Genomic DNA, 576,716 nt, shown 5'->3' on the forward strand with positions numbered 1-576,716 from the left:
CCACATGCAAAACTCGCCACACGTGCAAAACTCGCCACACGCAAAACTTGCACACGCAGAAAAATTGCCACACGCAGAAAAATTGCCACATGCACAAAAGTTGCAACACATGCAAAAGTTGCCTCACACAAAACTTGCACATACTCAAAAGGCACCACACATAAAACTCGCCACGCGCAAAACTCGCCATGCGCAAAACTTGCTGCACACAACTTGCTACACTAACCTGTCACATGCAACTCGACACACAAAAAGTTGCTACACGCATGTCGCCACACAAAACTCATCTCACAAAAGTCCCTACATGCATGTCGCCACACGCAACTCAACACACACAACTTGACACACGAAACTCGCCCTAAAACACACACAAGTCTGGTATCCTTCAAAAATAAAAATCTGATTAATAAGCAGACAAACTACAAGAGCAACAAATGTACCATATAGGAATCCGGCAGCTGTCAGTCACATGACCAGTCTATTATGTGTATGTGTGAGCTAATATATACTGCCAGGGGGTGGGCTTACTGTTGGCTGGGGATTTATCAGGCTGCCATTTTAGCTTACAAATACTGAGGTAAAAATACTGACCAAATAACGTGTGAACGAGGGCTAATACAGGAGGAGATGGCATACAGCTATATACTATATACAGGAGATGACACACAGGTATATACTATTTACAGGGGAGATGACACACAGGTATATACTATATACAGGAGGAGATGACACACAGATATATACTATATACAGGAGAGATGACACACAGGTATATACTATATAGAGGAGGAGATGACATACAGGTACATACTACATACAGGAGGAGATGACATACAGGTATATACTATATACAGGAGGAGATGACACACAGGTATATACTATATACAGGAGCAGATTACCTACAGGTATATAGTATATACAGGAGGAGATGACACAGGTATATGCTATGTATAGGAGGAGATGACATACAGGTATATACTATATACAGGAGATGACACACAGATATATACTATATATAGGTGAGATGACACACAGGTATATACTATATACAGGAGATTACATACAGGTATATCTAATATATAAAGCTGAATGTGTGTATGTATGTATGTGTGTATGTCCGGGATTGGCATCTGTACCGTCGCAGCTACAGCCACAAAATTTTGCACAGTCACACGTCTGGACCCCGAGAGCGTCATAGGCTATGTTGTGAGGTGAAATTTTAACCCCGCGCGTTCCAATTCACCAAACAATTTTGCTCCTATCTACATAATGGGGAAAAAGTGAAGGGAAAAGTGTTGGAGGAAAATTGACAGCTGCCAGATGTGAACAATGAGGACTTAAAGAATGAGAGCGATGGCGACAAAGAGTATATACCGTACAGTTGCTAAGGTGGGGCCCCGACATGGGATACTCACCACACACGGGGATATGAACACAAACACAAAATGCGCCACACACTACCACGTGCTTGAACACATATACCACCCTCAGCACACATTTCACCACACACACACACCAACCTCGCCACATAAAAGTCGAAACACAAAAGTCACCACTCAAAACTCGCTACATGCAAAACTCGCCATATGCAAAACTAGGCTCACGCAAAACTCGCCACACGTGCAAAACTCACCTCATGGAAAACTCACCTCATGCAAAACTTGCACACACAGAAAAATTGCCACATGTACAAAAGTTGCACCACATGCAAAAGTTGCCTCACACAAAACTTGCACATACTCAAAATGCACCACACATAAAACTCGCCACGCGCAAAACTCGCCATGCACAAATCTTGCTGCACACAACTTGCTACACTAACCTGTCACATGCAACTCAACACACAAAATGTTGCTACACGCATGTCGCCACACAAAACTCATCTCACAAAAGTCGCTACATGCATGTCGCCACACGCAACTCAACACACACAACTTGACACATAAAACTCGCCCTAAAACACACACAAGTCTGGTATTGTCCTTCAAAAATAAAAATCTGATTAATAAGCAAACTACAAGAGCAACAAATGTACCATATAGGAAATACGGCAGCTGTCAGTCACATGACCTGTCTATTATGTGTATGTGTGAGCTAATATATACTGCCAGGGGGGAGGGCTTCCTGTTGGCTGGGGATTTATCAGGCTGCCAATAGCAACCAATCACAGCTCAGCTTCTATTTTGCTACAGTTAATTAACCTGAGCTCTGATTGGTTAATATAGGCAACAAAGACATTCTCAGTATAACAAAGCTAATATATGTTGTGAAATGCTTCTATTTGCTTAGTTTTTGCCTTTTAATAATTACATTTCTATCTATTTGTTTTGTGGTTTTTGTGTGCAGAATAAATTTTTGTTAACACATTCTATTTTGCTAACAGCAGTCATTAACCCGGGCGAAGCCGGGTAGTACAGCTAGTTGATAAAAATAAACTTGGAATAGTTCTATTTGTTTAACGCATTCTTACCTGGCAACAATTTTACAATATCTAGATATAAATACCACTGATGCATATCAAACTAAACCCTAGAACAGGGTTATGCCCTAAAAATGGACATATGTAACAGGGAAAACTCCACTAATCAATATTTCCTACAGCTGAATGGAGTATAAACAACCCAAAACCAATTTGTAAAAAAGTAGTAGCAAATTTTATTATACATATAACAACACAAATAGAAATACTCTATAAGGACAAGGTACACGTAGAGCACATATACTTGGGACAAAGAACACTGGAAATAACACCATGGGGGGATACATCAGACATGGGCATATCAGACATGGGCATATCCCCTCTGACTATAAATCAGGTAAGACTAATCTGTCATATGAAAGTGCATAATGCCTAGTGCAAAAAAGTGTTTATCTCTTCAGAATAGCCCACCTGGGTTCAAAAGTGACCAGTCTGCCATGTATATCTTACCCATAAGTCGGTGCCAGTGTGTGTCCAGCTAGCCCCATATGTCTGATATGCCCATGTCTGATGTATCCCCCCATGGTGTTATTTCCAGTGTTCTTTGTCCCAAGTATATGTGCTCTACGTGTACCTTGTCCTTATAGAGTATTTCTATTTGTGTTGTTATATGTATAATAAAATTTGCTACTACTTTTTTACAAATTGGTTTTGGGTTGTTTATACTCCGTTCAGCTGTAGGAAATAATTTTACAATATCTGCCTACATCTTTTGTACAATGCTGCATATGAATGACAGAAAAGATATTATGCTTATTTAAAAGACCACTCTCAGCATTTTTTTTATTTCAGCGCTGAAGTGGTACCCCTAATGTAAGGTCTCTAATGCTATTATTATACTCACTAACCACTGATTTCATCTGTTCCCAGCTCCGCTCTGTTCCTGCGCCACCATCTTGTGACCTCTTGGAAAAAACAAAAGCTTGATTTATATCTCTAACCTGAATTTCCAAGTAAGATATGTTTAGTTTGGAGCCAGAGGTGTAACTATAATAGGTGTAGAAATTGCAGTCATACCTGAACCCCTTGAGCCTAGCCTGACCCAAAACAACCTTTTGGACCATATGAGAATACCAATACTTTTAAAGAACAGTGATAGTGGGGTCCGTGTTGGAAATTTTGAAAATGGAGACAATAAGCTTTTAGTTACGTCACTGCTTGGAGCAGTCTGTTTCTTGCTGTGCTGCCCCAGTATTTGTTCACATAAAAAGCAAGGAAACTGCCTAGAGGTAAATCTGATATAAATTAACTTCTAAAGACAACTGGAAAACTACACCTTACCCTCCGTGTAACAATCATTTCTTTGTCTGAAATAATATTCTCTCTCTGCTTGAATCCAAAGCTGTGTGAATTTTTCTATATTTGGGCACTCTACACATTTACTACATGAAAAACAGACCCAATTTGATCTCCAGTTGCTAAAAATTGTTATCCTTTCAGAACCTTTGTAAAGTCTGTGTACAAAATGTATCAACTACATTTTCAATTTCCAGAATGCAGTTGAAGATTGTAGAGTGAGCGAATGCCCTCAAATCTCATCAAAGATAAGCAGTAGCCAAAAATTTGGAATGGCGGAAAATATGTAATTGTTCCTAGCATGATTCTCACAAGGATGTTGTGACAGATAGGGGCCTGAAAACTGCGGGGTCTGGTTTCTCTCACTCCTGCACTGGTTAGAAGTACTTCACCATCATAATAAATAGTGCAGTTTTTTTCCTTGCTAGCAGTGCAAGTGTTAATCTGATCAGTTGAAGCTCCTGCAGCTTTCCTACTTGGATTGTCTAAGATGTTCAGTGTTGGCCATTCCCCTCTGCTATATATGCGTGCCTCTTGAACTTAGGAATTGCCAACGTTAGTTTTTACTGCCTGATTCTGGAGTGGGAGGTGTAGTTTGTGGTTGTAGTTGGTGTTTGGAGATTGTTCAGGAGATTGTTGACTGGAGATTTGTCTGTGTGCACATCTTTATCCTATCCTATTTGGTTTCTGCTTCATTCAACTTCCCTGTGTCATACTCTGTTGTTTGGTGTGAGTATTTTGCATTGTATTTTCATTTATCCCTGTCCGTCTTTCCTTTTTTGTCTGGTTAGTGTGTTCTTATAAACTTCAGCTTCCCACTACCCTGGGTGAGGGAGGTGATAGAGGGATAGGGGATATAGGAGCTTAGCAAGGCATGAGGCCCTGGCATCTCCACCTTTAGGAGTAATCCGGGGGACAGAGATAGACCAGGGTTCCCTTATCTCTAGGGACCTGGTAAGCGCCTAACGTCCCAACACCTTCATAGCTCACAATGAGACTTACCTAATCATTTCTCTTTTTCATGTCTCGTTAGTGTCATTAGGGCTGAATGGACCCCTTGAAGTTCAAGTTCATCGGGTTTGTTTAGCTGTAGTCCAAAGTTTGGTTCAGTACCAGAACTTGACGTGAACTTGTCTCCGAACCCAAACCTCATAGAAGTCAATGAAGACCCAAACTATAGTGCTGTATAATGGTTGTAAATTGGTAGTAGTAAGGGCTAGGAGGATGACCAGGGAAGCAAAAAGGAAGTAAGAGCAAGACAATTGCCCTGCAAACAAATGTGGATTGAAAAATTGCTAAGTAAATGGAAGCGGTGGAGGAGGACATAGCTAACACTGATTTTGTGTTTTCTTTTGGGAAATGACTTAAATAACTTAGAATAGAAAAAATAAAAATAATAATCTTTAACCAGGAAGCAGAGGTCCAAGTGGAGGAGGAGGTGGACACGGTGGTGTAGATAGAAGAGGCGGAGGAGGAGATAGCCAACACTTTTTTTTTAGAGAAATGCCTTAAAATAACATAGAATAAAAAAATAACAATCTTGAACCAGGAGGTAGAGATCCAAGTGGAGGAAGAGGTGGAGGTGGAGGTGGCAATGTAGGTGGAAGAGGTGAAGGAGGGGGTAGCCAACGCTGTTTTTGTTGTTTATTTTTTTTGTGTTTTTGTTTTGTTTTCTTTTTTGTTCTTTTTTTTTTTTTTTAAATCTAGGGAGGCCCCAAAACATTGGGAATGGCAAATAGAATGAACAAACTGTGGTGGAGTACAATACTGGCTGGGTGCTGCTGGTATACTTCTCTAGTCAGCCAAAAGTACAGACAAGTACTTTGGGTTCTAAGCCTAGTTAGTTTTAGTGAATTTTAGCTCTGGAAAGAAGTATGTGCCTGCCTGTGATTACACTCCCTGCTGTGCTAAATACACATTCAGACAGTATACTTGCTGCAGAGCAGGCCAACACCTCCAAGGCATAAAAGACAAGCTCAGGCCATGTGTCGAATTTGTAGATCCAGAACTTAAATGGGGAAGACCATCACTCAGTACGTGGAGACATGTAGACAAGTACACTTCCACCATGTTATTGGAATGCTGTTTCCTGCTAATACAGACCACATCAGATGTAGTGTCGGATAGGGTTGAGCGACTTTTATTTTTATAGGATCAGGTCGGGTTTCACAGGATCAGGTCGGGTTTCACGAAACCCGACTTTCTCAAAAGTCGGGTCGAGTGAAATCGGCCGATCCTATAAAAAAGTCGGGGTCGGGGTCGGCCAAAACGCGAAACCCAATGCAGTGCAGTGGGATACTATGGTTCCCAGGGTCTGAAGGAGAGAAAACTCTCCTTCAGGCCCTGGGATCCATATTTAAGTGTAAAATAAAGAATTAAAATAAAAAATATTGATATACTCACCCTCTGACGCGCCCTGGTACTAACCGGCATCTTCCGTTCCTAAGAATGGCGCTTGAAAGACCTTTCGAATGCTTCACGGCTTGTGATTGGTCGCGGCGGCCCACGTGACCGCTCAGCGACCAATCACAACAAGCTGTGACGTAATTCTCAGGTCCTAAATTCCTCATTCTAGGAATTTAGGCCATGAGAATTACATCACGGCTTGTGATTGGTCGCTGAGCGGTCACGTGGGCCGCCGCGACCAATCACAAAGCCGTGACATCATCTAAGGCCCTTAACGCGCTAATTCTTAAGAAGGAAGGCTGCCGGAAAGAAGCCGAGGGTGAGTATATTCCTATTAGGTATATACTCACCCTCGGACGCACCCTGCTTCTTTCCGGCAGCCTTCCTTCTTAAGAATTAGCGCGTGAAGGGCCTTAGATGACGTCATGGCTTTGTGATTGGTTGCGGCGGTCCACGTGACCGCTCAGCGACCAATCACAAGCCGTGACGTAATTCTCATGGCCTAAATTCCTAGAATGAGGAATTTAGGACCTGAGAATTACGTCACGGCTTGTTGTGATTGGTCGCTCAGCGGTCACGTGGGCCGCCACGACCAATCACAAGCTGTGAAGCATTCGAAAGGTCTTTCAAGCGCCATTCTTAGGAACGGAAGATGCCGGTTACCAGCGGTGATGTCCAGGCTGCGTCGGAGAGGTGAGTATATCAATATTTTTTATTTTAATTCTTTATTTTACACTTAAATGTGGATTCCGATACCGAGTTCCGATATCGCAAACATATCGGAACTCGGTATCGGAATTCCGACACCAGATTCAGAAGATCGCCGACCTCATGGCCGACCCCACACAGGGGTCGGGTTTCATGAAACCCGACTTTGCCAAAAGTCGGCGACTTCTGAAAATGGCCGACCCGTTTCGCTCAAGCCTAGTGTCGGATGTTGTGGCGAGCTGAAGAAACTTTACCACATTTTGGCAATGCTAATCCTCACTTCTGAGGTGGAGCCGGTGCCCCAGCTGCGTTGACGTCTTCCTCCGGCTCCTCGACCTTGTTCTTCCACTGAGCCTGCTGTAATGTGAGAATGTCAGTAGTGCATCTATCAGCTTGCACTTTATTTCCTGCATTTTTCAATCCTGCTCCAGTAATGGAAGTAAGGATCGTACATTGTCCTTGTAGCAAAGATCCAGCAGGGTGGCCACCCAGTTATCAGCAGTGGTAACAATCTGGGTAAGTTGGTGGTTGTTTTGCAGGCACCACAGCATGTATTGGCTCATGTGTGCCAGGTTGCCCAGAGGCAAGGACAAGCTGTCCTAGGTGGGAGGTGCATCGTCTGAGTCCCCTGCATCCCCACAGCCATGCTCTTGTGATGCATGTGAGATGCTTTTGAGTTTTACCCTGTTGTGAAAACTGTTCCTTCTCATCCTCCTCCTCCAAATCTGTACACCAGATGGAGAGTCACGTACCTAGCTCCTGTTGTACAGAAACCCACCATCCAAGCCATGTGTGGATGACTGGCCTGATAATAGTGTGAATGGAACCTTTTTTTCCTATGCCACCACCTCATCCATCATTGTCTGAAGCTTTTTTTCAAGTAGCATAGAAGTGGGATAGTAACGTTGATGACGGCGTAATCAGTGCTGGCCATGTTGGTGGAGTACTTGAAGCAGCACAACACGGCACACACGTCCTGGCCCACTCATTGGTCATGAAGTGCTGTTGTTCCACAGAGCAACTCTGTCAATGAAGACCCAAATTATAGTGCTGTATAATGGTTGTAAATTGGTAGCAGTAAGGGCTAGGAGGATGACCAGGGAAGCAAAAAGGGAGTAAGAGCAGGACAATTGCCCTGCAAACAAATGTGGATCGAAAAATTGCTAAGTAAATGGAAGTGGTGGAGGAGGACCTAGCCAACACTGATTTTGTGTTTTCTTTTGGGAAATGACTTAAATAACTTAGAATAGGAAAAATAAAAATAATAATCTTTAACCAGGAGGCGGAGGTCCAAGTGGAGGAGGAGGTGGACACGGTGGTGTAGATAGAAGAGGCGGAGGAGGAGATAGCCAACACTTTTTTATAGAGAAATGCCTTAAAATAACATAGAATAAAAAAATAACAATCTTGAACCAGGAGGTGGAGATCCAAGTGGAGGAGGAGGTGGAGGTGTCAGTGTAGATGGAAGAGGTGAAGGAGGGGGTAGCCAACGCTGTTTTTGTTGTTTTTTTTTTTTGTGTCTTTGTTTTTTTTTCTTTTTTGTTCTTTTGATCTTTTTTTTTTTTTTTAATCTAGGGAGGCCCCAAAACATTGGGAATGGCAAATAGAATGAACAAACTGTGGTGGAGTACAATACTTGCTGGGTGCTGCTGGTATACTCCTCTAGTTAGCCAAAAGTACAGACAAGTACTTTGGGTTCTAAGCCTAGTTAGTTTTAGTGAATTTGAGCTTGTTCATGTTAGCTCTGGAAAGAACTATGTGCCTGCCTGTGATTACACTCCCTGCTGTGCTAAATACACATTCAGACAGTATACTTGCTGTAGAGCAAGCCAACACCTCCAAGGCATAAAAGACAAGCTCAGGCCATGTGTCTAATTTGTAGATCCAGAACTTAAATGGGGCAGACCATCACTCAGTACGTGGAGACATGTAGACAAGTACACTTCCACCATGTTATTGGAACGCTGTTTCCTGCTAATACAGACCATATCAGATGTAGTGTCGGATGTTGTGGCGAGCTGAAGAAACTTTACCACATTTTGGCAATGCTAATCCTCACTTCTGAGGTGGAGCCGGTGCCCCAGCTGCGTTGACGTCTTCCTCCTGCTCCTCGACCTTGTTCTTCCACTGAACCTGCTGTAAGGTGAGAACCGTCAGTAGTGCATCTATCAGCTTGCACTTTATTTCCTGCATTTTTCAATCCTGCTCCAGTGATGGAAGTAAGGATCGTACATTGTCCTTGTAGCAGAGATCCAGCAGGGTGGCCACCCAGTTATCAGCAGTGGTAACAATCTGGGTAACTTGGCGGTTGTTTTGCAGGCACAGCAGCATGTATTGGCTCATGTGTGCCAGGCTGCCCAGAGGCAAGGACAAGCTGTCCTAGGTGGGAGGTGTATCGTCTGAGTCCCCTGCATCCCCACAGCCATGCTCTTGTGATGCTTGTGAGCTGCTTTGAGTTTTACCCTGTTGTGAAAACTGTTCCTTCTCATCCTCCTCCTCCAAATCTGTACACCAGATGGAGAGTTGTGTACCTAGCTCCTGTTGTACAGAAACCCACCATCCGAGCCATGTGTGGATGACTGGCCTGATAATAGTGTGAATGGAACCTTTTGTTCGTATGCCACCACCTCATCCATCATCGCCTGAAGCTTTTTTTCAAGTAGCATAGAAGTGGGATAGTTACGTTGATGACGGCGTAATCAGTGCTGGCCATGTTGGTGGAGTACTTGAAGCAGCACAACACGGCACACACATCCTGGCCTACTCATTGGTCATGAAGTGCTGTTGTTCCACAGAGCAACTCACCTGTTCCTTGCTCCAACTTAATTCCTTCATGACCCAGGGTATTTTCGATTTTTCATTTTTCACTCCCCTCCTTCCCAGAGCCATAACTTTTTTATTTTTCCATCAATATGCCCATGTGAGGGCTTATTTTTTGCAGGACGAGCTTTACTTTTGTACGAAATCATTGGTTTTAGCATGTCATGTACTAGAAAACGGGAAAAAAATTCCAAGTGCGGTGAAATTGCAAAAAAAGTGCAATTCCACATTTGTTTTTTGTTTGGCTTTTTACTAGGTTCACTGTATGCTAAAACTGACCTATCATTTTGATTCATTACGAGTTCATAGACACCAAACATGTCTAGGTTCTTTTTTATCTAAGTGGTGAAAAAAAATTCCAAAGTTTGATTAAAAAAATAATGCGCCATTTTCCAATACCTGTAGTGTCTCCATTTTTCTTGATCTGGGGTCGGGTGAAGGTTATTTTTTGCACTCTGAGCTAACATTTTTAATTATACCATTTTGTTGCAGAAACATTCTTTTGATCGCCCGTTATTGCATTTTAATGCATTGTTGCGGCGACCAAAAAATGTAATTCTGTCGTTTTGAATTTTTTGTCGCTACGCCGTATAATGATCAGGTTAATCCTTTTTTTATTGATAGATTGGGCTATTCTGAATGCGGCAATACCAAATATGTGTATGTTTGATTTTTTGTTTTATTTTGAATGGGGCAAAAGGGGGGTGATTTAAACTTTTATATTTTTTTTATTTTTTTTCATATTTTTAAAACAAATTTTTTCTTACTTTTGCCATGCTTCAATAGCCTCCATGGGAGGCTAGAAGCTGGCACAACTCGATCGGCTTAGCTAGGAGATCGCTCCTATGTAGCTGAATTCTTGCATTGCTATGAGCACCGACCACAGGGTGGTGCTCATAGCAATCTGGCATCAACAACCATAGAGGTCTCAAGCAGACCTCTGGTTGTTATGCCGATGCACCGCTGACCCCCGATCATGTGATGGGGTTAGCGATGTGCTCATTTCCGACCTGATGGCCGGAAGCGGTAATTAAATGCCGCTGTCAGCGTTTGACAGAGGCATTTAACTAGTTATTAGCGGCAGGTGAATCGCGATTACACCCGCCGCTATTGTTTTGTACAGCTGACATGTCCTGGCTTTGATGTGGGTTCACCACCAGAGCGCGCATCAAAGTAGGGGATCTGACCTCGGATGTATTATCTGGTCCGAGGTCATAAAAGGGTCTTTGCTGGGCATGCATGCCAAAATATGTGCTTTGTATCTCCATGTTTTCTTATTATCTAGAGCAGAAATGCTATTCATATTTCATGTTTTTCATATTTACATGCTTTAGCACTACGGAGAGCAACTTTATTTGTTTGGTAGTTTTGATACTATTCAATCCTCCAAAGAACCCACAGATATATGAACAGCCACACGGATTATAATGAGTACTTGTTCCTCTCACAAAACATGTATGTGACTCATAGACGTCTGATTGAGTCCTTGGTCAATAAACTATCCGTGATTTCTTATAGGTACTGTAGTTAACATATACATGTTGTGGTTTTTTTCTACAATTCATGAAGCAAATTATCCAATTTTTCAGTGAAAACTTTTATGTATATATACACTCACTGGCCACTTTATTAGGTACACCTGTCCAACTTCTTGTTAACACTTAATTTCTAATCAGCCAATCACATGGCGGCAACTCAGTGCATTTAGGCATGTAGACATGGTCAAGACAATCTCCTGCAGTTCAAACCGAGCATCAGTATGGGGAAGAAAGGTGATTTGAGTGCCTTTGAACGTGGCATGGTTGTTGGTGCCAGAAGGGCTGGTCTGAGTATTTCAGAAACTGCTGATCTACTGGGATTTTCACGCACAACCATCTCTAGGGTTTACAGAGAATGGTCCGAAAAAGAAAAAAAATCCAGTGAGCGGCAGTTCTGTGGGCGGAAATGCCTTGTTGATGCCAGAGGTCAGAGGAGAATGGGCAGACTGGTTCGAGCTGATAGAAAGGCAACAGTGACTCAAATCGCCACCCGTTACAACCAAGGTAGGCCTAAGAGCATCTCTGAACGCACAGTGCGTCGAACTTTGAGGCAGATGGGCTACAGCAGCAGAAGACCACACCGGGTACCACTCCTTTCAGCTAAGAACAGGAAACTGAGGCTACAATTTGCACAAGCTCATCGAAATTGGACAGTAGAAGATTGGAAAAACGTTGCTCGGTCTGATGAGTCTCGATTTCTGCTGCGACATTCGGATGGTAGGGTCAGAATTTGGCGTAAACAACATGAAATCTTTGTGATGTGGTGGAACGGGAGATTCGCATCAGGGATGTGCAGCCGACAAATCTGCGGCAACTGTGTGATGCCACCATGTCAATATGGACCAAAATCTCTGAGGAATGCTTCCAGCACCTTGTTGAATCTATGCCACGAAGAATTGAGGCAGTTCTGAAGGCAAAAGGGGTCCAACCCGTTACTAGCATGGTGTACCTAATAAAGTGGCCAGTGAGTGTATATATATTTATATATACTGTGTATATACACTCACTGGCCACTTTATTAGGTACACCTGTCCAACTTCTTGTTAACACTTAATTTCTAATCAGCCAATCACATGGCGGCAACTCAGTGCATTTAGGCATGTAGACATGGTCAAGACAATCTCCTGCAGTTCAAACCGAGCATCAGTATGGGGAAGAAAGGTGATTTGAGTGCCTTTGAACGTGGCATGGTTGTTGGTGCCAGAAGGGCTGGTCTGAGTATTTCAGAAACTGCTGATCTACTGGGATTTTCACGCACAACCATATCTAGGGTTTACAGAGAATGGTCCGAAAAAGAAAAAAAATCCAGTGAGCGGCAGTTCTGTGGGCGGAAATGCCTTGTTGATGCCAGAGGTCAGAGGAGAATGGGCAGACTGGTTCGAGCTGATAGAAAGGCAACAGTGACTCAAATCGCCACCCGTTACAACCAAGGTAGGCCTAAGAGCATCTCTGAATGCACAGTGCGTCGAACTTTGAGGCAGATGGGCTACAGCAGCAGAAGACCACACCGGGTACCACTCCTTTCAGCTAAGAACAGGAAACTGAGGCTACAATTTGTACAAGCTCATCGAAATTGGACAGTAGAAGATTGGAAAAACGTTGCTTGGTCTGATGAGTCTCGATTTCTGCTGCGACATTCGGATGGTAGGGTCAGAATTTGGTGTAAACAACATGAAAGCATGGATCCATCCTGCCTTGTATGGAGCATCTTTGGGATGTGCAGCCGACAAATCTGCGGCAACTGTGTGATGCCACCATGTCAATATGGACCAAAATCTCTGAGGAATGCTTCCAGCACCTTGTTGAATCTATGCCACGAAGAATTGAGGCAGTTCTGAAGGCAAAAGGGGTCCAACCCGTTACTAGCATGGTGTACCTAATAAAGTGGCCGGTGAGTGTATATATATATATATATATATATATATATATATATATATATATATATATATATATATATATATACAGCTCTGGCAAAAATTAAGAGGCCACCACATCAAAACCCTGTCAACTATCCGTGATTTCTTATAGGTACTGTAGTTAACATATACATGTTGTGGTTTTTTTCTACAATTCATGATGCAAATTATCCAATTTTTCAGTGAAAACTTTTATGTATATATATATATTTATATATACTGTGTATATATATATATATATATATATATATATATATATATATATATACAGCTCTGGCAAAAATTAAGAGGCCACCACATCAAAACCCTGTCATGGGCAGCCCAATCTCCAGACCTGAATCCCATTGAAAACCTCTGGAATGTAATCAAGAGGATGATGGATAGTCACAAGCCATCAAACAAAGAAGAACTGCTTACATTTGTGTGCCAGAAGCAGTGTGAAAGACTGGTGGAAAGCATGCCAAGATGCATGAAAGCTGTGATTAAAAATCATCGTTATTCAACAAAATATTGATTTCTGAACGCTTCCCGAGTTAAAACATTACTATTGTTGTTTCTAAATGATTATGAACTTGTTTTCTTTGCATTATTTGAGGTCTGAAAGCACTGGGTTTTTTTTAATTTTGACCATTTTTCTTTGTCAGAAAAAAAATACAAAATTTACTGCTTGGAAATTCGGAGACATAATGTTAGGTGTCGAGTTCCCACCGCTGCACAAGGGAATCTCAAACCATGTCCACTACGGTCTCCCATTCTTCTCCAGCTGCAGTGGAGCCTGCTCAGCAGAGACATCGGTCCCAGCGTCTGGCTCAGGCAGATACTGTGCACTTGGTTACTGCTGCCCTTCCAGGTCCAGCCATTGTAACCAGCACTGATCAGCGGTGAGCAGATGCTCCTGGAACTAAGTCCTGCTTTTTCTCTACTGAGCATGCCCAAGGGACGACCTCTCATGGGAGGTCGGGGGTCACATGCTCCCATTGGATCACTAGGAAGGTCCCGGAGAGCTTCCGCTATTGCGCTAGTATAAACTTGATAACGTGTGTGTAGATGAATGACTGTCGATGGATGAAAACTCGTTAATCATTCCCATTCCTTGTATTGTTGACTGCTTGCGAATGGTGGAAGCTATCTAGCACCTGACAGTGCTACCTGCACATGTAGCACACGTTACAGTGCCTCAAAAGCCACTGAGGGTCAGAGCGAGTCCAATCACCAGTTTAGTGGGGGTGATTCATAGGGATCCCACCAGTGTCTTGCAGCTGCACCCTGTGACTGCTAACAGCGTATTTTGGCGACTCTGTGAAGCAACAGAGTTTGCTTCCATTCACACTGGGTGAAGTCTAACTCATGTGTGAGCAAGTGTCCATCCGCCATTACTCAGCAGCAGGTACCATCTCTGCACGGTGGACCCCGGGCTGCGAACGCACCTCATATCTACCTCTTCATTATTTGGTGCGTTCCGCTAGCCCTAACACATGTTGTCAGTAGTTTATAGAATAAAAGAACAATTTACATTTTACTCAAAACTATACCTATAAAGAGAAAAATCAGACAAACTGAACATTTAGCAGTGGTCTAGTAATATTTGCCCGAGCTGCATATATAGTTTTAATATTTTTTTAAGTTACTTTCACTAAAAATTATGTGACTTAAACTTTCATAACAATCAAGAATGACTTGCGTTGAACAAAAGTAACTATGACTCCTATGTGTACATTTTATATGGTGGTACGAGTACATTTCCCGTGGAATTCCTTTTTATCGTAAACATGTTGCTTCACGAAGCAGCTGTATTTGGTTGACACCTTACATACCTAATGCTGATACTGAATGCATACCGTTACTATATGACATACACAGTTTGGGATGAATTCCTTCATAAAGAAACATTGTTGTTTTAATACCATCTGTGACATACCAGCATTTAGTAGTAAAATTAAGCACTGATTGACCTTGACTGCAGGTTTCATGGAAAGTTGCATTCTTTCTTTAAGGTGTTTTTGATTGAAATGAAGTATGTCTACTGTTCATCCTTCTCACACCTGGCTTCAGCAATTTTCAATGAAGATCTGTTATGGCTCACAAATCTGCAAGTAGCATAAACCATCACACGTGTATGTTTAATCTCTTTAATTCTCTTTTTATGCCCAATGTTTGTTCTGAGAATTGGGGATCCAGGAGCAGTGATGTGCACAGTAAAGATGCTTCTGACCTTGCACGGTAAGTTCAGTGCGGCAGGCGAGTTTGCAGATAACGTGGAAGGAGATTTTTTAATATTCTTTTTCATAGAATTATGGGATTTTGTAATTGTGCTTGCAAATTACGATAAACTTAAAAATGAATTATATAAAGCTCCTCAAAAATTAACTGAAGAAATCGTCACTGTTCATAGATTGCCAAAACAGTTCAAATCTGTGGTAGCACATATAGCTAAAGCAGGGGTGCACAACTCCAGTACTAAAGAGACACTAACAGATCATGTTTTCAGGGTTTCCTCAGGTCATGGAATCACCTGTGCAATATTATTGAAATCCTGAAAACATGATCTGTTAGTGGTCCTTGAGCTAAAGGCTCCCTGCTCTATCATTCCGTGTCTTGGAGGTGGAATGCCATTTTAAGACTGCAGCTCGCTGGACACAGGGGCTACTCCTTGGACATCAGTGACCTTGGTAACTGCAGAAGAGGACTTGTTTGATGTTCTTGTCAGAAAATTCAGGTATAATTTTTATTTTTTAATGGACTACAAAGATGGCATTTTTAACTTGTGTTAGGCACCCTAATATTTAAGGGGACATTATTACTATATTGTTTACTACAAAATAACAACTCTATTACTTTTTGGGGTGCATTCACTTTTTAAGTGGTAACTCAAGGCATTATTACTTTTTAATGGGACAATTGGTAGGAATAATACATAGATTTGCATTATAACCTCAACTAGGTACACAGGAATGCTATTACTTTTGAATAATTGATTTGAATAAGGGCAGAAAATAAATGTACAGACAAGGCTACATGTTAACCCTAGTCTTGTCCTACAAATTCCTGCATAGTTGCAAAGGTTCCACCCTGTTAAAATCTGTGCAATGGCTCCCATAGTCAACAAAGACTGCCCCTACAGTCCCCCTAAATATCCTTACTATCCCTAATATCATCAGCCCCAGGAAAGTTACCAAGTTTATATAATGCTGTGTACTAGAGATCAAAGTCCAGGGAGGTTTTCTCAAATAGTAGAAGCTCAGTAATCCCTGGTAGGTAAATGTTAGAAAGGGAACACTGTCTTGGGGTTGTATTCCCCAGTGGAAGAATCTTTGATATCAAGGATCTTGCAGAGTAAAAGGGGTGGCGTGGTAATACATTTCCTTTCCTACATTTATCTGCGTGAGGGTCTACCAATGGAGAATATCACCTTATATTTATTTTTGACTAGAGTTTGAAACCCAAATTATTTTCTAAGAATATAACTGTACTGAGACCTATATGATCAACAAAACCGCTATCCACTACCGTATACCATATGGTCACTATATTGTTGGTCTACTGTAATATTGGTAATATTGGTCTTGGCATTTGTATATTAAATTTGATATAGTACTTGGATTGACATCTGTTGAGGTGCCCACTGTAACCACCACTACTACTAGGATACGGCTCTGCATTTGTAAATATGCATTATACGCATTGTCTGGATTAAGGTCAAGGCAAATATGAATCCCCCTCACTTTTTGAACACCTAGCTACATCTCTGTGAATGTGTAAATGTATGCTGCTGGCTATAGAAATATACACCAATCCATAGTCTTCTGTAATATCGATGTCGATGTTCCTCATTTGAAAAACCCTCCTGTGATCCAGTAAGCCAGAAGAGAAAGCCTATCTTTTACAGTTTCTACTGCACAGTCAGACCCTGTCTCATATGGGTGCTGTTGGCGAAATGCATATCTAGAAGTCTTTTTTCCATTCACATGGGATTTGCTATGGCCAAAGACCTTAAATATTGTGACAAAGTCTTATTTACTGATATTCCAATGTATATAACTGATATTCTAATGTGTATATCAGCTAACAACCTAAGGTCTACAGAAGACTATGGATTGATGTGTATATATATATATATATATATATATATATATATATATATATATATATATATATATCACCAGATGCTTTGGTCTTGTATTTCCTCTTACTGGAATGCTTAAGAGTTTATTTTAACACCGTCATTTCCCTTTATGTAAAAATGTGTTAAAACAATAAATAGAGGAATTGTTGATAATAGTAATTTCATTCATAGAGGTGACTTATGAACTTCATGCTTGAATTTGTTCCTGTTAGCACTATGTTAAGCAAAGTTTATTTATGTATAGTATAAGTAAGATAAAACGATATTGAAAAAGCAGAAAATGTACTATACTGTATATTCACAGTTCTCAGACATACATTTATATTATTTTCCTTTCTGAGATAATGCAACAAAAATGTTTGGGGTATGTTTTTGTCAGTTTTGGGAAGATCTCTGGCAGAAAGTATTACTATTATGGAAAATTATTTTTTACAATTTTGGAGTCTAAAGTTGGTAATTAGCATCATTAGTATGAGGCCATGGCAAATAAAATATTTTCTTTAATTCCAGTAGCTTATATAGCATCATGATATTTTGTTGCATGCTTTACAGAGATTCTACTCACATCAGTTCATGCCCCAAAATTGGTCGGTGAATCTTTCCTTCTTCGATAATGTTTTAGCATTCTGGAAAATGTATTTACAACTTGCATTTGGATAGATAAAAAACGGTATATAGTCTCATTCTTATGTATCCTGAGCATTCACTAGAATGAGTCAAAAGGATAATTCTTTTGTTTCTGTTTGATCTCTTTTCACAATAGCATGACAGACTTAACTATGTTTGGCACAAAACAATGCCGCAAAACAGGGTCCAACATTTCATCTTATACCTTTTTGGCTATTAAAAAGGTAGCTCCTTATGAAATGCGCAAAAGAAGACAGTTACGTGATGTGAACTACTCCAATATAAAGAGGTGGTTCAAAACTAAAATATATTTTAATTCTAAATGCCTATCTATTTATTGTCATCATAATCTATTCTCTTTTCTAATATACCTTAATTAAAAAGTCCCTACCTTTCCCTCACTCTAAAGGTACCTTCACACTAAGCGACGCTGCTGCGATACAGACAACGATGCCGATCGCTGCAGCGTTGCTGTTTAGTCGTTGTGTGGTTGCTGGAGAGCTGTCACACAGACGGCTCTCCAGCGACCAACGATGCCGAAGTCCCCTGGTAACCAGGGTAAACATCGGGTTACTAAGCGCAGGGCCGCGCTTAGTAACCCGATGTTTACCCTGGTTACCATTGTAAAAGTAAAAAAAAAAAAAAACATACTCACATTCCGGTGCCCGGCGTCCGCTTCCCTGCACTCCTCCTGCATCCTGTGTCAGCGCCGAACATCTCCGGCATCTCCCACAGAGCAGAGCGGTGACGGCACCGCTCTGCTTTACGGCCGGCACTGACACAGGATGTAGGAGGAGTGCAGGGAAGCGGACGCCGGGCACCGGAATGTGAGTATGTGTTCTTTTCTTTTACTTTTACAATGGTAACCAGGGTAAACATCGGGTTACTAAGCGCGGCCCTGCGCTTAGTAACCCAATGTTTACCCTGATTACCAGTGAAGACATCGCTGGATCGGTGTCACACACACCGATCCAGCGATGTCAGCGGGAGATCCAGCGACAAAATAAAGTTCTGGACTTTCAGCAACGACCAGCGATCTCACAGCGGGATCCAGATCGCTGCTGCATGTCAAACACAACGATATCGCTATCCATGACACTGCAACGTCACGTTGCAGGGTTATCTGTTATGGTTCTCAATGGCAAGAGAACATAGCCCAGCAAACATAAGTACTAGCTCTTGGAAGGATGGAAACTAAACTGACCATGAACTAAACCTGCCGCACAACTAACAGTAGCCGGGTAGCGTTGCCTACGTTTTTTATCCCTAGACGCCCAGCGCCGGCCGGAGGACTAACTAATCCTGGCAGAGGAAAATATAGTCCTGGCTCACCTCTAGAGAAATTTCCCCGATAGGCAGACAGAGGCCCCCACATATATTGGCGGTGATTTTAGATGAAATGACAAACGTAGTATGAAAATAGGTTTAGCAAAATTGAGGTCCGCTTACTAGATAGCAGGAAGACAGAAAGGGCACTTTCATGGTCAGCTGAAAACCCTATCAAAATACCATCCTGAAATTACTTTAAGACTCTAGTATTAACTCATAACATCAGAGTGGCAATTTCAGATCACAAGAGCTTTCCAGACACAGAAACAAAACTACAGCTGTGAACTGGAACAAAATGCAAAAACAAACGAGGACTAAAGTCCAACTTAGCTGGGAGTTGTCTAGCAGCAGGAACATGCACAGAAAGGCTTCTGATTACAATGTTGACCGGCATGGAAGTGACAGAGGAGCAAGGTTAAATAGCGACTCCCACATCCTGATGGAAACAGGTGAACAGAGGGGATGATGCACACCAGTTCAATTCCACCAGTGGCCACCGGGGGAGCCCAAAATCCAATTTCACAACAGTACCCCCCCCTCAAGGAGGGGGCACCGAACCCTCACCAGAACCACCAGGGCGATCAGGATGAGCCCTATGAAAGGCACGGACCAGATCGGAGGCATGAACATCAGAGGCAGTCACCCAAGAATTATCCTCCTGACCGTATCCCTTCCATTTGACCAGATACTGGAGTTTCCGTCTGGAAACACGGGAGTCCAAGATTTTTTCCACAACGTACTCCAACTCGCCCTCAACCAACACCGGAGCAGGAGGCTCAACGGAAGGCACAACCGGTACCTCATACCTGCGCAACAATGACCGATGAAAAACATTATGAATAGAAAAAGATGCAGGGAGGTCCAAACGGAAGGACACAGGGTTAAGAATCTCCAATATCTTGTACGGGCCGATGAACCGAGGCTTAAACTTAGGAGAAGAAACCCTCATAGGGACAAAACGAGAAGACAACCACACCAAGTCCCCAACACAAAGCCGAGGACCAACCCGACGCCGGCGGTTGGCAAAAAGCTGAGTCTTCTCCTGGGACAACTTCAAATTGTCCACTACCTGCCCCCAAATCTGATGCAACCTCTCCACCACAGCATCCACTCCAGGACAATCCGAAGATTCCACCTGACCAGAAGAAAATCGAGGATGAAACCCCGAATTACAGAAAAAAGGAGACACCAAGGTGGCAGAGCTGGCCCGATTATTGAGGGCAAACTCCGCTAAAGGCAAAAAAGCAACCCAATCATCCTGATCTGCAGACACAAAACACCTCAAATATGTCTCCAAGGTCTGATTCATCCGCTCGGTCTGGCCATTAGTCTGAGGATGGAAAGCAGATGAGAAAGACAAATCTATGCCCATCCTAGCACAGAATGCTCGCCAAAATCTAGACACGAATTGGGTTCCTCTGTCAGAAACGATATTCTCCGGAATACCATGCAAACGGACCACATTTTGAAAAAACAGAGGAACCAACTCGGAAGAAGAAGGCAACTTAGGCAGGGGAACCAAATGGACCATCTTAGAGAAACGGTCACACACCACCCAGATGACAGACATCTTCTGAGAAACAGGAAGATCCGAAATAAAATCCATCGAGATGTGCGTCCAGGGCCTCTTCGGGATAGGCAAGGGCAACAACAATCCACTAGCCCGAGAACAACAAGGCTTGGCCCGAGCACAAACGTCACAAGACTGCACAAAGCCTCGCACATCTCGAGACAGGGAAGGCCACCAGAAGGACCTTGCCACCAAATCCCTGGTACCAAAGATTCCAGGATGACCTGTCAACGCAGAAGAATGAACCTCAGAAATGACTTTACTGGTCCAATCATCAGGAACAAACAGTCTACCAGGTGGGCAACGATCAGGTCTATCCGCCTGAAACTCCTGCAAGGCCCGCCGCAGGTCTGGAGAAACGGCAGACAATATCACTCCATCCTTAAGGATACCTGTAGGTTCAGAGTTACCAGGGGAGTCAGGCTCAAAACTCCTAGAAAGGGCATCCGCCTTAACATTCTTAGAACCCGGCAGGTAGGACACCACAAAATTAAACCGAGAGAAAAACAACGACCAGCGCGCCTGTCTAGGATTCAGGCGTCTGGCGGACTCAAGATAAATTAGATTTTTGTGGTCAGTCAATACCACCACCTGATGTCTAGCCCCCTCAAGCCAATGACGCCACTCCTCAAAAGCCCACTTCATGGCCAAAAGCTCCCGATTCCCAACATCATAATTCCGCTCGGCGGGCAAAAATTTACGCGAGAAAAAGGCACAAGGTCTCATCACGGAACAATCGGAACTTCTCTGCGACAAAACTGCCCCAGCTCCGATTTCAGAAGCGTCGACCTCAACCTGAAAAGGAAGAGCAACATCAGGCTGACGCAACACAGGGGCGGAAGAAAAGCGGCGCTTAAGCTCCCGAAAGGCCTCCACAGCAGCAGGGGACCAATCAGCAACATCAGCACTAGTGTTGAGCATTCCGATACCGCAAGTATCGGGTATCGGCCGATACTTGCGGTATCGGAATTCCGATACCGGGATTCCGATACTTGCCGCGTATCGGATACCGGAATCGGAAGTTCTAAGATTCAAAAAGCAGAAATTCAGCCAATGAGATTGATTCCAAGTGTGGGCACATCCTGTTTAGCATGGAGGGCATGAAACTACTGGCAAGGCTGTGATTGGCTGGTGTAATGATGTCATGATGCAGTTTAAAAGTCGCTGGCGCCATTTTGCGATCACTCTGCTGTGAATTCAGTTAGTGACAGGACGCTGTTTGCTGACTGAGGGACAGTTTAGAGATAGCGATTTGCTTCTTTGTGCTTTCCAAAGGCTAATTTAGCAACCGCTGTGTTCACCTACTATTCACCTTGCTTTTGCCTTGTAGCGCTGTTTTCACAGCGATCTGCAGGGTCTGTGTGTGTGTGTGTGTGAGTGCAGCCCAGTCTCCAGTCTGAGTGCAGCCACATAGGCCATCCATAGCTGGTTGTATTCAGTTCAGGGAGGGTGGTTCATTGCCTCATACTGTTCCTTTTTTTTTTTTTTTTTCCCAAGTAGTGTAGTCTGCTGCTAATTTATTCAAAAAAATCCTATTAGTGTCTTTCCACCCGTCTCCAGCTAATTTGTGGAAAAACACTACATAGGATAAAGTAGAGGAGGGTTTTTGGGCCTTGCAGCGCCGTTTACGGCTGTCTGCACGGTCTCCGTGTGACTGCAGCTCGCCCTGTAATCTGTGAGCAGCTATAGCCTGGTTGTCTCCAGCTCAGGGTTTTTCACTGCGTCATACCGCCAAATCAATTTTCTTTTTTTTCAAAGTAGTGTAGTCTGCTGCTAATTTATTTAAAAAAATCCTATTAGTGTCTTTCCACCCGTCTCCAGCTAATTTGTGGAAAAACACTACATAGGATAAAGTAGAGGAGGGTTTTTGGGCCTTGCAGCGCCGTTTACGGCTGTCTGCACGGTCTCCGTGTGACTGCAGCTCGCCCTGTAATCTGTGAGCAGCTGTAGCCTGGTTGTCTCCAGCTCAGGGTTTTTCACTGCGTCATACCGCCAAATCAATTTTCTTTTTTTTCAAAGTAGTGTAGTCTGCTGCTAATTTATTTTAAAAAATCCTATTAGTGTCTTTCCACCCGTCTCCAGCTAATTTGTGGAAAAACACTACATAGGATAAAGTAGAGGAGGGTTTTTGGGCCTTGCAGCGCCGTTTACGGCTGTCTGCACGGTCTCCGTGTGACTGCAGCTCGCCCTGTAATCTGTGAGCAGCTGTAGCCTGGTTGTCTCCAGCTCAGGGTTTTTCACTGCGTCATACCGCCAAATCAATTTTCTTTTTTTTCAAAGTAGTGTAGTCTGCTGCTAATTTATTTTAAAAAATCCTATTAGTGTCTTTCCACCCGTCTCCAGCTAATTTGTGGAAAAACACTACATAGGATAAAGTAGAGGAGGGTTTTTGGGCCTTGCAGCGCCGTTTACGGCTGTCTGCACGGTCTCCGTGTGACTGCAGCTCGCCCTGTAATCTGTGAGCAGCTGTAGCCTGGTTGTCTCCAGCTCAGGGTTTTTCACTGCGTCATACCGCCAAATCAATTTTCTTTTTTTTCAAAGTAGTGTAGTCTGCTGCTAATTAATTTAAAAAAATCCTATTAGTGTCTTTCCACCCGTCTCCAGCTAATTTGTGGAAAAACACTACATAGGATAAAGTAGAGGAGGGTTTTTGGGCCTTGCAGCGCCGTTTACGTCTGTCTGCACGGTCTCCGTGTGACTGCAGCTCTATCTGTTGTCAGTTCAGCCCCCAAAAAATAAATAAATAATACAGTTCACCAAACACACCAGTTACACCACTTTACATTTCTGTAGGCCACATTAGCTCATATTAAAGTCTAGTCCACACTTTAGATAATTAGTGCTTCTTATACCTGTTAGGAGGAGTTGCTCAGGAATAAGCACACAAATCCGTTAGTACTTTTCTGCTTATCTTTATCAGTCAACCAAGATGAAGAAGGCAGTGAGTAAGGCACGTGGGCGTGGGCGCGGAGCAGGGAGGGGACGTGGGGATTCTGTGCCTGCTGCGGGCACCGGTGACTCATCAGCACCCACATTCACCAGGCAACAGTCGTTCATGCGAAGCTTTGTGTCAGAGCGCCGTACACCGCTGCTGCGTGAAGAACAAATTGAAGCTGTTGTCGGATGGATGGCAGCTAATGCATCAACTTCCATTAGTGCCACATCCTCTCAGACACAGAGCACTGGAGAGCAGCCATCTGTCTCTTCACCACCTGCCAAATTGCCCAGGCAGACAGAGAGCCCAGGACAGGAGCCGTCTCTACTTCTGTTCTCTGAATCTCTTGGCTTGGAAACAGGGGGCCAGCCAAGCAGCATTGGAGAAATGGAAGAAGAGGCAGGGTGCAGTGATGCCCAACAGCTTTTTCTGTCTTCCTCTGAAGAGGCGGGTGGGCCAGTGGCTCCGGTCACCACATCGCAGGCCGCATCAGCTGATGATGACACTCAGGTGCCACTTACTGGTGCGTGCTCTGCTGCTGAGACTACCCAGGAGGAGCAGTTGGGGGCAGAGGGTAGTGTAGATGATGAGGTCCTCGACCCATCTTGGCGTGAGGGACAGGAAGGTGGTGGGAGCAGCTCTGAGGAAGAGATTCCCCGTACGGCCCAAAGAGGGAGAGGGAGGGGGAAGACTGCGGATCCTGCAGCCTCCGCTTTGGCACCCGTTAGGAGCATGTCTCTTCCAAAAGCCAAAAAGGGCGCTCCCAAGACTTGCAGTGCCTGGTCCTTTTTTGACACAGTTGCAGATGACATTTGCTATGTCAGATGCAACGTGTGTCATCAAAAAGTCAAAAGAGGGAAAAATGTCAGCAACCTCAATACCTCCAACATGTGGAAACATGTGCGCAACAGGCACCCGGCGGAGTTAGAAAAACACACTGAAGAGGTAGGCCAACCAACAGCGGCAGCTACCACCTCTTCAGCTCGTGTTGCCTCTTCCTCTACCTCACACGCAGCTGGTTCGGCGTCCTCCCAGGATCGCCGTGGAAGAACCTCTGCCCCTGTTGTCCAGAGACCCGCTGTAATTCCACCCGCAGCGCCACTTTCCCAGTCATCCACACACTCCCAGCCCAGTCTACAGCCATCGGTAGTACAGGCATGGGAGAAAAGGCGGCCTTTCTCGTCAAACCACCCACGAGCACAGGCTCTGACTGCAGGCATTGCCAAACTTCTGTCACTGGAAATGCTGTCATTCAGGCTGGTGGAGACTGACAGCTTCCGTGACTTCATGTCATTGGCAGTCCCACAGTACAATGTGCCCAGCCGCTTTTACTTCAGCAGGCAAGCCGTCCCTGCCCTGCAGAAGCATGTGGAGGGACACATAAAACACGCGCTACTGAACGCCGTCAGTAGCAAGGTCCACCTCACCACCGATGCGTGGACCAGTCAACATGGACAGGGGCGATACCTTTCCCTCACTGCCCATTGGGTTAATGTCGTTGAGCCGGGTACAGACCGTGCGAGTGGCGCAGGACGTGTCCTGCCCACTCCAAGGATTGCAGGAATCCATTCTGTACGCATTGACTCCTCCTCCTACACCAGTTCCTCAGAATCATCGCTGCAGGAGCCGTCACAGTCCACCTCCACATGGACCCGTGATGAACGTGTACCTGTTACGACCGACATGAGCACAGCCGTGGCCAAACGTCAACAGGCCGTCTTGAAATTAATTTTCTTGGGGAATCGTAGCCACACAGCGCAGGAGCTCTGGAATGCCATCAAGCAGGAGAGCGATGTGTGGTTTGTGCCAGCGAATCTCCAGCCAGGCATGGTAGTGTGTGATAATGGCCGAAATCTGGTGGCAGCTCTGGGCCTCGGCAACCTCACTCACATCCCATGTCTGGCACATGTGCTCAATTTGGTCGTGCAGAGCTTTTTGAGGGACTATCCGGATCTTGATGCACTGCTGCACAAGGTCCGCCTAGAGTGTGCTCACTTGCGGCGTTCCAGCACGGCAAAAGCGCGCATTGCGGCTCTGCAGCGCCGACACCGCCTGCCGGAACATCGCATCATATGTGACCTACCTACCAGGTGGAATTCCACGTTACATATGTTGGAGCGGTTGTGTGAGCAGCAGCAAGCTGTAATGGAGTACCAGCTGCTTCAGGCGCAAAAAAGTCGCAGTCAGCGCCGTACAGACTTCACAACCACAGAGTGGGCCACTATGAATGACGTCTGCCAGGTTTTGCGTCCCTTTGATTATTCCACGCGGATGGCGAGTGCAGATGATGCACTAGTCAGCATGACTGTCCCCCTTATCTGCCTGCTTGAAAAATCACTGCAAGCGCTAAGGGATGATGTTGTGGAAGAGGTGGAGGATGAGGATTCACCATTTCCATCATCTTCTGGACAGTCAGCGCCACGTGGTTCCTCACAAACGCGTAGGCAGGGGACCGTTTGTGAGGAGGATGAGGAGGAGTCAATGGAGGAGGAAGACATCCGTCCAGAGGAGGGAGTTACACAATTGTCCAGTAGTCAGTGTGTACAGCGAGGGTGGGGTGATGACGAGCGGGCAGAGATCACGCCTCCAGCAGGGGACAGCGTTTCTTGGGCAGTTGGCAGTCTGCAGCACATGGTGGATTACATGCTGCAGTGCCTGAGAAACGACCGCCGCATCGCCCACATTCTCAACATGTCTGATTATTGGGTGTTCACCCTCCTCGATCCTCGCTACCGGGACAACGTAGAAAGCCTCATCACACCGTTGAACCGGGAGCGAAAAATGCGGGAGTACCAAGACACACTGGTCAATTCCATCATCTTCTCCATTCCAACTGAGAGAAGTGCTGCTAGTGCATTCCAAAGCAGCTCAGTGCGTCCAGGCCGTGGTGGAGGCTCTGCACAAAGAGGGAGCAGAAGCAGTGCCTCTGCCCAAGGCAAGACCAGTATGGCCGAACTGTGGCACAGTTTTCTGTGCCCGCCACAAAAGTCTACACCATCACAGACGGCTCCAGTCAGCAGGAGGCAACGGTTCCGTCAGATGGTGACAGACTACATGTCTTGCCCTCTTGCTGTACTCCCAGACGGCTCTTCCCCTTTCAAGTTTTGGGTCTCAAAGCTGGATACATGGCCAGAGCTAAGCCAGTATGCATTGGAGGTGCTGTCTTGCCCTGCGGCCAGTGTATTATCGGAACGTGTCTTTAGTGCTGCAGGTGGTGTACTAACTGACCGTCGCATGCGACTATCCTCCGATAACGTTGACCGGCTTACTTTCCTGAAAATGAACAAGGCCTGGATCTCGCCGGAATTTGCCACTCCTCCTCCTGATTGAATAATTAGGTCACTGTATACGTTATCCAGGTCTCCTGTTGTGTTCATCTTTCTACCACCTGAACTTAAATTCCTGGGCTCCAACACCGCCAGTTGAGGCTCAGACGTGCCGTCTGCACAGTCAAAACATACGACCCAGTGTTATTGGGTTTCAGTAACGTCAGCTGATCCCCAGCTGTGTAGCCGGCAATGTGTCATGCGACCGCCACGCTGACACAACAACTGAAATGTAAGGGAATCTGTCCCCCCCCCCCCAAGGCGTTTGTTACTGAAAGAGCCACCTTGTGCAGCAGTAATGCTGCCCAAGGAAAAGGTAGCTATTTTTGTTTAGCTCCTTGCACACGCAGAACTTAACACTTATAAAATGTGTCCACTGATACCGTAAAACCGTCCCGGAGGTGGGACTTTCCTTCGTAATGTGACGCAGCCCAGCCGTCATTCCTACCCCCCCGGCGCCGCGCACCGGCTCCTCAGCGTTGTTTTATTCCGTCCTGGAGCCTGCGCTGTTATGTTATCCCGTGGCCAGGCACACTTAGCGCTGCCCGTCTTCTGGCATCATTTGGTGTCTGGATGGCTGCGCCTGTGCGGCCGCGCTGGCATAGAGCCCGCCTCGCAGTGTCTTCTGATTTAATCCCACTGGGGGCCTGGGATCCATGGACATGCGCAGTGCATATCTGAACCTCCACCTCTCACTCATTTCCCTATGGCTTCTTCAGACTGTTCGGTGTCAGCTGGTCCCTAACAGCATGCCACGGCCGTGACACCGCACAGTCTGAAGAAGCCATAGGGAGATGAGTGAGAGGTGGAGGTTCAGATATGCACTGCGCATGTCCATGGATCCCAGGCCCCCAGTGGGATTAAATCAGAAGACACTGTGAGGCGGGCTCTCTGCCAGCGCGGCCGCACAGGCGCAGCCATCCAGACACCAAATGATGCCAGAAGACGGGCAGCGCTAAGTGTGCCTGGCCACGGGATAACATAACAGCGCAGGCTCCTTGACGGAATAAAACAACGCTGAGGAGCCGGTGCGCGGCGCCGGGGGGGTAGGAATGACGGGTGGGCTGTGTCACATTACGAAGGAAAGTCCCACCTCTGGGACGGTTTTACGGTATCAGTGGACACATTTTATAAGTGTTTAGTTCTGTGTTTGCAAGGAGCATGATGAAAAGAGCCACCTTTTCCTTTTGCATCTTTTGTGCTGCACAAGCTGGCTCTTTCAGCTACAAACGCCTTGGGGGGGGGGTTAAAGGTTCCCTTTCGACTTTCTCAGGCTTCGGCCTACATTGTGTTCCTCTGCTTTTCCACCTGTCCCTGGGCTCCAACACCGCCAGTTGCCGTCCAGAAGTGCTGTACGCACAGTCAACAGTCCCTCCTCTGTTATTGGGGTTCAGTAACGTCAGCTGTTCCCCTGCTGTGTGTGTGGCAATCCCTCCTACCTCCTCCAACCTCCTCCTCCTCCACCCGTCCCTGGGCTCCAACACCGCCAGTTGCCGTCCAGAAGTGCTGTACGCACAGTCAACAGTCCCTCCTCTGTTATTGGGGTTCAGTAACGTCAGCTGTTCCCCTGCTGTGTGTGTGGCAATCCCTCCTACCTCCTCCAACCTCCTCCTCCTCCACCTCCTCCACCTGTCCCTGGGCTCCAACACCGCCAGTTGCCGTCCAGAAGTGCTGTACGCACAGTCAACAGTCCCTCCTCTGTTATTGGGGTTCAGTAACGTCAGCTGTTCCCCTGCTGTGTGTGTGGCAATCCCTCCTACCTCCTCCTACCTCCTCCAACCTCCTCCTCCTCCACCTGCCCCTGGGCTCCAACACCGCCAGTTGCCGTCCAGAAGTGCTGTACGCACAGTCAACAGTCCCTCCTCTGTTATTGGGGTTCAGTAACGTCAGCTGTTCCCCTGCTGTGTGTGTGGCAATCCCTCCTACCTCCTCCAACCTCCTCCTCCTCCACCCGTCCCTGGGCTCCAACACCGCCAGTTGCCGTCCAGAAGTGCTGTACGCACAGTCAACAGTCCCTCCTCTGTTATTGGGGTTCAGTAACGTCAGCTGTTCCCCTGCTGTGTGTGTGGCAATCCCTCCTACCTCCTCCAACCTCCTCCTCCTCCACCTCCTCCACCTGTCCCTGGGCTCCAACACCGCCAGTTGCCGTCCAGAAGTGCTGTACGCACAGTCAACAGTCCCTCCTCTGTTATTGGGGTTCAGTAACGTCAGCTGTTCCCCTGCTGTGTGTGTGGCAATCCCTCCTACCTCCTCCAACCTCCTCCTCCTCCACCCGTCCCTGGGCTCCAACACCGCCAGTTGCCGTCCAGAAGTGCTGTACGCACAGTCAACAGTCCCTCCTCTGTTATTGGGGTTCAGTAACGTCAGCTGTTCCCCTGCTGTGTGTGTGGCAATCCCTCCTACCTCCTCCTACCTCCTCCAACCTCCTCCTCCTCCACCTGCCCCTGGGCTCCAACACCGCCAGTTGCCGTCCAGAAGTGCTGTAGGCACAGTCAACAGTCCCTCCTCTGTTATTGGGGTTCAGTAACGTCAGCTGTTCCCCTGCTGTGTGTGTGGCAATCCCTCCTACCTCCTCCAACCTCCTCCTCCTCCACCCGTCCCTGGGCTCCAACACCGCCAGTTGCCGTCCAGAAGTGCTGTACGCACAGTCAACAGTCCCTCCTCTGTTATTGGGGTTCAGTAACGTCAGCTGTTCCCCTGCTGTGTGTGTGGCAATCCCTCCTACCTCCTCCAACCTCCTCCTCCTCCACCTCCTCCACCTGTCCCTGGGCTCCAACACCGCCAGTTGCCGTCCAGAAGTGCTGTACGCACAGTCAACAGTCCCTCCTCTGTTATTGGGGTTCAGTAACGTCAGCTGTTCCCCTGCTGTGTGTGTGGCAATCCCTCCTACCTCCTCCAACCTCCTCCTCCTCCACCCGTCCCTGGGCTCCAACACCGCCAGTTGCCGTCCAGAAGTGCTGTACGCACAGTCAACAGTCCCTCCTCTGTTATTGGGGTTCAGTAACGTCAGCTGTTCCCCTGCTGTGTGTGTGGCAATCCCTCCTACCTCCTCCAACCTCCTCCTCCTCCACCTCCTCCACCTGTCCCTGGGCTCCAACACCGCCAGTTGCCGTCCAGAAGTGCTGTAGGCACAGTCAACAGTCCCTCCTCTGTTATTGGGGTTCAGTAACGTCAGCTGTTCCCCTGCTGTGTGTGTGGCAATCCCTCCTACCTCCTCCAACCTCCTCCTCCTCCACCCGTCCCTGGGCTCCAACACCGCCAGTTGCCGTCCAGAAGTGCTGTACGCACAGTCAACAGTCCCTCCTCTGTTATTGGGGTTCAGTAACGTCAGCTGTTCCCCTGCTGTGTGTGTGGCAATCCCTCCTACCTCCTCCAACCTCCTCCTCCTCCACCCGTCCCTGGGCTCCAACACCGCCAGTTGCCGTCCAGAAGTGCTGTACGCACAGTCAACAGTCCCTCCTCTGTTATTGGGGTTCAGTAACGTCAGCTGTTCCCCTGCTGTGTGTGTGGCAATCCCTCCTACCTCCTCCAACCTCCTCCTCCACCCGTCCCTGGGCTCCAACACCGCCAGTTGCCGTCCAGAAGTGCTGTACGCACAGTCAACAGTCCCTCCTCTGTTATTGGGGTTCAGTAACGTCAGCTGTTCCCCTGCTGTGTGTGTGGCAATCCCTCCTACCTCCTCCAACCTCCTCCTCCTCCACCCGTCCCTGGGCTCCAACACCGCCAGTTGCCGTCCAGAAGTGCTGTACGCACAGTCAACAGTCCCTCCTCTGTTATTGGGGTTCAGTAACGTCAGCTGTTCCCCTGCTGTGTGTGTGGCAATCCCTCCTACCTCCTCCAACCTCCTCCTCCTCCACCCGTCCCTGGGCTCCAACACCGCCAGTTGCCGTCCAGAAGTGCTGTACGCACAGTCAACAGTCCCTCCTCTGTTATTGGGGTTCAGTAACGTCAGCTGTTCCCCTGCTGTGTGTGTGGCAATCCCTCCTACCTCCTCCAACCTCCTCCTCCTCCACCTCCTCCACCTGTCCCTGGGCTCCAACACCGCCAGTTGCCGTCCAGAAGTGCTGTACGCACAGTCAACAGTCCCTCCTCTGTTATTGGGGTTCAGTAACGTCAGCTGTTCCCCTGCTGTGTGTGTGGCAATCCCTCCTACCTCCTCCTACCTCCTCCAACCTCCTCCTCCTCCACCTGCCCCTGGGCTCCAACACCGCCAGTTGCCGTCCAGAAGTGCTGTACGCACAGTCAACAGTCCCTCCTCTGTTATTGGGGTTCAGTAACGTCAGCTGTTCCCCTGCTGTGTGTGTGGCAATCCCTCCTATCTCCTCCACCTCCTCCTCCTCCTCCTGTCCCTGGGCTCCAACACCGCTAGTTGCTGTCCAGAAGTGCTGTACGCACAGAGCCAAACACCTCGCCAATGTGTTAGTGGGGTTCAGCACCGCCAGCTGTTCCCCTGCTGTGTATACGGCAACGTGTACTGCGACCGCCACGCAGGCACAACAAGTTAAATGTAAGGGAACCTGACCCCCCCCCCCCCCCAGGCGTTTGTTACTGAAGGAGCCACCTTGTGCAGCAGTAATGATGCAAAGGGAAAAAGTGCCTCTTTTCGTGATGCTCCTTGCACATGCTGAACCAAACACTTATGAAATGTGTCCCCACACAGCGTTAAACCGTCCGGTAGGTGGAACTTTCCTTTGTCGTGTGACGCAGCACAGCCATCATTTTTACCCCCTTGTCGCCGTTTGCCCCCTCCTCAGCGTTGTTTGAATCTGTCCCGGAGCCTGCGCTGTTAGGTTAGCCCATGGCCATGCACACATGTTGCGCTGCCCGTCTTCTGACCTCATTTGGTGTCAGGCTGGCTGCGCCTGTGCGGGTGCGCTGGCCGAGATCCCGCCTCGCAGTGTCGTCTAATGTAATCCCACCGCGGGCCTGTGATCCGTGCCCGTGCGCAGTGCATATCCTCTCCTCTCACTCCCCTCCCTACGGCTTCTTCAGACTGTGCGATGTCAGCTGGTCCCTAATAGCATGCCACGGCCGTGACACCGCACAGTCTGAAGAAGCCGTAGGGAGGGGAGTGAGAGGAGAGGATATGCACTGCGCACGGGCACGGATCACAGGCCCGCGGTGGGATTACATTAGACGACACTGCGAGGCGTGATCTCGGCCAGCGCACCCGCACAGGCGCAGCCAGCCTGACACCAAATGAGGTCAGAAGACGGGCAGCGCAACATGTGTGCATGGCCATGGGCTAACCTAACAGCGCAGGCTCCGGGACAGATTCAAACAACGCTGAGGAGGGGGCGAACGGCGACAAGGGGGTAAAAATGATGGCTGTGCTGCGTCACACGACAAAGGAAAGTTCCACCTACCGGACGGTTTAACGCTGTGTGGGGACACATTTCATAAATGTTAGGTTCCGCATGTACAAGGACCATAATTAAAAGAGCTAAGTTTACCTTTTCCAGCATTAGTGCTGTACACAATGGCTCTTTCAGCTACAAACGCCTGGGGGGGGGGGGGGTTAAAGGTTTCCTTTCAACTTGCTCGAGTGCAGGCTTCGGCCTACACTCCGCTCCCCCTGCTCCTCCTGCTGACCCTGGGCTCTAACACCGCCAGTTTTTGCCCAGATGTGCTAGCTGCACAGAGAAAAACACCAGCCAATGTGTCAGTGGGGTCCAGCACCGCCAGCTGTTCCCCTGCTGTGCAGCCGGCAACGTGTCCTGCAAAAGCCACGCAGACACAAGAACTGAAATTGAAGGGAACCTGTCCCCCCTCCCCCAGGCGTTTTTACGTTATCCAGCCACCTTGTACAGCGGTAATGCTGCATGTGTGCAAGGTGGCTCAGAAACGTATTCTCCTCGCACATGTGGAACTGAAAACACGTCTGCAATGTGTCCTCTGTGTGACCATTTAACCGTCCCGGTGGTGTGACTTTCCTTTGTAATGACACGCTGCAACCCCCTTGGTAGCGCTGCCCGTCTTCTGGCATCATTGTTTGGCTGCCTGCGCCTCTGCGGCCGCCCTGACCCACACAACGCCCCTCGGTGTCTTATTTATTGGGACTGCGAGGGTGTGATTGATGGGCAGGATCAGTGCATCAGTTCGCCTGTCCCTCCTCTCCTTCCGCCTTCTTCGGACTGTGCGGCTTCATGGCCGTGGCATGCGATAAGGGATCAGATGACGCCGCACAGTCTGAAGCGGGTGTAAGGACCCGAGTGTGAGAGGCGAACATATGTGCTGCGCCAGGCCCTGAATCCCAGCCCCGCAGTGTTTTAACAATGTTAAGACACTGCGGGGCTGGGATTCATGGGCATCGCGAACCGCACCGGCCGACATTACATGATGCCAGAAGATGGGCAGCGCTAACGGCGCTAGGCCAGGGGATAACACGACAGCGCAGACTCCTGTACAGCAAATAACAACGCTCGGGAGGCTGCACCCAGCACCAAGGTGGGATTCTTGACACCTGTGCTGCGTCTCATTACAAAGGGAACTCTCGCCTCCATTACACAGTTTGACTGTCTAAAGGGCTAAATGTTATACGTGTTCCATTCAGCGTGTGCAAGGAGAAAAATTACAAGAGCAACCTTTGACTTGCGCAGCACTGCTGCTGCATAAGCTGTGGCTCTTCTACTTTGTAACCCCTGAGGGGGGGTTAAAGGTGACTTTTGAAATCGGTTCAATTAGGCTTCGGCCTACACTCTGCTCCACCTGCAGAGCCCGGGCTCCAACAACGCTAGTTGCTGTCCGGAAGTGCTGGCTGCACAGAGCCAAACACCTCGCCAATGTGTCAGTGGGGTCCAGCACCGCCAGCTGTTCCCCTGCTGTGTAGCCGGCAACGTGTCCTGCAAAAGCCACGCAGACACAACACACCCAAAGCTGCCGCCTGTGCAGGCTTCGGCCTACACTCCCCTCCCCCTGCTCCTCCTCCTCCTGCTCCTCCTCCTGCTGTCCCTGGGCTCTAACACACCGCCAGTTTTTGCCCAGATGTGCTAGCTGCACAGAGAAAAACACCAGCCAATGTGTCAGTGGGGTCCAGCACCGCCAGCTGTTCCCCTGCTGTGCAGCCGGCAACGTGTCCTGCAAAAGCCACGCAGACACAAGAACTGAAATTGAAGGGAACCTGTCCCCCCTCCCCCAGGCGTTTTTACGTTATCCAGCCACCTTGTACAGCGGTAATGCTGCATGTGTGCAAGGTGGCTCAGAAACGTATTCTCCTCGCACATGTGGAACTGAAAACACGTCTGCAATGTGTCCTCTGTGTGACCATTTAACCGTCCCGGTGGTGTGACTTTCCTTTGTAATGACACGCTGCAACCCCCTTGGTAGCGCTGCCCGTCTTCTGGCATCATTGTTTGGCTGCCTGCGCCTCTGCGGCCGCCCTGACCCACACAACGCCCCTCGGTGTCTTATTTATTGGGACTGCGAGGGTGTGATTGATGGGCAGGATCAGTGCATCAGTTCGCCTGTCCCTCCTCTCCTTCCGCCTTCTTCGGACTGTGCGGCTTCATGGCCGTGGCATGCGATAAGGGATCAGATGACGCCGCACAGTCTGAAGCGGGTGTAAGGACCCGAGTGTGAGAGGCGAACATATGTGCTGCGCCAGGCCCTGAATCCCAGCCCCGCAGTGTTTTAACAATGTTAAGACACTGCGGGGCTGGGATTCATGGGCATCGCGAACCGCACCGGCCGACATTACATGATGCCAGAAGATGGGCAGCGCTAACGGCGCTAGGCCAGGGGATAACACGACAGCGCAGACTCCTGTACAGCAAATAACAACGCTCGGGAGGCTGCACCCAGCACCAAGGTGGGATTCTTGACACCTGTGCTGCGTCTCATTACAAAGGGAACTCGCGCCTCCAACACAGTTTGACTGTATAAAGGGCTAAATGTTATACGTGTTTCATTCAGCGTGTGCAAGGAGCGAAATTAAAAGAGCAACCTTTGACTTGTGCAGCACTACTGCTGCATAAGCTGTGGCTCTTCTACTTTCTAACCCCTGAGGGGGGGTTAAAGGTTACCTTTGAAATTGGTTCAAGTAGGCTTCGGCCTACACTCTGCTCCCCCTGCAGAGCCCGGGCTACAACACCGCTCGTTGCTGTCCGGAAGTGCTGGCTGCACAGAGCCAAACACCTCGCCAATGTGTCAGTGGGGTCCAGCACCGCCAGCTGTTCCCCTGCTGTGCAGCCGGCAACGTGTCCTGCAAAAGCCACGCAGACACTTGCTCTTGTACCTTCTGCTCCACATCCTGGTTCCAGTACCGTCAGCTGGTTCCGGGCAGAGCCTTTGGCTTAGGTGCCTCCCTCTGGGTATCCGAGTTCCACCAACGTCAGGTGGTCCTTGGTAGTGCTTTCAGGCACGGGTACCTCCTGCTTAGTAACCGGGTTCCAGTAACGTCAGCTGGTCCTCGGTAGTTCCATTGGCTCTTGGACCTTCGGCTACCCATCCGGGTTCCAGCACCGTCAGCTGGTTCTCGGCAGTGTCTTTTGCTCTTGTACCTTCTGCTCCCCATCCTGGTTCCAGTACCGTCAGCTGGTTCCGGGCAGAGCCTTTGGCTTAGGTGCCTCCCTCTGGGTATCCGAGTTCCACCAACGTCAGGTGGTCCTTGGTAGTGCTTTCAGGCACGGGTACCTCCTGCTTAGTAACCGGGTTCCAGTAACGTCAGCTGGTCCTCGGTAGTTCCATTGGCTCTTGGACCTTCGGGTAGCCATCCGAGTTCCAGTTCCATCAGCTGGTTCTCGGCATTTTCTCAGCCTTCTTGTACCTTCTGCTACATTTCCAAGTTCAAGAGACTAAACACGATGACCCGGAAGAACACCCCTAAGATGACGACGACACCAGAGACGACAACCACCGTGATGACGACGACCCTGGAGACGATGACCCTGAAGACCACCCCGATGACGACGACCCCGGAGACCACCCCGATGACGACGACCCCGGAGACGACGACCCTGGAGACGACGACGACCTGGAAGACCGAGAAGCAGAAGAACAAGAGGCTGCAGAACAAAGAGCAGAAGGACATTAAGCATAACACAAAATATCAGAGCAAAAAAATATTATGTAAATTATAAGCAGAAGAAGACTAAGCAGTGTATGGGGGTGAGTCCGTTCCTCCTCGTGGTGCCCCTGGATAAAGCCTGATGCTGCAGGCCAAACTGAACGCGGACAAATGTAACTGGTTTGTGACAGGCAGAACGGAAGGTGTAATCTTCAAACTTTTATAGATAACAACTACGGGAATGCCTGTCACAAATAAGAATATGATGAAGAAGTTGAATATGATGAAGATAATAGTAAAATAAAAAGAATATGAACAATGTAACCCAAAAAATAATAGGTAGAAGATGAAGAAGAAGATGAATAAGGTGAAGAAGTTGATGTCAAAGAAGCTGATGATGAGGATAATTAAGAAGAAAGCGTGGGAGAAGTAAAAAAGAAGGTGAAGGGCGTGGAAGTAGTGAAACATCAATATCTGACATAAAAAAAAAAAAAATAACATAGTCAAATTCTTTCTAACGCCGAACTTCATAAAAAAAAATTAAAAATCCTGCTATTCTATTACATTGGGCTAAACCTCTGTCCCTTTAATATCTCCGCCACGTCCCCCAATACATCCTACATTATTCTTAGTTGTTTTCCTTCATGTAGAATGAACCTACAAGTTTATAAAGGGTTTATTTTAATTCCGATATTTTCGTCCCATTGACTTGCATTGGGATCGGGTATCGGTATCGGATTGGATCCGATATTTTGACGGTATCGGCCGATACTTTCCGATACCGATACTTTCCGATATCGGAAAGTATCGCTCAACACTAATCAGCACCCTTCTTAGTCAGATCAGTCAATGGTTTAACAACATCAGAAAAACCAGCAATAAATCGACGATAAAAGTTAGCAAAGCCCAAAAATTTCTGAAGACTCTTAAGAGAAGAGGGTTGCGTCCAATCACAAATAGCCTGAACCTTGACAGGATCCATCTCGATGGAAGAGGGGGAAAAAATATATCCCAAAAAGGAAATCTTTTGAACCCCAAAAACGCACTTAGAACCCTTCACACACAAGGAATTAGACCGCAAAACCTGAAAAACCCTCCTGACCTGCTGGACATGAGAGTCCCAGTCATCCGAAAAAATCAAAATATCATCCAGATACACAATCAAAAATTTATCCAAATAATCACAGAAAATGTCATGCATAAAGGACTGAAAGACTGAAGGGGCATTTGAAAGACCAAAAGGCATCACCAAATACTCAAAGTGGCCCTCGGGCGTATTAAATGCGGTCTTCCACTCATCCCCCTGCTTAATTCGCACCAAATTATACGCCCCACGGAGATCTATCTTAGAGAACCACTTGGCCCCCTCTATGCGAGCAATCAAATCAGTCAGCAGTGGCAACGGATATTGATATTTAACCGTGATTTTATTCAAAAGCCGATAATCAATACACGGTCTCAAAGAGCCATCTTTCTTAGCCACAAAGAAAAAACCGGCTCCTAAGGGAGATGACGAAGGACGAATATGTCCCTTTTCCAAGGACTCCTTTATATATTCTCGCATAGCAGCATGTTCAGGCACAGACAGATTAAATAAACGACCCTTAGGGTATTTACTACCCGGAATCAAATCTATGGCACAATCGCACTCCCGGTGCGGAGGTAATGAACCAAGCTTAGGTTCTTCAAAAACGTCACGAAATTCAGTCAAGAATTCAGGAATCTCAGAGGGAATAGATGATGAAATGGAAACCACAGGTACGTCCCCATGCGTCCCCTTACAACCCCAGCTTAACACAGACATAGCTTTCCAGTCAAGGACTGGGTTATGAGATTGCAGCCATGGCAATCCAAGCACCAACACATCATGTAGGTTATACAGCACAAGAAAGCGAATAATCTCCTGATGATCCGGATTTATCCGCATAGTTACTTGTGTCCAGTATTGTGGTTTATTACTAGCCAATGGGGTGGAGTCAATCCCCTTCAGGGGTATAGGAGTTTCAAGAGGCTCCAAATCATACCCACAGCGTTTGGCAAAGGACCAATCCATAAGACTCAAAGCGGCGCCAGAGTCGACATAGGCATCCGCGGTAATAGATGATAAAGAACAAATCAGGGTTACAGATAGAATAAACTTAGACTGTAAAGTTCCAATTGAAACAGACCTATCAAGCTTCTTAGTACACTTAGAGCATGCTGATATAACATGAGTTGAATCACCGCAATAGAAGCACAACCCATTTTTTCATCTTAAATTCTGCCGTTCACTTCTGGACAGAATTCTATCACATTGCATATTCTCTGGCGTCTTCTCAGTAGACAGCGCCAAATGGTGCACAGGTTTGCGCTCCCGCAGACGCCTATCGATCTGGATAGCCATTGTCATGGACTCATTCAGACCCGCAGGCACAGGGAACCCCACCATAACATCCTTAATGGCATCAGAGAGACCCTCTCTGAAATTCGCCGCCAGGGCGCACTCATTCCACTGAGTAAGCACAGCCCATTTACGGAATTTCTGGCAGTATATTTCAGCTTCGTCTTGCCCCTGAGATAGGGACATCAAGGCCTTTTCCGCCTGAAGCTCTAACTGAGGTTCCTCATAAAGCAACCCCAAGGCCAGAAAAAACGCATCCACATTGAGCAGCGCAGGATCCCCTGGAGCCAATGCAAAAGCCCAATCCTGAGGGTCGCCCCGGAGCAAGGAAATCACAATCCTGACCTGCTGAGCAGGATCTCCAGCAGAGCGAGATTTCAGGGACAAAAACAACTTGCAATTATTTTTGAAATTTTGAAAGCAAGATCTATTCCCCGAGAAAAATTCAGGCAAAGGAATTCTAGGTTCAGATATAGGAACATGAACAACAAAATCTTGTAAATTTTGAACTTTCGTGGTGAGATTATTCAAACCTGCAGCTAACCTCTGAATATCCATTTTAAACAGGTGAACACAGAGCCATTCCAGGATTAGAAGGAGAGAGAGAGAGAGAAAGGCTGCAATATAGGCAGACTTGCAAGAGATTCAATTACAAGCACACTCAGAACTGAAGGGAAGGGAAAAAAAAAAAAAATCTTCAGCAGACTTCTCTTTTCTCTCCTTTCTCTGTCAATTAATTTAACCCTTTTTATGGCCGGTCAAACTGTTATGGTTCTCAATGGCAAGAGAACATAGCCCAGCAAACATAAGTACTAGCTCTTGGAAGGATGGAAACTAAACTGACCATGAACTAAACCTGCCGCACAACTAACAGTAGCCGGGTAGCGTTGCCTAGGTTTTTTATCCCTAGACGCCCAGCGCCGGCCGGAGGACTAACTAATCCTGGCAGAGGAAAATATAGTCCTGGCTCACCTCTAGAGAAATTTCCCCGATAGGCAGACAGAGGCCCCCACATATATTGGCGGTGATTTTAGATGAAATGACAAACGTAGTATGAAAATAGGTTTAGCAAAATTGAGGTCCGCTTACTAGATAGCAGGAAGACAGAAAGGGCACTTTCATGGTCAGCTGAAAACCCTATCAAAATACCATCCTGAAATTACTTTAAGACTCTAGTATTAACTCATAACATCAGAGTGGCAATTTCAGATCACAAGAGCTTTCCAGACACAGAAACGAAACTACAGCTGTGAACTGGAACAAAATGCAAAAACAAACGAGGACTAAAGTCCAACTTAGCTGGGAGTTGTCTAGCAGCAGGAACATGCACAGAAAGGCTTCTGATTACAATGTTGACCGGCATGGAAGTGACAGAGGAGCAAGGTTAAATAGCGACTCCCACATCCTGATGGAAACAGGTGAACAGAGGGGATGATGCACACCAGTTCAATTCCACCAGTGGCCACCGGGGGAGCCCAAAATCCAATTTCACAACAGTTATCGTTGTAAAGTCGCTTAGTGTGAAGGTACCTTTACTCTATCTAAAGGCTTTATTTATTTTTTTACTACTTCCTCATTGATGGCACTTCTTTTGAGAATCCCAGTGCATGCTGGGATAGTCAAACGAATTGTCTTTAGGGGGCAGTGAACTCATTCGCTACCGCAGCCTCATCCCTCTCCCTGAAATGAAACATCATCAGTGACATCCATTTTAATGGGCTAAGCTAGTTCCTGCTCTACTCAGCATGCATCAGTTGTCAATTCTGACATCTATTCAATAGATTTTTGTCATTGTACAATATTCACAGTGACAGTGCTCTCCTCGTTAGCTCTGATCAGAAGTAACGAGTTGGCAAGAGAGTGCACTGTTAGTGTGCATTGGAAGAAAAATACCTGACATGCAGGAAAAGCGGAGACCAGCACCACCCCGCAAGTGACATAATTTAGAAGGGATGGTCTATACTTGCTCCTTCTCTCCTTACAATGTGCACTGACAGTGTGCTTTATATCGGACTCATTATTTCTCATCAGAGCCATTGAGCAAAGTGTACTGTCACTGTGCATAGTGTACAGTGACACAAAATCTACTGAGAATACGTTGGATTTGACAGCTGATGCATTTTTAGTAGTGCAGGGACTAGCCCAGCCTCTGACTGATCACTGATGATGCTTCATATCAGGGAGGGGGCAGAAGCTACTGCAGTGATTCCTGATAACGACTCGTTTGAGCATGACCTGGGATTCTCCACTATAGTGTCAATAAAGAAGAAGTACTAAAAAATTAATAATGAAGCAGTTAGATAGAGTACTGAGGAACCAGTAGTTAATTTTTAATTAAAGTAAAATATCAAATTTTGACATAAAATCAATAGGCATTTAGGATTAAAATAATAATAATAATTTTAATTTTGAACCAGTTTTAAACTCTTTTCTTTGATCATATGATGTGGTACTGTGTGTTGTCCATGTAAAGTAGTTATGTTGCTATTGTCTACCTAGCAGTTAATAATTTCCATTCTTGGTGGCCACACTTAAATTATATATAACAGACATAAAGGATTTATGTTTAATATAGTTTAAATATGTAACATGTAACAAAGAAACCATGAAGATCCACCAAGTATGATTAAATATTGACCCAAACCTTGGTTTTTGCCTCACAACAACTTCAGCTTTTTTTGATGTACATTACCCGCCTCTACAAACTGAAAATATGGCTGCCTATTTTTTTTATGTTCTTTTAATGTGAGCTATAGCAATCATCAGAGAAGGGTACTCCTAGCTAACTAGTTCTCCTGTAACTCAGTGAATGACTAACCATGTAATGCATGTGATGCTGCTTTCTAATATCGGATCTCCATTCTAGATCATAGAGTTGGAACTCCCTCTGTGGCATCAATTTGCCTTAAAAAGGAATATAGACAGTGATTGTTACTGTTGCCTGAAAGTACAAATCAAAAAGTAGAGAAATGTAGCGTCAGAAAAATTTCAGCAATTAGCATCTTTGTTAAAGGGTTAGTTGCAACCTGTTTCTTAAAAAGTGACAGCTCGGTCCAGCAGCTTTGCTGCACTGCTGGCATGAATGTGTGCTGAATAGAACTGCTCTGGCTGAGCAGCTAATGGGAAGGATGTTAGCATATATTCAAGAACTGCTCCTGGGTTACTACCTAAGACCTGTGTAGTCTCGAAAGCTTGCAATTTGTTACCATCTTTTCAGTTAGCCATTAAAAGGTATCAACCACTGAGGACTCTCAATTCTAAACATTTTTCTATCTACTGGCTAACATGGTACCAAGATATATATCTTTCCTGTACCTAAGCCCAGAAATTTAGGTATCAATGCATATGTCCTAGAATGCACCTTTCTAAGACACCGATCAACTTTAGCAGAAACAAACTGGTTGCAACTACAGAAGTTCAGCCACATGACAAGACTACAGGGATGACCAGTGCCTTTGCCAACAAAGCTGTAAAACAGAAAAGAACAAATCTAAAGAAAGAGGGGCCGCGCGTGGAAATATGAAAATGACAATGTGCATTGTAAAGTAGCTTATTTGTACAAAGACTACCTAACTATACCTATTCAAGCTGATTGCATCCAGCTGGATAAAACACCTAAGGTGGGCAGGAGTAAATCAATTCTTCAACAACAAAGATGATAAAAGGCTTTATACACATAATGCATTTAAACGCCATACTGGCATCTTTATCAAGTGAAAAACATTTGGCTTTTTCACTTGATAAAGATGCCGGTAGCTCGTTGTAGAGTACAGTGAATAAAAAAAGTTTATCCAACTAGATACAATATTTCATGGAGGATTTATTGACTAGTTGCAGGGCAGCAGCTGCTGTTCTTCATGCCTATATAGCAGTTCTGGCACTTACCCACTCTCCCTCCATAGGGTATCTCCTTATTATGCGTTCTGTTCCCCACATCTAGATTTATTCAAGCAGATTGGGAGATCCCTTTAGTTTATTTTGGGAGAATACCTACCAAACTCCAGACAAAAGTTGTCTGAAATTAAGTAAAGTTGAGAGCTTAGACATAAATAAATATTTATTGACTATTAATAGTCATTCCTTGTTCACACTGTGTTTATGCAATGTAGCTAGGGGTTCCTTATTTCCACAAAAAAAAGGGATGCAGGTGGAACCCCCAATAGGGAAACAATAATTTGTATCAACGCAGAGCTCAATTGGACCTCATTTCTGCTTTATTTCCAGAGGTGTTTGACTTTTCAGATGGACACAAAAACATAGTAGACTACATCCATAGGGAAAAAAGCACAAACCAAATTTGTTTGAACTTTGTGTCATTGCACTTTATGGCTCTGTCGGTGGCTCCATCTGACTCCGATTTGTTCTCGGATTTTTCCACTTTCTATAGATACTGAAAGGCATTTTTATTATTATTTTCATCATTCAACAATGTTCCATTTTTTATATAATTTCTCCTTCATCCTCCCCTCGGTATATCTCTTTGAGGAAAGAATACTTCTAAGTCTAAATGAGTTCAATAATAATGCAATTTTGTTTATCAAATCATTGCTCAGTTACTATAAAGAAATAATCTTTTTTATGTTGTACTTGAGTTCTCCACACACTAATGAAGAAAGAAAATGTCCGCGGTAATTTAATTCCCGCTCACTGCAGAACAATTGAGAACCTTGATGCTCTTCTGAACACTTTCCAAGTATTTTAAGAGACATGCTTAGTCTTTTACAGTTAATGTTCTGATTTGTTGCATTTCAGTTTTGAGCCAGGAAGAAGTAATTTCCAGTAGCATAGCCTATCATTTCAGGGTAGAAGATGTTGGCAATTTACTGTAACTGTCAGCTACGATCCCTTTTCAAAAATCAGCTGATTGACTATTAAGGTCATCATACAAAAGCCACCCGCATCAAGCAATAAACATTCTAATGTGGAGCCTTAGCTGAAACGGAGAGTTGGTCAGCTGTCCAGAGTCACAGCAGGGATATCCAGTGATCTGTCAAGCTGTGATTGATTCGTGTAGACATGCTCCAATCTTATTCTGATTAGTTTGAGCATCTTGCCTGGTGGCCATTTGCAGTGTTGACAGAGTTTAATCCTTGAAGACTCAATGCAGATTTAACACTTTCCTTTGATTCTAAATGTCACTGTGGTTACAAAGGAATTCTGTACCTTGGGTCCTGTAAAATGTGGTGCAGCAAAATTAATTGATTATAAATCTTAACATTGAAAATTTGTTATAACTGTCTTACTCGATGTGCTTGTAGAAATGGTCAGTGTGTACAATATCTGTAGTATGAGACAGACTTTCACTAAATATAGCATTAAATGGAATGGAATAGCATGAAGTTTACAAATAGATAAACTTTTTATATGGTTTAGAATCATTAAGTAAAATATTACACTGTAAAGGTACCTTCACACTAAGCGACGCTGCAGCGATACAGACAACAATGCCGATCGCTGCAGTTGTTTGGTCGCTGGAGAGCTGTCACACAGACAGCTCTCCAGCGACCAACGATGCCGAAGTCCCCGGGTAACCAGGGTAAACATCGGGTTGCTAAGCGCAGGGCCGCGCTTATTAACCCGATGTTTACCCTGGTTACCAGTGTAAAATGTAAAAAAACAAACACTACATACTTACATTCGCATCCCCCAGCGTCCACTTCCTGCACTGACTGAGTGCCGGCCCTAACAGCAGAGCGGTGACGTCACCGCTGTGCTGTGCTTTCACTTTACGGCTGGCACTCAGTAAGTGCAGGAAGCGGACGCCGGGGGAAGCGAAGGTGAGTATGTACTGTTTGTTTTTTTACATTTTACACTGGTAACCAGGGTAAACATTGGGTTACTAAGCGCGGCCCAGCGCTTAGTAACCCGATATTTACCCTGGTTACCATTGTAAAACATCGCTGGTATCGTTGCTTTTGCTGTCAAACACAACGATACACGGCGATCTGACGACCAAATAAAGTTCTGAACTTTAACCAACGACCAGCAATATCACAGCAGGATCCTGATTGCTGCTGCCTGTCAAACTCAACGATATCGCTAGCCAGGACGCTGCAACGTCACGGATCACTAGCGATATCGTTTAGTGTGAAGGTACCTTAACACGAGCACTTTTACATATTGAAGAAACTGATATTTAAAATGTTTCAAATGCATTAAGGCTGAGTCACACATAACGATATCGTTAACGATATCGTTGCAACGTCACGCTTTTGGTGACGTAAGCAACGATCCCGCTAACGATCTCGTTATGTGTGACAGCAACCAACGATCAGGCCCCTGCTGGGAGATCGTTGGTCGATGGGAATGATCAGTACCTTTTTTTGGTCGCTGATCACCCGCTGTCATCGCTGGATCGGCGTGTGTGACGCCGATCCAGCGATGTGTTCACTTGTAACCAGGGTAAATATCGGGTTACTAAGTGCGCTTAGTAACCCGATATTTACCCTGGTTACCATTGTAAAAGTTAAAAAAAAAACCAACAGTACATACTCAGATTCTGATGTCTGTCACGTCCCCCGCCGTCCACAGGGTTGACTGTGTCAGCGCCTGCCGTAAAGCAGAGCACAGCGGTGACGTCACCGCTGTGCTCTGCTTTACGGCTGGCGCTGACACATTCAGTGCAGGGAAGCTCTCGGCAGCAGCGCGTGCATTACCAGCGCTCCTGCCGAAAGCAGTTTTAACCCTGTGGACGCCGGGGGACGTGACAGACATCAGAATGTGAGTATGTACTGTTTTTTTTTTTAACTTTTACAATGGTAACCAGGGTAAATATCGGGTTACTAAGCGTGGCCCTGCACTTAGTAACCCAATGTTTACCCTGGTTACCTGGGTGCTGCAGGGGGACTTCGGCATCGTTGAAGACAGTTTCAACGATGCCGAAGTCGTTCCCCTGATCGTTGGTCGCTGGAGAGAGCTGTCTGTGTGACAGCTCCCCAGCGACCACACAACGACTTACCAACGATCACGTCCAGGTCGTATCGCTGGTCATGATCATTGGTAAGTCGTTTAGTGTAACGGTACCTTTTGACGTAGACTGTAATTGTACCTTAAAATAATGTATACCATACTAATACATGTAAAGGCCAAGGCCAGTGCACATTAGAGGAAAATTGGCTGAATATGATGTTTTGACAGAATGACTATCTAATGCTTGTGCATGGGTTCCTCTCAACTCAACCCAAAGAAGGATAGAGCATGTTGGATTTCAGTACCTACGCCATTATTCTAGAGGGAAAAAATCTGCTGCAAGTGATGTGTGGCTGCACAGTCTCCCTTCTACTCATTCAGTACACAGGCAGACTCAGAAAAGTAATAGTGGTAAAGTTACAAATCTTAAGAAAATCACCCTCATTCCCCGTAAACAACAAACTTGATCCAGGTCAACATATATTTATTTATTTTACTCACTTATATAATGCCATCTTTTTTGGCAGCGCTTTACAGATATCATCCCTCTTCCTTTTGGGGCTCACAATCTAAATTCCCTATCAGTATGTCTTTGGAGCATGGGAGGAATCTGGAGGACACAGAGGAATCCCATGCAAACAAGGGGAGAACATACAAACTCCTTGCAGATATTGTACTTGATGGGATTTGAACCCTGAACCCCAGCACTACCAGCAGCTAGCTGCTGAGCCACCGTGCTGTCTACAGTTTGTCATCAGACACAAATTAATTAGGATACAATAGCATAAAGTTTACAATTATAGAAACATTTTTTAGAAAGTTCATAAATTGAAAGAAAGCCATGGCAATAACAAATATATTAAAATTTATTTTTATTCCATCATTTTAAAACAAAGTAGTGGATACAAAGCTAACCATTACAAACAACTGCCATTTTGCATCATTTTTTTTTGTCCCAGCAATGTATGCCCTACTTTGCTTGTTTAAAAGTGATGGAATAAAAGACAGTTGATAAATTATTGATAGACGAGTGCTTCTTTCTTTCAATGTTTATGAACATGACAAAGTTACACTGCTACAGCTGTAGTCAGATTATCAAATTTGCTCAAAAAGTAAAGCTGATTGGCGCATCAGAAAATAGATAAAATCTTCAAACGTTATTCAAACAATTAAAATACACATGCTGGTGGTAGGAAAAACACATTTCTAGCACTGTGTGCGCCCTTAGTCATAGTGAATGCCAAATTTGCTGTAGCATGACTTTTGGTGCCATGTTTGGTGCATGTGTTATTGGTGTTTTTTTCCAAGGCTGAGCATTCTCTAGTGACATTTATTGCCATCACGCATATCCCGTTTGACTTTTCTATAAGACAAAAAACAAACAAATAAATATATGCACAAGTGAATAAAAAAAATGTGTTTCCTCCCTCTATTAACCTTCCCAAACCCAATATTGCCATTTCTGTGGTTTTACCATTAGTCTCCTGCAGCGTACCCCTCGCTGTCTTGAGGTTATATTTGAATCAGATCTTTCCTTCACTCCCTACATCCGATCACTCGTGCATGTCACCTACAACTCAAAAACATCACTTACAATTGGACTTTTTCTTACGTTTGACTTTGCAAAAACTGTTAGCGTTGCTCTTACTCATTTTTGTCTGGACTACCGCAGCGCTGTACTAATCACTCTCCCTCTTACTAAATTATCCCCTCTCCAATCCATCCTGAATGCAGCAGCCAGTATCATATTCTTTTCCAACCACTACACCAATGCCTCTAAGTTTATTTGGAATATTACTTAAGATAATAAACTTTTATCAATCTATTTTTCATTTAAACACCTATTGTTTTACTCTCATGGTATCACTAAATTCTGTTTTTCCCTTCTCTCACTCTGCTCAAAATTAATAAAGATGTACTCAACACACACATATTTTTGTTTTATTTCAATTTATTTTAAAATTCATTAAAATAATAAATGAGGTTTTATTTTATTCATTTTTTTTATCACAAGGGCCACACCATGTGAATTATTAATTAATAGAAGGTTCCTTCAGATGAGATAGCTTAATGGTTAATTACACGTTTTTAGTCCTCCAGTTTTCCTCAGGGTTCGTCACACATGGGCTCCCTTGGAGTCCTCCTTTTGATAAATCCGCCACAACATTTCTTTCTTCAGGGTTCCAATTGTGATTCTTATTGTTAAAATAATTTTTTGAATTTTTATTTTTTTGCAGTTTTAAATGACATGATTGTATTATTCTGAATGTTAGGGCTGGCAGAGCACACCAAATAATAAAAGAGTAGTAATAAGGTGCATTCGCAGCCCCTGGTCCACCGTGCAGAAGTTACCTGCTGCCCGGTAATGGCGGACACTATGTGGCGGTATAAAATGAACACACATGGGTTAAAGTCACCCGGTATGTATAGAGACCAGCCTTGTTGCATCACAGAGCCGCAATACCACAAAATGTACACCAGTGTTTGGTCACAGAACTCTATCCCAAGGACAGGGGGTTAGAGTCCCTCTAGACCCACTGGCGCATGCGGCTGCACCTGTGGTGCCAGGAAAAAACTGAATAATAAATTTAGCGCACTGAGTGTGGAATGCCCACCAGGGCCGTGGGGTACTCGGTACTGGGTCCGGTACTTAAAGGGATATGTCACAGTGGCAGCAACCCTGTCCTTGGCCCTGGACATCCATGCTAAATGGCCGGTCTTTAAAGGGGTTAGATGAATAAAAGCTTGTGATGCTACCTGTGGTACTCGGTCAGGGGTGACCGATGCTGCTTAAAGGGGTCCACTGGGGTGATGTTATGGCAGCAGGGATGGTATGGCTTCCCATAGGTGACGCTGGGTCCCCAGGGCTCTCGGTGTAATAGATGAAAATGATGATAGGTGGTGTAGTAACAAACAGAGGACACAGGGTTGCAGTCTCTTTACCTCTTTACTTGGTTCAAAGCAGCCACAGTCCAGGGTACCGGATCACTGATGCTGGTATGGTCCGGCCGGATTGGAAGCGAATTGGGAATTCCTCTAACCAGGTGGGATTGGAAGCCTTCCTTATAATATTAGCTAGACTCTATATTACTTACAAAGGGACCAAAAAATTATTGTATCAATCAGCAGGTTCCCAAATATTATTAAAACGTAACCTTTATTAGTTTTAAAACCTAAAAAAGTGCAAACATATAGTGCTAACAAAGTGCTCGGTGCAGACATACACACAAAAGACTCATTTAAAATGTCACCGCCAAAGAATTTCTGTCCAATAACCTTTTAGTGTCCGGTGTAACACAAATGACACTCTTGGATGAATAATTAAGTCAAACAGAGAACCAGTCTCAATGTCTCATGCGCATATGTAGTTACTAAGCCTCATGTGTCTTCTATCGACGAAGGTATTGGCTCTTAAGTATTTGCGCCATTGCAACTAGGGTGAAAAGCAAAAAAATGACCTCTTTTTTATATATACTTGATTATGGTCATATTCACTTTCTTATTTGAAAAAACTGACCGTCACATCCATACATAGACTAAGTGTGAACAGGTGCTGAACCTCCATGTGAATGGGTACCTGTGAAAACCTCTTCCTAGACTCATATTCTCTCTCTCTGTGGAGGGGTACTGGACCTGCTGCGATTAAAACACCTGGGCTAGGAGGCGGAGTGCTCAGTCAGAAGGCTAAATAATATATTTGAAAAAACTGACCGTCACATCCATACATAGACTAAGTGTGAACAGGTGCTGAACCTAGAGTAACAAACTCATATATAGTCAAGTAAAAAAGGCAGCACACTGCAGCGCTAAGACATGCAAACATGAAACATGAAAACTGAACTGCAATACTGCACTAGAAATATGAAAAATGAGAGCGTTTAGCGCATAAAAATGGCCAATTTTATGTGTACCTGATAGCCCCTTTACGGCATCTCTATCGTATATCAGGTCCTACGCTTGCCTACCTCGCTGAGAATAAACGTCTCCATGTGAATGGGTACCTGTGAAAACCTCTTCCTAGACTCATATTCTCTCTCTCTGTGGAGGGGTACTGGACCTGCTGCGATTAAAACACCTTGGCCATTTTTATGCTCGCCACTGACTAATGCTGGTTATAATAGCTGGACCTAAGGTGGCAGCAGTAACCAGATACACAGCATCAGCTTGAGCAAGATGCTGGACCGACGCCTCTGCTGAGCAGGCTCCTCTGAGGAAGAAGGGGAGACCGCAAAGGACATGGTTCGAGATTCCCCCTGTGCAGTTGCGGGAACTTGACACCTAACATGGAATTTCCCTAATGTCTTTATATGTCATGTGTCATATCATGTTGGACACAACTTAACTATGTCACGTGTTTCATTATTTTGGCGCTCACATTCCAAATTTTAACCTATATAAGTTATACCTTTGCTGTCTTGTTATACATATGGTTTTTACTGAAGAAGAAGTAGCTGTGTACATTGAAACCCATCAAAATTATTATTATTATTATTATTATTATTATTTATTTATATAGCACCATTAATTCCATGGTGCTATACATGAGAAGGGGTTACATACAAAGTTCTAGATATCGTTTACAGTAAACATACTTACCATGACAGACTGGTACAGAGGGGAGAGGACCCTGAAAAAAAACATCATTTTACTTTATTATACTGTCTTTATTATATATGTCTTAATCCTGTCGGCAGCGCTGAGATCATCCACTAACACATTATCGATTACATTACCTTTTTTCGGTTTTCCTTGATTACCTTTTGTGGTAGGGCATTCCACAGTCTGACTGCTCTAATTGAAAAGAACCCTTTCCTATTTAGCTGTTGGAATCACCTTTGTGGCACCCGTAATGGTTCTAAGTATGGTCCTTGGAAGGAATAAGTCATGTGCCAGTCCTTCGTGCTGACCACACATGTATTTATACATGTTGCTGCTAGTTACTGACCTTGAACTGTTTGACCTTACAATTCTGAACCTAACTCTATCCTCCTGGATTTTGCCTTTTCTTTTTCCTGACCTAGTCCTTGTAGTCTGATATGTTCTGTTTTTGCTCTCTGTGGTAATGCCCGGATTGATGACCCTTCTCTCTGCCAACTCACTCCAGCGGTCAGCAGATATTCCGTGGACATAATCCAGATCCCAGTAGAAAGTTTAAAGAGTGAATGCTGGCGTTCTTAAGGGATCTGGTAAGCTTGGTGGCTTGTGCAAAGCCAATCAGAAACCCATGTAGGAGGAGCTAGGTTATTATGTACAGCTAACCTTACAGTATATAAAATGATAGGTTACTAAGCACCTTGTTTGGATGCTGCTGGGATTTCTGCGTAAGGGCCCCTTCACACTGTGCAATCAAAGTCTGAACGAGCGTTCGATTTGTGACGTTTATCCGTCCTCGTTCCGAGGTTGCAAAGTGTGACATGGCGTTACGATTTGCGACGCAGCCCAGCATCATACGATGTGAAAGAAAGAGCAGAACTTTCTTTCGTCGTAAATGTCTCGCTGTGGCGGTCGAAATCGTAGTATGTGACGGCGGTCATACGAGCTCGTAATGCGACTACGTGGGTTGGGCTTCCGCATACCTGTCTCCTGATTGGGCGTGACGTTTTAGCACGCCCATGCTGGTAATACGTCACGCTTGGAGTCGTAGGACTATGGCGGTGTGAAGGGTAGCGTACGATTGCGACGCGTGACGTTCACATCGCAACTACGTCAGAAAAAGCGTTAACATCGTAGAGTGTGACCGCTGGCTACGAGCTCGTACTGCGATGTCGAATATGACGCAAATGCGTCGTAATCGTAGCAGAATCGACCAGTGTGAAGGGGCCCTTAGGGCAGAGACGTGTGAGAATCACATCATAAACCTCGCACTGGCTGTCCGCTCTCCTGACCTGAGCTTGACAGCTGCATAGTAATCCATCACGCTGTCTTGCTCAGGTCAGGAGAGGTGCCAGGCCAGTCCATGCAGTGTGATGCGATTCTCGCACGAGAAATACGGCAGCCTGTCTCTATCCTAACAGAAATAGTATACTGAGAAGATTCAGCTATATACAAGTGCTATTTTTTCAGATACTCGATACTGACAGGAAACTGCTATTGAATTGTAAAAGCTTATATATCTCTGACATTTTCAGTAATTGTTTTTGTTAGAAATTTTGCAATAAGGTATATTACATGACATAGACAGATTATAATTATATAATTAACAGATAATGATCAACGTAAGCTGCACTGTCATTCACAACAAATTACAATGTTTTTTATTTTTCCCTTGAATCACATAGTGATAAAAGTGAGTCTTTCAGAGAGGCTACTTGGTACAGGGTCCTCTGAATATCTTGTAGATTGTGAGCCTTCACGGGCAGGGTCCACTCTCCTCCTATACCAGTTATGACTTGTATTGTTTAAGATTATTGTACTTGTTTTTATTATGTATACCCTTCCTTACATGTAAAGCGCCATGGAATAAATGGCGCTATAACAATAAATAATAATAATAATATCTGCAGGAAGTGCAGCTTTTTGTCCATGAAGTAATGTCTGGTTCTTGTGTCCACAGAGCTTCATCTCAACAATACCTGCTATTGAGCAGTGAGGCCTCATTCGGATGTCAGTGATTTTTCTCATACTGAAAAATCTGAACAATAAACATTAATGTTTTGGAACAGTTTATCAGTGTTCGGTCCCTTTTTTTTAGATTTTACCATTAGGCTAAGTTCACATTGCGTTAAAGCAGCCGGTTCAACACACGCGTTAAACGGGCTGCGTTAACGCAAGTGCCAAAATGTGATTGCGCTAGTGCAGATAGAGCTAGCAGATGCTTCATCTGCACTAGCGGTGACGGACCCGGAAACGAATTTCACCAGCTTTTCTTGTTTGGAAAAAAAATAAGATGGAGGTTTCTCAAGCTTCTACTATCAGTCAGTGAAAAACAGATGTCACAAGGAAGGCATTTGAATGCTGTTCGAATTTTTTTCATGGATCCTTCTCTTTGTATTGGTAAGTCTGAACCGGATCAAAATCAGACATGTCTATGAGTTTTGGTGTGGTCTGCAAAAATAGGATCATGGGAGATGTTGTTTTAGCGTCCTGTTGTGACTACAGACCAGAAATAAAGGTAGTTGTAGCTGTTACTATTGGCACACAGAAAGTGCAATTAAAGTTTTAAAAAAATATTTCAAGTATTTCAATAGCTTGAAAAACAGGATGGGAACTTTTGTATTAATAAGGTGGAAAAAAGAAAATCCCTTTAATGGCAGCATATTTTTTATATTCTCAACAAAGCTCCATTTCATACTTTTGAAAAATTCAATCTGTGCCAATTTGATTGTCTTTCAGTTGTCACTTTCTTGAATTGAATGGAAAGAAGTTTTTGCAACCCAGGTCTTCATTTGAAAACCAGGATAAAAGGAATATGTTGGTTTTTCTCTAATGAATAGTTTAATATTTATGTCTTATGAACACAGTGTTTTCTTTTTTGACAAACTGCAGAAAAGTCTTCCTGATAATTGCTTCAGATGTAGCAGAACTGAATTTGTCCAGTGAGATGGCTTATACACACAAAAACATATTAACAAGTATGAAAGTGATCAAACAATAAGTTTCTAATAAGTCTATAAAGGCTTCTCCCACTTTAATTTAGTTTGAAAGAATTGAGAGTAACAATCTAAGAAAGTTTCACTGGCATTTTATAGTGGATTAAATCTCAGGTGGAGGTTAATAATCCTTGAAAAAGAGTTAACCCCCAGGCTAGAAACTATACTTAAATATCCAGGGCTTATTCTTCGTCATTGCCAGAATTGACTTGATTTCTAACTTTCTGATTGGCAATATCTCTTGAGACGAGATCAAAAATATAATTCTCTCTGTTCATAACCCCATTTGACCAACCCTAAATTTAAATCCTTCTGATGTCAACAGAGATTTGCGAAGTTTTACAGACGCGATGCTCAGAACTGTCAGTCTAGAAGTTTGATAACAATTCTTCTCTTGTGTAGACTTTTGAGAAAGCTGCAATAATGTAGAATTATTCAAATCACTAATTAAAAACCTCAATTAAGGAAGAGATAAATATTAATGTTTCATCATTTGACAAGTATTAAAAAAGACAAAAAATCTAATGGAGAAAAACTATATTCCGAACTGTCACTGTATTGTATTTCATTTCTTTACACAAGCTAATAAGTGTTATCATGGTAACATGTGACTGACGTGTTGGATTTTACTTGGTAACATTCTGTAAACCATGATATTTCTGTCAAATTCTACATAGTTCAATTTATATATAAACATATTTGCCAAGATGACATAAAGTTACATAATACTTGTAGATAAAATACTCCACAGAGGAAAATAAAGATCTTAAAAGCATTCCATAACTGCTCATTTCTGGTATAACATAGCATTAAAAAGGTGCACACCTTCAGTTGTAAATTAATAGGATTTTACAAGAGCACACACCTGCATAGTTTTATAGTGGTCAAGGAAATAATTTTTTTCAAACCGGTGGAGGACTTTATAAAATACAACATACAGAAAAATTCATTAAATTGGACATTCAATAAGTACTGACTGTTAGGACCAAAAAAATTCTATTTTGTGGCAAAGATATTTCTATCTGCAGTCACTCTTTGTGACTGCAGACTTGTGAATTCTCATATAGGATGCACTGCATGCTGTGAGGAAGCTTTGGCATTAGTGCCAGGAGTGGCGGTCACGTGACTGCGAGTATGCGATATGCATACTCCTGGCTAGAATTTGACTAGACCATTTCTGGCCTCGTGCAATACACTTGCATTAAGAGCGCCGTAAACAGTCTAGTCATATTCTGTCCAGGGATGTGTGTGATCGCATTTTTGAGGATTTTTTCTATAAAGTTCTCTATCTTTATATTTGACTTTAAAAATAGTTTTTTACCAATTAACTATCCAGATAATCTGATGTTATGTCACCGAATTGACGATGTGTTAAGCCGATTCCATATGTCTGACAGTCCGCGGTTCGATTAGGCACATATAAGGCTACTTAAGTTCAGGTCAGGATTAGATACTGTCGTCCATATTCCAAAGTGTGAACCAGCATTCTTTGGTCACGAAATCAAAGCTTAACAAACCTCTTCCTATGTGTGGGCATTCCCTTTGCCTATTCTGATTAGTGGGCCTAGTGCGATGTCAAGATTGGGCCATGACACATACCATGCCTTTTAATCAAAAGAAATGCCAAAGATTCAGGCAGCCATGGACTACTGACATGGTTCTGGAATTTTTTTTCCTCTGCTTTACTCATTACTTAGACACAATATTTTTTTCTGCAGAAAATGCAGGCTAAATATTCCATGGAGATAGATAACATAACTTCTAGTCTGCAGCAGAAGATTACACACCTTGACCTCTTGGCGTACAGATTGCCTATACGAATGAAATATGGATTACCAATAAAATATGGGTTTTTTCCTGGATTTTTCTTTAATGAAAAAAATTGCATTCAACAAGTGTGCAGAAGTTAATCTACTCAACATTGCTCATGTAACATAAATGTAAAGAGAACGTGGCACCTTCAGGCGTTTCTTTACTCTTATTGAAGTACTTACAAGGGCCAATTAAAAACGTTTTCATTTTTTTTGCCTTGAGTGGAAGGTAACAGCAGTATTTATGCTTCAAACCACTGCCAAGCTGCTATCCAAGATAGTGACAGGCTCATCTTCTATCCATGGACAAAGCCCACATGGTGCAGTATACATATCTATGTTGCTAGCATCCCTTTTACAAGTCTTATCAATGTGCATTTATTATACTAAGCAACCACCCCCGTGGATGGTAGGTGAGTGAGTGGTTGTTCATTATTTTTTGCACTTGTCCTTCCTCCGCCTTTTATCACCGGTTTCTGCTGCATCTTTTACTCTTTCCGGTCCTATCCCAATAACACTTCTTGTTTTACCAAACATTTTGTAAAAAAAAAATATACTTAACTTTTGTCAATCTTTTCAACCTCAATAATGAGCACTAGTCAAAAAGATGTAGAAAGAAATGCTAGTTTAGTGTGTGCATGTACAGAAAGCAAAATGTGACAGTAGATTGCAGCAGATGTGTGTCATATACAGTTGTCAAATTGCACTAGTAAATGGGTATGCAAAAACATACAGTTTCACATTTGCATTTTATTATTTTTTCTATTCTTTTAACAAAATTCAATCCCTTTCTAAAAATGATGTAAAAGCAAATGCTAGGCGGGTACATATCCAAAGAGACAGCAACAGGGTGCTGTTTTGGTGTGGCATGCACTTATGTAAAATTTGTCTAGTAAAACAGATGTGCAAAGAAATTGTTTGTTACACATATGTTGTTGTGAGGTATACAGAAACACTTAAATGTATGCTTTTTAAAAAAAAAATTCTGTATTTTCAAAAACAATGATTTCCCTTCACAAAACCAATTGCTCTAGAAATGAAAAATTCAGTACAGTTGCTTGTGATAAGCAGCCACACCATACTACACAGATTTAAAAAAAAATTATGTAAAAACTTATGCCGTCTTGGCTTTTTAGTTCATTAAGAATGAAAAAAAATGTGTAATTGAAGTTCAAATACAGCTTATCAGATACCAGCGACTCCATATCACTGATCAATTACACTGAGTATAGCACTGCTGCCACCTCTCCAATATCTCTATCTCTTATCGATTGGATCTCTGCATTATTTACAAACTACTATTCTTATCTTGTTTGCTGCTATAGTTATTCAACATATTATAACTCTCTGGAGTATTTGACCTACATTTTAGTGCTTTCTCTAATAAACTTCACATCCTAAAATCACCTTAAAATAGCTTCTGAATTCCCTGCTTAAGTTTTTATACAGGTTGTGAGATTGCCTCCTCATTGGCTGTGTTATAACATGAGCTGTGATAGCTACATGTCAATTTGGGGATGTCAATTATAGTGGCTTTTATTGTATCCTCATACAGCCGTAATGGCCCCATTTGTGGCACCACACATACAGTAAGTATTATCCTCCTTTTTCACCCTATACAGTAGTATCATCCATGACTGTGCCCCCATACAGCAGGAATGACAGTCTATGTGGCATCATACAGTAGAAATGCATCCTTTTTGCACTCTATATAGTGGTAATTATAGAATTAGGAATTTAGGACCTGAGAATGACGTCACGGCTTGTGATTGGTCGCGTGACGGTCACATGAGCGGCACGCGACCAATCAGAAGCCGTGACGTCATGGAAGGTGCTGAACGCGCTCATTTTAAGCAAAGCAGGCTGCCGGTTACTACCAGGGCGCGTCAGAGGGTGAGTATATCCCTAATTTTTATTTTAATTCTTTATTTTTTACATGGATATGGATCCCAGGGCCTGAAGGAGAGTTTCCTCTCCTTCAGACCCTGGGAACCATACACTGGGAACTTCCGATTCCGATTCCCGATACCACAAAAGTATCGGATCTCGGTATTGGAATTCCGATACCGCAAGTATCGGCCGATACCCGATACTTGCGGTATCGGAATGCTCAACATTATTCTTCATACAATGGTAATACCCCTCATTTTGCCACCATCAGGGCCGGTTTTAGAGAAAGTGGGGCCCTGGGCAAAAGTTTAAAGTGGGGCCCCAAATGCTCACATACAGTGGGGAAAAAAGTATTTAGTCAGCCACCAATTGTGCAAGTTCTCCCACTTAAAAATATGAGAGAGGCCTGTAATTGATATCATAGGTAGACCACAACTATGAGAGTCAAAATGAGAAAGCAAATCTCATAGTTGTGGTCTACCTATGATGTCAATTACAGGTCTCTCTCATCTTTTTAAGTGGGAGAACTTGCACAATTGGTAGCTGACTAAATACTTTTTTCCCTACTGTATATCCTGTATGTGGAGGAAGACAGCTGTTTGGGCACACGGCAGGTCTCCGAAGGGAAGGAGCATAATTTGACTTTTTGAATGCAAAATTGGTTGGAACCGAGAATGGACTCCATGTTGCATTTGAAGAGCCCTGATGTGCCTAAACAGTGAAAACCCCACAAGTGATGCCATTTTAGAAACTAGACCCACTTAAGGAATGTATCTAGATATGTGAGGAGCACCTTGAACTCTCAGGTGCTTAACAGAAGTTTATAATGTTGAGCTGTGAAAATAAGAAATCAAATTTTTCCCACAATGTTATTTTAGCCCTGCCCTAATTTCTCTATTTCCAAAAGAGTAACAGGAGAAATTGCACCATATGATTTGTTGTGCAATTTATCCTGAGTATGCCGATACCCCATATGTGGTGGAAAACTATTGTTTTGGGGCTTGGCAGGGCTTGAATACTTACTCTCCGCTGGTGAAAAGAAAGCAGGTATTTTTTCGACCTTGAGCGTCCTTTTGATATAGGATGGCTCCAGCACCAACAGAAGAGGCATCCACCTCCAGGATGAAGGGCTTATCCACATCAGGTTGATGCAGCACAGGCACTGGAGACCTCCTGAGACCACTGGTTAGGGTTAGCTCCCTTCTTGGTGAGTGTTACCAAAGGGGCCGCCAAAGTGGAGAAGTGAGGTATGAACTGGAGGTAGTAGTTAATAAACCCCATAAAGCACTGCACTGCTTTAAGAGATATATATAATCCAAAAAAAGGAGTCACAAAACTGTCATTAAAGGTATATAAAATTGTAACATTTATTTAATTACCAAAAAACAATTCTGATTAAACGTACAAATTTTCCCAATCATAAATGGTAGCTATGTGAATGGACATAGGTAACATGCACCATATAACACACCTAAAGTCAACGATTTGAGGTCACAAGTTCATTAAGAGGTAGTCTATCATAAATCCTTGCAAATATAAAGTCCCACTCAGGATATTAAAGATAGCTGTAATTATATAGTATATAAGACTGGACCTCACCCATGATAGTCGCGGTGTGTATATGTGGTGGCAGCAGCCCCTACGCGCGTTTCGCGTAGGCTTCTTCGGGGGGCTTTAAGAGAGTGAGGCTCTTGCCAGTTCAAAACCGACTCCATCTAGGCAGGGTCCATAGCAAGACCCTTGGCAGAAATGATATACCCCAAGAATGGTAGGGACTCTTGCTCAAAAACACATTTCTCTAGTTTTGCATAAAGAGAGTTTGCATGTAAGAGCTCAAAAACCCTACATACATCTTTTCAGTGGGAGTCGATATCTGGAGAAAAGATTAGAATGTCATCCAGATATACCACCACCAACTTGGATAACATCTCCAAAAAATGTAATTCACGAAAAACTGGAAGAATGCGGGGGCAATACAGAGACCCCAGACAAAAAATGGATAGTGAAGTTAAATCTAGAGAAGAATAAGGACCACCTGGCCTGGTGAGATTTCAGCTTTTGAGCTGTCTGCAAATAGAGCAGATTCTTGTGATCAGTGAAGACCTTGAAGGGGTGCCAAGCCCCCCCAAGAAGATGTCTCCACTCTGAGAAGGCCAATTTCATGGCCAATAACTCCCTGTCCCCAATAGAATAATTCCTCTCTGCTGGTGAGAAGGTCTTACAGAAAAAGTAACAGGGATGTTTCCGACCTTGAGCATCATTCTGGTACAGGACTGCTCCTGCACAGACAGACAAGGAGTCAACTTCCATGATAAAGGGCTTATCCACATCGGGCCAATGTAGCACTGGCGCACTAGCGAGGTGGAACTTTAGGGAAGTAAAAGCCTTAGAAATCTCCTCGGACCACTGCTTAGGGTTAACTCCCCTCTTGTTGAGGGCTACCAATGGAGCTGCTAGGGTAGAAAAGTGGGGAATGAACTTGCGGTAATAGCTGACAAATCTCATTAAGCGCTGAACTGCTTTAAGGGAATGTGGTTCCTGCCAGTTCATCACCAATACTAGCTGGGCAGAATCCATTGCTAAGCCCTGGGCAGAAATAATATACCCTAGAAATGGTGGGGACTCCTGCTCAAACGTGCACTTCTCCAATTTGGCGTAAAGGGAATTGGCGCGTAAGAGCTCGAAGACCCTACAGACATTTTTTTGGTGAGTGTCAACGTCAGGGGAGTGGATAAGGATGTCATCCAGATACACCACTACAAAAGTGGATAACAGCTCCTGAAAGATGTCATTAACAACATCCTGGAAGACTGCAGGAACATTACAGAGACCAAAAGGCATCACTAAGTACTCATAATAACCGTCCCGAATATTAAATGAAGTCTTCCATTTGTCCCCTTATCATATGTGAATTAAATTATAGGCCCCACACAGATCTAATTTAGTGAAAATCCTAGCACCTCGCAGCCTATCGAAGAACTTGGAGATGGGTGGCAAAGGGTATTTATTTTTTATGGTAATTCATCATATTTTTAATGGCATTCCATCCCCTATAGTCTACGCAATGATGATGCTCTTTTTCTGGACAAAGAAGAACCCTGCCCCCGCAGGAGACACTGACTTCCTAGTAAACCCCCTCCCTAGGTTCTCCCTGACATATTCCAACATAGTCTCAGGCACTGGGAGAGACAACGGGTAAACACCCCCCCGAGGATGCTCTGCCCCTGGAATGAGGTCAATAGGGCAATCTTAGGGACGGTGGAAGAGTATCTGCAGCATTTTTTGAGAACACATCTGCATATTGCCACGAGTGCTTAAGAAGAGCAGATAGGTCTGAAGGTATCTCAGACAACCCAACCTCAACGTGGAGCCTAAGACACTGTCCTCGCATGACTTACTCCATCCCAATATGCTCCCACTTGTCCAATCTATATGACGTGAATGGCGGCGCAACCAGGGTATGCCCAACAGTACCTCATCTATGCCATCAGAGAGCACCATAAACAAGATCTTCTCCTGATGCTCGGGGCAAATTAAGGGTAAGGGGTATCGTCTGATGTGTAATTTGATTGGGGAGTGTGGACCCATTTACTATGCGAATGGGGAGAGGGTTATAGAGTCTGACCAAAGGAATGGCATGCCGCTAAACAAAGGCAGAAGACACAAAATTGCCCTCAGCTTCAGAATCCACACAAGCCACTGCAGAGAGGGTTGTCAGACTATAGGATAAGGATACCTTAAAGGTAATCTTGGAGGACATATCTGCTGTGTCTAAAGAACCTCTCCCAACAACCACCAGATGCGGATGTCTATCAGAAAGTCTGGGACACTTATTGATGTAGTGTCTAGCCTGCTTGCAAATATAACGGTCATAGTTACATAGTTACATAGTTATTAAGGTTGAAGGAAGACTGTAAGTCCATCTAGTTCAACCCATAGCCTAACCTAACATGCCCTAACATGTTGATCCAGGGGAAGGCAAAAAAATCCCATGTGGCAAAGAGTAACTCCACCATGGGGAAAAAAATTCCTTCCCGACTCCACATACGGCAATCAGACTAGTTCCCTGGATCAACGCCTTATCAAGGAATCTAGTGTATATACCCTGTAGGATGCGCACTGGATGGGATCTAGATTTCAGCCGAGATACCCCCATGGACCCAACAGGCTTGCTAGTCTGAGCCGGAGATTCCAAAGGATTGGAAAAATTAGGAGCTAACCGAACCCTTTGCCTGCACTGAGCTCGTACCAACCTTTGTTCAGCATGCCGAAGATCGATGCAAGTGGACACCGATATTAAGTCTTCCAGTGTGGTAGGTATCTTCCTAGTGGCCATTGCATCTTTTACATGATCAGCTAGGTTCCACCAAAATATGGGGATAAGGACCTTATCCAACCACTCTAGCTTGGTTGCTAGGGTCCAAAACTGGATGGTGAACTGGCTTACCATGGAAAAGCCCTAAGTCAACCCCAGGAGTTGGAGCGTGGCATCATGAGTCACTTGGGGACCCAAAAAGACCTGTCTCAGAGCATCCAGAAAATGAGAAACACCCCAAATCAGCTGGTCATTGTGCTCCCACAGTGGCACAGCCCACTCCAATGCCTTGCCCATCAATGGAGATATTAGAAATCCCACTTTGGCCCATTCAGACAGGAAACATGAGGCCAGAAGCTCCAACTGAAATGCTCACTGGTTTAACAATCCCTTGCAAGCCTGACTTTCACAAGAGAACTTATTGGGGAGCGTGACACGTGGGAAAGATGGGACAGGTGCTGTAGCAGCAACCCTGGCAGCGGCCTCACTGGCAGCTCATGCTGCAACTGCGGAAGTTGTCTGCTCAAGAGCGGACAACATGCCCTCCAGCTGATGGATGTACCGCTGTAGTCGCTGCTCATCCACCATTGCTAGCTAGACCCTGGCACTAGTATACTGTTAGGGTTGGCGGATTGCACTTAATAGATTTAATGGGGAAGTGCAATCACATCTCAGGGTCCACCATGCAGAGATGTAAAACTGCAGCTAATGTGAACAATGGTGTAGAATGCAGTGAGCGATTGCTAGCTCACATTGAGATTCAGTTGACTCAGTGACCAGCACAAAGGTAGTATCACTCGCACACAGAAACGAAGCACATGCTCAGCAATAGAGCTGTTTCACTAGCACAGAGCAATGAAAGATATGATGCTAGACACGATCCCTGTTAACTTCACAGAGAACAAAGCCCACTAATGGAACAGGTAGTAACAGTGGTCAGACAGTCAGCAACTGCACTCAAACAACTCTTCTCCGGAGGTGCCAGAATTCTAATGGCATTATGCCAGCCCTGAATCCACACAAAAAACTCCTCTCCGGAGGTGCCGGAATTCTAACTGCTAACAGCTGAACCTGAGTACATGCTGACACAGACCACACCATTGCAAAGTACATTTACACATGAAATTAGATTGATACTAGTGCAGAGGTGTGCGCCTTTAAGAACCTTTTACTGTATGTGTACAGCTCAAGTCCAGTCGGACAGGACTTTGCCCGTGGACCAATTCGGAGCTGCCACATCACCAGAGCAGCTGATGACTGACCACCAACAAGATGTCGCCACATCATGAGCAAGCTCAGCAGGGCGATTTCTGAACTTAGTCTCCAGAGTGTTCACTCGTCGCTGACTTCTGCTGGTTACCATAGGCTTGGCTGCAGAGCCAGAATAGCATGAGCCTGAGCAAGACACTGGGACCGACGATGTCTATGCTCAGCAGCACCTGCAGCTGTCAAAGCAGAATTGGAGACTGCAGATCTTGAGATCTACCCCATGCAGCGGGAGAATCCCAGCACATAACAGTAAGCAGCATTCTGAATATTGCAGTAATTTCAAATATCAGTATTTATTAATTTGTCACATTACGAATTTATTTTTTTAATTTTTTTTGTTTCATGATTTAATAGCCTGCATTTAGATGGAAAATTATATTTTGACCTATATTTTTAAAAAGTGGTACATAGGCATAATGAGTTCCTTAATTGAATATTTACCTAATTTTTAATTTACCCTATTCTTGATAAGTTGCTGGAAGTCCATAAATTCAGGGAAACAGGTGTTAAGAATAAACCATAACACCAAAGATGAAATGTAAAAAAAGGTCATATATTCACTTAAACTCAGTATGGAACATTAAGAAAAGAGATACAGACTCAGAATTTTTGACAGATAATTTGTGAACCGGATGTCTGTGGAAGCAGATAATTTCAACATTCTGCATGTAGAAATTCTCCAAAAATCTGTATAAGTAAGCACTGGCATATTTCCATGTTTCTTTTAAAGCATGAAAAATAGAAGCAATGTTTCAAAAGCTTAGAGAAGAAGAAAACTCCCAAATGCAGCAGTTGAATGTGATAAGGTCATCGTTTCCTTATTTCAATGCCTAAGCAAACAGATGTGTTCAATGGAAAAAACTAAAGGAAATTCTAAAATCGAAAATTTAGCACCCAGGTTAATTTAATCCATTTAAAGAGAAATTGCATCCAACAATACTGCTGCCATGCTTTTGTCCTTTCTTATCCCTTGCTATTGAGTTCAGCCATATGCCTTGCTAGCAGCAATATGCTATAATGTATGGCTCTGTAGTGTTGCAGAGCTGAGCTACCTCAAGGTTTTAGTTATCTTACACTTTGATTTAAAACATTTTTTTTAATTTTTTTTTAAATACAGTGCAACATAGAAACAACATCAGATAACCAGCTTCAGGCCTTTCAAATAAGAATAGTAATATTAAAATATGTATTTACCAACATTTTTCTGAATTTATTTTATGCTTTCAGAGTATTAAAAATATTTAATTGTCCTGAATAAGTCTATATATACATACAAATATATATATGTGTATTTTATACTGATAACAAGTTCAAACAGGTGCCATTACTACAGGTAATGAGTGGAGGACAGAAAAGCTTCATAAAGAAGAGATTATAGGTCTGTGAGAGCCAGAAATCTTGCATGTTTTAGGTGACCAAATACTTATTTTCCACCATAATTTGCCAAACAAATCTTGCCAAATCAGACAAGGCGATTTTCTGAATCTGTTTTCTCAATTTTGACTCTCATAGTTATGGTCTACCTATGATGTCAATTACAGGCCTCTCTCATCTTTTTAAGTGGGATAACTTGCACAATTGGTGGCTGACTAAATACTTTTTTTTCTTCACTGTATATATATATATATATATATATATATATATATATATATACACATACAGTATATAAATATATATAATAGGAACACTAAAATCCCACATCCTAGATATCACTGAATAAAATATTCCAGTTGTAAATCTTTATTCATTACATAGTGGAATGTGTTGAGAACAATAAAACATAAAAATAATCAACGTAAATCACAACTAATATCCCACGGAGATCTGGAGTTGGAAAGATGCTTAAAATCAAAGTAAAAAATGAAGGTACAGGCTGATTCAACTTCAGTGGAAATGCTTCAAGACAAGGAAATGATGCTTCGTAGTGTGTGTGGCCTCCATGTGGCTGTATGACCTCCCTACAGTGCCTGGGCATGCTCCTGATGAGGCGGCGGGTGGATTCCTGAGGGATCTCCTCCCAGACCTCGACTAAAGCATCCGCCAACTCCTGGACAGTCTGTGGTGCAACGTGACATTGGTGGATGGTGCAAGACATGATGTCCCAGATGTGTTCAATAGGATTCAGGTCTGGGAAATGGGCGGGCCAGTCCATAGCTTCAATGCCTTCATCTTGCAGGAACTGCTGACATACTCCAGCCACATGAGGTGTGGCATTGTCCTGCATTAGGAGGAACCCAATGCCAACTGCACCAGCATATGCTCTCACAAGGGGTCTGAGGATCTCTTCTCGGTACCAAATGGCAGTCAGGCTACCTCTGGAGAGCACATGGAAGGCTGTGCGGCCCTCCAAAGAAATTCCACCCCACACCATTACTGACTCACTGCCAAACTGGTCATGCTAAAGGATGTTGCAGGCAGCAGATCGCTCTTCACGACATCTCCAGACTCTTTCACGTCTGTCACATGTGCTCAGTGTGAAGCTGCTTTCATCTGTGAAGAGCACAGGGCGCCAGTGGCAAATTTGCCAGTCACGGTGTTCTGTGGCATATGCCAAGCATCCTGCACGGTGTTGGGCTGTGAGCACAACCCCAATCTTTGGATGTCGGGCACTCAGACCATCCTCATGGAGTCGGTTTCTAACCGTTTGTGCAGACACATGCACATTTGTGGCCTGCTGGAGGTCATTTTGCAGGGCTCTGGCAGTGCTCCTTCTGTTCCTCCTAGCACAAAGGCTGAGGTAGTGGTCATGCTGCTGGGTTGTTGCCCTCATAGGCCCCCTCCACATCTCCTGATGTACTGGCCTGTGTCCTGTGAGCACCTTCAGACTCTGGACACTACGCTGACATACACAGCAAACCATCCTGCCACAGCTCGCATTGATGTGCCTTCTTGGATGAGCTGCACTACTTGAGCCACTTGTGTGGGTTGTAGAGTCCGTCTCATGCTACCACGAGTGTGAAAGCACAACCAACATTCAAAAGTGACCAAAACATCAGCCAGAAAACATTGGTACTGAGATGTTGTCTGTGGTCTCCACCTGCAGAACCACTCCTTTATTGTGTGTGTCTTGATAATTGCCAAAATTTCCATCTGTTATCTATTCCATTTTCACAACAGCATGTGAAATTGATTGTCAGTGTTGCTTCCTAAGTGGACAGTTTGATTTCACAGAAGTTTGATTTACTTGGAGTTATATTCTGTTGTTTAAGTGTTCCCTTTATTGGTTGGCAACCTTGAAATTGTTCCAGAAAATGAAGTTTTTCTTCCACATGAATATTTAATTTGTGTGTATTTGAACAACGCAAAAAAACAGAAAAAGATGCAAATTAGACATCATTTCACACAAAACCTCAAAAATGGACCAGACAAGATTGTTGCCACCTTTCCAAAACTGTGGATAAACAACTTAGTTTCATACATGTGATGCTTGTTCAAACTCACATGTGGTGAGTAACAGGTGTCGGCAATATGAAAATCACATCTGAAACCAGATAAAAGGGTGAGAAGTTGACTCATTCTTTTGATTGTGTGTCTGTGTGTGCCATACTAAGCATTTCAAACAGAAAAAGAAGAGAACTGTCTGAGGACTTGAGAACAAGAATTGCTGAAAAATATCAACAACCTCAGAGTAATAAGTCCATCTCCAGAGATTTTGATGGTCATTTTCCATGGCGTGCAACATAATTAAGAAGTTTACAACCCATGTCATAGCTAATCTCCCTGGATGTGGAAAGTAGATAAAAATTGATGAAAGATTGCAATGCAGAATAGTCCGGAATGTGGATAGGCAGCCTCAATCAAGTTCCAAAGAAATTTAAGCTGTCCTGCATCATTGTCTATGCAAACTATCCATTGACATTTGAATTAAATTAAACACTAAGGGAGGTCCCCACTGCTGACACAGAGAAATAATATTCCAGTGAAGTGTAAGAAGCTTGTTTGTGGTTATAGGAAGCATTTGATTGCAGTTATTTATTCCAAAGGGTGTGCCACCAAATATTACATTGAGGGTGCAAAACTTTGTGCAGCCCATTTTGGGGGATTTGTGTGAAATTATGTCCAATTTGCCTTCTTTTTTTATGCTTTTTTGCGTTGTTATAATATACACAAAGGAAATAAACATGTGTATAACAAAACATGTCTAGGGGAAATACTTCATCTTCTTGTACAATTTCAAGAGTACCAACACTTTTGGTCATGACTCTCTGCCACAACATAGCTGTTGAGTGGCCTGGGACCTGGGGCTCTTTTCCTGGCCCAAACACTAGGGGGTGCCCTAGTTCACCCTGTTCCCCGGGATACTTCAGGTGGCAAAGACTCCGGGGCCTCCACCCTTGCCCTATCTCCTTAGTTAGCCCTTCATCTGTCCCCTTCCCTCACTCAGGGAAGAGGGGGCGCTACTGTGCACCGCAGCACACCCACCCAACAAACAGGGCGACAAAAACATGGGGAAACTGAAAACAGTTAGAATCTGTTTAGTTTGTGACTATCCAACATTTTCTTGTGGAGTTCTGGCTGCCGGTCTTTTTCCTCTGGTGCTGGGTTTGTCTTGGGTCAGGTGTTTGTATCACTCTTTATTAACCAGCACCTGCCTACCAGTCCTTGCTGGACAACAGTGTTAATCTGCTTGAGCTCTATTTTGGTGCTTTGCTTTGTGTTCTGTGTGTGTTATTTGTGTAGTGCTGGTACCTCTGGTTCTGCTAGCCTTAGTTTCTGTTTTCAGTTGGTTTCTGCAGCCTTCTCTGTGTTTTCTATTAGGAGGTGACCCGTTTTTGTACCCATTCCTTAGTTCTTTTAGGGAACCCCTTTCCCTTATCTATAGGTCTTCGCTTGAGATTAACCTAGGATCGTCGGTGGGTCTATTTGCAAGGAATGGGTCGACCACTCCATCGTAGGGTTTCAGCCTAGTCATAGTGCAGGGTCAGTTTTCCCCCTTCTACCTTAGTCCTGTGTTGCAGATCCGTAACAGTTTGTCCAGCCAGAAAGAAGTATAAAAAAAACCTCCCAAATTTCTGCAACATGAACAGCGTTCAAGATCTTGCTCAGCATCTGCAAGGGTTAAAGTTGGAAGTTGCCAGCTTACAACAGCACAAGAGTATTTGCCCTGGAATCCACTCTGAAGAACCTAAGGTGGGTTTGCCTGAATGTTTTTCTGGTAAATGGCAGGATTTTTTTTCGTTTAAAAATGCATGTTTACTTTATTTTCAGCTTAGACCCAGGTCTTCAGGGGCTGAATCAGAGCGTGTGGGGATTATTATGTCGTTATTGCGAGGTGAGCCCCAAGTTTGGGCATTTTCATTGCGTCCGGATGACCCTTGTTTGATGTCAGTTGAAACATTTTTTGCTATGAGGGTATTATATGATGATCCTAATAGGGTCAGTACAGCCAAGGCAGGACTCAGGCGGCTGAAACAGGGTTCTGGCGATGCTGATAGATATTGTAGTTCAGATGATGGTCTGCAGAGGTCAGCTGGAATGATCCAGCACTCAAGAGTCAGATTTTAGCAGGTATGAATAACAGGGTTAAAGATTTGCTCATTGCATATTCTGCACCTGCTACGCTTGAGGCTGCTATGCAATTAGCTATCCAGGTGGATAGAAGATTGAGAGGTAGACAAAATGAGGAGGTTTCAATTTTGCTGGAGAGCCCCATTGACTGTGGGGAGCCGATGCAACTTGGGGCGATGTCCTCTTGTTCCCAGGGAAGGCAGAGAAGATTCTCTGAGGTGCTATGCCTTTATTGTGGTAAGGCTGACCATTTTATTAAGCAATGTGAAGGACGCATAAACAAGGAAAAGAGAAATAAAAGGTCAATCAGAATAACCCTCCCTTTCGCATTGCATTTTTACGGTCGGCAGGAGTTTCTTTTTCTGGTAGTTCTACCTGTCGTGGTCATTTGATTGATTTTCAAGTGATGGTGGACTGTGGTTCTGCACTTAATTTGATTGATCAACAATTTCTAGACAAATATAAGATTGATTCTGTACCTTTATCATCACCTTTTCCTGTAGTGGCGATTGATAACACTCCTCTAGAGCATGGGTGCGTTTCTTGAAAGGTCACCGGGTTTCCACTCACTGTGAATATGGAACACCAGGATTCTTTAGATCTGTTTGTACTTGATAAATTGCCTTTTCCAGTTGTCCTGGTGCTACCCTGGTTAAAAATGCACAATCCTGTACTGGACTGGTCGTCAAGTACAATAAGATCCTGGGGTCAGGAGTGTTATGGGAAATGTTGCGATGTTCACATTGCTGCTGTTGTGAAAAATGAGCTACCTGAAGCCATTCATGAATTCTGGAAAGTATTTTCAGAAGTGGAGTCACAAGCTCTTCCACCTCAGAGATTACGCTATTGAGTTTGTCCCCGGTGCTACTCTCCCTAAGAGTCATTTATTTAATCTGATGATTCCCGAGAGGGAGACCTTAAAGGAATACCTACAGACTAGTCTTTCTGCAAAACATATAGGACCCTCTAAATCCACTGTGGCTGTGGAGTTATTTTTTGTAAAAAAAAAAAGATGGGGGTCTTAGGCCATGTCTGGATTTCAGAGAGATTAATAAGATCACTGTGCGCAATCCTTACCCCTCGCCGCTAATTCCGGACTTGTTTAACCAATTAGTTGGAGCCAAGTGGTTCTCTAAGATCGATCTCTGTGGGGCATATAATTTGCTGCGGGTTAAAGAAGGCGATGAATGGAAGACAGCCTTTAATACCCCGGAAGGTCATTTTGAGTGGCTAGTTATGCCTTTCGGCCTTACAAATGCTCTGGCGTCCTTTCAAAATTTCAATAACGACATCCTGAGGCCGTTGATCAGTTGGAGTGTGATTCTTTATTTGGATCATATTTTGATCTATTCGCCTGATCTGGAGTCGCATTGGCAGAGAGTCCATGAGGTTCTGCAGATTCTGAGAGAAAACATATTCTTTGCTAAACTGGAGAAATGCGAGTTTGCAGTACAGAAAAATTAGGTTTTTGGGGTACTTTGTTTCCAGTGATGGTTTTCAGATGGACCAGATGAAGGTTCCAATACTGTCCAACGGTCCCCTGAGGCTGTTAAGGCTTTTGAGTATCTCAAGGAGAGGTTTAGCTCTGCTCCTGTTTTGACCCAGACAGATGAGACTAAGCCCTTTCTGGTAGAGGTGGACGCCTCATCAGTAGGAGTGGGGGCTGTTCTGTCCCAGGAGGGAGAGGATAGGGTGCATCCCTGTGCTTTCTTTTCCAATAAATTTTCAGAGGCGGAGCTCAACTACAATGTTGGGAACTGAGAATTGCTGGCTATTAAGCTTGCGTTTGAGCAGTGGCGACATTTTTTGGAGGGCGCTAGACATCCTATACAAGTCTTTACTGATCATAAGAACCTGATCTATCTGGATGCTGCTAAACGTTTGAATGCCCGTCAAGCTAGGTGGGCACTGTTTTTTGCCCGGTTCCATTTCTCTGTGACATATATTCCTGGGATAAAAAAATGTTAAAGCTGATGCTTTGTCTCGAAGTTTCTCCCCAGCGGTTAATACTGAAAAGGAAGAATCTATTCTGCAGAGAGGGGTGGTCGTGGCAGCATTAGGTTCTGAGTTGGAAAATAGCATTCTTAAAGTCCAGGATGCGGCACCAACTAACACTCCGTATGGGAAATTATTTGTGCCTAAAGCCCTGAGGAGAGCTTTGCTTACGGAATATCATGAGTCTTGTATGGCGGGTCATCCATGGATTGCCGAAACAAAAATGTCGATCCGTCGGAGTTTCAGGTGGCTGGGGTGGCTAAGAGAAATTGTCAAGTGGATGCGTCAGTGTACCATGTGCGCTAGGTCTAAGGCTTCTCATACTTCGGCGGCAGGGTTGCTCTGCCCGTTATTGTTCCTAGTTCTCTATGGAACCATCTTGCAATGGATTTTATCACCAACCTGCCAGTCTCTGAGGGTTTTTCTGTTATCTGGGTTGCAGTGGACCAGTTTTGTAAGATGTGTCATCTGGTCCCGTTCAATAAATTACCCTGCGCTAAGACACTTGCCAGGGCATTTGTTAAAGAGATTGTCAGACTCTATGGTGTTCCCAAGGACATTGTCTCCGATAGGGGACCACAGTTTGTGGCTCACTTTTGGCATGAATTTTGTGACAGACTTAAGGTTCATTTGTCATTTTCGTCGGGCTATCATCCGCAGTCCAATGGACAGACCGAAAGTAAGAAACAGGACGTTGAGCAGTTTTTGAGATGTTTTGTAGCGGACAATCAAGAGATGTGGTCGGAATATCTACCATTAGCTGAGTTTGCTTTCAATAATCATACGTCTTCTTCGGCTGGGTGTTCTCCTTTCTTTCGTTGTACTGGGAGGAATCCATCTTTTGGTCCTTTTTCTAGCATTGGGGCGGCGGTGCCTGAGGAGGAGAGTTTTTCTGGAAATTTGGAAAGGGTTTGGACCAGTGTGCATCATAATCTTAAACAGGCTAATAGGAGGTCTAATAAATATTTTGACAAAAGAAGAAGGGAGGCGAGGTTTGTTGTTGGGGACATGATTTGGTTGTCCTCTAGGAATCTGCGTTTGAAGATCCCTTCTAAAAAGTTGGGGCCGAAGTTTGTAGGACCTTTCAAAGTGGTTCACATTGTCAACTCGGCAGCCGTAAGATTAGACATTCCTTCATCCTGGAAAATTAATTCAGTTTTTCATGTATCTTTGCTGAAGAAAGTTGACAAACTAGATAAGGTGGCTATGCCATCTGCTCCTCCAATTGATGAGGACTGCGAGTTTGAGATTTCACGCATTCTTGGTTCCAGGTGGCATAGAGGAGGGTTACAGTATCTTGTGTCCTGGATGGGTTTCGGTCCCGAGGACAACTCCTGGGTGAAAGCTGTGGACGTCTCTGGCTCAAGGTTAATTAAGGCTTTTCACAGGAGATTTCCAAATTAGGCCTGGCCTAGAGGATCCAGGGGATCCTTGTTAAAGGGGAGGTACTGTTAAAATCTGTTTAGTTTGTGACTATCCGCAATATTCTTGTGGAGTTCTAGCTGCCGGTCTTTTTCTTCTGGTGCTGAGTTTGTCTTGGGTCAGGTGTTTGTATCATTCTTTATTAGCCAGCACCTGCCTTCCAGTCCTTGCTGGACAACAGTGTTAATCTGCTTGAGCTCTAGCTTGGTGCTTTGTTTTGTGTTCTGTGTGTGTTATTTGTGCAGTACCTCTGGTTCTGCTAGCCTTAGTTTCTCTTTTCTATTGGTATCTGCAGCCTTCTCTGTGTTATCTATTAGGAGGTGACCCGTTTTTGTACCCATTCCTTAGTTCCTTTAGGGAACCCCTTCCCCTTATCTATAGGTCTTTGCTTGAGATTAACCTAGGATCATTGGTGGGTCTATTCGCAAGGAATGGGTCGCCCACTCCATTGTAGGGTTTCAGCCTAGTCATAGTGCAGGGTCAGTTTTCCCCCTTCTACCTTAGTCCTGTGTTGCAGATCCGTAACAAAAACTACACATGCACAAAATATTCCATTTAACAGAGGAATCCACCAGAGTGGAGGATGGAGGGCACCAACCACTATAAGATGGAATAAGAAGGGATCTCCCAAAACATATGCGAAAACTGGATTAGACTAAAGGAGAAAGAGACATGCCAAAAACTGGGGAACACCCTAAATATATAATGTATCATTTAATATTTTATATATATTATTTATTAGCGTCCAAAACACACAACAATAGATAAAAACATTTAAAAACAATAAACAAACAACCCCATTATGAGGTAGACCCTCCCAAGAACCAAAGCCAAGGATGGAATATCAATAAGGGGAAGGGGAAGAAAGCAATACAGGGAAGGATGAGGGATTTTCAAGTGTACAAACCAAACAACAGTTGGTTATAACTCCTCCAGCCCTTCTTCTCATACCAACTTATCTCCCTCCTTTTGTCATGCAGCGAGAGCTAACTCTGACAAGGACTTGCTAATACAACCAAGATTTTATAGGAAAAAAAGTGGCTAACTGAGCACAACTGAACACAGGGATTTCAAACAAGGACGATTAACCACTGTTCTGCTGAAAGAAATGAACATGTTTAATACTCCGGAGAAGTGCTTCTTCTCAGCGGTGGAATATGAGCAACCAGATGCTACGGTCTTCTGGTTGCAGTCCTCTGCGGTAACCCCATAACAGTACCCCCTCTTCTACGATGGACCTCCGGAACCTCAGAGTCAGGTTTATCAGGTTGTGCCACATGAAAGGCCTGAACCACTCTGGCTGCATGAACGTCAGAAGTGGTACCCACATCCTCTCCTCAGGACCGTAACCCTTCCGATGTACCATATACTGAAGCAACTGATGAACCAGATGAGAGTCTAAGACCTTTGCTATATGGAACTCCAGATTACCATCAATAATGACAGGAGAAGGAGGAAGAGGCGAAGGTACAGGAGATGCCACGTGCTTCTTAAGAAGCAAATGATGAAAAACGTTATGGACCCTAAAAGTAAATGGTAAAGCAAGGCAGAGAGCTACCGTATTGACGATGGCTATGATCTCACAAGGATCAATAAACCTGGGACCCAGTTTCCAAGATGGAGCCTTGAACTTAATGTTCCTCGAGGACAGCCACACAAAGTCACCAACACACAGGTCTGGACCCACCAAACGTTTCAGATCAGCCACACACTTATATTTATTTGGAACCCATTTTTCACAAATTACTAGTTACCCCCTGCCATATGGTAGAAATAGAAGACGAAATCCATTCTTCCTCCAGTAATTCAGTAGGGAGATAACCTTTGAAAGAACTAAATTGAGGATGGAACCCATATGCCCGAAAAAACGGTGACTTACCGTTTGATTCTGGCATTTGGCAAATACTAATATTTATGGTAATCCTAATTGACCTAAAGCGGGAAAGGTTTATTCTGATTTCATGTCAGATATTGAAAAAAACATGCATATGTGTCTTTTTATATAGTGTATGTAAACTTCTGGTTTCAACTGTATACAGTATATACAGTGGGTACGTAAAATATTCAGATCCCTTTAAATTTTTTACTTTAGTTTCATTGCAGCCATTTGTTAAATTCAAAAATGTTCATTTTTTTCTCGTTAATGTACACTCTGTACCCCATCTTAACTGAAAAAAAAACAGAAATCTAGCAATTTTTGCTAATTTATTAAAAAAGAAAAGACAGTTTTATCACATGGTCATAAGTATTCAGACCCTTTGCTCAGTATTGAGTAGAAGCAACCTTTTGAGCTAGTACAGCCATTAGTCTTCTTGGGAATGAGGCAACAAGTTTTTCACACCTGCATTAGGGGATCTTCTGCCATTCTTCCTTGCAGATCCTCCCCAGTTCCGTCAGGTTGGATGGTGAATGTTGGAGAACAGCCATTTTCAGGTCTCTCCAGAGATGCCTTTTTGGGTTTAGGTCAGGACTCTCGCTGGGCCAGTCAAGAATGGTCAGAAGGTGAACCTTTGGCCAAGTCTGAGGTCCAGAGCACTCTGGAAGAGGTTTTCATCCAGGATACCTCTGTACTTGGCCACATTCATGTTTCCTTCAATGATAACCAGTCATCCTGTCCTTGCAGCTGACAAACACCTCCATAGCATGATGCTGCAACCACCATGTTGATGAGTAGTGCCTGGTTTTCTCTACAGATACCACTTGGAATTATCACCAAAAAGGTTTATTTTCATCTCAGAAGACCAGAGAATCTTATTTCTCATAGTATAGTCTGGGAGTGCTTCATGTGTTTTTTTAGCAAACTCTATGCGGGCTTTCATATGTCTTGCACTGAGGAAAAGCTTCTGTCAAACCACTCTGCCATAAAGTCCCAACTGGTGGAGGGCTGCATTGATAGTTGACTTTGTGGAACTTTCTCCCATCTCCCTACTTCATCTCTGGAGCTCAGCCACAGTGATCTTGGGGTTCTTTGCCTCTCTCAGCAAGGCTCCTCTCCCACTATTGCTCAGTTTTGCTGGACGGCCAGGTGTAGGAAGAATTCAGGTGGTTCCAAACTTCCTCCATTAAAGGATTATGGAGGCCACTGTGCTCTTAGGAACCTTGAATGCTGCAGAAATTCTTTTGTAACCTTGACCAGATCTGTGCCTTGCCACAATTTTGTCACTGATCTCCTCGGCCAGGTCGGAATACTTATGACCTTGTGATATTTCCGATTTTTCTTTTTTATTAAAATTTCAAAATTTTTACATTTCTGCTTTTTTTCAGTCAAGATGGGGTGCAGAGTGTACATTAATGTGAAAAAATGAACTTTTTGGAATCTACCAAATGGCTGCAATGAAACAAAGAGTGAAAAATTTAAAGGGTTCTGAATACTTTCCATACCCACTGTATGTAGACATAGATGGAATTAAAACATAGCATTTTTTTTGACAAATATTAGCAGCACTGAAATGCACAATGAATAAGTATATTAGCAAGATTACTACAGTGGATACTGGCCCTTAGATCAGGTACATAATTCAACAGAGTCCAAACTGAAATACCTTGTAGCAGACAAAAAGGGATTTCCTTAGAAAGTAAATGTTCTGGTACTCGGTACTCAACTTTAATTAACTTGGGTAATTACTTTATTTTTTATCTATGTGTTGCACTTCATCTTTTCTTCATTGTGTGTAATTTGTCTGTTACTAGTTAGTTTGGAGATGGTACTAGTATTTTGCTTGTTTGACCCCTTATCTTTCCCCATACCAAGAAGGAAATGGATACCCTATTTTCTGTCTGGCTGTGATCCAACAAAACATAGGATCACACTTGACACAATGTTATTCTATGGGGCCATACACATGTCTGACTTTTCTCCTTAGACTGAGCAGGTACGAGGAAAAATCACAGCATGCCCGATTTGGATCCAATTCATGATTATCGCATCATACTGGTCCATGCCAGTCAATGAGCGTGGAAAACATTGGTCTGCACTTTACAATCTTATCTATTTTTTTTATGGAATTCTATGCAATGTCTCAACAAAACAGAGGAATAGGCAAATTAATCTGTTCACTCTGGAGCCAGGCTAGATCATTTACCTTTCAGATGATGTATAAAACCAGTTGGTACATCCCAGAGGAGAGGATCTTCACTTTTTCACTAGCATCACTATCTTCACTTTGGTTTGGTGAAAGTGCTATAAAGGGAGGGTTCACACAACAGTATAAAAAATTGTTCAGCATTTCATCCAAAAAAGGGGGACAATTTTTTTTCTCATTTGTCATGTGTAGTGATGGGCGAACCGGTGGATCCTGCTTGTTTGGACGAACATAAAAAAAAAGTGTGGTTCGGGTTCTTGAACAGTATCCAAACCAAAGCCCAAGCCCTGATCCAATTCAGATGAATGGGGGGCATCCGCTGTTTGCCACTCTGTCTTCTGCTTGACAGCAGGACAAACGTCGGATAATGATATTACTGCTGGTCAGAGAGCTGCGGTTTCCATGCTGTCAGATGACAGTGTGAGCCAGCACCTGTGATCGGTGGTAAAAACGTTACTGCTGGTCACAGGCTTCTCTGATGAGAGAGTACTTTAATCAGTGTATGCCTACTGTCACTGATAATAGCAATAACAAGCACCTCTAATTGGAGTATTCATCTAACGGCACCTGTGCTATAGATAAATACATATTTTTTAAAATGACATGGGGTCTCTTCTATGTTTGATAACCAGTGAAGGCAAAGCAGACAGCTGCGGGTGCAACCCTCAGCTGTCAGCTTTATCTTGGATGGTTATCAAGAATAGAGGGGTTCCACACCTTTTTTATTATTTTAATAAATAATAAAAAAATTGGTGTGGGGTCCCCCCCATGTTTGATAAGCAACCCAGCCCTTCCCACTTACCCTGGTGCAGTGTCAAGTAAGGTAATAGTTGTGGGACTGATCTCAGCTGTTTTATGGCCATTGACATCAAGCCCAGAGGTTAGTAATGGAGAGTAGTGTTGAGCGATACCGTCCGATACTTGAAAGTATCGGTATCGGAAAGTATCGGCCGATACCGGCAAAGTATCGGATCCAATCCGATACCGATACCCGATACCAATACAAGTCAATGGGACTCAGGTATCGGACGGTATTCCTGATGGTTCCCAGGGTCTGAAGGAGAGGAAACTCTCCTTCAGGCCCTGGGAACCATATTAATGTGTAAAAGAAAGAATTAAAATAAAAAATATCGCTATACTCACCTGTCCGACGCAGCCTGCACCTTACCGAGGGAACCGGCAGCGTTGTTTGTTTAAAATTCGCGCTTTTACTTGGTTACGTGAGGTCCCGGCTTGTGATTGGTCAGGGCGGCCATGTTGCCGGGACGCGGACCAATCACAGCAAGCCGTGACGAAATTACGTCACGGCTTGCTGTGATTGGTCCGCGTCCCGGCAACATGGCCGCCATTAACCAATCACAAGCCGTGACGTCACGGGAGGCTGGACATGCGCGTATTTTGAAAAGCGCGCGTGTCCAGCCTCCAGTGACGTCCCGGCTTATGATTGGTCACGGCGCCATGTTGCCGGGACGCGGACCAATCACAGCAAGCCGTGACAAAATTACGTCACGGCTTGCTGTGATTGGTCCGCGTCCCGGCAACATGGCCGCCTTTAACCAATCACAAGCCGTGACGTCACGGGAGGCTGGACACGCACGCTTTTCAAAATACGCGCGTGTCCAGCCTCCCGTGACGTCACGGCTTGTGATTGGTTAATGGCGGCCATGTTGCCGGGACGTCACTGGAGGCTGGACACGCGCGCTTTTCAAAATACGCGCATGTCCAGCCTCCCGTGACGTCACGGCTTGTGATTGGTTAATGGCGGCCATGTTGCCGGGACGTCACTGGAGGCTGGACACGCGCGCTTTTCAAAATACGCGCATGTCCAGCCTCCCGTGACGTCACGGCTTGTGATTGGTTAATGGCGGCCATGTTGCCGGGACGTCACTGGAGGCTGGACACGCGCGCTTTTCAAAATACGCGCATGTCCAGCCTCCCGTGACGTCACGGCTTGTGATTGGTTAATGGCGGCCATGTTGCCGGGACGCGGACCAATCACAGCAAGCCGTGACGTAATTTCCTCAGTCTCTTCACACCGGATATATCCACCATCTCCTGCATCACTTTCCCAAATCTGCCAATGAGCTTCGCTACCAGAGCTCTGGGCACTTGGACTGTGTCCTCTACCAAGCCCAGATGACTTTGAGCTTTCCTGGCTTTCTCCAAACATCGAGTGGCTTCACTATTCCTCAACAGGATCATCTGTTTCGTGCGGAGGCACTGTAGGTGCATGTCCCTCAGGACAGCCACCCTCTTCACTGTGACTTCCTTAGTAGACAGTATCACCAACTGTCTCGTCTCCAGTGCCCAGTGCACACTACACGCTTCTACTGCCTTTTTAAAGGCCTCATGCACACCCTCACGGGTACATGCATCTTGCGCCTCTTCGGGTACATCTATCACGCACTTGAAGAGCGGAGTCTCACTTTCTTCAGGAACGGATGGCTCCTGCTTTGCCATGGACCTTTCCATCAAGACACCTGTCACAACCGGGTGACTATCTTGTTCTACTTTTAGCGCCAACTCCTCTTCAGCTTTACTCTCTTCCAGACCCCGGGTCAAAATGGGCATTAGCAGCTTCACCTCATTACCACTCTGGTACTGGCACGAGAAGTCTGCGACCACCACCTCTTTTTCTTGTAGAGGGCCTTTTAGTGCTTCTCTAAGCACTACAATGTCTTCCTTTAGGGTCTGATACACACTTTGCCATCTGAACAGGTGACCTCTGAGCTCAGAGACTTCCTTCTCCAGCTCATCCACTCTGCGCTCAGCCGCTTGTCTCAGGACCCTTTCTCGTTCAAGATGGTCTTTCACCGTCTCTATAACCAACTCTATTTCGCTTCTCCCATCCTCTGGATTGGTGGGACATCCATTACTTGAGGAGGTATTTACTTCAGGCACCACCTCCTTGGTGGCCTCCTCCACTTCTGCACCCTCAGACTCTGCACTGTCAGGGTCGGCCCTCTCTTGGGTCTCAGCGGTGACAACATTAGGTTCGTCCCTTTTTCCTGGGACTTCAGAGTACTTCATACACCCCAGGTCCTCAGCATCTTCCGTCAATTCCTCACACGGACCAACCGGTTCAGCCCCTTTGGCTTTTTTACGTCTCCGGCGACGGGAGGAAGAATTGCCTGAATCAACCTTACTGCACTCTTTCCCACTGGCATCACCGTCTGAATTGGAGTCACCACCAACCGTCACCACAGGTCCTGGACCCCGTCCTCCACCCGTCACCACAGGTCCTGGACCCCGTCCTCCACCCGTTACCACAGGTCCTGGACCCCGTCCTCCACCCGTCACCACAGGTCCTGGACCCCGTCCTCCACCCGTCACCACAGGTCCTGGACCCCGTCCTCCACCTGTCACCATGGCACATGCGCTTGTTACTGACCATGACTTGTCACAGTCACCCCCAGAGTCTGTGTCGCTCTCTGTCTGGGTGTCAACTCCACTTGTTTTATCCACCAGACCACTACCAGCCATATTGTGACACACTTCAGGTGACGTCAGGTTAGTTAGTTGGGCAGTCGCACCTTTTCCCTTGGTCAGGCCTACCTTAGGACTGTCAACTCTAGGGGGTGCCTTCTCAATATTACTAACTGACATCCACATTATATCCACAAACACTTCAGCCTTTTCCCACAGTGCTACCAAATCTTGTCCTATTACCATAGGATATGGCAAGATCGGGTCTACAGCCACCCCATGGTATGTGGAAACCTCCGCTGCGACAACGTAGATAGTGGCTACCTGGAGATATTCAGTGTCCCCAGGTGACACAGAATCTCCTGGACGGGTTCTCAGCACAGACGCTTCTCTCCCCGGGTTTATCAATCCCCGCACACACTTTCCATCCAGCCAAAAAGGACACAGTCGTGACACCTCACTGATTGCCGCCCCTTTTTGGCTCTGCCCCCTTTTTGGGCAAGTGCTCCGCTTTTTGATACCACCCCTGTTCGGGATTCAGCCCCCCTTCGGGATCCCACCCCTTTTTGGGCCACTACCCCTATTCGGGTTACCGCCCCTTTTTGGGACTCCGCCCCCTTTTGGGCAACCATCTCCATTTGGGTCAGCGCTCACTATTAGGGATACTCCCCTCCCTGGGATACACCCCGTGAACTTCCCCATGGCACTCAGGCCCCAGTTCGCACAGTACACCCCTTTGTCTCTGGGCTTGTACTGGCCCTTTAAGAGTCAGCACAACTTGGAGGAAAAGGGAGAGAAAAAAAAATTAAATGTTTTTTTTTTTTTTTCTTTTATATGTCACTTCACCAGCTCCTGCTGGTACTGCCACAGCTCCCGCTGCAGTCACATACAACCGGCACCTCCGGCTGCCAACCACAAGCCACTGCAGCTCTGCCTGCTGTGGAACCTCTTGCTGCCACTGCAGCTACGCTCCACAAGGCTCTACCGCCGACTTTGTGGACCCGCCGATCCACAGGACGCCGCTTGTCCCCTTCGTAACCCCGCCGAGTTACAGCCAGACGCTTGTCAGCTTCGTAACCCCGCCGAGTTACAGCAATCAACTCCACGTGTGCGTGCTGGATCGTTGCCCGCATTCGAGCACCAAATGTAAGAAATGTAAGACTATTCTTACTGAGTGTGTTGGGAGACACTCGCTTTGCCGCGACATTCAGCACACGGGCACGGGTTTTTAAAACAAAACAGTCTATCTGGTTTATTAGGGTATCATAAACCACATCGTGAACAGTCCATTTACACACTGTACCAGGACATCACATCACGTTTCATATCCTCAGTCTGTAGCAACTAAACATGCTGGTCCTCTCCTGACCAGTTGCAGTGGGTTACCACACAGTTCATGGAACATAACAAGCACCATCAGACAATGATACCTTATGGGAGCTCATGCTCCATCTGCTGACTCCTTGTTAGTCCGCTCTCCTGGGGATACTGCCTAACGGGGTTCACCAACTTGCCTGGCCGGCACACAACAGTCAGTCCAGAGCCACCGAAGGCCGGTAGCTTCCCCAACGCCGATCATCCGGGTCCACAGTCTCTCAGGTGCTCCAAGAAGACTCCACTCGCAGGAGCTTCTAACACAGACTGTGCCGGACCATGATCACACTGTGTTCTTCAGAACGTCCATCCCACCTGGGACCGTTCAACACCGAGGCCGTGGCCTGTCTGGCTGCTATTCAGGACTCAGTCCAACACCACAGGCCACCAGGTCCAAGCCATGTGCTTTCCAGGAAGCCTCCTCCCAGGTCTTCATACACGGGGCACACAGCCCATGCACAGGCTTCCAGGACCTTGCACTTGGACCATTCAGATCCAACACTGGAACCACACAGAAGACCACGTGACCCACACCCTGGTCAGGTTATGTACCTGTAACCACACCCACAGTAATGGATCACCTGGGCTGGTCACGTGATCCTGATATCACTGCAGGTCGATTCTCACGGCCTCAATACGACTCCGTGCACATACCGGGGAGACCACGCAGCGCCCCCTACCTGTTACAGGGGTCACTATATCACTATATATATATATATATATATATATATATATATATATATATATTGATATCACAGGCACTGGCTGATGAATGTTCCCATAAGTGGTACCTGCTCTCACTGTTATAGGTGAAAGCAGAAGTACGCTGATGAGAGTAGTACTCTCTCATCAGCAGATGACTATGACCAACGGTAACCTTTTTACCACCGGTCACAGCTGCTGGCTCATGCTGTCATCTGACAGAGTGGTAACCACAGCTCTCTGACCAGTGATAACTAACTTACAACCAATCAGAGCAGCTGGTGTTTCTCGCGCTGTCACACAGTTGAGAGCATGAGAATGAGCCAAATTCAGGGTGCTGAACCTGATAATTAACATGGACTTCCTGGAGATGTAAGTGTTCGGGATCAGTGCACGGACACCATGTGTTCAGTATGGACCCCTAATTTTACTGTTTGGGTTCACCCATCTCTAGTCATCCATATGCAATTAGGTTTTTTTTTTACAGCAGTGGCTTTAATCATTTACAAGACCAATTACAGATTCCTATGTTACAGAATTGCAATGTATCTGTAAACATTACTTGCTATACTGTGGACTCCTTTTCCTTTTTGCGCACCTATAGACTTGAATAGGTGAGTCTCATTTGATTTACGGAGTGAAATAATTCAAGTTTTGATTATTTCATACACATACTCGATCACTGAAAAACTTGCTCCGCTGCACTGACCCATTGAATTACTTTGGTCTGAGCGCAATCTGTTCTTGTAACGCATAGCTTTTAGGTAAAAAATACAAAAGTGTACATGAGCCCTAATATTAAGAGAAATAATCTGATTTGGTAATTGATAATAATATGTACTTGGGAAAAGTCTTATCATTCCATATTTTGTCACTTTTTGTGTTTTTCTCAGAACTGATGCCTTAAAATATGGCATGTGTTTTAGGGTTGCACTAAATTCCAAGGCATGATTATCTGCAGCTCTAACTAAGATGGGCGCTGGGAATATCTGACACCAGATCCAATGAATGGTCAGCTCTAATGTGAGAACACATAATGTAAGTGTCTTTGTGCTGCATTTCTTACTTGGACCACTGTATTTCCCTGCCAAAAAGTAGGGATTGTGCATGGTGTTTTTTTATTTGAGAGCATTAAAGGGAACCTGTCACCCCCAAAATCGAAGATGAGCTAAGCCCACCAGCATCAGGGGTTTATCTACAGCATTCTGTAATGCTGTAGATAAGCCCCTGATGTAACTTGAAAGATGAGAAAAAGAGGTTAGATTATACTCACCTGGGGGGCTGTCCGATCCGATGGGTGTCACGGTCCGGTCCGGTTCTTGTCTTCACGCTGTGGCTCCGGCACAGGCGTACTTTGTCTGTCCTGTTGAGGGTAGAGCAAAGTACTGCAGTGCGCAGGCGCCGGGCCTCTCTGACGTTTCCCGGCGCCTGTGCACTGCAGTACTTTGCTCTGCCCTCAACAGGAAAGACAAAGTACACCTGCATCGGAGCCGCAGCGTGAATACAAGAAGAGGACGTCATCATAAGAAGATGGGAGGTGCTGGACCGGACCGTGACGCCCATCGGACCAGACCACAGCAGGACCGCCCCTGGGTGAGTATAATCTACCCCCTTTTTCTCATCTTTCAGGACACATCGGGGGCTTATCTACAGCATTACAGAATGCTGTAGATAAGCCCCTTATGCTGGTGGGCTTAGCTCATCTTCGATTTTGGGGGTGACAGGTTCCCTTTAAAAAGCCGGGTCAGTGTTAAGGGCATTAAGCTCACAAAGTCTTTTGCAAAAGAATAAATAGGCTCCAAGGTACACCCCAGCATCATTGTGTCCCGAATAGTGCTTTTCCACTATTTGCATAATTATTTGCTTGACATCATTTATTCTGCTTAATGCAATTTCTTGTATAGAGACAATGCTATGATTAAGAACAACATGGTTCAACACAGGTACGAATGTCTAGTAGAATTATTGCCTTGTATCATGATTTTAATAGTGTGAAATGAAATGATTTTTTATGTTTTTAGCATTCTTTTACTTGCTTATGAATACAATTTTTTTCCACTGACGATTTCCCTGCTTTTCAGACACTGTGCTGCTTCACCTTCTACAATGTATAGTTGTAATGACACTGCCTGTTGTAATAGAATGACAGCCCAGGGGGCGCTAGCGGGAATGCAGGGAGAGGGAGGAATGAGCCACACAGTGCACACAGGACCTGAACTAGGCTGGTCACGTGATCACTGCAGGGATGATGGGGGTGGAGCTACCGCACGAGAACGGGGGTCTGCAAGAAACGCAGGATACAGAGTACAAAGACAGAGACATGGTCAAAGGACAAGCTGAGGGTCGGGCGCAAGACAGGAGCGAGGTACCACGGGGCAAAACAGCAGATTAGTCAGAGACAAGCCAAGGGGTCAGCCTGAACAGACAGAGAAGTACCAGGCAGAAAACAGGGGCAGTAGTTAGGGGACAAACCGGGTCATACTCAGCAAGGTACACACGCACAGAGGCACAATGATTACAAATGAATAACCTGGGTCAGCTACCTCAAACCAAGTACATGGAACCCAGGAACCACCAGCATTAAGTACCAGCTTCACAACCAAAGAGAGGTGGACTAATTTAACCCAGACCTGACCAGGATGGAGCCAGAACCAACCCATCCAGAGTAATGACAATAGTATTCTGGTGCATGAGCTGAGTTACAGTAATCTCTTTTCCTACTCAGCACCATTGTGCTTATACTATGGTGGTGCAGCTCGACCCCTGGCTACCAATATCTTTGTTTCTGGGAAATAACATATACATATATATAAATATATACTGTATAGATAGATAGATAGATAGATAGATAGATAGATAGATAGATAGATAGATAGATAGATAGATAGATAGATAGATAGTGGCTGCTGGTTGGCAAATTTTTCCTGGGGGGCAAGCACACCATAAGCTGCAATGCATCTTTACTGTGTTTGCAATATGAAATTCACCATTGAGGTAGGCTCAATATATCACCAACAAATAAAGTAGCACATCTAAACATAAAAATGGTGTGAACAGGTCCTTATTAAAAGTAGCCATCTCCATATACTGTATAACCAACAAATAAAGTAGCACTCTATAGCGCTACAGCATGCAAACATGAACTATATGAAATTTGAATTGTATTACTGCTCTAAAAAAATAAGAAAATTTGAAAATGCTTAGCACATACATTGGCCAAATCATGTGTACTCCGCAGCCACAATAAGGTGATTCTCGTTGCTGGGAACTTCCCTGTGTGAATCCTTTCTTGGGCTTACAGGACAGTGATATTATTAGATACAGGGCTCAGGACAGGGACTTTATTGCATACAGAGGCCAGTATGGGGGACATTATTACATTGCTGCTATGGACTGGCCTGACCGTTCCCCAGACCTGAATCCGATCCAGCACATCTGGGAAATTATGTCTCATCCATCCACCAGTGCCGTGTAGCACCACAGACTGTCCAGGAGTTGACTCAGGAGAACATCTGCCACCTCACCAGAAGCATGCCCAGGCATTCTAGGGAGGTCATACAGGCACGTGAAGGCTACACACACTACTGGGTATCATTTCCTCGTCTTGAGGCGTTTCAACTGAAGTTGGATCAGCCTGTAATTTGATTTTCTACTTTGATTTTGAGTATCAGTCCAAATCCAGACTTCTATGGGATATTAGCTTTATTTACACTGATCATTTTCAAGATTTGTTGTTCTCAACTCATTTCACTATGTAATGAATAAAGATTTGCATTCATTGTTATCTGGGATGTGGTATTTTAGTGTTAATTTTTTTTTTGGAGCAGTGTATATGCTATATGCCAAATGATGTCCTTTATGCTCAGGCACAATCAATGAAGGATGATGTATATTGGTTTCTTTAGTGGCTCTATCTGACCCTCACTGTGAGTTATTGCTGCAGACTGAACTTATATACAGTTCTAATAATGCTGAATCTGATGATTCCCATTGAAAGTGCCACCTGATCTGTTGCAAGGAATCATACAGAACAACTGCAGATAGTGCCATGAAAATACGAAGAGGTGAGCACCGTCTTGTCACCTCCTCACTGTGGAAACATCAAAGATGTCCTGCCTTGCCTTGGAGCCTCACCAGCCTGCTCCTCCCTATGAGCCAGAGGTACTCTGGGTGATGTGTGTTAAGCAGACACGTCCACACAGTGTGCAGTGCAGTGTGGGTGTGTCTGCAATATAGTGATGTGGTTGATGGACCTTGAACGAGTTTAAATGTACAATGCTGTCACCCGGCTTGTAAAGCAGCTGATGGCCGGGAGGCCCAAAACAGCTGCTGAGAGCCCGGCCCGGGGGGAATTTGCCCCTCTGCACCCCAGGCCTACTCGCTCCTATATCTATAGATAGATAGATAGATAGATAGATAGATAGATAGATAGATAGATAGATAGATACAGTATAAATATAAATGCTGCACCAAGAAGGAGACATCACTACCATCAACATGATTGAACAACCCATGTTGTGCACCTTATCGTTTTCAAAGCAACATTTTGAAAGCTTGCTTCTCTCTTCTATGAGACATATCATACCCATGTTATCCTGTAGGCATTTCTGTGATATGTCTGCATTAATTAAAGACTTAAATTGACTGAACCTGCAAAAATGATTACCAACTAGTGTTGAGCATTCCGATACCGCAAGTATCGGGTATCGGCCGATACTTGCGGTATCGGAATTCCGATACCGGGATTCCGATACTTGCCGCGTATCGGATACCGGAATCGGAAGTTCTAAGATTCAAAAAGCAGAAATTCAGCCAATGAGATTGATTCCAAGTGTGGGCACATCCTGTTTAGCATGGAGGGCATGAAACTACTGGCAAGGCTGTGATTGGCTGGTGTAATGATGTCATGATGCAGTTTAAAAGTCGCTGGCGCCATTTTGCGATCACTCTGCTGTGAATTCAGTTAGTGACAGGACGCTGTTTGCTGACTGAGGGACAGTTTAGAGATAGCGATTTGCTTCTTTGTGCTTTCCAAAGGCTAATTTAGCAACCGCTGTGTTCACCTACTATTCACCTTGCTTTTGCCTTGTAGCGCTGTTTTCACAGCGATCTGCAGGGTCTGTGTGTGTGTGTGTGTGAGTGCAGCCCAGTCTCCAGTCTGAGTGCAGCCACATAGGCCATCCATAGTTGGTTGTATTCAGTTCAGGGAGGGTGGTTCATTGCCTCATACTGTTCCTTTTTTTTTTTTTTCCCAAGTAGTGTAGTCTGCTGCTAATTTATTCAAAAAAATCCTATTAGTGTCTTTCCACCCGTCTCCAGCTAATTTGTGGAAAAACACTACATAGGATAAAGTAGAGGAGGGTTTTTGGGCCTTGCAGCGCCGTTTACGGCTGTCTGCACGGTCTCCGTGTGACTGCAGCTCGCCCTGTAATCTGTGAGCAGCTATAGCCTGGTTGTCTCCAGCTCAGGGTTTTTCACTGCGTCATACCGCCAAATCAATTTTCTTTTTTTTCAAAGTAGTGTAGTCTGCTGCTAATTTATTTTAAAAAATCCTATTAGTGTCTTTCCACCCGTCTCCAGCTAATTTGTGGAAAAACACTACATAGGATAAAGTAGAGGAGGGTTTTTGGGCCTTGCAGCGCCGTTTACGGCTGTCTGCACGGTCTCCGTGTGACTGCAGCTCGCCCTGTAATCTGTGAGCAGCTGTAGCCTGGTTGTCTCCAGCTCAGGGTTTTTCACTGCGTCATACCGCCAAATCAATTTTCTTTTTTTTCAAAGTAGTGTAGTCTGCTGCTAATTAATTTAAAAAAATCCTATTAGTGTCTTTCCACCCGTCTCCAGCTAATTTGTGGAAAAACACTACATAGGATAAAGTAGAGGAGGGTTTTTGGGCCTTGCAGCGCCGTTTACGGCTGTCTGCACGGTCTCCGTGTGACTGCAGCTCGCCCTGTAATCTGTGAGCAGCTGTAGCCTGGTTGTCTCCAGCTCAGGGTTTTTCACTGCGTCATACCGCCAAATCAATTTTCTTTTTTTTCAAAGTAGTGTAGTCTGCTGCTAATTAATTTAAAAAAATCCTATTAGTGTCTTTCCACCCGTCTCCAGCTAATTTGTGGAAAAACACTACATAGGATAAAGTAGAGGAGGGTTTTTGGGCCTTGCAGCGCCGTTTACGGCTGTCTGCACGGTCTCCGTGTGACTGCAGCTCGCCCTGTAATCTGTGAGCAGCTATAGCCTGGTTGTCTCCAGCTCAGGGTTTTTCACTGCGTCATACTGCCAAATCAATTTTCTTTTTTTTCAAAGTAGTGTAGTCTGCTGCTAATTAATTTAAAAACATCCTATTAGTGTCTTTCCACCCGTCTCCAGCTAATTTGTGGAAAAACACTACATAGGATAAAGTAGAGGAGGGTTTTTGGGCCTTGCAGCGCCGTTTACGGCTGTCTGCACGGTCTCCGTGTGACTGCAGCTCGCCCTGTAATCTGTGAGCAGCTATAGCCTGGTTGTCTCCAGCTCAGGGTTTTTCACTGCGTCATACCGCCAAATCAATTTTCTTTTTTTTCCAAATAGTGTAGTCTGCTGCTAATTTATTCAAAAAAATCCTATTAGTGTCTTTCCACCCGTCTCCAGCTAATTTGTGGAAAAACACTACATAGGATAAAGTAGAGGAGGGTTTTTGGGCCTTGTAGCGCCGTTTACGTCTGTCTGCACGGTCTCCGTGTGACTGCAGCTCTATCTGTTGTCAGTTCAGCCCCCAAAAAATAAATAAATAATAAAGTTCACCAAACACACCAGTTACACCACTTTACATTTCTGTAGGCCACATTAGCTCATATTAAAGTCTAGTCCACACTTTAGATAATTAGTGCTTCTTATACCTGTTAGGAGGAGTTGCTCAGGAATAAGCACACAAATCCGTTAGTACTTTTCTGCTTATCTTTATCAGTCAACCAAGATGAAGAAGGCAGTGAGTAAGGCACGGGGGCGTGGGAGCCGTTGCGGAGCAGGGAGGGGACGTGGGGATTCTGTGCCTGCTGCGGGCACCGGTGACTCATCAGCACCCACTTTCACCAGGCAACAGTCGTTCATGCGAAGCTTTGTGTCCGAGCGCCGTACACCGCTGCTGCGTGAAGAACAAATTGAAGCTGTTGTCGGATGGATGGCAGCTAATGCATCAACTTCCATTAGTGCCACATCCTCTCAGACACAGAGCACTGGAGAGCAGCCATCTGTCTCTTCACCACCTGCCAAATTGCCCAGGCAGACAGAGAGCCCAGGACAGGAGCCGTCTCTACTTCTGTTCTCTGAATCTCTTGGCTTGGAAACAGGGGGCCAGCCAAGCAGCATTGGAGAAATGGAAGAAGAGGCAGGGTGCAGTGATGCCCAACAGCTTTTTCTGTCTTCCTCTGAAGAGGCGGGTGGGCCAGTGGCTCCGGTCACCACATCGCAGGCCGCATCAGCTGATGATGACACTCAGGTGCCACTTACTGGTGCGTGCTCTGCTGCTGAGACTACCCAGGAGGAGCAGTTGGGGGCAGAGGGTAGTGTAGATGATGAGGTCCTCGACCCAACTTGGCGTGAGGGACAGGAAGGTGGTGGGAGCAGCTCTGAGGAAGAGATTCCCCGTACGGCCCAAAGAGGGAGAGGGAGGGGGAAGACTGCGGATCCTGCAGCCTCCGCTTTGGCACCCGTTAGGAGCATGTCTCTTCCAAAAGCCAAAAAGGGCGCTCCCAAGACTTGCAGTGCCTGGTCCTTTTTTGACACAGTTGCAGATGACATTTGCTATGTCAGATGCAACGTGTGTCATCAAAAAGTCAAAAGAGGGAAAAATGTCAGCAACCTCAATACCTCCAACATGTGGAAACATGTGCGCAACAGGCACCCGGCGGAGTTAGAAAAACACACTGAAGAGGTAGGCCAACCAACAGCGGCAGCTACCACCTCTTCAGCTCGTGTTGCCTCTTCCTCTACCTCACACGCAGCTGGTTCGGCGTCCTCCCAGGATCGCCGTGGAAGAACCTCTGCCCCTGTTGTCCAGAGACCCGCTGTAATTCCACCCGCAGCGCCACTTTCCCAGTCATCCACACACTCCCAGCCCAGTCTACAGCCATCGGTAGTACAGGCATGGGAGAAAAGGCGGCCTTTCTCGTCAAACCACCCACGAGCACAGGCTCTGACTGCAGGCATTGCCAAACTTCTGTCACTGGAAATGCTGTCATTCAGGCTGGTGGAGACTGACAGCTTCCGTGACTTGATGTCATTGGCAGTCCCACAGTACAATGTGCCCAGCCGCTTTTACTTCAGCAGGCAAGCCGTCCCTGCCCTGCAGAAGCATGTGGAGGGACACATAAAACACGCGCTACTGAACGCCGTCAGTAGCAAGGTCCACCTCACCACCGATGCGTGGACCAGTCAACATGGACAGGGGCGATACCTTTCCCTCACTGCCCATTGGGTTAATGTCGTTGAGCCGGGTACAGACCGTGCGAGTGGCGCAGGACGTGTCCTGCCCACTCCAAGGATTGCAGGAATCCATTCTGTACGCATTGACTCCTCCTCTTACACCAGTTCCTCAGAATCATCGCTGCAGGAGCCGTCACAGTCCACCTCCACATGGACCCGTGATGAACGTGTACCTGTTACGACCGACATGAGCACAGCCGTGGCCAAACGTCAACAGGCCGTCTTGAAATTAATTTTCTTGGGGAATCGTAGCCACACAGCGCAGGAGCTCTGGAATGCCATCAAGCAGGAGAGCGATGTGTGGTTTGTGCCAGCGAATCTCCAGCCAGGCATGGTAGTGTGTGATAATGGCCGAAATCTGGTGGCAGCTCTGGGCCTCGGCAACCTCACTCACATCCCATGTCTGGCACATGTGCTCAATTTGGTCGTGCAGAGCTTTTTGAGGGACTATCCGGATCTTGATGCACTGCTGCACAAGGTCCGCCTAGAGTGTGCTCACTTGCGGCGTTCCAGCACGGCAAAAGCGCGCATTGCGGCTCTGCAGCGCCGACACCGCCTGCCGGAACATCGCATCATATGTGACCTACCTACCAGGTGGAATTCCACGTTACATATGTTGGAGCGGTTGTGTGAGCAGCAGCAAGCTGTAATGGAGTACCAGCTGCTTCAGGCGCAAAAAAGTCGCAGTCAGCGCCGTACAGACTTCACAACCACAGAGTGGGCCACTATGAATGACGTCTGCCAGGTTTTGCGTCCCTTTGATTATTCCACGCGGATGGCGAGTGCAGATGATGCACTAGTCAGCATGACTGTCCCCCTTATCTGCCTGCTTGAAAAATCACTGCAAGCGCTAAGGGATGATGTTGTGGAAGAGGTGGAGGATGAGGATTCACCATTTCCATCATCTTCTGGACAGTCAGCGCCACGTGGTTCCTCACAAACGCGTAGGCAGGGGACCGTTTGTGAGGAGGATGAGGAGGAGTCAATGGAGGAGGAAGACATCCGTCCAGAGGAGGGAGTTACACAATTGTCCAGTACTCAGTGTGTACAGCGAGGGTGGGGTGATGACGAGCGGGCAGAGATCACGCCTCCAGCAGGGGACAGCGTTTCTTGGGCAGTTGGCAGTCTGCAGCACATGGTGGATTACATGCTGCAGTGCCTGAGAAACGACCGCCGCATCGCCCACATTCTCAACATGTCTGATTATTGGGTGTTCACCCTCCTCGATCCTCGCTACCGGGACAACGTAGAAAGCCTCATCACACCGTTGAACCGGGAGCGAAAAATGCGGGAGTACCAAGACACACTGGTCAATTCCATCATCTTCTCCATTCCAACTGAGAGAAGTGCTGCTAGTGCATTCCAAAGCAGCTCAGTGCGTCCAGGCCGTGGTGGAGGCTCTGCACAAAGAGGGAGCAGAAGCAGTGCCTCTGCCCAAGGCAAGACCAGTATGGCCGAACTGTGGCACAGTTTTCTGTGCCCGCCACAAAAGTCTACACCATCACAGACGGCTCCAGTCAGCAGGAGGCAACGGTTCCGTCAGATGGTGACAGACTACATGTCTTGCCCTCTTGCTGTACTCCCAGACGGCTCTTCCCCTTTCAAGTTTTGGGTCTCAAAGCTGGATACATGGCCAGAGCTAAGCCAGTATGCATTGGAGGTGCTGTCTTGCCCTGCGGCCAGTGTATTATCGGAACGTGTCTTTAGTGCTGCAGGTGGTGTACTAACTGACCGTCGCATGCGACTATCCTCCGATAACGTTGACCGGCTTACTTTCCTGAAAATGAACAAGGCCTGGATCTCGCCGGAATTTGCCACTCCTCCTCCTGATTGAATAATTAGGTCACTGTATACGTTATCCAGGTCTCCTGTTGTGTTCATCTTTCTACCACCTGAACTTAAATTCCTGGGCTCCAACACCGCCAGTTGAGGCTCAGACGTGCCGTCTGCACAGTCAAAACATACGACCCAGTGTTATTGGGTTTCAGTAACGTCAGCTGATCCCCAGCTGTGTAGCCGGCAATGTGTCATGCGACCGCCACGCTGACACAACAACTGAAATGTAAGGGAATCTGTCCCCCCCCCCCCAAGGCGTTTGTTACTGAAAGAGCCACCTTGTGCAGCAGTAATGCTGCCCAAGGAAAAGGTAGCTATTTTTGTTTAGCTCCTTGCACACGCAGAACTTAACACTTATAAAATGTGTCCACTGATACCGTAAAACCGTCCCGGAGGTGGGACTTTCCTTCGTAATGTGACGCAGCCCAGCCGTCATTCCTACACCCCCGGCGCCGCGCACCGGCTCCTCAGCATTGTTTTATTCCGTCCAGGAGCCTGCGCTGTTATGTTATCCCGTGGCCAGGCACACTTAGCGCTGCCCGTCTTCTGGCATCATTTGGTGTCTGGATGGCTGCGCCTGTGCGGCCGCGCTGGCAGAGAGCCCGCCTCGCAGTGTCTTCTGATTTAATCCCACTGGGGGCCTGGGATCCATGGACATGCGCAGTGCATATCTGAACCTCCACCTCTCACTCATTTCCCTATGGCTTCTTCAGACTGTTCGGTGTCAGCTGGTCCCTAACAGCATGCCACGGCCGTGACACCGCACAGTCTGAAGAAGCCATAGGGAGATGAGTGAGAGGTGGAGGTTCAGATATGCACTGCGCATGTCCATGGATCCCAGGCCCCCAGTGGGATTAAATCAGAAGACACTGCGAGGCGGGCTCTCTGCCAGCGCGGCCGCACAGGCGCAGCCATCCAGACACCAAATGATGCCAGAAGACGGGCAGCGCTAAGTGTGCCTGGCCACGGGATAACATAACAGCGCAGGCTCCTTGACGGAATAAAACAACGCTGAGGAGCCGGTGCGCGGCGCCGGGGGGGGTAGGAATGACGGCTGGGCTGCGTCACATTACGAAGGAAAGTCCCACCTCCGGGACGGTTTTACGGTTGCAGGGGACACATTTTATAAGTGTTTAGTTCTGTGTTTGCAAGGAGCATGATGAAAAGAGCCACCTTTTCCTTTTGCATCTTTTGTGCTGCACAAGCTGGCTCTTTCAGCTACAAACGCCTTGGGGGGGGGGTTAAAGGTTCCCTTTCGACTTTCTCAGGCTTCGGCCTACATTGTGTTCCTCTGCTTTTCCACCTGTCCCTGGGCTCCAACACCGCCAGTTGCCGTCCAGAAGTGCTGTACGCACAGTCAACAGTCCCTCCTCTGTTATTGGGGTTCAGTAACGTCAGCTGTTCCCCAGCTGTGTGTGTGGCAATCCCTCCTACCTCCTCCTACCTCCTCCAACCTCCTCCTCCTCCACCTGTCCCTGGGCTCCAACACCGCCAGTTGCCGTCCAGAAGTGCTGTACGCACAGTCAACAGTCCCTCCTCTGTTATTGGGGTTCAGTAACGTCAGCTGTTCCCCTGCTGTGTGTGTGGCAATCCCTCCTACCTCCTCCAACCTCCTCCTCCTCCACCTGTCCCTGGGCTCCAACACCGCCAGTTGCCGTCCAGAAGTGCTGTACGCACAGTCAACAGTCGCTCCTCTGTTATTGGGGTTCAGTAACATCAGCTGTTCCCCTGCTGTGTGTGTGGCAATCCCTCCTACCTCCTCCAACCTCCTCCTCCTCCACCCGTCCCTGGGCTCCAACACCGCCAGTTGCCGTCCAGAAGTGCTGTACGCACAGTCAACAGTCCCTCCTCTGTTATTGGGGTTCAGTAACGTCAGCTGTTCCCCTGCTGTGTGTGTGGCAATCCCTCCTACCTCCTCCAACCTCCTCCAACCTCCTCCTCCTCCACCCGTCCCTGGGCTCCAACACCGCCAGTTGCCGTCCAGAAGTGCTGTACGCACAGTCAACAGTCCCTCCTCTGTTATTGGGGTTCAGTAACGTCAGCTGTTCCCCTGCTGTGTGTGTGGCAATCCCTCCTACCTCCTCCTACCTCCTCCAACCTCCTCCTCCTCCACCTGTCCCTGGGCTCCAACACCGCCAGTTGCCGTCCAGAAGTGCTGTACGCACAGTCAACAGTCCCTCCTCTGTTATTGGGGTTCAGTAACGTCAGCTGTTCCCCTGCTGTGTGTGTGGCAATCCCTCCTACCTCCTCCAACCTCCTCCAACCTCCTCCTCCTCCACCCGTCCCTGGGCTCCAACACCGCCAGTTGCCGTCCAGAAGTGCTGTACGCACAGTCAACAGTCCCTCCTCTGTTATTGGGGTTCAGTAACGTCAGCTGTTCCCCTGCTGTGTGTGTGGCAATCCCTCCTACCTCCTCCTACCTCCTCCAACCTCCTCCTCCTCCACCTGTCCCTGGGCTCCAACACCGCCAGTTGCCGTCCAGAAGTGCTGTACGCACAGTCAACAGTCCCTCCTCTGTTATTGGGGTTCAGTAACGTCAGCTGTTCCCCTGCTGTGTGTGTGGCAATCCCTCCTACCTCCTCCTACCTCCTCCAACCTCCTCCTCCTCCACCTGTCCCTGGGCTCCAACACCGCCAGTTGCCGTCCAGAAGTGCTGTACGCACAGTCAACAGTCCCTCCTCTGTTATTGGGGTTCAGTAACGTCAGCTGTTCCCCTGCTGTGTGTGTGGCAATCCCTCCTACCTCCTCCAACCTCCTCCAACCTCCTCCTCCTCCACCCGTCCCTGGGCTCCAACACCGCCAGTTGCCGTCCAGAAGTGCTGTACGCACAGTCAACAGTCCCTCCTCTGTTATTGGGGTTCAGTAACGTCAGCTGTTCCCCTGCTGTGTGTGTGGTAATCCCTCCTACCTCCTCCTACCTCCTCCAACCTCCTCCTCCTCCACCCGTCCCTGGGCTCCAACACCGCCAGTTGCCGTCCAGAAGTGCTGTACGCACAGTCAACAGTCCCTCCTCTGTTATTGGGGTTCAGTAACGTCAGCTGTTCCCCTGCTGTGTGTGTGGCAATCCCTCCTACCTCCTCCAACCTCCTCCTCCTCCACCTGTCCCTGGGCTCCAACACCGCCAGTTGCCGTCCAGAAGTGCTGTACGCACAGTCAACAGTCCCTCCTCTGTTATTGGGGTTCAGTAACGTCAGCTGTTCCCCTGCTGTGTGTGTGGCAATCCCTCCTACCTCCTCCTACCTCCTCCAACCTCCTCCTCCTCCACCTGTCCCTGGGCTCCAACACCGCCAGTTGCCGTCCAGAAGTGCTGTACGCACAGTCAACAGTCCCTCCTCTGTTATTGGGGTTCAGTAACGTCAGCTGTTCCCCTGCTGTGTGTGTGGCAATCCCTCCTACCTCCTCCAACCTCCTCCAACCTCCTCCTCCTCCACCCGTCCCTGGGCTCCAACACCGCCAGTTGCCGTCCAGAAGTGCTGTACGCACAGTCAACAGTCCCTCCTCTGTTATTGGGGTTCAGTAACGTCAGCTGTTCCCCTGCTGTGTGTGTGGCAATCTCTCCTACCTCCTCCAACCTCCTCCAACCTCCTCCTCCTCCACCCGTCCCTGGGCTCCAACACCGCCAGTTGCCGTCCAGAAGTGCTGTACGCACAGTCAACAGTCCCTCCTCTGTTATTGGGGTTCAGTAACGTCAGCTGTTCCCCTGCTGTGTGTGTGGCAATCCCTCCTACCTCCTCCAACCTCCTCCTCCTCCACCTGTCCCTGGGCTCCAACACCGCCAGTTGCCGTCCAGAAGTGCTGTACGCACAGTCAACAGTCCCTCCTCTGTTATTGGGGTTCAGTAACGTCAGCTGTTCCCCTGCTGTGTGTGTGGCAATCCCTCCTACCTCCTCCAACCTCCTCCTCCTCCACCTGTCCCTGGGCTCCAACACCGCCAGTTGCCGTCCAGAAGTGCTGTACGCACAGTCAACAGTCCCTCCTCTGTTATTGGGGTTCAGTAACGTCAGCTGTTCCCCTGCTGTGTGTGTGGCAATCCCTCCTACCTCCTCCTACCTCCTCCAACCTCCTCCTCCTCCACCCGTCCCTGGGCTCCAACACCGCCAGTTGCCGTCCAGAAGTGCTGTACGCACAGTCAACAGTCCCTCCTCTGTTATTGGGGTTCAGTAACGTCAGCTGTTCCCCTGCTGTGTGTGTGGCAATCCCTCCTACCTCCTCCTACCTCCTCCAACCTCCTCCTCCTCCACCCGTCCCTGGGCTCCAACACCGCCAGTTGCCGTCCAGAAGTGCTGTACGCACAGTCAACAGTCCCTCCTCTGTTATTGGGGTTCAGTAACGTCAGCTGTTCCCCTGCTGTGTGTGTGGCAATCCCTCCTACCTCCTCCAACCTCCTCCTCCTCCACCTGTCCCTGGGCTCCAACACCGCCAGTTGCCGTCCAGAAGTGCTGTACGCACAGTCAACAGTCCCTCCTCTGTTATTGGGGTTCAGTAACGTCAGCTGTTCCCCTGCTGTGTATACGGCAACGTGTACTGCGACCGCCACGCAGGCACAACAAGTTAAATGTAAGGGAACCTGACCCCCCCCCCCCCAGGCGTTTGTTACTGAAGGAGCCACCTTGTGCAGCAGTAATGATGCAAAGGGAAAAAGTGCCTCTTTTCGTGATGCTCCTTGCACATGCTGAACCAAACACTTATGAAATGTGTCCCCACACAGCGTTAAACCGTCCGGTAGGTGGAACTTTCCTTTGTCGTGTGACGCAGCACAGCCATCATTTTTACCCCCTTGGCGCCGTGCGCCCCCTCCTCAGCGTTGTTTGAATCTGTCCCGGTGCCTGCGCTGTTAGGTTAGCCCTTGGCCATGCACACATGTTGCGCTGCCCGTCTTCTGACCTCATTTGGTGTCAGGCTGGCTGCGCCTGTGCGGGTGCGCTGGCCGAGATCCCGCCTCGCAGTGTCGTCTAATGTAATCCCACCGCGGGCCTGTGATCCGTGCCCGTGCGCAGTGCATATCCTCTCCTCTCACTCCCCTCCCTACGGCTTCTTCAGACTGTGCGATGTCAGCTGGTCCCTAATAGCATGCCACGGCCGTGACACCGCACAGTCTGAGAAAGCCGTAGGGAGGGGAGTGAGAGGAGAGGATATGCACTGCGCACGGGCACGGATCACAGGCCCGCGGTGGGATTACATTAGACGACACTGCGAGGCGGGATCTCGGCCAGCGCACCCGCACAGGCGCAGCCAGCCTGACACCAAATGAGGTCAGAAGACGGGCAGCGCAACATGTGTGCATGGCCATGGGCTAACCTAACAGCGCAGGCTCCGGGACAGATTCAAACAACGCTGAGGAGGGGGCGAACGGCGACAAGGGGGTAAAAATGATGGCTGTGCTGCGTCACACGACAAAGGAAAGTTCCACCTACCGGACGGTTTAACGCTGTGTGGGGACACATTTCATAAATGTTAGGTTCCGCATGTACAAGGACCATAATTAAAAGAGCTAAGTTTACCTTTTCCAGCATTAGTGCTGTACACAATGGCTCTTTCAGCTACAAACGCCTGGGGGGGGGGGGTTAAAGGTTTCCTTTCAACTTGCTCGAGTGCAGGCTTCGGCCTACACTCCGCTCCCCCTGCTCCTCCTGCTGACCCTGGGCTCTAACACCGCCAGTTTTTGCCCAGATGTGCTAGCTGCACAGAGAAAAACACCAGCCAATGTGTCAGTGGGGTCCAGCACCGCCAGCTGTTCCCCTGCTGTGTAGCCGGCAACGTGTCCTGCGACCGCCACGCAGACACAAGAACTGAAATTGAAGGGAACCTGTCCCCCCTCCCCCAGGTGTTTCTATGTTTTACAGCTACCTTGAACAGCAGTAATGCTGCATGTGTTCAAGGTGGCTCAGAAACTTATTCTCCTTGCCCATGTTGAAGTGAACACGTCTAAAATGTGTCCTCTGTGACCATTAAAACGTCCCTCAGGTGTGATTTGACTTTGTATTGACACACGCAACAAGCTCCTTGGTAACGCTGCCCGTCTTCTGGCATCATTGTTTGGCTGGCTGCGCTTCTGCGGCCGCCCTGACCCACACAACAGCCCTCGTTGTCTTATTTAATGGGACTGCGAGGGTGTGATTGATGGGCAGGATCAGTGCATCAGTTCGCCTGTCCCTCCTCTCCTTCCGCCTTCTTCGGACTGTGCGGCTTCATGGCCGTGGCATGCGATAAGGGATCAGATGACGCCGCACAGTCTGAAGCGGGTGTAAGGACCCGAGTGTGAGAGGCGAACATATGTGCTGCGCCAGGCCCTGAATCCCAGCCCCGCAGTGTTTTAACAATGTTAAGACACTGCGGGGCTGGGATTCATGGGCATCGCGAACCGCACCGGCCGACATTACATGATGCCAGAAGATGGGCAGCGCTAACGGCGCTAGGCCAGGGGATAACACGACAGCGCAGACTCCTGTACAGCAAATAACAACGCTCGGGAGGCTGCACCCAGCACCAAGGTGGGATTCTTGACACCTGTGCTGCGTCTCATTACAAAGGGAACTCTCGCCTCCATTACACAGTTTGACTGTATAAAGGGCTAAATGTTATACGTGTTCCATTCAGCGTGTGCAAGGAGAAAAATTACAAGAGCAACCTTTGACTTGCGCAGCACTGCTGCTGCATAAGCTGTGGCTCTTCTACTTTGTAACCCCTGAGGGGGGGTTAAAGGTGACTTTTGAAATCGGTTCAATTAGGCTTCGGCCTACACTCTGCTCCACCTGCAGAGCCCGGGCTCCAACAACGCTAGTTGCTGTCCGGAAGTGCTGGCTGCACAGAGCCAAACACCTCGCCAATGTGTCAGTGGGGTCCAGCACCGCCAGCTGTTCCCCTGCTGTGTAGCCGGCAACGTGTCCTGCAAAAGCCACGCAGACACAACACACCCAAAGCTGCCGCCTGTGCAGGCTTCGGCCTACACTCCCCTCCCCCTGCTCCTCCTCCTCCTGCTCCTCCTCCTGCTGTCCCTGGGCTCTAACACACCGCCAGTTTTTGCCCAGATGTGCTAGCTGCACAGAGAAAAACACCAGCCAATGTGTCAGTGGGGTCCAGCACCGCCAGCTGTTCCCCTGCTGTGCAGCCGGCAACGTGTCCTGCAAAAGCCACGCAGACACAAGAACTGAAATTGAAGGGAACCTGTCCCCCCTCCCCCAGGCGTTTTTACGTTATCCAGCCACCTTGTACAGCGGTAATGCTGCATGTGTGCAAGGTGGCTCAGAAACGTATTCTCCTCGCACATGTGGAACTGAAAACACGTCTGCAATGTGTCCTCTGTGTGACCATTTAACCGTCCCGGTGGTGTGACTTTCCTTTGTAATGACACGCTGCAACCCCCTTGGTAGCGCTGCCCGTCTTCTGGCATCATTGTTTGGCTGGCTGCGCCTCTGCGGCCGCCCTGACCCACACAACGCCCCTCGGTGTCTTATTTATTGGGACTGCGAGGGTGTGATTGATGGGCAGGATCAGTGCATCAGTTCGCCTGTCCCTCCTCTCCTTCCGCCTTCTTCGGACTGTGCGGCTTCATGGCCGTGGCATGCGATAAGGGATCAGATGACGCCGCACAGTCTGAAGCGGGTGTAAGGACCCGAGTGTGAGAGGCGAACATATGTGCTGCGCCAGGCCCTGAATCCCAGCCCCGCAGTGTTTTAACAATGTTAAGACACTGCGGGGCTGGGATTCATGGGCATCGCGAACCGCACCGGCCGACATTACATGATGCCAGAAGATGGGCAGCGCTAACGGCGCTAGGCCAGGGGATAACACGACAGCGCAGACTCCTGTACAGCAAATAACAACGCTCGGGAGGCTGCACCCAGCACCAAGGTGGGATTCTTGACACCTGTGCTGCGTCTCATTACAAAGGGAACTCTCGCCTCCATTACACAGTTTGACTGTATAAAGGGCTAAATGTTATACGTGTTCCATTCAGCGTGTGCAAGGAGAAAAATTACAAGAGCAACCTTTGACTTGCGCAGCACTGCTGCTGCATAAGCTGTGGCTCTTCTACTTTGTAACCCCTGAGGGGGGGTTAAAGGTGACTTTTGAAATCGGTTCAATTAGGCTTCGGCCTACACTCTGCTCCACCTGCAGAGCCCGGGCTCCAACAACGCTAGTTGCTGTCCGGAAGTGCTGGCTGCACAGAGCCAAACACCTCGCCAATGTGTCAGTGGGGTCCAGCACCGCCAGCTGTTCCCCTGCTGTGTAGCCGGCAACGTGTCCTGCAAAAGCCACGCAGACACAACACACCCAAAGCTGCCGCCTGTGCAGGCTTCGGCCTACACTCCCCTCCCCCTGCTCCTCCTCCTCCTGCTCCTCCTCCTGCTGTCCCTGGGCTCTAACACACCGCCAGTTTTTGCCCAGATGTGCTAGCTGCACAGAGAAAAACACCAGCCAATGTGTCAGTGGGGTCCAGCACCGCCAGCTGTTCCCCTGCTGTGCAGCCGGCAACGTGTCCTGCAAAAGCCACGCAGACACAAGAACTGAAATTGAAGGGAACCTGTCCCCCCTCCCCCAGGCGTTTTTACGTTATCCAGCCACCTTGTACAGCGGTAATGCTGCATGTGTGCAAGGTGGCTCAGAAACGTATTCTCCTCGCACATGTGGAACTGAAAACACGTCTGCAATGTGTCCTCTGTGTGACCATTTAACCGTCCCGGTGGTGTGACTTTCCTTTGTAATGACACGCTGCAACCCCCTTGGTAGCGCTGCCCGTCTTCTGGCATCATTGTTTGGCTGCCTGCGCCTCTGCGGCCGCCCTGACCCACACAACGCCCCTCGGTGTCTTATTTATTGGGACTGCGAGGGTGTGATTGATGGGCAGGATCAGTGCATCAGTTCGCCTGTCCCTCCTCTCCTTCCGCCTTCTTCGGACTGTGCGGCTTCATGGCCGTGGCATGCGATAAGGGATCAGATGACGCCGCACAGTCTGAAGCGGGTGTAAGGACCCGAGTGTGAGAGGCGAACATATGTGCTGCGCCAGGCCCTGAATCCCAGCCCCGCAGTGTTTTAACAATGTTAAGACACTGCGGGGCTGGGATTCATGGGCATCGCGAACCGCACCGGCCGACATTACATGATGCCAGAAGATGGGCAGCGCTAACGGCGCTAGGCCAGGGGATAACACGACAGCGCAGACTCCTGTACAGCAAATAACAACGCTCGGGAGGCTGCACCCAGCACCAAGGTGGGATTCTTGACACCTGTGCTGCGTCTCATTACAAAGGGAACTCTCGCCTCCATTACACAGTTTGACTGTATAAAGGGCTAAATGTTATACGTGTTCCATTCAGCGTGTGCAAGGAGAAAAATTACAAGAGCAACCTTTGACTTGCGCAGCACTGCTGCTGCATAAGCTGTGGCTCTTCTACTTTGTAACCCCTGAGGGGGGGTTAAAGGTGACTTTTGAAATCGGTTCAATTAGGCTTCGGCCTACACTCTGCTCCACCTGCAGAGCCCGGGCTCCAACAACGCTAGTTGCTGTCCGGAAGTGCTGGCTGCACAGAGCCAAACACCTCGCCAATGTGTCAGTGGGGTCCAGCACCGCCAGCTGTTCCCCTGCTGTGTAGCCGGCAACGTGTCCTGCAAAAGCCACGCAGACACAACACACCCAAAGCTGCCGCCTGTGCAGGCTTCGGCCTACACTCCCCTCCCCCTGCTCCTCCTCCTCCTGCTCCTCCTCCTGCTGTCCCTGGGCTCTAACACACCGCCAGTTTTTGCCCAGATGTGCTAGCTGCACAGAGAAAAACACCAGCCAATGTGTCAGTGGGGTCCAGCACCGCCAGCTGTTCCCCTGCTGTGCAGCCGGCAACGTGTCCTGCAAAAGCCACGCAGACACAAGAACTGAAATTGAAGGGAACCTGTCCCCCCTCCCCCAGGCGTTTTTACGTTATCCAGCCACCTTGTACAGCGGTAATGCTGCATGTGTGCAAGGTGGCTCAGAAACGTATTCTCCTCGCACATGTGGAACTGAAAACACGTCTGCAATGTGTCCTCTGTGTGACCATTTAACCGTCCCGGTGGTGTGACTTTCCTTTGTAATGACACGCTGCAACCCCCTTGGTAGCGCTGCCCGTCTTCTGGCATCATTGTTTGGCTGCCTGCGCCTCTGCGGCCGCCCTGACCCACACAACGCCCCTCGGTGTCTTATTTATTGGGACTGCGAGGGTGTGATTGATGGGCAGGATCAGTGCATCACTTCGCCTGTCCCTCCTCTCCTTCCGCCTTCTTCGGACTGTGCGGCTTCATGGCCGTGGCATGCGATAAGGGATCAGATGACGCCGCACAGTCTGAAGCGGGTGTAAGGACCCGAGTGTGAGAGGCGAACATATGTGCTGCGCCAGGCCCTGAATCCCAGCCCCGCAGTGTTTTAACAATGTTAAGACACTGCGGGGCTGGGATTCATGGGCATCGCGAACCGCACCGGCCGACATTACATGATGCCAGAAGATGGGCAGCGCTAACGGCGCTAGGCCAGGGGATAACACGACAGCGCAGACTCCTGTACAGCAAATAACAACGCTCGGGAGGCTGCACCCAGCACCAAGGTGGGATTCTTGACACCTGTGCTGCGTCTCATTACAAAGGGAACTCTCGCCTCCATTACACAGTTTGACTGTATAAAGGGCTAAATGTTATACGTGTTCCATTCAGCGTGTGCAAGGAGAAAAATTACAAGAGCAACCTTTGACTTGCGCAGCACTGCTGCTGCATAAGCTGTGGCTCTTCTACTTTGTAACCCCTGAGGGGGGGTTAAAGGTGACTTTTGAAATCGGTTCAATTAGGCTTCGGCCTACACTCTGCTCCACCTGCAGAGCCCGGGCTCCAACAACGCTAGTTGCTGTCCGGAAGTGCTGGCTGCACAGAGCCAAACACCTCGCCAATGTGTCAGTGGGGTCCAGCACCGCCAGCTGTTCCCCTGCTGTGTAGCCGGCAACGTGTCCTGCAAAAGCCACGCAGACACAACACACCCAAAGCTGCCGCCTGTGCAGGCTTCGGCCTACACTCCCCTCCCCCTGCTCCTCCTCCTCCTGCTCCTCCTCCTGCTGTCCCTGGGCTCTAACACACCGCCAGTTTTTGCCCAGATGTGCTAGCTGCACAGAGAAAAACACCAGCCAATGTGTCAGTGGGGTCCAGCACCGCCAGCTGTTCCCCTGCTGTGCAGCCGGCAACGTGTCCTGCAAAAGCCACGCAGACACAAGAACTGAAATTGAAGGGAACCTGTCCCCCCTCCCCCAGGCGTTTTTACGTTATCCAGCCACCTTGTACAGCGGTAATGCTGCATGTGTGCAAGGTGGCTCAGAAACGTATTCTCCTCGCACATGTGGAACTGAAAACACGTCTGCAATGTGTCCTCTGTGTGACCATTTAACCGTCCCGGTGGTGTGACTTTCCTTTGTAATGACACGCTGCAACCCCCTTGGTAGCGCTGCCCGTCTTCTGGCATCATTGTTTGGCTGCCTGCGCCTCTGCGGCCGCCCTGACCCACACAACGCCCCTCGGTGTCTTATTTATTGGGACTGCGAGGGTGTGTTTGATGGGCAGGAGCAGTGCATCACTTCGCCTGTCCCTCCTCTCCTTCCGCCTTCTTCGGACTGTGCGGCTTCATGGCCGTGGCATGCGATAAGGGATCAGCTGACGCCACATAGTCTGAAGCAGGTGTAAGAACCCAAGCGAGAGGCGAACATATGTACTGCGCCAGGCCATGAATCCCAGCCCCGCAGTGTTTAAACTATGTCAATACACTGCGGGGCTGGGATTCATGGGCATCGCGAACCGCACCGGCCAACATTAAATGAGGTCAGAAGATGGGCAGCGCTAACAGCGCTAGGCCAGGGGATAACACGACAGCGCAGACTCCTGTACAGCAAATAACAACGCTCAGGAGGCTGCACCCAGCACCAAGGTGGGATTCTTGACATCTGTGCTGCGTCTCATTACAAAGGGAACTCGCGCCTCCAACACAGTTTGACTGTATAAAGGGCTAAATGTTATACGTGTTTCATTCAGCGTGTGCAAGGAGCGAAATTAAAAGAGCAACCTTTGACTTGTGCAGCACTACTGCTGCATAAGCTGTGGCTCTTCTACTTTCTAACCCCTGAGGGGGGGTTAAAGGTTACCTTTGAAATTGGTTCAAGTAGGCTTCGGCCTACACTCTGCTCCCCCTGCAGAGCCCGGGCTACAACACCGCTCGTTGCTGTCCGGAAGTGCTGGCTGCACAGAGCCAAACACCTCGCCAATGTGTCAGTGGGGTCCAGCACCGCCAGCTGTTCCCCTGCTGTGCAGCCGGCAACGTGTCCTGCAAAAGCCACGCAGACACTTGCTCTTGTACCTTCTGCTCCACATCCTGGTTCCAGTACCGTCAGCTGGTTCCGGGCCGAGCCTTTGGCTTAGGTGCCTCCCTCTGGGTATCCGAGTTCCACCAACGTCAGGTGGTCCTTGGTAGTGCTTTCAGGCACGGGTACCTCCTGCTTAGTAACCGGGTTCCAGTAACGTCAGCTGGTCCTCGGTAGTTCCATTGGCTCTTGGACCTTCGGCTACCCATCCGGGTTCCAGCACCGTCAGCTGGTTCTCGGCAGTGTCTTTTGCTCTTGTACCTTCTGCTCCCCATCCTGGTTCCAGTACCGTCAGCTGGTTCCGGGCAGAGCCTTTGGCTTAGGTGCCTCCCTCTGGGTATCCGAGTTCCACCAACGTCAGGTGGTCCTTGGTAGTGCTTTCAGGCACGGGTACCTCCTGCTTAGTAACCGGGTTCCAGTAACGTCAGCTGGTCCTCGGTAGTTCCATTGGCTCTTGGACCTTCGGGTAGCCATCCGAGTTCCAGTTCCATCAGCTGGTTCTCGGCATTTTCTCAGCCTTCTTGTACCTTCTGCTACATTTCCAAGTTCAAGAGACTAAACACGATGACCCGGAAGAACACCCCTAAGATGACGACGACACCAGAGACGACAACCACCGTGATGACGACGACCCTGGAGACGATGACCCTGAAGACCACCCCGATGACGACGACCCCGGAGACCACCCCGATGACGACGACCCCGGAGACGACGACCCTGGAGACGACGACGACCTGGAAGACCGAGAAGCAGAAGAACAAGAGGCTGCAGAACAAAGAGCAGAAGGACATTAAGCATAACACAAAATATCAGAGCAAAAAAATATTATGTAAATTATAAGCAGAAGAAGACTAAGCAGTGTATGGGGGTGAGTCCGTTCCTCCTCGTGGTGCCCCTGGATAAAGCCTGATGCTGCAGGCCAAACTGAACGCGGACAAATGTAACTGGTTTGTGACAGGCAGAACGGAAGGTGTAATCTTCAAACTTTTATAGATAACAACTACGGGAATGCCTGTCACAAATAAGAATATGATGAAGAAGTTGAATATGATGAAGATAATAGTAAAATAAAAAGAATATGAACAATGTAACCCAAAAAATAATAGGTAGAAGATGAAGAAGAAGATGAATAAGGTGAAGAAGTTGATGTCAAAGAAGCTGATGATGACGATAATTAAGAAGAAAGCGTGGGAGAAGTAAAAAAGAAGGTGAAGGGCGTGGAAGTAGTGAAACATCAATATCTGACATAAAAAAAAAAAAAATAACATAGTCAAATTCTTTCTAACGCCGAACTTCATAAAAAAAAATTAAAAATCCTGCTATTCTATTACATTGGGCTAAACCTCTGTCCCTTTAATATCTCCGCCACGTCCCCCAATACATCCTACATTATTCTTAGTTGTTTTCCTTCATGTAGAATGAACCTACAAGTTTATAAAGGGTTTATTTTAATTCCGATATTTTCGTCCCATTGACTTGCATTGGGATCGGGTATCGGTATCGGATTGGATCCGATATTTTGACGGTATCGGCCGATACTTTCCGATACCGATACTTTCCGATATCGGAAAGTATCGCTCAACACTATTACCAACCCACACCTGACACCTCAGACTACTAGGAAGATGCAGAGAACATTTCCTGATCCTCCATTCTTCAAGTGCGGTCAGTCTCTACTGCTTGTAGTAAGAGCGGATGGCAATATACGAGGACTGCAAATATTCTCTAGTATATGAGCTTGTTTAACTTTACAAACCGGAGGTGCACATTAAAATAAAACATTTATTGTTTCTTTGATGAAGGCATAAAAAGGATTTACGGCATCATAAAACACAACTTATAATTCTCTTGCTAGTAAGTCTTTATGCATAGTTTAATAGGGCAACCAGGTGCTCAGCTCATGAGATTCACCATGCTCACAAATGACTGATAATGTTTGAATACATTATCAAACTTATACAAAATGTTTAAAACATAGATGTAGAAGGAATAAAAAACAAAAGCAACAAAACTCACCTATTCTTTTTCCCAATGATTTAACAGTAACCCTCTATTGGCTTTCTCTGTCTTTGTTTACATATAGCCGACAAATGATTGCTGCAGTCAATTAGTAGCAGCAATGCTCATTGATTGGCAATGGGAGCCATAGTGCAAGTGTTAGGATCAGATCATACTGGGAACGAATTGGCTAGTAATGTCACTTTATTTGTTTTTCAACATCTGCATCTGTTTGAAATTGTAAAAATTGAATAGGTTGCATAACCTCGCTTAATCCTATAATTGTCACAAATAAGCTAAGTTTATACTTGAAATAGCATTGGCTTTGAAAATCTGCATGTAGTTAAGTAAGTACAGTTGAAATCAGATATGGATTTCCAACACTGGGTCCTGCATGCTAAGGCTTTAAAATGTGCAGTATGTCTTAAAATCACTCTGATTTTTACCACAGCTTTTGAATAAGACTTTGAAAATCCCATTCACTTGCACATTGGTAACTAATATGTAATGTCTGCAGCACTTTAACTCCTTGAACTCCAAACCTGATTTCACCTTCCTGAGCAGGTAAAATTTTTCAATTTTGACTGGTGTCATTTTATGATGTAATAACTCTCGAATGCGTCAACATATCCCAGTGATTCTGAGGCTGTTTTTTCGTGACATATTGTACTTCTTGTTATTCGTAAATTTGGTCAATACAATTTGAGTTTATTTATGAAAATATTTAAAAAAAATTTTTTTCTTAAATTTAGCAATTTTCAAACTTTTAATTTTATGCCCTTAACCCCTTCACCCTGAAGCCTGTTTTCACCTAAGTGACAGGGCCAATTTTTAGAATTCTGACCACTGTCACTTTATGAGGTCATAACTCTAAAACGCTTCAACGGATCCTGGCGATTCTGACAATGTTTTCTCATGACATATTGTACTTCATGATAGTGGTAAAACTTCTTCGATATGACTTTCATTTATTTGTGAAAAAAACAAACATTTGTCGAAAATTATGAAAATTTAGCAATTTTCAAACTTTTAGTTTTTATGCCCTTAAATTAGAGAGTTATATCTCATAATATAGTTAATAAACAACATTTCCCACATGCCTGCTTTACAGCACAATTTTGGAAACATAATTTTTTTTTGTTAGGGAGTTATAAGGGTTAAAAGTTGACTAGCGATTTCTCATTTTTGCAACAAAATTTGCAAAACCATTTTTTTTACGGACCACCTCACACTTGAAGTGACTTTGAGGGGTCTATATGACAGAAAATGCCCAAAAGTGACACCATTCTAAAAACTGCACCCCTCAAGGTACTCAAAACCACATTCAAAAAGTTTATTAACCCTTCAGGTGCTTCACAGGAATTTTTGGAATGTTTAAAAAAAATTGAACATTTAACTTTTTTTTCACAAAATTTTTACTTCAGATACAATTTGTTTTATTTTACCAAGTGTAACAGGAGAAATTGGACCAAAAAAGTCGTTGTACAATTTGTCCTGAGTACGCCGATACCCCACATGTTGGGGTAAACCATTGATTGGGCACATGGCAGAGCTCGGAAGGGAAGGAGCGCCATTTGACTTTTCAATGCAAGATTTGCTGGAATTGAGATCGGAACCCATGTCGCGATTGGAGAGCCCCTGACGTGCCTAAACAGTGGAAACCCCCACAAGTGACACCATTTTGGAAAGTAGACCCTCTAAGGAACTAATCTAGATGTGTGGTGAGCACTTTGAACCTCCAAGTGCTTCACAGAAGTTTATAATGTAGAGCCGTAAAAAAAAATTCATATTAATTTTCACAAAGAATGATCTTTTTGCCCCAAATTTTTTATTTTCCCAAGGGTAACAGGATAAATTGGACCACAAAAGTTGTTGTGCAATTTGTCCTGAGTACGCTGATACTTCATATATGGGGATAAACCACTGTTTGGGCGCATGGCAGAGCTCGGAAGGGAAGGAGCGCCATTTGACTTTTCAATGCAAAATTGGCTGGAATTGAGATCGGAATCCATGTCGTGTTTGGAGAGCCCCTGACGTGCCTAAACAGTGGAAACCCCCACAAGTGACACCATTTTGGAAAGTAGACCCTCTAAGGAACTAATCTAGATGTGTGGTGAGCACTTTGAACCTCCAAGTGCTTCACAGAAGTTTATAATGTAGAGCCGTAAAAAAACATTCATATTAATTTTCACAAAGAATGATCTTTTTGCCCCAAATTTTTTATTTTCCCAAGGGTAACAGGATAAATTGGACCACAAAAGTTGTTGTGAAATTTGTCCTGAGTATGCTGATACTTCATATATGGGGATAAACCACTGTTTGAGCGCATGACAGAGCGCGGAAGGGAAGGAGCGCCATTTGACTTTTCAATGCAAAATTGGCTGGAATTGAGATCGGAACCCATGTCGTGTTTGGAGAGCCCCTGACGTGCCTAAACAGTGGAAACCCCCACACTTGACACCATTTTGGAAAGAAGAACCCCTAAGGAACTTATCTAGATGTGTGGTGAGCACTTTTAACCCCCAATTGTTTCACTAAAGTTTAGAATGTAGCGCTGTGAAAATTAAAAAATCATTTTTTCTTTCCACAAAATGATGTTTTTTTTTCCCAAGGGTAACAGGAGAAATTGGACCACAAACGTTATTGTCCAATTTGTCCTGAGTACGCTGATACCCCACACATTGGGAAGAACCACTGTTTGGGCGCACGGCAGAGCTCGGAAGGGAAGGAGCGCCGTTTGAAATGCAGACTTAGATGGATTGGTCTGCAGGTGTCATGTTGCATTTGCAGAGCCCCTGATGTACCTAAACAGTAGAAACCTACCACAAGTGACCCCATATTGGAAACTAGAACCCCCACGGAACTTATCTAGATGTGTTGTGAGAACTTTGAACCAACAAGTGTTTCACTACAGTTTATAACGCAGAGCCGCGAAAATAAAAAATATATTTTTTTCCACGAAAATGATATTTTAGCCCCCACGTTTTTATTTTCCCAAGGGTAACAGGAGAAATTGGACCACAAAAGTTATTGTCCAATTTGTCCTGAGTACGCTGATACCCGATATATGGGGGGAACCACTGTTTGGGCGCACGGCAGAGCTCGGAAGGGAAGGAGCGCCGTTTGAATTGCAGACTTAGATGGATTGGTCTGCAGGTGTCATGTTGCATTTGCAGAGCCCCTGATGTACCTAAACAGTAGAAACCCCCCACAAGTGACCCCATATTGGAACTAGACCCCCCACGGAACTTATCTAGATGTGTTGTGAGAACTTTGAACCAACAAGTGTTTCACTACAGTTTATAACGCAGAGCCGCGAAAATAAAAAATATATTTTTTTCCACGAAAATGATATTTTAGCCCCCACGTTTTTATTTTCTCAAGGGTAACAGGATAAATTGGACCACAAAAGTTGTTGTGCAATTTGTCCTGAGTACGCTGATACTTCATATATGGGGATAAACCACTGTTTGGGCGCATGGCAGAGCTCGGAAGGGAAGGAGCGCCATTTGACTTTTCAATGCAAAATTGGCTGGAATTGAGATCGGAATCCATGTCGTGTTTGGAGAGCCCCTGACGTGCCTAAACAGTGGAAACCCCCACAAGTGACACCATTTTGGAAAGTAGACCCTCTAAGGAACTAATCTAGATGTGTGGTGAGCACTTTGAACCTCCAAGTGCTTCACAGAAGTTTATAATGTAGAGCCGTAAAAAAACATTCATATTAATTTTCACAAAGAATGATCTTTTTGCCCCAAATTTTTTATTTTCCCAAGGGTAACAGGATAAATTGGACCACAAAAGTTGTTGTGAAATTTGTCCTGAGTATGCTGATACTTCATATATGGGGATAAACCACTGTTTGAGCGCATGACAGAGCGCGGAAGGGAAGGAGCGCCATTTGACTTTTCAATGCAAAATTGGCTGGAATTGAGATCGGAACCCATGTCGTGTTTGGAGAGCCCCTGACGTGCCTAAACAGTGGAAACCCCCACACTTGACACCATTTTGGAAAGAAGAACCCCTAAGGAACTTATCTAGATGTGTGGTGAGCACTTTTAACCCCCAATTGTTTCACTAAAGTTTAGAATGTAGCGCTGTGAAAATTAAAAAAATCATTTTTTCTTTCCACAAAATGATGTTTTTTTTTCCCAAGGGTAACAGGAGAAATTGGACCACAAACGTTATTGTCCAATTTGTCCTGAGTACGCTGATACCCCACACATTGGGAAGAACCACTGTTTGGGCGCACGGCAGAGCTCGGAAGGGAAGGAGCGCCGTTTGAAATGCAGACTTAGATGGATTGGTCTGCAGGTGTCATGTTGCATTTGCAGAGCCCCTGATGTACCTAAACAGTAGAAACCTACCACAAGTGACCCCATATTGGAAACTAGAACCCCCACGGAACTTATCTAGATGTGTTGTGAGAACTTTGAACCAACAAGTGTTTCACTACAGTTTATAACGCAGAGCCGCGAAAATAAAAAATATATTTTTTTCCACGAAAATGATATTTTAGCCCCCACGTTTTTATTTTCCCAAGGGTAACAGGAGAAATTGGACCACAAAAGTTATTGTCCAATTTGTCCTGAGTACGCTGATACCCGATATATGGGGGGAACCACTGTTTGGGCGCACGGCAGAGCTCGGAAGGGAAGGAGCGCCGTTTGAATTGCAGACTTAGATGGATTGGTCTGCAGGTGTCATGTTGCATTTGCAGAGCCCCTGATGTACCTAAACAGTAGAAACCCCCCACAAGTGACCCCATATTGGAACTAGACCCCCCACGGAACTTATCTAGATGTGTTGTGAGAACTTTGAACCAACAAGTGTTTCACTACAGTTTATAACGCAGAGCCGCGAAAATAAAAAATATATTTTTTTCCACGAAAATGATATTTTAGCCCCCACGTTTTTATTTTCTCAAGGGTAACAGGAGAAATTGGACCACAAAAGTTATTGTCCAATTTGTCCTGAGTACGCTGATACCCCATATGTTGGGGGGAACCACTGTTTGGGCGCACGGCAGAGCTCGGAAGAGAAGGAGCGCCGTTTGAATTGCAGACTTAGTTGGATTGGTCTGCAGGTGTTATGTTGCATTTGCAGAGCCCCTGATGTACCTAAACAGTAGAAACCCCCCACAAGTGACCCCATATTGGAAACTAGACCCCCCAGGGAACTTATCTAGATGTGTTGTGAGAACTTTGAACCAACAAGTGTTTCACTACAGTTTATCACGCAGAGCCGTGAAAATAAAAAATATTTTTTTTTCCACGAAACTGATATTTTAGCCCCCACATTTTTATTTTCCCAAGGGTAACAGGACAAATTGGACCCCAAAAGTTGTTGTCCAACTTGTCCTGAGAACGCTGATACCCCATATGTTGGGGGGAACCACTGTTTGGGCGCACAGGAGAACTCGGAAGGGAAGGAGCACTGTTTTAGTTTTTCAAAGCAGAATTGGCTGGAATTGAGATCGGATGCCATGTCGCGTTTGGAGAGCCCCTGATGTGCCTAAACAGTGAAAACTCCCCAATTCTAACTGAAACCTTAACCCCAACCCTAACCCCAGCCCTAACCCTAGCCCTAACCCCAACCCTAACCCTAGCCCTAACCCTAGTCCTAACCCTAGCGCTACTTTCACACTAGCGTTTTTTTGCATACGTCGCAATGCGTCATTTTGGCAAAAAAACGCATCCTGCAAAGTCATCTGCAGGATACGTTTTTTCCCCATAGACTAACATTAGCGACGCATTGCGACGTATTGACACACGTTGCAACCGTCGTGCGACGGTTGCGTCGTGTTTTGGCGGACCGCTGGCAGCAAAAAACTTTACATGTAACTTTTTTTGTGCCGACGGTCCACCATTTCCGACCGCGCATGCGCGGCTGGAACTCCGCCCCCACCTCCCCGCACCTCACAATGGGGCAGCGGATGCGTGGAAAAACAGCATCTGCTGCCCCCGTTGTGCGGCGCTTGCACAGTATGCGTCGGTATGTCGGGCCGACGCTAGTGTGAAAGTAGCCTAACGGGAAAATGGAAATAAATATATTTTTTAAAATTGTATTATTTTTCCCTAACTAAGGGGGTGATGAAGGGGGATTTGATTTACTTTTATAGCGTTTTTTGGGCGGATTTTTATGGTTGGCAGCCATCACACACTAAAAGACGCTTTTTATTGCAAAAAATAGTTTTTGCATCACCACATGTTGAGAGCTATAATTTATCCATATTTTGGCCCACAGAGTCATGTGAGATCTTGTTTTTTGCGGGACAAGTTGACATTTTTATTGGTACCATTTTCGGGCACATGACATTTTTTGATCGCTTTTTATTCCGATTTTTGGGAGGCGGAATGAACAAAAACCAGCAATTCCTGAAATTCTTTTAGGGGGGGCGTTTATACCATTCCACGTGTGGCAAAATTGATAAAGCAGTTTTATTCTTCAGGTCAGTACGATTACAGCGATACCTCATTTATGTAATTTTTTTATGTTTTGGCGCTGTTACACAATAAAAACTATTTTATATAAAAAAATAATTGTTTTTGCATCGCTTTATTCTGAGAGCTATAACTTTTTTATTTTTCTGCTGATGATGCTGTATGGCAGCTTTTTTTTTGCGGGACAAGATAACAATTTCAGCGGTACCATGGTTATTTATATCCGTCTTTTTGATTGCGTGTTATTCCACTTTTTGTTTGGCGGTATGAGAATAAAGCGTTGTTTTTTGCCTCGTTTTTTTTTTTTTTTTTTTACGGTGTTCACTGAAGGGGTTAACTAGTGATATAGTTTTATAGGTGGGGTCGTTACGGACGCGGTGATACTAAATATGTGTACTTTTATTGTGTGATTTTTTTAAATTTAGATAAAGAAATATATTTATGGGAATATATATTTTTTTTTTTTTAGGAATTTTCTTTTTCTTTTTTTTTACACATGTGGACATTTGGCATTTTTTACACATGTGGGCACTCTGTCAGATCACCGATCTCACACACAAGAGCAGAGGCTTGCCGGCGCCTGCTCTCAGCTGCTCTTGCAGGCGCCGGCAAGCCAGGTCAGTAAATGACCCGGAAGGAGTCCCGCGGCCATCTTGGATCCGGGGACTCCTTCCAGGTCACCGGAGCAGTGCGATCTCATCGCGTTGCTCCGGTGGGAGAGTGCAGGGAGCCCCCGTCCCTGCGCGATCCCCCTCTATGCCGCTGTCACTATTGACAGCGGCATCAGAGGGGTTAAATGCCCGCGATCGGCGATAGCGCCGATCGTGGGCATTGCTGCGGGGTGTCAGCTGTCATATACAGCTGACACCCGCACCCGATCACCGCGGCGCTCAGCGCGAGACCACGGTGATCGATGCTCCATACTAGTACTGCGGCTGGCACTAATGCAGTGCCGGCAGCGCCGTACTAGTATGGCGCATGGCACGAAGGGGTTAAACAAGATTGTTATACTACATAAAATAGTTCATAAAATAAATAACATTTACCACATGTCTAATTTACATCAGCATCATCTTTGAGGCATAATTTTTTGTTAGGAATTTAGAAAGGTTAAAAGTTTATAAGCATTTTCTCATTTCTTGTCACGAGTGGGTCATGTCCTCCTGAGAGATCTGGGGTTAGAAAATCATTCAGTATTGTGAATCGCAGATCTTCCATTTTGCCTGGGTGTTTGTGTTTCATATTAAATTAATTTTGTTTCCTTTGGTGCTGAAGAGGTTAACAACCCTTTTTATGTGGGCTAGAAACTTGCAGCTCAATCTCACTTCTGTTCTTGACCTGGTCATTTCTTCTCCATATAAAATCTGTCCAGACCTTCTCTTCTTCGCTAATTGAAAGTTTTACTTCCCAGCTCCTTGGAGTCACTGTGCTGAGTTGGAGATTGTTGTTGCTGCTGGAGATTATTGCATGATGTTTTTGAGTGTATGATTTTCTCATTGTCCATTTCCCATTTGTTTGTACATTCCTACCCTTGCTTATATACCTATCTACCTTTGTTGAGTGTTTTGTGTATTAGTTGCTTTTGTTTTGTTATCCTTTATGTCTTGCGTGTTTATACACTAGCATTTCTGACTCAGGTCTTCTGGAGAGGGGACAGCTTAGGGTATAACAGGGGAAGATTAAAGCTGGTGGTCCAAGCCTCCTTGCCTTTAAGATACCTTTGGGAGTAGGGATTGTTAGGGTCCCAGTCCTAGGGACAGTATAGGGCCTCTTTCCCTTTTTATGTTCATTAACAGAGTGACATTTCTCCAACAAAATTTCAAAACCAATTTTTTAGGGACCACGTCTCATTTTAATGTACTTTGAGGGGTCCTATGCAACAGAAAATACAGAAAAGTGATACCATTTTAAAATTTTGCATCATTCAAAGTGCACAAAATCACATTTAATAAGTTTATTTACAGTTTAGGTGCTTCAAACAAATCAATTTTGGAACAAATGAACAAAGACGTGACACTCAAAGCAAGGATCACCAAAGCTACGACATGCCTACTTTGGACACATCATATGAAAAGAGCAATCACTGGAGGACATCATAGTCAGAAGAATAGAAAAGAGCAAGGCAAGGAACAAGGCCAGCAACTCAATGGCCTGGTGCAATCAAGATAAAGGTGATAAAGACCCTGGTAGACCTATCTAGGCATGCACAAAATCGATCACCCTACAGTGCATACTTCAATGAAGTCACAAAGGCTCAAGATTGATCTGAAGGCCTCTAAATAACAATAAATAATAATTAGGTGCTTTACAGGAATTAAGACGATGTGGAAAGAAAAAATGAATATATTAATTTTTTCCACAATAAAGTTATCAAGTGGCAAATTATTTATTTTCAAAATGGTAACAGGAGAAAATGGAATTTATAATTTATTGTGCAATTTCTCCAGCAAACAGTGATGCCCATATGTGGGGGAAAACTGCCTCATTATAAGAAATCTTTTGTTGGGGATTTTGTCTGAATGGCATATTTAAGAGGCTTACACAGAGCTGGTAGATTGGAATTACTAAGTTTGCTAACACCAATCTTTTTTTGTAATAAATCTATTGATTATGGTGCTTTTGAGGTACAAGTAGTTTCATCATATAATTGATGATGAGCGAATGCATTCAGTATATTTGAGTGGCCTGCCCAGCATTTTTGGCGCTGTATTTGCAGCCAATGAATATTCTGGGCTTGCTTTCCAATCACAGTAATGCTAGCGCTATCTTTGGTGTGGCATTACTGTGAATGGCTGGCCTTACAGCATCATAGGAGATATTTAATCCCTGCAGGCGCCATTTTGCCCACATTGCAGCCAGAAACAGCGGCGTAGGGAGAGCATTGTGTGAGCATAGGCAGAGTGAAGGAGTGTGTAGGGAGAGTTTGTGATTCCAACAAGCTCTTTTAAGATCTCTGCTAGTTTGCATTGTGTTGTATAGTTAGTTTAGGATTAGGAACAGACTGTGGGATTAGGTAGAGATAGGCAGGGTTTCATTCACTACCATAATATACAAAGCAGCTGTTTTTAGAGCCAAATAATATTAGTTAGTACCAATATATTACTAAACAATTTTTTGGGGGAGAAACATAATTTTCCTGCGTACCAGCATATAAAAAGACTTTTCTTTTTACAGATAAATAATATTCTTCAGTGCCAGCATATAGTAACATATTTTTTAAAAGCTAATTGCTAAATATTATTCCTCACTTATTGCTTAAATAGCTAATATTTATCTAGCAGTTGTGCAACTGGTGCAAAACCTGCAGTGCTACGGATACATCACTATTTACTAGTAATTTCCCTGAGTCTGCTGTTGGCATGTCACATCAAGGCAATATAAAAAATAAAAAAATTATATTTGTTAACTAAATTGCATAATTTTATCTAGCAATTGTGAGACTGGCATAAACTGTGCAGAGATATACAAACATCACAATTTACCAGTGGCAATATTTTTCCTTACTCTACTGATGCCGTGTGTCAGCAAGGCGATATAAAAAAGTGCTAATTTTCTATTTGTTAAATAAGTAACGTATCTTTATCTAGCAGTTGTACGACTGGTGCAATCTGTGCAGAGATAAGCAAGCATCACAATTTACCAGTGGCAATAATTTTGCTAAGGCTACTCTTGCCATGTGTCAGCAAGGCGATATTAAAAAATGCTAATTTTCTATTGGCTGAATAAGTATCATCTGTTTATCTAGCCTTTGTGCAACTGGAGCAATCCGTGCAAAGATAAGCAAATGTCACAATTTGAGTGGCAATAATTTTCCTTAGTCTGCTGTTGCCAAGTATCAGCAAGGTGATATAAAAAAATACTAATTTTCTATTGGCTAAATAAATTGCATATCTTTATCTAGCAGTTGTAAGACTGGTGCAAAGTGAGCTGAGATACGCAAGCATAACTATTTACCTGTAATTGTCATGAGTCTGCTATTTCCGTGCAAAATTTAGCTGATATCTGAAAAACAAATATCCACACATTGCTAGATATAAAGAATTTGTGCGTAATGCCTCTGTGAGGGTACTTAGGGGAAAAAAATTTCCTGGCTTTATTTTTTACTTAACACATTCAATTTGAGAAAGGGTGATGTTAAGGGACATGAATGTGTTGGTGCCCACCAAGGCCGTGTAACAGATCAGAAGGTCACTGTATCTCGTTCTAGCTTCCTGTCAAAATTTGGTCAGCACACTACACCACTGTCAAACCCAGACAAGAAACATCACGAAGTCTTCCACATGGTCTATAGGAAATCGCGGTCTGGTGAGGAGCGCTGAGTTGAAAATGGTGGAAGCAAATTTTTTTTTTTCATTTTTTTAAAAAGTGCAGACCTTTAATGAAAGATAATCCACAACGGGTTTCAACGGTGTTGTGCCTTCTTCATCAGGTGCCAATTTTTTTTTTCATTTGCCTCCACCATTTTCAACTCAGCGCTTCTCACCAGACCACAATTTTGTTTCCTATGACTGCTATTCTCCCTCCTGAGGGTGCACGGCAGGAGCTACTCTCACAGGCATCTCACAGGCCGTTCAGGACCTTCCATCACGTGACCGCAAGGACCTATGGTGATGTGACTCCCAGCGTGCACCACGGTCCTTCCAGGCATTGCACAGAGAATCTCCCTTTAGCAGAGAATACTGAAGTCCTGCCTGGCTACCACAGCAGATCACCTTGCCATCAGTCGTAGCTGTCAGCCATCTAGCCCCTGGACGCACCATCATCCTTCATGTGCACACCGAGGTTATGCAGGGGTGCATAGTGGTTACACAGCTTCACCCAAAGTCTATTACTCCACTGGTCCTGCTCATGCGCCTCCCTATCCTCTTTTCTTTTCCACACAGTCCAGTCTCAGTAGCCAAGAGGTTGGAAATCTGAATCCTCAACCTGGTCCTCCTTCCTCCCAGCATCAAGAGTCCTAGGAGACATATGACCCCAACTCTGGCCACTCCGAGGAACTGTGTACGCTTCCTTGTAATTACTCAGGCCTCTCAATGTGCACCATTAAAGAGGGCCATGAGGGGGTGGAGTGCAGTGATGCCAAAACATTTGAGCACCCATTTCCAGGAGAAAGCCACGCTGGAGAAGGTCAATTCAAGTCTGAAGAGGTGGAGGATGATCATGATGCACAGTTGCCATCAGGACAGCCAAAAATAGCAACTCAGAAGTAGGATTAGATAGATGAAATGGAAGACGACGTGGTCGATGATGATGCCACTGATCTAACCTGGCACTGTGGCATGTCTAGCGAGCACAGCATTGCAGAGAGGGATGGATCCGTAGCACAAAAACTGGCAAGAAGAGGTAGTGGTTTGACCAGAGGGAGAACTAAGTCAACTGTTCCACAGAGCCCCCCCCCCCACTCGGCTAGATAACAGGCCAAGTTGTTCCCCTCTATGGCAGTTTTTTTAATGAAAGTCCTTCAGACAAAAGGTACCAAGCTAAGAAAAGGCAAGAACACTGCCAACCTGAGCACCACCAACATGCAAAAGCACATGGCAGCCAAGCACCCCAGTAAGTGGGCGGAACACCTGGGTACAAAATCTGTGTCTGAGGGTAAAACCACTACCCCTTCCCTTGTGTTACGGCCTTCCCAATCTGTGGTCTAGGAAGCAGGCGCTGATGCATATTGCCCACAACCTGCCAGCAACCACGTCAAGATCGTTCAAATGTCCCTGCCCCAGCTTTTTCACAGGAAGCAGAAATAGTAGCAACCCAACCCCAGGCCCAAATGCTAAACACCCACATTTCCTGATTGCTAGGCATGGAAATGTTGTTTTTTCGGCTTGTGGGAACAGAGTCTTTACATGACTTCTTGGTGGTGGCAGCTACATGGTACTTGATTCCCAGCCGCCACTATTTTTCCCTGTGTGCCATCCCTGCGGTACATAAGCATGTGTTACACAATATCAGTGGTGCTTTTGCCAATGCAGTCATAGGGAAGGTCCACCTAACCACAGACATGTTGATAAGTTCTTGTGAACAGGGACCCTATCTTTCTGTGACGGCACAGTGGGTGAACCTGGTGTAGTCTTGGACAGATTCAGAGGGAGGGACATCACACATCTTACCCACACCAAGAATAGTGGGTCCAACTTCCATCAGTGTTTCAGTCTCCTTGTATTCCAGTTTTCCAGTTCATGTCTCTCCTCCTCCTCCTCCTCATTCTCAGCGGAACTAGCCTCCCAATCACTCCCCAGCTGGGAGGTCTGCAGCACTGCTTTGGCGAGGCAGCAGCATGCTCTTCTGTAGCACATCTGTTTAAGCTGTTTAAAGCTCACAATGCAGCAGAGCTGTTGAAAGGGATAAAAGACCAGACAGATCAGTGGCTCTTCCCACTGAACCTCCAACCAGGTCTGGTTGTGTGCGATAATGGATGTAACATGGTGGCGGTTTTAAAGCTCGGCAAGCTGGTACATGTTCCATGCATGGCCCTGGTATTGAACTTGGTAGTACAATGGTTTTTAAAAACATACCCTGACTTGCTAGACCTACTTGCTAAGGTGCACCATGTCAGCGCACATTTCTGAACATCATCTCAGGCTTTTGCCGGTCTAACTTCACTGCAGCAGTGCTTTAACCCCTTTCTGACATATGACGTAATAACCCGTCGAGGTGGTATGGGCCCGTATGACCACCGATGGGATAGTACATCATTACCGATCAGCCGCTCTCACGGGGGGAGCACGGCCAATCGGGGCCGGGTGTCAGCTGACTATCGCAGCTGACATCCGGCACTATGTGCCAGGAGTGGTCACGGACCATTCCTGGCACATTATCCCCCGGCACACTGCGATCAACAATGATCACAGCGTTCCGGCGGCACAGGGAAGCATCGCGCAGGGAGGGGTCTCCCTGCGTGCTTCCCTGAGACCCTCGGAGCAACGCGATGTGATTGTTTTGCTCCGAGGATCTCCTACCTCCTCCTCCCTGCAGGCCTGGATCCAAAATGGCCACGGGGGGCCTTCTGGGTCCTGCAGGGAGGTGGCTTCGAAGACCTTGAAAACCTCTCTCCGGTGGGAGTCAATATCTGGAGAGTAAATGAGAATATCATCCAGATAAACTACGACCGAGGTGGAAAGCATATCCCGGAAGATGTTGTTTACAAAGTCTTGGAAAATGGCTGGGGCATTACAGAGTCCAAAGCGCATCACAAGAGATTCATAGTGTCCATCCATGGTGTTAAAAGCCGTCTTCCATTCGTCCCCCTCACGGATGCGAATCAGGTTGCTAGCAGATCTAATTTAGTAAATACCCTTGCTCCCCGTAGCCCATCAAAAAGCTCAGATATCAGGAGCAGAGGATATTTATTCTTAACGGTGATGGTGTTAAGACCCCTGTAGTCTATGCATGGACGCAGTTCTCCACTCTTCTTCTGTACGAAGAAGAACCCAGCCCCTGCAGGTGACACTGACTTCCTAATGAATCCTCTTGCCAGATTCTCTCAGATATACTGTGATATTGCCTCCATCTCTGGGAGAGACAACGGATAGACTCAACCCTGGGGAGGCTCAGCACCAGGCAAGAGGTCAATAGGACAGTCATAGGGGCGGTGAGGCGGAAGGGTCTCTGCAGCCCTTTTGGAGAGCACGTCTGCATAGGACCAATATTGCTTGGGGAGAGAGGGTAGATCTGCGGGTACTTCAGTTGCAGCAACCTGAATGCTTTCCCTCTGACATCTACCCCCACAAGATTCACCCCATCCTAAAATTCTGCCTGTGGACCACTCGATATGAGGAGAGGGATACCGTAGCCAAAGCATCCCTAACAGGACCTCATCAATTCTCTCAGGAATGATGAGCAGAGATATAATCTCCTGATGAGATGGCAACAAGGACAGAGTGAAAGGGATGGTCTGGTGTGTTATCTGAGAGGGCACTGTCGACCCATTCACCACTCGTACAGTTACTGGTTGAGCTAGCATTACCAGGGGTATTGGGTGATGTTGGGCGAAGGCAGAAGACATAAAAATGCCCTCCACCCCAGAATCCATGCAGAGCTCTACCGAGTGAGTGAATGAGCCTTTTGTAATTGTCCCCTTAAAGGACAATTTGGAGGCAAACGTCGCTGTGTCTAGTGTACCTCCACCTACTACCACTAAACGCTGACGTTTCCTCGACCGCTGTGAACATCTGGTGGCAAGATGTCCTGACTGCTGGTAAACATGGCAGACCTTGAGTGCACAAGCGGTACGGGACTTAGATCCCGCTCGTGACACTTCCATGGCCTCATGTGACTCAGGGACCAGGACCGGAGATTCCAAAGGTTTGGCGAAGGTGGGAGCCAGCCAAAACCTCTGCCTACACTGGGCCCGCTCTAACCTCCGCTCGCGAAAACGGAGGTCAATACTGGTAGACACAGCTATTAACTCCTCCAGTGTGGCGGGAATCTCCCTTGAGGCTAGAGCGTCCTTCACGTGGTGAGCCAGCCCCCTCCAAAATATAAGGATAAGGGCTTTATCCGACCACTCCAGCTCAGATGCTAGGGTGCACAAGTGGACGTAAAAATGGCTGACCAAGGACGAGCCCTGAGTCAATGCCAACAGTTGGAGCGCTGTATCATGGGTGACTCGAGGCCCTAAAAAGACCTGTTTCAGAGTGCTCAGGAACAGCGGAGCACTCTGCACCACATGATCGCCACGCTCCCACAGCGGCGTAGCCCACTCCAACGCCCTGTCCAACAGGAGAGACACAATAAATCCCACTTTTGCCCGCTCTGTGGGGAAATGTGCAGCCAAAAGCTCGAGGTGTATAGAGCACTGGCTCACAAAACTCCTACAAGATTTACTATCACCAGAAAATTTCTCTGGCAGCGGGAGGCGAGATAGAGTCGTAACAGGGGTGGCCATGGACAAGGCTGCTGCAGCCACGCTAGCAGCCTGAACAGCAACTGCGGCAACATCCACAGGTGAGGTTGTGCGCTCGAGAGCCGCCAACCTACCCTACAGCTGCTCGACATACCACAAGGATTGCTGTTTGTCCACCATTTACAAGCCAGACCTTGGTGCTAGTATTATGTTAGGGTTGGCGGAACGCACCGAGTATATATATATGTATTAATAGGTGCGTTCGCAACCCGGGGTCCACCGTGCAGGAGAGGAACCTGCTGCTGGCAAATGGCAGCACTATGCGGCGGTATAAGTGACCTCTGTTAACTCCACAGATGCTGTGCCCTGTTAACCTCACAGAAATACACAGCTACCAAACAGAGCAAAACTGTGGTCATGCAGTCAGAGAAACAGGCAAACAACTCCTCACCGGAGGTGCCGGTATTCTAGCTGCTTATTTCAGCCAAGGCCCTGAATACAAACATACAAACTCCTCACCGGAGGTGCCGGTATTCTAGGGGCTTATTTCAGCCAAACCATAACCACATCCAGACATGATCACACTGGTGCTGAACTCATAGACTTTGGTTTGATACTAACGTATGGCCGTTCGGCCATGCAAAACTTTTATAGATGTAGCAGAGAAGGACCTTCCAAGTGGTCCAATAGGAGTGGTCCAATAGGGCCTGAGCATGTCACCCCTGACCTCCAATGAAAGGTCCTCCCGTGGGCATGCTCAGTGTGTGCAAAGCAGGACTTAGTCCCAGAAAAGCCTGCACCCCGCTGACCAGTGCTGGCTACAAAAGCAGAACCTGGAAAGGCAGCAGTAACCCTGTGCACAGTATCAGGCTGAGAGAGACGCCGGGACCGACGTCTCCGCTGAGCAAGCTCCACTGCAGCTGAAGTAGAATGGGAGACCACAGCAGACATGGCTCAAGAATCCCCCTGTGCAGCGGCGGGAACTCGATTCCTAACACACATCTAGATAAGTGGGATGAGGGATGGACCTTCCAAATGATAGAGGGCCCTCTCCAAGATAGGAGTGAGAGCTCTCCCAAATTTATGATACAGGGCCATCTGAAGGCCCTTCCGAAACTCAGGTTTCACGGCACCTGCTGGAACTCTGAAAATGTCAAGCGAGTGCCGCATAATGACATGGTGGTGGATGTTGTGGGGGTGGTGGGCGAAGCTCAAAATTCAAATGGTCATGTTTTAGCTGGCATTGTAAATTGGCGGGTAATATGTATTCCTCTATGTAGCTATCAATTTGGAATGACTGAAGAACCTCCCAAATCTAGGAATGAGAGACCTCACAAATGTTAAAGGAAAAATGAAAGCCAAAACTCTCAGCATGAACATATGCTAAAGGGGAGGTATATTTTTTTATTTATTTTATTTTTATTTTGCATTTTATACATGTAATTATGAAGGAAAAATGTTTCTTAGCATTTTTCCCTTTTAATAAAAATTTAGGCTTGGTTTGGTAAGTCTTCTTATAAACCCGTAAAACTGGCGCAATAGTCTGACAACATTATTCCCAGATACCATATGTAAGTCAGAAAGGCATGCAGGCATCTTCTCCATGCTGTTCCCATTTAGTTTTAGCTCTTTCCTATCCATTTCAGCTTTTTTCTCATGCCCCCAGACCTGTTAGTTTTGTCCAGCAGAAAAATATTCGGCTTTCCCATTGATTTGTACTGGATTCATTGTTTGGTACGAATACACGAATATTAGAAATTATCCGTGCCTTTTTTCCCGAATCCGAATATTTCACTATTCGCTCATCTCTACATATAATGTTTCATAGCATTTTATACAAATTCATTGTCCTAGATTCATGCATGTCCTAGATAAATACCCTTTATTTGCCTACTTTTACAAATATTTCTTAAAGGGGGCTTTAGGATGACATTTTTTCTATATTATATATATAATTATGCCATAGACAAAAAGGTCATTTCCCTACAATGACAGCATAAAGGGAATTCCTATCTCATCCATTTGTGGTTAAGACAGTAACAGTCTCAATAGGTCGATAACAAGTGTGTATATGTAAGCCTGCTCGACAATTGTATTTACTTCAATGGAGTCTACAGAAAACACATTATTCAGTTCTAGAAGATTGTCCCTCATAAGTGACCCTATTATCAGTGTCACAATAATACCTCCTATAAGCAATAATGGCAGCAATGTGCTTAGCACATACTGTTTTAATGAATACAAACTTATCCAAACTTGAATTTAATGTAATAGCAAACTTTTTATGGCTTTGATGTACAGTAAATATTAACCAGTTCATATTCATGAAGCACAGAATAATGTTGTATTGAGCAATAATATGGGCTTAAAATATCTTTGCCCTAACATTACATATGTATTTTAATATCTAAATAAAATATGCTATTTTACTAAATCTATTTTTCAAAGAATCTGTTCTATCTTCTTCTAAGTTAATCATGCATTCTATGTCATTTGTAAGCAAGAGAAAGTGCTATGAAATAAAATCTTCTGATTTATTGGATATTCTTGATGTTCAAAAGATATGAAAATTACATACTTGCTTCCAAAGTAAAATTAATTTTTGAAAATTCAGAACGTGTGTCTAGTGCAATCTTACTTTTATTTCTAATCAAAGGTCTTGAACAACCTTGTTAATGGCTATTTTAAGCATGTGTGGGTTGTGTTAATCAGCTTTAGTAATAATTTCCATGGCTCATGATTACTGGTGGATTTCACACAGACTAGCGCACAATTCATTCAGACTTGTGCTTTTACACAATATTCTTAATAAAGGTACAGCTAAAGTAAGATGTGCCTAATTCATAAAGAGGTGGATGCTGAATGCCTCCACAAGAAATGTTAGTCCATTCAGGAACTAAAGTGTTGTAAATTTTGATGAATTTTCTGAGCAGGCAGCAAGTTTCACTTTGGCAGAGTTGGCCACAAATTGCTAAAAGATAGTTGTTTTATGATGGAAAACTGGTGACAACACCTTGTTGAATCGGGTCTAAATTTTTCCTACACCAATTAACTACTACTCAAAATGAGTTTAGAACTTTTCTTATTATTCCTGTGGTACATGTAAATAGGGTTTCTTCATATGGCACTACAAAGCTATTTTCCATTTAATTTGAATACATACAGCTAGGTCTAGAAATATTTGGACAGTGACTGAATCTTTGTGATTTCGGCTTTGCATGCCACTATTTTTTATTTAAAATTAAACAACTGAGATGCAAATGAAGTGCAGACTTTCAGGTTTTATTAACCCCTTTACCCCCAAGTTTGGTTTGCATGTTAATGACCTGGCCAATTTTTACAATTCTGACCACTGTCCTTTTATGAGGTTATAACTCTGGAACACTTCCACGGATCCCGGTGATTCTGACACTGTTTTCTTGTGACATATTTTACTTTATGATAGTGGTAAACTTTCCTTGACATTACTTGAGTTTATTTGTGAAAAAATGGAAATTTGGCGAAAATATTGAAAATTTCGCAATTTTTCAACTTTGAATTTTCATGCCCTTAAATCACAGAGATATGTCACACAAAATACTTAATAAGTAACATTTCCCACATGTCCACTTTACATCAGCACAATTTTGGAGCAAACATATTTTTTTGTTAGGGAGTTATAAGGGTTAAATTTGACCAGCAATTTCTCATTTTTAAAACACCATTTTGTTTCAGGGACCACATCACATTTGAAGTCACTTTGAGGGGTCTATATGATAGAAAATACCCAATTGTGACACCATTCCAAAAACTGCACCCATCAAGGTGCTCAAAATCACATTCATGAAGTTTATTAATTCTTCAGGTGTTTCACAGGAATTTTTGGAATGTTTAAAAAAAAATGAACATTTAACTTTTTTTCACAAAAAATTTAATTCTGGCCCAATTTGTTTTATTTTACCTAGGGTAACAGAAGAAATTGGACCACAAAAGTTGTTGAACAATTTGTCCTGAGTACGCCGATACATCATATGTGGGGATAAACCACTGTTTGGGTACATGGCAGAGCTCGGAAGCGAAGGAGCGCCATTTGCTTTTCAATGCAAAATTAGCTAGAATTGAGATAGGACGCCATGTCACGTTTGGAGAGCCCCTGATGTGCCTAAACAGTGGAAACCCCCAAAAGTGACCCCATTTTGGAAAGCAGACACCCTAAGGAACTTATCTAGATGTGTGGTGAGCACTTTGAACCCCAACTGCTTCACAGAAGTTTATAATGTAGAGCTGTAAAATTAAAAAAATCTTATTTTTTTCATAAAAGTGATTTTACGCCCCCAATTTTTTATTTTCCCAAGGGTAGACGAAGAAATTGGACCCCAAACGTGGTTGTACAATTTGTCCTGACTGCGCTGATACCTCATATGTGGGGGTAAACCACTGTTTGGGAGCATGGCAGAGCTCAGAGGGGAAGAAGTGGCGTTTTGGAATGCAGACATTGATGGAATGGTCTGCGGATGTCATGCTGCATTTGCAGAGCCCCTGATGTATCTAAACAGTAGAAACCTCCCACAAGTGACCCCATTTTGGAAACTAGACTGCCCAAGGGACTTATCTAGATCTGTGGTGAGCACTTTGAACCCCCAAGTGTTTGACTAAAGTTTATAACGCGCAGCTGTAAAAATAAAAAATCTTTTTTTTTCTACAAAAATGATATTTTAGCCCCCAGTTTTGTATTTTCCCATGGGTAACAGGAGAAATTGGGCCCCAAAAGTTATTGTCCAATTTGTCCCGAGTACACTGATACACCATATATGGGTGTAAACCACTGTTTGGGCGCATGGCAGAGCATGGAAGGGAGGGAGCACCGTTTTACTTTTTCAACGCAGAATTGCATGGATTGAGATCGAACGTCATGTTGCGTTTGCAGAGCCCCTGGTGTGTCTAAACAGTGGAAACCTCCCAATTCTAACTTCAACCGCAACACACCCCTAAGCCTAACCACACCCCTAACCACACCCCTAACCCCAACACACCCCCAACACCAACACACCCCTAACATTAATCCCAACCCTAACTACACCCCTAACTCGAACACACCCCTAACCCTAATCCAAATCCCAACACACCCCTAACCCCAACACACCCCTAGCACTAATCCCAACCCTAACCACACACCTAACACTGACACACCCCTTACCCAAACGTAAATGTAATACAACCCCCAACCCTAACTTTAGCCCCAACCCTAACCCTAATGGGAAAATGGAAATAAATACATTTTTTATTTTATTATTTTTCCCTAACTAAGGTGGTGATTAGCGTTGAGCGAAACGGATCGGTCATTTTCATAAATCGCCAACTTTTAGGCAAAGTCGGGTTTCATGAAACCCGAACCGATCCTAGTGTGGGATCGGCCACGCGGTCGGCGATCAGAGCACCAAAGTCGCGTTTCGTATGACGCTGTTACCGCCGTTTTTCATCCAATGAAGGAGGACGCAGAGTGTGGGCAGCGTGATGACATAGGTCTCGGTCCCCAAGATCTTAGAGAAGGGCATGACAGTGATTGGCTTGCTTTCTGCGGCGTCACAGGGGCTATAAAGGGGCATGCACGCTGACCGCCATCTTACTTCTGCCGATCTTAGCATAGGGAGAGGTTGCTGCAGCTTCATCAGAAGAAGGGATATAGTTAGGGAGGGAAGATTAACCCCAAAACCGCTTGTGCTGTAGCGATTTCCACTGTCCAACACCACCTTTTTGTCCAGGGACAGTGGAGGTCGTATTTTAGTGCATCAGCTGCATAGCTGTGTGCATGGTGCTGTGCAAACCAACTGCTTTTTTGAAAGCAAAAATCCTGTTGCTCCTTTCTGCACAGTGACCTGTCTTGTTTATTTGTCCACACTTTTTTGGTCTGAAGTCCTTTTTATTGCTGCCATACTTGTCCTGAGATCATTGTAGGGACTAGGGAGCGTGTTATTGCAGTACCTTTTTTTTTATCTTTATAATAATTACAGCTACTTTCTGCCACGTTCATAGTGTTGTGTTATACCACAGGGCCAGAGTTAGGGTTCAGTGTCTCCCCCCAAAAAATGGAGATTCAAATTCTCACACAGTGTATATTCAGCTGCACTGCTAGTGCGTCGTATATCAGGCAGCCATTTTCTGCCACGTTCAGAGTGTTGTGTTATACCACAGGGCCAGAGTTAGGGTTCAGTGTGTCCCCCCAAAAAATGGAGATTCAAATTCTCACACAGTGTATATTCAGCTGTACTGCTAGTGCGTCGTATATCAGGCAGCCACTTTCTGCCATGTTCATAGTGTTGTGTTATACCACAGGGCCAGAGTTAGGGTTCAGTGTCTCCCCCCAAAAAATGGAGATTCAAATTCTCACACAGTGTATATTCAGCTGTACTGCTAGTGCGTCGTATATCAGGCAGCCACTTTCTGCCATGTTCATAGTGTTGTGTTATACCACAGGGCCAGAGTTAGGGTTCAGTGTCTCCCCCCAAAAAATGGAGATTCAAATTCTCACACAGTGTATATTCAGCTGTACTGCTAGTGCGTCGTATATCAGGCAGCCACTTTCTGCCACGTTCATAGTGTTGTGTTATACCACAGGGCCAGAGTTAGGGTTCAGTGTGTCCCCCCAAAAAATGGAGATTCAAATTCTCACACAGTGTATATTCAGCTGTACTGCTAGTGCGTCGTATATCAGGCAGCCACTTTCTGCCATGTTCATAGTGTTGTGTTATACCACAGGGCCAGAGTTAGGGTTCAGTGTCTCCCCCCAAAAAATGGAGATTCAAATTCTCACACAGTGTATATTCAGCTGTACTGCTAGTGCGTCGTATATCAGGCAGCCACTTTCTGCCACGTTCATAGTGTTGTGTTATACCACAGGGCCAGAGTTAGGGTTTAGTGTCTCCCCCCAAAAAATGGAGATTCAAATTCTCACAGAGTGTATATTCAGCTGCACTGCTAGTGCGTCGTATATCAGGCAGCCACTTTCTGCCACGTTCATAGTGTTGTGTTATACCACAGGGCCAGAGTTAGGGTTCAGTGTCTCCCCCCAAAAATGGAGATTCAAATTCTCACACAGTGTATATTCAGCTGTACTGCTAGTGCGTCGTATATCAGGCAGCCACTTTCTGCCACGTTCATAGTGTTGTTATACCACAGGGCCAGAGTTGGGGTTCTGTGTCTCCCCCCAAAAAATGGAGATTCAAATTCTCACAGAGTGTATATTCAGCTGCACTGCTAGTGCGTCGTATATCAGGCAGCCACTTTCTACCACGTTCATAGTGTTTTGTTATACCACAGGGCCAGAGTTGGGGTTCTGTGTCTCCCCCCAAAAGCAAGTCATCTTTCAGGCAAGCTACGTGTCAGCAGGGGAAGGTGGGGCAAAAGAATGTGAAATCCATGATTGGTTAATTTAAATGAAGGTTAGCTAATCAACATTTTTGGTAGCCAGACGTGTCCTTTTTTCGGTCAGTATTGAACCAGCAGCACTGAACACTCTTTCTGAAAGCACACTGACAGCAGGGCAATCGAGGTCCTGTAATCCATATTCTGGCAATTCAGGCCAGGTGTCTAGTTTAGATGCCCAGTAATCAAAGGGGAATGACCTGTGAGGGAGAACATCGATAAGGGCGGAAAAGTAGTTTGTAACCATACTGGACAAATGCTGTCTCCTGTCACTTTGAATCAATGCAGCTGTCCCTGTCGTGTCAGCGGTCATTGTGAAATCATTCCACAACCTTGTCATAAAACCCCTCTGTCCAACACCACTTCGGATTTCTGCACCTCTAGCACCTCTGCCATGTTGCCCCCTGCAGCTCGTGTGAGAACCATCACCGCCGCTGTGTGCTGGGAATGCCTGAACCAAACGGTCTACAAGAGATGCTTGTTTGGTAGCCAAAATTTGACCTAGGTTCTCATGTGGCATGATATTTTGCAGTTTTCCTTTATATCTTGTATCCAGGAGGCAGGCCAACCATTTGTCGTCATCGGGCATCATTTTAACAATGCGGGGGTCCCTTTTTAGGATACGCAAGGCATACTCAGCCATGTGGGCCAATGTTCCAGGTGTCAATTAACTGTTTCTGCTGGGTTGAGGACCACTTTCTTGCAAATCAACATCACAAGTGTCCCGCAATAAACCTGTACCAGACCTTGCAATGCCACCAGTTTCTATTGTCACCTGAGAATCATCCTCCTCCCATACATATTCATCCCCATCATCCTCCTCCTCATCCTCTTCGTCCGCCAATTCGTCCTGGACAGTTCCCTCAGCAGACAATGGCTGACTGTCATCAAGGCTTCCCTCCTCCTCGGCTGCAGACGCCTGCTCCTTAATGTTCGTCAAGCTTTGCATCAGCAGACGCATAAGTGGGATGTTAATGCTTATGATGGCGTCGACCACTGCACACCAGACAACTCCATGTCTCCCATCCAAGTGCCTGCCCGTGTATCCTCCCACAAATTAATTACAGCACGCCTCTGTTCGCAAAGCCTCTGAATCATGTGCAGTGTGGAGTTCCACCTTGTTGCAACATCAATTATTAGGCGGTGCTGGGGAAGATTCAGCGACCGCTGATGGTTCAGCATACGGCTGGAGTGTATGGGCATCCGGCATATGTACGAGCAAAGTCTTCGCACCTTCAGGAGCAGGGCTGGTAATTTGGATAATTTTTGAGGAAGCCCTGCACCACCAGGTTAAAGGTGTGAGCGAGGCAAGGTATGTGTTTCAGTTCTGAAAGGGCTATGGCAGCCATAAAATTCCTTCCGTTATCACTGAATACCTTGCCTGCCTCAAGATGTACACTGCCCAGCCATGACTGACTTTGTTGCTGCAAGTACTCCACCAGTACTTCTGCGGTGTGTCTGTTGTCACCCAAACACTTCATTTGAAACACAGCCTGCTGACGCTTACCACTAGCTGTTCAATAATGGGACACCCCGGGTGCAACACTGGCAGCTGCGGATGGAGTGGTAGGGCGACTGCGCTCTGTGCACGAGCTTTCGCTTCTGGAGGAGGAGTGGCGAACGCCTTATGCCAACTGTTTCCTTAGACTGTGGGATAGGCTGAACTGTCCCACTATGGCTGTCCCCTGTGGACCCTGCATCCTACACATTAACCAAGTGCGCCGTGATGGACACGTAATGTCCCTGGCCATGCCTACTGGTCCATGCATCTGTTGTGAGGTGCACCTTTCCACTGACTGATTGCCTCAAGGCATGGACAATGCGGTCTTTGACATGCTGGTGGAGGGCTGGGATGGCTTTTCTCGCAAAGAAGTGGCGACTGGGTAGGTCATAGCGTGGTACTGCGTGGGCCATCAGGTCTTTGAAAGCTTCGCTTTCAACCAAACGGTAGGGCATCATCTGTAATGAGATTAGTATAGCAATGTGGGCATTCAAATCCTGTGTATGCGGATGAGAGGTTGAGTACTTTCTTTTCCTAACGAGAGTCTCTTGTAGGGTGAGCTGGACTGGAGAGCTGCATATGGTGGAACTAGCGGTGGTGGTGGTGGATATGGCAGATTGAGAGAGAGTTTGTTATGGTATTCTTGTTGTTGGCCTACTGTTGTGAATTTGCTTTTTGCTCCCTCTAGTGGTTACTAGTTTTTTGACTCTGGTTTTTCTGTCATTCCTTTTATCCGCACCTGGGTCGTTAGTTAGGGGTGTTGCTATATAAGCTCCCTGGACCTTCAGTTCAATGCCTGGCAACGTAGTTATCAGAGCTAGTCTGCTGTGCTCTTGTCTACTGATCCTGGTTCCAGTTATATCAGCTAAGTCTGCCTTTTGCTTTTTGCTATTTGTTTTGGTTTTGTATTTTTGTCCAGCTTGTTCCAAATCTATTTCCTGACCTTTTCTGGAAGCTCTAGGGGGCTGGTGTTCTCCCCCCGGACCGTTAGACGGTTCGGGGGTTCTTGAATTTCCAGTGTGGATTTTGATAGGGTTTTTGTTGACCATATAAGTTACCTTTCTTTATTCTGCTATCAGTAAGCGGGCCTCTCTGTGCTAAACCTGGTTCATTTCTGTGTTTGTCATTTCCTCTTACCTCACCGTCATTATTTGTGGGGGGCTTCTATCCAGCTTTGGGGTCCCCTTCTCTGGAGGCAAGAAAGGTCTTTGTTTTCCTCTACTAGGGGTAGCTAGATTCTCCGGCTGGCGCGTGTCATCTAGAATCAACGTAGGAATGATCCCCGGCTACTTCTAGTGTTGGCGTTAGGAGTAGATATATGGTCAACCCAGTTACCACTGCCCTATGAGCTGGATTTTGTATTCTGCAGACTTCCACGTTCCTCTGAGACCCTCGCCATTGGGGTCATAACAGTAGAAATCCTAGGTCAGAACCTAAAATACCGATTCCTGAACTGTTTTCCGGAGACAGGTTTAAGTTTAGGAATTTCGTGAATAATTGTAAATTGTTTTTGTCCCTGAGACCCTGTTCATCTGGAGATTCTGCTCAGCAAGTAAAAATTGTTATTTCGTTCTTACGGGGCGACCCTCAGGATTGGGCTTTTTCGCTGGCGCCAGGAGATCCGGCATTGGCTGGTCTTGATGCGTTTTTTCTGGCGCTCGGTTTACTTTATGAGGAACCCAATCTTGAGATTCAGGCAGAAAAGGCCTTGCTGGCTATGTCTCAGGGGCAGGACGAGGCTGAAGTGTATTGCCAAAAATTTCGGAAATGGTCCGTGCTGACACATTGGAACGAGTGTGCACTGGCCGCTAATTTTAGAAATGGCCTTTCTGAAGCCATTAAGAATGTTATGGTGGGTTTTCCCATTCCCACAGGTCTGAATGATACTATGGCACTGGCTATTCAAATTGACCGGCGGTTGCGGGAGCGCAAAACCGCAAATTCCCTCATGGTGTTGTCTGAACAGACACCTGATTTAATGCAATGTGATAGAATCCTGACTAGAAATGAGCGGAAAATTCATAGACGCCGGAATGGCTTGTGCTACTACTGTGGTGATTCTACACATGTTATCTCAGCATGCTCTAAACGTATAGCTAAGGTTGTTAGTCCTGTCACCATTGGTAATTTGCAACCTAAATTTATTCTGTCTGTAACTTTGATTTGCTCACTGTCATCTTATCCTGTCATGGCGTTTGTAGATTCAGGTGCTGCCCTGAGTCTCATGGATCTCTCATTTGCTAAGCGCTGTGGTTTTACTCTTGAACCATTAGAAAATCCTATTCCTCTTAGGGGTATTGATGCTACACCATTGGCAGCTAATAAACCGCAGTATTGGACTCAGGTTACCATGTGCATGACTCCTGAACACCGCGAGGTGATACGTTTCCTGGTTTTACATAAAATGCATGATTTGGTTGTTTTAGGGCTGCCATGGTTACAGACCCATAATCCAGTCCTGGACTGGAAGGCTATGTCAGTCTCAAGTTGGGGCTGTCGTGGTATTCATGGGGATTCCCTGCCTGTGTCTATTGCTTCTTCTACGCCTTCGGAAGTTCCAGAGTATTTGTCTGATTATCAGGATGTCTTCAGTGAGTCTGAGTCCAGTGCACTGCCTCCTCATAGGGACTGTGACTGTGCTATTGATTTGATCCCAGGCAGTAAATTTCCTAAGGGAAGACTGTTTAATCTGTCGGTACCTGAACATACCGCTATGCGTTCATATATCAAGGAGTCTCTGGAGAAAGGACATATTCGTCCGTCTTCTTCCCCTCTTGGTGCGGGATTCTTTTTTGTGGCAAAAAAGGACGGATCTTTGAGACCTTGTATTGATTATCGACTTTTAAATAAGATCACTGTCAAATTTCAGTATCCTTTACCGCTGTTGTCTGACTTGTTTGCCCGGATTAAGGGTGCCAAGTGGTTCACCAAGATAGACCTTCGTGGTGCGTACAACCTTGTGCGCATTAAGCAAGGTGATGAATGGAAAACCGCATTCAATACGCCCGAAGGTCATTTTGAGTACTTGGTGATGCCTTTTGGGCTCTCCAATGCGCCTTCAGTTTTTCAGTCCTTTATGCATGACATTTTCCGGAAGTATCTGGATAAATTTTTGATTGTTTATCTGGATGATATTTTGGTTTTTTCTGATAATTGGGATTCGCATGTGGAGCAGGTCAGGTTGGTCTTTAAAATTTTGCGTGAAAATTCTTTGTTTGTCAAGGGCTCAAAGTGTCTCTTTGGTGTACAGAAGGTTCCCTTTTTGGGGTTCATTTTTTCCCCTTCTGCTGTGGAGATGGACCCAGTCAAGGTTCGAGCTATTCTTGATTGGACTCAGCCCTCGTCAGTTAAGAGTCTTCAGAAGTTCTTGGGCTTCGCTAACTTCTACCGTCGTTTTATCGCTAATTTTTCTAGCATTGTGAAACCTTTGACGGATATGACCAAGAAGGGCTCCGATGTAGCTAACTGGGCTCCTGCTGCCGTGGAGGCTTTCCAGGAGTTGAAACGCCGGTTTACTTCGGCGCCTGTTTTGTGCCAGCCTGACGTCTCACTTCCCTTTCAGGTTGAGGTGGATGCTTCGGAGATTGGGGCAGGGGCCGTTTTGTCGCAGAGAGGCCCTGGTTGCTCTGTTATGAAACCTTGTGCCTTTTTCTCTAGGAAGTTTTCGCCTGCCGAGCGAAATTATGATGTGGGCAATCGGGAGTTGTTGGCCATGAAATGGGCATTTGAGGAGTGGCGTCATTGGCTCGAGGGTGCTAAGCATCGTGTGGTGGTCTTGACTGATCACAAAAATCTGATGTATCTCGAGTCTGCTAAACGCCTTAATCCGAGACAGGCCCGCTGGTCATTGTTTTTCTCCCGCTTTGATTTTGTTGTCTCGTATTTACCAGGTTCAAAGAATGTGAAGGCCGATGCTCTTTCTAGGAGCTTTGTGCCTGATGCTCCTGGAGTCGCTGATCCTGTTGGTATTCTTAAAGATGGAGTTATCTTGTCAGCTATTTCTCCGGATCTGCGACGTGTGTTGCAGAGATTTCAGGCTGATAGGCCTGAGTCTTGTCCACCTGACAAACTGTTTGTCCTGGATAAGTGGACCAGCAGAGTCATTTCCGAGGTTCATTCCTCGGTGTTGGCAGGTCACCCGGGAATTTTTGGCACCAGAGATCTGGTGGCCAGGTCCTTTTGGTGGCCTTCATTGTCAAGGGATGTGCGGTCATTTGTGCAGTCCTGTGGGACTTGTGCTCGAGCTAAGCCTTGCTGTTCTCGTGCCAGCGGTTTGCTCTTGCCCTTGCCTGTCCCGAAGAGACCTTGGACACATATCTCCATGGATTTCATTTCTGATCTTCCGCTATCTCAGGGCATGTCCGTTATCTGGGTGATATGTGATCGCTTCTCCAAGATGGTCCATTTGGTTCCTTTGCCTAAGCTGCCTTCCTCTTCCGATCTGGTTCCTGTGTTTTTCCAGAACGTGGTTCGTTTGCACGGCATCCCTGAGAATATTGTGTCAGACAGAGGATCCCAGTTCGTTTCTAGGTTCTGGCGATCCTTTTGTAGTAGGATGGGCATTGATTTGTCGTTTTCGTCTGCTTTCCATCCTCAGACTAATGGACAGACGGAGCGAACCAATCAGACTTTGGAGGCTTATTTGAGGTGTTTTGTCTCTGCTGATCAGGACGATTGGGTGACATTCTTGCCGTTGGCTGAGTTTGCCCTTAATAATCGGGCTAGTTCCGCCACCTTGGTTTCGCCTTTTTTCTGCAACTCTGGTTTCCATCCTCGCTTTTCTTCGGGTCATGTGGAGCCTTCTGACTGTCCTGGGGTGGATTCTGTGGTGGATAGGTTGCAGCAGATCTGGAATCATGTGGTGGACAACTTGAAGTTGTCACAGGAGAAGGCTCAGCGCTTTGCCAACCGCCGCCGCGGTGTGGGTCCCCGACTACGCGTTGGGGATTTGGTATGGCTTTCTTCCCGCTTTGTTCCTATGAAGGTCTCCTCTCCCAAATTTAAACCTCGTTTTATTGGGCCTTACAAGATATTGGAAATCCTTAATCCTGTATCTTTTCGTCTGGATCTTCCTGTGTCGTTTGCTATTCACAATGTATTTCATAGGTACTTGTTGCGGCGGTACATTGTGCCTGTAGTTCCTTCTGCTGAGCCTCCTGCTCCGGTGTTGGTTGAGGGCGAGTTGGAGTACGTGGTGGAGAAGATCTTGGATTCTCGCCTCTCCAGGCGGAGGCTTCAGTACCTGGTCAAGTGGAAGGGCTATGGTCAGGAGGATAATTCCTGGGTGGTCGCCTCTGATGTTCATGCGGCCGATTTAGTTCGTGCCTTTCATGCCGCTCATCCTGATCGCCCTGGTGGTCGTGGTGAGGGTTCGGTGACCGCTCACTAAGGGGGGGGTACTGTTGTGAATTTGCTTTTTGCTCCCTCTAGTGGTTACTAGTTTTTTGACTCTGGTTTTTCTGTCATTCCTTTTATCCGCACCTGGGTCGTTAGTTAGGGGTGTTGCTATATAAGCTCCCTGGACCTTCAGTTCAATGCCTGGCAACGTAGTTATCAGAGCTAGTCTGCTGTGCTCTTGTCTACTGATCCTGGTTCCAGTTATATCAGCTAAGTCTGCCTTTTGCTTTTTGCTATTTGTTTTGGTTTTGTATTTTTGTCCAGCTTGTTCCAAATCTATTTCCTGACCTTTTCTGGAAGCTCTAGGGGGCTGGTGTTCTCCCCCCGGACCGTTAGACGGTTCGGGGGTTCTTGAATTTCCAGTGTGGATTTTGATAGGGTTTTTGTTGACCATATAAGTTACCTTTCTTTATTCTGCTATCAGTAAGCGGGCCTCTCTGTGCTAAACCTGGTTCATTTCTGTGTTTGTCATTTCCTCTTACCTCACCGTCATTATTTGTGGGGGGCTTCTATCCAGCTTTGGGGTCCCCTTCTCTGGAGGCAAGAAAGGTCTTTGTTTTCCTCTACTAGGGGTAGCTAGATTCTCCGGCTGGCGCGTGTCATCTAGAATCAACGTAGGAATGATCCCCGGCTACTTCTAGTGTTGGCGTTAGGAGTAGATATATGGTCAACCCAGTTACCACTGCCCTATGAGCTGGATTTTGTATTCTGCAGACTTCCACGTTCCTCTGAGACCCTCGCCATTGGGGTCATAACAGCCTACATACAGTCTTTCCTACCAATAACCTTGTGATTCCCTGACTGCATTGGCCTTACGACGATACCTCCACATTTGCTGCTGGTGGTATCCTAACCGGTGGGCTTACAGTGAGGGAAGCAATGTAGCATTGCTGACTACCTTCATTCCGAGCAGGTGCACCAACGGTACGGGACGTTTGGTAGTTAGTCCAGGCTTGCAAGTGCATGCTGGTTAAATGTCTAAGCATGCACGTTGTATTTAAATTTTGAAGATTCTTCTCTCTGCTAAAGGTCTTTGAGCATTTCTTACAGATAACTTTTGACTGATCATTCTGATCTTGGTTAAAAAATTGCTACACTACACTCTTCCTACTATCGAAAACCTTTTCAGGCATTGTGCGCTGTGCTACTTTCACCGAATGGCCACGCTCTCCTAAAACTGTTTTTGTTTTTCGCAAACATTTTTGGCCTGATACTTGCCTGCCAGATGACAGCTGTTGCAATGTAGATGGCTGCTGCGGATCATCCTCCTCTGCTTCTGAGCTAGTGGCAGTGGCACCCTCTTCCCCAATGGCTGCCAATCTGGGTCAACAACTGGGTCATCTATCACCTCCTCCTCAATGTCATGTGCACCTTCCTCAGTGTCACCGTGTAAGGTGCTATAGCGTTCGGGACGGGGCACCATAGTTTCATCAGGGTCAGATTCTGGCTCAGTACACTGCGAGGGCAATGTAGTGATCTGTGTCAATGGAACAGAATAATAATCTAGCTGTGGCTGTGCATCAGTGCACTCCATGTCCGATTCTTCTTGTAATTGGCAGTGTACAATTTCCCTTTCTAACCCAGGCACGGTATGTGTAAAGAGCTCCATGGAGTAACCTGTAGTGTCGCCTGATGCATCCTTCACTTTTGGTTTGGGAGAAGGACACAAGGAAACGTCTTTTTCCTGACCGGGAGCATCCACTGACGACTGGCTGCTCTTACATTTAGAACTTTGTGAAGAGGAGGCGAAAGAGCTAGAGGGTGAGTCAGCAAGGAAAGAAAACACTTTTTCCTGCTTCTCCGGCTTTAAAAGAGTTTTCCTACTCCCAGGTAAGGGAGCCTTCGAGGCCTTGTGTAGCCAGACGATGACGCAGGCTGAACACTTCCAGCCTTAGGTGCTACTGTGCTTTTGCCACTACCACGAGATGCAGCACCACCAGCACCATCAGTACCAGCTGGCAACCCCCGCCCACGGCCTCTTCCACCAGACGTCCTAATTTTTTGGGGGGGAGACACTGAACCACAACTCATATTACACCGTCGTAATATGAGGGGCCCTGTGCCAGTACCGCCGCCCACGAGAGAGTGTTCCCCTCCAGCTTGAACAGTGCTCTACCACTTGCAATACTACCTCTCCCAGCTATACCACTGTGTAGTCTGTGCGGTTAAAACCTTAAATGGCACTGCCAATACGAATTATTTGAAATGATAGATGATAGTTAAAATATACAGGGGCCCTGGCCTCCATTTAATACTTTGCGCCTACTACCACTGTCTTTATTATTTGGGCGTAATAACTTCAACTGTTGTCCAGTTTCAAATATTAAACTGCATTTGGCCTACTTGTTGGGTTGGGGCCTACTAACGGTGTCTGCCGCTCCTTGGTGTTCTCCTGGTTTATTTTTCTTGCGCTTCAATCTTCAGGCTTTCGTTTAAATATTTTTTATATTAAACTGCATTTGGCCTACTTGTTGGGTTGGGCCTAGTAACATTGTCTGCTGCCGCCTCTTGTTTTCCTCTACTAAACAAAGCTGAGCTTGAAGCTTCAGGCTTTCGGCCTGTAACAACAATGTGAAACTACATTTGGCCTAGTTCTTGGTTTGGGCCTAGTAACGTTGTCTGCTGCTGCCTCTTGTTTTCCCCTACTACACAAAGCTGAGCTTCAATCTTCAGGCTTTCGGCCTATATTTAGAATATGAAACTGCATTTGGCCTACTTGTTTGGTTGGGCCTACTAACGGTGTCTGCCGCTGATTGTTGTTCTCCTCCACTGAACAAACCAATGCCGCCTGTTTACTCCTGTTACCAATTTTTAACAGCTTTTAGCCTACTTTTTTTTATTTTGGGCCTATATCTGTGTTTCCTCCTCATTCCTGCCCATTGCCCAGCCACTGCTAGATGAGTCTGCTGGTACATTGACACAGACCACTACATTCCCCTTGCACTCTACACAGCCTGAATCTGACCCTGCTGAAACTCAGGTTTCCCTTCCCGCATACTATACCACCTTACATGGGGACAAAGAGGAAGGTGCAGATGAAAGTGCAGGTTCCTTCAACAGGTGCGGGGGCATACTCATTGGCGACATCACTGGCACAGGGCCCCTCATAGTACACAAAAGTGTCTCTGCTGGTGGGAGGCGCCCCCGCCGTCAATCACAATGCCGTACTTTGAGGGGCCCTGTGCCAGTGGCAATGCGAATGAGTGTGCCCCCCCTGCTTGCTCAGGATCACAGCACTTGCAAAGTTGAAATACTTACCTCTCCCTGCTCCACCGCCGTGACGTAGTCCGCGTTTCCTGGGCCCACAAAAAACTTGAGCCAGCCCTACTCCCCCCACAACTGTTGCCAAATGACCCCCAAATTTTCAATGGCTAACTATTATTATAAGGTAAATTAAGATTGACAAGCTTAAGTAACAAGAATTGATGTTTTTGGCATTAAAATGGGCTCTGTTGGTGTTTTCCTGTCCTCCACTCACTGCCGACTTTGATACTCCATTGACTTGCATTGGGTTTCGTGTTTCGGTCGGATCCCCGACTTTTCGAAATAATCGGCCGATTTCACCTGACCTGACTTTTGACAATGTCGGGTTTCGCGAAACCCCACTCGATCCTGAAAAAGTAAAAGTCACTCAACCCTAGTGGTGATAATGGGGGGCTTGATTTACTATTTATAGCAGGTTTTTATAGCGCGTTTTTATGTTTGGCAGCTGTCACACACTAAAAGACGCTTCATATTGCAAAAAATATTTTTTGCGCTACCACATTCTGAGAAAGGCTTGAGAAAGGCTTATCCAGAGCCGAAAAGTTGCCTGCCATGTGGGTCTGAATTAAAACACAGATTTTCACTTGAAGAAAAGGAGTGCTGCCTTATTTTTTCTTTTTTTTGGATTTATGCATAGTGGATGGATTGCAATTAAGGCCTGTGCACCCGAAAGGCATTTATAGTGTGCTGTTTCACTTTTTTTTAAATATATACCACATTCTGAGAGCTATAATTTTTCCATATTTTGGTCCACAGAGTTTGGTCATGTGATGTCTTGTTTTTTGTTGGACGAGTTGACGTTTTTATTGGTGTCATTTTCGGGCACATGACATTTTTTGATCGCTTTTTATTCCGATTTTTGTTAGGCAGAATGAACAAAAACCAGCAATTCGTGAATTTCTTTTGGAGGGGGCGTTTATACCATTCCGTGTTTGGTAAAATTGATAAAGCAGTTTTATTCCTCGGGTCAGTACGATTACAGCGATACCTCATTTATATCATTTTTTAATGTTTTGCGCTTTTATATAATAAAAACTATTTTATAGAAAAAATAATTATATTTGCATCGCTTTTTTCTGAGGGCTATAACTTTTTTATTTTTTCGCTGATGATGCTGTATGCTCGTTTTTTGCGGTACGTTTTCGGCGGTAAAGACAGATCGTGCAGAATCATGGGGCAGAATGGATACGATGGAGACCGATGGGGCAGGATGGGGAGATCATATGGGGCAGGATGCAAGAACATATGGCTGGCATCGATATATCGATGACATATTCTTTATATGGCTGGATAATAGGGAGGGTTGTATAGAATTTATTAACGATCTCAATTCTAACTCCCATAACATCTTCCTCACCCATTCTGTCTCCAACAGTTCTATTAACTTTTTGGATCTGAGGATCTTTGAGAGGGGAAACCGATTGGCCAAGGATCTATTCCGGAAGCCTACAGCGACTAATGCTCTTTTGGCATACTAAGGTGGGCGTCCCTACGGGACAGTTTCTACGCATCAGACACAACTGCACCCTGGACCGGGACTTCCTTACACAGGCTCGTGAATTGACAGACCGTTTTCAACAGAGGAGTTATCCGAGACGGGTGGACTCCACAGCCTTTCAGCGGGCCAGACAACATGACCAAGCCTCACTTTTGACCCCTGTCAGACGCTCACAAGAACCACAAACACGATTCATCACAGAATATAATGACAACTGGGGACAGGTAAGAGCCATTCTTACTAGGCACTGGCCGGTGTTACAAACGGATACTCAAACAACAGACATTATCAGTAGCAGGCCACTGTTGGTATCCAAGAGGGCGCCTAATTTGAGACAGTTGTTGACCAGGAGTCACTTTTCCAGGCCCACTGTCAAAATGAATAGGGGTATTGTTCTTAAGGGGTCGTTCCCCTGCGGGGAATGTAATGTCTGCGCCTTTATGGTACCCACTCGAGACGTGTTTGTACATCCCAGTAATTCTAGCAAACACAACCTAAAAGCCTATATAAATTGCAGGACCCGGAACGTGATCTATGCTCTCATCTGCCCTTGCGATAGGATTTATGTGGGGCAAACGTCCCAGGAACTGCGCAAAAGGTCACAAAAACACATATCCACCATACGTCTGGCGGCCACGGAGCAACAAAAAGGTAATGTTCTCACCCCTGTGGCGGCACATTTTCTAACAATGCACAGGGGCTCCCCCACCAATCTTAAAATAGTGGGGTTACAAAGAGTCTTCTGTGGCGAAAGGGGCGGGGATATACGCAATTTTCTCCTGCGTGCTGAGTCCAGATGGATTTTTGACCTCCAGGCGGTGACACCAAGCGGACTCAATGAGGAGTTACTCTTCACGGGGTTCCTAGGATAGATGGGGGGCTATGTTTTGGGGAGAATTGTACTGGACGGACAACAGCCTACTTCAAATACTGATTTTCTCTCTTTTCTTCAGAGAAGCTGAAAGTACATGGAATGGGGTGATGTTGATCCCTAATGGACGCCTATATAATCTGGGGATTGCGGGTTCAGTCTTGATATGAGTACTGGTCTATACAACCCTGGAACACTGGATGAAGGAGGAATCAATGGAAAGTGGACGTAGCAAGCTACTGAAGAGGACAATCTGGATGAAACCATCTCAAACAACTCAAATAATTATAATGCGGTTGCCATAGAAACACCCATCCTCATTGAAGAAATGGACTGATGGCACCTTTCGGATCCATGAATACGGAGGTTATGTTGAACGGTCTGATAAGCTGGTAGCTCTCCGAATTAGGGGCTTCCAACAACTGGGGCCTGGGTTCTCTGGCCTTATGAACTTTTTTGGACTGTGATGTCGGGTATAAAACATGTTTGTTTACTGACATATATATATATATATACTTAAATGGGTTAACGTACACATTTTTAGTATTTTTGTATTTTCTGTCCATCTTTAAGTATAGAAAGCAGCTAAGGCTTATAGTAAAACTCGCCGTGTCTAAACCCTCAGAATGAATATGGAAATAGCTATGGAGGATGTTCACTAAATTAAAACATAACTTTTAATAAATATATAAAATACTCGGGTCCTAACAAAAAACAGTAAACTGTAAATTGCGGACACAGCCACTGTTTTTGCTGGTTTCTGGCGGGACTCCCAGCCACTGCGGGACCCGGACGGCATAGATATATACGGACCAGTATGGACTTTATTGGACTGTCTTTTTTGGACCATTAAGGAGACCCATTGGTATTTTCTATACAAAACTCCCCTGATGATTCTCCTCTATTGGAGCTGAAACGCGTAGGGAGATAAGAGACAATTAGGGTATATTGTGGTTGGTGGGTGGCCATAGCAGGGCTCACTTGGGGCCTGTCCTTGTGAGGACAGGAGCTCTTCAAGGGTTTACAGGGAAGACAGTGGTAATATTACATTCCCTACCCTTGGCCCGGTTTTCTTTTTGCATTATATTTATCTTGGAACCACCTACCCCACAGAATCTATGAAACTTCCTCCATTTGTCCGTCTAAATTGGTAAGACCGTTCCAATTTTTTTATATATTGAGCACTGGTTCACTTTAGCACTGTGTTTCACTATCTATGTATGTTTTTTGTTAGGACCCGAGTATTTTATATATTTATTAAAAGTTATGTTTTAATTTAGTGAACATCCTCCATAGCTATTTCCATCTTTAAGTATACTAACCATGTTGCTACACTGTTATATCACTAACAGTGTAACATTAAGCACGCAGTCTTTATGTGATATTATTATTGTTATGATCATTTTTGTATATATGCCCATGTTTATTAACCCTGTTGCCTCCCCTTTCAGTATCCATAGGGTCATGTGGTTTCTTCCATTAGATTCTATTTGTCCATCTGTGCGCTACGTTGTGCCCACTGAAATTGCCACTCTCGTTCGTGCACATTTTGCACAATCTCCGGGTCATGTGTACTCTTTTCACTCCCTTATGCTTGTATGCCTCCCCTACTTCCTTCTCTGTTCGCTGGTACCAGTCCTTACGCTACTCATCCTTTACTTCTGGGGCAGTGCATTGCTTTCCATCTCACTCCTTCTGCCGTCCGGCACTGCGCATGCGCAACACGATCCTATCAGGAATCGTGGTGTGCGCACGCGCATTACGTTCTAGGACTGTGCGCTTATTTCCGGTATTTGCCGGCTATCTTGGCATGGTGTGAGTGGCCCTTCCTGTACGCTCCTTGCCGTCTTCTCCGCCCCCGCTCTGGCATAGCGCTCTACACACAGCGGTAGGTAATGATCTTTATTATGGATACTATTTAAATCCGTTACTGGCACTTGTAGCTACTTCCCCTGACGAAGCTGCTGCGGCAGCAATACGCGTGGGGTCTTTCCTCACCATACCTCTTTCATCCCTTGGGACCATTGCTCCTCCTTTGCTTCATGGGGTTTTTTCCCCGTTTGGAAGCCCTCTAACATTTAATCTTGCTGCATTTTGCTGCCCTGACCTGACCGACTGACAGACAGGTTGTATCCACTATGATTACATGTATTTTGGGACAATAGACCTGGTGTTTGCATGTATGTACACATATGTACGCAGTGTAGATACTTACCTTTGGGGTCTGAGTCAGGTCAATAGGGCCACACAGGGGTTATGCTGTTCAGCCTTATTAGGCACCCCATGAAGGAGGATTCATTTATAATATATAGGGCCACATGTATTGCATTTATTTGATATTGTTGGCATTATGATAATAATTTGGTTTGCCCTAGGGTATGGTGTATGGATTGATTTGTTTCTCATGTTTTAAATGTTTTTAATGTGTGTTTTCAAGGTGCCAATAAAGTTGTTTTTGATACATTTACATTTTGTGTGGTAGTGCATACCATATGGGTCTATCTTTTTTCTTCTTCCATTTGACAGAACATATGGCTGGAGCCAGGAATGAGATACACGGGGCCAGGATGGGGGATATTATTATTACTATAGGGGCTAATTAAGGGATATTTTTACTGCAGTGATGTATTTATTTTATTTTTTGAGTATACTGTTTTAAATGGGGGGGGCGGTCCTGTTACTGTGCAGAGTGACACTATGTCGCCTTTTTTTCTTCTTGTGGTGTAATGTAGAAGTTAGGAAAAATTAAGTAATGTGTTCTGCAAGCGGAGCTCGAGATAACTGTGTTATTTCCTGCAGAGACGTGTCCTGGCTGGATGATGTGATGGCGGTATGCGCTGGATGAAAGATGAAGGACTTCACCTAGAGACATCACTGGTGAGTCAGTGTGTTACCTATACACTGACACTATACACTGTATACTATATACAGAGCTCTTGTGTATAATGTCACCAGTGATCACTGTATAACGTCTACACAGACACTGCATACTAAGTACAGATCTCCTGTGTATAATGGCACTTATGGTGATAGTATTGTGTTTTTTTTTTATACTGTCAGTATTGCAGTGTTCAGTCACTATGTGGTGGTAATATGTGGTCTGGTCATGGTGTTGCGGTATTTGTCCCTTGCATGTGCTATTTGGTCACTTTGTGGTGGTAATATGTGGTCTGGTCATGGTGCTGTGGTATTTGTTTTTTGTATGTGATATTATTCAGTAACTGGTAGTGTTGAGCGATACCTTCTGATATCGGAAAGTATCGGTATCGGATTGGATTGGCCGAAATTCAAAAAACATCAGATATCGCCGATACCGATACCTGATACCAATGCAAGTCAATGGGACCAAAATATCGGAATTTAAAATAAACCCTTTCTTTCCTTGTAGGTTCACTCTACATGAAGGAAAACAACTAAGAATAATGTAGGATGTATTCGGGGAGGTGGCGGAGACATTAAAGGCATATAGGTTTAGCCCAATTAAATAGAATAGCAGGAATTGTATTTTTTTAAGACGTTCAGAGTTACAAAGATATTGACTATTTAAGATTTTTTTTATTTTCTCAGATATTGATGTTTCACTACTTCCATGCCCTTCACCTTCTTTTTTACTTCTCCCACACTTTCTTCTTCATCATCCTCAGCAGCAGCATCTTTGAAATCAACTTCTTCTTCACCTTATTCATCTTCTTCTTCATCTTCTACCTATTATTTTTTTTGGTTACATTCTTCATATTCTTTTTATTAAACTATTATTCTTCTTCATATTCTTATTTGTGACAGGCATTCCTGTAGTTGTTATCTATAAAAGTTTGAAGATTACACCTTCCGTTCTGCCTGTCACAAAAGAGTTACAACAGGATTTGTCCGCGTTCAGTTAGGACTGCAGCAGCAGGCTTTTTCCAGGGGCACCACGAGGAGGAACGGACTCACCCCCATACACTGCTTAGTCTTCTTCTGCTTATAATTTAGATATCTTTTGCTCTGATGTTTAGTCTTATGCTTAATGTTCTTCTGCTCTTTGTTCTGCAGCCTCTTGTTCTTCTGCTTCTCGGTCTTCCGGGTCGACGTCTTTAGGGTCTTGAACTTGGAAATGTAGCAGAAGGTACAAGAAGGCTGAGAAAATACCGAGAACCAGCTGATGGAACTGGAACTCGGATGGCTACCCGAAGGTCCAAGAGCCAATGGAACTACCGAGGACCAGCTGACATTACTGGAACCCGGTTACTAAGCAGGAGGTACCCATGCCAGAAAGCACTACCAAGGAACACCTGACTTTGGTGGAACTCGGATACCCAGAAGGAGGCACCTCAGCCAAAGGCTCTGCCCGGAACCAGCTGACGGTACTGGAACCAGGATGGTGAGCAGAAGGTACAAGAGCAAAAGACACTGCCGAGAACCAGCTGATGGTACTGGAACCCGGATGGGTAGCCGAAGGTCCAAGAGCCAATGGAACTACCGAGGACCAGCTGACTAGCGTTGAGCGAAACGGATTGGTCATTTTCACAAATCGCCGACTTTTAGGCAAAGTCGGGTTTCATGAAACCCGAACCGATCCTAGTGTGGGATCGGCTATGCGGTCGGCGATCAGAGCGCCAAAGTCGCGTTTCGTATGACGCTGTTACCGCCGTTTTTCATCCAATGAAGGAGGACGCAGAGTGTGGGCAGCGTGATGACATAGGTCTCTGTCCCCACCATCTTAGACAAGGGCATGGCAGTGATTGGCTTGCTGTCTGCGGCGTCACAGGGGCTATAAAGGGGCGTGCACGCCGACCGCCATCTTACTTCTGCCGATCTGAGCTTAGGGAGAGGTTGCTGCAGTTAGTCAGAAGCAGGGACAGAGTTAGGGAGGAAATATAAACCCCCAAACCGCTTGTGCTGGAGCGATTTTCACTGTCCCACACCACCTTTTTGTGCAGGGACAGTGGAGGTCGTATTTTAGTGCAGCAGCTGCATAGCTGTGTGCTCGGTGCTGTGCAAACCAACTGCTTTTTTCAAAGCAAAAATCCTGTTGCTCCTTTCTGCACAGTTACCTGTCTTGTTTATTTGTCTACCAATTTTTATGTTCAGCAGTCCTTTTTATTGCTGCCATACTTGTCCTGAGATCATTGTAGGAAGCTTGTTATTGCAGTAATTTTTTTTATTTTTATAATAATTACAGCCACTTTCTGCCACGTTCATAGTGTTGTGTTATACCACTGGGCCAGGGTTGTGGTTCAGTGTCTCCCCCCAAAAGTGAGATAGTAATTCTCACACAGTTTATATTCTGCAGTACTGCTAGTGTGACATATATCAGGCAGCCACTTTCTGCCATGTTCACAGTGTTGTGTTATACCACTGGGCCAGAGTTGTGGTTCAGTGTCTCCCCCCAAAAGTGAGATAGTAATTCTCACACAGTTTATATTCTGCTGTACTGCTAGTGTGTCGTATATCAGGCAGCCACTTTCTGCCACGTTCATAGTGTTGTGTTATACCACTGGGACAGAGTTGTGGTTCAATGTCTCCCCCCAAAAGTGAGATAGTAATTCTCACACAGTTTATATTCTGCTGTACTGCTAGTGTGACGTATATCAGGCAGCCACTTTCTGCCACTTTCATAGTGTTGTGTTATACCACTGGGCCAGAGTTGTGGTTCAGTGTCTGCCCCCAAAAGTGAGATAGTAATTCTCACACAGTTTATATTCTGCAGTACTGCTAGTGTGTCATATATCAGGCAGCCACTTTCTGCCATGTTCATAGTGTTGTGCTATACCACTGGGACAGAGTTGTGGTTCAGTGTCTCCCCCCAAAAGTGAGATAGTATTTCTCACACAGTTTATATTCTGCTGTACTGCTAGTGTGTCATATATCAGGCAGCCACTTTCTGCCACGTTCATAGTGTTGTGTTATAACACTGGGACAGAGTTGTGGTTCAGTGTCTCCCCCCAAAAAATGAGGAAGTCTGGTGGAAGAGGCCGTGGGTGGGGGTTGCCAGCTAGTACTGATAGTGGTGGTGGTGCTGCATCTGGTGGTAGTGGCAAAAGCACAATAGCACCTAAGGCTGGAGGTGTTGAGCCTGCATCATCATCTGGCTACAAAATGCCTCGAAGGCTCCCTTACCTGGGAGTAGGAAAACAGCTTTTAAAGCCGGAGCAGGAGGAAAAAGTTTTGTCTTTCCTTGCTGACTCAGCCTCTAGCTCTTTTGCCTCCTCTTCCCAAAGTTCAAAATCTAAGAGCAGCCAGTCGTTAGTGGATGCTTCCGGTCAGGAAAAAGTAATTTCCTTGTGTCCTTCTCCCAAACCAAAAGTGAAGGATGCGTCAGGCGACACTACAGGTTACTCCATGGAGCTCTTTACCCATACCATGCCAGGGTTAGAAAGGGAAATTGTACACTGTTATGACCCCAATGGCGAGGGTCTCAGAGGAACGTGGAAGTCTGCAGAATACAAAAATCCAGCTCATAGGGCAGTGGTAACTGGGTTGACCATATATCTACTCCTAACGCCAACACTAGAAGTAGCCGGGGATCATTCCTACGTTGATTCTAGATGACACGCGCCAGCCGGAGAATCTAGCTACCCCTAGTAGAGGAAAACAAAGACCTTTCTTGCCTCCAGAGAAGGGGACCCCAAAGCTGGATAGAAGCCCCCCACAAATAATGACGGTGAGGTAAGAGGAAATGACAAACACAGAAATGAACCAGGTTTAGCACAGAGAGGCCCGCTTACTGATAGCAGAATAAAGAAAGGTAACTTATATGGTCAACAAAAACCCTATCAAAATCCACACTGGAAATTCAAGAACCCCCGAACCGTCTAACGGTCCGGGGGGAGAACACCAGCCCCCCTAGAGCTTCCAGCAAAGGTCAGGATATAGATTTGGAACAAGCTGGACAAAAATACAAAACCAAAACAAATAGCAAAAAGCAAAAGGCAGACTTAGCTGATATAACTGGAACCAGGATCAGTAGACAAGAGCACAGCAGACTAGCTCTGATAACTACGTTGCCAGGCATTGAACTGAAGGTCCAGGGAGCTTATATAGCAACACCCCTAACTAACGACCCAGGTGCGGATAAAAGGAATGACAGAAAAACCAGAGTCAAAAAACTAGTAACCACTAGAGGGAGCAAAAAGCAAATTCACAACAGTACCCCCCCCTTAGTGAGGGGTCACCGAACCCTCACCACGACCACCAGGGCGATCAGGATGAGCGGCATGAAAGGCACGAACTAAATCGGCCGCATGAACATCAGAGGCGACCACCCAGGAATTATCCTCCTGACCATAGCCCTTCCACTTGACCAGGTACTGAAGCCTCCGCCTGGAGAGGCGAGAATCCAAGATCTTCTCCACCACGTACTCCAACTCGCCCTCAACCAACACCGGAGCAGGAGGCTCAGCAGAAGGAACTACAGGCACAATGTACCGCCGCAACAAGGACCTATGAAATACATTGTGAATAGCAAACGACACAGGAAGATCCAGACGAAAAGATACAGGATTAAGGATTTCCAATATCTTGTAAGGCCCAATAAAACGAGGTTTAAATTTGGGAGAGGAGACCTTCATAGGAACAAAGCGGGAAGAAAGCCATACCAAATCCCCAACGCGTAGTCGGGGACCCACACCGCGGCGGCGGTTGGCAAAGCACTGAGCCTTCTCCTGTGACAACTTCAAGTTGTCCACCACATGATTCCAGATCTGCTGCAACCTATCCACCACAGAATCCACCCCAGGACAGTCAGAAGGCTCCACATGACCCGAAGAAAAGCGAGGATGGAAACCAGAGTTGCAGAAAAAAGGCGAAACCAAGGTGGCGGAACTAGCCCGATTATTAAGGGCAAACTCAGCCAACGGCAAGAATGTAACCCAATCGTCCTGATCAGCAGAGACAAAACACCTCAAATAAGCCTCCAAAGTCTGATTGGTTCGCTCCGTCTGTCCATTAGTCTGAGGATGGAAAGCAGACGAAAACGACAAATCAATGCCCATCCTACTACAAAAGGATCGCCAGAACCTGGAAACGAACTGGGATCCTCTGCCTGACACAATATTCTCAGGGATGCCGTGCAAACGAACCACGTTCTGGAAAAACACAGGAACCAGATCGGAAGAGGAAGGCAGCTTAGGCAAAGGAACCAAATGGACCATCTTGGAGAAGCGATCACATATCACCCAGATAACGGACATGCCCTGAGATAGCGGAAGATCAGAAATGAAATCCATGGAGATATGTGTCCAAGGTCTCTTCGGGACAGGCAAGGGCAAGAGCAAACCGCTGGCATGAGAACAGCAAGGCTTAGCTCGAGCACAAGTCCCACAGGACTGCACAAATGACCGCACATCCCTTGACAAGGAAGGCCACCAAAAGGACCTGGCCACCAGATCTCTGGTGCCAAAAATTCCCGGGTGACCTGCCAACACCGAGGAATGAACCTCGGAAATGACTCTGCTGGTCCACTTATCCGGGACAAACAGTCTGTCAGGTGGACAAGACTCAGGCCTATCAGCCTGAAATCTCTGCAACACACGTCGCAGATCCGGAGAAATAGCTGACAAGATAACTCCATCTTTAAGAATACCAACAGGATCAGCGACTCCAGGAGCATCAGGCACAAAGCTCCTAGAAAGAGCATCGGCCTTCACATTCTTTGAACCTGGTAAATACGAGACAACAAAATCAAAGCGGGAGAAAAACAATGACCAGCGGGCCTGTCTAGGATTAAGGCGTTTAGCAGACTCAAGATACATCAGATTTTTGTGATCAGTCAAGACCACCACACGATGCTTAGCACCCTCGAGCCAATGACGCCACTCCTCAAATGCCCATTTCATGGCCAACAACTCCCGATTGCCCACATCATAATTTCGCTCGGCAGGCGAAAACTTCCTAGAGAAAAAGGCACAAGGTTTCATAACAGAGCAACCAGGGCCTCTCTGCGACAAAACGGCCCCGGCCCCAATCTCCGAAGCATCCACCTCAACCTGAAAGGGAAGTGAGACGTCAGGCTGGCACAAAACAGGCGCCGAAGTAAACCGGCGTTTCAACTCCTGGAAAGCCTCCACGGCAGCAGGAGCCCAGTTAGCTACATCGGAGCCCTTCTTGGTCATATCCGTCAAAGGTTTCACAATGCTAGAAAAATTAGCGATAAAACGACGGTAGAAGTTAGCGAAGCCCAAGAACTTCTGAAGACTCTTAACTGACGAGGGCTGAGTCCAATCAAGAATAGCTCGGACCTTGACTGGGTCCATCTCCACAGCAGAAGGGGAAAAAATGAACCCCAAAAAGGGAACCTTCTGTACACCAAAGAGACACTTTGAGCCCTTGACAAACAAAGAATTTTCACGCAAAATTTTAAATACCAACCTGACCTGCTCCACATGCAAATCCCAATTATCAGAAAAAACCAAAATATCATCCAGATAAACAATCAAAAATTTATCCAGATACTTCCGGAAAATGTCATGCATAAAGGACTGAAAAACTGAAGGCGCATTGGAGAGCCCAAAAGGCATCACCAAGTACTCAAAATGACCTTCGGGCGTATTGAATGCGGTTTTCCATTCATCACCTTGCTTAATGCGCACAAGGTTGTACGCACCACGAAGGTCTATCTTGGTGAACCACTTGGCACCCTTAATCCGGGCAAACAAGTCAGACAACAGCGGTAAAGGATACTGAAATTTGACAGTGATCTTATTTAAAAGCCGATAATCAATACAAGGTCTCAAAGATCCGTCCTTTTTTGCCACAAAAAAGAATCCCGCACCAAGAGGGGAAGAAGACGGACGAATATGTCCTTTCTCCAAAGACTCCTTGATATATGAACGCATAGCGGTATGTTCAGGTACCGACAGATTAAACAGTCTTCCCTTAGGAAATTTACTGCCTGGGATCAAATCTATAGCACAGTCACAGTCCCTATGAGGAGGCAGTGCACTGGACTCAGACTCACTGAAGACATCCTGATAATCAGACAAATACTCCGGAACTTCCGAAGGCGTAGAAGAAGCAATAGACACAGGCAGGGAATCCCCATGAATACCACGACAGCCCCAACTTGAGACTGACATAGCCTTCCAGTCCAGGACTGGATTATGGGTCTGTAACCATGGCAGCCCTAAAACAACCAAATCATGCATTTTATGTAAAACCAGGAAACGTATCACCTCGTGGTGTTCAGGAGTCATGCACATGGTAACCTGTGTCCAATACTGCGGTTTATTTGCTGCCAATGGTGTAGCATCAATACCCCTAAGAGGAATAGGATTTTCTAATGGTTCAAGAGTAAAACCACAGCTCTTAGCAAATGAGAGATCCATGAGACTCAGGGCAGCACCTGAATCTACAAACGCCATGACAGGATAAGATGACAGTGAGCAAATCAAAGTTACAGACAGAATAAACTTAGGTTGCAAATTACCAACGGTGACAGGACTAACAACCTTAGCTATACGTTTAGAGCATGCTGAGATAACATGTGTAGAATCACCACAGTAGTAGCACAAGCCATTCCGGCGTCTATGAATTTTCCGCTCATTTCTAGTCAGGATTCTATCACATTGCATTAAATCAGGTGTCTGTTCAGACAACACCATGAGGGAATTTGCGGTTTTTCTATCACATTGCACCGAATTAGGTGTCTGTTCAGACAACACCATGAGGGAATTTGCGGTTTTGCGCTCCCGCAACCGCCGGTCAATTTGAATAGCCAGTGCCATAGTATCATTCAGACCTGTGGGAATGGGAAAACCCACCATAACATTCTTAATGGCTTCAGAAAGGCCATTTCTAAAATTAGCGGCCAGTGCACACTCGTTCCAATGTGTCAGCACGGACCATTTCCGAAATTTTTGGCAATACACTTCAGCCTCGTCCTGCCCCTGAGACATAGCCAGCAAGGCCTTTTCTGCCTGAATCTCAAGATTGGGTTCCTCATAAAGTAAACCGAGCGCCAGAAAAAACGCATCAAGATCAGCTAATGCCGGATCTCCTGGCGCCAGCGAAAAAGCCCAATCCTGAGGGTCGCCCCGTAAGAACGAAATAACAATTTTTACTTGCTGAGCAGAATCTCCAGATGAACAGGGTCTCAGGGACAAAAACAATTTACAATTATTCACGAAATTCCTAAACTTAAACCTGTCTCCGGAAAACAGTTCAGGAATCGGTATTTTAGGTTCTGACCTAGGATTTCTGATAACATAGTCTTGTATGCCCTGCACACGAGTAGCCAGCTGGTCCACACTTGTAATCAAGGTCTGGACATTCATGTCTGCAGCAAGCATAGCCACTCTGAGGTAAAGGGGAAGAAGAAAAAAAAACCTCAGAATCTTCTTTCTTATAATCCCTCTTCTGCAATGCATTAAACATTTAATACTGGCCTGGCAAACTGTTATGACCCCAATGGCGAGGGTCTCAGAGGAACGTGGAAGTCTGCAGAATACAAAAATCCAGCTCATAGGGCAGTGGTAACTGGGTTGACCATATATCTACTCCTAACGCCAACACTAGAAGTAGCCGGGGATCATTCCTACGTTGATTCTAGATGACACGCGCCAGCCGGAGAATCTAGCTACCCCTAGTAGAGGAAAACAAAGACCTTTCTTGCCTCCAGAGAAGGGGACCCCAAAGCTGGATAGAAGCCCCCCACAAATAATGACGGTGAGGTAAGAGGAAATGACAAACACAGAAATGAACCAGGTTTAGCACAGAGAGGCCCGCTTACTGATAGCAGAATAAAGAAAGGTAACTTATATGGTCAACAAAAACCCTATCAAAATCCACACTGGAAATTCAAGAACCCCCGAACCGTCTAACGGTCCGGGGGGAGAACACCAGCCCCCCTAGAGCTTCCAGCAAAGGTCAGGATATAGATTTGGAACAAGCTGGACAAAAATACAAAACCAAAACAAATAGCAAAAAGCAAAAGGCAGACTTAGCTGATATAACTGGAACCAGGATCAGTAGACAAGAGCACAGCAGACTAGCTCTGATAACTACGTTGCCAGGCATTGAACTGAAGGTCCAGGGAGCTTATATAGCAACACCCCTAACTAACGACCCAGGTGCGGATAAAGGAATGACAGAAAAACCAGAGTCAAAAAACTAGTAACCACTAGAGGGAGCAAAAAGCAAATTCACAACAGTACACTGCCCATTACAAGAAGAATCGGACATGGAGTGCACTGATGCACAGCCACAGCTAGATTATGATGCTGTTCCATTGACTCAGATCACTACATTGACCTTGCAGTTTCCTGAGCCAGAATCTGACCCTGATGAGACTATGGTGCCCTGTCCCGAACGCGATAGCACCGGCTTATACGGTGACACTGAGGAAGGTGCACATGACATTGTGGAGGAGGAGGTGATAGATGACCCAGTTCTTGACCCAGATTGGCAGACATTGGGGGAAGAGGGTGCCGCTGGCACTAGCTCACAAGCGGAGGAGGGTTATCCGCAACAACACCAATCTACATCTCAACAGCTGTCATCAGCCAGGCCCGTATCAGGCCCAAAACGTGTGACAAAAACAGTTTTAGGACAGCATGGCCAACCCCTGAAAGTTGCACAGCGTGCAATGCCTGAAAAGGAATTCCATAGTAGGAAGAGGGCAGTGTGGCATTTTTTTGACCAAGATCCCAATGATCAGTCTAAAGTGATCTGTAAGAAATGCTCAAAGACCTGTAGCAGAGGGAAGAATCTTCTAAATTTAAATACAACGTGCATGCGTAGACATTTAACCAGCATGCACTTGCAAGCCTGGACTAATTACCAAACGTCCTGTACCGTTGGTGCACCTGGTCAGAATGAAGGTAGTCAGCAACGCTACATTGCTTCCCTCACTGTAAGCCCACCGGTTCGGACACCACCAGCAGCAAATGTGGAGGGATCGTCGCAAGGCCAAAGCAGGCAGGGAATCAGAAGGTTATTGGTAGGAAGCACTGTATGTAGGCCAACATCACCAACTGTCTCTCAATCCGCCATGTCCACCACCACCACCACCGCTAGTTCCACCATCTGCAGGTCTCCTGTCCAGCTCACCCTAGAAGAGACTCTCGTGAGGAAAAGAAAGTACTCATCTTCTCATCCGCATACACAGTGTTTGAATGCCCACATTGCCAGATTAATCTCGTTAGAGATGATGCCCTACCGGTTGGCCGAAAGCAAAGCTTTCAAAGACCTGATGGCCTATGCAGTAACACACTATGACCTACCCAGTCGCCACTTCTTTGCGAGAAAAGCCATCCCAGCCCTCCACCAGCATGTCAAAGACCGCATTGTCCATGCACTGAGGCAGTCTGTCAGTGGAAAGGTGCACCTCACCACAGATGCATGGACCAGTAGGCATGGCCAGGGACGTTACGTGTCCATCACGGCGCACTGGGTTAATGTGGTGGATGCAGGGTCCACAGGGGACAGCCATAGTGGGACAGCTCTGCCTAGCCCACGGTCTAGGAAACAGTTGTCAGTAGGCGTTCAACACCCCTCCTCCTCCTCCAGAAGCGACAGCTCGTGTACAGACCTCAGTCACCTGGCAACTCCATCCGCAGCTGCCAGTGTTGCACACGAGGTGTCTCATTATGGAACAGCTAGTGGTAAGCGTCAGCAGGCTGTGTTGGAAATGAAGTATTTGGGTGACAACAGACACACCGAGGAAGTACTGGCCGAATTCTTGCAGCAAGAAAGTGAGTCATGGCTGGGCAGTGTACATCTTGAGGCAGGCAAGGTAGTCAGTGATAACGGAAGGAATTTTATGGCTGCCATAGCCCTTTCACAACTTAAACACATACCTTGCTTGGCTCACACTTTGAACCTGGTGGTGCAGTGCTTCCTGAAAAATTATCCGGAGTTACCAGCCCTGCTCCTGAAGGTGCGAAAACTTTGTTCGCACATCCGCCGGTCGCTCGTACACTCCAGCCGTATGCTGAACCATCAGTGATTGCTAAATCTTCCACAGCACTGCCTAATTATAGATGTTGCAACAAGGTGGAACTCCACACTGCACATGGTTCAGAGGCTGTGTGAACAGAGGCGTGCTGTCATTTATTTGTGGGAGGATACGCATACATGTGCAGGCAGTTGGATGGCAGACATGGAGTTGTCTGGTGTGCAGTGGTCGAAGCTACAAGACCTCTGTCAAGTCCTTCAGTGTTTTGAGGAATGTACATGGCTGGTAAGTGCAGACAACGCCATCATAAGCATGAGCATCCCACTTATGCGTCTGCTGATGCAAAGTTTGACACACATTAAGGAGCAGGCGTCTGCAGCCGGGAAGGAGGGAAGCCTTGATGACAGTCAGCCATTGTCTGGTCAGGGAACTGTCCAGTTTGAGGTGGCGGATGAAGAGGATGAGGAGGAGGATGATGGGGATGAATATGTATGGGAGGAGGGAGCTTCTCAGGGGCAATAGAAACTGGTGCCGTTGCAAGGTCTGGTACAGGTTTCTTGCGGGACACTTGTGATGTTGATTTGCAAGAAAGTGGTCCTCAACCCAGCAGAAGCAGTGAATTGACACCTGGAACATTGGCCCACATGGCTGAGTATGCCTTGCGTATCCTAAAAAGGGACCCCCGCATTGTCAAAATGATGACCAATGACGATTACTGGTTGGCCTGCCTACTGGATCCACGCTACAAAGGGAAATTGCAAAATATCATGCCATATGAGAACCTAGAGCAAATATTGGCTACCAAACAAGCAACTCTTGTAGACCGTTTGGTTCTGGCATTCCCATGACACAGGTGATGGTTCTCACACGAGCCGTAGGGGGCAACATGCAGAGGTGCTAGCGGTGCAGAAATCCGAATTGGCATTGGACAGAGGGGTTTTATGACAAGGTTGTGGAGTGATTTTTCCATGACCGCTGACACGATAGGGACAGCTGCATTGATTCAAAGTGACAGGAGACAGCATTTGTCCAGTATGGTTACAAACTACTTTTCCTCCATTATCGATGTTCTCCCTCACAGGTCATTCCCTTTGATTACTGGGCATCTAAACTAGACACCTGGCCTGAATTGGCAGAATATGCATTACAGGAGCTCGCTTGCCCTGCTGCCAGTGTGCTATCAGAAAGAGTCTTCAGTGCTGCTGGTTCAATACTGACCGAAAAAAGGACACGTCTGGCTACCCAAAATGTTGATGATCTAACCTTCATTAAAATGAACCAATCATGGATTTCAAATTCTTTTGCCCCACCTTCCCCTGCTGACACGTAGCTTTCCTTTAAAAAGGTCTTGCTTTTGGACTCCTCTTACTGACTGCTCCAATTCCTCCATTTGCTGCTGCTGAATGTCCACCATAGGCCATTTTTAACACCTCCCTAAATGGGCTGCCTCCCCCCACGGGCCCGTGGTCACCACTTGGCGCAAGCACCCGTGCAAGTGCCGTTTGCCTGGACAGGTGGGTGTGCCCACTTTTGGCCGACAGCACTGGCACAGGGTCCCTCATAGTACAATTAAGTGTCTCTGGCAGTGGGGGTGCACACCCAACGTCAGACACACCGTCGTAATATGAGGGGCCCTGGGCCAGTACCGCCGCCCACGAGAGAGTGTCCCCCCCCAGCTCAAACAGTGCTCCACCGCTGTTTAGTCGGTGCTGTTAAATCCTTCAATGGCACTGCCAATACAAATTGAGAGATGATAGTAAATATATACAGGAAACATGCCCTCCATTTTGACCTGTGAATACTGTGCGCGAACTACCACTATCTGGTACTCAGCAGAGGAACCCACCCCTGTACGTTGCTTTGCCACCTGTTTATTTACGAACATTTTTTTTGCAGACATTTAGCCCGCTTTACTATTTAGGCCAATGTACTGTGTCAGCCACTTATTCCAGTTGTCCTCCACCGAACAAAGCAGTGCCACCAGTTTACTCCTGTTACCAGTTTAGAACTGCATTGAGCCAACTTTTTTATTTTAGGCCTAGTAAGTCTGTCTGCGCCACTCCTAGCAATCGTCCACCGCTGACCAAACCAGTGCTGCCTGTGTACCCCTGTTACCCATTTTAAACTGTATTGAGCCAACTTTTTTATTTTAGGCCTAGTAGGTCGGTCTGCGCCACTCCTACTAATCGTCCTCTGCTGACCAAAACAATGCTGCCTGTGTACCCATTACCATTTTGAACTGCATTGAGCCTACTTTTTTATTTTAGGCCTAGTAAGTCTGTCTGCGCCACTCCTAGCAATCGTCCTCCGCTGAACAAACCAGTGCTGCCTGTGTACCCCTGTTACCCATTTTAAACTGCATTGAGCCAACTTTTTTATTTTAGGCCTAGTAAGTCTGTCTGCGCCAGTCTTACTAATCATCCTCCGCTGACCAAAACAATGCTGCCTGTGTACCCGTTACCCATTTTGAACTGCATTGAGCCTACTTTTTTATTTTAGGCCTAGTAAGTCTGTCTATGCCACTCCTAGCAATCGTCCTCCGCTGAACAAACCATTGCTGCCTGTGTACCCCTGTTACCCATTTTAAACTGCATTGAGCCAACTTTTTTATTTTAGGCCTAGTAAGTCTGTCTGTGCCACTCCTACTAATCGTCCTCCGCCTAACAAAACAATGCTGCCTGTGTACCCCTGTTACCCATTTTTAACTGCATTGCGCCTACTTTTTTATTTTAGGCCTGCTAAGTCTGTCTGGGCCACTCCAGTCCTGACAATCGTCCTCTGCTTAACAACGCTCTGCCGCCTGTGTACCCCTGTAACCAATTTTAAACTGCATTGAGCCAACTTTTTTAATTTAGGCCTACTACCTGTGTCTGTCTGCGCCACTCAATACAGCTGTCCTTCACTGCACAAAGCAGAGCCTCAATTTGCAGCCAATATCACATATTAAAGTGCATTTGGCCTACTAGATTGGTTGGGCCTACTAACGGTGTCTGCCGCTCCTTGCTGTTCTCCTCCACTGAACAAAGCAGTGCTGCCTGTTTACTCCTGTTACCAATTTTGAACTGCATTTAGCCTACTTTATTCTTTGGGCCTATATCTGTGTTTCCTCCTCATCCTGCCCATTGCCCAGCCACTGCTAGATGAGTCTGCCGGTACATTGACCCAGACCACTACATTCCCCTTGCACTCTACATAGCCAGTATCTGACCCTGCAGAAAGTCTGGTTCCCCTTCCCGCATACTATACCACCTTACACGGGGACAAAGAGGAAGGTGCAGATGAAAGTGCAGGTTCGTTCAACAGGCGGGGGGGCATACTCGTTGGCGACGTCACTGGCACAGGGCCCCTCATAGTACACAAAAGTGTCTATGCCGGTGGGAGGCGCCCCCGCCGTCAATCACAATGCCGTACTTTGAGGGGCCCTGTGCCAGTGGCAATGCGAATGAGTGTGCCCACCTTCTTGCTCAGGATCACAGCACTTCCAAAGTTGAAATACTTACCTCTCCCTGCTCCACCGCCGTGACGTAGTCTGCGTTTCCTGGGCCCACGAAAAACTTGAGCCAGCCCTACTCCCCCCACAACTGTTGCCAAATGACCCCCAAATTTTCAATGGCTAACTATTATTATAAGGTAAATTCAGATTGACAAGCTTAAGTAACAAGAATTGATGTTTTTGGCATTAAAATGGCATCTGTTGGTGTTTTCCTGTCCTCCACTCACTGCCGACTTTGATTCTCCATTGACTTGCATTGGGTTTCGTGTTTCGGTCGGATCCCCGACTTTTCGAAATAATCGGCCGATTTCACCCTACCCGACTTTTGACAAAGTCGGGTTTCGCGAAACCCGACTCGATCCTGAAAAAGTAAAAGTCGCTCAACCCTACAGCTGACGTTACTGGAACCCAGTTACTAAGCAGGAGGTACCCATGCCAGAAAGCACTACCAAGGACCACCTGACATTGGTGGAACTCGGATACCCAGAAGGAGGCACCTAAGCCAAAGGCTCTGCCCAGAACCAGTTGACAGTACTGGAACCAGGATGGTGAGCAGAAGGTACAAGAGCAAAAGAAACTGCCGAGAACCAGCTGACGGTACTGGAACCTGGATGGGTAGCCAAAGGTCCAACAGCCAATGGAACTACCGAGGACCAGCTGACGTTACTGGAACCCAGTTACTAAGCAGTAGGTACCTGTGCCAGAAAGCACTACCAAGGACCACCTGACGTTGGTGGACCTCGGATACCCAGAAGGAGGCACCTAAGCCAAAGGCTCTGCCTGGAACCAGCTGACGGTACTGGACCCAGGATGGTGAGCAGAAGGTACAAGAGAAAAAGACACTGCCGAGAACCAGCTGATGGTACTGGAACCCGGATGGGTAGCCAAAGGTCCAAGAGCCAATGGAACTACCGAGGACCAGCTGACATCACTGGAACCCAGTTACTAAGCAGGAGGTACCCGTGCCAGAAAGCACTACCAAGGACCACCTGACGTTGGTGGAACTCGGATACCCAGAAGGAGGCACCTAAGCCAAAGGCTCTGCCCGGAACCAGCTGATGGTACTGGAACCAGGATGGGGTGCAGAGGGTACAAGAGCAAAAGACACTGCCGAGAACCAGCTGACGGTACTGGAACCAGGATGGGTAGCCGAAGGTCCAAGAGCCAATGGAACTACCGAGGACCAGCTGACGTTACTGGAACCCGGTTACTAAGCAGGAGGTATCCGTGCCAGAAAGCACTACCAAGGACCACCTGACGTTGGTGGAACTCGGATACCCAGAAGGAGGCACCTAAGCCAAAGGCTCTGCCCGGAACCAGCTGACGGTACTGGAACCAGGGGGACCTATTCAAGATTGTTTTCCTAGAGCCCCAACTAGCAGTGTTGGAGCCAAGGGTCAGCAGGGGGAGCAGAGTGTAGGCCGAAGCCTGCACTGGAGGCAGCTTAGTGTCTGTTGTGTCTGCATGGCGTTTGCAGGACACGTTGTCGGCTACTCAGCAGGGGAACAGCTGGCGTTACTGAACCCCACTGACACAGTGGCGAGTGTTTTTCTCTGTGCATTCAGTACTTCTGAGCACCAACTGGCGGTGTTAGAGCCCAGGGAATCAAGGAGGAGCAGAGTGTAGGCCGAAGCCTGCACTGGAGGCAGCTTAGTGTCTGTTGTGTCTGCGTGGCGTTTGCAGGACACGTTGCCGGCTACACAGCAGGGGAACAGCTGGCGTTACTGAACCCCACTGACACAGTGGCAAGTGTTTTTCTCTGTGCAGCCAGCACTTCCGGGCACCAACTGGTGGTGTTAGAGCCCAGGGTCCGCAGGAGGAGCAGAGTGTAGGCCGAAGCCTGCACTGGAGGCACTTTAATATCTGTTGTGTCTGCATGGCATTTGCAGGACACATTGCCGGCTACACAGCAGGGGAACAGCTGGCATTACTGAACCCCACTGACACAGTGGCGAATGTTTTTCTCTGTGCAGCCAGCACTTCCGAGCACCAACTGGCGGTGTTAGAGCCCAGGTTCAGCAGGAGGAGCAGAATGTAGGCCGAAGCCTGCACTGGAGGCACTGTAATATCTGTTGTGTCTGCGTGGCATTTGCAGGACACATTGCCGGCTACACAGCAGGGATACAGCTGGCATTACTGAACCCCACTGACACTGTGGCGAGTGTTTTTCTAAGTGCGCATGGCCAAGGGATAACATAACAGCGCAGGCTACGGGACAGATTCAAACAACCCTGAGGAGGCGGCGCACGGCACCAAGGGGGTAGGAATGACGGCTGTGCTGCGTCCCATTACAAAGGAATGTCCCACCTCCAGGACGGTCTCACGGTATCAGGGGACACATTTTATAATTGTTAAGTTCTGCGTGTGCAAGGAGCTAAACTAAAAGAGCTACGTTTTCCTTGTGCAGCATTACTGCTGCACAAGGTGGCTCTTTCAGTAACAAACGCCTGGGGGGACAGATTCCCTTAAATTTCAGTAGTTGTGTCTGCATGGCGGTCGCAGGACACATTGCCAGCTACACAGCAGGGGAACATTAAACAATGTGTCCCCTCACACCGTGAAACCGACACAGCACAGCCGTCATTCCTACCCCCTTGGCGCCGTACGCCACCTCCTCAGCGTTGTTTGATTCTGTCCCCTAGTCTGCGCTGTTATGTTCAGCCTTGGCCATGCGCAGTTAGCGCAGCCCGTCTTCTGACATCATTTGTTGTCAGGCTGCTGCGCCTGTGCAGACGCACTGCCCTAGATCCCACCTCGCAGTGTCATCTAATGTAATCAGACTGCGGGCCTGGGATCCATGATCATGTGCAGTGCATATCTTTGCCTCTCACTCCACTCCTTCCAGCTTCTTCAGACTGTGCGGCGTCATGGCCGTGGCATGCTATTAGGGATCAGCTGACGGCGCACAGTCTGAAGAAGGCGGAGGGAGATGAGTAAGAGGTGGAGGTTCAGATATGCACTGCGCATGCCCATTGATCCCAGGCCCGCAGTGTGATTAAATCAGAAGAGACTGCGAGGCGGGATCTCGGACAGCGCGGCAGCACAGGCGTAGGCAGCCTGACAACAAATGATATCAGAAGATGGGCAGCGCTAAGTGTGAATGGCCAAGGGATAACATAACAGCGCAGGCTATGGGACAGATTCAAACAACGCTGAGGAGGCGGCGCACGGCACCAATTGGGTAGGAATGATGGCTGTGCTGCGTCCCATTACGAAGGAAAGTCCCACCTCTGGGACGGTCTCACGGTATCAGGGGACACATTTTATAAGTGTTAAGTTCTGCGTGTGCAAGGAGCTAAACTAAAAGAGCTACGTTTTCCTTGTGCAGCATTACTGCTGCACAAGGTGGCTCTTTCAGTAACAAACGCCTGGGGGGGGACAGGTTCCCTTAAATTTCAGTAGTTGTGTCTGCATGGCGTTTGCAGGACACATTGCCGGCTATACAGCTGGGGATCAGCTGACGTTACTGAAACCCAATAACACTGGGTCATGTGTTTTGACTGTGAAGACGGCACTTCTGAGCATCAGCTGGCGGTGTTGGAGCCCAGGGATTACAGTTCAGGTGGTAGAAACATGAACACAACAGGAGACCTGGATATTGTAGCCAACCAATTATTTAATCTGGAAGAGGAGTGGCAAATTCCTGCGAGATCCAGGCCTTGTTCATTTTCAGAAAAGTAAGCCGGTCAACGTTATCGGAGGATAGTCACATGCGACAGTCTGTTAGTACAACACCTGCGGCACTAAAGACGCGTTCCGATAATACACAAGCAGCAGGGCAAGCCAGCACCTCCAATGCATACTGGCTTAGCTCTGGCCATGTATCCAGCTTAGAGACCCAAAATTTGAAGGGGGAAGAGCTGTCTGGGAGTACAGTGAGAGAGCATGACATGTAGACTGTCACCATCTGACGGAAACGTTGCCTCCTGCTGACTGGAGCCGTCTGTGATGGTGTAGACATGTGTGCCAGGCACACAAAACTGTGCCACAGTTGGGCCATACTGGTCTTGCCTTGTGCTGAGGCACTGCTTCTGCTACCTCTTTGTGCAGAGCTTCCTCCACTGCCTCAACGCACTGAGCTGCTTTGTAAAGCACTAGCAGCACTGCTCTCATTTGGACTGGAGAAGATGATGGAATTCACCAGTGTGTCTTGGTACTCCCGCATTGTACGCTCCCGGTTCAACAGTGTTATGAGGCTTTGTAAGTTGTCCCGGTAGCGAGGATCTAGGAGGGTGTACACCCAATAATCAGCCATGTTGAGAATGTGGGCGATGCGGCGATCGTTTCTCAGGCACTGCAGCATGTAATCAGCCACGTTCTGCAGACTGCCATCTGGCCAAGAAACGCTGTCCCCTGCTTGAGGCGTGATCTCTGCCTGCTCTGCATCACCCCACCCTCGCTCTACACACTGACTACTGGAGAATTGTGTAACTCCCTCCTCTGGAACGATGTCTTCCTCCTCCATTGACTCCTCCTCATCCTCCTCACAAAGTGTCCCCTGCCGAGGCCTTTGTGAGGAACCACGTAGCACTGACTGTCCAGAAGCTGATGGAATTGGTGACTCCTCATCCTCCACCTCTTCCACAACATCATCCCTTAGCGCTTGCAGTGTTTGTTGAAGCAGGCAGATAAGGGGGACAGTCATGCTGACTAGTGCAACATCTGCACTCACCATCCGCGTGGAATCATCGAAGGAACGCAAAACTTGGCAGACGTCCTTCATAGTGGCCCACTCAGTGGTTGTGAAGTCTGAACGGCGCGGAGTGTGATTTCTTTGTGCCTGATGCAGCTGGTACTCTATTACTGCTGGCTGCTGCTCACACACCCGCTCCAACATATGTAACGTGGAATTCCACCTGGTAGGTAGGTCACATATGATGCGATGTTCCGGAATGTGGAATTGGTGCTGCAGAGCTGCAATGCGCGATCTTGCCATGCTGGAACGCCGCAAGTGAGCACACTCTAGGCGGACCTTGTGCAGCAGTGCATCAAGATCCGGATAGTCCCTCAAAAAACTCTGCACGACCAAGTTGAGCACATGTGCCAGACATGGGATGAGAGTGAGGTTGCCTAGGGCAAGAGCTGCCACCAGATTTCGGCCATTATCACACACTACCATGCCAGGCTGGAGATTTGCTGGCACAAACAACATATCGCTCTCCTGCTTCATGGCATTCCAGAGCTCCTGCGCTGTGTGGCTTTGATTCCCCAAAGAAATTAATTTCAAGACGGCCTGTTGACGTTGGGCCACAGCTGTGCTCATGTCAGTCATAGCAGGTAAACGTTCATGGGTCCATGTGGAGGTGGACTGTGACGGCTCCTGCAGCGATGATTCTGAGGAACTTGTGTATGAGGAGGAGTCAATGCGTACAGACTGGATTCCTGCAATCCTTGGAGTTGGCAGAACACGTCCTGCGCCACTTGCACGATCTGTACCCGGCTCAACAATATTAACCCAATGGGCAGTGAGGGAAAGGTATCGCCCCTGTCCATGGTGACTGGTCCACACATCGGTGGTGAGGTGGACCTTGCTACTGACAGCGTTCAGTAGCGCATGTTTTATGTGTCCCTCCACATGCTTGTGCAGGGCAGGGACGGCTTGCCTGCTGAAATAAAAGTGGCTGGGCACATTGTATTGTGGGACTGCCAATGCCATCAAGTTACGGAAGCTGTCCGTCTCCACCAGCCTGAATGACAGCATTTCAAGGGACAGTAGTTTTGCAATGCCAGCATTCAGAGCCTGTGCTCGCAGGTGGTTTGCCGAGAATGGCCGCCTTTTCTCCCATGCCTGTGCTACCGATGGCTGTAGACTGGGCTGGGAGTGTGAGGATGACTGGGAACGTGGTGCTGTGGGTGAAATTACACTGGGTCTCTGGACAACAGTGCCAGAGGTTCTTCCATGGCGATCCTGTGAGGAAGCCGAACCAGCTGTGTGTGAGCTGGAGGAAGAGGCAACAACACGAGCTGAAGAGATGGTAGGTGCCGCTGTTGGTTGGCCTAGGTCTTCAGTGTGTTTTTGTAACTCCACCGCGTGCTTGGTCCGCACATGTTTCCACATATTTGTGGTATTGAGGTTGCTGACATTTTTCCCTCTTTTGACTTTCTGATGACACACCTTGCATTTGACTGTGTCAAAAAAGGACCAGGCACTGCAAGTCTTGGGAGCGCCCATTTTGGCTTTTGTAAAAGGCATGCTCCTAACGGGTGCTGAAGTGGAGGCTACAGGAACCGCAGTCTTCCCCCTCCCTCTCCCTCTTTGGCCCTTTCGGGGAATCTCTTCCTGAGAGCTGCTCCCACCACCTTCCTGTACCTCACGTCACAATGGGTCAAGGACCTCATCATCTACACTACCCTCTGCCATTAACTGCTTCTCCTGGGTAGTCTCGGCAGCACAGTACGCACCAGTAAGTGGCACCTGAGTCTCGTCATCAGATGCATACTGCGGTGTGGTGACCGGAGGCACTGGCCCACCCGTCTCTTCAGAGTCAGAGAGACAAAGCTGTTGGGCATCACTGCATACTGCCTCTTCTTCCATTTCTCCAATGCTGCTTGGCTGGCCCCCTGTTTCCAAGCCAAGAGATTCAGAGAACAGAAGTAGAGATGGCTCCTGTCCTGGGCTCTCTGACTGCCTGGGCAATTTGCCAGGTGGTGAAGAGACAGATGGGTGCTCTCCAGTGCTCTGTGCCTGTGAGGATGTGGCACTAATTGAAGTTGATGCGTTAGCTGCCATCCATCCGACAACGGCTTCAATTTGTTCTTCACGCAGCAGCGGTGTGCGGCGATCTCCTACAAAGCTGCGCATGAAGGAATGTTCCCTGCTGAAACTGGGTGATGATGAGTCACCGGTGCCCGCAGCAGGCACAGAATCCCCACGTCCTCTCCCTGCTTCGCACCCACGCCCACCTGCCTTACTCCCTGCCTTCTTCATCTTGGTTGACTGATAAAGATAAGCTGAAAAGTACTAAGGGCTTAGTGTGCTTATTCCTGAACAGCTCCTAACAGGTATAAGAAACACTAATTTTCTAAAGTGTGGACTAGATTTTAATATTAGCTAATGTGGCCTACACAACTGTAAAGTGGTGTGTTTGGTGAACTTTAGTAATTTTTTTTTTTTTGCAGAACTGACTACAGAGCAATGTGCACTCACACAGAGACCATGCAGGCAGCTGTAAACGGTGCTGCAATGCCAAAAAAAGCTGCTCTATGTAATCCTATGTAGTGTTTTTTCACAATTTAGCTGGATACGGATGGAAAGCCACTAATAGGAAATATTTGAAAAAATTTGCAGCAGGCTGCACTAATTGCAAAAAAGGACAATGGATAGAAAGGTATGAGGCAGTGACGCACTCTGAGCTGACTACAACCGGCTGTGGCTGCAGACAGACTACAGAGCGATGTGCACTCACACACACAGAGACCTTGCAGACAGCTGTGAAACAGCGCTGCAAGGCAAAAGCAAGGATCTCACACAGCGGTTGCTAAATTAGCCTTGGTAAAGCACAATGAAGCAAATCACTACCTCTAAACTGGCCCTCAGTCAGAACACAGCATCCTGTCCCTAACTGAATTCACAGCAGAGTGAGCCCTAAATGGCGGCATCGACTTTTATAGTGCATCATGACATCATTTCAGCAGCCAATTACAGCCATGCCAGTACTTACATGCCCACCATGCAGAACAGGATGTGCCCACACTTCTAATCATTCCTCATTGGCTGAATTTGGGCACTTTGAAATGTGGGAACTTCCGATTCCGGTATCCGATATACTGAAAATATCAGAACTCGGTATCGGAATTCCGATACCGCAAATATCGGCCGATACCCGATACTTGCGGTATCGGAATGCTCAACACTAGTCATTGGTGGTAATATGTGGTCTGGTCATGGTGTTGTATTTGTTCCTTGTATGTGATATAATTGGCCATTTTAAAAATTGAAAAATAAATAAAAATATACCTAAATTGTATTGCATATTTTAACAAATATTTAATAGGTTACAATAGAGTAGGGCCCCGCCAAATGTGTCTACCGTGTTGTGGTGGCGGCTTGAAAAATCTTTTGGCCAAAGGAAAAGCTGTCGGTTATATGTGTGATCTGGTGATGGGAACTGTTAATGTGTGATAGGTGAGAAGTGGAGTTTCACTCAGCAACTATTTATCTGGAATAATCTGGTTCAGGTATATGATGACCGACCCATCACATGACCGGGGGGCCCACAGAGTCTGAACAGCCCGGGGCCCTGGCTACCCTTAATCCACCCCTGTCTGTGATAGTCAGCTAACACCCGGCGGCAATTGGCCGCGCACCCCCCGTGAGCTCGGCTGATCGCGTTAGACATACTATCCCGTCGGTGGTCATACGGGCCCATACCACCTTGACGGGATGCTATGTCTAATGTCAGAAAAGGATTAAAGAGGTTGAACACAAATATCCTGTGAAACTTTTAGAAATTAAAACCATTTTTCTCAAAAGTGATTGGACATATTAACCTTAAATAAAATGTTCATTGTTGTTACTTTGTATGGAATCCTTTGCAGACAATGACTGCTGTGAAGTCTGGAAGCCATGGGAGTCTCCAAATCATGGGTTTCATCCCTTGTGATGCTTTGCCAGGCCTTTACAACAGCTGACTTCAGTTGTTGCTTGTGCATGTGAAATACATGCTAGGTATGGTTGAGATCTGGTGATATTTCAGAATTTTCCACTTCTTTGTCTTAAAAGTATCCTAGGTTGCTTTTATAATATGTTTTGGGTCATTGTCCATTGGTACTGTGAAGTATCATCAAATCAACCTTGCCGCATTTGGCTTAATTTAAGCAGATTGTATAACCCTCTACACTTCAAATTGTATATGGCTGCTTATGTCTTCAGTCACATTATCAATAATACTAGTGACCTAGTTCCATTGGAAACCATGCATTCCCATGCCATCAGACTGCCTCCATCATGTTTCACAGAGAATGTGGTGTGCTTTGGATCATGGGCTGTTTCAAGCCTTCTCCATATTTTTCCCATCATTCTGGTACAGGTTGATCTCAGTTTCATCTGCCTAGAGAATGCTTTTCCAGAACTGGGCTGACTTATTTAATTAAGTTTTTTGTTTATTTTTTTTTTCAAAATCTAATATAGTGTTTCTTTTATAAAAAAAACTGATTAATGGATGCATCTTGTGGTGAACTCTCTGTATTTCCTCTCATAAGCTCTTCTCTTTTTGGAAGACTTCCTGGAGAGTGTTCTTCACTTGAGAGGATGTTGTGAAGGGGTTTTTCTTCACCATGGAAAGGATTCTGCGATCATCCACAACTGTTGTCTTCTGTGGACATCCAGGTTATTTTGAGTTCTCAAAATCAGAAGTGCTCTACATTTTATGCAGAATCAACCAAACTGTAGATTTGGATGCTCCCATCATTTCTACTATCTCTCTGATGGATTTCTTCTTTATAAGCCTACTGATGGTCTGCTTCACTTCTTTTGAGAGTTCCTTTGACCGCATGTTGTGGGTTTACAGCAACAGATTTCAAATGTTAATGGCACACCTGAAATCAGCTCCAGATCATCTATCTGCTTAATAGATGATGAATTAACAAGGGGATTGTCTATGCAGCACAAGAGCTTTTGAGATAAATGTCTAATTACCTTTGGTCCCATTAAAAAGAGAAAACTACGTATAAAAGACCCTTTCTCCAATTAATAGGTAAATACCCTTAAACTAAGGCCGAGATCACACTACCGTAGAATAGGGACTATGTGAGAAAACATCGCATAGCACTCGGACCAATGTTAATCTATGAGGCAGCACACATCACCATATTTTTTCTCGGGCACATTCTACGTGAGTATAAAATCACAGCATGATGTGATTTCACGCGTATATCGTCCAGGACTCGCCAATGCAAGCCTATAGGTGCGATAAAAACTCATACATCACATGGACCACCCATGTGACTTGCAAGAAATATGCACACATTTTCCTCATTTCAGCCCATTGAGCCATTAAATTCAATGGGGAAAATCATTGAGAAATGTAAAGCCATACGCATGTCATACAGATGTCATACAGATATATAGGTGCAAGAAAATAGCATCATCGCATGGCAAACGCATTACACACAGATGACTATACGGAGAACACTTGTGCAACTCTTGGCAGAGAGACTAGGACCGATTTTCCATACATTTAGTGTGGCGCCTGCCTAAAGGTGAGTGTCTGCACTTTAATCTCTTTTCCACCTAGCCTGTTTTTACCTTCATGACCAGGCCAAATTTTACAATTATTATTAGTGTCACTTTATGTGGTGATAACTCTGGAACGCTTTAATAGATCCCACTTTAATTGCAAAAGAAAATCAGAAATTTGGCAAAATTTTTTAAACCTCCCATAAGTGACCACATTTAACAAACTACCCCACTCAATTAATTTATCTAGGGGTGCAGTGATCATACTGACACCATATGTGTCACAGAATGTCATACCATTGGGCAGTGAAAAAAAGATTACATTTTTACCACCAAAATTTAGTTTTCGCTCCAGATTTTACATTTTCATAAGGGGAAATGGGTAAAAATGGCACCAAAATGTGTCCCACAATTACTGCTGAATGTAGAATACCCCATGGATGATGCTGAGTAAAATTTGCAAACTGCCATTGTAGTGCCCAATACATTGTAGTTCCCAGTGCATTCTTCTGGAGACATGCACCCATAACTTAGCTGGGCTCTCATCACTACAGAAATGCCAAACATGTGGGTGCTATATGTGGTTTAGGCACACTGAGGCTCAGAAGGGAGGGGGGCATTTGGATTTGGGAATGCAGAGCTTGCTGAATTTCTTTTGGGGCTTTTCCAGAGCCTTTTTGCTTCCAGTATCGTGGAAGCCCCATATATTTCCGAAAACAGATGACAGACCTGATTGGTGACTTGCTTTTATTGGGGATTGATTTGAAGCTTTTTTGGGAACATTTTTTGCATTTTGGGATCACATCTATCCTGTGCTCTATGATGAGCACTTACTTTTGGGTTTCCATCAAAATCTCAAAGTGCCATGATTCAGATGAAACCCCCACGTGATCAATTCACTATAATGTGGCAGCAGAGTTATTCTGGACTCTGTGTGGTCCATGTTCAGTGGTGTCCTTCTTTTCAGAAATGTACAAAACTATGGCAGACGGCACTTTTATGTGCACCTAAAAAGACAGACACCGATATATCACAGGCCAGACATCATCAGTAGTGACTCCATTTGCCTCATTACAGGGAATTTTCCTTTGAGGGTTCCGTATTTCAGATATTTACCCTGAAAACCTGGTGTAAACTCTCAGCGTAGAGCGCAGGATAAATGTGAACCAAGCCTTACTGCAATCTTTGGGAGGCAGAATAAAAAAATCAATAGCAGATCAAGACATGGTTTTATTTACTATTTACACCATTCCTGATGCGATATAAGTGATTAGACGACTTATCCTACGGGTCAGTGCGATTACAGCGATTTATATAGTTTTTTATGTTTAGATGCTGCCAAATACTAAGGCCTCCTTCACATGTCCTTGTGATACCTGTACAGGAAAAAACAGTACTGGTAAGATCCGTGGTCCGTGTCCATGTGCCATCTGCATGTACAGTACGTATTTGACATCCATGTGTCCGTTTGCTATCTGTGTGGCATCCATATGCAGTCCGTGTGTCTGTGTGACACGTGCCTGGGAAAAGCAGTACAGTTCACACTGTTACCAGGTACCATCTGATGAAGCCAGCTCTCTTCATTGTTGCTTGGTCTCCCTGAGATCAGCACAACCAAAGTCGTATTCAGCAGCAGCTGTGTCCCTCCTGTGTAAAATAAGAATTAAATAAAACAATGGAGTGGGTTCCCTTGCAAATTTCATAACCAGCAAAGTGAAAGCTGAGGGCTGATGTTAATAATCTGGGAAAGGGGACAATCTCCCAAAATGTCCCCAGGCTATTACTAACAGCTGTTTGCTTAGCCCTTCCTGGTATATTTATGGGGGACCCTAGAAAAAAAACAGCAAAGGATAAACAGACAGCTATGGGTTGATATTCATTGCCTGGGAAGAGGCCAGAGATATTGCCACTCCCCCTCATCCTATCAATATCATCCCTCAGCCACTCCAGAAATGGTGCATCCATAAGTATGTATTTTCAGGTGACATCAAGGACAGGGGTTAGTAATGGAGAGGCGTCCATGAGACACCCCCATTGCTAACCTCATACTAGGTATTGAATTAAACACACAGCAAGAACAAAATTCATTATTTGAAATAAAACTCCACACCCTGTTTTACACATTTATTTTAAAATAAATAACACAATTATACTAACCTTGGCAAAAAACCATTGAAGCCTATGTCCCTTTTAAAAAAGCAAAAATAATTAACAACCATATCCCTCACCTGTCAGACTTGAAGATACAGGTTACCAGAGTTTAGAGCCATTGGGTCGCTCGGCAGCTGCGAGGCCCATAAACTTCATATGAAACTTTGAAGGACATTTTAAGGTTACTGAAGTTTCCAGTTGCTGAAACACCTGAAGGCTGTAAACTAAGGTTATCTTGCCTGTGTATTTATTGTTCTAGTAAATAAATAAAAAAAATTAAAAACAGAGTGGGGTTGTCCCGTAATTTTCATTAACTGCTCAGGGAAAACCAATGGCTGGGGTCTGATATTAATATTCTGGGAAAGAGACAATATTCATAAGGGTCCCAGGCTATTAATATCAGCTCACAGCTGAATACTTAGCCTTTCCTGGTTATTAAATGGGGGACCCCTCAAAAAAATGATGTGGGGATTCCCTCTATTTTTGAAAACCAGCCAAGCAAAACTGACAGCTGCAAGCTGCAACCCTCAGCTGTAAGCTTCAGCAAAGTTGGTTATCAGGAATAAAGGGGTCCCCATGTCATATTTTTAAATATTTAAATAAATAATTAAAAAATGTCAAGGAGTCTCCCCATTTTGTCAACCAGCCAAGCTAAACCAGACAGCTGGGGGCTGTTATTCTTAGACTGGTAAGGGGCCATAGACATTGGCCCCCCCATCCTAAAAATAGCAGCCCGCAGCCACCACACTTGTCCTGGTGCGGTGGCAAGTTAGGTGATAGTTGGGGGAGCTTAAAGCTGCTGTTCTGTTAGAGTCCATATGACCTGAAATGAAATTTGAGACCCTGCAGATTATTTATTATGCAGATCTGAAACTTGTGATTAATTGACTTTTGAGGAGTTCTTTCTGTGAGTGTTTTCTTTTTTTTTGTTTACTTTTTGCTACACTCTAATTGTTACACTTGTACTGTTCGGGTCAATATGACCCGATAACATTTTATACTATTCAACAGGTCACTAAATATTTCTGCCTGCAAAATTTATTTGTTTTCCTGTGTATGTTGTAAATGCTCAAGTGTATACAGGAAGAAACCCTGGAGAAAGAGCTGAAAAAAATCAGGGTATGCAAGTTGTTCTCGATTTGGCTCATGGACTAAAAGGACAAAATATCACGTGACAACTTTTTCACATCCTACCAACTGGGCCGGATGTTGCAAAAAAAGACAACTTACCATGGTGGGTACTATCAGGAAAAACAAGCCAGAACTGCCGCAATTTATCCTTAGTAAAATAAATGTGTATAGTTCTACTTTTTACTTTACTGGAGATACAACAGTTGTGTCTTATGTTCCTTTGTAACCTTTTTCTGAAAAAAATATAAAAAAATTAAGTTTTGATTTCATTTTTTATTTGTTTATGATCAACCATGTTCACATACAGTTTAATAATGAAATAGATATTCAAATAAAACATTTACAGTAGCTAAAATCAACATTATAATAGGTCGAGTCATATTAACTCAAAACAGTACAAGTGTATAGTAAATGCGATCAAAACAGCAGGGTTAATGTCACCTTTGCATTGTCAGGTAACATCAAGCCCAGAGGTTAGTAATGGAGAGGCATCTGTAAGATGCCCCCATTACTAACCCAATTGTCATATTGTATAAATAAAACACACACCCAGAATAAAGTCTTTCATTGAAAGAATGACAGACTTTTTTAATGCATCTAAATTAACTCATATTCAATTCATCACCCAGTCCACAGAAGCCATGATCTCCTGTAACAGAATTAAAATAATAAACCACAATATTCCTTTCCTGTCTGCCGAGAAAATAATAATCCATTTGTCCTGTGATGGAGCTAGCTCTGCTACATCTAGATGGAAGGCTACATTGTTGCATGATGTGACTATACTATAGCTGCCATCCAGCAGAGACACTGAGCAGCATGTGCTACCAGTGATTTTGAAGAATAAATTGTAAAGCAGATACAACAGATAATCAACAGACTTTCCACAAACCAACAACAAGTCATTATACAACAAGAGTCAACGTGCAGGCTCATAGGAACAATGGCTTATGTCTCTTGACCTGCTGAATAATATGTCTGGCATAATTAAGAATAAAGGCTGTGTCATCACGGCACTATAACCATGTTACTTTAAAGCTTAAGTAGTGATTATCAGTGGTGACAACAGCATAAGTGCCACCCATAGTAAAGCCCTCAATATACAGTAACACGAGATTGAAACATTGCAAAGGAAATGAACTATCAAAGCCATAGTGTATGAGCCAACCCCATATCTTATTCAATTATACATTCATTAATATTATTAACGGTCAGAAATGTCGACCCAGAGAATCATGTGTCTCTATACACTCAGGACCGCCATTATGAGGGGGACAAACTGGGAAATTTCCCAGAGTCTCCTTCCCCAAGTGGGTTCCTGCAAGTAGTAAAGCAGTGGGCAGAAATAAAGTGACCGATAGAACACTGGGAGCATGCATAGGACATCAGTGTCACAGCGCAGATGGCATGGCAACTTCACTGCACCTCTCGGCCTGTGCTTGGACACTGACTGTGCAGGTGGACACAGGTTTAGCTGAGTATATAGTGTTTATGTTTTTTATTGTAAGTCTACATGTAGGCGAATGTTGGGCATTATACACTGTACTTTATATAAATGGCGAAGGGAGCCAATGTACTGTATATAAGGAGCTGTGGGAATCATTATATTGTGTATAGTGGTCTAAGATGGACCTATACTGTATATGAAGAGCTGTGGGGATATTACACTGTATATATGGAGCTGTGGGCCATCATACTGTATATATAAAGATGTGGTGGCCCTCATACTGTATATAGGGAGCTGTGTGAGCCATTATACTGTGTTTAGAGGGCTGCAGTGGCTGTAATACTACATATAGGGACCTGTGTTGGATAACATACTGAATTTAGGGAGCTGGCTGTGGGAACTATCACACTGTGTATAAGGAGCAGTGGGGGCCCAACATTGTGTATAGGTGACTATGGGAAAGATCATGCTATATATAGAGGGTTGTGGGTGTCCCAAACTGTGTATAGGGAGCTGTGGTGGACTAATATTTTATACAGGAAGCTTTGGGATCCCAGTGATAAATACAGGGAACTGTGTGGGCAACTATGCTGTGTATAGGAGGCTGTGGGGCCTCTATTCTGTATATAGGTGGCTGTGGAAGACATCATACTACATATAGCGGGCGTTTGGGCACTATACTGTGTACATGGAACTATCAGGACATTATAGTGTGCATAGAGAGCTGTGAGGCCATTATACTGAATGTAGGGTCTGTTTGAACTTCATACTGTGGGGGCGTCATATTGTATATATGTCCTTTCTATGGCACATACAGATTTTACCATCTAGATTACAAAAAGGGGGTATTTTACTATTTAAGGGGCAAAGTGCTGGGTATTAATATGTGGAACAGTAAGGGGTGCTATATTACAGTAATGGGGAGCATTTGATATTCAACAGAAAGGCTTGGTTAGCACTACCTTCTGAGGGTGTTAGCAGGAGTATGGTCAATCCCAGCAGCAGGCTATACACAGTATAGGAGACTTAATAGCTGTCTACAAATATCTGAAGGGCTGACACAGTGTTAGAGATCATCCTTATTCTCATTTGCACATGGAAACACAAGCAGCAATGGAATGAAACTGAAAGGGAGAAGACACAGATTAGATATTAGAAAATACTTTTTGACAGTGAGGGTGATCAATGAGTGGAACAGGCTGCCACTAGAGGTGGTGAGTTCTCCTTCAATGGAAGTCTTTATACAGAGGCTGGACAGACATCTGTCTGAGATGGTTCAGTGAATCCTGCATTGAGTAGGGGGTTTGAGTAGGGGGTTTGGACACGATGACCCTGGAGGTCCCTTCCAACTCTACCATTCTATTATTCTATGCGTATGTACAGCTGTTTGTGCTCAGTATTAAAGCATAGTAGATGAGCAGAATCTTCCACATAGAGAATAAAGAAGTATTAAACTCAACAACTGAATCTAAAACAGTACAAGACACTTTATTCCTTGTACGTGCAAAAACAGGTGGAAGGAAATACAGAGCAGATAGCTTACGGCTATTTCACACAATCAGTGCTTTCTCAATATATTTCCTTAATGCATTTACACATGCAGACATTGCTGAAGCATTCAACCACCTCACACTTAAGTGCTCTTTACACATGATTGTTACTATGAATGATCCTTAAAGGTAGTTGGTCCATTGTTCTAAACAGGTTCTTCTTCCTTTTGTACCACAACCCACGTTTTTTTCTTATCACATTACTCTGTAAGTGAAGAGTGACTACTCTTCTTATCTGATTATTGGCAGAAGCATTTGGCATAAATTGTCTTTAGTGACAGATATTTGTATACACTTATTTCCAGATTCGTCAAACAGCTTTCACCAGAACTCTGGCAGAAAACTATTCGACATCGTCCAAACCATTTGCACAACTCATAGTTATATGAACTTTTTGCAACTTTGTCTTCCTTATTCCATTATTATCCAGTTCAGCCAACAGTGGGCAGAGCCCAGAGAAGAGGGGTAGTGGCCAAGCAAGGCTGACAAACTCATCATATTTTATACCACAAAGTACATTGACTTTTCTTATGATCATTCATGTTTGCTGAAAGTGCACCATATTCATTAAGAGGTACTCAACACATCTGGTACATCATAGTCCAGGAAATGCTGCATCAAAACTGGTATACAAAATGCCAGTTTTGATGAATTTAAACCTTAGTATTTATTGTTCTCTGAGATATATTGCCACAATATAAACAAATAAGTAATTAGAATAATACTTTAGGAGTACCACTGTGTATTTAATTGCTTCTGCCCTGGCATTTAGTTGTAGAAGAGGAATAATGACTGTTGGAGAAGCAGATGACATACAGGATATTTTATCTCTCATCAGGGATAGAGATTGCAGATCCTATACATGTGAGAAATATTGTTTTATGTAGTTCACTCAAGTATTCAGTGCCTTGCGAAAGTATTCGACTCCCTCGAACTTTTCAACTTTTTCCCACATATCATGCTTCAAACATAAAGATACCAAATGTACATTTTTGGTGAAGAATCAACAACAAGTGGAACAAAATTGTGAAGTTGAACAAAATTTATTGGTTATTTTAAATTTTTGTGGAAATGGGGTGTGCAATATTATTCGGCCCCTATAACTTAATACTTTGTTGCGCCACCATTTGCTGCGATTACAGCTACAAGTCGCTTTGGGGTATATCTCTATCAGTTTTGTACATCAACTGAAATTCTTGCCCATTCTTCCTTGGCAAACAGCTCGAGCTCAGTGAGGTTTCGTGGAGATCGTTTGTAAACAGCAGTTTTCAGGTCTTTCCACAGATTCTCGATTGGATTGAGGTCTGGACTTTGACTTGGCCATTCTAACACCTTGATAATTTTATTTGTGAACCATTCCATTGTAGATTTTGCTTTATGTTTGGGATCATTGTCTTGTTGGAAGACAAATCTCCGTCTCAGTCTCAGGTCTTTTGCAGACTCCAACAGGATTTCTTCAAGAATGGTCCTGTATTTGGCTCCATCCATCTTCCCATCAATTTTAACCATCTTCCCTGTACATGCTGAAGAAAAGCAGGCCCAAACCATGATGCTGCCACCACCATGTTTGACAGTGGGTATGGTGTGTTCAGGGTGATGAGCTGTGTTGCCTTTACGCCAAACATATCGTTTGGCATTGTTACCAAAAAGTTTGATTTTGGTTTCATCTGACCAGATCACCTTCTTCCATATGTTTGGTGTGCCTCCCAGGTGACTTGTTGCAAACATTAAACAACACTTTTTATGGATATCTTTGAGAAATAGCTTTCTTCTTGCAACACTTCCATATAGGCCCGGTTTGTGCAGTGTACGACTGATTGTTGTCCTATGGACAGACTGTCCCACCTCAGCTGTAGATCTCTGCAGTTCATCCAGAGTGATCATGGGCCTCTTGGCTGCATCTCTGATCAGTCTTCTCCTTGTTTGAGATTTGAGAAAGTTAAGAGGGACAGCTGGGTCTTGGTAGATTTGCAGTGGTATGATACTCCTTCCATTTCAATATGATCGCTTGCACAGTGCTCCTTGGGATGTTTAAAGTTTTGGAAATCATTTTGTATCCAAATCTGGCTTTAAACTTCTCCACAACAGTATCACGGACCTGCCTGTTGTGTTCCTTGGTTTTCATGATGCTCTCTGTGTATCAAACAGAACCCTGAGACTATCACAGAGCAGGTGCATTTTTAAGGAGACTTGATTACACACAGGTGGATTATATTTATCATCAGGCATTTAGGACAACATTGGATCATTCAGAGATCCACAATGAACTTCTGGAGTGAGTTTGCTACACTGAAAGTAAAGGGGCCAAATAACATTGCACGCCCCACTGTTCAGTTTTTGAATTTCCCCAAAAAATTAAAATAACCAATACATTTTGATCAACTTCACAATTGTGTGCCACTTGTTGTTGATTCTTCACCAAAAATTTACATTTGGTATCTTTATGTTTGAAGCATAATATGTCGAAAAAGGTTGAAAAGTTCCAGGGAGCCAAATACTTTCGCAAGGCACTGTATATATTAGGCTAGGGTGTACGATACCGCGTTTCTAATATTAACACTGCACAAAGTGACTTTCCTTTTCTATAATGCATGTTTGTAAAGCTGGCAAACAACCAACTTTCCTAAGTAGCTTAAAATACTCGTGCAAATCCTTCTCATAAAAATACTTTTTATATTTTTTAAATATTTCACATATCTATACAGGGATATTAATATAAAAAGATCAGAGCAGCATTTTATTTCAGGCATTGCTATAATTAGCTTTTAGAAAATTCACTTCTTACAGGCAATAAATTCAATTCATTGAAAGAGTTACTTATAGCAAGTTATAGCACTCTTGCTAGGAAAATGTAAGAAGTATTAAAATTTACTGTAATCCCTTTAACTGTAACACCCTAGTGACCACCGATTTCGCATTCATATTGTACCAATGCAACTATAGCCACAGTAGGGCAAATACTAACGATACATACACGCACCTGTGCTTGACGTGTGTGCTCGTTTTTTTCACCGACTGAACATGGACACATTAATTTACACACACACAGAAAGAAAGAACAAAAAATGAGATGTGTCCTATTTTCATCTTATTTTAAGTTCAAAGCCACCAATTCAAATAAATTGGTCTGTGAAGAAAAATTATAGCATTCTGAACGCTTTTGCTTATAATAGCCAATATTGGAATTACGACTTTTTAGTTATTCTTCAATATTAAAAGTTTTTTTATGAATATTTGGATGCTGGAACTATTGCTGCCCCTACTCGCCTGCGGCATTGCTATATGGGTAAGCTGACTTTCTCTTTTTCTTTTTTCGTTTTTTTTTTTCGAACCACAAAAATTGATTGAAGATACTCATGCCTAAAATGGATTCAAGTTATCATATAATGAAAAACTGGCCTATATACATGACACTTCCAGCAAGACAGAAAAATCCAAAAAACAGAACGGAAGCCAAAGTCATGAGTACAAATTTACAAATAACTTTATTAAATAATTTTTTAAAAACAAACACCTCTCTTTCTTATATTCACAATGGAGACAACACATGCAAATTAACTGCCAAGTACAGGCCAGGTATCACAAACCATTTGTATATTCACAATTTCTAAAGTGCATAGGGGTAAAAAACCTTTCATAGGAACAATGGTATATTTGCTTATAAATGCCACTACTGTTTAGGGTTAAAAAATCCCAGATTCAAAAATATATATATAAGGCTAATCCTGCGGTGGACGCAATAAAGTGCCGTGTGCTATGTATTTGCAAAGTGCATAGTACTCTACATCCACCACTAGAAAAGTCCTAAGGTAAGTGGGAAGTCACATAACCAAATCCTATTACTGGCCATTAAAGCAACAGTGTGCACTCTCCTCCGTGTGCATGTACCGCCCCAGGAGAAAAAGTGCTACAGTAAGCGCTGTCCCCCCTGCATGTGGTGCTGAAGCCGGCATTCATTCCTTCTCCCCAGTAGCGTTCGCTGGAGAGAAGGAATGAAAAATCATGTTTTTTTAAATTTTTTTGTGTTTGAAATAAAGTTCCTGGTCACCTCCCGCCTCCCACCCCCTGTGCGCCCACCCACTTGCATTAAAATACTCACCCAGCTCCCGCGATGCTTCCTCTCAGTGCCAGCAGCCTGTCCTGTGTGAGCGGTCACGTGGTACCGCTCATTACAGTGATGAATATGTGGCTCCACCTCCCATAGGGGGTGGGAGTTCCTGGTCACCTCCCGCGCACAGGGGGTGGGAGGCGGGTAGTGACCAGTAACTTTATTTTAAGCACAAAAAAAATAAAAAAACCTTGATTTTTCATTCCTTCTCTCCAGCAAATGCTGCTGGGGAGAAGGAATGAATGCCGGCTTCAGCACCACATGCAGGGGGGACAGCGGTTAACTCTAGCGCTGTCTCCTGCACTGTTATGTACAGCTGACATGTGCACGCAATAACGGCAGGTGGAATCGTGATCCACCTGCTGCTATTAACCTGTTAAATGCCACTGTCAAAATCTGACAGCGGCATTTAACTACCGCTTCCGGCCATGTGGCCAGAAGTGAGCGCATCGCCGACCCCCGTCAGATGATCTCTGCTATGTAGCTGAGCCGATCGAGTTGTGCCAGCTTCTAGCCTCCCATGGAGGCTATTGAAGCATGGCAAAAGTTAAAAAAAATGTTTTTAAAAATATGAAAAAAAAAAAAAATATAGAAGTTTAAATCACCCCCCTTTCGCCCCATCCAAAATAAAACAATAAAAAAAATCAAACCTACACAAAAAGCATCAACCTGATCGCTAAACAGTGTAGCGAGAAAAAAATTTGAACCGCCGAATTACTTTTTTTGGTCGCCGCGACATTGTATTAAAATGCCATAAAGGGCGATCAAAAGAACGTATCGGCACAAAAGTGGTATCATTTAAAACGTCAGCTCGGCATGAAAAAAATAAGCCCTCACCCGACCCCAGATCATGAAAAATGGAGACGCTATGGGTATCGGAAAATGCAAAGTTTTGAATTTTTTTTTCACCACTTAAAATAACATAAAAAATAACCTAGACATGTTAGGTGTCTATGAACTCGTAATGACCTGGAGAATCATAATGGCAGGTCAGTTTTAGCATTTAGTGAACCTAGCAAAAAAGCCAAACAAAAAACCAGTGTGAGATTGCACTTTTTTTGCAATTTCACCACACTTGGAATTTTTTTCCTGTTTTCTAGTACAAGACATGGTAAAACCAATGATGTCATTCAAAAGTACAACTCGTCCCAACAAATAAGCTCTCACATGAACATATTGAAGGAAAAATAAAAAAGTTATGGCTCTGGGAAGGAGGGGAGCAAAAAACGAAAACGCAAAAATGAAAAGGGCCGTGGCGTGAAGGGGTTAATGACTGCCTTCTGGACATCTGTCAAGTCAGCAGTCTTCCCCATGATTTTGGAGCCTACTGAAACAGACTAAGGGACCTTTTTAAACACTTAGTAAGCCTTTGTACGTGTTTTTGTTAATTATTCTAATTTAATGAGATAATGACTTTTGGGTTTTCATTGGCTGTAAGCCATAATCATCAACATTAACAGAAATAAACACTAGAAATAAATCACTCTTTTGTAATGACTCTATATAATATGAGTTTCACCTTTTGTATTGAAGAAGTGAAAATAATTAACTTTTTGATAATATTCTAATTTTGTGAGAAGCACCTGTAGATGGAAAGCCCCACTAAGAGCTGCTGTGTTCACTGATTGGCTGCCGCACTGTCGTTGTGACATCAGAGCAGCAAACATTGCATCGGGCCAGCAGCGGAGAATTGACGATAGAATCAGGAACGGTGAATACAGTGTTTGTTTATTTTTTAAATCACAAACTTCTCAGTGACAGTTTTTAACTGAAATTGGACAACCACATTAAAACATTTAATAAATGTGGCGCATGATATTTCCACCATAATTCTGGTGAATTATAAATAGAAAATCCTCCCCATAATATGGTATTTATAGAACACAACAATAGTATTGTATTTCACGTTTTCCCAAGTTATTTGTACTTGCTCCTCCTACATAACTATTATTCAATATCATGAAAAATCATAAGTGACATCCCTTTTAATACAAATATCCCAATAAAGTCTCTACTATTCCACAAATGCAGCAGCAAGATGTTTGTTGGAGCCAATACTATACATTTTAGGTCAGTTTTGACCCACATGATGTATTTTCAAAATGCAGCATTCTATAGTTGTGCATGTTTTCCATCATTATTGTTATTATTATTATTATTATATTTTCTCCAGAACTACAGTCACAATTACAGAAGTCCTTTTAAAGTGTTTTTTAAATTTTTTTAAATTTATTCTCAGTAGGCTGAGGATGGTGTTATCAGAAAAAAAAAATCTAAAATTAGTTTTGACATCGCCGAGGCTTTGCCGCACTCGTTAATTTGTCCTCTGCTGGGACATATGGAGGGAGCATCAAAGTGACTGCTGCAGGAAAACAGTGGCCACTGATCGGTTGTGGTTTCTACATTAAAGGGAGAGGATGAGCACAGAATGACAGTTCAAAGCAAAAAACAGGCGCGTAGTACATCTTGGCGGGACAAATCATTTAAGTATATGTTCCCATCTACTTGTTTTCCATCTATCTCTTAACCCATTTCTGGCTGTCAATCAAATTAGAGGTAGTGGTGGAGATAGAGGAAAAACAAATAGGTGGGAAGGTGCACGCAAATGTTTAGCCCTGCCAGTGGTGCACCAATTGCCTGTACTTCATTTGAACAGTCATTCTATGCTGGCCTGCAGACTCCACTTAAGCTTGAGGAAAAAGGGCCGTCTTGTCCAAAAAGTGATCAGTGCAGAGGAATATATTCATTTCTTGTTAAAAATGAAATCTATGATAATAAAGCATTTCAAATATATTGTCCAGCTGCTTGATGTCTTTATTAAAGCTTAGATTGCTATAAAATAACACACTCAAAGGTATTCTGTAGCTCTTGGGCCATTGCTTCCCGAGTTCTACTTGGTGCGCTCAGTTTTTGATAGCAGAGGATACCATTGAGGTAACTAATTTGAAATTAAGCAAGACTGAAAGGGTGAACAACCTTAAAAATATACTTGTGCTTGTTTGTTTTTTCCTCCATTTAGCACAGTAGATTCTCCCTATTATGTGAAAAAAAGCGATGCCAGAATCAGCATTTATAAATTATTTTATGAAAACAAGTCCCATTCATTAGCATAACAAAATTGGAGTATTGTGGCTCCTCAGACTACACACATAACATTATTAAAAAAAAAAAGCCTCTAATGATGGGGAAAATTACACAGGGACCATGAGCCAGGGCTAACCAGGGGCTTCACTTGCAACAATTATAATGATTTCACTTTAATCACTTTATCAGATTTTGCCACTATTAGAACAAGGAAAAATGCAGGCAGAATGGAGGCGCTTAGAGGCCTGTTACTTGAGAGAACAAGGCTGCTATTTATAATCCTTATTGTGCTGACTGCTGATGAACTGTCTGCATTAAAGGGAAATCTGCCGTACTCGAACATACCTTATTTCTAAATAGTGATTATGTGAGTTATATTTTTCTCCAACATCCATTCCTCCATTCATTTCTCTATGCCTGGAGGACTCGGCCATTTTTTCTCAACATATATATTTTGCAAGTAGTAAATGATCACTGTAGGTTTTACTACAAATCTTTAGCTTATTATATATTTGACCCTATTGCATTCTCTGCTAGCAGTGTGGTAGATTTATGCAGCAGGAAATGATACCGGTTTTAATTATGTGTTTGGATGTATTTAAAATAATTGCAATGAGCCTTGTCTCTGAATTATAGGATTGTTTTATAACTAGATATCACAAATCAATGTAGAAAAAATAGTCACACGCAAACATATATCTATTTATATAATTGCCTTGTAATGTTTTAATTTCCTGTTCTGTCCAGATGTCACCGGATCCCAGAATTCCAAGCGGAGGAAGTTCACCGACCGCCACATTGGAACATCTAAGTGACTGGTGTCTCAATATGGAACTGCTGCTGATAGCAACCTATTGCGTGGTACCATCAGCGGAACACCGTCGCACCACACACACACTCTATACACCGTATAATCCACACAACCCACTCACTCACACACTCACACTGACACACACTCACACATTCACACTCATTCACACTCACACACACACACACACACTCATGCAGCCTCTTGCGTGGTACCACCAGCGGAACACCATCACGAACACGCCGCCACTGGGATTAGCCAAATGATTCAATGACTGCTGCCATCTTTGTACAGTAGGAGCGCATGCACAGTTTTAATGTGACCGCCACTATCTGTCTGCACAAAGATAGCGCTGGTCTGATTTACTGCACCTGTGAAAATTCCACACAGGCGCAGTGAATCATTCGGCTGATCCCGGCTGCAGATGCGCGACGAGTCTACAGGCAGAGGAAGCCGGTCACACTAAAGGGGTTTTCCCACGAACGAAAGTTCATTTTAAAAATTGACTGTGTCTGACCGTGTACGGAGCATACCACATTTCCTGGGCAGGGGAGGAAACAAATGATAATACTGACATTACAGGAGGGGATCACAGTGAATTCATTTTGTGAGATAAAATATTTCACTGTCTGTTTTTAAAAAATATTAAAGCCTCACAAAATATATCCTCTGCAATTTCCTGCTGTAATGTCAGTATTGTCTTTTGCTTCCTCCCTTGCCCAGGAGCTGTGGTATGTTCAGCATTTTTAAAATGAACTTTTGTTCGTGGTAAAACCCCTTTAAAAAGCAAATATCAGCGCCAACGCAGCTCCTCCTAAAAAGTACGCCAATGACAATGAAAGGAAAGCAGCAAAGGCACAATGTCAAAGACAACAAAGGGCAAATTAGACTCTTGAAGAGCAACAGCATCGCTGGGACAAAAACAATGCATATAGGTGTCAAGCACTTGAGTCCCCTGTTGCAAAAGTCATTAGATTATCACAGGATGCCATTAGGCAACAGCAGCGCCGCATGTCTGTCGTCCCCATCATGACATTACCGCCCTCCGGATGCGATAGCATCGGGCCTCCATCTAGTGTATATATACAGTACACTTATAAACATACCGTATATACTTGAGTATAAGACAACCTGAGTATAAGCTGAGGCACCTAATTTTGCCACGGAAAACTGGGTAGCCCTATTAACTCGAGTATAAGCTGGGTATGCATTGTCCCCTCATCCCTGTCCAGCTCTGTGTGGCTCCCCCCATCCTGTCCTGCTCTGTGTGGCTCCTCCAGACCCCTCATTGTATGCGTGGCTCTCCCTTCCTCCCCATCATATGCATGGCTCCCCCTTCCTCCCCCATCATATGCCTGGCTCCCACTTCCTCCCCCGTCATATGTGTGGTTCCCCTGTCCTTCCCCATCATATGCGTGGCTTCCCCTTCCTCCCCATCATATGCGTGGCTCCCCCATCCTCCCCCATAATATGCGTGGCTCCCCCATCATATGCGTGGCTCTCCCAGTCCCCTCATTGTGTGCGTGGCTCCCCTGTCGTATGCGTGACTACCTTGTCCTCCCCCATTGTACTCACCCTCCTCGGTCCGTTGCTGAACATCCCTGCATCTCCGTTGTCCTGGCACGGCACTGGCAGCTCTCCTGTGCTGAGCGTTCATGTGGTATCACTCATTAAGGTAATGAATATGCACTCCACGCCTATGTAAGTGGAGACGCGTACTTATTCATTACCTTAATGAGTGGTACCACGTAACCGCTCAACAGAGGAAGAGCTGCTGCACTAGGACAACGGAGATGCAGGGAGGTCCAGCGATGACTTTCTGGGACAATTACTCGTGTATAAGGCTACTTTCACACTAGCGTTAACTGCATTCCGTCACAATGCGTCGTTTTGCCGAAAAAACACATCCTGCAAAAGTGTTTGCAGGATGCGTTTTTTCACCATTGATTAACATTAAGCGACACATTGTGACGGATTGCCACACGTCGCACCCGTCGTGCGACGGATGCGTCGTGCAGTGGCGGACCGTCGGGAGCAAAAAACGTTGCTTGCAACGTTTTTTGCTCCGTCGTAAACGTATTTTCCGACCGCGCATGCGCGGCCAGAACTCCGCCCCCACCTCCCTGCACCTCACAATGGGGCAGCGGATGCGCTGGAAAAATGCATCCGCTGCCCCCGTTGTGCGGCGGAGACAATGCTAGCGTCGGGAATGTCGGCCCGACGCACAGCGACGGGCCGAGCCCGACGCTAGTGTGAAAGTAGCCTAAGCTGAGAGGGGCATTTTCAGCACAAAAAATGTGCTGAAAATCTTGGCTTATACACGAGAATATATGGTATATATGCATAGAAATATGTATATAATATAGTATATACAGTAAATAATATACAAGTTTTAATAGCTTGTTTTATTCAATTAAGAAATTCCAGCTGAATGAACAAAATAAAAATCTAAATCAAATCAATATTTAGTGTGACCTCCCTTTGCCATCAAAGCATCACCAAACCATTAATTTTTCTTCGCACACTCGCACACAGCTCGTGAAGGAACTCAGCAGGAAAGTTGTCCTAAACAGCGCGCATATAAATAATCATCCACAGGACACTTTAGGGATCAGACATATTTAACAAAGTAACCACACAATTATAATTACTGAAATTACTCGATTTTTCCTCTATTTTTTTTATTCCATATACAATCTTCACAGAACTGTGGTATCGCTGATTTGCTGCTGAGCCATACACTGAGACCCTCTGTCATGTGACGTTTCAGGGAAACACACATCATTCCTCACAGTTACGTAGTTTCATAGTACTGTTGAAAAAAGACACATGTCCAGCAAGTTCAACTGAGGGTTGAGTAATCATAAAGGGGATGGGGTATACGATCAATCATAATTCATGATCTAGCCTGTGCTAAAAGAGTTAATCTTCCCCTCCTGATCCCAATTGTCGAAACTAGACATGTGGTGTAATCAGAGTTTGATTTGCCATGGTGTAAAATTTGGCCCCCCCTTGCATGTTGGGCAGATGTATGGACCCTTGTAGCATTCTAGAGTCTATAAAAACATATAAATATATCAAGACATGTATGTTCTCCCCATGTAATAATGTCACCCATCCTGTAAAAACGATCCATTCTGTAGTAATGACCCCATCCTGGCCTCTTCCTGTAATAATGTCTTAGGCCACTTCTTAGTATAATGTCCTCCATCCAGATTGCCTTCCTGGTATAATATCCCCTATCCTGGACCCCCTCTTGGTATAATGTCCCCCATCATTGGCCCTTTCTTGATACTTTTACTGATATAATGTTCCCCATCCTGTGCCTCTTTCAGTAATAATGTCCCCCATTTTCAGTCACTTCTTAATATAATGTCCCTATCCTGTGCCTCTTTTTGGTGTAATGTCCCCTGTGCTGAGGCCTTTCCTGGTTTTTTTTCTAATATAATGTCTCCATCCTGCGACCTTTCAGTAATAATGTCCCACACCCTGAGCCACGTCTTAGTATAATGTCCGCCATCATTAGCCTATTCCTGGTATAATGTTCCAATCCAGGTATCATTCCAGTAATAATGTTTTCCATCCTGTGCCCCTTTCAGTAATAATGCTCCCTATCCTTGGCCTCTTCCAGTAATAATTTCTCACATCTTGGGCCTCTTCCTGGGATAATGTTGCTATTATTATTATTTTATATTTTAATGCATCATTGATTCCATGATGGTGTGCATGAGAAGGGGTAACATGCTGGATAAAAATATAAAACACGGTTAAAAAACTAACCACAGACTGGTACAGAAATGAGAGGACATTGCTCTTGTGGGCTTACAGTCTACGATGTCTAGAATCTATAATGTCCCCCATCCTGGTATAATATTCTGTGTCCAGGGCTCCTTCCAGCAATAATGTCCCCCATCCCCATCCTGTGCCACTTCCAGGTATAATGTTTCCCATACTGGGCACCTTCCTGGTTTAATATCCCCATCTTATCTCCTTTTTGTAATAGTGTTTTCCTTCCTGGGCCCATTACAGCAATTAACAGCTTTCTCTATATGCACATGGAGCGCCTCCAAGGGCCGTGGGGTACTAGGGTGAGGTCGGACAGTTCTTAAAAGGTAAGTGGTCAAAGCAGCGGTGACCCGGTCCGCGGCCCTGAGGGTCCAAATAAAGATGCAATAAAGTTTATGGGAAAGGGAATTTTTTTGTAACGCCACCTGTAGTACTCAGCAATGAAGGTGTTAGCCGACGCTGCTTCAGAGTCCGCTGGGGCTGATGACGATGCAGCAGAGTTGGTACAGCTCTCCACAGGTAGGGCTAGACCCCAGGGCAGCTGTATGAATAAACAATGAGATGATGTTGGTAGTGGTAGACCAGGCAGGTGTTGTAGAAGTAATGCAAAGACGCAGTAAGGTGCAGTTTCCACTTTTACGCACAGTTCTCCAGTCCACAAACGCTAGCCAGATACTGTGTTCTCCAGGTCAGTTGTCCAGCAAACTCCCAGGTTGATTGGGATACACCTTTCCAGGACTCCTTTCATATGCCTTTGTCTGGCTGTCTCACTACACTAGCTTTCCACTTCTCCTGCCCAGCACCTTACCCACAGTGTCCCAAGCCAGCAGCCATGAACCTTGTCGGGCGATGTTCTCTGAGTCCCCTGGATTCTATACTGCAACCTTTTTGGTGAAGTATGGGTGGAGGTGGCTGTGCTTCTTGCAAACGCCACAGCGTCTGGTTTCTTAGCTGAACTTGAAGTATTCCACTAAGTTTGGGCCGGTCCCCTGTCTGTGATATGGTCCCTCCACGTCTGGATATGGGCCCAATGGGAGGCTTCTGAACTACCAGTGCCCCTAGGACCCTTTCGGTCCTTCTGGGAGCTTCCTTCAATCTTTCTCTCACACTTCTCTGTTCTCACAATCTCTCACTACCTTTCCCTCCTAAATAGCTCCTCCCCTACTCTACCTACCCCACCCACTCCCCAACACCCTTTCCTGTCCAGTCAGGGATGAGGCCTGTGAGTGTTAGAGTCCTGGGTAGTGTTCCCTCCTTACCTGAGTTTGGAACCACACCTCTGGGTGAGGTGCAGTACCTCTGTGGTGACTGGACCCCTGGGGTGCCACAGACACTCATCCAAAGAAATGTGTAAGTCCCTAAAGGAGCCCTCAATGACTGAAAAATCAGAGATAGAGCTAAGGTTTAAGTGTTTAAAACACAAATTATAATGAATATTTTCTCCTAAAAGAATATTAATATACTCAGTTCTCCCTGCTCTATAAAATGATGTTTGCAGAATGAGCAGAATTTTATTAATGACAAGTTCCCTTTAAGAGCTATTATGTAAGCACAAGAAAACATTAAAGAATATGTTTCATTTAACCCTTTCAGCTGTGCCATATCTAATTTTGCCACCAAGAACAACAATAAAACCTGCCTTCTGTTATAGATAAATTTCAAATTTGGATTCATCAGTCCAGAGCAAGTGCTTCCATTTTCTGCACCCCAGTTCCTGTGTTGTTTTGTATTGTTGATTCACTTTGCTCAGTTTCCACTCAGTTTCCACATTTAAGTCGGTATGGCTTTTTTGTCATAATTCCTCCATGAAGAACATTTTTGTCTAGACTTCTCACAACAGTAGACTAGTGTAGCAGGGTCACTATGGTCGCTGCTGGTTCTGAGCCACAACACTGCTAAGCATGTTCCAATTTCCAAGGATAGAAAGCATGATGTGTATTTAATCTGCTGCACTAGGTTTCCTTGGCCGATCACTGCATGTATGGTCCTCAACATTGCGATTTCTTGGTGCTGTCAATGCTCAATATAAATGAAAAATAGATAATTATGAAGTAGATGATTAATTACACAGGGGAACAATTTGAAAAAAAATTTCTGTTGAGTTAGGTTTTTGAGCTGATTTATACTAAAATTGGCATGCTGATTCCAAAAATGTAGTCAGTTTTTTTCTAGCACGTCAAGTTTTTCCTACACAACTTACCTGCCAGAGAAGCACAATTGCACTGATATCTGTAATAAGACTTGTTATCTGATTACAATTCGACTCATATAGAGCTACGTGGCAACTTGTAAGAGTAGTCACAACTTTGTCATGCCTAATTCTTATATATTTCATTTTTTGTTCATATTTGTACTATTTAAAAAAAACAAAACACTTTTTAGGTACAGTAGTTTACATAGTTTTGAGAAGACAAAAATCCTATAGTTCAAAAACTTGATGTGATAGAGAAAAACTGAGATCATTTCTGAATTCAGCATCCAAAAATTAATTAAGAACAGTTGTCTGACCTAACTCTTAAAAAATTGTGTTCCCCAGTGTTATCCATCATGCAATACCATCAAGGCATCAACTGATTGTATTCTGCAACAACCCCAAACATACAGCCAATGACTTAAAATTTTCTTCACAGTAGAAAGAACACGGAGTCCTAGAATGATATGGCCACCACAGAGCCCTGATCTTGATAACAATCAAAGCAACTCTTTTCATGCAGAAATGGGTGCAAAGCCCCAAAGGTTATCATCAAAGCCTCTTGGCATCTACTGCAAATCCAAATTATGGATATGTATTGCAGTTCTAGGTCACACCAGAGACATTTGCATAAGCCTTTATTCAAAGCAAACCAAATCTGACCATCTTTTGACCAATGTCTTGATTTTATGTGTCTTGTTTATTTTGCCCATTATATGAGAAACAGAACATACATTTACAATTCTTTGGATTTATTTAGGGGATTTCTTGCTTGTTTGGTCACTACATAGATTTGTCAGTTACACCAAACTTTTGATTTTACATATTTTTGAAGCAGTGGTAATTGGAGTCATTTTTTTCAATGATATACTCATACGTTTGAGCAGCAAAAAACTGTTATGATTTAGGTAGTCTCCTAAATTGTGGTGGAATTATCTAAACATCCTGAAGGTGAGCTTAGTTACTGTTGATATCTTAGGGGCTTATTATGTCTGCTCCAAAACTTCCAATGTGGTGGCTTCAGGGGAAACATTTTCAGTGACAGCGATGTGGATCATTGCCAGAAACTGGAAATCTTGTGGCTATGAAACACATGAAATATTCTCTGTAGAGACTAATTCAGATACTTGGGGAATTAAAGGCAGAAATATTGTAGCTAAGAGGAATGTTATGCACCTTTTTTGCTCAGGCATTTTTCTCTACATGTTATAAAGGAAATAATGTGTTTCCATATTTTGTCACCTTCAGTGTTTAGTGACAGTTTACATAGAATATTAGGTAAAGGTTAGACATATTTAAGATATATGTTATGTTTTAGTTTATAGAAAAGGGAGAAATACGTATAATTTTATAAAATGAAATATTAACTGAATTATTTCCAGGTGTTAATGTCACGTCCAATATACACACATAGCCATTTTTAATAAAGTATATATGCTGCCCTAAAATTCCAACAAGTCTCCAATGAATAGCTAAGCAAACAGCAAAGGCTAGAAGTCTTACTGGAGAAGTTGATGGAGCGCAGACCGCTTGACGACTGAGATGTAAACTAACACACAATAAATAAAAAAAATAAGGCAAATAAATACAAAGGGTAAACATAATAAATATGGCTCTAATTAATAAGCTATTGCATCACTTTACACTCTATTACTATATGGAGTTACAATTTGGTTCACAAGAATTTATTTTGACGATCATAGCTGCAGGAGGAAAAGGCACTGTATAGTAACTAACAGGTTACTGTATGGATAAAATATGTACAAATGGAGATCTGAAGTTACTAAGTGGAGGACTAAGGATCATTATAACATAAAGAGTAACCATCATTTTAGTTTTCATTTAAAAACAGCAGTTGAATTTATGTTACCTAGTTCATAAAACACTTGAGGAAAGGCACACAAGAAGGACGGTATAGAATATGCCATAGGGTCAATCATCACAATGGTGCAGCCCACGTCAAGGCTTCTCCAGACAACAAAGAAAAAACATGCCACTTTGGACCGGTCAGAAAAAAACATTGGTGAGGAAACAATTCAAAGTGTATAGTACGTTTATTTCACCCAGGCAATCTTTAGGATCACCATTAAAACATGCAGGATTGGCCAATTGTGGAGAGACATTTCATAAGCTGAGTGTTGCAAGTGAGTATTAGGCTGTGACAAGTGTTAAGGAGCTACGGGTGAAAATGCAGGAGTCTGAGTCAGTGTGTTCACATGAGCTGAGAGGTTTTGCAGAGCCTCAACAAGTTCAAGTTGGCTGACAGCAAGTTGCACCACCAGTCGAGGCAAAACATCCATATTCCATGGCAAAAATGTTGTAGATGCTGTACCTTTGGAATCCATTGTTTTAGGATTTTGTAAGGCACACATGGTGATGTGGATCCACAAAGCCTCAGGTCCAGGTGGGCACAGAGACCACAGGCATTGGTACAACAGGCAGAAAAGGCACGTGAGAAGCGAGGACTTGGCACACTGGAGAACAAAGGAGGACAGCTATAGCACAGCTGAGTGAATGGTATGAACAAAATTTAATATAGTATGTGAGGTCTAGCAGCTGGAGGATTATTCAGGAGATGGCATTTTCCTGCTAGCTGGCAAGGCCAAAGGTATGCAGCAGCACAGAGCTCTTGCAGGATGAGAGCACCAAAAACACAAATTATGAAGCAATCCAAACATTGGACTAGAAGTTTTAATCCTAAAACACTGATGTCTCTGTGGATCTTATTAATCTGATGTGGAGTGCAATGGAGGGCAGTAAACCCAGTGGAAGGAAGCAGAATCAGGAAATCTCGAAACAGATGTATAAAAATTCTACTGCAAGTTCTCCTAAAATGACAGTTACAGTTTTTCAGAGAACTTCATTACCACCTATAACAATAATGGTAAAATCTGTAGTCAGTGATTAATAGTCACTGACTTCAGATTTTGAGAATGATAAGATATAATTACAATGTTTCTTGCATGTCTTCAATTGATTTATTGATTTATGAAAAAAAAATTAAAACAAATGCAACTTTTTTGTTCATTTTTGTATGAGGAAAGCAGTAAAGGATATGGAATATGCAGAGTCCCTATACTACATATTAGCATATTAGTCTAGACATCAAATATCACTGCCAGCAAAATGACATTGCCACCAGAGTGATGGCTAATAAAGTCCAATATATGGAATCTCAGCTCATAGTTGAGCCTTCATAAGCATATGTGATTTGCCACTTTACCCCTAAAATACTTAAATTGATGTAGTTTTGTCTTATCGTTCATTATTGAATAGCATGCACAGAGATTATGCTACTCACTGTACAGTGACAGTGTTATATTAAAAGAACCTTCATATTTTTCATTCATGGGGTCATTTATAATTTCAGGACTAATGAATTCTAAATTAACAGAATATATGTGCTTGTTTGGTAACTGTATGCTATGTGCCTTTGCAGAGTTGGTGGGCTCATAACAATAGCATTGATAGCCCAATGGTATTTTGATATGTTCCATTAATGACTGGCATATAAAGATGAAGGAACTAGTTGGCTTATATTTTGTATAATGCAGCTATGTAAACCCCCGAGATTATGCTCATTTGCATTTAGATTATGGCTCATATTTAAATATTCACTAAAGAGCAACTGTAACATGATATCCGAGCTAAACAATGTGGTAACTTCATCTAATGTGCTGTGCTTTAGCTGCATTCTTTAAGGTTAATGAAACATGAATCACATGGAGGTCACATCAGGATTCTCCCTCGTAAGGCTGCATTCACACTCATGTTCAATAGATCCGTCTCTTTGCTCTCACTCTTTTTCTACTGATACTTCATTGTACAGAACTAGAAAACACGCAGGTCTCACTAGGATCTCAGACTGTGATGTCTGGGCCTCATCATCTTTAGGTGAGGTTCATGCCAAAGCTGATAATATCTCTCAATGCTTCTTTTTTTGTTTCCTCACAACCAAATGATTTGCCAAGCTAATTATGATCGCAGCTATGGAAATGATGTTGCAGTATATGATCACTTCTATAAAAACTTTGTCCTTGGCTGTGCCTCCGGGGTGCTTTACTGGCGATGTTAAGAGGAAAAACGGAAAAGGAACCGGCACCAAATAATGTTTAATGTAATTAAATTGAAAAATGTATTTACCAGTAAGTCACAGGTTACCTATGACTATGGACATGCCTGTCCTCCCTTTCCCCATTTTCTTTTTGAATTGTGTGATTGTCAGTATGATTTTTTAATGACAAATAAATGTTGTAATTTTACTACATTTAATATTTTTCGCTTTTCCTCTTTTTTCTTACGGGGTTGCTGGCCTTGAGTTTTTTTAGTGCATTATTTCCTGGATTCCATATTTCCGCCATCTACAATAGTGAGCTGATACTTTTTTTTCCCCTTTTTGTTACTGGTGAGGTCAGTCTCATATATTGAAAAGAACTGTGTTAGATCATCTATAATTTTTCAGTCTGATTTCTACAAAATCTATCACATAAACCACAATGGTACCATATAGAGTTATCTAGTATATGGTGCGTATGATCCTTATTTAACCAAAATCATTAATGACCTTCTCACCGCCAAAGCTACTGGACAATACTCTGTACTCCTCCTTCTAGACCTGTCCTCTGCTTTCGACACAGTTGACCACTGCCTCCTACTACAGATCCTCTCCTCCTTTGGCATCAAAGACCTCGCCCTATCCTGGATCGCCTCATACCTTTCCAACCGCACATTCAGCATCTCCCACTCCCACACTACCTCCTCATCCCACCCTCTCTCTGTTGGAGTCCCCCAAGGCTCTGTTCTAGGACCCCTACTCTTCTCAATCTATACACTTGGCTTGGGACAACTCATAAAGTCCCATGGATTCCAGTACCACCTCTATGCTGATGACACTCAGATCTACCTCTCTGGCCCAGATGTCACCGCTTTGCTGTCCAGAATCCCAGAGTGCCTATCAGCCGTATCCGCCTTCTCCTCCTCTCGCTTCCTCAAACTCAATGTGGACAAATCTGAACTCATCATCTTTCCTACATTCCACAGATCTTCCTTACCTGACCTATCTGTCGCAATCAATGACATAATGCTTTCCCCCATACCAGAAGTCCGCTGCCTCGGAGTAACCTTCGACTCTGCCCTGTCCTTCAAACCGCACATCCAAGCTCTTTCCACCTCCTGTCGCCTCCAGCTCAAAAATATCTCCAGAATCCATCCTTTCCTCAACCTTCAATCTACTAAAATGCTTGTGCATGCCCTCATCATCTCCCGTCTTGACTACTGCAACATCCTTTTCTGCGGCCTCCCTGCTAACACCCTTGCACCTCTCCAGTCCATCCTTAACTCTGCTGCCCGACTAATCCATCTCTGTCCTCGCTACTCCTCCGCTTCCCCCCTCTGCAAATCTCTTCACTGGCTCCCATTCCCTCAGTGTATCCAGTTCAAATTACTAATACTGACCTACAAAGCCATCCATAACCTGTCTCCTACATATATCTCTGAACTAATCTCCCAATATCTTCCCTCACGTAATCTCCGGTCCTCCCAAGACCTCCTTCTCTCCTCCACACTTATTCGCTCCTGATCCAATCGCCTCCAAGACTTCTCCCGAATATCCCCCATCCTCTGGAACTCTCTGCCCCAACACGTCCGACTATCAACCACATTCGGATACTTCAGACGGAACCTGAAAACTCATCTCTTCAGGAAAGCCTACAGCCTGCACTGAGCCCGCTGCCTCCTCATCACTACTGAAGCTACCGCCTCACCAACACTGGAGCTCCTGCAACCCCCAACCTACTGTCTCCTTCCCCATAATCCTGCAGAATGTAAGCCCCCAAGGGAAGGGTCCTCGCCCCTCTGTATCAGTCTGTCATTGTTAGTTTGTTTACTGTAAGTGATATCTGTAACTTGTATGTAACCACTTCTCATGTACATATAATGTAAATAATAATAATAATAACATAATTTAAAAATGTCAATACCAATATAATAAGGAGTTTTCATTTTTATTTCCCTGCATCGATGCATTTTGTTATACACATGGACAAATAAATGGTTAGATAGATAGGGCCTAGTTATCTATTTATTAGAAGTATACCCTCTGTATGAGTACATCTAAGCTTTATTCCACAGAACATTGCTATCATTAAGTGATTTCTCAGTCTCTGGCTCAGAGCAGGTGTGCAAGGCCAGGCATGAGACTGCTTGCACGGCTCTTATTTTTAACACCCTGCTCTCAGGCAGTGACAAGCCATCGCTAAGTGAGGTAATAGCCAATTGATTTTGTTCCGTTTTTTGCAGTAGGCAGTAATAAATCATGCTGCTTGTCAGAGGGGTGTTTTCATGTTTGCTGTAAGAGTGTGCCAACAATTATTCGACAGAAAGCTCTTGTGACCCCCCTCTTGAGAGCAGGGCTGCTGCCGGAATTAGGATCTCCTTGACCAAAATGAAGCAGCTGTGGCACATGCTCTAACTTGATTCTTTTTGTGTGGGTGGGAGGACTCTGAATTGGAAAGACATGCGATTGATGGATTCACACACACTAGGCCTCACAGTTTAACAAAGCAGCACAGACTAAAAGGAATGTCAAGAGAATAACATGTAGAACAAAGACGAGCCCAGGATGATATATACATTCCATCTAGCCATGTTCTACTTTGAAATTGGGGTTAAATGTGTGCTCTATGAAATGTATGCCTGTGTAACATCTTAGCTTTCAAGTGCTAAATGTCTCAAGCCTTCAGATTGATGTACGCTCCTCTCCGAAATTTAGTGCACCCTTTGCATGTAATTTATAATTTAGCATCACTTATTGGCACTTTGAATTGGATGATTTACATGTTATTGCAGACTGTATGAAGGAGTATTATATTGTGCTTTGTTATGGATGTTCATTGGCCAAAAAAATCATAAAATGACATTGTATGAATAGTAGGTAATCGTAGCATGTATCTACAAATCTACTTAAGGAAGTACTTAGGTTAATATTTATTAAATGTGTGTGTATGGGCACGTAATGTAGCGAGAGTGTATTAATATACTCACCTATGGCCATTCTCTCTGCGTTGTCCAGCGCCGTTCTGCTCTGCTCCTCAGTGACGCCAACACTCTGCAGACTGTCCAGGTTATGCTCTGAAGTGGCTTTTACAGTGTTAGTCTATGGAGCATCAGAATGAAGATTGTGAGGCAGTAACCGGGGTCATATGTGAGGGTCGCAATGTGTCCCCCAGGATGCGCACAAAAGTGTGTTGACTTGCAGTCACAAGCATAGCTGTGATTGCAATGCAGAGTAAAAGTGAGTGCTGGTATTGGACAAGCTATTTATCCAAGGCAGATTTAGGAAAACCTGCCATGGGCTTTTCTTTTTGAAATGGACTACTGGAAGGTAGTGGGGCAATCCGTTTCCTTCCTGGCCGGGTTTTCTATGTGGCCTATGGCCACAGGTTCCTTGTAAAAACCTCTGCAGCAGAGGTATGGGTGTGTCAGTGTGGAGTTTGTTAGCAAATTATTATGTAATTGTGGAGCTCAGCGTTGCCAACTTAACTTTTTATTTTTTCTGGACAGTTTATAAAAATTCACAGACAGACAATATTTTTTACGGACATATTGGAAAACCGTAATAAATCTTTATGATTATAAGATATACATTTCTACAGCCCATAATTCTGATACAAAGACATCAGCTGCATTCTCTGTGACCAGTAAGATGAAGATAATTTCAGCCAAAATAGTCTGTATAAGTTTCTTCAGCTTCAAGAAAAAATCACAGACACCTTAATTTTTTTTTGACGGATAGAGCAAAAAAGTTGTCTATTTTTACTGACTGTCCTGGAATTTCTGGCAACCCTGGTGGCGTTCTGTTGCATATTTTGCTTTTGGGCTCAGTAGCTTTATAATCCATTTAGATATGGCAATTGACAATTAACAAGTCTATTGGGAACATAACAATCACTAGTATGATCCTTCTGTCCTCAAACAGTATTAGTACCCCATATTTCCACACAGCGTTGTGCTGTCAATAACAATGATTTTTTTGTCAGCAACAATGATCCCATCACTGCTTTAGGTTTAATAGTGTCCCTTTATAGTAACCTCTGAAAGGAAATATTGTGTAATCATTACAGTTCAATTCCATTTAATATAAGTCAAATTTACACAAAAAAAGGCTTCCATTGTCAATCTTTCTCTTTACACCTTTCTGTGGAGATTATGATGATTTTGCACTTGTTTGCCTAAAGCAAACTGGCAAATACTCAAATAATCATATTTACTTGCAAATCTTTCAAGCAATCATAATGTGGATTATGGAACAGGATGTTAAGCTGCTCATGATTCATTTCACTTTATAGTCTTCAGTTCTCACAGTACCAAACCATCTATTATCACAAAGCATACGACCTACTCTACAGGAGGATTGAGGACATGAAGTTCTTTAATACATTTCACCTTTTATATATGTAAATTCAGATTAACACATTTCTGCTTATCTTTGATTTTATTACATTTCAGAACCCTAAACTACATGCTCAGTCTATCTCAAGGAGCATTTGTAATACAAAAAATAAAAAAACGTTATCTATTATCATCACATTAGGGTCACAGGCTAAGGTTTTAAAGGTTTTTTTTCTCAACAAGTTCTGTAGGAGAGCACATTTCCCCTGTCTTCCAGATTCCTGCTTGTGGGGGGCAATGCGTCCCTGCTTGTTTTACAGTTTGGACCAGTGGCAATGTGTCACCACTGGCCTGAACTGTTCACTCTCCAAAGCTGCAAAGTAAAGGTAGCTTTGTTACTGAAACATCAGAGGACAGCAGAGGCATTGAAGCTGGACCGATGGATCCAGCCAGCTTCAGAGCAGATGTCATCAGCTTTATTGGAAAGATCTTGTACGCACTACGCTCCTTGCCTAGGAGACTGGCCACTGCTAATAGACTACAGCAGTGCCTGGTAACCTAAACATTGAGCAGTAAATGGTAAGATTGAAAATTCCTCCATTCTTAAGATCAGAGGCAATTTTAAACAACAAGTGAATTGCAATGTTGCTTGTTTTTATAAGCATTATGCAATTTTAACCATTTATGGTGATGGGAATAACCCTTCAAGGAATAGCTACATGAGTTGGAGAGATGTTGTGGCTATTGGTAATGTTTTATAAAGAACTGTCAAAGCTTTTCATCCAAGTCATGCAGTTTTAGATTCATTATTGATATAGAGAGAAGTGGTAGATATTAATAATAGGATGAAAGCAAAGGCCTTCCATTACAAAATCATGCAGCCCAGTGCTCAGCACAGTTGCCACGCAAGCAGTGAAGTCTCTGAGTAGGAATCTGACCAAGGGCGACATCTTCATGGATCGCAGTACCTGGCCGCGGTACTCCAGTACCACACTCCAAACTGTGCTCCATTACCATGGCGTGCAGCATGATGTGTAGTACCTTGCCATGGCCGCTATTTAGTTGTGCTGTGCAGCTCCACTACCAAGCAGATCTGGCACTGGGAACAGCTGAACAGCGGGTATCACACTGCCACCGATCTGATATTGGTAACCTATCGTAAGGGTGGGCAATCAATGTTAAAGTCTTAGACAATGCCTTTAATTTTGGAAAAAAAGATTGAATAATTTGCCTTGAAATATAACATATAATGTATCACTGCTAATATCTGTGTTTTTTGGCTACTCTTTTATTTTATGACCTTGTTGTCCTAGTGCCTAAAGGCTTGCACTCAGATTTGAATTTGGATTAGTGTTAGATTAATGCTGCTTTTTTTTTTTTTTCTCTCTCTCTCTCTGTATATATATAAGTATATATACAGTGGGGGAAATAAGTATTTGATCCCTTGCTGATTTTGTAAGTTTGCCCACAAAGTCATGAACAGTCTATAATTTTAAGGGTAGGTTAATTTTAACGTTGAGACACAGAATATCAAAAATAAAATCCAGAAAATCACATTGTATAAATTATATAAATGTATTAGCATTTTGCAGTGAGAAATAAGTATTTGATCCCATACCAACCATTAAGAGTTCTGGCTCCTAAAACCAGTTAGACGCTCCTAATCAACTCATTACTTAGATTAACCCCTTAAGCCCCAAGGGTGATTTGCACTTTAATGACCGGGCCAATTTTTACAATTCTGACCACTGTCCCTTTATGAGGTTATAACTCTGGAACGCTTCTGGAACGGATTTCAGTGATACTGACATTGTTTTCTTGTGACATATTGTACTTCATGATAGTGGTAACATTTCTTCGATATAACTTGCATTTATTTGTGAAAAAAACGGAAATTTGGCGAAAACTTTGAAAATGTAGCAAATTTCCAGCTTTGAATTTTTATGCCCTTAAATCACAGAGATATGTCACACAAAATAATTAATAAGTAACATTTACCACATGTCTACTTTACATCAGCACAATTTTGGAACCAAAATTTTTTTTTGTTAGGGAGTTATAAGGGTTAAAAGTTGACCAGCAATTTCTCATTTTTACAACACCAATATTTTTTAGGGACCACATCACATTTGAAGTCATTTTGAGGGGTCTATATGATAGAAAATAACCAAGTGTGACACCATTCTAAAAACTGCACCCCTCAAGGTGCTCAAAACCACATTCAAGAAGTTTATTAACCCTTCAGGTGTTTTACAGGAATTTTTGGAATGTTTAAAAAAAAAATAAATGTTTAACTTTTTTTCACAAAAAATGTATTTCAGCTCCAATTTGTTTTATTTTACCAAGGGTAACAGGAAAAAAGGAACCCAAAAGTTGTTGTACAATTTGTTCTGAGTACACTGATACCCCATATGTGGGGATAAACCACTGTTTGGGTGCATGGCAGAGCTCGGAAGGGAAGGAGCGCCGTTTGACTTTTCAATGCAAAATCGGCTGGAATTGAGATGGAACGCCATGTTGCGTTGGGGAGCCCCTGATGTGCCTAAACATTCAAACCCCCCACAAGTGACAATATTTTGGAAAGTAGACCCCCTAAGGAACTTATCTAGATGTGTGGTGAGCACTTTAACCCACCAAGTGCTTCACAGAAGTTTATAATGCAGAGCTGTAAAAATAAAAAATCATATTTTTTCACAAATATGATCTTTTCGCCCCCAATTTTTTATTTTCCCAAGGGTAAGAGAAGAAATTGGACCCCAAAATTTGTTGTGCCATTTGTTCTGAGTATGCCGATACCCCATATGTGGGGGTAAACCACTGTTTGGGCGCATGGAAGAGCTCGGAAGGGAAGGAGCACCGTTTGACTTTTCAATGCAAAATTGACTGGAATTGAGATGGGACACCATGTCACGTTTGGAGAGCCCCTGATGTGCCTAAACATTCAAACCCCCCACAAGTGACAATATTTTGGAAAGTAAACCCCCTAAGGAACTTATCTAGATGTGTTTTGACAGCTTTGAACCCCCAAGTGTTTTGCTACAGTTTATAACTCAGAGCCCTGAAAATAAAAATTCTTTTTTTTTTCACAAAAAATATTTTTTAGCCCCCAGTTTTGTATTTCCCCAAGGGTAAAAGGGGAAGTTCGACCCAAAAAGTTGTTACTCAATTTGTGGTGAGTATGCTGATACCCCATATGTGGGGGGCAACCACTGTTGTGAATTTGGATTCTGGGCTCCCCCGGTGGCTACTGGTGGAATTGAACTGGTGTCTTCATCTTCTCTGTTCACCTGTTCCCATCAAGATGTGGGAGTCGCTATATAACCTTGCTGCTCTGTTAGTTGCTTGCCGGTCAACAATGTTATCAGAAGCCTCTCTGTGCTTGTTCCTGCTCCTAGACAACTACTAGATAAGTTGGACTCTTGTCCATGTTTGTTTTTGCATTTTTGTTCCAGTTCACAGCTGTAGTTTCGTTACTGTGTCTGGAAAGCTCTTGTGAACAGGAATTGCCACTCTGGTGTTATGAGTTAATGCCAGAGTTTTAAAGTAATTTCTGGATGGTGTTTTGATAGAGTTTTTTAGCTGACCATGAAAGTGTCCTTTCTGTCTTCTGCTATGTAGTAAGTGGACCTCAAATTTGCTAAACCTATTTTCATACTACGTTTGTTATTTCATCTTGATTCACCGCCAATACATGTGGGGGGCCTCTGTCTCCTTTCGGGGTATTTCTCTAGAGGTGAGCTAGGACTAATATTTTCCTCTGCTAGCTTTATTTAGTCCTCCGGCTGGTGCTGGGCATCTAGAATCAACGTAGGCATGCTACCCGGCCACTGCTAGTTGCGCGTTAGGTTTAGTTCATGGTCAGCTCAGTTTCCATCTTCCAAGAGCTAGTTCCTATATATGCTGATGCTATGATCTCTTGCCATTGAGATCATGACAAACCACCGTTTGAGCGCATGGCAGAGCTCGGAAGGGAAGGAGTGCCATTTGTAATGCAAACATAGATGGATTGGTCTGCAGGCGTCACGTTGCATTTACAGAGCCCCTGATGCAGCTAAACACTAGAAACCCCTCACAAGTGACACCATTTTGGAAACTAGACCCCCCAAGGAACTTATCTAGATGTGTTGTGAGAACTTTGAACCCCCAAGTGTTTCACTACAGTTTATAATGCAGAGCCGTGAAAATAAAAAATCATTTTTTTCCACAAAAATTATTTTTTAGCCCCCTGTTTTGTATTTTTCCAAGGGTAACAGGAGAAAATGGACCCCAAAAGTAGTTGACCAATTTGTCCTAAGTACGCTAATACCCCATATGTGGGGGGAACCACCGTTTGGGCGCATGGCAGAGCTCGGAAGGAAAAGAGCGCCATTTGGAATGCAGACTTAGATGGATTGGTCTGCAGGCGTCACGTTGAATTTGCAGAGCCCCTGATGCACCTAAACAGTAGAAACCCCCCACAAGTGACACCATTTTGGAAACTAGACCCCCCAAGGAACTTATCTAGATGTGTTGTGAGAACTTTGAACCCCCAAGTGTTTCACTACAGTTTATAACGCAGAGTCGTGAAAATAAAAATTAATTTTTTTCCCACTAAAATGTTTTTTTAGCCCCCCAAATTTTTATTTTCCCAAAGGTAACAAGAGAAATTGGACCCCAATTATTGTTGTCTAATTTGTCCTGAGTATGCTCATACCACATATGTTGGGGTAAACCCCTGTTTTGGCGCACAGGAGAGCTCGGAAGGGAAGGAGCACTGTTTTACTTTTTCAACGCAGAATTGGCTGGAATTGAGATCGGACACCATGTCGCGTTTCGAGAGCCCTGATGTGCCTAAACAGTGGAAACCCCCAATTCTAACTGAAACCCTATCCCAAACACACCCCTAACCCTAATCCCAACCATAACCCTAACTACGGCCCTAACCCTGACACACCCCTAACCCTAATCCCAACCGTAAATGTAATCCAAACCCTAACCCTAACTTTAGCCCCAACCATAACTTTAGCCCCAATCCTAACCCTAACTTTAGCCCCAACCCTAACTCTAACTTTAGCCCCAACCCTAACCCTAACTTTAGCCCCAACCCTAACCCTAGCCCTAACCCTAGCCCTAACCCTAACCCCAACCCTAGCCCTAACCCTAGCCCTAACCCTAGCCCTAACCCTAGCCCTAGCCCTAACCCTAACCCTAATGGTAAAATGGAAATAAATACATTTTTTAAATTTTTTTATGTTTCCCTAACTAAGGGGGTGATGAAGTGGGTTTAGAGTTACTTTTATAGCGGGTTTTTTTGCGGATTTTTATGATTGCCAGCTGTCACACACTAAAAGACACTTTTTATTGCAAAAAATATTTTTTGCGTTGCCACATTTTGAGAGCTATAATTTTTCCATATTTTGGTCCACAGAGTCATGTGAGGTCTTGTTTTTTTGTGGGACAAGTTGATGTTTTCATTGGTACCATTTTTGGGCATGTGACATTTTTTGATCGCTTTTTATTCAGATTTTTGTGAGGCAGAATGACCAAAAACCAGCTATTCATGAATTTCTTCTTGGGGGGGGGGCGTTTATACCGTTCCTCGTTTGGTAAAATGGATAAAGCAGTTTTATTCTTCGGGTCAGTACGATTACAGCGATACCTCATTTACATAATTTTTTTATGTTTTGGCGCTTTTATACGATAAAAACTATTTTATAGAAAAAAATAATTATTTTTGCATCGCTTTATTCTGAGGACCATAACTTTTTTATTTTTTGCTGATGATGCTTTATGGAGGCTTGTTTTTGCGGGACAAGATGCCGTTTTCAGCGGTACTATGGATATTTACATCGGTCTTTCTGATCGCGTGTTATTCCACTTTTTGTTCGGCGGTTTGATAATAAAGCGTTGCTTTTTGCCTCTTTTTTTTTTTTTAACGGTGTTCACTGAAGGGGTTAACTAGTGGGACAGTTTTATAGGTTGAGTCGCTACGGACGCGGAGATACTAAATATGTGTACTTTTATTGTTTTTTTTATTTAGATAAAGAAATGTATTTATGGGAACAATATATATTTTTTCTTTATTTAGGAATTTTTTTTTTTTTTTATACATTTAAAAAAATTTTTTTTTACTTTTTTACTTTGTCCCAGGGGGGACATCACTGTATAGTGACAGATCGCTGATCTGACACTTTGCAGAGCACTGTGTCAGATCAGCGATCTGACGTGCCCTGCTCCTGGCTTACCAGCGCCTGCTCTGAGCAGGCACTTGGTAAGCCACCTCTCTGCAGGACCCGGAAGTAGCTCTGAGGCCATTTTGGATCCGGGGCCTGCAGGGAGGAGATGCTCGATAAAAGGTGAGCACATCGCCTTGTACCGATCGTCTCAGGGAAGCACACAGGGAGGACCCTCCCTGCGCGATGCTTCCCTGTACCGCCGGAATGCTGCGATCATGTTTGATCGCAGTGTGCCGGGGGTTAATGTGCCGGGGGCGGTCCGTGACCACTCCTGGCACATAGTGCCGGATGTCAGCTGCGATAGTCAGCTGACACCCAGCCGCGATCGGCCCCGCTCCCCCCGTGAGCGTGGCCGATCGCATATGACATACTATACCGTCACTGGGAATTAAGTCCCAGGTCACCTTGATGGGATAGTACATCATATGGGATTAAGGGGTTAAAGACAGCTATCTTACATAGTCACCTTTATAAAAGCCTCCTGTTCACAGACTCAACTAATTAGTCAGACTATAACCTCCTAAAACATGGGCAAGACCAAGGAGCTTTATAAGGATGTCAGGGACAAGATCATAGACCTGTACAAAGTCATTAAAAGTTAATTTATTTCAGTTCTTCAACAGAAAAAGAGAAACTTATATATTACGTAGAGTCTTTACAAACGGAGAGATCTGTTTCAAGTGTTTATTTCTGTTAATGTTGATGATTATGATTTATAGCTAAAGAAAACCCAAAAGTCATTATCTCAGTAAAAAAAAATACTTTTTAACAACATGTTGACCTACTGAAATGTATGTTCAGTAAATGCACGCAATACTTGGTCAGGGCTCCTTTTGCATAATTACTGCACCAATGCAGCGTGGCATGGAGGTGATCAGTCTGTAGCACTGCTGAGATGATATGGAGCCCAGGTTGCTTTGAAAGCAGCCTTCAGCTCGTCTGCATTGTTAAGTCTGGTGTCTTTCATCTTCCTTTTGACAATACCCCATAGATTCTCTATGGGGTTAAGGTCAGGTGAGTTTGCTGGCCAATCAAGCACAATGATATTGTTGTTTTTAAACTAGACAGTATATTTGGCAGTGTGGACAGGTGCCAAGTACTGCTGGAGAATTACATTTCCATCTCCAAAAAGCTTGTCGGCAAAGTGAACCATGAAGTGCTCTAAAATTTCCTGGAAGATGGCTGCGCTGACTTTGGTCTTAATAAAACACAGCGGACCTACACCAACAGATGACATGGCTCCCCACACATCACTGATTGTGGAAATTTCACACTAGACCTCAAGCAGCTTTGATTGTGTGCCTCTCCACTCTTTCTCCAGACTCCAGGACCTTGATTTCCAAATGAAATGCAAAATTTACTTTCTTCTGAAAACAGCACCTTGGACCACTGAGCAACTGTCCAGTCCTTTTTCTCCTTGGCCCAAGTAAGACTTTTCTGGCATTGTCTATTGGTCATGAGTAGCTTGACACAAGGAATGCGACACTTGTAGCCCATGTCCTGGATACGTCTGTGTATGGTGGCTCTTGAAGCAATGACTCCAGCAGCAGTCCACTCCTTGTGAATCTACTACAAATTATGAATAGCCTTTTCTTAACAATCTTTTCAAGGCTGCAGATATCTTGGTGGCTTGTGCACCTGTTTGTACAACACTTTTTCCTTCCACTCAACTTTCCATTAATATGCTTGGATACAGCACTCTGATAACAGCCAGTTTCTTTAGCAATGACATTTTGTGACTTACCCTCCCTGTGGAGTGTGTCAATGACTGTCTTCTGGATATCTGTCAAGTCAGCAGTCTTCCCCATGAAACAGACTAAGGAACCTTTTTGAATGCTTAGTAAGCCTTTACAGATGTTTTTGTTAATTATTCTAATTTAATGATTCTAATTTACTGAGATAATGACTTTTGGGTTTTCAGTGACTGTAAGCCATAATCATCAACATTAACAGAAATAAAACACCTGAAATAGATGACTGTTTGTAATGACGCTATATAATATATGAGTTTCACTTCATATATATATATATATATATATATATATATATATATATATATATGTATGTCAGAATTTTAATATAGATATGCAATTATTTAGAGAGCTGTACATGAAGTGCTAGCTGTCACAAAGATAAGTATCATCACAAATGAACAGTTAATGCATACTATAAGCACCTCCTGTAATAAGTCATGGCGGATTTTTCTCACTTTGTCATCTCAGCTGCATTTTAATTAGGGCAGATATGTTTTATAGATTCAATTCACAGCCTATGTAATCTTCCATTTCTGTCTGGTGTACATTTGATTTCTTTTATCCCCAAGCTCTTCGTGCAATAGACAAAGAGTGGGATAATTCACAGCTCATTTCATTTGAATATTCTGTTTAAAAGCCTGGAAAATGGCTGCCCATCATTTTCGAGTTGCTAAATACAGAGATGATTTTTTTTTGTTTTAAATGATCACTCCAAATGAAAACTCTTCTGTTTTGCGATACATCTTGTTGAAATTAAGCTTAGCCTCTAGTGATCTTAAAAACGACCATCAAGGATTTGTTTTCCACTACATCTTGCAATGTCTTATCAGAGCAAGCACAACTTATTACCCACTTTCAATATGTACGATGGAGTAAAATAAACAAATATCTCAAGCAGATTGCAGTGATGGCAATTACTTGTGATGTTACAAAACAAAGTAAAAGCTTTACCTGTGGAAATCTTTATTTAGATTCTCTTAAAGTGGATATTCTATGGCCAATTTGTTAAAAGGGACCATATTTTAGCATTTTTCTGCCAAAGTTTTGAATACTGTTTCATTCTGTGATCTGTCGCTCATTACAGCTGGTTCAGTGTGGAATTTTACTGTATATTCTCAGGCTTTAAAATGTCCTGATTGCAATCTTTTTAGATTTTTTACAGTGTGCTATGTGTGTTGCTCTCCTCTAATTTTAATCGACATCTATAGTAGAAGTCTCCATGTTGAATGCCAGTGTTGACACATAGTGGATGAGTTTTGGAGGAGTTGCGCACACTAAATTAAAGCCTTTATATCATAGTGGTGCAGGCAGGTTCAGACTGGCCCATAGGACAACAGGGGAATCCTCCGGAGGGCTCTGTGCAAGAGTAGACCACCACCCTCTTATATGAGCAGTACTTGGCACAATATACATGAATAACTATGTACAGACACAGGCAGCATCTTATTCATTTAACAATCTACCCAGATCATTGCTATATAAATTTGTGATTGAGGATAATGTCATATTTGCATGTAGTTGAAAAGTGGTGCCCTGGAGTTGGTTACTGGTGGGCTCTTGGCATCCCAGTCCGACACTGGATGCAGGTGATAGCACCATACAGAAAAGTATGGTCAAGCAGCCTGTCACGTCTCTAACCTATTGCTATCAGACATTTTACTTGTTTAAAACTTCTGAAAGTCTCCTTTTAAATAAGAACTGTGGTTTCTATCATCTTCTGCTTAAATCAGTAGTAAATGTGATAACAAACATTTTAACATAACTTGTTAAGGAAAAATACCTCTTTCTCCACTTATGAGCCACTTATCCGTCTGCTCCCTTACACCAGCTCCTTCCTCGACCCCCTACCAGATCATTTACTCTAAAAAACTGCTGTAATATTCAAAGCTACCATCAGTAAATTCTGTACCCCATAATTTCAGATTTTTCTTGTATCAAACATCAGTTAGCAAGCTATATAAGTCACTCTATTGCAAATATTTAGAAAAATTGTCTGTATAGAGTAAATGCACACTTTGGCTGTTAGCTGTGGGTTTACATTGAGGATTTTGCAGTGTAATACAGAAAAAGCTAATTTTTTGTCAAATTCTGAAACAAAATTTGCAGCAAAACCTGTATTTTCCAGCTGAATCTACACAAAATTTGCCGCAATCAAATCCACCATGGCTATGTAGCCATATAATCTGCTCAAAGGAACTTTAATTACAGAAAAATTACATATATACAGTACATACTGTAGGGATTCTACTCACTCAGGTGCGATGGCTGACACTCAGGAGGCACGTTCCTTTAAAGTTCACAGGGTTTATTACGTCATAAACCACATGGAAAAATAACAGCAAACAAAATAGCCTTAAGTTCAGGAAAAGCAAAAACAAAGTGTCCAGTCCACCAGGCTCAGTCCTGTAGCGTTAACACACTCAGGAGGGTTTCACCTCCACACATGTCCCCTGTTGTGAGCTCTATTTCTGGGCTCCCTCTTGTGGTCACAAGTGGTCACAAGAGGGAGTGATTTTGTCTGCCATTTCCCCAGATTTGCGACGAGTGCTGCAGAAATTTCAGGCTGATAGACCTGACCGTTGCCCACCAGAGAGACTGTTTGTCCCAGATAGATGGACCAGCAGAGTTATTTCCGAGGTTCATTCTTCGGTGTTGGCAGGTCATCCTGGGATATTTGGTACCAGAGATTTGGTGGCTAGGTCCTTCTGGTGGCCTTCCTTGTCGCGGGATGTGCGTTCCTTTGTGCAGTCCTGTGGGATTTGTGCTCGGGCTAAGCCTTGCTGTTCTCATGCCAGCGGTTTGCTTTTGCCTTTGCCTGTCCCGAAGAGGCCTTGGACGCACATTTCCATGGATTTTATTTCAGATCTTCCAGTATCTCAGAGAATGTCTGTCATCTGGGTGGTGTGTGATCGTTTTTCCAAAATGGTCCATTTGGTGCCCTTGCCTAAGTTGCCTTCCTCCTCCGATTTGGTTCCTTTATTTTTTCAGAATGTGGTTCGCTTGCACGGCATCCCTGAAAATATTGTGTCTGACAGAGGATCCCAGTTTGTGTCCAGATTTTGGCGGATTTTTTGTGCTAAGATGGGCATTGATTTGTCTTTTTCGTCGGCCTTCCATCCTCAGACGAATGGCCAAACCGAGCGAACTAATCAGACGTTGGAAACTTATTTAAGATGTTTTGTTTCTGCTGATCAGGATGATTGGATGACTTTTTTGCCATTGACCGAGTTTGCCCTTAGTAATCGGGCTAGTTCTGCTACTTTGGTTTCGCCTTTTTTCTGCAATTCTGGTTTTCATCCTCGTTTTTCCTCGGGTCAGGTTGAGCCTTCTGACTGTCCTGGGGTGGATTCTGTGGTGGATAGGTTGCAGCAGATTTGGAACCATGTGGTGGACAATTTGAAGTTGTCACAGGAGAAGGCTCAGCGCTTTGCCAACCGCCGTCGCGGTGTTGGTCCCCGACTTCGTGTTGGGGATTTGGTATGGCTGTCTTCTCGGTATGTTCCTATGAAGGTTTCCTCTCCTAAATTCAAGCCTCGCTTCATCGGTCCTTATAAGATTTTGGAAATCCTTAACCCGGTGTCTTTTCGTTTGGACCTCCCAGCATCGTTTGCCATTCATAATGTGTTCCATAGGTCTTTGTTGCGGAGGTATGTGGTGCCTGTGGTTCCTTCTGTTGAGCCTCCTGCTCCGGTGCTGGTTGAGGGCGAATTGGAGTACGTGGTGGAGAAGATCTTGGATTCTCGTATTTCCAGACGGAGGCTTCAGTATTTGGTTAAGTGGAAGGGCTATGGTCAGGAGGATAATTCCTGGGTTGTCGCCTCTGATGTTCATGCGGCCGATTTGGTTCGTGCCTTCCATGCGGCTCATCCTGATCGCCCTGGGGGTCTTGATGAGGGTTCGGTGACCCCTCCTCAAGGGGGGGTACTGTTGTGAACTCTATTTCTGGGCTCCCTCTTGTGGTCACAAGTGGTACTGTGTGAGTGCTGTCTTTCTGCAGGTTGTGACTGGCATCAGCTGTCTCGTTATCTGTGGGCTGGTTTTCTATTTAAGCTCACTTGGACTCTCAGTCCATGCCTGCTGTCAATGTATTCAGTGCTATTCTGATTCCTTCTGACTACCTTGCTACCAGTCTCTTCAAGAGAAGCTAAGTTTCCGTTTTGTTCATTTTTTGATCATCTGTGTTCAATATGTTTCTTGTCCAGCTTGCTAATATGTGATTTCCCAGCTTGCTGGTGGCTCTAGGGGGCTGAGATTCTCCCTCCCACACCGTTAGTTGGTGTGGGGGTCTTGAATTCTCAGCGTGGATATTTTGGTAGGGTTTTTTGCTGACCGCACAGTTATCTGTTTTCTGCTATCTAGTATTAGCGGGCCTCATTTGCTGAATCTGTTTTCATTCCTACGTGTGTCTTTTCTCCTTACCTCACCGTTATTATTTGTTGGGGGCTTCCTATATCTTTGGGGTTATTTCTCTTGAGGCAAGTGAGGTCTTGCTTTCTCTTTAGGGGTAGTCAGTTTCTCAGGCTGCGTCGAGACGTCCAGGATTTTAGGCACGTTCACCGGCTACCTTTAGTGTGTTTGGATAGGATCAGATTTGCGGTCAGTCCTGTTACCACCTCCCTAGAGCTTGTTCTTTGCCTATTAACTTAGCTGGTATTTCCTGTGATCCCCAGCCACTGGGATCATAACAGTCCCCTGTGTTAAGCATTTGCCTGTCTTATATAGAGCTAACCACACCCAGCAACCCATCACATGATTAGCCATGTGGTCTGACATCACCACAGGTCCTGGAACACACATATATACATGGTTATATACAACAAAGAAATACTCCGGGCTACATTACAGCAACAAGGCACTTATGTGGCACATACCTCCCGTCGACTACACACCCTTTAGCCACGCTACATACCTCCCCCCTCTGCCTAAAGCCGTGGGGCTTGGCACTTTTCCCCACTAAACAAGGGATTCTTGATAGGGCATCCGCATTACCGTGCAGCTTTCTGGCCCTATGTTCCACATGGAAACTGAAGTCCTGCAGGGCTAAGAACCAACGGGTGACCCTAGCATTTCTACCCTTTGTTTCCCTCACCCATCTTAGTGGGGCATGGTCAGATATCAATCTGAATTTACAATCCAGCAGATAGTACCGTAACGTGTCCACCGCCCACTTTATGGCCAAACACTCTTTTTCCACGACTGAGTAGTTCTTCTCAGATGAGGACAGCTTTCTACTTAGATAGAGGACAGGATGCTCCTCCCCATGTAGCTCTTGGGAAAGGACTGCTCCTACCCCAACATCTGAGGCATCTGTCTGAAGAATAAATTCTTTATTAAAGTCTGGGGCCATCAGAACGGGCTGCTTACATAGAGCCCCTTTCAACTCTTGGAAGGCTGACTCTGTCTCTTCGGACCATTTAACCATCACTGATTTTGTCCCCTTTAGCAGATCCGTCAGAGGCGCAGCCACTGTGGCGAAGTTCGGGATGAACCTCCTGTAATATCCCACGATTCCCAGAAAGGCTTTAACTTGCTTTTTGGAGAGTGGTTTCGGCCATGTTTGGATTGCCTCCACTTTCCTGATTTGGGGCTTTATTTCTCCATGACCCACTATATAGCCTAGGTATTTAGCTTCTTCCTTACCCAAGGCACACTTCTTCGGGTTTATTGTAAACCCCGCCTCTCTTAGAGCATCAAACACCGCTTGGACTTTCTCCAGATGACTCTCCCAGTCCAGGCTAAAGATGACGATATCATCTAGGTACGCAGCAGCGTAGGCCTTATGGGGTGCAAGGACTCTATCCATAGCCCTCTGGAAGGTCGCCGAAGCTCCCTGTAGGCCAAACGGCATCCGGACATACTGGAAGCATCCATCAGGTGTCGAAAAGGCCGTCTTCTCCTTGGCTTCCTGTGCCATGGGGATCTGCCAATACCCCTTTGTCAAATCCAAGGTGGATATATATCTGGCGTGCCCAAGCCTTTCGATGAGCTCATCAACGCGGGGCATGGGATAAGCGTCAAACTTGGAGACCTCATTCAACTTTCGATAGTCGTTGCAAAACCTCCATTCTCCATCAGGTTTTGGGACCAGGACAATTGGGCTCGACCAACCGCTCTTGGATTCCTCGATGACTCCAAGCTTCAACATACGCTCCACTTCCTTGGAGATAACTTCTCGACGAGCCTCAGGAATACGATAGGGCTTCACGTTCACCTGCACATGTGGCTCTGTTAGGACCTCGTGCTCTATGACCTTCGTGTGTCCTGGCAACTCTGAAAACAGGTCCCTGTTTTTCTGGAGTAACTCCCGGCACTGCTGTTTCTGGGACTTTGATAGCGTCTCCGCTATAGTAACCGCTCCAACCTCACCTTCTGGGTTGCTTAACAATGATGGAGATACTGTCGGCTCTCTATCTTGCCACGGCTTGATAAGGTTGACATGGTATACTTGGAATGGTTTCCGTCTTCCTGGTTGGTGAATTTTATAATTTACTTCACCAAGTTTCTCGACAACCTCATATGGCCCTTGCCATTTGGCCAAGAACTTGCTCTCCACTGTCGGAACTAACACAAGAACTCGGTCTCCCGGATTGAACTGCCTCACTCTTGCAGACCGGTTGTAGACTCTGTCCTGAGCTTCTTGTGCCTGGAGTAGGTGTTCTTTCACAATAGGCATCACCTTTGCAATCCTCTGCTGCATCAGGGCCACATGCTCAATGACGCTTCTGTGGGGCGTGACTTCGGCTTCCCAGGTTTCCTTGGCTATATCCAGGAGTCCTCGCGGATGTTGGCCATATAGAAGCTCAAACGGTGAGAATCCTGTGGAGGCCTGTGGAACTTCACGAATGGAAAACATCAGGTAGGGTAAAAGACAATCCCAGTCTCTACCATCTTTCTCTATAGCTTTTCTCAGCATGCTCTTCAGTGTCTTGTTAAATCTCTCAACAAGGCCATCTGACTGGGGATGGTACACCGAGGTCCTCAACTGGGATATTTTCAGGGCTTTGCACAACTCCCTCATCACTTTGCTCATGAAAGGTGTCCCCTGGTCAGTCAGGATCTCCTTCGGCAGACCTGTCCGGGGAAAAGACATGGACCAACTCGCGGGCTATACTCTTCGAGGAAGAATTTCTCAGAGGAATTGCCTCAGGATAGCGTGTGGCATAGTCCAGGATGAATAATATATACTGATGGCCCCAGGCTGATTTAACTAAGGGACCGACCAAGTCCATGGCAATTCTCTCGAACGGGACCTCAATAATGGGCAGGGGCACAAGGGGGTTCCGGAAATGAGGAGTGGGAGCAGTTAGCTGACATGTAGGGCAGGACCTGCAGTAGTTCACTATTTCCCGGTGACACCCAGGCCAACAGAACCTCTGCACAACCCGTTCCTGCGTTTTTTCCACCCCTAGGTGTCCACCCAAGATATGTGAATGGGCCATGTCCAACACCTTCCGTCTATATGGACCCGGCACTAGCAACTGCTCTACCAACTCCTCCCTTATTTTCGTGACCCGGTACAACAACTCCCCACTCATCAGAAAATGGGGAAATCTTGTGTCTGCCCCCGGCTCCTGTACCACCCCGTCAATAACTGTGACATTATTAAAGGCTTCCCTCAGAATGGGGTCCCTATGTTGGGCAGTCCCAAAATTTTCACCGGTTACCTCTAACTCCATAGTGTCAGATGCAGGGGATACTTCCTCCTCATCCCCAACCAGCACACAAAAAGGAAACCTGTCTGTCTCTGGGTGTGGTGACACCCTTCCAGGGTTCACTGGTTCCCTACTCTTGCTAGGGAGCTCAGAACCTTTTCCCCACAAATCCCAAAACAGACAGAAATCCCGGCCAATAATTATAGGGTGCAACAAGTCCTGCACGACGCTGACTATGTGGGACTCAGTGCCACATGCCGTTTCAATGTCCACCCTGGCCAAAGGGTAGTCCTTGGCATCACCATGTATGCACCGCACGCCGACCTTCTTTCCCGGGAGCAGGTGGAGAGGGAAAGTGGCCCTCACCAGGGTCACTAAGCTCCCTGAGTCTAACAGCGCCATTGCTGCTCGACCGTTCACCCTTACGGGACACGCTTGAGGTCCCTCGTTGGGTGGAGAGTTCACACTGCAGGCTGGATACGCATAGTATGAACAACGGCGTCCCATGCTGCAGTCCATCTGCTCAGTGGTCTGGGAACAACGGGCAGCTATATGTCCTGGCCCGTGGCACCTCCAGCAAATAATATCACCCGTAGGGACCTTGGGCACCACCTCCCCCGCCCTTTGTGACCTTGGACGCGCCAACCCCTGTTTGGGACTCAGCAGCTTTCTGGGACCCCCAGTACGGCACGGGCTGCCTCCCAAAGGAGCCTTCCATCCCTTGATATCTCTCGACCAGTCCGATCAGTTCGTCGGCATTCTGGGAATCACCCTGGGCAACCCAAGTCTGTATAGACCTCGGGAGGGAATGCACAAACCGATCCATCATCACTCGTTCCACCATCTGTGCAGGTGTACATGACTCTGGCTGCAGCCATTTCTGGACCAGGTGCAACAGATCAAACATTTGAGAGTGAGGCGGTTTGTCCCGGTGATAGGCCCAGCTGTGAACTCGCTGTGCGCTGACAGTCAGTGTCACCCCCAAACGTGCAAGAATCTCGACTTTCAATTTGTGATACTCTTTGGCATCCTGCAAGGTCAAATCATAGTACGCCTTCTGGGGTTCTCCCGTCAGGTATGGCGCCAGTACCTCTGCATACTGCTCTGGAGGGAGTTTTTCCCTCTCAGCGACCCTCTCAAACACCGTCAGGAAGGCCTCAACATCATCCCCGGGGGTCATTTTCTGCAATGTGCGTCTTACCGTCTTCCGGACGTGGGTGTCATCAGCCAGACCAGGGGTTGGGGCACTCGTCTTGCCCTGGATGGCGGTTGCCAGAAGCTGCATCTGCTCCCGTTGCTCCTGCTGGTTCTGCTGCATCTGCTGCCGTTGCTCCTGCTGGTTCTGTTGCATCTGCTGCCGTTGCTCCTGCTGGCTCTGCCGTTGCTCCTGCTGGCTCTGTTGTATCTGCTGCATCAACAGCCTGTTGGTCTCTTGCTGTACCTGCTGCCGTTGCTCCTGCTGTGATTGCAACTGGACCAAGTGTTTCAGCAGTTCCTCCATTTTCCCCGGCTGGCTTACAACAGACTTGACCCAGGACATTCAATAACAGACTTTCGTCTCCGCTGGGAATGCTGCCCGCACGTCTACCACCAATTGTAGGCATTCTACTCACTCAGGTGCGACGGCTGACACTCAGGAGGCACGTTCCTTTAAAGTTCACAGGGTTTATTACGTCATAAACCACATGGAAAAATAACAGCAAACAAAATAGCCTTAAGTTCAGGAAAAGCAAAAACAAAGTGTCCAGTCCACCAGGCTCAGTCCTGTAACGTTAACACACTCAGGAGGGTTTCACCTCCACACATGTCCCCTGTGTTAAACATTTGCCTGTCTTATATAGAGCTAACCACACCCAGCAACCCATCACATGATTAGCCATGTGGTCTGACATCACCACAGGTCCTGGAACACACATATATACATGGTTATATACAACAAAGAAATACTCCGGGCTACATTACAGCAACAAGGCACTTATGTGGCACATACCTCCCGTCAACTACACACCCTTTAGCCACGCTACAATACATACATAGAGTGAATACAAACAGAGTGATCTATTTCAAGTGTTTTATTTCTGTTATTGTTGATGATTATGGCTTGCAGCTAATGAAAAGTCATTATCTCAGTAAATTAGAATAATTAACAAAAAAAACACCTGTAAAGGCTTCCTAAAAATTTTAAAAGGTCTCTTAGTCTGTTTCAGCAGGCTCCACAATCATGGGGAAGACTGCTGACTTAACAGATGTCCAGAAAGCAGCCACTGACACACTCCACAAAGCGGGTAAGCCACAAAAGGTCATTGCTAAAGAAGCTGGCTGTTGACAGAGTGCTGTATCCAAGCATATTAATGGAAAGTGGAGTGGAAGCAGAGGCGTAGCTAGGGTTTTGGTTCAGGGGGGGCAAAACTTCTGAGTGGGCCCCTAACCAGGTAACCTTAATTACAACTCGGTGGTGCACCCTAATACTGGAGGAGAACCTCAGCAGGTGATTGCGCTGTTACTGAAAATAATTTCTATATAAAAGACCGATATGGATATTACCGCCATATGGTCAGTGGTAGATACCAGCCCTACAGAACATATAAGAGATATCACAGTACAGTTATAGATGGTGACTTACCACTGATGTTCTCTGATGAAATCATTCACTTTTCCCGTCTTTTCCATCTCGCCCAGACCGACATGACAACTTCTTCCAGCCAGGACTCATCTGCAGAGAATACAACAAAAACACGTTTCACTTCTCACATTCCAGCCTCATCACCATCTATTCCCATCCTGCACAAACTGCTCATCCTGCTGATACCCCAATACTGAGCCGCTGCTGCAGAATGTGACCCTATTGCTCCATCTGACACGCCAATATTGAGCTGCTGCTGCCGTATGTGTCCCTATTACTGGACCTGATACCCCAATACTGAGCCGCTGCTACCATATGTGTCCCTATTACTCCATTTAACACCCCAATACTGAGCCGCTGCTGCCGTATGTGGCCCTATTACTGCACCTGATACCCCACTACTGAGCCACTGCTGCCGTATGTGACCCTATTACTCCACCTGATACCCCAATACTGAGCCACTGCTGCCGTATGTGTCCCTATTGCTGCCCCTGATACCCCAATACCCAATACTGAGCCACTGCTGCCATATGTGTCCCTATTACTGCACCTGATACCCCAATACTTTGCCGCTGCTGCTGTATGTGTCCCTATTACTGCACCTGATACCCCAATACTGAGCTGCTGCTGCCGTATGTGTCCCTATTACTGCACCTGAAAGCCCGATACTGAGCCGCTGCTGCCGTATGTGTCCCTATTACTGCACCTGATACCCCAATACTGAGCCTCTGCCATATGTGTCCCTATTACTGCACCTGATACCACAATACTGAGTCGCTGCTGCCATATATGTCCCTATTACTGCACCTGATACCCCAATACTGAGCCGCTGCTGCCGTATGTGTCCCTATTACTGCACCTGATACCCCAATACTGAGCTGCTGCTGCCGTATGTGACCCTATTACTGCACCTGCTGTGTGGTTCTCTGTGCCCTCTAAATTCTAAAGCACCCTTCTATAATATAGTAATGCCGGGTGCAAGTGACCTAGAAAACAGTGCCCACATTTTGCCCCCTAGAAAGCAATATCGCCCTGTGTGCCCCTTTGAAAGCCACAGTAACCTGAGTTCACCTATAACAATAAGTGCCCACTTTACATTCGATAATGTCCAGAGTCTCCCCCCTGTACAGCTCCACTATACACAGCATGATGCTCTCTTATACACAGTATACTGACCCCTCACTGTATAATACCACCCACACAGTATACTGACTCCTTAGTAGCCCCCAAACTGTTTGATGGCTCCAACAATGTATAATAACCCCCACACTGTAATCTCCATACTGTATGATGGCCCCTAGATAGCCTCATATACAGTAGCATAATGCACCAAATAGTCCACAATATTGTATAATGCACTCCCCATAGGCAAACTCTAAAGCATAAGGCAGCACCCATAGGCAGACACTGTAATAAGGCAGCACCCCCATGTAAGCAGACGCTGTAATAAGGCAGTATCCCCATTGGCAGACTCTGTAGCATAAGGCAGCACCCCCATAGGCAGTCCCTGTAATAAGGCAGCACCCCCATAGTCAGATCCTGTAATAAGGCAGCCCCCATAGTCAGACCCTATACTAAGGCAGCACCCCTATAGGCAGACCCTGTAATAAAGCAGCACCCCTATAGGCAGACCCTGTAATAAGGCAGCCCCCCATAGTCAGACCCTGTAATAAGGCAGCCCCCATAGTCAGAACCTGTAATAGGGCAACACCCCCATAGTCAGACCCTGTAATAAGGCAGCACCCCTATAGGCAGTCCCTGTAATAAGGCAGTCCCCCCATAGGCAGGTCCCTGTAATAAGGCAGCACACCCATAGTCAGACCCTGCAATAAGGCAGCCCCCATAGTCAGACCCTGTAATAAGGCAGCACCCCATAGTCCGACCCTGTAATAAGGCAGCACCCCTATAGGCAGACCCTGTAATAAGGCAGCCCCCATAGTCAGACCCTGTAATAAGGCAGCACCCCCATAGTCCGACCCTGTAATAAGGCAGCCCCCCATAGGCAGACCCTGTAATAAGGCAGCAGATCCCTTTAGGCAGACCCTGTAATAAGGCAGCAACACCCATAAATAAATAAATACTCACCTCTCTTCTTCCTGGTTCCTGTGCTGCTCCCGCTGATCTCCTGACAGCGGGCGCCGGGCAGTGACGTCATCACACCCACTGTCAGTGTCGGCAACGTCAGACGCTGACACTGACAGGGGGATGATGGGAGAAGGAAAGCAGTGCTCCCTCTCCCATCAATGCGATCAGCTGTATCGGCTAAATGCCGGTACAGCTGATCTTCTGATGATGGCGGGGGGCCCACTGCTGGCACCGGGCCCCCCGCCTGCTCAGGGGCCCCATAGCAGATCGATTCTCCCTGCTCTGCCGCAGAATGTAACTGTATCGGTGCGCTGCGAGCGCCGATACAGTTGCAGTAGCGTAGCTCCAGGTGGGCCCCCTCTGAGCACTGGGCCCGGGGAGCCCACACCTCTGCCCCCCCAGTAGCTACGCTACTGAGGGGAAGGACAAAGTGTAGTTGAAACAGGTGCACAAGCAACCAGGAAATCTGCAGCCTTGAAAGGATTGTTAAGAAAAGGCTATTAAAAAATTTGGGGGTGATTCACAAGGAGTGAACTGCTGCTGGAGTCATTGCTAGTGTTGAGCGATACCTTCCGATATTTGACAGTATCGGTATCGGATTGTATCGGCCGATATCCGAAAAATATCGGATATCGCCGATACCAATACCCGATACCAATACAAGTCAATGGGACACAAATATCGGAAGTGATCCTGGATGGTTCCCAGGGTCTGAAGGACAGGAAACTCTCCTTCAGGCCCTGGGATCCATATTTATGTGTAAAATAAAGAATAAAAATAAAAAATAGGGATATACTCACCCTCTGACGCACCCTGGTGGTAACCGCTGCAACCGGCAGCCTCCGTTCCTAAGAATGAGCGAATGAAGAACCTTCAATGACGTGGCGGCTTGTGATTGGTCACGTGACCGCTCATGTGACCGCTCACGTGACCAATCACAAGACCGCGACGTCATCGCAGGTCCTTCACTCGCTCATTCTTAGGAACGGAGGCTGCCGGTTGCAGCGGTTACCACCAGGGAGCATCAGAGGGTGAGTATATCCCTATTTTTTATTTTTATTCTTTATTTTACACATGAATATGCATTCCGATCCCAAGTCCCGATATCGCAAAAATATCGGAACTCGGTTTCGGAATTCCGATACCGCAAATATCGGCCGATACCCGATACTTGCGGTATCGGAATGCTCAACACTAGTCATTGCTACAAAAGCCACCACACACAGACGTATCCAGGACATGGGCTACAAGTGTCGCATTTCTTGTATCAAACTACTCATGACCAATAGACAATGCCAGAAGCGTCTTACTTTGGCCAAGGAGAAAAAGAATTGGACTGTTGCTCACTGGTCCAAGGCGTTGTTTTTCAGATGAAAGAAAATTTGGGATTTAATTTGGAAATCAAGGTACCAGAGTCTGGAGGAAGAATGGAGAGGCACACAATCCAAGCTGCTTGAGGTCTAGTGAGAAGATGTCATCTGCTGGTGTAGGTCCACTGTGTTTTATCATGACCAATGTCAGCGCAGCTGTCTACCAGGAAATTTTAGAGCACTTCATGCTTCCCTTTGCCGACAAGCTTTTTGGAGATGGAAATTTCATTCTCCAGCAGGACTTGGCACCTGCCCATACTGCCAAAAGTACCAATACCTGGTTTAAAAACAACAGTATCACTGTGCTTGATTGGCCAGCAAACTCACCTGACCTTAACCACATAGAGAATCTATGGGGTATTGTCAAGAGGAAGATGAGAGACACCAGATCCAACAATGCAGATTAGCTGAAGGCTGCTATCAAAGCAACCTGGGCTTCCATAACACCTCAACAGTGCCACAGTCTGATCGCCTCCATGCCACACCACATTGATCCAGTAATTGATGCAAAATGAACCCCGACCAAGTACTGAATTCATTTACTGAACATACATTTCAGTAGACCAACAATTGGGATTTTTAAATCATTTTTCAAGCTGGTGTTATAAAGTATTTGAATATACTGAGATTATGACTTTTGGGTTTTCATTGACTGTAAGCCATAATCATTAACATTAACATAAATAAACACTTGGAATAGATCACTTTGTTTGTAATGACTGTTTATAATATATGAGTTTCATTTTTTGAATTGAAGAACTGAGATAAATCAACTTTTTAATTATATACTAATTTAGTGAGAAGCACCTGTGTGTCTTGAATTTGCACTAAATCAGTATGTCAAGAGCAAAGCACCCTTACATCCTACTACCTCCTACCCCATACTTCACTATGGACACCATACATGTAGAAACCAAAGATTTTGTAGCTGGCGCCAAAAATATAAAATATTGACTCATCAGAGCACAGTACAGATGTCCACTTATCTAATGTCCAGTCTTTGTGTTCCTTGACCCAAACAAGTTTCTTCTTACTTATGGTCCTCAGTAGTGACTTCTTTGCAGCTGTTTTGGCCATAAAGGTTTGCTTCTTGCAGTCTCCTCTGTACTGTTGATGTTGAAATATGTCTGCTACATGATGTCTGTGCATCATATTTAAAGTCTGTTACCTGATGTGTTGCCAATTTGCATTTTCTGAGGATAGGGAGCCCACACACAGTATAAGTCCACCACAGTGCCTATCACACACACTAACAGTACCAACAGTACATCCCCTCCACAAACAGTGTGATGCCCCCACATTACACCACACATAAATTATAGTGTTGAGCGATACCTTCCGATATTCAAAAGTATCGGTATCGGATTGGATCGGACGATATCCAAAAAATATCGGATATCGCCGATACCGATACCCGATACCAATGCAAGTCAATGGGACAGAAATATCGGAGCATAAATAAGCCCTTTCTGTCCTTCTATATTCTGTTCCGGAGGGGGGAAGAGTGTGGCCGGCGTGTGGGCGGACACTGTGAGTGTCTGTGTGTGTGGGTGGGGTCTGTGCGGGCCTGCCAGGGATCTAATTGTATGCGGGTCTGTATGCGGGCTGCCCAGGCTCTGTGCGGCATGCCGGGGCTGTATTTGGGCCGCCCGGGCTCTATGCGGTGTGGGGGTTCTCTGTGCGGTGTGGGGGGTCTCTGTGCGGCGTGGGGAGGTCTCTGTGCGGTGTGGGGGGGTCTCTGTGCGGGTGGAGGGGTCTCTGTGCGGCGGGTCGGGGCTCTGTGCAGAGTGCTGGGGCTCTGTGCGTGTGTGCAGGCATCGTCCGATCAGACTACAAGTCCCATCGGACGATGCCTGCTACAATGACAGCAATTGACACATTAGCCAATGATGGGACAGTAGTAGTCCCATCATCCGGCTAATGTGTTGAATGTAAAAAAATAAAATAAAATACTACATGCATACATACATGCTACATACATGCTACATACATACTACATACATGCTATGTACATGCTACATACATGCTACATACATGCTACATACATGCTACATGCTACATGCTACATACATGCTACATACATGCTACATGCTACATACATGCTACATGCATGCTACATACACACTACATGCATGCTACATGCTACATACATGCTGCATACATGCAACATACATACTACATAAACGCTACATACATGCTACATACATACTACATACATACTACATGCTACATTTTACATGCTACATACATGCTACATACATGCTACATACATGCTACATGCTACATACATGTTACATACTACATACATACATACTGCATACATACATACATACATACATACATGACATACATATAGACATACAGTATATTAAACAGATTACAGACTCACCATTACTTGTCATTTTGATCCCCGAAGCTAGTGTCAACCTGTAAAAAATATGAAAAAAACAAACAACCAATATACTCCATGTCCGCAGAAATCCACGAGTGTCCCACGACGATCTCCCGTGGAGAACGGCAAAAACAGCTGTTGCAACCGCTCTCCAGGGGCTCCAGGAACACAATGACAGGAGGAAGGTATCCTTCCGCATTGTATTCCTCCGCCGCTGTAAAAAAAGTCCCAAGTCTCACTTTATGGCATTGCTGGTTGAGAAATTTTCCCAGGTAGCAATTGCCATAAAGTGAGACTTTGTCATAAGGTAACCTCTCAGTGAGCCATTGTCTCCTGTCAGTGTGTCACTGAGGGTCACCCGATGTCACTGTTCTATAGGGGAGATCGGCAGACAGGTAGCCGGGTTAATAACGGAGAGGCGTCAATAAGACACCTATCCATTATTAATCCAATAGTAAGAAAGGGTTAATAAAACACGCACACATTAGGAAAAAGTATTTTAATATTCTTCATTTCACCATACTTACCATAATTCAGCGCCTGCAAAAAACATAAAATAATAAACCACATACTACCTGTCCGCCGTAGTCCAATTAATAACGTGTCCCATGACGATCTCCCCTATAGAACAGTGACATCGGGTGATTTCACTGCTCTATAGGACCCTCAGTGACCCACTGACAGGATACAATGGCTCCTGCAGTGCATCACTGAGGGGTTACCTTAGGACAAAGTCTCACTTTATGGCAATTGCTGCCTGGGAAAATTTCTCACCCAGCAATGCCATAAAGTGAGACTAGGGACTTTTTTTTACAGCGGCGGAGGAATACAATGCGGAAGGATTCCTTCCTCCCGTCATTGTGTTCCTGGAGCCCCTGGAGAGCTGTTGCTGCTAGGGTTGAGCGACTTTTATTTTTATAGGATCGGGTCGGGTTTCACGAAACCCGACTTTCTCAAAAGTCGGGTCGAGTGAAATCGGCCGATCCTATAAAAAAGTCGGGATCGGGGTCGGCCGAAACACGAAACCCAATGCAGTGCAATGGGATACTATGGTTCCCAGGGTCTGAAGGAGAGGAAACTCTCCTTCAGGCCCTGGGATCCATATTTAAGTGTAAAATAAAGAATTAAAATAAAAAATATTGATATACTCACCTCTCCGACGCAGCCTGGACATCACCGCTGGTAACCGGCATCTTCCGTTCCTAAGAATGGCGCTTGAAAGACCTTTCGATGACGTCCCGGCTTGTGATTGGTCGCGGCGGCCCACGTGACCGCTCAGCGACCAATCACAAGCCGTGACGTAATTTTCAGGTCCTAAATTCCTCATTCTAGGAATTTAGGACATGAGAATTACGTCACGGCTTGTGATTGGTCGCTGAGCGGTCACGTGGGCCGCCGCGACCAATCACAAGCCGTGACGTCATCGAAAGGTCCTTCACGCGCTCATTCTTAAGAAGGAAGGCTGCCGGAAAGAAGCCGAGGTTGAGTATATTTCTATTAGGTATATACTCACCCTCGGACGCGCCCTGCTTCTTTCCGGCAGCCTTCTTTATTTTACACTTAAATGTGGATTCCGATACCGATTTCTGATATCGCAAACATATCGGAACTTGGTATCGGAATTCCGATACCAGATTCAGAAGATCGCCGACCTCATGGCCGACCCCACACAGGGGTCGGGTCGGGTTTCATGAAACCTGACTTTGCCAAAAGTCGGCGACTTCTGAAAATGGCCGACCCATTTCGCTCAACCCTAGTTGCTGCCGTTCTCCACGGGAGATCGTCGTGGGACACTTGTGGATTTCTGCGGAGAGGGAGTATATTGGTTGTTTGTTGTTTTCATATTTTTTACAGATGACACTGGCTTCGGGGATCAAAATGACAAGTAATGGTGAGTATGTAATCTATGTTTAATGTACTGTATGTCTGTATGTTTGTATTGTATGTAGTATGTATGTATGTAGTGTGTATGTAGTATGTATGTATGTATGCAGTATGCATGTATGGAGTATGTATGTATGTATGTAGTATGCATGGATGTATGTATTGTTTTGTTACTGGGAATAGCACTTAGCACTTTTTAGATGAAGGGTAGACCTTGTAAGCGTTGATGTATTTTCCTATATTTATCAAGTAGTGACATATATTATATTTACTGTTTATTGAGATAAATATGAATTGAAATTGCAGCTACAGGTGTTTGTAGTGTTTGCTTAATAAAGAATAATTTTTAATATAGCACAGTATACTGGTTGTTCTTTGGAGTGGTTGGTATGGATGTATGTATGTAGTATGTATGCAGTATGTATGTTGTATGTATGTAGCATGTATGTAACATGTAGCATGTATGTAGCATGTATGTATGTATGTAGTATGTATGCAGTATGTATGTAGTATGTATGTAGCATGTATGTGGCATGTATGCAGCATGTATGTAGCATGTATGTATGTAGTATGTAGCATGTATGTAGCATGTATGTATGTAGCATGTATGTATGTAGCATGTATGTAGCATGTATGTAGCATGTATGTAGCATGTAGCATGTATGTAGCATGTATGTATGTAGTATGTATGTATGTAGCATGTATGTAGCATGCATGCAGCATGTATGTAGCATGTATGTAGCATGTATGTAGTATGTATGTATGTAGTATGTAGCATGTATATAGCATGTATGTATGTAGCATGTACGTAACATTTATGTAGCATGTATGTAGCATGTAGCATGTATGTAGCATATATGTAGTATGTATGTAGCATGTATGTAGCATGTATGTATGTAGTATGTAGCATGTATGTAGCATGTAGGTTTGTAGTATGTAGCATGTATGTAGCATGTATGTATGTTGTATGCTGTCCCATCATTGGCTAATGTGTCAATCACTGTCATTGTAGCAGGCATAGCCCGATGGGACTTGTAGTCCCATCGGTCGATGCCTGCACAGACACAAAGACCCCCAGCAGTCCGCACAGACCCCGGAGAGGCCATACAGTCCCCCCGGCAGGCTGGACAGACCCCCCGGCAAGCCGCACAGACCCCGGAGAGGCCGTACAGACCCCCCAACAGGCCGTACAGACGCCGGAGAGGCCGCACAGACCCCCCCGGCAAGCCGCACAGACCCCAGAGAGGCCGTACAGACCCCGGAGAGGCCGTACAGACCCCGGAGAGGCCATACAGACCCCCCGGCAGGCCATACAGACCCCCGGCAGGCACGCACAGACCACCCATGGTCCCGCACAGACCCTGCCCACACAGAGACACGTAGTCTCCGCCCACGCACCGCCCACACTCAATTATACTGCATTTTTGCACTGTGGGAACGTCCGATTCCGATTTCCGATATCGCAGAAATATCGGAACTCGGTATTGGAATTCCGATACAGCGAATATCGGCCGATACCCGATATTTGCAGTATCGGAATGCTCAACACTACACATAATATGATGCCCTCACAGGACATTTCCCCCCACACAGTATGATGCCCCGAGAGTACATTCCCTCACACATAGCATGATACCTCCGCAGTACATTTTCCCACACATAGTATAAGGCCCTTACAATGTCCATCACATACAGTATAATGTCCCTACAGTACATTCCACCCATACAAGTTGATGCCCTTATTAAAAGCCCCATTCCTGCTTTCTGCCCTATTCTGAAATGGATTCTAAATCAAGATATGTCCAGATTTAAAATGAAAGACTTATTTAATATAAAAGTAAATACAGGTTAATAAAATAATAGAGAAAGAATAAATAGTAATTATTTCAATGTCCTATACTTAGAAAGAGTACATCAGTAACAAATATAAACTATTTTAATGTTAAAAAATACCACTCAATGTATGTCAGGGGTGGGGAACCTTTTTCTGGCCGGGGGCCATTTGGAAATTTTACCATCATCCGGGGGCCACATAAAAATGATCACCTTGAAAATTACCCCAATATATTTAGTCAAACAATTAATTATGGTAGCCTACCCATAATGTGACCGCTGGAGCTGCTTTCTTTGGTGCAGCTGTAATGTTAGGTGATACTGATCACTTTGCTTCTCACAGCTGCTTCTCCAGGGGTGGCACGAAGATCACAGGGGGGTCACAAATATCAAAGGAGGGCACATAGCTTGGGGACACAGATCATGGAGGGGCATATAGCTGGGGGGCACAAAGCTGGAGTGGACAGATCACAGGGGGCACAGATCACACGGGAGCACAAATATCACAGGGGGTACATAGCTGGAGGGCACAGAAATCACAGGGGGCATATAGCTGTGGGAGGCAGAGAGATCACAGGAGGAACAGATCACTGGGAGCACAGAAATCACAGGGGGCATATAGCTGAAGAGCACAGAAATCACAGGGGTACATAGCTGGAGGGCACAGAGATCACAGGGGGTACATAGCTGGGGGGCGCAGAGATCACAGGGGAGCATATAGCTGGAGGGCACAGAAATCACAGGGGTGCATAGATGGGGCACAAAGCTCACAGGGGACATATAGCTGGGGCACAGAGATCACAGGGGGGCATATAGCTGGAGGGCACAGAAATCACAGGTAGCATAAAGCTGCGGGGGGCAGAGAGATCACAGGGGGAACAGTGATCACTGAGTGGCACATAAATCACAGGGGGCACATAGCTGGGAGGCACAGAAATCACAGGGGGGCTATAGTTGGGGGAGCAAAAGATCATATTGGGGCACATAGCGGGGGCACAGGGATCACAGGAGGGGCACAGAGTTGACATGGGAGCACATAGCTGGGAGGCACAGAGATCACAGAGGGCTTATAGTTGGGGGAGTAAAGAGATCATATTGGGGTACATAGCTGAGGGGCACAGGGATCTCAGGAGGGGCACAGAGATGACATGGGGCTTAAAGTTGGGGAAGTAAAGAAATCATATTGTGGCACATAGCGGGGGGGCACAGAGATCACACTGGGCACATAGATTTGCTGAGGGACACAGATCACCTGCAGAGCTGCCAGCAAGGAGATGCTCTGGACTCTCTGGCTGCAGCAGCTCCTCTTCCGGGACAGGAGGACTGGAGAGCATTTGGCGTTGGCACTGCCCACCCTGACGCTAGCACTGCCCATCCCGGAGCTAACCCCGCCCACTCATCACTAACCCTACTCACCCCGATGACATCATTCATGTGCAGGGCAGGCAGCATTCTGGTATGAACGCTGCGTGCTGTGCACTTGGAGTTAAAGGGCCAGCAGCTGGCAGGATGCGGCTTCCGCCCGGACATTGCGGGCTCCTGGGAACTTCCCGCAGGCTGAATGAAAAGCCACCGGAGATTCCCCACCCCTGCTGTATGTAGATCAAATGACATCATATCTATGCCCACATAGCACCCATATTTCCTCCTCTTGGTCCAGTATTCTTATAATAGTCCATACTAGGGTTGAGCGAAACGGGTCGACCATTTTCAGAAGTCGCCGACTTTTGGCAAAGTCGGGTTTCATGAAACCCGACCCGACCCCTGTGTGGGGTCGGCCATGAGGTCAGCGATCTTCTGAATCTGGTATCGGGATTCCGATACCGAGTTCCGATATGTGTGCGATATCGGAAATCGGTATCAGAATCCACATTTAAGTGTAAAATAAAGAATTAAAATAAAAAATATTGATATGCTCACCTCTCCGACGCAGCCTGGACATCGCCGCTGGTAACCGGCATCTTCCGTTCCTAAAAATGGCGCTTGAAAGACCTTTCGAATGCTTCACGGCTTGTGATTGGTCGCAGCGGCCCACGTGACCGCTGAGCGACCAATCACAAGCCGGTGACGTTATTCTCAGGTCCTGTTCTGGTTCTCAGGTACATGAGAATTACGTCACGGCTTGTGATTGGTCGCTGAGCGGTCACGTGGGCCGCCGCGACCAATCACAAAGCCGTGACGTCATCGGAAGGTCCTTCACGTGTTCATTCTTAAGAAGGAAGGCTGCCGGAAAGAAGCCGAGGGTGAGTATATTCCTATTAGGTATATACTCACCCTCGTACGTGCCCTGCTTCTTTCCGGCAGCCTTCCTTCTTAAGAATGAACGCGTGAAGGACCTTCCGATGATGTCACGGCTTTGTGATTGGTCGCGGCGGCCCACGTGACCGCTCAGCGACTAATCACAAGCCGTGACGTAATTCTCATGTACCTGAGAACCAGAACAGGACCTGAGAATAACGTCACCGGCTTGTGATTGGTCGCTCAGCGGTCACGTGGGCCGCCGCGACCAATCACAAGCCGTGAAGCATTCGAAAGGTCTTTCAAGCGCCATTTTTAGGAACGGAAGATGCCGGTTACTACCAGGGCACGTCAGAGTGTGAGTATATCAATTTTTTTTATTTTAATTCTTTATTTTACACATAAATATGGATCCCAGGGCCTGAAGGAGAGTTTCCTCTCCTTCAGACCCTGGGAACCATAGTATCCCATTGCACTGCATTGGGTTTCGCGTTTCGGCCGACCCCGACCCCGACTTTTTTATAGGATCGGCCGATTTCACTCGACCCGACTTTTGAGAAAGTCGGGTTTCGTGAAACCCGACCCGATCCTATAAAAATAAAAGTCGCTCAACCCTAGTCCATACCATTAGCTTCTGGTAATATGATACAGGCCATTTGCACATGTGGTTATAGTGATTGTCTGACTCCCGTGGATGGCACCCTTGCACTTTGGAAAAGTTTTTACTTTTACTTTACTTTGAATGTCTGAACCTAGATGACCTCTGTGAGGCATTAAAGACACAGGATTGAGGTCAGATATCCATTTTAAATAAAGGTGTGCCCTTTGAGAACAATAGCAATGTAACATAGTCAGCACCAGTCATGTGTGTGAACACCTACATCCACTGTGCAGGAGACAAACCTGCTGATAGCAAATGGTGGCACAATATGGCGGTATAAGCAAACTCTGTTACTTCACAGAGTCGCACAGAAGGGAAAACGCTGTGCCCTGTTAGCGTCACAGGTGAACACAGCTGCCTAACAGAGCAAAAGCAATCAGTGGTCAGGGAGTAGCAAGCACACAAACACCTCCTCTCCGGTGGAGCCGGAATTCTAATGGCTTTACGCCAGCCCTGAATTCACCATACAAAACTCCTCACCGGAGGTGCCAGCATTATAGTGGCTTATTTCAGCCGGACCCTGACCACAATCAGACAAGAGCACTAAATAGCAAAAGCTCATGACATAAGCTGATCCTAGCGCAAGGCCGTGCGGCCATGCAAACCTTTTATAGCTGCAGCAACTTCAGGACCTTCCTAGAGGACCAATGGGAGCTGCTGCAGTACCTGACCATGTGACCCCTGACCTCCAATGAGAGGTCTTACCTTGGGCATGCTCAGAAGGGGAAAAGCAGGACTTAGTCCCAGAGACGTCTGCTCACCGCTGACCAGTACTGGCTACAATGGCTGAGCCTGGAAAGGCAGCAGTAGCCATCCACACAGTATCAGGCTGAGCCAGACGTTGAGACCGATGTCTCCACTGAGCAGGCTCTACTGCGGCTGGAGAAGAATGGGAGACTGCAGCAGAGATGGTTCGAGACTCCCCCTGTGCAGAGGTGGGAACTCGACCCCTAACAAATGGTTTCTTCATAGTTCAGTGAAGTAAAAAAAAATGCCAAGAAAAAAACAATTACAAAACTATAGAAAAACAGGAAAAATAATTTAGATGGGCAAAAATGTCAAAGCAGCTATCAGAAAATGTGAAAATGTCGCTTCAGGAGAAAAACTCCAGCAATTCCCGAATCATCTTCCTCTGGAAAAAATCATTAGGTTCACCTACCTCAGAAAAAAGCTTAAGGTACGTGCATGCAAAAAAGTGTAATATTCAAGGTGAACCAAAGGACATTAAAACATTTAGAAGGCAAAAAAAAAACGGTGGTGGAGAGGGGAGGACTTTTTTTTGCACATAAATCCCCATACAAAATATGCATGGAGATTAAAACATTCCATATGATCCAAGAATAACACTAAACAGATATAAATAGGAGGCTTACAAAATCAAAAGCCAAACATGACATGTATAAACACAAGAGCATAGCAAATGGCAATATGTAATGGCTATGGTAAACCAACAGGTCATATGCATATAATAAATAGAAGGTGGAATTAAGTATACTGTAATTATAAATGTAAATACCAGATAAGGAAGCCTGATAGAAAAATAGGTGTGTAACCTATAAGGAGTAACTGTATAAGGTATAAGGGGAACAGAGAAAATCCCACACATTATGCCATCATGTGGCTTCTTCAGGGGATAGTAACAATACAATAAGAGTAACTACTGTATATAAACAGAACACTTGATTATTTCATACGCAAATCAACAAAGATGGTTTTCATCTCCATACAAATCTTTTATGGGGAAATATGTGCATTTAAAGTCTCAACACCCCACCTTTATTGCCTTTAAATGTTTTTAATGTCCTTTGGTTCACCTTAGATATTTAATAAATATTTAACATTTTTACAGACTGCCTTGTATCGTCCTTTATTTGGTGTTATTTGGTGATATCTATTTATACCTTTTCTGGATCTGGATAAGATGGCTGAAAGGGCAAACACTTGGCAAATGAGATATAATACAGATAAATGTAGAGTAATGCACCTAGGATGGAGTAATCCTATTGCTGCATGTACATTAAATGGGAGGATACTCGGGACTACAGAACAAGAGAAGGACTAGGGTTTAGCTTAGTCTAAAGAATGACATAAGCCGGCACAGTGGCTCAGTGGTTAGCATTGCAGCCTTGCAGTGCTGGTGTCCCGGGTATAAATCGCACCAAGGACAACATCTGCAAAGAGTTTGTATGTTCTTCCCGTGTTTGCGTGGGTTTCCTCCGGATTCTCCATTTTCCTCCCACAATTTAAAGACATACTGATAGGGAATTTAGATTGGTGACAGTGATGATTATGTATGTAAAGCATTGCGGAATAAGGTAGCGCTATATAAGCAAAGCATAATAAATGAATAATAAATACCAAAAAGAGACAAAAAACAGCATCAAAAACACAATAAAACACAATTTCCAAAGATGCCCTAATTTATCTAATAAATGCAGAAAATCTGCAACATAAAAAATGCACCAAATAATACAAAATTGTGGAAACAGAGCTATGCTCCTCATTTATACGAATATGACAGCTTATTCAGAAAAGTCATCTAAAACAATAATGCTTTAACAGCTTCTAATAAAATAAAACTTTTTTGAATCTTAAATCTGTCAATCTAGAAAATATCCTTCTTTGTAAATTGGATCTGTGTGTATTTTTGGTGAGATTTATGACACTGTTTGTGATAGCCTTAGGCAATGTAAAAGTTAGACTGTAGCCTGTTGTTATCAAGTTCCGCAACATTTGCCTTGACTGTGGATATACATATTATTTTCTGAGTTTAACCAGGGTGTAGTGGTGTTATGATCACAGCTACAATACATTGTGGTTTTGCTACTTTGAGAAATAATATAGGCAGGATGTAGTGTTAAGTTCAGAACAATAATTGTGGAGAAATAGTTATTAGTTAGCTGAGTTAGCTGAGATGTAGAAAAGAGGGAAGTCAAGCTTATACCAAAGCAACAACCATAAATCCTGGCTGATGCTTTTTCTTTTAGATACAGTATATTATTCACTCATAATTCTTACTTATTTGTTATATATCTTAGTTAATTATCATAAAGCCCCTTCTCCTCTCAATCTATACCTTTGGCCTACGACAAGTCAAAGTCCTATGGCTTCAAGTACTATCTATATGCTGATGACACTCAGATCTACCTGTCTGGCCCAGATGTCACCTCTGCTGTGCAGAATCCTAAAGTGTCTATCAGCCGTATCCTCCTTCTTCTCCTCTCGCTTCCTCAAGCTCAATGTGGACAAATATGAACTAATTATCTTTCCTCCATCTCACATATCTTCCCTACCTGATCTATCTATCAAAATAAATGAAATCACACTTTCCCCTGTCCCAGAAACCCGCTGCCTAGGAGTAAACCTTTACTCTGCCCTGTACTTCAAACCGCACATCCAAGCTCTTGCCACCTCCTGTCGCCTCCAGCTCAAAAATATTTCCAGGATCTGTCTTTTCCAGGATCTGTCCACTCTCGTACTCCTCCAATCCATCCTTAACCCCTTACCGACCTCTGTCGTACTAGTACTGCAGAGGTCGCATCTCTTTCTTTGATACGGGCTCCGGCGGTGAGCCCGCATCAAAGCCGGTACATGTCAGCTGTTTTGAACAGCTGACATATGCCCTCAATAGCGGCAGGTGGAATCGCGATCCACCCGCCTCTATCAACTAGTTAAATGCCGCTGTCAAACGCTGACAGCGGCATTTAACTAGCTCTTCCAGCCATCGGGCCAGAAATGAGCGCATCGCTGACCCTGTCACGAGATTGGGGGTAAGCGATGCGTCGGCATAACAGCCAGAGGTCGGCGCTCACAACAATGCAGTAAATCTACCACATAGGAGCAATCTCAGCTTCGTTCTTATTTATCAGAGCCGATCGAGTTGTGCCAGCTTCTAGCCTCCCATGGAGGCTATAGAAGCATGGCAAAAGTAAAAAAAAAATGTTTTAAAAAATATGAAAAAAATAAAAAAATATAAAAGTTTAAATCACCCCCCTTTCGCCCCATTCAAAATAAAACAATAAAACAAAAATCAAACATACACATATTTGGTATCGCTGCGTTCAGAATCGCCCGATCTATCAATAAAGAAAGGATTAACCTGATCGCTAAATGGCGTAGCGCTTAAAAAATTTGAAACTCCAGAATTACGTTTTTTTTTAAATGCAATAACAGGCGATCAAAAAAAGTATCTGCACCAAAATGGTATCATTAGCCCCTTCACCCCCGGAGCTTTTTCCGTTTTTCCGTTTTCGTTTTTCGCTCCCCTCCTTCCCAGAGCCATAACTTTTTTATTTTTCTGTCAATTTGGCCATGTGAGGGCTTATTTTTTGCGGGACGAGTTGTACTTTTGAACGACATCATTGGTTTTACCATGTCGTGTACTAGAAAACGGGAAAAAAATTCCAAGTGCAGTGAAATTGCAAAAAAAGTGCAATCCCACACTTGTTTTTTGCTTGCCTATTTTGCTAGGTTCACTAAATGCTAAAACTGACCTGCCATTATGATTCTCCAGGTCAGTACGAGTTCATAGACACCTAACATGACTAGGTTATTTTTCACCTAAGTGGTGAAAAAAAATTCCAAACTTTGCAAAAAACAAAACAAAACAAAATTGCGCCATTTTCCGATAGTCGTAGCGTCTCCATTTTTCGTGATCTGGGGTCAGGTGAGGGCTTATTTTTTGCGTGCCGAGCTGGCATTTTTAATGATAGCATTTTGGTGCAGATACGTTCTTTTGATCGCCCGTTATTGCATTTTAATGCAATGTCGTGGCGACCAAAAAAACGTAAATCTGGCGTTTCGATTTTTTTTCTCATTACGCCGTTTAGCGATCAGGTTAATGCTTGTTTTTTATTGCTAGATCGGGCGATTCTGAACGCGGCGATGCCAAATATGTGTAGGTTGGGGGTTTTTTTTATTGATTTATTTTGATTGGGGCGAAAGGGGGGTGATTTAAACTTTTATATTTTTTTTATTTTTTTTCACATTTTTTTTTACTTTTTTTTTTACTTTTGCCATGCTTCTATAGCCTCCATGGGAGGCTAGAAGCAGGCACAACGCGATCGGCTCTGCTATGCAGCAGCGATCATAAGATCGCTGCTACACAGCAGAAATGCCGGTGTGCTGTGAGCGCCGACCACAGGGTGGCGCTCACAGCCACCGGCGATCAGTAACCATAGAGGTCTCCAGGACCTCTATGGTTACAATGTACAAGCATCGCCGACCCCCGATCATGTGACGGGGGTCGGCGATGCGCTCATATCCGGCCGCACGGCCGGATGCGGTAGTTAAATGCCGCTGTCTGCGTTTGACAGCGGCATTTAACTAGTTAATAGCGGCGGGTGATCGCGATTTCACCCGCCGCTATTGCGCGCACATGTCAGCTGTAAAAAACAGCTGACATGTCGCGACTTTGATGTGCGCTCACCGCCGGAGCGCACATCAAAGCAGGGGACCCGACATCTGACGTACTATAACGTCAGATGTCGGGAAGGGGTTAAAAATATCAGCTCAGCACACAAAAATTGAGCCCTCACCCGACACCAGAAAATGGAGACGCTACGGGTATCAGAATATTGCACAATTTTTGTTGTTGCTAGCAAAGTTTAAATTTTTTTTACCACTTAGATAAAACATAACCTATACATGTTTGGTGTCTATGAACTTGTAATGACCTGGAGAATCAAAATGGCAGGTTAGTTTTAGCATTTAGTGAACCTAGCAAAAAAGCCAAACAAAAAGCCAGTGTTTCCAATTTCACCGCACTTGGAATTTTTTCCTGTTTTCTAGTAAACGACATGTTAAAACCAATGATATCATTCAAATTACAACTTGTCCAGCAAAAAACAAGCCCTAACATGGCCATATTGACAGAAAAATAAAAATGTTATGGTTCTGGGAAGAAAGGGAGTGAAAAACAGAAATGCAAAAATGAAAAAGGGCAAGGTCTTGAAGGGGTTAACTCTGCTGCCCGACTAATCTTTCTCCTCACTACACTCCTGCTTCTTCTCTTGGCAAATCCCTTCCCTGGCTCCCAATTTCCCAGTGTAACCAGTTTAAACTACTAACACTGACCTACAAAACCATCCATAACTTTTCTCCTCCGGATATTTCCGAACTAATCTCCCTATATCTTCTATCACGTAATCTTCGGTCGTGCCAAGACCTCCTTCTCTCCTCCTTATTCGCTCCTCACCCAATCTCCTCCAAGATTTCTTCCGAATATCCCCCATCTTCTCTAATTATGTGTCCTAACATGTCCAGTTATCCACCACATTTGGATCCTTCAGACAGAACCTGAAAACCCATCTCTTAAAAAAAGCTTACAACCTGCAATGTCCATGCAACCAACTCAACACCATCGGAGGTACTACAACCCCCAACCTACTGTCTCCTTCCCCATAATCCTGTAGAATGTAAGCCCACAAGGGCAGGGTCCTCTTCCCTCTGTGCCAGTCTGTAATTGTTAGTTTGTTTACTGTAAGTGATATTTGTATTTTGACGTAACCCCTCCTCATGTACAGCACCATGGAATAAATGGTGATATAAATAAATAATAATAATAAAGCTGATCTGAAGGATCTATTGTCTAAGGATCCATTTACATGGACCGACTGGCGGCACTAAAGGACCGTCGATTGGTAAACTTCTACTGATTGGCAGCTGTTTAATAGCCTCCATGGACAGGCAGACCACAGTAAATGATCCACACTGAGCAATGTGTAATAGATCGTTCTGTTCCCATTGGCTACCACTGCTTTCAGCAGTGCAAGTCCTGGATTTACAAGACGATGCATTCCTATGACAAATGATCAATTGCTCTCAAAAGGTACTTTCACCTGATCTATGAGCGCTTTGCTCATCAGTAAGTGATCGGCAGCCAGTTATCACTGAAAGGCAAGCATTCACAATTTTCTTTCAATGTAAACGCAGCTTAACTTTCATGGCAACTAATCATACATATTTGCATCATACACACAAGCTAATTATTATTTAATGCTCTTCACAACAGTGACTTACCTGTGACTTGTCTGTGATTAGACCTTTGCTACAGCAAAATCACAGCTCTAAAATAGTTACGCAACCAATAGCATGTCGCAGACAATTTGTACAGATGTTTTTATTTTTGAGATTTCTCTCAGAAATACTGTCGGATGACACAAGTCACCATGTAGCCCTAGCCTTATTCAATACAATAAACACAGCTCATAAGAGCCAAACATAATACTTGCACAAAGGGTCTGCAGCAAGCCTACTCCAGCCACTTTTGGGTGTCTTGCTAATTTTTGAATATTCTTGTGTACCTTAGGGATAAAATACCAGTAATGGCACTGAGAAATTTGAGGAAATAATTTTATGCTAACATGCCATATTTTACATACTTACGAAATGTTTGAAGTTGGTTCTGATAAAGTAGGATCAGTTGGTAAATGCTTATATGTAGATATATCACTTAATTGACTCATATCCTCCTGCAGATATTAAAGGGGTTGTCCGGTCAAAACCAATGAGTCTGCAGTCATTCTGTGTGACTGCAGACTTATGAATCCCCCTAGCACACGCACTGTGTACTGCGGGGATTTGCCAGTTTCAGACCCTGAAACAGAAGGTATGTATAAGATAGAAATACCCCCAGCCAGTGGGTACGGCCTTGCTCTTGTATGGAGTGAGGCCACGCCCTCTAGTCAGACATGTCTACTGGCTATCCGAGTCACTGGTTGGAGTGCTGCCTAGGCTCAATGCAAGTGTATGTATAACTCATACATACGCTCTGTTCCCCAGTATGAAACCAGCAAATCCCCGCAGCACACACTGGGGGGGGGGGGTTCATAAGTCTGCTGTCACACAGAGTTAATGCAAACTTATTGGTTTTGATTGGACAATCACATTTAAGTCTTGGTCATTACAACAATATTTCCCATCTTGTCAATCTGTTTGCTTATGACTGAGTTTATCCACTGTTCTTTTATGTAGAGTTCATTGTTATTTATTGTGCATAGTCCAGCATTTGCATATACAGTATTTGTTTTTACCATGTTTGTATGGTAACCCCAACTTGCTGATGTTGAGATGTCATTCAGTCCAGACAAGGTGCACACCAGTACGAAACAGTCATCCCCTGTTGTTTACCAGCTATGTGGAGTAAAGCATTTGTAAATAGAAACCTTCAGTGCCATCTTTCTTTTATTCAATTTTGAAGTGTACAGAGAAGGAAATAATTATTTGATCCCTTGATGATTTTGTAAGTTTGCACACTGACAACGACATGAACAGTCTAGAATTTTAATGGTAGGTTTATTTTAGCATTGAGAGATAGAATATCAAAAATAAAATCCAGAAAATCACATTGTATAAATTATATAAATTTATATTAAATTATAAACCATACATAAGAAACTGGGTGAGGAGGAGTCAACTGTTGGTGCAATAGTAAGAAAATGTAAGAAATGCAAAATGACTGTCATGTACATATACATCATGCCTTACTGTTGGCTGGACACCATCGCAAAGTCAAAATACACGAATATATATATATATATATATATATATATATATATATATATATATATATATACGCACTGTCATTGTGAAAGAGGTTTGCATGTCTTGATGCTGGCCCATATGTCCTTTCATTGGTTTATATTTTGACTTATTTGTAACAGGTCACTAAAATAAATTATGTAACCAGATTCATCAAATACAGTGGTTGGCGAAATTATTCACCCCCTTGGCTTTTTACTCTTTTACAAAATTAGCGTATTTTACCTAGGCTCCCTTTGAGTTTGCTAAAAGACATATGGGTGACTCCCCAAATGAATGGAGGAAGGTGCTGTGGTTAGATAAGACCAAAATTGAATTTCTTGGCAACTAAGATAAACACGTTGCTTGGTGCCAAACCAACACAGCTCATCACCTCAAGAACACCATCTCCAAAGTGAAACATGGTGGTGGCTGCATCATACTGTAAGGATGTTTTTCTGCAGCAGGAACAGGCAAAATGGTCAGAGTCGAGGGGGAGATGCATGATGCAAAATACAGGGACAATCTTGAGCAAAACCTGTTTTAGTTTGTCAGTGATTTAAGACTGAGATGGAGGTTCACCTTCCAACAATACAGTGACCCAAAGCATACTGCTAAATGGGTTAAATGTGAAAATGTTTTGGTGTGGCTTAGTCAAAGGCCAGGCCTTAATCCAATTGAGATTCTGTGGTCAGACTTGAAGATTACTGTTCACAAGATGAAACAATCTAACTCGAAGGATCTGGAGCAGTTTTGCCTTGAGGAATGGGCAAAAATCCCAGTGGCAAAATGTGGAAAGCTCATAGATAATTATCCAAAGCTACTTTCAGCTGTAATTGTGGCAAACGGAGGCTCCAGAAAGAACTTACTTTAGGGGAGTGAGTAGTTATGCAGTTATAGTAGTTATGTTTAGTTGAAGTCTTCAGTCATTTTGGGCTAATTGTTGTTTACTTCACAATATGCCAAACATGTGAGTGTATCTATATATATAATAATTTCATTTTTTCCTGTTCAAAAATAATAAAAAATGAAATAAATTAGCGTATTTTTCAAATTATAAGATGCACCAGTTTATAAGATACACACCAAATATGGGGAGGAAAAAAAGAAAAAAATGGTTTTGTAATAAAATGGTGTCTGTTACAATTTATTTTTGCGATAGCTTACCTGGGTGGCAGCGGTGGTGGAGCAGGGTCTCTGGTGGTGGACGCAGGAGATGCTGCGGGGTCCAGGCTGGTACAACACCTCGTTCAGTGGTGCGTGGGTTCTGTCGACATTTTGTGAAAACCTGGAACCCCGCCCCTTCCATACTTTCTAATGTGGTGGACTGCGAAAAATGGCCACCGAAGGTGGTGCATGTGCAATTGAGATCTCGGGAGCAGAGATCTCAGGAGAAGAGATCTTGGTGCCACTGCCAATTTGCACATGCACCACTTCTGGTGTCCATTTTCCGAGAGGCCACCACATAGAAGAGTATCGAAAGTGTGAGGCTCTGTGCCATCCTGGGGCCCACAGCCATCGCCTGACTACTACCTCTGCTGCCGCCAGAATCTTCTGGCAGCAGCAACCCTGGGACCTCACTGTACCACAGCTGGTAAGCTCCGCCACAGCTATAATTTAAATTATAAGACGCACCCCCATTTCCCCCACAAATTTTTGGGAAAAAAGTGCATCTTATAACCTGAAAAATACGGTGTATATATACAGCTCTGGCAAAAATTAAGAGACCACCACATCAAAACCCTGACATGGGCAGCCCAATCTCCAGACCTGAACCCCAGGTATTGGATTGGATCGGCCGATATCCAAAAAATATCGGATATCGCTGATACCGATACCCGATACCAATGCAAGTCAATGGGACACAAATATCGGAATGTAAATAAACCCTTTCTGTCCTTCTACATCCTGTTCCGGAGGGGGGAAGAGTGTGGGCGGTGCGTGGGCGTGTCTGTGTGTGCGGGTGGGGTCTGTGCAGGCCTGCCAGGGATCTGTACGGGCTGTCGGGGGTCTGTGCGGGCTGCAGGGGGTCTGTGCGGGCTGCAGGGGGTCTGTGTGTGCCTGCCGGGGGTCTGTGAGTGCCTGCCGGGGGTCTATGTGGCTTGCCTGGGCTCTGTGTGGGCTGCCGGGGGTCTATGTGGGCTGCCAGTGCTCTTTGCAGGCTGCCAGGGCTCTGGGCGGGCCTGCTGGGGCTCTGTGCGGGCTGCCGGGGGTCTGTGCGGGCTGCCGGGGCAGTATGCGGGCCTGCCAGGGCTCTGTGCAGGCTGCCGGAGGTCTGTGTGTGTGTGTGCAGGCATCGTCCGATGGGACTACAAGTCCCATTGGACGATGCCTGGTTCAGTGACAGTGATTGACAGTAGTAGTCCCTTCATCCGGCTAATATGTTGAATGTAAAAAAAACAAAACATACATACTACATACATACAACATACATAGCACATTCATACTACATACATACTACATACATACCACATACAATACATGCATACATTACATACAATACATACATACAGACATACAGTACATTAAACATAGATTACATACTCACCATCACTTGTCATTTTGATCCCCGAAGTGTGTTATCTGTAAAAAAGATTAAAATAACAAACAACCAATATACTCCCTGTCCACAGAAATCCACGAGTGTCTCACGACGACCTCCCATGGAGAGCGACAGCATCAGCTGATGTGACTGCTCTCCAGGGGCTCCAGGAACACAATGATGGGAGGAAGGTATCCTTCCGCACTGTATTCCTCCACCGCTGTAAAAAAATAGTCCCTAGTCTCACTTTTGGCATTGCTGTGTGAGAAATTTTCCCACGCAGCAATTGCCATAAAGTGAGACTTTGAACTATAGTAACCTCAGTGATGCACTGTAGGAGCCATTGTCTCCTGTCAGTGTGTCACTGAGGGTCCTATAGAGCAGTGATATCACTCTATGTCACTGTTCTATGGGGGAGATCGTCATGGGACACTCGTTATTAATTGGACTACGGCAGACAGGTAGAATACGGTTTATTATTTTACGTTTTTTGCAGGCGCTGAAGTATGGTAAGTATGGTTGAATGAAGAATATTAAAATACTTGTTTCCTAACGTGTGTGTTTTATTAACCCTTTATTACTATTGGATTAATAACGGATAGCCGTCTTATTGACGCCTCTCCGTTATTAACCCGGCTTGATGTCACCTTACAATAGCAAGGTGACATTAACCCCTTATTACCCCATATCCCACCACTACTCGGGAGTGGGAAAAGAGGGGCTAAGTGCCGGAATTGGCACATCTTACAGATGCGCCATTTCTGGGGTGGCTGCAGACTGGTATTTGTAGCCGGTGGGGCCAATATCCATGGCCCCTCTCCAGGCTATGAATATCAGCCTGCAGCTGTCTGCGTAGCCTTTCTGGCTATAAAATATAGGGAGACTTCACGTCATTTTTTTGGGGGGTCCCCTTATTTTAATAGACAGTAAAGGCTACGCAGACAGCTGCGGGCTGATATTCATAGCCGGCTACAAATATTGGCCCCTGGCTGTCGGCTTTCCCCCTCTAGCGCTGTTTTTTTCCGTTTAAAAAAAAAAAAATGTAACGCTCATTAAGGCCTCTTTCACACTTGTGTCGGTACGGGTCCGTCGCTATGCATCGGGCCGACGTACCGACGCACGTTGTGAAACTTTTGCACGATGTGGGCAGCGGATGCAGTTTTTCAACGCATCCGCTGCCCATTCTGAAGTCCGGGGAGGATGGGGGGAGTTTTGGCCGCGCATGCGCGGTAGAAAATGGCGGACGCGATGGACAAAAAAAGTTCACTTGAACGTTTTTTCGTGCCGACGGTCCACCAAAACATGACGGATCAGTTGCACGACGGACGCAACATGTGGCCATCCATCCTGATCCGTCGCTAATACAAGTCTATGGGTAAAAAACGCATCCTGCGAGCACATTTGCCGGATCAGTTTTTTCCCAAAACGACAGATTGCAACGGATTGCTAAAAACGCAAGTGTGAAAGTAGCCTTAGAAACATCGGCCTTTCTATTATATATCTATGGATATATCTATCTATAGATATATCTATAGATACATAGATGTATCTATCCATATATCTGGCTGCTTTTACATATCGGGTTTTTGCCGTCAGGCACAATCCGGTAAGTTTTGAAAAAAACAGATCCGGCGGAAAAAAATGGATCTGGTGGAAAAAATGGATCTTGCGGAAAAAAAACGGATCGGGTGGAAAAAACGAATCCGGTGGAAAAAACGGATCAGTTGTTTTCAAAACTCGCCAGATTGTGCCTGACGGCAAAAACCTGATGTGTGAAAGCAGCCAGATATATGGATAGATGCATCTATGTATATATCTATCTATAAATATATCTGTAGATAGATATATCCATAGATATATAATAGAAAGGCCAATGTTTCTTTTTAACAATCCGTCGCAATTCGTCGTTTTGGGAACAAACGGATCCTGCAAATGTGCTCGCAGGATGCGTTTTTACCCATAGACTTGTATTAGCGACGGATAGCGACGGATGGCCACACGTCGCGTCCATCGTGCAACGATCCGTCATGTTTTGGTGGACCATCGGCATGAAAAAACATTCAAGTGAACGTTTTTTTGACCGTCGCGTCTGCCATTTTCTACCGCGCATGCACGGCCGAAACTCCGCCCCCTCCTCCCCGGACTTCAGAATGGGCAGTGGATGTGTTGAAAAACTGCATCCATTGCCCACGTCGTGCACAAATTTCACAACGTGCGTCGGTACGTCGGACCGATGCATATCGACGGACCCGTACCGACGCAAGTGTGAAAGAGGCCTTAATGAGCGTTGAATTTAATAAAAAAAAAAAAAAAATGGCGTGGGCTCCCGCACAATTTCCTGTGCCAGAAGGGGAAAGCCGGGGGGTAATATTTGTAGCCTGCTATGAATATCAGCCTGCAGCAGTCTGCGTAGCCTTTATTGGCTGTTAAAATAGGGGGATCCCCCCAAAAAAATGATGTTGGGTCCCCCTATATTTTATAGCCAGAAAGGCTATGCAGACAGCTGCGGGCTTATATTCATAGCCTAGAGAGGGGCCATGGATATTGGCCCCCCCGGCTACAAATACCAGTCCGCAGCCACCCCAGAAATGGCGCATCTGTAAGATGCGCCAATTCCAGCACTTAGCCCCTCTCTTCCTACTCCTGTGTAGCGGTGGGATTTGGGGTAATAAGGGGTTAATGTCACCTTGCTATTGTAAGGTGACATTAAGCCGGGTTAATAACAGAGAGGCGTCAATAAGACGCCTATCCGTTATTAATCCAATAGTAATAAAGGGTTAATAAAACACACACACGTTAGGAAAAAAGTATTTTAATATTCTTCATTTAACATTTAACTATACTTACCATACTTCAGCGCCTGCAAAAAACGTAAAATAATAAACCGCATGCTACCTGTCCACCGTAGTCCAATTAATAACGAGTGTCCCACGATGATCTCCCCTATAGAACAGTGGCATCGGGTGATGTCACTACTCTATAGGACCATCAGTGTCACACTGACAGGAGACAATGGCTCCTGGAGTGCATCACAGAGTTTACTATACACTGTGTTCCTAAATTATTATGCAAATTGGATTTAAGTGTGATAAAGATTTAATTGTTTTGTTTTTCAAATAAACTCGTGGATGGTATTGTGTCTCAGGGCTCAATGGATCACTGAAATCAATCTTAAACACATGGGATAATTAGTTTTCCAGGTGATTCTAATTAAAGGAAAACTACTTAAAAATGATGTTCCACATTATTAAGCAGGTCACAGTTTTCAAGTAACATAGGAAAGAAAAACGATCTCTCTGCTGCTGAAAAGCATCAAATAGTGCAATGCCTTGGTGAAGGGATGAAAACATTAGAAATTTCCCAAAAACTTAAGCGTGATCATCGTACTGTTAAGAGACTTGTGGCTGTATCTGAGCACAAATGTGTTTGTGCTGATAAAGGCATAATGAGGAAGATTTCTGCCAGGCAAGTTCATCGGATTAAGAGAGCAGCTGCTAAAAAGCCATTACAAACCAGCAAACAGTTATTTGAAGCTGCTGGTGCCTCTGGAGTCCCTCAAACCTCAAGGTGTAGGATCCTTCAAAGGCTTGGTGTGATGCATAAACCTACTATTCGGCCACCCTTAAACAGTGTTCCCAAGCAGAAATGGTTGCATTGGGCCCACACATACATGAAGACTAATTTCAAAACATTCTTGTTTACTGATGAGTGTCGAGCAACCCTGGATGGTCCAGATGGATGGAGTAGTGGATGATTGGTGGATGGCCACCATGCCCCAACAAGGCTGCAATGTCAGCAAGGAGGTGGAGGAGTCATGTTTTGGGCCAGAATCATAGAGAAACAGCTGGTATGGCCCTTTAAGGTTCCTGAAGGTGTGAAAATGACCTCTGCAAAGTATATAGAGTTTCTGACTGACAACTTTCCTCCATGGTATAAAAAGCAGAAATGTGCCTTCAGGAGCAAAATCATCTTCATGCTGACAATGCACCATCTCATGCTGCAAAGAATACCTCTGAGTCATTGGCTGCTATGGGCATAAAAGGAGATAAACTCATGGTGCGGCCACCATCTTCCCCTGACCTCAACCCTATAGAGAACCTTTGGAGAATCATCAAGCAAAAGATCTCTGAGGGTGGGAGGCAGTTCACATCCAAACAGCAGCTCTGGGAGGCTATTGTGACTTCATGCAAAGAAATACAAGCAGAAACTCAATGGATGCAGGAATTGTGAAGGTGATATCAAGGAAGGTTCCTATGGTAACATGTCACTTGGCCTGTTAGGAGGTTTTTGAGTTATATAGCTTTTTTGTTCAGTGAATGTGACTTCCTAATGCTGCAAATTCCAAAAATGAGCATTTTCAGTCTTAATTTTTGCCAGAGCTGTACATATATATATTTATTATTATAATTTTTAATTGAAAAAATGGAAATGATTTAAACATTTTACTTTGAATTTTTGAAGTGTAATTAAGTTTTTCTTTTATAAATGTTTACTTGATTTGTTAATTCACCTATTCTTCCATGAGACTTGAATCTGTAATCATTTGATCAATTATGCTATACTATAGTATACAGCAAAAATTAGTTTAATTGGATCACTATCTCTTGAGTGACAGGGACCTTTTGGAGATTCCTGGCTTCCGTGGCAGCCCATTGGCTCCTTGCAATCATGTTATAGATGTGAGAAACGGGGAATGACTGAATTATGTAATTTTGCCACTTAAGTTCCTCTGTCAGAAACTGATAATAGCATTAAAATAGTTAAAATGCAGCAAAAATAACTAGTGGCAGCAGAAGGTTACTTGTACTGCATCTCCGGAGCTCAGTATACACACCTTCACCCGCCTGACGTCTGAAGAACAGAAGAACATGTACGTTATGTTGGCAAGGGTAAAAATTAAAAGAGGTAATAAAAATTGCATCAATAACTACATGAGTGAATTCAACCTCAAAGAAATTGTACATATTGAAGTGTTTAGTGTTGCCATTAGTTTACCATTTAGCAAAAATATTAAAATAAATATATAGAAATTAGTGATAATGATGATAACTAAAATAAGCCACATGTCAGCGTACACATACATTACCATTTTGTACTGGAGTATGCTTGCTACATTAGAAATATTTTGCTGGTTTAGAGTCCATATGAAATATGTGCTTAGCTAATTTTAATATGATTGCTTTTTAACCCCTTCCTGACATCCGACGTACTATCCCGTCGAGGTGGGGTGGGCCCCCATGACCGCCGACGGGATAGTACGTCATAGCCGATCGGCCGCGCTCACGGGGGGAGCGCGGCCGATCGCGGCCGGGTGTCGGCTGCATATCGCAGCTGACATCCGGCACTATGTGCCAGGAGCGGTCACGGACCGCTCCCGGCACATTAACCCCCGGCACACCGCGATCAAACATGATCGCGATGTGCCGGCGGTGCAGGGAAGCATCGTGCAGGGAGGGGGCTCCCTGCGGGCTTCCCTGAGCCCCCCGCAGCAACGCGATGTGATCGCGTTGCTGCGAGGGTCTTACCTCCCTCCCTGCCTGCTCCAGACCCGGATCCAAGATGGCCGCGGATCCGGGTCCTGCAGGGAGGGAGGTGGCTTCACAGACGCCTGCTCAGAGCAGGCACTGTGAAGCAGCCTGCACCTCTCGCAGATCGGTGATCTGTCAGAGTGCTATGCAAACTGACAGATCACCGATCTGTATTGTCCCCCCCTGGGGCAAAGTAAAAAAGTTAAAAAAAAAATTTCCAAATGTGTAAAAAAAAATAAAAAAAAATATTCCAAAATAATGAAAAAAAAAAAAAATATATTATTCCCATAAATACATTTCTTTATCTAAATAAATAAAAAAAACAATAAAAGTACACATGTTTAGTATCGCCGCGTCCGTAACGACCCCACCTATAAAACTGCCCCACTAGTTAACCCCTTCAGTAAACACCGTAAGAAAAAAAAAAAAAAAACGAGGCAAAAAACAACGCTTTATTACCATACCGCCCAACAAAAAGTGGAATAACACGCGATCAAAAAGACATATATAAATAACCATGGTACCACTGAAAACGTCATCTTGTCCTGCAAAAAACAAGCCGCCACACAGCATCATCAGCAAAAAAATAAAAAAGTTATAGTCCTGAGAATAAAGCGATACCAAAATAATTATTTTTTCTATAAAATAGTTTTTATCGTATAAAAGCGCCAAAACATAAAAAAATGATATAAATGAGATATCGCTGTAATCGTACTGACCCGAAGAATAAAACTGCTTTATCAATTTTACCAAACGCGGAACGGTATAAACGCCTCTCCCAAAAGAAATTCAGGAATTGCTGGTTTTTGGTCATTCTGCCTCACAAAAATCGGAATAAAAAGCGATCAAAAATGGTCACGTGTCCGAAAATGTTACCAATAAAAACGTCAACTCGTCCCGCAAAAAACAAGACCTCACATGACTCTGTGGAGCAAAATGTGGAAAAATTATAGCTCTCAAAATGTGGAGACGCAAAAACTTTTTTGCTATAAAAAGCGTCGCTGGTTTCACACTTGCGTTTTTGTCTGCAGCGTTTTTTGCACAAAAAAACGCATGCGTTTTTTCCCTATATTTAACATTGAAAACGCATGCGTTTTTTTTGTACACGTTTGGTCGCGTTTTCAAACGCATGCGGTTTTTTTCTGCATGCGTTAATTTTCAGAAATACAACCTGCAGTATTTTCTTGCGTTTTTAAGCACATGCGTTTGTTTGCGTTAAAAACGCATGCATTTTTATCGAAAAAAAAACAGAAAACACACTGAAAAGCCACCCACCACCATCATTGTGATAAAGGGATCCAAACCCTAACCCTAACTCTACCCCTAACCTCACCCCTAACCGTTTAATGAACATTTTCTGACAGTCATAGTGCCACGTATTTCAGTGCCACGTATTTCAGTGCCACGTATTTCAGTGCCACGTATTTCAGTGCCACGTATTTCAGTGCCATGTATTTCAGTGCCATGTATTTCAGGGCAACGTATCACATATTTCAGTGCCACGTGTTTCAGTGCCACGTATTTCAGTGCCACGTATCACGTATTTCAGTGCCACATATTTTAGTACCACGTATTTCAGTTGCACGTGTTTCAGTGCCACGTATTTCAGTGCCACGTATTTCAGTGCCACGTATTTCAGTGCCACGTATTTCAGTGCCATGTATCACGTATTTCAGTGCCACGTGTTTCAGTGCCACGTATTTAAGTGCCACGTATCACATATTTCAGTGCCACGTATTTCAGTGCCACGTATTTCAGTCACGTTTAGGGTTAGGGGTAGGGGTAGGGTTAGGGCTAGGGTTGGAGGTAAAGTTAGGGTTGGGGCTAAAGTTAGGGTTGGGGCTAAAGTTAAGGTTGGGGCTAAAGTTAGGGTTAGGGTTTGGATTACATTTACGTTTGGATTAGGGTTGGGATTAGAATTATGGGTGTGTCAGGGCTAGGGGTGTGGTTAGGGTTACCGTTGGGATTAGGGTTAGGGGTGTGTTTGGGTTAGGGTTTCAGGTAGAATTGGGGAGTTTCCACTGTCCAGGCACATCAGGGGCTCTCCAAGCGCGACATGGCGTCCAATCTCAATTCCAGCCAATTCTGCGTTGAAAAAGTAAAACAGTGCTCCTTCCCTTCCGAGCTCTTCCGTGCGCCCAAAAAGGGGTTTACCCCAACATATGTGTTATCAGCGTACTCGGGACAAATTGAACAACAACTTCTGGGGTCCAAGCTCTCTTGTTATCCTTAGGAAAATAAAAATTTGGGGGGCTAAAAATCATTTTTGTGGGAAAAAAAAGATGTTTTATTTTCACGGCTCTGCGTTATAAACTGTAGTGAAACACTTGGGGGTTCAAAGTTCTCACAACACATCTAGATAAGTTCCTTGGGAGGTCTAGTTTCCAATATGGGGTCACTTGTGGGGGGTTTGTACTGTTTGGGTACATCAGGGGCTCTGCAAATGCAACGTGACGCCTGCAGACCAATCCATTTAAGGCTGCATTCCAAATGGTGCTCCTTCCCTTCCGAGCTCTGTCATGCACCCAAACAGTGGTTCCCCCCCACATATGGGGTATCAGCGTACTCAGGACAAATTGGACAACAACTTTTGGGGTCCAATTTATCCTGTTACCCTTGTGAAAATACAAAACTGGGGGCTAAAAAATCATTTTTGTGAAAAAAAAAAAGAATTTTTATTTTCACGGATTTGCGCTATAAACTTTAGTGAAACACTTGGGGGTTCAAAGTTCTCAAAACACATCTAGATAAGTTCCTTGGGAGGTCTAGTTTCCAATATGGGGTCACTTGTGGGGGGTTTGTACTGTTTGGGTACATCAGGGGCTCTGCAAATGCAACGTGACGGCTGCTGACCAATCCATTTAAGTCTGCATTCCAAATGGCGCTCCTTCCCTTCCGAGCTCTGTCATGCGCCCAAACAGTGGTTCCCCCCCACATATGGGGTATCAGCGTACTCAGGACAAATTGGAAAACAAATTTTGGGGTCCAATTTATTCTGTTACCCTTGTAAAAATACAAAGCTGGGGGCTAAAAAATCATTTTTGAGAAAAAAAAAAAAAATTATTTTCACGGCTCTGCGTTATAATCTGTAGTGAAACACTTGGGGGTTCAAAGCTCTCAAAACACATCTAGATAAGTTCCTTAGGGGGTCTACTTTCCAAAATGGTGTCACTTGTAGGGAGTTTCAATGTTTAGGCACATCAGGGGCTCTCCAAACGCAACATGGCGTCCCATCTCAATTCCAGTCAATTTTGCATTGAAAAGTCAAATGGCGCTCCTTCCCTTCCAAGCTCTGCCATGCGCCAAAACAATGGTTTACACCCACATATGGGGTATCAGCGTACTCAGGACAAATTGCACAACATTTTTTGGGGTCCAATTTCTTCTCTTAACCTTGGGAAAATAAAAAATTGGGGGCGAAAAGATCATTTGTGTGAAAAAATATGATTTTTTATTTTTACGGCTCTGCATTATAAACTTCTGTGAAGCACTTGGTGGGTCAAAGTGCTCACCACACATCTAGATAAGTTCCTTAGGGGGTCTACTTTCCAAAATGGTGTCACTTGTAGGGAGTTTCAATGTTTAGGCACATCAGGGGCTCTCCAAACGCAACATGGCGTCCCATCTCAATTCCAGTCAATTTTGCATTGAAAAGTCAAATGGCGCTCCTTCCCTTCCAAGCTCTGCCATGCGCCCAAACAATGGTTTACACCCACATATGGGGTATCAGCGTACTCAGGACAAATTGCACAACTTTTGTTGCGGTCCAATTTCTTCTCTTACCCTTGGGAAAATAAAAAATTGGGGGCGAAAAGATCATTTTTGTGAAAAAATATGATTTTTTATTTTTACGGCTCTGCATTATAAACTTCTGTGAAGCACTTGGTGGGTCAAAGTGCTCACCACACATCTAGATAAGTTCCTTAGGGGGTCTACTTTCCAAAATGGTGTCACTTGTAGGGAGTTTCAATGTTTAGGCACATCAGGGGCTCTCCAAACACAACATGGCGTCCCATCTCAATTCCAGTCAATTTTGCATTGAAAAGTCAAATGGCGCTCCTTCCCTTCCAAGCTCTGCCATGCGCCCAAACAATGGTTTACACCCACATATGGGGTATCAGCGTACTCAGGACAAATTGCACAACATTTTTTGGGGTCCAATTTCTTCTCTTACCCTTGGGAAAATAAAAAATTGGGGGCGAAAAGATCATTTTTGTGAAAAAATATGATTTTTTATTTTTACGGCTCTGCATTATAAACTTCTGTGAAGCACTTGGTGGGTCAAAGTGCTCACCACACATCTAGATAAGTTCCTTAGGGGGTCTACTTTCCAAAATGGTGTCACTTGTAGGGAGTTTCAATGTTTAGGCACATCAGGGGCTCTCCAAACGCAACATGGCGTCCCATCTCAATTCCAGTCAATTTTGCATTGAAAAGTCAAATGGCGCTCCTTCCCTTCCAAGCTCTGCCATGCGCCCAAACAATGGTTTACCCCCACATATGGGGTATCAGCGTACTCAGGACAAATTATACAACAACTTTGGGGGTCCAATTTCTCCTGTTACCCTTGGTAAAATAAAACAAATTGGAGCTGAAATAAATTTTGTGTGAAAAAAAGTTAAATGTTCATTTTTATTTAAACATTCCAAAAATTCCTGTGAAACACCTGAAGGGTTAATAAACTTCTTGAATGTGGTTTTGAGCACCTTGAGGGGTGCAGTTTTTAGAATGGTGTCACACTTGAGTATTTTCTATCATATAGACCCCTCAAAATGACTTCAAATGAGATGTGGTCCCTAAAAAAAAATGGTGTTGTAAAAATGAGAAATTGCTGGTCAACTTTTAACCCTTATAACTCCGTCACAAAAAAAAATTTTGGTTCCAAAATTGTACTGATGTAAAGTAGACATGTGGGAAATGTTACTTATTAAGTATTTTGCGTGACATATGTCTGTGATTTAAGGGCATAAAAATTCAAAGTTGGAAAATTGCAAAATTTTCATAATTTTCGCCAAATTTCCATTTTTTTCACAAATAAACGCAAGTTATATCGAATAAATTTTACCACTAACATGAAGTACAATATGTCACGAGAAAACAATGTCAGAATCGCCAAGATCCGTCAAAGCGTTCCAGAGTTATAGCCTCATAAAGGGACAGTGGTCAGAATTGTAAAAATTGGCCCGGTCATTAACGTGCAAACCACCCTTGGGGGTGAAGGGGTTAAAGTTTTTATTTTATCAACTGCTCAAAAGTAACAGATGCCTGAGGCTAATTTAAATATTAATGCTAATCATTTTGCAGACCATTTCACATACCCTGGTTATTGAATTTTAACTACCTAGCTCTGCTTTAGTGAGAAAAGTTTGGTTTATTATATTATATAAAAAAGTGTCAATAAAGAAATGCAGTAAAAACAGTTGCACAATCGGTATTGTATCAAAAAAAGTCTTGCTGATCAGACCAGCAAATCAAAGTCGAGCATCCATTTCCGACAACCCTCTTATAAAAAGAAACATAGGCTTTAATTTGTTGCTATGTGAAAAGTGCTAGCTTTTTCTTTGAGACACCATATATTGTGAGTTAAAAAAACTTGAAACGTGGACGAGTGACGGCCACAGGATGAGGGATACAGCAACAATCAGCAGACACATACAAAGATTAGGTAATATAATACGAATATTTACTAACTAGTTTATAAAACAAAGGAAAGGATGGTAGGTAAACAGTACATAAGTATCAAATATAATGACAGGGGTTACTCTCAATAACACCAACTAAGAGTATACGCAGCTGCACTTAAACAGAATTAACAGCTATATGCAAGAAAAATTCATTTCAATTAACCCTTTCTATGTATTAATCAATAAAACGATACTATTATGCCAGTACTTTAGTAATTGCCTACTCTGAGCAGTTTTCGAAGTGTCTCTTACAGAAAAGGCCTTTTCTCCTAACTAACTGGCCTTCTAATAAGGATATTTAAATATGCGCATATATTCAGATGTAAGACGGTACCGGTACATCATGAAACTGAAATAGAAGGGTCCTTGCTGGGCTGAGTTGCAAAAGTTTAGTAACATCATCCTGAAGCTTTTAGAGAATGTCTATCTTTCCAGCGCAAGGCTTCCCTAAGTCCAAAGAGATAGAAACCCCATATTAAAGCTCTTAGGGAATGCCAATCTCTCCATTGCAGGGCTACACTAAGGCCTCAAGTGACCTAGCCCAAGATGCTGTGTACTTGGATGTTCTCAATGAGTCAACTCATGTCAAGCTGAACAAAGTGTTCTAGAGTCATTAACAACAGATTTAAAGCTGCAATGCCCTATCAAAACTTTCTATAAGGATCCGCAGCTTCACTTCTACCTGGACTCTCCTTTGGCACCTCCCAAACGCTTACCAACTACCAAAAATCCCTGTGCTGCAACTCCAGCCTCTATTGGCCAGATCCTATATTACATCACAAATTTCCAACACTACAGTAAACTGTGATTAACCCTTACAAAATATTCTTAGTAGAGCTGCAATGCCAATGAATGACTAATGCATGACTAATGCATTTATTTGTTCAGTTTAAATGAGCAACACATGCTTGAACCAAAGTTATTTGCCCACAATTTTGGAAATTATGTTCAATTTGCCTTTTAATCAGTTTTTTTTGTTGTTCCAATACATACAAATACGAAGCTCAGGCAAAACGCTCGTCAATTGTGCTCCTGTAGTTGGGTATGTTCTATATTTGAAATATGGCTTTATGCCCTTAGTTGCTAACTTTGGATGCTGGGATGTTCATAATCTACATAGACTTACCTGGCTTACTTAGCAAGTTTGTCTCCATGTGAACACAGTTTCTATTTTCATTAATGAGTATTGTATTTGCACCCATATTGTCAGTATTAATTCAGCTAGCTGAAATCTTGTAGTTTTTGTATTAATTCATACACCGGCAATTTTACCCCTATTCATTGATATACTATTCCACTTTAATATATCTACTTATACATATATATATACACTAGCTATTGAACCCGTTCTACGCCCGGGTGGCGAGCATTTATATTGGTATATGGTCACCATCCTGTCATGTGCTGCTCCATCCTGCGTCCCCATCCTGTCATGTGCTGCTCCATCCTGCGTCCCCATCCTGTCATGTGCTCCTCCATCCTGCGGCCCCATCCTGTCATGTGCTGCTCCATCCTGCGCCCCCATCCTGTCATGTGCTCCTCCATCCTGCGCCCCCATCCTGTCATGTGCTGCTCAATCCTTCGTCCCCATCCTGTCATGTGCTCCCATCCTGCGCCCCCATCCTGTCATATGCTGCTCCATCCTACACCCCCATCCTGTCATGTGTGTGCCCCCATTCTGTCATGTGCTGCTCCCATCCTGTCATGTGCTGCTCCCATCCTGCGCCCCATCCTGTCATGTGCTCCCATCCTGCACCCCCATCCTGTCATGTGCTGCTCCCATCGTGCGCAATCATTCTGTCATGTGCTGCTCCCATCCCGCGCCCCCATTCTGCCTGTTCCTGTTTCCATTCTGCCATATGTTGCTCCCATCTTTCTCTCTCCGGCTCTACTGCCCGAGTGCGGCTGTGCTGAGTGCGGGCGGCTGTGCTGAGTGCGGGCGGCTGTGCTGAGTGCGGGCGGCTGTGCTGAGTGCGGGCGGCTGTGCTGAGTGCGGGCGGCTGTGCTGACTGCGGGCGGCTGTGCTGACTGCGGGCGGCTGTGCTGACTGCGGGCGGCTGTGCTGACTGCGGGCGGCTGTGCTGACTGCGGGCGGCTGTGCTGACTGCGGGCGGCTGTGCGTGGCTCTGCTGACTGCAAGCGGCTGTGCGTGGCTCTGCTGACTGCGGGCGGCTGTGCGTGGCTCTGCTGACTGCGGGCGGCTGTGCGTGGCTCTGCTGACTGCGGGCGGCTGTGCGTGGCTCTGCTGACTGCGGGCGGCTGTGCGTGGCTCTGCTGACTGCGGGCGGCTGTGCGTGGCTCTGCTGACTGCGGGCGGCTGTGCGTGGCTCTGCTGACTGCGGGCGGCTGTGCGTGGCTCTGCTGACTGCGGGCGGCTGTGCGTGGCTCTGCTGACTGCGGGCGGCTGTGCGTGGCTCTGCTGACTGCGGGCGGCTGTGCGTGGCTCTGCTGACTGCGGGCGGCTGTGCGTGGCTCTGCTGACTGCGGGCGGCTGTGCGTGGCTCTGCTGACTGCGGGCGGCTGTGCGTGGCTCTGCTGAGTGCGGGCGGCTGTGCGTGGCTCTGCTGAGTGCGGGCGGCTGTGCGTGGCTCTGCTGAGTGCGGGCGGCTGTGCGTGGCTCTGCTGAGTGCGGGCGGCTGTGCGTGGCTCTGCTGAGTGCGGGCGGCTGTGCGTGGCTCTGCTGAGTGCGGGCGGCTGTGCGTGGCTCTGCTGAGTGCGGGCGGCTGTGCGTGGCTCTGCTGAGTGCGGGCGGCTGTGCGTGGCTCTGCTGAGTGCGGGCGGCTGTGCGTGGCTCTGCTGAGTGCGGGCGGCTGTGCGTGGCTCTGCTGAGTGCGGGCGGCTGTGCGTGGCTCTGCTGAGTGCGGGCGGCTGTGCGTGGCTCTGCTGAGTGCGGGCGGCTGTGCGTGGCTCTGCTGAGTGCGGGCGGCTGTGCGTGGCTCTGCTGAGTGCGGGCGGCTGTGCGTGGCTCTGCTGAGTGCGGGCGGCTGTGCGTGGCTCTGCTGAGTGCGGGCGGCTGTGCGTGGCTCTGCTGAGTGCGGGCGGCTGTGCGTGGCTCTGCTGAGTGCGGGCGGCTGTGCGTGGCTCTGCTGAGTGCGGGCGGCTGTGCGTGGCTCTGCTGAGTGCGGGCGGCTGTGCGTGGCTCTGCTGAGTGCGGGCGGCTGTGCGTGGCTCTGCTGAGTGCGGGCGGCTGTGCGTGGCTCTGCTGAGTGCGGGCGGCTGTGCGTGGCTCTGCTGAGTGCGGGCGGCTGTGCGTGGCTCTGCTGAGTGCGGGCGGCTGTGCGTGGCTCTGCTGAGTGCGGGCGGCTGTGCGTGGCTCTGCTGAGTGCGGGCGGCTGTGCGTGGCTCTGCTGAGTGCGGGCGGCTGTGCGTGGCTCTGCTGACTGCGGGCGGCTGTGCGTGGCTCTGCTGACTGCGGGCGGCTGTGCGTGGCTCTGCTGACTGCGGGCGGCTGTGCGTGGCTCTGCTGACTGCGGGCGGCTGTGCGTGGCTCTGCTGACTGCGGGCGGCTGTGCGTGGCTCTGCTGACTGCGGGCGGCTGTGCGTGGCTCTGCTGACTGCGGGCGGCTGTGCGTGGCTCTGCTGACTGCGGGCGGCTGTGCGTGGCTCTGCTGACTGCGGGGGGCTGTGCGTGGCTCTGCTGACTGCGGGCGGCTGTGCGTGGCTCTGCTGACTGCGGGGGGCTGTGCGTGGCTCTGCTGACTGCGGGGGGCTGTGCGTGGCTCTGCTGACTGCGGGCGGCTGTGCGTGGCTCTGCTGACTGCGGGGGGCTGTGCGTGGCTCTGCTGACTGCGGGGGGCTGTGCGTGGCTCTGCTGACTGCGGGGGGCTGTGCGTGGCTCTGCTGACTGCGGGGGGCTGTGCGTGGCTCTGCTGACTGCGGGGGGCTGTGCGTGGCTCTGCTGACTGCGGGCGGCTGTGCGTGGCTCTGCTGACTGCGGGCGGCTGTGCGTGGCTCTGCTGACTGCGGGCGGCTGTGCGTGGCTCTGCTGACTGCGGGCGGCTGTGCGTGGCTCTGCTGACTGCGGGCGGCTGTGCGTGGCTCTGCTGACTGCGGGCGGCTGTGCGTGGCTCTGCTGACTGCGGGCGGCTGTGCGTGGCTCTGCTGACTGCGGGCGGCTGTGCGTGGCTCTGCTGACTGCGGGCGGCTGTGCGTGGCTCTGCTGACTGCGGGGGGCTGTGCGTGGCTCTGCTGACTGCGGGCGGCTGTGCGTGGCTCTGCTGACTGCGGGGGGCTGTGCGTGGCTCTGCTGTCTTCGGGGGGCTGTGCGTGGCTCTGCTGACTGCGGGGGGCTGTGCGTGGCTCTGCTGACTGCGGGGGGCTGTGCGTGGCTCTGCTGACTGCGGGGGGCTGTGCGTGGCTCTGCTGACTGCGGGCGGCTGTGCGTGGCTCTGCTGAGTGCGGGCGGCTGTGCGTGGCTCTGCTGAGTGCGGGCGGCTGTGCGTGGCTCTGCTGAGTGCGGGCGGCTGTGCGTGGCTCTGCTGAGTGCGGGCGGCTGTGCGTGGCTCTGCTGAGTGCGGGCGGCTGTGCGTGGCTCTGCTGAGTGCGGGCGGCTGTGCGTGGCTCTGCTGAGTGCGGGCGGCTGTGCGTGGCTCTGCTGAGTGCGGGCGGCTGTGCGTGGCTCTGCTGAGTGCGGGCGGCTGTGCGTGGCTCTGCTGAGTGCGGGCGGCTGTGCGTGGCTCTGCTGAGTGCGGGCGGCTGTGCGTGGCTCTGCTGAGTGCGGGCGGCTGTGCGTGGCTCTGCTGAGTGCGGGCGGCTGTGCGTGGCTCTGCTGAGTGCGGGCGGCTGTGCGTGGCTCTGCTGAGTGCGGGCGGCTGTGCGTGGCTCTGCTGAGTGCGGGCGGCTGTGCGTGGCTCTGCTGAGTGCGGGCGGCTGTGCGTGGCTCTGCTGAGTGCGGGCGGCTGTGCGTGGCTCTGCTGAGTGCGGGCGGCTGTGCGTGGCTCTGCTGAGTGCGGGCGGCTGTGCGTGGCTCTGCTGACTGCGGGCGGCTGTGCGTGGCTCTGCTGACTGCGGGCGGCTGTGCGTGGCTCTGCTGACTGCGGGCGGCTGTGCGTGGCTCTGCTGACTGCGGGCGGCTGTGCGTGGCTCTGCTGACTGCGGGCGGCTGTGCGTGGCTCTGCTGACTGCGGGCGGCTGTGCGTGGCTCTGCTGACTGCGGGGGGCTGTGCGTGGCTCTGCTGACTGCGGGCGGCTGTGCGTGGCTCTGCTGACTGCGGGGGGCTGTGCGTGGCTCTGCTGACTGCGGGGGGCTGTGCGTGGCTCTGCTGACTGCGGGGGGCTGTGCGTGGCTCTGCTGACTGTGGGGGGCTGTGCGTGGCTCTGCTGACTGCGGGGGGCTGTGCGTGGCTCTGCTGACTGCGGGGGGCTGTGCGTGGCTCTGCTGACTGCGGGGGGCTGTGCGTGGCTCTGCTGACTGCGGGGGGCTGTGCGTGGCTCTGCTGACTGCGGGGGGCTGTGCGTGGCTCTGCTGACTGCGGGGGGCTGTGCGTGGCTCTGCTGACTGCGGGGGGCTGTGCGTGGCTCTGCTGACTGCGGGGGGCTGTGCGTGGCTCTGCTGACTGCGGGCGGCTGTGCGTGGCTCTGCTGACTGCGGGCGGCTGTGCGTGGCTCTGCTGACTGCGGGGGGCTGTGCGTGGCTCTGTTGACTGCGGGCGGCTGTGCGTGGCTCTGCTGGGGGCCTGAGCAGGCGGGGACACCGGCGCGCTGTGGGGGTCAGGTGCCGGGGTCGCCGCTAGCTCAGGCCCCCGGCACTTGCTATATTTACCTGTCCTCCCGTTCCACTGCTGCGCGCCGGTCTGTCTTCCGGGTCCTGTCCTCTGGCTGTGACTGTTCAGTCAGAGGGCGGCGCGCATTAAGCGCGTCATCGTGCCCTCTGAACTGAACGTCTCAGGCAGAGGATGTGGAGGACGGAGGCTCGCGCGCAGCGGTGGAACGGAGGACAGGTAAATATACTCACCCTCCTGGCTCCGTGGCTCGTCCCCGCTTCTCCGTTGGAGATCGCGGTGTGCGTTCAGTGCTTACGCATACCGCGATCTCCTGGGAGCGTCACTCTGTGGGGTCCAGACTGCGCCGGCGCTTGCGCTTGCGCAGTCTATAAAGGCTTCGGACAGAGTGACGCTCCCAGCGTTATATTATAGATACTTTTATATTTTTCAGTTAACTGATGGTTACTATATATATATTTTTAAAAATTATTTGTCCCAGGTTGCTAGGCTGTATATCCATTGGGCTGTAATTCATGTTGCACTTGCCCTTTGTTTAAAATCAACTTGATTAATCCCCCTTATCTGCTACCATGTTCATTCTTTCATATACCTTCATTCTTGCACCAACCTATTGTACTTCATACACACCCACCCACTTTTTTGTTTTCCTATTTTGGGTCTCTTTTTTAAGTCTTTTAATGGTTTTCCAATTAAGATTTATCATATTTTATTTATTCTCTGTCTCGCATATTTTCTTTCCTCACATGTACTCTATGTCAATGCCAATGCCTTAGGGCAGTATGCTTTTCTGATCGTTTGCTTTATTGTTTTTTTTTACACACAAAGGAAAAAGACGTGTTGTGTACCAAGACATGTATAATTGCTATCATTTCTAGGAGAAATACTTCATTTTCTGGCACAGTTTCAAGGGTGCCAACACTTTTGATCATGACTGTATGTCACTCCTTTACCTGGTGTAAGTGTTGCAGTTCTGCTGAATGTGTCTTTGTTTTTTGCTCCTGTGACTCTCTGCTCCTGCGCAATGGTCCTTTTTTCTGCATTTATATTCAGTCTTTTTTAGCTAAGTGGGCATGGTCCTCAGGAAGACTGGCATAGACAGGAGACGAGAGCCAAACCCATTAGGCTAAAATGACTAGATTTACAGATAATGAAGAACGGGACATCTCCAGAATAAAGCAATGCCGGTACCAAAAAAAAAAACGCCAAATTTAAATGCCAGATTTAGGAGCATAAAAGCCTCTACACCAAGTTAAAAGGAAAAAAAAAAGATATTTATGACAAGTGACAAGTCCTCTTTAAATTTTGGCACTTATTAAATGTTGTTTTGAACTAAGAGAATGCCTGCTCACTGCTTTGGAATAAGTATTCATTTTCTCAGGAAAGTCACTTTTAAACATGCTATACAGTATTTAGGACTTTTAATGATACTGTGATGAAAATGTATAGTAGTAGCAATATAGTAATAAACAAAAGTCATTCTCTGCATCAAGTGTCAGCTGGTTGAGGAACAGCAGTCTGATCTTTTTATATAACCCTGACAAAATATGTGAGAATCAGTGTAGTAAATCCATTTATAGCACAGTAAAGCATGTTTGTGCAAGACAAGAAATATGATGAAACAATAATGTTTTGTGGACTCTTAGTGGTCAGTTTGTATTAACCACAAATGGACAAGGTTAATTCACAAGTGTGAAGAGTGGTGAACTTCACCACAGCATCCAGTACAGTAAGGAATATAAATTTTACCAAAGGAAAAGTTAAATTACTTTCTCCACTGCTGTAAGTAAATAATACCTATAACTTATACAATCATGGCCTCAGCTACTAATGATGTGTTTGAGGAACAGTAACTATACAGTGGATATTAGAAGTCTACACTCCTCTGTTAAAATGCCAGATTTTTGTCAAGTATAAAAATCATAACAGGAAGAATCAATTGTGAACTTTTTCCACCTTTGGCGCTTGCTCACACTGTCGAGTAACCAGCGTATAACTCGGACAAGTGCTACCTGACGTTTCATCGTATAGCACTTGTTTAAATCTCACACTATGGAACAGTGCCAACTAGCGTTTTCTTTCTCATCCTAAGTCGACATGAGAAAAAAATTGCTGTGATTTGCAGTGTACATCGAAAGGCAAGCACCCATATAAGTCAATGGTTGCATGTAAAACATCGGACTGCACTCGGATGTCAGATGCGCCAATTCTGGAGCTTTGCCCAGTTCTTCCCACTTGCCCTGTAGCGGTGGCAAGTGGGGTAATGAGGGGTTAATGTCACCTTTCTATTGTAAGTGACATTAATCCCGGCTTAATAATGGAGAGGTGTCAATAAGATACCTCTCCATTACTAATCCTATAGTTGGTAAAGGATTAATTAAACACACCACACAGTAAGAATAATTTATTTTAATAAAATCATACACCAACACAGTTTTTCCATCTTTATTATACTGGTAATCCAAGCGATGTCCTCGATCTCCTGTAAAAAAAAATAAAAAAAATAAACCAACAATAAACCCATACCTGTCCGGCGTTCAGTCAGTCCCACATTGTAATCCATATCTAGGGGATAGACAGTTTACAACAGGAAGTGGCGCTAATGTGACCAGCCCAGCTGTAAACCACTGGTGAATGAATGATATGCAGTGGGCACAGGCTCAGTAACTAATGGTGACGTCACTGAGTCTGTGCTCGCTGCCAGCATGAACTCCTGTGACCTCAGGACCGTGGGAAAATGCAAGTGATGAGGTCACTGTGACAGAGCTTGAACTGTCATGACCTCATCACTTGCATTCTCCCATGGTCCTGAGGTCACAAGAGTTCATGCCAGCAGCGGGCACAGACTCAGTGACATCAGCGGGCTGCTGTTTTTAGGCTGGGGGAGGCAATATTCATGGCCCCTTACCAGCCTGAGAATAGCAGCCCGCACCTGTGAGTTTTGCCAGGTGCCACATTGTACTTCGAGTAATTTGAGCAATGGCATGTGTGCGGAAAGCAGAACTAAAGCACTTCCACATTTACACATTTTTGATTTGCAAACATTTTTTCAAGAAGTAGCATTTTATGAATGTGTCCAAATCATTACCTTGCAGTTACCATCGTCAACTTTTCACTCCACTTTCACAAATTAACTTGTATGATGTAAATTACAGATCTCTATATTTTGGACTCAAATATAGGTAGTTAGTAAATATGTTGACAGTATTTTGGAGCAAAGAGATCCCAAAACAAGTGTAAATACATTGATAATTGTGATTTGTTGTGTTTCTCTAAGTGTTTGTAATTTTCCAAAGTTTCAGAGCATTTTAGGCGTTATAATTTGATTCTATACACACAGTTTGGTAGATGCAGAATATCAAAAAATGTAACAGCAGTGCGTTATTCATTTTACGTTTACTTTTTTAAGCATTGTTGTACACTTTTTTCTGACCACTTGCTTTTTACTAACCTGCAGACAGCAGAAGAGGAGTAGGTAGGAGAGAACACATGGTGACATAGTTTGGCTACACACATAGATTTGCATAGGAGCTTTAGGCACAAAATTATATTTTTTGGTCTTTCAAGGTTTGGATTAGATTGGCGAAAATCGCAATGTTTGCCGAACGGTTCGATAAACATATCCAAACCCCATTGACTTCAATGGGAGGCAAAGCCAAACGCATAAACACTTTCAGGGGGGCCAAAAAGCTGCCAAAACATTTAAAATTAGGCAGACACCAGGAAAATTGCCATCAATTGACACAACAATTGTGCTATAAATAAATAATTTAAAAAAAATTGACTTGGGATCCCATTTATTTTTGATAACCAGCCAGGCAAAACTCACAGCTGGGGGCTGCAACCCACAGCTGTCAGCGTTAGCAAGGCTGGTTATTAAGAATAAAGGGGTCCCATGCTGTTTTTTTTAAGTTTTGAACGGTTGCTATCTCTTATTCTGATTCATTTACTGGTCCTTCTTTACCCCTTCTCGCTCATCCTTTACTGAAATCTGTAATTTCTCAATGAAAAAACTATTTAAAATGACACTTCATAATCTCTCTCCTTTCCCACTGGAGAATATTCCACTCACCATTTTTAAATCAATATTTCCAAAATTTCCATTTGAAAAATGGATTAATCTAGGTATTAACCCCTTCATGACCACAGCTTTTTTCGGTTTTGTGTTTTCGTTTTTCACTCCCCTCCTTCCCAGAGCCATAACTTTTTAATTTTTTCGTCAATATGGCCATGTGAGGGCTTATTTTTTGCAGGAAAAATTGTACTTTTGAAAGACTCCACTGGTTTTACCATGTCGTGTACTAGAAAATGGGAAAAAAATTCCAAGTGCGGTGAAATTGCAAAAAAAGTGCAATCCCACACTTGTTTTTTGCTTGGCTTTTTTGCTAGGTTCACGAAATGCTAAAACTGACCTGCCATTTTGATTCTCCAGGTCATTACAAGTTCATAGACACCAAACATGCCTAGGCTGCTTTTCATCTAGGTTGTAAAAAATACTTCCATAATTTGCTAAAAAAAATGGTGCAATTTTCCGAGTTCCGTAGAGTCTCCATTTTTCGGGATTTGTGGTTGGGTGAGGGCTTATTTTTTGCGTGCCAAGCTCACGTTTTTAATGATACCATTTTGGTGAAGATATGTTCTTTTGATCGCCCGTTATTGCATTTTAATGCAATGTCGTAGCGACCAAAAAAACGTAATTCTGGAGTGCACATTTTTTTCTCGCTACGCCATTTAGCAATCAGGTTAATCCTTTTTTTTTGCTGATTGGGACGATTTTGAATGTGGTGATACCAAATATGTGTAAATTTAATTTTTTATTGTTTTATTTTGAATGGGGTGAAAGGGGGTGATTTAAACTTATATTTTTTTTATTTTTTTTTCATATTTTTGAAAACATTTCTTTTTACTTTTGCCATGCTTCAATAGCCTCCATGGGAGGCTAGAAGTTGGCATAGCCTGATAGGCTCTGCTACATAGAAGCGATGCTCAGATCGCTCCAATGTAGTAGCATTGCTGCATTGTTAGGAGCGCCGACCACAGGGTGATGCTCACAGCAATCCGGCATCAACAACCATAGAGGTCATCAATAGACCTCTGCTTGTCATGCTGATGCATTGTTGACCCCCGATCATGTGATGGGAGTCAGCGATGTGGGCATTTCCGGCCCGATGGCCGGAAGCGCTAGTTAAATGCAGCTGTCTGCGTTTGACAGCAGCATTTAACTAGTTAATAGCGGTGGGTGGATCACGATTCCACCCGCCGCTATTGTGGACACATGTCAGCTGTAAAAAACAGCTGACATGTCCTGGCTTTGATGCGGGCTCATCAAAGGGCATCAAAATTAACGATCAAGCGTAAAATCTTCCTATGGCCTTCCAGAAGAAGAACTCCTTAATTTAAAAGGAACCTCTCTGACCTTTCCCTGCACCTTCACACTGCAGTACTTTACTCTGCCCTCAACAGGGCAGACAAAGCACGCCTGCACTGGAGTGCATTATCAGGGAGCGATGAAGAAGCAGGAGGGCGGCATTGGAAGAAGATGGGAGGCGCCGGACCCTGACCTGCAACACCCTTCGGACCGGACTGCCCCCTGGGTGAGTATAATATAACTTTTTTTCTTCTCTTGCAGGTTGGACCGGGGGCTTATCTACAGCATTATAGAATGCTATAGATAAGCCCTGAAAGGCAGTGGCCGCATCTTGTAGTGGCAAAATCTGCTGACAGGTTTCCTTTAATAGCTCTTAGAAAATTCATCAGAAATAAAACTACTACACCTTGGGTCCTCCCAAAAGATTTTTCCATTTTGTTAAACAACTTCCAATCAGATCCTATCTGGACTACGAAAAACCTATACACCCTAGTTAATTCCGGCACAGATTTTGTCAAATCTAAAATCCTTATAAAATGGGAACAGGACTTAAATAAAACATTTTCTCCAACAAATTGGCAAATTGCTCTCAAACTGATGCATAAAATCAGCATGAATGCTAACATTCATGAAAAATTCCACAAAATAATTTCCCGTTGGCACCTGACCCCCGTAAGAATCAAGCTAGTATTCCCTTCATGTTCAGATGCATGTTGGGGAGACTGTGTTGGGCTTGTTAACATTTTATATATTTTTTGGTCCTGTCCAAAACTAAAATCCTTCTGGGTAGACATTCATGACATATTATTTAATCTAGGGAAAGAAAGAGTATCCTTATCTCCACAACTTTCTCTCCTTTCCCTAGATATTGATCTCCTTCTTAGTAAAATCAAATTAATCTCTTTGCATATATAGTGCCTTGTGAAAGTATTTGGCCCCCAGGAACTTTTCAACCTTTTCCCACATATCATGCTTCAAAAATAAAGATACCAAATGTACATTTTTTGGTGAAGAATCAACAACAAGTGGAACACAATTGTGAAGTTGAATGAAATTTATTGATTATTTAAAATTTTTGTGGAAATTCAAAAACTGAAAACTGATAAGTTCATAATCATTTAGAAACAACAATACTAATGTTTTCACTCAGGAAGAGATCAGAAATCAATATTTTGTGGAATAACCATGATTTTTAATACCAGCTTTCATGCGTCTTGACATGCTTTCCACCAGTCTTTCACACTGCTTTTGGCGCAAAAATGTAAGCAGTTCTTCTTTGTTTGATGGCTTCTGACTATCCGTCATCCTCTTGATTACATTACAGAGGTTTTGAATGGGGTTCAGGTCTGGAGATTGGGCTGCTCATGACAGGGTTTTGATGTGGTGGTCTCTTAATTTTTGCCAGAGCTGTAAATAATATTCATTATGTAAACTAGGGGGAAGGTCACTGAGGGATCAATGACCTGTCAGAAGCTATACACATGAATATATAATCAGAGCACCACATGAAGACCCCACCACAGACCCACCCCAAAGCACAAGTGTATTATTAACTCAAAACTGTAAATAAAGATTAAAATACCACAAGATAGATTTCATAGACCAAGGTATAATTTTAATAAGTATTACGGCACCGACCTGACAGTGTCTGTAGGTTACTGTGCACAATCCTGCTAACAGGTTCCCTTTAAGATAGCCTTTAATATTGTTAATGTAATGGAGAACATAAATTAAAGAAAAAATTAAAAATGACACCATAATTTACAGCAGGGGTGGGGAATCTTTTGTCTACCAAGGGCCATCTGGATATTTATACCTTCCTTTGGGGGCCGTACAAACTCCGCCCACAAAGTCCATCCTGACTCTGGAACTGGTGTCAAGACATAATCTTTCATTGCATGCCCTTCAGTGTTCAGTAGTGAATAGAGTTGAGCGACTTTCATTTTTTTAAGATCGAGTCGGGTTTTGTGAAACCCGATTTTGTCCAGAGTCGAGTCGAGTGCAGTCGGCCGATTATCGCTAAAAGTCGGGGATCGACCGAAACACGAAACCCAATGCAAGTCAATGGGGAAGCATAGTCGGCAGTGAGTGGAGGCCAGGAAAACACCTACAGTGCCCATTTTAATGCCAAAAACATCCATTCTTGTTTCTGAAGCTTGTCAATCTTAATTAACTTTATAATAATAGTTGGGCATAGGGAATTGGGGGTCATTTGGCAAAAGTTGTGGGGGGAGTAGGGCCGGCTCAAGTTTTTCGTGGGCCCAGGAAATGCGGACTACGTCACGGCGGTGTTGCAGGGAAAGGTAAGTATTTCAACGTTGCAAGTGCTGTGATCCTGAGCAAGCAGGGGGGGCCCACTCGTTCGCATTGGCACTGGCACAGGGCCCCTCAAAGTACAGCGATGTGTGTTTGCATGGCGGGGGCGCCTCCCACCAGCAGCGACACTTTTGCGTACTCTGAGGGGCCCTGTGCCAGTGACGTCGCCAACGAGTATGCCCCCCCACCTGATGAAGGAACCTGCACTTTCATCTGCACCTTCCTCTCTGTCCCTGTGTAAGGTGGTATAACATGCGGGAAGGGGAACCTTACTTTCAGCAGGGTCAGATTCTGGCTGTGTAGAGTATAAGGGGAATGTAGTGGTCTAGGTCAATGTACCAGCAGACTCATCTAGCAGTGGCTGGGCAATGGGCAGGATGAGGAGGAAACAGATATAGGGCCAAAGAATAAAGTAGGCTAAATGCAGTTCAAAATTGGTAACAGGACTAAACAGGCGGCATTGCTTTGTTCAGTGGAGTAGCAAACCCAAGAGCAGCAGACACTGTTTCAAGGGCCTAACCACACTAGTAGGCCAAATGCAGTTTAATATCTGATAGTATAGGGCGAAAGCCAGAATGTGGAAGCTCAGCTTTGTTCAGTTGAGGACAACACCAGGCAGGGGCAGACAGACACCTTTAGTAGGCCGGAACAGCCAATTTTTAAAAAAAACAGCAGTTAGTAAGAGGCAGAAGGTAGAAGCTCAGCTTTATTCAGTTGAGGACAACACCAGGCAGGGGCAGACAGACACCTTTAGTAGGCCGGAACAGCCAATGGCATTTTTAAAAATGGTAATTTGGAACAGAAGGTAGAAGCTCAGCTTTATTCAGTTGAGGACAACACCAGGCAGGGGCAGACAGACACCTTTAGTAGGCCGGAACAGCCAATTTAAAAAAAAAACAGCAGTTAGTAAGAGGCAGAAGGTAGAAGCTCAGCTTTATTCAGTTGAGGACAACACCAGGCAGGGGCAGACAGACACCTTTAGTAGGCCGGAACAGCCAATTTTTTAAAAAAACAGCAGTTAGTAAGAGGCAGAAGGTAGAAGCTCAGCTTTATTCAGTTGAGGACAACACCAGGCAGGGGCAGACAGACACCTTTAGTAGGCCGGAACAGCCAATTGCATTTTTAAAAATGGTAATTTGGAACAGAAGGTTGAAGCTCAGCTTTATTCAGTTGAGGACAACACCAGGCAGGGGCAGACAGACACCTTTAGTAGGCCGGAACAGCCAATTTTTAAAAAAAACAGCAGTTAGTAAGAGGCAGAAGGTAGAAGCTCAGCTTTATTCAGTTGAGGACAACACCAGGCAGGGGCAGACAGACACCTTTAGTAGGCCGGAACAGCCAATTGCATTTTTAAAAATGGTAATTTGGAACAGAAGGTAGAAGCTCAGCTTTATTCAGTTGAGGACAACACCAGGCAGGGGCAGACAGACACCTTTAGTAGGCCGGAACAGCCAATTTTTTAAAAAAACAGCAGTTAGTAAGAGGCAGAAGGTAGAAGCTCAGCTTTATTCAGTTGAGGACAACACCAGGCAGGGGCAGACAGACACCTTTAGTAGGCCAGAACAGCCAATTGCATTTTTAAAAATGGTAATTTGGAACAGAAGGTTGAAGCTCAGCTTTATTCAGTTGAGGACAACACCAGGCAGGGGCAGACAGACACCTTTAGTAGGCCGGAACAGCCAATTTTATAAAAAAAAAGCAGTTAATAAGAGGCAGAAGGTAGAAGCTCAGCTTTATTCAGTTGCAGCTTCTTGGCAATAATATAAAGAAGACGCGACAGGACAACACTCGGTGGATGCCATATCTGTGTTTTCAATGGAAAAAAACCTTTCAGTTAACTACTTGCAGGAGCAAGTTTTTGTAGCTGGTGGACAATTTTTTTTAAAAAAAGCAGTTAATAAGAGGCAGAAGGTAGAAGCTCAGCTTTATTCAGTTGCAGCTTCTTGGCAATAATATAAAGAAGACGCGACAGGACAACACTCGGTGGATGCCATATCTGTGTTTTCAATGGAAAAAAACCTTTCAGTTAACTACTTGCAGGAGAAAGTTTTTGTAGCTGGTGGCCAATTTTTGTACTGTACCAGTTTTTTGTTGTATGTGTTTTTGTTTTTAATGTTAAAATGTCTGCATTTGATATCTCTCCAGTATTTTCTTTTTTATAAGCAAAATACTGCAGTTTTACATCGGTTACATGGATACACAGGCAGCTTGGTGGTGAGTGGAGGAGTATTTAAAGTAGGGACCGCAGACAGGCTATCAAAGGCCTAAAATAACAAACAATAGGCTCATGGCAGCTTTACAGCGGTTACATGGATACACAGGCAGCTTGGTGGTGAGTGGAGGAGTATTTAAAGTAGGGACCGCAGACAGGCTATCAAAGGCCTAAAATAACAAACAATAGGCTCATGGCAGTTTTACAGCGGTTACATGGATACACGGGCAGGCAGCTTGGTGGTCAGTGGAGGAGTATTTAAAGTAGGGACCGCAGACAGGCTATCAAAGGCCTAAAATAACAAACAATAGGCTCATGGCAGTTTTACAGCGGTTACTTGGATACACGGGCAGGCAGCTTGGTGGTCAGTGGAGGAGTATTTAAAGTAGGGACCGCAGACAGGCTATCAAAGGCCTAAAATAACAAACAATAGGCTCATGGCAGTTTTACAGCGGTTACATGGATACACGGGCAGGCAGCTTGGTGGTCAGTGGAGGAGTATTTAAAGTAGGGACCGCAGACAGGCTATCAAAGGCCTAAAATAACAAACAATAGGCTCATGGCAGTTTTACAGCGGTTACATGGATACACGGGCAGGCAGCTTGGTGGTCAGTGGAGGAGTATTTAAAGTAGGGACCGCAGACAGGCTATCAAAGGCCTAAAATAACAAACAATAGGCTCATGGCAGTTTTACAGCGGTTACATGGATACACGGGCAGGCAGCTTGGTGGTCAGTGGAGGAGTATTTAAAGTAGGGACCGCAGACAGGCTATCAAAGGCCTAAAATAACAAACAATAGGCTCATGGCAGTTTTACAGCGGTTACATGGATACACGGGCAGGCAGCTTGGTGGTCAGTGGAGGAGTATTTAAAGTAGGGACCGCAGACAGGCTATCAAAGGCCTAAAATAACAAACAATAGGCTCATGGCAGCTTTACAGCGGTTACATGGATACACAGGCAGCTTGGTGGTCAGTGGAGGAGTATTTAAAGTAGGGACCGCAGTCAGGCTATCAAAGGCCTAAAATAACAAACAATAGGCTCATGGCAGTTTTACAGCGGTTACATGGATACACGGGCAGGCAGCTTGGTGGTCAGTGGAGGAGTATTTAAAGTAGGGACCGCAGACAGGCTATCAAAGGCCTAAAATAACAAACAATAGGCTCATGGCAGTTTTACAGCGGTTACATGGATACACGGGCAGGCAGCTTGGTGGTCAGTGGAGGAGTATTTAAAGTAGGGACCGCAGACAGGCTATCAAAGGCCTAAAATAACAAACAATAGGCTCATGGCAGCTTTACAGCGGTTACATGGATACACAGGCAGCTTGGTGGTCAGTGGAGGAGTATTTAAAGTAGGGACCGCAGACAGGCTATCAAAGGCCTAAAATAACAAACAATAGGCTCATGGCAGTTTTACAGCGGTTACATGGATACACGGGCAGGCAGCTTGGTGGTCAGTGGAGGAGTATTTAAAGTAGGGACCGCAGACAGGCTATCAAAGGCCTAAAATAACAAACAATAGGCTCATGGCAGTTTTACAGCGGTTACATGGATACACGGGCAGGCAGCTTGGTGGTCAGTGGAGGAGTATTTAAAGTAGGGACCGCAGACAGGCTATCAAAGGCCTAAAATAACAAACAATAGGCTCATGGCAGCTTTACAGCGGTTACATGGATACACAGGCAGCTTGGTGGTGAGTGGAGGAGTATTTAAAGTAGGGACCGCAGACAGGCTATCAAAGGCCTAAAATAACAAACAATAGGCTCATGGCAGCTTTACAGCGGTTACATGGATACACGGGCAGGCAGCTGGTGATGAGTGGAGGAGTATTTAAAGTAGGGACCGCAGACAGGCTATCAAAGGCCTAAAATAACAAACAATAGGCTCATGGCAGCTTTACAGCGGTTACATGGATACACGGGCAGCTTGGTGGTGAGTGGAGGAGTAGTGCAAGGAGTGTCTGTCCCAGTACTCCCAAAATATAAATAGATGTTAATGTCTCGCAAAACAACCAAAACAAAAAAAAAGGTGGCATACTTAGGTACAGGGGTGGGCTCATCTACTGAGTTTCTGACATAGTAATTTGGCAGTAACTATTTAATGGTGCCAATATAGGACACAGACACAGACTACTTTAAGTTGCATCATAGATGTCTACAAATTTGTATTGTCAGTGCCAGACATTGAATGATGTCAGCGAATAGACTAAAGATTGGTGGAGCTGTGCGACATAATTTTGCACGTGGTAGAGCACATTTTGAGCTGGGGTAGGGGGGAACTCTCTTGAGGCCGGCGGGACCGCCCCAGGGCCCCTCATGTTACAACGGTGTGTCTGACGTTGGGTGCGCACCACCACCGCCAGAGACACTACATTGTACTATGAGGGACCCAGTAGCAATGCCGTCAACCAAAAGCGAGCACACCCACCTCTTCAGACAAACAGCAGTCTCACGGGTGCTTGCGCCAAGTCGCGATACCACGGCCCCGTGTGGGGAGTTTTGCCATTTAGGGAGGTGTAAACATGTCGTATGCTGTACAATCAGCTGCAGCAAATTAGACATTAGAAAAGTAATTCACAGGCAAGAGCTTTTCATAGGAAAGCTAGGTGTCGGCCGGGCAAGGTGGGGCAAAAGATTTCGAAATCCAGTTGTGGTTCATTTTAATGAATGTTAGATCGTCAACATTTTGGGTAGCCAGACGAGTCCTTTTTTCGGTTAATATTGAACCTGCAGCACTGAATACTCTTTCTGATAGGACACTTGCTGCCGGGCAAGCAAGCTCCTGCAATGCATATTCTGCCAATTCTGGCCAGGTGTCTAATTTGGAGGCCCAGTAATCAAATGGGAATGACGGTTGAGGGAGAACATCGATAAGGGATGAAAAATAGTTAGTAACCATACTGGACAAATGTTGTCTCCTGTCACTTTCAATTGATGCAGCAGTACCTGTCCTGTCTGCGGTCATAGCAAAATCACTCCACAACCTGGTCAGAAAACCCCTCTGTCCAACGCCACTTCTGATGTGTGCACCCCTAACACTCCTAGTCTGCTGCCCCCTGGAGCTCGTGTGAGAACGATCACGTGTGCTGTGTGCTGGGAATGCCTGAAGCAAACGGTCAACAAGAGTTGATTGTTTGGTTGCTAATATTAGTTGCAAGTTCTCATGTGGCATAATATTTTGCAATTTGCCTTTATAGCGTGGATCAAGGAGGCAGGCCAACCAGTAATCGTCATCGTTCATCATTTTCGTAATGCGTGTGTCCCTTTTTAGGATACGTAAGGCATAATCCGCCATGTGGGCCAAAGTTCCAGTTGTCAAATCTCCGGTTGTGATTGGTTGAGGGGCAGTTGCAGGCAAATCTACGTCACTTGTGTCCCTCAAAAAACCAGAACCCGGCCGTGACACGCAACCAATTTCCTGTGCCCCCGGGAAAGGTTCGGCATTAAAAATATACTCATCCCCATCATCCTCCTCGTCCTCCACCTCCTCTTCGCCCGATACCTCGTCCTGTACACTGCCCTGACCAGACAATGGCTGACTGTCATCAAGGCTTTCCTCTTCCTCTGGTGCAGACGCCTGCTCCTTTATGTGCGTCAAACTTTGCATCAGCAGACGCATTAGGGGGATGCTCATGCTTATTACGGCGTTGTCTGCACTAACCAGCCGTGTGCATTCCTCAAAACACTGAAGGACTTGACACATGTCTTGTATCTTAGACCACTGCACACCTGACAACTCCATGTCTGCCATCCTACTGCCTGCCCGTGTATCCTCCCACAAATAAATAACAGCACGCCTCTGTTCGCACAGTCTCTGAAGCATGTGCAGTGTTGAGTTCCACCTTGTTGCAACGTCTATGATTAGGCGATGCTGGGGAAGGTTCAAAGACCGCTGATAGGTCTGCATACGGCTGGCGTGTACAGGCGAACGTCGGATATGTGAGCAAAGTGCACGCACTTTGAGGAGCAGGTCGGAGAACCCAGGATAAGTTTTCAATAAGCACTGCACCACCAGGTTTAAGGTGTGAGCCAGGCAAGGAATGTGTTTCAGTTGGGAAAGGGAGATGGCAGCCATGAAATTCCTTCCGTTATCACTCACTACCTTGCCTGCCTCAAGATCTACTGTGCCCAGCCACGACTGCGTTTCTTGTTGCAAGAACTCGGATAGAACTTCCGCGGTGTGTCTGTTGTCGCCCAAACACTTCATAGCCAATACAGCCTGCTGACGCTTGGCAGTAGCTGGCCCATAATGGGACAACTGGTGTGCAACAGTGTCATCTGCCGATGGAGTGGTTGGCAGACTGCGTTCTGTGGAAGAGCTGTAGCTTCTGCAGGAGGACGAGGAGGAGGAGGAGGAGGGGGTGCGAACGCCTACAGCCAACTGTTTCCTAGACCGTGGGCTAGGCACAACTGTCCCTAAATTGATGTCGCCTGTGGACCCTGCATCCACCACATTCACCCAGTGTGCCGTGATGGACACATAACGTCCCTGGCCATGCCTACTGGTCCATGCATCTGTAGTCAGGTGCACCTTTGTACTCACAGATTGCCTGAGTGCATGGACGATGCGCTGTTTAACATGCTGGTGCAGGGCTGGGATGGCTTTTCTGGAAAAAAAGTGTCGACTGGGTAGCTCGTATCGTGGTTCAGCGTACTCCATCAGGGCTTTGAAAGCTTCGCTTTCAACTAACCGGTAGGGCATCATCTCTAACGAGATTAGTCTAGCTATGTGGGCGTTAAAACCCTGTGTACGCGGATGCGAGGATAAGTACTTCCTTTTTCTAACCAGAGTCTCATGTAGGGTGAGCTGGACTGGAGAGCTGGAGATCGTGGAACTTTCGGGTGTGCCGGTGTACATGGCAGACTGAGAGACGGTTGGAGACGGTATTGTTTCCGCCAGTGCCCTAGATGCAATATTTCCTCCTACAAAACTGGTGGTTCCCTGACCCTGACTGCTTTTGGCTGGCAAAGAAACCTGCACAGATACTGCCGGTGGTGCGGAAAATGGTGGCCTTACAGTGACGGAAGGGATGTTGCGTTGCTGACTAGCTTCATTGGCCGAGGGTGCTACAACCTTAAGGGACGTTTGGTAGTTAGTCCAGGCTTGCAAATGCATGGTGGTTAAGTGTCTATGCATGCAACTAGTATTTAGACTTTTCAGATTCTGACCTCTGCTTAAGCTAGTTGAACATTTTTGACAGATGACTTTGCGCTGATCAGTTGGATGTTGTTTAAAAAAATGCCAGACTGCACTCTTCCTAGACTCGGATCCCTTTTCAGGGATTGCAGACTGAGCTTTAACCGGATGGCCACGCTGTCCTCCAACAGGTTTTGGCTTTGACACGCGTTTTGGGCCAGATACGGGCCCGGCAGATGGAACCTGTTGCGATGTTGATGCCTGCTGCGGCCCCTCCTCCACCTCCGCTTCTGAACTACTGCCACCTGCACCCTGTTCCCCCAATGGCTGCCAATCGGGGTCAATAACTGGGTCATCTATTACCTCCTCTTCGAGCTCGTGTGCAACTTCGTCTGTGTCACTGTGTCGGTCGGTGGTATAGCGTTCGTGGCGGGGCAACATAGTCTCATCAGGGTCTGATTGTGGATCTGTACCCTGAGAGGGCAATGTGGTGGTCTGAGTCAAAGGAGCAGCATAGTACTCTGGCTGTGGCTGTGCATCAGTGCACTCCATGTCAGAATATACTTGTAATGGGCATGGCCTGTTAAATTTTTCACTTTCTAAGCCAGGGACGGTATGTGTAAAGAGCTCCATGGAGTGACCCGTTGTGTCGCCTGCTGCATCCTTCTCTCTTGTTGTAGTTTTTGCTGAGGAGGACAAGGAAGCGACTTGTCCCTGACCGTGAACATCCACAAGCGACGCGCTGCTTTTACATTTACCAGTTTCGGAAGAGGAGGCAAAAGAGCTAGAGGCTGAGTCTGCAATGTAAGCCAAAACTTGCTGTTGCTGCTCCGCCTTTAAAAGCGGTTTTCCTACTCCCAGAAAAGAGAGCGTTCGAGGCCTTGTGTAGCCTGACGACGAAACTGGCTCCACAGCTCCAGACTTAGGTGGAATATTTTTATCCCCACGACCACCTGATGCTCCACTACCACTACCATCATTACCAGCTGACAATGAACGCCCACGACGACCTCTTGCACCAGACTTCCTCATTGTTTTAAAATCTTAACCAAAGTAACTTTATTTGTTGCTGTCAAACAACTTACACGGTGAGCTATAACTTCAGTATGATTTCAATATCCCTTAACAGGTTGGTGAGACCACAAGGAAAATCAGGCACAATGTTACACACTCTGTTTTCTGTGGCACAAAATCACAGAGATGACACACACGCAGGACTGTCACTCAAGCACTAATGTCAATATTAATCTCCCACCTAATTTATTTTTTTTTTTTTTTCAGGGAGACTTTAGAAACCAAATAATATTAAAAAAACCAAAAAAATAAATAGCCTTTCTATGGCCCACTGAATGAGAGAGAGAGGTGGCACACCCAGGAGTCAAGACTGGCACACAAGCTGAAAGGGCAATATTACTCTCCCACTGTTTTTTTCAGTTTTTTTTTTTTTATTTTCAGGGAGACTTTAGAAACCAAATAATATTAAAAAAACAAAAAAAAATAAATAGCCTTTCTATGGCCCACTGAATGAGAGAGAGAGGTGGCACACCCAGGAGTCAAGACTGGCACACAAGCTGAAAGGGCAATATTACTCTCCCACTGTTTTTTTATGTATTTTTTGTTTTTTAAGGGAGACTTTAGAAACCCAATAATATTTAAAAAAAAAAATAAATAGGCTTTCTATGGCCCACTGAATGAGAGAGGTGGCACACCCAGGAGTCAAGACTGGCACACAAGCTGAAAGGGCAATATTACTCTCCCACTGTTTTTTTATGTTTTTTTTTTTTTCAGGGAGACTTTAGAAACCAAATAACATTAAAAAAACCAAAAAAATAAATAGGCTTTCTATGGCCCACTGAATGAGAGAGAGGTGGCACACCCAGGAGTCAAGACTGGCACACAAGCTGAAAGGGCAATATTACTCTCCCACTGTTTTTTTTTTTTTTTTTTTTTCAGGGAGACTTTAGAAACCAAATAATAAGAAAAAAAATAAATAAATAAATAGGCTTTCTATAGCCCACTGAATGAGAGATAGCACACACAGCAGTGGCACACAAGCCCTGACTGAGGCCAATATTTTTCTACCACTGATTGATGTAGTGTTTTTGTGTTGAGGTAGATTTTAGAACACAAATCAAGGAAAAAAAAAAAAATGCTTTCTATGGCCCACTGAATGAGAGAGGTGGCACACCCAGGAGTCAAGACTGGCACACAAGCTGAAAGGGCAATATTACTCTCCCACTGTTTTTTTATGTATTTTTTGTTTTTTAAGGGAGACTTAAGAAACCCAATAATATTTAAAAAAATAAATAAATAGGCTTTCTATGGCCCACTGAATGAGAGAGGTGGCACACCCAGGAGTCAAGACTGGCACACAAGCTGAAAGGGCAATATTACTCTCCCACTGTTTTTTTATGTTTTTTTTTTTTCAGGGAGACTTTAGAAACCAAATAATATTAAAAAAACCAAAAAAATAAATAGGCTTTCTATGGCCCACTGAATGAGAGAGAGGTGGCACACCCAGGAGTCAAGACTGGCACACAAGCTGAAAGGGCAATATTACTCTCCCACTGTTTTTTTTTTTTTTTTTCAGGGAGACTTTAGAAACCAAATAATAAGAAAAAAAAAAATAAATAAATAGGCTTTCTATAGCCCACTGAATGAGAGATAGCACACACAGCAGTGGCACACAAGCCCTGACTGAGGCCAATATTTTTCTACCACTGATTGATGTAGTGTTTTTGTGTTGAGGTAGATTTTAGAACACAAATCAAGGAAAAAAAAAAAATGCTTTCTATGGCCCACTGAATGAGAGAGGTGGCACACCCAGGAGTCAAGACTGGCACACAAGCTGAAAGGGCAATATTACTCTCCCACTGTTTTTTTATGTATTTTTTGTTTTTTAAGGGAGACTTTAGAAACCCAATAATATTTAAAAAAATAAATAAATAGGCTTTCTATGGCCCACTGAATGAGAGAGGTGGCACACCCAGGAGTCAAGACTGGCACACAAGCTGAAAGGGCAATATTACTCTCCCACTGTTTTTTTATGTTTTTCTTTTTTTCAGGGAGACTTTAGAAACCAAATAATATTAAAAAAACCAAAAAAATAAATAGGCTTTCTATGGCCCACTGAATGAGAGAGAGGTGGCACACCCAGGAGTCAAGACTGGCACACAAGCTGAAAGGGCAATATTACTCTCCCACTGTTTTTTTATGTATTTTTTGTTTTTTAAGGGAGACTTTAGAAACCCAATAATATTTCAAAAAAAAAATAAATAGGCTTTCTATGGCCCACTGAATGAGAGAGGTGGCACACCCAGGAGTCAAGACTGGCACACAAGCTGAAAGGGCAATATTACTCTCCCACTGTTTTTTTATGTTTTTTTTTTTTTCAGGGAGACTTTAGAAACCAAATAATATTAAAAAAAACAAAAAAATAAATAGGCTTTCTATGGCCCACTGAATGAGAGAGAGGTGGCACACCCAGGAGTCAAGACTGGCACACAAGCTGAAAGGGCAATATTACTCTCCCACTGTTTTTTTTTTTTTTTTTTTTTTTTCAGGGAGACTTTAGAAACCAAATAATAAGAAAAAAAATAAATAAATAAATAGGCTTTCTATAGCCCACTGAATGAGAGATAGCACACACAGCAGTGGCACACAAGCCCTGACTGAGGCCAATATTTTTCTACCACTGATTGATGTAGTGTTTTTGTGTTGAGGTAGATTTTAGAACACAAATCAAGGAAAAAAAAAATGCTTTCTATGGCCCACTGAATGAGAGAGGTGGCACACCCAGGAGTCAAGACTGGCACACAAGCTGAAAGGGCAATATTACTCTCCCACTGTTTTTTTATGTATTTTTTGTTTTTTAAGGGAGACTTTAGAAACCCAATAATATTTAAAAAAATAAATAAATAGGCTTTCTATGGCCCACTGAATGAGAGAGGTGGCACACCCAGGAGTCAAGACTGGCACACAAGCTGAAAGGGCAATATTACTCTCCCACTGTTTTTTTCAGTTTTTTTTTTTTTATTTTCAGGGAGACTTTAGAAACCAAATAATATTAAAAAAACAAAAAAAAATAAATAGCCTTTCTATGGCCCACTGAATGAGAGAGAGAGGTGGCACACCCAGGAGTCAAGACTGGCACACAAGCTGAAAGGGCAATATTACTCTCCCACTGTTTTTTTATGTATTTTTTGTTTTTTAAGGGAGACTTTAGAAACCCAATAATATTTAAAAAAAAAAATAAATAGGCTTTCTATGGCCCACTGAATGAGAGAGGTGGCACACCCAGGAGTCAAGACTGGCACACAAGCTGAAAGGGCAATATTACTCTCCCACTGTTTTTTTATGTTTTTTTTTTTTTCAGGGAGACTTTAGAAACCAAATAACATTAAAAAAACCAAAAAAATAAATAGGCTTTCTATGGCCCACTGAATGAGAGAGAGGTGGCACACCCAGGAGTCAAGACTGGCACACAAGCTGAAAGGGCAATATTACTCTCCCACTGTTTTTTTTTTTTTTTTTTTTTCAGGGAGACTTTAGAAACCAAATAATAAGAAAAAAAATAAATAAATAAATAGGCTTTCTATAGCCCACTGAATGAGAGATAGCACACACAGCAGTGGCACACAAGCCCTGACTGAGGCCAATATTTTTCTACCACTGATTGATGTAGTGTTTTTGTGTTGAGGTAGATTTTAGAACACAAATCAAGGAAAAAAAAAAAAATGCTTTCTATGGCCCACTGAATGAGAGAGGTGGCACACCCAGGAGTCAAGACTGGCACACAAGCTGAAAGGGCAATATTACTCTCCCACTGTTTTTTTATGTATTTTTTGTTTTTTAAGGGAGACTTAAGAAACCCAATAATATTTAAAAAAATAAATAAATAGGCTTTCTATGGCCCACTGAATGAGAGAGGTGGCACACCCAGGAGTCAAGACTGGCACACAAGCTGAAAGGGCAATATTACTCTCCCACTGTTTTTTTATGTTTTTTTTTTTTCAGGGAGACTTTAGAAACCAAATAATATTAAAAAAACCAAAAAAATAAATAGGCTTTCTATGGCCCACTGAATGAGAGAGAGGTGGCACACCCAGGAGTCAAGACTGGCACACAAGCTGAAAGGGCAATATTACTCTCCCACTGTTTTTTTTTTTTTTTTTCAGGGAGACTTTAGAAACCAAATAATAATAAGAAAAAAAAAAAAATAAATAAATAGGCTTTCTATAGCCCACTGAATGAGAGATAGCACACACAGCAGTGGCACACAAGCCCTGACTGAGGCCAATATTTTTCTACCACTGATTGATGTAGTGTTTTTGTGTTGAGGTAGATTTTAGAACACAAATCAAGGAAAAAAAAAAAATGCTTTCTATGGCCCACTGAATGAGAGAGGTGGCACACCCAGGAGTCAAGACTGGCACACAAGCTGAAAGGGCAATATTACTCTCCCACTGTTTTTTTATGTATTTTTTGTTTTTTAAGGGAGACTTTAGAAACCCAATAATATTTAAAAAAAAAAATAAATAGGCTTTCTATGGCCCACTGAATGAGAGAGGTGGCACACCCAGGAGTCAAGACTGGCACACAAGCTGAAAGGGCAATATTACTCTCCCACTGTTTTTTTATGTTTTTCTTTTTTTCAGGGAGACTTTAGAAACCAAATAATATTAAAAAAACCAAAAAAATAAATAGGCTTTCTATGGCCCACTGAATGAGAGAGAGGTGGCACACCCAGGAGTCAAGACTGGCACACAAGCTGAAAGGGCAATATTACTCTCCCACTGTTTTTTTTTTTTTTTTTTTTTTTTCAGGGAGACTTTAGAAACCAAATAATAAGAAAAAAAATAAATAAATAAATAGGCTTTCTATAGCCCACTGAATGAGAGATAGCACACACAGCAGTGGCACACAAGCCCTGACTGAGGCCAATATTTTTCTACCACTGATTGATGTAGTGTTTTTGTGTTGAGGTAGATTTTAGAACACAAATCAAGGAAAAAAAAAAATGCTTTCTATGGCCCACTGAATGAGAGAGGTGGCACACCCAGGAGTCAAGACTGGCACACAAGCTGAAAGGGCAATATTACTCTCCCACTGTTTTTTTATGTATTTTTTGTTTTTTAAGGGAGACTTTAGAAACCCAATAATATTTCAAAAAAAAAATAAATAGGCTTTCTATGGCCCACTGAATGAGAGAGGTGGCACACCCAGGAGTCAAGACTGGCACACAAGCTGAAAGGGCAATATTACTCTCCCACTGTTTTTTTATGTTTTTTTTTTTTTCAGGGAGACTTTAGAAACCAAATAATATTAAAAAAAACAAAAAAATAAATAGGCTTTCTATGGCCCACTGAATGAGAGAGAGGTGGCACACCCAGGAGTCAAGACTGGCACACAAGCTGAAAGGGCAATATTACTCTCCCACTGTTTTTTTTTTTTTTTTTTTTTTTTCAGGGAGACTTTAGAAACCAAATAATAAGAAAAAAAATAAATAAATAAATAGGCTTTCTATAGCCCACTGAATGAGAGATAGCACACACAGCAGTGGCACACAAGCCCTGACTGAGGCCAATATTTTTCTACCACTGATTGATGTAGTGTTTTTGTGTTGAGGTAGATTTTAGAACACAAATCAAGGAAAAAAAAAATGCTTTCTATGGCCCACTGAATGAGAGAGGTGGCACACCCAGGAGTCAAGACTGGCACACAAGCTGAAAGGGCAATATTACTCTCCCACTGTTTTTTTATGTATTTTTTGTTTTTTAAGGGAGACTTTAGAAACCCAATAATATTTAAAAAAATAAATAAATAGGCTTTCTATGGCCCACTGAATGAGAGAGGTGGCACACCCAGGAGTCAAGACTGGCACACAAGCTGAAAGGGCAATATTACTCTCCCACTGTTTTTTTATGTTTTTTTTTTTTTCAGGGAGACTTTAGAAACCAAATAATATTAAAAAAACCAAAAAAATAAATAGGCTTTCTATGGCCCACTGAATGAGAGAGAGGTGGCACACCCAGGAGTCAAGACTGGCACACAAGCTGAAAGGGCAATATTACTCTCCCACTGTTTTTTTATTTATTTATTTTTTTCAGGGAGACTTTAGAAACCAAATAATAAGAAAAAAAATAAATAAATAAATAGGCTTTCTATAGCCCACTGAATGAGAGATAGCACACACAGCAGTGGCACACAAGCCCTGACTGAGGCCAATATTTTTCTACCACTGATTGATGTAGTGTTTTTGTGTTGAGGTAGATTTTAGAACACAAATCAAGGAAAAAAAAAAAATGCTTTCTATGGCCCACTGAATGAGAGAGGTGGCACACCCAGGAGTCAAGACTGGCACACAAGCTGAAAGGGCAATATTACTCTCCCACTGTTTTTTTATGTATTTTTTGTTTTTTAAGGGAGACTTTAGAAACCCAATAATATTTAAAAAAAAAAATAAATAGGCTTTCTATGGCCCACTGAATGAGAGAGGTGGCACACCCAGGAGTCAAGACTGGCACACAAGCTGAAAGGGCAATATTACTCTCCCACTGTTTTTTTATGTTTTTCTTTTTTTCAGGGAGACTTTAGAAACCAAATAATATTAAAAAAACCAAAAAAATAAATAGGCTTTCTATGGCCCACTGAATGAGAGAGAGGTGGCACACCCAGGAGTCAAGACTGGCACACAAGCTGAAAGGGCAATATTACTCTCCCACTGTTTTTTTTTTTTTTTTTTTTTTTCAGGGAGACTTTAGAAACCAAATAATAAGAAAAAAAATAAATAAATAAATAGGCTTTCTATAGCCCACTGAATGAGAGATAGCACACACAGCAGTGGCACACAAGCCCTGACTGAGGCCAATATTTTTCTACCACTGATTGATGTAGTGTTTTTGTGTTGAGGTAGATTTTAGAACACAAATCAAGGAAAAAAAAAAATGCTTTCTATGGCCCACTGAATGAGAGAGGTGGCACACCCAGGAGTCAAGACTGGCACACAAGCTGAAAGGGCAATATTACTCTCCCACTGTTTTTTTATGTATTTTTTGTTTTTTAAGGGAGACTTTAGAAACCCAATAATATTTCAAAAAATAAATAAATAGGCTTTCTATGGCCCACTGAATGAGAGAGGTGGCACACCCAGGAGTCAAGACTGGCACACAAGCTGAAAGGGCAATATTACTCTCCCACTGTTTTTTTATGTTTTTTTTTTTTTCAGGGAGACTTTAGAAACCAAATAATATTAAAAAAAACAAAAAAATAAATAGGCTTTCTATGGCCCACTGAATGAGAGAGAGGTGGCACACCCAGGAGTCAAGACTGGCACACAAGCTGAAAGGGCAATATTACTCTCCCACTGTTTTTTTTTTTTTTTTTTTTTTTTCAGGGAGACTTTAGAAACCAAATAATAAGAAAAAAAAATAAATAAATAAATAGGCTTTCTATAGCCCACTGAATGAGAGATAGCACACACAGCAGTGGCACACAAGCCCTGACTGAGGCCAATATTTTTCTACCACTGATTGATGTAGTGTTTTTGTGTTGAGGTAGATTTTAGAACACAAATCAAGGAAAAAAAAAATGCTTTCTATGGCCCACTGAATGAGAGAGGTGGCACACCCAGGAGTCAAGACTGGCACACAAGCTGAAAGGGCAATATTACTCTCCCACTGTTTTTTTATGTATTTTTTGTTTTTTAAGGGAGACTTTAGAAACCCAATAATATTTAAAAAAATAAATAAATAGGCTTTCTATGGCCCACTGAATGAGAGAGGTGGCACACCCAGGAGTCAAGACTGGCACACAAGCTGAAAGGGCAATATTACTCTCCCACTGTTTTTTTATGTTTTTTTTTTTTTCAGGGAGACTTTAGAAACCAAATAATATTAAAAAAACCAAAAAAATAAATAGGCTTTCTATGGCCCACTGAATGAGAGAGAGGTGGCACACCCAGGAGTCAAGACTGGCACACAAGCTGAAAGGGCAATATTACTCTCCCACTGTTTTTTTATTTATTTATTTTTTTCAGGGAGACTTTAGAAACCAAATAATAAGAAAAAAAATAAATAAATAAATAGGCTTTCTATAGCCCACTGAATGAGAGATAGCACACACAGCAGTGGCACACAAGCCCTGACTGAGGCCAATATTTTTCTACCACTGATTGATGTAGTGTTTTTGTGTTGAGGTAGAATTTAGAACACAAATCACGGAAAAAATAAATAGGCTTTCTTTTTTCTTCACATGTCCTCTTAACTTGCTGGCTATTAATATCAACAAAACAATCTCAAATCATGGTGGTTTATCACTTTTTTTAGTCCCCAAATGTTAAATCATTTTTCAATTTGCATGATATGCAAGAGATGTCTCATCTACTCAGAAAGATACATCACTTTTCTTATATACCAATAACTGTTTTAATCTTAAAGATGTCCATTTAAAAGATTGCTATCCCACAAGGAAAGTGAAGTATAAAATAACAAAATTAGTTTTTACTCACCCTGCATCAGGCAAGTTATGCCTCATGCCACATTTTCAAACTTTGCACATTTACTGCAGAGGAGATGCCATACTGAGAGCACTGCATCCAAAAACTGGGTTTAGTGGCTACTGCCATTTACATTGGTAGGTTTATGAACCCGCACCTCACCACCCTGCCTGATGTTTTTATTACATCTGAGGGATCACATGGTACATTCTCCTCATTTGCACCTGTTACAGAACTGCAACACAGAACCAGGATAGAAGGGGAAAACTGACCCTACACTGAGACTAGGCTGATACCCTACGATAGAGTGGGCAACCCATTCCTTGCGAATAGGCCCACTGACGATCCTAGGTTAATCTCAGCGAAGACCTATAGATAGTGGGAAGGAGGTCCCTGAAAGATCTAAGGACTGAGTATAAAAACAGGTCACCTTCTAATAGAAAAACACAGAGATGGCTGCAGAAACCAACTGAAAACTGAAAGTAAAGATAGCAGAACCAGAGGTCCCAGAACTGAACAATATCAAACACAGAAAGCTATCAAAGCACCTAGCCAGAACTCTAGCGGATTAACACTGTTGTCCAGCAAGGAATGGGAGGCAGGTGCTGGGTAATAAAGGGTGATACAATCACCTGACCTATGGCAACCCAGCACCAGGGGAAAAAGACCAGCTGCAAAAAAAAACACAACAAGATGGCGGATGGTCAAAAACAAAGCAGATTCTAACAGCACCAACGTGATGTTCCAGACCCCATGGGGACATGTAAGGTCTATTCGGCACAGTTTTCCTCAGACACCCTCTGTCTATATTGGCCCAGGAAGGCACTAGGAGTGAGAGAATGTGGCCCACACTGTTACTGACATGGCATCATACTCGCTCACATCCCTGACAGGCCCCTTTCACTAGAACCAGTGAAACAGCACCTGGTCAGCCTGGTAGTACTGCCACCAGTAACTTTTTAGATATAAGCCCTGTCCCTTAATGGGATAGTATAGGACCGTATAGTATAGGATAGTACAGAAACCAGCCCCAGTAGCATAGAAAGTTAAGTTGAGATAAAGGACATGTGGATTCACGGATAGAGATATAAGAGCAGCCCAAGGTTAAGTTATATATTTAACCCCTTCGCGACATGCACCATACTAGTACTGCTCTGCTGGAGGTGCGTTTGAGCCAAGAGCAGTTCTAATATGGTGCCGCGATCATGCTACCCCACGCTGAGTGCCACGGCAATCACATGCGGGTGTCATCTGTATAGTATATGACAGCTGACACCCCATAGCAATGCCCACGATCAGTGCTAGCACCGATTGTGGACATTTAAATCCTCTGATGCCACTGTCAGTAGTGACTGCATATAGAGAAGCATTGCGCAGAGAGGGGGCTCCCTGCTCGCTTCCATCACAACAATGCGATGCGATCGCATTGTCCTGATGGTCTCTATGGAGACCCCCAGCACCAAGATGGCTGTGGGGTCCTTCCGGGTCCTGCAGCAAAGGTAGCTTCTGAGCACCTGCTGAGAGCAGGTGCCGGCATGCCTCCTTCCCTGCCTATCAGATCCTGTTCTGATATTCTTCTCTGCAGAGTGTCAGATCAGAAATCTGCTGTAAAATAGTAATGTCCCATACTGGGACAATGTAATAGAGTAAAAAAATATATTATAATGTATAAAAATATATTTTTTTCAAATCCCCAAATAAAAAAAAATAAAAAAAATATTTTTCCAATTTTGCACTATTTCTACATCTTTTAGCATCATAAAACACAGCTCAATATATTTTGCCATGTTTTTAATGCATCTTGATGTATTTTGTTTCATGCATTTTTCTTGCAGATTTTTCTCCCCTCATTCTGGCTTTAGTTACAGGGGTACGGGCACGGGTTAAGTCACCATTCTGTGCAAAGAGAGTGGCAGCTCTAGACATCTGAACCCAAACCAGCATCACCCATATGACTGAAACTGGAATGCTACTGGGAGGAATAAAGTTAATTTCCTCGCTTCAGCGAGGGTCTGAGTGCCGGTGACACCCAGATTCAGAATGCTATTAACCTGCAGATTAACCCTAGATTTGCAGATTTAGGCTATGTACACGCGCTGCGGACTGGTGTTCTGATTTTTCCGCACTGATTTTGATAAATCCGCAGGGCAAAAACACTGCATTTTTCCTGCGGATTTATCACGGATTTACTGCAGATTTTCCGCGGTTTTTGTGCAGATTCTACTGCGGTTTTACACCTGTGGTTTTTTAATATGGAGCAGGTGCAAAATCGCTGCGGATTCCGCACAAAGAATTGACATGCTGCGGAAAATAAACCGCTGCGTTTCCGCGTGGTTTTTTCCGCAGCATGTGCACAGCTGTTTTTATTTTCCATAGGTTAACATGGTACTGTACACCGCATGGAAAACTGCTGCGGATCCGCAGCATCAAAAACGCTGCGGATCCGCAGTAAAAACCGCAACGTGTGCACATGGCCTAATAGCATTTGTTTTACTACATGACAGGTTCCCTTTAAGTGCACATTAGAGCTAATATCAACTATAAAATTATTACAAAAGTACATACTATGATATTAGTTAGATCTGCTATTAGCGATTAAAAAAAGGTATATAATGATCTTTTCTTATGTATTTTATATTTATGAATAGTATCTAAAGATCTACAAATATATACTGATGTGTTGATATTTACATGAATATTTCATGTTTGTATTTTAACTTGATGACAAATGGAATTCATTTTGTAAGTCAAGTTTGGATGTAAGTTTTAGTGCTGGAATAGCTTTGGAAATCTGTTTGATTGTCGTAGGTAACAACACTAGATTACCCCAGTGACCCCATCGTTGTTTATTGAAGATTTCTTCAGGTATTGCTTTGTTTAGAAAGACTGATGCATCAGGCTCCTTACTCTTAGAGTAGAACTGATGATTCCCAGATGGCAAAGCAGAAGCATTATATTTTTCAGATATCTGTCTGGACAACAAAAGCAAAAGAAAATGTGGTGAATCATGTAAGAGAGGTGTCATTTGGGGTGAAGACCTCTGGGAATGCCAAATATTTCAAAGAAAGACTTAAAAAGTTGAGTAAAAATTGAACACTATAGGCTGAGAGTTGAAAATGAGAGTTAACATTAAGTCAGATTATTGTTCATGAATAATTAAATGTTAATTCATTTTGTGAGTGAATTATTGTTACATAGTAAATAGAGAGTAGTTGAATTACTTATTTAAATGTACTTATAGAGAATCTGTAACCAGTCAGACCCCCTTAAAAATGAATAACCTATATTAGTACCATTAATATTTCAACAAATGCCAAGGAAGATTGTTCCATATCATTTTATTATGTACCCTCATACAAGCATACTATGGGTGATGATCATCAGTGGTTCTGATTTGCACGTATTTTAGTTTAAGTATGCTGGCATGGACAATAGTGATAGTACCCGTTTAGATTTGTGCGTTTGGTTTCTCTGCTGAGCCTTCGGCTTATTAGTTGAATAGTTGTTTTGGAAGTATAAGAAACCAATCTGTCCTAAACACTATTGTTTGATCTCTTAATTGATAATCAACCCATTGTCTGATTAACGATTAGTTAATGCACATGTTTGGTTTTTATGTGTTGTGTCTTGTCATTTTAATGGATGTAATAAATGTTATGTTTTAGGTTCCCTTTTGCTAATTACTTAAATACTTTGTGGGTAACCCCCTTTTTTTCTAAAGTTTGGTTGGCTTTCAACCCTTTGCTATTTTTATCATAATAATAAGTGCACAAATTATGACAGAAATGTATTTCAGTCTATGAGTGGAGCCTATTTTTTTTATCATGATGCACAATAGCTGAAAGACATCCCATGTTCTGTTTCTTGATGAATTTGGAGTTTCTTTCTCCAGTGAGCTTCACATCAAAACTGGAATGTATGAATGTTTTTCACTTTTTAGAGCATTCCTTATTTCAGTAATGTAAATTTGCTCTTCTTCAAAAAATTTTTTGAACTTCTCTTTCCTTATGTTCTATGTGCTATTTTTTTTTTTAAATTATTACACGGCTATTTTTGGAGACCAAATTCTGTAGGTTTATGAACTACAGATAATAAGAAAAGCTAAAAGAAGTATACTGTTGCCAGACATGTCTAGTGAGAAAAAGTACACGGCATGTTTAAATACAAATTCAACAGCATGATCCTTCACTTTCCCAAAATCTACTATTGGTTTGAGTCAGGAGGGAACAAAACACATCTGATGGTCAGACGGTGGGCTCAGCAAACATTGGTCTTATCGGTAAGCCAGAAAAAAGTTGATGGAAATTGACATTTTTAACCAAAGTAATCATTCATTGGGTAAAATCTAACAACAAACAGTTATTTTACCAATGACAGACCATTAACAAGTCAGCCATGGCTAAAACATCAGTTGCCTTTCAACTGGTGTCTTTTTTGTCAGTTTGATTGACTTTAATGGCCAGTTTTAAAGTGAAAATGTATAACTGTGTCAGCATCAAGGACTGGCTGGAACATTTTAGCTTGGGGGCAATCACACAAATTATGGTAGCCCATCTTTAGTCTGCTTCATATGTAACATGGCATTAAACTTAATGGTAGCTGCTGTTTCCATATTGGGATTGAAAACACATGTGGAATCCTATATATACCAAATTTTAAAGCTCTTAGTAACATCATTATCACATAGGAAGACCAAAAATGAGGATTGTTACTTTTTATGCTTTAGTTGTAGGTAGTGCAGCATATTTCAGTGACATAAGACCATAAGAAATATATTACTCATAGTCCGTCTCAGTTATGGAACATCAGTATCCTAAATTAAATTCTAGTAGTCCAGTATAACAAATTCAATATATCAGACATTACATAGAAACATATCTATGAGAGCTGTTACTTACTACATAGATACGGGAGCACAACCAAGTTTACTACATGTATATGGGAACAGAATCAAGGTTAGTACATAAATAAAAGACACACTACATACAACAAAACAAGCTTACTACACATGCTGTATATGGAAATAGAATAAAGAACAATATAGAAATATAGAAACAAAACCAAGCTTTCTACAAACACTACTTATGATTAAAATTGAAATATCAGTAAGGGAAAATACGTGCAGCTATGAAAATAAGAGAAATGCTAAACGATATACAAATTAATAAAAAAATGGAAATAATAAATAATTTTCAAAATATCTTGATTTAGTCATTAGTGAGTACTGAACATGTCATGCTTGAAAAAGACCTAAGGTTGGTCAAAACGTTCAACTTTATGGCAGAATAAAGAAGTTTTGATTTTTCTTCACCCATGATTGTACACTATCTAGTTTTAGGGCATGTCCTAGCACTTGCCATGTTTAAAATCCTGGCAGAGCGCAGTAGATAAAGTATACCTTGCTGCTAGTTAAAGGTATTTAGTAAAATGTTTAATATGTAAATGTGTATTATTTATTTTATTACATTTCTTGTAGAACCCTTTAATATGTAAAATGGATCTGCTAAATAAAGATGCAAATGGAAGCAGAGGGATTCCAGTACGGTAATTATTATGTGTCCATCTGGGTTCTGTTAGTTGTTCGATTTATAAAGCAGAATAAAAAAGTCCTGCACACAAAACTTTTTCTCCATGCTAAAAACCGACACAACAGATTCCGGCAGACCTGATAATAATTTGTAGGATCTCTCTGTTTCCTTTGCTTCATTATGCAGAAGATCCATTTTGCACATGAATTCCGCTTCTCTGTTCCTAGAACAGAAAAGGTAAATGGAATTTGTTAATATAATTGGAATAGAGCCCTTACAGATTTAGCAAATATGCCCTAAACATCTGAATGTGTCATCATTACACACATTTATACCTACTTTCATACACCACAACACAATATTACATACATACACAGAAGCACATCTTGCAAACACATATGCTAACAATGACATGTACGTACAGTATATTGTACGTACACATGGAGAATGGAGCAGCTAGCCACAGAGCACTTATATATTCCCATGGCTCCTCTTTGGCCCATACACTTGAAGATCTCTTCCAACCAATACAGGTAGACTACCTGAGGTAGTGCCAGTGCCCGATGTGGTGCCACTTCAGTGAACACAGCAGTGCACATTGTGCTGTGCTTTCTTGATTGCTATACTGTGTTGCAACCGGCCAGCACAGACACATATTTAACCCCTTCACCCCCAAGGGTGGTTTGCACGTTATGGACCGGGCCAATTTTTACAATTCTGACCACTGTCCCTTTATGAGGTTATAACTCTGGAACGCTTCAACGGATCCTGGTGATTCTGACATTATTTTCTCGTGACATATTGTGCTTCATGATAGTGGTAAAATTTCTTTGATATTACCTGCGTTTATTTGTGAAAAAAATGGAAATTTGGCGAAAATTTTGAAAATTTCGCAATTTTCCAAATTTGAATTTTTATGCAATTAAATCACAGTGATATGTCACACAAAATACTTAATAAGTAACATTTCCCACATGTCTACTTTACATCAGCACCATTTTGGAACCAAAATTTTTTTTTGTTAGGGAGTTATAAGGGTTAAAAGTTGACCAGCAATTTCTCATTTTTACAACACCATTTTTTTTTAGGGACCACATCTCATTTGAAGTCATTTTGAGGGGTCTATATGATAGAAAATACCCAAGTGTGACACCATTCTAAAAACTGCACCCCTCAAGGTGCTCAAAACCACATTCAAAAAGTTTATTAACCCTTCAGGTGTTTCACAGGAATTTTTGGAATGTTTAAATAAAAATGAACATTTAACTTTTTTTCACACAAAATTTACTTCAGCTCCAATTTGTTTTATTTTACCAAGGGTAACAGGAAAGAATGGACCCCAAAAGATGTTATACAATTTGTCCTGAGTACGCCGATACTCCATATATAGGGGTAAACCACTGTTTGGGCGCATGACAGAGCTCGGAAGCGAAGGAGCGCCATTTGACTTTTCAATGCAAAATTGACTGGAATTGAGATGGGACGCCATGTTGCGTTTGGAGAGCCACTGATGTGCCTAAACATTGAAACCCCCCACAAGTGACACCATTTTGGAAAGTAGACCCCCTAAGGAACTTATCTAGATGTGTGGTGAGCACTTTGACCCACCAAGTGCTTCACAGAAGTTTATAATGCAGAACCGTAAAAATAAAAAATCATATTTTTTCACAAAAATGATCTTTTCGCCCCCAATTTTTTATTTTCCCAAGGGTAAGAGAAGAAATTGGACCCCAAAAGTTGTTGTACAATTTGTCCTGAGTACGCTGATACCCCATATGTGGGGGTAAACCACTGTTTGGGCGCATGGGAGAGCTCGGAAGGGAAGAAGCGCCGTTTGACTTTTCACTGCAAAATTGACAGGAATTGAGATGGGACGCCATGTTGCGTTTGGAGAGCCACTGATGTGCCTAAACATTGAAGCCCCCCCACAAGTGACACCATTTTGGAAAGTAGACCCCCTAAGGAACTTATCTAGAGCTGTGGTGAGCACTTTGACCCACCAAGTGCTTCACAGAAGTTTATAATGCAGAGCCGTAAAAATAAAACAAAATTTTTTTCCCACAAAAATTATTTTTTAGCCCCCAGTTTTGTATTTTCCCAAGGGTAACAGGAGAAATTGGACCCCAATAGTTGTTGTCCAATTTGTCCTGAGTACGCTGATACCCCATATGTGGGGGGGAACCACCGTTTGGGCGCATGGGAGGGCTCGGAAGGGATGGAGCGCCATTTGGAATGCAGACTTAGATGGAATGGTCTGCAGGCATCACATTGCGTTTGCAGAGCCCCTAATGTACCTAAACAGTAAAACCCCCCCACAAGTGACACCATTTTGGAAAGTAGACCCCCTAAGGAACTCATCTAGATGTGTTGTGAGAGCTTTGAACCCCCAAGTGTTTCACTACAGTTTATAACGCAGAGCCGTGCAAATAAAAAATATTTTTTTTCCACAAAAATTATTTTTTAGCCCCCAGTTTTGTATTTTTCCAAGGGTAACAGGAGAAATTTGACCCTATATATTGTTGTCCAATTTGTCCTGAGTACGCTGTTACCTGATATCTGGGGGTGAACCACCGTTTGAGTGCATGGCAGAGCTCGGAAGGGAAGGATCATCATTTGCAATGCAGACTTAGATGGATTGGTCTACAGGCGTCACATTGCGTTTGCAGAGCCCCTAATGTACCTAAACAGTATAAACCCCCCACAAGTGACCCAATATTGGAAACTAGACCCCCCAAGGAACTTATCTAGTTGTGTTGTGAGAACTTTGAACCCCCAAGCGTTTCACTACAGTTTAGAACGCAGAGCCGTGAAGATAAAAAAAATAAAAAATTTCCCCAAAAAATTATTTTTTAGCCCCCAGTTTTGTATTTTACCAATGGTAACAGGAGAAATTGGACCCCAAAAGTTGTTGTGCAATTTGTCTTGAGTACGCTGATACCCCATATGTGGGGGGGAACCACCGTTTGGGCGCATGGGAGGGCTCGGAAAGGAAGGAGCGCCATTTGGAATGCAGACTTAGATGGAATGGTCTGCAGGCGTCACATTGCGTTTGCAGAGCCCCTAATGTACCTAAACAGTAAAACCCCCCCACAAGTGACACCATTTTGGAAAGTAGAACCCCTAAGGAACTCATCTAGATGTGTTGTGAGAGCTTTGAACACCCAAGTGTTTCACTACAGTTTATAACGCAGATCCATGCAAATAAATTTTTTTTTTTTCCACAAAAATTATTTTTTAGCCCCTAGTTTTGTATTTTCCCAAGGGTAACAGGAGAAATTGGACCCCAAAAGTTGTTCTCCAATGTGTTCCGAGTACGCTGATACCCCATATGTTGGGGTAAACCCCTGTTTGGGTGCACGGGAGAGCTTGGAAGGGAAGAAGCACTGTTTTACTTTTTCAACGCAGAATTGGCTGGAATTGAAATCGGACGCCATGTCACGTTTGGAGAGCCCCTGATGTGCCTAAACAGTGGAAACCCCCCAATTATAACTGAAACCCTAATCCAAACACACCCCTAACCCTAATCCCAACGGTAACCCTAACCACACCCCTAACCCTGACACACCCCTAACCCTAATCCCAACCCTAATCCCAACCGTAAATGTAATCCAAACCCTAACCCTAACTTTAGCCCCAACTCTAGTCCTAACTCTAGCCCTAACCCTAGCCCTAGCCCTAACCCTAATGGGAAAATGGAAATAAATACATTTTTTACATTTTTTTAATTTTTCCCTAACTAAGCGGGTGATGAAGGGGGGTTTGATTTACTTTTATAGCGGGTTATTTAGCGGATTTTTATGATTGGCAGCCATCACACATGAAAGACGCTTTTTATTGCAAAAAATATTTTTTGCGTTACCACATTTTGAGAGCTATAATTTTTCCATATTTGAGACCACAGAGTCATGTGAGGTCTTGTTTTTTGTGGGACGAGTTGACGTTTTTATTGGTAACATGTTCGGGCACGGGATATTTTTTTGATCGCTTTTTATTCCGATTTTTGTGAGGCAGAATGACCAAAAACCAGCTATTCATGAATTTCTTTTGTGGGAGGCGTTTATACCGTTCCGCGTTTGGTAAAATTGATAAAGTAGTTTTATTCTTCGGGTCAGTACGATTACAGCGATATCTCATTTATATAATTTTTTTTTGTTTTGGCGCTTTTATACAATAAAAGCTATTTTATAGAAAAAATAATTATTTTGGCATCGCTTTATTCTGAGGACTATAACTTTTTTATTTTTTTGCTGATGATGCTGTATGGCAGCTCGTTTTTTGCGGGACAAGATGACGTTTTCAGCGGTACCATGGTTATTTATATCCGTCTTTTTGATCGCGTGTTATTCCACTTTTTGTTTGGCGGTATGAGAATAAAGCGTTGTTTTTTGCCTCGTTTTTTTTTTTTTTTTTTACGGTGTTCACTGAAGGGGTTAACTAGTGATATAGTTTTATAGGTGGGGTCGTTACGGACGTGGCGATACTAAATATGTGTACTTTTATTGTTTGATTTTTTTTTATTTAGATAAAGAAATGTATTTATGGGAATAATATTTTTTTTTAATTTATTTAGGAATTTTTTTTTTACACATGTGGACATTTTTTTTTTACTTTTTTACTTTGTCCCAGGGGGGGACATCACAGATCATTGATCTGGCAGTGTGCACAGCACTCTGTCAGATCGACGATCTGCTGTGCAGGGCTGCAGGCTTACCAAGTGTCTGCTCTGAGCAGACACTCGGTAAGCCACCTCCCTCCCTGCAGGACCCGGATGCCGCGGCCATCTTGGATCCGGGACCTGCGGCGAGGAGGGAGGTAGAAGACCCTCGGAGCAACGCGATCACATCGCGTTGCTCCGGGGGTCTCAAGGAAGCCCGCAGGGAGCCCCCTCCCTGCGCGATGCTTCCCTATACCGCCGGCACACCGCGATCATGTTTGATCGCGGTGTGCCGGGGGTTAATGTGCCGGGGGCGGTCCGTGACCGCTCCTGGCACATAGTGCCGGATGTCAGCTGCGATAGTCAGCTGACACCCGGCCGCGATCGGCCGCGCTCCCCCCGTGAGCGCGGCCGATCGCGTATGACGTACTATTCCGTCCTTGGGAAGTAGGGCCCACCCCACATGGACGGAATAGTACGTCTAATGACAGAAAGGGGTTAAAGACACAGTGCAGCATGTGGCTACCAAGGATGCAGGCGGCCTGGTAGATTTAAACAGCTGCTGTGGAAAATTAGCCCTCAGACCAGTCCACTCTTTTGCAGAATAGCCATCATTTAATCATTTGTTCGAGCTGATATATATGGTCCCCTTAACCACACTATTATTATAAGCAAAAGATATCAAATGTCGGGATTTATTAATTATCTTTAATGTTCTTGCTATGTAATTGGTGTTAGGGAATCTTTCCTAAGTCTTAAGAACCACTACAGCCTGCGTAGCAGAAGAAAAGAGTTCTTCATGGTGCTGCTGTGTCTGTTTTCTGTAAAAAAAAAATGTATAACATCTGCTGTGGTCATTTTCCACATGCATACCTGGACTCCATGGAAGACAGAATGGTACGATTGTACATACATCTTCATGGTAAAATTTATGACATTTCATGGATGTGTCATGGTCTTAAATTCCAAATTAGACGATGGATATGGTTATTTGACTTAAAAGGGAAACCAGTGAGTTCTTTTTGTACAAATTTCCTTTACTGACCACTTTCATACTAATCACAGATTTCGTTACAGTTATTTTCTCTGCAGTAAGAATGATGTATATTCATCAAGGCTGCACAATCAGTGTACACAAGTTCATCGCGTTATACAGCTGTGTTTCAATTGATAAACTTCAGAAATCCTGGAACAAAATGTATTAAACTGTAGAATTGGCAAATAACATGAAGATGATATATTGTCTCATACGTGTGTCACAATTAATCCAGTATTAGAGATGAGCGAATCTGATAAAATTTGAGTTCACCCATTTGCTTGGAATTTGCAAGGAAATTAAATTCAATAACTTCTCTGCATATATAATATCCATTGTTATACACTGTATCAAAGAGAAAATTTGTAAAATCCATAAAGACATATTACTCTCACATTGAACATATGGGATTAATTATAACTGGTGAAGTGAAAAAAAGCTGATACTTCAATTTCCTTTTAAGCAAGGCCTATTGCTGTGAGCAGGAGATTTGATGAGAACAAGCCTAGGATCCACATACTCAGAGGTGGAGAAGTACAGGGGCATCATCTGTTTAAAGAAATCAGCTTTCTCTGTTCAAAGGAATGTCCCAGATGCTCTGGAGCCAGTGGTCAGTGATGAATATTGGGGTTTGCATCAATCCAAAATCTATGGGAGATATAAGTCCAGATTTCCATTAAGAAATCATTAGGCCTACTATAGTGGTGCAGCCATGAGACCCAATTAGCTACTCTAAATCATTTCAATAGTAAATCAGAAGGCCAGATTTCCACTTAAAATCATTAGACCTAATATAGTAGAGCAGCCACTAGGCGCAATTAGCTACTCCAATTCCTTTGTGCTAAAATTGTGTTTCAGTTACAAATCAGAAGGCTATATTTCCACTGAAAAATCATTCGGCATAAGGGTATGTTTCCACATGCCGAATTACATCAGGATTTGCTGCGGAATGGACGTTGCGCACAGCTGCAGTATCCAATCTGCAGCGTCCAGATGTTACAGAATAGTGGAGGGGATTTTATGAAATCCCGTCTCCACTATGTGCGCACGGCCACATCCGGCGGCCCTGCGAATCGTCTTTATAGACCGCAGCATGTCTATTTATCCTGCAGACATGCTCTATCTCTGCAAGATAAAAACACAGTCAATGAATACGATGTGGTGATTCCGCATGTGCTCAATGAACACATCCGGAATCACCGCGCTTGCAACAGGGGGCGGAGCTTTGGGCTTCTTACTCTTCTGTTACCATTCAAAGTGTTCACACACAGGCCGCAGAAACTACAATTATTTACCCACCACAGTTGGGATGAGTGAGAACCGGTCAGCTGTTAAGGAAGTAGACAAGACTGCTGCTTTTGTGTTACCTAGCACTACCCATCTTTCTCAGTTCACCATAACATCTCCAACTGCACCTCATTCACATTCCAGCAGTGTGTCCGGTTCACCAAACTCCAATCTGTTGGCCACAGAAATTGTTATGACCCCAATGGCAGAGGGTCTCAAAAGTAAATACCAAGTCTGCAAACACAAAAAACCAGCTCATAGGTCAGTGGTAACTGGGCTTACCGTATATCTAATCCTAGCACCACAAATAGCAGCAGCCGGGGAACGTGCCTACGTTGGTTCTAGACGTCTCGCGCCAGCCGGAGAACTAACTAACCCTAGAAGGGAAAAGATAGACCTTTCTTGCCTCCAGAGAAAAGACCCCAAAAGTTGGATACAAGCCCCCAACAAATAATAACGGTGAGGTAAGAAGAAAAGACAAACGTAAGAATGAACTAGATATTTAGCAAAGAGAGGCCCACTGACTAATAGCAGAATATAGTAAGATGACTTATACGGTCAGCAAAAACCCTATCAAAATTTCCACGCTGGATATTCAAGAACCCCCGAACCGTCTAACGGCCCGGGGGGAGAATACCAGCCCCCTAGAGCTTCCAGCAAAATCAGGAATCACATTTAGTACAAGCTGGACAAAAAATCAGAGCAATGCAAATAACCAAAAAACAAAGAAGCAGGACTTAGCTTAATTTTGCAAGATCCAGGACCAGCAGACAGGAGCAAACAGAAAGGAACTGATTACAACGATGCCAGGCACCAGACTGAGAATTCAGGAAGTTTATATAGCAACACCCCTGGACTAACGACCCAGGTGGGTGCCAAACTGAGGAAAGACAATCCCAGAGTCATATCACTAGTGACCACAAGAGGGAGCCAAAAAAGTCTAATTCACAACAGTACCCCCCCTTTAAGGAGGAGTCACCGAACCCTCACCAAGACCACCAGGGCGATCAGGATGAGCAGCGTGAAAGGCACGAACTAAATCGGCCGCATGCACATCAGAGGCAACCACCCAGGAATTATCCTCCTGACCATAGCCCTTCCACTTAACCAGATACTGAAGCCTCCGCCTGGAGAGGCGAGAATCCAAGATCTTCTCCACCACATACTCCAACTCGCCCTCAACCAACACCGGAGCAGGAGGCTCAACAGAAGGAACCACAGGTACAACGTACCGCCGCAACAAAGACCTATGGAACACGTTGTGAATGGCAAACGACACCGGAAGATCCAAGCGAAAGGACACAGGATTAAGGATTTCCAATATCTTGTAAGGACCGATGAAGCGAGGCTTAAATTTAGGAGAGGAGACCTTCATAGGAACAAATCGAGAAGACAGCCACACCAAATCCCCAACACGAAGTCAGGGACCCACACCGCGGCGGCGGTTGGCAAAACGCTGAGCCTTCTCCTGTGACAACTTTAAGTTGTCCACCACATGATTCCAAATCTGCTGCAACCTATCCACCACGGAATCTACCCCAGGACAGTCAGAAGGCTCCACATGTCCCGAGGAAAAACGAGGATGGAAACCAGAGTTGCAGAAAAATGGCGAAACCAAAGTAGCGGAACTAGCCCAATTATTAAGGGCAAACTCAGCCAACGGCAAGAAGGTCACCCAATCATCCTGATCAGCAGAAACAAAACACCTCAAATAAGCCTCCAGAGTCTGATTAGTTCGCTCCGTTTGTCCATTAGTCTGAGGATGAAAGGCAGACGAAAACGACAAATCAATGCCCATCTTAGCACAAAAGGATCGCCAGAACCTGGAAACAAACTGGGATCCTCTGTCAGACACAATATACTCAGGAATGCCGTGCAAACGAACCACATTCTGAAAGAACAAAGGAACCAGATCGGAAGAGGAAGGCAGCTTAGGTAAAGATACCAAATGGACCATCTTGGAAAAGCGATCACATACCACCCAGATGACAGACATGCCCTGAGACACCGGAAGATCTGAAATGAAATCAATGGAAATGTGTGTCCAAGGCCTCTTTGGGACAGGCAAGGGCAAGAGCAACCCGCTGGCACGAGAACAGCAAGGCTTAGCTCGAGCACAAGTCCCACAGGACTGCACAAAAGACCGCACATCCCGTGACAAGGAAGGCCACCAAAAGGACCTAGCCACCAAATCTCTGGTGCCAAAAATTCCCGGATGCCCTGCCAACACCGAGGAATGAACCTCGGAAATGACTCTGCTGGTCCACTTATCAGGAACAAACAGTCTGTCAGGTGGACAAGAGTCAGGTCTACCAGCCTGAAATCTCTGCAACACACGTCGCAAATCCGGAGAAATGGCTGACAAAATAACTCCCTCTTTAAGAATACCAACTGGTTCTGCGACTCCAGGAGAGTCAGGCACAAAGCTCCTTGAAAGAGCATCAGCCTTCACATTCTTTGAACCTGGTAAATACGAGACCACAAAGTCAAAATGGGAGAAAAACAATGACCAACGGGCCTGTCTAGGATTCAGGCGTTTAGCAGACTCGAGATACATCAGATTTTTGTGATCAGTCAAGACCACCACACGATGCTTAGCACCCTCGAGCCAATGACGCCACTCCTCAAATGCCCACTTCATGGCCAACAACTCCCGATTGCCAACATCATAATTCCGCTCAGCAGGCGAAAACTTCCTAGAGAAAAAAGCACATGGTCTCATTACAGAGCAACCAGGGCCTCTCTGCGACAAAACGGCCCCTGCCCCAATCTCAGAAGCATCCACTTCAACCTGAAAGGGAAGTGAGACATCAGGCTGGCACAAAACAGGCGCCGAAGTAAACCGGCGCTTCAACTCTTGGAAAGCTTCCACGGCTGCAGGAGCCCAGTTAGAAACATCTGAACCTTTCTTGGTCATATCTGTCAAAGGTTTAACAATGCTAGAAAAGTTAGCGATAAAACGACGGTAGAAGTTAGCAAAACCCAAGAACTTCTGAAGACTCTTAACTGACGTGGGTTGAGTCCAATCATGAATAGCTCGGACCTTGACTGGGTCCATCTCCACCGCAGAAGGGGAAAAAATAAAACCCAAAAAGGGAACCTTCTGTACTCCAAAGAGACACTTTGAGCCCTTAACAAACAAAGCATTCTCACGCAAAACCTGAAACACCATCCTGACCTGCTCTACATGCGAGTCCCAATCATCAGAAAAAAACAGAATATCATCCAGATAAACAATCATAAATTTATCCAGAAACTTCCGGAAAATGTCATGCATAAAGGACTGAAACACTGAAGGAGCATTAGAGAGCCCAAAAGGCATCACCAAGTACTCAAAATGACCTTCGGGCGTATTAAATGCAGTTTTCCATTCATCTCCTTGCTTAATGCGCACCAGGTTGTACGCACCACGAAGATCTATCTTGGTGAACCACTTGGCACCTTTAATCCGGGCAAACAAGTCCAACAACAGAGGCAAAGGATACTGAAATTTAACAGTGATTTTATTCAGAAGCCGATAGTCAATACAAGGTCTCAAAGATCCGTCCTTCTTGGCCACAAAAAAGAATCCCGCACCAAGAGGGGAAGTGGATGGACGGATATGCCCCTTCTCCAGAGATTCCTTGATATACGAACGCATTGCAGTGTGCTCAGGTACAGACAGATTAAATAATCTTCCCTTAGGAAATTTACTACCTGGAATCAAATCTATAGCGCAGTCACAATCCCTATGAGGAGGCAGAGCACTGGACCTGGACTCGCTGAATACATCCTGATTAGGGTTGAGCGACTTTCATTTTTTTAAGATCGAGTAGGGTTTTGGGAAACCCGATTTTGTCCAGAGTCGAGTCGATTGCAGTCGGCCGATTATCGCTAAAAGTCGGGGATCGACCGAAACACGAAACCCAATGCAAGTCAATGGGGAAGCATAGTCGGCAGTGAGTGGAGGCCAGGAAAACACCTACAGTGCCCATTTTAATGCCAAAAACATCCATTCTTGTTTCTGAAGCTTGCCAATCTTAATTAACTGTATAATAATAGTTGGGCATAGGGAATTGGGGGAAAGTTGTGGGGGGAGTAGGGCTGGCTCAAGTTTTTCGTGGGCCCAGGAAATGCGGACTACGTCACGGCGGTGTTGCAGGGAAAGGTAAGTATTTAAACGTTGCAAGTGCTGTGATCCTGAGCAAGCAGGGGGGGGCCCACTCGTTCGCATTGGCACTGGCACAGGGCCCCTCAAAGTACGGCGGTGTGTTTGCATGGCGGGGGCGCCTCCCACCAGCAGCGACACTTTTGCGTACTCTGAGGGGCCCTGTGCCAGTGACGTCGCCAACGAGTATGCCCCCCCACCTGATGAAGGAACCTGCACTTTCATCTGCACCTTCCTCTTTGTCCCTGTGTAAGGTGGTATAACATGCGGGAAGGGGAACCTTACTTTCAGCAGGGTCAGATTCTGGCTGTGTAGAGTACAAGGGGAATGTAGTGGTCTAGGTCAATGTACCAGCAGACTCATTTAGCAGTGGCTGGGCAATGGGCAGGATGAGGAGGAAACAGATATAGGGCCAAAGAATAAAGTAGGCTAAATGCAGTTCAAAATTGGTAACAGGACTAAACAGGCGGCATTGCTTTGTTCAGTGGAGTAGCAAACCCAAGAGCAGCAGACACTGTTTCAAGGGCCTAACCACACTAGTAGGCCAAATGCAGTTTAATATCTGATAGTATAGGGCGAAAGCCAGAATGTGGAAGCTCAGCTTTGTTCAGTTGAGGACAACACCAGGGAGGGGCAGACACCTTTAGTAGGCCGGAAAAGCCTATTGCATTTTTTAAAATGGTAATTTGGAGCAGAAGGTTGAAGCTCAGCTTTATTTAGTTGAGGACAACACCAGGCAGGGGCACACAGACAGACACCTTTAGTAGGCCGGAAAAGCCTATTGCATTTTTTAAAATGGTAATTTGGAGCAGAAGGTTGAAGCTCAGCTTTATTTAGTTGAGGACAACACCAAGCAGGGGCACACAGACAGACACCTTTAGTAGGCCGGAAAAGCCTATTGCATTTTTTAAAATGGTAATTTGGAGCAGAAGGTTGAAGCTCAGCTTTATTTAGTTGAGGGCAACACCAGGGAGGGGCAGAAGCCGTTAGTAGGCCCTAACCACCATTTTTTTTTTTAAAAACCACTTAATGAGAGCCGGAAGGTTGAAGCTCAGCTTTATTTAGTTGAGGACAACACCAGGCAGGGGCACACAGACAGACACCTTTAGTAGGCCGGAAAAGCCTATTGCATTTTTTAAAATGGTAATTTGGAGCAGAAGGTTGAAGCTCAGCTTTATTTAGTTGAGGGCAACACCAGGCAGGGGCACACAGACAGACACCTTTAGTAGGCCGGAAAAGCCTATTGCATTTTTTAAAATGGTAATTTGGAGCAGAAGGTTGAAGCTCAGCTTTATTTAGTAGAGGACAACACCAGGCAGGGGCACACAGACAGACACCTTTAGTAGGCCGGAAAAGCCTATTGCATTTTTTAAAATGGTAATTTGGAGCAGAAGGTTGAAGCTCAGCTTTATTTAGTTGAGGACAACACCAGGCAGGGGAACACAGACAGACACCTTTAGTAGGCCGGAAAAGCCTATTGCATTTTTTAAAATGGTAATTTGGAGCAGAAGGTTGAAGCTCAGCTTTATTTAGTTGAGGACAACACCAGGCAGGGGCACACAGACAGACACCTTTAGTAGGCCGGAAAAGCCTATTGCATTTTTTAAAATGGTAATTTGGAGCAGAAGGTTGAAGCTCAGCTTTATTTAGTTGAGGGCAACACCAGGGAGGGGCAGAAGCCGTTAATAGGCCCTAACCACCATTTTTTTTTTTAAAAACCACTTAATGAGAGCCGGAAGGTTGAAGCTCAGCTTTATTTAGTTGAGGACAACACCAGGCAGGGGCACACAGACAGACACCTTTAGTAGGCCGGAAAAGCCTATTGCATTTTTTAAAATGGTAATTTGGAGCAGAAGGTTGAAGCTCAGCTTTATTTAGTTGAGGGCAACACCAGGGAGGGGCAGAAGCCGTTAGTAGGCCCTAACCACCATTTTTTTTTTTAAAAACCACTTAATGAGAGCCGGAAGGTTGAAGCTCAGCTTTATTTAGTTGAGGACAACACCAGGCAGGGGCACACAGACAGACACCTTTAGTAGGCCGGAAAAGCCTATTGCATTTTTTAAAATGGTAATTTGGAGCAGAAGGTTGAAGCTCAGCTTTATTTAGTTGAGGACAACACCAGGCAGGGGCACACAGACAGACACCTTTAGTAGGCCGGAAAAGCCTATTGCATTTTTTAAAATGGTAATTTGGAGCAGAAGGTTGAAGCTCAGCTTTATTTAGTTGAGGGCAACACCAGGCAGGGGCACACAGACAGACACCTTTAGTAGGCCGGAAAAGCCTATTGCATTTTTTAAAATGGTAATTTGGAGCAGAAGGTTGAAGCTCAGCTTTATTTAGTTGAGGACAACACCAGGCAGGGGAACACAGACAGACACCTTTAGTAGGCCGGAAAAGCCTATTGCATTTTTTAAAATGGTAGTTTGGAGCAGAAGGTTGAAGCTCAGCTTTATTTAGTTGAGGACAACACCAGGCAGGGGAACACAGACAAACACCTTTAGTAGGCCGGAAAAGCCTATTGCATTTTTTAAAATGGTAATTTGGAGCAGAAGGTTGAAGCTCAGCTTTATTTAGTTGAGGACAACACCAGGCAGGGGCACACAGACAGACACCTTTAGTAGGCCGGAAAAGCCTATTGCATTTTTTAAAATGGTAATTTGGAGCAGAAGGTTGAAGCTCAGCTTTATTTAGTTGAGGGCAACACCAGGGAGGGGCAGAAGCCGTTAGTAGGCCCTAACCACCATTTTTTTTTTTTAAAACCACTTAATGAGAGCCGGAAGGTTGAAGCTCAGCTTTATTTAGTTGAGGACAACACCAGGCAGGGGCACACAGACAGACACCTTTAGTAGGCCGGAAAAGCCTATTGCATTTTTTAAAATGGTAATTTGGAGCAGAAGGTTGAAGCTCAGCTTTATTTAGTTGAGGACAACACCAGGCAGGGGCACACAGACAGACACCTTTAGTAGGCCGGAAAAGCCTATTGCATTTTTTAAAATGGTAATTTGGAGCAGAAGGTTGAAGCTCAGCTTTATTTAGTTGAGGGCAACACCAGGGAGGGGCAGAAGCCGTTAGTAGGCCCTAACCACCATTTTTTTTTTTAAAAACCACTTAATGAGAGCCGGAAGGTTGAAGCTCAGCTTTATTTAGTTGAGGACAACACCAGGCAGGGGCACACAGACAGACACCTTTAGTAGGCCGGAAAAGCCTATTGCATTTTTTAAAATGGTAATTTGGAGCAGAAGGTTGAAGCTCAGCTTTATTTAGTTGAGGACAACACCAGGCAGGGGAACACAGACAGACACCTTTAGTAGGCCGGAAAAGCCTATTGCATTTTTTAAAATGGTAATTTGGAGCAGAAGGTTGAAGCTCAGCTTTATTTAGTTGAGGACAACACCAGGCAGGGGCACACAGACAGACACCTTTAGTAGGCCGGAAAAGCCTATTGCATTTTTTAAAATGGTAATTTGGAGCAGAAGGTTGAAGCTCAGCTTTATTTAGTTGAGGGCAACACCAGGGAGGGGCAGAAGCCGTTAGTAGGCCCTAACCACCATTTTTTTTTTAAAAAACCACTTAATGAGAGCCGGAAGGTTGAAGCTCAGCTTTATTTAGTTGAGGGCAACACCAGGGAGGGGCAGAAGCCGTTAGTAGGCCCTAACCAAAGTTGAAGGCCAAATGCAGTTTAATTTCTGATACTATAGGCCGAAAGCCAGAAGGTGGAAGCTCCAATTTAGACAGTGGAGGACAATTTGAATTAGGGACTGCAGACAGACTTAGTAGGCTGTCCCCTGTGGACCATGCATCCACCACATTAACCCATTGCGCCGTAATGGACACGTAATCTTCCGTGGCCATGCCTACAGGTCCATGCGTCTGTTGTCAGGTGCACCTTTGTACTCACAGATTGCCAGAGTGCATGGACAATGCGGTCTTCTACATGCTGGTGGAGGGTTGGGATGGCTTTTCTCGCAAAAGAAGTGTCGACTGGTTAGCTTGTAGCGTGGTACAGCGTAGTCCATCATGGCCTTATTAATAGTAAATAAAATATATAACTAGGCTCTATGAACTTTTAAATAGGTTCCAGGGGTACACGGGCAGCATTGGTGTGGTCAGTGGAGGAGTATTGCAAGTAGGGGCTGCAGACAGGCTATCAAAGGCCTAAAATACCAAACAGTAGGCACTCATGGCAGTTTTACATCGGTTACATGGATACACAGGCAGGCACTCCAGGCAGCATTGTGGTCAGTGGAGGAGTATTGCAAGTAGGGGCCGCAGACAGGCTATCAAAGGCCTAAAATAACAAACAGTAGGCAGTCATGGCAGTTTTACATCGGTTACATGGATACACAGGCAGGCACTCCAGGCAGCATTGTGGTCAGTGGAGGAGTATTGCAAGTAGGGGCCGCAGACAGGCTATCAAAGGCCTAAAATAACAAACAGTAGGCAGTCATGGCAGTTTTACAGCGGTTACATGGATACACAGGCAGCTAGGTGGTGAGTGGAGGAGTAATTAAAGTAAGGACCGCAGACAGGCTATCAAAGGCCTAACATAACAAACAATAGGCTCATGGCAGTTTTACAGCGGTTACATGGATAGACGGGCAGGCAGCTTGGTGGTGAGTGGAGGAGTATTTAAAGTAGGGACCGCAGACAGGCTATCAAAGGCCTAACATAACAAACAATAGGCTCATGGCAGTTTTACAGCGGTTACATGGATACACGGGCAGGCAGCTTGGTGGTGAGTGGAGGAGTATTTAAAGTAGGGACCGCAGACAGGCTTCAAAGGCCTAACATAAGAAAATGGGCTGGCTGTAGGCACTTTATAATTGGTTCCAGGGGTACACGGGCAGCAGTGGTCTGGCCAGTGGAGGACTAGTGGAAGGAGGGACCGCAGACAGGCTTCAAAGGCCTAAAATAAAAAAATGGGCTGGCTGTAGGCACTTTATAATTGGTTCCAGGGGTACACGGGCAGCAGTGGTCTGGCCAGTGGAGGACTAGTGGAAGGAGGGACCGCAGACAGGCTTCAAAGGCCTAACATAAAAAAAATGGGCTGGCTGTAGGCACTTTATAATTGGTTCCAGGGGTACACGGGCAGCAGTGGTCTGGTCAGTGGAGGACTAGTGGAAGGAGGGACCGCAGACAGGCTTCAAAGGCCTAACATAAAAAAATGGGCTGGCTGTAGGCACTTTATAATTGGTTCCAGGGGTACACGGGCAGCAGTGGTCTGGCCAGTGGAGGACTAGTGGAAGGAGGGACCGCAGACAGGCTTCAAAGGCCTAACATAAAAAAATGGGCTGGCTGTAGGCACTTTATAATTGGTTCCAGGGGTACACGGGCAGCAGTGGTCTGGTCAGTGGAGGACTAGTGGAAGGAGGGACCGCAGACAGGCTTCAAAGGCCTAACATAAAAAAATGGGCTGGCTGTAGGCACTTTATAATTGGTTCCAGGGGTACACGGGCAGCAGTGGTCTGGCCAGTGGAGGACTAGTGGAAGGAGGGACCGCAGACAGGCTTCAAAGGCCTAACATAAAAAAATGGGCTGGCTGTAGGCACTTTATAATTGGTTCCAGGGGTACACGGGCAGCAGTGGTCTGGTCAGTGGAGGACTAGTGGAAGGAGGGACCGCAGACAGGCTTCAAAGGCCTAACAAAAAAAAATGGGCTGGCTGTAGGCACTTTATAATTGGTTCCAGGGGTACACGGGCAGCAGTGGTCTGGTCAGTGGAGGACTAGTGGAAGGAGGGACCGCAGACAGGCTTCAAAGGCCTAACATAAAAAAATGGGCTGGCTGTAGGCACTTTATAATTGGTTCCAGGGGTACATGGGCAGCAGTGGTCTGGTCAGTGGAGGACTAGTGGAAGGAGGGACCGCAGACAGGCTTCAAAGGCCTAACATAAAAAAATGGGCTGGCTGTAGGCACTTTATAATTGGTTCCAGGGGTACACGGGCAGCAGTGGTCTGGCCAGTGGAGGACTAGTGGAAGGAGGGACCGCAGACAGGCTTCAAAGGCCTAACATAAAAAAATGGGCTGGCTGTAGGCACTTTATAATTGGTTCCAGGGGTACACGGGCAGCAGTGGTCTGGTCAGTGGAGGACTAGTGGAAGGAGGGACCGCAGACAGGCTTCAAAGGCCTAACATAAAAAAATGGGCTGGCTGTAGGCACTTTATAATTGGTTCCAGGGGTACACGGGCAGCAGTGGTCTGGTCATTGGAGGACTAGTGGAAGGAGGGACCGCAGACAGGCTTCAAAGGCCTAACATAAGAAAATGGGCTGGCTGTAGGCACTTTATAATTGGTTCCAGGGGTACACGGGCAGCAGTGGTCTGGCCAGTGGAGGACTAGTGGAAGGAGGGACCGCAGACAGGCTTCAAAGGCCTAAAATAAAAAAATGGGCTGGCTGTAGGCACTTTATAATTGGTTCCAGGGGTACACGGGCAGCAGTGGTCTGGCCAGTGGAGGACTAGTGGAAGGAGGGACCGCAGACAGGCTTCAAAGGCCTAACATAAAAAAATGGGCTGGCTGTAGGCACTTTATAATTGGTTCCAGGGGTACACGGGCAGCAGTGGTCTGGTCAGTGGAGGACTAGTGGAAGGAGGGACCGCAGACAGGCTTCAAAGGCCTAACATAAAAAAATGGGCTGGCTGTAGGCACTTTATAATTGGTTCCAGGGGTACACGGGCAGCAGTGGTCTGGCCAGTGGAGGACTAGTGGAAGGAGGGACCGCAGACAGGCTTCAAAGGCCTAACATAAAAAAATGGGCTGGCTGTAGGCACTTTATAATTGGTTCCAGGGGTACACGGGCAGCAGTGGTCTGGTCAGTGGAGGACTAGTGGAAGGAGGGACCGCAGACAGGCTTCAAAGGCCTAACATAAAAAAATGGGCTGGCTGTAGGCACTTTATAATTGGTTCCAGGGGTACACGGGCAGCAGTGGTCTGGCCAGTGGAGGACTAGTGGAAGGAGGGACCGCAGACAGGCTTCAAAGGCCTAACATAAAAAAATGGGCTGGCTGTAGGCACTTTATAATTGGTTCCAGGGGTACACGGGCAGCAGTGGTCTGGCCAGTGGAGGACTAGTGGAAGGAGGGACCGCAGACAGGCTTCAAAGGCCTAACATAAAAAAATGGGCTGGCTGTAGGCACTTTATAATTGGTTCCAGGGGTACACGGGCAGCAGTGGTCTGGCCAGTGGAGGACTAGTGGAAGGAGTGACCGCAGACAGGCTTCAAAGGCCTAACATAAAAAAATGGGCTGGCTGTAGGCACTTTATAATTGGTTCCAGGGGTACACGGGCAGCAGTGGTCTGGTCAGTGGAGGACTAGTGGAAGGAGGGACCGCAGACAGGCTTCAAAGGCCTAACATAAAAAAATGGGCTGGCTGTAGGCACTTTATAATTGGTTCCAGGGGTACACGGGCAGCAGTGGTCTGGCCAGTGGAGGACTAGTGGAAGGAGGGACCGCAGACAGGCTTCAAAGGCCTAACATAAAAAAATGGGCTGGCTGTAGGCACTTTATAATTGGTTCCAGGGGTACATGGGCAGCAGTGGTCTGGTCAGTGGAGGACTAGTGGAAGGAGGGACCGCAGACAGACTTCAAAGGCCTAACATAAAAAAATGGGCTGGCTGTAGGCACTTTATAATTGGTTCCAGGGGTACACGGGCAGCAGTGGTCTGGCCAGTGGAGGACTAGTGGAAGGAGGGACCGCAGACAGGCTTCAAAGGCCTAACATAAAAAAATGGGCTGGCTGTAGGCACTTTATAATTGGTTCCAGGGGTACACGGGCAGCAGTGGTCTGGTCAGTGGAGGACTAGTGGAAGGAGGGACCGCAGACAGGCTTCAAAGGCCTAACATAAAAAAATGGGCTGGCTGTAGGCACTTTATAATTGGTTCCAGGGGTACACGGGCAGCAGTGGTCTGGTCAGTGGAGGACTAGTGGAAGGAGGGACCGCAGACAGGCTTCAAAGGCCTAAAATAACAAACAATAGGCTCATGGCAGTTTTACAGCGGTTACATGGATACACGGGCAGCTTGGTGGTGAGTGGAGGAGTAGTGCAAGGAGTGTCTGTCCCAGTACTCCCAAAATATAAATAGATGTTAATGTCTCGCAAAACAACCAAAACAAAAAAAAAGGTGGCATACTTAGGTACAGGGGTGGGCTCATCTGCTGAGTTTCTGACATAGTAATTTGGCAGTAACTATTTAATGGTGCCAATATAGGACACAGACACAGACTACTTTAAGTTGCATCATAGATGTCTACAAATTTGTATTGTCAGTGCCAGACATTGAATGATGTCAGCGAATAGACTAAAGATTGGTGGAGCTGTGCGACATAATTTTGCACGTGGTAGAGCACATTTTGAGCTGGGGTAGGGGGGAACTCTCTTGAGGCCGGCGGGACCGCCCCAGGGCCCCTCATGTTACAACGGTGTGTCTGACGTTGGGTGCGCACCACCACCGCCAGAGACACTACATTGTACTATGAGGGACCCAGTAGCAATGCCGTCAACCAAAAGCGAGCACACCCACCTCTTCAGACAAACAGCAGTCTCACGGGTGCTTGCGCCAAGTCGCGATACCACGGCCCCGTGTGGGGAGTTTTGCCATTTAGGGAGGTGTAAACATGTCGTATGCTGTACAATCAGCTGCAGCAAATTAGACATTAGAAAAGTAATTCACAGGCAAGAGCTTTTCATAGGAAAGCTAGGTGTCGGCCGGGCAAGGTGGGGCAAAAGATTTCGAAATCCAGTTGTGGTTCATTTTAATGAATGTTAGATCGTCAACATTTTGGGTAGCCAGACGAGTCCTTTTTTCGGTTAATATTGAACCTGCAGCACTGAATACTCTTTCTGATAGGACACTTGCTGCCGGGCAAGCAAGCTCCTGCAATGCATATTCTGCCAATTCTGGCCAGGTGTCTAATTTGGAGGCCCAGTAATCAAATGGGAATGACGGTTGAGGGAGAACATCGATAAGGGATGAAAAATAGTTAGTAACCATACTGGACAAATGTTGTCTCCTGTCACTTTCAATTGATGCAGCAGTACCTGTCCTGTCTGCGGTCATAGCAAAATCACTCCACAACCTGGTCAGAAAACCCCTCTGTCCAACGCCACTTCTGATGTGTGCACCCCTAACACTCCTAGTCTGCTGCCCCCTGGAGCTCGTGTGAGAACGATCACGTGCGCTGTGTGCTGGGAATGCCTGAAGCAAACGGTCAACAAGAGTTGATTGTTTGGTTGCTAATATTAGTTCCAAGTTCTCATGTGGCATAATATTTTGCAATTTGCCTTTATAGCGTGGATCAAGGAGGCAGGCCAACCAGTAATCGTCATCGTTCATCATTTTCGTAATGCGTGTGTCCCTTTTTAGGATACGTAAGGCATAATCCGCCATGTGGGCCAAAGTTCCAGTTGTCAAATCTCCGGTTGTGATTGGTTGAGGGGCAGTTGCAGGCAAATCTACGTCACTTGTGTCCCTCAAAAAACCAGAACCCGGCCGTGACACGCAACCAATTTCCTGTGCCCCCGGGAAAGGTTCGGCATTAAAAATATACTCATCCCCATCATCCTCCTCGTCCTCCACCTCCTCTTCGCCCGCTACCTCGTCCTGTACACTGCCCTGACCAGACAATGGCTGACTGTCATCAAGGCTTTCCTCTTCCTCTGGTGCAGACGCCTGCTCCTTTATGTGCGTCAAACTTTGCATCAGCAGACGCATTAGGGGGATGCTCATGCTTATTACGGCGTTGTCTGCACTAACCAGCCGTGTGCATTCCTCAAAACACTGAAGGACTTGACACATGTCTTGTATCTTAGACCACTGCACACCTGACAACTCCATGTCTGCCATCCTACTGCCTGCCCGTGTATCCTCCCACAAATAAATAACAGCACGCCTCTGTTCGCACAGTCTCTGAAGCATGTGCAGTGTTGAGTTCCACCTTGTTGCAACGTCTATGATTAGGCGATGCTGGGGAAGGTTCAAAGACCGCTGATAGGTCTGCATACGGCTGGCGTGTACAGGCGAACGTCGGATATGTGAGCAAAGTGCACGCACTTTGAGGAGCAGGTCGGAGAACCCAGGATAAGTTTTCAATAAGCACTGCACCACCAGGTTTAAGGTGTGAGCCAGGCAAGGAATGTGTTTCAGTTGGGAAAGGGAGATGGCAGCCATGAAATTCCTTCCGTTATCACTCACTACCTTGCCTGCCTCAAGATCTACTGTGCCCAGCCACGACTGCGTTTCTTGTTGCAAGAACTCGGACAGAACTTCCGCGGTGTGTCTGTTGTCGCCCAAGCACTTCATAGCCAATACAGCCTGCTGACGCTTGGCAGTAGCTGGCCCATAATGGGACAACTGGTGTGCAACAGTGTCATCTGCCGATGGAGTGGTTGGCAGACTGCGTTCTGTGGAAGAGCTGTAGCTTCTGCAGGAGGAGGAGGAGGAGGAGGGGGTGCGAACGCCTACAGCCAACTGTTTCCTAGACCGTGGGCTAGGCACAACTGTCCCTAAATTGATGTCGCCTGTGGACCCTGCATCCACCACATTCACCCAGTGTGCCGTGATGGACACATAACGTCCCTGGCCATGCCTACTGGTCCATGCATCTGTAGTCAGGTGCACCTTTGTACTCACAGATTGCCTGAGTGCATGGACGATGCGCTGTTTAACATGCTGGTGCAGGGCTGGGATGGCTTTTCTGGAAAAAAAGTGTCGACTGGGTAGCTCGTATCGTGGTTCAGCGTACTCCATCAGGGCTTTGAAAGCTTCGCTTTCAACTAACCGGTAGGGCATCATCTCTAACGAGATTAGTCTAGCTATGTGGGCGTTAAAACACTGTGTACGCGGATGCGAGGATAAGTACTTCCTTTTTCTAACCAGAGTCTCATGTAGGGTGAGCTGGACTGGAGAGCTGGAGATCGTGGAACTTTCGGGTGTGCCGGTGTACATGGCAGACTGAGAGACGGTTGGAGACGGTATTGTTTCCGCCGGTGCCCTAGATGCAATATTTCCTCCTACAAAACTGGTGATTCCCTGACCCTGACTGCTTTTGGCTGGCAAAGAAACCTGCACAGATACTGCCGGTGGTGCGGAAAATGGTGGCCTTACAGTGACGGAAGGGATGTTGCGTTGCTGACTAGCTTCATTGGCCGAGGGTGCTACAACCTTGAGGGACGTTTGGTAGTTAGTCCAGGCTTGAAAATGCATGGTGGTTAAGTGTCTATGCATGCAACTAGTATTTAGACTTTTCAGATTCTGACCTCTGCTTAAGCTAGTTGAACATTTTTGACAGATGACTTTGCGCTGATCAGTTGGATGTTGTTTAAAAAAATGCCAGACTGCACTCTTCCTAGACTCGGATCCCTTTTCAGGGATTGCAGACTGAGCTTTAACCGGATGGCAACGCTGTGCTCCAACAGGTTTTGGCTTTGACACGCGTTTTGGGCCAGATACGGGCCCGGCAGATGGAACCTGTTGCGATGTTGATGCCTGCTGCGGCCCCTCCTCCACCTCCGCTTCTGAACTACTGCCGCCTGCACCCTGTTCCCCCAATGGCTGCCAATCGGGGTCAATAACTGGGTCATCTATTACCTCCTCTTCGAGCTCGTGTGCAACTTCGTCTGTGTCACTGTGTCGGTCGGTGGTATAGCGTTCGTGGCGGGGCAACATAGTCTCATCAGGGTCTGATTGTGGATCTGTACCCTGAGAGGGCAATGTGGTGGTCTGAGTCAAAGGAGCAGCATAGTACTCTGGCTGTGGCTGTGCATCAGTGCACTCCATGTCAGAATATACTTGTAATGGGCATGGCCTGTTAAGTGTTTCACTTTGTAAGCCAGGGACGGTATGTGTAAAGAGCTCCATGGAGTAACCCGTTGTGTCGCCTGCTGCATCCTTCTCTCTTGTTGTAGTTTTTGCTGAGGAGGACAAGGAAGCGACTTGTCCCTGACCGTGAACATCCACAAGCGACGCGCTGCTTTTACATTTACCAGTTTCGGAAGAGGAGGCAAAAGAGCTAGAGGCTGAGTCTGCAATGTAAGCCAAAACTTGCTGTTGCTGCTCCGCCTTTAAAAGCGGTTTTCCTACTCCCAGAAAAGAGAGCGTTCGAGGCCTTGTGTAGCCTGACGACGAAACTGGCTCCACAGCTCCAGACTTAGGTGGAATATTTTTATCCCCACGACCACCTGATGCTCCACTACCACTACCATCATTACCAGCTGACAATGAACGCCCACGACGACCTCTTGCACCAGACTTCCTCATTGTTTTAAAATCTTAACCAAAGTAACTTTATTTGTTGCTGTCAAACAACTTACACGGTGAGCTATAACTTCAGTATGATTTCAATATCCCTTAACAGGTTGGTGAGACCACAAGGAAAATCAGGCACAATGGTACACACTCTGTTTTCTGTGGCACAAAATCACAGAGATGACACACACGCAGGACTGTCACTCAAGCACTAATGTCAATATTAATCTCCCACCTAATTTATTTTTTTTTTTTCTCAGGGAGACTTTAGAAACCAAATAATATTAAAAAAAAAAAAAAAAAAAAAAAAGGCTTTCTATGGCCCACAATTAGAGAGAGAGAGGTGGCACACCCAGGAGTCAAGACTGGCGCACAAGCTGAAAGGGCAATATTACTCTCCCACTGTTTTTTTAAGTTTTTTTTTTATTTCAGGGAGACTTTAGAAACCAAATAATATTAAAAAAACCAAAAAAAAAAATAGCCTTTCTATGGCCCACTGAATGAGAGAGAGAGGTGGCACACCCAGGAGTCAAGACTGGCACACAAGCTGAAAGGGCAATATTACTCTCCCACTGTTTTTTTATGTATTTTTTGTTTTTTAAGGGAGACTTTAGAAACCCAATAATATTTTAAAAAAATAAATAAATAGGCTTTCTATGGCCCACTGAATGAGAGGGAGAGAGGTGGCACACCCAGGAGTCAAGACTGGCACACAAGCTGAAAGGGCAATATTACTCTCCCACTGTTTTTTTATGTTTTTTTTTTTTTTCAGGGAGACTTTAGAAACCAAATAATAAGAAAATAAATAAATAAATAAATAGTCTTTCTATAGCCCACTGAATGAGAGATAGCACACACAGCAGTGGCACACAAGCCCTGACTGAGGCCAATATTTTTCTCCCACTGATTGATGTAGTGTTTTTGTGTTGAGGTAGATTTTAGAACACAAATCAAGGAAAAAAAAAAAAATGCTTTTTTATGGCCCACTGAATGAGAGAGAGGTGGCACACCCAGGAGTCAAGACTGGCACACAAGCTGAAAGGGCAATATTACTCTCCCACTGTTTTTTTATGTTTTTTTTTTTTTTAAGGGAGACTTTAGAAACCCAATAATATTTAAAAAAAAAAATAAATAGGCTTTCTATGGCCCACTGAATGAGAGGGAGAGAGGTGGCACACCCAGGAGTCAAGACTGGCACACAAGCTGAAAGGGCAATATTACTCTCCCACTGTTTTTTTATGTTTTTTTTTTTTTTAAGGGAGACTTTAGAAACCCAATAATATTTAAAAAAATAAATAAATAGGCTTTCTATGGCCCACTGAATGAGAGGGAGAGAGGTGGCACACCCAGGAGTCAAGACTGGCACACAAGCTGAAAGGGCAATATTACTCTCCCACTGTTTTTTTATGTTTTTTTTTTTTTTTTCAGGGAGACTTTAGAAACCAAATAATATTAAAAAAACCAAAAAAAAAAAATAGCCTTTCTATGGCCCACTGAATGAGAGAGAGAGGTGGCACACCCAGGAGTCAAGACTGGCACACAAGCTGAAAGGGCAATATTACTCTCCCACTGTTTTTTTATGTATTTTTTGTTTTTTAAGGGAGACTTTAGAAACCCAATAATATTTAAAAAAAAAAAATAAATAGGCTTTCTATGGCCCACTGAATGAGAGGGAGAGAGGTGGCACACCCAGGAGTCAAGACTGGCACACAAGCTGAAAGGGCAATATTACTCTCCCACTGTTTTTTTATGTTTTTGTTTTTTTTTCAGGGAGACTTTAGAAACCAAATAATATTAAAAAAAACAAAAAAAAAAATAGCCTTTCTATGGCCCACTGAATGAGAGAGAGAGGTGGCACACCCAGGAGTCAAGACTGGCACACAAGCTGAAAGGGCAATATTACTCTCCCACTGTTTTTTTTATGTTTTTTTTTTTTTTTCAGGGAGACTTTAGAAACCAAATAATATTAAAAAAACCAAAAAAAAAAATAGCCTTTCTATGGCCCACTGAATGAGAGAGAGAGGTGGCACACCCAGGAGTCAAGACTGGCACACAAGCTGAAAGGGCAATATTACTCTCCCACTGTTTTTTTAGGTATTTTTTTTTTTTTCAGGGAGACTTTAGAAACCAAATAATATTAAAAAAAAAATAAAAATAAATAGGCTTTCTATAGCCCACTGAATGAGAGATAGCACACACAGCAGTGGCACACAAGCCCTGACTGAGGCCAATATTTTTCTCCCACTGATTGATGTAGTGTTTTTGTGTTGAGGTAGAATTTAGAACACAAATCACGGAAAAAATAAATAGGCTTTCTATGGCCCACAATTAGAGAGAGGTGGCACACCCAGGAGTCAAGACTGGCACACAAGCTGAAAGGGCAATATTACTCTCCCACTGTTTTTTTAGGTATTTTTTTTTTTTTCAGGGAGACTTTAGAAACCAAATAATATTAAAAAAAATAAATAAATAAATAGGCTTTCTATAGCCCACTGAATGAGAGATAGCACACACAGCAGTGGCACACAAGCCCTGACTGAGGCCAATATTTTTCTCCCACTGATTGATGTAGTGTTTTTGTGTTGAGGTAGAATTTAGAACACAAATCACGGAAAAAATAAATAGGCTTTCTATGGCCCACTCAGTGAGAGATGGCACACACAGGGATGGCACTGTAGCAGAAATGCCAATCTTAATCTCCCACAAAAAAAACAAAAAAAAAACAGGGACTGTCCTACAATTACTATCTCCCTGCAGTAATCTAAGCCAGGTATGGCAGGCAGCAATAGGAGTGGACTGATGCACAAATTAAATAAAAAGTGTGGACAAACAAAAAAGATAGCTGTGCAGAAAGGAAGGAACAAGAGGATATGTGCTTTGAAAAAAGCAGTTGGTTTCCACAGTGGCGTACACACAGCAATACAGCTATCACGGAGCCTTCTAGGGCAGCCCAATGAGCTACAGCGCTGAGGGAAAAAAAAAAAAAAAATAGCTTCCACAGTCCCTGCACACCGAAGGTGGTGTTGGACAGTGGAAATCGCTGCAGCACAAGCGGTTTGGTGGTTAGTGGACCCTGCCTAACGCTCTCCCTGCTTCTGACGAAGCGGCAGCAACCTCTCCCTAAGCTCAGATCAGCAGCAGTAAGATGGCGGTCGGCGGGAACGCCCCTTTATAGCCCCTGTGACGCCGCAGACAGCAAGCCAATCACTGCAATGCCCTTCTCTAAGATGGTGGGGACCAGGATCTATGTCATCACGCTGCCCACACTCTGCGTTCACCTTCATTGGCTGAGAAATGGCGCTTTTCGCGTCATTGAAACGCGACTTTGGCGCGAAAGTCGCGTACCGCATGGCCGACAAGCACAGGGGTCGGATCGGGTTTCATGAGACGCCGACTTAGCCAAAAGTCGGCGACTTTTGAAAATGATCGACCCGTTTCGCTCAACCCTAATCCTGATAATCAGACAAATACTCAGGAACTTCCGAAGGAGTAGAGGAAGCAATAGACACCGGCGGGGAATCACCATGAATTCCCTGACAGCCCCAACTTGACACAGACATTGCCTTCCAATCCAAGACTGGATTATGGGTCTGTAACCATGGCAGACCCAAAACGACCAAATCATGCATTTTATGCAGAACAAGAAAACGAATCACCTCCCGATGTTCAGGAGTCATGCACATGGTTACCTGTGTCCAAAACTGCGGTTTATTTTCCGCCAATGGCGTAGCATCAATACCTCTAAGAGGGATAGGATTTACCAACGGCTCAAGAACAAAACCACAGCGCTTGGCAAATGACAGATCCATAAGACTCAGGGCAGCACCTGAATCCACAAATGCCATAACAGGGTAGGAGGACAATGAGCAAATTAAAGTCACAGACAAAATAAATTTAGGTTGCAAATTACCAATGGCGACAGGACTAACAACCCTTGTTAGGCGTTTAGAGCATGCTGATATAACATGTGTAGAATCACCACAGTAAAAACACAACCCATTCTGACGTCTATGATTTTTCCGTTCATTTCTAGTCTGAATTCTACCACATTGCATTAAATCAGGTGTTTGTTCAGACAACACCACCAGAGGATTAGCGGCTTTGCGCTCCCGCAAACGCCGGTCAATTTGAATAGCCAGCGCCATGGAATCATTCAAACTTGTAGGAATGGAGAAACCCACCATCACATTCTTAATGGCTTCAGAAAGGCCATTTCTGAAATTTGCGGCCAGAGCACACTCATTCCACTGAGTAAGCACGGACCATTTCCGAAATTTTTGGCAATACACTTCAGCTTCATCCTGGCCCTGAGAAATAGCCAGCAAGGCTTTTTCTGCCTGAATTTCAAGATTGGGTTCCTCGTAAAGCAATCCGAGCGCCAGAAAAAACGCATCAATATTTGCCAATGCCGGATCTCCTGGCGCTAGCGAGAAAGCCCAATCCTGAGGGTCGCCCCGTAAGAAAGAGATAACAATTTTAACTTGCTGAGCTGAGTCTCCAGATGAACGGGGTCTCAGAGATAGAAACAATTTACAATTATTCCTGAAATTCCTAAACTTAAATCGGTCTCCAGAGAACAGTTCAGGAATAGGTATTTTAGGTTCAGACATTGGACTACTGGTAACAAAATCTTGTATGCCCTGCACACGAGCAGCAAGCTGATCTACACTTGTAATCAAGGTCTGGACATTCATGTCTGCAGCAAGCTCAAGCCACTCAGAGGTAAAGGGGAGGAAGAAAGAGAGGAAAAAAAAAAAAAACTCAGAATTTCCTTTCTTATAATCCCACTTCTGCAATGCATTAAACATTCAACTTGGGCCTGGCATACTGTTATGACCCCAATGGCAGAGGGTCTCAAAAGTAAATACCAAGTCTGCAAACACAAAAAACCAGCTCATAGGTCAGTGGTAACTGGGCTGACCGTATATCTAATCCTAGCACCACAAATAGCAGCAGCCGGGGAACGTGCCTACGTTGGTTCTAGACGTCTCGCGCCAGCCAGAGAACTAACTAACCCTAGAAGGGAAAAGATAGACCTTTCTTGCCTCCAGAGAAAAGACCCCAAAAGTAGGATACAAGCCCCTAACAAATAATAACGGTGAGGTAAGAAGAAAAGACAAACGTAAGAATGAACTAGATATTTAGCAAAGAGAGGCCCACTGACTAATAGCAGAATATAGTAAGATGACTTATACGGTCAGCAAAAACCCTATCAAAATTTCCACGCTGGATATTCAAGAACCCCCGAACCGTCTAATGGCCCGGGGGGAGAATACCAGCCCCCTAGAGCTTCCAGCAAAATCAGGAATCACATTTAGTACAAGCTGGACAAAAAATCAGAGCAATGCAAATAACCAAAAAACAAAGAAGCAGGACTTAGCTTAATTTTGCAAGATCCAGGACCAACAGACAGGAGCAAACAGAAAGGAACTGATTACAACGATGCCAGGCACCAGACTGAGAATTCAGGAAGTTTATATCGCAACACCCCTGGACTAACGACCCAGGTGGGTGCCAAACTGAGGAAAGACAATCCCAGAGTCATATCACTAGTGACCACAAGAGGGAGCCAAAAAAGTCTAATTCACAACAAGAAATGTTGCCTTTCTGATTGGTAGATACAGATGGTTTCTGAAAGTTGATGGCCAATGCAGTCCCCCAGTACCAGTTGCCCAGTTGCCATTACTTCTCAAAGATAGCTGTGCCTGCACTACATCACCATGTCACCGACAATAGCACACATTCCCTTAAAAAATCTATGTCTGCCAGGGTGCATTTCACCAATGACACTTGGATGAGCAAACATGGGCCGAGGTGTTACATCACGCTCTTTGGACACCGGGTGATTCTGGTGTCTGTGGTGGCAGTCAGTCAAGGTGCTGCTCCACAAGTCTTTGAATCCCCAAGGTTTTCAGGACAAACCTCTGTATCTAACAGTTCCTTCACTGCTTCTATCTCCTCCACCTCCTCTTGGACCTCCACCTGTGCCCTCAACCTTTCCCTTAATGAGACATGCATTCCAACAGTGCAGATAGAATCTCCCCCACTTCCATAATGAACAGCCATGGCTCACAGCAATCAGGCAGTGTTCAAATTACTATGCCTTGGAGATCACAGTCACACAGCTCAAGAGTTGTGGACGACAGGAAGTCAGTCTAAGCCCACCAGCATCAGGGGCTTATCTACAGCATTCTGTAATGCTGTAGATAAGCCCCCGATTATCCTGAAAGATGAGAAAAAGAGGTTAGATTATACTCACCCACGGGCGGTCCTGGTCCGGTTCTGTTCCGATGGGCGTCGCAGTCTGGTCCGGGGCCTCCCATCTTCTTACTATGACGTCCTCTTCTTGTATTCACGCTGCAGCCCTGGCGCAGGCGTACTTTGTCTGCCCTGTTGAGGGCAGAGCAAAGTACTGCAGTGCGCAGATGACGGGCCTCTCTGACCTTTCCTGGTGCCTGCGCTCTGCAGTTCTTTGCTCTGACCTCAACAAAGCAAACAAAGTACGCCTGCGCTGGAGCCGCAGCATGAATACAAGAAGAGGACGTCATCGTAAGAAGATGAGAGGCCCGAACCGGACCGCGACGCCCATCGGACCGGAACCGGACCGGACTGCCCCTGGGTGAGTATAATCTAACCTCTTTTTCTCATCTTTCAGGATACTTTGGGGGCTTATCTACAGCATTCCAGAATACTGTACATAATACCCTGATGCTGGTGGGCTTAGCTCATCTTTGATTTTGGAGGTGACAGGTTCCCTTTAACTGTTTGATTAGCGATATTTTTACACGGTGGAATTCCACTCTGTACATGTTGCAGTTGCAGTGGCTGTGGCAGCAGCGATGAGCCTTGGTTCAGTATGTATTTTTGCCTGGGCAAATGCAGTCCAGACATAGTGCAAATCATGCTTCACACAGGTGAAGAACCTCTTCACTCATCTGCACAGTTTTGAAATGGCTACTAAGATGGTTTCCGGTGACTATGCGGTCATCAGCATCACTATTCCTGTCATCTACATGCTGGAGCACACTTTTAATTGTCTACATGAGGAGGTGATGTCCCAGAGGAAGAGTTGAAAGCAGAGAAGGATGCGGAAGAGAAAATATCTCAAATTTTCAGACTGTCGTCGCACAGGTTGACGACATATGAGGGTGGCTTGAAATGATCAATGGGGGTCATAGTATCAGACAAACTGTGAAAATGCAGGAGCCAAGGAACAAATTGAGGCGGATGAGGTGATGGACACATAACAGTCAAGAGATGAAGAGGATAATGATACCGTGGTTGGCGGGAGGGGACGGAGGAAGCAACCTTCAGTGTTACCCCACCACCAACACAGCATTGACTTTGACCTCATGGAAGCACCTGACACATGAGAGACATCTTGCTGCACTATCTTCAACACAATGCCCATATTCTTAGGGTTAGAAATAGTGCTGACCACTGGGTTGCCACTCTGTTAGATCCATGTTATAAGAGTAAATTTAGTCAGATGCTTCACCCCCTGGAAAGCGATGCAAGCATGCTGAAGTATTGAAGTATACTTGTAGACAATCTTAAGAGTGGTTTTCCCCAAGACAGCAGTGAGGCAAACAGTGTGCATCCTAGTTGTAGGTGTCCAACCCAGGAACATCAAGGCATCATCGCCAATAGCAGCAGCAGTGTAAGTGGCATATGCAATTTCTCTGAATGGTTTAACACATTTTTTAGTCACGTTGTGAACGACTGGAGAGGATAGTGCAGTAGTATGTGGAGCTCAATATCAATGCCATCAGGGGGTTTGGACCCTTTTACATTTTGGTCTTCAAAAATTGAAGAGTAGCCTGAGCTCGCCTGTCAAGCCTTGCAGGTTTTATTATGTCCAGTAGACAGCGTTCTCTCAGAATGTGTCTTTATCGCTGCTGGTGGTGTCCTGATGGATAAGCGCATTCAGCTGTCCCCTCAAAGTGTAGACTGACAATCTTTCATTTAAATGAGCAAGTTACAGTTCTCCGATGACTTTTGCACCCCAGTCGCAGATTCGGCAGACCAGGTGATGGTGTCGTTTTTAGAGTCATGTATTGATCTCGCGCTACTGCAGTCTGTGCCATCTTTGTGGTGTCTTCTGTGCTTGCTGTTGCTACTGCTGCTGATGTTACAATCATTTTTTTGAAATGTGGAGACTCCAAGTTGGGTCTCCATCTGGTGGGTTGCATGTAGTATGTGTGTCAGAGGCCTATTCTACTGTTTCTACTCTGTGGAAACTGATGCCACTTTTGTGCTGTGTGACAATTATTTTTTTTTAAATGAGGAGACTCCAAGTTTGGGTCTCCATCGGGTGGGTTGCTTGTGGTGGAAGGATTTTCAGAGGCCTATTATAATATTTCTATCTATAGTAGTCTATAAAACTGATGTTTGTGCCATCTGAGTGTGTCTGGAATAAGAAGAAAAAAGTAAGGTGTTGCATGTGGTGTGAGGCTTCCCAACTAAATGCTGGACCAGAGCCTGATACCTCATGCGTGGCCCATGGCTGACTGCTGCTGTGCCTGTCATGATTCCCCAATGGCATGGGAACATAAAAAACACAAAAATAACAGACTAGCTCTCGGGTGATGGAAACTCAAGCTGACCGTGACCTAAATCTACCACACAACTAACAGTAGCCAGGAAGCATTCCTACGGCTGCCTAGATGCCATGCGCCAGCCGGAGAACTAACTACGCCTGGAAGAGGAAGGAACAGACCTGGCTTACCTCTAGAGAAATTCCCCAAAGATGATAGTAGCCCCCACGTATATTAACGGTGAGTTCAGAGGAAAAGACATACACAGTATGAAGGTAGATTTAGCAAAGCGAGGTCCACTTACTAGATAGAGGAAGGATACAAAAGAGGACTTCACGGTCAGCTGAAAAACCCTTTAAAAAAACCCATCCTGAAATTACTTTAAGACTCCTGTGTCAACTCATGACACAGGAGTGGCAATTTCAGTCCACAAGAGCTTCCAGTAACAGGAAATGACAAAACTGTAAACTGGACAAGAAAAACAAAACAATAAGGACAAGAGTCCACTTAGCTGATCAGCAGACTAGTAGCAGGAACATGCAACTGAATGACTCAGGTTACAATGATGACCGGCAAGGAAGTGACTGGAGAGCAAGGCTAAATAGGGAACTCCCAAAACTGATGGAAGCAGGTGAGCTGAGGCAGAAAAGCACACACAAGTCTCCAGTACCACCAGCCACCACCATGGGAGCCAAAAAGCGGATCACAACAGTACCCCCCCCTTAAGGAGGGGGCACCGAACCCTCACAAGAACCGCCAGGGCGACCTGGATGAGCCCTATGAAAGGCACGAACCAAATCCGAGGCATGAACATCAGAGGCAGTTACCCAAGAATTATCTTCCTGACCATAGCCCTTCCATTTAACCAGGTACTGGAGTCTCCGCCTGGAAATACGGGAGTCCAAGATTTTCTCTGTAACGTACTCCAATTCACCCTCAACCAGCACAGGAGCAGGAGGCCCAGCAGAAGGAACCACCGGCACCTCGTATCTCCGCAACAACGACCGATGGAACACATTATGGATAGCGAAAGATGCCGGAAGGTCCAAACGAAAGGAAACAGGGTTAATAATCTCCAAAATCCTATAGGGACCGATGAACCGAGGCTTAAATTTAGGAGAAGAAACCCTCATTGGGACAAAACGGGAAGACAACCACACCAAGTCCCCAACACGAAGGCGAGGACCAACCCGACGCTGGCGGTTAGCAAACCGCTGAGTCCTCTCCTGGGACAAATTCAAATTGTCCACCACTTGTTCCCAAATCCGATACAACCGATCCACCACAGCATCTACTCCAGGACAATCCGAAGACTCCACCTGACCAGAAGAAAAACGGGGATTAAACCCCGAATTGCAAAAGAAAGGGGAAACCAAAGTGGCAGAACTGGCCCAATTATTAAGAGCAAACTCCGCCAACGGCAAAAAGGCAACCCAATCATCCTGATCCGCAGACACAAAACACCTCAAATACGTCTCCAAAGTTTGATTAGTTCGCTCCGTCTGGCCATTAGTCTGAGGATGGAAGGCAGACGAAAAAGACAAATCAATGCCCAACCTGGCACAGAATGCCCGCCAAAATCTAGAAACGAACTGGGTACCCCTATCAGAAACGATATTTTCAGGAACACCATGCAAGCGAACCACATTTTGAAAAAACAAAGGAACCAACTCAGACGAGGAAGGCAACTTCGGCAATGGCACCAAATGAACCATCTTAGAAAAACGGTCACACACCACACAGATAACAGACATCCTCTGAGAGACAGGAAGATCAGAAATAAAGTCCATCGAGATGTGCGTCCAAGGCCTCTTCGGAATAGGCAAGGGCAACAACAACCCGCTAGCCCTAGAACAACAAGGCTTGGCCCGAGCACACACATCACAAGACTGCACAAAAACACGCACATCACGAGACAGAGATGGCCACCAGAAGGATCTAGCCACCAAATCCCTGGTACCAAAAATTCCAGGATGACCCGCCAGCGTAGAAGAATGAACCTCCGAGATGACTCTACTGGTCCAATCATCAGGAACAAACAGTCTACCAGGTGGACAGCGATCAGGTCTATCCGCCTGAAACTCTTGCAAAGCACGTTGCAGATCTGGGGAAATAGCGGATAATATCACCCCATCCTTAAGGATACCTGTAGGTTCCGAATCACCAGGGGAATCAGGCTCAAAACTCCTAGAAAGGGCATCCGCCTTCACATTCTTAGAACCTGGTAGATATGAGACCACAAAATTAAACCGAGAGAAAAACAACGACCAGCGCGCCTGTCTAGGATTCAGGCGCCTGGCAGACTCAAGATAAATCAGATTCTTGTGATCAGTCAAAACCACCACCTGATGTCTAGCACCCTCAAGCCAATGACGCCACTCCTCAAATGCCCACTTCATGGCCAAAAGCTCCCGATTACCGACATCATAATTTCTTTCGGCGGCAGAAAATTTTCGAGAAAAGAACGCACAAGGTCTCATCACTGAGCAATCGGAACTTTTCTGAGACAAAACCGCCCCCGCTCCGATCTCGGAAGCATCGACCTCAACGTGAAAGGGGAGAGAGACATCGGGCTGGCGCAACACAGGGGCAGACGAAAAGCGGCGCTTAAGTTCCCGAAAGGCCTCCACAGCGGCAGAGGACCAATTGGCAACATCAGCACCCTTCTTAGTCAAATCCGTAAGAGGCTTAGCAACACCAGAAAAACCAGTTATAAATCGACGATAAAAATTAGCAAAGCCCAAGAACTTCTGAAGACCCTTTAGAGAAGTAGGCTGCGTCCAGTCACAAATAGCCCGAACCTTGACAGGGTCCATCTCAACAGAAGAAGGGGAAAAAATGTACCCCAAAAAGGAAATCTTTTGAACCCCAAAAACACACTTAGAACCCTTTACACACAGAGAATTCTCCCGCAAGACCTGAAAAACCCTCCTGACCTGCTGAACATGAGACTCCCAGTCCTCAGAAAAAATCAAAATATCGTCCAAATACACAATCATAAATTTATCCAGATATTCACGGAAAATATCATGCATAAAGGACTGAAAAACTGAAGGCGAATTAGAAAGGCCGAAAGGCATTACTAAATACTCAAAGTGGCCTTCAGGCGTATTAAATGCGGTCTTCCACTCATCCCCTTGCTTAATTCGCACCAAATTATACGCCCCACGGAGATCAATCTTGGAGAACCACTTAGCCCCCCTTATGCGAGCAAACAAATCAGTAAGCAGCGGCAACGGATACTGATATTTGACAGTAATTTTATTCAGGAGTCGATAATCAATACAAGGCCTCAGCGAGCCATCCTTTTTAGAGACAAAGAAAAACCCAGCTCCTAAAGGTGATGAAGAAGGACGAATATGTCCCTTTTCCAGGGACTCCTTAACATATTCTCGCATGGCAGCATGCTCAGGTACAGATAGGTTAAACAAACGACCCTTTGGAAATTTACTGCCTGGAATCAGATCTATGGCGCAATCACACTCCCTGTGGGGAGGGAGAGAACCAATTTTAGGCTCTTCAAAAATATCCCCAAAATCCGACAAAAATGCAAGAATCTCAGAGGGAATAGATGACGAGATAGGAACCAAAGGTATGTCCCCATGAGCCCCCCGACATCCCCAGCTTAACACAGACATAGTTTTCCAGTCCAGTACTGGGTTATGAGATTGTAACCATGGTAATCCAAGCACTAAAACATCATGTAAATTATACAACACGAGGAAGCGAATCATCTCCTGATGGTCTGGAGTCATACGCATAGTCACTTGCGTCCAGAACTGTGGTCTATTACAAGCCAGAGGTGTAGAATCAATACCCTTCAGAGGTATAGGAACTTCCAGAGGCTCCAAATCAAACCCACAGCGCCTGGCGAAGGACCAATCCATGAGACTCAGAGCGGCGCCAGAGTCCACATAGGCATCCACGGTAATAACTGATAATGAACAAATCAGAGTTACAGACAGAAGAAATTTAGACTGTAAAGTGCCAATAGAAACAGACTTGTCAACCTTCCTAGTACGTTTAGAGCATGCTGATATAACATGCGCGGAATCACCACAGTAGAAGCACAAGCCATTTTTGCGCCTATAATTCTGCCGCTCGCTTCTTGACAGAATTCTGTCACATTGCATTTTCTCTGGCGTCCCTTCAGAAGATACCGCCAAATGGTGCACGGGTTTGCGCTCCCGCAAACGCCGATCAATCTGAATCGCCATTGTCATGGACTCATTCAGACCTGTGGGCGTAGGAAACCCCACCATGACATCCTTAACGGCATCAGAAAGGCACTCTCTGAAATTTGCCGCTAGGGCACACTCATTCCACTGAGTAAGCACAGACCATTTACGAAATTTTTGGCAGTATATCTCAGCTTCATCTTGCCCTTGAGACAGGGCTATTACAGCTTTTTCAGCTTGAATCTCCAAATTAGGTTCCTCATATAGCAACCCTAAAGCCAGAAAAAACGCATCCACATTGAGCAACGCAGGATCCCCTGGTGTCAATGAAAATGCCCAATTTTGAGGGTCACCTCGCAGCAAAGAAATCACAATCTTAACCTGTTGAACAGGATCTCCAGAGGAGTGAGGTCTGAGAGAAAGGAATAATTTACAATTACATTTGAAATTCAGAAACCGAGATCTATCTCCGGAAAATACCTCTGGTGTAGGAATCTTAGGTTCAGAAATAGGAGTACGTATAACATAATCTTGTAAATTCTGAACCTTCGTAGCAAGATTATTTAAACCTGCAGCCAAACCCTGAGGGTCCATCCTTAAACCGGAGAGATCAGAGCCATTCAAGGATTAGAAGGAGAGAAAGGCAAGGCTGTAAATAGAGCAGAAATACAACTGAGCCAACTAAGTAGCAAACATGAGAGGGAAAAAAAAAAGAAAAAAAAATCTACAGACTTCTTTTACTCTCCTTTCTTCTGCCAATTACTTTAACAGCGGCCGGTCATACTGTCATGATTCCCCAATGGCATGGGAACATAAGAAACACAAAAATAACAGACTAGCTCTCAGGTGATGGAAACTCAAGCTGACCGTGACCTAAATCTACCACACAACTAACAGTAGCCAGGAAGCATTCCTACGGCTGCCTAGATGCCATGCGCCAGCCGGAGAACTAACTACGCCTGGAAGAGGAAGGAACAGACCTGGCTTACCTCTAGAGAAATTCCCCAAAGATGATAGTAGCCCCCACGTATATTAACGGTGAGTTCAGAGGAAAAGACATACACAGTATGAAGGTAGATTTAGCAAAGCGAGGTCCACTTACTAGATAGAGGAAGGATACAAAAGAGGACTTCACGGTCAGCTGAAAAACCCTTTCAAAAAACCCATCCTGAAATTACTTTAAGACTCCTGTGTCAACTCATGACACAGGAGTGGCAATTTCAGTCCACAAGAGCTTCCAGTAACAGGAAATGACAAAACTGTAAACTGGACAAGAAAAACAAAACAATAAGGACAAGAGTCCACTTAGCTGATCAGCAGACTAGTAGCAGGAACATGCAACTGAATGACTCAGGTTACAATGATGACCGGCAAGGAAGTGACTGGAGAGCAAGGCTAAATAGGGAACTCCCAAAACTGATGGAAGCAGGTGAGCTGAGGCAGAAAAGCACACACAAGTCTCCAGTACCACCAGCCACCACCAGGGGAGCCAAAAAGCGGATCACAACAGTACCCCCCCCCTTAAGGAGGGGGCACCGAACCCTCACAAGAACCGCCAGGGCGACCTGGATGAGCCCTATGAAAGGCACGAACCAAATCCGAGGCATGAACATCAGAGGCAGTTACCCAAGAATTATCTTCCTGACCATAGCCCTTCCATTTAACCAGGTACTGGAGTCTCCGCCTGGAAATACGGGAGTCCAAGATCTTCTCTATAACGTACTCCAATTCACCCTCAACCAGCACAGGAGCAGGAGGCCCAGCAGAAGGAACCACCGGCACCTCGTATCTCCGCAACAACGACCGATGGAACACATTATGGATAGCGAAAGATGCCGGAAGGTCCAAACGAAAGGAAACAGGGTTAATAATCTCCAAAATCCTATAGGGACCGATGAACCGAGGCTTAAATTTAGGAGAAGAAACCCTCATTGGGACAAAACGGGAAGACAACCACACCAAGTCCCCAACACGAAGGCGAGGACCAACCCGACGCTGGCGTTATAACGTGTTTTTTTTTACATAGAACTCTATGTTTGACTCATGTACAGTATATTTGTAGAGATGAGGAGATGTTTTGAAATTCAAAGTCGTAATAAGTAAATTATTGTTCTTACAGTATGTCATCATCTTTGCATTTTGGTGAGTGTCTTGTTCAGAATAAATATGAGGGGCACAACATTTTTTATTTCACAATTACCCTTATTGACAAATTATTGTTGCCTCTTTGAATAGCTTCAGAATCTTCTGGCGGCAACATGAAGAAAAAAACCCTCACGCACAAGCTGTCCAAATGTACTATACATAGGGTTGCCAAATTTACTTTTTATTTTTTCATTACAGCTTATGAAAAAATCAATGACAGACAATATTTTTATGGACACATTGGAAAACCATAATAAATCATTATGAGTGATGCATGTGTACGGTCCATAATTCTGATATCAAGACGTCAGCTGCATGAATTGCCTGATGCAGCTATGCAGCTACTGATTTTGTCTACCAGGATCACTATTATCATCATCATCATGATCATCATGCCTGATTTAGCTGAGAGTTGCCTCTGTTTGTAAAATAGCCTGAGGTCCTTCCTTATCGTCCCTCCCCCCGTGATTATGACCTCAAAGATTTGCCCTGTTCTGAGTGGTATAATCACTGCCAGAGCCCCGACCACTATGGCCTACAAGCTAGCTTCACAGTTTGACATTATAATCATGTCCTCCATTTCATCCAGCCTCATTTCTATTGAATAAAAATTCTGACTGCTCATCTCTTCTACTAAATAAATTGCAAAAAGTTGTTCTGGTGTAGAAACTTTCTGTAAAATCACAGAAGGCTGTGATTGTATGCGTATATCGGCCGAGATTTGCCAATGCAAGCCTATGGGTGCAAGAAAAACTCGGACACCATATGGACCATTCGTCTAGTTGTGACAAGTACGGACACATTTTCCTCATATTAGCCCATTGAGCTATTAAATTCAATGGTGAAAAGCAGTGAGAAATGTAAAGCCATATGCATGTCATACGGATGTCATACAAATACATAGGTGCGAGAAAATCGCATCATCGCATTGCAAACGCATTACACAGGGAGAACAATTGTTCGACTCTCAGCAGGGAGACTCAGACTAATTTTTCATATGTTACATGTGACCCCAGCCTACGGGAAAGAGCGGAAAAAGATGTCATTGGCAAATTTAAAATTGTAAGACAAAGTGTCGTGACGACAGAGTAGGTGAACTGAGCAGATCACTTACTACGGCCAGGGTCACACTTGCATGCAGCCGCACTCTCTCTGGTCCCGAGTACCGGCGGCAGTGCTGGGTATTGATGCAAGAGACTCTTGCGAGTTTCTGTCAATGCACACGCAAGTGTGACCCTGGCCTACAGGTGATAGTGTTGCCATTAGAGGCTTCATCATCTTGCTGTGAGTGAGACCAATGATATGACATAGATTCTCTGCCTCTCCACTTCCTCTCCACTGATATGCATGCAGAGGCAAAGGAGGCCAAGTGTGACCTGCATTTGATACTACTGCTTTTAGGATGGTTGCTGCTGGCAGTGCTGCTGCAAGCAGCTCCCACATTTTTAGCTGCAGTATGTTTTTTTCCCCCATGCTACTGTATCTGTTGCAAGTTTCAGCTCTTTATTACCATTAATAAGCCCACTGTGAAACTGGAATAATAAAATAGTTGTAAAACCTTAGCCATTTTTTTGCATTATATTTATTTATACATTTTCTAAATAATCTCTTTTTTCACTGAAAATGAAATGTAACTCTAAAATGCTAAAATTTCTAAGTAACTACATGTAGGTTTATGAGCGAAAACAAACGTGCAACAACAGCATGTACCATGGTCGTTGGATGTATGGTGACTACATTGGACAATTAGAACAGGTGTTCATAAATTGAAATGTGTCCATAAATAAAAGCTCTTGAGGTTCATGTCTCAAAGATAAGCACCTGGAACAGACTTCTGTATTTGGATGCCATGTACGGGTGTAATATTGGACTGTTATAACAAGAAAGTATACAAAATGTAATTCTTTTTAGAACACGCACACTTACACTTTGTGAGATAGGCAGTTGTGCTTATATTTCTGGAATGTAGATATGCTTATTTTGACTTTGAAGGAAAAACAATGGCTTGTCCATCTCACAAGGTGGATATTAAACTGATGTCCTTTTTTGCATGTATGTAGAATACAAAAAGTGCAGTAATGAAGTATATCACAGATCAATTAATTCACAGTCACACTGCCTCTCCAGGTCCAGCACCTCCCTATCCCTATGGAATGTTTGTATAAATATCCACAGACTTACACTCTTACTCCCATTTTCAATGTGCTTCATTCCTTAGGCATTATTGTATTCCAATGTTGAAATGAGCTGAACGCTCTGACTTTTTATCTTCAGGCTATAAAATCCTAAGACCTCTTTCACACTTCCGTCGGCAGTGTCCAGTCCTAATGCATTGGGCTAGATGTACCGATGGATGATCAGAAAATAGTGTTAAAACGTAGGCAACACATCCAGAGTTATGACGGATGCGCTGCCGAGAGAGAGATATTTTTCCCCCCTGACTACAAAATCCTTCTGGACATGCTCAGAATGAAGAAAATGGGATCCGTCGCTGGATTCCTGCGTGTGATGGTCACCGACGGATCCTGCGTCCATAGGCTTCCATTGTAGCCGACGACGGCCAGCGCAGGACCTGTTTTCCGACATGCAGAAAAAATGTTCCTCTGAACATTTTCTCTGCATGACGGACCACTATTTTCCGACGGATCCAGTGTACAATGGATGAAACGGATGGCCATCCGTCACAATCCATCGCTAATACAAGTCTATGGGAAAAAACAGAATCCTCCAAATTTTTTTGCAGGATCCTGTTTTCTCAAAAATGACGTATCTCGATGGGAGCACAAAGACGGAAGTGTGAAAGAGGCCTAAGGCTACTTTCACATTTCCGTCGGTACGGGGGCCGTTGCAAACCGTCGGCGCGACGTACCGATGGACGTTGTGCTAAATTTAGCACAACGTGGGCAGCGGCTGCAGTTTTACAATGCATCTGGAGCGGCCCCCAGACGCAGGACGGCGGGGTACTCAGTACCGGGTCTATCGGTTCTGAGGATGTCACGGTGGCCTGACCCGGTCCGTGGTCCTGCTAAGGTGCGGCCAAGAAAAGGTGTAGGTGGTGGTGCAGGTTGCAGTAAATAATGAGGACACAGGGTTGCAGTCTCTTTACCTCTTTACTGAAGGCTTCGGCATCCGCAATCCAGAGCACTGTTAACTGGGCTGGCTGAGACCGGCCGGTCCGAAGGCACATCCAGAATTTCCTTTGCAGGTGGAAATCAGTGCCTACCTACTAGCGCCTGGGTGTTGTAGTACTTCACTGCTGAGCACCACGGGATAGTCCTCACTGTCGTGTATGTTTCTGTTCTTTCTCTCCGTCCCCCAGATGATATGGATAGGACGCACCCGTATGACAGGGTAGGCCTGGAGTTATTTTATAGGGACCCTAGAGACACCCCTCTCCCACAATTGCCTCTGTTGTCTTCATTAGGTGATTTAGGTGAGGCAGCCAACCTATAATTAACTGCCCTGCCGTTGGTTTGAAGTAATGCGTGGAGCCCAATACTTCCTCGGCGTTCTGGCCACCGGCTACGTGCCTCAGTAGGATGTTGCCGATCTCGGGGCATGACTCCTACTGGACTCCTACTGGTTCTTTCACCTTTGTGCTGTGATCTCGTTTCTCACTTCTCCACAATAAACCTCGCTTCTTATCCTTTCTTAAGATACCGCTGCAATGAAGTGCAGGCGCGGTTCCGTAATGATCTGTCCTTTTTGCTAGGCCTCTGTCAGGATCCCACCCCTGACAGGGACCCCCCTGAATCTTCCCAAGCAACCTCTTCTCTCACAAGGTGTTACCTGGGCAAAACCCAGTCAGCTTCTCCCTAACTTCCTATCCAGTCCCCAGTTTTACCAGAGTGTGAGGAGTGGCCTAATACATAGAACCCATTGCTCCCCCTGGTGGCCGGAGTGTGAAGTGTAATGTGTGACTGTGATACCTGGTCAGGTGAACTCCTTTAGTGCCATCAGACGTACCATCACTCCCCTTAGTGGCGAAGCGTCAGTACTGCAATGACCAGGACTCTGGGGTGCAGCACATCCGCTGCCCAATGTGATGAGCGGGGAGGAGGGGGCAGAGTTTCGGCCGCGTATGCGGGTTCGGAAATGGTGGACCCATCACACAAAAAAAGTTACATTGTACGTTTTTTTGTGATGATGGACCGCAAAAACACGACGGATGCGACGTGTGTCCATCCATCGCAATCCGTCGTTAGTTAAAGTCATTGGCAAAAAAGGATCCTGGGGGCACATTTGCAGGATCCGTTTTTTTGCCATAGCGACGGATTGCGACAGAGGGAAGAAGACGGAAGTGTGAAAGTAGCCTAAAATGTCCACTGCTTGCCCAGTTCTCATCTTCCATAGTTGCTTATCTTTTTATATTAGTTGATTTATCAGTTGATTTTTGTGGCTTTTTTTGCTTTTTTCTAACGTCAAGACCTTTTTGAGTCCTAAAGTAGCAGAATTCAGTGGACATTAGCGATAACATATGTCCGTCTTCCCTTATTATGTTGTAGCATGTAAATGCATGTATATAATACAATTTCTCTATGAAAGTGCAGCTTAGAATTTATCTTCAGGAGACATGACCTGCTTTGGAAGGAATACATTCAAAACAAATTGAATTCAACTCAAATTTCCTGAAACATGCAGATCCCTGTAAATTTTAACAATGAGTGATTTCATTCTGTAAAAAAAACCTCACCATTTTTATAACCTGAGGAATATTGCATGAGTCACAGACTGCAATAGTAGTCTTGCAGTTATCACATCACGTGGTATAGTACCACAAACAGGAGAGTCTATCATACATGATAATCTCGCAATTCGCATTGCTTGAGTTTGTGCAATTTTAAGGCAGGCACTCTTTCTCACTGTTCTCTCTCTCCTTTCCATTAAATACATTAAAAACACTTGCATACACTCCCAAGAGACCTCAGAGTGTTGGACAAATGTTTTAAGGAGAATTGAAGTACCTGAAATTGAATTTTGGGGAAAAAATTGATGTAACTGGTGAATTCAAATTTCAAATGGTTTGTTCATCTCTACTACAGTGTAAATAATACTTAATGAGGAGAAAGGAGATCTTGTATAACTCATTTCTGGTGCCCTCTGCTTCATGACATCATGAATAATGGTGTAGAGGGCACTAGAAAAGTGTTGATGTTTTGATATTCTATTTTTCAGACTACGGATGATTGAGAAAATGTTTTAACAATGTGCTAATAAAATTGAAGAATTGTCTTCTCAGTTGATCTGGATCCACTTTCTACTCCTTTGGATTGCTATCATTTGCTTTGTGCTCTGATTTTTTGCTACCTCTTTTTGTAAATAATACCTGTTTTGTTCATAGCTTGTTCTAAACTGATCAGAAATTGGTAACATTGGAGTCACATAAGTTTGCATCAGACCTGCATATGCAAAACAGTAAAACAAATTTGATCATTGGTATTCAAAAAGTTGCTTTACCTTTTTTAATATATTGTAAGAAAGAAAAATAGTTGTAAAGGTATATGTACCTTAAAATGCATACTGCTTGTCTCAGCTGGAAAATAAGCGATACTCTCATCACATCAAAACCCAAACCAACAGACACCTTCGCATGTCATATTTTCCCTTGAACTTTTAACAAATTCATTCTTGTAGTAAATTAGCATCTCATCTAGTCTGCCTTGATTAATAATTTAATTCTGACATTAATCATCATTACTTGCAACTGCAGATGGTAAAAATAGTCGCTTGTGGCTCTGTCATGTGACTGTATCCAAAGTGTGCATAATTGTTTAAAAAGGTAAAAAGACTATTATTGTTAAGCAGTGAGTAAAATTAAACTACTAATTTCTTAGAACGTGTTTAATGTGCCAGTTAAGTAGTGGTAATTACCAGCAGCTGTGCATTGAAAGCAATGGTTATATACTTAACTAGACCGTAATGTGTTTAATGGTGCGGTGGCAGGTTGAATGGTGTGCATTTATAAAGTGTGAGCAAGCAAATGGGCAAATGATATGCGGCAGATGAAAGGCCTATGTCAGCAACAGGTTTAAACCATGTTGTAAACTTTTATAGATACCTAAGAAAATTAATAAAAATATCAAATATACAAGAAAGTCTTATAGTGGATACCAAGTTACGATGAGGTCATCCACATTAGAGCGTTAAATCAAAGCTCTTTTACTGAGTCTCACTTTATTTTCACTATAGGGTTTAAACTTAATAAAACAATGTCTGTTCATAAATTTCATCCATAAAATCTATTGTAGATATTATATGAAGTTCTTGGATTTGCCAGGTTAGAAATAAGAGTTTATTTCACATAGAAGGCAATAATTTTAATGGCTTGATGTGAATGGGTCACACGTTTTCTCTGGCACATGGTTTGGTTAGAGATGAATGATGGCTACTTAGTAATGCTAATATACATTGGCATGTGAATGTATTCAAACTCCTTGGCATTTTCCTTGTTTTGCTACCTCACAGCCTGGAATTTCACATTTTTTTGAGGGTTTGCACCAGTTTATGTAAAGAACATGCCTACAACTATGAACATTTAGTTTTATTTTCTTGTGTGAAGCAAACGACAAATAGGATACAATCACTGAAAAATTCAGTGTGCATAAGTATTCACCCCCTAAAGTCAGTACTTTGTACATCCTCCTTTTGCAGCAATTGCAACTGTAAGTCGCTTTGGATAAGTCTCTATGAGCCTTCCACATCTTGCCACTGTGATTTTTGTCCATTCCTCAAGGCAAAACTGTTTTAGCTTCTTCAAGTTAGATGGTTTCCTTTGGTGAGCAGCAATCTCAAGTCTGACTACAGATTCTCAACTGGATTTAGGTCTGGAATTTGACTAGACAACTCCAAAACATTTACACGTTTTCCCTTAAATTACTCAAGTGTTTCTTTATCAGTATGCTTTGGGTCATTGTCTAGTTGGAAGGTGAACCTCTGTCCCAGTCTAAAATTAATGACAGACTGAAGCAGGTTTTGCTCTAGAATATCCATGCATTTCACACCATTCATCTTCCCCTCGACTGGAACCATTTTTCTTGACCCTATCCCCACAGTATGATGCTGCCACAGCCATGTTTCACAGAGGGGATGGTGCTCTTGGGGCTATGAGCTGTGTTGGTTTGGTGCCAGACTTATGAAACGTGGACAAGAGATGGCCACAGGATGAGGGGTACAGCAACAATTAGTAAGTGTCTCTTACAGAAGAGGCCTATTTTTCCTAACTAATGGGACCTCTATAAGACTATTTATATAAGCGCATATGTATCCAGATGTAAGATGGTGTCGGTACATCCTGAAACTGAAGTAGAAGGGTCCTTGCTGGGCTGAATTCTGAATAATCAGAAACGTCATCTTGATGCTCTTACGGAATGCCAATCCCTCCAACAAAGGGCTTCCCTAAGTCCTTAGAGATTGAAACGTCATCTAAAAGCTCTTAGGGAATGCCAATCTCTCCAATGCAGGGCTTCTCTAAGTCATTAGAAATAAAGCCTCAGATGGCCTAGCCGAAGATGCTGTGTACTTGGTTTTCCTCAACAAGTTGACCCATGACAAGCCAAACTATGTTTTCTCAGAGTCACCAACAGATCCACGGTTGCACAGCCCTATCCAGATTATATATTACATCACATCCCACTAAGGACAACATCTGCAAGGAGTTTGTATGTTTTCCCCATGTTTGCGTGGGTTTCATTCGGGTACTCCAATTTCCTCCCACATTCCAAAGACATACTGATAGGGAATTTAGATTGTGAGCCCCATCGGGGACAGTGATGACAATGTGTGCAAAACTGTAAAGCGCTGCAGAATATGTTAGCGCTATATAAAAATAAAGATTATTATCAGTTATTATTATCACAAATCTCCAACAATACAGTAAACTGTGATTAACCCTTACACATAGCATTTACTTTGGTGACCAAAAAGTTCAGTTTTGGTCTCATCTAACCACAGTACCTTCATTGATACATTTGAGGAGTCTCCCACATTTTTCTGTTGCAAACTTAAAATGAGCATTACTTTTTTATGTGTAAGTAAAGGGTTTTTTCCCACTCTTCCATAAAGGCCATCTCTATGGAGTGTACTGTTTATTGTGGTCGTATGGACAGATACTGCTTGGGAACTCTGCAGCTCCTTCAGTGTTACCTTTGGTTGCTATGCTGACACTTTTCAACAACTTTGTTCTTGACTTGTTTAGAGATCTTGTTCTTTATGGTACAGTTTGGTTATTTTGACTTGCTTATTGGTGCTGCAGCCTCTGTGGCATTTTTAGAAAAGGTGTGTATACAACGACAAACTATGTGAAACTAAGATTGCACACAGGTGGTTTCCCTTTCACTAAACATGTGACTCAAAAGGTAATTGATGGAGTCAAAAAAATTATAGGGGCTTCATCACAAAAAGTGGGGAATACATATGCACATGCCAATTTTTAGTTATTTGATCCCATAAATTTAATGTATGCTTATATTTTTCTCACTTCACTTCACCAACTTAAACTATTTAGTGCTGATGCATCACATACAAATCAGATTGCAAAAAAAATTAAGCACAGGTTGTAATATAATAAAATAGGTAAAAAGCCAATGGGGTGAATACTTTCACAAGGCACTGTGGTTTTGGAGATCGTAGAAAATCTATCAATAAGTTTGTGGCTACATCTCAAAATTTAGCATTTTACAATTGATATCATCAGTTATAGACTTTCAAGTCCATAATTTTCCTATCATGATATAGATGCTGGTTTAGTGAAATTGCACATAATCATGATTGTGCAAAAGAATACAATATTTGTGGCCATACAGTGACATTATAAGAAATAAGATATTATTCAATTTAGTAAAAAACCAGCATGGTAATTTCAATATAGATGTTGAAAAAATGAATTATTTAAATCAATATGATCAGAAAAGAAACTTCTTATAGATGTTTGATTTTCACTTCAGCTATCTATAGCATATTTAGTTTCTAAGAGGAGCATTGCATGGCTGTGTAGTCTCCTTACACTGTCATGTGAGCCATGTTACAAAGAGAGACGTTACACCTTAGATCCCAGTCAGGGGACTCTTATATAGCCAAATCAGATCTCTTGCTTTGCACTGAGGAGGGGCAACTCCCCAAACATGTGTCTGCAAATAGAGATTGTGGTTGGGCTTCTATCCCATGTCATGTGGAAAGACTCATTAGAGGGTCAATATTGACTTTTACAATTTCTACTTTCAATAACTGACACTAGAGTTAAAATACTCTTCATCCCTGAAGAGGCAATTTGTACAGTTCAGCTATTTCATTTGTTTTTGGGAAGATTTTTTCAACCAATAGTGCATCCATTATAATTTCTTTAGCTTCATTTTTTACTGCAGATTTTAAAAAATGTGAGCAAAATATATAATATAACTTCGAATAAAAACACTTTTACATGTTTTTGATAAAAAATATTTTTTTACTTATTAACATATGCTTTTTACATGTGTTACTATTTATTTACTGCAATGTGACAAGGCATAATAGTTTCATTTTAGATTATATTTGTTAATTAAAGGCCACAGTGTCCATAAGCACCTGCATATTATACTTTAATTGGTGTGCTGGACCTTGGTTTTGGTATTGCTTTAGTTTCTAGTACTCAGCACATTTGGGGGCACAGCCTCTCTCAGAGCTGTGCATCTTATCTACTCAGCTTTCCACAGGAAAGCATTAAACACTGCCAGTGTCTAATCTTGCTCTGCCCATCTATTTAGGCCTGTTTGGCAGATGCAAGGTGAGAATCGAGTTCAGGACCAACTTGACTGGGTACACCTTGTTGTGGTGAAATGGCTATTAAGGGTTTTTTATAATGTTAAGTAGGTTCCCCATGTTCTTTACATGTGTCAGTATTAGAGACAAGGGGATCCATCCACATAGGATCTAGTCTGTGTTGAATTTCCTAAAATTTGTAGTTTCACATAAAGTCACACAAATTCTAACATTTTAAGATTATGTCTATGGTTCACGAAAACAAAATCTTGCCTTGCACCATTTTCAACACTGCTGGAGCATCAGAAAGGAGGCTAACATCATTTTGAATTGCCATGTGGGCATTCCCATATTGCCCTGTAGCTATGAAATCTTACAAATTATCATATCTAGTTTAAAGAATCCCAGGCCATCTGGGATCACAGTTAAGCACAATTTGTATGGCAGAGTCATTTTCCATCTCCACAGTTACTGGCTAAGATTTTTCTCCCCTGTAGAGTGTAAGCTCGTATGGTTAACAGGGTCTTCTTTTTTTTCTCATATAGATAGTAAGCGCCTATGGTCAGCAGGGTTCTCTCTCTCTTTCTCTCTTCGGTAGAGTTTAAGTGCTTATGGTCACAAAGGTCCTCTCTCTCTCCAGTAGAGTGTAAGCTCTTATGGTCAGAAAGGTCCTCTCTCTATGCAGTAGAGTGTAAGCACTTATGATCAGAAAGGTCCCCTCTCTATCCAGTAGAGTGTAAGCACTTATGGTCAGAAAGGTCCTCTCTCTATCCATTTGAGTGTAAGCGCTTATGGTCACAAAGGTCCTCTCTCTATCCAGTAGAGTGTAAGCGGTTATGGTCAGAAAGGTCCTCTCTCTATCCAGTAGAGTGTAAGCTCTTATGGTCAGAAAGGTCCTCTCTCTATCCATTAGAGTGTAAGCGCTTATGATCAGAAAGGTCCTCTCTCTATCCAGTAGAGTGTAAGCGCTTATGGTCAGAAAGGTCCTCTCTCTATCCAGTAGAGTGGAAGCGCTTATGATCAGAAAGGTCCTCTCTCTATCCAGTAGAGTGTAAGCGCTTATGATCAGAAAGGTCCTCTCTCTATCCAGTAGAGTGTAAGTGCTTATTGTCAGAAAGGTCCTCACTTTCTCTCTGCAAGCTCTTATTGTCAAAGGAATTCTCTCTCTATTTCTCCTCTCCCATTATTTTCCAAATAATGACAAGATTTCCAGTATTAAGAAATGCATTTATTTATTTCTAACTCAAATTTTGAGGGAAAATTTGGTGAGATCAGCAAATTTGAATTTCAAAAGATCCAATGATCTCTAGTATTACAATTTACATACTTATTGTAGTGTATCCATGCATTTTTATTCTAGGCTAAATTTGTTTGCTAATGACCACAGTAAACTTGCATCTGCTTATTACACTTTTACTTACAGATGTGCTGCCCTTTTTTTTTCTTTTGTTAAATAATAATATTAATGATAATGATTCATGTCTTTTAGGTAGTGTTGAGCATTCCGATACCGCAAGTATCGGGTATCGGCCGATATTTGCTGTATCGGAATTCCGATACCGAGATCCGATACTTTTGTGGTATCGGGAATCGGAATCGGAAGTTCCCAGTGTATGGTTCCCTGGGTCTGAAGGAGAGGAAACTCTCCTTCAGGCCCTGGAATCCATAACCATGTAAAAAATAAAGAATTAAAATAAAAAATAGGGATATACTCACCCTCTGACGTGCCCTGGTAGTAACCGGCAGCCTTCTTTGCTTAAAATGCGCGCGTTTACTGCCTTCCGTGACGTCACGGCTTCTGATTGGTCGCGTGCCGCCCATGTGACCGCGACGCGACCAATCACAACAAGCCGTGACGTAATTTTCAGGTCCTGAATGCCGAATTCTAGGCATTCAGGACCTGAAAATTACGTCACGGCTTCTGATTGGTCGCATGCCGCCCATGTGACCGCGACGCGACCAATCACAACAAGCCGTGACGTAATTTTCAGGTCCTGAATGACGAATTCTAGGCATTCAGGACCTGAAAATTACGTCACGGCTTCTGATTGGTCGCGTGCCGCCCATGTGACCGCGACGCGACCAATCACAACAAGCCGTGACGTAATTTTCAGGTCCTGAATGCCTAATTAGGCATTCAGGACCTGAAAATTACGTCACGGCTTGTTGTGATTGGTCACATCGCGGTCACATGGGCTGCACGGGACCAATCAGAAGCCGTGACGTCACGGAAGGCAGTAAACGCGCGCACTTTAAGCAAAGAAGGCTGCCGGTTCCCTCGATAAGGTGCAGGCTGCGTCGGAGAGGTGAGTATATCAATATTTTTTATTTTAATTCTTTATTTTACACATTAATATGGATCCCAGGGCCTGAAGGAGAGTTTCCTCTCCTTCAGACCCTGGGAACCATCAGGGATACCGTCCGATACTTGAGTCCCATTGACTTGTATTGGTATCGGGTATCGGTATTGGATTAGATCCGATACTTTGCCGGTGTCGGCCGATACTTTCCGATACCGATACTTTCAAGTATCGGACGGTATTGCTCAACACTACTTTTAGGTGATTTTTTTTATCTGGAAAATATTGTACTCTAGAAATGCCAGTGGAATGCCTTCTCCACCTTTGAAGTCCTTGCAAAGAATATATTAAGGAGCTGAATGATTGTCAATTCCCTGAATAATGTCACAAATGAATTTTATAAGTTCATGCACTTGCTTGGCAGACCTATAAGTAGTATGTAAGCTGGCATTTAGTGTATCATAGCTGAAAACTGTCATATCCTCATTTCCTAACTACTCACTTAGAGTACCTGGATGTCTTTGGTTGAGCCAAAAAACTATTGCACTATGTGGCTACTATCTTGTGAATTCTAAGAGGGGGATGGTGTAAAGAAAGGTTGCAGTCGACAATGTTTCATGTCAATGATATTGAAAAATTACCATTTTTGCAAGAGTACAAGAGTACATTTTGTACATTTATATGATTTGCTTCAGGTAAAATCAATCTAACTGTGTATGTTCCTATTTATCCTAGACTCTTAGTATTTTGTTTATTACATGTAAATTCCAATTAACATAGAATTTTCTATTTTCTGGGGGGTGGTGGGGTGGGAGGAAAGTGTGTTAGAGACATATTACGCTTTTTTGGAGAATGTATACATTTACATGCTTTTTTCAGTTGTGGGAAATCTGATAAGGAAACAGTATCACAAATATACTGGTCCATATCAACACCAAAATAAGAAAAAAAGTTAGTCTACTGCACTGTTTTCCATTATGAAAAAAGTAAAAGTTAATTAAAAGAAAAACTATATTCATAGGGAGGCAGTTTTACAAGTTATTACTAGTGTTGAGCATTCCGATACCGCAAGTATCGGGTATCGGCCGATACTTGCGGGTATCGGAATTCCGATACTGAGATCCGATACTTTTGTGGTATCGGGTATCGGTATCGAAACAACATTAATGTGTAAAATAAAGAATTAAAATAAAAAATAATGCTATACTCACCTCTCCGACGCAGCCTGGACCTCACCGAGGGAACCGGCAGCGTTCTTTGCTTAAAATGCGCGCGTTTACTTCCTTCCGTGACGTCACGGCTTGTGATTGATCGCGTGCCGCCCATGTGGCCGCGACGCGACCAATCACAGCAAGCCGTGACGTAATTTTCAGGTCCTCAATGCCTAATTCTAGGCATTCAGGATTTTAAAATTACGTTCCGGCTTGTGATTGGTGGCGTCGCGGTCACATGGGCGACGCGACCAATCACAAGCCGTGACGTCACGGGAGGCGTGATGTAATTTCAGGTCCTGAATGCAGAATTAGGCATACAGGACCTGAAATTACATCACGGCTTGCTGTGATTGGTCGCGTCGCGGTCACATGGGCGGCACGCAACCAATCACAAGCCGTGACGTAATTTTAAAATGCGCGCGTTTCCTGCCTCCCGTGACGTCACGGCTTGTGATTGGTCGCGTCGCCCATGTGACCGCGACGCCACCAATCACAAGGTAACAGCGGCGGCTTATCTACAGCATTACAGAATGCTGTAGATAAGCCCCTGATGCCGGTGAGCTTACCTCACCAGCGATTTTGGGGGTGACAGGTTCCCTTTAACTGTTTAGCTACATAATTAATTAATTGTCTATTTTAATGTTTTGCTTTGTTCAAAAAGTATTTTTTTTAAGTTTAGTATTAGCATTGAATACTAGTAAGACCTAGATGTCAGTTTTGTCTGTTTTTGCCTCAGTACACATACACTCACCGGCCACTTTATTAGGTACACCATGCTAGTAACGGGTTGGACCCCCTTTTGCCTTCAGAACTGCCTCAATTCTTCGTGGCATAGATTCAACAAGGTGCTGGAAGCATTCCTCAGAGATTTTGGTCCATATTGACATGATGGCATCACACAGTTGCCGCAGATTTGTCGGCTGCACATCCCAAAGATGCTCCATACAAGGCAGGATGGATCCATGCTTTCATGTTGTTTACGCCAAATTCTGACCCTACCATCCGAATGTCGCAGCAGAAATCGAGACTCATCAGACCAAGCAACGTTTTTCCAATCTTCTACTGTCCAATTTCGATGAGCTTGTACAAATTGTAGCCTCAGTTTCCTGTTCTTAGCTGAAAGGAGTGGTACCCGGTGTGGTCTTCTGCTGCTGTAGCCCATCTGCCTCAAAGTTCGACGCACTGTGCGTTCAGAGATGCTCTTAGGCCTACCTTGGTTGTAACGGGTGGCGATTTGAGTCACTGTTGCCTTTCTATCAGCTCGAACCAGTCTGCCCATTCTCCTTTGACCTCTGGCATCAACAAGGCATTTCCGCCCACAGAACTGCCGCTCACTGGATTTTTTTTCTTTTTCGGACCATTCTCTGTAAACCCTAGAGATGGTTGTGCGTGAAAATCCCAGTAGATCAGCAGTTTCTGAAATACTCAGACCAGCCCTTCTGGCACCAACAACCATGCCACGTTCAAAGGCACTCAAATCACCTTTCTTCCCCATACTGATGCTCGGTTTGAACTGCAGGAGATTGTCTTGACCATGTCTACATGCCTAAATGCACTGAGTTGCCGCCATGTGATTGGCTGATTAGAAATTAAGTGTTAACAAGAAGTTGGACAGGTGTACCTAATAAAGTGGCCGGTGAGTGTAGTTAGAAATGCTTTGTTTTAGTCAACACTTGGGGGAGATGCGAGTACTTTTCTGTTTCCTTTGCTTTTGCAAATTATGCTTGAAGAAGGTCACAGCAGGAAAAGAGTGCCAGTCCTTGCCAGGGCTTAGCCATCTGCAAGATAAGGTGCCCTATTTGTCATTAGATTTGCTGTGGATTTTGCTGCAGATTCGCAGCGGATTTAACGCTGCGGATCTGCAGTAGTTTTCCATGAGTTTACAGTACCATGTAAACCTATGAAAAACAAAATCCACAGTGCACATGCTGCGGAAAAAAACACGAGGAAATGTAGCGTTGTTTATTCCACAGCATTTCAATTCTTTGTGCGGATTTTGCAGCAGTTTACACCTGTTCCTGTATAGGAATCCGCAGGTGTAAAACCGCAGGTGGAATCCGCAGAAAAACCGTGGTAAATCGGCATGCCATTCCGCAGCGTGTGCACATACCCTTACTCGTTTAAGCATAATTTTCATGTGCAATATTTTTAATGTCTAATTTACCACTGCTTCAGACAATATACCACCATATTAAAGCCTTAATGCATACCTACACATTCTTAAGAAAATGATAATAGTGCAGGACTCCTTTTTCTAAAACAGTATTTTGCTCATAACGGGCAGGATGGACTTCCCGAAGTCTGTGCTACGAAGTCTGTGTCAAGAGAAGGATGCTGCTCAGTTTAGTGAAACCTGCAACAGAGATTTCGGGCAGTTCATACTGCGAGTTAAGAGCAAAAATCACTAATTGACTAATTTATAAAAATTATTATTCTGCACAGTCCTGCACTATAATAATTTTGTTATGAAATTGTAAGTAATGTGTAAAATGTTTGTATAAGAGAAGTGGCGCCAAGTATCACAAGAAAGTATCCTGCAGCGAAACCAACAATTCCCCACAAAATTGAATTGTAAAATAAGATTGCAATTAATATATACACGTGCAAAGCGTGTATAGGTTCGTGCTGGAAAGGTAAAAGTGAAAAAGGTGTGGGGACTAATAATTGGTTCAGATATAGGAGAAAGTGTTCAATTATACCAGACACAGAGCTGTTACCAGCATATAGTAAAATACTAAAAGCTCACCTGCCTTATGTAGATAGCATAGAGCGCCTGGTAGTCCTGGCAGGTGATAGTAGATGTCCGTCCAGAAGATCTTTTCGTGGAGGTTAATCCGGTGAGAAGAAGTCCGTTAATGCAGAGAAAGTAGTGGCTACCCCGGCCGGTAGCAGCCACTGTTCACCTAATGGCAGGAGGAGGCGGGGTCCAGCTATGCCGGCGCCGCGTGTGATCCGAGCGGTGCGTATGGCTAGACTGCAGGACCTGCGTGACGTAACTCTCACGTGACCGCCGCTACTGCCCGGTGATGTGTATACGGAGTGCGGTAAGGACCACTTTCCTACGCGTTTCTGAGACGCCCAATAATGGAACCGATTAGGGGAGGTGATATAAATAGATCTTTAGTGGGGTAAGGACCACCCCTGAAGAAGGAGACAGGCGTCTCCGAAATGCGTAGGAAAGTGCGAACGCTTTGCACGTGTATATATTAATTGCAATGTGTAAAATGCAAACATGGGTCTATGACTGACTCAGTCCAATTCTGTAGGAATTTTATAGATTTGGAAACATTCTTGCATTCAGTTTCCTTTCTTTTCAATAACTCTTGTCTATGACAGCATTTAATTGTCATTATGATGTTTCTTTTTTCAAACAAACCTATAGGACTTTACAGATTCAGTATCTATTCTATGATCACATGAAACACTTTGACTACTCTGTTCTGACTTTTGCTTGTCCAGGCCAATTATGTGATTTCTAAAACCATCTGCATGTTTCATTCAAGTACTTTTGGATTTTTTCCAAATCGTTTGTACAATCATTCTCATGAAAATAAAGATTTATTGTGCTTCATGAAACAAATCTCTAAAGAGGGATGCAAATACTTTTTAACTGTATGTGTTAGAGCTCATGCACACCATTGTATTTTCAATCCGAGTGCTATTCTGTTAGAAAAATGGGACAGTGGAGATGAATATTTTTTTTCACTGACTGAATCTGCATGTGAAAAATTCGCAGAATGTAGATTTTCCTCTTAAAATCGGAGGAAACTCACCCATTCAAGTATATAGGTGTGAAAATATAATCAGATGCCATACAGAGCCACAGTGTAGCATTCGATTTTTACTGACACATTGCAATTCTGTAATACAGGAAACTGTAAATGGTCTTTATAAATGATTAAAGAAGCAATCTCAACATTTATATTCTCTTAATATATTGCAGCCATCATATTATATTGCACCAGGTACTCACAATTGCTCATTTCTCCTTTCTATCCAATTAATTCTTCTGTTTTCCATTAGTTCTATGACATCATGTGATTAAGATCTGACTAGCTAAAACCTTCTAAGCTCTATGTAGAAACAGGAAGTCTCTTTTCCCTGCATGAGTCATCACTGCAAAAGTCCCTGGTAGTGGGTAGCTGCTTGGTCAGAAGTTGAAGAGATGGATGCCTCATGCAGGGAAAAGAGACTTCCTGTTTCTACATAGAGCAGAACTAACAGAGTAGAAAGGCAAAAAGAGCAATTGTAAGTACACAGTGCTACATAATATGATGACTGCAATATAATAAGAGCATAAAACGTTGACGGTCATGCTTCTTTAATGGCTGTTGAGTAAAACAACGGATTGTATACGGATGACAAGTGAGAAAAAAATCGTCCCAGTTTTCTAGATGCAGCTATGAACAATTTTTTATACATTCCCGTGAATCTTCCCTTAGATGAGCTCACAACCAAATGAAAAGTTATATATACAATGCATGATAGATGTTTTTGTAATCTTTCGCAATATTAAATTTGCATTTTCCTTAGTTGAGCATTGGTCAATACATAAAAAACTGATTGTGCATACATTTAAAGTATTCTGATGCACTGAGCAATGTGTTCTAGGGATAATTAATAGCCGCCACACATTTTTGGAAGTTTCTTGGCTATGAGCAGTAGCAAGGCATTTTCTTTTTTTATAGTTTCTATCCACTCATATCAATATTCCTGTGCTGTCAGTGCTTTTAATCTGCACGCCCCGGTTAATGGTTTTGTTTTCCAGGTACTTATGCACATTTTTTTTATGTTTATGGTTATGAAGGGAAGTATATTATGTATCCTGCATTTATTGATTATTTATGTAAGCTTATTTCCAATTATTATCTTAACAGAGTGTACAAGGATTTTATTAGTGTTTAAAATTAATTTGATTTACAACAATAATATGTACAAAATTTGCCATGCTGAAAGGTAATCAAACATAGAAATAGATTTTGGTAGAAGAATATAGTAAGTGCATTGTTTTTTGCATGTGCAAACGCTTAAAAAAACTCCAAACCACAGACCAAAGGAAAGATATTAGAAGGGGCTGCTACATTGTGAAAAAAGAACTCAGTAACTGGGGTTTCTACAACTGCTTCAGAAATTATTTAAATACATTTATCGGATCCAAGCTAGCACACAGTTATTGTAAGCATTTGCATATTTTATTGGGTGCTTTATAAAGACAATAAGTTCACGATCTTGGCTGCAGCCTAGTGAATGCTGGACACAGACAACACTTTCCGATGTGATCAATACTTTTGAATGTGCAGCCACCATGCCATATTCAATAGCGCTTGGCTGGTACTCTACGCTAATCCTCTGATGGTAATTTGTGCTCCTGGTCATGTTTCTTTGCCCTGGAAAATTATCTTTTATGTGTAAGTGCCACATGAAGCAAACATTCACGTAATATACCTAAAAATTACTGTGCTCTCCCTTTCATGTCCACTGTTATTTTACACTTTTGCGCTGACTTGATAGAAATATTTTTGATATCTTAGAAAATAATGTGCATACATATAGATAAGAGACTTTCTCATGATTTTTCTAAATAGTCATTCCTGTCATTTTTGCAACATGTGTTCACATGAGTCAATAACTGGGCATCAGTGCAAATATGAAAATATCACTATGCATTGGATAACCCTTGTAATCCTTTCAATGCCATTGCAACTCTCATAATTTTGACAAACCCAAATGCAATCTAAATAATAAAGTGAAAAACGTCATATTATACCTCACGGTCATATATTTTATGAAAGTGCACATTTGACACAACACCACCCAGCACTTTACACTCATTGGTGCCTTCAGGAAATTTTGTATCAAAGTGTATGTTGTTTTTTTTTTTAAATGCCTAAAAAGTCGAGATGATTTAATTTTTATAAATTTAAACGTGGTAGTTTTGCTGACTGTTTCAAAACATTAATCAAAGAAGTTTAATGAACACTTGGTAGACAGAGTGGGGCGGGCCACTCATTTCATTATCCTCTTGTGATGGTAGATTAGTAGATATCTTTCATGTTTGTGCAAATAATATTCATAATTTTACCACTCACCTTTGAAGCATAGGAGACAAAATTGTAACACAATTCAATAGAGAAGTAGTTAAATAGTTTAAAAATAAAATGTTTAAATATTAATAAAAGCATTTATATTCACAACAGCCTTCTTATTCCATTTATTAAATTAAAACATCTAAATATATATATATATATATATATATATATATATATATATATATATATATATATATATATATACACTGCTCAAAAAAATAAAGGGAACACTAAAATCCCACATCCTAGATATCACTGAATTAAATATTCCAGTTGTAAGTCTTTATTCATTACATAGTGGAATGTGTTGAGAACAATAAAGCCTAAAAATGATCAATGGAAATCACAACTAATATCCCACAGAGGTTTGGAGTTGGAATGATGCTCAAAATCAAAGTGGAAAATGAAGTTACAGGCTGATCCAACTTCAGTGGAAATGCCTCAAGACAAGGAAATGATGCTCAGTATTGTGTGTGTGGCCTTCACGTCCCTGTATGACCTTGCTACAATGCCTGGGAATGCTCCTGATGAGGCGGTGGATGGTCTCCTGAGGGATCTCTTCTGAGACCTTGACTAAAGCATCCGCCAACTCCTGGACAGTCTGTAGTGCAACGTGCTGTTGGTGGATGGTGCGAGACATGATGTCCCAGATGTGTTCAATTGGATTCAGGTCTGAGGAATGGGTGGGCCAGACCATAGCTTCAATGCTTTAATCATGCAAGAACTGCTGACACACTCCAGCCACATGAGGTCTGACATTGTCCTGCATTAGGGGAACCCAGGGCCAACCGCACCAGCATATGGCCTCACAAGGGGTCTGAGGATCTCATCTCAGTAACTAATGGCAGTCAGGCTACCTCTGGCAAGCACATGGAGGGCTGTGTGGCGCTCCAAAGAAATGCCACCCCACACCATTACTGACCCACTGCCAAACCGGTCATGCTGAAGGATGTTGAAGGCAGCAGATCTGTCATGATCTCCATGGCAAGAGAACTAGCATAAGCCTCTATAGGAACAAGCTCTTGGAAGATGTAACTATACTGACCATGAACTAAACCTACCGCATCATCTAGAAGTAGCCAGGTAGCATGTCCTACTTTTTATCCCTATATGCCCAGCGCCGGCCGGAGAACTAAATAATGCTAGCAGAGGGAAATATAAGACCTGACTCACCTCTAGAGAAATGCCCAAAAAAAAGGAGACAGAAGCCCCCCACATATATTGGCGGTGATATGAGATGAAACAACAAACGCAGCAGGAAAATAGTTTTAGCAAATTTGAGGTCCGCTTTCTAGATAGCAGAAGACAGAAAGCATACTTTCATGGTCAGTAGAAAACCCTAACAAAACACATCCAGAAATTACTTTAGGACTCTGGCATTAACTCATAATACCAGAGTGGCAATTCCTGATCAACAAGAGCTTTCCAGACACAGTAACGAAACTGCAGCTGTGAACTGGAACCAAAATACAAAAACAAAACATGGACGAATGTCCAACTTATCTAGTAGATGTCTGGGAGCAGGAACAAGCACAGAGAGGCTTCTGATAACATTGATGACCGGCAAGCATCTAACAGAGAAGCCAGGTTATATAGCGACACCCAGATCTAATCAGAACAGGTGAACAGGGAAGATGATGTCACAAGTTCAATTCCACCAGTAGCCACCGGGGGAGCCCAGAATCCAAATTCACAACAGTACCCCCCCCTCAAGGAGGGGGCACCGAACCCTCACCAGAACCACCAGGGCGATCAGGATGGGCCCTATGAAAGGCACGAACCAGATCAGAGGCATGAACATCAGATGCAGTGACCCAAGAATTATCCTCCTGGCCATATCCCTTCCACTTGACCAGATACTGGAGTCTCCGTCTGGAAACACGGGAGTCTAGGATTTTTTCCACAACGTACTCCAACTCACCCTCAACCAACACCGGAGCAGGAGGCTCAACGGAAGGCACAACCGGTGCCTCATACCTGCGCAATAACGACCGATGAAAAACGTTATGAATAGAAAAGGATGCAGGGAGGTCCAAACGGAAGGAAACAGGGTTAAGAATCTCCAATATTTTATACGGACCGATGAACCGAGGCTTAAACTTAGGAGATGAGACCCTCATAGGGACAAAACGAGAAGACAACCACACCAAATCTCCAACACAAAGCCGAGGACCAACACGACGGTGACGGTTGGCAAAAAGCTGAGTCTTCTCCTGGGACAACTTTAAATTGTCCATCACCTGCCCCCAGATATGATGCAATCTCTCCACCACCGCATCCACTCCAGGACAATCCGAGGATTCCATCTGACCGGAGGAAAATCGAGGATGGAACCCCGAATTACAGAAAAACGGGGAAACCAAGGTGGCAGAGCTGGCCCGATTATTGAGGGCGAACTCCGCCAATGGCAAAAAAGCAACCCAATCATCCTGGTCAGCAGACACAAAACACCTCAGATATGTCTCCAGGGTCTGATTAGTCCGCTCGGTCTGGCCATTAGTCTGAGGGTGAAAAGCAGACGAAAAAGACAAATCTATGCCCATCCTAGCACAAAATGCCCGCCAAAATCTAGACACAAATTGGGTTCCTCTGTCAGAAACGATATTCTCAGGAATACCATGCAAACGAACAACATTTTGAAAAAACAGGGGCACCAACTCGGAAGAAGAAGGCAATTTGGGCAGGGGAACCAATTAGCAACATCAGCACCCTGTCTAGTCAAATCGGTCAATGGCTTAACGACATCCGAAAAACCAGAAATAAATCGACGATAAAAGTTGGCAAAGCCCAAAAATTTCTGAAGACTTTTAAGAGAAGAGGGCTGCGTCCAATCACAAATAGCTTGAACCTTGACAGGATCCATCTCAATGGAAGAGGGAGAAAAAATATATCCCAAAAAGGAAATTCTCTGAACCCCAAAAACGCACTTAGAACCCTTGACACACAGAGAATTAGACCGCAAAACCTGAAAAACCCTCTTAACTTGCCGGACATGAGAGTCCCAGTCATCCGAAAAAATCAGAATATCATCCAGATACACTATCATAAATTTATCCAAAAAATCGCGGAAAATATCATGCATAAAGGACTGGAAGACTGAAGGGGCATTAGAAAGACCAAAAGGCATCACCAAATACTCAAAGTGGCCCTCGGGCGTATTAAATGCGGTTTTCCACTCATCCCCCTGCCTGATCCGCACCAAATTATACGCCCCACGGAGATCAATCTTAGAGAACCACTTGGCCCCCTTTATGCGAGCAAACAAATCAGTCAGCAACGGCAATGGGTATTGATATTTAACCGTGATTTTATTCAAAAGCCGATAATCAATACATGGTCTCAAAGAGCCGTCTTTTTTTGACACAAAGAAAAAACCGGCTCCTAAGGGAGATGACGATGGACGAATATGTCCCTTTTCCAAGGACTCCTTTATATATTCTCGCATAGCAGTATGTTCAGGCACAGACAGATTAAATAAACGACCCTTTGGGTATTTACTACCCGGAATTAAATCTATAGCACAATCGCACTCACGGTGCGGAGGTAGTGAACCAAGCTTGGGTTCTTCAAAGACGTCACGATAGTCAGACAGGAACTCAGGGATTTCAGAGGGGATAGATGATGAAATGGACACCAAAGGTACGTCCCCATGAGTCCCCTTACATCCCCAGCTCAACACAGACATAGCTCTCCAGTCAAGGACTGGGTTGTGAGACTGCAGCCATGGCAATCCCAGCACCAAATCCTCATGTAGATTATACAGCACTAGAAAACGAATAGTCTCCTGGTGATCCGGATTAATACACATAGTCACTTGTGTCCAGTATTGTGGTTTATTATTAGCCAATGGGGTGGAGTCAATCCCCTTCAGAGGAATAAGAGTTTCCAAAGGCTCTAAATCATACCCACAACGATTGGCAAAGGACCAATCCATAAGACTCAAAGCGGCGCCAGAGTCGACATAGGCGTCAGTAGTAATAGATGACAAAGAGCAAATCAGGGTCACAGACAAAACAAATCCAGACTGTAAAGTGCCAATGGAAACAGATTTATCAAGCTTTTTAGTACGTTTAGAGCATGCTGATATAACATGAGTAGAATCCCCACAATAGAAACACAACCCATTTTTCCGTCTAAAATTCTGCCGCTCGCTTCTGGACAGAATTCTATCACACTGCATGCTTTCTGGCGTCTTCTCAGTGGACACCGCCAGATGGTGCACTGGTTTGCGCTCCCGCAGACGCCTATCGATCTGAATGGCCATTGTCATGGACTCATTCAGACCCGCAGGCACAGGGAACCCCACCATAACATCCTTAATGGCATCAGAGAGACCCTCTCTGAAAGTAGCCGCCAAGGCACACTCATTCCACTGAGTAAGCACAGACCATTTACGGAATCTTTGGCAGTAAATTTCAGCTTCATCTTGCCCCTGCGATAGGGACATCAAAGTTTTTTCTGCCTGAAGTTCCAAATGAGGTTCCTCATACAGCAAGCCCAAGGCCAAAAAAAACGCATCCACATTGCGCAACGCAGGATCCCCTGGTGCCAATGCAAAAGCCCAGTCTTGAGGGTCGCCGCGGAGCAAGGAAATCACAATCCCAACCTGCTGTGCAGGGTCTCCAGCAGAACGAGATTTCAGGGACAAAAATAGCTTACAATTATTTCTAAAATTCTGAAAGCTAGATCTATTCCCTGAGAAGAATTCCGGCAAAGGAATTCTCGGCTCAGATACCGGAGCATGAATAATAAAATCTTGCAAATTTTGTACTTTCGTGGTGAGATTATTCAAACCTGCAGTTACACTCTGAAGATCCATTATTAACAGGTGAACACAAAGCCATTCAAAGATTATAAGGAGAGAGAAAAAAAAGAAAGACTGCAGCATAGACAGACTGGCAAGTGATCCAATTAAGAGCACAGAAAAAAAAAAAAAAAAAACTCTCAGCAGACTTCTTATTTCTCTCCTTTCTCAGCCAAGGATTTTAACCCTTTAGTGGGCCGGTCAAACTGTCATGATCTCCATGGCAAGAGAACTAGCATAAGCCTCTATAGGAACAAGCTCTTGGAAGATGTAACTATACTGACCATGAACTAAACCTACCGCATCATCTAGAAGTAGCCAGGTAGCATGTCCTACTTTTTATCCCTATATGCCCAGCGCCGGCCGGAGAACTAAATAATGCTAGCAGAGGGAAATATAAGACCTGACTCACCTCTAGAGAAATGCCCAAAAAAAAGGAGACAGAAGCCCCCCACATATATTGGCGGTGATATGAGATGAAACAACAAACGCAGCAGGAAAATAGTTTTGAGGTCCGCTTTCTAGATAGCAGAAGACAGAAAGCATACTTTCATGGTCAGTAGAAAACCCTAACAAAACACATCCAGAAATTACTTTAGGACTCTGGCATTAACTCATAATACCAGAGTGGCAATTCCTGATCAACAAGAGCTTTCCAGACACAGTAACGAAACTGCAGCTGTGAACTGGAACCAAAATACAAAAACAAAACATGGACGAATGTCCAACTTATCTAGTAGATGTCTGGGAGCAGGAACAAGCACAGAGAGGCTTCTGATAACATTGATGACCGGCAAGCATCTAACAGAGAAGCCAGGTTATATAGCGACACCCAGATCTAATCAGAACAGGTGAACAGGGAAGATGATGTCACAAGTTCAATTCCACCAGTAGCCACCGGGGGAGCCCAGAATCCAAATTCACAACACAGATCGCTCTCAGTGGTGTCTCCACACTCTGTCCTGCCTGTCACATGTGCTCAGTGTGAACCTGTTTTCATCTGTGAAGCGCATAGGGCGCCAGTGGTGAATTTGCCAATCCTGATGTTCTGTGGCAAATGCTAAGAGTCCTTCACAGTGTTGGGCTGTGTGCACAACCCCCTATCGGTGGATGTCGGACACTCAGATCATCCTCATGGAGTCAGTTTCTAACCATTTGTGCAGACACATGCACATTTGTGGCCTGCTGTAGGTCATTTTGCAGGGCTCTGGCAGTGCTTCTCCTGTTCCTCCTTGCACAAAGGCTTATACAGTGGTCCTGCTGCTGGGTTGTTGCCCTCCTACGGCCCCCTCCACATCTCCTGGTGTACTGGCCTATTTCCTGGTAGTGCTTCCAGCCTTTGGACACTATGCTGACAGAGACAGCAAACCTTCTTGCCACAGCTCGCATTGATGTGCCATCCTGGAAGAGCTGTACTATCTAAGCCACTTTTATGGGTTGTAGAGTCCATCTCATGCTACCACGAGTGTGAAATCACAGCCAACTTTCAATAGTGACCAAAACATCAGCCAGAAAGCATTGGTACTGAGATGTGGTCTGTGGTCCCCACCTGCAGAACCACTCCTTTATTCAGTGTGTCTTGATAATTACCAATAATTTCCATCTGTTGGCTATTCCATTTGCACAACAGCATGTGAAATTGATTGTCAAATGGTGTTGCTTCCTAAGTGGAAAGCTCGATTTCACAGAGTTATATTCTGTTGTTTAAGTGTTCCCTTTATTTTTTTGAGCAGTGTATATATATATACAGTATATATATATATATATATATATACATATATATATATATATATATATATATATATATATATATATATATAGCTCTGGCAAATATTAAGAGACCACTGCAAATGTTCAATTTGTCTGATTTTTCTCTTCATAGGTATATTTTTGAGTAAAATGTAAATTGCTCTTTTATTGTATAAACTTCTGACAACATGTCTCCGAATTTCCAAGCAATAATTTTGTATTTTGTTTCTGACAAAGAAAAATGGTCAAAATAAAAAAAAGAAACAGTGCTTTCAGACCTCAAATAATGCAAAGAAAACAAGTTCATAATCATTTAGAAACAACAATACTAATGTTTTAACTCAGGAAGAGTTCAGAAATCAATATTTTGTGGAATAACCATGAATTTTAGTCACAGCTTTCATGCGTCTTGGCATGCTTTCCACCAGTCTTTCACACTGCTTCTGGCACAAAAATGTAAGCAGTTCTTCTTTGTTTGATGGCTTCTGACTATCCACTAGCCTCTTGATTATATTCCAGATTTTTTAAATGGGGTTCAGGTTTGGAGATTGGGCTGACCATGACAGGGTATGATATGATATGATATGGTGGTCTCTTAATTTTTGCCAGAGCTGTATATATGTGCTGTATCTGTAAAAAAAAAAAGTACATATCATATCATAAATTAAAAAAATAAAAAATAAAAATCTTTCAAAACATATTGGAAGAAATTCCTCTGTTGGAAGTATGATTTACAGAATTAATATTAGAGACGAGCAAATAAATTCATGTGGAATTGAATTGTTCTCAAATTTTACAAAAATATGCATTTGCCAAAAGTAAAGATTTTTTTGTAATTTGCCTTTGCGTGGATTCAGCAAAGATGCAGCCACAAGCTGCAATTTTTCTGACCTATATTAGGAAATCAAAACTTAAAAAAAATCTTTATAAACATGTCACCTCTCCAGTCACTCCGCTACTTACTGCCGCCAGTCCTGTCCTTGCTGCATCTTCTGATCACCCCCACCACTCGCAGAGGAATCCTTGGGCCCCTCACATTTTGCCTGAGACTTCCAGCTGTCATGGTGCTTGGGAGGAATCTATGCAAGCACTTGGGAGGTCATCAGCACCATTTTGACATCATGATGCAGTTGAACTCTGGAGCACTTGCACAGCCCAGAACCATCCTGGGCACTTTGGCAGCTGGAAGTCCGGAACTTTATGAGACTCCCAAGGATTCCTTCGCCAGTGGCAGAAATGAGAAGATGCAACTAGGATCGGATGGGTGATGGTGAATAGAATAGAAATAAGAAAATTTGCTTGGAAAATGTTCACCAATCTCAAATTCAGCACGAATGTATCTCATTCAGATTTGTGATTGGACACCTGAGCCTTTTCTCTCAAAGTTGGTGAAACTCGGGCACAGTTAGCATAAATGATCACATTTCTACTCATGCTTTTGCTAGTACTTTAGCCAGGAGAGTGGTGCTGTTTGATGAGCTAGGGGACGTGTTTTATGAGGGGAGAAGGTGTGTATAGGTTAGAAAAGCGGCGGAGAGTATTTTTTCTTTTATTATTTTAGTGTGTTTACATTTCATCAGCCAATAAGGGCACAGAAACCATCTACAGCATCCAGACATAAGGGCTTCAGTGCTGAAGTCACATGTCCCTCTCCATATAAAAAATGGACATGTTGTCTTGCTGGTGCCATTTTCTCAGTGTAACAGCACAAAGAGGCTGCTCCTGCTGCAAGTTGTTAAATAGATGCTGGATGGTTAACTTCACACAGGAGAGGATCCTTTCTAACTAGTTTGTGCTAATAGTGTTGTGAAGGCAGGGGTCCAGGCACCATGCTCCATTTCCTAATCCAAATAGTTTGGGCTAGTTCTCTGGTGCAGGCACCAGACCTCATTTAATAATCCAAATCAATTGGAATAATAATCTGGTGCACACACAAGGCCTCATTTCATAATCAAAATCTTTTGTGCTAATTCTGTGGTTCCAGCAGTCCACATTTCAGCATCTAAATCATTTGTGCTATTTCTGTGGTCTAGCCTCACTGCATTAGACAATAAGGGTCTGGGCCTAGGGTTGGGAAACAGCTGGTTAAAATAAGGGAAGAATACGTCCAACGTGAGTGGGAAAAATCAAGATTGTAGTGAAGGGGGAATAGGTTTGGTGTTTGAAATGTACATAGGGTAGGTGGTAATGTTACTGTAAGCTCTACTGAACAGACACTGGCTCGTCCTATCCAACGTCAACTGACAATTTGTGTTACTGGATGGGTGTTGCATCAAGTGGCCTCTCCTCCTCTTCCTCCACCTTAACATCACACAGAGTACAGTCCTCAGAGGTGGCACCACAATTACTTTTGTTTCTACCTGCATCACAACTCTCTAACCACCCAAACGATCCTGAGTACAAATCGTATAATTGGACCTGGGGCAGGGCCTGGAACAGGGCTTATACTAGCATTTCTACCTTAAGCATTAATTAGTAAAAGTTGGATGAGTGACAGGTGTAGGCCTGGTGCTCTGAAAGCCCTGCCATATTCAGGAAACAAACATGAAGGAGACCCAACTTGAAGTTCCAACTTTTCCAAAAATTAGGGGCAGACACCACTATAATATCCTCAATTTCCCCAGAGTAGAAATAGTATAATGGGGCTCTGAGACCCCTCCACTACAGGAATGCCACCACATGGAAACACAATTTTAAATATCCACGTTTCAAAAAAATTGTAACAAAAAAAGTAACATCAGCAACAGTAGCCACAGCAGGCACAGAAGACACAACACAGCTGTCGCAGACTACAATACTGTGAGATCAATGCAGCACACTAAAAATTACACCATAGCCTATTCTGCCCAGTTTGTGACTGGGGTGCCAAAGTCATTGTAGATCCATGACTTATTCATCTTTATGAAAGTTAGGCGCTCTACACTTTCAAGAGACAGACGGATGCATTCTTCAGTCAGGACACCACCAGCAGCGCTGAAGTTATGTTCTTAGAGAACACTGGCTGACAGGCATGACAAAACCTCCAAGATGAGCTCAGCCCATTCTTCCATTTTTGAAGACCAAAATGCTAAAGGGTCCAAATTTCTCCTGATGGAATTGACATTGAGATCGAGATACTCCTGCACCATCCTCTCCAGTCGTTCACAACGTGTCAGACTTGTACTCAGTTCTGCTGGTGTACATGCTGGTCTAAAAAATGTGTGAAAGGATTTCCAGAAATAGCTTATGCCACTTACATTGCTGTTGCTAATGTTTATTTGTTGATGACTTGACATTTCCAGGGTTGGAAGACTATAAATGCAATGTACGCTGTTTTCCTGACTGCTGTCTTGGAGAAAACCTCTCTTAAGATAGTCTACAAGTGTGTTTACTTCAGAATGCATGCGTCCTTTCCAGGGGTGGCAGTATCTGGCAAAACTTACCCTTGAATCAATATGGACATCGTGTTGCAGATAGTGCAGCAGGAAGGTGCTCATGTTTGGGGCGCTTCCATGAGGTCCAAGTTCATGGTGTCTTGGTGTCAGGGTAACACTGAATCTTGCTTCCTACATGCTCTTCCACCAACCACGGACCATAGAGAGGTGATCATTATCCTTTTCATCTCCTGACTGCTATGTGCCCATCAGCTCTTCATCCTCATCCTCCTCCATTGGTTCCTCAGTTCTTGCACCTTCACTAACAGTTTGGTGCCATGACTCCCGTTTATCACTGTAATCCACCCTCCCATGGCACCTGCTTGTGTGAAGACAGTCCAGAACGTTGAGATATTGTTATCCCTTCCACATTCTCCCCTGCTTCCTCCTCTTCCACTGGGACCAGCACCTCCTCCTGTAGACTCCTCTAAGTGTGCTCCAGCATGTAGATAACTGGAAAAGTGATGCTGATGACATCAGCACTAATCATTTTAGCACCCATTTTGAAACTGTGCAAAAAAATGCAGAGGCCCTTCATCTGTGCCCGCTCCGCAAGCGTGATTTTCACCATGTCCATACTGCACAAGGGATTGTCCCTGCTGCCAGAGTACCTGCAACATGTGCAGAGTGCATTTCCAACATGTTGGTACAAAGCATATCAAACAGCTAACCAGTAGCTCCAAATAACTCTGTAGCGATGCAAGTCAATGACTCGCGTGGTGTGAACAGTGGAAGTGAGCACACAGTGACCGTGATTTCTGCAGCAGCACATCAAGGCCAGGATAGTTGCGGACAAATTGCTGTACCACCAGGTTGAGGATATGAGCCATGCAAAGCATGTGAGTGAGGGTTCCCCAACATAGGACCACCAACAGGTTTCACCGTTATCGCCATGCCCTTTCCTGCATCCAGGGTCTGTGGAGACATCCATTGCTGAAACTCAGCCTGTATAGCTGTTCACAACTCTTGAGCTGTGTGACTGCGATCTTTAAGGCACATTAATGTAAGCAATGCCTGATTGCAGTAATCCTTGGCTAGGCAGTACGGAGGTGGCTGGATTTTCTCTGCACTGTTGGAACTCATGTCTCATTAAGGGAGAGGTTGAGGGCAAAGATGATGGCCATAGAGGAGATAAAGGAGGCAGAAGCAGTGGAGAAAGTGTTAGATACATAGGTTTGTCCCGCAATTCTTTGGGATTCCTGTACTTGGTGAATATTAACACCTTGGTATCTAGTGGTTTACTTCACCCTCCCTTGTTGTGTAGTGATTTAGTTCTCCATCCGCTTGTGTGTACTGGTTTACTAGATGTTTAGTTGTTCACTTCTCCCATGCTTGTTGTCTAGCAGTTTAGTTCTCCATCTTGTGGTGTTTAGTACTTTAGTTATCCAACCCTAGGAGTTTTTGTTGTTTAATTCACCAACCCCTGTTGTCCAGTACTTTAGTTCTCCATCTTCTGGTGCGTAGTGGTTTAGTTATCCAACCCTAGGTGTATAGTAGCTTATTTCTCCAAACCCTGTTGTCTAGTAGTTTAGTTCTCTATGTTCTTCTGTCTAGTTATTTAGCTCTCCAACCCCAAGGGCCATGCAAGCCTTGTGGATTCTAAGACTTGTGGAGCAGACCCTTCCACGCCTGCCCCCACAGCCACCAGAGAGTCACCCAGTGCCCAGGCAGCGAAATGTAACGTTCCTGGCCATGCTTGCTGGTCCAGGCGTCAGTGGTGAAATGCGCCCTGGCAGACATAGATTTTTTCAAGGAACAAGTGATGTTGTCGGTGACAGCTTTCTTAGATAAGTCATGGCGACTGGGCAACTGGTAGTGGGGGACTGCAATAGGTATCAGCTTTCGGAAAGCGCCTGCATACACTAGGTGGAAAACAGCATTTCCGTGGCCAACAGATTGGCAATGGTGAAGTTCAAGCTGTTAGCTTTGGCATGTGTAGGAGGAGGAAGAAGCAGTAGATGTGGTTGATGGGGCAGCCAATGGTTGGTGAGGCTCACTTGGCCACATTATAGCACAGTGAGATTACCAGACTAACACATGTTGATCACACATGTGGCGATTTATGCATGTATTAATTAAATTATTGCACTTTTTGCCTCTTCTGACTGTTTTTTTGCAAAGTTAGCAATTAACGTGAGTTGGGTCATCCTTTTTTTTATCTCAAAAAAGTCACAGGCTAAGCAACCCTTGTCACTCATGCGAACTGCAGACCCGCAATCGCTGTTAGGCACAGCCAGAGTTATGGCTGAGGATGTGGGGGCTTTTCGTAGTTGCATCACTCTGCATCTGTGAGGCAAGCCGAAATGTAACTTCCTTGTCGTCTTCCTCCTTCCTCCTTCTACCCCACTGCTGACCTACTCAACTGCATGCCACTGGGTTCACAACAAGTGGGTCTGCAACTTCATTGTCATCCGATCTGTTCAGCCACTCATTGCCCTGAAAGTCACCCTCCTCCTCTTCCTGCCCTGACAGCACAGTACAGTCCACATGTGCCTCAGGTATCTCACTCTCATTAGGGTCACCTCCACTGCCGTGAGTTAACGTCTAGTGGCAAGGGTCTGGCTTCTCCTCTGACTATACATCACCCAGCCCTGGATACAGCTGAAAAATTTTGGGCATCGGTGCAGATGCTTTCCTCCTCTTGAGCCTGTGAATCTTTGGAGCAGACTTCTCATGGCCATGGAATAGAATGTGTGTACAGCTCTGCAGACTTGCATATCTGTGGTTCCCCACAGTCAGTTGGGTGTTTGGAGAGTTCTGATGTGGGGGGAAACAAGGGTAATTGGGGTGCCACCTCTAAGGACTGTACTGTGTGTGATGTTAAGGTAGAGGATGAGGAGGAGAGGCCGCTTGATGCAGTGCCTGTCATCCACTGGAACATATGTTCTTTCTGGCCCTCGCCTACAAGGCATAGATCAAGGCGTCCCACAAGTTCTTTCCCTTCGGGTAACCCTGGACTGTGATCTCTTCTTCAAAAGTCATATCCATGTCATTGACATTTCCTGCCCACTTCAACTGTAAAATGTTTCCTGGATCCATGCATTCTTTAATCAAGAATCTGAAAAAAGCCTAGTCCATGCACTGATTATTAGAGATGTGCAAACCCGAACAGTAAAGTTAGTCGTCTGTACCGAAAACCTACTGATTGTGCATGGACACTGAACATGGGCGTCATCAGGAAGTCCGTGTTACTGTTCAGGATTGTCTTCCTGAACACTGAGTGTTTCTTGCATAATAGTGCGGCAAACACTACTTCTGATCGGAGATAAAATCATTACCATCGGTCAGACAAATGTGGTTCAAATGCTGTCATATGACAGTGTGAGCCCACAGCTGTGATCGGAGGTAAAAAAGTTTTCCTCTGGTCACTGGTGTTGGCTGATGGGACAACTGCTCCCATCAGCCTTCGCCTGCTATTGCTAATAACAGAGAGAGCAGGAGGCAGCTGATGGGAGTACTCATCAGCCGGCGCCTGCTCTTTAAATAAATGATAAATAATAAAGAAAAACAGAGTGGTTTCCCCTGTATTTTTGATAACCAGCCAGGCAAAACTCGCATCAATGCGGTGTGGCCTGAAGGAGATCAGCCTGTGGCACTGCTGAGGTGTTATGAAGGCCCAGGTTGCTTTGATAGCATCCTTCAGCTTGTCTGCCTTGTTGGGTCTGGTGTCTCTCATCTTCCTCTTGACAATACCCCATATTCTCTCTGTGGAGCTAAGGTTAGGTGCGTTTGCTGCCCATTCAAGCACAGTGATACTTTTGTTTTTAACCCCTTCACCCCCGGAGCTTTTTCCGTTTTTCCGTTTTCGTTTTTCGCTCCCCTCCTTCCCAGAGCCATAACTTTTTTATTTTTCCGTCAATTTGGCCATGTGAGGGCTTATTTTTTGCGGGACGAGTTGTACTTTTGAACGACATCATTGGTTTTAGCATGTTGTGTACTAGAAAATGGGAAAAAAATTCCAAGTGCAGTGAAATTGCAAAAAAAAGTGCAATCCCACACTTGTTTTTTGCTTGCCTATTTTGCTAGGTTCACTAAATGCTAAAACTAACCATTATGATTCTCCAGGTCACTACGAGTTCATAGACACCTAACATGACTAGGTTATTTTTTACCTAAGTGGTGAAAAAAAATTCCAAACTTTGCAAAAAACAAAACAAAACAAAATTGCGCCATTTTCCGATACTCGTAGCGTCTCCATTTTTCATGATCTGGGGTCAGGTGAGGGCTTATTTTTTGCGTGCCGAGCTGGCGTTTTTAATGATAGCATTTTGGTGTAGATACGTTCTTTTGATCGCCCGTTATTGCATTTTAATGCAATGTCGTGGCGACCAAAAAAACGTAAATCTGGCGTTTCGAATTTTTTTCTCATTACGCCATTTAGCGATCAGGTTAATGCTTTTTTTTATTGATAGATCGGGCGATTCTGAACGCGGCGATACCAAATATGTGTAGGTTGGTTTTTTTTTTTATTGATTTATTTTGATTGGGGCGAAAGGGGGGTGATTTAAACTTTTATATTTTTTTTATTTTTTTCACATTTTTAAAAACTTTTTTTTTTTTACTTTTGCCATGCTTCTATAGCCTCCATGGGAGGCTAGAAGCAGGCACAGCCCGATCGGCTCTGCTACATAACAGCGATCATCAGATCGCTGTTATGTAGCTGAAATGCCGGTGTGCTGTGAGCGCCGACCACAGGGGGGCGCTCACAGCCACCGGCAATCAGTAACCATAGAGGTCTCAAGGACCTCTATGGTTACAATGGAGGAGCATCGCCGACCCCCGATCATGTGATGGGGGTCGGCGATGCGCTCATATCCGGCCGCACGGCCGGATGCGGTAGTTAAATGCCGCTGTCTGCGTTTGACAGCGGCATTTAACTAGTTAATAGCGGCGGGTGATCGCGATTTCACCCGCCGCTATTGCGCGCACATGTCAGCTGTAAAAAACAGCTGACATGTCGCGACTTTGATGTGCGCTCACCGCCGGAGCGCACATCAAAGCGGGGGTCCCGACATGTGACGTACTATTCCGTCACATGTCGGGAAGGGGTTAAACCAGGTGTTGGTACTTTTGGCAGTGTGGACAGGTGCCAGGTCCTGCTGGAGAATTAAATTTCCATCTACAAAATGTTTGTTGGCAGAGGGAAGCATGAGGTGCTCTAAAATTTCCTGGTAGACAGCTGTGCTGACTTTTGTCTTGAAAAAACACAGTGAGTGGACCTACACCAGCAGATGACATGACTCCCCAAACCATTACTGATTGTGGAAACTTCACACTAGACCTCAAGCAGCTTGGATTGTGTGCCTCTCCACTCTTCCTCCAGACTCTGGGACATTGATTGCCAAATAAAATGCAAAATTTAATTTAATTAAAAACAACACCTTGGACCAGTGAGCAACTGTCCAGTTATTTTCCTTCTTGGCCCAGGTAAAATGCTTCTGGCGTTGTCTGTTGGTCATGAGTGGCTTGACACAAGGTATATATAAAACAAGAGGGGATTATAGGGAGAGAAATGGGAAGCGCAGACTTCTGAGTGTAGTAGTTAGTTTCCAAAGGTGTGTACTCAGTGTGAATCCACTCACCTTTTTGGTGTCTTGATATACTGTGTATAGATCCAATCCATGGATCAATCCATTCCTCTTTCCACTCAGTTTGCTGCAAAGATCTGGGAACTGATGAGCGCACTGAACAGTGCTTTCATAGGCTATAACACTTTGTGAATGTTTTTCCCAGCAATATGCGCTCCTGAAGGATGATGATGGAACTCTATATTCTGATTCAAGGATGATTTTTATTTCAAACTAAAATACAACCGGTTTTAACTTCTTGGAGTCTTCCTCAGGTATAATGTCATGCATGACATTATACCTGAGGAATAGTGTTGAGCGATACCGTCCGATACTTGAAAGTATCGGTATCGGAAAGTATCGGCCGATACCGGCAAAGTATCGGATCTAATCCGATACCGATACCCGATACCAATACAAGTCAATGGGACTCAAGTATCGGACGGTATTCCTGATGGTTCCCAGGGTCTGAAGGAGAGGAAACTCTCCTTCAGGCTCTGGGATCCATATTAATGTGTAAAATAAAGAATTAAAATAAAAAATATTGCTATACTCACCTCTGCGACGCAGCCTGGACCTCACCGAGGGAACCGGCAGCGTTGTTTGCTTAAAATGCGCGCTTTTACTTCCTTCCGTGACGTCACGGCTTGTGATTGGTCGTGTGCCGCCCATGTGGCCGCGACGCGACCAATCACAGCAAGCCGTGACGTAATTTTCAGGTCCTCAATGCCTAATTCTAGGCATTCATGATTTTAAAATTACGTTCCGGCTTGTGATTGGTCGCGTCGCGGTCACATGGGCGACGCGACCAATCACAAGCCGTGACGTCACGGGAGGCAGGAGACGCGCGCATTTTTAAAATTACGTCATGGCTTGTGATTGGTTGCGTGCCGCCCATGTGACCGCGACGCGACCAATCACAGCAAGCCGTGACGTAATTTCAGGTCCTGATGCCTATTTCTGCATTCAGGACCTGAAATTACGTCACGGCTTGCTGTGATTGGTCGCATCGCGTTCACATGGGCGGCACGCAACCAATCACAAGCCGTGACGTAATTTTAAAAATGCGCGCGTCTCCTGCCTCCCGTGACGTCACGGCTTGTGATTGGTCGCGTCGCCCATGTGACCGCGACGCGACCAATCACAAGCCGGAACGTAATTTTAAAATCATGAATGCCTAGAATTAGGCATTGAGGACCTGAAAATTCCGTCACGGTTTGCTGTAATTGGTCGCGTCGCGGCCACATGGGCGGCACACGACCAATCACAAGTCGTGACGTCACGGAAGGAAGTAAAAGTGCGCATTTTAAGCACAGAACGCTGCCGGCTCCCTCGGTGAAGTCCAGGCTGCGTCGGAGAGGTGAGTATAGCAATATTTTTTATTTTAATTCTTTATTTTACACATTAATGTTGTTTCGATACCGATACCCGATACTACAAAAGTATCGGATCTCGGTATCGGAATTACGATACCCGCAAGTATCGGCCGATACCCGATATTTGCGGTATCGGAATGCTCAACACTACTGAGGAAGTCTCCAAGAAGTCGAAACCGGTTGTATTTTAGTTTGAAATAAAAATCATCCTTGAATCAGAATTGACACATCCTTGAAAAACATTGACACAAGGTATGTGACTGTAACATCCCTGCCAGCATCACTGCATGGCTTCCCATCTCCCTCTTACTCACCACTCTGGGCCACGGTGTGAGTTCTGTCCGATGCCGGCTCATGCTCTGGGCCTCATGTCCTTGCTTGCTGCATTCTTCCTGGCTGTATGCTTAGGGAGGCGGCTCTGGCACTTCCTGTTTCTTATACAGACTGTGTGCACCTTCCTAAGGTGTCCCCTGACAATTGTCAAGAGGCATCAGGTACTTACAGACTTCCCACCCCTAGGGGAAGGCCTGAGCAACGTACTTCCTCAGTTAGTGTATTGCTGCTGAGGTGCCAGGTCCTGTCTTGCTTTATCTCTAATTTCAGCCAGCAAGGGGGGCTTTGTATCCTGGCCTGTACCTGTGTTTTGTGTCCCTTGTTTCAGCCACTCAGAGAGGCTTTATACCCTGGCTTGTACCTGTGTCCTGTGTCTCTCCTTTCTCTTACCCAGGGGGGCTTCGAACCCTGGCCTGAATGCTTGTTTCTGTGCGTTTTCCCATTCCTGACCCTGTCTGAACTTAGCCCTATACCTGTGACCGCTTGTATACCTGTCTGTAGCCTCTCCTATTCTGCTGTGTGTTTCCTTGTGTCCACTCCTTATGCTCTTTGCTCCACCTCCTGTGGATCAGCTCTTTGCTCCACCTCCTGCAGCTCTGCTCTTTGCTCGACCTCCTGTGGCTCTGCTCTTTGCTCCACCTCTTGTGGCTCTGCTCCTTGCTCCGCCTCCTGCGGTTCTACTCTTTGCTCTGCCTCTGGCGGTTCTGCTCTGCTCCTGTCTCGCCTACTGCGGCTCTGTCCTGCTCTCCGCATCATGCGGCTTTGCTCTGCTCCTGCTCTCCACATCATGTGGCTTTGCTCTGCTCCCGCTCTGTGCCCTGTGTGTCCTTGGCCCTCCTGTCTCTACTGGTTCCTACCTGCTCCCTTATCCTACTCATTCCAGCCTGTGTTCCTATGTCTCCTGAAACAGTTCCTGTCCCTCCAGTCTGAACTGATTCCTATCTGTTCCCTACTCGTACCTACCTATGTTCCTGTCCTATGCGAACCAGTTCCAGTCCCACTAGGTTTGCCCAACCTGCCTGCCTAGAGTGCCAGCTGTGCCCGCCTGCTTGCCTAGAGTGCCCACCTGCCTGCCTCAGTGCCAACTGTGCCTGCCTGCCTGATTGCAAGCCGTTCCCATCTGTCTGAGTGCCAGCCATGCTCGCCTGCCTGCCTAGAGTGCCCGCCTGCCTGCCAGAGTGCCAGCCATGCCCACCTGCCTGCCAGAGTGCCAGCCATGCCCGCCTTCCTGCCTGAGTGCCAGCTGTGACCGCCAGAGTACCAGTCATGCCTATCCGTACTTGCTCGCTCCTGCACTTGTGTTTTGTCCCTCAGTGGGATCAGCTCCCACAGCTAGAAACCGCTCTGGAGTTGTACCTGGTAGCTACCTGCCACACAAGCCTGACCTCACCATCAGAGGCTCCAGTGAACACCAAGGTAGCTGTTTAGTCATGCCCCTTCAGGGTAGTCTAGTTTGTGGCACAGTGGGGCCACAATCCTCTTGCACACGCCACCCAGTCAGGGTGAGAGTGTAGAAGTGTGCTCAGGCCCATGGTCCCCGCTGAGTCCCATGATTCTTCGCTCTCTGAGCAAGATAAACTCTTTTCCTGCCAGCATGAGCAAGGGATAAAATTCTTTACCCGATCAGAAGTTCAGACTTTCGTTGCACCACCCACAATCATAGTCCCTGCAAATAGGGTGGAGCGACTTTCACTTTTTTAGGATCGAATCGGGTTTCGCGGTATCCGACTTTGTCAAAAGTCGAGTCGAGTGAAATCGTCCGATTATCGCCAAAAGTTGGGGATCGACCGAAACACGAAGCCCAATGCAAGTCAATGGGGAAGCATAGTCGGCAGTGAGTGGAGGCCAGGAAAACACCTACAGTGCCCATTTTAATGGCAAAAACATCCATTCTTGTTACTGAAGCTTGTCAATCTTAATTTACTTTATAATAATAGTTAGGCATTGGAAATTGGGGGTCATTTGGCTAAAGTTGTGGAGGGTAGGGCTGGTTCAAGTTTTTTGTGGGCCCAGGAAACGCGGACTACGTCACGGCGGTGGAGCAGTGAGAGGTAAGTATTTCAACTTTGCAAGTGCTGTGATCCTGAGCAAGCGGGGGGGCACACTCGTTCGCATTGGCACTGGCACAGGGCCCCTCAAAGTACGGCGGTGTGTTTGCACGGCAGGGGCGCCTTCCAACGGCAGCGACACTTTTGCGTACTATGAGGGGCCCTGTGCCAGTGACGGCGCCAACGAGTATGCCCCCCACCTGATGAAGGAACCTGCACTTTCATCTGCACCTTCCTCTTTGTCCTTGTGTAAGGTGGTATAGTATGCAGGAAGGGGAACCTGACTTTCAGCAGGGTCGGATTGTGGCTGTGTAGTGTGCAAGGGGAATGTAGTGGTCTGGGTCAATGTACCACAAGAATCATCTAGCACTGGCTGGGCAATGGGCAGGATGAGGAGGAAACACAGATATAGGCCCAAATAATAAACTGGGCTAAATGCAGTTCAAAATTGGTAACAGGACTAACCAGGCGGCATTGCTTAGTTCAGTGGAGGACAACTGTAATGAGAGGCAGACACAGTTAGTAGGCCCAAATAATAAAGTGGGCAAAATAACGTTCAAAATTGGTAACAGGAGTAAACAGGCGGCACTGCTTTGTTCAGTGGAGGAGAACACCTTTGAGCGGCAGACACCGTTAGTAGGCCCCAACCAAACTAGTAGGCCAACTGCAGTGTTAGATTAACAACTACTTAATGAGAGCCTGAAGACTGAAGCTCAGCTTTGTTCAGTGGAGGACAACACCAGGGAGTGGCAGACACCGTTAGTAGGCCCAACCCAACTAGTATCCCAAAGACAGTTTCATATTTCAAATATAGGCCGAAAGCCTGAAGATTGAAGCTCAGGAAAAAAAACCAGGAGAACACCAAGGAGCGGCAGACACCGTTAGTAGGCCCCAACCAAGCTAGTAGGCCTAAAGACGTTTTATAATAACAACAACTTAATGAGAGCCTGAAGATTGAAGCTCAGGCAAGTAAACCTGGAGAACATCTTGGAGCGGCAGACAAGGTTAGTAGGCCCCAACCAAACTAGTAGGCCTAATGCCGTGTTATATTTACAACAACTTAATGAGAGCCTGAAGATTGAAGCTCAGGCAAGTAAACCTGGAGAACACCTTGGAGCGGCAGACACCGTTAGTAGGCCCCAACCAAACTAGTAGGCCTAATGCCGTGTTGCATTTACAACAACTTAATGAGAGCTGTCATGGTTCTCAATGGCAAGAGAACATAGTAAAGCATACAAAAAGGACTAGCTCTTGGAAGATGGGAACTCGAGCTGACTGTGAGCTAAACCTACCGCACAACTAACAGTGGCCGGGTAGCGTGCCTACGTTTTATCCCTAGACGCCCAGCGCCAGCCGGAGAACTGACTGACCCTAGCAGAGGAAAATACAGACCTGGCTTACCTCTAGAGAAATTTTCCCCAAAAGGCAGACAGTAGCCCCCACATATATTGTCGGTGATTTCAGAGGAAATTGACATACGAAGTATGAAGATAGGTTTAGCAAATTGAGGTCCGCTTACTAGATAGTAGGAAGACAGAAAAGGGAACTTCACAGTCAGCTGAAAACCCTTTCAAAACACCATCCTGAAATTACTTTAAGACTCTAATATCAACTCATGACACCAGAGTGGCAATTTCAGCTCACAAGAGCTTCCAGCCTCAGAAATAATCAATCACAGAGAACTGGAACAAAAATGCAAAACAAACTTAGGACTACAAGTCCAACTTAGCTGATAGTAGTCTAGGAGCAGGAACATGCAACAGAAAGGCTTCTGGTAACATTGTTGGCCGGCATAGAAATGACTGAGGAGCAAGGTTAAATAGAAAACTCCCACATCCTGATGGAAACAGGTGAACAGAGGAGATGAAGCACACAAGTGCAGTACCACCAGAAACCACCGGGGGAGCCCAGAAACCAAATTCACAACAGTACCCCCCCTCAAGGAGGGGGCACCGAACCCTCACCAGAACCACCAGGGCGATCAGGATGAGCCCTATGAAAGGCACGGACCAAATCGGAGGCATGAACATCAGAGGCTGTCACCCAAGAGTTATCCTCCTGACCGTAGCCCTTCCACTTGACCAGATACTGAAGTCTCCGTCTGGAAACACGGGAGTCCAAGATCTTCTCGACAACGTACTCCAACTCACCCTCAACCAACACCGGAGCAGGAGGCTCAACGGAAGGCACAACCGGTACCTCATACCTGCGCAACAATGACCGATGGAAGACATTATGAATAGAAAAAGATGCAGGGAGGTCCAAACGAAAGGACACAGGGTTAAGAATCTCCAATATCTTGTACGGGCCGATGAACCGAGGCTTAAACTTAGGAGAAGAAACCTTCATAGGGACAAAACGAGAAGATAACCACACCAAGTCCCCAACACAAAGACGAGGACCAACACGACGACGGCGGTTGGCAAAATGCTGAGTCTTCTCCTGGGACAACTTCAAATTGTCCACCACATGCCCCCAAATCCGATGCAACCTCTCCACCACAGCATCCACTCCAGGACAATCCGAAGACTCCACCTGACCGGAAGAGAAACGAGGATGAAACCCCGAATTACAGAAGAAAGGAGAAATCAAGGTGGCAGAACTAGCCCGATTATTGAGGGCAAACTCCACCAAGGGCAAAAAGGCAACCCAATCATCCTGATCCGCAGACACAAAACACCTCAAATAAGTCTCCAAGGTCTGATTAGTTCGCTCGGTCTGGCCATTAGTCTGAGGGTGGAAAGCAGACGAAAAAGACAAATCAATGCCCATCCTAGCACAGAACGCTCGCCAAAATCTAGACACAAATTGGGTTCCCCTGTCAGAAACGATATTCTCCGGAATACCATGCAAGCGCACCACATTTTGAAAAAACAGAGGAACCAGCTCGGATGAAGAAGGCAATTTAGGCAAGGGAACCAAATGGACCATCTTAGAGAAACGGTCACACACCACCCAGATGACAGACATCTTCTGAGAAACAGGGAGATCAGAAATAAAATCCATGGAGATGTGAGTCCAAGGCATCTTCGGAATAGGCAAGGATAACAACAATCCACTAGCCCGAGAACAACAAGGCTTGGCCCGAGCACAAACATCACAAGACTGCACAAAACCTCGCACATCTCGTGACAGGGAAGGCCACCAGAAGGACCTAGCCACCAAATCCCTGGTACCAAAGATTCCAGGATGACCTGCTAACGCAGAAGAATGGACCTCCGAGATGACTCTACTGGTCCAATCATCAGGAACAAACAATCTACCAGGCGGGCAACGATCAGGTCTATCCGCCTGAAACTCCTGCAAGACCCGTCGCAAATCTGGGGAAACAGCAGATAATATCACTCCATCCTTAAGGATACCTGTAGGTTCAGAATTACCAGGGGAATCAGGCTCAAAACTCCTAGAAAGGGCATCCGCCTTCACATTTTTAGAACCCGGTAGGTAAGAAACCACAAAATTAAACCGAGAGAAAAATAACGACCAGCGCGCCTGTCTAGGATTCAGGCGCCTGGCGGACTCAAGATAAATCAAATTCTTGTGGTCGGTCAATACCACCACCTGATGTCTAGCCCCCTCAAGCCAATGACGCCACTCCTCAAAAGCCCACTTCATAGCCAAGAGCTCCCGATTACCAATATCATAATTTCGCTCAGCGGGCGAAAACTTACGAGAAAAGAACGCACAAGGTCTCATCACGGAGCAGTCGGAACTTTTCTGCGACAAAACCGCCCCAGCTCCGATTTCTGAAGCGTCGACCTCAACCTGAAAAGGAAGAGTAACATCAGGCTGACGCAATACAGGGGCGGAAGAAAAGCTGCGCTTAAGCTCCCGAAAGGCCTCCACAGCAGCAGGGGACCACTCAGCAACATCAGCACCCTTCTTAGTCAAATCAGTCAACGGTTTAGCGACATCAGAAAAACCAGTTATAAATCGACGATAAAAATTAGCAAAGCCCAAAAACTTCTGAAGGCTCTTAAGAGAAGAGGGTTGCGTCCAATCACAAATAGCCTGAACCTTGACAGGGTCCATCTCAATGGAAGAGGGGGAAAAAATGTACCCCAAAAACGAAATCTTTTGAACCCCAAAAACGCACTTAGAACCCTTTACACACAAGGAATTAGAGCGCAAAACCTGAAAAACCCTCCTGACCTGTTGGACATGAGAGTCCCAGTCATCCGAAAAAATCAAAATATCATCCAGATACACAATCAAAAATTTATCCAAATATTCACGGAAAATGTCATGCATAAAGGACTGAAAGACTGAAGGGGCATTTGAAAGACCAAAAGGCATTACCAAATACTCAAAATGGCCCTCAGGCGTATTAAATGCGGTTTTCCACTCATCCCCCTGCTTAATTCGCACTAAATTATACGCCCCACGAAGATCAATCTTAGAGAACCACTTGGCCCCCTTTATTCGAGCAAACAAATCAGTAAGCAGTGGCAAAGGATACTGATATTTAACCGTGATTTTATTCAAAAGCCGATAATCAATACACGGCCTCAAAGAGCCATCTTTTTTAGATACAAAGAAAAAACCGGCTCCTAAGGGAGATGACGAAGGACGAATATGTCCCTTTTCCAAGGACTCCTTAATATATTCCCGCATAGCAGCATGTTCAGGCACAGATAGATTAAATAAACGACCCTTTGGAAACTTACTGCCCGGAATCAGATCTATAGTACAATCGCACTCTCTGTGCGGAGGTAGTGAACCAATTTTAGGCTCCTCAAAAACGTCACGATAATCAGATAAAAATTCCGGAATCTCAGAGGGAATAGATGACGAAATGGAAACCAAAGGTACGTCCCCATGAGTCCCCTGACATCCCCAGCGTAACACAGACATTGCTTTCCAGTCGAGGACTGGGTTATGAAATTGCAGCCATGGCAATCCAAGCACCAACACATCATGTAGATTATACAACACAAGGAAGCGAATAATCTCCTGGTGATCCAGATTAATACGCATATTTACTTGTGTCCAGTATTGTGGTTTATTACTAGCCAATGGCGTGGAGTCAATACCCTTCAGAGGTATAGGAACTTCCAGAGGCTCTAAATCAAACCCACAGCGTTTGGCAAAGGACCAATCCATAAGACTCAAAGCGGCGCCAGAGTCGACATAGGCGTCCGCGGTAATAGACGATAAAGAGCAAATCAGGGTCACAGATAGAATAAACTTAGACTGTAAAGTGCCAATTGAAACAGACTTTTCAACCTTCTTAGTACGTTTAGAGCATGCTGATATAACATGAGTTGAATCACCACAATAGAAGCATAACCCATTTTTTCGCCTAAAATTCAGTCGTTCGCTTCTGGACAGAATTCAATCACATTGCATAATCTCTGGCGCCTTCTCAGTAGACACTGCCAAATGGTGCACAGGTTTGCGCTCCCGCAAACGCCGATCAATCTGAATAGCCATTGTCATGGACTCATTCAGACCTGTAGGCACAGGGAACCCCACCATAACATCCTTAATGGCATCAGAGAGACCCTCTCTGAAATTCGCCGCCAGGGCGCACTCATTCCACTGAGTAAGCACAGACCACTTACAAAATTTTTGGCAGTATATTTCAGCCTCATCCTGCCCTTGAGACAGGGCCATTAAGGCTTTTTCAGCCTGAATCTCCAAATGAGGTTCCTCATAAAGCAACCCCAAAGCCAGGAAAAACGCATCCACATTGAGCAACGCAGGATCCCCTGGTGCCAAAGCAAATGCCCAGTCCTGAGGGTCGCCCCGGAGCAAGGAAATTACAATCCTGACCTGCTGTGCAGGATCTCCAGCGGAGCGAGATCTCAGAGACAAAAATAATTTACAATTATGTTTGAAATTCTGGAAGCGAGATCTATCCCCGGAGAAAAATTCAGGTAAAGGAATTCTAGGTTCAGATATAGGAGCATGAATAACAAAATCCTGTAAACTTTGAACCTTCACAGCGAGATTATCCAAACCTGTAGCTAAACTCTGAGGATCCATATTAATCAGGTGAAATCAGAACCATTCAAGGATTAGAAGGAGAGAGAGACGAAAGCTGCAGTAAGCAGAGATGCAAGTGAATCAACTAATGAGCAAACTCAGGAAAAAAAAAAAAATTCTCTGCAGGGTTCTTTTCTCTCCTTTCTTCTGCCAATTATTTTAACCCTTGGCCGGCCAAACTGTCCTGGTTCTCAATGGCAAGAGAACATAGTAAAGCATACAAAAAGGACTAGCTCTTGGAAGATGGGAACTCGAGCTGACTGTGAGCTAAACCTACCGCACAACTAACAATGGCCGGGTAGCGTGCCTACGTTTTATCCCTAGACGCCCAGCACCAGCCGGAGAACTGACTGACCTGTCATGATCTCAATGGCAAGAGATCATAGCATAAGCATATATAGGAACTAGCTCTTGGAAGATGGGAACTGAGCTGACCATGAACTAAACCTAACACACAACTAGCAGTGGCCGGGTAGCATGCCTACGTTGATTCTAGATGCCCAGCACCAGCCGGAGGACTAAATAATGCTAGCAGAGGAAAATATTAGTCCTAGCTCACCTCTAGAGAAATACCCCAAAAGGAGACAGAGGCCCCCCACATGTATTGGCGGTGAATTAAGATGAAATAACAAACGTAGGATGAAAATAGGTTTAGCAAATTTGAGGTCCACTTACTACATAGCAGAAGACAGAAAGGACACTTTCATGGTCAGCTGAAAACCCTAATCAAAAACACCATCCAGAAATTACTTTAAAACTCTGTCATTAACTCATAACACCAGAGTGGCAATTCCTGTTCACAAGAGCTTTCCAGACACAGTAACGAAACTACAGCTGTGAACTGGAACCAAAATGCAAAAACAAACATGGACAAAAGTCCAACTTATCTAGTAGTTGTCTAGGAGCAGGAACAAGCACAGAGAGGCTTCTGATAACATTGTTGACCGGCAAGCAACTAACAGAGCAGCAAGGTTATATAGCGACTCCCACATCTTGATGGGAACAGGTGAACAGAGAAGATGAAGACACCAGTTCAATTCCACCAGTAGCCACCGGGGGAGCCCAGAATCCAAATTCACAACAGTACCCCCCCCTCAAGGAGGGGGCACCGAACCCTCACCAGAACCACCAGGGCGATCAGGATGGGCCCTATGAAAGGCACGAACCAGATCAGAGGCATGAACATCAGATGCATTCACCCAAGAATTATCCTCCTGGCCGTATCCCTTCCACTTGACCAGATACTGGAGTCTCCGTCTGGAAACACGAGAGTCTAAGATTTTCTCCACAACGTACTCCAACTCCCCCTCAACCAACACCGGAGCAGGAGGCTCAACGGAAGGCACAACCGGTACCTCATACCTGCGCAACAATGACCGATGAAAAACGTTATGAATAGAAAAGGATGCAGGGAGGTCCAAACGGAAGGAAACAGGGTTAAGAATCTCCAATATCTTATACGGGCCAATGAACCGAGGCTTAAACTTAGGAGAAGAGACCCTCATAGGGACAAAACGAGAAGACAACCACACCAAATCCCCAACACAAAGCCGAGGACCAACACGACGGTGGCGGTTGGCAAAAAGCTGAGTCTTCTCCTGGGACAACCTCAAATTGTCCACCACCTGCCCCCAGATCTGATGCAATCTCTCCACCACAGCATCCACTCCAGGACAATCCGAAGATTCCACCTGACCAGAGGAAAATCGAGGATGAAACCCCGAATTACAGAAAAACGGGGACACCAAAGTGGCAGAGCTGGCCCGATTATTGAGAGCGAACTCCGCCAATGGCAAAAAAGCAACCCAATCATCCTGGTCAGCAGACACAAAACACCTCAGATATGTCTCCAGGGTCTGATTAATCCGCTCGGTCTGGCCATTCGTCTGAGGATGGAAAGCGGACGAAAAAGATAAATCTATGCCCATCCTAGCACAGAATGCCCGCCAAAATCTAGACACGAATTGGGTCCCTCTGTCAGAAACGATATTCTCAGGAATACCATGCAAACGAACAACATTTTGAAAAAACAGAGGAACCAACTCGGAAGAAGAAGGCAACTTGGGCAGAGGAACCAAATGGACCATCTTAGAGAAACGGTCACACACCACCCAGATGACAGACATCTTCTGAGAAACAGGCAGATCTGAAATAAAATCCATCGAGATGTGCGTCCAAGGCCTCTTAGGAATAGGCAAGGGCAACAACAATCCACTAGCCCGAGAACAACAAGGCTTGGCCCGAGCACAAACGTCACAAGACTGCACAAAGCCTCGCACATCTCGTGACAGGGAAGGCCACCAGAAGGACCTTGCCACCAAATCCCTGGTACCAAAAATGCCAGGATGACCTGCCAACGCAGAAGAATGAACCTCAGAGATGACTCTACTGGTCCAATCATCAGGAACAAACAGTTTATCAGGTGGGCAACGATCAGGTCTATCCGCCTGAAACTCCTGCAAGGCCCGCCGCAGGTCTGGAGAAACGGCTGACAATACCACTCCATCCTTAAGGATACCTGTGGGCTCAGAGTTACCAGGTGAGTCAGGCTCAAAACTCCTAGAAAGGGCATCCGCCTTAACATTCTTAGAACCCGGTAGGTATGACACCACAAAATTAAACCGAGAGAAAAATAATGACCAGCGCGCCTGTCTAGGATTCAGGCGCCTGGCGGTCTCAAGATAAATCAAATTTTTGTGGTCAGTCAATACCACCACCTGATGTCTGGCCCCCTCAAGCCAATGGCGCCACTCCTCAAAAGCCCACTTCATGGCCAAAAGCTCCCGATTCCCAACATCATAATTCCGCTCAGCGGGCGAAAATTTACGGGAAAAGAAGGCACAAGGCCTCATCACGGAGCAGTCAGAACTTTTCTGCGACAACACTGCCCCAGCTCCGATCTCAGAAGCGTCGACCTCAACCTGAAAAGGTAGAGCAACATCAGGCTGACGCAACACAGGGGCAGAGGAAAAACGGCGCTTAAGCTCCCGAAAGGCCTCCACAGCATCAGGGGACCAATCAGCAACATCAGCACCCTTCTTAGTCAAATCGGTCAATGGTTTAGCAATATCCGAAAAACCAGCAATAAATCGACGATAAAAGTTAGCAAAGCCCAAAAATTTCTGAAGACTCTTAAGAGAAGAGGGCTGCGTCCAATCACAAATAGCTTGAACCTTGACAGGATCCATTTCAATGGAAGAGGGGGAAAAAATATATCCCAAAAAGGAAATCCTCTGTACCCCAAAAACACACTTAGAACCCTTCACACACAAAGAATTAGACCGCAAAACCTGAAAAACCCTCCTGACTTGCTGGACATGAGAGTCCCAGTCATCCGAAAAAATCAGAATATCATCCAGATACACAATCATAAATTTATCCAAATAATTGCGAAAAATATCATGCATAAAGGACTGGAAAACTGACGGAGCATTAGAAAGACCAAAAGGCATCACTAAATACTCAAAGTGGCCCTCGGGCGTATTAAATGCGGTTTTCCACTCATCCCCCTGCCTGATTCGCACCAAATTATACGCCCCACGAAGGTCAATCTTAGAGAACCACTTGGCCCCCTTTATGCGAGCAAACAAATCAGTCAGCAACGGCAATGGGTATTGATATTTAACAGTGATTTTATTCAAAAGCCGATAATCAATACATGGTCTCAAAGAGCCGTCTTTTTTTGACACAAAGAAAAAACCGGCTCCTAAGGGAGATGACGATGGACGAATATGTCCCTTTTCCAAGGACTCCTTTATATATTCTCGCATAGCAGCATGTTCAGGCACAGACAGATTAAATAAACGACCCTTTGGGTATTTACTACCCGGGATTAAATCTATGGCACAATCGCACTCACGGTGCGGAGGTAACGAACCAAGCTTGGATTCTTCAAAGACGTCACGATAGTCAGACAGGAACTCAGGAATTTCAGAGGGAATAGATGATGAAATGGAAACCACAGGTACATCCCCATGAGCCCCCTTACATCCCCAGCTCAACACAGACATAGCTCTCCAGTCGAGGACTGGGTTGTGAGATTGCAGCCAAGGCAATCCTAGCACCAAATCATCATGTAGATTATACAGCACCAGAAAGCGAATAATCTCCTGGTGACCCGGATTAATACGCATAGTTACTTGTGTCCAGTATTGTGGTTTATTATTAGCCAATGGGGTGGAGTCAATCCCCTTCAGAGGAATAGGAGTCTCCAAAGGCTCTAAATCATACCCACAGCGATTGGCAAAGGACCAATCCATAAGACTCAAAGCGGCGCCAGAGTCGACATAGGCGTCCGTGGTAATAGATGACAAAGAGCAAATCAGGGTCACAGATAGAATAAACTTAGACGGTAAGGTGCAAATGGAAACAGATTTACCAAGTTTTTTAGTGCGCTTAGAGCATGCTGATATAACATGAGTAGAATCACCACAATAGAAACACAACCCATTTTTCCGTCTAAAATTCTGCCGCTCGCTTCGGGACAGAATTCTATCACACTGCATACTCTCTGGCGATTTCTCAGTGGACACCGCCAGATGGTGCACTGGTTTGCGCTCCCGCAAACGCCTATCGATCTGAATAGCCATTGTCATGGACTCATTCAGACCCGCAGGCACAGGGAACCCCACCATAACATCCTTAATGGCATCAGAGAGACCCTCTCTGAAAGTCGCCGCCAGGGCGCACTCATTCCACTGAGTAAGCACAGACCATTTACGGAATCTTTGGCAGTAAATTTCCGCTTCATCTTGCCCCTGAGATAGGGACATCAAAGTTTTTTCTGCCTGAAGCTCCAAATGAGGTTCGTCATAAAGCAACCCCAAGGCCAGAAAAAACGCATCCACATTGAGCAACGCAGGATCCCCTGGTGTCAATGAAAAAGCCCAGTCTTGAGGGTCGCCCCGGAGCAAGGAAATCACAATCCTGACCTGCTGTGCAGGGTCTCCGGCAGAGCGAGATTTCAGGGACAAAAACAATTTGCAATTATTTCGAAAATTCTGAAACCCAGATCTATTCCCCGAGAAAAATTCCGGCAAAGGAATTCTCGGCTCAGATACAGGTGCATGACAAACAAAATCTTGCAAATTTTGTACCTTCGTGGCGAGATTATTCAAACCTGCAGTTACACTCTGAAGATCCATTACAAACAGGTGGACACAGAGCCATTCAAAGGAGAGAAAAAAAAAAAAAAAAAAAATATCAGCAGACTACTTATTTCTCTCCTTTCTCAGCCAATGATTTTAACCCTTTAGTGGGCCGGTCAAACTGTCATGATCTCAATGGCAAGAGATCATAGCATAAGCATATATAGGAACTAGCTCTTGGAAGATGGGAACTGAGCTGACCATGAACTAAACCTAACACACAACTAGCAGTGGCCGGGTAGCATGCCTACGTTGATTCTAGATGCCCAGCACCAGCCGGAGGACTAAATAATGCTAGCAGAGGAAAATATTAGTCCTAGCTCACCTCTAGAGAAATACCCCAAAAGGAGACAGAGGCCCCCCACATGTATTGGCGGTGAATTAAGATGAAATAACAAACGTAGGATGAAAATAGGTTTAGCAAATTTGAGGTCCACTTACTACATAGCAGAAGACAGAAAGGACACTTTCATGGTCAGCTGAAAACCCTAATCAAAAACACCATCCAGAAATTACTTTAAAACTCTGTCATTAACTCATAACACCAGAGTGGCAATTCCTGTTCACAAGAGCTTTCCAGACACAGTAACGAAACTACAGCTGTGAACTGGAACCAAAATGCAAAAACAAACATGGACAAAAGTCCAACTTATCTAGTAGTTGTCTAGGAGCAGGAACAAGCACAGAGAGGCTTCTGATAACATTGTTGACCGGCAAGCAACTAACAGAGCAGCAAGGTTATATAGCGACTCCCACATCTTGATGGGAACAGGTGAACAGAGAAGATGAAGACACCAGTTCAATTCCACCAGTAGCCACCGGGGGAGCCCAGAATCCAAATTCACAACACTGACCCTAGCAGAGGAAAATACAGACCTGGCTTACCTCTAGAGAAATTTTCCCCAAAAGGCAGACAGTAGCCCCCACATATATTGTCGGTGATTTCAGAGGAAATTGACATACGAAGTATGAAGATAGGTTTAGCAAATTGAGGTCCGCTTACTAGATAGTAGGAAGACAGAAAAGGGAACTTCACAGTCAGCTGAAAACCCTTTCAAAACACCATCCTGAAATTACTTTAAGACTCTAATATCAACTCATGACACCAGAGTGGCAATTTCAGCTCACAAGAGCTTCCAGCCTCAGAAATAATCAATCACAGAGAACTGGAACAAAAATGCAAAACAAACTTAGGACTACAAGTCCAACTTAGCTGATAGTAGTCTAGGAGCAGGAACATGCAACAGAAAGGCTTCTGGTAACATTGTTGGCCGGCATAGAAATGACTGAGGAGCAAGGTTAAATAGAAAACTCCCACATCCTGATGGAAACAGGTGAACAGAGGAGATGAAGCACACAAGTGCAGTACCACCAGAAACCACCGGGGGAGCCCAGAAACCAAATTCACAACAGAGAGCCTTAAGATTGAAGCTCAGGCAAGTAAACCTGGAGAACACCTTGGAGCAGCAGACATCGTTAGTAGGCCCCAACCAAACTAGTAGGCCAACTGCAGTGTTAGATTAACAACTACTTAATGAGAGCCTGAAGAATGAAGCTCAGCTATGTTCAGTGGAGGACAACACCAGGGAGCGGCAGACACCATTAGTAGGCCCAACCCAACTAGTATCCCAAATGCAGTTTCATATTTCAAATATAGGCCAAAAGCCTGAAGATTGAAGCTCAGGAAAAAAAACAGGAGAACACCAGGAGCGGCAGACACCGTTAGTAGGCCCCCACCAAATTAGTAGGCCTAATGCCGTGTTATATTTACAACTTAATGAGAGCCTGAAGATTGAAGCTCAGGCAAGTAAACCTGGAGAACACCTTGGAGCGGCAGACACCGTTAGTAAGCCCCAACCAAACTAGTAGGCCTAATGCCGTGTTATATTTACAACTTAATGAGAGCCTGAAGATTGAAGCTCAGGCAAGTAAACCTGGAGAACACCTTGGAGCGGCAGACACCGTTAGTAAGCCCCAACCAAACTAGTAGGCCTAATGCCGTGTTATATTTACAACAACTTAATGAGAGCCTGAAGATTGAAGCTCAGGCAAGTAAACCTGGAGAACACCTTGGAGCGGCAGACACCGTTAGTAGGCCCCAACCAAACTAGTAGGCCTAATGCCATGTTATATTTACAACAACTTAATGAGAGCCTGAAGATTGAAGCTCAGGCAAGTAAACCTGGAGAACACCTTGGAGCACCGTTAGTAGGCCCAACCCAACTAGTATCCCAAATGCAGTTTCATATTTCAAATATAGGCCGAAATTCTGAAGAATAGATTGAAGCTCAGGAAAAAAAAACAGAAGAACACCAAGGAGCGGCAGACACCGTTAGTAGGCCCCAACCAAACTAGTAGGCCCAATGCAGTTTTCAAATTCCTATAGGCTGAAAACCTGACAATTGAAGCTTAGCTTTTTTCAGAGGAGGACAGCTGTATTGAGTGGCGCAGACAGACACAGGTAGTAGGCCTTAAACAAAAAAGTTGGCTCAATGCAGTTTAAAAAAGGTTACAGGCGTACACAGTCAGCATTGTTGTTGTCAGCGGAGGACAATTGGAAGGAGTGGTGCAGACTTACTAGGCCTAAAATAAAAAAGTAGGCTCTATGCAGGTTTAAATAGGTTACAGGGTTACACAGGCAGCATTGGTGTGGTCAGCGGAGGACGATTGCAAGGAGGGACCGCAGACAGACTTACTAGGCCTAAAATAAAAATGTAGGCTCTATGCAGGTTTAAATAGGTTACAGGGTTACACAGGCAGCATTGGTGTAGTCAGCGGAGGACGATTGCAAGGAGGGACCGCAGACAGACTTACTAGGCCTAAAATAAAAATGTTGGCTCTATGCAGGTTTAAATAGGTTACAGGGTTACACAGGCAGCATTGGTGTGGTCAGTGGAGGACGATTGCAAGGAGGGGCCGCAGACAGACTTACTAGGCCTAAAATAAACAAGTAGGCTCTATGCAGGTTTAAATAGGTTACAGGGTTACACAGGCAGCCTTGGTGTGGTCTGTGGAGGACGATTGCAAGGAAGGACCGCAGACAGACTTACTAGGCCTAAAATAAAAAAGTAGGCTCTATGCAGGTTTAAATAGGTTACAGGGTTACACAGGCAGCATTGGTGTGGTCAGCGGAGGACGATTGCAAGGAGGGACCGCAGACAGACTTACTAGGCCTAAAATAAAAATGTAGGCTCTATGCAGGTTTAAATAGGTTACAGGGTTACACAGGCAGCATTGGTGTGGTCAGCGGAAGACGATTGCAAGGAGGGACCGAAGACAGACTTACTAGGCCTAAAATAAAAATGTAGGCTCTATGCAGGTTTAAATTGGTTACAGGGTTACACAGGCAGCATTGGTGTGGTCAGCGGAGGACGATTGCAAGGAGGGACCGCAGACAGACTTACTAGGCCTAAAATAAAAATGTAGGCTCTATGCAGGTTTAAATAGGTTACAGGGTTACACAGGCAGCATTGGTGTGGTCATCGGAGGACGATTGCAAGGAGGGACCGCAGACAGACTTACTAGGCCTAAAATAAAAAAGTAGGCTCTATGCAGGTTTAAATAGGCTACAGGGTTACACAGGCAGCATTGGTGTGGTCAGCGGAGGACGATTGCAAGGAGGGACCGCAGACAGACTTACTAGGCCTAAAATAAAAATGTTGGCTCTATGCAGGTTTAAATAGGTTACAGGGTTACACAGGCAGCATTGGTGTGGTCAGCGGAGGACGATTGCAAGGAGGGACCGCAGACAGACTTACTAGGCCTAAAATAAAAATGTTGGCTCTATGCAGGTTTAAATAGGTTACAGGGTTACACAGGCAGCCTTGGTGTGGTCAGCGGAGGACGATTGCAAGGAGGGACCGCAGACAGACTTACTAGGCCTAAAATAAAAAAGTAGGCTCTATGCAGGTTTAAATAGGTTACAGGGTTGCACAGGCAGCATTGGTGTGGTCAGCGGAGGACGATTGCAAGGAGGGACCGCAGACAGACTTACTAGGCCTAAAATAAAAATGTAAATATAGAAAAACTGACTGAACAGCCATCTAGTCTGAACTGGTGCATAACCAAAAAGTCTTACATAGCAAATAGATAATGGCTGCACTCAAGTTTATTGTGCTAAAGCAAGGAAATGTGCAATACATGAAATGTGAACAGCATAATGGCTTGTGAAATTTATGAAAAAACACATGAGATTTTGAGCACAAGATTTGGCCAAAAGTTGTGATCCCATTTACCAAACGTCAAGGTAATCTCAGATCAAATGGGTAACTAACCTGTCTGCCTAGTGTGAACACTTACCTATGGCTAATAACATGGTAAAGCCTGCATTTATAGAGGAGGTTAGAACCAACTGTGTTTGGATGTAATTAAAATCACAGTATGGTGAAGGGCGGGGCGTTCAAGTCAGAAAAAGCAATACATAGTAAATATAGAAAAACTGACTGAACAGCCATCTAGTCTGAACTGGTGCATAACCAAAAAGTCTTACATAGCAAATAGATAATGGCTGCACTCAAGTTTATTGTGCTAAAGCAAGGAAATGTGCAATACATGAAATGTGAACAGCATAATGGCTTGTGAAATTTATGAAAAAACACATGAGATTTTTAGCACAAGATTTGGCCAAAAGTTGTGAGCCCATTCACCAAACGTCAAGGTAATCTCAGATCGAATGGGTAACTAACCTGTCTGCCTAGTGTGAACACTTACCTATGGCTAATAACATGGTAAAGCCTGCATTTATAGAGGAGGTTAGAACCAACTGTGTTTGGATGTAATTAAAATCACAGCATGGTGAAGGGCGGGGCGTTCAAGTCAGAAAAAGCAATACATAGTAAATATAGAAAAACTGACTGAACAGCCATCTAGTCTGAACTGGTGCATAACCAAAAAGTCTTACATAGCAAATAGATAATGGCTGCACTCAAGTTTATTGTGCTAAAGCAAGGAAATGTGCAATACATGAAATGTGAACAGCATCATGGCTTGTGAAATTTATGAAAAAACACATGAGATTTTTAGCACAAGATTTGGCCAAAAGTTGTGAGCCCATTCACCAAACGTCAAGGTAATCTCAGATCGAATGGGTAACTAACCTGTCTGCCTAGTGTGAACACTTACCTATGGCTACAGGGTTACACAGGCAGCATTGGTCTGGTCAGCGGAGGACGATTGCAAGGAGGGACCGCAGACAGACTTACTAGGCCTAAAATAAAAATGTAGGCTCTATGCAAGTTTAAATAGGTTACAGGGTTACACAGGCAGCATTAGTGTGGTCAGCGGAGGACGATTGCAAGGAGGGACCACAGACAGTCTTACTAGGCCTAAATTAAAATGTAGGCTCTATTCAGATTTAAATGGGTTACAGGGTTACACAGGCAGGATGGGTGTGGTCAGCGGAGGACGATTGCAAGGAGGGACCGCAGACAGACTTACTAGGCCTAAAATAAAAATGTAGGCTCTATGCAGGTTTAAATAGGTTACAGGGTTACACAGGCAGCATTGGTGTGGTCAGCGGAGGACAACTGCAAGGAGGGACCGCAGACAGACTTACTAGGCCTAAAATAAAAAAGTAGGCTCTATGCAGGTTTAAATGGGTTACAGGGTTACACAGGCAGGATGGGTGTGGTCAGCGGAGGACGATTGCAAGGAGGGACCGCAGACAGACTTACTAGGCCTAAAATAAAAATGTAGGCTCTATGCAGGTTTAAATAGGTTACAGGGTTACACAGGCAGCATTGGTGTGGTCAGCGGAGGACAATTGCAAGGAGGGACCGCAGACAGACTTACTAGGCCTAAAATAAAAATGTAGGCTCTATGCAGGTTTAAATAGGTTACAGGGTTACACAGGCAGCATTGGTGTGGTCAGCGGAGGACGATTGCAAGGAGGGACCGCAGACAGACTTACTAGGCCTAAAATAAAAATGTTGGCTCTACGCAGTTTTAAATTGGTTACAGGGTTACACAGGCAGCATTGGTGTGGTCAGCGGAGGACGATTGCAAGGAGGGACCGCAGAGAGACTTACTAGGCCTAAAATAAAAAAGTAGGCTCTATGCAGGTTTAAATAGGTTACAGAGTTACACAGGCAGCATTGGTGTGGTCAGCGGAGGACGATTGCAAGGAGGGACCACAGACAGACTTACTAGGCCTAAAATAAAAATGTTGGCTCTATGAAGGTTTAAATAGGTTACAGGGTTACACAGGCAGCATTGGTGTGGTCATCGGAGGACGATTGCAAGGAGGGACCGCAGACAGACTTACTAGGCCTAAAATAAAAAAGTTGGCTCTATGCAGGTTTAAATAGGCTACAGGGTTACACAGGCAGCATTGGTGTGGTCAGCGGAGGACGATTGCAAGGAGGGACCGCAGACAGACTTACTAGGCCTAAAATAAACAAGTAGGCTCTATGCAGGATTAAATAGGTTACAGGGTTACACAGGCAGCATTGGTGTGGTCAGCGGAGGATGATTGCAAGGAGGGACCGCAGACAGACTTACTAGGCCTAAAATAAAAATGTTGGCTCTATGCAGGTTTAAATAGGTTACAGGGTTACACAGGCAGCATTGGTGTGGTCATCGGAGGATGATTGCAAGGAGGGACCGCAGACAGACTTACTAGGCCTAAAATAAAAAAGTAGGCTCTATGCAGGTTTAAATAGGCTACAGGGTTACACAGGCAGCATTGGCGTGGTCAGCGGAGGACGATTGCAAGGAGGGACCGCAGACAGACTTACTAGGCCTAAAATAAAAATGTTGGCTCTATGCAGGTTTAAATAGGTTACAGGGTTACACAGGCAGCATTGGTGTGGTCAGCGGAGGACGATTGCAAGGAGGGACCGCAGACAGACTTACTAGGCCTAAAATAAACAAGTAGGCTCTATGCAGGTTTAAATAGGTTACAGGGTTACACAGGCAGCATTGGTGTGGTCAGCGGAGGACGATTGCAAGGAGGGACCGCAGACAGACTTACTAGGCCTAAAATAAAAAGTAGGCTCTATGCAGGTTTAAATAGGTTAGAGGTTTACACAGGCAGCATTGGTGTGGTCAGCGGAGGACGATTGCAAGGAGGGACCGCAGACAGACTTACTAGGCCTAAAATAAAAATGTAGGCTCTATGCAGGTTTAAATAGGTTACAGGGTTACACAGGCAGCATTGGTGTGGTCAGCGGAGGACGATTGCAAGGAGGGACCGCAGACAGACTTACTAGGCCTAAAATAAAAATGTAAATATAGAAAAACTGACTGAACAGCCATCTAGTCTGAACTGGTGCATAACCAAAAAGTCTTACATAGCAAATAGATAATGGCTGCACTCAAGTTTATTGTGCTAAAGCAAGGAAATGTGCAATACATGAAATGTGAACAGCATAATGGCTTGTGAAATTTATGAAAAAACACATGAGATTTTTAGCACAAGATTTGGCCAAAAGTTGTGAGCCCATTCACCAAACGTCAAAGTAATCTCAGATCGAATGGGTAACTAACCTGTCTGCCTAGTGTGAACACTTACCTATGGCTAATAACATGGTAAAGCCTGCATTTATAGAGGAGGTTAGAACCAACTGTGTTTGGATGTAATTAAAATCACAGCATGGTGAAGGGCGGGGCGTTCAAGTCAGAAAAAGCAATACATAGTAATTATAGAAAAACTGACTGAACAGCCATCTTGTCTGAACTGGTGCATAACCAAAAAGTCTTACATAACAAATAGATAATGGCTGCACTCAAGTTTATTGTGCTAAAGCAAGGAAATGTGCAATACATGAAATGTGAACAGCATAATGGCTTGTGAAATTTATGAAAAAATACATGAGATTTTTAGCACAAGATTTGGCCAAAAGTTGTGAGCCCATTCACCAAACGTCAAGGTAATCTCAGATCGAATGGGTAACTAACCTGCCTGCCTAGTGTGAACACTTACCTATGGCTACAGGGTTACACAGGCAGCATTGGTCTGGTCAGCGGAGGACGATTGCAAGGAGGGACAGCAGACAGACTTATTAGGCCTAAAATAAAAATGTAGACTCTATGCAAGTTTAAATAGGTTACAGGGTTACACAGGCAGCATTAGTGTGGTCAGCGGAGGACGATTGCAAGGAGGGACCGCAGACAGACTTACTAGGCCTAAATTAAAATGTAGGCTCTATGCAGGTTTAAATAGGTTACAGGGTTACACAGGCAGCATTGGTGTGGTCAGCGGAGGACGATTGCAAGGAGGGACCGCAGACAGACTTACTAGGCCTAAAATAAAAATGTTGGCTCTATGCAGGTTTAAATAGGTTACAGGGTTACACAGGCAGTATTGGTGTGGTCAGCGGAGGACGGTTGCAAGCAGGGACCGCAGACAGACTTACTAGGCCTAAAATAAAAAGGTAGGCTCTATGCAGGTTTAAATAGGTTACAGGGTTACACAGGCAGCATTGGTGTGGTCAGTGGAGGACGATTGCAAGGAGGGACCGCAGACAGACTTACTAGGCCTAAAATAAAAATGTTGGCTCTATGCAGGTTTAAATAGGTTACAGGGTTACACAGGCAGTATTGGTGTGGTCAGCGGAGGACGATTGCAAGGAGGGACCGCAGACAGACTTACTAGGCCTAAAATAAAAAAGTAGGCTCTATGCAGGTTTAAATAGGTTACAGGGTTACACAGGCAGCATTGGTGTGGTCAGCTGAGGACGATTGGAAGGAAGGGCAGACACAGTTAGTAGGGCCAAAAAAGTAATAGGCAAAATGCAGTTAAAAATAGGTTACAGGAGTACGCAGGCGGCCTAGCTTTGTTCAGTGGAGGACAACTGTAAGGAGTGTCTGACACAGTTAGTAGGCCAAAAAAATAAAGTGAGGTTAATGTCTGGCCCCCCAAAAAAATCACAAATAAACAGGTGGCATACCTAGGTACAGGGGTGGGCTCCTCTGCTGACTTGCAGACAGTGGTAGTTGGCGCAAAGTATTAACTGGTGTAAATGTAGGGCAGGGCCCCTGAATATTTTTACTATCAACAATCATGTCAACAAATTGGTATTGGCAGTGCCATTGAAGGATTTAACAGCACAGACTAAACAGTGGTGGAGCAGTGAGAGGTAATTTTGCAAGTGGTAGAGCACTGTTTTGAGCTGGGGGGAACACTCTCTCGTGGGCGGCGGTACTGGCCCAGGGCCCCTCATGTTACGACGGTGTGTCTGACGTTGGGTGTGCACCACCACCGCCAGAGACACTTCATTGTACTATGAGGGACCCTGTGCCAGTGCCGTCGCCCAAAAGTGGGCACACCCACCTGTTTAGCCAAACGGCACTCGCACGGGTGCTTTCGCCAAGTGGTGACCATGGCCCCATGGGGGGAGTCAGCCCATTTACGGAGGAGTAAAAAAGGCCTATGGTGGACATACAGCAGCTGCAAATGGAGAAATTAGAGCAGTCAGTAAGACGAGTCCCAAAGCAAGACCTTTTTTACAGGAAAGCTAGGTGTCATCAGGGAAAGGTGGGGCAAAATAATTAGAAATCCATGATTGGTTCATTTTAATGAAGGTTAGATCATCAACATTTTGGGTAGCCAGACGAGTCCTTTTTTCGGTCAGTATTGAACCAGCAGCACTGAATACTCTTTCTGATAGCACACTAGCAGCTGGGCAAGCGAGCTCCTGCAATGCATATTCTGCCAATTCAGGCCAGGTGTCTATTTTAAATGCCCAGTAATCAAAGGGGAATGACATGTGAGGGAGAACATCGATAAGGGAGGAAAAATAGTTAGTAACCATACTGGACAAATGTTGTCTCCTGTCACTTTGAATTGATGCTGCAGTACCTGTCGTGTCAGTGGTCATTGCGAAATCACTCCACAACCTGGTCATAAAACCCCTCTGTCCAACGCCACTACTGATTTGTGCCCCTCTAACACCTCTTGCATGTTGCCCCCTGCAGCTCGTGTGAGAACCATCACCGCTGCTGTGTGCTGGGAATGCCTGAACCAAACGGACTACAAGAGTTGCTTGTTTGGTAGCCAATATTTGCTCAAGGTTCTCATGTGGCATGATATTTTGCAATATCTCTTTATAGCATGGATCCAGGAGGCAGGCCAACCAGTAATCGTCATCGGTCATCATTTTGATAATGCGGGGGTCCCTTTTTAGGATACGCAAGGCATAATCAGCCATGTGGGCCAATGTTCCAGGTGTCAAATCAATGCTTGTGCTGGGTTGAGGAGCACTTTCTGGCAAATCAACATCACTTGTCTCCCGCAAAAATCCTGTACCTGACCTTGCACCACCAACACTTTCTATTCCCCCCTGAGATGCCTCCTCCTCCCATAAATAATCATCCCCATCTTCCTCCTTCTCCTCTTCGTCCGCAACCTCATCCCCGAGACGTCCCTGAGCGCACAATGGCTGACTTTCATCAAGGCTTCCTTCCTCCTCGGCTGCAGATGCCTGCTCCTTAATGTGCGTCAAACTTTGCATCAGCAGACGCATTAGTGGAATGCTCATGCTTATGATGGCGTCGTCCACACTGACCAGCCGTGTGCATTCCTCAAAACACTGAAGGACTTGACAGAGGTCTTGGAGCTTCGACCACTGCACAGCAGACAACTCCATGTCTGCCATCCAACTGCCTGCCCATGTATGTGTATCCTCCCACAAATACATGACAGCACGCCTCTGTTCGCACAGCCTCTGAAGCATGTGCAGTGTAGAGTTCCACCTTGTTGCAACGTCGATTATTAGGCAGTGCTGGGGAAGCTTCAACGATCGCTGATGGTTCTGCATACGGCTGGAGTGTACGGGCGAACAGCGGATGTGAGAGCAAAGACATCACACCTTGAGGAGCAGGCTGGTAACTCCGGATAACTTTTCAGGAAGCATTGCACCACCAGGTTCAAGGTGTGAGCCAGGCAAGGTATGTGTTTCAGTTCTGAAAGGGCAATGGCAGCCATAAAATTCCTTCCGTTATCACTGACTACCTTGCCTGCCTCAAGATGTACACTGCCCAGCCATGACTGAGTTTCTTGCTGCAAGAACTCGGCCAGAACTTCTGCGGTGTGTCTTTTGTTGCCCAAGCACTTCATTTCCAACACAGCCTGCTGACGCTTACCACTTGCTGTTCCATAATGGGACACCTCGTGTGCAACACTGGCAGCTGCGGATGGAGTGGTCGTGTGACTGTGCTCTGTGGATGAGCTTTTGCTTCGGCTGGAAGAGGAGGAGGAGGAGGAGGGGTGGCAAATGCCTACATCCAACTGTTTCCTAGACCGTGGGCTAGGCAGAACTGTCCCACTGTGGCTGTCCCCTGTGGACCCTGCATCCACCACATTAACCCAGTGTGCCATGATGGACACGTAACATCCCTGACCATGCCTACTGGTCCATGCATCAGTTGTGAGGTGCACCTTTCTACTGACTGATTGCCTCAGTGCATGGAGAATGCAGTCTTTGACATGCTGGTGGAGGGCTGGGATGGCTTTTCTCGAAAAGAAGTGTCAACTGGGTAGCTCATAGCGTGGTACTGCGTAGGCCATCAAGGCTTTGAAAGCTTTGCTTTCAACCAAGCGGTAGGGCATCATCTCTAACGATATAAGTCTAGCAATGTGGGCGTTCAAACCCTGTGTACGCGGATGAGAGGGTGAGTACTTTCTTTTCCTAATGAGAGTCTCTTGGAGGGTGAGCTGGACTGGAGAGGTGCATATGGTGGGACTTGCGGTGGTGGTGGTGGTGGACATGGTGGATTGAGAGAGGGTTGGTGATGGTATTCTCCATGTAGGCCTACATGCTGTGTTTCCTACCAATAAACTTGGGATTCCCTGACTGCTTTGCCCTAGCGGCGACACCTCCACATTTGCTGCTGTTGTTGTTCTAACCGGTGGGCTTACAGTGAGGGAAGGAATGTAGCATTGCTGACTAGCTTCATTGTGAGTGGGTGCAACAACGTTACGGGACGTTTGGTAGCTAGTCCAGGCTTGCAAGTGCATGGTGGTTAAATGTCGAAACATGCAAGTTGTATTTAAACTTTGGACATTCTGACCTCTGCTAAATGTCCTTGAGCATTTCTTACAGATCACTTTGCACTGATCATTCGGATCTTGGTTAAAAAATTGCCAGACTGCACTCTTCCTACTATTGCATACCTTTTCAGGCATTGCACACTGTGCTACTTTAACCGGATGGCCACGCTGTCCGAAAAATGGTTTTGGTTTTGCCAAACTTTTTTGGCCAGAGACGGGCCTGCCAGATGAATGCAAATGTGATGTAGATGGCTGCTGCTTATCCTCCTCCTCTGCTTCTGAGCTACTGCCAGCAGCACCCTCTTCCCCCACTGGCTGCCAATCTGGGTCAACAACTGGGTCATCTATCACCTCCTCTTCAATCTCATGTTCTGCTATCTCTTTGTCACCGTGTAAGGTGCTATAATGTTCGGAAATGGGCACCATCGTCTCATCAGGGTCAGTTTCTGGCTCAGTACACTGAGAGGGCAATGTAGATATGTGAGTCGATGGAACAGCATGACAATCTAGCTGTGGCTGTGCATCAGTGCACTCCATGTCTGAATCATCTTCCAGCGGGCTGTTAACTATTTCCCTTTCTAACCCAGGCACCGTATGTGTAAATAGCTCCATGGAGAAAACTGTTGTGTCGCCTGACGCATCCTTCACTGTTGTTTTAGAGGAAGGACACAAGGAATCAACTTGTTCCTGACCGGGAGCATCCACCAACGACTGGCTACTTTTCAATTTTAAACTATCCGAAGAGGAGGTGAAAGAGCTAGAGGCAGAGTCAGCAAGGAAAGCCACAACTTTTTCCTGCTGCTCCGGCTTTAACAGCGGTTTTCCTACTCCCAGAAAAGGTAGCGTTCGAGGCCTTGTGTAGCCGGATGATGACGCTGGCTCAACAACTCGAGACTTAGGTGCTATTTTGATTTTCCCTCTCCCACCCGATGCTCCACCCGCACCACCACCACCACCATCAGCATTACCAGATGGCAATGACCGCCCACGGCCACGACCTCTTCCACCAGCCTTCCTCATTCTTGGGAAAATGTTACCAAACTAACAACCGTTATATGTATGGTACTGAAAAACAAGGTAGAAGGTGTATGTTAACTTGTTGTGAATATAAATCTCCCTTTTTATGTGTGGGTGAGTGCTGAATAAATCAGGCCCACTCTATTACAGTATAGTTTCTGTGGCACAAAATGACTGACAGAGATACCACAGACACGACTGGCACAGATGCACAGATTTGGCAATATTATTCTCCCTTTATTTTTATTTTTTAAATGGGAGACTAGTGAATAAATCAGGCCCAATGTATGACAGTATAGTTTCTGTGGCACAAAATGACTGACAGAGATACCACAGACACGACTGGCACAGATGCACAGATTTGGCAATATTATTCTCCCTTTATTTTTTTTTTAAATATGAGACTAGTGAATAAATCAGGCCCACTATATTACAGTATAGTTTCTGTGGCACAAAATGACTGACAGAGATACCACAGACACGACTGGGACAGATGCACAGATTTGGCAATATTATTCTCCCTTTATTTTTATTTTTTTTGGGGAGACTAATGAATAAATCAGGCCCACTATATTACAGTATAGTTTCTGTGGCATAAAATGACTGACAGAGATACCACAGACAAGACTGGCACAGATGCACAGATTTGGCAATATTATTCTCCCTTTATTTTTATTTTTTGGGGGGAGACTAGTGAATAAATCAGGCCCAATGTATGACAGTATAGTTTCTGTGGCACAAAATGACTGACAGAGATACCACAGACAAGGCTGGCACAGATGCACAGATTTGGCAATATTATTCTCCCTTATTTATTTTTTTTAAATGGGAGACTAGTGAATAAATCAGGCCCAATGTATGACAGCATAGTTTCTGTGGCACAAAATGACTGACAGAGATACCACAGACAAGACTGGCACAGATGCACAGATTTGGCAATATTATTCTCCCTTTATTTTTTTTTTTAAATGGGAGACTAGTGAATAAATCAGGCCCAATGTATGACAGTATAGTTTCTGTGGCACAAAATGACTGACAGAGATACCACAGACACGACTGGCACAGATGCACAGATTTGGCAATATTATTCTCCCTTTATTTATTTTTTTTATATGGGAGACTAGTGAATAAATCAGGCGCACTATATTACAGTATAGTTTCTGAGGCACAAAATGACTGACAGAGATACCACAGACACGACTGGCACAGATGCACTGATTGGCAATATTAATCTCCCTTTTCAGGTGTGGGACAGTGCAGAAAAATACAGGCCCACTGTTTTACACTACACAGTTTCAGGGGCATATAGTGGCTGGAAGATATATAAAAAAAAATAAAAGGGACTGTACTACAATTACTATCTCCCTACAATAATCTCTGAAAAGTATGGCAGGCAGCAATAAAAAGGACTGCTGCACACAAAAAGTGTGGACAAACAAACAAGATAGCTGTGCAGAAAGGAAGGAGCAACAGGATTTGTGCTTTTAAAAAAGCAGCTGGTTTGCACAGCGGCGTACAAACAGCAATGCAGCTATCAGGGAGCCTTCTAGGGCAGCCCAATAAGCTACAGAGCTGATGAAGAGAAATCTAGCCTCCACTGTCCCTGCAAAGAAAAGGTGGTGTTGGACAGTGGAAATCACTACAGCACAAGCGGTTTGGGGGTTAATGTACGCTGCCTAACGCTATCCCTGCTTCTTACGAAGTGGCAGCAACCTCTCCCTATGCTCAGCTCGGCAGCAGTAAGATGGCGGTCAGCGTGCACGCCCTTTTATAGCCCCTGTGATGCCGCAGAGAGCAAGCCAATCACTGCCATGCCCTTCTCTAAGATGGTGGGGACCGAGAGCTATGTCATCATGCTGCCCACACTCTGCTTCCACCTTCATTGACTGAGAAAAGGCGCTGAAAGCGTCATATGAAACGCGACTTTGGCACGAAGATCGCTGACCACGTGGCCAATCCCACGCTGGGATCGGGTCGGTTTTCACGAAACCTGACTTTGCCAAAAGTCGGCGACTTTTGAAAATGTTCGATCCGTTTCACTCAACCCTACCTGCAAATGTAATTTTCACTCCATGAGTTGAGTCCATCACAGTGGATCCTCTTAGGTACGATGGGGATCTAAAGTAGTGCCGTATGTTCTTGGAGCAGTACTTATGATACTTCAAATGGCATGCTCCCTATTTTTTCTTAATGTCCTACCTAACAAGAGAAGCTTAGAGTGGCTCATCCCCCTCTGTGAAGCAGGGGATCCCATCACCTCGAACCTTCCAGGCCTTCCTGGTAACCTTCTGTAAGGTCTTCGATGAGCCTAGTTCAGCGTCTTCTGTAAAGTCTTTCCCTGAAGCTTCGAGAGATGGACCAGACACAAAAAAACCTGTGAGGAAACCGTCAAGTCCCTCCACGACAGTCCAAAACACACATGGCAAAAGCAGCTACCCAAGTAAAACCCAAGAAGACTGTTAAAAAAGTGGGTTGGCAGAGCAGCAGCCTGAAACCAGTCTCGAGAAGGGAATGCGGTATCGCTTCAGGTGTGTAGAACATCCTGATGGTCTCTATCCTGGGAAGCTTATACTCCAGAACCTTGGGCCAGTAGGAGAGGCTGCCCTAGGTGAGAGTACTTCCTCTCCACTAAAATCTCTTTGCCTTCTGGGAGCTTTGGTGTGTTAAAGCCGCCAGCCATACGAAGTTGGTGTGTGTTTTCTGTTCTACAGCTCCAGAATCCAGTGAGGGTGTTGTCTAGTAATGACCGAGCCTTACTTAAGAGCAGTCTAGTCCTGCAAGGACAACTACAGCTCTAAAGGCCCCGTCTCACATAGCGAGATCGCTAGCGAGATCGCTGCTGAGTCACAAGTTTTGTGACGCAACAGCGACCTCCATAGCGATCTCGCTATGTGTGACACGTACCAGCGATCAGGCCCCTGCTGCGAGATCGCTGGTCGTGTCGGAATGGCCTGGACCTTTTTTTGGTCGTTGAGGCCCCGCTGACATTGCTGAATCAGTGTGTGTGACACCGATCCAGCGATGTCTTCACTGGTAACCAGGGTAAACATCGGGTTACTAAGCGCAGGGCCGCGCTTAGTAACCCGATGTTTACCCTGGTTACCAAAAAAAACAAACACTACATACTCGCCTTTCGGTGTCCAGGTCCCTTGCCGTCTGCTTCCTGCTCTCACTGACTGCCGGCCGTACAGTGAGAAGTGAGAGCACAGCAGTGACGTCACCGCTGCGCTCTGCTCTCAGTGTACGGCCGGATCTCAGTCAGAGCAGGAAGCAGACGGCGAGGGACCTGGACACCGAAAGGCGAGTATGTAGTGTTTGTTTTTTTTGGTAACCAGGGTAAACATCGGGTTACTAAGCGCGGCCCTGCGCTTAGTAACCCGATGTTTACCCTGGTTACCCGGGTGCTGCAGGGGGACTTCGGCATCGTTGAAGACAGTTTCAGCGATGCCGAAGTCGTTCCCCTGATCGTTGGTCGCTGGAGAGAGCTGTCTGTGTAACAGCTCCCCAGCGACCACACAGCGACTTACCAACGATCACGGCCAGGTCGTATCGCTGGTCGTGATCGTTGGTAAATCGCTTAGTGAGACGGGGCCTTTAGTTGGAGCATTATACTCAAAGAAGTTTGTCTTCCATATGCTGTCTGGTATGCCCATGGGTCATTCTGAGCCAGAAACTCTACCACCCTTTCTAGTCTGGAGACCCAGCAAGGTGCTTCATTTAAAACAACCAAGTTGTAAGAGGTGTCTGGTTCCCATGCATCAAAAACAGTCAACAGTGTTCTTCTTCAGCTGGTCTGCTAGTCGTCGAGTCAAGGTGTGCTGACGTCTCCAAAGATGGGGAAGGGGTGACGTTCTCTCCACACATCTCCAACGACTATACCAGTGATCTGTTCCCAGGAACATCCCTGCCTCTAGAACTTTTTTCTTTGGACAAGAGGCAAAAAACAGATTCTGTGAAGGTACCTCCTATTTCTACGTGGCCGTCTGTTAAAGTTGACAAAACGCAGGCTTTCGTGTCCCTGCTTTCCCCCCAACAGGAGGAGGTGGCATTCTCTCCACTCATCCGCAATTACTTTACCTGTAACCGGTACCCAGGATAACGGGCAGAATATGGATCCTGTGAGGTTGATGAAGATACCAACTGTAAAGTGCTGCAGAATATGTTGTTCCAGTCCTGCTAGCTGTGCCTGCCTGCCTGCCTAGAGTGCCAGCCGTGCCTGCCTGCCTGCCTGAGTGCCAGCTGTGCGTGCCTGCCTGATTGCAAGCCATGCCCGCCTGCCTGAGTGACAGCTGTGCCCGCCTGCCAAGAGTGCCCGCCTACCTGCCAGAATGCCAGCCATGCCCACCTGCCAGAGAGCAAACCGTGCCAACCAGTCTGCCAGAGTGCCAGCCGTGCCTGCCAGAGTACCAGTCGTGCCTATCTGTACTTGCTCGCACCTGTCACTTGTGTTTTGTCCCTCAGTGGGATTGGCTGCCACAGCCAGACACCGCCCTGGAGTGGTACCTGGCAGCTACCTGTCACACAAGCCCGACCTCACCATTAGAGGCTCAAGTGAACATCAAGGTAGCTGCTAAGTCATGCCCCTTTCAGGGTAGTCTGGTTTCTGGCACAGTGGGGCCACAATCCCCTCACGTTCACCACCCAGTCAGGGCGTGAACGTAACACTGACACTCGTAGCCCATGTCCTGGATACATCTGTGTGTAGTGGCTCTCGAAACAATGACTCTAGCAGCAGTCCATTCCTTGTGAATATCCCCAAAATTTTTGAATTACTTTTTTCTATTCATTGACTGTAAGCCATAATCATCAACATCAACAGAAATAAACACTTGAAATAGATCACTCTGTTTGTAATGACTCTATATAATACAGTATATGAGTTTCACTTTTTTGTATTGAAGAACTTAATAAATTAACTTTTTGATGATATTCTAATTTTGTGAGAAGCACCTATACAATCTGCATTTATAGACTACGGAGGGAGAGATAGTCTCAGGAGTATTGAGAGTGAGAAAATCCAGTCGAGAGAAAAGTATTGGTGCTATCCAGTCCTTTGGCAAATACATGGCTGCAGCTATTTTTGTGGGGGATGAAAAAAATGGATATATTTTATTCATCAAGTATTACTTGCTTTAAGGTTCTTTTGTGTTATATAACACACCCAAAAATCATTGCAATATTTTCCTGGGCTATATTTCTCATCCATACACTATTCCGTAGCGTGGAGTACATTTCTGTGATCTCTTAAACTGAGAAAAAGTTTTTAAAAATTTAGTAAGCTTCCATTTGTCAACCATACCATGTTACGTGGTATGTGAACATTACTGTGAGCTTTAAAACTTGTAGACTTCCATTTCTCAGCCATACAGTGTTACGTGGTCTGGGAACATTTTTGTGATCTCTAAAAGTGAAAAAAAGTTTTTAAAATTTTTATAGGCTTCCATTTTTCAGCTATACTGTATTATGTGGTCTGGGTACATTTCTGTGATCTATAAAACTGAAAAAAAGCATTGAAACATTTTTCTGGATTGATATACACTTCTGCATTCTTTCTGTTACGTTACAGTGGAGTAAACCCTCAAAAACCGCTTTGATTGCTGCAGGTGACCAATTTTTTCCTTTATAAAAAATAGTCTTGGGTTCAAGAAACTAAGCAATTTCAAAATGAGTAAGGTGTGCGTGCAGATGCTGAGGATGTGGGGCAGGTGCAACTGCGCCTGTTGCTGAAGCATAAGAAACATGCCCATCCATGACACATAGGTCAGTTTTCAACTTTGCAGGGTGGCAAGGGAAAAAACACTCCTGAAGCCAAAGCAATATGAACAGGTGGTCGGTTGGATAGCAGAAAATGCTTCCAGCAGGCTTGGCTACACAACACAATCTTCCACATGGTCCAGTCTCACCAGCTTAAAGTCTGTATCACTTAATCCTCACCCTTATCCTTCTTCCTCCCACCATGTTGAGCAGGGCCGGCTCCAGGTTTTTGAGGGCCCCGGGCAAAAGAGTCTCAGTGGGCCCCCCTTTAAAACAAACCACGATTCATGATGCATGTAGCATATAACAGCTCATGTCGTACATAACACAGGCACCCCACGTAGTATATAGCACAGCCACGTAGTATATAACACAGCCACGTAGTATATAACGCAGCCACGTAGTATATAACACAGGTACCCCACGTACTATATAACACAGCCACGTAGTATATAAAACAGCCACGTAGTATATATCACAGGCACCCCACGTAGTATATATCACAGGCACCCCACGTAGTATATATCACAGGCACCCCATGTAGTATATAACACAGCCCACAAAGTACATAACACAGGCAGCCCACGTAGTATATAGCACAGCCACATAGTATTTAACACAGCCACGTTGTATATAAAACAGCCACGTAGTATATAACACAGCCACGTGATGTAGTATTTCACAGCCCACGTAGTATATAACACAGGCACCCCACGTAGTATACAGCACACAGCCACGTAGTATATAACACATCCCTGTGACGTAGTATAACACAGCCCACATAGTATATAACACAGACCCATGATGTAGTATATAACACACCCCACGTAGTATATATCACAGGCACCCCACGTAGTATATATCACAGGCACCCCACATAGTATATAACACAGCCCACAAAGTACATAACACAGGCAGCCCACGTAGTATATAGCACAGCCACATAGTATTTAACACAGCCACGTAGTATATAAAACAGCCACATAGTATATAACACAGCCACGTGACGTAGTATAACACAGCCCACGTAGTATATAACACAGGCACCCCACGTAGTATATAGCACACAGCCACGTAGTATATAACACATCCCTGTGACGTAGTATAACACAGCCCACATAGTATATAACACAGACCCATGATGTAGTATATAACACACCCCACGTAGTATATAGCACAGGCAGCCCACGTAATTTATAGCACAGCCAGCTATGTAGTATATAGTCTACAAGTCCCAGCATCACTCAGATGCCATACTGTAGGTCTGTGTAGTGTAGGACTACAAGTCCCAGGCAGGCTGCATCCCCCAGCAATGCTTTGCGACCAGGAAGGAAGACTCACTGCTTCACTTTCACAGTCACTCACGATTAACGCCATCGCCGTTGCCCCCGACCGTTGTGGACACAGGGTGCACTGACTGCTGCTCGTCTTTCGGCTGCTTGGCGCTGCCACGCTGGACCTGGACGGTGGACCATGTCACGATGATCTGTGAGCCCTTCACTCTTCACTCTCACCTGGAAGTGGAAGCGCCAACGGCCCGGAAGTGACTCCCCATGGTGAGTATTCCTGCAGCTGCGCAGCGTGTCCCCAGAGAGCTCTGTGTGCCACCTCCTGCTGCCTGGGATGTCAACTCCAGCTCCGCCTCCGAGTCCTGGCTGGGAGTTGACTGTGTAGTGTCACACAGCACACTAGCACAGGAATGTAGTCCGGCTTCGGGCCCCCCCCAGGACCGCATGATGTGCATCAGTGACAATCAGTGTTGTACTGTTATGGGCCCCCCTGTCTCGCCAGGGCCCCGGCACTTGCCCGGGTGCTGACGCCGGCCCTGATGTTGAGTCCCAAAGACTAGTAATACAACACTAGGATACTCTGAGGAGCTTTTTACAGCATCATTTTTTGTTTTTGGCCTCTAAACCTGCATGCTCCAAGAGGGACAGGAGGACATGCTGCTTAGAGATGCACAAACAATAGAGCAGCTTCGGCCACAAGGACTTGACAGTGGGCAAATTTGTGATCAGGAGGAAGATAATGATGAGACACAGCTGTTGCTAAGTCTTGTTATTGTTAAGTCACAATGACAGGAGGACTAAGGTGTGGTGGTGGAAGTTGAGTGGAAGCAGCAGAGAGATCCTTTTTATTTACCATAATGCTTGAAACCTGTGGCCTGCTTAATAATGTGGAACATCATTTTTAAGTAGTTTTCCTTTAATCACCTGGAAAACTAATTATCACATGTGTTTAAGATTGATTTCAGTGAACCATTGAGCCCTGAGACACAATACCATCCATGAGTTTATTTGAAAAACAAAACAATTAAACCTTTATGACACTTAAATCCAATTTGCATAATAATTTGGAACATGGTGTATTCATCTGGTTGAAATATTGAAACTGAACATTACCCATTATAGTTTATTTATATTAGTTTCCGTGACTGTCCTTTTGTTTGACATTATAATATAGAATGTCAGAGATTAATATTTGTCCCTTGTATTGTGTAAATGGTCCACAAACCAAAAATGTATTTGTTTTATTTTTGCTGGTATTTTTTGGGAAAAAAGTAACAATTCTAGTGAAAGTGGTCAACAGATCTTGTTACCTGACACTTTCCTTTTCTTGGGGCCTGAGATTATGTGTGTAGGGAGGGGGTGCCATTGGCTTCATCTATCCAGGACACCAAAATTCCTTGTCCCGCTCATTTCTCTACTGTATTACCTCACTGGTCTAAGATATCTCAGTTCACAATCTTGTTCATTTCCAGAGTTTTACCCTCCCTGCATAGATTCCATTGCATGCTCTATTGCACTCTGTCCATATGTATGGAGGTATTGTCCCCTAGAAGCATTGATTCTGGGGTGCATATTTCCATATACAATTTGTCTAATGTAGCTTGAATAGTGCACCGAGGGTATATATCATCATATTGAATATTTACTTTATACATATTTTCTTGATTGTACTTCTACTACCCTCAGCAATTATTCTGATGTGATAAATGATGAGGCATTGTCTTTCTACTTTAAAGCACCTGCCTTATCACTGTTCTTAATGCATATAACCTTACATGTCCATTTTATGCACTATTGTGCCTTACAATGGTTATATTGATCTACAATAACTAGTTTCTTATGAGCTGGAAAGGTGCTTTGGCTTTGGAGAATAGTTTACATAATATATCTTTAAAGAAAGGTTATCCATGACATTTTGGCTGATTACTTCTATTACCTTATTTCACTAGTAGAACAATGCTTACGATGTATGTTTGCAGTTAATTAGTGAGTGCAGCAAAGTTCATCAATAATAGATCTTGTGGCGGCTTCTGATTGCTTGCTCACAGCGGGTGGGAAAGGGCTTGTAAATCAGTCTGATTGATTGCAGGCCACTCTACTTTTTTCCAGCAGTAATTTAAAGCAATTAAAACGCCTCCCTCAGAAATTAACAAGGTAAATAATGCACTAGTATAGAAACATACAGCATAAAGTTTCTGTTGGCAAACAGAGGCAGCCATGGGTGAGCAGACAGTAGACAATGATTTCCAAACCACTGATTTTTCCACTAATTGTTGATGAGTGAAAGCAAATAGACTGTTCTGTTCTGTTTAGTACCCATGCGGTGCTATTCAATATGTTTTTCACACTTCTTACCACGCAAAAAAAAAAAATTGTATCCAAACTTTGTGTGCTTTTACAATGTTTGCACACTACAATTCTATTCTTAACATTCAATGTTTTGTATATGCATTGATTTTATCAATTTAGAGCAGTTCTATCTTGAGTCCTCAGGATGGAGCATTTTTTTTAGCTTTCAACCCACTTTCAAGTGGAAGTTGTATTTATTTTTGTGAGATGAGGCTTATTAATAATAATAATAATAATAATAATAATAATAATAATAATAGTATTGTTATTTCTGTAGGAAATGAGGGCCCTGCTTGCAAGCTAACAATTTATGAGGAAATAGGAGAGACACGAAAGGTGGATGGTAGCAATAACTTTCATTGTTCTGATCAGCCATAATATAAGAAATCGGGTGTTCATGTAATGTCTCATGAACCGCCTCATGAACCGGTTATCAGCCAGACTATATAAAAGTACAGACATAAAGGGCTATTAAAAACATAAAGCATGTGAGATCATGATACGTGGAACCTGGATATGGTGAAAATTTTGAATTGGCAACACAAATACAGTTAAATAAATGTGATGACGCGTAAGGCTAGTCTGAAGAAATGCAGTTTTTGGGCATGCTTAAAACTGTGGGTATTGGGGATTAATCAAATTTTCTTGGGTAGTGCATTCCAAAGAATTGGCGCAGCACGTGAGATGTCTTGGACACGGAAGTGGGAAGTTCTGATTATTGGGGATATTAACCTCAGGTCATTCGCAGTATGAAAGGCACAGGTAGGGTGGTAGACTTAGACGAGGGAGGAGTTGTAGGGTGGTGCTGATCCATGGAGTGCTTTGTGGGTGAGAGCGTTAAGTTTATATTGAATTCTGGAGTGGATGGGTAACCAGTCCAATGACTGGTACAAGGTAATCGGTGTAACGGTTGGTGATGAGTATTATCCTGTCTGCAGCATTCAAGACAGATTGGGGGGGGGAAGAGTTTGGTAAGAGGGAGACAAATTAGTAGAGAGTTACATTAGTCCAGATGAAAATGAATAAGAGCAACAGTAAGAGTTTTTGCAGAGTCGAAAGTAATAAGAGGCCGAATTCTAGAAATGTTTTTGAGGTGCAGATGACAGGAGCGAGCCAGTGATTGGATGTGGGGGGAGGGTAAGTGAAAGCTCTGAATTAATTATGACCCCAAGACAGTGGGCATGTTGCTGGGGAGTAATGGTAGAACCACACATGGAAATGGCAGTGTCAGGCATAGGCAGGTTAGTAGAGGGAGTAAACACAAGTAGTTTGGTTTTTGACAGGTTCAGTCTCAGATAGAAGGAGGGCAAGATATTGGAGACAGCGGTAACACAATCACTGGAATGGCATAAAAAATAAATAAAACCAATTCTTCACCTGCTGTTGTGTTTTTCATTCTGCCTCCCAAAGATCGCAATAAGGCTCGGTGCACATTTATCCTGTCTGATTCAGACAGAACCATCGGCGGAAAATTCCCTATAGGCAGATGGAAGCACTGTGAACGCCATAGGACCTGTGATCTGGCAGTGTCTGTCTTTTTAGGATTGCTTAACAGTGCCGTCGGCCACAGCTTTGTGCACTTCTGAAAAAGACACTGCTGTGTTGTGAATTCCGTTCTTGGGCTCCATCCTGTGGTTGCGAATGGTATTTTTGGGAGTTCTGCTCTTGGGCTCCCTCTGGTGGTTTCAAGTGGAACTTAGCAGCTGCGTTCACTAATCGGTTCCCTGGCCTTTGTTATTTAACTGGGCTTTTGGCTGTAGTGGATGCCAGCTGTCAATGTATTTCCTGTGGATTCAGTTCTTTCCTGGAAGTTCTCTGTTGGCCAGTCCATTTTCAGCTTAAGATAAGTCTGCTAGTTTTTGGGTGTTTCCCTGCTTATGACCTTCTGTTCAGTTTAATTTTGTCTCTTTTGTCCAGCTTGTCATTATGAAATATTCCGGCTAGTTGGAAGCTCTGGGGTCGCAGATTTGCCCCTCCACACCATGAGTCAGTGTGGTGGTTATTTTTTGTAAACTCTGCGTGGACTTTTTAGTTTTTATACTGACCGCACAGTAGCCTTTCCTATCTCTGTCTATTTAAATAGTATTGGCCTCCTTTGCTAAAAAATCTAGTTTCATTTCTGAGTTTGTCATTTCCCTCTCCACTCACCGTCAATATTTGTGGGGGGCTGTCTTCCTTTGGGGGTTTCTCTGAGGCGAGATAGTTTTCCGTTTCCATCTTCAGGGGTAGCTAGTTCTTAGGCTGTGCAGAGGCGTCTAGGCAGAGTTAGGTACGCTCCACGGCTATTTCTAGTGTTGGTGTTAGGAGTAGGGATTGCGGTCAGTAGAGTTACCACCTCCTCAGAGCTAGTACATTATTTGTTTTACCCACCAGGTCATTTCAGTGCTGCTCCGTATTCACTAGGTCATATCAGTGATTACTGTCTGTGGAGCTCCTACCTCCTCTAAGTTTGTCCATGATTGGTTTTACCCACCAGGTCATCTCAGTACCGCTCCGTAACCACCAGGTCATAACACTGCTGTAACTCTGGTGCCTCATTATAGTGAATGGATCCCTTGGGAGTTGCATCTTAATCACATCACTAAGAGATTTAGATGGAAACCCCAAAGTAAGTGGTCAGCGTAGAGCGCCAGATAAATGTGATACAACTTTATGAAAAATGTTCCCAATAAAATCTTCAACTCAGTCCTTTGGAACCGGACCTCCATGTGCAGCGCCGAGGAGATCCGGACGTCAGAGGGTGAGTATAACCATTTTCTTATTATTTTTAACATTACTATTGATGCTGCATATGCAGCATCAATAGTAAAACAAGTGCAGGAGTAAACCCGCATTGGAAACAGCAAGACAAACTGCGATAAATCTCCAGGGATAACCGCAGCGGTTTTGCCCTGCAGATTTATCAAATTAGCTACGGGAGAACCCGCAGAGGACCGTTCCTATGTGTGCACATAGCCTTACTGGAAGCACAAAAGCTCTGGAAAAGCTAAATGGCGCCTTGCTCCCCAAAAGAAATTCAGCAAATTCTGTGCTCCCAAATCCAAATGTCCTTCCCCCCTTTTGAGCCCAGTATGCCCAAACAACATTTAGCGCCCACATGTTTGGCATTTCAGTAGTGATGAGAACCCACCTAACTTATGGTTGCATGCCTCCATCCAGAAGCACGGGCTGGGCAGTATGTACTGTTGAAATGAACCCTTAAAAAATTCCATCAGACCAGATTATATTAAATAAAATATATTTTTTTATTAAAAATAAATTGCAATCACAAAAAACATCACCAAAACGTATGGAAATTTTTATTATTACTAAAATTGTATAATCTACAACAGATATTTATTTATTAAGAATATAAAACATACAACTATAGATAATATGTATCTCCTCCAATCGAGGTTTACTTAGGGATAGATAAAAAAATATATATATAAAAATCCCGTATGTGCAAGACAGGGCAAGTCCAAACTGATCAGTATAATAAACATAAAAATATATATAATGCAGCAAATAATAATTTAATAATATAATATGTGATAAAAATCAGTCAAATAAATTTGTGAATAATATGTGTGTATATCCATATATACACACACACACCTATTGTGTGCAGCAAAATAAATCAATTCATAATAAAGTGCAATAGTGCAATAAAAAATAAATTGCATACAAAACAACCAGTGTGTCCACAAAAGTTGTGAGCCAAAAACAAAAAACAAATAATTATATATTACCCAGTAAAAGCGCTGCCATATGTGCCAAAATATATTATGAATACTGACCAGTTAGGAGTACCACTGCCCTGCACACACCACTCCAACGCCGTTTCGCTCACTGCTTCATCAGGGAGTCACTGGCAGCGCTTTTACTGGGTAATATATAATTATTTGTTTTTTGTTTTTGGCTCACAACTTTTGTGGACACACTGGTTGTTTTGTATGCAATTTATTTTTTATTGCACTATTGCACTTTATTATGAATTGATTTATTTTGCTGCACACAATAGGTGTGTGTGTGTATATATGGATATACACATATATTATTCACAAATTTATTTGACTGATTTTTATCACATATTATATTATTAAAATATTATTTGCTGCATTATATATATTTTTATGTTTATTATACTGATCAGTTTGGACTTGCCCTGTCTTGCACATACGGGATTTTTATATATATATTTTTTTATCTATCCCTAAGTAAACCTCGATTGGAGGAGATACATATTATCTATAGTTGTATGTTTTATATTCTTAATAAATAAATATCTGTTGTAGATTATACAATTTTAGTAATAATAAAAATTTCCATACGTTTTGGTGATGGTTTTTGTGATTGCAATTTATTTTTAATAAAAAAATATATTTTATTTAATATAATCTGGTCTGATGGAATTTTTTAAGGGTTCATTTCTATAGTGTTTTTCCTCAGTTTATAAAAATTATTATCTCTGGTGTTTCTTTCTATATAGGTTGTAGTATGTACTGTTGACTGCAACGTACTGGTCACTATAGCGTACTGGTCACTACAACCGCAGTTTGCAATTTTCACTCAGCAGCATCCACTGCTGCCTTTTCCTGGAAAACACCCATGGAATCAAAATCGTAACTACATCTGTAGATAAATTCCCAAAGGGGTATAATTTCCAAAATGTGGTCACTTAAGGGAGATTCTGCTTTTCTAGCACTTAGGGGCTCTTTGTACGGAATCCGCAAATTAGTCAAGGAAAATCTGCGCTCCAGGAGGCAAATAGCACTGGGTCCCTCCCGAGTCACTCTGTATGGCAAAGTAGTACTGTACAGCCATATATGGGGTATTTTTGCATTCAGCAGAAATTGTTTGGGCAAATTTTGGTGCCATTTTTACCCACTTCCCAGTGTCAAAATGTAAAACTTGGGGCTAACACACAATCTTGGTGGTAAAAATGTAAATTATTTTTTCTTCACTGCCCAATGGTATAAAAGTCTGTGACACAGCTGTGGTGTCAATATAATCACTGCACCCCTAGATGAATTCATTGAGAGGTTTAATTGGTAAAATGGGGTCACTTATGGGGGTTCTGCTGTTCTGACATCTCATGGGCTCTGGCAATGTAACATGGCACCTTCAAACAAGTACAGCAAAATCTGCACTGTAATATGGCGCTACTTCCCTTCTCAGCTTTGCACTGTGCCTCCAAAGTAGTTTTTGACCACACATGGAGTATCGGTGAACTCAGGAGAAATTGCACAACAAACTTTTGCCCTTCCGAAAATACAAAATTTGTATAAAAAAATGTTTTTGTAGGAAAATGTGATTTTTTTTATTTTCACGGCTTAACGTTATAAACTTCTGTGAAACACTTGGGAGTATCAGCATAGTCAGGAGAAAGTGCACAAGAAAATGTATGGTCCATTTTCTCCTGTTACCCTTGTGAAAGTTAAAAAAAAATTACATCTGAAGGGTTGCAGTTTTTGAAAGGTGATATTTTTTGGTATTTTCTGCTTTATAGGCCCCTCAAAGTCACTTCAAATGTGAGGTGGTCTCTAAAAAAATAATTTTGCAGATTTTGTTTTAAAAATGAAAAATTGTTGGTCAACTTTTGGGTTTTTTGGATCAAAAATATCCTAATACATCCTTTACAAAGTGACAATGTAGCGTATCCTAACAAATTGCTTTCAAGTTCCTGCTTTCCTTTAAATTCATCAATGCAAAATAGGCTATAAACTGTGTTTTTATTTTTATAAAATACAGAAATTCTGAGCTACATGGTAAGTATTATCCTTAAAAGTACAGCAGATAAATAGCAGTTCACGAGATTCTATAAGACATGATATAAATACAGCTTCCTTGCTGTATGAATATTGTGCAGTATTAGTGCTGCAGATTCTGTGAATTTAATTGCGCAGTCTATCAATCCTTACTCCAGTATAGTATAAATACAAGTTACATCACCCATGAAGGGTGATTATCTTTTATGAGTGTGAAAGACCCATAACTCACATAGTACAACTAGAAGAAAGGAATATGAAAAAGATAATCATTCTTCATGGGTCAGACATTCTATTTATTGTAGAAAAATACTATTTCCAAACTGGAAATATACTTTTTGATTGAAACACATTGTCAATAAAAGTTTCTGCTCAAAGAAAGAAAAATCTGATCTTTAAATAGTATTTAATACAGAGATATTTCTAGAAAATTTTTCATCTATTTTTATGCAGCACCCTACATACAGTATAAGTAACATGGAAAACATTTTTTGTAAATTTCAAGCCATGATTGACATTGATATTATGTTTTAATGCATAGTTTTTGCAATGATTTTAAAACAATAGCTTTGAAAAAAGGTATATAGATTAGGGATGAGCAAACCTGAACGGTAAAGTTGGGGTCCATACCAAACACCTAATTGCCATGCACGGACCCCGAACACGGATTTGTCCAGGAAATCCATGTTACTGTTGGCATTCGGCAGCCCGAACATTGGGTGTTTCCCATGCTGTTATCAGTGTACGTTTGTTATCACTGGTCAGAGTAGGGTTGAGCGACTTTTGCTTTTTTAGGATCGAGTTGGGTTTTGTGAAACCCGACCTTCTCGAAAGTCGGATTGCGTGAAATCGGCCGATTCTACTGTAAAATCGGGTTCCGGACCGGAACACGAAACCCAATGCAAGTCAATGTGGATTATTTTTTACATTTAGTAAATCTCTCTCTCTCTCTCTCTCTCCTCCGTGCAAAGCATATGTTGACTGCGGAAATCACTGCAGCCCAAACGGTAACATGGCTCTATGACGCCGCAGAAACCAGCCCGGAACCTATGTCATCACACTGCCCACTCTCCTTAATTGGCTGAAAAAATGGCGGGGAAGGCGTCATACAAAACGCGACTTTGGCGCCAAGATCGCCGACCACGTGGCCGATCCCACGCTGGAGTCAGGTCGGGTTTCACGAAACCCGACTTTGCCAAAAGTCGGCGACTTTTGAAAATGAATGATCCGTTTAGCTCAACCCTAGGTCAGAGTGCTGCGGTTTCCACGCTGTTTCAGATTCCAGACTGTGAGTTAGCAGCTCTGACCAGAGGTAAACAGGCTACTGCCAGTCATAGACGTCAACTGATGAGTAGTGTTGAGCATTCCGATACCGCAAGTATCGGGTATGGCCGATACTTGCGGTATCGGAATTCCGATACCGAGTTCCGATATTTTTGTGGTATCGGAAATCGGAATTGGAAGTTCCCAGTGTATGGTTCCCAGCATCTGGAGGAGAGGAGACTCTCCTTCAGGCCCTGGGATCCATATTCATGTAAAAAATAAAGAATTAAAATAAAAAATATGGATATACTCACCTGTCCGGTGGCCCCTGGACCTTACCGATTGTAACCGGCAGCCTCCGTTCCTAAGAATGAGGGGTTTAGGACCCTCGATGACATCGCGGCTTATGATTGGTCACGTGCCGCTCATGTGACCGCTCACGCGACCAATCACAAGCCGCGACGTCATCGCAGGTCCTAAACTCCTCATTGAGGAGGCTGCCGGTTACAATCGGTAAGGTCCAGGGGCCGCCGGACAGGTGAGTATATCCATATTTTTTATTTTAATTCTTTATTTTTTACATGAATATGGATCCCAGGGCCTGAAGGAGAGTTTCCTCTCCTTCAGACCCTGGGAACCATCCAGGATAGCTCCCGATACTTGTGTCCCATTGACTTGTATTGGTATCGGGTACCGGTATCGGCGATATCCGATATTTTTCGGGTATCGGCTGATACTATCCGATCCCGATACTTTCAAGTATCGGACGGTATCGTTCAACACTACTGATGAGAGTACTGATGAACGTCGACTGATGAGTGTATTCATCAGCTGGCACTTGTGCAATAAATAAATACTTTTTAAAAAATGGCATGGGTTTCCATATATGTTTCATAATCAGCACAGGTAAGGCTAGTTTCACATTAGCGTTTAAATCTGCAGCGTTTAAAACGCATCCGCAAGTGGTGGAAAAAACGCATATAAACGCGTAAAAGCGCGGCGTTTTTTAGACGCATGCGTTGTCGCATGCGGTTAAAAAAACGCCGCATTTTTACGTGTTTATATGCGTTTTTTCCTGCGTTTGCGTTTTTGGTGCGCATGATGAGAAATTTCACAAGAGAAAAATCAAGATAACCAGACACCGCCAATGGGACTACAGAGGGCGTGTATTATGGGCTCTCTATATATAGACCCTAGGGCTACTGAAATTTTAACAGTTTGCTACTGTATTCTGTGTCATGATGGATTTTCACATGGAGAGCTTTTATTTCTACCTGGATTTAAGCTTCAAGCTGTTTCTTGCCTGTGCTTTTGATTGGGAGCAAGACAGAAATCGCGAAAGATGGAGAAGGAGACAACGTAGGCATTTTTGGAGGCACCCCATTATCGAACTACGTGAGAGCCGTGGAGCCTATCACACGCTCTATGCCGAGCTTAATGCCAACCCAGAGAAATTCCAGGAATACACAAGGATGTTGCAAGATTCGTTCCGGGATTTTCATTCTCGTGTCCAAGGAGCCATACGGCGACAGGACACCCAGCTCCGTAGAGCGATTCCACCGGAGGAACGTCTGCTGGTTACATTAAGGTACGTTCAAAATCTAAACCAATGACAGTCCAAATTTAGTGTTTTCTGACATGTATTTTTTGGGTATTTTCCTTTTTTTCTTTAGCGTAACCACACCATAAAAATAATAGATTGTAATGTTTTTTGTGTTTGTTTTTCTTCCAGATTTCTTGCAACCGGAGAGAGTTTATCATCCCTCCACTTCCAATACCGGCTTGGAATATCCAACCTGTCCGGAATAGTTGTGGACACCTGCCGGGCTTTGTGGAATGTACTCCGGGATGAGTTTATACCCCTACCCACTGTCGACATGTGGCTTGAAATTGCGGAAAAATTCTGGAGTGTGTGTGATTTCCCCAACTGTTTAGGAGCGGTGGATGGAAAGCACATTCACATTATCAAACCAGCCAGAACAGGATCGGAGTACTTCAATTACAAAAAATATTTTTCTGTTGTGCTCATGGCAATAGCCGATGCGAACTGTCGCTTCATCGCCGTGGGCATTGGAGCTTTTGGCCGTGGCAACGATTCCCAGACTTTCAAGAACTTGGATATGGGCCGCCGTATGTATGGCAACAATTTCAATTTTCCCCCGCCACAACCTCTCCCCAACACTCAAGGTCCACCGATGCCATTTGTTATGGTTGGGGATGAGGCCTGTCAGATGTGTGAAAACCTACTGAAGCCCTATTCCAGTCGGGACTTGAACCGCACTAGAAAGATCTTTAACTACAGACTGACCAGGGCCCGAAGAACAGTAGAGTGTACCTTTGGCATTCTGGTCGCTAAATGGCGCATTCTTGCATCAGCCATAAATCTAAAAGTGGAAACAGTCGACGAGGTGGTCAAAGCCTGTGTGGTTCTGCACAATTATATAATGGTTAAGGAGCAACCCAACATTGAACTGGATGAACCAGTTGCACACCCACTGCCCGATTTCCAGCATCACCCGCTGCGGTCAACTGCAGCCGTTGGTCACATGCGGGACCAATTTGCTGCCTTTTTTGATTCAGATATTGGATATGTGTCATGGCAGGACAATGTTGTGTAAATGTCCTGTTGTAATTACATCTGTACCAGTAATTTTCTACAATGATAATAATATTTCTCATTAATAAACTTTACTTTTGGTTGTGTTGACCGTGTCTTCTATCTTTTTCCTCTCCAAACCAAGGCTGTCCTAAAACTGGCAGTATTTGATCTGTATTTAATATCAGTTTTTGTAATCCAAAAACAAGAGTGGGTGATAAAAGCAGAGGTGCTAGTTATTATGTTAATATCATAATTTACCTCTAATTGTTCCACTCCTTGTTTTGGCTTACAAATACTGATATAAAACACTGGCCACATACTGCTAGTGTTATGGCAGCCATGTTGCTTTATTGGTAAGCTTGTTGACGTCATTGCGTCATGATTCTCTTCTCCTGTATCCATTAGACACAAACTGAAGAGACAATCACTGTCACACTATCTATACTCATCAAGTCAGGTGTCAGAAATAATGAATTCATGATAAACATATACAGGCTCATGAATTCACTATTTCTGACACCTGTGCAGGTGAGCATAGATATGTAGTGTGTGGCCACCATTGTCCCTCAATTTGTGTGTAATAGATTATGTATAAAGAAAAGAAAATGGTGGTTATACAAGGCAGTTCTCTACTCAACAGGTCAGGTGTCATAACTAATGAGTTTATTGACACCTGACCTGTTCAGTAGAGGTCTGCACTGTATTTCCACCATTTTCTCTTCAGACTGCCACACTAGGCACAGACAAAAAGAGATTATGGAGATACTTGTAATATTTTTTGGCCCACCTCATATCTGTATACTAAAGACACACAATGCTGCAGTCTTTTTATTTTTAACTACTGGAGATATGATGTGGCCCAAAAAGTAAGTGTGTGGCAAAGTTTCCTGGCGCACGGTGTATGTTGCCGGCGGCGGAAGACACAATAAACCAAACATAATTGTGGCAAATCAAACTTTTTTTATTTTGTAAACAACACAAAAATGTATTTACTGCACCGGCTTGGGGTAGAGTGATGTAAACGGGGGGTGTGAAGAACTGAGGGCTGGCTAACCATGGACGATGCAGAGGTGGCAGGAGAAGGGGCAATGAAACTAGAAGGGTCTGGAAGTTCGGGGATGGGGCTTGACACATGAGAGGCTTGAGACGCACTGGAAGGGTGAGACAAACCTGACATTACAGGCACATTGGGAGGTGAAGGGGGAGGAATGCTAAGAGTCCTCTGTTTTTTTTTCTGTGTTTTTTGTTTGTTTGCCTGGTTGTGGGAGGTCTTGGTGGGCTCATATAGCATGGCGTGGTGGCGGGTGACCTGTCAGGGTCCAGCTGCACTGTGTCAGAGTCCATAGTGCTCGTATATTGTGCAGCCATGCCAGAGCCAATAGTGCTCGTAGAGCATGCAGCCATGCCAGAGTCCATAGCGCTCGTAGAGTGTGCAGCCATGCCAGAGTCCATAGCGCTCCTAGAGCGTGCAGCCATGCCAGAGTCCATAGCGCTCATAGAGCATGCAGCCATGCCAGAGTCCATAGTGCTCGTAGATTGTGCAGCCATGCCAGAGTCCATAGTGCTCGTAGAGCATGCAGCCATGCCAGAGTCCATAGCGCTTGTAGAGCGTACAGCCATGCCAGAGTCCATAGCACTCGTAGAGCGTGCAGCCATGCCAGATTTCATAGCGCTCGTAGAGCGTGCAGCCATGCCAGAGTCCATAGCGCTTGTAGAGCGGAAGGCCATGCCAGGGTCCTGCTGCATCGTGGAGGTGGCTGTACGGAAGGCCATGCCAGGGTCCTGCTGCATCGTGGTGGTGGCGGTACGGAAGGCCATGCCAGGGTCCTGCGGCGTCGTGGAGGTGGCGGTACGGAAGGCCATGCCAGGGTCCTGCTGCATCGTTCAGGGTCTTGTTTTCCCACAAGATGTAGCCTGTGTCTCGTCTGCTTCAGAGTCTGGTGAGAAGTGGCCTGCAACTGTCCACACCCTCCCTTTATCACCTTGATGGTGGGGGTGGCTTATCAGTGTCTAGACATGTTTTTCTCTATTGAAACGCATGCATTCAAAAACGCAACCAAACGCATGTGCTTGTAAAAGCATGCTTTTATATAGACAGCAATGCGTTTTTTTGTCGCAATCCTTGCGCCATCGACCGCATGCGTTTCCTGGCGGCAAATAGACGCCTTTAAAAATTACTACATGTTACATTTCACAGCCACAAACGACGAGACGACCCATGCGTCATCAAACGCGGCAAAACGCGAACAAAAAAAAATGCATGCGTCGCTAATGTTAAATATAGGATTACACGACGCATGCATTTATTTGCGGTACAAAAACTGCGGCCACAACCGCAAATGTGAAACCAGCCTAAATCTGACAGCTAAGGGCTGCAGTCCCCAGCAGTAAGCTTTATATTGTCTGGCTGTCAAAAATAGAGGTGTCTCCTTGCCATTTTTTTTAATTATTTAAATAAATAATTTTAAAAAATGGTGTGGATTCCCACCATTTTTGACAACCAGCCAAATGAAATCAGACAGATGGTAGCTGGCATTCTCAGACTGGGAAGGGGCCTTCCCCAGCCTAAAATTAGCAACCCGCAACCACCCCATAAAAAGTGCATCTATTAGATGCACCAATTCTGGCACTTTTTTCCGGCTCTTCCTATTTGCCATGGAGCGGTGACAAGTGGAGTAATATTTGTGGGATTGATGTCAGCTGTTTATGGCCGCTGATATCAAGTCCATGAGTTAGTAATGGAGAGTTGAGATGGGAAGACACCTGGATGTTCGGGTCCAGACTACAAAAAGTTTGGGTTCAGGTACTTAAACAGTACCCGGACAAGATCCCAAACCTGGACCCCATTCACTTGAATGGGGGGCCCAAACATCCAGTACTTGCCATGTTGCCATGTGCATGACAGCACAACAAACACTGCTTCTGATCGGTGGTGAGTTCATCCCCGCCGGTCAGAGAGCCATGGTTCCCACGCTGCTAAATGACAGCGTGAGCGCTCAGCTGTGATTGTAGGTAAAAAATTTACTTCCCATCACTGGGGTCAGCTGATGAGACTACTGCTCCCATCATCTGACACCTGCTGCCACTAATAACAGTGAGAGCAGAAGCGGCTGATGGGAGTATTCAATAGCTCGCTCCTGCACTGTAAATAAATAATTGAAAAAAAAATGGCATGGGTTCCCCTGTATTTTTGATTACCAGCCAGGCAAAACTCACAGCTGGGGGCTGCAACCCTCATCTGTCAGCTTCAAAAGGGCTGGTTATCAAGAATAGAGGGGTCCCCAAGCTGTATTTTTTTATCATTTAAGTAAATAGTTTTTAAAAATGGCATGGGGTCCCCCATTCATGATAACCAGCCTTGCTAAAGCAAATAGTTGGGGACTGGTATCCTCAGGCTGGTAAGGGGTCATGGATATTGGCCCCCAGACTAAAAATAGCAGCCCCCAGCTGCCAAGAAAAGGCATATCTATTAAATGTGTAAATTCCGGCACTTTGCCCAGCTCTTTCCACTTGCCATGAAGTGGTGGAAAGTGGGGTTCATATTTGAGGGGTTGATGTTACCTTTGTATTGTCAGCTGACATCAAGCCCATGAGTTAGTAATGGAGAGGCACTTATAAGACACCTATCCATTGCTAATCCTATTTTTATATTGGAAATACACAGCCAGAATAAAGTATTTTATTAGAAATAAGACAAAACACAGTTTTCCATTTAAAAAAAAAGCAAATGCCTAATTCCACTGAATCCCTCGTCTCCTGTAATAAAACCAAAATAAAAACCAATAATATCCCTCCCCTCTCCGTTGTTCTGTCCCACAGCGTAATCCATGTCTGGGGGATAAATAGTTTTCAACCTGGACAGTGCCAAGCTGCGATTGTCCAGGCTGAGAACCACTGGTGACTGAACTGCTGCGAGTGTAGCCTCAGTGACCGGTGATGATGTCATCGAGGTTGCCTCAGGACACTGAGGCTGCTTTCCCAGCCAGGCTGAACTGCGGGCAACAGCGATCTGGGAGTCAGAGATGCTTCCCATTATCTTCCCCAAGCTGTTCTCTTTCCATTCAGTACTTTTTCTTTCCATTTCAACATTTTCACTGCCCCCCCGATCTCCTGGCAGGGCCTGTTGGAAAAATGCTCGTATGTCCCATTGACTCTCACTATACTCGTTACTCAAAACGAGCATTAGGAAGTATTTGTTTTTATTTATTTTACTCACTTATACAGGGTGGACCAAAAGTAGGTGGACAGAAAATAATAACATTTATTTTGATTTATATATAAAATTATATTTACTAACACAAGCATAACATTGACAATTAAATTTTATTCTGAATAATAAAACAAAAGCCACTAAATTTTATCAACGCAGTTGCTCAAACTGTTTTCCATCACAATTTGCACAGCTTTGAAGTCTGCCTCTTACGCTTCGACAAACATGTTTGCACAAGTCTCTTTGGGTATTAATTTCTTGAAATGCATCTCTTATGTAATTTTTCAAATCACTGACACTTTTTAGTTTTCGACTATAAACTTTGTCCTTGAGTACTCCCCAAAAGCAAATATCCATTGGGGTCAAGTCTGGTGAATGTGCCGGCCAATCAAGTAGGCCTCTTCGGCCAATCCATTTATTATGAAATATTTCATCAAGATACTCGCGGACTACTCTTGAATAATGTGGAGGGGCCAAATCTTGTTGGAAATAAAGGTCATTTGAATTAGGCTGTTGCTGTAACTGGGGAACAACTTGATTCCTTAGAATTTCGAGATGCTTATCTCCTGTGACTGTTCCATAATAAAAAGGTCCAAAAACACCAAAACTTGAAATACCACCCCAAAACATTGACACCAGGTTAATTTAGTTGTTGCTCTAATGTTAAATGCATGTTCTCATTATACCAGTAAATACAATTACCGTATATACTCGAGTATAAGCCGAGATTTTCAGCCCAAATAAAATGGGCTGAAAGTGCCCCTCTCGGCTTATACTCGAGTCATAGAAGGCGGGGGGCCGGCAGGTGAGGGGGAGTGACACCTGTCAAATACTCACCTGCTCCCAGCGCTCCTGGCGTGGTCCTCGCATGTCCCACGGTCTTCGGGAGCGGCAGCTTCTTCCTCTGTTCAGCGGTCACTGGTACTGCTCATTAAAGTTATGAATATGGACCCCACTCCCATAGGGTTGGAGCCGCATATTCATTACTGTAATGAGCGGTGCCACGTGACCGCTCACTACAGGAAGAAGCTGCCGCTCCCAGAGACGTGGGACATGCAGGGACCGCGCCAGGAGCGCCGTAAGCAGATGAGTATGTCATATTCACCTTTCCGCGTTCCACTGCCGCCTTCTCTTCCTCGTCCTCTGCAGTGACTGTTCAGGTCAGAGGGCGCGATGACGTATTAGTGTGCGCGCCGACCTCTGCCTGAACAGTCAGTGCAGAGAGACGGGACACTGAGGAGCAGCGGGCAGCAACGAAAGGTGAGTATGTAATTTTTTTAGTGCAGCAGCATTACATGTGGCACAATGCTATATGGCACGTCTATGGGGCCATAAAGAACTGCATGGAGCATTATATGGGGCATCTATGGGGCCATAACTGCATGGAGCATTATATGGGGCATCTATGGGGCCATAAAGAACTACATGGAGCATTATATGGAGCATCTATGGGGCCATAACTGCATGGAGCATTATATGGAGCATCTATGGGGACATAACTGCATAGAGCATTATATGGGGTATCTATGGGGCCATAAAGAACTGCATGGATCATTATATGGAGCATCTATGGAGCCATAAAGAACTGCATGGAGCAATATATGGGGCATCTATGGGGCCATAAAGAACTGAATGGAGCATTATATGGGGCATATTAGGGGGCCATAAAGAACTGTATGGAGCATTATATGGGGCCTATTTTGTATGGAGCATCTTATGGGGCCATAATGAACTGTATGGAGCATTATATGGGGCCTATTTTGTATGGAGCATCTTATGGGGCCATAATGAACTGTATGGAGCATTATATGGGACTCCTGATTCAATATGGATATTCAAAAACACTTATCCTACTGATGTCTCAATTAATTTTACTTTTATTGGTACCTATTTTTATTTTTGACATTTACCGGTAGCTGCTGCATTTTCCACCCTAGGCTTATACTCAAGTCATTAAGTTTTCCCAGTTTTTTGTTGCAAAATTAGGGGGTTTGGCTTATACTCGGGTCAGCTTATACTCGAGTATATACACTATTATACACATTATGCACACACACACTAATTACAAGCAAACAGGTCACAGGTAAGGATGCTACCTTTAGTAGCCATTCAAACCCATTTGTGTCAACTTCTGTGCATGTTATCAGGCCCAAATCACCAGGGTATCTGAACTTTTGATCAGGGTCATTTGGATGTTTTGGGCTGTCATTACGATTGAAAAAGAGAAAGCATAGTAGTTTGACAATAAATGGCTTCACCTAACCACTAACCATGAGTGGAGGAAAAGTTTTGGTGTTATCACCATTCATATGCTCTGAAAAAAGGCAAAGAAAGCACACATTATGCCAGCATATGTAAACTTTTGAGTGCAACTGTACCACTGCTGTCAAGGCTAGTCATTTACTGTCACACATCTACTTATCTGCCTTGTTCTAATTGTCTACTGTATGACTTCTGTCTCTTTCACTGCAGCGCTAAACCAGTCACACATTTTCTGGCTCCCCACTAAGTATTATAGTTCTATATTGTACTAATGCACCAATGTTGCAAAGTTTACTCTCTTCAGGGTACACAAAAATGAAACGTCTCTAAAAATATGGATACTTTTTCGAAAAGCTTGGCGGCAAACCATTGCTTCTTTTTTAATAAACAGCTAGTCTTTTTCTGCTCCAAATAAAAAGGGATAACCCTTGGACAGCTTGACAAAAGCTGAATAGCAAACCTTTTGCAGATTCCAAAAAAGGGATCATTTTCACTTGTAATTATGAAGATATTGCTTCTTGTTCAAAACATCTGTTTTATCTTACTAATTAAAGGGATCATTTTCTTGTAAAGATTGTGAAATAGCTATGACTTCTTAATTTAACAAACAGGGAGAATTTTTGCACTCCCTATGTGAAAAAGTCATGGTTCCTTCTGTTTGCACCGCCTGTTTTAAAACCATAGCAAGGAAGGTATCTGCCCCCAAAATGGTTAGTTTTACGACCGTTTATTGAATTTACGTAACCTTCAATGTCTGATACTGCTGTATGTGCCAATATACAGTACAGTGGGTACGGAAAGTATTCAGACCCTTTACGTTTTTCACTCTTTGTTTCATTGCAGCCATTTTCATAATTTCAAAAAAGTCAAAAAAATTTCTCATTAATGTACACTCTGTATCCCATCTTGAATGAAAAAAAAACAGAAATGTAGAAATTTTTGCAAATTTATTAAAAAAGAAAAACTGAAATATCACATGGTCATAAGTAGGGTTGAGCGACTTTTACTTTTTTGGGGTCGAGTCGGGTTTTGCGAAACCCGACTTTGTCATAAGTCGAGTCAAGTGAAATCGGCCGATCTTCTTGCAAAGTCGGGGTCGTTGTTCGGCCGAAACACGAAACCCAATGCAAGTCAATGGGGAAGCATAGTCGGCAGTGAGTGGAGGCCAGGAAAACACCTACAGTGCCCATTTTAATGCTAAAAACATCAATTCTTGTTACTTAAGCTTGTCAATCTTAATTTACCTTACAATAATAGGTAGCCATTGAAAATTGGGGGGTCATTTGGCTAAAGTTGTGGGGGGTAGGGTTGGTTCAAGTTTTCAGTGGGCCCAGGAAACATGGAGTGCGTCACGGCAGTGGAGCAGTTAGAGGTAAGTATTGCAATGTTGCAAGTGCTGTGATCCTGAGCAAGCAGGGGGTCCCACTCGTTCGCATTGGCACTGGCACAGGGCCCCTCACAGTACGGCGGTGTGTTTGCACGGCGGGGCCGCCTCCCACCGACAGCGACACTTTGCGTACTATGAGGGGCCCTGTGCCAGTGACATCGCCAACGAGTGTGCCCCCCACCTGATGAAGGAACCTGCACTTTCACCTGCACCTTCCTCTTTGTCCCCGTGTAAGGTGGTATAGTATGCGGGAAGAGGAACCTGACTTTCAGCACGGTCAGATTCAGGCTGTGTAGAGTGCAAGGGGAATGTAGTGGTCTGGGTCAATGTACCAGCGGGCTAATCTAGCAGTGGCTGGGCAATGGGCAGGATGAGGAGGAAACACATATCTAGGCCCAAATAATAGAGTGGCCTAAATGCAGTTCAAAATTGGTTAACAGGACTAAACAGGCGGCATTGCTTTGTTCAGTGGAGGACCACTGTAATGAGAGGCTGACAGAGTGAGTAGGGCCAAATAACTAGGCTAAATGCAGTTCTAAATTGCTAACAGTAGGAAACAGGGGGCACTGCTTTGTTCAGTGGAGGAGAACACCAAGGAGCGGCAGACCCCGTTACTAGGCCCCAACCCAAGTAGTATGGCAACTGTAGTGTTACATTTAAAAATACTTAATGAGAGCCAGAAGATTGAAGCTCAGACAAGGAAACCCGGAGGAGAACACCAAGGAGGAGGAGAACACCAAGGAGCGGCAGACCCCGTTACTAGGCCCCAACCCAAGTAGTATGGCAACTGTAGTGTTACATTTAAAAATACTTAATGAGAGCCGGAAGATTGAAGCTCAGACAAGGAAACCCGGAGGAGAACACCAAGGAGGAGGAGAACACCAAGGAGCGGCAGACCCCGTTACTAGGCCCCAACCCAAGTAGTATGGAAACTGTAGTGTTACATTTAAAAATACTTAATGAGAGCCAGAAGATTGAAGCTCAGACAAGGAAACCTGGAGGAGAACACCAAGGAGGAGGAGAACACCAAGGAGCGGCAGACCCCGTTACTAGGCCCCAACCCAAGTAGTATGGCAACTGTAGTGTTACATTTAAAAATACTTAATGAGAGCCGGAAGTTTGAAGCTCAGACAAGGAAACCCGGAGGAGAACACCAAGGAGGAGGAGAACAAGGAGCGGCAGACCCCGTTACTAGGCCCCAACCCAAGTAGTATGGCAACTGTAGTGTTACATTTAAAAATACTTAATGAGAGCCGGAAGATTGAAGCTCAAACAAGGAAACCCGGAGGAGAACACCAAGGAGGAGGAGAACACCAAGGAGCGGCAGACCCCGTTACTAGGCCCCAACCCAAATAGTATGGCAACTGTAGTGTTACATTTAAAAATACTTAATGAGAGCCGGAAGTTTGAAGCTCAGACAAGGAAACCCGGAGGAGAACACCAAGGAGGAGGAGAACACCAAGGAGCGGCAGACCCCGTTACTAGGCCCCAACCCAAGTAGTATGGCAACTGTAGTGTTACATTTAAAAATACTTAATGAGAGCCGGAAGATTGAAGCTCAGACAAGGAAACCCGGAGGAGAACACCAAGGAGGAGGAGAACACCAAGGAGCGGCAGACCTCGTTACTAGGCCCCAACCCAAGTAGTATGGCAACTGTAGTGTTAAATGTAAAAAATACTTAATGAGAGCCGGAAGATTGAAGCTCAGCTTTTTCAGTGGAGGACAGCGTGATTTAGTGGCGCAGACAGACAAAGGTAGTATCGTATGTGTTAACTAAAAAAGTTGGCTCTATGCAGTTTTAAATTTGGCAACAGGAATACACAGGCAGCATTGGTGTGGTCAGTGGAGGACAATTGGAAGGAGGGACCGCAGACAGACTTCCTAGGCCTAAAATAATAAATTAGGCTCTATGCAGCTTAAATTTGGCAACAGGCATACACAGGCAGCATTGGTGTGGTCAGTGGAGGACAATTGGAAGGAGTGTCTAACACAGTAAGTACTCCAAGTCCCAAAACCTAAAGTGATGTTAATGTATCCAAGACAAAAATAACCCCCCCCCCAAAAAAAAAAGGGTGGCATACTTAGGTACAGGGGTGTGCTCCTATGCTGACTTTCAGACATTGTAATTTGGCGCAAAGTATTTACTGGTGCAAATGTAGGACAGGGCCCCTGACTATTTTAACTAGCATCATACATGTCAACAAACTGTTATTGCAAATAGATAATGGCTGCACTCAAGGTTATTGTGCTAAAGCAAGGAAATGTGCAATACATGAAATGTGAACAGCATAATGGCTTGTGAAATTTATGAAAAAACACATGAGATTTTTAGCACAAATTTTGGCCAAAAGTTGTGAGCCCATTCACTAAACGTCAAGGTAATCTCAGATCGAATGGGTAACTAACCTGTCTGCCTAGTGTGAACACTTACCTATGGCTAATAAAATGGTAAAGCCTGCATTTATAGAGGAGATTAGAACCAACTGTGTTTGGATGTAATTAAAATCACAGCATGGTGAAGGGCGGGGCGTTCAAGTCAGAAAAAGCAATACATAGTAAATATAGAAAAACTGACTGAACAGCCATCTAGTCTGAACTGGTGCATAACCAAAAAGTCTTACATAGCAAATAGATAATGGCTGCACTCAAGTTTATTGTGCTAAAGCAAGGAAATGTGCAATACATGAAATGTGAACAGCATAATGGCTTGTGAAATTTATGAAAAAACACATGAGATTTTTAGCACAAATTTTGGCCAAAAGTTGTGAGCCCATTCACCAAACGTCAAGGTAATCTCAGATCGAATGGGTAACTAACCTGTCTGACTAGTGTGAACACTTACCTATGGCTAATAAAATGGTAAAGCCTGCATTTATAGAGGAGGTTAGAACCAACTGTGCTTGGATGTAATTAAAATCACAGCATGGTGAAGGGCGGGGCGTTCAAGTCAGAAAAAGCAATACATAGTAAATATAGAAAAACTGACTGAACAGCCATCTAGTCTGAACTGGTGCATAACCAAAAAGTCTTACATAGCAAATAGATAATGGCTGCACTCAAGTTTATTGTGCTAAAGCAAGGAAATGTGCAATACATGAAATGTGAACAGCATAATGGCTTGTGAAATTTATGAAAAAACACATGAGATTTTTAGCACAAATTTTGGCCAAAAGTTGTGAGCCCATTCACCAAACGTCAAGGTAATCTCAGATCGAATGGGTAACTAACCTGTCTGCCTAGTGTGAACACTTACCCATGGCTAATAAAATGGTAAAGCCTGCATTTATAGAGAAGGTTAGAACCAACTGTGTTTGGATGTAATTAAAATCACAGCATGGTGAAGGGCGGGGCGTTCAAGTCAGAAAAAGCAATACATAGTAAATATAGAAAAACTGACTGAACAGCCATCTAGTCTGAACTGGTGCATAACCAAAAAGTCTTACATAGCAAATAGATAATGGCTGCACTCAAGTTTATTGTGCTAAAGCAAGGAAATGTGCAATACATGAAATGTGAACAGCATAATGGCTTGTGAAATTTATGAAAAAACACATGAGATTTATAGCACAAATTGTTTTTTCATAAATTTCACAAGCCATTATGCTGTTCACATTTCATGTATTGCACATTTCCTTGCTTTAGCACAATAAACTTGAGTGCAGCCATTATCTATTTGCTATGTAAGACTTTTTGGTTATGCACCAGTTCAGACTAGATGGCTGTTCAGTCAGTTTTTCTATATTTACTATGTATTGCTTTTTCTGACTTGAACGCCCCGCCCTTCACCATGCTGTGATTTTAATTACATCCAAACACAGTTGGTTCTAACCTTCTCTATAAATGCAGGCTTTACCATTTTATTAGCCATAGGTAAGTGTTCACACTAGGCAGACAGGTTAGTTACCCATTCGATCTGAGATTACCTTGACGTTTGGTGAATGGGCTCACAACTTTTGGCCAAAATTTGTGCTAAAAATCTCATGTGTTTTTTCATAAATTTCACAAGCCATTATGCTGTTCACATTTTAAGTATTGCACATTTCCTTGCTTTAGCACAATAAACTTGAGTGCAGCCATTATCTATTTGCTATGTAAGACTTTTTGGTTATGCACCAGTTCAGACTGTATGGCTGTTCAGTCAGTTTTTCTATATTTACTATGTATTGCTTTTTCTGACTTGAACGCCCCGCCCTTCACCATGCTGTGATTTTAATTACATCCAAACACAGTTGGTTCTAACCTCCTCTATAAATGCAGGCTTTACCATTTTATTAGCCATAGGTAAGTGTTCACACTAGGCAGACAGGTTAGTTACCCATTCGATCTGAGATTACCTTGACGTTTGGTGAATGGGCTCACAACTTTTGGCCAAAATTTGTGCTAAAATTCTCATGTGTTTTTTCATAAATTTCACAAGCCATTATGCTGTTCACATTTCATGTATTGCACATTTCCTTGCTTTAGCACAATAAACTTGAGTGCAGCCATTATCTATTTGGTATGTAAGACTTTTTGGTTATGCACCAGTTCAGACTACATGGCTGTTCAGTCAGTTTTTCTATATTTTTTCTATATTTACAACAAACTGTTATTGTCTGTGCCAGGCATGGAAGGATTTCAGCGCCTATACTAAACAGTGGTGGAGCAGCGACAGATAATTTAGCAAGTGGTAGAGCACTGTTTGACCTTGGGGGGGACACTCTCTCCTGGCCAGCGGTACATGCCCAGGGCCCCTCATGTTACAACGGTGTGTCTGACGTTGGGTGCGTGCCACCACCGCCAGAGACACTTCATTGTACTATGAGGGACCCAGTGCCAGTCCCGTCGACCAAAAGTGGGCACACGCACCTTTTCAGACAAACGGCACTCTGACGGGTGCTTGCGACAAGTGGCGCGATGACGGCCCCGTGGGGGGAGTTAGTGCATTTAGGGAGGAGAAAACATGTCATATTCTGGACAAACAGCAGCTGCAAATTAAGAGATTGGAACAGTCAGTAACACCAGTCCCAAAGCAAGACATTTTTACAGGAAAGCTAGGTGTCAGCCGGGAAAGGTGGGGCAAAATAATTTGAAATCCATGAGTGGTTCATTTTTATGAAGGTTAGCTCATCAACATTTTGGGTAGCCAGACGAGTCCTTTTTTCGGTCAGTATTGAACCAGCAGCACTGAATACTCTTTCTGATAGCACACTAGCTGCTGGGCAAGCAAGCTCCTGCAATGCATATTCAGCCAATTCAGGCCAGGTGTCTATTTTGGATGCCCAGTAATCAAAGGGGAATGACGGTTGAGGGAGCACATCGGTAATGGAGGAAAAATAGTTAGTAACCATACTGGACAAATATTGTCTACTGTCACTTTGAATGGATGCTGCTGTACCTGTCGTGTCTGCGGTCATTGCGAAATCACTCCACAACCTTGTCAGAAAACCCCTCTGTCCTACGCCACTTCTGATCTGTGCACCTCTAACACCTCTGCCCTGGTGCCCCCTGTGGCTCATGTGAGAACCATCACCGGCGCTGTGTGCTGGGAATGCCTGCATCAAATGTCTACAAGAGTAGCTTGTTTGGTTGCCAATATCTGTTCGAGGTTCTCATGTGGCATGATATTTTGCAATTTGCCTTTATAGCGAGGATCAAGGAGGCAGGCCAACCAGTAATCGTCATCTGTCATCATTTTTAAAATGCATGGGTCCCTTTTGAGGATACGCAAGGCATAATCCGCCATGTGGGCCAATGTTCCAGTTGTCAAGTCAGTGCTTATGCTGGGTTGAGGAGCACTTTCTGGCAAATCCACTTCACTTGTCTCCCTCAAAAACCCAGAACCCGGCCTTGCACCGCCAGCAGTTTCTATTGCCCCCTGAGAAGCTTCCTCATCCAACAAATAGTCATCCCCATCATCCTCCTCGTCCTCCTCCTCTTCGCCCACCACCTCGTCCTATAGACGTCCCTGAGCAGACAATGGCTGACTGTCATCAAGGCTTCCCTCGTCCTTGGCTGCAGACGCCTGTTCCTTTATGTGCGTCAAACTTTGCATCAGCACACGCATTAGGGGGATGCTCATGCTTATTATGGCGTTGTCTGCACTAACCAGCCGTGTGCATTCCTCAAAACACTGAAGGACTTGACACAGGTCTTGGAGCTTCGACCACTGCACAGCTGACAACTCCATGTCTGCCATCCAACTGCCTGCCCGTGTATGTGTATCCTCCCACAAATACATAACAGCACACCTCTGTTCGCACAGTCTTTGAAGCATGTGCAGTGTGGAGTTCCACCTTGTTGCAACGTCGATGATTAGGCGATGCTGTGGAAGGTTCAAAGCCCGCTGATGGTTATGCATACGGCTGGAGTGTACAGGCGAACGGCAGATGTGAGAGCAAAGTCTGCGCACTTTCAGCAGCAGGTCGGGTAACCCCGGATAACTTTTCAGGAAGCACTGCACCACCAGGTTTAAGGTGTGAGCCAGGCAAGGAATGTGTTTCAGTTGTGAAAGGGCTATGGCAGCCATAAAATTCCTTCCGTTGTCACTGACTACCTTGCCTGCCTCAAGGTGTACAGTGCCCAGCCATGACTGAGTTTCTTTCTGCAAGAACTCGGACAGAATTTCCGCGGTGTGTCTGTTGTCGCCCAAACAATTCATTGCCAATACAGCCTGCTGACGCTTGCCACAAGCTGTTCCATAATTGGACACCTCGTGTGCAACAGTGGCAGCTGCGGATGGAGTGGTGGTGCGACTGCGGTCTGTGGACGAGCTCTCGCTTCTGCTGGAGGACGAGGAGGAGGAGGGGGACGAACGCCTACAGCCCACTGTTTCCTACACCGTGGGCTAGGCAGAACTGTCCCAATATTACTGTCCCCTCTGGACCCTGCATCCACCACATTAACCCAGTGTGCCGTGATGGAGACGTAACGCCCCTGGCCATGCCTACTGGTCCATGCATCTGTTGTCAGGGGCACCTTTCTACTCACAGATCGCCTGAGCGCATGGACAATGCGGTCTTTTACATGCTGGTGGAGGGCTGGGATGGCTTTTCTCGAAAAGAAGTGTCGACTGGGTAGCTCGTAGGTGGGACAGCGTAGTCCATCAGGGCTTTGAAAGGTTCGGTTTCAACTAACCGGTAGGGCATCATCTCTAACGAGATTAGTCTAGCAATGTGGGCATTCAAACCCTGTGTACGCGGATGCGAGGATGAGTACTTCCTTTTCCTAACGAGAGTCTCATGTAGGGTGAGCTGGACTGGAGAGCTGCATACGGTGGAACTAGCGGGGGTGCCGGTGGACATGGGTGACTGAGAGAGGGTTGGTGATGGTATTCTTGATGGTGCCCTACATACAGTTTTTCCGACCACGAACCTGGTGATTCCCTGACTGCTTTGGCCTTGTGACGAAACCGCAACATTACCTGCAGGTGGTGTGGTAAACTGTGGGCTTACAGTGAGGGAAGGGATGTCGCGTTGCTGACTAGCTTCATTGTGAGAGGGTGCTACAACGTTAAGGGACGTTTGGTAGTTTGTCCAGGCTTGCAAGTGCATGGTGGTTAAATGTCTATGCATGCAACTTGTATTTAAATTTTTAACATTCTGACCTCTGCTGAAGGTCCTTGAGCATTTCTTACAGATGACTTTGCGCTGATCATTGGGATCTTGGTTAAAAAAATTCCAGACTGCACTCTTCCTATCGGATACCTTTTCAGGCATTGCACACTGAGCTACTTTAACCTGATGGCCACGCTGTCCTACAACTGGTTTTGGTTTTGCCACACGTTTTTGGCCAGATACGGGCCTGCCAGATGGAACCTGTTGCGATGTTGATGCCTGCTGCGGCTCCTCCTCCTCCGCTTCAGAGCTACTGCCACCTGCACCCTGTTCCCCCAATGGCTGCCAATCGGGGTCAACAACTGGGTCATCTATGACCTCCTCTTCTATGTTCTGTGCACCTTCCTCTGGGTCCCCGTGCAAGCTGGTGCTATAACGTTCGTGACGGGGCTCCATAGTCTCATCGGGGTCAGATTCTGGATCAGTACACTGCGAGGGCAATGTTCTGATCTGAGTCAAAGGAACAGCATAATAATCTGGCTGTGGCTGTGCATCTGTGCACTCCATGTCCGATTCATCTTGTAATGGGCATGGCCTGTTAACAATTTCCCTTTCTAACCCAGGCACGGTATGTGTAAAGAGCTCCATGGAGTAACCAGTTGTGTCGCCTGACACAGCCTTCACTGTTGTTCTGGGTGAAGGACACAAGGAAGCGACTTGTTCCTGACCGGGAGCATCCACTGACGACGCACTGCTCTGACATTTGGCACTTTCCGAGGAGGAGGCGAAAGAGCTAGAGGCAGAGTCAGCAATGAAAGCCAATACTTGTTCCAGCTGCCCCGGCTTCAAAAGCGGTTTTCCTACTCCCAGAAAAGGGAGCCTTCGAGGCCTTGTGTAGCCAGATGAGGACGCTGGCTCAACAACTCGAGACTTATGGGCTATACTGCTTTTCCCACGACCACCTGATGCTCCACAACCACCACCACTACCATCATTACCAGCTGCCAATGACCGCCCACGGCCACGACCTCTTCCACCAGACTTCCTCATTCTTGGAAAAATGTTACCAAACTAACAACCGTTATGTGGTCCTGTAAAACCAGGTACAAGGTGTGCGTGAACTTGTTGGGAATGTAAATCTCCCTTTTTTATGTGTGGGAGAATGCAGTGAAAAATGAGGCCCACTGTATTACACTAGACAGTTTGATTGGCAGAAAGAGGCTGGCAGATATGGCACTAACAGGAGTGACGCAGATAAAAACACTGGCAATAGAAATGTCCCTCTTTGTGTGTGGGAGAATGCAGTGAAAAATCAGGCCCACTATATTACAGTAGACAGTTTGATTGGCAGAAAGAGGCTGGCAGATATGGCACTAACAGGAGTGACGCAGATGCACACACTGGCAATAGAAATGTCCCTCTTTGTGTGTGGGAGAATGCAGTGAAAAATCAGGCCCACTGTATTACACAACAACACAGTTTGATTAGCAGAAAGAGGCTGGCAGATATGGCACTAACAGGAGTGACGCAGATAAAAACACTGGCAATAGAAATGTCCCTCTTTGTGTGTGGGAGAATGCAGTGAAAAATCAGGCCCACTGTATTACACAACAACACAGTTTGATTAGCAGAAAGAGGCTGGCAGATATAGCACTAACAGGAGTGACGCAGATGCACACACTGGCAATAGAAATGTCCCTCTTTTTTTTGATATGGGAGACAAGGGATTGAATCAGGCCCACTATATCACGGTATAGTTCCTGTGGCACAAAATGACTGACAGATACCACAGACAGCACTCGCACAGATGCACAGGTTTGGCAAGATTATTCTCCCTTTATTTTAATTTTTTGGGGGGATATGTGAGACAAGTGATTTAATCAGGCCCACTGTTAAACAGCAGGTTTTCTGTGGCAGAAAAAAAAAATGCCACACACAGGACTGGCACTAATGCAGATTTGCCAATCTTAATCTCTCACTTTTTTTTTTTTTTCTGGGAGAATTGTGAAGAAATCAGGCCCACTGCCCCCGGGATTACTCCACACAGCGTGACGGACCGGACGTCTATGAGTGTCATATGCAGTGGCGGATACACACCCTCCTTCTCCCTTCAAGGATCTGTGAGACGCTCCAGGTGCGCTTTCCATCCCGGGTTGCCCAGGCTCATATACCTCATTGTCCTATGCTTCCAGTTTTGTTAAAGATATTTCTGAAGAAGGTCTTGTGATTTGACCAAAAACGTTTAAATAATCTTTGAACTGGATGCACAAATAAATGGGATGTTCACTTTTTTCATCTGAAAGAAACCATATGAGTGCCAAGTGATTTATTACTATTAAATTGGCAGACTAGCACTGTGCATGCCTGTGTATGTACCCTTATTATTTCAATTAATTTAGTAGACAGCTTTTGATGTCCAATGAGGTCTTTCTTGGTCTTGCTGTAGATCGGCTTTGGAAACACTTGTATGACACTTGTATTATTTCTTTGTTCTCTTCCAGCTAAAATTACTCCCAATCTTAGAGCAAATCCAGCTCTGACCATCCTGGAGAAACCTGTTGGCTATAGCCATGTTTATTAAGTTAGGCATTTACTAAAAATGGAAGTGCTAGTATGTTCTATATAGAGCAAGCATGTTTCCTTCAGTATTTATAAGTGATGCAAAAAAAATAAAAAATCTCAAACTTACTATTATTAGCTTATTTGTATTGAAACAGATTCAACCTGGGGAGTCAGAGCCTTTCCAGGAGTAACTAGTTCACAGTGGTGCACTATGGGAATGAAAACATTGTCTGAAGCCTATTATTATCTGGAGTATTTATGTTGCCTTTTTTAAATGGTTCTCTATATTTGTAACAACATTTATTTATTATTTTTATAGTTTTTCGTACATGTGGACATTAGTTTTGAAATCACAAAATGTCTAATGTTCTATTTTCTTATCGCTTTCCAGCATTCTACTTAATCCTGTTTGTCCTGCCATGATCCCTAAGTTTTCCCAACAATTTACTTCACTTTTCAAATGTTTGAACACTGAGAAAATAGATCTGCAATAAACTCTAATGCAAACATACATGTATAGCTTTAAAAAATCTTTCTATTCAACTACACAAACTGGATATTGAATTGAACTTCTATGGCTATGCTGGTCATGTCAGTGACTTGCAGCATCGCAAAAACTATTGATGTCAATCAGTGTGGGTATAAAAGTCAATGCTTGGCACAGAACTGTCAGTTATCATCTGCCTGTGAGCAAATTTGCAGTGTTTATGTCCACTGTTGACTTATGTGGCTATTTCTGACATATTGAATATAAAGCCCAAAGTAAAATTTTTGCTTTGAAAAATGTTTTTATATGAAAAAGTATAAAAATCAAAAACTTTCACTATTGATAAGTTTTTTGTACATTCATTTTGTTCCTGCTTTTAGATTACAAATAATTGGCTCTTAGACAACCCCACAAATTGTGATTTCTAAGTCTATCCAATTAACCTAGAAGACTCTGGCAATGGGATGTAAAAAAACATGTTGTCTAACAGAAACCTATTATAGTTCTCCAGTTGAGGCCTAGACATCTTTGCATAGGATCTATGGTATATTTGTCACAAATTCTGTTCATGACTAAAGCAAGACCCCATAGTTAAAGGAAGCAATTATCTGGTTCTCTAGTATAATTAACACCAATATCCTAATATGGGGTTGTTTGCTGTAGGAGAATTCTGTCATTTGAGAGCTATTCCTTTTGACAATGTTACACAATAGGTTCAAACTTTCAAAAAATTTCTTAACTAAAGACCTTATACTACTGTTAGAATTACAGTTGGTGCAGAAAGTATTCAGACCCCTTTACATTTTTCACTGTTTGTTACATTGCAGCCATTTGGTAAATTCAAAAAAGTTGCTTTTTTTCTCATTAATGTACACTCTGCACCCCATCTTGACTGAAAAAAACAGAAATGTAGAAATTGTTGCATATTTATTAAAAAAGAAAAACTGAAATATCACATGGTCATAAGTATTCAGGCCCTTTGCTCTCTCATATTTAAGTCACATGCTGTCCATTTCCTTGTGATCCATCTTGAGATGGTTCTACTCCTTCATTGGAGTCCAGCTGTGTTTAATTAAACTGATAGGACTTGATTTGGAAAGGCACACACCTGTCTGCATAAGACCTCACAGCTCACAGTGCATGTCAGACCAAATGAGAATCATGAGGTCAAAGGAACTGGCCAAGGATCTCAGAGACAGAATTGTGGCAAGGCACAGATCTGGCCAAGGTTACAAAGTACTCAAGGTTCCTAAGAGCACAATGGCCTCCATAATCCATAAATGGAAGAAGTTTGAGACCACCAGAAGTCTTCCTAAACCTGGCCATCCAGCCAAACTGTGGCTGAGCTCCAGAGATGCAGTAGGGAGAGGGGAGAAAGATCTACAAAGTCAACTATCACTGCAACCCTCCACCAGTCAGGCTTTTATGGCAGAGTGGCCAGACGGAAGCCTCGCCTCAGTGCAAGACATATGAAAACCCTCATAGATTTTGCTAAAAAACACATGAAGGACTCCTTGTCTATAAGAAATAAGATTCTCTGGTCTGATGAGATGAAAATAGACCTTTTTTGGTGATAATTCTAAGCAGTATGTGTGGAGAAAACCAGGCAGTGGTCATCACCTGCCCAATACAATCCCAACAGTGAAACATGGTGGTGGCAGAATCATGCTATGGGGGTTTTTTTCAGCTGCAGGGACAGGATGACTGGTTGCCATTGAAGGAAACATGAATGCGGTCAAGTACAGAGGTACAGAGATATCCTGGATGAAAACCTCTTCCAGAGTGCTCTGGACCTCAGACTTGACACAGCTAAAATAACAAAGGAGTGGCTTCAAAACAACTCTGTGACCATTCTTGACTGGCCCAGCCAGAGGCCTGACCTAAACCTAATTGAGCATCTCTGGAGAGACCTGAAAATAGCTGTCCAGCAATGTTCACCATCCAACCTGACGGAACTGGAGAGGATCTGCACGGAAGAATGGCAGAGGATCCCCAAATCCTGTTGTGAAAAACTTGTTACATCATTCCCAAGAAGACCCATGGCTGTAATAGCTCAAAAGGGTGCTTTTACTCAATAATGAGCAAATGGTCTCAATGCTTATGACCTTGTGATATTTCAGTTTTTCTTTTTTAATAAATTTGAAAACATTTCTACATTTCTGCTTTTTTTTCATTCAAGATGGGATGCAGAGTGTACATTAATGAGAAAAAAATTTAACTTTTTTGAATTTATGATTTAATTTATGAGCCCTGATCTAAACCCAATTGAGCATCTTTGGAGAGACCTGAAAATGGCTCTCTACCAATGTTCACCATCCACCCTGATGGAACTGGAGAGGATTTGCAAGGAAGAATGACAGAGGAACCCCAACTCCAAGTGTGAAAAATTTGTTAGCCTCATTCCCAAGAAGACGCATGGCTGTACTAGCTCAAAAGGTGCTTCTACTCAATACTGAGCAAAGAGTCTGAATACTTATGACCATTCAGTTTTTCTTTTTCAATAACTTTGCAAAAATTTCTGCTTTTTTTTCAGTCAAGATGGGGTGCAGAGTAGTGATGAGCGAATATACTCGTTGCTCGGGTTTTCCCGTGCACGCTCGGGTGATCTCCGAGTATATGTTAGTGTTCAGAGTTAAGTTTTCATCGCGGCAGTTGAATGATTTACAGCTATTTGCCAGCTTAATTACATGTGGGGATTCCCTAGCAACCAGGCAACCCCCACATGTACTCAGCCTGGTTAATAGCTGTAAATCATTCAGCTGAGGTGATGAAAACTTAATCTCCGAACACTAACAAATACTCGGAGATCACCCGAGCGTGCTCAGGAAAGCCCGAGCAACGAGTATACTCGCTTATCACTAGTGCAGAGTGTATATTAACCCCTTAGTGACAGAGCCAATTTGGTACTTAATGACCGAGCCAATTTTTACAATTCTGACCAGTGTCATTTTAAGAGGTTATAACTCTGGAACGCTTTATCGGATCCCGCTGATTCTGAGATTGTTTTTTCGTGATATGTTGTACTTCAAGTTAGTGGTAACATTTCTTCGATATTACTTGCAATTATTTATGAAAAAAATGGAAATATGGCGAAAATTTTTAAAATTTTGCAATTTTCAAACTTTGTATTTTTATGCCCTTAAATCAGAGAGATATGTCACAAAAAATAGTTAATAAATAACATTTCTCACATGTCTACTTTACATCAGCACAATTTTGGAAACAATTTTTTTTTTTGTTAGGGAGTTATAAGGGTTAAAAGTTGACCAGCAATTTCTCATTTTTACAACACCATGTTTTTTTTAGGGACCACATCACCTTTGAAGTGATTTTGAGGGGTCTATATGATAGAAAATAACCAAGTGTGACAACATTCTAAAAACTGCACCCCTCAAGCTGCTCAAAACCACATTCAAGAAGTTTATTAACCCTTTACGTACTTCACAGGAACTAAAACAATGTGGAAGAAAAAAATGAACATTTAACTTTTTTTGCAAACATTTTACTTCAGAACCATTTTTTTTAATTTTCACAAGTGTAAAAACAGAAATTTAACCACAAATTTTGTTGTGCAATTTTTCCTGAGTACGCCGATACCCCATATGTGGAGGTAAACCACTGTTTGGGTGCACCGCAGAGCTTGGAAGTGAAGGAGCACCGTTTGACTGTTTCAATGCAGAATTGGCTGGAATTGAGATCGGACGCCATGTCGCGTTTGGAGAGCCCCTAATGTGCCTAAACAGTGGAAACCCCCCACAAGTGACAACATTTTGGAAACTAGACCCCCCAAGGAACTTATCTAGATGTGTGGTGAGCACTTTGAACCCCCAAGTGCTTCACAGAAGTTTATAACGTAGAGCCGTGAAAATAAATAATCGCATTTGTTTTCACAAAAATGATTTTTTCGCCCACAAATTCTTATTTTCACAAGGGTAACAGGAGAAATTAGACCACAAAAGTTGTTGTGCAATTTCTCCTGAGTACGTCAATACCCCATATGTGGAGGTAAACCACTGTTTGGGCGCACCGCAGAGCTTGGAAGTGAAGGAGCACCGTTTGACTTTTTCAATGCAGAATTGGCTGGAATTGAGATCGGATGCCATGTCGCGTTTGGAGAGTCCCTGATGTACCTAAACAGTGGAAACCCCCCACAAGTGATAACATTTTGGAAACTAGACCCCTTAAGGAACTTATCTAGATGTGTGGTGAGCACTTTGAACCCCCAAGTGCTTCACAGAAGTTTATAACGTAGAGCCGTGAAAATAAAAAATCGCATTTTTTCTACAAAAATGATCTTTTTGCCCCCAAATTTTTATTTTCACAAGGGTAACAGGAGAAATTAGACCACAAAAGTTGTTGTGCAATTTCTCCTGAGTACGTCGATACCCCACATATGGGGGTAAACCACTGTTTGGGCGCATGGCTGAGCTCGGAAGCAAAGGAGCGCCATTTGACTTTTCAATGCAAAATTGACTGGAATTGAGATCGGACGCCATGTCGCGTTTGGAGAGCCCCTGATGTGCCTAAACAGTAGAAACCCCACAAAAGTGACCCCATTTTGGAAACTAGACCCCCCATGGAACTTATCTAGATGTGTAGTGAGAACTTTGAATGCCCAAGTGCATCACAGAAGTTTATAATGCCGAGTCGTGAAAATAAAAAATATATATTTTTTAACAATAAAGATTTTTAGCCCCCAAGTTTTTATTTTCACAAGGGTAACAAGAGAAATTGGACCCCAAAAGTTGTTGTCCAATTTGTCCTGAGTATGATGGTACCCCATATGTGGGGGTAAACCACTGTTTGGGCGCACGGCAGAGCTCGGAAGGGAAGGAGCGCCATTTTGGAATGCAGACTTTGATAGAATTGTCTGCGGGCGTTATGTTGCGTTTGCAGACCCCTAATGTACCTAAACAGTAGAAACCCCCAACAAGTGACCCCATTTTGGAAAATAGACCCCCCAAGGAACTTATCTAGATATGTGGTGAGAACTTTGAATGCCCAAGTGCTTCACAGAAGTTTATAATGCAGAGTAGTGAAAATAAAAAATATTTTTTTTCCCACAAAAAAGATTTTTTTAGCCCCCAAATTTTTATTTTCACAAGGGTAACAAGAGAAATTGGACCCCAAAAGTTGTTGTCCAATTTGTCCTGAGTATGCTGGTACCCCATATGTGGGGGTAAACCACTGTTTGGGCGCACGGCAGAGCTCGGAAGGGAAGGAGCGCCATTTTGGAATGCAGACTTTGATAGAATTGTCTGCGGGCGTTATGTTGCATTTGCAGACCCCTAATGTACCTAAACAGTAGAAACCGCCAACAAGTGACCCCATTTTGGAAAATAGACCCCCCAAGGAACTTATCTAGATATGTGGTGAGAACTTTGAATCCCCAAGTGCTTCACAGAAGTTTATAATGCAGAGTAGTGAAAATAAAAAAATATTTTTTTTTCCAACAAAAAAGATTTTTAGCCCCCAAATTTTTATTTTCACAAGGGTAACAGGAGAAATTGGACCCCAAAAGTTGTTGTCCAATTTATCCCAAGTACGCTGATGCCCCATATGTGGGGGTAAACCACTGTTTGGGCGCACGGCAGAGCTCAGAAGGGAGGGAGTACCATTTGACTTTTTTAGCGCAAAATTGGCTGTCGTGTTTGGAGACCCCTGATGTACCTAAACAGTGGAAACCCCCAAATTATAACTCCAACCCTAACTCCAACACACCCCTAACCCTAATCTCAACCCGATCCATAATCCTAATCACAACCCTAACGATAATCACAACCATAACCCCAAAACAGCCCTAATCTCAACCCTAACCATAACCCTAATCAAAACCCTAAATCCAACACACCCCTAACCCTAATCTCAACCCTAACCCTAATCCCAACCCTAATCCCAAACATAACACTAATCCCAACCCTAATCCAAACCCTAAACCTAATCCCAACTCTAACCCTAACTTTAGCCCCAACCCTAACTTTAGCCCCAACCCTAACCATAACTTTAGCCCCCGTTGTCACAAAAAAAGTTCAATGTAACCTTTTTTTTGTATGTCGCGTCCGCCATTTCCGCGCATGCGTGGCCGTAACTCTGCCCCCTCCTCCCCAGGACATAGACTGGGCAGCGGATGCGTTGAAAAACTGCATCTGCTGCCCACGTTGTGCACAATTTTCACAACGTGCGTCGGTACGTCGGGCCGACGCATTGCGACCGCCCCATACCGATGCAAGTGTGAAAGAAGCCTAAGGCTACTTTCACACTAGCGTCGTACTCGGCCCATCGCAGTGTGTCGGGCCGACGTACCGACGCTAGCGTTGTAAGCGCCGCACAACGGATGCAGCGGATGCTGTTTTTTCAATGCATCCGCTGCCCCATTGTGAGGTGCGGGGAGGCGGGGGCGGAGTTCCGGCCACGCATGCGCGGTCGGAAATGGCGGACACGTCGCACAAAAAAGTTACATGTAGTTTTTTTTGTGTCGACGGTCCGCCAAAGCACGACGCATCCGTCGCGCGACGGATGCGACATGTGGCAATCTGTCGCAATGCGTCGCTAATGCAAGCCAATGGAGAAAAAACGCATCCTGCAAGCACTTTTGCAGGATGCGTTTTTTCTCCAACGACGCATTGCGACGGAAGCCAAAAAACGCTAGTGTGAAAGTAGCCTAACCCTAACCCTAGCCCTAACCCTAAATTTAGCCCCAACCCTAACCCTAACTCTAACCCTAACCCTAACCCTAACTCTAACCCTAACCCTAACTCTAACCCTAACCCTAACCCTAACCCTAACTCTAACCCTAACTCTAACCCTAACCCTAACTCTAACCCTAACCCTAACCCCAACCCTAATTTTAGCCCCAACGCGTGCGCCCGCCATTTTTTCCCGGAAACAAGATGGCAGCGCCCATCGGGAGCCACGAGGAGCACCGGGGGAGGTAGGTAAGTATCGGGGGGCTATTGGGGGCCATCGGGGACCACATTTCTCTGTCCGATGCGATCACATCGGAGGACAGAGAAATTAAACGGCAAATCGCGTTTTTTTTTTTTGTTGCGACCGCCGGTAAACGGTTAATTACCGGCGATCGCAACTCGGGGGTCGGTAAAAACCCCCCGAATCATGTTCTCTGGGGTCTCGGCTACCCTCGGCAACTGAGACCCCAGAGAAAATCCGACTCTGGGGGGCGCTATTCACTTTTTCCACAGCGCCGTTAATTAACGGCGCTGTGGTTTAAGTACCCTTAGCGGCCGCCGTTAAAAGGCGTATCGGCGGTAGTTAAGGGGTTAATAAGAAAAAATGAACTTTTTTGAATTTACCAAATGGCTGCAATGAAACAAAAAGTGAAAAATTTAAAGGGGTCTGAATACTTTCCCTACCCACTGTATGTAGTTTGTATTACATTAGTAAAAATTGCCTATTTTTGAGTCAGAGAAGAGATCTATATTCACTTCTGCTGGAGATTTTTTCTCTTCATATATGATACTTAGAGATGGGCTAACCCGAACAGTAAAGTTCATGGTCTGTACTGAACATCTATTGTTTGGGCATGGACCCCGAACACGGACTTCACCATGAAGTCCATGTTACTGTTCTGGTTTGGCACCCCTAACACCAAATGTTTTTCTTGCTGGCATGTGCACTGTAGCTGATCGGTGGTAAAATCATTAATGTTGGTTAGAGAGTCTTGTTTCCCATTCTGTCAAATGACAGCGTGAACCCACAATTATGATCGAAGGTAAAAAGTTTACCTCTGGTCACTGGCACCAGCTGATGTGAATACTACTCCCATCAGCCTACGCCTGCTGCTGCCAATAGCAGTGAGAGCAGGCTTTGGCTGATGGAAATATTCATCAGACAAAACCTGTGCTTTAAATAAGTAAAGGAAAAAAAATGGAGTGGGTTCCCCTGTATTTTTGATAACTAGCCAGGCAAAACTGACAGCTGTGGGCTGCAACCCTCAGCTGTCAGCTTTAGCAAGGTTGGTGATCAAAAATCGACGGGTCCTCACTACATTTTTTTAATTATTTAAATAAACAATTTTAAAAAATGTCAAGGATCCCCCCATTTTTGACAAATAGCCAAGCTAAAGCAGACAGCCGGGGGTTGGTATTCTCAGGCTGGTAAGGGCACATGGATATTCACCACAGCAGCCTGAAAATAGCAGCCTGCAGCTTTCCAGAAAAGGCACATTTATTAGATGCCCTAATTCTGGTGCTTTGACTTGCTCTTCCCACTTTTCCTGTGGCAGTGGCAATTGAGGTTGATGTCACCTTAGTATTGTCTGGTGACATCAAGCCCACTGGTTAGAAATGGAGAGGCGTCCATAACCTGCAGTGAACTCACCACTGCACCGTGACACCTTTTCTCAGTGTGCTAGTGATGATCTCACCAAAGTCACTGTAGTCCAGGGGCCTGGCTGGGAACGCAGTCTCAGTGAACTGCGTTAACCACGATGACGTAACTGCTAGTCACTGAGGCTGAGCTCGTGGATAGTTGTTATTTTGTTGGACTCATATAAACAGTGACTCTGTCAGCACAGAATGACTGTTCACACCTAGTACAGGCGCTCAGTGCACCTTTGGTGTGGCCAAATATTTAAATGCCCTTCTTACCTGCTTGTTTTCCCTTAATTTCCACCCTTTTTTGATAGACAGCACTGGCTTCATAGGGCAAGAGAAGGTCGGAGAAAAACAGAAAATAAACAGTTGGCAGGTGTATTTAAATGACTGATCACGCACCACGCCATGATGCACCGATCACCTGTATTTTGTCAGCATAGAATAACTGTTCAAACCCAGTCCCTCTAAGGATGGGAAGGGGTTAAAGTAATAATGAAATATTATACTTACCTCGCCCTTCATCTTTCCTGCCAACACTGCTCCTAGTCCAATTCTCTGCTCATTTGTTCATCTGACACTGATTACTAGGCCTCACACACGTATGATACTGAATCTGCCACAAAAACATCATTGAAGTCTATTACCTAGAATCATAGAATGTGAGAGTTAGAAATAGAATGTGAGAGTTAGAAGGGACCTCCAGAATCATTGTGTCCAACCCCCTGCTCAATGCAGATTTCACTAAACCATCTCCAGTTTTTGTTTGAAGACTTCCATTGAAGGAGAACTCACCACCTCTCGTGGCAGTCTGTTTTACTCATTGATCACCCTCACTGTGAAAAAGTTTTTTCTATTATTTAATCTGTTTCTTCCCCCCTTCAGTTTCATTCAATTGCTTCTCGTGTTTCCATGTGCAAATGAGAACAAAGATGATCCCTCTACAATGTGACATACCTTCTGATATTTGCAGACAGATATTAAGTCTTAACTTAGCCTTTATTTTTGCAAGCTACACATTGCCAGATCCTTTAACCATTCATTATAGGACATAGTTTGCAGTTAGTTCACCATCCTGGTAGCTCTTCTCTGAATTTTCTCCAGTTTTTTTTTAAATGTGGTGCCCAGAATTGTTCACAGTATTCCAGATGAAGTATAACCAGAGAGGAGTAGAGGGGGGCAATTACTTCACGTGATCTAGACTCTATTCTTCTTTTAATACATGCATCACACCAGGCCCACTTGGTGGTACACCACTTCCAGATACATTATATTGCTAAAGTATGCTATTCCTAGTGATTCAGTTGTCTATTTTTCAGTCTCTGATATTCAACTTTTCTTGACTACAAGACTCATCTACTTGATGACCTGGTGGAAAAATTGTCATTTTTGGTGATTCAACACCATGTTGTGATTCAACTGTGAATGATTTATCACTAAGAAATTAACATTGCCTGATTAGTCCAGAACCTAGGCTCATCACTGTCTACAAACTTTATACATGGAGAGCCTGGTGGGGGCAGCTTGCTTAGCTTTGCTTCATTTTAAATCTAAAAGCTTAGATTATGTCACACAGTAAACTAAGTGATACGTCTTTGGATTCAGCTTCTCTTTGCCTACATCAGGCTGCTCTCATGTGAGTTAGCAAAACCTGCAGACAGATTCCCTTTAACGCCTTTCTGACCTCGGACGGAATAGTACGTCCGAGGTCAAATCCCCTGCTTTGATGTGGGCTCCGGCGGTGAGCTCACATCAAAGCCGCGACATGTCAGCTGTTTTGAACAGATGACATGTACGTGCAATAGCGGCGAGTGGAATCGTGATTCACCCGCCGCTATTAACTAGTTAAATGCCAATGTCAAACGCTGACAGCGGCATTTAACTACCGCTTACGGATGCGCGGCCGGAAATGCCCGCATCGCCGACCCCATCACATGATCGGGGTCAGCGATGTATCGGCATAGTAACCAGAGGTCTCCTTGAGACCTCTATGGTTGCTGATGCCGGCTTGCTGTGAGAGCCACCCTGTGGTCGGCGCTCATAGCAAGCCTGCAATTCAGCAACTGTACATAGGAGCAATCTGATGATCTCTGCTTTGTAGCAGAGCCGATCAGGCTATACCAGCTTCTAGCCTCCCATGGAGACTATTGAAGCATGGCAAAAGTAAAAAAAAATGTTTAAAAAATATGAAATAAATGAAGAAAATATAAAAGTTTAAACCACCCCCCTTTTGCCTCATTCAAAATAAAACAATAAAAAAATCAAACATACACATATTTGGTATCGCCAAGTTCAGAATCGCCTGATCTATCAATAAAAAAGGATTGACCTGATCAGTAAACGGCGTAGTGAGAAAAAAATTGAAACGTCAAAATTACGTTTTTTTTGCCGCCGCGACATTGCATTAAAATACAAAATAATGTATCTGCACCAAAATGGTATCACTAAAAACATCAGCTCACCATGTTAAAAATAAGCCCTCACCCCAGATCACAAAAAATGGAGATGCTACGAGTATCGGAAAATGGCGCAAATTTTTTTTTTTTTGGCAAAGTTTTGAATTTTTTTTCACCACTTAGATAAAAAAACAGCCTAGACATGTTTGGTGTCTATGAACTCATAATGACCTGGAGAATCATAATGGCTGGTCAGTTTTAGCATTTAGTGAACCTAGCAAAAAAGCAAAAAAAAAAAAAAACAAGCAGGGGATTGCACTTTTTTTGCAATTTCACAGCATTTGGAATTTTTTACCATTTTTTAGTACACGTCATGGTAAAACCAATGATGTTGTTCAAAAGTACAACTCTTCTCACAAAAAATAAGCCCTCACATGGCCATATTGACGGAAAAATAAAAAAGTTATGGCTCTGGGAAGGAGGGGAGTAGAAAACGAACACCGAAAAACGGAAAATCCCAAGGTCATGAAGGGGTTAAGGCAGCTGCAGCTATAGAAAATAGTGAGAATCATTAAAAGGTGCATTTTGTATATGAAGTACACGATGTCAACATAGTTTTATTTTATTATGTCCTTTTTTGATTACTAGAATAGTATACCAAGATGTTGTAGAGTTTAAGAAGGTTCAAAAGCATGAAAAAAAATATCAATTTAGAGTTATGTAAATTGCCAAAAATTATGACTGAAGGTTACTTAATAACTGTGTATAAATATATCAAAGATCATTACAGAGATCTGTTTCATCAATAAATAATATTCTGATATTTTTCAAAATTTAAAATTACATATCCAGACTGGAAAAAGATAAACAGAAAAAATAAAAGTACTCAAAACTGCTTTATTTGTGGTTAATTTGTTGTTGTCATAATGGCACAAAAAGCAATGAGAATTGTTCAAAATCTAATATATATCTCAAAATGATATCAATGAAAACGTCAGCTTACCCCTTCAAAGCTCTCACACAGATCCATTGACTGAAAAATTAATGAGCTGGCAGGTCATAGAAAATGGACTAAAAAATATTTTACATTTTTTTTCGCCACTAAAATAAAGAACTGGACAAGTTTGGTATCACACTAATCATACTGACCTTGAGAATCACAAGACAAGGTACATTTTAACACACAAACAAAAAAATAATGTGGAGGTCATTAGTTTTTTTTTTTGCAAATTGAATTTGCACTTGGAATTTCTTTCCCATTTACAATACATTTTATGGTAAAATGAATAGTATCATTCAAATCTACAACTTGTCTTCCAAATAAACAATACGTCTATGTGGATTAAAAGATTAAAAAACTATATGATTTTTTGAACAAGGAGTCTGAAAAAATGAAAATGGGAAGCATCTGGAAGGGGTTAAAAGAGTTAAAGAAATGGCATAGATGCTTGTCTTGAAAGGAATAAAATCATAATTTATACATACAGGAGTATTTGGAGATATTTCATTATCTATGGATTTAATCAGATTTTTTTGTTTGGAGCTGGGAAAGAATTACTTAAAGGGAATCTGACAGCAGGTGTTTGCTATGTAATCTGACAGTAGAATGAGGTAGGAATTGAGATATATCACTGGGTATAACAGTGGCGACAGAACCACAGTTTTCTCTGCTGCAGATTTAGCAGACCTTGGAATATTGAGTGCCACCCACACCATAGAGTGACAGCTTTCTGTGTACATTTTGTTTTGACATAGATCTGCTAATCTGTGGTAGGGGCTTGGTTGGACCAGCAAGCACGAGGAACCTAGTCAGTTACTGAGGATCTCTTGCTAATTGAACACTGAATTTATTGAAACAGAAAAACACAACCAGTAAGTGACATCACTGTAATAGGGGGCTGTGTCCCTATATCATGCTGCTCTCAAATTACATAACAAAAACCTGTTGACATACAGGTGCTTCTCACTAAATTAGAATATCATCAAAAAGTTTATTTATTTCAGTTTTTCAATGCAAAAAGTGAAACTCATATATTATGTAGAGTCATTACAAACAGAGAGATCTATTTCAAGTGTTTATTTCTGTTAATGTTGATGATTATGTCTTACAGTCAATGAAAACCCAAAAGTCATTATCTCCGTAAATTAGAATTCTTTATAAAACCAGCTCAAACAATTATTTTAAAATCCGAAATGTTGGCCTACTGAAATGTTTGTTCAGTATATGCACTGAATACTTGGTCAGGGATCCTTTTGCATCAATTGCTGCATAAATGTGGCATGGCATGGAGGCAATCAGCCTGTGGCACTGCTGAAGTGTTATGGAAGCCCAGTTTGCTTTGCTAGCATTCTTCAGCTTGTCTGCATTGTTGGATCTGGTGTCTCTCATCTTTGTCTCTCATCTTCCTCTTGACAATACACCACAGATTCTCTATGGGGTTAAGGTCAGGCGAGTTTACTGGCAAATCAAGCACTGTGATACTGTTGTTTTTAAACCAGGTATTGGTACTTTGGCAGTGTGGACAGGTGCCAAATCCTGCTGGAGAATGAAATTTCCATCTACAAAATTCTTGTCAGAAGAGGGAAGCATGAAGTGCTGTAAAATTTCCTGGTAGATGGCTGCGCTGACTTTGGTCTTGATAAAACACAGTGGACCTACACCAGCAGATGATATGGCTCCCCAAACCATCAATGATTGTGGAAACTTCACACTAGACCTCAAGCAGCTTGCAATATGTAAGTATATTAGAAAATAGTTTAGATTATGACTAGTGTTGAGCGATACCTTCCGATACTTGAAAGTATCGGTATCGGATAGTATCGGCTGATACCTGAAAAATATCGGATATCGCCGATACCGATACCCGATACCAATACAAGTCAATGGGACTCAAGTATTGGAAGGTATCCTGGATGGTTCCCAGGGTCTGAAGGAGAGGAAACTCTCCTTCAGGCCCTGGGATCCATATTCATGTAAAAAATAAAGAATTAAAATAAAAAATATGGATATACTCACCCGTCCGGCGGCCCCTGGACCTTACCGCTGTTAACCGGCAGCCTCCGTTCCTAAGAATGAGGAGTTTAGGACCTTAGATGACGTTGCGGCTGACGTTGCTGCTTGTGATTGGTCGCGTGACCGCTCATGTGACCGCTCACGCGACCAATCACAAGCCGCGACGTCATCGCAGGTCCTAAACTCCTCATTCTTAGGAACGGAGGCTGCCAGTTAACAGCGGTAAGGTCCAGGGGCCGCCGGACGGGTGAGTATATCCATATTTTTTATTTTAATTCTTTATTTTTTACATGAATATGGATCCCAGGGCCTGAAGGAGAGTCTCCTCTCCTCCAGACCCTGGGAACCATACACTCGGAACTTCCGATTCCGATTTCCGATATCACAAAAATATCGGAACTCGGTATCTGAATTCCGATACCCCAAGTATCGGCCGATACCCGATACTTGCGGTATCGGAATGCTCAACACTAATTATGACATTAAATAGATAGGAAATTAGAATGAAAATTATTTTGCCTTCAGACCACCACTTTAACGGACAATAAACAGCAATATTGTGATGTGTAGAATAGAATACAACTCTGAGGTTAGGTAAAAGACTTATTAGAAATGTCAGCATGATCTTTCTGTATCTCCCTCTGCTTATTTTGCACTTTCCTTCTCCTCCCTCTCAAGCCCTTGCTGACAGTCAGTTTTTGACTTGGGCAAGACAGAGTTGAACCATTTATTTTTTCAGAGCAAATGGTGACTTTAAGAATCAGATGGAGGAGAAGGGGTTCAATTGTGGAGATTAAAGCAAGTTTCTCCAATCAGATATTTAGCAAAGTTTCTTGTAATCACCTGTACTAATAATCTATACAAAGTATGTAGATAGTATATAATTGCAATTTAAGTTTTAACCATTTAGCTGTTCACAAAGTATATTCATCACATAATTAAAATTCTAGCAATTCAAATTGCTTTTGCTTATGACAGAGCATTCTATCACAAGTAATGTTTTAATCAATATAATAAAAACGACATAAAAACACACAAAACTAACACATAATAAAATGATCTGAATGTTATCTCATTCTCATGACTAATTCAAACCATAAATGAAGCTAAGAAAATTTGGTGGAGCGAGAGCACTAAAGTGGTCTAAATTGGACTTTTATGTGTTTGTTTATTTGTTTGTTTGTGTTTGAACTTCACAGGCCAATTATTGGCTCCCAGAAACTAATTTCAAGTTACAATTTGTTATCTGAGAAAACAAAGATTAAATATTATGGTTTAACGGCACATATAGTGCATATAGAAAGTCCACCAAACCCAAAATGCCAGGTTTTGTCATTTAAAAAAATTATACCAATGACACTATAAAAAACAAAGGCCCCAAAATATATATTTTTTTTTTATCATGCTGAAACACAAAGTATAGAATAAAAAAGTAATATAAAAATCACTTACAAAAAAAATCTTGTGTCAATGAAAATGTCATCTTGTCAAGAAAAAAAAAAACTATTTATGAATTTCTGGTATTTGTTCACTGTGTCTGTCAAATATCTACAAAACAAAGTAATAGAAAATATTATGTAGTCGAAAGTGTTAATAATAAAAACATCAGTTTATCCTACAGAAAAGAAGCCCTCACACAGATAGTCAGCAGAGAAATAAAAAGGTTTTAGCTCTCAGGTTATGACAATGCAATAAGAAATCCTTTTATTTGTAAAACAGTATTTTAGCGTGCACAAATAGCAAGCTATAAAAATACTGAATAATCCATTATCTATGACTGTGGGCAGACACAGCGCCAGAAACACATCACAGTGTTTTTTCTATCATCAGCATGTAGATTTTCATTGTTTGATACTTATAGATACTTTATAGACTAAATAACCCTGGCAGTACTGCAACTATACTGACCCAAAAAATAAACTCGTCTTATCATGTTTACTGCACGGTGAAAAACATTAAGAAATTAATTTCCTTAATTTCCTTTTATTTTTTTGATTCTGTTTCTCAAAAATTGGAATAATAATAATAATAATAATAATAATAATTCATCTCATCTCCCATAAAACACACCCTATTTAGATCTGTAGTCTATCAATGGAAAAATAGAAGTTATCCATGTTTCCAGTAGTTCAGAGGAGTTGGAAAAGCGACATGGCTCCCAAGAAACCAATGCGGTAAAATCCATGCTCAGTAAGCCACATGGCCCCCTTTTTGAGCCCTGCTCAGACCACAAAATACATCAACACAGAGGAGAACACACTTAAATTGGATTCTCCAAGTCTAATCATTGATTCTACTGCTCTTCAGTATCAGATTGGTGAGGATCTCACCTATCAGATGAAAACTGCTCCGGCAGCAGCAATACCTAAGCTGCCCATTGAAGTGAATGTTGTGCAGTATTGAAGCAGCAAGTAATGTACTCGGTTGCAGTATACAGCTCATACATCACTTAGGCTAGGTGCACACTGTGTCCATACACAAAGCCTACAGTATATGTCTGGAAACGTTTCTAGATGTATGCTGTAACGTCACCATGGCCAACCATCCACCATACACAGGGCAAAAGTGTGTTCTTTCAACCTCTGTCTTATGTATCTGTATCGGAAAGCACAGTAGAATAATGCTTTCTGATACAAGGGGATGCAACAAAGAGATGTATACCATGTGATATGTGTCTCTTTACAGTGGGTCCATATGGTAGATGGATGCTTGGGGATCCATCCAGACAGTGCACACTGGTGGGTGCATATATCTCGAGCGTATGCATACAACAGTGTCTATAAGCGCAGTGTGGACCTAGCCTTAGTTCTGGAAGCTGCTGGAGCAGTTTCAGCTGTCCGTGAGTGAGTTGGACTCGCCATCATTCTTATATTGAGATAAGTCATCAATTGTTAGGTCCTGGACAATCCTTTCATAATCTATGCCACACATGTCTCCAGAAGCACAAGCCATGCAATATATATTTGGTGCTAAAATGGCATATTTGCCTTTTTTCATTCTGCAACATCAATTGCGCACTAATATGTAAAAACCGCCAGAGGGATCAAAATAGTCACTACTATATTAAATGATTTCCATGAGTGTAATTTGCAAAATGATAGAGAGAGGGAAATGGGAAAGGAGAGTCAGCTCACCCAAGTTGCAGCATGGACCTTGCTGGTTGCTTGGCACCAACATGCCTAGAATAACCATGAGTAAGGCTCCAAGGAGCTGAAATTTCTCAGTCACATTGGAACTCCCATGCACTTTTAGTTCATTTTTCAATAATAAATTTGTATTTTATTGTACAAAACTGCTGCCTTGCTGGATTTTCGTTCCTCTAATTTGCAAAATTGTAATAAGTTTTTGGGATTATTGCTGTTTTGGAAGCTTTGGGGATCTGTACGAGGTGCCCACAAACTACTCAAGGAAACTCTGCTCCCTAAAAGCCAAATGGTACTCTCTCATTTTGAGCCCTACTATATGCCCAAACAATAGTGTATGACCACATATAGGTTATTGCTGCATTCAGAAGACATTGCTTTATAAATTTTGGGGTCCAATTCCCCCTATTATTCTTTGGAAAAATTAAAAATGTGAGGCTAATTAAACATTTTTTTTAAAAAACTTAATTTTTCATTTTCACATCCAAACGTTATAAAATTCTGTGAAGCCTCTATGGGCTCAATATGCTCACCACATCCCTAGATATACACTACCATTCAAAAGTTTAGGGTCACTTAAAAATTTCTTTTTTTTTTAAAGAAAAGCACAGTTTTTTTCTCCAATGAAGCTAACATTAAATGATTCAGAAATACACTCTATACATTGTTAATGTGGTAAATGACTATTCTAGCTGCAAACGTCTGGTTTGTAATGCAATATCTTCATAGGTACAGTACAGACCAAAAGCTTGGACACACCTTCTCATTTCAAAATCCGCCTGCTATAAGAAAATCCCCCTTAAAAAGTGGGTGATTAAATGAACAGAAATAAGCACTAATTGAAACAACATTAATTACAATCACAATAACTTTTATTATAACATTTTGTAACAAAGCAAAAATAAAAACATCTAGTGACCTCTGATGTGAGAGACACTTAGGCTAAAGACTCTATATAACACCCTATACAAAAATATATATTATCATATACGAATGTGCATTTCCATATTATGGAGATAATGGATTTTTCAAATTATCACATTATGCTAAGTATAACTTCATATTGTTTTAAGTGCATGTGCCAATAAAATAAGGGGGAATGTCTCTATAATAAACATAGACTACCTCCAGGCATAATGCCCATGCCCATCCTGTACCAATGAACAAATCACCCTATTTAGGCCAAATTCGCTGATAATGCGTAATAAATCTGTTATACTTACTTAATGTATAGAGTCAATGCCGTGTCTCTCCACCCCGACACGCGTTTTGTCCACACTTCTTCAGGGGGCGTGTCGGGGAAGGGAGACACCGGACCTTATATACCCCCTGTGACCAATCAAAATACCACATACGGTCTCATGTGAGTAAATTAAATCACCATAAGCAAAGTGACGAGCTCTGTTCCTCTGTTGCTCCCACGGAATGATTTCCTATTTCTGGTGGTTGGGCCGTATACAAATAAATCACCATGGTGAAGGCCAGTGAGCGTGTCTGACATTGAAGCTGTCATGGAAGCGCGACGCGCCGAGTTCCTCAGCCACTCCCCCGGAAATGACTCACTATCTCCGGTGGTTGAGCCGCAAACAAGCAGGTCGCCATGGTAACGGCGACAATGCGTGCCAGTGCGCTTCAGAGTACCGGAGACAGCGCAGTCTGGGAGAAAATCGATCGAACCGGCGCATTCTAATCCAGACTGAATCAATCTATGTGGGACATATAAACAAATTGTGATATTAGATCTCAATGAATCTGAATAATTACAAAGTACCTAATAAATGTGATATAAATATCCCAATTTAATATATTATAATTATTAAGTGTACTAATTGTGCACAACTAATAAACACAATAATAAATATATACTGCCAATATTAACAAAAGTGTAATGTGTTAACTATTCAATATACAGTGATCTATAATAGTATATGATAACTAGTAAAGGTTAACAGTGACAGATCACTGATCAACTATTAAAAAGGAGCAATGAACTATAATTCTGTATAAAGTGACATATCTTCCCCAAACAAAAATTACTTATCCTAAGATAGCATAATGACTATCATGAAACCATATCCATACATAAATAGATTAAAGTGTGATATCAATTAGACATAAAAAAACAACAGAAGCGTATGCACACAAACTAATCACCATAGTGATCTGATGAGGACTCCAATATTTTCACGATTCTCATGTCCAAATAATTACAGGGTCCCATGGATGTTGACATTCACAATCATCTGTAGTGACCTCCATTTCCACCTTGCAACCATAAGGAACACGAAAGGTCTCGAGGTACTAGGAGTACCAGTGCGATGTTACAGAGATCTCAAACTAAATAATGAATAGTAAAATAATAAATTAATACATACTATTAAAATCACAAATCCCTGTACATATCCCTAATCCCCTAAAAAAATAATAAATGAAAGAAAATGAACTGCCCATTATAAAAAGGCACTGAATCCAAAATTCTCATTAAGCCCATAGGGGGCAATACTCCCCAGCCTATATATCCACTTGCTTTCTAATTTAGCTAAATTTTTGGCAAGATCACCCCCAAACATTTGCTGAGAATTGGATCTGATAATAAAAGAGGACAGTGTTTTTGAATGATACTGCAAAATTCCAGCCATTGACTATTGTAGATGGCTATCAGACGGACATTATTTTCCAGTTCCCCAGTTTCAGATTTATTTTTGTACAAACGTTCATTTCTTTTAGTATTTTTTGCTCTTTTGTATCCGCTTCTAATCATTTGCTTACTGTAGCCTCTGTCTTGAAACCTTCTTCTTAATTCCCAAGATTGATACTCAAACATCTGCTCATCTGAACAGATCCGCTTAATTCTGAGGAATTTACCCATCTGTATTCGTCTGATGGTAGATGGGGGATGTGAAGATGAGGCGTGTAGAAGGGTAATGGTTGCTGTGGGTTTCCTATAGATCTCTGTTGTCAAGTTTCCACTAGGTAAAGTATTATTTTTTTTCAGATCCAAAAAATCCAAATTCCTATCGGCCTTGTAAGTCAATTTAATATTTATATCATTGGAATTTAAGTTTGCCATGAGGGAATCTAATTCCTGTCTTGGGCCCTCCCAGATGAACCACACATCATCTATGTAGCGCATCCACTGATGTGTGTTTTCTATGCCCGGGACAGGATTACAGATGAATATCTCTCTCTCAAATGCACCCAAAAATAAATTTGCATAAGAGGGTGCACAGGAGGCCCCCATGGCAGTACCCTGCTTCTGTAAATACATTTTATTGTTAAATATGAAAGTATTATGAGTTAGAATAAATTTCAGCAGAAACAACAAAACGTCTACTAACAGCGGATCCAGATTGCTGGTCCTTAGATACCAAGAGGCCGCTGCCAGACCATCTTTATGCCTAATCGAAGTATACAAGGACTCCACATCGGCTGTGACCATAACCATGTTATCTGACAAATGCATATTGTCCAATCTTTGCAAAGCCGATGTGTTGTCCTTGATATACGATGGAAGGCTGGCTACTAGAGGTTTCAAATAAAAATCAAGTACATCACAGATAATTTCACAAAGGCCATTATTACCCACCACAATTGGTCTTCCCGGGGGATTACAGGGATCCTTATGGATTTTGAGGATCAAATATAAAGTGGGGAGTTTGGGTTCCAGCTTCTGTATTGCTTCCAATAACTATTTTGGGATAGTACCCTCTAAATATGCTTCTTCTAAAATTGAAATCAATTCCTGCTGATATATAGGGAGCGGATTGGAAGGCAATCTACGATAACAATTATAATCATTTAAAAGTTTATATGCCTGGGTCTCATACATTTTGTTGGGCCAAATCACGAGATTGCCAACCTTATCCGCGGCCTTAAATACCACATCCCTCCATCCCTGCATTTCTTCAAGTGCTTTTTGTTGATTAAAAGTTAGATTTAATTTTTTATGTTTGTTTCCAGCTAATTTCTCAATGTCGGCGGAGACTAATCTAGTAAAAAAGTCCACTGCAGGACACAAACCAAGGGGCGGAAACTTTCTAGACTTGTGAAATAATTGGCGAGGAAAATTACTTACCTCTGGGGAGTCATCATTTTGTTCTGCCAAAGATTCTAAAATTTCTAAAGCTTCCTGCTCTTCCTTAGTCTCACAGAAATCTGTTGGTGTGGTTTTTGAATGAAGTCTTTTCAATATGATTTTGCGGGCAAACAAATGTATGTCCTTGATAGCTAGAAATGGATCTATGGACCGGGACAGAGAAAAAGTGAGACCCTTCTCCTACACCTCAGTTTGTGATATAGTTAGAATATGTGTCGATAAATTAATTACCTTATGCTTGTCTATCTTAGAATTCCTCTCTTTTCTATGATAATTTGAAGATTGAAATGTTCTTTTTCTGTTAGCAAATCTAGTGATAGGTCCCGATCTTGAAGTAGATTCAATATCACTTCCCGATCCATGGACTTCAATGGACGAGGAGAGAGAATTCATAGATTCACTTTGTGTGGACATTGATTTAGTGTTCCTATCCGGATTTTGCCATCTAAAAATTCTATTGGACTCATAGTCCGAGATGTCTCTAGAGAATTTTTTCTTTTTGCCATCACTAATGTTTGCCTCACATTTTTCCATTTCTTTTTCAATGTCCTTTATATACTGATGCAAAATATCTGGTTGCATTTCTTTGCGAATGGTGGACAAAATAGTATTAATTTCATCATCCAAGGTTTTTTAAATTTGTGCATTATGTTCAATAATAATTTGAATAATTTGAAACATGTACTGTGTATTGTAAGTGAACATGTACTGGCTGCCTCTATCCATCTTTTTATAAGTATGTCATTGTCCAGGTTAAATGTAGGAAAAAGTTGGATACGTAATCCCCTCGGGATTATTTTGCGTTCCAGATAGTTATCAAGCGACGTTTTTGTCCACCACACTTTGAAGAAGCATCTATATATATAATTGTCTAAGGGTTTTTCTGTCTGTCTGTCTGTCCTGGAAAGCCCGCGTCTCTGATTGGTCGAGGCCACCAGGCCTCGACCAATCAGCGACGGGCACAGCATGGCGACGATGATGTCATAAAGGTTGCCTCGACCAATCAGCGACGGGCACAGTCTGCCGTGAATTCGCCTCGACCAATCAGCGACGGGCACAGTATCGACGTAGATGTCATAATGGTTGCCATGGCGATGATTATGTCATAAAGGTTGCCTCGACCAATCAGCGACGGGCACAGTCTGCCGCGAATTCTGGAATCATCATTGTCCATATACTACGGAAACATGCATATTCTAGAATACCCGATGCGTTAGAATCAGGCCACAGTCTAGTATTTTTATATTGCCTTATAAGATCTTTATGGGCAATTAAAGATTTTTCTGTATTTTTTTATGACTATGAAAACTACATTCGCACTGAAGGCATCAAAACTATGAATAAACACATGTGGAATTATATACTTAACAAAAAGTATGAAACAACTGAAATTATGTCTTATATTCTAGGTTCTTCAAAGTAGCCACCTTTTGCTTTGATGACTGCTTTGCACACTCTTGGCATTCTCTTGATGGGCTTCAAGAGGTAGTCACCTGGAATGGTCTTCCAACAATCTTGAAGGAGTTCCCAGAGATGCTTAGTACTTGTTGGCCCTTTTGCCTTCACTCTGCGGTCCAGCTCACCCCAAACCATCTCGATTGGGTTCAGGTCTGGTGACTGTGGAGGCCAGGTCATCTGGCATAGCACCCCATCACTCTCCTTTTTGGTCAAATAGTCCTTACACAGTCTGGAGGTGTGTTTGGAGTCATTGTCCTGTTGAAAAATAAATGATGGTCCAACTGAACGCAAACCGGATGGAATAGTATGCCGCTGCAAGATGCTGTGGTAGCCATGCTGGTTCAGTATACCTTCAATTTTGAATAAATCCCCAACAGTGTCACCAGCAAAGCACCCCCACACCACCACACCTTCTTCTCCATGCTTCACGGTGGGAACCAGGCATGTAGAGTCCATCCTTTCACCTTTTCTGCGTCGCACAAAGACACGGTGGTTGGAACCAAAGATCCCAAAATTGGACTCATCAGACCAAAGCACAGATTTCCACTGGTATAATGTCCATTCCTTGTGTTCTTTAGCCCAAACAAGTCTCTTCTGCTTGTTGCCTGTCCTTAGCAGTGGTTTCCTAGCAGCTATTTTACCATGAAGGCCTGCTGCACAAAGTTTCCTCTTAACAGTTGTTGTAGAGATGTGTCTGCTGCTAGAACTCTGTGTGGCATTGACCTGGTGTCTAATCTGAGCTGCTGCTAACCTGCGATTTCTGAGGCTGGTGACTCGGATAAACTTATCCTCAGAAGCAGAGGTGACTCTTGGTCTTCCTTTCCTGGGGTGGTCCTCATGTGAGCCAGTTTTTTTGTAGCGCTTGATGGTTTTTGCCACTGCACTTGGGGACACTTTCAAAGTTTGCCCAATTTTTCTGACTGACTGACCTTCATTTCTTAAAGTAATGATGGCCACTCGTTTTTCTTTACTTAGCTGCTTTTTTCTTGCCTTAATACAAATTCTAACAGTCTATTCAGTAGGACTATGAGTTGTGTATCCATCAGACTTCTGCACAACACAACTGATGGTCCCAACCCCATTTATAAGGCAAGAAATCCCACTTATTAAACCTGACAGGGAACATTTGTGAATTCCAGGTGACTACCTCTTGAAGCTCATCAAGAGAATGCCAAGAGTGTGCAAAGCAGTCATCAAAGCAGAAGGTGGCTACTTTGAAGAACCTAGAATATAAGACATAATTTCAGTTGTTTTACACTTTTTTGCTAAGTATATAATTCCACATGAGTTAATTCATAGTTTTGATACCTTCAGTGATTGTACAATTTTCATAGTCATGAAAATACAGAAAGACCTTTAAATGAGAAGTTGTGTCCAAACTTTTGGTCTGTGCTGTATATATATATATATATATATATATATATATATATATATATAATATTTTATATTCATATAATTTATCCAGTAAGTGAACAGGGAAAGTTATCTGCAATTTTTAATATTGAATTTGACACAGTAAAATATTGGCAATCGGTCCATTTTACCATGTTCCCCAGTCTATAAGCTGTTTAAAAATAGAGATTGTAAGGCTAGACACAAATTATGATAAGGAAGGAATTGTCAATAAATTTGTGAATGGATTACATGTCTATAGTGAGGTGGCCTGACTATGGAGTCCCAAGCCCTGATGTGCGTTTCACCCTGCTTCCTCAGGGGCAATGTGTAACTGAAAAGGAGGGTCTTGTGAATTTCTATAGAATATGGGAATCCATAGAATACTGAATCAGAAGTGTTAAGCAGCATCTGAGTTCATTGAGACAGATCGCAATGTGCGGCACATGGAACGCTGGCATCCGAGGTAAAGTTATATACTCTTGCTCTCTCTGGTCAGAGAGACGCAAGCTAAGCACAGATGCCATGTCAATGAAATGTCAGTGTGTCTGTGCATGCACGAGCATCTCACTATGGCATACTAAACCAAGAGGCCATCAGGAATTGGGTAGTGCACACATTGTGACACAGAGCAAGCAGGAGGTGTGTACTCCTAGGGACAGGGGCATGATAGGAGAATCACCAGCTGAAAAATCAAAAGTGCAGAAACACGACTGTATAATATTATTAACAGAGCATTGATATATGTGCCGGATTATAAAATGTATTTATTCCTAAAAGGGTCATAGTTGGGGTAGAATATATTAGAATACTTCTTACTAAATAGTTAAAATAAACCTATCAGCTAACATATACGGTATATATTACACAATGACTAGACATATACCCACTAATAATGAGCCACATGCAATCGAACACTTGAAACCTTTATTGGAAAAAAATTGCATTTAATTTGCACTTGCCATTACTAATCTAATTGATCTGTACATTTTAATTAGCTGCATGAACTTATTTCATCATAATTTTATGTACCGTATATACTCGAGTATAAGTCACCCCGAGTATAAGCCGAGGCACCTGATTTTGCCTCGGAAAACTGGGTAAGCTTATTGACTCGAGTATAAGCCGGGTATGCGTTGTCCACTCATCCCTGTCCTGCTCTGTGTGGCTCTCCTCGTCCCATCCTTGTATGCATGGCTGGGCTCCCCCATCCTCCCCTGTCCTTGTATGCATGGCTGGGCTCCCCCATCCTCCACCATCCTTGTATGCATGGCTGGGCTTCCCTGTCCTCTCCTGTCATGTATGCATGGCTGGGCTCCACCCATCCTTGTATGCATAGCTGGGCTCACCCCATCCTCCCCCATCCTTGTATGCATGGCTGGGCTTTCCCCCTCTCCCCTGTCCTTGTGTGCATGGCTGGCTTCCCTGTCCTCCCCCATCATGTATGCATGGCTGGGCTTTCCCCGTGCTTGTATGCATGGCTGGGCCAAAAAGAAAACAGCAGCCGCTCAAAAACTAAATGCACACCACCCAAGATAATTAATCAAGAAGGAACAACTTTATTGGTGAAACAAAATTAAAAACATTTAAAAACAGTAACAAAATACCTCCCCCATCAGGCCCGTTCAAAACAATATATAATAATAACATGCTGCATACATCACATAGAAGCTGAAATACAATGAGTAGTCAATCGTGCCAAAGGGCACACAGAAATGACCCCACAATGAATAACCACAGATGTAAACCTCCCAGCTGATCAAGCCATGGCAGACTAGTGCAAATTGCCCATGAATACCAAGGTCATATCAACCAGTATGGAAGACTAGCTCTGACCAGATAGCTGATAGCTACGTACCACACATAATGGTGTGGAGAGAGCACCCCACACGGGGAGTGATGAAAAAAGATAGCCGATCCTAAGCCAATAAAGGGCTCCAGCACATAATAGTGCAAGCAGATTTAGCCTACCCAAGTGGGAAGACAGTAGGACCGAGATAACCCTGAACATATAATCCTAATCGGGGAAATAGCTGTGTGCTAGGCACCAGAATAGTCACCTGTGTACCGGAAAGTAACAAAGCAGCAAAAATGAAAGAACCGGACCGTCAGGCAGGAGGTCCCAACGCGTGTCGCGGCTGCAAAGGCCGCTTCGTCAGGGGAAGTACTCACCACTAGGGCTGTCATCCTTAAATACATGGCACCATGGCCGGTGAACGCTGACAGGTGCGGAGAAGGGGACGGAACAATTGGGACCGAACAACAGGAAGTGAGACAGCCGGAAGTGACGCAAAGCCTGTGCATATGGTTTTAACACTATATCTTATATTATGTATCTTATGCATATGTCCGGTATATCTGTAGACAGTTGTACTGTATATTTATACATATGTTTATTTATATGGCTTTCTCCTATATGAACGTCTATGTCTGGTATTTGTTTTAGGGACTCCTTCTTTTTCCATCTACTCCATACTGTCCTCTTCCTTCTGTTCGCTTGCAAGCACTATGTGTGCGCTACATGCGGGCAGGCGCTGCTACTTATGTGTATTTCTCTTATCATGTTTCAGTTATCCACCTCAATCAGGCGCTGGGCATTATATTTTCCCTCCCCCGTTTTTGTTATTTCCAGCTCGGTACTTAAAATTTCCTCCCTTGCTAGTATCCCTGCGGCCACTTCCCCTGTTCTATTATGGACCGCTGGTTTATTACCGGCGCGTGTGCATTGGGACAAATAGGGCAGAGACGTCTGCCCATATTCAACACACCGCTCAAGTTCCGTATGCGCCGGTGGCTTTGCGTCACTTCCGGCTGTCTCACTTCCTGTTGTTCGGTCCCAATTGTTCCGTCCCCTTCTCCGCACCTGTCAGCGTTCACCGACCATGGTGCCATGTATTTAAGGATGACAGCCCTAGTGGTGAGTACTTCCCCTGACGAAGCGGCCTTTGCAGCCGCGACACGCGTTGGGACCTCCTGCCTGACGGTCCGGTTCTTTCATTTTTGCTGCTTTGTTACTTTCCGGTACACAGGTGACTATTCTGGTGCCTAGCACACAGCTATTTCCCCGATTAGGATTATATGTTCAGGGTTATCTCGGTCCTACTGTCTTCCCACTTGGGTAGGCTAAATCTGCTTGCACTATTATGTGCTGGAGCCCTTTATTGGCTTAGGATCGGCTATCTTTTTTCATCACTCCCCGTGTGGGGTGCTCTCTCCACACCATTATGTGTGGTACGTAGCTATCAGCTATCTGGTCAGAGCTAGTCTTCCATACTGGTTGATATGACCTTGGTATTCATGGGCAATTTGCACTAGTCTGCCATGGCTTGATCAGCTGGGAGGTTTACATCTGTGGTTATTCATTGTGGGGTCATTTCTGTGTGCCCTTTGGCACGATTGACTACTCATTGTATTTCAGCTTCTATGTGATGTATGCAGCATGTTATTATTATATATTGTTTTGAACGGGCCTGATGGGGGAGGTATTTTGTTACTGTTTTTAAATGTTTTTAATTTTGTTTCACCAATAAAGTTGTTCCTTCTTGATTAGTTATCTTGGGTGGTGTGCATTTAGTTTTTGAGCGGCTGCTGTTTTCTTTTTGGTCAATACATAATTAGCCGCTTATTTCTTGCACCCCTCTTTTCTATATATATATGTCCATTGGGTTGTGCGCCAGCCACTTTGGTTGTGTTAGTGTATGCATGGCTGGGCTCACCCCGTCCTCCCCTATCCTTGTATGCATGGCTGGGCTTTTCTCGTCCTCCCCTGTCCTTGTATATATGGCTGGGCTTCCCCCGTCCTCCCCCATCATACTCACCCTCCTAGTGCGGTTGCTGCACGTCCCTGCAACTCAATTGTCCCGACACAGGCAGCTCTCCTCTCCTGTGCTGAGCGGTCATGTGGTACCGCTCATTAAGGTCATGAATATGCACACCACGCCTATGGGAGTGGAGACATGGGCATATTCATGAACTTAATGAGCGGTACCACGTGACCGCTCAACACAGGAGTAGCTGCCGCAACTAGACAATGGAGATGCTCGGACGTCCAGCGATGGTGCGAGGAGGGTGAGTATGATGTCACAGCTACCAGCTCCTGCCACTGCTACGCCGCCCCCTCCCCCTCTGGCTTTCTGGACCATGACTCGTGTATAAGCCGAGGGGTGCATTTTCAGCGCAAAAAATATGCTGAAAATCTCGGCTTATGCACTCGTATATATGGTAAATGATATTTACTCTTTGTTTACTCAACAGGATTTGTACAATCCAATTTCTAAGCTTAAAGTTTAGTCAATAAGCCAATAGCTTTAGATATATTTACCATTTCCAAGACAAGTCCTCTAAACATAGAATTGTTTGATGTAGTGGCTTTTCTTTTTTTTCTGGTTGTGAATTAAATTAATGCCACTGACATTATGCAGAGAACATGGTCTGAAATATGGTCTCCTGCTTTCATTATCACAATACTTTTAACACCAGAGTAGCCAAGTTTGATAAAGTAAACAGAAAAATATCACATAGTCTACTGATTAACGTTCATGAAGAAAAATGGAAGAGGGGGATGCAAGACTGGGCCTTCCTCCCATTTCCAGGGTCACTGGCTGTAATCTGGACCAGCCTTTTTTGGCTCTGGGAGAAATAAGTTACCTGCCAAGCTAAACAATAGTTCTTTCTGCCGCTGAGCAATGTCCAGACAGTCTGGGCCCAATTCCAGATAGAGGCCGGTTTTCAAGCCTCCGAAAGTGCTGGCATGAGTAGTGATATTGCTTTCCTTGTTTGCCGTTTAATACAAGGGAAAGTAGAAGCAACATAGAGTAATGAAACAGAGGAATGTCTGTGACATGTTTCTAAAAAGGAAAAATGTGGAGTTTCCAGTCAAACTGAAAGACTTATTGGGTTCGTTTTAAGGCTAAGCTAGACTTCTTAGAACAAACTGCTAGATAAGAAAAACAATTTAGTCAGAAGCAATGCGCACTTTTATACAGCCTAGTCTAGTCCTAAACCTGTTTTGACTCTGGTGTTCTCAATAATTTTATTTTCAATGTCTCAGTTTGTGTAGACCACTGAGTCACATAAAACAATGTATATCTAAAAGAAATTTCAGAAGATGTAAGAATTGGAAAAATCATTATCCGAATGGCACAATGTTACTAATCATACTGTATATTAATAAATTAATAATCACTATATATATATATATATATATATATATATATATATATATATATACACTCACTGGCCACTTTATTAGGTACACCTGTCCAACTTCTTGTTAACACTTAATTTCTAATCAGCCAATCACATGGCGGCAACTCAGTGCATTTAGGCATGTAGACATGGTCAAGACAATCTCCTGCAGTTCAAACCGAGCATCAGTATGGGGAAGAAAGGTGATTTGAGTGCCTTTGAACGTGGCATGGTTGTTGGTGCCAGAAGGGCTGGTCTGAGTATTTCAGAAACTGCTGATCTACTGGGATTTTCACGCACAACCATCTCTAGGGTTTACAGAGAATGGTCCGAAAAAGAAAAAAAATCCAGTGAGCGGCAGTTCTGTGGGCGGAAATGCCTTGTTGATGCCAGAGGTCAGAGGAGAATGGGCAGACTGGTTCGAGCTGATAGAAAGGCAACAGTGACTCAAATCGCCACCCGTTACAACCAAGGTAGGCCTAAGAGCATCTCTGAACGCACAGTGCGTCGAACTTTGAGGCAGATGGGCTACAGCAGCAGAAGACCACACCGGGTACCTTTCCTTTCAGCTAAGAACAGGAAACTGAGGCTACAATTTGTACAAGCTCATCAAAATTGGACAGTAGAAGATTGGAAAAACGTTGCTTGGTCTGATGAGTCTCGATTTCTGCTGCGACATTCGGATGGTAGGGTCAGAATTTGGCGTAAACAACATGAAAGCATGGATCCATCCTGCCTTGTATGGAGCATCTTTGGGATGTGCAGCCGACAAATCTGCGGCAACTGTGTGATGTCATCATGTCAATATGGACCAAAATCTCTGAGGAATGCTTTCAGCACCTTGTTGAATCTATGCCACGAAGAATTGAGGCAGTTCTGAAGGCAAAAGGGGTCCAACCCGTTACTAGCATGGTGTACCTAATAAAGTGGCCGGTGAGTGTATATATATATACAGGTATATATATATAATGATTGTATATACAATTATGGGAAGTGCTCAACAGTAGATTCCATACAGAAAAGCTGATGTTTTATTAGCCCATATTGACATATGGCAATGTTTTGGCTCAAAAATGAGTATTTGTCAAGCAACAGAGTTCAATAGTGAAAAGTGATTTTAACTAAAATTAAAAATCCAATTATATTCATGTCAATTACTCATATAGAGTGAATAAATATTATTAGTGTAAGCAAGATATCATAAAATTGATGCAGCAACCAATTTGAGCTTAATGACCTCCTGTATAGCAGAGCTGTATTATAATGATAAACAAATACAGTGACATGTAAAAGTTTGGGCACCCATGGTCAAAATGACTGTTAACAATTAAGCAAGTTGAAAATTAAATGATCTCTAAAAGGGATTAAGTTAAAGATGACACATATCCTTTGTATTTTAGGCAAACATAAATGTTATTTTTCATATTTTAAAAATTACAAGAAGGAAAATGGGTCAATGCAAAAGTTTCGGCACCCTTGGAGATCTTTGTGCTCAAAAACTTTTACCAAAATGTCAGACCTTATTTAGCCTGTTATCGTTATGGCTTGTTCATTGTTATCGTTAGGAAAGGCCAGATGATGCAAATCTCCCAGCTTTATAAAAACCTAGCCTCCTATAACCTTGTGGCAACAAACAACAGCCAAGGAATCTTCTAAGTAGCTTTCTATAAACAAAAGTTTTCTGCCACACATATTAGTAAAATAATTCAACTTTAGAAAAAAATATTTAAAAGAAACAAAAACAAAAATGGGGAAAATAAGTGCAGAAACAACACCTACAGGACATGTTACCACTCTTAAAAATATTAATTTATTGTATAAAATATTTTCATGTATATTAGAGTGTCCATAGGCTAAAGCAGCAATATATACAGCAAATAAATAAATAAACCCACCCTTCAGAGTCACATTATCTTATTTTTTTTTAAATATTTTTTTCTAAATAAAGTTACATTATTTTCTAAATATGTGTGGCAAAAACGTCTCTTTATATGTAGGTTCGGTTACTGAATTGGAAGTGCCAGTACTTTTATAGGCCTTCTCTAGGTATATTGAGTAGCTTTCTAGTACTCTGAAAATTGTGGAGGTCCACAAAGCAGGAGAAGGCTAAAAGAAGTTGACCTTTCCTCACTTCAAAATATAATTAAGAAATGGCAGTTAACAGGAACAGTGGATGTTAGATAAGGTCTGAAAAAGCAAAATTTCATTGCTTGAGAGGCTAATAAGAAACCCTGTTTAACTGTAAAAGACCTTCAGAATGACTTAGCAGACTCTGGACTTGTGGTACATTGTTCTACTTTTCAGAGACACCTGCACAAATATGGCTTTCATGGAAGAGTCATCAGAAGAAAACCTCTCCTGTGTCCTCACCATAAAATTCAGCATCAGGAGTATTCAAAAGAACATCCAAACAATCCTGATGCATTTTGGAAACAAGTTCTGTGGACTGATGAGGTTAAAATATAACTGTATGGCCACAATGATCAAAAGTATGTGTGGAGAAAAAAGAGCACAGAATTTCAGGAAAAGAACATCTCGCCAACCTTTAAGCATGTGGATGGATCAATCATACTTTTGGGTTGTGTTGCAGCCAATGGCATAGGGAACATTTCATGGGCAGAGGGAAGAGTGCATGCAATGAAATTTCAACAAATTCTTGATGCAAACATATCAACATCTGATAAAAAGCTGAAGCTGAAAATAGCATGGCTTCAACAAATGGATTATAATCCTAAACACATGTCAAAATCTACAATAGACTACCTCAAAAGGCGCAAGATGAAGGTTTGAAATGGCCCTCACAATCCATTGATCTGAACATCATTGAAAATCTGCAGTGCAAAATAGCAGTGCATTCAACACGACCAATGAATCTCACAGAACTGGAATTATTTCCCAAGGAAAAATGGATGAATATTCCTCAAACAAGAACTGAAAGCCTGTTGGTTTGCTACAAAAAGCATTTGCAAGCTGATACTTGCAAAATGGGGTGTTACTAGATACTAACCATACAGGGTGCCCAAACATTTGCACTGGCCCATTTTCCTTTTTGTCATTTTTCAAATGTAAAATTGCAATAATTTTTTGTCTAAAATGCAACAAAAGTTTCTCATCTTTAGGCCATGTGCACACTCTGCAGCGTGCTCTGCGGGTTCTCCCGCAGCGGAATTGATAAATCTGCAGGGCAAAACCGCTGCGGTTATCCCTGCAGATTTATCGCGGTTTGTTTTGTGATTTCCGCTGCGGGATTACTCCTATACTATTGATGCTGCATATGCAGCAATATGCAGCATCAATAGTAATGGTAAAAATAATAAAAATTGGTTATACTCACCCTTTGATGTCCGGATCTCCTCGGCGCTGCAAGCGGCGCTCCGGTTCCAAAGATGCTGTGCCGAGAAGGACCTTCGTGACGTCACGGTCATGTGACCACGGCGTCATCACGGTCATGTGACCGCGACGTCACCGCAGGTCCTGCTCGCACAGCAACCAGACCGGACGGCCGCGTGCAGCGCTGAGAGGTGAGTATAGCATCATTTTTGATTTTAATTCTTTTTTTTTACACTACTTATGCTTCCCAGGGCCTGGAGGAGAGTCTCCTCTCCTCCACCCCGGGTAGCAACCGCACATTATCCGCTTACTTCCCGCATCGTGGGCACAGCCCCATGCGGGAAGTTAGCGGTTCAATGCATTCCTATGGGTGCAGAATCGCTGCGATTCTGCACAAAGAAGTGACATGCTGCGGGTTGTAAACCGATGCGTTTCTGCGCGGTTTTTCCCGCAGCATGTGCACTGCGGTTTGCGCTTTCCATAGGGTTTACATGTTAATGTAAATGCTATGGAAACTGCTGCGGACCTGCAGAATCAAAATCGCCACGGATCCGCGGTAAAAACCGTGAAGTGTGAACATGGCCTTAACGTTAGCCCTTTTAGAGATCATTTCATTTTCAACTTGCTTAATTGTTCACAATAACAGAAATGTTGACCAAGGGTGCCCAAACTTTTAAATGCCGCTGTAACTCGCCAATCAGAAAGAATAATCTTAGTATAACAAAAAATTAATAACCTGCTGATATTTGTATTCTGTATTCAGTACCTGGGTAGGCTCAATCTGATAGGAAGTAGCCATGACATGTGCATGGAGTATTACCAGAGTATAGGCGCCATGTTGGAATGGAGCAGTAGCATAACAATGAATTAGCGACACCCACATTTATAAAGCATAACATCAATAACACTTTCCAAAGTGATTAGGTAATTACAGAGGAGATGATTTATTGGATGAAGGAAAGGAAACCGCAATGATCAGCCATGCAAGTTCCATGGATTTCAGTACACTGTGGATAAGAAGGACCAGTTCTGTGTGGAACAGAATTGCTCAAATCAGAATAACCATAGCTGGAAGAAAACACATTCGCAAGACGACTTCACTGCATTCAAACTGGCAACACTCGCTTTTAAATCTGCTCTCACCTCTGCTAAACAGGCCAGCTTCACAACCCTCGTATCTTCCCTATCCTACAACCCCAAACAGTTATTCAAAACCTTTAACTCCCTCCTCCGCCCCCCACTGCCCCCTCCAACCTCCCTAATCTCTGCTGAGGACTTTGCCACACACTTTAAAAATAAGATCGACCAAACAAGGCAAGTCTTCATTGTTCAACCACCACAACCCCTTTGCATACCAGACCAATGCCAAAAAACCATAACCTCACTCTCCAAGATCACTAAAGGGGGGCTTAATTGTCTCCTCTCTAAATCGCACCTCACCACCTGTGCGCTTGACCCTATCCCATCTTACCTCCTCCCCAACCTCACCACCACACTTATCCCATCCCTAACCCACCTCTTCAACTTATCACTAACTTCTGGCACCTTCCCTTCTGCTTTCAAACATGCCACAATCACACCTATCCTTAAAAAGCCAACCCTCGACCCAACAGCTATGTCCAGCTATCGCCCAATATCGCTGCTCCCATTCGCTTCCAAACTCATGGAGCAGCACGTCCACACAGAACTTTCCTCCCACCTCTCATCTAACCTGCTCTTTGACAATCTACAATCTGGTTTCCGCCTCCATCACTCAACTGAGACAGCCCTGACCAAAATCACTAATGACTAGTGTTGAGCGATACCTTCTGATATTCGAAAGTATCCGTATCGGATTGGATCGACCGATACCGGCAAAATATTGGATCTCGCCGATACCGATACCCGATACCAATACAAGTCAATGGGACACAAATATCGGAAGGTATCCTGGATGGTTCCCAGGGTCTGAAGGAGAGGAAACTCTCCTTCAGGCCCTGGGATCCATATTCATGTAAAAATTAAAGAATAAAAATAAAAAATATGGATATACTCACCCCTCCGGCGGATCCTGGACTTTAGCGATGTAACCGGCAGCCTCCGTCCCTAAGAATGCAGAGTGAAGGACCTTCGATGATGTCACGGCTTGTGATTGGTCATGTGACCACTCATGTGACCGCTCACGCGACCAATCACAAGCCGCGACGTCATCGCAGGTCCTACACTCATTGCATTCTTAGGAACGGAGGCTGCCAGTTACATCGCTAAGGTCCAGGGTCCGCCAGAGGGGTGAGTATATCCATATTTTTTATTTTTATTCTTTATTTTTTACATGAATATGGATCCCAGGGCCTGAAGGAGAGTCTCCTCTCCTCCAGACCCTGGGAACCATACACTGGGAACTTCCGATTCCGATTTCCGATATCACAAAAATATCGGAACTCGGTATCGGAATTCCGATACAGCAAATATCGGCCGATACCCGATACTTGTGGTATCGGAATGCTCAACACTACTAATGACCTACTTACAGCCAAAGCTAATGGACAATACTCTGTACTGCTCCTTCTAGACCTGTCCTCTGCTTTCGACACAGTTGACCACTGCCTCCTACTACAGATCCTCTCCTTTGGCATCAAAGACCTCGCCTTATCCTAGATCTGTTCATACCTTTCCAACCACACATTCAGCATCTCCCACTCCCACACTACCTCCTCATCTCACCCTCTCTCTGTTGGAGTCTCCCAAGGCCCTGTTCTAGGACTCCAACTCTTCTCAATGTACACACTTGGCCCGGGACAACTCATAAAGTCCCATGGGTTCCAGTACCACCTTTATGATGATGACACTCAGATCTACCATTTTGGACCAGACGTCACCTCTCTGCTGTCCAGAATCCCGGAGTGTCTATCAGCCATATCCTTCTTCTTCTCCTCTCACTTTCTTAAACTCAATGTCGACAAATCTGAACTCATCATCTTTCCTCCATCTCATAGATCCTCAAACCTGACCTATCTATCGCAATTAACGACATCACACTTTCTCCGTACCAGAAGTCCGTTGCCTTGGAGTAACCCTTGACTCTGCCATGTCCTTCAAACCACACATCCAAGCTCTCTCCACCTTCTGTCACCTCCAGCTTGAAAATATCTCCAGAATCCGACTAAATCATCTCTCTCCTCGCTACTCCTCCGCTTCCCCTCTCTGCAAATCTCTTCACTGGCTCCCATTCCCTCAGCGTATCTAGTTCAAATTACTAATACTGACCTACAAAGCCATCCATAACCTGTCTCCTCCATATATCTGAACTAATCTCACAATATCTTCCGTCACGTAATCTCTGGTCCTCCCAAGACCTCCTTCTCTCCTCCACACTTATCCGCTCCTCACCCAACCGCCTCCAAGACTTCTCCAGAATATCCCCCATCCTGCAATTCTTTGCCCCAACACATCCGACTATCAACCACATTCAAATCCTTCAGACGGAACCCGAAAACCCATCTCTTAAGGAAAGCTTACAGCCTGCACTGACCCTGCTGCCTCCTCACCACTACCGAAGCTACCACCTCACCAACACCAGAGCTGCTGCAACCCTCAACCTACTGTCTCCTTCACCACCATCCTGTAAAATGTAAGCCCGCAAGGGCAGGGTCCTCGCCCCTCTGTATCAGTCTGTAATTGTTAGTTTGCTTACTGTTGCTTACTCATATTACACAGGGGGGTCTCACAATACACAGGGGATCTTCCAATACACAAGGCAGGTCTCACACTGCAAGGAAAGGGGTACTCATAATACACAGGGGGGCTTACACTGCAAGGAAAGGGGTGCTCACAATACACGAGTCTCACACTGCACAAGGGGTCTCACAATTCAAAAGGGTTCTCAAACTGCATGGGGGATCTCTGCTGCAATGCCTGCCCCCATCGGGATGTCACCACCCTCCCGATGCGATAGCATTTGGCCTCCATCTAGTATCATAATAAATAGCAATGAAAAAATGTCATGTGACTAAAAATGGTACCAATAAAAATGTCAACTCATCCCCGAAAAACAAGACCTCACATGACTGTGTGGGCCAAAATATGGAAAAAGTATAGCTCTCAAAATGTGGTGATGCAAAAACTATTTTTTGCAATAAAAAACAATCTTTTAGTGTGTGACAGTTGCCAAACATAAAAACCCGCTATAAAAACTCTCTATAAATAGTAAATCAAACCCCCTTTTATCACCCCCTTAGTTAGGGAAAAATAATAAAATAAAAAATGTATTTATTTCAATTTTCCCATTAGGGTTAGGGTTAGGATAAGGGCTAAAGTTAGGGTTAGGATTGGGGCAAGAGATGGGGTTAGGGATTGGATTACGTTTACGGTTTGGGATAGGGTTGGGATTAGGGTTAGGGGTGTGTTCGGGTTAGGGTTGGAGTTAGAATTGGGGAATTTCCACTGTTTAGGCACATCAGGGGATCTCTAAATGTGACATCGCGTCTGATCTCAACTCCAGCCAATTCTGTGTTGAAAAAGAAAGATGGTGCTCTGTTCTAAGTGGTACGTTGCTTCTTTTCCATGACTTTAATTCCTGTATCATTCTGAAAATTTTCTGACTGCATATTGACATGTTTGTGCTCCTCACACCTAGCCCCATCTTTTGATCTTATCCTGCCTCTGTCTTCATCTTTGGTAGTCAAATGTTGTATTAACTGCAATCTGCTAATTGTGCCCTGCTGTGGACTGTCCTCTGTTATGACCCCAATGGCAGAGGGTCTCTGCAATAAATACCAAGTCTGCAAGCACAAAAAAACAGCTCATAGGGCAGTGGTAACTGGGCTGACTGTATAGCTAATCCTAGCACCACAAATAGCAGCAGCCGGGGAATGTGCCTACGTTGGTTCTAGACGTCTCGCGCCAGCCGGAGAACTAACTAACCCTAGAAGGGAAAATATAGACCTTTCTTGCCTCCAGAGAAAAGACCCCAAAAGTTGGATACAAGCTCCCAACAAATAATAACGGTGAGGTAAGAAGAAAAGACAAACGTAAGAATGAACTAGGTATTTAGCAAAGAGAGGCCCACTGACTAATAGCAGAATATAGTAAGATGACTTATACGGTCAGCAAAAACCCTATCAAAAATATCCACGCTGGATATTCAAGAACCCCCGAACCGTCTAACGGCCCGGGGGGAGAATACCAGCCCCCTATAGCTACCAGCAAAATCAGGAATCACATTTAGTACAAGCTGGACAAAAAATAAGAGCAATACAAATAACCAAAAAACAAAGAAGCAGGACTTAGCTTAATTTTGCATGAACCAGGACCAGCAGACAGGAGCAAACAGAAAGGACTGATTACAACGATGCCAGGCACCAGACTAAGAATTCAGGAAGTTCATATAGCAACACCCCTGGACTAACGACCCAGGTGGGTGCCAAACTAGGGAGTTCATAGATTGTAAGCTTGCGAGCAGGGCCCTCATTCCTACTGGTATCTGTTTTAAACTGTGATTTCTGTTATGCTGTAATGTCTATTGTCTGTATAAGTCCCCTCTATAAGTTGTAAAGCGCTGCGGAATATGTTGGCGCTATATAAATAAAATTATTATTATTATTATTATTATTAAAGACAATCTCAGAGTCATACCACTAGTGACCACAAGAGGGAGCCAAAAAGTCAATTCACAACAGTACCCCCCCCCTTAAGGAGGGGTCACCGAACCCTCACCAAGACCACCAGGGCGATCAGGATGAGCAGCATGAAAGGCACGAACTAAATCGGCCGCATGCACATCAGAGGCAAACACCCAGGAATTATCCTCCTGACCATAGCCCTTCCACTTGACCAGATACTGAAGCCTCCGTCTGGAGAGATGAGAATCCAAGATTTTCTCCACCACGTACTCCAACTCGCCCTCAACCAACACCGGAGCAGGAGGCTCAACAGAAGGAACCACAGGTACAACGTACCGCCACAACAAAGACCTATGGAAAACGTTGTGAATGGCAAACGACACCGGAAGATCCAAGCGAAAGGACACAGGATTAAGGATTTCCAATACCTTGTAAGGACCGATGAAGCGAGGCTTGAATTTAGGAGAGGAGACCTTCATAGGAACAAATCGAGAAGACAGCCATACCAAATCCCCAACACGAAGTCGGGGACCCACACCGCGGCGGCGGTTGGCAAAACGCTGAGCCTTCTCCTGTGACAACTTCAAGTTGTCCACCACATGATTCCAAATCTGCTGCAACCTATCCACCACAGAATCTACCCCAGGACAGTCAGAAGGCTCCACATGTCCCGAGGAAAAACGAGGATGGAAACCAGAGTTGCAGAAAAATGGCGAGACCAAAGTAGCGGAACTAGCCCGATTATTAAGGGCAAACTCAGCCAACGGCAAGAAGGTCACCCAATCATCCTGATCCGCAGAAGCAAAACACCTCAAATAAGCCTCCAAAGTTTGATTAGTTCGCTCCGTTTGTCCATTAGTCTGAGGATGAAAGGCAGACGAAAACGACAAATCAATGCCCATCTTAGCACAAAAGGATCGCCAGAACCTGGAAACAAACTGGGATCCTCTATCAGACACGATATTCTCAGGAATGCCGTGTAAACGAACCACATTCTGAAAGAACAAAGGAACCAGATCGGAAGAGGAAGGCAGCTTAGGCAAAGATACCAAATGGACCATCTTGGAAAAGCGATCACATACCACCCAGATGACAGACATGCCCTGAGACACCGGAAGATCTGAAATGAAATACATGGAAATGTGTGTCCAAGGCCTCTTCGGGACAGGCAAGGGCAAGAGCTACCCGCTGGCACGAGAACAGCAAGGCTTAGCTCGAGCACAAGTCCCACAGGACGGCACAAATGACCGCACATCCCGCGACAAGGAAGGCCACCAAAAGGACCTAGCCACCAAATCTCTGGTGCCAAAAATTCCCGGATGCCCTGCCAACACCGAGGAATGAACCTCGGAAATGACTCTGCTGGTCCATTTAACAGGAACAAACAGTCTGTCAGGTGGACAAGAGTCAGGTCTACCAGCCTGAAATCTCTGCAACACACGTCGCAAATCCGGAGAAATGGCTGACAAGATTACTCCCTCTTTATGAATACCAACTGGTTCTGCGACTCCAGGAGAGTCAGGCACAAAGCTCCTTGAAAGAGCATCAGCCTTCACATTCTTTGAACCTGGTAAATATGAGACCACAAAGTCAAAACGGGGAAAAACAATGACCAACGGGCCTGTCTAGGATTCAGGCGTTTAGCAGACTCAAGATACATCAGATTTTTGTGATCAGTCAAGACCACCACACGATGCTTAGCACCCTCGAGCCAATGACGCCACTCCTCAAATGCCCACTTCATGGCCAGCAACTCCCCATTGCCAACATCATAATTCCGCTCAGCAGGCGAAAACTTCCTAGAGAAAAAAGCACATGGTCTCATTACAGAGCAACCAGGGCCTCTCTGCGACAAAACGGCCCCTGCCCCAATCTCAGAAGCATCCACTTCAACCTGAAAGGGAAGTGAGACATCAGGCTGGCACAAAACAGGCGCTGAAGTAAACCGGCGCTTCAACTCTTGGAAAGCTTCCACGGCTGCAGGAGCCCAGTTAGCAACATCAGAACCTTTCTTGGTCATATCCGTCAAAGGTTTAACAACGCTAGAAAAATTAGCGATAAAACGACGGTAGAAGTTAGCAAAGCCCAAGAACTTCTGAAGACTCTTAACTGACATGGGTTGAGTCCAATCATGAATAGCTTGGACCTTGACTGGGTCCATCTCCACCGCAGAAGGGGAAAAAATAAACCCCAAAAAGGGAACCTTCTGTACTCCAAAGAGACACTTTGAGCCCTTAACAAATAAAGCATTCTCACGCAAAACCTGAAACACCATCCTGACCTGCTCTACATGCGAGTCCCAATCATCAGAAAAAAACAGAATATCATCCAGATAAACAATCATAAATTTATCCAGATACTTCCGGAAAATATCATGCATAAAGGACTGAAACACTGAAGGAGCATTAGAGAGCCCAAAAGGCATCACCAAGTACTCAAAATGACCTTCGGGCGTATTAAATGCAGTTTTCCATTCATCTCCTTGCTTAATGCGCACAAGATTGTACGCACCACGAAGATCTATCTTGGTGAACCACTTGGCACCTTTAATCCGGGCAAACAAGTCCGACAACAGAGGCAAAGGATACTGAAATTTAACAGTGATTTTATTCAGAAGCCGATAGTCAATACAAGGTCTCAAAGATCCGTCCTTCTTGGCCACAAAAAAGAATCCCGCACCAAGAGGGGAAGAGGATGGACGGATATGCCCCTTCTCCAGAGATTCCTTGATATACGAACGCATTGCGGTATGCTCAGGTACAGACAGATTAAATAATCTTCCCTTAGGAAATTTACTACCCAGAATCAAATCTATAGCGCAGTCACAGTCCCTATGAGGAGGAAGAACACTGGACCTGGACTCGCTGAATACATCCTGATAATCAGACAAATACTCAGGAACTTCCGAAGGAGTAGAGGAAGCAATAGACACCGGTGGGGAATCACCATGAATTCCCTGACAGCCCCAACTTGAGACAGACATTGCCTTCCAATCCAAGACTGGATTATGGGTCTGTAACCATGGCAGACCCAAAATGACCAAATCATGCATTTTATGCAGAACAAGAAAACGAATCACCTCCCGATGTTCAGGAGTCATGCACATGGTTACCTGTGTCCAAAACTGCGGTTTATTTTCCGCCAATGGCGTAGCATCAATACCCCTCAGAGGGATAGGATTAAGCAATGGCTCAAGAAAAAAACCACAGCGCTTGGCAAACGACAGATCCATAAGACTCAGGGCAGCACCTGAATCCACAAACGCCATAACAGGGTAGGAAGACAATGAGCAAATTAAAGTCACAGACAAAATAAATTTAGGTTGCAAATTACCAATGGCGACAGGGCTAACAACCCTTGTAAGGCGTTTAGAGCATGCTGATATAACATGTGTAGAATCACCACAGTAAAAACACAACCCATTCTGCCGTCTATGATTTTTCCGTTCATTTCTAGTCTGAATTCTATCACATTGCATTAAATCAGGTGTTTGTTCAGACAACACCACCAGAGGATTAGCAGTTTTGCGCTCCCGCAAACGCCGGTCAATTTGAATAGCCAGCGCCATGGAATCATTCAGACTTGTAGGAATGGAGAAACCCACCATCACATTCTTAATGGCTTCAGAAAGGCCATTTCTGAAATTTGCGGCCAGAGCACACTCATTCCACTGAGTAAGCACGGACCATTTCCGAAATTTTTGGCAATACACTTCAGCTTCATCCTGGCCCTGAGAAATAGCCAGCAAGGCTTTTTCTGCCTGAATTTCAAGATTGGGTTCCTCGTAAAGCAATCCGTGCGCCAGAAAAAACGCATCAATATTCGCCAATGCCGGATCTCCTGGCGCTAGCGAGAAAGCCCAATCCTGAGGGTCGCCCCGCAAGAAAGAGATAACAATTTTAACTTGCTGAGCTGAGTCTCCAGACGAACGGGGTCTCAGAGAAAGAAACAATTTACAATTATTCCTGAAATTCCTAAACTTAAATCGATCTCCAGAGAACAGTTCAGGAATAGGTATTTTAGGTTCAGACATAGGACTACTGGTAACAAAATCTTGTATGCCCTGCACACGAGCAGCAAGCTGATCCACACTTGTAATCAGAGTCTGGACATTCATGTCTGCAGCAAGCTTAAGCCACTCAGAGGTAAAGGGGAGGAAGAAAGAGAGGAAAAAAAAAAAACCTCAGAATTTCCTTTCTTATTATCCCACTTCTGCAATGCATTAAACATTCAACCTTGGCCTGGCATACTGTTATGACCCCAATGGCAGAGGGTCTCTGCAATAAATACCAAGTCTGCAAACACAAAAAACCAGCTCATAGGGCAGTGGTAACTGGGCTGACCGTATAGCTAATCCTAGCACCACAAATAGCAGCAGCCGGGGAACGTGCCTACGTTGGTTCTAGACGTCTCGCGCCAGCCGGAGAACTAACTAACCCTAGACGGGAAAAGATAGACCTTTCTTGCCTCCAGAGAAAAGACCCCAAAAGTTGGATACAAGCCCCCAACAAATAATAACGGTGAGGTAAGAAGAAAAGACAAGATGACTTATACGGTCAGCAAAAACCCTATCAAAAATATCCACGCTGGATATTCAAGAACCCCCGAACCGTCTAACGGCCCGGGGGGAGAATACCAGCCCCCTAGAGCTACCAGCAAAATCAGGAATCACATTTAGTACAAGCTGGACAAAAAATAAGAGCAATACAAATAACCAAAAAACAAGGAAGCAGGACTTAGCTTAATTTTGCATGAACCAGGACCAGCAGACAGGAGCAAACAGAAAGGACTGATTACAACGATGCCAGGCACCAGACTAAGAATTCAGGAAGTTCATATAGCAACACCCCTGGACTAACGACCCAGGTGGGTGCCAAACTAGGGAAAGACAATCTCAGAGTCATACCACTAGTGACCACAAGAGGGAGCCAAAAAAGTCTAATTCACAACAGTCCTCCACCTCCTTCCTCCCCTCCCTCTCTCACCTGGCTTCATTTCTTGGACATTTGAATGGTATAAGTTGAATGGAGCGGGTCAGATCTGACTTTAGTCAGATGTGACATAATTTCAAGTGACATATTTTAAGTGTATCATCTGAAATATACCAGAAATAGTCCAGAAATCGGCCAGACGGTAACACTAATCACTGTCTTCTAAATATACTTACCTTTCTTTTTCTCCCCTGCTCTTTAACTATGCTCGCATTTCCCCCACCGTTTTTGCTCCACTAGAGTTGAGCGACTTTTACTTTTTTAGGATCGAGTCGGGTTTTGCAAAACCTGACTTTGTCAAAAGTCGGGTCGTGTGAAAAGTCGGGGGGGGGACTGAAACACGAATCCCAATGCAAGTCAAAGGGGAATGAAAGTCAGCAGAGAGTGGAGGACAGGAAAACACCTACAGTGCCTATTTTAATGCCAAAAACATCAATTCTTATTACTGAAGCTTGTCAATCTTAATTAACTTTATAATAATAGTTAGGCATTGAAAATTGGGGGTCATTTGGCTAAAGTTGTGGGGGGTAGGGCTGGTTCAAGTTTTTCGTGGGCCCAGGAAACGTGAACTACGTCATGGCGGTGGAGCAGGGAGAGGTAAGTATTTCAACTTTGCAAGTGCTGTGATCCTGAGCAAGCAGGGGGGCCCACTCATTCGCATTGGCACTGGCACAGGGCCCCTCAAAGTACGTCGGTGTGTTTGACAGCCGGGGGGGCCTCCCACCGGTGGAGACACTTTTGCGTACTATGAGGGGCCCTGTGCCAGTGACGTTGCCAATGAGTGTGCCCCCCCACCTGATGAAGGAACCTGCACTTTCATCTGCACCTTCCTCTTTGTCCCCGTGTAAGGTGGTATAGTATGCGGGAAGGGGAACTTGACTCTCAGCATGGTCAGATTCTGGCTGTGTAGAGTGCAAGGGGAATGTAGTGGTCTGGGTCAATGTACCAGCAGACTCATCTAGCAACAAGGAGCCGCAGACACCGTTAGTAGGCCCAACCAAACAAGTAGGCCAAATGCAGTTTAAAATTGGTTACAGGGTACACAGGCGGCATAGCGTTATTCAGCAGAGGACAATAGTAAGGAGTGGCGCAGACACAGGTAGTAGGCCTAAAATAAAAAAGTAGGCTCAATGCAGTTCAAAACGGGTTACAGGAGTGAACTGGCGGCATAGCGTTGTTCAGCGGAGGACAATTGTAAGGAGTGGCGCAGACAGACTTAGTAGGCCTAAAATGAAAATGTAGATTCAATGCAGTTTAAAATCGGTTACAGGGGTACACAGGCGGCATAGCGTTGTTCAGTGGAGGACGATTGTAATGAGTGGTGCAGACAGACTTAGTAGGTCTAAATTAAAAAAGTATATAAATAAACTCCGTGTGCACTGCTATGTATTGGTGCAGAGACTAGGTTCCCAAGTCGTATAGTAAATTGTAAAAAAGTCTCGCACTCAACTTAAATCTGATAGATTTATTGGTACTAAGGTAGCACTGGAAACGTTTCAGCTCTTATCGAGCTTTCATCAGTCACGTGCTGTGCCTTATAGTGTGTCAGACGTGTCCTTATTTAGAATGCAGATCATGCATGATGCAGTCAATGACTGCTACTAACGATTGTAGAGGTGATTCAATATATGAGGCAAGATGCTTCAGAGCTTATATGCGTCATAGGAGTCCAAAAGCAAGGCCTTTTGACAGGAAAGCTAAGTGTCAGCAGGGGAAGGAGGAGCAAAATAATTAGAAATCCATGATTGGTTCATTTTAATGAAGGTTAGATCATCAATATTTTGGGTAGCCAGACGAGTCCTTTTTTCGGTCAGTATTGAACCAGCAGCACTGAAGACTCTTTCTGATAGCACACTAGCAGCTGGGCAAGCGAACTCCTGTAATGCATATTCTGCCAATTCAGGCCAGGTGTTTATTTTAGATGCCCAGTAATCAAAGGGGAATGACGTGTGAGGGAGAACATCGATAAGGGAGGACAAATAGTTTGTAACCATACTGGACATATGTTGTCTCCTGTCACTTTGAATTGATGCAGCAGTACCTGTCGTGTCTGCGGTCATTGCGAAATCACTCCACAACCTGTCATAAAACCCCTCTGTCCAACGCCACTTCTGATTTGTGCACCTCTAACACCTCTGCCATGTTGCCCCCTGCAGCTCGTGTGAGAACCATCACCTCCGCTGTGTGCTGGGAATGCCTGAACCAAACGGTCTACAAGAGTTTCTTGTTTGGTAGCCAATATTTGCTCAAGGTTCTTATGTGGCATGATATTTTGCAATTTCCCTTTATATCGTGGATTCAGGAGGCAGGCCAACCAGTAATCGTCATCGGTCATCATTTTGATAATGCGGGGGTCCCTTTTAAGGATATGCAAGGCATAAAAAGCCATGTGGGCCAATGTTCCAGGTGTCAAATCACTGTTTGTGCTGGGTTGAGGAGCACTTTCTGGCAAATCAACATCACTTGTCTCCCGCAAAAACCCTGTACCTGACCTTGCAACGCCACCAGTTTCTATTGCCCCCTGAGAAGCTTCCTCCTCCCATAAATATTCATCCCCATCATCCTCCTCCTCCTCCTCCTCCTTTTCGTCCGCCTCCTCATCCAGGAGAGTTCCCTGAGCAGACAATGGCTGACTGTCATCAAGGCTTCCCTCATCCTCGGCTGCAGATGCCTGCTCCTTAATGTGCGTCAAACTTTGCATCAGCAGACGCAATAGTGGGATGCTCATGCTTATGATGGCGTTGTCTGCACTTACCAGCCGTGTGCATTCCTCAAAACACTGAAGGACTTGACAGAGATCTTGTAGCTTAGACCACTGCACACCTGGCAACTCCATGTCTGCCATCCAACTGCCTGCCCGTGTATGTGTATCCTCCCACAAATACATTACAGCACGCCTCTGTTCGCACAGCCTCTGAAGCATGTGCAGTGTGGAGTTCCACCTTGTTGCAACGTCGATTATTAGGCGGTGCTGGGGAAGCTTCAATGATCGCTGATGGTTCTGCATACTGCTGGAGTGTACGGGGGACCGGCAGATGTGCGAGCAAAGTCTTTGCACCTTCAGGAGCAGGGCTGGTAACCCCGGATAACTTTTAAGGAAGCACTGCACCAACAGGTTCAAGGTGTGAGCCAGGAAATGTATGTGTTTCAGTTCTGAAAGGGCTATGGCAGCCATAAAATTCCTTCCGTTATCACTGACTACCTTGCCTGCCTCAAGATGTACACTGCCCAGCCATGAATGAGTTTCTTGCAAACTTCCGCGGTGTGTCTGTTGTCGCCCAAACACTTCATTTCCAACACAGCCTGCTGACGCTAACCACTAGCTGTTCCATAATGGGACACCTCGTGTGCAACACTGGCAGCTGAAAATGGAGTGGTCGTGCGACTGCACTCTGTGGACGAGCTTTTGCTTCTGCTGGAGGAGGAGGAGGGGTGGCGAGCGCCTACAGCCAACTGTTTCCTAGACCGTGGGCTAGGCAGAACTGTCCCACTATGGCTGTCCCCTGTGGACCCTGCATCCACCACATTAACCCACATTAACCCAGTGTGCCGTGATGGACACGTAACGTCCCTGGCCATGCCTACTGGTCCATGCATCTGTTGTGAGATGCACCTTTCTACTGACTGACTGCCTGAGTGCATGGACAGTGCGGTCTTTGACATGCTGGTGAAGGGCTGGGATGGCTTTTCTTGCAAAGAAGTGTCGACTGGGTAGGTCATAGCGTGGTACTGCGTAGGCCATCATGGCTTTGAAAGCTTCGCTTTCAACCAACCGGTAGGGCATCATCTCTAACAAGATTAGTCTAGCAATGTGGGCGTTCAAACCCTGTGTACGTGGATGAGAGGATGAGTACTTCCTTTTCCTAACGAGAGTCTCTTGTAGGGTGAGCTGGACTGGAGAGCTGCATATGGTGGAACTAAATACAATAGCCACTGATGCATGTCAATTGTAAAACTCCTACCAGGAATACGTCCTACAATGGACATCAGGGGCGTAACTACCGCGGTCGCAGCGGTCGCCATTGCGACCGGGCCCCGCAGGTCAGGGGCCCCGGGCCGGCAGGTCTGAGCAGGGCCGGCTGGCCATCGGGCACTTCTGGCAAATGCCAGAAGAGCCGATGCCAGTAGTGGGCCGCTGCACTGTTCCTCCCCCGGAACCCCCCCAGTGCCGCCGCCGCCGCCGCATTTAACTATACCGGCGTCTATGACACCGGTATAGTTCAATGCAATGATGGGAGGAGAGAGCGTCACCTGACGCTTCCTCTCCCATCATTCCCCGCTCTGCCTCTGACAGTACACTGCGGGTGCGCGATGACGTCATATCATCGCGCACCTGCAGTGTCCTGGGCAGACTGCAGCCGCCAGGAGCAGCGCGGGCAAAAGGAAAGGTGAGGAGAGTTTTTTTTTTTTTTTCTTTTTAACCGGACTGTGGGGCCATTATCGGGGGGGGGGGGATGAGATGAGATGTGGGCTGTGCTCTATATACCCCTGTGCGGGCTGTGCTGTATATACCCCTGTGGGGGCTGTGCTGTATATATCCCTGTGCGGGCTCTGCTGTATATACCCCTGTGGGGGCTGTGCTGTATATATCCCTGTGCGGGCTCTGCTGTATATATCCCTGTGCGGGCTCTGCTGTATATACCACTGTGCGGGCTCTGCTGTATATACCACTGTGCGGGCTCTGCTGTATATACCACTGTGCGGGCTCTGCTGTATATAACACTGTGCGGGCTGTGCTCTATATACCACTGTGCGGGCTCTGCTGTATATAACACTGTGCGGGCTGTGCTGTATATACCACTGTGCGGTCTCTGCTGGATATACCACTGTGCGGTCTGTGCTGGATATACCACTGTGCGGTCTGTGCTGGATATACCACTGTGCGGTCTGTGCTGGATATACCACTGTGCGGTCTGTGCTGGATATACCACTGTGCGGTCTGTGCTGGATATACCACTGTGCGGTCTGTGCTGGATATACCACTGTGCGGGCTGTGCTGGATATACCACTGTGCGGGCTGTGCTGGATATACCACTGTGCGGGCTGTGCTGGCACCCAACACCATGTTGCAGTGCAGGAGATTCCTGCAACAGTCCGAGGCGTATCTAGGGGAAGCGGGGCGGGGGAAGGTGGGGGGGTTGCGGGGGCGGGGGAAGGTGGGGGGGTAGGGGGGGGTAGGGGGGGGGGCCCCATTTGGAAGTTCGCACCGGGGCCCATAACTTTGTAGTTACGCCACTGATGGACATGAAGGATAACAGGGAAACTCCACTAATACACAGATCCTACAAAACAGCTACGGAGTATAAATACCCATAAGGTCATAAGTAAAATGTAACAACTTTTATTAGACATAATCAAATCACATAAATAACAGACAAAGTACACATATAGTGCATGTACGGCGGACAAACAACACTGCAAATAACACCAAGGGTATAGGAGGGCAGAGACTAATTACTATTATGGGCATATTAGTCAGTCAGTGGAGCATAATTGTTACCATAAAGTGCATAGTGCTTCCTATGGGCCTCCGGACTCACACTGACACCAATTATATTCGGGTAAGATTGGCAGTATTTTATTACCATTATTTATATCTATTCTGGGCTGTTGAGTAGTAACTCAGATGGAAGGACCAGGCATATGCCGGTTCATAGGAAGCACTATGCACTTTATGGTAACAATTATGCTCCACTGACTGACTAATATGCCCATAATAGTAATTAGTATCTGCCCTCCTATACCCTTGGTGTTATTTGCAGTGTTGTTTGTCCGCCGTACATGCACTATATGTGTACTTTGTCTGTTATTTATGTGATTTGATTATGTCTAATAAAAGTTGTTACATTTTACTTATGACCTTATGGGTATTTATACTCCGTAGCTGTTTTGTAGGATATGGTGGAACTAGCAGGGGTGGTGGTGGACATGGCAGATTGAGAGAGGGTTGGTGAGGGTATTCTTGCTGTTGGCCTACATACAGTGTTTCCTACCAACAACCTGGTGATTCCCTTACTGCTTTGGCCTTGCGACGATACCTCCACATTTTCTGCAGGTGGTGTCCTAAACGGTGGGCTTACAGTGAGGGAAGCAATGTAGCGTTGCTGACTAGCTTCATTCTGAGCGGGTGCACCTATGTTACGGGACGTTTGGTAGTTAAATTCACAGAAAGGAAAAAATATCGTTGGGGAAAAAATATCCTTAACAAATTCACAGAAAAAAATCCCCTGTGTTGGTTGGACAAAATACCTTTTATTTCTTATTATATTAAAATCCAAAAAATTGGTGCGCTAACAAAAACCATCACCATAACAGCAACATACCATAGAAAAGACCAGGGTGGTGCCTGTTGTGAATTTGGATTCTGGGCTCCCCCGGTGGCTACTGGTGGAATTGAACTGGTGTTTTCATCTTCTCTGTTCACCTGTTCCCATCAAGATGTGGGAGTCGCTATATAACCTTGCTGCTCTGTTAGTTGCTTGCCGGTCAACAATGTTATCAGAAGCCTCTCTGTGCTTGTTCCTGCTCCTAGACAACTACTAGATAAGTTGGACTCTTTTCCATGTTTGTTTTTGCATTTTTGTTCCAGTTCACAGCTGTAGTTTCGTTACTGTGTCTGGAAAGCTCTTGTGAACAGGAATTGCCACTCTGGTGTTATGAGTTAATGCCAGAGTTTTAAAGTAATTCCTGGATGGTGTTTTGATAGGGTTTTCAGCTGACCATGAAAGTGTCCTTTCTGTCTTCTGCTATGTAGTAAGTGGACCTCAAATTTGCTAAACCTATTTTCATACTACGTTTGTTATTTCATCTTAATTCACCGCCAATACATGTGGGGGGCCTCTGTCTCCTTTTGGGGTATTTCTCTAGAGGTGAGCTAGGACTAATATTTTCCTCTGCTAGCATTATTTAGTCCTCCGGCTGGTGCTGGGCATCTAGAATCAACGTAGGCATGCTACCCGGCCACTGCTAGTTGTGCGTTAGGTTTAGTTCATGGTCAGCTCAGTTCCCATCTTCCAAGAGCTAGTTCCTATATATGCTGATGCTATGTTCTCTTGCCATTGAGAACATGACAGTTTGACCGGCCACCAAAGTATTAATTGTTTGGGCTGAAGCAGGAGAAAAAGAAGTGTTTTAGGGAATTTTTTTTTTTTCCCCTCAGAGTTTTGCTGCCTAGCCCTTAATTGCTGTCTAGCTGCTTCTTACCTCCTCTTAACCCTTGAATGGCTCTGTGTCCACCTGTTTGTAATGGATCTTCAGAGTGTAACTGCAGGTTTGAATAATCTCGCCACGAAGGTACAAAATTTGCAAGACTTTGTTTGTCATGCACCTGTATCTGAGCCGAGAATTCCTTGGCCGGAATTTTTCTCGGGGAATAGATCTGGGTTTCAGAATTTTCGAAATAATTGCAAATTATTTTTGTCCCTGAAATTTCGCTCTGCCGGAGACCCTGCACAGCAGGTCAGGATTGTGATTTCCTTGCTCCGGGGCGACCCTCAAGACTGGGCTTTTTCATTGACACCAGGGGATCCTGCGTTGCTCAATGTGGATGCGTTTTTTCTGGCCTTGGGGTTGCTTTATGACGAACCTCATTTGGAGCTTCAGGCAGAAAAAACTTTGATGTCCCTATCTCAGGGGCAAGATGAAGCGGAAATTTACTGTCAAAGATTCCGTAAATGGTCTGTGCTTACTCAGTGGAATGAGTGCGCCCTGGCGGCGACTTTCAGAGAGGGTCTCTCTGATGCCATTAAGGATGTTATGGTGGGGTTCCCTGTGCCTGCGGGTCTGAATGAGTCCATGACAATGGCTATTCAGATCGATAGGCGTTTGCGGGAGCGCAAACCAGTGCACCATCTGGCGGTGTCCACTGAGAAGTCGCCAGAGAGTATGCAGTGTGATAGAATTCTGTCCCGAAGCGAGCGGCAGAATTTTAGACGGAAAAATGGGTTGTGTTTCTATTGTGGTGATTCTACTCATGTTATATCAGCATGCTCTAAGCGCACTAAAAAGCTTGATAAATCTGTTTCCATTTGCACCTTACCGTCTAAGTTTATTCTATCTGTGACCTTGATTTGCTCTTTGTCATCTATTACCACGGACGCCTATGTCGACTCTGGCGCCGCTTTGAGTCTTATGGATTGGTCCTTTGCCAAACGCTGTGGGTATGATTTAGAGCCTTTGGAGACTCTTATTCCTCTGAAGGGGATTGACTCCACCCCATTGGCTAATAATAAACCACAATACTGGACACAAGTAACTATGCGTATTAATCCGGATCACCAGGAGATTATTCGCTTTCTGGTGCTGTATAATCTACATGATGATTTGGTGCTAGGATTGCCTTGGCTGCAATCTCACAACCCAGTCCTCGACAGGAGAGCTATGTCTGTGTTGAGCTGGGGATGTAAGGGGGCTCATGGGGATGTACCTGTGGTTTCCATTTCATCATCTATTCCCTCTGAAATTCCTGAGTTCCTGTCTGACTATCGTGACGTCTTTGAAGAATCCAAGCTTGGTTCATTACCTCCGCACCGAGAGTGCGATTGTGCCATAGATTTAATCCCGGGTAGTAAATACCCAAAGGGTCGTTTATTTAATCTGTCTGTGCCTGAACATGCTGCTATGCGAGAATATATAAAGGAGTCCTTGGAAAAGGGACATATTCGTCCATCGTCATCTCCCTTAGGAGCCGGTTTTTTCTTTGTGTCAAAAAAAGACGGCTCTTTGAGACCATGTATCGATTATCGGCTTTTGAATAAAATCACTGTAAAATATCAATACCCATTGCCGTTGCTGACTGATTTGTTTGCTCGCATAAAGGGGGCCAAGTGGTTCTCTAAGATTGACCTTCGTGGGGCGTATAATTTGGTGCGAATCAGGCAGGGGGATGAGTGGAAAACTGCATTTAATACGCCCGAGGGCCACTTTGAGTATTTAGTGATGCCTTTTGGTCTTTCAAATGCTCCGTCAGTTTTCCAGTCCTTTATGCATGATATTTTTCGCGATTATTTGGATAAATTTATGATTGTGTATCTGGATGATATTCTGATTTTTTCGGATGACTGGGACTCTCATGTCCAGCAAGTCAGGAGGGTTTTCCAGGTTTTGCGGTCTAATTCTTTGTGTGTGAAGGGTTCTAAGTGTGTTTTTGGGGTACAGAGGATTTCCTTTTTGGGATATATTTTTTCTCCCTCTTCCATTGAAATGGATCCTGTCAAGGTTCAAGCTATTTGTGATTGGACGCAGCCCTCTTCTCTTAAGAGTTTTCAGAAATTTTTGGGCTTTGCTAACTTTTATCGTCGATTTATTGCTGGTTTTTCGGATATTGCTAAGCCATTGACCGATTTGACTAAGAAGGGTGCTGATGTTGCTGATTGGTCCCCTGATGCTGTGGAGGCCTTTCGGGAGCTTAAGCGCCGTTTTTCCTCTGCCCCTGTGTTGCGTCAGCCTGATGTTGCTCTACCTTTTCAGGTTGAGGTCGACGCTTCTGAGATCGGAGCTGGGGCAGTGTTGTCGCAGAAAAGTTCTGACTGCTCCGTGATGAGGCCTTGTGCCTTCTTTTCCCGTAAATTTTCGCCCGCTGAGCGGAATTATGATGTTGGGAATCGGGAGCTTTTGGCCATGAAGTGGGCTTTTGAGGAGTGGCGCCATTGGCTTGAGGGGGCCAGACATCAGGTGGTGGTATTGACTGACCACAAAAACTTGATTTATCTTGAGACCGCCAGGCGCCTGAATCCTAGACAGGCGCGCTGGTCATTATTTTTCTCTCGGTTTGATTTTGTGGTGTCATACCTACCGGGTTCTAAGAATGTTAAGGCGGATGCCCTTTCTAGGAGTTTTGAGCCTGACTCGCCTGGTAACTCTGAGCCCACAGGTATCCTTAAGGATGGAGTGGTATTGTCAGCCGTTTCTCCAGACCTGCGGCGGGCCTTGCAGGAGTTTCAGGCGGATAGACCGGATCGTTGCCCACCTGATAAACTGTTTGTTCCTGATGATTGGACCAGTAGAGTCATCTCTGAGGTTCATTCTTCTGCGTTGGCAGGTCATCCTGGCATTTTTGGTACCAGGGATTTGGTGGCAAGGTCCTTCTGGTGGCCTTCCCTGTCACGAGATGTGCGAGGCTTTGTGCAGTCTTGTGACGTTTGTGCTCGGGCCAAGCCTTGTTGCTCTCGGGCTAGTGGATTATTGTTGCCCTTGCCCATTCCTAAGAGGCCTTGGACGCACATCTCGATGGATTTTATTTCAGATCTGCCTGTTTCTCAGAAGATGTCTGTCATCTGGGTGGTGTGTGACCGTTTCTCTAAGATGGTCCATTTGGTTCCTCTGCCCAAGTTGCCTTCTTCTTCCGAGTTGGTTCCTCTGTTTTTTCAAAATGTTGTTCGTTTGCATGGTATTCCTGAGAATATAATTTCTGACAGAGGGACCCAATTCGTGTCTAGATTTTGGCGGGCATTCTGTGCTAGGATGGGCATAGATTTATCTTTTTCGTCCGCTTTCCATCCTCAGACGAATGGCCAAACCGAGCGGACTAATCAGACCCTGGAGACATATCTGAGGTGTTTTGTGTCTGCTGACCAGGATGATTGGGTTGCTTTTTTGCCATTGGCAGAGTTCGCTCTCAATAATCGGGCCAGCTCTGCCACTTTGGTGTCCCCGTTTTTCTGTAATTCGGGGTTTCATCCTCGATTTTCCTCTGGTCAGGTGGAATCTTCGGATTGTCCTGGAGTGGATGCTGTGGTGGAGAGATTGCATCAGATCTGGGGGCAGGTGGTGGACAATTTGAGGTTGTCCCAGGAGAAGACTCAGCTTTTTGCCAACCGCCACCGTCGTGTTGGTCCTCGGCTTTGTGTTGGGGATTTGGTGTGGTTGTCTTCTCGTTTTGTCCCTATGAGGGTCTCTTCTCCTAAGTTTAAGCCTCGGTTCATCGGCCCGTATAAGATATTGGAGATTCTTAACCCTGTTTCCTTCCGTTTGGACCTCCCTGCATCCTTCTCTATTCATAACGTTTTTCATCGGTCATTATTGCGCAGGTATGAGGTACCGGTTGTGCCTTCCGTTGAGCCTCCTGCTCCGGTGTTGGTTGAGGGTGAGTTGGAGTACGTTGTGGAGAAAATCTTAGACTCTCGTGTTTCCAGACGGAGACTCCAGTATCTGGTCAAGTGGAAGGGATACGGCCAGGAGGATAATTCTTGGGTGAATGCATCTGATGTTCATGCCTCTGATCTGGTTCGTGCCTTTCATAGGGCCCATCCTGATCCCCCTGGTGGTTCTGGTGAGGGTTCAGTGCCCCCTCCTTGAGGGGGGGGTACTGTTGTGAATTTGGATTCTGGGCTCCCCCGGTGGCTACTGGTGGAATTGAACTGGTGTTTTCATCTTCTCTGTTCACCTGTTCCCATCAAGATGTGGGAGTCGCTATATAACCTTGCTGCTCTGTTAGTTGCTTGCCGGTCAACAATGTTATCAGAAGCCTCTCTGTGCTTGTTCCTGCTCCTAGACAACTACTAGATAAGTTGGACTCTTGTCCATGTTTGTTTTTGCATTTTTGTTCCAGTTCACAGCTGTAGTTTCGTTACTGTGTCTGGAAAGCTCTTGTGAACAGGAATTGCCACTCTGGTGTTATGAGTTAATGCCAGAGTTTTAAAGTAATTCCTGGATGGTGTTTTGATAGGGTTTTCAGCTGACCATGAAAGTGTCCTTTCTGTCTTCTGCTATGTAGTAAGTGGACCTCAAATTTGCTAAACCTATTTTCATACTACGTTTGTTATTTCATCTTAATTCACCGCCAATACATGTGGGGGGCCTCTGTCTCCTTTCGGGGTATTTCTCTAGAGGTGAGCTAGGACTAATATTTTCCTCTGCTAGCATTATTTAGTCCTCCGGCTGGTGCTGGGCATCTAGAATCAACGTAGGCATGCTACCCGGCCACTGCTAGTTGTGCGTTAGGTTTAGTTCATGGTCAGCTCAGTTCCCATCTTCCAAGAGCTAGATCCTATATATGCTGATGCTATGTTCTCTTGCCATTGAGAACATGACAGGTGCCTATCCCTGTACTCCACTACTTGCACCCTACCTGCCTGCGGAGGTTGGCACCCTATATTCCTGCGCAATTGGCGCCCCCGCTCCTCGTCGGCTATCCCTCCTACCCCTGTTGGGCCCTGATAGGACAGGATAGAGAATTAATGCCAATCATAGCAGATCACCCATCATCAATGTTCAAATCATTAGAAATATTGATAAAGTGGCAGGCTTCTATCTGCAACTATCCTGCCCCTGCCTAACTGCGGGGGTTGGCACCCTATTATGATATGACAGTGGCGCCCCCACTCATCGACGGCTAGCCTCTATCCTGTCCCCTATCAGATGGTTGAGGGAAAAAGTAGTTTTTCATTAAAGTGCTGTAGCGCTTTAAAGATGTCCCAAAACACTCCTCAGGATTATAAATGTAAATCCGGATCCCCTTAATAACAACATTCACAGCGCATGTATACCAGACAAAAAAACAGCTTGATGTTTACCACTTTAAAATATCAGATCTAGCACATCGCCAGATCAGGAATTGACTGGATGCTATAGAGACAATATTAGGTCGTGGTGGGAGGTACAGTCGTTAGAAAATTATATTAAAACAAAAATTATACCTAAAGGACTGAGATTAAATATCATTCCAGCACGTAGGGCTAGAACACCTGAGCTTCTGCATAAGTGGCGGAATGAGCTAATTGAGAGCTCAGTGAGACTCATGCAGATCCTTCTACAGGAAGAGAAAAACACGTTTGATAAAACGAGTAAGAGGCTGACGGAACTTATAGACAACATCACTAAACATAGGAGTGATCCCGATTTTAATAGGAGGGAGTCAACCCTTCAAACTAACATAGAAAAATTTCAGGCTGACATAAAAGAGAGGAAACACAAGCAGTTTAATCGGGACAGTCGTGACTTTAAGGACAATAGGGTGTTTTGCTTTTTGGAAGAGGATTTGTCCCAAAGAAGTGAAGCCCCTAGCGCGTCCTCTTCAGACTTTGAAACATCAGATAGCGAAAGAAGTGGGCCCCCTAGTAACTTAGGGAATAACATCACAAGTCCAGCCTATAGACCCCGTAGAGAAAAATGGGGGAAAACTGCAAAAAAGAGGTATGCCTCGTCAAGAGGTGGAATGAATTACCAAACATCCTATCCGGGTCACTCTGCTACATCTGGTTCCTCTGCTATATCCTCCTCTTCCAATTTTTTAGAGAGGCGAGGGTTCCCCTACCAACTGAGGGAACGGCTAGGGGCTCCCCGTTATTAAGGAGCACAAGTGAAGACAACAGGATAATTAATTTATCATCCTACACTTTGTCTGATGTAGAGAGGAAAGTTCTTGAAAGAGGTTTAGGTTTTGTTCCGACCAATAGGTTTAGTGAATTTGAATGGGTGAAAGATATTAATCTGTTTGCCCGTAAGTTAAAATGGAGGAAATTTTTCAAAAATCATGATCAGGCTGAATGTTTGACCTTGGGCATTGACATGACTGAACTATCTGATGTGAGAATCCTGACGGATATGTTGGAGGAGAGCACGAGACCAGTGGGTACAGGTCCATTTACCAAACTTAAGCCGGGTAGCACGAGAATGCCCCCCTTGTCTATGAACACCAGTGTGGATATATTCATGCAATTGGTGTTAACTGACCTTAAAAAACTGGGGGCCAATAAGAAGAAAACTATATCAAACTTATCTTCATATGAAAGAAGAGCACTTGATGCTCTATCAGAAAAGAAGGAACTGGTGTTCAAACCATCTGACAAGGGGGGTAATCTCGTGATTCTGGACTGTGATGATTATAGAAATATGTGCCTGAGAATATTAAAGGATGAATCAACATATGGGATAATAAAAAAAGATCCCACTGATAAATTCAATTCTGAACTTAGCTATATGCTGGATGAGGCCTTGAATTATGGGCTAATATCTAAGAATGAAAGGGATTTTATGTTACAAAAAACACCAACAATACCTGTGTTCTACGCCCTTCCAAAAGTGCACAAAGGGCTGGTACCTTTAAAGGGACGGCCGATAGTTTCGGGTAACGACTCCATCACACAGAATTGTGGCATATATATTGATAAAGTTTTAAGAAACTTCGTGACAGCCCTACCATCTTACGTACGGGATACTGCTGATCTTTTATTGAAAATAGAGGATATCATGGTCGGAGAGGAGGTGTGTTTAGCATCAATTGATGTTGAAGCTTTGAATAGCAGCATCCCCCATGATGCAGGTCTTCGAGCCGTTGATTATTTTTTGAAATCCAGAGGGATCCAGTTTGTGGAGCATAACCAGTTCATAGGCCTTTTACAATTTGTGTTGACCCATAATTATTTTCTTTTTGATGGGAAGTTTTACCACCAGCTCAGGGGCACGGCCATGGGTAGCCCATGTGCCCCTACCTATGCCAATCTGCTTCTGGGCTGGTGGGAGGACACGGTTGTATTTGATGAGGGGAGGTCGTCCTGGTGGTGCCCCCAGATATTATTCTGGGGGCGTTATATCGATGATGTGCTGATTCTGTGGATCGGGGATGCCACCTCCTTCAACACTTTTGTTCAGGATTTAAATAAGAACGACATTGGTCTGAGGTTTACAGCTGAGATTGATAAAGAGAAAATCAATTTCTTGGACGTTACAGTTAGAAAAGATAGTGAAGGCCACCTGGGGACTGCAATATATAGGAAACCCACCTCTACAAATAGTTTACTAAGATGGAGCAGTCACCACTAGTGTTGAGCGATACCGTCCGATACTTGAAAGTATCGGTATCGGAAAGTATCGGCCGATACCGGCAAAGTATCGGATCCAATCCGATACCGATACCCGATACCAATACAAGTCAATGGGACTCAAGTATCGGACGGTATTCCTGATGGTTCCCAGGGTCTGAAGGAGAGGAAACTCTCCTTCAGACCCTGGGATCCATATAAATGTGTAAAATAAAGAATTAAAATAAAAAATATTGCTATACTCACCTGTCCGACGCAGCCTGGACCTCAGCGAGGGAACCGGCAGCGTTGTTTGTTTAAAATTCGCGCTTTTACTTGGTTACGTGAAGTCCCGGCTTGTGATTGGTCAGGGCGGCCATGTTGCCGGGACGCGGACCAATCACAGCAAGCCGTGACGAAATTACGTCACGGCTTGCTGTGATTGGTCCGCGTCCCGGCAACATGGCCGCCATTAACCAATCACAAGCCGTGACGTCACGGGAGGCTGGACACGCGCGCTTTTTAAAATACGCGCATGTCCAGCCTCCCGTGACGTCACGGCTTGTGATTGGTTAATGGCGGCCATGTTGCCGGGACGCGGACCAATCACAGCAAGCCGTGACGTAATTTCGTCACGGCTTGCTGTGATTGGTCCGCGTCCCGGCAACATGGCGCCGTGACCAATCATAAGCCGGGACGTCACTGGAGGCTGGACGCGCACGCTTTTTAAAATACGCGCATGTCCAGCCTCCCGTGACGTCACGGCTTGTGATTGGTTAATGGCGGCCATGTTGCCGGGACGCGGACCAATCACAGCAAGCCGTGACGTAATTTTGTCACGGCTTGCTGTGATTGGTCCGTGTCCCGGCAACATGGCCGCCCTGACCAATCACAAGCCGGGACTTCACGTAACCAAGTAAAAGCGCGAAATTTAAACAAACAACGCTGCCGGTTCCCTCGCTGAGGTCCAGGCTGCGTCGGAGAGGTGAGTATAGCAATATTTTTTATTTTAATTCTCTCTTTTACACATTATTACATTAATGTTGTTGCGATACCCGATACCCGATACCACAAAAGTATCGGATCTCGGTATCGGAAATTCCGATACAGCAAATATCGGCCGATACCCGATACTTGCAGTATCGGAATGCTCAACACTAGTCACCACCTTTATGGACTCAGGAGGGGGATACCTAAGGGTCAATACATGAGGGCTAGGAGAAATTGCTCCTCAGACTCATCCTTTTATGTGGAGACTCGGAATCTAAGGGATAGATTCCGGGAAAGGGGCTACCCCAATACATTCTTCGGGAAACATTTAAGCATGTGGAAAAAATCCCAAGAACTAGCCTCCTACAACCTAAGATCAAGGAACAAACTGACTCTATTGTGAGACTCATTGGTAACTTTGATGACTGCTCCCGGGAAGTAAGGGATATTATTGGAAGGTACTGGGACATCCTGCTGGCAGATACAGACATCAAAGAATTTTTGCCTGTAACACCTATGATTACATACAAGAGGGGGAGGTCCATTAGGGATCAACTTGTGCACAGCACCTTTACCCCCCAAAAAAAGAGTGGCACTTGGCTTGATAAAAGACAGATGGGCACCTTTCGATGTGGGGGTTGTTCCTTTTGTGGCTTTATTTCAACAGGAAACCTCTTCTCTAGTGCGAGTACAGGTCAAATTTTTGAGACCAGACATTTTGCCAATTGCAAGACGCGTGGTTTGGTATATTTATTCAAGTGTACCTGCCCAAAAAACTACATTGGAAAAACTAAAAGGGAATTGAGGAGAAGGATAGGGGATCACCTGGGTGACATTAGACATGCCAGGGATACTCCTATATCTAGGCATGTCCGGGAAGTACACCAGGGTGACCTTGGTTCCTTCTCTTTCTGCATTGTGGAAGTGGTGGCTCCATCAGTCCGAGGTGGTAACTGGGATAGAAACATTTTACGGAAGGAGGTCAAATGGATCCATCGACTGGATACTGTTTCCCCAAAGGGGCTAAATGAACAGATGAACTTTGGTTGTTATTTATGAATTATTCCCTGTTGATAAAATATTGGTTAAAGAGTTGGCCTGCAGTATCGACCCGAACGGGTTAAATGTAGTGTAAATTTATCCTTCCTAATTTTAGGATATTATATTTGTATTCATCTGGTGAAGGCGTAATTTCTGATATGAGAATGAGATGGTGACATGCGATGATATGACTATATGTATGTGTCAGTTATATAATGGAAATGGGGAGGATAGATACCCAATTTCCAAAAGATACTTATGGAACTAATATATGGCCATATGGCAAGATGCACTTTGAGATGAATGGTTATACCAACCCTGGATGGCATTTTAATAATAGTATATGAAGTGAATATAAAAGAATGCATATAAACGGTTTGCTAAATCTGAACTCTCTATGCGCTTGCATAATGATATAATGACCAAAGTACATGCATGTTGATACCAAGCGTATTAGCTATAGCTGCCTTTAGAATATATGGGTACTTTATGTATTTCTTACCAGATTTACAATATATGGTATCCAAGCGGCCTCAATGATGAAGCATGTACATCGATTAGTTCGGCGCTTCCATTGAAGGAACAGCGCAGGCGCAGCAGCTATATGTAAGATGGTCTCTCCGGTTGCTGTAGTGATGACGCGTGCGCATTAGCACAAATGACCCTCTCACTATGGGGCACGGAGAAGAGCACGCAGGCGCAGAAAATGGAACTCACTTGTGGAACGCAGTGGTGTCTGCGCAAGCGCGCGATATCTTTAGATACACGCCAGGTCCTATGGTCATATGATCAGGGCCACGGGATACATTTGGAACGCAAATAGGTAACCGGATGTCTAGGTTGATACGCACGCCGAGCCACCAGGTGATAATAGTGAGTAGTACGGAAGGTATAAAGCGCATGCACTTCAGCACTTTCTTCGAGGCATCATATCAAGAGGGGACCCTGTTATGACCCCAATGGCAGAGGGTCTCAGGAATCAATACCAAGTCTGCAAACAAAAAAAACAGCTTATAGGGCAGTGGTAACTGGGCTGACCATATATCTAATCCTAGCACCACAAATAGAAGTAGCCGGGGAACGTGCCTACGTTGGTTCTAGACGTCTCGCGCCAGCCGGAGAACTAACTAACCCTAGAAGGGAAAAGAAAGACCTTTCTTGCCTCCAGAGAAAAGACCCCAAAAGTTGGATACAAGCCCCCAACAAATAATAACGGTGAGGTAAGAGGAAAAGACAAACATAAGAATGAGCTAGGTATTTAGCAAAGAGAGGCCCACTAGCTAATAGCAGAATATAGTAAGATGACTTATATGGTCGGCAAAAACCCTATCAAAATATCCACGCTGGATATTCAAGAACCCCCAAACCGTCTAACGGCCGGGGGGAGAACACCAGCCCCCTAGAGCTTCCAGCAAGGTCAGAAATCACATTTAGTACAAGCTGGACAAAAATAGTAGCAAAGCAAGTAACTCAAAAAACAAAGAAGCAAGACTTAGCTTAATTTTGCAAAAGCCAGGACCAGCAGACAGGAGCAACAGAAGGATCTGATTACAACGATGCCAGGCACTGGACTAAGGATTCAGGAAGTTAATATAGCGACACCCCTGGACTAACGACCCAGGTGAGTGCCAAACAGAAAAAAGACAATCCCAGAATCATACCACTAGTGACCACAAGAGGGAGCCAAAAAGTCTAATTCACAACAGTACCCCCCCCTTAAGGAAGGGTCACCGAACCCTCACCAAGACCACCAGGGCGATCAGGATGAGCAGCGTGAAAGGCACAAACTAAATCGGCCGCATGCACATCAGAGGCAACCACCCAGGAATTATCCTCCTGACCATAGCCCTTCCACTTGACCAGATACTAAAGCCTCCGCCTGGAGAGACGAGAATCCAAGATCTTCTCCACCACGTACTCCAACTCGCCCTCAACCAACACCGGAGCAGGAGGCTCAGCAGAAGGAACCACAGGTACAACGTACCGCCGCAACAAAGACCTATGGAACACTTTGTGAATGGCAAACGACACAGGAAGATCCAAGCGAAAGGACACAGGATTAAGGATTTCCAATATCTTGTAAGGACCGATGAAGCGAGGCTTAAATTTAGGAGAGGAGACCTTCACAGGAACAAATCGAGAAGACAGCCATACCAAATCCCCAACACGAAGTCGGGGACCCACACCGCGGCGGCGGTTGGCAAAACGCTGAGCCTTCTCTTGTGACAACTTCAAGTTGTCCACCACATGATTCCAGATCTGCTGCAACCTATCCACCACAGAATCTACCCCAGGACAGTCAGAAGGCTCCACATGTCCCGAGGAAAAACGAGGATGGAAACCAGAGTTGCAGAAAAATGGCGAAACCAATGTAGTGGAACTAGCCCGATTATTAAGGGCAAACTCAGCCAACGGCAAGAAGGTCACCCAATCATCCTGATCCGCAGAAACAAAACACCTCAAATAAGCCTCCAGAGTCTGATTAGTTCGCTCCGTTTGTCCATTAGTCTGAGGATGAAAGGCAGACGAAAACGACAACTCAATGCCCATCTTAGCACAAAAGGATCGCCAGAACCTGGAAACAAACTGGGATCCTCTGTCAGACACAATATTCTCAGGAATGCCGTGTAAACGAACCACATTCTGAAAGAACAAAGGAACCAGATCGGAAGAGGAAGGCAGCTTAGGCAAAGGTACCAAATGGACCATCTTAGAAAAGTGATCACATACCACCCAGATGACAGACATGCACTGAGACACCGGGAGATCTAAAATGAAATCCATGGAAATGTGTGTCCAAGGCCTCTTCGGGACAGGCAAGGGCAAGAGCAACCCGCTGGCACGCGAACAGCAAGGCTTAGCTCGAGCACAAGTCCCACAGGACTGCACAAACGACCGCACATCCCGTGACAAGGAAGGCCACCAAAAGGACCTAGCCACCAGATCTCTGGTGCCAAAAATTCCCGGATGCCCTGCCAACACCGAGGAATGAACCTCGGAAATGACTCTGCTGGTCCACTTATCAGGAACAAACAGTCTATCAGGTGGACAAGAGTCAGGTCTACCAGCCTGAAATCTCTGCAACACACGTCGCAAATCCGCAAATCCGAAGAAATGGCTGACAAGATAACTCCCTCTTTAAGAATACCAACTGGTTCTGCGACTCCCGGAGAGTCAGGCACAAAGCTCCTTGAAAGAGCATCAGCCTTCACATTCTTTGAACCTGGTAAATACGAGACCACAAAGTCAAAACGGGAGAAAAACAATGACCAGCGGGCCTGTCTAGGATTCAGGCGTTTAGCAGACTCGAGATACATCAGATTTTTGTGATCAGTCAAGACCACCACACGATGCTTAGCACCCTCGAGCCAATGACGCCACTCCTCAAATGCCCACTTCATGGCCAACAACTCCCGATTGCCAACATCATAATTCCGCTCAGCAGGCGAAAACTTCCTCGAGAAAAAGGCACAAGGTCTCATCACAGAGCAACCAGGGCCTCTCTGCGACAAAACGGCCCCTGCCCCAATCTCAGAAGCATCCACTTCAACCTGAAAGGGAAGTGAGACATCAGGCTGGCACAAAACAGGCGCCGAAGTAAACCGGCGCTTCAACTCCTGGAAAGCCTCCACAGCTGCAGGAGCCCAGTTAGCAACATCAGAACCTTTCTTGGTCATATCCGTCAAAGGTTTAGCAATGCTAGAAAAATTAGCAATAAAACAACGGTAGAAGTTAGCAAAACCCAAGAACTTCTGAAGACTCTTAACTGACGTGGGTTGAGTCCAATCATGAATAGCACGGACCTTGACTGGGTCCATCTCCACCGCAGAAGGGGAAAAAATAAACCCCAAAAAGGGAACCTTCTGTACTCCAAAGAGACACTTTGAGCCCTTAACAAATAAAGCATTCTCACGCAAAACCTGAAACACCATCCTGACCTGCTCTACATGCGAGTCCCAGTCATCAGAAAAAAACAGAATATCATCCAGATAAACGATCATAAATTTATCCAGATACTTCCGGAAAATATCATGCATAAAGGACTGAAACACTGAAGGAGCATTAGAGAGCCCAAAAGGCATCACCAAGTACTCAAAATGACCTTCGGGCGTATTAAACGCGGTTTTCCATTCATCTCCTCGCTTAATGCACACAAGGTTGTACGCACCACGAAGATCTATCTTGGTGAACCACTTGGCACCTTTAATTCGGGCAAACAAGTCTGACAACAGAGGCAAAGGATACTGAAATTTAACAGTGATTTTATTCAAAAGCCGATAGTCAATACAAGGTCTCAAAGATCCGTCCTTCTTGGCCACAAAAAAAAATCCCGCACCAAGAGGGGAAGATGAAGGACGGATATGCCCCTTCTCCAGAGATTCCTTGATATACGAACGCATTGCGGTATGCTCAGGTACAGACAGATTAAATAGTCTTCCCTTAGGAAATTTGCTACCTGGAATCAAATCTATGGCACAGTCACAGTCCCTATGAGGAGGCAGAACACTGGACCTGGACTCGCTGAATACATCCTGATAATCAGACAAATACTCAGGAACTTCCGAAGGAGTAGAGGAAGCAATAGACACCGGCGGGGAATCACCATGAATACCCTGACAGCCCCAACTTGACACAGACATTGCCTTCCAATCCAAGACTGGATTATGAGTCTGTAACCATGGCAAACCCAAAACGAACAAATCATGCATTTTATGCAGAACAAGAAAACGAATCACCTCCCGATGTTCAGGAGTCATGCACATGGTTACCTGTGTCCAAAACTGCGGTTTATTTTCCGCCAATGGCGTAGCATCAATACCCCTCAGAGGGATAGGATTAACCAACGGCTCAAGAACAAAACCACAGCGCTTGGCAAATGACAGATCCATAAGACTCAGGGCAGCACCTGAATCCACAAACGCCATAACAGGGTAAGAGGACAATGAGCAAATTAAAGTCACAGACAAAATAAATTTAGGTTGCAAATTACCAATGGCGACAGGACTAACAACCCTTGTTAGGCGTTTAGAGCATGCTGATATAACATGTGTAGAATCACCACAGTAAAAACACAACCCATTCTGACGTCTATGATTTTTCCGCTCATTTCTGGTCTGAATTCTATCACATTGCATCAAATCAGGTGCTTGTTAAGACAACACTACCAGAGGATTAGCGGTTTTGCGCTCCCGCAAACGCCGGTCAATTTGAATAGCCAGCGCCATGGAATCATTCAGACTTGTAGGAATGGAGAAACCCACCATCACATTCTTAATGGCTTCAGAAAGGCCATTTCTGAAGTTTGTGGCCAGAGCACACTCATTCCACTGAGTAAGCACGGACCATTTCCGAAATTTTTGGCAATACACTTCAGCTTCATCCTGGCCCTGAGAAATAGCCAGCAAGGCTTTTTCTGCCTGAACCTCAAGATTGGGTTCCTCGTAAAGCAATCCGAGCGCCAGAAAAAACGCATCAATATTTGCCAATGCCGGATCTCCTGGCGCTAGCGAGAAAGCCCAATCCTGAGGGTCGCCCCGTAAAAAAGAGATAACAATTTTAACTTGCTGAACTGAGTCTCCAGATGAACGGGGTCTCAGAGATAGAAACAATTTACAATTATCCCTGAAATTCCTAAACTTAAATCGGTCTCCAGAAAACAGTTCAGGAATAGGTATTTTAGGTTCAGACATAGGACTACTGGTAACAAAATCTTGTATGCTTTGCACACGAGCAGCAAGCTGGTCCACACTTGTAATCAAGGTCTGGACATTCATGTCTGCAGCAAGCTCAAGCCACTCAGAGGTAAACGGGAGGAAGAGAGGAAAAAAAAATTCAGAATTTCCTTTCTTATATCCCACTTCTGCAATGCATTAAACATTCAATGTTGGCCTGGCATACTGTTATGACCCCAATGGCAGAGGGTCTCAGGAATCAATACCAAGTCTGCAAACACAAAAAACCAGCTCATAGGGCAGTGGTAACTGGGCTGACCAAATATCTAATCCTAGCACCACAAATAGAAGTAGCCGGGGAACGTGCCTACGTTGGTTCTAGACGTCTCGCGCCAGCCGGAGAACTAACTAACCCTTGAAGGGAAAAGAAAGACCTTTCTTGCCTCCAGAGAAAAGACCCCAAAAGTTGGATACAAGCCCCCAACAAATAATAACGGTGAGGTAAGAGGAAAAGACAAACATAAGAATGAGCTAGGTATTTAGCAAAGAGAGGCCCACTAGCTAATAGCAGAATATAGTAAGATGACTTATATGGTCGGCAAAAACCCTATCAAAATATCCACGCTGGATATTCAAGAACCCCCGAACCGTGTAACGGCCGGGGGGAGAACACCAGCCCCCTAGAGCTTCCAGCAAGGTCAGAAATCACATTTAGTACAAGCTGGACAAAAATAGTAGCAAAGCAAGTAACTCAAAAAACAAAGAAGCAAGACTTAGCTTAATTTTGCAAAAGCCAGGACCAGCAGACAGGAGCAACAGAAGGATCTGATTACAACGATGCCAGGCACTGGACTAAGGATCCAGGAAGTTAATATAGCGACACCCCTGGACTAACGACCCAGGTGAGTGCCAAACAGAAAAAAGACAATCCCAGAATCATACCACTAGTGACCACAAGAGGGAGCCAAAAAGTCTAATTCACAACAGGACCCGCCCTGGAATGCGGAGCTGTATAAACGGTTAAAACACACCAATATTGAAGATAAGAGCTAAGTAACCCTTTGATAACAAATTGTTGCTCCTGATGAACCTCATATAATATGTGAGGGGAAACGCGTCGAGTGTTTAAGGGATATACTTATGGGTACATAATGTGAATGGAGGCTATAAGGGATATACCTATAGGTGTATAATGTGAATGATACCATTGTGTCCAAAGGATTTTTTCGGTATCTCAAAACAGCGGGTATACTAAGTGATTATGGACTATATGTACTAGTGCACCAGGGGGATCAGGCTGTGTACTAGATTAGATATTTGAAAGTGTGCAACATCAAACTGTAGCAGTGCACCATAGTGATCTGGTGATGTGCTAGATCTGATATTTTAAAGTGGTAAACATCAAGCTGTTTTTTTGTCTGGTATACATGCGCTGTGAATGTTGTTATTAAGGGGATCCGGATTTACATTTATAATCCTGAGGAGTGTTTTGGGACATCTTTAAAGCACTACAGCACTTTAATGAAAAACTGCTTTTTCCCTCAACCATCTGATAGGGGACAGGATACAGGCTAGCCGTCGAGGAGTGGGGGCGCCACTGTCGTATCATAATAGGGTGCCAACCCCCGCAGTTAGGCAGGAGCAGGATAGTTGCAGATAGAAGCCTGCCACTTTATCAATATTTCTAATGATTTGAAGATTGATGATGGGTGATCTGCTATGATTGGCATTAATTCTCTATCCTGTCCTATCAGGGCCCAACAGGGGTAGGAGGGATAGCTGATGAGGAGCGGGGGCGCCAATTGCGCAGGAATATAGGGTGCCAACCTCCGCAGGCAGGTAGGGTGCAAGTAGTGGAGTACAGGGATAGGCACCACCCTGGTCTTTTCTATGGTATGTTGCTGTTATGGTGATGGTTTTTGTTAGTGCACCAATTTTTTGGATATTAATATAATAAGAAATAAAAGGTATTTTATCCAACCAACACAGGGGATTTTTTTCTGTGACGTTTGGTAGTTAGTCCAGGCTTGCAAGTGCATGCTGGTTAAATGTCTATGCATGCACGTTGTATTTAAATTTTTGACATTCTGCCCTCTGCTAAAGGTCCTTGAGCATTTCTTACAAATAACTTTGCACTGATCATTCGGAGCTTGGTTAAAAAAAATTGCCAGATTTCACTCTTCCTACTATCGAATACCTTTTCAGGCATTGCACACTGTGCTACAATCACCGGATGGCCACGCTGTCCTAAAACTGTTTTTGGTTTTGACACACGATTTTGGCCAGATACGGGCCTCCAAGATGAAAACTGTTGCAATGTTGATGCCTGCTGCGGCTCATACTCCTCCGCTTCAGAGCTACTGCCACCTGGACCCTGTTCCCCCAATGGCTGCCAATCGGGGTCAACAACTGGGTCATCTATCACCTCCTCTTCAATGTCCTGTGCACCTTCCTCTGTGTCACCGTGTAAGGTGCTATAGCGTTCGGGACAGGGCACCATAGTGTCATCAGGGTCAGATTCTGGCTCAGTACACTGCGAGGGCAATGTTGTGATCTGAGTCAATGGAACAGCATAATAATCTAGCTGTGGCTGTGCATCTGTGCACTCCATGTCCAATTCATCTTGTAATGGCCTGTTAACAATTTCCCTTTCTAACCCAGGCACGGTATGTGTAAAGAGCTCCGTGGAGTAACCTGTTGTGTCGCCTGACACATCCTTCACTGTTGTTCTGGCTGAAGGACTCAAGGAAGCGACTTGTTCCTGACCGGGAGCATCCACTGACGACTCGCTTCTTTTACATTTTGAACTTTCCGAAGAGGAGGCGAAAGAGCTAGAGGCTGAGTCACAAAGGAAAGCCAAAACTTTTTCCTGCTGCTCCGGCTTTAAAAGCGGTTTTCCTTCTCCCAGAAAAGGGAGCGTTCGAGGCCTTGTGTAGCCAGATGATGACGCTGGCTCAACAACTCAAGCATTAGGTGCTATTTTGCTTTTCCCACTACCACCAGATGCTCCACCGCCACCACCACCATCATTACCAGCTGGCAATGACCTCCCACGGCCACAACCTCTTCCACCAGACTTCCTCATTCTTGGGAAAATGTAACCAAACTAACAACCGTTATATGGTATTGTAAAACAAGGTAGAAGGTGTATGTAAACTTGTTGTGAATTTAAATCTCCCTTTCTATATGTGTGGGAGACTGCTGCAAAAATCAGGCCCACTGTATTACACTACAAGGTATAAGTGGCAGAAAGTGGCTGGCAGATATATGCCAAACAGAACGGACACAGATGCACTTAGTGGCAATATAAATCTCCCTTTTTATGTGTGGGACACTGCTGCAAAATTCAGGCCCACTGTATTACACTACATGGTATAAGTGGCAGAAAGTGGCTGGCAGGTATACGCCTAACAGAACGGACGCAGATGCACTCAGTGGCAATATTAATCTTCCTTTTTATGTGTGGGACACTGCAGCCAAAAAAAAAACAGGCCCACTGTATTACACTACACGGTATAAGTGGCAGAAAGTGGCTGGCAGATATATGCCAAACAGAACGGACGCAGATGCACTCAGTGGCAATATTAATCTTCCTTTTTATGTGTGGGAGACTGCTGCAAAATTCAGGCCCACTGTATTACACTACACAGTATAAGTGGCAGAAAGTGGCTGGCAGATATACGCCAAACAGAACGGACGCAGATGCACTTAGTGACTATATAAATCTCCCTTGTTATGTGTGGGACACTGCAGCAAAAAAAAACATAGGCCCACTGTATTACACTACACAGTATAAGTGGCAGAAAATGGCTGGCAGATATACGCCAAACAGAACGGACGCAGATGCACTTAGTGGCAATATAAATCTCCCTTTTTATGTGTGGGACACTGCTGCAAAAAAAAAAAACAGGCCCAGTGTATTACACTACACAGTATAAGTGGCAGAAAATGGCTGGCAGATATACGCCAAACAGAACTGACGCAGATGCACTTAGTGGCAATATAATTCTCCCTTTTTATGTGTGGGACACTGCTGCAAAATTCAGGCCCACTGTATTACACTACACAGTATAAGTGGCAGAAAGTGGCTGGAAATATATAAAAAAAAGGGACTGTACTACAATAACAATCTCCCTACAATGATCTCAGGACAAGTATGGCAGCCAGTATGGCAGCCAGCAATAAAAAGGACTGCTGCACACAAAAGTGTGGACAAATAAACAATAGAACTGTGCAGAAAGGAGCAACAGGACTTTTGCTTTTAAAAAAGCAGTTGGTTTGCACAGCGGTGTACAAAAAGCAATGCAGCTATCAGGGAGCCTTATAAGCTACAGAGCTGATGCACAGAAATCTAGCCTCCACTGTCCATGCAAAGAAAAGGTGGTGTTGGACAGTGGAAATCGCTACAGCACAAGCAGTTTGGGGGTTAATATTTCCTCCCTAACAATATCCCTGCTTCTGACGAAGCTTCAGCAACCTCTCCCTATGCTCAGATCGGCAGAAGTAAGATGGCGGTCGGCGTGCACGCCCCTTTATAGCCCCTGTGATGCCGCAGAAAGCAAGCCAATCACTGTCATGCCCTTCTCTAAGATGGTGGGGACCGAGACCTATGTCATCACGCTGCCCACACTCTGCGTCCACCTTCATTGGCTGAGAAATGGCGCTGAAAGCGTCATATGAAACGTGACTTTGGCGCGAAGATCGCCGACAGCATGGCCGATCCCATGCTGGGATCGGGTTTACCGAAAGTCGGCGATTTTTGAAAATGTCCGATCCGTTTCGCTCAACCCTATGCTCCTCTAATCCTCACTCTCCTCCACTAACCCCACACCCTCGCGCCCTCAAACCACATAACTATCTCCCCCTCTCTCTTATCCCCCACCTCGCTTCATCTGCAGACCGGCTCTCTAACCTTAGACCTCTACTACCAAAATATAATATAAGCCAATCACTCTCCTTCACCCACCTGCTTCTTTCTCTGCTTATTCTCACTGCTGGCGACACATCCCCAATCCGGCCCCCGCGCCTCATTCATCACTAATCCTCACCCTATCCTTCTCACACTATGAGAAACTATTGCAACCCCTCACACTTAAAATCTCTGCCACTGACCCCCACCCCCCTGCTTCTTCTCTCTGGGGCACTTTGGAATGCCCGCTCTATATGCAACAAGCACAACGTGATCCATGATCTCTTTACTTCCTGCAACCTTTCCTTCCTGGCCCTCACTGAGACCTGGCTGACGCCCCCTGACACGGCCTCGCCTGCAGCACTGAGTTACGGTGGCCTCCAATTTACCCACACTCCTCGCTCTGGCATGATGGAGGAGTGGGTATCCTTGTTTCTAAAAACTGTTCCTTCAACCCTATCCAACCTCCACCATCCCTTATCCTCCTTTCTTTCTAGGTTCACTCTGTCTGTATCTACGCTCCCTCCATTCTCCAAATGGCTGTCATATACCGACCACTGGGCTCAGCCACTGCCTTCATTGACCAATTCTCCACCTGGCTCCTTCACTTTCTCTCTGCTGACATCCTCACCATCATCATGGGTGACTTTAATATCCCTACTGACACCCACCAGCCAGCAGCCTCCAAGCTACTGGCCCTTACTTCATCCTGTGGACTCACTCAGTGGTCCTCCACAGCCACCCACAAAGACGGACATACACTAGACCTCATCTTCACCCGCCTCTGTTCCTTATCTAATCTCACATCTTCTCCCTTCCCCCTATCTGACCACCATCTACTCACCTTCTCATCCTTGTCCTCCTCATCTGCCCCCCATGTCCAGCTATTACTACATCCTCGCAGAAACCTAGCACATCTAGACATTCACAGACTCTCAGACTATCTCCTACCCCTGTCCTCCATATCTTCACTCCACGACATGGACAGCGCCACCGCTTTCTATAACTCCACCCTCACATCAGCCATAGACTCAGTCGCCCCTCTCATGCATCGCACAGTGCGACGAACCAATAGGCAACCTTGGCATAACAATCTCACAAAAAAACTTCGACAAGCATCCAGGGTTGCGGAGCGTCGTTGGAAGAAAACACGCCTGCCAGATGACTTCACTGCTTTCAAACAAGCTACATTTGACTTCAAATTAGCCCTCACCTCCGCTAAACAGACCTATTTCACTAACCTTGTATCTTCACTATCCTACAACCCAAAACAACTATTCAGCACATTTAACTCCCTCCTCCGCCCACCACTGCCACCTCCAACTCCCCTCATCTCTTCCGAGGACTTTGCCACCTACTTCAAATACAAGATTGACCAAACAAGGCAAACCCTAACTGTTCCACCACCCCAACCACTCCATATACCAGACCTCTGCCCTTCCCTAGTAACCTCCCTCTCCAACATCACTGAAGGAGAGCTTACTCGCCTCTTTTCCAAATCACACCTCACCACCTGTGCACTTGACCCCATCCCCTCCCAACTGCTCCCCAACCTTACTAACATGCTCATTCCAGCCCTAACCCATATCTTCAACCTATCGCTATCTTCTGGTACCTTCCCCTCTGCCTTTAAACATGCCACCATCACACCCATCCTCAAAAAAACTAACCTTGACCCAACTGATATGCCCAGCTACCACCCCATATCACTGCTCCTGTTTGCTTCAAAACTCATTGAGCAGCATGTCCATGCTCAAATTTCCTCCCATCTCTCATCTAACTCTCTCCTTGACAACCTCCAATCTGGCTTCCACCCCCACCACTCCACCGAAACTGCCCTGACAAAATTTACTAATGACTTACTCACTGCCAAAGCTAACAGACAGTTCTCCATCCTCCTCCTTCTTGACCTGTCCTCTGCTTTCGACACAGTCGATCACTGCCTACTGCTACAGATTCTTTCTTCCCTTGGCATCAAAGACCTTGCCCTGTCCTGGATTGCCTCATACCTTTCCAACTGCACATTTAGCGTTTCCCACTCCCACACCACCTCCTCATCCCGCCCTCTCTCTGTTGGAGTCCCTCAAGGCTCTGTCCTAGGGCCCCTACTTTTTTCCATCTATACCCTTGGCCTAGGACAACTCATAAATTCCCATGGCTTCCAGTACCACCTGTATATGGACAACACTCAGATCTACCTTTCTGGCCCAGATGTCACCTCTTTAATATCCAGAATCCCGAAGTGTCTGTCAGCCATATCCTCCTTCTTCACCTCTCGCATCCTAAAGCTCAATGTAGACATAACCAAACTCATCATCTTTCCCCCATCTCACGTATCCCCCCTACCTGATCTATCTATTATGGTAAATGGCATTACGCGCTCTCCTGCACCTGAAATCCGCTGCCTCGGGGTAATTCTCGACTCTGCCCTGTCCTTCAAACCGCACGTCCAAACTCTTGCCACCTCCTGTCGCCTCCAACTCACAAAAATTGCCAGAATCCATTCCTTCCTCAGCCCACAATCTACCAAAACTCTTGTGCATGCTCTCATCATCTCCCGCCTCGACTACTGTAACACCCTCCTCTGTGGCCTCCCCACTAACTCTCTTGCACCACTCCAGTCTGTCCTCAACTCTGCTGCCCGGCTAATCCACCTCTCTCCTCGCTGCTCCCCTGCTTCTCCCCTCTGCAAATCCCTCCACTGGATCCCAATTCCCCAACGAATCCAGTTCAAACTACTAACACTGATCTACAAAGCCATAAACAACCTGTCCCCTCCCTATATCTCTGAACTAATCTGCCAATATCTTCCCTCACATAATCTCCGATCCTCCCAAGACCTCCTACTCTCCACCACACTTATTCGTTCCTCACACAACCGCCTCCAAGATTTCTCCAGAATATCCCCCATCCTTTGGAATTCCATGCCTCAACAAGTCCAATTATCCACCACCCTCGGATTCTTCAGACGGAACCTGAAAACACATCTCTTCAAGAAAGCCTACAGCCTGCAATAACCATTCTGCCGCCTCGCCATCACCAGAGCCGCCGCCTCGCCATCGCCAGAGCCGCCACCTCACCATCGCCAGAGCCACCACCTCGCCATCACCAGAGCAGCCGCCTCGCCAGAGCCAGAGCCGCTGCATTGCCATCGCCAGAGCCGCCGCCTCACCCCCTACCTTCTGCCTCTTCCCCACTATCCCATAGAATGTAAGTCCGCAAGGACAGGGTCCTCTCCCCTCTGTACCAGTCTGTCACTGTAAACTTGTTTACTGTAAAAGATATCTATAACTCTGTATGTAACCCCTTTCTCATGAACAGCACCAGGGAATTAATGGTGCTATATAAATGAATAATACTACTACTACTACTACTAATAATAAATAGAATATTGCCGATGGGAATACCACTTTAACTTTAATAAGTTCTTCCCTCTCCACTATCAATAAGTTACAAAGAATCTGCCCCCAGAGCTTGTTTTAAATTAAAGGGAGGATTACCAGTGTGAGACAAGTAACTAACACAGAACAGTAAAACTGAACCACAAAATGAAGCATGAGTACGCAAAAGCATGCGAACGCATGCAAATGCATGTCCATGTGTACTCCATGTTAAATATATGTACGCATGACGCATGCAGATCTATGCAGATCAAACGCTGCGTACAAAGATGCAAATGTAAAACCAGCCTTAGTTATTTATTTCCTTAACACAGACATGGGGAAAGATAGGTTTGGATAAAGAGTAGATAGTGCAAAAACAGAATATTTAAAGCACGCAATATTGACAAATTTGATATCTAACACAATATAGCTCTTGAAGCAGGACTCCTCACTTATATCTAGGTTATTCATAATGAGTACAATGTTCAAAGATGCAGGAGCATCACAAAGTATTCCCACCTAGGTTACAGACACTAATCAGGGTCACCGACACTTTCTTCTAGGCCGCAACGCCTTCAAACAAAGTCAATGAATGCTCTCGGTGCCTTTCTTACACTGGCCGATCCCCACCCCATCTACTGCACCTTCCCGTACGTAACTCTGTACCATTACACAGCATTGGAAGTAATGTCCTGGCTCATTCATGCCTCCCGATCACCTCAGTAACTCATCCCCAATCTGTATTCGGTGCTTGACCTGCGACAGTCATCTGTCAGGCCCAAACAGATGAGGACTGGGACTCTGGTCTTGACAGGCATAGTTTTTCTCTTGGGTCTTCACCAGGGCAGGGCTAGGACTCAGGTCTTCACAAGCGTAGTCTGGCTCATGGGTCTTAACCGGCGCTGGGCTAGGCCTCAGGTCTTGACAGGCGTAGTCCGGTCATTCCGGCAATACTTTATCCTCTTTTTGGTTCTGCCAGGTTCTGCTTGAGCTGCAGGTTGCAGTCTCTGGTCACAAAAGCTGCACAATGCTAGGGAGTCTCATCTTCCACGGTACACTCTCTTTCAGTACCACACTCCAGCCTTTCAACAAACAAGTTTCCTTCTGTTACATCCAGATATGTCAAATTTTGATTCATCAATTGAGAGCACCTATTGCCATTTTTCTGCACTCCAGTTTCCATGTTTTCATGCATATTTGTGCATTTTGGCTTTGCTTTAATGTTGAAGGTGTGTTTTTTGGCTGAAATTGCTACTGTGCAACTTTTCTCTGAACCATAGATAGGAATTACTGAATTCTAATAGGATGCTGCCACAGTTCTGACCTGATAGCACAGCTGGATATCTTCAAATTTTGAAGAGAAGTAACTATATGTTTTTTCGTCTGTTGCACTTAGTCTCCTTTCCTATGGTCCTCAACATTGCCCATTTTTTGGTGCTTCTCCAGAATGGCTTGAACAGCACATCTTGAAAGCTCAGTGTGCTTTAAAATTGTTGCCAGGGGGATTCCTTGCTTCTGTAGCATACAGTGTATATATACAGGGTGGGCCATGTATATGGATACACCTAAATAAAATGGGAATGGTTGATGATATCAACTTCCTGTTTGTGGTACATTAGTATATGGGAGGGGGAAAACTTTTCAAGATGGGTGGTGATCATGGTGGCCATTTTGAAGGCTGCCATTTTGGATTCAACTTTATTTTTTCCAATGGGAAGAGGGTCATGTGACACATCAAACTTATTGAGAATTTCACAAAACTATGATGTGCTTGGTTTTAATGTAACTTTATTCTTTCATAAGTTATTTACAAGTTTCTCTTTGTTTATAGCCATTGACATGTCACAGAAGTTAACACATTGTTAGGTGTCGAGTTCTCGCCGCTGCACAGGGGGAATCTCGAACCATGACTGCTGGGGTCTCCCATTTTCCTGCAGCTGCAGTGGAACCTGCTCACCGGAGACATTGGTCCCAGCGTCTGGCTCAGCCTGATGCTGTGTGAATGGTTACTGCTGCCTTTCCAAGCTCTGCCTTTGCAGCCAGCACTGGTCAGCGGTGAGCAGGCTTTTCTGGGACAAAGTCTTGCTTTTCATGCACTAAGCATGCCCATGGGAGGACCTCTCATTGGAGGTCGGGGGTCACACGCTCAGGTCCTGTAGCAGCTCCCATTGGTCCATGAGGAAGGTCCTGAAAGAGCTGCAACTATAAAAGGTTTGCATGGCTATACATATGTGGTGTGAGGCTGTAGCTTTAAACTTTAGGACTGTACACTCTGGCAGGCAGCTGGCGTCAGTGGGGGCAATTAGCCTTGGCTTAGCATCTGGTTCCTTCATGTGTGCGGTTAGCACAGAAGAGTTCCAGAGCAAGCACAACCCTTAGTTAGGGTAATAGTTTTGTGTACAGCGCGACTCTGTGAGTCAACAGAGATCACTGCCAGTTCACAGGGGGTGAAGCTTAACCCACATGTGAGCTCAGAGGTTATCCGCCATTACTTTGCAGCAGATATCGCTGCATGGTGGACCCCGGGCTGCGAACGCACCTTGTAGCTTCCTATCTATACTTGGTGCGTTTTGCTAACCCTAACACACGTGAGGAGCAGATAGAAATTGTGTTGATGTCTGTTATACACAGTACCCAGGTCATTGCAGCAAATTTCAATGCAAGACACCCTACGCAAGAAAACTGTCACCATTTCCATGTTATTTAGGTGTATCCATATAAATGGGTCACCCAAAAAGTTTGCCTCATCACTGAACATAATGTTCTGTTTAAATTGAGGGTTCTGTTCCAATTTTAGTTTTGCCCATTCCGCAAATTTAGCACTCCGATCTGGGTCATCCTCGTTGAGATCTTGCAGAAGCAGAATTTTGTAAGGGTGCCATTTATAAGTAGCTAATATCTGCTGAAGGGATGCTCGACTGATGCCAGATCAGCGATCTGAATTTGCAGAATGTGCAAAACAAAAATTGGATCTCAGCACCAAGTTCCACAATTATCACTGGGGCATGAATTCTTGTGCAGGACCAGCCAACTGGAGTCTTTTGTTTTACTTAAGCAGACATCGTGGCTCCACAGATACCAGACCAGCAAAGGGCTCTGAGATATTGAATCTAGAAAATGATGATAATAATAGAATGCAACATCTCTGAGCCTAGCCGAGCACATAATTGGAATTGGCATTCCTTCCCCCACACACCCGTACCCTGCAGACACCTGTAGAACTCTGCATTATTGAGTTATAAAGCATAGCTACCAGCAATTACATATGGTAGGCATATTTGGTCTCCATGCACAGATAAGATCCTGCAGAACCAGTGGCGACGCCACCGTATTAGTTAGACCCTCGGGCAGAAAGTTATGAGCATCCAATGTTCTGGACAGAAAACCATACTCTCAGATATGGGAGGAGAGAGGCTGCACAAGCGCAGTGGTGGGCACATCGTGCGGGAGGCGGCAGCCTAGGGGATAATGGACAGCTCCTCATTTTAGACTGAGTCTTTCTACTGCAGGAGGCCCATTGGCTGATGCAGCCAGAGAATCTCGCAACAAAGACTTGGACCTGTCATTGACCATGGATCCATCAGCGCCTCACTGTAATCATATGCTGCATAACACGGTAGTTGCAAATTATCTGTACCATACCCTGGTACTACACTCCTGAATGTATACCTGTATAACTGCTTTTAAATAAATGGAAGAGGCTGTGTTATTTTTGTTAACACTGACGGGTTATGAACTTTTAATAAACCGCTTGTTTACTTTAAATCAACCAACTAAGTCTCGTTTATGAATCAGTCTCTACCAAAGAGCTGATCCCTCACAAAACACACACACATGTATTTATGACTCATCTGTCCATTGTAAGTTTTTTGTCAGTGGACAGTGGTTGAGATGACCACCTTAAATAAGTTGCATCTGCGTTTTCTCTTACGCAGCAAGTTGTCATACACTGTGTGTGCTGACATAATTCTATCATTGTTAGCATTCACATTTCACTAATTTTTTCTATATAGTAATTTTTTTATGGATAAGGTTGGAGAGGGACCAGACTGTTTTTAATTTTCCATTTGTCCTTCCTTGGTCCACTTATAGCATGTACTTACTACTGTAATCTAGGACCTTCCATCCCCACGATTCCACTGAGACTGCTGTGACCAAACTTAGTAACGACTTACTTACAGCAAAAACGTAACACACAATTCTCTATACTCCTCCTTCTTGAAACGTCCTCTGCCATCGACACAGTTGACCACTGCCTCCTACTACAGATCCTCTCTTCCTTTGGTGTCAAAGACCTTGCTCTATCCTGGATCTCCTCATACATTACCAACAGCACATTTAGCATTTCCTACTCCCGCACTACCTCTTGATCTTGGCCTCTCTCTGTTGGTGTCCCTCAAGGCTCTGTCCTAGGATCCCTTCTCTTCTCAATCCTTGGCCTGGGACTACTCATAGAGTCCTATGGGTTCCAGTACCATCTATATGCTGATGACACTCAGATCTACCTTCTCGCCTAGATGTCACCTCTTTGCTGTCCACAATCCCAGAGTGTCTATCAGCCATATCCTCCTCCTTCTCCTCTCGCTTCCTCAAGCTCAAAGTGGACAAATCTGAACTATTTATCTTTCCTCCATCTCACATATCTTCTCTACCTGATCTATCTATCACAATAAATTACATAACACTTTCCGCTGTCCTGGAAATCCGCTGCCTTGGAGCAACCCTTAACTCTTTCCTTTCCTTCAAACTGCACATCTAAGCTCTCAGCACCTCCTGTCGCCTCCATCTCAAAAATATTTCCAGAACCCGTCCTTTCCTCAACCCTCACTCTACCAAAATGCTTGTGCATGCCCTAATCATCTCCCACCTTGACTACTGCAACATCCACCTCTGTGGCCTACCTTCTAACACTCTCGCACCTCTCCAGTCCATCCTTAACTCTGCTGCCTGACTAATTAATCTCTCTCCTTGCTATTCTCCTGCTTCCCCTCTTTGTAAATCCCTTCACTGGCTCCAAATTTCCCAACTTATCCAGTTTAAACTACAAACACTGACCTACAAAGCCATCCATAACCTTTCTCATCCGTACATTTCTGAACGAATGTCCCAATTTCTTCCCTCACATAATCTCTGGTCCTCCCAAGACCTCCTTCTCTCCTCTATACTTATTTGCTCCTCACCCAAAAACCTCCAAGATTTCTCCCGACTATCCCCCATCCTCTCGAATTCTGTGCCGCAAAACATCCGATTATCCATCACATTTGAATCCTTCAGATGGAACCTGGAAACCCATTTCTTTAAAAATGCCTACAACCTGTAATGACTAGTGTTGAGCATTCCGATACCGCAAGTATCGGATATCGGCCAATATTTGCGGTATTGGAATTCCGATACCAAGTTCCGATATTTTCAGTATATCGGATACCGGAATCGGAAGTTCCCACAATTCAAAGTGCCCGAATTCAGCCAATGAGGAATGATTAGAAGTGTGGGCACATCCTGATCTGCATGGTGGGCATGGAAGTACTGGCATGGCTGTGATTGGCTGCTGAAATGATGTCATGATGCACTATAAAAGTCGCTGCCGCCATTTAGGGCTCACTCTGCTGTGAATTCAGTTAGGGACAGGATGCTGTGTTCTGACTGAGGACCAGTTTAGAGATAGCGATTTGCTTCATTGTTAGTGTTGAGCGATACCTTCCGATACTTGAAAGTATCAGTATTGGATAGTATCGGCCGATATCCGAAAAATATCGGATATCGCCGATACCGATACCCGATACCAATACAAGTCAATGGGACACAAGTATCGGAAGGTATCCTGGATGGTTCCCAGGGTCTGAAAGAGAGGAAACTCTCCTTCAGGCCCTGGGATCCATATTTATGTGTAAAATAAAGAATAAAAATAAAAAATAGGGATATACTCACACTCTGACGCGCCCTGGTAGTAACCGCTGTAACCGGCAGCCTCCGTTCCTAAGAATGAGCACCTGAAGGACCTTTAATGACGTTGCGGCTTGTGATTGGTCGCATAAGCGCTCATGTGACCGCTCTTGCGACCAATCACAAGCCGCGACGTCATCGAAGGTGTTTCACCCCTGCATTCTTAGGAACGGAGGCACTGCTAAGAGCAGGGGCCGCCGGACGGGTGAGTATATCAATATTTTTTATTTTTGTTATTTATTTTATACATGAATATGGATCCCAGGGCCCGAAGGAGAGTCTCCTCTCCTCCAGACCCTGGGAACCATATGCACCGCACACTTCCGATTCCGATTTCCGATATCACAAAAGTATCGGAACTCGGTATCGGAATTCCGATACTGCAAGTATCGGCTGATACCCGATACTTGTGGTATCGGAATGCTCAACACTATTCATTGTGCTTTACCAAAGCTAATTTAGCAACCGCTGTGTGAGATCCTTGCTGTTGCCTTGCAGTGATGTTCACAGCTGTCTGCAAGGTCTCTGTGTGTGTGAGTGCACATCGCTCCGTAGTCTGTCTGCAGCCACAGCCGGTTGTAGTCAGCTCAGAGTGCATTCACTGCCTCATACTGTTCTATCCATTGTCCTTTTTTGCAATTAGTGCAGCCTGTTGCACATTTTTTCAAATATTTCCTATTAGTGGCTTTCCATCTGTATCCAGCTAAATTGTGGAAAAACACTACATAGAATTACAAAGAGCAGCTTTTTTTGGCCTTGCAGCGCCATTTACGGCTGTCTGCACAGTCTCTGTGTGAGTGCACATCGCTCTGTAGTCTGTCCGCAGCCACAGCCGGCTGCAGTCAGCTCAGGGTGCGTGACTGCCTCATACCGTTCAATCCATTGTCCTTTTTTGCAATTAGTGCAGCCTGCTGCACATTTTTTCAAATATTTCCTATTAGTGGCTTTCCATCCGTATCCAGCTAAATTGTGGAAAAACACTACATAGGATTACATAGAGCAGCTTTTTTTGGCCTTGCAGCGCCATCTATGGCTGTCTGCACAGTCTCTGTGAGAGTGCCCATCGCTCTGCAGTCTGTCCGCAGCCACAGCCGCTTGCAGTCAGCTCAGGGTGGGTGACTGCCTCATACCGTTCCATTGTCTGTTTCTCAATTAGTGCAGTCTGCTGTACATTTTTTCAAATTTATCCTATTAGTGGCTTTCCCTCCGTATCCTGCTAGATTGTGGAAAAACACTAAATAGGATTACATAGAGGAGCTTGTTTTGGCCTTGCAGCGCCATTCACGGCTGTCTGCACGGTCTGTGTGTAAGTGCAGCTCACTCTGTAGTCAGCACTGCAAAAAAAAAAATTAATAAAGTTTACCAAACACACCACTTTACAGTTGTGTAGGCCACATTAGCTCATATTAAAGTCTAGTCCACACTTTAGAAAATTAGCGTTTCTTATACCTGTTAGGAGCTGTTCAGGAATAAGCACACTAAGCCCTTAGTACTTTTCTGCTTATCTTTATCAGTCAACCAAGATGAAGAAGGCAGGGAGTAAGGCACGTGGACGCGGAGCAGGGAGAGGACGTGGGGATTCTGTGCCTGCTGCGGGCACCGGTGACCCAGTTTCAGCAAGGAACAGTCCTTCATGCGCAGCTTTGTAGGAGATTGCCGTACACCACTGCTGCATGAAGAACAAATTGAAGCCGTTGTCGGATGGATGGCAGCTAATGCATCGACTTCAATTAGTGCCACATCCTCTCAGGCACAGAGCACTGGAGAGCACCCATCTGTCTATTCACCACCTGCCAAATTGCCCAGGCAGTCAGAGAGCCCAGGACAGGAGCCATCTCTACTTCTGTTCTCTGAATCACTTGGCTTGGAAACAGAGGGCCAGCTAAGCAGCATTGGAGAAATGGAAGAAGAGGCAGTATGCAGTGATGCCCAACAGCTTTGTCTCTCTGAGTCTGAAGAGGCGGGTGGGCCAGTGCCTCCGGTCACCACACTGCAGTACGCATCTGATGATGAGACTCAGGTACCACTTTCTGGTGCGTACTGTGCTGCCGAGACTACCCAGGAGAAGCAGTTGGTGGCAGAGGGTAGTGTAGATGATGAGGTCCTTGACCCGTCATGGCGTGAGGTACAGGAAGGTGGTGGGAGCAGCTCTGAGGAAGAGATTCCCCGAACGGGCCAAAGAGGGAGAGGGAGGGGGAAGACTGCTGTTCCTGTAGCCTCCACTTCGGCACCCGTTAGGAGCATGCCTCTTCCAAAAGCCAAAACGGGTGCTCCCAAGACTTGCAGTGCCTGGTCCTTTTTTGACACAGTTGCAGATGACATTTGCTTTGTCAAATGCAAGGTGTGTCATCAGAAAGTCAAAAGAGAAAAAAATGTCAGCAACCTCAATATCACAAATATGTGGAAACATGTGCGGACCAAGCACGCGGTGCAGTTACAATAACACACTGAAGACCTAGGCCAACCAACAGTGGCACCTACCACCTCTTTAGCTCGTGTTGTTGCCTCTTCCTCCAGCTCACACACAGCTGGTTCGGCTTCCTCACAGGATCGCCATGGAAGAACCTCTGGCACTGTTGTCCAGAGACCCACTCTAATTCTACCCACAGCACCACGTTCCCAGTCATCACACTCCCAGCCCAGTCTACAGCCATTGGTAGCACAGGCATGGGAGAAAAGGCGGCCATTCTCGGCAAACCACCCACGAGCACAGGCTCTGAATGCTGGCATTGCAAAACTACTGTCCCTTGAAATGCTGTCATTCAGGCTGGTGGAGACTGACAGCTTCCATAACTTGATGGCATTGGCAGTCCCACAATACAATGTGCCCAGCCGCTTTTATTTCAGCAGGCAAGCCGTCCCTGCCCTGCACAAGCATGTGGAGGGACACATAAAACACACGCTACTGAACGTCGTCAGTAGCAAGGTCCACCTCACCACCAATGCGTGGACCAGTCACCATGGACAAGGGCGATTCCTTTCCCTCACTGCCCATTGGGTTAATGTTGTTGAGCTGGGTACAGATCGTGCGAGTGGCGCAGGACGTGTTCTGCCAACTCCAAGGATTGCAGGAATCCAGTCTGTACGCATTGACTCCTCATGCACAAGTTCCTCAGAATCATCGCTGCAAGAGCCGTCTCAACATGGACCCATGAACGTTTACCTGTTACAACCGACATAAGCACAGCTGTGGCCAAACATCAGCAGGCTGTCTTGAAATCAATTTCTTTGGGGAATCGAAGCCACACAGCACAGGAGCTCTGGAATGCCATCAAGCAGGAGATCAACGTGTGGTTTGTGCCAGCAAATCTCCAGCCTGACATGGTAGTGTGTGACAATGGCCGAAATCTGGTGGCAGCTCTTGCCCTAGGCAACCTCACTCACATCCCATGTCTGGCACATGTGCTCAACTTGGTCATGCAGAATTTTTTGAGGGACGATCTGGATCTTGATGCACTGCTGCACAAGGTCCGCCTAGAGTGTGCTCACTTGCGGCGTTCCAGCATGGCAAGATCACGCATTGCAGCTCCGCAGCGCCGATTCCGCCTTCCGGAACATCGCATCATATGTGACCTACCCACCAGGTGGAATTCCACGTTACATATGTTGGAGTGGTTGTGTGAGCAGCAGCCAGCAGTAATGGAGTACCAGCTGCATCAGGCGCAAAGAAATCGCACTCCGCGCCGTTCAGACTTCATAACCACTGAGTGGGCCACTATGAAGGACATCTGCCAGGTTTTGCGTTCCTTCGATGATTCCACACAGATGGCGAGTGCAGATGATGCACTAGTCAGCATGACTGTCCCCATTATCTGCCTGCTTCAACAAACACTGCAAGCGCTAATGGATGATGTTGTGGAAGAGGTGGAGGATGAGGAGTCACCAATTCCATCAGCTTCTGGACAGTCAGCGCTATGTGGTTCCTCACAAAGGCCTAGGCAGGGGACACTTTGTGAGGAGGATGAGGGGGAGTCAATGGAGGAGGAAGACATTGGTCCAGAGGAGGGAGTTACACAATTCTCCAGTAGTCAGTGTGTAGAGTGAGGGTGGGGTGATGCAGAGCAGGCAGAGATCACGTCTCAAGCAGGGGACAGCGTTTCTTGGCCAGTTGGCAGTCTGCAGCACATGACTGATTACATGCTGCAGTGCATGAGAAACAACCACCGCATCGCCCACATTCTCAACATGGCTGATTATTGGGTGTACACCCTCCTAGATCCTCGCTACCAGGACAACTTACAAAGCCTCATAACACCGTTGAACCGGGAGCGTAAAATGCGGGAGTACCAAGACACACTGGTGAATTCCATCATCTTCTCCAGTCCAAATGAGAGCAGTGCTGCTAGTGCTTTACAAAGCAGCTCAGTGCATCGAGGCAGTGGAGGAAGCTCTGCACAAAGAGGGAGCAGAAGCAGTGCCTCAGCACAAGGCAAGACCAGTATGTCCCAACTGTGGCACAGTTTTGTGTGCCCGCCACACATGTCTACACCATCACAGATGGCTCCAGTCAGCAGGAGGCAACGTTTCTGTCAGATGGTTACAGACTACATGTCATGCCCTCTCACTGTACTCCCAGATGGCTCTTCCCCCTTCAAATTTTGGGTCTCTAAGGTGGATACATGGCCAGAGCTAAGCCAGTATTCATTGGAGGTGCTGGCTTGCCCTGCTGCTAGTGTATTATTGGAACGCGTCTTTAGTGCCACAGGTAATGTACTAACAGACCGTCGCATGCGACTATCCTCCGATAACGTTGACCGGCTTACTTTTCTGAAAATGAACAAGGCCTGGATATCGCAGGAATTTGCCACTCCTCTTCCAGATTAAATAATTGGTTGGCTACAGTATCCAGGTCTCCTGTTGCCTTCATGTTTCTACCACCTGAACTGTAATCCCTGGGCTCCAACACCGCCAGTTGATGCTCAGAAGTGCCATCTGCACAGTCAAAACACATGACCCAGTGTTATTGGGTTTCAGTAACGTCAGCTGATCCCCAGCTGTGAAGCCGGCAATGTGTCCTGCAACCGCCACGCTGACACAACTACTGAAATTTAAGGGAACCTGTCCCCCCAGGTGTTTGTTACTGAAAGAGCCACCTTGTGCAGCAGTAATGCTGCACAAGGAAAAGGTAGCTCTTTTAGTTTAGCTCCTTTCACACGCAGAACTTAACACTTATAAAATGTGTCCCCTCATACCGTGAGACCGTCCCAGAGGTGGGACTTTCCTTCGTAATGGGATGCAGCACAACCGTCATTCCTACCCCTTGGTGCCATGCGCCGCCTCCTCAGTGTTGTTTGAATCTGTCCTGTAGCCTGCGCTGTTATGTTATCCCTTGGCCACGCGCACTTAGCGCTGCCCGTCTTCTGATATCATTTGTTGTCAGGCTCCCTGCGCCTGTGCGGACACGATGCCCGAGATCCCACCTCGCAGTCTCTTCTGATTTAATCACACTGCGGGCCTGGGATCCATGGGCATGCGGAGTGCATATCTTCACCTCAGGCTCTCACTCATCTCCCTCCGCCTTCTTCAGACTGTGCGCCGTCAGCTGATCCCTAATAGCATGCCACGGCCATGACGCCACACAGTCTGAAGAAGCCGGAAGGAGGGGAGTGAGAGGCAAAGATATGCACTGCACATGCCCATGGATCCCAGGCCCGCAGTGTGATTACATTAGACGACACTGCGAGGTGGGATCAGGGGCAGCGCATCCGCCCAGGCGCAGCCAGCCTGCCAACAAATGATGTCAGAAGATGGGCAGCGCTAAGTGCGCATGGCCAAGGGATAACATAACAGCGCAGGCTACGGGACAGATTCAAACAACGCTGAGGAGGAGGCGCACGGCACCAAGGGTGTAGGAATGATGGCTGTGCTGCGTCCCATTAGGAAGGAAAGTCCCACCTCCAGGATGGTTTCACGGTATCAGGGGACACATTTTATAAGTGTTTAGTTCTGCGTTTGCAAGGAGCATAATTAAAAGAGCCACCTTTTCCTTTTGCATCATTTGTGCTGCACAAGATGGCTCTTTCAGCTACAAACGCCTGGGGGGGTTAAAGGTTCCCTTTCAACTTGCTCCAATTAAGCCCTGCTCCTGCTGTCCCTGGGCTCTAACACCGTCAGTTGGTGCTCGGAAGTGCTGGCTGCACAGAGAAAACACTCGCCACTGTGTCAGTGGGGTTCAGTAACGCCAGCTGTTCCCCTGCTGTGTAGCCGGCAACATGTCCTGCAAATGCCACGCAGACACAACAGACACTAAGCTGCCTCCATTGCAGGCTTCGGCCTACACTCTGCTCCTCTGCTCCTCCTTGATTCCCTGGGCTCTAACACTGCCAGTTGGTGCTCGGAAGTGCTGGCTGCAAAGAGAAAAACACTCGCCACTGTGTCAGTGGGGTTCAGTAATGTCAGCTGTTCCCCTGCTGTGTAGCCGGCAACGTGTCCTGCAAATGCCACGCAGACACAACAGACACTAAGCTGCCTCCATTGCAGGCTTCGGCCTACACTCTGCTCCTCTGCTCCTCCTTGATTCCCTGGGCTCTAACACTGCCAGTTGGTGCTCGGAAGTGCTGGCTGCAAAGAGAAAAACACTCGCCACTGTGTCAGTGGGGTTCAGTAATGTCAGCTGTTCCCCTGCTGTGTAGCCGGCAACATGTCCTGCAAACACCACGCAGACACAACAGACACTAAGCTGCCTCCAGTGCAGGCTTCGGCCTACACTCTGCTCCTCCTGCTGTTCATGGGCTCTAACACTGCCAGTTGGTGCTCGGAAGTGCTGGCTGCACAGAGAAAAACACTCACCACTGTGTCAGTGGGGTTCAGTAACGCCAGCTGTTCCCCTGCTGTGTAGCCGGCAAAATGTCCTGCAAACGCCACACAGACACAACAGACACTAAGCTGCCTCCAGTGCAGGCTTTGGCCTACACTCTGCTCCCCCTGCTGACCCTTGGCTCCAACACCACTAGTTGGGGCTCTAAGAAGACAATCTTGAATAGGTCCCCCTGGTTCCAGTACCGTCAGCTGGTTCCGGGCAGAGCCTTTGGCTTAGGTGCCTCCTTCTGGGTATCCGAATTCCACCAACATCAGGTGGTCCTTGGTAGTGCTTTCTGTCACGGGTACCTCCTGCTTAGTAACCGGGTTCCAGTAACGTCAGCTCGTCCTCAGTAGTTCCATTGGCTCTTGGACCTTCGGGTAGCCATCCGAGTTCCAGTTCCATCAGCTGGTTCTCGGCATTTTCTCAGCCTTCTTGTACCTTCTGCTACATTTCCAAGTTCAAGACCCTAAAGACGACGACCCGGAAGACCGAGAAGCAGAAGAACAAGAGGCTGTAGAACAAAGAGCAGAAGAACATTAAGCATAAGACTAAACATCAGAGCAAAGATATTATCTAAATTATAAGCAGAAGAAGACTAAGCAGTGTATGGGGGTGAGTCCATTCCTCCTCGTGGTGCCCCTGGAAAAAGCTTGCTGCTGAATGCCTAACTGAATGCGGACAAATCCTGTTGTAACTCTTTTGTGACAGGCAGAACGTAAGGTGTTAGCTTCACACTTTTATAGATAACAACTAGTGTTGAGCATTCCGATACCGCAAGTATCGGGTATCGGCCGATACTTGCGGTATCGGAATTCCGATACCGAGTTCCGATATTTTTGTGGTATCGGAAATCGGAATCGGAAGTTCCCAGTGTATGGTTCCCAGGGTCTGGAGGAGAGGAGACTCTCCTTCAGGCCCTGGGATCCATATTCATGTAAAAAATAAAGAATTAAAATAAAAAATATGGATACACTCACCCATCCGGGGGCCCCTGGACCTTACCGATTGTAACCGGCTGCCTCCATTCCTAAGAATGAGGAGTTTAGGACCCTCGATGACGTCGCGGCTTGCGATTGGTCGCGTGCAATCGGTAAGGTCCAGGGGCCGCCGGATGGGTGAGTATATCCATATTTTTTATTTTAATTCTTTATTTTTTACATGAATATGGATCCCAGGGCCTGAAGGAGAGTTTCCTCTCCTTCAGACCCTGGGAACCATCCAGGATAGCTTCCGATACTTGTGTCCCATTGACTTGTATTGGTATCAGGTATCGGTATCGGCAATATCCGATATTTTTCGGGTATCAGCTGATACTATCCGATACCGATACTTTCAAGTATCGGAAGGCATCGCTCAACACTAATAACAACTACAGGAATGCCTGTCACAAATAAGAATATGATGAAGAAGTAGAATATGAAGAAGAATAATAGTTGAATAAAAAGAATATGAAGAATGTAACAAAAAAAAATAATAGGTAGAAGATGAAGAAGAGGAATAAGGTGAAGAAGAAGTTGATGTCAAAGATGCTGCTGCTGAGGATGATGAAGAAGAAAGTGTGGGAGAAGTAAAAAAGAAGGTGAAGGGCATGGAAGTAGTGAAACATCAATATCTGACAAAATAAAAAAATCTTAACATAGTCAATATCTTTGTAACTCCGAACGTCTTAAAAAAAAAAAAATCCTGCTATTCTATTTGATTGGGCTAAACCTATATGCCTTTAATGTCTCCGCCACCTCCCCCAATACATCCTACATTATTCTTAGTTGTTTTCCTTCATGTAGTATGAACCTACAAGGAAAGAAAGGGTTTATTTTAATTCTGATATTTTGGTCCCATTGACTTGCATTTTTTGAATATTGGCCGATCCAATCCGATACCAATACTTTCCGATATCGGAAGGTATCGCTCAACACTAGTAATGGCCAAGCTGCCACCTCAACACCATCAAAGCTACTGCAACCCCCAACCTACTATCTAATTCCCCATAAAACTGTAGAATGTAAGCCCACAAGGGCAGGGTCCTCTTCCCTCTGTACCAGTCTATCATTGTTAGATTGCTTATTGTATGTGACATTTGTATTATGATGTAACCCTTCTCATGTACAGCACCATGGAATCAATGGTGCTATATACATAATAATAATAACTTCCTAAAAGACCTGTCATTTAGTTGATACCATGACCCAGTTGTTTAGCTATCACTATTTTGCATTTGTTGCAAAGACCTTCAGGCCATGTGCACACGTTCAGTATTTTTCGCGTTCTTTTCGCGTTTTTCGCTATAAAAACGTGATAAAAATGCGAAAAAAACGCGGAAAAAAACGCTTACATATGCCTCCTATTATTTACAGTGTATTCCGCATTTCTTATGCAAATGTTGCATTTTTTTCCGTGAAAAAATCGCATCGCGGAAAAAAAAGCAACATGTTCATTAAATTTGCGGAATTGCGGGTATTCCGCACAACTAGGAATGCATTGATTTGCTTACTTTCCGCATGTGGCTGTGCCCACCATGCGGGAAGTAAGCAGATCATGTGCGGTTGGTACCCAGAGTGGAGGAGAGGAGACTCTCCTCCACGGACAGGGCACCATATAATTGGTAAAAAAAAAAAGAATTAAAATAAAAAATAGTCATATACTCACCCTCTGATGGTCCCGGAGTCTTCCCGCCTCTCATCGGTGCATGCTGCCACTTCCGTTCCTATAGATGGTGTGTGTGAAGGACCTGCGATGACGTCGCGGTCTTGTGATTGGTCGCTTGACCACTCATGTGACTGCTCAAGTGAGCGCGACGTCATCGAAGGTCCTGCACACACACACCATCTATAGGAACGGACGCCGCTGAGGAGATCGGCTGTCTGCAGGTGAGTATAACCATTTTTGTTATTTTTTTATTAATTTTAAACATTCTATCTTTTACTATTGATGCTGCATAGGCAGCATCTATAGTAAAAAAGTTGGTCACACTTGTCAAACACTATGTTTGACAAGTGTGACCAACCTGTCAGTCAGTTTTCCAAGCGATGCTACAGATCGCTTGGAAAACTTTAGTATTCTGCAAGCTTATTTCGCTTGCAAAATGCTAAAAAAAAAAACGCGAAAAAAAAAACGGGAAAAAAACGCAAAAAAAATATGCGGATTTCTTGCAGAAAATTTCCAGTTTTCTTCAGGAAATTTCTGCAAGAAATCCTGACGTGTGCACATACCCTTACACTTGGCTTGCTTTTAACACATAAACTTAAAGTACTGATCCACTGTAACAAAATATGCATTATCTCATCTGTCAGTGGTTGGTCTCCACATTATAGCTTAAACAGCTTTTCCTCTCCTGGGAAAGAAGACAATTTGTGAGGTCAGACACTGATGTTGTGAGAAACGGCCCAACTCATAAACTCTGTTGTTGTGCATCCCAAAAGGTTTTTTCGATTGGGTTAGTGATGTAGCTCTGAAAGGACTAGTCAAGATTTTCCACATAAACAAACTAAAGCTTAGCATTCCATCTGCTATATAATTGTCTAAGGGTCACTTTCTGTCTGTCCTTCTGTCTGTCACGGATATTCATTGGTCACAGCCTCTGTCTGTCATGGAAATCCAAGTCACCGATTAGTCGTGGCAAAACGCCCATGACCATTGCCACGACCAATCAGTGACGGCGATAGTCCGATAGCGAAATGGCCGCTGCTTTACTGCCCTGCACAGGGTTAATGCCAGCGTTAATAGACTGCGGTGTAACGCAGTCCGTTAACGCAGCTATTAACCCTGTGTGACCAACTTTTTGCATATGCAGCATCAATAGTAACAAGATCTAATGTTACAAATAATAATAATAATAAAAAAAAGGTTATTCTCACCTTCCGACGTCACGCGCTGTCCTCGGCAGTGCAAGCGGCAGGTTCCGGTGCCAAGGATGCTATGCGAGAAGGACCTGCCATGACATCATGGTCATCTGACCGCGATGTCATCACAGGTCCTACGCTCATACCAACCCTGAGACCGGAAGCTGCCGCATGCACCGCACACAGGCGCCAGGACTTCAAGGGGCCTTCGGAAGGTGAGTATATGTTTATTTTTTATTTTAAGTCTTTTTTAACCACGCATATAGTGCCCACATTGCTATATACTATGTGGGCTGTGTTACATACTACATCTCTGTGCTATATACTATGTAGCTGGGCAATATACAACGTGACTGTGCAATATACAATATGACTGTCCAATATACTACGTGGCTGTGCAATATACTACGTGCTCTGTGTTATATACTACATAGCTGTGCAATATACTATGTGGCTGTGTCAGTTCTGTTATATACTACGTGGCTGTGCAATATATTACGTAGCTATGCAATATACTACATGCCTCTACAATATACTACGTGGCTATGTTATATACTATGTGGCTCTGCTATATACTATGTCGCTGACCAATTTACTACATAGCTGTGCAATACACTACGTAGCTGTCAGGACTCTGAACATTTTTTATTACCTTTTGTGCATTACTGCCCTTTTCCAAGATGGCGTCTTTGGTCTCATGTGCACTGTGTCTTCCTGCTATAAAACTCCACCCCAGCCGTCAGTCTGTGCTAGAGTATTCTGCCTTGCATCCAGCTCCTGACCTCTGGTGACTCCCTGGCTATATACCTGCTCCTGTGAACCTGTGGGGTTATCCTGCTACTCTGCTCTGAGTTCCTGCTGCATACACCAGTTCCAGTAATCCTCCTTCATCTGCTGCTCGTATTTACTTCTATCTGCATTTGCTGGACATGTAAGCTGTTTCTGCTCTGCAAGAACCTGAGACTATTACCCAGACCTCCCTGGTTGAGCTAAGATATTATTTGAACTGCCTTATAAGCATATCTATCTGTGTTTTGGACTAAGCAAGGACTTATTCGTGTCAAGTAACCTCAAGAATAATTGTGCTTCATAGACTTTCTGCTTGATTGCATTTTCCTCTAAAGTTTCCTATAAACTGCTGAGCTGCATTTGATATTTGCACCAAGTGTTGTGGACTTGAGTTTCTATCTGCACCTGTTTGAATAACCGTGTGATAATATAGACTTTACCACTTATAAAACTGTGTCCTGTAGTTGTCTTGTTCCACGCAAAGAGTCTCCTGAGTTATCCCCTATAATTATTACAGTAGCTGTGCAATACACTATGTGACTGTGTTATATACTACGTGGCTATGCAATATACTACGTGCCTGTGCAATATACTATGTGGCTCTACAATATACTACGTGGCTATGTTATATACTATGTGGCTCTGCTGTATACTATGTGGCTGACCAATATACTACATACCTGTGCAATACACTACGTGGCTATGTGATATAAAACGTGGCTGTGTTATATACTACGTAGCTCTGCTATATACTACGTAGCCATGTTATATACTACGTTGGTTGTGTTATATAATACGTCACTGTGCAATATAGTACGTAGCCTGTGCTATATACTACCTACACATTCTAGAATACCCGATACGTTAGAATTGGGCCACCATCTAGTTTACTATATAAACTGTATGGAAAATACAGAATGCTGTATATAAGTCCCCAGTGTGCTCTGCATAACACATAAAATAGTTTTTATTACACTCCCCTATGGGGCGGTCCGGTCTGATGGGCGTCACTGGTCTTGATCCAGTGCCTCCTCTCTTCTTGGGAATGCATCCATACAGTGTCCTCCACCGCAGTCCTGCACAGGCATACTTTTTTCTGCCCTGCCAAGGGCAGAGCAAAGTACTATAATTCGCATGTGCAGGGAAAGAGCAAAGAGCACTAGCATATGCTCTCTACAAAACTTTGCTCTGCCCTCGGCAGAGAAGAATGAAATGTTCTTTTTCATGAGCATGATGGAGGGCACTGTGTGGATGATGTCATCCACACAAAGTAAAAAGGAGGACTGTAATCACAAGAAGAGAGGAGTTGTCGGATCAAGACCAGCAATGCCTATAGAACCAGACCGTGCCATAGGTGAGTATAATGAAAACTATTTTTTCTGTTATGCATTGAGGACAAATGTAGAGCATTCTAGAATGCTGTATATGAGGGCGTACAGGTGCTGGCCCTACTTTGTATGGGAAAAACCTGGTGATATTTTCCCTTTAAAGACATGGCCTCAAACTAGCTAGGGACAGTACTCAAGAAACAGCCAACCTTGTGGGGTTTTTGCATGCAAGCATATTCAGAAAAAACAGAGTGATGTGACTGAGGAAAACACTTAGCAAAATTAGATTGTGGTTGTAATGGAGTCAGAAGAGGAATCATTCTAATAAACAGGGATACATATTTAAGCAATTTCCACCCCAATACCACACTGCTGCTCCAAACAATGTGTCTGAAAATGCTACCTTAGTAAAGATGGGCTATAAGAGCAGACATTTACTTTGAGTGCCATTTTACAACCTCACCTGTGTGGTCCACAAAATTATTTTTAAGATATAGAACTGTGTGCAGAATATTGCACGTTTTTTGTAAATGAGCAAACACGAATATAACTGAGATGGTTTGTAAGTATATTGTTAGGTTGAAAACATGAACATGATGATGGAATTCTAGAGAAAAATAAAATGTAACACATCAAGCATGCTTTGATTTGCTATTTGAGCTTTTCAACAGTCTTTTATTCACTATTGACAGAACTGTAAGATTTTTTGTGTTTTTCCTTATGCTGCTTACAGTGTTAAGCTTGAATATATGAGAATAATCACACTACTCTGCAATATATTAGTTCCACTCCTTCAATCATTTGCTGAGGAAACATTTTTGGTGAAGATATCATTTATTTATACATATTTTGTTATGGGTATAGGAATATTTAGTGATGCAATCCAAATGGTGCGTGACATCCCTCAGTAACTTTAGGAAACAGATGGTGAATGTCACAATCATTAGATAAAATTGTATGGTGGATCCCTTAAGCACCCAGTTAAGTACTTGGAAAGGTAAACAAAAAACAAACTATGAATATGTAAATGATTTAACGCAGAAAACAAGTTAGATCCTTAAGTGAGTTGCTTTAAGCCTCTAACCCCTTCCTGTTGTGGCCATTTTTCTTTTATTTTTCTTATCTGTCATAAAAGAGCCAAAATTTCTCTATTCTTCAGTTGGAATAGCTGATCGCGGGATTGTTTTTTGTGAGATGTGGTAAATAATTTTTGAATCATTTTTACGCTGTTCACTATGGGGTAAAAATTACATGTTATCTAGAGATAGCGAGTAGATCTATGGAGGCTCAACCTTGAGTTGAAATTCCTGAAATGTGAAAGTTCCTGCAAATTCTAGCATTTTTGGATTTGATTAGAGAGGATTAGAATAAAAAAATGCCACATACTTGTAAAACTCAGAAAGCAAGCTAATAGTGTCAGGCACAGCTGCACGGTCTTCAACGTAATGCCATGCAGTTATCACATGGTCTGGTGCAGCCAATCAGAAGGGCTATCTTATTAAGTATACAAAAATGGAGGCAGGCCAAGGAGTGCCATTATATGCTTGCACAGTGAAATGATAGGAGGTCAGAGTGCAAAGCTCATTACACTTAGGGGATAAAGAAGACCTGATCTGGTTACAGTGTACTACTTTTAGTGTACTACTTTCAAGTGTTGAAAGCAAATAACTTTTTTGGGTAAAATTAGTGGAAATTAGCAAATTCAAATTTCAAAAAATCTGCATATTTCTACAGATCAGGTAACCATATTCTGCAAATCAATACAATTGTTACCAATGTATACAGTTTTTATGGTATAAGGCTCTTAAAATAAAAAACAACAACTTTCCATTAAAATTTATTTTGTGTCACCATACATGTGTCATGTTCTACAATTTGGGATATTTTTAGATACACTCCTAATTATTGAATTTTTCAGTCATATTATTTGCAATTGCAAAAGAAATGAAATTTCAAAAAACAAAAAGTAGAGATGTCTAATAGTACTAATAAAAATTAAATGAGACATTGAACCACCTGGTTACAATATCCAAAAATGCCTCTGTGCGACACGAAGTAATACACAACTATCAACCATATTTCTGGATAGGCTTGCAGCACTCTGCACTTTAATATTGCACTCTTACCACTGTAAGACATTCCCATAGAGGATATATACATCTTGTCACTCAGCACTTTAATATGATTATAGCAAGCTGCCTTAGAAGGACTAGATATCTTTTTTCTTCTTTTTTGTTCTTCCCCTTATACAAGTTACACTCCCCTGCTGACATCTCACTACTGAGAAAAGAAACCCATTGGAAGGGATACCTTTTGTGAGGGTTATGGCAATTGTATTCATCTGACCTTGGAGTTCTACAGCTGGATATCCCTAATCTCAAATTTAGTGAGATCTAAAGGTACCTTCACACGAAACGACATTATAACGATATCGCTAGCAATCCGTGACGTTGCAGCGTCCTCGCTAGCGATATCGTTTCGTTTGACACGCAGCAGCGATCAGGATCCTGCTGTGATGTCGCTGGTCGCTGAATAAAGTCCAGAACTTTATTTGGTCGTCCGATCGCTGTGTATCGTTGTGTTTGAAAGCAAAAGCAACGATACCAGCGATATTTTACACTGGTAACCAGGGTAAACATCGGGTTACTAAGCGCAGGGCCGCGCTTAGTTACCCGATGTTTACCCTGGTTACTAGCGTAAAATGTAAAAAAACCAAACAGCACATACTCACATTGCGTCCCCTGCAGTCTGCTTCCTCCTCTGACTCAGCGCCGCAAAGTGAAAGTGAAAGCAGCACAGCGGTGACGTCACCGCTCTGCTCTCACTGTACGGCGCTCAGTCAGTCAGGAAGTGGACGCAGGGGGACGTGAATGTAAGTATGTGCTGTTTGTTTTTTTTAGATTTTACGCTGGTAACCAGGGTAAACATCGGGTTACTAAGCGCGGCCCTGCGCTTAGTTACCCGATGTTTACCCTGGTTACCAGGGGACCTCGGCATAGTTGATCGCTGGAGAGCGGTCTGTGTGACAGCTCTCCAGAGACCAAACAGCGACGCTGCAGCGATCGACATCGTTGTCACTATCGCTGCAGCGTCGCTTCGTGTGAAGGTACCTTAAGCTACTTATGTACTTGCACGTTCTTTTTTGTGTGTTTTTCCAATAATGTTTTTATAAGTCTAATATATACTGTATCTAATGGCTAGTAGCCAGTCCACTTGTAAGTCAAGATCACAAGTTGTGTACTACTCCATGTCGCACAGAGACATTTTTGGATATTATATCCTGGTGGTTCAATGTCTCATTTGATATTTATTAATAATGAAGTAAAAGTTATGTTTAAAATAAGGTATTTTTCGAAGGGGGTGGATCAATCTGGATTTGGGGTTGGGTTGCAGCTAGTAGCACATATCATGGGTAGAGGGAAGAATGGATTCAATGAAATTTCAACATATTCTTGATGCAAACATAACACCATCCGTAAACATCTGAAGTTGAAAAGAGGATGCATTTTATAAATGGATAATGATCCTAAACACACGCCAAAATCCACAATAGACAACTTCAAAAGGCGCAAGCCGAAGGTTTTCAAATGGCCCTCACAGTCCACTGATCTTTACACCATTGAAAATCTGAGGCTAGACGTTAAAATAGCAGTGCATGCAAGACGACCCAGGAATCTCACAGAACTGTAAGAATTTTCTAAGAAAGAATGGATGAAAATCCCTCATGCAAAAATTGAAAGCCTCTTGGTTGGCTACAAAAAGTGTTTGCAAGCTGTGATGCTTGTAAAAGGAGGTGCTACTAGGTACTAACCGTGCAGGGTGCCCAAACTTTTGCATTGGCTCATTTTCCTTTTTGCTATTTTTAAAATGCAAAAAATGACTATATATATGGGTTTTTTTTTTGACAAAAATACAAAGGAAATGTGTCATTCTTAACTCTGCGCCTTTTAGCGATTATTTCATCTTCAACTTGCTTAACTGTTAACAATAACAGTAATTTTGACCAGGGTTGCCCGAACTTTTACATGTCACTGTCGAGCACAGCTAATCAGGAGGTACTATCAAATCCTGTGTAAAGACAGAAACAGGAAATCTAGTAGCCATTTTCTGGTGAATCTGGATAGTGAAAGGATAGCATAGCTCACAGATTAGCAACAGAAATAAGGAAAAAAGCAATACAACTCAGAGAAACTATATGGATACAGTACGACAGCACTGCACAGAAAAGAAGATAAGTGTGTGAGGAAAATTGAATAGTACCGATATTTAATTGATAGAGAAAAAGATTGGAGAGTAACAGTGTTACTAGTTCACATCCGTATACCCATATCCATATATAATAAGGTCACTTTTACATTACTAAGGCTGTGTTTTAATTGCAGATTTTGAAAGGGGTTGGATACAGTCCTAGGAGACCTTAGAGTGTTCTTAGGGAAATTTGAGTCATTGGAGTATTTTCTGTTCGCCGCAGATTGAAGTTTTGTAGAAAAATTTGTCTAAGTTTGCTAATTCTAATCTAAAAAGATTCACAAAACTCTATTTGATAGTCTAATGGACAAATTTGAGGTTGGTTGATGCCAGGTTAGCACTACCAAAACTACATATTGTGAAATGTGGTAAAGGAGGGATAGTTGTATAAATGTGTTTATTTGGAGATTAGGCTAGAATCATTTGATTGAATCAAGGCTAACATTATTGCTATATAATGCAAAAATAGTCGAAAAATATTAAAAAAGAGACCCAAATTTGACAATTTGACAAAGATTTTTAAGGCAGCTCCCTTTCCTGTCCCAGGATAACTGTGCCTCAATGCAAAAATATGTCTACATAGACACATGCTGCCAATTTTGCACAAAGCACAAATCTTAATGAATTGGGATGTTGATTTTGATCTATATCTTCCTTCCTCCCCATCTTCCAACATCAGTACATGCCCTCACAAATTTGTTTTCTGTAAAATTTGCACATAATATAAATCCAAAAACACATCCATAGATCTGAAAATGTTGTGGAATGTTGATCTAAAGGAATAGAGGCTGTTCAATCTACTCCAGGTTGCTGCCTGGGAATTTAGAAAGAAATGTTTGACGTCTGACAGGTATATATATATATATATATATATATATATATATATATATATATATATATATATATATATATATATATATACGCAGTATATATATACTGCATATATATATACTGTATATATATATCTATATATATGATGTATTCATGTGTCCCCGTACTTTTGATCATATAGTGGAAGTCATAAAATAACAATGATAGATGTGGAAGTAAAAGGATACACATTAATTCCAGAAAGAATGCCCTAAATGCAGTGCCTAACTTTTTATGTTGTGGCTATTCCACTATCATAGCCAAAGAATGACTATACCATAGTTAAATTCAATGTAGCGAGGTGGAATCAGGGTAAGGGCTCATTCACACTGGTGTATAACATGGCCAAATGCTATGCGATATTTTATTGGATAGCACTCGGCCCAATGTTATACTATGGGGCAGCGCAGATCTGTGATTATATTCTCATGCCGAATTGGTATGAGAAAGCTTTCACAGCCTGCTGTGGATGCATCTGTAAGTCAGATCACGTGCACCCATACAAGTCTATGGCTGCGTATGACACATTGGACTGTGCTCGAATGACATGATGTACTTAGATAGAAAAAATGGAGAAGATGGAAAAATTAGGTTCTCTGTCTTCTCTGCACCTGTGCTGCGATTCTATCATGAAAAAGATTTGGATCATAGTAAGATGAAACTCGGCTTGAATTCTGACAGCGTTTGAGCCATGTGTCATTAGCATTAGTGGGACGATTCTCTCACAAGAGAGAATATATGGCAGCGTGATCGTACTCTAACATTGATTTCTGAGTTCACAATTTATTATAATAATAATATAGTGTATAATTAATAATAAAGCCAAACTAACATGCACTGGAATATTACCTAGAATTCATTGTTCAGGAAAATCACCCATTTACAGTGAGCGTTGGAAAGGAGTTATTCTATTTACATGTGAATGGTGTATATTGCACAAGGAGTTCATGCTATTAAGCATACAGCATCTTAAATATTACTGGAAAAGTCTTCCCATTCGAAACCCTCCAGCTGAATAAATAATAATTTTCCCTCTCACAAAATACATTCATAATTTTATAACTGCCTTGTATTTACCTTGAAGAAATAGAGTTCTTAATCAATTCATTGGAAAATTAACTTGGAAACATCTTCTTTGTAAATAGTTAGGTGTAATCTGTTTGATTGCTCAGTTGTTATGCTTTGATTTAGGAGTATAATTGTAGGTTTTATATTATTGACTCTGTATTTGTACTGCAAATATTGATGTCAAATATTTTGCAGGAAAAGATTGAGTTAAGGCATGTTATTCTTGTATTTTCCTGGCACAGTAACATTTAGGCTTCAAGCATTACACTCTTAAGAAATACAGATCATGTCATTAAATAAAAGAAATCTTATTGCTGCTGATATTTTTATGCTCATTATTTTAGGCTTAGTAACATGGCAAAGAGAAAGTTCAATCATTTATTGATCATTAATCATTTATTTAACTGTATTAAACAGAAAAAGGCAAATATAGAAGGATGATACAGGTAGATAGACTATGAATGATAAACTTGTATTTAATGTCATTCCTACAATATGATGGAAAATCACTGTGCACATAAAAATGCTACTAAACTAGATGCATGGCTGCAAAATCTCACTAAATCTAAATCACCGTGGATCTGTTGCCCTGTCAGAAACAACAGAATGTACATTTTAGGATAGTGGTAGCAATAGGTTTGCAGATGTGATTGTGCCCCTATGACTGGAGATGGGCCGAATTATAAGGTTAAACATTTTAACATAGCCTTCAGATGTCTTGCACAGTTAATCATCAGATAATAAGACCTCTTAAGAAGTACAATTTTACTGATACAATAGTGTAGGAGTGAAACTAGTGACACATTGATAATGACCCCAAAATAATAGTGCTTGACATATAATGCCAGTAAAATAATAATGCCCAATAGTTAAAGCCCCTAAGTAGTAGTGTGCCAAATAAATTGTGCTTCTCATGGATAGTAACAAAACTGTGTTAGGGCTAGCGGAACTCCCCAAATTATAAAAGAGATAATATAAGGTGCGTTCACAGCCCGGGGCCCACCGTGCAGAGATGGAACCTGCTGCTGAGTAATGACGGACTATATGGCGGTACAATGTGGATACACATACGGGTTAACTTCACCCTGTGTGAAGGAAGCAAACCCTGTTGCGTCACAGTGCCGTGGTACCGCACCAAGAGTGCAAGCAAGGAGTCTCAGGACTCTATCCCAAGACACAGGATTAGAGTATGTTCAGACCACTTGCGCTCGACACCGCAACTGGGGTGTCAGAGTAACTGAAAATATAATTTAAATGCACAAGAGTGTGTGTGCCGCTTTGGCGGACGCCACTAACCACCCAGACTTGGTATAGAAAAGCGCTCTAATAGCGCACAGTGCCACAATGGCAGTCACAGCAATTTATGCTGTATCGTGTGTTTAGTACTGATGGCTGTCGGGTGCTAGATAGCAAACATCCACCTTACACGAGCAGTCACACACAAGGGAGGGGATGATTAATGAGCGACTTTCACACATCAACACACACACGATTTCAAGTATACCCTAGCGCATGGCCGTGCGGTCATGCGAACCTTTTATAGCTGCAGCAAGTACAGGACCTTCCCAGAAGGACCAATGAGAGGCTGCCACAGAAGTTGAGCACCTTCAAGACCTTCCTAGAGGACCAATGGGATTTGCTGCAGTATCTAAGCATGTGACCCTTGATCTCCAACGAGAGATCTTACCCTGGACATGCTCAGTATGTGAAAAGGAGCAAAGGTCGGAACGGGGCGCCGATGTGTATCGGCAGAGGACCTCATTCTCTCCTTGGAGGCCCAGATGACATCCTGAGTGTAGTCCCAAATGACCCGTGCCTCCACAGTCCAGTCTGCCACCCTGGAGTCGACGGAAGACATGGGCATAGGCACAGGAACCCCCAGATGCTGGCTGTAATTAAGGAGGAATGGGGTCTGACCAGTGGAGTTGGCTATGGCGTTGATTAGCGCTAATTCCGCCTACGGTAGCAAGAATGCCCAGTCATTCTGCCTAGCTGACACAAAATTTCGCAGATATGTGAACAGGGTCTGGTTGGCCCTCTCTACCAAGCCATTCGTCTCGGGGTGATATGCTGAAGAGAGATTTAACTCAATGCTGAGTAGACGACAAAGCTCTCTCCAGAACCGAGACGCAAACTGGGGACCCCGGTCACTGACAATTTTGTCCGGCATACCGTGTAGGCGAAAGATATGTTTAATAAACAACACTGCCAGAACCCGTGCAGAAGGTAGCCATGGAAGAGGCACCAAGTGCACCATTTTGGAAAAACGGTCGGTGATCACACAAATAATGGTGCAGCTATGAGACTTGGGTAAGCCCACCACAAAATCCATCCTGACCATCTCCCAGGGCCTGTCCGCCACTGGCAGGGGGTAAAGCAACCAAGCTGGCCATTGCCGAGGAGACTTGTTCTTGGCACAGGAGACACACGCCCGAACATAATCGTCACGAGCCATATGCGGCCACCAGTATGTCCTCGCCAGTAGTTCAGATGTTCTTTTGGACCCAAAATGTCCACCCACCCTGGATGAGTGAGCCTAAGAGAGAACCTCTGGACACAGACTGGATGGTACAAAAGTCTTGCCCAGAGGCACAGACTCTAGCGAAACTGGGGCCACAGTTCTCAGGCTTTCGGTGGGGACAATAAGCCGAGGCTCCTCTTCTTCCTCCTCAGATGATACAACAGAATGAGAGAGAGCATTGGCACGAATGTTCTTCTCCCCGGAAAGAAAATGGAGAGTGAAATGGAACCGGGAGAAGAACAAGGACCATCTGGCCGGGCGAGAATTTAACCGCTGGGCTGTTTGCAAATACACCAAATTCTTGTGGTCTGTGAAGTCTTGGAAGGGAAAACGAGCCCCCTCCAAGAGATGTCTCCACTCTGAGAATGCCTACTTCATGGCTAGCAACTCCCTGTCCCAGATGGAATAATTCCTCTCAGCTGGTGAGAAGGTCTTGGAAAAGAAGAAGAAAGGATGCTTCCGACCTTGAGCATCCTTTTGGAAAAGGACTGCTCTAGCACCAATGGATGAGGCATGCACCTCCATTATAAATGGCTTATCTACATCGGGGTGATGTAGGATGGGAGCGCTAGCAAAGTGTGACTTAATGGAGTGAAAGGCCTTGGAGACCTCCTCAGACCACAATTTGGGATTTGCTCCCTTCTTGGTGAGGGCAACCAAGGGAGCTACCAAAGTTGAGAAGTGTGGAATGAACTGGTGATAGTAATTAATGAACCCCATAAAGCACTGCACCGCTTTAAGAGAATAGGGTTCCAGCCAGTCCATCACAGCCTGTAGTTTGGCAGGATCCATAGCCAATCCCTGGGCGGAGATGATATAGCCCAGGAAAGGCAAGGACTTCTGCTCAAACACACATTTCTCCAACTTTGCATAGAGGGAATTTGCCCGTAAGAGGTCGAAAACTCTGCAAACATCTATCCGGTGGGAGTCAATATCTGGAGAGTAGATGAGAATATCATCCAGATAGACTATGACCGAGGTGGAGAGCATATCCCAGAAGATGTCATTCACAAAGTCTTGGAAAACGGCTGGGGCATTACAGAGCCCGAAGGTCATCACCAGATATTCATAGTGCCCATCCCTGGTGTTAAATGCCGTCTTTCATTTGTCCCCCTCACGGATGCGAATCAGGTTGTAAGCACCTCGCAGATCTAGTTTAGTAAATACACTTGCTCCCCGAAGCCTATCAAAGAGCTCAGATATCAGGGGCAGGGGATACTTTTTCTTAAAGGGAACCTGTCACCTGAATTTGGCGGGACCAGTTTTGGGTCATATGGGCGGAGTTTTCGGGTGTTTGATTCACCCTTTCCTTACCCGCTGGCTGCATGCTGGCCGCAATATTGGATTGAAGTTCATTCTCTCTCCTCCGGAGTGCATGCCAGGGCAAGGCAATATTGCCTTGCGCAGGCGTGTACTCCGGAGGACAGAGAATGAACTTCAATCCAATATTGCGGCCAGCATGCAGCCAGCGGGTAAGGAAAGGGTGAATCAAACACCCGAAAACCCCGCCCATATGACCCAAAACTGGTCCCGCCAAATTCAGGTGACAGGTTCCCTTTAATGGTGATAGTGTTAAGACCCCTGTAATCTATGCATGGAAGTAGTTCCCCGTTTTTCTTCTGCACAAAGAAGAACCCAGCCCCTGCAGGTGACACTGACTTCCTAATGAATCCTCTTGAAAGATTTTCCTGGATGTACTGTGACATTGCCTCCGTCTCCAGGAGAGATAACGGATAGACTCGACCCCGGGGAGGCTCAGTACCAGGCAAGAGGTCAATAGGGCAGTCATAGGGGCGGTGAGGCGGAAGGGTCTCCGCAGCCCTTTTGGAGAACACGTCAGCATAGGGCCAATATTGCTTGGGGAGAGAGGATAGATCTGCGGGTACCTCAGTAGTAGCAAGCCGAACACATTCAATCTGGCATCTACCCCCACAAGATTCACCCCATCCCAAAATTCTGCCTGTGGACCACTCAATATGAGGAGAGTGGTACCGTAGCCAAGGTATCCCTAACAGGACCTCATCAATTCGCTCAGGAATGACGAGCAGAGATATAATTTCCTGATGAGATGGCAACATGGACAGAGAAAAAGGGATGGTCTGGTGTGTTATCTGTGAGGGCAGTATCGACCCATTCACCACTCGTACGGTTACTGGTTGAGCTAACATTACCAGGGAAATTGCGTAACGTTGGGCGAAGGCAGAAGACATAAAATTGCCCTCCGCCCCAGAATCCATGCAGAGCTCCACTGAGTCGGTAAGTGAGCCAATAGTACTTGTCCCTTTAAAGGACAATTTGGAGGCAAACGTCGCCGTGTCTAGTGTACCTCCACCTATTACCACTAGATGCTGACGTCTCCTCGACCGCTGGGAACATTATTGTGGCAAGATGTCCTGACTGTTGGCAAATGCGACAAACCTGGAGTGCACGAGCGGTCCGGGACTTAGATCCCGCTCGTGACACTTCCATGGCCTGATGTGACTCAGGGGCCTGGACTGGAGATTCCAAAGGTTTGGCGAAGGTGGGAGCCAGCCGAAACCTCTGCCTGTCAGGACTCTGAACATTTTTTATTACCTTTTTGTGCATTACTGCCCTTTTCCAAGATGGCGTCTTAGGTCTCATGTGCACTGTGTCTTCCTGCTATAAAACTCCACCCCAGCCTTCAGTCTGTGCTAGAGTATTCTGCCTTGCATCCAGCTCCTGGCCTCTGGTGACTCCATGGCTATATACTTGCTCTGCTCCTGTGAACCTGTGGGGTTATCCTGCTACTCTGCTCTGAGTTCCTGCTGCATACACCAGTTCCAGTAATCCTCCTTCATCTGCTACTCGTGTTTGTTTCCATCTGCATTTGCTGGACATGTAAGCTGTTTCTGCTCTACAAGAACCTGAGACTATTACCCAGACCGACCTCCCTGGTTGAGCTAAGATATTATTTGAACTGCCTTTTAAGCATATCTATCTGTGTTGTGGACTAAACAAGGACTTATTCGTGTCAAGTATCCTCAAGAATAATTGTGCTTCATAGACTTTCTGCGTGATTGCATTTTCCTCTGAAGTTTCCTATAGACTGCTGAGCTGCATTTGATATTTGTACCAAGTGTTGTGGACTTGAGTTTCTCTCTGCACCTGTTTGAATCACCGTGTGATAATATAGTTTACCACTTATAAAACTGTGTCCTGTAGTTGTCTTGTTCCACGCAAAGAGTCTCCTGAGTTATCTCCTATAATTATTACACTGTTTACTCTGGGCTCGCTCTAACCTCCGCTCGTGAAAACGGAGGTCAATACAAGTGGACACTGCTATTAACTCCTCTAGTGTGGCGGGAATCTCCCTAGTGGCCAGAGCGTCCTTCACGTGGTCAGCCAGCCCCCTCCAAAATATCGTAATAAGGGCTTTATCCGACCATTCCAGCTCAGATGCTAGGGTGTGAAAGTGGATGGCAAAATGGCTGACCAAGGATGAGCCCTGAGTCAATGTCAACAGTTGGAATGCCGTATCATGGGTGACATGAGGTCCTAAAAAGACCTGTTTCAGAGTGCTCAGGAACAACGAAGCACTCTGCACCACATGATCGCCACACTCCCACAGCGGCGTAGCCTACTCCAACGCCCTGTCCAACAGGAGAGACACAATAAATCCCACCTTAGCCCGCTCTGTGGGGAAATGAGTAACCAGAAGCTCGAGATGTATAGGGCACTGACTCACGAAACCCCTTCAAGACATGCTATCACCAGAAAATTTTTCTGGCAGCGGGAGGCGAGATAGAGTCGGAACAGGGGTGGCAGTGGACAAAGTTTGCTGCAGCCACGCTAGCAGCCTGAACAGCAACTGTGGTTACATCCACAGCTGAGGTTGTGCGCTCAAGAGCCGCCAACCTACCCTCCAGCTGCTGGATGTACAGCAAGGATTGCTCTTTGTCCATCATTACTAGCCAGACCCTGGCGCTAGTGTAATGTTAGGGCTAGCGGAATGCACCAAATTATAAGAGAGATGGTATAAGGTGCATTCGCAGCCCATGGTCCACCGTGCAGAGATGGAACCTGCTGCTGAGTTATGATGGACTATATGGCGGTACAATGTGGATACACACATGGGTTAACTTCACCCTGTGTGAAGGAAGCAAACCCTGTTGCGTCACAGGGCCGCGATATCGCACCAAGAGCGCAAGCAAGGAGTCTCAGGACTCTATCCCAAGACACAGGATTGGAGTACGTTCAGACCACTTGCGCTCGACACCGCAACTGGGGTGTCAGAGTAACTGAAAATATAATTTAAATGCACAAGAATGCGTGCTGTGCCGCTTTGGCGGACGCCACTAACCACCCAGACTTGGAATAGGAAAGCACTCTAATAGCGCATGGCGCCATACTGGCAGTCACAGCAATTGGCACTGTATTGTGTGTTTAGTACTGATGGCTCTGTCGGGCGCTTGATAGCAAACATCCACCTTACACGAGCAGTCATACACAAGGGAGGGGATGATTAATGAGTGACTTTCACACATCAACACACACACAATTTCAAGTATACACTAGCGCATGGCCTTGCGGTCATGCAAACCTTTTATAGCTGGACCAATGGGATTTGCTGCAGTATCTAAGCATGTGACCCTTGATCTCCAACGAGAGATCTTACCCTGGGCATGCTCAGTATGTGAAAAGCAGGACTGAGTCCCAGAAAGACCTGCTCGCTGCTGAACATTGCTGGCTACAAGGACAGAGCCTGGAAGGGAAGTAGTAACCAGTCGTCCAGTATCAGCCTGAGATAGATGCTGGGACCGACGTCTCCGCCGAGCAGACTCCACTGCGGCTGGAGAAGAATGGGAGACCGCAGCGGAGATGGTTCGAGATTCTCCCTGTGCAGAGACAGGAACTCGACACCTAACAAACTGGTACCAGTGTCCAGCATGAAAATAGTGTTGTTTTGTACCCACATACTAATAGTGCCAATTCTTCGGTCCCATAAGTTAACACTCTGATTCACCTCCCATACTTTATGACCCATTTAGTTCCCACCACAATAATAATTCCTCCCACAGATTTAAATCTCTATTTCTTATTTGTGCCAATAAAGAAATATGAACAAAGTTTAGATTTGCATTGCTGAGAGGGTCATATGTGGAAGCAACTTGTGCCCTATGGCTAAAAAATCATGAATAGTACCATCTAAAATTAGCAGTTGATCTGAGAGCTTTGCAGTCCACTATAAACCACTACTTAAAAGAAGAAAGTGATAAATACAAACCATACCTTTCCCAACATCCAGAGCTGGACAGTTGAAAAAGAAGCAGTTGATGTAAAATGTTGGGTACTTACCAACTTGAAACCAAGGAAAATAACCTATGAGGCTCCATCCTTTGATTAGAATTCATCCAGGTATTTTTCCTAGGCCTGGCAAGAACTTCATGGTTATTCCAGATTATTACAAGTGATTAGACTACTCATTTAATAGGCCACCAAGGATTGAGATCACCACACTTGATAAAAGAAGGCCATGGACTATAAGCATATTATTTCAATCTAATTAGCAAACAAAAAATAATGAAATACATCAGTGTGCAAGTGCTATAGACAGTGCTTTTAGCGTATAAATGCCCTAGGATGCCACCTTTCAAGAAAACTGTTTGTTTGACAGTTCATTGATAAGTTCCAACTATATCTGCATGCAGTAACACCAAAGAGGTTAACGACAACTGAAACATGAGAATTGATACATGGTGCCACACATACTTTAAAAGCCCCCAGAGCAGAGCAATGCTGTAGACTACTCAGACAGGCAGGTCTGTCACAGCTTCTCGCTGCCCTAGATTTACAGGTCTCTACATACATGTAGGCAGAGACCTGTCAATCCAGAATGCTGGGGAGGGAGAATCTGCCAGGGATTCACCTGTCCAAATAGTCTCCATCGTGGCTCGATCCCCAGTGGGGCTCAGTCCCCAGTGGCTTTTAAAGTATGTTTTCTCTGAAATGCAGCAGTATTTTAGCATCATATGTAATTGGCTGCTTTCATACAACCAGTGCCCTTGGATCAGGCAGCATGTATCACCGGTCAGGTTCCCTTTAATTGAATCTCATGAATTGGATAGCTACATAGCTGGTTACAAGCATAATGCCACTATTATAGGGCTGAACTTCTGCTTAAATTATACAAAATACACAATTATTGGGCACTGAAACAATGGTACATGAGTCAAACTTTATCATCAGCAAGTCAATGTGAAGAGTTTATTTTTGGCTAAATGTATTGTACCAGCTGCACAGCTTTGATATGTGTGAATGCAAATCTCCATGTGTACAGAAAAGTCTCTCAAAAATGGTGGTTCAGTAATGGAAACAATCTAGACTCACTGGCAACACAATGAAAATTTTAGTGGCAGAATCATTTGGAAACTAATTTGCAGTCATGCTGCACTAGATATAAAAAGAGTATCACCACAATAGAAGTGTATGGAATATTCATAGGATAGTCTCTAAATGATACACATCCAATCTCTTAGCTTCCCTCCTATCTTTTGAACAGCAGCTCCCTGATCCCCATCCCACTTGGTGTGGCTGCTGCCATATCATCTTAGAAATGTATGAAATATTCACAAGATATGTTATTAATGTCTGATAGATGTATGTCTTACCTCCTGTTCCCATAAGTGAAGTGAGGTTCTCCGATAGAAATTTGCCAAATGGTGACGTTGTCAACAACCTCCATATAGAGGGAAAGATTGAACCCCTTCACCCAGAAGCCTGTTTTCATCTTCCTGACAGGGCCAAATTTTTCAATTCTAACCAGTGGCATTTTATGTGGTAATGACTCTGGAATGCTTCAATATAACATAGGGACTCTTAGATTGTTTTTTTTCATGACACATTGCACTTCCTGTTAGTGGTAAACTTTGTTCGATATGATTTGTGTTTATTTACAAAAGTATAAAAAAAGACATAAAATGAGAAAATTTAGCAATTTTCAAATTTTGATTTGTAAGCCTTTAAATCAGCTAGTTATACCACAGAAAATAGACAACAAATAACATTTACCACATGCCTACTTTACAACAGCATCATTTTTTAAACACAACTACTTTTTAGCATGAAGTTAGTAGGGTTAAAAGTTAATCAGCAATTTTTAATTTCTGCAACAAAATTTACAAAATAATTTTTTTCATTAGCCACACCACATTTCAAGTAAGTTTGCCCCTAATTTTCGTTTTCACAAGAGTAACAGGAGAAAATGGACCATAACATTTGTTCTGAAATTTCTTCTCGATGCACATATAACCAATATGTGGCAAAAAACTACTGTTTGGGCACACGGCAGGACTTGGAAGAGTAGAGGTGCCAATTGAATTCTGGAGGGCAATTATTGCTGGGATAGGTTATGGATACCAAGTCACATTTGAATAGCTCCTGACATGCCAAAACAACAAAAAACCCACAAGTGACCCAATTTTGGAAACTACACCTATTAAGGAATTCATCTAGATCTAGATGTTTAGTGAGCATTTTTAACTCTGAGGTGATTTACACAATTCAATATAATTGGGCTGAGTAAAAGGTAAATTAAAGTTTTTAACTTTCAAAGGGATAATACGATAAAATGAATGGTCCAATTTCTTACCCAATTTCTCTGTAGTACGCAATACCCCACGTGTGGTCACAAACTATTTTTGAGTCACAATAGAAAACTCACAAGGGAAGAAGCAGCAATATTGGAGTTCAGATTTTGCTGGAATAGTTTGAGAGTGCAATGTCACATTGGCAGAGCCCCTGAGGTGCCAGAACAGCAGAACACTCTATAAAGTAACCCCATTTTACAAAGTACACCTCCAAAAAAATTAATCTAGGGGTGCAGTGAACATTTTGACAGCACATGTGCCTCACAGAATTGTATACCATTGGGCAATGAAGAAAGCATAATAATTAAATTTTTACCAGTAAAATGTTGATTTAGCTCCGAAAAGGTGAGACGCTAGAGGGACAGAGTGCCATTTGACTCTTTAAAAACACATGTAGAATAGTTTGCAGAATCCATATACAGAGCCCCTACCTGTCAGTAGAGCAGGATTCCCCCTTAAATGACCCCACTTTTAAAATGACACTCCTCTGGGAATTTATTTACAGGTGTGGAGATGATTATGAGTATTTTCCAGCAGCGGATGTTATTAAGTGAAAATTGCAAATCTGTCATTGTAGTGCCCAGTACATAATAGCACACTATACCCAGTTTGTGTATCTGTAGAAATGAACCCCTAAAGTAAGCGGGCTCCCGGCGCTACAAAAATGTCAAACATGCGCAGTAGCAGTGACTCACTGGCATCTAGACAGAAGAAGGATGTAGACACTGCCCATAGAACGGCGGATAATGTACGGATAACAGCACAAGTGCAGGGCGTAGGTGCCACAGCTGCACGTCACAAGGCAGTGTGACAAGCGTCAGAGGGGGGCGATATGATAATGAAGACAGAAGGCAGAGATTTCTTCCAAGCACTGCATGCCCCATAACCTGGAAGTAAATATTGACATAAAAGATTATAACTCAATTTTTCAACAACTAAACTGCACCTTTGAGGCATACAAGTAAGACAATTTTAACCATTATATTACCTGTATGCCCATAGTATTAGCTTAAAAGCATCCCAAGGGGTGACAGATTCCCTTTAAGTCAAGCTCCCGTGCCATGTGGGCACATTTTGCGGTAACCCCTTCTGACCATGATATAAATGTCAAATGTCATGAAGGGGATTAATAAAGAGGAAGCTTTGCATGGCAAGTCTCTTTCCATTCATTTCATATACTTTATGTAGCAGCGAGCTTATAAGAAAATATATTTAAGAAATGTATAAAATTTGTTATGAAGTTCGAAAACTAGAGAAATATTTAATTAATTTCTTGGAAGATTCCAAATAATAATAAAAAATGATAATAAAGACATATGCTCTATCCCTTTAAGCATAGCATGTACGTTCATTATACTATTTGGGATAATTTTTGAATGTTTTAAATAAAATGTAAAAAATTAAAATAACACTAAAACATTTGTACTCCTAAAAAATGCGACTTGTATTGCAGAAAAAAAAAAAACGTACAAAATTATACAAAAATGTTATAATGACAGATATCAAAATTATTTTGGGAGTTAAAAAAAAGAAAAAACTCTGCTTCCTGAAGTCAAAATTTAAGTCTTGAACTTGTTCAAAAAGCTGTCCAATATTCACAATCTGAGCATGGACTCAACAGCCTCTCACATACCTATAAGGCTATTGAGTTCTGGTCAGGGGACCAGGGGCTTTAGGACATCGCGACCCGTACACGGACAGTGAATGTTGGATGTGTGAATCTAGCCTTAAGATGTAATTTAATATTTCATATCATCCACCTAAACTCTGCCTATGACTACAGATAAATTAGATCTTTATTTACAGTCAAATGGTGGTTGTATATAATCATATTGGTTTCCAAATCCATTAATAAAACTATTTTTTTTTTTAATAATGCAAAAGAGCGTTGCGAATGGCTCCCTGCTATTGATGCTAAAGACTGACTATGTATGCAGACAGTAATACCTGGGAACAAATACCATTGTGTATAATGCAATAGCCAGCACTGCATCATTGCTCTGGGGCACCGTGAGATGAAATCAACATTAGATTAATGGAAGAGCATGATCAGCACAGCCAATTGATGTGGCATTAGAGCTTATTGATTAATTGAAAGCCCCATGGCAGTAAGCTGATTATTAAAGACTGGTTAGTAATAAACGTGTCATTATGTAAATGTAAGTATGAGGTGGATTTCTTTTTTTCACATGTTCCCATTTGCAGAACCCTACTTAGAAAATAAGTCAATTTATTAAAAATATAGAAATTGTATATTACCCTAACTTATTGATGCACCTACTATTCGACAGCTCCTGTATGCTTCTTATTGGTCATAAATACCATATATACTCGAGTATAAGCCGACCCGAGTATAAGCCGAGACCCCTAATTTTGCCACAAAAAACTGGGAAAACTTATTGACTCGAGTATAAGCCTAGGGTGGGAAATGCATCAGCTACTGGTAAATTTCAAAAATAAAAATAGATACCAATAAAAGTAAAATTAATTGAGACATCAGTAGGTTAAGTGTTTTTGAATATCCATATTGAATCACCAGCCCCATATAATGCTCCATAAAGTTCATGATGGGCCCCATAAGATGCTCCATATTAAAATATGCCCCATATAATGCTGCACAAAGATTAATGGCCCCATACAATGCTCCATAGAATATTATGCCGCTGGCTCAGGACACCGGAACTTGCGATATTCACCTGTCTTTGTTGTGGTTACTCTGGACTCCATCTGGCCTCTGTTCAGCAGAGTACTTCTTTTCAGAAGTGCACAAAACTGTGGCATACCTCACTTTTATGCACGCCTAAAAGACGGACACAGCCAGATCACAGGTCAGACAACATTCTCAGCATCTCCACCTACCTTTATGCCATTCCTCATGAGGTATTAGACAACATTATTGTTTGGGTCTGTGTGATTACAGTGATACCAGATTTATATCGGGTTTTTATGCTTGGCTGCTGTCACACACTATAAAACTATTTTTATTGCAAAAAGAAGTTTTTGCATCCACATATTTTAAGAGCTATAATTTTTACATATTTCTGCTGACAGGGTCATGTGAGGGCTTGTTCTTTGCTTAACAAGCTTACGTTTTTATTGGTATCATTTTCAGTCACAGATGGAGCTCCAGTACCTTTGCCTGCCTCCTGAATGTTGCGATTGCAGTATGTAGGGGGTTAACAGCCAGGGGCGGTGCCGCTCCTGGCTTTTTAGTGTAGAAGCACAGCCACTGGCAGCACCAAACCCCTGCTCTGATCGGGCAGGAGGTGCTGATATTTCAGATTGACTGACCGATCAAAGCCATCTGGGTGCAATGACTGATGACATGGGTCCCAGTATCTCTTCCCGTGCCGCTCAGCTGGCCCAGCTGTCTTTAGAAAGACCGCATAGACCAGGTCTCATCCCACTGAATGCCCACACTCCTGCCATCGGCAGAATACTAATCAGACAAAACAGGGAGAAGGTAGAACAGTGAGGCAATAATTTATTGAACCACCAACAGATAATAACAAATAGAACAGTCCAAGCCAATGCACAAGATGATGCAATTTACAGAGTCTCCACCTTCCACGAGGTCACCAGGATTAAAGCAGCTGCAACTTCAGTGCTTCCAGGGCTGACTACCCTCACCAGTGGCACACCACTTTTGGCGGCACCCACAGAGAGGAGGTAATGACAAGTTTAGGGAGCTGACAGTCCATTGAGGTACGTGGCCAGTTGACCAGATTGTCCCAACCTGACTTCTCCATATGTCCTCATGGGGCCAGGTGACATGATTGTCTAGACCTGGCTTTTCCAAACAACTCAATGGGGCCAGGTGGCCTGATTGTCCAAACCTGGCTTCTTCAAACATTTACATGGAAAGGGTTTTTTCAATGGGAAAGGGTTTTCTTTGTTAAGTAATCCCTTTTATAGTCAACTACCTGCTGGATTTCTGTTTAATGAATATTACAATTACATGTGGCTGAATTCCTATACATTAGAGTTTTGCAGTCTAAACTGTAGCTTTGCTCTTAAGAACTTCATTGGGATGTACTCATTTTTTCAACAAGGCATTGAATGGCTTTGTTAGGAAAATAACTTTTTTGGGAGTGTAAAACAACAGACCTTGTTTGTAATCATTGACCCACATTTGTGGGAGTATTTTGTAGTATGTTTTCCCATAGAAAATCTTGATTCCAAGGAAACAAAAGGTTTTCTGACAAATCTGTTGGGCTTTACTCATTAATTCAACATGCAACACTATATATTTATATATGTTAGCTTGTAAATGTAATACAGGGAAAAAGTAACTCATAATTCAGCAAGGGATGCAGTATAAAGTAGCGTATAATTCTTTTCAGGATGAGATATATTTAATCTATGAAAGCCAATCACTTTTATGATTTTTTTTAATTCTTCATTTAAACTGAACTTACCGTGAAATTATATCTTTAAACAAAAATCTGATAATCCAGTCCTTCTCCTAAGTAAACTTATCCTCATCCACTCTTTCATTCATGCTTCTACACAGATATTCAATCTTCAGGTAAAATGAGGGTACTGTGCAATGCACTTTCTGATATTCATGAATCTGTGGTTTGGCATAACCAGTGCTTAAGCTTCCTGTGTATAACTTGGAAATGCCTTATGTTGAATTTACTTATTAGTTTCCGAAAACAAACATACACATTTCCTTACCATTGGCAGAAGTTATTTTACTCATATGGTATGAGCAGAAAAATCATATTCAGTATATATCAAGAAAAGAGGTAACTAAAGGTACCAGTAAATTATAAAATTGTATTTATAAATATTCTATCTATCTATCTATCTATCTATCTATCTATCTATCTATCTATCTATCTATCTATCTATCTATCATTTTTATAGTTAAGCCTGATAGAAATACAACTGAAAAAGAAGCATCCAAGAAATTATTTACAGTGAAATGTTGAGAAAATATCAGTTAACTTCAAAATTCTACAAAAGGTAGATCGCCACAATAGAGCCTATTGTTAAGTATCGGATACAAGACATTTTAGGAAATGAGTAGTGATGAGCGAATATACTCGTTACTCGAGATTTTCCGAGCATGCTCGGGTGGCCTCCGAGTATTTTTTAGTGCTCAGAGATTTCGTTTTCCTCACCTCAGCTGAATGATTTACATCTTTTAGCCAGCTTGATTACATGTGGGGATTCCCTAGCAACCAGGCAACCCCCACATGTACTTATGCTAGCTAACAGATATAAATCATTCAGCTGCGGCGATGAAAACTAAATCTCCGAGCACTAAAAAATACTCGGAGGACACCAGAGCATGCTCGGGAAATCTCGAGTAATGAGTATATTCGCTCATCACTAGAAACGAGACATTTTGTGAGAACTAATTTTTTAATCTGCCTTGTAATGAGTAGTGATCATCAAGATTATGTGCCCTAATCTACTGTGGGATGTATTTTTCAATGTAAGTAAAAGTTTTGATTTTACAGTGTTAACTACTAATCTTAGCTGTGGGTTGGTTTCCAAACGAACCCTTGCTTTAAAGAGCTTTACCCACAATGTACATTTTAATCAATAGATTTTTAAATAGAAATAAATTATACAATTTAATGTGTTAAAAAAATGTTCCTGTGCTGAGATAATCTTATAAATGTGCTCCTGCTGTGTACTGTGTAATGGCTGTGTCTCACCAGGCAGTAACATGGTCTGTGCAGACCGCAGTTCCTGGGCAGGGGAGGAAGTGAAAGAGTCTACAGACAGGACAGCATGGGATTGCATCTGATTCTTTTTGTGAGGTGAAGCTTTTGCTATTTATTGTTAAACATGTTTTACAACACAGAAACCGGCATTTGTGATCCGATGCTGTCCTGTCTGTATACTCTTCTGCCTTGTCCCCTACTCCCTCTGTTCAGACCATGTTCCTTCATAGTAAGATGCAGCCAATGCACAGGACATAGAAGGGTCACATTTATAAAGTTATTTCAGTCAAGCAACATTTTTTTAACACATTCAATTGTGGAACTTATTTTATTCCAAAATCTATTGAATAAAACATGCATTGTTCATAGCAAAATGCCTTTAATGCTAATTTCGCATGAGCATATGCAAATTGTACATTTTAAATCCAGAAAAATTCAACATTTTTCATCCATGCTGTTACACTTATGCAAGCTTTATGCCATCCAAGAGTCCAGTTTTTGGATCTGGATGGAAACCAGATGTTTTTTTGTACATCATTATGGCTGTTTTTCACATGAAAAAAATGTAATAAATAATAAAAGTTAAATACAGTTTACTATATTTATAATTGTAATGACAAATAGATGATAATACTTATGTGAATCATTTTGTTACGCACTAATTGACTTATAATGAGTGAGTCTGATCCAGAATACTGATCAAAAAAGTGCATGCTGCAATTTTTTGCATTGAGACCATCTCTTTGTATGTAGAAACTTTTGTGTGACTGACCGCAACGACTTGCATTGGTGAGTTTGCTCTTTGTATGCTATAAATTTTGCACACTGACGTTTAATACGTTCATTCAAACGAGCCCTAATTCTGAGTCTGACTAGTTCACAGCAGAAAGCTCCAAATAGGAAGTAAGTATATGACAATAGTGATGATCGAGCACTAAAATACTCAAGTGCTCAGTACTTGAATCGAGCATGTCGGACGCGTGGACAGGTTTGAATCGAGTACCGAGTGTAATGGAAGTCAATGGGAAACTAAAGCATGTTTCCGGAAGATCCTAGAAGAAGGGCTGGTAGGGCAGGAAAATCACTGAAATAAATGAAAATGCTAATATTAAATGGGAACAGCATGGGGAAGATGCCTGAACAGATCTGACTCCCATTTGCTGCTGGGAACAATGTTGCTAGAGTATTACTCCACTTTTACGGACTGACAATAAAACATACAAAAATAGCTGTGCCATATCTCACTATTTTTCCCTGTTACCTACGACTACAGAAGATGACATAGTAGAGCGGGAAATAAAACTACACCCATGGGTAGTCACTGATAAATCTAATTTTAACATTTTACTACCTTATCTGGTGACGTAGTGACATGGTCAGACACATCCTGTTTCATTTATGAATGGAGGACTCTGAAACTCACAAAGCCTATGTGGACAATGCAAGAACTGTCAAAAATTAGAATGAAGAGGTATTCCGATACACCCTGTGTGATGACACAGTATTTATTCTTAATTATCCAGATGTCTATTTTCAGTAAGCCAGAAGGCACATACTGTTATCTTTATGCTGACTCTTCTTGAAGGTTGAATTGATATTTGTATATTGATGAATGGTTGTTATTTATCTCTGATATCAGGTTTTACAGTTTATTGTACTGTTTTATGTTTGCTGATATATTGATTCCACATTATACTAGGCCATGCCGTTTGTTGACCTGCAAACATTGAAGGATAAACTATAAATAATCAAACAATGCAGGTTAACCTCATTACCCCTTCCCCTTGACCTGTGGATAATGGCTTGAAGGACAATAGTTTTTAACTATTAAAAAAGAGGATTTGCCTCTGTAAAAAGATATTCAAGAGATCCAAAGAACCAGAGACTCTTTACAAAACCACAGCATGAACACTCTACAAGACAGCTGCTAGAACATCATGGCTCCATCACGAGGGACACAGATTTGACCTTCTGCGGGATGCCAGCTTAGGGAACCACGACACCTGCTGAAAGAATACAGATCTGCTCCATTGACCATCAATGAACCCATAGATACGTTTCAGGTAGTCAAGATTAGACCCGATCGGTCACCTGAGCCCCATGGACACAGTAGGGTAAGTCAGGATTGGGACCCACCAGTCTCCTGTCTCCATGGAGATGTTTGGAGAAGCCAGGTTGTGACCCTTCAGTCACCTGTTCTTGCACCTCAAAGAACTCTCAGCTTCCTAAGCTTGTTGTTACCTCCTCTCTGTGCGTGCTACAGGTGGGGGTAGTCGGCCCTTTAAGTTCTGAAGTCACAGCTGATCTTATTCCAGTGAGTCAGCAGAAGGGTGAGACTCTGTAATTTTGCATGATCTTGGGTATTTTTCTGGGACTGTTCTAAGCACCCCTTATTTCTCTGATTATACCCAGGGTCATGACTTGGCTATCATGCTCCTGAACGTCTGATGAGTGAGGACTTTCCATATTATATCTCACACGTTGTTGTGATACTTATACATGTATACTCACCATCTTAAGGGAGTGATTTCATTATTAGGGATTACCTGCATCTCTTTGATATTTAATTTCCATTAACACTGCAAGGACTTTACTCCTATATGTGTGGTTTTACTGAGATGTTGTATCTTCATATCTTTGTATGGTTAATTCTTTTGCCTACCTACAAATTAATGCTTTGATTGCGCCTAATGTATATACTGATAGAATTCTTTCCATATTTTCGTTGGTCAGTATTGCATGAAGGACACATTTTGGTATTCATATTTTGTGCAGGTTAGGTATTTTACCATGTCCTGTCTTTCTTGTTAGGTTCACCTTGGACCTTTTTATATACATATTGATGCCTATCTTTTTATCTTCTATTATTAAAAGTTATATTTTAGGCCACCGTATATGGCTATAGAATATTTTCTTTTCTGTGGCTTCTATTCATATGACCCATTGCTATATTCATCTGTATTGACACACTGTTTAACCCTCATCCTGTGTTGTCTGAGTAGTATTATGTTTTACACCTAATGTAAAAGTAGACTGGGTGTTAGGTGGGATGAGCCCTGGTCCATGCAGTTTCAGGTTAGCAGACTAGAACACCCGTTGCCCCCCGTGCCTCCACACCCTGTATTAGACATAAAGGAGGACCACATACACATTCTACCTAAGCACAATAAGCACATGTGCTGATAAAAATTAGAGTGATGGACTGCAATACACCCTGGAAGGCACATAGAGGAGGGTCATAGAAAACATTTTTCTCCCATTTCAATGGAGTGGGACTTCTAGACTGGTAAAGCCTATGTACTAAGTGCAAGGGCCGCCATAACTTAGAAGGAGGAAATGCAATACACCCTGGAAGGCATGTAGAAGAGGGCCTCAGAAAACATTTTTCTCCCATTTTATGGAGTGGGACTCCTAGACTGGTAAAGTCTATGCACTAAGCACAAGGGATGAGAAAAACATTTACCCCTGAGGGTATACATATATATGAAAGAGAATTGGAGAGATAGGCCTCATACACATCCTGTAGAAATTATGAAGGAGAGCACCATACACACCCTGGAAAAATTAAGAGTGACAGTTGCATAATGACCCTCTAAAATTATGAGCTAAGGCTGCCTGATAACCTTCTAAAAATTATGAAAGAGAGTGGCTTTTTTCTTCTAAAAATTATGAATGAGGGCCATCTGATTACTTTCTAAAAATTATGAGCGAGTGCCGTTTGTTTACCCTCTAAAAATAATGAGCAATATTTACACTACAAAAATTATGATTGAGGGCTGCCTGATATCCCTCTACAAATTGAGTGAGGGCTACATGATAACCCTGTAAAAATAATGAGCAAGGACCTCCTGTTTACGCTCAAAAAATTAGTGAGGGCTGCCTGATGATGCTCTAAAAATTATGAGTGAGGGCTGTATGATGACCTTCTAAATATTTGGAGTGAGGGCCATGTGATGACCCTGTTATGGTGGAGGACAAGGAAAAAAAAACATGAACCGTATACCATTTTTTGCTGGGAAGGGATCCATAGGAATACACCAGAAAAGAGGAAACATATGAATTGGCTTTTTGCTCCGCTGCTGTCTTCCAGTGGAATTGAGAAGTCTGGGCCAATCCAGGCCTTGTTCATTTCAATAAGAGTCAGCCTGTCAACATTTCAGTTTTATCTGTTATTATGCCCCTGCAGAAATAAAAACATGCTCTGACAAAATACTAGCGGCAGGGCAGGCCAGCACCTCCAATGTAAAGAGGGACAGTTCATGTCAGATGTCCAGCTTGGACATCCAACAGTTGTAAAGCACTGAGGAACCATGGAGGACGCTGGTACAGTTGGCAAGGTACTCTTTCACCATCTTCAAAAACGTTTCCCTCTTTCTCAGACTACCCCATGCATCAGGACCTGGATACTGGGATGGTCTGATGAAACTGTCCCAGACCTTCAATTCCCTTTATTCGATCTGGTGTGTGTCTCCCTCATCTCTCGACCTTCATTGCCCAATGAACTATGACTTCTGCCACCAGCGTTGTCAAATGAGAATTTTTGCACTTTGGCCTTCTGGTATTGCACCATTTTTATAGCCCACTCCCTCACAGGGAGGAGAGGTGGAAAGTTCTTCCTGTAATGTAAGTCGAGAAGGGTGAACAATCAGTGATCTGTGTTAGCCAAAATGCTTATTACGGGAAAGGCAGAGGGATATAAAGTCAGTCATATGTGACAGACTCCCAACAGGCAAGACTTCCCTTCCCCACCAGGAAGATGACTCTCCATCTCCTCTTCAGTCAATCCATGCTAAATAGACATGAATAAGCTGGTGTAGGTAGAACCCTATGTAGCACAGGCCACCATCTCCTGTTCCACTCCCTCCTCAGCCACCGCCTCCTCATTATCACCCTATCTGCACTGAGAACATGAGATGAGGCTGGGTAGAATCACCCTGGGTGCTTTCTTCCTCCATCTCCATCTAGTCCGCATGGAAAGTTTTTAATTGTGAGCAGCAAGCGTTTGAGTAGACACAGAAGCGGGATGGCTACACTGATTATGGTATAATTGCCATTCACCATCTTGGTTGATTCCTCAAAGTTTTATAGGAGCTCAGATGTCAGACATCCATGACCACTCAATGGTTGTTATGTGCAGAGTCTGAGTGGAATACCGACTAGCATGTTGCAGCTGGTATTATACCTCTGCCCTCTGCCACTTACAAATTAGTGATGAGCAAATATACTCGTTGTTTGAGATTTCCCGAGCATGCTCAGGTGACCTCCGAGTATTTTTTAGTGCTCGGAGATTTTGTTTTCATCGCCACAGCTGAATGATTTACATCTGTTAGCCAGCATAAGTACATGTGGGGGTTGCCAGGTTGCTAGGGAATCTCCACATGTAATCAAGCTGGCTAAGAGATGTAAATCATTCAGCTGAGGTGAGTAAAACTAAATCTCCGAGCACTAAAAAATACTTGGAGGTCAACCGAGCGTGCTCGGGAAATCTCGGGTAACGAGTATATTCGCTCATCACTATTACAAATCCTTGTCAACATGTGTAATGTGGAGTAACATGTAAATGGTTGCACACCCAGAATACCTTCACAAGTAGCTCAAGCAAATCTGGGTAGATTTTTAGAAACCACTGAACTACTAAGTTGAGCACATGGGCCAGGCATGATACATGTGCGAGCTAGCCAAGCTTCAGAGCTGCCACCAGGTTACAGCCATTATCACACATGACCTTTCCTGGTTGTAGATTGAGTAGTGAAAGCCACAGATATGTCTGGCTTGTTACACTTTTCCACAACTCTGCGGCAGTGTGCTGTTTATTATATAAACAAATGAGTTTCAGCAGAGTCTGGTGCCGCTTCACCAAGGCAGTGTTTTCAGCTTGAATTTGATATAGATCATAATTTGGAGATGGACAGTGAGGAGGGAAGGGTGCAGGAACAAGTGTAGGAAGTTGAGGAGACCTAGATGGAACTAGGGTCCTCAGCATCAGTAGCACGTGTGGTGTCCGAGGGTTCGACTCGGTCTCAGGCTCCACAAGGTTCACCTAGTGTGCCGTCAGGGAAATGCAGCATCCTTTGCCAAAATCACTTGTCCATGTTGTTAAGTGGACTTTCTCAGTAAGTACATTGGTAAGGGCACGGGTGATGTTATAGTACATGTGCCGGTGTAAGGCAGGGACAACACACTGAGAAAAATAGTGTCAGCTGGGGACTGAGTACAGAAAGACAGCCGCTGCCATGAGGAAAGCCTCAATGCCCACAAGCCTAAATGGCAACATTTCCAAGGCAAGTCTGGAAATGTGACTGTTTAGTGTTTGAGCATGTGGGTGGGTGGCTGGGTATTTGCGATTTCAATCTAAGGCCTAGGGACAGCTGAGTGCTGTGCTGAGACTAAAGGTACCTTCACACTAAACGATATCGATAGCGATACGTGACGTTGCAGCGTCCTGGCTAGCGATATCGTTGAGTTTGACAGGCAGCAGCGATCAGGATCCTGCTGTGATATCGCTGGTCGTTGGTTAAAGTTCAGAACTTTATTTGGTCGTCAGATCGCCGTGTATCGTTGTGTTTGACAGCAAAAGCAACGATGCCAGCGATGTTTTACAATGGTAACCAGGGTAAACATCGGGTTACTAAGCGCAGGGCCACGCTTAGTAACCCAATGTTTACCCTGGTTACCATCGTAAAAGTAAAAAAAACAAACAGTACATACTCACCTTCTGATGTCTGTCACACGTCCCTCGCCGTCCGCTTCCTGCACTGACTGAGCGCCGGCCGTAAAGTAAAAGTACAGCACAGCGGTGACGTCACTGCTCTGCTGTTAGGGCCGGCGCTCAGTCAGTGCAGGGAAGCGCTGGGGGATGCGAAGGTGAGTATGTACTGTTTGTTTTTTTACATTTTACACTGGTAACCAGGGTAAACATCGGGTTACTAAGCGCGGCCCTGCGCTTAGCAACCCGATGTTTACCCTGGTTACCAGGGGACTTCGGCATCGTTGGTCGCTGGAGAGCTGTCTGTGTGACAGCTCTCCAGCGACCAAACAGCGACGCTGCAGCGATCGGCATCGTTGTCTGTATCGCTGCAGCGTCGCTTAGTGTGAAGCTACCTTTAGAATTGAACATGGTTGTTGATGGTGCTTGCGAATGTGCAACAACGAGTGCAGGGTTGGAGGCACCCACACCTGCATTCTGGACAAGGAATTGGCAAGCATGCAGCACAGAGGAAGAGGCAATGATGTTACCCGCAGACAGTGATTGTGGACCTAGGCATTTGGCCCACCTAGTTGGGTACCTTGATGACTTGTGCCTGAGCATGCTGTTGGTGCTGGTTACAAATGACCATTCTTTTTATTATTAACACTTTCTTTAAAAAAAAGTACCATACTGGGGAACACAACCCTTGGCCTGACAACTTGCTGCATGCGGGTGCTCTGGGGAACAGTTTCCTGCTTCTCCCTCTGGCCACCCAACACCCTCTTCCTGCCTGTTGCAGTGCTGCGGATTCCTCTCCTCTCTGTGCTGCTGTTCACGTTCTGCATGGCCCCTACCCAGGTTTCGTCAGTGACTTCATCGTCTAAAATCTCGTCTTACATTTCTGCACTCTGGTCCTCCTGACTTGCTTTTACATTGCAGCAGCATTATACCTATTGACCTATAGAAGGACTGTAAGGCAATAAACCCTGCCTATATGCCTTTAATACAAAACTATCTGTCCTTCACCAGCCATACCTGCAGTGAATGCAGGTAAAAGAGGTTTTACTAGAGAGAGCACAGTATGTGTTTTAATGATGCAGTAGCAGTATACAAGAACCGCAACAGCAATTAACCCCTTTACCAAACAAAGCTGTTTGCACCTTCATGACCAGGCCAAATTTTACAATTCTGACCACTGTGACTTTATGGAGTAATAACTCTGGGACTCTTCAACACATCCCACTGATTCTGAACTTGTGTTTTGTGAGATATACGTAATTTCAGTGGTAAAAGTTTTTTGAAATGACTTGTGATTATTTGTGAAAAAAAAACACAAATTTGGTGAAAATTTAGCAATTTTCAAACTTTGATTTCTTATGCCATTAAATCAAAGATATATGTCACACAAAATAGTTAAAAAATAACATTTTCCACATTTCTACTTTTTAACAGCATAATTTGTAAAGCAAATTTTTTTTAATGTTAGGAAGTTAAAAACCATTTCTCATTTTTCCTACTAAATTTACAGAATCAGTCTTTTTTAGGGATCACATCACATTTTAAGTGACTTTGAGGGATCTATTTGACAGGATACCTAAATGACAACATTCTAAAAACTGGACTCCTCAAGGTGCTCAAAACCTCATTCAGGAAGATAATTAACCCTTCATGTGCTTCACAGGAACTGAAGCAATGTGGAAGTAAAAAATAAACATTTAACTTTTTTTCAGTAACATTTTAATTTAGACCAATTTTTTTTTATTTTCACAAAGGTAACAGGAAAAAATGGTGCTAAAATTTGTAGTGTGATTTTTCCTGAACATGCCAATACTCCATATGTAAGGGAAAACTACTGTTTGGGCACACAGCAGGGCTCGGAAGGGAATGAGCGCAGTTTGACTTTTTGAATGCAAAATTTGCTGGAATAATTAGTAGATTCCCTGTCGTCTTTGGAGAACCCCTGATGTACCTAAACAGTGGAAAACCCCTACAATTGACCCCATATTTGAAACTAGACCCCTCAAGGAACTTATCTAGATATGTGTTGAGCTCTTTGAACCCACAAGTGCTTCACAGAAGTTTATAACCTAGGGTCGTGAAAATAAAAAATATTTTTTTTGCCACAAAAATAATTGTTGAACCCCCAATTTTTTATTTACATAAGGGTATCAGGAGAAACTGGACCCCAAAAGTTGTTATGCAATTTCTCCTGAAAACATTGATACCCTATATGTGGATAAACTGTTTGGGCCCACAGCAGGACTCGGAAAGGAAAGATGTTGTGAATTTGGTTTCTGGGCTCCCCCGGTGGTTTCGGGTGGTACTGCACTTTTGTGCTTCATCTCCTCTGTTCACCTGTTTCCATCAGGATGTGGGAGTTTTCTATTTAACCTTGCTCCTCAGTCATTTCTATGCCGGCCAACAATGTTACCAGAAGCCTTTCTGTTGCATGTTCCTGCTCCTAGACTACTATCAGCTAAGTTGGACTTGTAGTCCTAAGTTTGTTTTGCATTTTTGTTCCAGTTCTCTGTGATTGATTATTTCTGAGGCTGGAAGCTCTTGTGAGCTGAAATTGCCACTCTGGTGTCATGAGTTGATATTAGAGTCTTAAAGTAATTTCAGGATGGTGTTTTGAAAGGGTTTTCAGCTGACTGTGAAGTTCCCTTTTCTGTCTTCCTACTATCTAGTAAGCGGACCTCAATTTGCTAAACCTATCTTCATACTTCGTATGTCAATTTCCTCTGAAATCACCGACAATATATGTGGGGGCTACTGTCTGCCTTTTGGGAAAAATTTCTCTAGAGGTAAGCCAGGTCTGTATTTTCCTCTGCTAGGGTCAGTCAGTTCTCCGGCTGGTGCTGGGCGTCTAGGGATAAAACGTAGGCACGCTACCCGGCCACTGTTAGTTGTGCGGTAGGTTTAGCTCACAGTCAGCTCGAGTTCCCATCTTCCAAGAGCTAGTCCTTTTGTATGCTTACTATGTTCTCTTGCCATTGAGAACCATGACAGTTTGGCCGGCCAAGGGTTAAAATAATTGGCAGAAGAAAGGAGAGAAAAGAACTCTGCAGAGAATTTTTTTTTTTTTTTTTTCCTGAGTTTGCTCATTAGTTGATTCACTTGCATCTCTGCTTACTGCAGCCTTCGTCTCTCTCTCCTTCTAATCCTTGAATGGTTCTGATTTCACCTGATTAATATGGATCCTCAGAGTTTAGCTACAGGTTTGGATAATCTCGCTGTGAAGGTTCAAAGGTTACAGGATTTTGTTATTCATGCTCCTATATCTGAACCTAGAATTCCTTTACCTGAATTTTTCTCCGGGGATAGATCTCGCTTCCAGAATTTCAAACATAATTGTAAATTATTTTTGTCTCTGAGATCTCGCTCCGCTGGAGATCCTGCACAGCAGGTCAGGATTGTAATTTCCTTGCTCCGGAGCGACCCTCAGGACTGGGCATTTGCTTTGGCACCAGGGGATCCTGCGTTGCTCAATGTGGATGCGTTTTTCCTGGCTTTGGGGTTGCTTTATGAGGAACCTCATTTAGAGATTCAGGCTGAAAAAGCCTTAATGGCCCTGTCTCAAGGGCAAGATGAGGCTGAAATATACTGCCAAAAATTTCGTAAGTGGTCTGTGCTTACTCTGTGGAATGAGTGCGCCCTGGCGGCGAATTTCAGAGAGGGTCTCTCTGATGCCATTAAGGATGTTATGGTGGGGTTCCCTGTGCCTACAGGTCTGAATGAGTCCATGACAATGGCTATTCAGATTGATCGGCGTTTGCGGGAGCGCAAACCTGTGCACCATTTGGCGGTGTCTACTGAGAAGGCGCCAGAGATTATGCAATGTGATAGAATTCTGTCCAGAAGCGAACGACAGAATTTTATGGGTTATGCTTCTATTGTGGTGATTCAACTCATGTTATATCAGCATGCTCTAAACGTACTAAGAAGGTTGATAAGTCTGTTTCAATTGGCACTTTACAGTCTAAGTTTATTCTATCTGTGACCCTGATTTGCTCTTTATCGTCTATTACCGCGGACGCCTATGTCGACTCTGGCGCCGCTTTGAGTCTTATGGATTGGTCCTTTGCCAAACGCTGTGGGTTTGATTTAGAGCCTCTGGAAGTTCCTATACCTCTGAAGGGTATTGACTCCACGCCATTGGCTAGTAATAAACCACAATACTGGACACAAGTAAATATGCGTATTAATCCGGATCACCAGGAGATTATTCGCTTCCTTGTGTTGTATAATCTACATGATGTGTTGGTGCTTGGATTGCCATGGCTGCAATCTCATAACCCAGTCCTTGACTGGAAAGCAATGTCTGTGTTAAGCTGGGGATGTCAGGGGACTCATTGGGACGTACCTTTGGTTTCCATTTCGTCATCTATTCCCTCTGAGATTCCGGAATTTTTATCTGATTATCGTGACGTTTTTGAGGAGCCTAAAATTGGTTCACTACCCCCGCACAGAGAGTGCGATTGTACTATAGATCTGATTCCGGGCAGTAAGTTTCCAAAGGGTCGTTTATTTAATCTATCTGTGCCTGAACATGCTGCTATGCGGGAATATATTAAGGAGTCCTTGGAAAAGGGACATATTCGTCCTTCGTCATCTCCCTTAGGAGCCGTTTTTTTCTTTGTATCTAAAAAAGATGGCTCTTTGAGGCCGTGTATTGATTATCGGCTTTTGAATAAAATCACGGTTAAATATCAGTATCCTTTGCCACTGCTTACTGATTTGTTTGCTCGAATAAGGGGGGCCAAGTGGTTCTCTAAGATTGATCTTCGTGGGGCGTATAATTTAGTGCGAATTAAGCAGGGGGATGAGTGGAAAACCGCATTTAATACGCCTGAGGGCCATTTTGAGTATTTAGTAATGCCTTTTGGTCTTTCAAATGCCCCTTCAGTCTTTCAGTCCTTTATGCATGACATTTTCCGTGAATATTTGGATAAATTTTTGATTGTGTATCTGGATGATATTTTGATTTTTTCGGATGACTGGGACTCTCATGTCCAACAGGTCAGGAGGGTTTTTCAGGTTTTGCGCTCTAATTCCTTGTGTGTAAAGGGTTCTAAATGCGTTTTTGGGGTTCAAAAGATTTCGTTTTTGGGGTACATTTTTTCCCCCTCTTCCATTGAGATGGACCCTGTCAAGGTTCAGGCTATTTGTGATTGGACGCAACCCTCTTCTCTTAAGAGCCTTCAGAAGTTTTTGGGCTTTGCTAATTTTTATCGTCGATTTATAACTGGTTTTTCTGATGTCGCTAAACCGTTGACTGATTTGACTAAGAAGGGTGCTGATGTTGCTGAGTGGTCCCCTGCTGCTGTGGAGGCCTTTCGGGAGCTTAAGCGCCGCTTTTCTTCCGCCCCTGTATTGCGTCAGCCTGATGTTACTCTTCCTTTTCAGGTTGAGGTCGACGCTTCAGAAATCGGAGCTGGGGCGGGTTTGTCGCAGAAAAGTTCCGACTGCTCCGTGATGAGACCTTGTGCGTTCTTTTCTCGTAAGTTTTCGCCCGCTGAGCGAAATTATGATATTGGTAATCGGGAGCTCTTGGCTATGAAGTGGGCTTTTGAGGAGTGGCGTCATTGGCTTGAGGGGGCTAGACATCAGGTGGTGGTATTGACCGACCACAAGAATTTAATTTATCTTGAGTCCGCCAGGCGCCTGAATCCTAGACAGGCGCGCTGGTCGTTATTTTTCTCTCGATTTAATTTTGTGGTTTCTTACCTACCGGGTTCTAAAAATGTGAAGGCGGATGCCCTTTCTAGGAGTTTTGAGCCTGATTCCCCTGGTAATTCTGAACCTACAGGTATCCTTAAGGATGGAGTGATATTATCTGCTGTTTCCCCAGATTTGCGACGGGTCTTGCAGGAGTTTCAGGCGGATAGACCTGATCGTTGCCCGCCTGGTAGATTGTTTGTTCCTGATGATTGGACCAGTAGAGTCATCTCGGAGGTCCATTCTTCTGCGTTAGCAGGTCATCCTGGAATCTTTGGTACCAGGGATTTGGTGGCTAGGTCCTTCTGGTGGCCTTCCCTGTTGCGAGATGTGCGAGGTTTTGTGCAGTCTTGTGATGTTTGTGCTCGGGCCAAGCCTTGTTGTTCTCGGGCTAGTGGATTGTTGTTATCCTTGCCTATTCCGAAGAGGCCTTGGACTCACATCTCCATGGATTTTATTTCTGATCTCCCTGTTTCTCAGAAGATGTCTGTCATCTGGGTGGTGTGTGACCGTTTCTCTAAGATGGTCCATTTGGTTCCCTTGCCTAAATTGCCTTCCTTATCCGAGCTGGTTTCTCTGTTTTTTCAAAATGTGGTGCGCTTGCATGGTATTCCGGAGAATATCGTTTCTGACAGGGGAACCCAATTCGTGTCTAGATTTTGGCGAGCGTTCTGTGCTAGGATGGGCATTGATTTGTCTTTTTCGTCTGCTTTCCACCCTCAGACTAATGGCCAGACCGAGCGAACTAATCAGACCTTGGAGACTTATTTGAGGTGTTTTGTGTCTGCGGATCAGGATGATTGGGTTGCCTTTTTGCCCTTGGCGGAGTTTGCCCTCAATAATCGGGCTAGTTCTGCCACCTTGGTTTCTCCTTTCTTCTGTAATTCGGGGTTTCATCCTCGTTTCTCTTCCGGTCAGGTGGAGTCTTCGGATTGTCCTGGAGTGGATGCTGTGGTGGAGAGGTTGCATCAGATTTGGGGGCATGTGGTGGACAATTTGAAGTTGTCCCAGGAGAAGACTCAGCATTTTGCCAACCGCCGTCGTCGTGTTGGTCCTCGTCTTTGTGTTGGGGACTTGGTGTGGTTATCTTCTCGTTTTGTCCCTATGAAGGTTTCTTCTCCTAAGTTTAAGCCTCGGTTCATCGGCCCGTACAAGATATTGGAGATTCTTAACCCTGTGTCCTTTCGTTTGGACCTCCCTGCATCTTTTTCTATTCATAATGTCTTCCATCGGTCATTGTTGCGCAGGTATGAGGTACCGGTTGTGCCTTCCGTTGAGCCTCCTGCTCCGGTGTTGGTTGAGGGTGAGTTGGAGTACGTTGTCGAGAAGATCTTGGACTCCCGTGTTTCCAGACGGAGACTTCAGTATCTGGTCAAGTGGAAGGGCTACGGTCAGGAGGATAACTCTTGGGTGACAGCCTCTGATGTTCATGCCTCCGATTTGGTCCGTGCCTTTCATAGGGCTCATCCTGATCGCCCTGGTGGTTCTGGTGAGGGTTCGGTGCCCCCTCCTTGAGGGGGGGGGTACTGTTGTGAATTTGGTTTCTGGGCTCCCCCGGTGGTTTCGGGTGGTACTGCACTTTTGTGCTTCATCTCCTCTGTTCACCTGTTTCCATCAGGATGTGGGAGTTTTCTATTTAACCTTGCTCCTCAGTCATTTCTATGCCGGCCAACAATGTTACCAGAAGCCTTTCTGTTGCATGTTCCTGCTCCTAGACTACTATCAGCTAAGTTGGACTTGTAGTCCTAAGTTTGTTTTGCATTTTTGTTCCAGTTCTCTGTGATTGATTATTTCTGAGGCTGGAAGCTCTTGTGAGCTGAAATTGCCACTCTGGTGTCATGAGTTGATATTAGAGTCTTAAAGTAATTTCAGGATGGTGTTTTGAAAGGGTTTTCAGCTGACTGTGAAGTTCCCTTTTCTGTCTTCCTACTATCTAGTAAGCGGACCTCAATTTGCTAAACCTATCTTCATACTTCGTATGTCAATTTCCTCTGAAATCACCGACAATATATGTGGGGGCTACTGTCTGCCTTTTGGGGAAAATTTCTCTAGAGGTAAGCCAGGTCTGTATTTTCCTCTGCTAGGGTCAGTCAGTTCTCCGGCTGGCGCTGGGCGTCTAGGGATAAAACGTAGGCACGCTACCCGGCCACTGTTAGTTGTGCGGTAGGTTTAGCTCACAGTCAGCTCGAGTTCCCATCTTCCAAGAGCTAGTCCTTTTGTATGCTTACTATGTTCTCTTGCCATTGAGAACCATGACAGAAGGAGCACCGTTTGACTTTTTGAACACAAAATTGGCTAGAATTGAGAGCGGAAACCATGTCACATTTGGAGAGCCCCCGGTAAGCCTAAACAGTGGAAAAAAAACATTTTGGAAGCTAGAACCCTCAAATATGTTATCTAGATGTGTGGTGAGTAGGGTTGAGCGAAACGGGTCGATCATTTTCAAAAGTCGCCGACTTTTGGCTAAGTCGGCGTCTCATGAAACCCGATCCGACCCCTGTGCTTGTCGGCCATGCGGTACGCGACTTTCGCGCCAAAGTCGCGTTTCAATGACGCGAAAAGCGCCATTTCTCAGCCAATGAAGGTGAACGCAGAGTGTGGGCAGCGTGATGACATAGATCCTGGTCCCCACCATCTTAGAGAAGGGCATTGCAGTGATTGGCTTGCTGTCTGCGGCGTCACAGGGGCTATAAAGGGGCGTTCCCGCCGACCGCCATCTTACTGCTGCTGATCTGAGCTTAGGGACAGGTTGCTGCCGCTTCATCAGAAGCAGGGAGAGCGTTAGGCAGGGTCCACTAACCACCAAACCGCTTGTGCTGCAGCGATTTCCACTGTCCAACACCACCTTCGGTGTGCAGGGACTGTGGAAGCTATTTTTTTTTTTTTTTCCCCTCAGCGCTGTAGCTCATTGGGCTGCCCTAGAAGGCTCCGTGATAGCTGTATTGCTGTGTGTACGCCACTGTGGAAACCAACTGCTTTTTTCAAAGCACATATCCTCTTGTTCCTTCCTTTCTGCACAGCTATCTTTTCTGTTTTTCCACACTTTTTATTTAATTTGTGCATCAGTCCACTCCTATTGCTGCCTGCCATACCTGGCTTACATTACTGCAGGGAGATAGTAATTGTAGGACAGTTTTTTTTTTTGTTTTGTTTTTTTTTTTTGTGGGAGATTAAGATTGGCATTTCTGCTACAGTGCCATCCCTGTGTGTGCCATCTCTCACTGAGTGGGCCATAGAAAGCCTATTTATTTTTTCCGTGATTTGTGTTCTAAAATCTACCTCAACACAAAAACAGTACATCAATCAGTGGGAGAAAAATATTGGCCTCAGTCAGGGCTTGTGTGCCACTGCTGTGTGTGCTATCTCTCATTCAGTGGGCTATAGCAAGCCTATTTTTTTTTTTTTTTTTTAATATTATTTGGTTTCTAATTCTCCCTGAAAAAAAAAAAAAAAACCTAAAAAAACAGTGGGAGAATAATATTGCCCTTTCAGCTTGTGTGCCAGTCTTGACTCCTGGGTGTGCCACCTCTCTCCCTCTCATTCAGTGGGCCATAGAAAGCCTATTTATTTTTTTTTTTAAATATTATTGGGTTTCTAAAGTCTCCCTGAAAAAACAAAAAATACATAAAAAAACAGTGGGAGAGTAATATTGCCCTTTCAGCTTGTGTGCCAGTCTTGACTCCTGGGTGTGCCACCTCTCTCCCTTTCATTCAGTGGGCCATAGAAAGCCTATTTATTTTTTCCGTGATTTGTGTTCTAAAATCTACCTCAACACAAAAACACTACATCAATCAGTGGGAGAAAAATATTGGCCTCAGTCAGGGCTTGTGTGCCACTGCTGTGTGTGCTATCTCTCATTCAGTGGGCTATAGCAAGCCTATTTTTTTTTTTTTTTTTTTTTTTAATATTATTTGGTTTCTAAAGTCTCCCTGAAAAAAAAAAAAAACATAAAAAAACAGTGGGAGAGTAATATTGCCCTTTCAGCTTGTGTGCCAGTCTTGACTCCTGGGTGTGCCACCTCTCTCCCTTTCATTCAGTGGGCCATAGAAAGCCTATTTATTTTTTGGTTTTTTTAATATTATTTGGTTTCTAAAGTCTCCCTGAAAATAAAAAAAAAAAATACATAAAAAAACAGTGGGAGAGTAATATTGCCATTTCAGCTTGTGTGCCAGTCTTGACTCCTGGGTGTGCCACCTCTCTCCCTCTCATTCAGTGGGCCATAGAAAGCCTTGTTTTTTTGTTTTTTTTTTAATATTATTTGGTTTCTAAAGTCTCCCTGAAAATAAAAAAAAAAAACATAAAAAAACAGTGGGAGAGTAATATTGCCATTTCAGCTTGTGTGCCAGTCTTGACTCCTGGGTGTGCCACCTCTCTCTCTAATTGTGGGCCATAGAAAGCCTATTTATTTTTTGGTTTTTTTAATATTATTTGGTTTCTAAAGTCTCCCTGAAAATAAAAAAAAAAAACATAAAAAAACAGTGGGAGAGTAATATTGCCCTTTCAGCTTGTGTGCCAGTCTTGACTCCTGGGTGTGCCACCTCTCTCCCTTTCATTCAGTGGGCCATAGAAAGCCTATTTATTTTTTGGTTTTTTTAATATTATTTGGTTTCTAAAGTCTCCCTGAAAATAAAAAAAAAAAATACATAAAAAAACAGTGGGAGAGTAATATTGCCATTTCAGCTTGTGTGCCAGTCTTGACTCCTGGGTGTGCCACCTCTCTCCCTCTCATTCAGTGGGCCATAGAAAGCCTTGTTTTTTTGTTTTTTTTTTAATATTATTTGGTTTCTAAAGTCTCCCTGAAAATAAAAAAAAAAAACATAAAAAAACAGTGGGAGAGTAATATTGCCATTTCAGCTTGTGTGCCAGTCTTGACTCCTGGGTGTGCCACCTCTCTCTCTAATTGTGGGCCATAGAAAGCCTATTTATTTTTTGGTTTTTTTAATATTATTTGGTTTCTAAAGTCTCCCTGAAAATAAAAAAAAAAAACATAAAAAAACAGTGGGAGAGTAATATTGCCCTTTCAGCTTGTGTGCCAGTCTTGACTCCTGGGTGTGCCACCTCTCTCCCTTTCATTCAGTGGGCCATAGAAAGCCTATTTATTTTTTGGTTTTTTTAATATTATTTGGTTTCTAAAGTCTCCCTGAAAATAAAAAAAAAAAATACATAAAAAAACAGTGGGAGAGTAATATTGCCATTTCAGCTTGTGTGCCAGTCTTGACTCCTGGGTGTGCCACCTCTCTCCCTCTCATTCAGTGGGCCATAGAAAGCCTTGTTTTTTTGTTTTTTTTTTAATATTATTTGGTTTCTAAAGTCTCCCTGAAAATAAAAAAAAAAAACATAAAAAAACAGTGGGAGAGTAATATTGCCATTTCAGCTTGTGTGCCAGTCTTGACTCCTGGGTGTGCCACCTCTCTCTCTAATTGTGGGCCATAGAAAGCCTATTTATTTTTTGGTTTTTTTAATATTATTTGGTTTCTAAAGTCTCCCTGAAAATAAAAAAAAAAAATACATAAAAAAACAGTGGGAGAGTAATATTGCCCTTTCAGCTTGTGTGCCAGTCTTGACTCCTGGGTGTGCCACCTCTCTCCCTTTCATTCAGTGGGCCATAGAAAGCCTATTTATTTTTTGGTTTTTTTAATATTATTTGGTTTCTAAAGTCTCCCTGAAAATAAAAAAAAAAAATACATAAAAAAACAGTGGGAGAGTAATATTGCCATTTCAGCTTGTGTGCCAGTCTTGACTCCTGGGTGTGCCACCTCTGTACCTCTCATTCAGTGGGCCATAGAAAGCCTTGTTTTTTTTTTTTTTTTTAAATATTATTTGGTTTCTAAAGTCTCCCTGAAAATAAAAAAAAAATACATAAAAAAACAGTGGGAGAGTAATATTGCCATTTCAGCTTGTGTGCCAGTCTTGACTCCTGGGTGTGCCACCTCTCTCTCTAATTGTGGGCCATAGAAAGCCTTTTTATTTTTTTCCTTCATTTGTGTTTTAAAATCAACCTCAACACAAAAACACTACATCAATCAGTGGGAGAAAAATATTGGCCTCAGTCAGGGCTTGTGTGCCACTCCTGTGCGTGCCATCTCTCATTCAGTGGGCCATAGAAAGCCTTGTTTTTTTGTTTTTTTTTTAAATATTATTTGGTTTCTAAAGTCTCACAGAGAAAAAAAAATAAATAAATTAGGTGGGAGATTAATATTGACATTAGTGCTTGAGTGACAGTCCTGCGTGTGTGTCATCTCTGTGATTTGGTGTCACAGAAAACAGAGTGTGTAACATTGTGCCTGATTTTCCTTGTGGTCTCACCAACCTGTTAAGGGATATTGAAATCATACTGAAGTTATAGCTCACCGTGTAAGTTGTTTGACAGCAACAAATAAAGTTAGTTTGGTTACGATTTTTAAACAATGAGGAAGTCTGGTGCAAGAGGTCGTCGTGGGCGTTCATTGTCAGCTGGTAATGATGGTAGTGGTAGTGGAGCATCAGGTGGTCGTGGGGATAAAAATATTCCACCTAAGTCTGGAGCTGTGGAGCCAGTTTCGTCGTCAGGCTACACAAGGCCTCGAACGCTCTCTTTTCTGGGAGTAGGAAAACCGCTTTTAAAGGCTGAGCAGCAACAGCAAGTTTTGGCTTACATTGCAGACTCAGCCTCTAGCTCTTTTGCCTCCTCTTCCGAAACTGGTAAATGTAAAAGCAGCGCGTCGCTTGTGGATGTTCACGGTCAGGGACAAGTCGCTTCCTTGTCCTCCTCAGCAAAAACTACAACAAGAGAGAAGGATGCAGCAGGCGACACAACGGGTCACTCCATGGAGCTCTTTACACATACCGTCCCTGGCTTAGAAAGTGAAACATTTAACAGGCCATGCCCATTACAAGTAGATTCTGACATGGAGTGCACTGATGCACAGCCACAGCCAGAGTACTATGCTGCTCCTTTGACTCAGACCACCACATTGCCCTCTCAGGGTACAGATCCACAATCAGACCCTGATGAGACTATGTTGCCCCGCCACGAACGCTATACCACCGACCGACACAGTGACACAGACGAAGTTGCACACGAGCTCGAAGAGGAGGTAATAGATGACCCAGTTATTGACCCCGATTGGCAGCCATTGGGGGAACAGGGTGCAGGCGGCAGTAGTTCAGAAGCGGAGGTGGAGGAGGGGCCGCAGCAGGCATCAACATCGCAACAGGTTCCATCTGCCGGGCCCGTATCTGGCCCAAAACGCGTGTCAAAGCCAAAACCTGTTGGAGGACAGCGTGGCCATCCGGTTAAAGCTCAGTCTGCAATCCCTGAAAAGGGATCCGAGTCTAGGAAGAGTGCAGTCTGGCATTTTTTTAAACAACATCCAACTGATCAGCGCAAAGTCATCTGTCAAAAATGTTCAACTAGCTTAAGCAGAGGTCAGAATCTGAAAAGTCTAAATACTAGTTGCATGCATAGACACTTAACCACCATGCATTTTCAAGCCTGGACTAACTACCAAACGTCCCTTAAGGTTGTAGCACCCTCGGCCAATGAAGCTAGTCAGCAACGCAACATCCCTTCCGTCACTGTAAGGCCACCATTTTCCGCACCACCGGCAGTATCTGTGCAGGTTTCTTTGCCAGTCAAAAGCAGTCAGGGTCAGGGAATCACCAGTTTAGTAGGAGGAAATATTGCATCTAGGGCACCAGCGGAAACAATACCGTCTCCAACCGTCTCTCAGTCTGCCATGTACACCGGCACACCCGAAAGTTCCACGATCTCCTGCTCTCCAGTCCAGCTCACCCTACATGAGACTCTGGTTAGAAAAAGGAAGTACTTATCCTCGCATCCGCGTACACAGGGTTTTAACGCCCACATAGCTAGACTAATCTCGTTAGAGATGATGCCCTACCGTTTAGTTGAAAGCGAAGCTTTTAAAGCCCTGATGGAGTACGCTGAACCACGATACGAGCTACCTAGTCGACACTTTTTTTCCAGAAAAGCCATCCCAGCCCTGCACCAGCATGTTAAACAGCGCATCGTCCATGCACTTAGGCAATCTGTGAGTACAAAGGTGCACCTGACTACAGATGCATGGACCAGTAGGCATGGCCAGGGACGTTATGTGTCCATCACGGCACACTGGGTGAATGTGGTGGATGCAGGGTCCACAGGCGACATCAATTTAGGGACAGTTGTGCCTAGCCCACGGTCTAGGAAACAGTTGGCTGTAGGCGTTCGCACCCCCTCCTCCTCCTCCTCGTCCTCCTGCAGAAGCTACAGCTCTTCCACAGAACGCAGTCGGCCAACCACTCCATCGGCAGATGACACTGTTGCACACCAGTTGTCCCATTATGGGCCAGCTACTGCCAAGCGTCAGCAGGCTGTATTGGCTATGAAGTGTTTGGGCGACAACAGACACACCGCGGAAGTTCTGTCCGAGTTCTTGCAACAAGAAACGCAGTCGTGGCTGGGCACAGTAGATCTTGAGGCAGGCAAGGTAGTGAGTGATAACGGAAGGAATTTCATGGCTGCCATCTCCCTTTCCCAACTGAAACACATTCCTTGCCTGGCTCACACCTTAAACCTGGTGGTGCAGTGCTTATTGAAAACTTATCCTGGGTTCTCCGACCTGCTCCTCAAAGTGCGTGCACTTTGCTCACATATCCGACGTTCGCCTGTACACGCCAGCCGTATGCAGACCTATCAGCGGTCTTTGAACCTTCCCCAGCATCGCCTAATCATAGACGTTGCAACAAGGTGGAACTCAACACTGCACATGCTTCAGAGACTGTGCGAACAGAGGCGTGCTGTTATTTATTTGTGGGAGGATACACGGGCAGGCAGTAGGATGGCAGACATGGAGTTGTCAGGTGTGCAGTGGTCGAAGATACAAGACATGTGTCAAGTCCTTCAGTGTTTTGAGGAATGCACACGGCTGGTTAGTGCAGACAACGCCGTAATAAGCATGAGCATCCCCCTAATGCGTCTGCTGATGCAAAGTTTGACGCACATAAAGGAGCAGGCGTCTGCACCAGAGGAAGAGGGAAGCCTTGATGACAGTCAGCCATTGTCTGGTCAGGGCAGTGTACAGGACGAGGTAGCGGGCGAAGAGGAGGTGGAGGACGAGGAGGATGATGGGGATGAGTATATTTTTAATGCGGAAACTTTCACGGGGGCACAGGAAATTGGTTGCGTGTCACGGCCGGGTTCTGGTTTTTTGAGGGACACAAGTGACGTAGATTTGCCTGCAACTGCCCCTCAACCAATCACAACCGGAGATTTGACAACTGGAACTTTGGCCCACATGGCGGATTATGCCTTACGTATCCTAAAAAGGGACACACGCATTACGAAAATGATGAACGATGACGATTACTGGTTGGCCTGCCTCCTTGATCCACGCTATAAAGGCAAATTGCAAAATATTATGCCACATGAGAACTTGGAACTAATATTAGCAACCAAACAATCAACTCTTGTTGACCGTTTGCTTCAGGCATTCCCAGCACACAGCGCACGTGATCGTTCTCACACAAGCTCCAGGGGGCAGCAGACTAGGAGTGTTAGGGGTGCACACATCAGAAGTGGCGTTGGACAGAGGGGTTTTCTGACCAGGTTGTGGAGTGATTTTGCTATGACCGCAGACAGGACAGGTACTGCTGCATCAATTGAAAGTGACAGGAGACAACATTTGTCCAGTATGGTTACTAACTATTTTTCATCCCTTATCGATGTTCTCCCTCAACCGTCATTCCCATTTGATTACTGGGCCTCCAAATTAGACACCTGGCCAGAATTGGCAGAATATGCATTGCAGGAGCTTGCTTGCCCGGCAGCAAGTGTCCTATCAGAAAGAGTATTCAGTGCTGCAGGTTCAATATTAACCGAAAAAAGGACTCGTCTGGCTACCCAAAATGTTGACGATCTAACATTCATTAAAATGAACCACAACTGGATTTCGAAATCTTTTGCCCCACCTTGCCCGGCCGACACCTAGCTTTCCTATGAAAAGCTCTTGCCTGTGAATTACTTTTCTAATGTCTAATTTGCTGCAGCTGATTGTACAGCATACGACATGTTTACACCTCCCTAAATGGCAAAACTCCCCACACGGGGCCGTGGTATCGCGACTTGGCGCAAGCACCCGTGAGACTGCTGTTTGTCTGAAGAGGTGGGTGTGCTCGCTTTTGGTTGACGGCATTGCTACTGGGTCCCTCATAGTACAATGTAGTGTCTCTGGCGGTGGTGGTGCGCACCCAACGTCAGACACACCGTTGTAACATGAGGGGCCCTGGGGCGGTCCCGCCGGCCTCAAGAGAGTTCCCCCCTACCCCAGCTCAAAATGTGCTCTACCACGTGCAAAATTATGTCGCACAGCTCCACCAATCTTTAGTCTATTCGCTGACATCATTCAATGTCTGGCACTGACAATACAAATTTGTAGACATCTATGATGCAACTTAAAGTAGTCTGTGTCTGTGTCCTATATTGGCACCATTAAATAGTTACTGCCAAATTACAATGTCAGAAACTCAGTAGATGAGCCCACCCCTGTACCTAAGTATGCCACCTTTTTTTTTTGTTTTGGTTGTTTTGCGAGACATTAACATCTATTTATATTTTGGGAGTACTGGGACAGACACTCCTTGCACTACTCCTCCACTCACCACCAAGCTGCCTGTGTATCCATGTAACCGCTGTAAAACTGCCATGAGCCTATTGTTTGTTATTTTAGGCCTTTGATAGCCTGTCTGCGGTCCCTACTTTAAATACTCCTCCACTGACCACCAAGCTGCCTGCCCGTGTATCCATGTAACCGCTGTGAAACTGCCATGAGCCTATTGTTTGTTATGTTAGGCCTTTGATAGCCTGTCTGCGGTCCCTACTTTAAATACTCCTCCACTGACCAGACCACTGCTGCCCGTGTACCCCTGGAACCAATTATAAAGTGCCTACAGCCAGCCCATTTTCTTATGTTAGGCCTTTGAAGCCTGTCTGCGGTCCCTACTTTAAATACTCCTCCACTGACCAGACCACTGCTGCCCGTGTACCCCTGGAACCAATTATAAAGTGCCTACAGCCAGCCCATTTTCTTATGTTAGGCCTTTGAAGCCTGTCTGCGGTCCCTACTTTAAATACTCCTCCACTCACCACCACCAAGCTGCCTGCCCGTGTATCCATGTAACCGCTGTGAAACTGCCATGAGCCTATTGTTTGTTATTTTAGGCCTTTGATAGCCTGTCTGCGGTCCCTACTTTAAATACTCCTCCACTCACCACCAAGCTGCCTGCCCGTGTATCCATGTAACCGCTGTGAAACTGCCATCATGAGCCTATTGTTTGTTATGTTAGGCCTTTGATAGCCTGTCTGCGGTCCCTACTTTAAATACTCCTCCACTCACCACCACCAAGCTGCCTGCCCGTGTATCCATGTAACCGCTGTGAAACTGCCATGAGCCTATTGTTTGTTATTTTAGGCCTTTGATAGCCTGTCTGCGGTCCCTACTTTAAATACTCCTCCACTCACCACCAAGCTGCCTGCCCGTGTATCCATGTAACCGCTGTGAAACTGCCATCATGAGCCTATTGTTTGTTATGTTAGGCCTTTGAAGCCTGTCTGCGGTCCCTACTTTAAATACTCCTCCACTGACCAGACCACTGCTGCCCGTGTACCCCTGGAACCAATTATAAAGTGCCTACAGCCAGCCCATTTTCTTATGTTAGGCCTTTGAAGCCTGTCTGCGGTCCCTACTTTAAATACTCCTCCACTCACCACCACCAAGCTGCCTGCCCGTGTATCCATGTAACCGCTGTGAAACTGCCATGAGCCTATTGTTTGTTATTTTAGGCCTTTGATAGCCTGTCTGCGGTCCCTACTTTAAATACTCCTCCACTCACCACCAAGCTGCCTGCCCGTGTATCCATGTAACCGCTGTGAAACTGCCATCATGAGCCTATTGTTTGTTATGTTAGGCCTTTGATAGCCTGTCTGCGGTCCCTACTTTAAATACTCCTCCACTGACCAGACCACTGCTGCCCGTGTACCCCTGGAACCAATTATAAAGTGCCTACAGCCAGCCCATTTTCTTATGTTAGGCCTTTGAAGCCTGTCTGCGGTCCCTACTTTAAATACTCCTCCACTGACCAGACCACTGCTGCCCGTGTACCCCTGGAACCAATTATAAAGTGCCTACAGCCAGCCCATTTTCTTATGTTAGGCCTTTGAAGCCTGTCTGCGGTCCCTACTTTAAATACTCCTCCACTGACCAGACCACTGCTGCCCGTGTACCCCTGGAACCAATTATAAAGTGCCTACAGCCAGCCCATTTTCTTATGTTAGGCCTTTGAAGCCTGTCTGCGGTCCCTACTTTAAATACTCCTCCACTCACCACCACCAAGCTGCCTGCCCGTGTATCCATGTAACCGCTGTGAAACTGCCATGAGCCTATTGTTTGTTATTTTAGGCCTTTGATAGCCTGTCTGCGGTCCCTACTTTAAATACTCCTCCACTCACCACCAAGCTGCCTGCCCGTGTATCCATGTAACCGCTGTGAAACTGCCATCATGAGCCTATTGTTTGTTATGTTAGGCCTTTGATAGCCTGTCTGCGGTCCCTACTTTAAATACTCCTCCACTGACCAGACCACTGCTGCCCGTGTACCCCTGGAACCAATTATAAAGTGCCTACAGCCAGCCCATTTTCTTATGTTAGGCCTTTGAAGCCTGTCTGCGGTCCCTACTTTAAATACTCCTCCACTGACCAGACCACTGCTGCCCGTGTACCCCTGGAACCAATTATAAAGTGCCTACAGCCAGCCCATTTTCTTATGTTAGGCCTTTGAAGCCTGTCTGCGGTCCCTACTTTAAATACTCCTCCACTGACCAGACCACTGCTGCCCGTGTACCCCTGGAACCAATTATAAAGTGCCTACAGCCAGCCCATTTTCTTATGTTAGGCCTTTGAAGCCTGTCTGCGGTCCCTACTTTAAATACTCCTCCACTCACCACCACCAAGCTGCCTGCCCGTCTATCCATGTAACCGCTGTAAAACTGCAATGAGCCTATTGTTTGTTATTTTAGGCCTTTGATAGCCTGTCTGCGGCCCCTACTTGCAATACTCCTCCACTGACCACAATGCTGCCTGGAGTGCCTGCCTGTGTATCCATGTAACCGATGTAAAACTGCCATGACTGCCTACTGTTTGTTATTTTAGGCCTTTGATAGCCTGTCTGCAGCCCCTACTTGCAATACTCCTCCACTGACCACACCAATGCTGCCCGTGTACCCCTGGAACCTATTTAAAAGTTCATAGAGCCTAGTTATATATTTTATTTACTATTAATAAGGCCATGATGGACTACGCTGTACCACGCTACAAGCTAACCAGTCGACACTTCTTTTGCGAGAAAAGCCATCCCAACCCTCCACCAGCATGTAGAAGACCGCATTGTCCATGCACTCTGGCAATCTGTGAGTACAAAGGTGCACCTGACAACAGACGCATGGACCTGTAGGCATGGCCACGGAAGATTACGTGTCCATTACGGCGCAATGGGTTAATGTGGTGGATGCATGGTCCACAGGGGACAGCCTACTAAGTCTGTCTGCAGTCCCTAATTCAAATTGTGCTCCACTGTCTAAATCGGAACTTCCACCTTCTGGCTTTCGGCCTATAGTATCAGAAATTAAACTGCATTTGGCCTTCAACTTTGGTTAGGGCCTACTAACGGCTTCTGCCCCTCCCTGGTGTTGCCCTCAACTAAATAAAGCTGAGCTTCAACCTTCTGCTCCAAATTACCATTTTGAAAAATGCAATAGGCTTTTCAGGCCTACTAAAGGAGTCTGTCTGTGTGCCCCTCCCTGGTGTTGTCCTCAACTAAATAAAGCTGAGCTTCAACCTTCCGGCTCTCATTATGTGGTTTTAAAAAAAAAAATGGTGGTTAGGGCCTACTAACGGCTTCTGCCCCTCCCTGGTGTTGTCCTCAACTAAATAAAGCTGAGCTTCAACCTTCCGGCTCTCATTATGTGGTTTTAAAAAAAAAAATGGTGGTTAGGGCCTACTAACGGCTTCTGCCCCTCCCTGGTGTTGTCCTCAACTAAATAAAGCTGAGCTTCAACCTTCCGGCTCTCATTATGTGGTTTTAAAAAAAAAAAAGGTGGTTAGGGCCTACTAACGGCTTCTGCCCCTCCCTGGTGTTGTCCTCAACTAAATAAAGCTGAGCTTCAACCTTCCGGCTCTCATTATGTGGTTTTAAAAAAAAAAAAGGTGGTTAGGGCCTACTAACGGCTTCTGCCCCTCCCTGGTGTTGTCCTCAACTAAATAAAGCTGAGCTTCAACCTTCCGGCTCTCATTATGTGGTTTTAAAAAAAAAAATGGTGGTTAGGGCCTACTAACGGCTTCTGCCCCTCCCTGGTGTTGTCCTCAACTAAATAAAGCTGAGCTTCAACCTTCCGGCTCTCATTATGTGGTTTTAAAAAAAAAAAAGGTGGTTAGGGCCTACTAACGGCTTCTGCCCCTCCCTGGTGTTGTCCTCAACTAAATAAAGCTGAGCTTCAACCTTCCGGCTCTCATTATGTGGTTTTAAAAAAAAAAATGGTGGTTAGGGCCTACTAACGGCTTCTGCCCCTCCCTGGTGTTGTCCTCAACTAAATAAAGCTGAGCTTCAACCTTCCGGCTCTCATTATGTGGTTTTAAAAAAAAAAAGGTGGTTAGGGCCTACTAACGGCTTCTGCCCCTCCCTGGTGTTGTCCTCAACTAAATAAAGCTGAGCTTCAACCTTCCGGCTCTCATTATGTGGTTTTAAAAAAAAAAAATGGTGGTTAGGGCCTACTAACGGCTTCTGCCCCTCCCTGGTGTTGTCCTCAACTAAATAAAGCTGAGCTGCAACCTTCCGGCTCTCATTAAGTGGTTTTAAAAAAAAAATGGTGGTTAGGGCCTACTAACGGCTTCTGCCCCTCCCTGGTGTTGCCCTCAACTAAATAAAGCTGAGCTTCAACCTTCTGCTCCAAATTACCATTTTAAAAAATGCAATAGGCTTTTCCGGCCTACTAAAGGTGTCTGCCCCTCCCTGGTGTTGTCCTCAACTGAACAAAGCTGAGCTTCCACATTCTGGCTTTCGCCCTATACTATCAGATATTAAACTGCATTTGGCCTACTAGTGTGGTTAGGCCCTTGAAACAGTGTCTGCTGCTCTTGGGTTTGCTACTCCACTGAACAAAGCAATGCCGCCTGTTTAGTCCTGTTACCAATTTTGAACTGCATGTAGCCTACTTTATTCTTTGGCCCTATATCTGTTTCCTCCTCATCCTGCCCATTGCCCAGCCACTGCTAAATGAGTCTGCTGGTACATTGACCGAGACCACTACATTCCCCTTGTACTCTACACAGCCAGAATCTGTCCCTGCTGAAAGTAAGGTTCCCCTTCCCGCATGTTATACCACCTTACACAGGGACAAAGAGGAAGGTGCAGATGAAAGTGCAGGTTCCTTCATCAGGTGGGGGGGCATACTCGTTGGCGACGTCACTGGCACAGGGCCCCTCAGAGTACGCAAAAGTGTCGCTGCTGGTGGGAGGCGCCCCCGCCATGCAAACACACCGCCGTACTTTGAGGGGCCCTGTGCCAGTGGCAATGCGAACGAGTGGGCCCCCCCCCTGCTTGCTCAGGATCACAGCACTTGCAACTTTTAAATAATTACCTTTCCCTGCAACACCGCCGTGACGTAGTCCGCATTTCCTGGGCCCACGAAAAACTTGAGCCGGCCCTACTCCCCCCACAACTTTTGCCAAATGACCCCCAATTCCCTATGCCCAACTATTATTATAAAGTTAATTAAGATTGACAAGCTTCAGAAACAAGAATGGATGTTTTTGGCATTAAAATGGGCACTGTAGGTGTTTTCCTGGCCTCCACTCACTGCCGACTATGCTTCCCCATTGACTTGCATTGGGTTTCGTGTTTCGGTCGATCCCCGACTTTTAGCGATAATCGGCCGACTGCACTCGACTCGACTCTGGACAAAATCGGGTTTCCCAAAACCCTACTCGATCTTAAAAAAATGAAAGTCGCTCAACCCTAGTGGTGAGTACTTTGAACCACCAGGTGCTTCATAGAAGTTTATAACATAGAGCTGTGAAAAAAATTATCTTTCAGCCTTACATTTTTCATTTTCACAAGGGTAACAAGAAAAAATTGACCCATAAAATGTCTTGTGCAATTTCTCATAAGTATGCTGACACCTCATATGTGGGAGAAAACCACTCTTTGGGCACACGTCTCTTCAGAATGTTGCAAGAGAAGAACTTTTCAGTGTTCCAGCAGAAGCTAATGACAGATTAGAAATAGCTATTCAGAATGCTCAAAGAAAAGCACCTTTTAATGTACCTACAGAAGAAGAGAAATGGAAGCATGAGACCCCAAAAAAATGGGAGGATGAGGAGGCAGTCAGCACCCATACTGCAATTGTAACATCAGCTGATCTTAATGGTGCTATTGAAGGAATAAAAGAATCCACACTATCTATAAAGAGAGACATGGTGAGGGAACATTTTGCTAATTTAAATGAATTTAAATCTCACGGTCCTGATGAATTACATCATAGGGTACTGATGGAGATAGCAGAGGACATTGCAGAACCACTAGCCAGAATATTTGAAAAATCTTGGAGAATAATTATAGTCCCAGAAGATTGGAGAAGGGTAAATGTTGTCCCTATCTTCAAAAAAGGATAGAAGATTGAGCCAGGAAATTATAGGACAAGGAGCCTTACCTCTATACTACAAAAGATCTTTGAACAAATTATTAGAAATTAGACCCCCAAAGGAATTTATTTAGATAAGTGGTGAGCACTATGAACACCCAAGTACCTCACAGAATATTATAGTGCTGAGTTGTGAAAATAAAAAAAAATATTTTTTTTTTCCACAAAATTGATCATTTAACCCAATTTATTTTTATTTTCAGAAGGGTAACAGGAGAAAACAGAACCCCAAAATCCATTGTACAATTTCTCATGATACCCCATATGTGGAGGTACACCACTGTTTGGGTGCACGGCAAGGCTCGGAAGGGAAGGAGTGACGTTTTGGAATACAGACTTTGATGCAATGGTCTGTGGGCCTCATTTGGTGTTTGGAGAATCCCTGAAAAAAATAAACAGTGGACGTCTTCAACCAGAGGCAGTACAGACATTTGTCGGAGATGGCATAGTTAATTCTGCATTGAGCAGGAGTTTGGACACGATGACCCTGGAGGTCCCTTCCAACTCTAACATTCTACAACCCCTGGCAAAAATTATGTAATCACCAGCCTTGGAGGATGTTCATTCAGTTGTTTAATTTTGTAGAACAAAACAGATCACAGACATGACATAAAACTAAAGTAATTTCAAATGGCAACTTTCTGGCTTTAAGAAGCCCTAAAAGAAATCAAGAACAAAAAATGTGGTAGTCAGTAGTGATGAGCGAGTGTACTTGTTGCTTGGGTTAACTCGGGTGACCTCCGAGTATTTGTTAGTGTTCGGAGGTTTAGTTTTCATCGCCTCAGCTGAATGATTTACTGTAACTACCCAGCCTGATTACATGTGGAGGTTGCCTGGTTGCTAGGGAATTCCCACATGTAAGCAAACTGTCTAACAGTCGCAAATCATCTAGCTGCTGCTAGGAAAAGTACATCTCCGAGCAGTCATAAATACTCCAAGACCACCCGAGCGTGCTCGGGAAAACCCGAGCAACGAGTACACTCGCTCATCACTAGTAGTCAGTAGTGATTACTTTTTTAACCAAGCATAGGGGAAAAATTATGGAATCACTCAATTCTGAGGAAAAAATTATGGAATCATGAAAAACAAACAAACAAAAAAACATCACTAGTATTTTGCTGCACGACCTATGGCTTTTATAACAGCATGCAGTCTCTGAGGCATGGACTTAATGAGCGTGAAACAGTACTCTTCATCAATCTGGCTCCAACTTTCTCTCATTGCTGCTGCCAGATCAGCTTTGCAGGTTGGAACCTTGTCGGGGACCATTTTCTTCAACTTCCACCAAAGATTTTCAATTGGATTGAGATCCAGACTATTTGCAGGCCATGACATTGACCTTATGTGTATTTTTTCAGGGAATGTTTTCACAGTTTTTGCTCTATGGCAGGATGGATTATCATCTTGAAAAATTATTTCATCATCCCCAAACATCCTTTCAATTGTTGGGATAAGAAAAGTGTCCAAAATATCAACATAAATTTGTGCATTTATTGAAGATGTAATGACAGCCATCTCCCCAGTGCCTTTAACTGACATACCGCCCCATGTCATCAATGACTGTGGAAATTTGCATGTTCTCTTCAGGCAGTCATCTTTATAAATCTCATCGGAACGGCACCAAACAAAAGTTCCAGCATCATCACCTTGCCCAGTGCAGATTCGCGATTCATCACTGAATATGACTTTCATCCAGTAATCCACAGTCCACGATTGCTTTTCCTTATCCCATTATAACCTTGTTTTTTTCTGTTTAGGTGTTAATAATGGCTTTCGTTTAGCTTTTCTGTATGGAAATCCCATTTCCTTTAGATGGTTTCTTACAGTTCGGTCACAGACGTTGACTCCGTTCCCACCCATTCGTTCCTCATTTGTTTTGTTGTGCATTTCCAGTTTCCGGTCTTGACACTTTGATGTTTTCCTTGGTCTACCAGTATGTCTGCCTTTAACAACCTTCCCATGTTGTTTGTATTTGGCCCAGATTTTAGACACAGCAGACTGTGAACAACCAACATCTTTTGCAACATTGCATGATGATTTAACTTCTTTTAAGAGTTTGATAATCCTCTCCTTTGTTTCAATTGACATTTCTCATGTTGAAGCCATGATTCACGTCAGTCCACTTGGTGCAACAGCCCTCCAAGGTGTGATCACTAGGGTTGAGCGACTTTCATTTTTTTAAGATCGAGTCGGGTTTTGTGAAACCCGACTTTGTCCAGAGTCGAGTCGAGTGCAGTCGGCCGATTATCGCTAAAAGTCGGGGATCGACCGAAACACGAAACCCAATGCAAGTCAATGGGGAAGCATAGTCGGCAGTGAGTGGAGGCCAGGAAAACACCTACAGTGCCCATTTTAATGCCAAAAACATCCATTCTTGTTTCTGAAGCTTGTCAATCTTAATTAACTTTATAATAATAGTTGGGCATAGGAAATTGGGGGTCATTTGGCAAAAGTTGTGGGGGGTAGGGCTTGTACAACAGGCGGCATTGCTTTGTTCAGTGGAGTAGCAAACCCAAGAGCAGCAGACAGTGTTTCAAGGGCCCAACCACACTAGTAGGCCAAATGCAATTTAGTATCTGATACTATAGGCCGAAAGCCAGAAGGTAGAAGCTCAGCTGTATTCAGTTGAGGGCAACACCAGGGAGGGGCAGACACCGTTAGTAGGCCCTAACCACCAATTTTTAAAAACACAGCACTTAATGAGAGCCAGAAGGTTGAAGCTCAGCTGTATTCAGTTGAGGACAAACACCAGGCATGGGCAGACACCGTTAGTAGGCCCTAACCACCAATTTTTAATTTAAAACACAGCACTTAATGAGAGCCAGAAGGTAGAAGCTCAGCTTTATTCAGTTGAGGACAACACCAGGGAGGGGCAGACACCGTTAGTAGGCCGTAACCAAAGTTGAAGGCCAAATGCAGTTTAATATCTGATACTATAGGCCGAAAGCCAGAAGGTAGAAGCTCAGCTGTATTCAGTTGAGGGCAACACCAGGGAGGGGCAGACACCGTTAGTAGGCCCTAACCACTAATTTTTAAAAACACAGCACTTAATGAGAGCCAGAAGGTTGAAGCTCAGCTGTATTCAGTTGAGGACAAACACCAGGCATGGGCAGACACTAGGGTTGAGCGACTTTCATTTTTTTAAGATCGAGTAGGGTTTTGGGAAACCCGATTTTGTCCAGAGTCGAGTCGAGTGCAGTCGGCCGATTGTCGCTAAAAGTCGGGGATCGACCGAAACACGAAACCCAATGCAAGTCAATGGGGAAGCATAGTCGGCAGTGAGTGGAGGCCAGGAAAACACCTACAGTGCCCATTTTAATGCCAAAAACATCCATTCTTGTTTCTGAAGCTTGTCAATCTTAATTAACTTTATAATAATAGTTGGGCATTGGAACTTGGGGGTCATTTGGCAAAAGTTGTGGGGGGTAGGGCTGGTTCAAGGTTTTAATAGGCCCAGGAAACGTGGACTACGTCACGGCGGTGGAGCAGGGAGAGGTAAGTATTTCAACGTTGCAAGTGCTGTGATCCTGAGCAAGCAGGGGGGGCCCACTCGTTCGCATTGGCACTGGCACAGGGCCCCTCAAAGTAAGGCGGTGTGTTTGCATGGCGGGGGCGCCTCCCACCAGCAGCGACACTTTTGCGTACTCTGAGGGGCCCTGTGCCAGTGACGTCGCCAACGAGTATGCCCCCCCCACCTGATGAAGGAACCTGCACTTTCATCTGCACCTTCCTCTTTGTCCCTGTGTAAGGTGGTATAACATGCGGGAAGGGGAACCTTACTTTCAGCAGGGTCAGATTCTGGCTGTGTAGAGTGCAAGGGGAATGTAGTGGTCTAGGTCAATGTACCAGCAGACTCATCTAGCAGTGGCTGGGCAATGGGCAGGATGAGGAGGAAACAGATATAGGGCCAAAGAATAAATTAGGCTAAATGCAGTTCAAAATTGGTAACAGGACTAAACAGGCGGCATTGCTTTGTTCAGTGGAGTAGCAAACCCAAGAGCAGCAAACACTTTTTCAAGGGCCCAACCACACCAGTAGGCCAAATGCAGTTTAATATCTGATACTATAGGCCAAAAGCCAGAAGGTAGAAGCTCAGCTGTATTCAGTTGAGGACAACACCAGGCAGGGGCAGACACCGTTAGTAGGCCCTAAACACCAATTTTTTTTATTTAAAAACAGCACTTAATGAGAGCCAGAAGGTTGAAGCTCAGCTGTATTCAGTTGAGGAAAAACACCAGGCAGGGGCAGACACCGTTATTAGGCCCTAAACACCAATTTTTTTTTAAAATAAACAGCACTTAATGAGAGCCAGAAGGTTGAAGCTCAGCTGTATTCAGTTGAGGACAAACACCAGGCAGGGGCAGACACCGTTATTAGTCCCTAAACACCATTTTTTTTAAAATAAACAGCACTTAATGAGAGCCAGAAGGTTGAAGCTCAGCTGTATTCAGTTGAGGACAAACACCAGGCAGGGGCAGACACCGTTAGTAGGCCCTAAACACCATTTTTTAAAAACACAGCACTTAATGAGAGCCAAAAGGTTGAAGCACAGCTGTATTCAGATGAGGACAACACCAGGGAGCAGCAAACAGAGGTATTAGGCCCCATCCAGCAATTAAAAAAAAAAAAGCTTAATAAGAACCAGAAGGTAGAAGCTCAGCTTTATTCAGTTGAGGACAACACCAGGGAGGGGCAGACACCGTTAGTAGGCCCTAACCACCAATTTTTAAAAACACAGCACTTAATGATAGCCAAAAGGTTGAAGCACAGCTGTATTCAGTTGAGGACAACACCAGGGAGGGGCAGACACCGTTAGTAGTCCGGAACCACCAATTTTTTAAAAAACAGCAGTTAATCAGAGCCAGAAGGTAGAAGCTCAGCTTTATTCAGTTGAGGACAACACCAGGCAGGGGCAGACACCGTTAGTAGGCCGGAACCAACAATTTTTTTAAAAACAGCAGTTAATCAGAGCCAGAAGGTAGAAGCTCAGCTTTATTCAGTTGAGGACAACACCAGGCAGGGGCAGACACCGTTAGTAGGCCGGAACCAACAATTTGTTTAAAAACAGCAGTTAATCAGAGCCAGAAGGTAGAAGCTCAGCTTTCTTCAGTTGAGGACAACTTGAATTAGGGACTGCAGACAGACTTAGCAGGCTGTCCCCTGTGTGGACCATGCATCCAATACATTAACCCATTGAGCCACAAAGGACACGTAACCTTCCGTGGCCATGCCTACAGGTCCATGTGTCTGTTGTCAGGTGTACCTTTGGACTCACAGATTGACAGAATGCAAGGACAATGTGGTCTTTAACATGCTGGTGGAGGGGTGGGATGGCTTTTTTCGTAAAAGAATTGTCAACTGGGTAGCTCATAGCGTGGTACATCGTAGTCCATCCTTGCTTTATTAATATTAAATAAAATAAAAAAATAGGCTCTATGCACTGTAAAATAGGTTCCAGGGGTACACGGGCAGCAGTGGTCTGGTCAGTGGAGGCCTAGTGGAAGGAAGGACCGCAGACAGGCTTCGAAGGCCTAACACAATAAAATGGGCTGGCTGTAGGCACTTTATAATTGGTTCCAGGGGTACACGGGCAGCAGTGGTCTGGTCAGTGGAGGCCTAGTGGAAGGAGGGACCGTAGACAGGCTTCGAAGGCCTAACACAATAAAATGGGCTGGCTGTAGGCACTTTATAATTGGTTCCAGGGGTACACGGGCAGCAGTTGTCAGGTCAGTGGAGGCCTAGTGGAAGGAGGGACCGTAGACAGGCTTCGAAGGCCTAACACAATAAAATGGGCTGGCTGTAGGCACTTTATAATTGGTTCCAGGGGTACACGGGCAGCAGTGGTCAGGTCAGTGGAGGCCTAGTGGAAGGAGGGACCGTAGACAGGCTTCGAAGGCCTAACACAATAAAATGGGCTGGCTGTAGGCACTTTATAATTGGTTCCAGGGGTACACGGGCAGCAGTGGTCTGGTCAGTGGAGGCCTAGTGGAAGGAGGGACCACAGACAGGCTTCGAAGGCCTAACACAATAAAATGGGCTGGCTGTAGGCACTTTATAATTGGTTCCAGGGGTACACGGGCAGCAGTGGTCTGGTCAGTGGAGGCCTAGTGGAAGGAGGGACCGCAGACAGGCTTCGAAGGCCTAACACAATAAAATGGGCTGGCTGTAGGCACTTTATAATTGGTTCCAGGGGTACACGGGCAGCAGTGGTCAGGTCAGTGGAGGCCTAGTGGAAGGAGGGACCGTAGACAGGCTTCGAAGGCCTAACACAATAAAATGGGCTGGCTGTAGGCACTTTATAATTGGTTCCAGGGGTACACGGGCAGCAGTGGTCTGGTCAGTGGAGGCCTAGTGGAAGGAGGGACCGCAGACAGGGGCAAAAGATTTTGAAATCCAGTTGTGGTTCATTTTAATGAATGTTAGATCATCAACATTTTGGGTAGCCAGACGAGTCCTTTTTTCGGTTAATATTGAACCTGCAGCACTGAATACTCTTTCTGATAGGACACTTGCTGCCGGGCAAGCAAGCTCCTGCAATGCATATTCTGCCAATTCTGGCCAGGTGTCTAATTTTGATGCCCAGTAATCAAATGGGAATGACGGTTGAGGGAGAACATCGATAAGGGATGAAAAATAGTTAGTAACCATACTGGACAAATGTTGTCTCCTGTCACTTTCAATTGATGCAGCAGTACCTGTCCTGTCAGCGGTCATAGCAAAATCACTCCACAACCTGGTCAGAAAACCCGTCTGTCCAACGCCACTTCTGATGTGTGCACCCCTAACACTCCTAGTCTGCTGCCCCCTGGAGCTCGTGTGAGAACGATCATGTGCGCTGTGTGCTGGGAATGCCTGAAGCAAACGGTCAACAAGAGTTGATTGTTTGGTTGCTAATATTAGTTCCAAGTTCTCATGTGGCATAATATTTTGCAATTTGCCTTTATAGCGTGGATCAAGGAGGCAGGCCAACCAGTAATCGTCATCGTTCATCATTTTCGTAATGCGTGTGTCCCTTTTTAGGATACGTAAGGCATAATCCGCCATGTGGGCCAAAGTTCCAGTTGTCAAATCTCCGGTTGTGATTGGTTGAGGGGCAGTTTCAGGCAAATCTACGTAACTTGTGTCCCTCAAAAAAACAGAACCCGGCCTTGCCACGCAACCAATTTCCAGTGCCCCCGGGAAAGCTTCCGCATTAAAAATATACTCATCCCCATCATCCTCCTCGTCCTCCACCTCCTCTTCGCCCGCTACCTCGTCCTGTACACTGCCCTGACCAGACAATGGCTGACTGTCATCAAGGCTTTCCTCTTCCTCTGGTGCAGGCACCTGATCCTTTATGTGCGTCAAACTTTGCATCAGCAGACGCATTAGGGGGATGCTCATGCTTATTATGGTGTTGTCTGCACTAACCAGCCGTGTGCATTCCTCAAAACACTGAAGGACTTGACACATGTCTTGTATCTTCGACCACTGCACACCTGACAACTCCATGTCTGCCATCCTACTGCCTGCCCGTATATGTGTATCCTCCCACAAAAACATAACAGCCCGCCTCTGTTGGCACAGTCTCTGAAGCATGTGCAGTGTTGAGTTCCACCTTGTTGCAACGTCTATAATTAGGCGATGCTGGGGAAGGTTCAAAGACCGCTGATAGGTCTGCATACGGCTGGAGTGTACAGGCGAACGTCGGATATGTGAGCAAAGTCTACGCACTTTGAGGAGCAGGTCGGAGAACCCAGGATAAGTTTTCAATAAGCACTGCACCACCAGGTTTAAGGTGTGAGCCAGGCAAGGAATGTGTTTCAGTTGGGAAAGGGAGATGGCAGCCATGAAATTCCTTCCGTTATCACTCACTACCTTGCCTGCCTCAAGATCTACTGTGCCCAGCCACGACTGCGTTTCTTGTTGCAAGAACTTGGACAGAACTTCCGCGGTGTGTCTGTTGTCGCCCAAACACTTCATAGCCAATACAGCCTGCTGACGCTTGCCAGTAGCTGGCCCATAATGGGACAACTGGTGTGCAACAGTGTCATCTGCCGATGGAGTGGTTGGCCGACTGCGGTCTGTGGAAGAGCTGTAGCTTCTGCAGGAGGACGAGGAGGAGGAGGAGGGGGTGCGAACGCCTACAGCCAACTGTTTCCTAGACCGTGGGCTAGGCACAACTGTCCCGAAATTTATGTCCCCTGTGGACCCTGCATCCACCACATTCACCCAGTGTGCCGTGATGGACACATAACGTCCCTGGCCATGCCTACTGGTCCATGCATCTGTAGTCAGGTGCACCTTTGTACTCACAGATTGCCTGAGTGCATGGACAATGCGCTGTTTAACATGCTGGTGCAGGGCTGGGATGGCTTTTCTGGAAAAAAAGTGTCGACTGGGTAGCTGGTATCGTGGTTCAGCGTACTCCATCAGGGCTTTGAAAGCTTCGCTTTCAACTAACCGGTAGGGCATCATCTCTAACGAGATTAGTCTAGCTATGTGGGCGTTAAAACCCTGTGTACGCGGATGCGAGGATAAGTACTTCCTTTTTCTAACCAGAGTCTCATGTAGGGTGAGCTGGACTGGAGAGCTTTAGATCGTGGAACTTTCGGGTGTGCCGGTGTACATGGCAGACTGAGAGACGGTTGGAGACGGTATTGTTTCCGCCGGTGACCTAGATGCAATATTTCCTCCTACAAAACTGGTGATTCCCTGACCCTGACTGCTTTTGGCTGGCAAAGAAACCTGCACAGATACTGCCGGTGGTGCGGAAAATGGTGGCCTTACAGTGATGGAAGGGATGTTGCGTTGCTGACTAGCTTCATTGGCCGAGGGTGCTACAACCTTAAGGGACGTTTGGCAGTTAGTCCAGGCTTGAAAATGCATGGTGGTTAAGTGTCTATGCATGCAACTAGTATTTAGACTTTTCAGATTCTGACCTCTGCTTAAGCTAGTTGAACATTTTTGACAGATGACTTAAAAAAATGCCAGACTGCACTCTTCCTAGCATCGGATCCCTTTTCAGGGATTGCAGACTGAGCTTTAACCTGATGGCCATGCTGTCCTCCAACAGGTTTTGGCTTTGACACGCGTTTTGGGCCAGATACGGGCCCGGCAGATGGAACCTGTTGCGATGTTGATGCCTGCTGCGGCCCCTCCTCCACCTCCGCTTCTGAACTACTGCCGCCTGCACCCTGTTCCCCCAATGGCTGCCAATCGGGGTCAAC

Source organism: Ranitomeya variabilis, chromosome 1 (genome assembly GCF_051348905.1).
Source record: "Ranitomeya variabilis isolate aRanVar5 chromosome 1, aRanVar5.hap1, whole genome shotgun sequence".
NCBI lineage: Eukaryota > Metazoa > Chordata > Amphibia > Anura > Dendrobatidae > Ranitomeya > Ranitomeya variabilis.